Source organism: Myodes glareolus, chromosome 3, assembly GCF_982192425.1.
Source record: "Myodes glareolus chromosome 3, mMyoGla1.1, whole genome shotgun sequence".
Lineage (NCBI taxonomy): Eukaryota > Metazoa > Chordata > Mammalia > Rodentia > Cricetidae > Myodes > Myodes glareolus.
The window spans coordinates 23,590,375-24,068,280 of record NC_142028.1 but is presented as its reverse complement, the minus strand read 5'-3'; the positions used below and the strand labels follow the sequence as shown (position 1 = coordinate 24,068,280).

General features: G+C 45.2%; 14 protein-coding genes, 5 long non-coding RNA genes and 2 pseudogenes across 34 annotated transcripts; 10 read left to right on the top strand and 11 right to left on the bottom strand.

Moving 5' to 3' along the window:
- Window positions 1-11,104: 11,104 nt before the first annotated feature.
- On the bottom strand, window positions 11,105-90,606 carry Tead4 (TEA domain transcription factor 4). Of its 4 annotated transcripts, none has more exons than XM_087904168.1 (12): window positions 90,055-90,603; window positions 60,553-60,807; window positions 38,893-38,957; window positions 38,554-38,616; window positions 34,626-34,754; window positions 33,500-33,543; window positions 33,025-33,080; window positions 29,794-29,915; window positions 28,852-29,025; window positions 17,339-17,479; window positions 15,449-15,601; window positions 11,105-15,334 (listed from the first exon to the last, which is right to left on the bottom strand). In XM_087904168.1, exons 1-12 carry the CDS (start codon window positions 90,293-90,295, stop codon window positions 15,221-15,223), a joined length of 1,557 nt encoding a protein of 518 aa, XP_087760294.1. In that variant the 5' UTR covers window positions 90,296-90,603; the 3' UTR covers window positions 11,105-15,220. The 4 variants fall into 4 exon arrangements, with proteins under 4 accessions (XP_087760294.1, XP_087760293.1, XP_087760297.1 ...); XM_087904167.1 differs by having other exon boundaries at window positions 29,794-29,933; window positions 90,055-90,602; XM_087904171.1 differs by lacking the exon at window positions 34,626-34,754 and having other exon boundaries at window positions 90,055-90,606.
- A 16,794-nt stretch (window positions 90,607-107,400) lies between these two features.
- Tulp3 (TUB like protein 3) lies at window positions 107,401-142,517 on the bottom strand. Its single transcript, XM_048444040.3, has 11 exons — window positions 142,342-142,517; window positions 123,559-123,610; window positions 117,909-118,068; window positions 117,241-117,420; window positions 115,058-115,182; window positions 114,668-114,865; window positions 113,571-113,683; window positions 111,832-111,946; window positions 110,833-110,931; window positions 109,965-110,136; window positions 107,401-109,497 (listed from the first exon to the last, which is right to left on the bottom strand). Exons 1-11 carry the CDS (start codon window positions 142,500-142,502, stop codon window positions 109,364-109,366), a joined length of 1,509 nt encoding a protein of 502 aa, XP_048299997.3. The 5' UTR covers window positions 142,503-142,517; the 3' UTR covers window positions 107,401-109,363.
- Window positions 142,518-144,701: 2,184 nt separating this feature from the next.
- Rhno1 (RAD9-HUS1-RAD1 interacting nuclear orphan 1) lies at window positions 144,702-151,175 on the bottom strand. Of its 3 annotated transcripts, none has more exons than XM_085687183.2 (3): window positions 151,086-151,175; window positions 146,635-146,883; window positions 144,702-145,517 (listed from the first exon to the last, which is right to left on the bottom strand). In XM_085687183.2, exons 2-3 carry the CDS (start codon window positions 146,797-146,799, stop codon window positions 144,972-144,974), a joined length of 711 nt encoding a protein of 236 aa, XP_085543309.1. In that variant the 5' UTR covers window positions 146,800-146,883; window positions 151,086-151,175; the 3' UTR covers window positions 144,702-144,971. The 3 variants fall into 3 exon arrangements, with proteins under 3 accessions (XP_085543309.1, XP_048299995.1, XP_085543310.1); XM_048444038.3 differs by lacking the exon at window positions 151,086-151,175 and adding an exon at window positions 150,678-150,999; XM_085687184.2 differs by lacking the exon at window positions 151,086-151,175 and adding an exon at window positions 148,791-150,527.
- A 2-nt stretch (window positions 151,176-151,177) lies between these two features.
- Foxm1 (forkhead box M1) lies at window positions 151,178-162,344 on the top strand. Of its 3 annotated transcripts, none has more exons than XM_048444035.3 (8): window positions 151,178-151,363; window positions 153,711-154,259; window positions 155,181-155,326; window positions 156,814-157,005; window positions 158,501-158,629; window positions 159,534-159,578; window positions 160,098-160,167; window positions 160,324-162,344. In XM_048444035.3, the coding sequence occupies exons 2-8, from the start codon at window positions 153,755-153,757 to the stop codon at window positions 161,523-161,525; spliced, it is 2,289 nt and encodes a 762-aa protein (XP_048299992.3). In that variant the 5' UTR covers window positions 151,178-151,363; window positions 153,711-153,754; the 3' UTR covers window positions 161,526-162,344. The 3 variants fall into 3 exon arrangements, with proteins under 3 accessions (XP_048299992.3, XP_048299991.3, XP_048299994.3); XM_048444034.3 differs by having other exon boundaries at window positions 155,181-155,332; XM_048444037.3 differs by lacking the exon at window positions 159,534-159,578 and having other exon boundaries at window positions 155,181-155,332.
- Window positions 162,345-162,485: 141 nt separating this feature from the next.
- On the top strand, window positions 162,486-174,839 carry Tex52 (testis expressed 52). The gene is made up of 3 exons (XM_048444039.3): window positions 162,486-163,084; window positions 166,591-167,141; window positions 171,696-174,839. Exons 1-3 carry the CDS (start codon window positions 163,007-163,009, stop codon window positions 171,988-171,990), a joined length of 924 nt encoding a protein of 307 aa, XP_048299996.3. The 5' UTR covers window positions 162,486-163,006; the 3' UTR covers window positions 171,991-174,839.
- A 6,506-nt stretch (window positions 174,840-181,345) lies between these two features.
- Nrip2 (nuclear receptor interacting protein 2) lies at window positions 181,346-190,401 on the top strand. Of its 3 annotated transcripts, none has more exons than XM_048444033.3 (6): window positions 181,351-181,884; window positions 186,204-186,353; window positions 187,577-187,659; window positions 188,807-188,915; window positions 189,129-189,181; window positions 189,433-190,401. In XM_048444033.3, the coding sequence occupies exons 1-6, from the start codon at window positions 181,696-181,698 to the stop codon at window positions 189,467-189,469; spliced, it is 621 nt and encodes a 206-aa protein (XP_048299990.1). In that variant the 5' UTR covers window positions 181,351-181,695; the 3' UTR covers window positions 189,470-190,401. The 3 variants fall into 3 exon arrangements, with proteins under 3 accessions (XP_048299988.1, XP_048299990.1, XP_048299989.1); XM_048444032.3 differs by having other exon boundaries at window positions 181,353-181,884; window positions 188,807-188,919; XM_048444031.3 differs by having other exon boundaries at window positions 181,346-181,884; window positions 188,807-189,181.
- Itfg2 (integrin alpha FG-GAP repeat containing 2) lies at window positions 189,276-205,926 on the bottom strand. 6 transcript variants are annotated; one of them, XM_048444025.3, is made up of 12 exons: window positions 205,793-205,926; window positions 199,053-199,148; window positions 197,743-197,784; window positions 197,425-197,593; window positions 196,302-196,441; window positions 195,768-195,916; window positions 195,276-195,373; window positions 195,134-195,187; window positions 194,749-194,840; window positions 193,489-193,606; window positions 192,240-192,413; window positions 189,276-192,167 (listed from the first exon to the last, which is right to left on the bottom strand). In XM_048444025.3, exons 1-12 carry the CDS (start codon window positions 205,886-205,888, stop codon window positions 192,064-192,066), a joined length of 1,332 nt encoding a protein of 443 aa, XP_048299982.3. In that variant the 5' UTR covers window positions 205,889-205,926; the 3' UTR covers window positions 189,276-192,063. The 6 variants fall into 6 exon arrangements, 5 of the variants coding, with proteins under 5 accessions (XP_048299982.3, XP_048299981.3, XP_087760290.1 ...); XM_048444024.3 differs by having other exon boundaries at window positions 190,605-192,167; window positions 197,404-197,593; XM_087904164.1 differs by having other exon boundaries at window positions 190,605-192,413.
- LOC125406904 (uncharacterized) lies at window positions 205,866-206,499 on the top strand. Its single transcript, XR_007234047.2, has 2 exons — window positions 205,866-205,989; window positions 206,170-206,499. It is a non-coding gene; the product is annotated as an uncharacterized LOC125406904 (long non-coding RNA).
- A 4,684-nt stretch (window positions 206,500-211,183) lies between these two features.
- Window positions 211,184-219,707, bottom strand: Fkbp4 (FKBP prolyl isomerase 4). Its single transcript, XM_087904166.1, has 10 exons — window positions 219,483-219,707; window positions 217,646-217,790; window positions 216,813-216,955; window positions 215,969-216,089; window positions 215,413-215,569; window positions 214,783-214,873; window positions 214,608-214,691; window positions 214,241-214,426; window positions 213,502-213,741; window positions 211,184-211,965 (listed from the first exon to the last, which is right to left on the bottom strand). The coding sequence occupies exons 1-10, from the start codon at window positions 219,585-219,587 to the stop codon at window positions 211,864-211,866; spliced, it is 1,374 nt and encodes a 457-aa protein (XP_087760292.1). The 5' UTR covers window positions 219,588-219,707; the 3' UTR covers window positions 211,184-211,863.
- LOC146895297 (U6 spliceosomal RNA) lies at window positions 212,268-212,367 on the top strand (annotated as a pseudogene).
- Window positions 219,708-219,841: 134 nt separating the features above from the next.
- Window positions 219,842-263,016, top strand: LOC125406903 (uncharacterized). Its single transcript, XR_015737446.1, has 3 exons — window positions 219,842-219,946; window positions 220,590-220,746; window positions 262,287-263,016. It is a non-coding gene; the product is annotated as an uncharacterized LOC125406903 (long non-coding RNA).
- On the bottom strand, window positions 226,525-227,232 carry LOC125406847 (STAM-binding protein pseudogene; annotated as a pseudogene).
- A 4,675-nt stretch (window positions 263,017-267,691) lies between the features above and the next one.
- Window positions 267,692-315,522, bottom strand: LOC125406896 (pregnancy zone protein-like). The gene is made up of 36 exons (XM_048444020.3): window positions 315,363-315,522; window positions 313,134-313,317; window positions 312,002-312,155; window positions 311,465-311,517; window positions 310,379-310,399; window positions 309,683-309,851; window positions 308,681-308,765; window positions 307,041-307,164; window positions 303,617-303,731; window positions 302,892-303,001; window positions 299,973-300,134; window positions 298,178-298,405; window positions 297,334-297,397; window positions 294,109-294,251; window positions 290,713-290,862; window positions 289,443-289,595; window positions 287,652-287,748; window positions 285,323-285,497; window positions 284,689-284,917; window positions 284,025-284,151; window positions 279,934-280,055; window positions 279,682-279,733; window positions 276,521-276,604; window positions 275,867-276,043; window positions 275,561-275,648; window positions 274,895-275,051; window positions 274,312-274,386; window positions 273,883-274,060; window positions 273,133-273,356; window positions 272,113-272,331; window positions 271,621-271,745; window positions 271,168-271,258; window positions 269,897-269,965; window positions 269,399-269,501; window positions 268,595-268,636; window positions 267,692-267,862 (listed from the first exon to the last, which is right to left on the bottom strand). Exons 1-36 carry the CDS (start codon window positions 315,443-315,445, stop codon window positions 267,840-267,842), a joined length of 4,455 nt encoding a protein of 1,484 aa, XP_048299977.3. The 5' UTR covers window positions 315,446-315,522; the 3' UTR covers window positions 267,692-267,839.
- A 4,555-nt stretch (window positions 315,523-320,077) lies between these two features.
- LOC148122603 (uncharacterized) lies at window positions 320,078-321,297 on the top strand. The gene is made up of 2 exons (XR_015737445.1): window positions 320,078-320,498; window positions 321,171-321,297. It is a non-coding gene; the product is annotated as an uncharacterized LOC148122603 (long non-coding RNA).
- A 6,711-nt stretch (window positions 321,298-328,008) lies between these two features.
- Window positions 328,009-370,517, bottom strand: LOC125406897 (alpha-2-macroglobulin-like protein 1). Its single transcript, XM_048444022.3, has 36 exons — window positions 370,352-370,517; window positions 369,863-370,046; window positions 369,048-369,204; window positions 367,460-367,512; window positions 366,533-366,553; window positions 364,493-364,661; window positions 363,898-363,982; window positions 362,212-362,329; window positions 361,132-361,243; window positions 360,742-360,851; window positions 360,256-360,414; window positions 359,113-359,340; window positions 358,174-358,228; window positions 357,283-357,428; window positions 356,614-356,763; window positions 351,725-351,895; window positions 350,909-351,050; window positions 349,391-349,493; window positions 348,720-348,948; window positions 347,949-348,078; window positions 345,406-345,524; window positions 343,812-343,863; window positions 342,285-342,368; window positions 340,813-340,989; window positions 339,428-339,509; window positions 338,759-338,915; window positions 336,141-336,215; window positions 334,719-334,884; window positions 333,787-333,995; window positions 332,511-332,720; window positions 331,439-331,563; window positions 330,723-330,813; window positions 330,334-330,402; window positions 329,070-329,169; window positions 328,380-328,453; window positions 328,009-328,118 (listed from the first exon to the last, which is right to left on the bottom strand). Exons 1-35 carry the CDS (start codon window positions 370,453-370,455, stop codon window positions 328,401-328,403), a joined length of 4,395 nt encoding a protein of 1,464 aa, XP_048299979.3. The 5' UTR covers window positions 370,456-370,517; the 3' UTR covers window positions 328,009-328,118; window positions 328,380-328,400.
- On the bottom strand, window positions 345,783-346,331 carry LOC125406898 (mitochondrial pyruvate carrier-like protein). Its single transcript, XM_048444023.3, has one exon. The coding sequence runs from the start codon at window positions 346,297-346,299 to the stop codon at window positions 345,946-345,948; it is 354 nt and encodes a 117-aa protein (XP_048299980.2). The 5' UTR covers window positions 346,300-346,331; the 3' UTR covers window positions 345,783-345,945.
- A 24,782-nt stretch (window positions 370,518-395,299) lies between the features above and the next one.
- LOC125406895 (killer cell lectin-like receptor subfamily B member 1A) lies at window positions 395,300-407,578 on the bottom strand. The gene is made up of 7 exons (XM_087904161.1): window positions 406,261-407,578; window positions 405,373-405,505; window positions 402,205-402,303; window positions 401,087-401,161; window positions 400,072-400,226; window positions 399,629-399,744; window positions 395,300-396,146 (listed from the first exon to the last, which is right to left on the bottom strand). Exons 2-7 carry the CDS (start codon window positions 405,452-405,454, stop codon window positions 396,029-396,031), a joined length of 645 nt encoding a protein of 214 aa, XP_087760287.1. The 5' UTR covers window positions 405,455-405,505; window positions 406,261-407,578; the 3' UTR covers window positions 395,300-396,028.
- On the top strand, window positions 403,244-403,654 carry LOC125393914 (large ribosomal subunit protein eL42-like). The gene has a single exon (XM_087904162.1). The coding sequence runs from the start codon at window positions 403,271-403,273 to the stop codon at window positions 403,622-403,624; it is 354 nt and encodes a 117-aa protein (XP_087760288.1). The 5' UTR covers window positions 403,244-403,270; the 3' UTR covers window positions 403,625-403,654.
- A 4,893-nt stretch (window positions 407,579-412,471) lies between the features above and the next one.
- Window positions 412,472-423,553, bottom strand: LOC146895298 (uncharacterized). Its single transcript, XR_015737354.1, has 3 exons — window positions 423,322-423,553; window positions 416,741-416,856; window positions 412,472-413,375 (listed from the first exon to the last, which is right to left on the bottom strand). It is a non-coding gene; the product is annotated as an uncharacterized LOC146895298 (long non-coding RNA).
- A 901-nt stretch (window positions 423,554-424,454) lies between these two features.
- On the top strand, window positions 424,455-429,300 carry LOC125406872 (uncharacterized). The gene is made up of 4 exons (XR_007234031.3): window positions 424,455-424,892; window positions 425,204-425,269; window positions 425,758-425,956; window positions 427,219-429,300. It is a non-coding gene; the product is annotated as an uncharacterized LOC125406872 (long non-coding RNA).
- Window positions 429,301-450,567: 21,267 nt separating this feature from the next.
- LOC146895299 (killer cell lectin-like receptor subfamily B member 1A) lies at window positions 450,568-460,749 on the top strand. Of its 2 annotated transcripts, XM_085687191.2 has the most exons (6): window positions 450,568-450,706; window positions 453,409-453,507; window positions 454,591-454,665; window positions 455,182-455,336; window positions 455,677-455,792; window positions 459,889-460,749. In XM_085687191.2, the coding sequence occupies exons 1-6, from the start codon at window positions 450,622-450,624 to the stop codon at window positions 460,034-460,036; spliced, it is 678 nt and encodes a 225-aa protein (XP_085543317.2). In that variant the 5' UTR covers window positions 450,568-450,621; the 3' UTR covers window positions 460,037-460,749. The 2 variants fall into 2 exon arrangements, with proteins under 2 accessions (XP_085543317.2, XP_085543318.2); XM_085687192.2 differs by lacking the exon at window positions 454,591-454,665.
- The last annotated feature ends 17,157 nt before the right edge of the window (window positions 460,750-477,906 follow it).

Genomic DNA, 477,906 nt, shown 5'->3' with positions numbered 1-477,906 from the left:
AAACCTGGAGAAGGATGAAATATTACCTAAGTAAATAGGAAGAACAAAGCAACAACTTCCAAAACTATAGAAGTGACAAAGGCAGCTGGCTGCCTGGACAGCCACCTAAGGTTCCTGGGCAATGGTAGGGCATCCACTTCAGCCTACAGCCTAGAATATGTGACAGACTTTTCTGTGAAGCAGAAATTTTAAAGAACTGTCCTACCTTGTCTTGGTAAAGTTCAGCAGTCTCTTTCTTTTGTTTCCTGCTCATCCAATTTAGACAGCATTCTGCCAGCAGTCAAGACGAGGCTAGTTTCTTGCCCAGTGACTAGCTTTGCCACATTGGAAGTAAACTCCATATGGAGGTTCTTTGTTACTCATTATTCTTTTTTTGAAGTAAATTGGTACTGCCAGGAGCAGACTTGTCTCACTGTCATGCCTTATGTTATGAAAACATCTTAAATGCCATATCTCTGAAGTGTTTGAAGACCATCTATCTTTCTAAAATATATGTTTGACCTTGAAAACATACCTAACATGGCTACAAATTTGTTCATTATAGATGACCAACTACCAACCTGTGTTTCTTAACTATCTTAAACAGTTTATAACAATAGCTTTCAAGGACTAGAAATTTACCTTACATTGTTAAATGAGCTGCATAGGTACAAAGCCTTAAACAAGAGCAGAAGCATTTATACCATATAACTAAAATAGCCTTAGATTTGCACCAGTATACAAAAATCCATGCTAATGTGAAATATTTTAGATGAATGGTTGCTTTTTTAGTTTAAAAGTAGATTCAATAATCTACCCTTTTAGCCTATCATTTCTGTATCCCCCATTTTTATCTTCAGAATGAGATCCCTGAATCCAATATCCTTTACTTAGCTTCCTCCCTGACCATGACCAATAACTTGCAGTCAACCCCCTAAATGATGATAAACATCCATAATCCATCAAAAGACCAAAACCCACCCATCCTGCCTCTTGACTGTTTCCCATTGTCTGAGGCTGACAACATCTTTAGGGGACCCTGAGAAAATTGAGAAAATTGGGACAACGGTCAAGTCCTGGGAGAGCCGCACAGAGAGACTTATTAATTAAGAAAGCTTGGCCTTAGCTTAAGTTTGTTCCACTTGCTCTTATACTTAAACTATTAATACTGCTCCTATTAATCTATGGGGTTTTTTGTTTTGTTTTGTTTTGTTTGAGTTTTTTTTTAAAGATTATTTATTTATTACATACACGGTATTCTGCCTGCATGTGTACCTGCACCCCAGAAGAGGGCACCAGATTTCATTTTAGATGGTTGTGAGCCACCATGTGGTTGCTGGAAATTGAACGCAGGACTTCTGGAAGAAGAGTCAGTGTTCTTAACCGCTGAGCCATCTCTCCAGCCCCTTAATCTATGTTTTATCATGTGGCTTTTTACCTCTTTTCATTCTGTATGTCCAGCTCCCTCTGTGTCTCATTGGCATCTCTCTGTCATGATTCAAGCACCTAGATTTCTCCTCTTCTTCTCTATCCTCAGAAATTCATGTCTCTCTCTCTCCTAGCTATTGGCTATTCAGCTCTTTATTAAGTCAGTCATAGTGGCACATCCTCACCCAGGGTAAATAAATATTCTGAAACAGTTGGGCTATTCTTTAAAAATTGCTGATTGTTGCAAAATATTTCAGTGCCTCAGCTATTTCTATGAGGTCACAAGATTAAACAGGTTGACGGCTAAATTCTGCTTTTGTGTGAAACACCTGCTTGCTTAGATGACTGAGGAACCCTCTGGAGTCTGTTACAAAATCAAGCCTTGCCTGAACCCAAACACAATATGAGTTAATTTGGCTTCCCAAGATTATAACTTTGTGGATTTTGCCTATATAATCCTTTGCCTAACAATAGTTGGGACCTTATCTAGAGCACTTTCTCTGGTTAAGTCCTGACCAGTCTCTTTTTTAATAAAAAGCATCTAATTTACCAAACCCAAACTTGAATCAGACTGGTGATTCTCTGGACGACTCCAGACCCACAAAACCTTTCCTGTAATTTTCTTTTGCTTTCATGGTTCAAGTCTTGCCGAACAACGTTTCTCACTTTCTAGTTCCTAGGGTATGTTTCCTTGGCTGGCTGTTCTGGCTAGCTCTTCTTCTTCTTCTTCTTCTTCTTTTTCTCCTTCTTCTTCTTCTTCTTCTTCTTCTTCTTCTTCTTCTTCTTCTTCTTCTTCTTCTTCTTCTTCTTCTTCTTCTTCTTCTTCTTCCTCCTCCTCCTCCTCCTCCTCCTCCTTCTTCTTCTTCATTTTTCTCTGCTCCCTTCCCTGCCTCTTCCCTCCCTCTTCCAACCCTCCCCCCCGAAGGTCCCCATGCTCCCAACTTACTTAGAAGATCTTCTCTTTTTCTACTTCCCGTGTAGATTACATCTATGTAAGTCTCTCTTAGTGTCCTCATTGTTGTCTAAATTCTCTGGGATTGTGGTTTGTAGACTGGTTTTCTTTGCTTTATGTTTAAAAACCACTTATAAGTGAGTACATGTGATAATTGTCTTTCTGTATCTGGGTTACCTCACTCAAAATAATGTTTTCTAGCTCCATCCATTTTCCTGCAAAATTCAAGATGTTATTTTTTTCTGCTGTGTAGTACTCCATTGTATAAATGTACCACATTTTCCTTATTCATTCTTTGGTCAAGGGGCATTTAGGTTGTTTCCAGGTTCTGGATATGACAAACAATGCTGCTATGAACATAGTTGAGCACATGTCCTTGTGGTCCGATTGAGCATCCTTTAGATATATACCCAAAAGTGGTATTACTGGGTCTTGAGGAAGGTTGTTTCCTAATTTTCTGAGAAATTGCCACACTGACATCCAAAGGGGTTGTACCAGCTTGCATTCCCACCCTGGCTAGTACTTCTAGAAGGGTGTTCAGCTTCATGGAAAGTACATCCCTCCTATCTTATTTCTGATTTTCAAAGGGATCTTCTGGATAGTTCTCCACCCACTGTGGGTTTTATTAGGTGAACGAACTTCTCTCATAATCCTACTTAGAGAGGCCTTTGTTTTTGTTTTTGGTTTTTAATCTTTAGTGGATGTTCACCTTTTCCCAGTTTTCCTGGGTTCTTTGAAACAATTGTAACTTTTTCCTTTTTTGTTTGTTTGTTTGTTTGTTTGTTTGTTTTTTGAGACAGGGTTCCTCTGTGTGCTCCCTGGCTGTCCTGGAACTCATGCTGTAGACCAGACTGGCGTTGAACTCAGAGATCCACCTGCCTCTGCCTCCTGAGTGTGGGGATTAAAGACATGTGCCACCAATGCCCGGCTACATTTACCGTTTTTAATTTAACAAGATGAGATCAGTTTTGTGTCCTAGGAAGAGTTGGAATGTGGTCATGATTCTCTTTTATTAAACCATTGTGGATTTTTGTTCTTTATTGCATATTTTATTGAATCATATCAACATACTATTTTTCTCCTTTTGTTTGAGACACGGCTTTTTATGTGCCCTGAACTGGCCTTAACCTTGCTCTATTGCCCAGACTGAATTTGAATTTAAAGATCCTTCTGCCTCGGCTTCCAAAGTGCTGAGATTACGACCATGTGCCCCACACCTAGCTTTTAGTTTTCTGTTGTAATTTCAAAGGTCACCAGCTTGGTAAAGTCTGCTGGGGTTGCTCCCTTTAGTCTACTTGAGGATTTATAACAATTTGAATTCATGTGTCTGAGTTTCCTTCCTCACTGGGTATGTGAGTGTGTGAGTGAGTGTGTGTGTGTGTGTGTGTGTGTGTGTGTGTGTGTGTGTGATTGCTTAACAATGAGTTATTCTCCCAATGGGTTCATATGCTTCTTGAGTGTATGCTAAAACTTTCTAGAAAAATCACTTTTTACTAGGAAAAAAAAAAACCACTTTCTGGTGCTTTCTTCTGGGGGAGACACTGTAACTCCTTATTCACTCCCGAGTGGCTACAGAAATAGTCCTTTGTCCTCTATTCACGGTTGGTAGGTTATATTTTCTAAGAATTTGTCCATTTTCTATAAATTTTAAAATTAGTTGTCATACTTAGTAATACTAAGTATGACATTTTCCTAAAGTTATTTTTAAAAATTGATTAGTGTTAAATTGATTTAGTGTTAAATGCTGAATGTCTTAAGACAGACATTCTGGGACATCTTAGGACAGGTTAGATAGTAAACATTTAAAATGCTAAATTTTGTGGGTTTTTTTTCTTTCCTTCAATTTTCTTCGAATTTTGCGATAGGATTTCACCCTGTAGTCAGAACTATCGGCTTCCCACGTGCTGGAACTACAGGTGTGATCCACCATGCCGAGATATCTAATTATTTTAAACAGCCCAAGCTAATCCAATTAAGCTTGCAAGCGATGTTAAATACTGATAGGACTCGTGAGGCAACTGAGCATTAATCAAAGAGCAAATGAAGGAGACCTCATATAAACACACTAGCTTGATACACAAAGTAACACATATGCAAATTGGACCCAATAAAACTCGTCCTTTAATTGTTCGAAATAATTGATCTCTGTCAATACACAGAGATCTCCAAGTCTTCTTTTTCATGCATAAAACTGCTCTTCAGACATTAAAAATTCTGTTGATGATTTTAGATTATGAAGCAATCCAGCTGAACCCAGCCTGGTGGCTTGTGTTTGTAATTCTAGCACTCAGGAGAAAGAGACCAGCACGGGCAATGGAGTGAGACTTTCTTTTTTAAAGGGAAAGGGAAGGCGGCTAGAGAGATGGCTCAGTGGTTAAGAGAAAGGGCTGCTCTTCCAGAGGTCCTGAGTTCAATTCCCAGAACCCACATGGTGGCTCACAACCATCTCCTAACTGTCGTGAGATGCAATGCCCTCTTTCTGGTGTGCAGATGTACATGTTGACAAGAACATATATCCATAAAATAAATACATCTTTGAAAGGGAAATGGAGAGATGACTCAGTGTTTAAGAGCACTGAGCACTGGCTGCTGCTCCTCCAGAAGACTGGGGTTTGATTCCCAGCACCCACATGGTAGCTCCCAACTCTCTGCAACTCCAATTCCAGGGTACCTGATGCCTTCTGACCTCGTAGACACTGCATGCATGCACTGCATAGGCATACATGAAGGCATACACGAAGGCATACATATGTATACATAGGCATACATGAAGGCAGAGTACCTGTACGTACATTGGTTCTTAAAAAGAATTGCATGTAGCAAAGCAGTGCCTAGCGCACTGGAAGCAAGAGAATTAGTTCAGGTGGGATATATTGCAAGATCCTGTTTCAAACAAACAAAAAAGATTACGCGTCAATATAAACTTGGAATCATAGTGGCTCCTTGAAATTTAATTTTCTTGCATCCATGTTTATTGCGCCTTTTAAAAGATTTTCTTTACCATTTTCATCTTATGTGGTGTATTTGCATGTTCCTGCATGCATGCCTGTGTACCACAAGCCTGCAGTGCCCATGGGTGATAGTAGAGGGTGTCTTGATCTCCTGAAGCTGGAGTTACAGATGGTTGTGAGCTGCCATGTAGATGCTGGGAACTGAATGCAGGTTCTCTGCAAGGCTAGCAAGTGCTGTTGGCCATTGAGTTATCTCTCCAGCCACTGTATCTTTTTCTTTAAAGAGAAAAATAATTTTACTGTGAAGAATATGCTGTTCAACTACAGACCTTTCCCGGGGACAGAAGCTCCTTGTATCCCAACCCCAACCCTGTTGTGGAATATTATTTTAAGATATGTTACCTTTGTTTATGCTGTGGAACACTTGTTTAATATGATGCAAAGATCTGTTGCATTCTGTTGTAGGAGGAGGCCACTTGCTTGTTCCCGGTTGCCCAGAATCGAAATAATCACACATAAACTGTATTAATTACAACACTGCTTGGCCTTATGCATATTTCTAGCTCACTCTTGTCTCTTAAATTAACCCGTTTCTATTATTTTATATTTTACCATGAGGTTCGTGGCCTACCAGCAAGGTTCCTGGCAGCTTGGGTCTTTCTCCTCTGGCTCCAGGGCATCTACTGACTCTGCCTTCTTCCTCCCAGCATTCAGTTTAGTTTTCCCCACCTAGCTCTACTCTACCCTATCACAGGCCAAGGCGGTTTCTTTATTCATTAACCAATAAAAGCAACACATATACAGGACTTACCACACCAGCATTCTTTTATGTTGCATTTGTTTAACTCTGTGAAACTGTGATTCTTTGCCTGTCTAAAACACCTGATGGCCTAATAAAGAGCTGAATGGCCCATAGTGAAGCAGGAGAAAGGATAGGTGGGGCTGGCAGGCAGAGAGAATAAATAGAAGGAGAAATCTGGGAGGAGAGAAGGAAGAGCAAGAGAACAAGAAGAGGACACTAGGAGTCAACAATCTAGCCACCCAGCCACCCACCCAGCCAGCCAGGGAGTTACAGAAGTAAGAGAAAGGTAAAAACCCAGAGACAAAAGGTAGATGGATTAATTTTAGATAAGAAAAACTGTCCGGGCAGTGGTGGTGCACACCTTTAATCCCAGCACTCGGGAGGCAGAAGTAGGCGGATCTCTGTGAGTTCAAGACCAGCTTGGTCTACAAGAGCTAGTTTCAGGACAGGAACCAAAGCTACAGAGAAAGCCTGCTCAAAAAACAAAAAACAAACAACAACAACAACAACAAAAAACCAACAAAACCCAACCAAACCAAAAAGATAAGAAAAGCTGGATAGAAACAAGCCAAAGTCAAACTAAAACATTTATAAGAATAATAAGCCTCCATGTTTTATTTGGGAGTTGGGTGGAAGGTCCCCTAAAGAGTTAAAAAACAACCAACAACTCATCTCCCTGCTTTATCTACAAGAAGAAATGACCCAGACTCACTACACCTGGGGGTGGAGCTTTCTTGTTTGGTGAAAAGTCCACCCCAGTGGCTCCTCAAACTTGAACATGCTTAGGAGTCATCTATGGGTATAAAGTTCCAAGAACAGGGGAGGGTAGTAAGACCTTATAGTTCCAGGGAGTCCCAGGTCATGCAGGCACAAGTCCCACAAGGAGTGGCTATCCTTCACCAAAAAGCCCCAGCAGTGACTGTCCTTCACCAGTGGCCGCCTGGGTACACGCAGGCTCTTTCCTGCCAGGTAAGAAGGCCTGGAATCGCTCTCAGCTCAGCCAGCACTTGCCCATCACTGCCCACACAGTACAACAGTTGGGCCTTCGTCTAAGGAGAGCTTAGGCCTGTGGTCATTCCTGGCTCACTTCTTCGGCTGACTTGTGTGTGCCCCTGTCATCTAACAGGGAACAGATCATAAAACTCGTTAGGGGACGGCTGCGATGGCAGCCATTAGTGAGTGAAGTGATGTGGGAGTCCCCTCTGTGTGCTGCAAATACCATTGATTAATAAAGAAACTGTCTTGGGCCTGCGCAGGGAAAGGGGGTGGGGGCATAGCCACATCTTTAGCAGCTGGAGTGAGTCAGACACTTAGGCCCAATCAGAAAGGGCCATGGGATGCACCTTGCATGTGTGTCTTCCTCAAGGGGCAGCCAGGGCCAAGGGCAGATCTAAGGTGCTACAGGCCACTGCAAGGCCACTGCAAGGCCACTGCAAGGCCACTTCCAATCCTGGCTTAGCCATAGGACTCTGCAGAGTCCAAACCAGAGGGAATGCACCCCATGAAAGACCAAGTAGATACAGAAAACCAGAGAAAGGGACACAGCAGCAGGCTGATCAATAAAATCCAGAGGCTCCCAAAACCACAAGGGGAACGTGGTGAGTTGCCAAACCAGAGAGCGCAGCAGCAGATATCAAAGCCAGGGAGCACAGCCAGGAATCCCAGACCAGAGAGATGGAGAGAAAGAGCAAGTGGGCAGATCACAGCGGGGAGGGGCCCGGCCAACTGGGAGCAGGCATCTGAGGCTTGCTTTAATGTGCCTCCCTCCAGCACAGGTTGGAGTGGGAGAGTCAAGGTTATAGAGCCTTAGAGGGTTGGACAGAATGGGATTTCCTAGGGCTCCTTGTTTCTCAGAGCGAACCTGGGAAGACAGTACATGGGAGTGGAAGGCACATGACTGGCTGCAAGGGCAGTGAGAACCTGGGTGAGCAGCTCTAAGCCTCCGTCAGTGCACACCCTAAGAGTTGGCATACACAATCCTTAGTGTTGGTGTCAGGCTGGCTACATTTCGAGAAAAGAACTGGAAAGAAGTCAGCAAAGGCGTCACTGGGGACAATGGTGGTGGTACATATCTATGATCCCCATCTTTGAAAGGGTCAAGAGTTAACCAGCTAAATAGTGAGTTTGGAGTCAACCTGAGCTATGTGAGATCCTGTCTCAAAACAATGTTACTGAGGGGAAAAGACAGAATGAGAATATGGTGGCAAATTCTTAATTCCCACCTTGGCCTTGGGTCTGGGAGGACTGAAAAAAACCTAATCTCTAAAAAAGGCAGGGTCATAAGACGCTCCCCAGACTCGAGCTAAGCATCTAATGACTTCTGGTTATGTCTAGGATGCACTTGTGAGCCTGCCAACTGGCAAACACATTTCCCTCCCACGGAGCTGGTCATCTGCTTCCTTTCTCTCCACAGCCTCTTGTGAACCACACTCCCTTGCTTTAGCCACAAGGTGATTATTGTACAAGAAGAAATAAAAACCTGCTTTCTTCATCTTGCTTTAATTTTTTGTTTTGTTTCCTTGGATGCAAGCCAGGGCCACAGACGCTAGGCAAATGTTGTATACTGCTGAACTGCTCCCACCTCTAAACTATATCCTCTCTGGGCTTCCCACCCTGTCCCAGCCAGCTTCAGGCAAGCCCTGACCACCCATGATCAGCCCACCTGCATTCATGAGACAGGAGAGCTGGGCTGAGCAGCCAGCCCAAGCGGAGGTGGAAAGGCCTGTAGAGGACTTGCCAGGTGTGTAACTTTTCTGGTCCCTGTGATAAGATACCAAAGAGAAGAAGCGAGGTGTGGTCTGAGGGGGTGCATTCTGTTGTGGAAGATGCGGTCACAAGAACTGCTCACGCCAGGAGCAGGGGAGCCGCTAGCGTAGCTTGGTCACCTCCACGCCGATCAGGACACAGAGAGCATGGGAAGTGTGCTGACCTGGAACTCTCAAGTGCTGACTTTAGGGCACTGGCACCAGCAAGGTTCTGGAACCTTCCAGAACAGTGCTCCCCACTGGGGACCAAGTATTCAAACACATAGGCCTGTGGGAACATTTCACACTCAAACCAGACCAGCCGAAGTTAGTTACTGATTTCCCAAGCCTCTTCATCCATGAAAAGAACGGCCTGCAGGAGCACAGTGCAGCTGTGGGCGTCAAGCAGGAAAAGGTATCAGAAGGGTTTTGTGCACTGAAAAGTGCGGGGGAAAGCTGAGCGTGGTGGTGCATGCCATGCCTGTGAAGCAAGCCTTCGGAGGACTGAGGAAGGAAGGATGGCAGGCTTTGCCTCAGAAGGTGAGGTAGGTAGCATCACCATCATCGTCACCATCATCATCATCATGGTCGTCATCTTTATGCCTTAACTCTGTGGCCTCCAACTTTGCTCCCAGACTGAATACTGTTGTGTGTTAGAATTAAGTTTGGCTGCTAATTCAAAAAAACTAGACACAATGAAAGGGGCAAACAGAAAACTTCATTCCTCGCGGGAAACCTACTAGAGCTAGGTAACACTCTTGTGTTTCCGCTCTTGCTTGTATTGTGACCGTCTAAGGTCATCTCAGTGTCCACAGTAGCTACACAAAACCTGGCCACTACAGTGTAGCAATATTTCATTTGTATTTAAGTAACTGAAGTGTGTCTGAAGTTCAGAAAGTAAAACAGCTACACTGATCAGCCTTACAGACCAGGCAGTAGCCACACTAGTTTTCCATAGAAGCTGGCTGGTAGTGGTGCACGCCTTTAATCCCAGCACCAGAGAGGAATACAAGACGGGAGGAGACAACTCACACACAGTCTCATTATGAGATTCCTGAAGGCAGGCTCACCATTTCAGACTGAGGTCAAGGTGAGCCAGTGGCTGGCTGTTTTTTGCTTTTTTGACCTTCAGGTTGAACCCTCATTTCTGTCTCTGGGTTTTCATTAATTGTGCTACATTACAGCACATTCCCGACAACTCCTCAGAACAAAGTGCATGCTCTCTCCCTTTTAGGTCATTCCTGTAAAGTTTATTTCTACTTTCTTCCACTGGCCCCCCTTAGTCGGTTAACACCTCAGATTGCAATGGAAACTAGGAAATACGGTTTTACCAAGAATGACCACATTAGATAAAAACAGAGGGGTCTAGTCCTGTCATTTGAAAAGGAGGCAGGGGACTATCAGAAGTGGTCACTTCTCCACCCTCATCTCCCTATGAGCAGCAGCTGGCCTCCCCTGGCCCCCAAACCTTTCCCTTACTACTGAGAGCAAATCACACTCCTGCTCCTCCTCCTCTCTTGACAGGGGAGTTTAGCCAATCACATCCTCTTTGTGGGGTGTGTTGCCCTAAGGCAAAAGTTTATCCATAAACCTGGCGGGTGAAAGCTCCCCTCCCCTCTCGACTTGGCCTGGATCCAGCATTCCAGACAGGTGGGATTCTGTGTAAGTTTTTCCTTCTGTTTTATTAAAGCTGTATCTTTTGTAAGATAGCCTGGGGACTTTTCATTACCGATCACACTGTGACATCACTCTGTCTGTAAACACACCGTGTCTCAGCACAGGGCTGCCACAGCTTCGCTTCTCAGGCCCAACTCACCTCTCAGTAATGACCCGGCTCCCAACTCCAGTAAGAATCTGGATGTCCTTCCTGAGTCTGGTCCAGGGAGGATGGTACCCACTGAAAGGTAGGTCCTGCCATCCAGGCAAGGCCTCCTACCTCCCTGCTCAGGGAAGCAAAGGGTCCAGCAGGTACAGGTGGGGTTTCTGCATCAGCCCTCTCTGAACCCCAAACTAGTTCAGTTTAGCACAGAACAGTGGCTGATGAGAATTCAGTTCTTGAGAGTGTTGTGGAACCGTGGACAGCCTCTTACCATGCCCTATTCAAGAGCATCTGAACTCTTCAGCTCTGAGTTCAGGTCCTGCTGCTATGGTTTGGCTCAGCACGGGCCAGTCCCAATGCGCACCGCTAGTGTGCATCTTTATGACCAGGCACGGTCCTGGACAGAGAAATGATGAGCACGCAGACCTCTGGGTTTGTAGCAGACTTTACTGAAGATTTGAAGAGATGAAGGGGGTTTACATAGAAAAAAAATACAAAAGCCTTAAAGTCGAATATCAGACATCTGTGAGTGTAAAAAAACCAACATTTCCACCGCTTGGGCTCTGGCTCGCTAGGAAGGCCCGTGCCCGTCTGTCCTTTCTTACCCGTGGATAAATATACAAAAGCCAAGTTCCAGACACTTCTCAAAGGACTTTTATTGCAGAGATCGGGTTCCACCGTGCATTTCCTGCTGGCCTCAGTCTCCTCCTGAGTGTGTGTTGGGGCGGGGAGCAAAGGTGTGCACTTGGCCACCTGGCTGGGCTTATTAGTTAGCTACATCCTATATAGAGTCAACTCTTGAAGGAAAAGGCAATCTTCTTTCTAACCTCTAAATTATCCAGGATGCCACTGCCCCCTACTACCGTAGCTCTAAGAAAGAAAAGAGGTTTTCAGCAGGGGCCACACCCAGGTAGCCACTGGGTGGAACCCCTGAGGGGAGCACAGACTGTTCTGTTGTCTCCCTTCTGTGCCTGGGTGGCGAGGTCTCAGAAAGCTCTCTCGTGTCACAGCCTACCCTCAGCCCTCCTGCACTCAAACCCCAGCCTGGGAAAGAATGGGTGCCCACAAACCAGGGATATAAGACCAGACCTCGGCCCCTTCACCTGTGGGTCTGGGGCACCTTGTATGTGTGTGTGTGTGTGGAGGGGGGTGTTTTTGTTCTGTTTTAGTTTTGAGGGGGTTTGTTCTGTCTTTGCGCTTGTGTTTGCTTTTCTGGTCAGGACACATTCCTTTCACTCTCTGACACTTGGTTGCTACAATCTGCTGCGAGTGTCAGACCCTGTGAAGCAGAAAACCTTTCACCTGACCCTACCGCCATTTCTGACATTTCCTGCTAACTAGGTAAGGCCAGGAGGGTTTTCACTCCTGGGGTAGTTGGCGCTCAAGTCCCAGAACTCAGAGACCCTTCCTCATCTCACAGGCCTGGTGACACAGGTGACCCTCTCTGGTCTACCCTCCCTTTTCTCTCACATGGCTGCCAAATGGAACAGACCTAGAAAACTAATAGTTTCCAGCCCCAAATGCCCAGGGAAGCATTGCTGGATAGGATCACCCCCAAATGCCCAGGGAAGCATTGCTGGATGAGATCACCCCCAAATGCCCAGGGAAGCATTGCTGGATGAGATCACCCCCAAATGCCCAGGGAAGCATGCTGGGTGGGAACACCCCCAAATGCCCAGGGAAGCATGCTGGGTGGGAACACCCCCAAATGCCCAGGGAAGCATGCTGGGTGGGTTCAAGAGCAACAATCACACCTGCTCCTTTGTAGCAGACTCTAGAGCTGTTCTCTAAAAATAGTATCAAAGGAATGCACTCCCTTGCTTGACACCTCCAGGCTTTGCTCCCACCCAGTGAGAATTCCAGAGTGCACATCCACACACGGAGTGCGGGCGACACAAGAGACACCACCTGCCTGGCATCTACCTGGCGTGCTGGACAGGGTATGCTCAAGTTCTGTTACTCAGCGTACCCCTGGGGCACACCCATCCCCTCCCTGTCTCCAAGACTCTCTATTCTCCCTTGGAATGTTCCTTCAGATCCACTGTGGTTCAAGAGTCAATGTAGATTCTGGGCCTTGGCAGCCTCCCCTATGAAGCTCACCTTGGTGCCCCCACCCCCCAGCATTTCCCACTGCCTACAAGTCTCTTTGACTTGTGTCCCATCACCCCTTCCTTAGTCCACAGTCAGCTCAGAGTCACCCTGGCTGTTTTGCTCATGGACACATTCCCAGAGCCTGCCACATCTCAGAAATTAAACAGCTACTCACAAAGCAAACGGAAAACACACCAACAACCCAAGCAACTTCCTTAAGCTCTCAGGATCTCACTTTCTTAATCCTTAAAATAGGACTTCAGGGCACAGTGGTGAGCACCCATAGTCCCAGCTCCTCAGGAAGCTGAGGCAGGAGGATCACTGGAGGTAGTAGCCCAGACCAGAGAGGGTGAGCTCATCTAAATAAATAAACAATGGCACCAGCACAGAACCATCAGCGAGACTGGTGCGATGGGGGTGAGGGTGCCCTAGTCAAACGCCATGCCGGCTCAAGTGAGAGGCAACTGAGACTACCGTCTTCTACGGTGACTCTCCGTTAGGCCACCAAGGTCAGTTCACACAGGAAAAACTCATGATCCACACTGGGATCCAACATCTGGACTGACTGCTTCCCAGAGAAAAAGATTGTGTGTCCTTCATGACCCAAGACACTGTCCACAAAGAAGTCTGAAATGTCTGAGCCCGGGACTTTTCAAGAATGCTGCGGCGTGGCCAGGCAGCATACACGGGGGTGGGGGTGGAGGTAAGATGGGGGGAGGGTTGTACAAACACAGGCCTGCATGTGAGGGGTGAGTCCTCATCACAGGACAGGGTGAGTCCCTCATCACAGGGATGCAGTAGTCTTTCCAGGACCCTTGACCCCCTCTGACAGCAGGACCTCTACACAGTGCAGTAGGGCTACCATCCTAGCATGGTGGAGAGGTATGAGTTAAACTTCTTTGGGTTAAGGAGAAGGAATTTGGGGGCCACAGAAAGACTGGGTGGCTTGTCTGTCTTCCTTATCTGAAATGCAGCCAGACTCCTCCCATATGCTTAATTTGTATATTTCTGGCACAGTCACTCCGCCCATGCTAAGCCCTGAGGTCTTCTGCCCCGGCACCAAAATTAAACAGAAATAACATCAATAAATATCAGAATTTGTTCCCTCAAAGGCTACCTCTTCCCTGAGACCTCTGGATCCCTCCCCACTCCAGTGCACAGCTCCCCCATCCGGCTCCTCAGCAGGAGCTGCAGCTCCCATGGTTAGTACCAATGTCTATTTATTGCATACGTGGATGTGCTCAGCACTACATGAGGCACTGTTCATACACGAGGTAGGTGAATGTTATACCCATTTTACAGATGGGGAAACTGAGGCACCATGACATTGACACACCACAGGTTGCACATCAAAGTCAGGCTAGACTGATTCCAGCTCCCTTGCTCCTCACCCCTGTAGCATCCCCCCAATGCTGCCCTGCCCATTTTTGCATCCCCATAGATACATCCCTGAGTTCTGGGCACACACAAACTCGCCCAGATTGGATCTTTCTTTCTGAGGCTCCGGGTTACTAGAAACTGGCTCCAACTAGGGAAGCGGACACCAGAAAGCCAGGAGAGGGCAGCAGAGAGCCAGATCCAGGCTCTCCAGAGGGAGGGAAGCAAGGGGCTGGGCAGAGAGTTAGATCATTTAACAGGCATTGTGCCGTTACTTTTTTTGTTTTGTTGCTTTTTGGTTTGTTTTTCTTTCTTTTTTTTTTCTTCATTTTGTTTTGGAGACGGGGTTTCTTTTTGTAGCCCTAGCTTTCCTAAAACTCAGATCCCCGACGCAGCAGCCCCTCCTCACCAGCGCTGAGAGGAAAAGGGACTAAGAGAGAAGCTGAGGAGCCTGACAGGAACAAGCAGCTGGAAACGCTGGCCCTGAAGCGGGACTCCCTACCTCCAAGCCTTGCCTAGGCCTGGAGCCATTGACCCCTGCAAGGCCTCTGCAGGGCCACCTGAGTAAATCTTACCCAATCTCACCCAGCCGTTAGCAGGGGTGGGGCCTTCTGCTATAGCTATCCTCGGGCAGCCATGGCAAGGCTGACAGTACACGTGGTCATGCATTGCATTCTGGGTGTGTGAGCCACATGCCATCTGTCCTTAGGCCACAGTGTGGCCAGCAGCAGAGTGTAGGGGTCCAGCCGCTGAGGAGGGGCCACCGGGTCTTGAGCTCTGGTGTCTGGCTGAGTCCAGTGGGGTTCTGGCTCCTGGACCATTGGGCCTTTCTGGGCTTGCTTCCAGCTTGCCTCCTGGTGCCCCCTTCTCCCTTGCCCTTCTGGGCTCACACAGTCAGACCAGCTCCCCTGAAAACACTTGACACCTTGGGTTTATTGGGGGTTGGGCACTGCAAGATCAGGCAGTTGGTTCCTCCGCTCAGCTCTCTTGGCACTTCCGGGGACTATCCCTGAAGGTTCCCTCCCAGGTCCCCGTTTCCTGGATTTGTCCCCCCACCATCATTCTTGCAAGTCTGTGTCATTCTTTCACCAGCCGGTAGATGTGGTGCTGAGCCCCGTGTTCGCTGGCTGACACTTCGAAGACATACGCAATACACAGCAAGGTCTCCTGTGTGTCGCGATTGGTGACCACCTGTAGGTGAGACAAAGGCGAGGGTCAAAGCCCTGGGCGGAGAAGCCACTGGTGGAGAAGCCACTGGTGCCGCCCACCGATGCACTACACCCCGAGCACCTGCCCCAGGCATACCTGCAGGATGGTGAAGTTCTCCAGCACACTGTTCATCATGTACTTCTCGGGTAAGTGCTTCAGCTTGTGGATGAAGTTGATCATGTACTCACAGAGCGGGGACCGGTGGATGCGGTACAGATAGTGGCCGTTCTCATAGCGAGCGTACTCTGTCTGTAGAACCCCAGGGACAACGGAGGCTTAGAATCTCCTCAGCTCTTACCCAAGCCCAGTTCAGCAGCGATGCACAAAAGTCCAGCCACCGCCACTGGGAAGCAGAGGCAGAAGATGGCCCGGGAGCAGAGCCTGTCCTCAGAGGTTTCTGGACATAAGCCAGGTCTCTCCTCTCTGTCACTGACATGACAGGCAGACACTTCCAGGAGAAGGCAATGTAAAGACCTGGAAGTCATGGCAATGAGATGGGGCAGGGGTTGCTCACGAGGCTGAGGTGAGGGAGTCAGCATCTATGTGATAGAAGTGCCAAACGCACGATGCTTGGTGCTGGATGCTATTGGCACAGGAGCTGGATGAACAGGACACTGGATGATGACTGCATAGACACATGAGCATCTCAAACCCTTGATAAGCTAAGTGAAAGTCCTAACTGTAGGAGCTTTGTAAAAATACGCCTTTGCGGGGGTGGGGGGGGTGGGGGAGGTGGGGGGTGGGGGGGGGGTGGCGGGGGGTGGGGGGGGTGGCGGGGGTCGGGCTGGTGTACAGCAGCTGTGAGCCCTGGAGTCCATCAACAGTATCAAAAGAGAACAAAAGACCACACACATAGCTTCTACTGGATCACACTCAGGGCAGCTAACATGTATCAAAAGCTTCCTGGCAATGGGACAGCTAGGGTTGGGACCCGGAAGCAAAGCTCCATTCCCAGGTCCTGCCTGGTATGAGTGGCTGTCAACCCCAGGTAGAGAGGATGCCATCAGTTCAGACCCACGTGGGCCAAAAAGTGGCCAGGCTGACATCATGCAATGTTATGCACTGCACAGGGTCACAGACTTAAGGACCACTGGTACCCTGGGGCACAGGCTTTAGGGTCATTTTGTCATTCTCATTACATAATAAGACCAGACTGTCACAGCTATTGGGATCAGTGGGTGGTGAAAACCCTATAATCCCTTAGAGAAAAGTGGGGTCCATTAACACAGTAGGAAATGGGGCTCAGGGGAGGTACAGGGATCAAATCCGGGTCCTCTAGCTTGTGCTTACTGTCAGCCTGCCTGCCTTTGACAGGGTGAGTGACAGGGAGGCAGAGAATTCTGCCCAAGTGTAAGGTCTCCATGGCACTCCAAAACTGAAAAGCTGTGTGCTGCTGGGCTGCCTGGGAAAGGAGAATCTAAAGACTGCCTCAAAATGGGGGGATGTGGAGGCAAAAGGCTATATAGCTTGATGGTAGCATACTTGCCTAGCAGATACCCAAACACCTGCAGAAATGGGGACTCCACAAACTCTGCATTCATGGAGTAAAAAACGAGAGCGAACAGACCCTGAACATCCTGCCTCTGCCTCTAGAGCTCTGTGTGACCGAGGAAGGCCACTCCTATCCCCCAGCCCAGCTGTCAAAGACACAGATGGATTAGGGAGAAATCCTTGGGCTAGCCTGTAAGTTGGTCCTGCTCTAGAAGGTGTGGGATGCTTGTAAGGAAGGCTTGAAAGGGATCCTGACCAGAAAATTCAGCCAGGGCTCTGAGGCACAAGGATGGACAACTAAATCAGTAACTTATTAGATACAACTCAGTAACTTATTAGATGCTTCACACCCAACCCAAAACCCGTACTTCCTGAAGGTAATGGAAATACATAGGGCCCCCTCAGCAATCCTGCACTGGGGGTGGGGGGAAGCTCCAGAGAAAGGGGGCACGCAGGCCACCCCCTTCGCCCCACACCCACTGGGTGGCCTCCTACCTCAACTTTCTCCACCACTTGCTTGCCGAAGGAGCAGACCTTAGTAGAACAAGTAATGATCATGTTGTCCAGGCTCTCGTACTGGCTGGACACCCCATAGAAGGCACTGCCCTCATCATCGATGTTAGTGTTGAGGTCTGCCTGCCGGAGAAATAGGAGGATATGGCTGTGTTCAAGGGTGTTCTTAGGGGTCACGGTGCAGGTTCTTGTGAAGGGACTCTAGCTGGCCTCAGTGTGACAAACATGGCTCTCACAGGCTTTGCCCTTCTCCCCCATTCCCTCTGCCCTGCTAAAAACCATTACATTCCGGTCTATTCCCTATTTGGCCACTTCCTTCTCCTGAGGCTGAGGACCAAGATCCAGCTGTCAGAGTATTAAAGTCCAGCAATCTAAAGTCCTCTCACGGATGCCCTAATTAACCTGTCCAATCAAAATTAAACACCTCATCCTAACACTAGGTTTCCCCTTTTACCTTTATCAGTTGTCATTTGCCTGTGGGCGGCAGTCTCCTCTGCCTCCCCCCCCCCCCCCCCCCCCCCCCCCGCCGCAGGATTTGTCCACCAGGAAAAAGATCCCTTCCCCCTCCCCTTCTCCCACTTCCTCTGTCTTTGTGTCTTTGTCTCTTATTCCCTGCCCTTTGTGCCCCTGGGTCAAATAAATCTCCTTTGTGCTGAGAACTTGATCTTGAGATATCTTGTGCTGATACAGATCCCTTCATCTTGGACAAGAGAAGAGGACTTGAAAAGAATGGGGACAGGACTTGGGTACAGCTCAGTGGGAGGGCCGGCTGTTGGCCTGGAAGGATCAAAAAGAAAGAAGAAAGCAAGAAAGCAAGCAAGCAAGAAAAAACACGGTACACAGCAAGCATAAGAAAGCCTCTGCCATCCCCCACATCCAGGCTCAGTGTAATTCTGGTTTGTTTCCCAAACAATGAGAAATGAGTTCCCAGCTGCCCACATGGGAGCCAGGCAATTAGTTCTTGGTTGGATATGGCATTAATTACTTTAGAGTCCCTGTGACTAAACACCACACACGAACGATAAATCTAAGGAAGGTTTATCTTGGCTGCCCCAGTCCCTCCTAGCAGGGAAGACACGGCAAAATAAGCCCATCAATCCCATCCTGACACTAAGACCACGAGATAGTTCACATGACATGGGACAGGAAACAGAGAACACGAGCCAAAACCAGGAGCAGGTATAACCTTCAAGGATTTGACACTAGTGTCTTATTTCCAGCAGCGAGGCCACAACCCTTAAAAGCTCTACAGCCTTCAAAACAGAGCCACAAACTAGGAACAAGCATTCCAAATGCAAGTCTGTGGGAGACACCGCAGATTCAAAGCATACCCCCGGCCCAGAAAGGTTCGCGTCCACCTTCTAATACAAACAATCACATGCAGTCAGACGTGTCCAGAGTGCAACGTCTCTTCTGAGGCAATCTGAGCTATGAATCCTGAAAAATCAGAAAGAAAACTGCCTACTTCCCATTCATCCTGGAACCGAGTAGACATTCCCATGTCGGGAGCAAAGCAGAGTAGCAAGAAACTCAGGCACTGGAAAGACAACGACTCAACGGTTAAGGGCACTGGCTGCTCTTACACAGAACCTGCGCTCAGCCCCCAGCCCCCACGCTGGGCAGCTCACACTCTCTTATGTACTCTTCTGGCTTCTGTGGGCATCTGTACACATGTGCCCACCTATACACGGAGGTACACATTAAAATCAACTCAACAAAGTAAATAGGAAATTCTGTAGCTCCTTATCTGATATCCAGGGCTTACGGTGACATCTGTACTTCAAGAGCTTGGGCATTCCAACCCCTATGGCTCCACCATTTGCAGCTCTGGCCTCTCCTTTGAGCTGGCTCTACTGGGTGCCTGCAGCTTTCTTCAGAGACATCCCACATTGCCGTTATCTTCAATGTCCTGGGGCCTCTACTGCAACTCAGGCTCCCTCTGTGTGTAGTTTGCACAGGGATGCCTAGCAGAGAACCCAACGACCCTGTAACTCATGCATTTGTATACTGGCAAACCCAGCAAACAGTGGCTGATGGCAAGTTTTGCTGCTAGCTCAAGGGGTAGCTGGAACCCCAGAGACCATGGCAACAGTGTCCTCTGAGTGCCTATGTGGCCAAACTTGGTAAACATTGCCAGAAAGATACCCATCAGCTCTTTGGTTTTGGGGTGTTCTTCTGCTTTTGGGTGTATGAGTATACCCATGCCAGAGGAAGTATGTGGAGTCAGAGGACAACTTCTGGGTACTGATTCCCTCCCTCCACTGTGTGTACCCTAAAGACTGAACTCAGGTCCAGGTCGTCAGGCACAGAACCAGGTGCATATACTCTCCAAGTCATCTCGCTGGCCTTAACTTAACCTTTCTATTTTAATTAAGGAATTCTTTTAAAAAAATTATTTATTATATATGTGTATGTAAACGTATATTTGCCTGGCTGGGTGATTAAGGAGGTTCTTCTGTCTACATGTTGCTTTCACTGGTTGAATAAAGAAGCTGTTTTGGCCTTTTGATAGGGCAGAACTTAGACAGGCGGAGCAGACAAAACAGAATGCTGGGAAGAAGGGCAGTGTGGCAGACACCATGGTTCTCCTGCCCGAGACGGACACTAGTTAGACTCATGCCAGTAAGCCATAGTCAAGTGGAGATGGGTTAAATTAATGTGAGAGTTAGCCAATAAGAGATGATTGGCCAGGCAGTGTTTAAATAAATACAGTTTCTGTGTGACTGTTTTGGGTGTAAGCTAGCCGGAACAAAGTGTCCCCGTGCTCCTTACTACAGAGTGGCGCTCCAATGTGGTAAACTGGCTGGCCTGATTTGCTTGACGTGATGACCTCTAACTCTATCCATTTTTCTACAGATGACCAGACAGTAGGCCGATTTATTTTTTTAAGACCAGGTCTCACTATGTAGGTCTGACTGTCCTGGAACTCATCCTGTAGACCAGCCTGCCTCTGCCTCCCAAATGCTAGGACTAATGGCGTGTGCCACTGCGACTGGCCAGAAGTCTGATTCTTTTTTTTTTTTTTCAGAAGTCTGATTCTTACGGTAGGGCTTCTTCATCGACCACAGAATGCAGAAGTAACTGCCACGTGGACCAGAGTACAGGCCGTGAAGGCAGTGTGAGCTGCCCATCACAATGTAAGTTCTGAGACCCACAACGCTTCTGCAGATTTGAGCACAGGTGATAAGCAGTCTTACTCATGGCCGCTAGGTGGCACACTAGCACTAGTTTTCTCTCCTTTGCCGCCTCCTTTCAACAGCAAAATCTTTGTGTAAACTGACAAGGAAGTGTTAATTACCCTGTAATTAATTCATGTGGCATGGAAGACATATAATGTGTCTGTGAGAGACAGGCACACACTACTGAGAATGACTAACTAGCCTTTACTATGATGGATGAACACAGCATGCTGAGTGAGGAAGCAATTATGGAATAAAATGAAGAAATGTTTTTTAGGGTATCTTAGTTGGCTGTGCATGGTTTAAATGGAACCATTCTTTGGGAGGAAGGAAAAACAAAGCAACAATTACAGCAGCATCTTAGCCAATGTTTAGCCTCTGAGACAAACAAGTCCCAACCCAGGATGGCTTTCAGCTGGGGGTGGGGCGAGGCGGGGAGAGGAGCACCTGTGAGTCCTGGAGGATGTGGGTCAGTCATGGTCCAAGGTCTTCCTGTGACAAATGAGGTGACTAAGGACCTGAACCCAGGCTTTCTCTCACTTTCTCTGTCATACGACCATCCTAGAAGAGCACTTTGTCAGACTGGTCTGAAAACATTGTCATGAGACCCAACTGTCTGGAAAGGTAGAGGCACTGGGCAGATGAGGCCAGGGCATTATAAGGGGACAATACTCAGATGACAAACACTGGGCCCATTAACCACATGGACTCTCCACACCCTCATGGTGTCTTTGTTTGAGCCGAGATCTTGTCATGTAGCCCAGCTGACCTCCACCTTCATTCCTTCCGCTTCAGCCTCTTAAGCAGTAGGATCCACCTAACTTGTGCATCTTTCCATGACACTTTGTAAAAATGTTTGTTTTGTGTGTGTGCATGCATGTGCATGATGGTGTGCATGAGATCAGAGGACAACTTGTATGAGCCAATTTTCTCCTTCCAATATTGTGTTCCAGGAGTTGAACCGGGTCTGATTAATGCCTGAGCCATCTGGCTGGCCTTTGTGATATCTTTGACATCAATTTACTTTTACTCCTTAACTTTACCCTAAGCAATGCAATCATGAAAACTATTTTTTTTATCTCCTCTTATATAACTATTAGATAAGAAATGTCAATGGACGTAACACTTATAAGACCCCTCTCTGTACCATGCTGGCAAGACCTGATACCAAAGAGCTCCTCAGGCCACACACAAAGGCAGTCTCCCATGTCTGCACCCCATGGCTGTGTGGCTTGCCCAGGCAAAGGTCCATGGAGTGCAAGAACCCTGTCCTTGGCAAACCTCACTAGGTGCCTGGCACACCTGGCCTTTCAGTGAAGATTTGCAGGTAGCTGCTCCATTTCTCAGCTCTGGGTGGTGCTGATAGAGGGGTCACGTCCCTGGGTACATCAGAGTTCCTCACCCCTGAGTTCTGGACCCCACCCTGAGCCCTTCATCTCAAATATACTCCAGCTCTTCAGTCCCTAGGACCCCTTTCAAACACCCATGCATAGCCAGGCACTGGTGGCCCACGCCACCGCTCCCTCAGGAGGCAGAGGCAGGCAGATCTGTGAGTTCAGGGACAGTCAGGGCTACACAGAGAAACCCTGTTGTGAAAAACAAAACAAACAAACAAACAAAAAACAAAAAAAAAATCCAACCACAGCCCCACATTTCTGGTGACTGTAGGACAGAAGGGGGCTAAGGAATATTTGTGTACTCTAACTGAGGAAAAAGTTAAGATTATCGAGAAAGATGGGGATCCAACGTCACCCTAGAATCTGCCCTGGGTCTGAGCTGCACAGATCTGGGAGATGGTGGCCAAGGCGACAAAGGACCCATCCCACAGTGTCTCAGCTACTGGGCTCCAGGGTCCGTCCAGCTCCACCAGCACCTTCCCCGGCAGCTGCAGTCCAGGACAGCTGTCCCTCTCAGTGAGCAGCCTTCGGATCACCCCACCCCCTCACCCGCCCTATTCATAGCTGGTTCGTGGGGGTGGGCAGCTCATGGGCTGGGCTTGGGACAGGTGTGAGGGATCAAGTGACTGACAAATGAGCAGACAGCCTTGACTGTCATGTGCTGGTATGTGTCTGGGAGGAATGTCGGGCCCAGAGGAGAACAGAGGACTGGACGGTAGAGAGGCCTAGGGAATTGTCCTGTTACCCAGCTCCACCCAGTGTGCAGACTGGTGTCCCTCCCCGTGGCCAGGACAAGCAGCCTCTGTTAGTTTTCATGAGGTTCGGGAGGATGGGGTTTACATATTTCAGCCCTTACTCCAGGGGGAATTCTCTCAGAACTGGGCCTTAAGGGCTCCACCCCCTCCTCTGCTGCACCTTGCTGCCATCTGCACTGGGGACAAGCCCAGACACGCTGCAGGACCACCACCACCGCCCCTCAGTGTGAACAGTAACTCTCAGCGGGTGGGGGAGGCAGCCGCTTGGACAGAGAAAAACAAAGTGGCCTCTGCTCTAGACAGGTTCTCATCAGCTCCCCAGCACCCGGGAGGCAGACTGAGCAAACAAAGGAGGAGGAGGAAGGCTGGCTGTGAGACAGACAGGCAGGTTTCTTGCCTGGACAGGTTTCCTTCCTAAGAGTCCATAGCAGACAGTGGTAGGAGGAGGGAGCAGGGGACTGCCCATGACTGATACACACCCTCACTATTAGCAAATGTCCCTCACTACATTTTTCTGCCTCTGAGCCCCCGGCACATGAGGACATTCGGAGGATAGCTGCTAAGGTGCCCTGGCCTCCGATGCTCCCTCTTCTGGGTTCAGCTCAGCCTCCCTAAGGCGACTGTGTTCGGGTTGCAGTGAGAAGAGGAAGGACAAGGTGGCACCTGAGCCCCCAGATTGGAGCCCACAAGAACTGCTAATCTTTAAGCTGGAAAAACAGAGGCACACAGAAGCTAAGACTCCCTCAAGATCTAGCTCTCAAGGGGAGTGGCTGCATCCCATAGGGACAGCTGGGCCTCAAAGTCAGCTGATCTGACACACTGTGAGGGCTCTCCTAATGTCCACAAGCTCCTGGAAAGTCCATACTGCCCTGAGTCCAAGGCGCATTGTGGAGCTCCCCAGAGTCTGCTGTTATAAGGCAATGACTACATGGGCTGTTTACACAGCCATGACCAAGCAAGTCTGCAGGACCAGCCCAGTCCAACTCCTGGTGTCCCAGCTGTCTCCACACTTCCTTCTTCTCTCAGTTCCCTACCAGTGTCCCCCAAGGGAAAGCAAAGGAGTAAAGGGGCCCAGTAAGGTAGTCGAAGGAGACTCAAGCTTTACTTTCACCTAGAAAGAAGACTTTGTCATATTTCCTGGGAAAACGGTCAAGATCTAGAAAAAGAGCCAAGGTGCCCTCCTCTGGGAGCAAATAGTCAGAGCTAAGTCGGCCTTCCTCTCTGCTATCAACTGGCATTCCTCGGAGCCTTTCCAGCAATCCAGAACCTTTTCCCTGGACTGGGGTGAGCAGCAAATCTGAGCCTGAGGGCATTCTGTTATCAGGTCAGATTGCCTGACTCTGGAGCCACGCCATTTAGTTCTACAGCCTGGTTTGGTGAAACAGCCTCAACTGTTCCTCTGGAGTCAACTATATTCAACTTTGAAGGCTTGGCAAGATTCACAAAAGAGAATCCATGTGACCTGTTGACACGAGTGACCAATGACCTTTCAGTCTTCCCAGAATATACCAAGTATATTATATACACACCATAGGAATGATGAAGGCCCACCCAAAATGCAGGCCTCAGATCCAAGCCCTTGCCTGCAACACGAATTTCCTCAGTTTGTGAAATGGAGATTCTAAGATGAGCCTTACCCAAAATGTGTCTCGTAAAATATAAACTATTGCCTCCGACTGCACTGGGGTGCGGCTCAGCCGTACAGGGCTTACCCAGAGTGTTTAGTACAGGGACTGCCTTGCACATGCAGGGCCCTGGGCTCCCTATACCCAGAACTTACAAAAATAAATAATAAAAGGAAACTACCAACCAGTGAGGAAGGCACTGGATGCCTAGTCCTCCAAGGCAGTACACTGATAAACACACCATCCACTGCCAGCTGAGCCTCCCTTCTGACTCCAGTCACACCCCAAGGGGAGCTGGGCCGGCGCTGAGAGAGTCACTAGTCACCTCACTCTGGAGGGGAACCCAGGATCCCCTAAACATGTCGAAAATTGGAGGCTGCCAGTATACCACAGCGATGCTAACTGAAGCCCACAGCAGAGCCGCTGAGTTCATTCTTCCCTGGTTCATCAGAGCAAGGTGCAGCCACACAAACAAATACACACTGCATGGGACCTTCGAAAGGACCCCACAGCAAAGAGTTCTTTCCTAATGCTTGCTGCGCAGAGAGGATGACTGGAATTCCAGTGGCCATGACCTCGAGGACAGATGTCCTAAACTGAGGGTGACAAGGAAAGAGGACTCAGGCTCTGGGGATATTACAGGGCAGTCAAGACCATCCCTGGAGGCTCTACCCCCAGGCTTCCTCTACACAACCGAAAAACTTGACTTATGCACGGATGCTTTGGGCTTTGGGTAATTTGGCCTTAGATATAACACTGAACGAATCCAGAAACTAGAAGACAAAATAAGAAAGTCTCTAGAAAAAGAGACCAAACAAATAAACTGGAAAATATAAAAACGGCATTGGAGGGGCTTGCCTTGAAAGAATGAGAGCCTGAATCCAGAACCCACACAGAAAAGCCAGGCTCCACAATTCACTGTCATCCCAGCTCTAGGGAGGGAGAGGCAGGTGGATCCCTGGGGCTCTTTGGCCTAATCAGTGATCTCCCGGCCAACAGGAGACCCACAGCACACAAATACACTGATGACTCACACCAGCAATGGATGACTCAGGCTCCTGGGAGGGCCACTACAAGTTTGAGGACAGCCTGAGCTATATAATGATTTCCAGGATACCTAGACTATACAATGAGATTCAGTTTCAACTCCCCTGCCCTCCCCACCCCCCCCCAAAAAAGCAAAAAGCACTTAGCCAGCGAGTAGGGTAGTATTGGGGACTCAGGAAAATAAGAGTGAAAGACAGGAAAATAATAGACGGGGGGGGGGGGGGCTTGAGAGATGGCTCAGAGGTTAAGAGCACTGCCTGCTCTTCCAGAGGTCCTGAGTTCAATTCCCAGCAACCACATGGTGGCTCACAACCATCTGTAATGAGATCTGGTGCCCTCTTCTGGCATGCAAGCATACATGGAAGGAATGTTGTATACATAATAAATAAATAAATCTTTAAAATTAAAAAAAAAGAAATAATAGATGGAAATGTTCACAAATAGAAAGATTCTAATCTTATGGTTATGTCTACCAACTACAAAGCTGAAGAAGAGAAGACAATATATTACCCAGAGATCATCAAGGTGAAATGAAAGAACACAGAAATCGGGGGACTATGAAAAAAAGAGAATAAAAAAAGTAAGTCATATAATTAATAAAGCAGAATGGCTTAGACACACACACCAGAAGACAGGGGCACAATGTATTTACAAGTGACTGCTGAACTTACTTCAGGTGTAGTGGGGGACACTTGGAACCCCAGAACCCAGGAAGTTGAGATAGAACGACCCTGAGGTCTAGATCAGTCTGAGCTATATACCAAGACCCTGTCTCCGTGAATATGTGTGCTCAGCCATAAAGTACTCCTCTAACGTGCAAAGCCCATGCGTTCAATACCTAGCACCAAGCAAAAAACAGAGAAAACCGTCTTTGATCTAGATTTTCTATCACATATAAGCGCCTCTCCCCTACCTCCCCCCATACACACTTCAAACAGAAAGAGGCATTTATAGCCTATGCCGGTCAGTTTGTGTCCACTTAACACAAGCTAGAGTCATTTGGTAAGAGGGAACCTCAGCTGAGAAAATTCCGTAAGACTGGACTGTAGCCAAGCCTGTAGTGCATTGCTGACTGATGTGGGAGAGCCCAGCCCACTGCAGGGAACACCAGCCCTCGACTTGGGGCCTAAATGCCATAGAAAGGCAGGCTGGGCGAACCAGTAGACCACTTCTCCAAGGCCTCTGCATCAGTTCCTGCCTGAGTTCCTGACCTTGACTTCCCCAGATGAAGGACTGCAAGCTGTAAGAAGAAATAAACTTCTTCCCCAAATTGCTTTTGGCCATGGTGTTTGTAAAAGTAACAGAAACCTGAAGACATAGGCCTTGTGGTTTTTTTTTTTTCTTGGATTTTTTCTTTGGCATGTGTTCCAATCAAATGAGTCCTGTACACCAATAGGGGAACTATGAGATCCCAGAGACTATTTATTGATACAACACAGGAGAGGCTCAGGCTGACAACTATGTAACTACCCGTTCACTCGGGAGCAGGGAATTGAGGCTCCCAGGAAAAAGATCTTCAAGGGGAAGAAGAGACTAATAAGATAACCATTGTTTGTGTCTAAACAAATAAAGCTTGTCTGAAGATCAGAGTGCAAAGCTAAGACAAACAGGTCAGGGACTGAATGATGGCACACACCTTTAATCCGAGGGCTTGGGAGCCAGAGGCGGGTGGATCCCTGTGAGTTCAAGGCCACCCTGGGCTCTGTGAGTTTGAATCTGTTTAAAAGAGAAACAGAGCTCACACAGAGGTGATCCCAGCACTTGGGATCCTGTGCCTTAATCCCAGCATTAGGGAGGTGGAGACAGGAAGGAATATGGTTGGGCGAAGAGAGGAGCAGGAGGAGACCAGAGCTCAGTGCAGTCTGGAGATGCAGTCTGAGGACAGGATCACCCCTTTGGTCTGAGCATCAGTAGAGGTAAAAGGTCTCTCTAGTGACTGGCTGCTCTGCTTCTCTGATCTTTCAGCTCTGGTTTTTTATTAAGAACAAGTAGAATTCATGCTAGAGATACCAGCTAGAAGCATACCTTTCTCCAGACTTCCTTGCTCCCTCCTGCCTTTTCTACTCATACACTGCACGGGGAAAAAAAATGGCCTTTCTTCTCTCTGTCTAGCAGACCCTGCCTACTCAAATCCAGGCCCAGGCATCATCCCATTTGGAGAATTGCTAACTATGCAAACATAGGACAAGATGTACACATTGTCGAGGTAAGGCCCAGCATTCCTAAAGCAGCACTTGGGGCTTCTGCAGAGAGCCAGGAACTCAGGGAGGGAGAGCAGGGCTGGGCTAGGCATTGTTGGTAGGGCGCGAAAGCCGGCTGGAGTACTGTATCCACGCTTACTGTCAACATGCTCTTTCCAGAACAAGAAGCTTCCAGATTACCAAGAGGCTTGGGAGCAAAATAGGCTGAGATAAATCTTGGGTAGAGATAGAAAGAGGGGCACTGTGGGGCTGGGGTGCAGCTCGATGGTAGAGCAGTCATCTACCAAAGCTGAGGTCCTAGGGCTCCAACCCCAGTACTACGAAATCAAAAAATGGAGGGTACTCCAGCATTGAAAACTAAGTAAACGAAAGAAAAACCTGGGTGATTCTCTGGGGTTAGCGGAAGCCAGAGGGAGCAGGAAGACTTCGGTCTTGGCCTCCCAGGCCTGGAAGAAGATATGGAAAAAGGTCCATGCCTGAAGTTCAGTCAGATGCATGAAGGATGTTCCATCCTTATTAACCATTGGCCTGGTCTCCCCTATGTCCCTTCTGGGTGTCCTAGGCCCTGGAAAGAAGCTGTGAGGGCAGGCCTGTGCCTCCTAATCTCAAAGGAGAGCGCCTTACAAATTGGCTCTAGGCACCCAATATTCACTGAGGACGGCCGCAGAGGTCAAGTCTGTGGACAGGACTCTTGGAGACAGACATGGGTGTTTCCTTTCGGGTGGCCAGGGCTACGGCAGCTGCCATCCTACACTCCTCTTTTCAAACCTCTGCACAGCCCAAGCAAATTCACAGCTGGAAAACCAGATGGGGGCCAGCGTCAGACCCAGAACCAACAGCTCCATGTGGACTCTCATCCCATCCCTCAGGTTTCCCCCCAACATGACTACCTCCTTAAGACCCCAGTTCCTGATCAGGACCCTGCCACCGTCACCTCAAGACAAAAAGCCTCTTGAGTTAGGTGGGATTCAGGAAGGTTCTACCGTAGCATGCTGGAGGCCATGCTGTGTATCGCCAGCACAGAGAGGAAGGGAAAGAAGACAGGAGAGTTGACAGAGGGAGGAAGAAGCAAAGATACAAAGAACGGAACCCAGGCCTCCCATCATCCGCCACCGCTCTATGTTCTCACTGCTAAGTTCTGGCACTCGGCTCCCACCAGCAGTGGCCTCTCTGGTGTGTGCTCCTGGCCACCCCGTGTCCTCACCTCCTCCGCAGCTTGATGTCCTTTCTTTCCAACTTTCCCCCACCATCTCAGAGCGCTGAGGGAAGGAAGGAGAGGCCCAGCGCTTACCCAGAACTTCACAAGGAAGAAGGCGTTGGAGGGCCCCCGTTCAAATAGCTCCTTGAGGCCACCCTTCTTCTCTGGGAATTTGTCATAGATCTGGCGGATGTCCACGGCTTCGAGGTAGGGGTCATTGTAGCTTGGGCTCGACTGGCTGATGTGCACAAACAGGTGCTTGCTGTACTGTAGACAGAAGAACAATCGGCCTGAGGGTGATGCCAAAGGGTAGGGTAGAGAGACAGCTCAACAGCCTGCCTCACTTAGGACCCGGGTCAAATCGTTTTGCCTCTCTCTGGGCCTCAGTGTCCTCGGAGGAAAAAGGGAGACAAGATGGGTCAGGGGCAACCTGCTGCACTTGGCTAGTTTCCCAGAGGATGTGGATTACACACCACAGACTCCTCAGCTTCCTGAGCGCCCCTCAGAGCCAAGGCGCTGAGGGCTGGGGGAGGGGCAGGGTTGGGGGGGGGAAGGACACTAGATTAAGAGGAAAGATAAGAGACAGGGGAGAGGCCTGAGAGAGCTGAGAGGGAGAAAGGCAAGAAGGGTTGAGGTGAGAGACCTTCAGAGAGCAAGGAAAAGAATAGAGCGAAGGAGGAGGAGGCAGGCGGGCAAGGGGAGAAGAAAGAACAAGGAATCTATTAAACCCTGAAGGGAGAGGGGGAAGAAAGGGAAGAAAGCCAAAGAGGGTATGGGGGGTAGGGTGGGGAGTGGGGTGGAAGGTTAGACCTCTGGGCCTGACGAGACTACTATGGAGGCAGGATTTCCAGGGGTGGGAACCCACTTATTTGGAACAGGAAGCTTCCCAAGATTTGAGGCCTACTTTGAGGACAGGGCCTGTGGGATTGGGGACCTACTCTGGCCCTGCAAGATAGGGGACCTACAGCAGTGGCAGAGCCTCTGAGGTAAAGATGATCTCTCCTGGAATAAGACAGTCGGGGACGGGAGACATACTGTGTCAGGATCTGGCCGGCGCTCCAGAAAAGCAGAGAACTCCAACATCCAGAGCTTGGAACTGGCCACACTGCGGCCTTGCCATGGGGAAGCTGGCGGTGCTGAGGGCGATGGGGTGGGTCCTGCAGGAGACTCAAAGCCTAAACGAAGGGAGAGAGACACGGGGAACCTGCCCCTACTTGTCCTCCCTGCAGATGTCCTCAGCGAGGACTGGAGAAAACCAGTGGAGTGTGCCCGGCGGCAGGACAGAGCCTGTGAGAGATCCGGCTCAGTGATCCCCGGCTTCGGCACAGGCCCTTGCTCAGGGCAGATGGATTCTGAACAGCCCAGGTTGCCTGGAAAGCTGCCAGAGCAGGCACTGCAGGACTCTCGCCCTAGGGCAATTTCTAGTCCAGGCAGGAAGACAGCCAGCTGAACCAACTAGCACAATAATTCCCGAGGTGCTCCTGGAGGGCCCGCAGTTGCCTCAAACCCAGAGAACACCACCTATAAATCGGGTTCTAACACAGGCCTAGACCAGCACGGATAAGAGTGTGCTCCTGGTACAAGAGAAGACTTCTTGGTGCCCCTAGGCTAGCCAAGGTGAGGCTCAAGGAAGTCTTGAAGTTTAGGTGATGTCCTTAGTGAAGATGGGGAAAGGGTACCCCAGATTGGGAAGCATCAAAGGCAAGTGGGGGGTGGAGGTGGGGCAGGAGGCGGGGAGGCTAGGAACCAGCTAAGGGATTCTGGAGAGCCTCAACTTCACTGATGAGCAGGCTGAACTGTGGTTGGAAAAGAGGCTCTGTAGTCAGCCCGCAAGGCAGGCTAACAGGGTGGATTCTCTTCCTAAATCAAGGCAAGCCAGCGGTTGAATTAAGTGGGGCTGGGAAGCTGTCGTCTTTGCAATCTTTTTTTTTTTTTCCTGGTAATACTGGCGAGGGAACCCTGCCTGGAGCGAGGAATGTGAATGAAAATTCCTGAAAAGAAGCTGTGTCTGGCTGTGAACAGAAACTATTGGAAGGAGTTTCTGGGTTTGCAGAGACTGATGGACCGATTGGAATTTCAGTACTGTGGAGAGACCGGAAATGTATAGGTTCAGGGGCTAATTACTTTATCTTGGCTAGAGTTAGCCTTCTGGGACAGCCATGCCTTGACTCACTCTGGAGCTGAACTAACACCTCGAATAATAAACAGAAACCTCTTAGAAGCTCTTAACTCAGCAGAACAGTAGCATCTGCCAATCCAAGAGCTAGGAGTGTCATCACACAGCATCTTGAGCCTATAGAATAACTTCCCCCATCTCGCTGGACTGCCTCTCTGGTGTACTCACCAGCTTATTTTAAAGTTGCCTTGATTAAGACATTTTTTTTTGTTCAGTAAAACTATGAAAACCCTGTGAAATCATTTCTACAGAGGAACACGGAATTTGAGGTAGCCTAAAGCTGTGCTCCCAGGCCATGGTCACTCACAATGGCTCCAGATAAACTTCTCTCTCTCTCTCTCTCTCTCTCTCTCTCTCTCTCTCTCTCTGTGTGTGTGTGTGTGTGTGTGTGTGTGTGTGTGTGTGTGTGTGTGTGTCTCTCTTTTAATTTTATTTATTTGTTTATTTTTGGTTTTTCGAGATAGGGTTTTTCTGTAGCTTTGGAGCCTGTCCTGGAACTAGCTCTTGTAGATCAGGTTGGTCTCTGCCTCCCAGAGATCCGCCTGCCTCTGCCTCCCGAGTTCTGGGATTAAAGGCGTGCGCCACTACCACCTGGCTCAGAATAAACTATCTCTTATTCCATTTAAGATGAGAACTGTGGTTTTGATGCTGACAGTACTCTAAACAGGCTCTTTGCCACTGAGTTTGGCAGCTTTTTATTCCTTCTTAATTGTGGAAGAAGGGTGGGACGGAGGGGGACACATTAGAGGCAAGGCCTTCATGAATCAGGTTTTCCTTCTGGAAGCCTGGCGGCCACTAGTACCCTAAGCAGAAGCAGTGAACTCAGGCACAGGAGAAAAAAAAAAAAGGAAGAAGAGAAAAGAAAGAACAGTCCAGAAGAGCGGCCTGCCATGCTGAACACACCAGCTAATGCTTAGTACATCCACCAAATCTTTCTTCCCTTCCTTACTGCAGCCCCAGTGCACCCAGGAACTGCTGTGTACACAGCAAAGGAAACCCACAAGGGTATGCAGATACCAGCTGCAGGGACATAGCAGAAGAACACCCCTGCTGGACAGAGGTCTGCAGAGCCCTGGGTGGACAAACAGAGGGCACCTAACCTGGGAGGGGCAGGTAGAAGGAACCACGGACCAGGAGGAGCGATCTGGCCACAGTCCAGAGGCAGAGTAGGGAGCACAGTGGACAGGACCAGGGAGCACAGCAGCTGAGTCTCAGGAGCCCTGCAGATCTGCTGCAGAGCTCAGACCGCATCATGAGGGCACCATGGGGCCAGGGAGCATTTTAAGCCTGGAAATAACATGGTGAGAGAGAGATGCTTTGAGAATCTCAGGGAGCCAGGTAAGAAGCAACTGCGGTATTCCAGGCAACAACTAGGAGGATCTAAGTACAGACTGAATCAGCATGGACAGAGGGACAAGAAGAGAAGACAGGACACGAGGACTGGACCCAACTCAGTGATGCTCCCAATGGGGTGAAGAAAGCAGTGAGCGACACCAGGTGTGGCAGGAAAGCCTGAGAAGCCACAACCAGAATGTCACAGCTGGTCACTCTCCGCGGAAGGTTCAAGTTTGGCCTGGGCTGCAGTGTGGAAGGGGCTGAGGAAGCTTCTTGAGAGATTGTCAGAACTGGTCCACTGAGGCCTGAGGGAGGGCCCAAATTAGCAAGCTGTTTCTGTCACATTGCCCAACAGCACTTTCCAGTCATCAGGGTCTCCTGTGCTAGGGAGGGATCAGGCTTGCAAACAGTGTCCTTTGGCTCCAGGCTCCAGACTAAGAGGCAGTAGGCAGCACTCCAGCGGGGAAGCCTGAAGAGCCAGCACATACATCCTACAAGAGTGGCCTGGGGACACAGGCACTCCCTTCCAATGTTGTGTCCCAGCCAGCCCTGAGCACAACTGGCAAGAAGGCACCTGGCATTGCCCCAGAATGCCAAGACACCTGTGAAGCATGGCTGTAGCATGCTGTCTAGAGGAAAGAAATATAGACACGTGACATCGTGACATCTCACAGGACCCAGGTGCTAGGAGCCTGGGCCCGGACGCAGGAGCCACTGAGCGGGACACATAAGCAGATCATGTACCAGCTACCTACCTGGCAGAGGCAGTGGAGGCTGGACAGTATAAGCGTTTTGAGAGAAAGGTTTCACACTGTGGGAGAAAGGAGAGAGAAGGCATCAGCCACTGGGAAGAGCTGCAGGGTAGGCTTGGCCACTGGTGGCCTCAGCAGGCATTGGTTTCCAGCACCCTCCCCTGCCAATTCCCTCAGGTTTTGGTTTTGAGTCATGGAAGCAACATGTCTGTTGGTGCAATCCACCTCACATCCTCTCCCAGGCCAAGCAGATGTCTCTTTGGGTATTAGCTTTAAAGCCCCTCCTATGCCCTGTCCAGATGAACATGTTAGTAAAAGTAATGTCCGCACTTCAAGTGTGGACATTGCAGACTAAGTAAGTCAAGGCCAATCTCACACTGCAGCCCGCCTCCCGCTGCTCCACCTCTCAAAGCTAGGCTCCATTTCCTAAAATTCTGGGTTCGAATTCAGTTCAGGGAGGAAATCAAACCATACTCACTCGTGGGATGTTCCAGGTTGGCCTGGCAAAGCTCCTTGCCAAAACTGTGGAGGTAAAAGGTATAGACTCAGCTTGGCTGTGCTGTGCACAGAAGCCCACGAGGATTGTGAGAAGAGGTTGTAAGGGAGAGAGACCGTGTAGGCCTCCAGGTGTAAAAGGAGGAAGGAAGGCAGCTCCAGCAGAGGGAGGAAGGAAAGCCAATGCCTCTGTTTAACTGGCTGATGCTACAGGCAGCAGCCACAACAAGGTGTGTTTCCCTGTGATCCCCAGGGAAAGCCAAGCTTTGTGTTCCCCTGTGCTCCCTGGGGAAAGCCAGGATTGCTGACCCTGCACTTTCTCCCTCCCATCGAGACTCACAGGGCTCTTCAATATGTAAGGTTCTGAGGTCCTAAAGTCAAGAAATCTACCCAGGGGCTCAGTGGTAGAGCGTGTGCTTAGCTTGCATAAGGTACATGGCTCCCAACTTGAATACCAAAAATGATATAATCCAAGTGTCTACACAATCATTTTACGTCCAATCTAACATCCCAACTAGTACCCTCTGACTCCCTATGAAATATGATGGCAGAAAGACCTGTGGAATTCAAGACATGTCCCTTCCCCACCAGCGAGGGCAGTGCAAGTCGGGCATCTTAAAGAGGTTATATGACAAGCTTTGGTAGGAGGACCACTTCTGGAACATTCTAAAACTGTGGCGATGCGGATAGGGTTGAGACTGATCGTTATCAGACAAAATCAAAATCTGAGCACGGGTGTGTCCCTAGGCAACAGCTCTCCACACGGAAGGTGGGCTTTGCTGGGATGCTGGGCAGGAGGAGTGGGGTTAGGGGTGAATGGTGGCTATTTGAGGACCAAATAGTCTAGTCAAAGCCTCAGAATTCAGCTCCTGTCGCTGGACTTCTGGCCACCTGGCCAGCTAATGAGAGCAGCCGCTGGCATCTCTTTAAAGTCTGCCATACTGTTGTTAAGGACCTCAAACAGCGGATCCAGCATTGGCCCTGGTTTAGAATGAGCTCTGGGAGGGCTCAGAAGAGAGGGACAGAGACTGGCCACTGTGCCCAGCTCTGAAGAAGAGACAGTATGAGGAGAGCTCTGATGGCCTCTTGCTCTGGGTTGCCCCACTTACCCCTGAGATTGCTGGGTAGCCAGGGCCCCGGGCAAGAGCCATTTTATTGTGGAAGGCTGTGGCGGAGACGATCTGAGCGGACGACATGGCAGCCATGCTCTGCAGGGCCTTGTTCTTAGCTGCCTGGTCCTGGGGAGACATGGGAAGCGAGGACCTTAGCAGGGCCACCAGCCAGGGTCATGGGAGGATGATCTGGCCTTGGGGTCAGAAAAGCTGTCCAGTGCTGGGAACCAGAGCTGGGAACCGGATTTGAGTTTGTGATGTACTAACGTGCTGGTGACTGAGCAGGGGGCTCAGCTTCTCTTATAGGTTTCCTCATTCGTTGTGGAAGCATAAAACTGACTAGAAACTATGCCAGATTGACTATCTGACTGCCCTCTCTCCTCCCTCCCCTTCTCCCTCCCTCTCTCTCCTGTCTCTTTTTAGTACTGGGGATGGAACCCCAAGCTTCAAGCATGCAAGCGTGTGCTCTACCATTGAACCCACAGCCCAGTTACAATCGTTATAAAATGGAGAGACTAGTGAGCCAATATTTCCACAGTAAACGAGAATGTGGTAGAACCAAGTCAGCCTTGGTAAGACAAAAATTAAGACTGGCAGCTACCTCTGTGGCTTAAAACTCTACAGAACAATCTCTCTCCGTCCACAAAGCAACTCTGGGGCAGGATGCTGTGAAGTCCTGAGACTCAGGAGCAGTCTGGAAACAGGTGTGGTCTAAGACATCGCACAGGGCATCCTGAGAAATGCTAGTGCACTTTGACCCCTAGGAGGGCAGAGGCTCAGGAGGATCCCTCTTAGAAGGTGAAGAACTGGGGCTCAGAGAATTTAGCCTTAAGACAGTGGTCCATGCTGTGGCTCAGAAGGGTTCCCCTAAGTTCACAGGTTGATGGCTAATTGGAGATGGGACCTTTGGAAGGTAATTAAGCAAAGTCACAAGCATGAGCCCCCATGATGGTATTCATGGTCTACAAGAAAAGGAAGACTGACTTGTGCTAGCTTGTTCTCTGTGGTGGTACCCTTCTCCATATTTTATTTTATTTTATTTTTTTCCTTCTCCATATTTTAATGCAAGAAGAAGGCCCTCACAGATAATAGATAGATGCCATAGCCGTGTTCTCAGATTGTGGGCTGCAGAAGCATTTATTACTTTTTCTATTAATTAATTATTTGTTTCATGTGTGTAAGTGTTTTGCCTGCATGTATGATGTATGTGTTGCAGTATGCACATGCCTGATGCCTACAGAAGCCAGAAGAGCCCCTGGAACCAGACTTACAGATGGTTATGCGTTACTTACTATGTAGGTATTGGAAATTGAACCCAGAACGTCTGCCAGAGTAATTAACCGCTGATCCATCTCTTCAGTCCCATCAGCATCTATTCGTTAAACTTTTCTTTTCTTTTTCTCTCTGTACAGAGTCCAAGCCTAGGACCTTTGCACATGCGAGGCACCCACTCTACCACGGCAGTAGCTCTATTTATGGTCCCTAGTCCTTGTCTTCAAGGTACTGAGGCTTGAACTGGGACCTTACACACACTACAGAACCCTACTCCTGAACTATAGCACCAACCTTTTTTTGTTTAAAATTTTGAGACAGGATCTCACTGGAATGCCCAGGCTGGCCTTGAGCTTGGATCCACCCAAGTAACTGAGATTAGACACAGGCGCCATCGTGCCCAGTTCCCCTCTTTTTAAAGACAGTGGCTGCCATATAGGCTGTTCTCAGACACATGGGATGACTGATCTTTCTGCCTCAGCTTCCAGATAAGACTTTAGGCACACACAATCACGACTAGTTTTTGATAAATAATTACCCAGTCTGAGGAATTTTTCCATCATCACAGGGAAAATGACTAAGACACAGACAGGACCCGTCAGCCAAATGGGCAGTGTGAAAGTGTGAGGATGTGGCAGCAACTAGCACTCAACGATGCAGGACATGGAAGCCATATTATGGTCCCCACTCAGCACGGAGTGGGTGAAATGTATCACTGGCACCCTCACCCCCTGTCCTTCTGTGGTTAAACGAGGGCCTTGTTCTCAAAGGCCGACTCTGAAGCCATGTACTTTCAGGAGGAAAAGACATTCCAGGCCAGCCCTCCCAGGCAGACCACATCCTCATGGCTGTCGAGATGAACAACTGCATTCAGAGAGCTCCATCCGTTCCATGCCAACAACATGTGTCCCTTCCTGTGTCCTTAATCTAAACAAATGACAGGGCTCAGGAAACCACATCCTCAGTATGTGAGGCGGGAGGAAGAGAAAGGACATCGTAAGGATGACATCAAATGGCCGGACAGCAGGGTCAGGAGTCGGGGATTTTCCAGTTGAAGGGGACCTTACCTATCTATCATCCTACCACAACACCCTGTCATTTTGTAGACGAGAATACAGAATGGGGCTCATGAAGGGTGCAGGACACGACCATGAGACAGAGATGGGGCACAACAAGCCCAAGGATTTCTGCCCACCCTACTGTCCATCCCAGAGCTTAACCACTGTGATCCCAGGAGCCTCAAAAGCAGGACAGAGTCCTCAGACCAGCTTCTGGGGAGATGGAAACACGGGACAATTTAGATACTTTAAGAGGTTTGTGGCTCCTCTTGATGCCTGGCTGGAGGTCCACCGACAGTTGTCCTCAAGTTACAGACAGACATGTGATTCTGTGAAGCAAATATGGGTGGTAGAGACAGCCCAAGGAACGGAACAGTCCCCTTGACACTCTAAACATAACATGGCTATTCTGTCCTCACTGTCACCTAGGATCTCAGTGAGTCAGGGGCAGACCAGAGAGGGGACATGGGAAGTCAGCAGGTCTTTAGGGTGGGGGGTGTTCCAGGGAGGGAAGCACAGCTGCAGGCAGGCCAGTTGTCCTGGGAACACAGGATGGGGATGCCGAGTCACAGCTTTGAGGTGTGGAGAGGGCAGATGGACTGAGGGCAGGAAGAACAGTGGGTGTGGCTTCTTAGGACGCAGGTCAGTGGTTCTACCACTGGGCCAAGCCGTATAAGAAATGATAGACAGGTCCGATGATGGTGGTACACACCTTTAATCCCAGCACTCAGGAGGCAGAGGCATGTGAGTCTGAGGCTAGCCTGGTCTACAGAGAGAGTTCTAGGATAGCCCAGGCTACACAGAGAAACCCTGTCTTAAAACTACCACTACCACCCCCCCCTCCAAAAGAAGAGGTGACGGACAGGACAGTGTGAAATGATCCAGCCCAGAAGCTTTTAAACTGGACTCTGAGGCAGTACAGAGTTCTTCCTTGGGTATGAGACTGTTCAGGAGTTGGGGTGCGGATTGAGGGAGTCCTGGCTTACTCTTTGCCAAACTGGCTACAACCAGAGTGACCCACTGGAAGGCATATTAAGGTGAGATTTTGTTTGAGAAAAATAAAACGAAGAGTCTCATTGCTTCAGCAAAGATGTATTTACTGGTCTAATCGAAGTGTTCAAGTGTTAGGCCTTCCTCCCCAAGTGGTCAGGCAGGCCATGTGATTAAGAACTAACTCCCTGATGGAGAATTCACTCCCCCCAGTGTTCCCCAGAAGGCCCTGGGCCCAGAATTCCGGAGGACTGTTTTCCTAAGGGGACCCACCTGCAACCGACCTTACACTGAAGGGGTCTGGGGAGGGGATGGAAGTGCCATCTCAGAGAACACAGAGGGAACAGAGGTGCTGAGTATGGGCCCTCTACACTAAATCCCAGGTAGGGCCCAGCAGCAGGCCACCATCCGTATACACAGATCTAGAGAGGCCACAGGCTAGACCTGACTGTCCTTAATGGCAAAAGACACATAGGCTCAGCACAGCGGAAACCCCTGAGCCCACAGGGTTGACTTTTCCGCCTGGAAGAAGAGTCCCAGCTTCTGGAAAACCCCACTGCCCCCAAGTCCCAGGGTTCCCTCCCTGCTGACACTGTTTTCCTTACCTTGAGTTTGGCCTGGATCTCTCGGGCTTTTCGGCGGGCAAGCACCTGGATGTGGCTGGAGACCTATTATAGAAAGAGAGAATTCCTGTCCTTACCTCCAGACTGCTTATGCTTCCCCAACCCTCAGTCCTTCTGGGGAGCTCACTCCTGCCTGGCCCAGTTCACCGTGAGCCAGGCAGTACTGCCCAAGGGGGGCATAATGTGCTTCTCCCCCTAGTACCCTGGAGAGGGAGTTTGACTCTCTAGAAAAGGGATGGACCCAGGAACCCAGATGAGTGGGTACCACTCCCACCCCCATGGGCATAGGCGTGGTGGGTGGGGTGATCTTTCCGGCCTCACCTGCTTCCTGGTGCGGGTCTTCCCTGTGCGGAGCTTGATGTAGCGTGCAATCAGCTCGTTCCGACCTGCAGAAACACCCACAACCTCTCAGTTCAGAGCATTTGAGAGTGGGCTCCTCGCTCTGCCCACCTTGGGTGGGACTTGGAAAAAAGGCTCTTGCAGTTTGTTCTCTCCTGCTCTCCTTGAGCACAGGGACAGCCCAGGAGTGAGAGGAGACTCCTTACTGAACAGACTGATGACTTAATAATAGAATCAGGACACATGGGCCACTGCCACTCTGTCCAAGCTCCGCATCCCACAGTGGCTGCTCAAACATCGTGGCCCCTCCCGGGCTTTCTGTGTGAGGAGTACCTGGCCTAAGAGACTATTATAGTTTCTGCTGCCTCTGGGAATAAGGAGGACCTTAAAGATGGTTGGTGGGCAACAGGGGGCATGGGAGGTGTCTGCCTCTTCATACAGAATGAGCTCCCAGGAGAAGTAGTTTAGTGCTGAGGTTTGTGTAGCAGGCATAAGGACTTTGTTCCAATCTGGCCTCACAAAAACAAAAACCAACCCAGGCAACTTCTTTAGCCCAAGGTTCTGCCTCAGACCAGGTGGCAGGCTTCATCTAACATTTAAAAAGCCGCTGCCTGAAGGCTATACTGTGTCCCCAGGACTCTAAGGCTGTAAGAGCCAGTCACGTCCTCTATTACTATAAATAAGATCAAAGAAGATTTATTGATTATTTACTAGTATTGTGGCAGGGTCTCATGTAGCCTAGGTCAATTCTGAACTCACTATGTAGTGGAGAATGACTGAACTCCTGATCCTCTTGCTTCCATAGCCTAAGTGCTGAATAGGCCTGTAACACCATGCCAGGCTTTATACAGTGCTGGAAGCCAAACCTGAGCATTGTGTATGTTGGGTAAGCCCTCTACCACCTAAGCTACATCCTCAGCCTCCTTTTGTGGTTGTTATTTTCCTTTATGTGTGTATTTGTTTGCTTTTTTGGGAAAAGGTATTGCTATCTAGCCCTGGCTGGATAGGAAATGTGTCCATCCTTGAGCCTCCTGCCTCTGTCCTCTTACCCAACTCAGTACCTAGGTTAGGGGGCATATATCCACACAATGGAGCAGTGTGTGCTGGAAACGAATGTTTGAGGATGAGGGGTGAGTTCAGACTTGGGGAGCAGGTGGGCCTCAGTGGGACCATGGTCACTGGGTAGGATAAAAGAAAAGAACAGAGAACATCAGATGGCTGGGTGGTGGTGGCTCACACTTTTAATCCCAGCACTTGGGAGGCAGAGGCAGGTGGATCTCTGTGAGTTTGAGGTCAGCCTGATCTACAGAGTGAGTTCCAGGACAGCCAGGGCTATACAGAGAAACCCTGTCTCAAAAAAAAAAAAAAAAAAAGAAAGAAAGAAAGAAAGAAAGGAAGGGAGGGAGGGAGGAAGGAAGGCAAGCATCTGATGAGGGAAAGGAAAAACTGAAGTAAAGAAACTTATTACCTCTTTGCTCTACATCTAAGTCAGAGGGCATAGCAGAGGCCTGCCCTGTCAGCTGAGGCTGGAGTGGCCATGTGAGGAAGCTGCTGTTGCAGGGGCAGGTGAGGCGAACAGGCTGCCTGCCACCTGGGCTGTAACTAGAGAACTTGGCCAAAGCCAGACTGGCCCCCAAGCTGACCTTTTCCCATGGCCAAGTCCAAATTAAGAGCCCTCAACTGCCAGGAAGATGTGCTGGCCTGGGAACTCTGACTTGTCTGTGTCCAAGGAAGGAAGGAGTACAGAGACTCAGGCTCCCGGGCACTCTGTGAGCTAGTCTACACCTATAAATCTGAGTCCTGAAAGATGTCTCTTCTCAAAGCCTTGAGGGAAACAGATTCCATAGGAGCTTTTGGCATTCCGATGAACATCCAGTTCTACTCTGTGTCTAACTCAAGGTGATTGTGCTACAGCTATGAAACAAGAGGCCTAAGTCACCCGTGGTTGGTTACAGAAAAAGAACCACAAACCTGGGGTTTAGGGAGCCAGGCTTGAACTCACAGCTCCACAAAGGGGCTTTGGGACCACAGCAAGTCACTTCCCTCCGTGGACCTCTCCGCCCAGCCGCCTTCTAGTCTAGCTCAGTCTAGTTTAAAGTCTTTCTTCTATATTTGACCACACAAATTTCTACTGCCTTAGGATGCTGAGCTTAATACCCGCTGAACAAAGACTCTGACCAGGCATGGGGGCCATACCTATCATCCCAGCACTTAGGAGCCCAATGTGGGAAGATTGCCTCAAGTTGGAGTCCAACCTGAGCTACAGAGAAAACCCAGCCTTTTATTTGTTTGTTTTAGGCAGGATAAGGGGCAGGAGGACAAGTCTACCTTAGCTCAGTCAGTCTCTTCCTCAGGAGGGAGAACACATTCTCAGCCTGAAGAAGTGACCAGAGTTCAGAGACGAAGGCCAGGGATAAGTTGGGGTGACAGAGGAGAGGTTCCTTAAAGCCACAGGCCAATCCAAGCCTGGAGACATGGTGGTGAGTCTCCGAGGTGGTGGTGGGACAGCGGAGTGACAGGGAAGGAAGGTGTCTTAGGCAGGATACTACACTGCATTGGAATACCAGGACCAAAGCCACATGGGAGGAATGGGTTTATTTGGCTTATACTTCCACATCACAGCTTATCAAAGTAAATCAGGACAGGAACTCACACAGGGCAGGAACCTGGAGGCAGGAGCTGATGCAGAGGCCATAGAGGAGTGCTGCTTACTGGCTTGTTAATCATTTTGTTTGTTTCTTTTTCGAGACAGGGTTTCTCTTAGCCTGCTTTCTTATAGAACCCAGGACCTCCAGACTAGGGGTGGCACCACGCCACAATGGGCTGGGCCTCACGTCAATCACTAATGAAGAAAATGTCTCCAGGCCTGCCTGTAGTTCATCTTAAGGAGACATTTTCTCAGTTGAGACTCCTTCCTCTCTGGTGACTAGCATGTGTCAAGTTGACAGCGAACTAGCCAGCACAGGAGGAGATGTCAGGAACCCCGGCGAGCATCTGGGAAATAGTTCCTGGACTGACCCTCTCTCTCATGCCTTGGCTCATCATTATCTATGCCCGTTACTCTCAGCACCCCAGAGGGAAAGAATACACTCAAGCTTCAGGCTGTTCCCACTCCAGTCTGCACCGCCAAAGCTGGGAATGGGGGCACACGCCTGTAGCCCAGTACTTAAGAAGTTGAAGCGGGAGAATCAGGAATTACAGGTCAGCCTGGGCTACACAATGAGACCATGGTTCATACAACAAACATGTTAACGTCTCCAGTGTTTGGCACCAGATGAATGAAATCAATGCAGGAGTGACTGAGTCTATCGCCGTTCCACTGTGATAGGACTAGGCCTCTTTTCCCCACCTCAGTCCCGGGGTCCAAACCATCACGCGCTGGCCTGGATTATTAATCCCCTCCACCTGGCTTCCTGCTTCAGGCTATTCTCGGCTCAGCAGCTGACATGTCTACTAAAATCCAAAAAGTGCTGCCCTGGCTTCCCGTCCTCCTCAGAGGAAGAGTCCCAGTTCTGCCAGGTGTGGTGGCAGGATGGGAGTGTCAGCTACTCGGGAGGCTGAGAGGCAAGAGGATTGCTTCTGCCGGGGACACCAGCTTAAGCCACATCAGACAGAGTTTCTTGAAGGGGAAAAAAGTGGTGAAGAAGGCTGGGGACAGTGGCAGAGCTCTTACCCGGTGTACACAAGGAACCTACAAAATACAGACACACACAAACGCACACATACAGGCGCACAGACACACATACATACAGACACACACACACACTCTACACAGACACACACAGATGCACACACACAGACACACATACAGACACACACATACAGACACACATACACACTCTACACACACACACATACAGACACACACAGATGCACACACACAGACATACAACACCACACACACACATACACACTCTACACAGACACAGAAACAGGCACACAGACACACATACACACACATACACATATAAACACACACACAGATGAACACATGTACACATACACACACACTCTATACAGATACAGACACACATACAGGCACACAGACACACACATAGACAGATACACACAGATGCACACACACACAGACACATACACACAGTGAGACACACACACTCTACACAGACACAGACACACATACAGGCACACAGACACACACAAATGCGCACACACACACACACACACACACACACACACACACACTTCAAGTCCCTCCAAAGGCCAGGATGCATCCGAAGGATCTATCCACCCTCATACCAGCTCAGCCACCTCTCTGATGTCACCTTTCTGCCACTCTGAGCTGCTTCCTGGGACACACTGGGCCCACCTGCCCACTAGGCTTTGTGCTTGCCATCCTTCCACGGAGACGCTCACCTTCTTCATGTTCCTGACAGTGTCTAGAATGGTCTCATCGCCTGGGTAGAGATGGATGACATGGTCTTGTGAAATCTTCCCTGATACGAGGGCAAGGAAGCTCTGCCCATCAGCACACCTCAGCCTGCGCTTCCTGTCACCCTCATTTCCCTCCATGTGCCGTGTGATCTACTGATATTCTGGTGCCTGTCATCTCCGCAAAAGGGCACCCTGAGAATGCACTCAGGTGTTTACTATTTGTCTATATCAGACACCTAGGGAACTCCTGGAAGGTTGAGGAGATGACTCCGTGGATAAAACAGTTGTATAAGTGAGAGGATTGGAGTTCAGACGAACCCATGTCATTTTCAGGCAAGCTTGGTAGCTTGGAAGGTGGACACAGGGGCCCCTGAAGCAACCTGGATAGTTCAACCAGTTCATATCAGCAAGCTCTGGGTTCAATGTGAGAGTAAAGAAGACAGTGTGATCAATGAAGACTCCCAATATCAACACACAGGGAGACAAACACACATGCACACCATACATACATTTAAAAAGCTGCCTGCATATTGTAAGCTCTCAATAAATATCTCTTAAACAACAACAACAAAAGAACTAAATGGTAATTGGTCAGTATTGGCACACACCTTTAATCCCAGCACTTGGGAGGGAGATGCAGACAGATCTCCTAGTTCCAGGCCAGCCTGGTCTGCAAAGTGAGTGCCAGGACAACCAGGGCTACACAGAGAAACCCTGCCTTGAGAAACAAAAACAAAAAAAGAGAGAATTGAATGGTAAGGAGATCAACTATCCAGGACACAAGTTTCGCCTTCAGAGACAAACGGGTGCCTAATGAAGTCAAGCAGCGCCTTCAGGTTATTCCTCACTCCCAAGGCACACTTCATCTTACTCTCTGTTGAGCTCTTGCTATACATAAGCAATGGGGATTCTATGGAGCCAAAGGCATTTAAAACACAGGAGACTCTCTTTGGGAAGAAGAATGAGAAGGTGAAAACTACAAACACAAAATTAGGTTTGAAAATGCTTGGCTAGGGGCGTGTGTGCCTTAGTGGTAGAGCACTTGCCTAGCACGCACGGGGTCCTAGGTCTTGTCATTAACACTGAGAGGGAAAAAAGCCAGCCTCTTGGACAGTGATGGATGCTTACCATTTTGATGGTGGCAATATCTTCACAGGTCCCCACATCTGCCCAAACTTATCACCACGTCGGCCTTAAGCCCATGCCATTGACACTTCCGTAAGATGCCTTGAAGATTAAGTTTAGGGGCCAAAGAGGGGCCATGCCTGACGACCTGAGTCTGATTCCCAGACCCATGGTGGAAGGAGAGAAATGACACTCAGAAATTGTTCTCTTACTTCCACATGTGTGCTAGGGAGACACACACACTCTCATGCACACGCACGCGCGCGCACACACACACACACACACACATTATTCTTCAACTAAAGGTATTTTTCCCTTAGCAATCCTCCCAATCATGGGAGTTCTCTACTTAATTTTCCTAAATAAACCTACTCATCAAAAATTTAAAACAATAATAAAAACAAATTTTAAAGGTCCAGGATCTGGGTGTGGCGGTTCACACCTGCAATCCCAGCACAAAGGAGGAGCGCTGCAAGTCCCAAGCTTATCTGTGTTAAAGGGGATGGGGGCTGAAGAGGTGGAGCAAGGGCCTAAGAGCATCCACTGTTCTTGCAAAAGAGCCCCGATCAGTTCCCAGCACCAACATCTCCTAACTCTAGTTCCATGGGCGCCTAGACCCTCTTCTGTGCTCTACAGAATGCAGACCTACATGACTGGGGCTCACATAAACTCATGAAGGCACACACAAATTCAAATAAATAAGTTCAAATAAATCTCAGCAGTCAGGAGACAGAGGCAGGTCTCTGAGTTCAAGGCCAACCTGATCTGTGTAGTGAGTGCCAGATCAGCCAGAGCTACATAGTGAGACCCTTCTCAAAACAACACACATCACGGGGAGATGATATAGCTCAGTAAAAAGAATGCTCAACTATCATGCAGGGAGCCCAATGTTCAGTCCTGCCCCCCAGAACTACATAAACCAGGTGTGGTGGTTCATGCCTACAGTTCTAACACTGTGGAGGTAGAGGCAGGAGGATAGGAAGTTCAAAGTCATCAGGATCTCCAGACAGCTACGTAGGTAGGAACATTTTTCTCATAGCTTAACAACCTGAGTTGTAAAGGTGGAGGGAGAAAACTACTTGTCCTCTGATTTCCACATACATGTTATAGCATGTGTGTACCTACACATACACATCAGCCAACGAACCAATCAATCAAATAAACAGATCACAAAAGTGGCTCAGCAGGTCACGGGGCTATGAAGACTAAAGACCTGAATTCAAGTCCCAGGACCCACTTGGAGGGAGTGGAGTTATCCTCTGACCGCATCATGCACACTGTGGCATGCCCACATCCACCCACAAACATCTGCACAAATAAACAAATGTAATTTACATTTAAAAAATAAATTGAATATATAATATATATATATATATTTTAAATTGAAGTTCAAACTTCCTTTAAAAAAGAAGGACATTGAGCCTATAATTCATGATCCTAGAGAAGCTAAATAAGAAGGTGAACCCAAAGAAAAACATATATTTATCCTCCTGGATATTGGAAGTAGACAAGATTGCCAGACAAAAGTTGGGAGCATGGGGGTGGGGGTGGGGTAGGGGTAGGGGTAAGGGGTAAGGGGAGATGGGGAGAGAGAAGGGAGAAGGGGAAAATTGGGGAGAGCTTGGGAGAGTGGGATGGTTGAGATGGAGGAAGGGTGGATATGGGAGAAGGGAAGTAGATATCTTAATTAAGGGAGTCATTTTAGGGTTGGCAAGAGACTTGACTCTAGAGGGGTTCCCAGGTATCCAAGGAGATGTCCCCAGCTTGTTACTTGGGCAGCAGAGGAGAGGGTACCTGAACTGACCTTATCCCATAGCCACACTGATGAATATCTTGCACATCACCATAGAATCTTCATCTGGCGGTAGATGGAGATGGAGACAGAGACCCACATTGGAGCACTGGACTGAGCTCCCAAGGTTCAAATGAAGAGCAGAAGGAGGGAGAACATGAGCAAGGAAGTCAGGACCGCGAGGGTTGCGTCCACCCACTGAGACGTTCGGACTGATCTAATGGGAGCTCACCAAGGCCAGCTAGACTGGGACTGAAGGAGCATGTGATCAAACCGGGCTCATGTGGCTGACAATGAGAGCCGACTGAGAAGCCAAGGACAATGGCACTGGGTTTTGATTCTACTGCATGGACTGGTTTTGTGGGAGCCTAGTCTGTTTGGATGCTCACCTTCCTAGACCCGGATGGAGGGGGGAGGACCTTGGACTTCCCACAGGGCAGGGCACCCTGACTGCTCTTAGGACTGGAGAGGGAGGGAAAGGGGAAGTGGGGGGAGTGGGAGGGAAATGGGAGGAGGTGGAAATTTTTAATAAATAATATTAAAAAAAAAGAAGTTTGGAGTCTGCTCGGCAGTGATGGCAGATGCCTTTAATCCCAACACTTGGGAGGCAGAGGAGGGAGGTCTACAGAGCAAGCTTCAGGACAGCCAGGGTTATACAAAAAAACCTTGTGTGTGTGTGGGGGGGTGGTTCGGGGTCATCCTCAGCAAGGTCAGCTAAATCCTGAGGAATTAGGTTTAGGGGTATGGTAGATGCACAAGCAAGCAGAGACTCCTGTGATGTCAGCTCATGCATTTAGAGGAAGCCTACCTCTCCCTACAACCATGGGCCACATTATCTATCTTTGAAATAATGTCACTCAAACCATCCATTAACAGAGGTAGGGGTGATGACTGCCCAAGCCACTTGCTGTGGCACCGAGCTAGGCCCAAAGGGATGCTGGGAAGTGTCTCTTACAGGCTAGGCCACCAAAGACTGGCTGAGACCCTCTGTCAAGCCAAGGAGAACACTCAGTGCAAAAAGCAGACATTGCCTCAGCCTCCCAAGTGCCGATATGACCAGTGCATTATCACCTCTGGTTCCTTTAAAAAAATTAGCCAGGTATGTAATTCAGGAGAGAGAGGCAGCAGGAGGATCACTTCGAGTTTAAAGACCAGACTAGACTACGTAATAAATTTCCAGGTCAATCAAGGCTATAAAACAGGACCCAATTCAACAATTTAAAAAAAGAAAAAAGCTCTCAGTAATTCTGAGGCACACACCATGCTGTGGAGAGCTTCCTCCTACTCAGTGGGGTCTTTGAACCTCTAACTACCATCTCCTGGTGTGGGAGAATTGTCTGTATTCTGTCAATCATATTTTGATAAAACACTGATTGGCCAGGCAGGCAGTATAGGCGGGAAAGCCAGACAGGAAGTAGAGGTGGAGCAAAGAGACTGGGAGTATTCTGGAAAGCAGGAAGCTCCCTCCGCAGTTCTGCCCAGACCACCCGAGAGGAAAGATTGGAAAAGGTACTGAGCCAGGAAAGATTGGAAAAGGTACTGAGCCATGTGCTAACATAGATAAGGATAATGGGGTAACATAAGTTATAAGAGCTAATAAGTAGCCTGACCTAATGGGCCAATCAGTTTATAATATTATGGAGTCTTGTGTGTAATTTTCTTTGGGACTTGCCGGCTGTGGGGTACCGGGCAGGACAAGAAACCCCAATAAGCCGGCCCCTCATGTTACAATCTCCACATGTCCTATCCTCCAAAAGCACAAATTCTCCCTTCTCTCCTGGGAATGGCCATTTTTAATTCCATGCCTATGGGTCCGTCCTGTGTTTGCTCAGCATGCTGTCCACAACCTTGGATTCTCTCTCCTGTCTCTGCGCTGTTCACCTCAGGCCATCACTCCATCAAGTCCCTCGCGGAGGAGATGCTGGCAGAGGTGAGTGCCCTAGCATGGAGCTGGAGTTTCAGAGGGTGTTGGAGCCAAGGGAAACAGTTCCCTCCTGTCCCACGGGAAGGGTCACTGCAGCCACACACTGCCTCCAGGACCGTTATTATCCAACTCGCACCGATATGCACAGAGCAACCATTAGCTCTTTCTTCCCTTTGACTCCTGTAGTGTTATCAGCAGTACCCAGACACTCTGCCGTAACAGCAGAAGTATTCACACAAATACAGCTATGGAAGCCCCAGCTGTGTTTGCATCCCTGTGTTACATCCCACACAGTTCTATGCAGTGAGTGCCGTCCCCTCCATGCTACAGATGGGCAGGGTCAGTGAGTTATTCAAGCTCAAGGTGACGAGTGGTTGAGATGCAAATTTACACGGACGGGCCTCAGACCCTCTTGCTTTCATTTTTCATTTCTTGTTTATTTTCAAGAGTTATTTATTATGTATTTATAAAGGGGCAGAGGGACGGCTAAGCAGGATGAAGAACATCTGGGATGATGGGTGTGGGAGACAGGACTATGCTCCGAGAGAGAGAACTCCTGAAGTGTGTTAAGCTAGTAAAGAGGAATCTCGACCAGAAGAAACCTGCGGGAACACCAGGAATGGCGGAGCACACCTGTAATTTCAGCACTGAGGCAGGAGGATTTTTAGTTGGAAGCCTGACTATACCACAGAGTGAATTTAGACTAGCCTGAGCTATACAGTGGTATGTCTCAAAAACACCTCTCACCTAAGGAGAAAAAAAAGGAGGAAGGGGGTGTGGAGGGAAAGAGAGGAGGGGATAGAAAGTTCAGATAATTCAGAGGGACAGAAAGAGACACAAGTCCCTGTCCCAGCCCTGCCACCAGTTGTATAACCGTAGGCCTTGGCCCCTCCACAGTTGAGTTCACAAGCCAGTGACGTAGGGGGTCATCCTGGCCTTCGGAGGGGACCCTGAGCAGCTGGACATTGCAATGTGGCAGGTGGTGTTGGCCCACCCCAGAGAGGACCTGGGAGAGGCTGGGAAGGACATCCCCACCAGACAGATGGTAGGCCCATCTGTCAGAGAACATGTGTCCAAGGGCTAGCACACGCAGCTCAGATCCATGGCCCTCCGTGGGAAGGAAGGACAGCCCAAGAAGAGTGGAATGCCTCTGCCTGACCACAGCCTTGAGGGTGTGGACCTCTGATGAGGAATTAGCACGGTCTTCTCATGACCTCTCTACTTCCCACAAACCCTACCAGCCTGGGCCTGGACCTAGACACACTTCCTCTACATCTGATGTCCTCCTGGAACAGTCACTTCCGGGGCAGGTCAGTCTCTTCTCTCTACACCAGCCCTCTCGCTATGCCGTAAAAACAGCATCAAAGAAGTAAAGACCCAGCTGCTTAGTGGGAGGCCAGCGTAGGCAGCCATCTTTCCCCAGACTGTCAGGCCCCCGCTCTGGTTGGTACTGCTGCTTATTACCCGATCATATTATCCTGCTATATATTGCTCTATGGTAATGTATTCAGTGAGTTTTAAAAATCAAAATGGGCTAAGAATGTAAAGCATCCACTGAGGTCTCTCCACTGAGAAAGGTCTCAGCCCTTTCTCTGAGTCCTGTGTCAGCATCCCCTCTTGTAGGCCAGGGCCCAGGAAGGAGAAGCTATGCCCTAATCTAGAAGGCACAGAGCCTTTGACACCAGGGGGCTGGGGGAGGAGCTTATTTGTGGAGAGGTGACTGCAGCAATGGGACTTAACCCTGAGCTACTATGACATATTCCCTGAATGGGCTCCAAGACTTCTGGTGAAATCCTTGTTGGCTGGCATCCCCAAGAGCTTGCCCTGAACATATAGATAAACCCCATCCCCTCTTCCACTCCCCAGCTGATGGTTTGGGGCTTCACGTTCCTTGGTTGAGCTTTCTGCCACAGTCCCCATTAAACATGGAGCTGGTCGAGAGAAAGGACTTCTGCTCTCAGGTCCACATCTCTGTGCTGTAACTCTCCTAACTGTGGAGGAGGGGAGCGCTCATCATCACAGTTGCCTGGGAGACAGTGTCCATGTGAATAGGTATTCAGCATCACTGAGCATCACTGTTACAAGACACCACCTCACACCTACTCACATGGCTACGAACAGAAAGGGGAAAATAACCAGGTTGGCAAGCATGTGGAAAAACTGGAACCTTCTGCCTCGCTGGGGTGGGGATGGTATAAAGTGGTACATTCACTATGGGAAATGGGTTACTACTGTCAACTTAATCTAGAATCTCTAGGAGAGGCACCATTAGGCACACCCATGAGGGATTACTTACATATGTTAGGCTCAGGACTTGCCTGTGGGGCATTATCTTGATATCTGAATTGGACAGAACAACCCTAAAAGGGCAGCACCATTCTTCCAGTTGGATGGATGGAAAGGAGAGAAGGAAAGCTGAGCACAAGGATTCGTCGCTCTTGGAGCTGGTGAGACAGTGGGTAAGGGTAGTGCTGCCAAGACTGATACTCTGAGCTCAGTTCCTGGGACTCACATGGTAGAGGAAGAGAAGCAGCCATCTGTGGGAGCTGCAGGCAGTCCTCAGACTTCACAAGAGTTCCATGATACGAATATCACCCTGTTGTGGAGTGACCTTTTTGTACACTGTGAAGGTGTGTTGCTCTCATTGGTTTAACAAAGAACTAAATGCCCAGTAGCTAGACAAGAAGAGGTTAGGCAGGACCTGTGGGCAGGGAGGTGTTACTGGGATAAAGAAAGGAGGAATCACCAGGAGTTTCCGAAGAAGCAAGATAAACATGCCATACTGAGGAAATGTACCAGGAGCCACCCGTGGTAAAACACAGATAAGAAATATGGGTTGATTTAAATTGTAAAAACTGGTTAGTAACAAGCTTAAGATATCGACCAAGCATTCATAATTAATATGTCTCTGTGTGGTTATTTGGGAGCTGGCTGGCTATACCAGCTATTCCGCCTATACCCTCACCATACCCTTCGCCACCCCGCCCCCTCCCACATGCATAAACCTGGAGAGATGTCTTAGAAGTTAAGAGCACTTCTATTCTTCTAGAGGATGAAGTGTCAGCTCCCAGCATCTGCGTGTTTGTTCAAGACCACCTAGAACTCCAGTCCCGGGAGACCCAGTGCCCTCCTGGCTTTCATAAGCAACAGGCATGCATGTGGCACACAGAAAGTACCCGTATACATAGAATAAAAACTTTATTTTTTATTTAAAAGTTAACCATTCTCTACTTCTTACTTGTGGATGCAATGTCACCAGCTGCCCCAAGCGCCTGCTCTACTATCATGGCTTCCCTCCACAGCGGACTGTAACTTCGAACTTTTAGCCCAAATACACTTTCTCCTTTAAGTGCTTCTGTAAGACTATTTTTCATCACAGCAAAAGAAAAGAATAGTAAACTTTTTTGTTTGTTTGAGACACTGCTTCATTATGTAGCCTTGACTGTCCTGGAAATCCATACGGATACCATGCATACCTCAAACTCAGAGAGATTTTCCTGCCTCTGCCTCCTGAGTGCTGGGACTAAAGGCATGCACCACCACACCCAGCTAAACATTGTTTTTAGAGTTAAACACAAAATCACCATAGAAGCCAACAGTTCCTCTGTCGGCTGGATTCCCAAGCAGACGTCTGGTCCCGAGCAGGGCTCAGACACCACCACACTAATGCTCACTGGTAGCGTCATAACAGGCAGAGGACACAAACAACACAGAAGTCCCTTGGCTGACGATGGGCTAGCAAGCCAGACATCTGGGCTAGGGCTGTAGCTCAGTGATAAGTCATGTGTTTCATAAGGACAAAGTCCTGTCTTCTACAAAACCAAAGCAAAACCTTCACAGACATTGAAGCAAATGTTGATTCTTCCACTCTGAGGCCAATCCACAAAGATTAGAAAGTAAGACAGATAAAACACGCCTTTTATCCCAGTACTCGGGAGGCAGAGGTAGGTGGATCTCTGTGAGTTCAAGAGCAGTATGGCCTGTGGAGAGTTCCAGGACTACCAGGGTTTATACAGAGAAACCCTGTCTCGAAAGAGAAAGAAAAAAAAAAAAAAGGTAGATGTTGTTATAGAGGCTACCAGGGCCCAAAATAATGAGCAGTTATAGTTTGATGGGTACAACGTCGACTGCCAAAAGCTATCCTCACGCACGCATGCCATGGCACATGAGCACACGTAGACACACACAAGCACACAAAATAAATCAATGAAGTGTAATTTAAAATAATAATGTTGTGTTATGTAATACGGGTGTGTATATCCAAACACAGAGGCAAGACAAGAATGGCAGATGTCCTTCCTGCTCTGTCACTCCCCACCTCACTCTCTGGAGACAGGGTCTCTCAATGGATATGAAGGCAGGCTGGGAAGCTCCATTGACCCTCCTGTCTCTACCCACTGGGCACTGTGGCCACATGTGACATTTTACATAGATGCTTAAAATTTGAACTCAGATCCTCATACTTGCACAGGAAGTACTCTTTCCCACTGAGCCAGTCGCCCAAGCAGTAATTTTTAAATATAAAAAACTATGAATATATTTAACAGTGCTGACCATTGTCCATACAAACAGCTTAACAGCCACATTGCTGCCATGAAATAAAGGAAATCAAAACACTCCCGTCAGAGCTGGCCATACCACCAACACATTCAGAAGAGAAACACAATGTTAACAAGGTTAAGTCTTGCTCCAGATCACACCTGCCATTGGGGCGGCTTAAGCAGAAGAATCTTTTTCCATAGGCCTCTAGAAGCCAGAGGAAGGTGGAAGCCTAAGAGGATCATTGGAAGAGCTGGAAACACAAAGGGTAACAATGCAAAGGGCAAAAGACCCAGGTTCTCGTTAGTTTTTCATCAACTTGACATGGCTGGAGCTGTCTGGGAAAATGGAACTGTGACTGGCCTACACTGTGGGCAAGGCTACCACTCACGGGCTGGTGGTCCTCGGTTGTACGAAAAAGCAGGCTGAGCAAATCATGAGGAGCAAGCCAGTAAGCAGCATCCCTCCGTGGTATCTGTTTCAGTGGCTTCTCTTGATGGTGGACCGTAACTTCTAAGTCCAATGAGCCCTTCCCTAAGTTGTTTAACTGCAGCAATGGAAGACAAACTAGGACACCAGGAACAATGTCAAGGCATCAAGACAGAGTAGGAGGCTCACTCTTCCAGGCTGAGCTCCCAGTCTCTACCCCATCCCTCAGTAAACAGAGTCTTGACAAGATTCCAGCCCTCGACTACCAAGGCCTAGCCAGATTCTGCCTTGTTACAGGTGTAGCACTCATCTCTAAATAAGAGGATCTTTCCTGATAGAGTTCTGTTTAGCTGCTCCACTTTGGTCTCTCAAAGCCAACATGCCAAATCCTACCCGTGAGCTGGTGCAGCACTCTAGTCCCTTTGCTTAAGAGCACATTTGCCACCCCCACCCCCAGATCACCTCCACTTCCTCCCAGAAATGTTCAAGACAACCCAGCCTTTTCTGGTTTCTTGGCTGCACCCTACATGCCTGTTTGGGTCACTTACAAACGGTGTTTCTCCTGACTCTCTCATTAACATGGTGTCATGGAAGACAGAAATCCCATCCCCCAGTCCAGCTAGGTTAGAGGCGGATGCTTCATAAGACTAACACACCAAGGATACAGCACAGAAGCCAAAAGAGATAGGGAATGAAAGCAGGGGCAGAAAAATTCAGTTGTACAGAGCCACCGCCAGGTAGGTGAAGGCTGGGACTAGAAAAAACAGATGCAAATGATTAAGGAGCTAGCTAGCCTCAGCGAGAAAGAGGAAAGATGACCACTCGGTAGGGAAGAAGGGAAAGGGCAGAGGCGGGCAAGAGTAGAAATGTCACTCTTTCCTCCCTACCTCTGTTCCCCGTGCCCTGCGGCCAGGCTGGCCAAAGGAGGTCAGAAGGAGTAGGATGGGCAGTGACAGAGAGAGGGTCACACAGTGACAGGGCAAAAGTGAAGGCAGGGAGCGGCAAGCAGGAGGTGAGCACCCGGGCATGGGAGCTGGTCCAGGAGAGATGAGAAGGGTTCAAGTGGGGGGCCAAAGCCAACAAGTATCGGTGCCTCGGCTCAGAAATAACAGGTGTTAATCTGTGTTGCGGTTCTGCGTGTCATCTGCATGTCTGCCTGGCTCTGGTCGGTGGCTTCTGCCCCGGTGTACTGTGGCCTGAGCTGGTAACAGGCCTAATCCCTGTCCTCAAAACACTAAGGCCACTGCCCCAACTCTAGGATCTGCTGTCAGCTGACTACGGGTCCCACTGGCTGGTCCACTTGGGAGATGATCTCCCCTTGCAGGAAGTGTAAAGACAGGGCTCTTGGGCCTGCTGGCAGCTGACAGGGGTGAGGATAGCGCACCACGGGTCCCCCAGGGAAGAGGAGAGGAGCACAGCCAGAGGCAGAGGAGGTCTGAGTCAGCCTCCCTGGGGGCCTGCCCCACACACTGCCGTGAGCTCAGAGCTATCTATACCTCCCAGCTGTGCTGGCCGCCCCCAAGCTGGTAAAAAGAGACCAGGGTAAGCCAGGGTCTGGTGCACAGAGAGACCTCCCTTCATGCAGGCCAGGTGAGTCATCAGATGGAGCAGGATGCTCCTGTCCCCTTGTCCAGAGACTGACCCACCTGACCCAAGGCCAGGCAGAGTTCAGAGTAAGGGCAAGAGGTGGCGGCTGCTAGCCTTGCTCTGCTCACTACCTGAGAGACTTTCCAAACCCCACATCTTTACACGTAAAGTAGGGAAAGAATCGGCTACCCACAATCACTAGAGAAATCTAAGTAGCAGCTAAGAGATGATGTATGGTACCTATGTGCAATGGATGGAAATTCTGACACATACTGCAACGTGAGAGCAGGGTGAGGAAGAGGAGGAGGAGGAGGGAGAAAGGAGGAAGGAGGAGGAGAAGGAATAAGGAGAAGAAGACAAATACATTATCCCATTAAGGTGAAGGACCTAAAATGGTTAGATCCACAGAGAAAGAAAGTGGCAGCTGCCTGAGGGGCTGTCTGCTGGGTGTGGCGGTGATGCACATTAATCCGTCACTCGGGAGGAAAGGCAGGTAGATCCCTGTGAGTCAAGTCAAGAACTTACACGAGTTCTAAGTCAACCAGGGTGACATGTGAGACCCTGTCAGGAAGAGACAGAGACAGACAGACAGACAGAGAGGGAGACAGAGAGGGAGACAGAGAAAGAAGGAGGAAGGGGGGGGAAGAAGAGAGGGAGGAAAGAGAATAAGAAACTACTGTTTAAGGGGTACAGAGCTCCACTCTGGGACAACGGTTTCTGCAGTAAGAGTGTGGCGGCTACAGCAACAGTGTGAATTATACAATGTCACTAAACCTACAGCAGCCGAAGACCCTGGACCACAGAGTCAATTAAATTCATTTTTAGTGTGTTTTTGTTTGTGTGTGTGCGTGTATGTGTGTGTGTGAGAGAGAGAGAGAGAGCCCATGTGTGTATGCATGCACACACATACATGGGCGTGCCTGGTGTGTGGTGACAGATACATGTAGACCTGGGGTGACTTAAGGGTGAGCACATACATGCCTTGGTGTGCATGTAGAAGTCAGAGCAGTTTTGGGGAACTGGTTCTTGCTTTTGAGAGAGGGGGTCTCTCTTGTTTCTGCTTTTGAATGACTGCCCCCATCTTGCCATAGGTGAGCAATTACAGATGTGGTTCAGTTCATCTGACCATTTTTTTTTATTTTGTTTTGTTTTGTTTTTGTTTTTCAACACAGGGTTTCTCTGTCTAACTGCTTTAGCTATCCTGGAACTAGCTCCTCTGTAGACCAGGTTGGCCTCGAACTCACAGAGGTCCACTTGCCTTTGTCTCCCGAGTGCTGAGATTAAAGGCATGTGCCATCACAGCCTAGCTTTCATCTGAGTATTTTTAAAGATTTATTTTGCAGATGCAAACTCACAGGCAAATGTTAGGCAGAGTTTGGGGAATCCTGTAGAAGAAGGGGAGAAAGGATTATAGAAGCCAGAGGGGTCACAGACACAAGAAAACTTACAGAATCAGCTAACAAAAGCTCACAGGGATTCACAGAGACTGAACAGACAACCAGGGAGCCTGCATGGGACTGAGCTAGGCACTCTGCATATATGTGACAGTTGTGTAGATTGATCTTCTTGTGGGACTCCTAACAGTGGGAACAAGTGTTGTCTCTGACTCTTTTTGCTGGCTTTTGGGACCTTATTCCTCATACTGGGTCACCTTGCCAAGTCTTAATGAAAGGGGAGGTGCTTAGTTTTGCTGCAACTTGATATGCCATGTTTTGTTGATATCCAAGCAAGGCCTGTCCTCTTCTGAACAGAAACAGAGGAGGAATGGATGGGGGGGAGATGTATGGGGGTGGGGACTGGGAGGAGAGAAGGAAGGGTAACTGCAGCTGGGATGTAAAATAAATAAATATAAATGTATTTTTAAAAGATTTGTTCTATTTCTACTTTATGTATATGAGTATTTGGTCTTCACGTGTACCCCATGCATGCCTGGTACTACTGGGGTCAGCAGAGGTGCTGGGTCTCCTGGAACTAGAGTTTATGTGAATGTTGGGACCTGATCCTGGGTCCTCTACACGAGCAGCAATGCTCTTAACAGCTGAGCTATCTCTCCAGCCTTCTGTGACTTTTTGGATGAGTTTCAGGGATCAAAGAGGGGTCACCAGGCTGGTGGGAGCAAATGCTTTTCACTTGCTGAGCCATCTCCCTGGCCATTGTTTTTTAAATAAGAAACCTATGTGTGTCTGTCCCATGTGTACCGGTACCCACGGAGGCCAGAAGAGGGCTTCAGATCCACTGGAAGCAGAATTACAGGTAGTTGTGAATTACCTGATGTGGGTGCTGGGAACCAAACTTGGGTCTTCTGAAAGAGCTCTTAACACTGAGCCATCTTTCCAGCTTCACCACGCCTTCTTTTTTACAGACAGGGTCTTGTGTAGCCTAGGCTGGCCTCAGGCTTCTGCTTTTCTTGAGTCCTGGGCACAGGCACGGGCTACTGTGCCAGCTAGTTGCTATGCTAACTTGACACAACCTAGAGTCTTCTGAGAGGAGGGAACATCAATTGAGAAAATGCCTCCTTAAGAAAGGGCTGTAGGCAGGCAAGCCTGTAGGATATTTTCTTAATCAGTGATTGACAGGGAAAGACCCAGCCCATTGTCAGTGAGGCCACCCCTGGCCTGGTGGTCCTAGGTTCTATCAGAAGGCAGACTGAGCAAGCCATGTGGAGCAAGTCAGTGGCCACTCCCCCATGGCCTCTGCTCCTGCCTCTAGGTTCTTGCCCTGCTTGAGAGATGTCAAAAATATAAGTGGAATTAACCCTTCCCTCCCCATCTTGCTTTTAGTTGGGTGTTTCATCACAGCAATAGACACCTTATGGCAGTCACCATGCCTGGCTGAGTGGACTGATTGTGCGCATTCTGGCTTCTCCCCAGGGCCTTCTCAGTTCCTGCAGCACCTGCCCTCTGTGGAATGATTCCTGAACTTCAGCTGCTTTTTCACACAGTGATTCCTTCTCAGGGTCCTTGCACATACTCTGAATGTAGTGATATTTTGTTTGTATTTTAATAAATAAAGCTTGCCTAAAGATTAGAGAGTAAAACAGTCCCACTGGTCAGCCATACAGGCCAGGCAGTGGTGGCATACACCTTTAGTCCCAGCAGCCACACTAGTTTGCCATAGAAACCGGATGGCACATGCCTTTAATCCCAGCACTAGAGAGGAATATAAGACAGGAGGAGACAGCTCTCAGCTCAGTCTCATTCTGAGGATTCATGGAGGCAGGCTCACCATCTGAGGTGCAGGTAAGAGCCAGTGGCTGACTGCTTGCTTTTCTGATCTTCAGGTTGGACCCCAATATCTGTCTCTGGGTGTTTATTATTTGTGCTACCCCAGCAGGGTGCTGACAGAACTCTACAGTCATGCCATCCCCCCACCTCAGCACACCTCCTGCCCTTCCCCACCATCACCCCTGAGCTGATGGTCATAATCTACTTTGCTCTCCATCAAAGAGCTCACGGTCCTGGGGCAGCCATGGGAGGATGCCCCACGGAACACACTGCCCCCAGCTGGCATCTTATGGGTGCTCCATAGGTCAGCTTTCTCCTCTAGAAAGCTCCCCTGAGGGAGCACTCAGAGCAGGGGCTGCCATCCTAACAGTATCTGAGAGACTCTGGGCACTGAGGGGCATGGAGGGAGCAGTTTTAACAGTCTGAGGAGTGGGGAGGGGGTGGATATAATGTAAAAGGTTCTTACTTTTCCAAAGGAAAAGGAAGAAAAGGCTTTCTTTGGTCTCGTGGAGAAGACTATATCTTTAAAAAGAGGAGCTATCAGGCTCTATGGCCCCCAGGGGCGGGGCTGGATTTCGGTTTAGTCAGTTGAGAAACTTCAGCACAGGCCCACTTTGTAGTGTGTGATGCTGGAGATGGGACCAGGGCCTTATGTATGCTGGGCCAGCACTCCACCACTGAACCACACCACAGCCCAACACAGAAGCTAGTTTAGAAACAGGATTTTGTGGGTACATTAGTTAAGCTGAGGTCATGTCGGACTAAGGTATACCCTAGATCCAATGACTAGTGTCTTTGTAAGAAGGCAAGAGCAAGGCTGGAGAGATGGCTCGGTGCTTAAGAGCACTTACTGTTCCTGTGGAAGACCCAGGTTTGGCTTCCAGCACCCACACGGCAGCTCACAACCATTGGTAACTCCAGTTCCAGGGGATCAGATGTCTCTTCTGACCTCCACGGGCACTGCACTCATGTGGTGCACAGATATATACTCAGGCGCACACACACATCCACGTAAAAATAAATGTAATGAATTTTTAATTAAACGGTATATCCACATGCCACCTTCATGCCTGAGTCATGTGTGCCAAGATCATGTTCTCCCCCAAAGCAACTCCCAACTCATTTCTGTTGCTCTCAGCCACCTGGCTTGTGACCTTGTCAGTCACCCTAGGGAACTAATACATCCAGTCTCCACACAGAGCCCTCGGCAGCTGACAAAGCACCTGTGGGGGGCGGGAGACACCCATGAATAGAAACCTTTGGGGGTAAGGGTGGCATCTGAGGTGGAAGATGCCCTCTGCTGTCCTAACGTCACCAGTTAGAGGCCTTCTCAAACCTTTGGATATCCACCCTTCAACATACTATGTGTTTCCGGTGAGAGAAGAACAAAGCCAGGCCTTGTAGCAGCTGTGCAGTTTTGGCCCGGCTTTTACTTTCCCAGAATCCTCTCCTCCAAAAGTCAATACGCCTCACACAGGCTGCTGGTCCTCTCCCCTGACTGCCCAATGTGGTGTTCCACACCCAGGTCACTCAAGAAGCTGGAGGGGGTGGGTTCTCACAGCCTGCCTTAGAGAACAGTTAACTGCACATGTGTGTTCACTTCCCCAGTCTACATACATGGACCACACCTGACACCCACAATGCTTGGCGTGTGCTGGACACACGAAGGAGGGAGGAGGAAGGAGGAACAAGGGGGGAGGGGGGAATTCTATCCCAAAAGAATCCCTTCATCTTCCCTTCCCTTTCTCTTTTTTTTAAAATATTTATTTATTTGTTTATTGTGCATACAGTATTCTGTCTGCAGGCCAGAAGAGGACACCAGGCTTCATTACAGATGGTTGTGAGCCACCATGTGGTTGCTGGGAATTGAACTCAGGACCTTTGGAAGAGCAGGCAATGCTCTTAACCGCTGAGCCATCTCTCCAGCCCCCCCCCCCCTTCCCTTTCTTTATTCCCTTCTTTCTGTGGTACTGGGGATTAAACCCAGGGCGGTTCCTAACGTGAGGTGAGCGCTCTACCATTGAGCGACACTCCTAAGTGAAGTGCCCTGTTCTTGTCACGCTTTATAAGGATGACAGCATGGAGACCAAGCATTTGTTCATGATGATGATGATGTGTGTATATGTGTGCATGCGCACATGAGGGGGGAGAGAAGAGGGAAAAGGGGAGGGGGGGAAATGGAGAAGGGGGAGGAAATTTTTAGTCTGACCTGTGGAGATAGTCTATTCTACCCACAATGATCTTCATAAAATTTTCCACTGACAGGCAGCAGAGTCACACACCTTTAATCCCAGCACTTGGAAGGCAGAGGCGGATGGATCTCTGAGTTCTAGACCAGCCTGGTTTACAGAGAGAGCTCCAGAACAACCAAAGCAGAGAAACCCTGCCTCGGACAAACAACAAACAAAGGAAAAAAAATTTTTCTACTAGCATGCTGTCTCCTCAGCAGATTCCACCCCCACCCCAACCCCCACCCAGGCTTCTCTGACTCAGGTGCTTGGAACTCAGAAGAAAAAAAGCGTTGCATATCTAGAAGGCACCGAGGTCATTTGGAGGGAACCCAAGGTTACTGTGCCCTTTCTGCTGAACTAATGAGGCCGGTTTCTGCCCAGCTCTGACAGGCTTCTTACCATACATCTTGCCTTCGTCCGACAGGATGATTTTGCGGCGGCCGCAGGGTGGGTAAATGGCCAATGCCTCCTGGAAGCTTTGCTCAATGTCGGGACTCCACACACCCTCCGCATCATTGTCAATGGGCTTGTCCAGTGCCTGGCTGCCCCCAGAGATGCTGCTCCCCTCGGGGGAGTCTGGAGAGCTCCACTCGTTGGAGGTAATGGTGCCGGCCTTGCCCTCCAAGGCTCGGCTTGGAGGAGCGCCCGTTGGACCTGTTAGAGCCGAAACAAGGCAAAGGTAAGCGGTGGTAGAACCAAAAGGCTGCAGGACACAGGACGCCCAGAGAGTGTGCCCGTACCAAACCAGTTACTCAGGGAACAAAGCAAAGGTCTAGGGGGTTCCGGAGTCAGGGAGACTTGAACTGGTTGTTTTCTTCAGACCAATAGTCCAAACAGCCCAATAAGCATAAATGACCCCTCTAAGAACACAACCAGGGCTGGGAAATAAAGAGATGAAGACACAGTGACAGAGTTAGTCTGACACCAAATGAACACTAGGCAAAAAGGATATTATCGAGGAGGTGAAACAGTGCAAACACCGTGGAAACAGTATGCAAAATCTTCAAAAACTTAAATGAAGGACAGGAGGTGGAGCCCAAGGGTAGAGGCTTTGTTGAGTGTGCTTCAGGGTTCTAGCTTCAGCACTGCCACTAATAATAATAATAACTATTATTAAATCATTAATTTATTGTTATTAAATCAACAACAATAATAATAACAACAATAATGTGATCTACTAGTCCTGCTTCTTGATATATACTCTAAAGAATTAAAAGCAGGGGGGCTGGAGAGATGGCTCAGAGGTTAAGAGCACTGACTGCTTTTCCAAAGGTCCTGAGTTCAATTCCCGGCAACCACATGGTGGCTCACAACCATCTGTAATGAGATCTGATGCCCTCTTCTGGTGTGCAGGAAAACATGTTGTATATAACCAATAAATAAAATCTAAAAAAAAAAAAAAGAATTAAAAGCAGGAGCTCCAAGAGACATCTGTATACCGATGTTCATGGCCGCACTATTCACGGCAAAGAATGGAGGGCATCGTGCATTCATCTCTACATGAACACAGAACGTGGTACGGGTACACAATGGACTACTATTAGCACTAAAACGGAAGGTAACCCTGTCACGGACTACAACAAGGATGAGCGTTAACAACATTATGTTAAGTAAAACAAGCCAGTCATAGAGAGAAAAAAGACAATATGGTTTTACACATAGAAGGCAATGCATTCTTAGTGCAACCTTAGTGAAGGTTGCCAAGGGCTGGGGAGGAAGAAATGGGGAGTTGTTGTCCAACAGATACAAAGAGTTGGGTTGTTGTGCAATAATGTGAACATATTGCCTCTCTGGGGCCCACATACAGGTGAAAGGTGAAGATGGTGGGCTGCTGTAGCTCAGTGACAGAGCTCCTGCAAGGTCACCGCCCTGGGTTCAAGCCCTAGGTGCACAAGATATAATTCCAGAAAATGAAACTAAAAAAAACAGGGAAACTTCCTCAGCTGATGAAAGATTCGAAAGATTCTGGAACCATATGTGTCTTACGTAGCATAAATTCAAATGAACACACTACCCAAAACAAACCTTAAAAGCATCCAGGATGAAAATGGGCAGATCAGCTCCAACAAAAGAACCCAAGGCCTCCTGCATGCCAAGAAGTTGCTGTCTCAATCCCAGTCCAGAAAGAAATATTAAACTAATAGTGGGTTTCCCCAGCAATACTAAAAAACTCAAGATAATATATCTCCAAGCTGATGCAGAAATCAGCCATCATCTCAGAACTCAAGCCCCAACAGAGGGGTTGGGGGATGGTTCGTAGGTAAGTACTTGTTGTGTGTGCAAGAGTGAGGTCCAGGGTTTGGATTCCTAGCCGCCCATGTTGAAGGAAGTGGCCCATGCCTATAATCACAGGGCTCCCACTGGAAGCGAGAGGAAGAGGCAGGCCAATCCCTGAAACTCGGAACCAGGTGGCCTGATGTAAGTACACAGTCGGGACCAAGACACGTGACTCAAGCCAAAGAGATGGCTACATGGGTAAAAGCACTTGCTGCATACGCCAGATGGCCTGAGTTTGAGCCTCTAAAAAGCTGGAGGCCTTGGAAAACACCTGTGGTCCTAGCATTCATACAATGGTATGGGAGGCAGGGACAGGGAAAAAGCTCTTGTCTGATCTCCACGTGTGTACCAGGGCACCTCTCAGCCTACACTCACACATAATACACAAATGCACGCACACACACACACAGAAACATGTGCACAAGTGGTAAATAAAAATAAATTTTCAAAAGGAGCGATGGCTCAGGTTAAGATCACTGGTTCCTAGTCTCAGCACCCACATGGCAGCTGACAACAGAGTGTAACCCAGCTTCTGGGATATGATGTTTTCCTCTGGCTTCTACAGTCACTAGGTACCCATGTAGCACACAGGCACACATGCAGGCAAAACACCCATACACATAAAAGTGCATGCTGCTCTTGTAGAGAAACCCGGTCCAGTTCCCAGCAACTCCACACCAGATGCTCACAACTGCCTATACAGAACTCCAGCTCCCAGAGATCAACGCCTCTGAGCTACGTGGATATCTACACATACAACTACATATAATTAAGAATAAAATAAACGTTAAAAAAAGGAAGAAAAAGGAAATGTGCTGGTTAGTAGATTTTTGCCACCTTGATACACGTTGACAAAATACAAGTTGACATCGGAGAAGATGAAACCTCAGCTGAGAAAACGAGTCCATCAGATTGGCCTGTAGGCAAGTCTGTGGGGGAATTTTCTTGATTAATGATTGATGTGGAAAGGCCCACTCCATTGTGGGTGGTGCCATCCCTGAACAGGTGGATCCCTGGGGTGGAGAAGAAAGCAGACTGAGCAAGCCGTGTGGAGCGAGCAGAAAAGCAGCCCTCCTCACGGCCCCTGCTTCTGTTCCTGCCTTCTGCCTCCTGATTCCTGCTTGAGTTCCTGTCCCGACTTCCTTCAGTGATGGACTAAGACTGTAAGCTGAGTGAGACAAACCCCATTTTAATTTTGTTCATGGTCTTTATCACAGCAACAGAAACTAAGACCGGGATGAAGGAAGCGTAGGGAAAACACAAAACTGGTACTGACATGAGGAGAAGAGAATACAGAGATTGAGCACAGTGTCTGGCAGAGGCCTGAGGACATAGGAACCAAAGGCAAATGGCTCAGCGGTAAAGAACCCGCCTAGCATGTGAGGCCTAAGTGTCAACCAGCGCTAACAGAAGATATGGGTAGCTAATTTAACAGTGAGACCTCATTTCTGAAACATAAATTTAGTATATGCATTTGATAAAACCCAAGTCTTTCACCATGATGTCGGTGGCACACACCTTTGATCCCAGCACTCAGCAGGTGGAGGCAGGCAGATCTCTGAGTTCAGGACCAGCCTGGTCTGCAGACAGAGCTCCAGGACGGCAGGGCTACACAGGAAACTCTTCTTGAAAAAACGAAAACAATAAAACCTAAGACCTCTCTGCAAGATTAACTATTTAATAAATAAATAGTCAAAAGTGATAGAGATGAAAGGGGGCTAATTTCTTCAGTCTGAGCAAAGACATCTTTTGAAAACTTACACAAAGGGGACTCTGGCTGAAACAATGGAAACAACACCTTGGAAGGTAAGGATAAGAACAGGACGCTCACTCTGGGCCCTTCAGACACTAGGAAAGTCAGGCAGTGGCGGCGGGGCCAGCCTGGTCCACACAGCGGGTTCCAGGATACGGAGTTCAAAGGATGTTTAATTTGTGGGAAAATAACAAGAAAAACACAAATTCAGTGAAATTATGAGTTAAAAAAATGTCTACAAGGTTTTTCACAAACCCTTATCAAGCAGATTCTGAGATGACTCTCAAGCTCCCTAACACGGTGGTTAACTCTGTTTTTTGGTTGTTTTTTTTCTCCTTCTGGCTTCGCTGTGTGAGGAGATCAGTGGTGACTTCACTCCTACAGCGAACACTATGACTTTGTGTAAATCACACCACCGCTCGGGACCTCACCCATACAATCCAGGGACCTGAGTTCTTCCTATGCGGGCAGTGTCTGTGGACCCCATAGTTCTCCGTGGGCCTCCAAGAACACCCTATAAATACTCAGTGGAGGACGGCGTTCCCGCAGTGGTCAATGCCCAGGTGTAGGTGCCAGCGTTAGAAAGTCGATTCAGGTGAGGGCTCTTGCTTTACAAGCACAAGGCTCTGGGTTTCGTGCCCCACCCCCGCCCTGCGAGGGGTAGTGGGGGTGGTTCCAGTCTGCTACAGAGCTTGCCTCCCAGTCGGTGCTTAGTACAGGGTGTTTAGTGACCATTGTTCTTAAGCTCCAAGCCTGGAGAGCAAGATCTGAACCCTTAAACAGGCCTGGCAGGTACACATAGCTTAAGCCCTTATGATGAAGATTAATATCTGACAGTGATTAATTAACCTTCTAATGCATAAGGCCCCATTAGGTTTGGTGTTGGACTTCATTTTCTCCGTTGCCCTGACGCAAGCCCAACCATGGGCTCTGAGTTGGGTGGAGGGCAGGATGGAGATGAGCTAGCCCTACACCTTCTTATGTGACGCCCGCCAACCCCCACTGCCACCGCTGCCAGAGGAGGTAGTCTCTGGACCCCACCCCTCCTCAACATTGCCCTTTTCCTACACTCTGAAGCGGGGCCCAGTACAGCCCAGAAGAACAGGCCTGGAAGAGCTAGAGACCATTTGTGCCAGACTGCCCCTCAGGAGAGGTTTTCTGAGGACCTGAACTCCATGTTCCCAAGATTGGGTCTGTCCCAGAGAAAGTGGGGCAGCAGGTCACACAAGGCCCTAGGACGTGGGATTCATTACTGCAGTGAGCTGTCCCTGGCCCTGTGTGGCTGTGGTACTCCTGGTCCCCTGTTGTGACTGGCTGGCCGCTCCCACCCTTACTAGGCAAACTGCCCACACAAGCCTGCCCTGTGTGGCCAGAAGAGTGGGGTAAGTCAACCCCAGCCCAGAGATGTTCTCCACTCCTCCTGCTCCTCCCCCGAGTGACCCTCCAGGGACTGCCAGGGGAGAGGTGGAGAGCAAAACAGATGGCATGGCCGCCCAGACCATGTGCTATAGCCAGAGAAATAAAAATAATCCCGGGCTTGACTCCCAGGCCTGGCCTGGAGGCTTCTAGCTCTCTCGGCCCCACCCAGTAGCCACCAGATGTCCTGCTCGGGACAACCAGGCCCATAGAACACACCACTCTACCCCAAGGCCCACAGGTGCTGGCCATGGAGGAAATTCTAGAAGAATCAGGAATTGGGGTTATATTAGGATCTTCCTAAGGCTCGGAACCCTGTGCTCATCTAGAAACAGAAGACAATGAAAATCCGCAAGAAGAGACTGAAGATGAGCGTGGAGAAGCCGCTGCTGGGGGGCGGGTGTGGGTAGAGAAACCAGGCTGCTGGGAGCTGGGGTTGTGGCTCTGAGACCTCTCCCACATGACCACAGAGATCTCTCAGCCCCTCCTCACTCCCCCAACCACCAAAGCACACAACACAGTACAACATGTTGTTGTGATAGGCCAGTCCTGGGCTGTGATCTCACTTGAGCCTGCCTGTCGTTCCCCAAATTGGAGAACACTATTGTCACCCAGACATTGGTGTCTGCCCTGCTCCTGGCTTGATGGGAGCTGAGGCAGTCAGGATCACTCTTAATGAGTTGACTCTGCCAAAGGCTCCCTTTCTCTAGGCCAGGACAAATAACACTATTATTTCACAACACGGATGTTCTTCTACATACAATGGGAACCATTCTGGGAAACTTATTAGGCAGTTAATAACACCCTAGGTGGAGAAGGGAATGGTGACGCATGCCTGTAGCTTAGATTCTGGAGCTGAGGCAGAAGGATCGTTGAGTTTCAGAGCTTTGAGTAACCGTCATACCGACTTCCATAGTGGCTGCGCCAATCTCTGCTTCTACCAACAGCGAAGAGCAGGTCCCTTGTCCACAACCTCACCAGCACCTGCAGCCATATTGTTTTATTTATTTTATTTTTTTGTTTTGTTTTTTAGACAGGGTTTCTCTGTAGCTTTGGAGCCTGTCCTGGCATTAGCTCTCTCTCTTTTTTTTTTTTTTTTTTTAATGTATACAATATTCTGTCTGTGTGTATGCCTGACGGCCAGAAGAGGGCACCAGACCCCATTACAGATGGTTGTGAGCCACCATGTGGTTGCTGGGAATTGAACTCAGGACCTTTGGAAGGGCAGGCAATGCTCTTAACCGCTGAGCCATCTCTCCAGCTCTGGAACTAGCTCTTGTAGACCAGGCTGGCCTCAAACTCACAGAGATCTGCCTGCCTCTGCCTCCTGAGTGCTGGGATTAAAGACATGCACCACCACCACCTGGCTAGTCATCTGATTTTTTTGATGATAGCCATTCTGATTGGAGTGAGATAGATTCTCAAAGCAATTTTAATTTCTATTTCCCTGATAGCTATTGACATTAAACATTTTTTTCAGGTTTTATTTTGTCTATCAGTGCTATCCTAGATGTATGGTATCGCACAACATGTGTGCCTGGGGCCTCCAAAGGTCAAAGAGGATGCTGGATCCCCAGAACTAGAGTAACAGATGGTTGTGAGCTGCCCTGTGGGTGTCAGGAACTGAACCAGGTCCTCTGCAAGAGCAGCCAGTGCTCTTAACTGCTGAGCCATTTCTTCAGTCCCTCAGTGGGATATGTTTGCTTTTGTTTTTCTTAAGTTAGATAGAGTACTAACATTAGCGTTTCACTGTGTAGCCCTGGCTAGCCAAGAACCCCCTATGTAGATCAGGCTGCCCTCCACCTCATAGGGATCCTCCTGCCTCTGATGCCGAAGTACTGGCATGCAATGCTCATACCTCTGCTCCCTGACTACATACTTTTACACTATGACTTTGTATATCCCATGAAATATATTCACCACCCACATCTAAGCAGTGCTGGCCACACTACTACCAAGTGGCTGGCTGGACACTGTGACTCACTGCTGCTGCCCCACATGACAAATACACACTGTTTATCATTAGCCAGGAAAACGGCAACACTCAAGTTTCAAAGAACAGTTTCTACTGAATGTGCCTCGCTTCCACACCATCGCAAAGCAGAAAAATCACATGCTGACCTTTGTACAGTGGGGGCTGTCTGCAGATAACCCATGGGATGTCAATATGTAATCTATAACCAGCTCCCATGGTCCCGGCCAAACAGGACGTGATAGAAATTGAAACTCATGTTTACAAGACGTGCCTGGTGTTACACAGAAATGAGGAGAGACTCTGGCCACTCAGAGCACAGAGGCAGAAATGGTTCCCTCTGGCCTCCTCTCCAGCCACTGACTCTATGGGCTTTGGAGGTGTAGGACAAAGGTCACACCACGACCCTCGTTGCCTGTGGGCTCTGACATCAATGGCTAGTACAGCCCCAGCTTTGCAGTGACCGACCTGTGATTGAAACCAGGAAGGAAAAGAAAACCTAAGACTTCCTTCCGGGAGATCCACCCTAACCTAACACGAGGCAGGCGACAGAGTGGCTGCAGTAACTCACAGTGGGGACAAGCTGGGAATCCCCTTCAGGACAGAAATCCTCCTCCAGGCGGGCAGAACTCCCAGCATGCTTTGATGACCCAGACAAGAAATAACAAACCTGAACCCCAGATACTCTGCCTTGATCTAATCCAGCTGCGGCCAGAGACACCATTTGGGACAGGCCTGGCCCCACCTAGCTATTACCTAGCTATGGCTATTTCTACCAGACTGGAGACTCTATAGAGACTGAGCCCACGGTCCACGCATCCAGAGGCGTTATAAAAACAAGATGGTCCTGGAAACATTCAAGGAGGAGGGTAGGGAAGAGGTTTGGAGCCCTTGCTACTCCGACCTCATCTCAAAAAGAAAGAAAATTAGACAAAGCATGGTGACTCACACCTATAATTCTAGCACTCAGGAGGCAGAGGCAGGAAGATCACAAGTTCAAAGCCAGCCTGGGGCTAACAGTGAGTTCCAGGCCACCCACAGATACAGAGTGAGACCTTGTCTCAAAAATAAAAATAAAAAAAATTGGTCGGTTGTCAGTGGCACATGCCTTTAATCCCAACACTTGGGAGACAGAGGTAGGCGGATCTCTGTGAGTATCAGGCCAGCCTGGTCTACAAAGGGAGTTCCAGGATAGCCAGAGAAACACGGAGAAACATTGTCTCAGGGGAAAAGAAAAGAAAAATTAACCAGCATAGCGATACAAGTTGGTAACACCAGCACTCAGAAAGCTGAGGCAGGAGGACTGTCAAGGGTTCAAGAGCAAGCTAGGCTACATTGTAATACTCAATCTACCACTACCACCCTACACCCCCCAAATAGGCTGATGCCACGCTTGCCTGGCACCTAGCATGCACAAGGCACTGGGATCAATCCGCCACTTTCAGAAGGGAGGGAGGAAATGAGAGGGAAGAGAAAATCCCAGGTTTGTTTCAGACCTACCTCCACAACCCGGGTCTCCTCTTCCTCCCCTTCTCCTCTTCCCTTCCCTCTCCTCCCCCATCTTTCCCTCCCCTCTCCTCCCCTACTGAATCTCAGCTCCATTCCCTGCTCAGGGCAGGCCTGTCCTAATTAAACTCTCGCCAGCAGTCCAACACCTCATCCTATTCTGAAGGGAAGCCAGGCTAAGGTGGGAGGCGGTAGGAGTCACAGTGTGACACACAGGTTCAGGTCCTCGGTCCTGACTCCAGCTAGTGGCACACACTAACACACCACCAGGTGGGCTCCCTTGGCTTTGGCAGGTGAGGCCTCTGCCTGCTGCCTTTGGTCCTCATGCTCAGCAATAACTCGGGGCCAGAAAGGAGGCAGCCTGGGTGAGAGGAGCTCACTGCTGGGTTAGAGTGACTACCCAGGCTCCCGGCATGACTCTGTTCCCAGGACACATGGCAGAGGAGCCTGAAGAACTAGTGTCTGCTCTGCAGAAGGGGTCTAGGACACTGAGGGCCACACTCTGCCCTGAGAGTGAATGGCCTTAAAACTGACAACACAGGGAACCATTTCCCAGACCCACTCGCTGCCAAGACCGGACTAGGTACTTGATTACATCTTCCCTCATCCCAATAGCCCTCTGAGCTAGTAAGGCCCCGCCCATCGCACAGCTGGAGAAACTGAGACACTTTGTGGTGCACTGCTGTGCTCAGGTCTCAAAGCCCAAAGCCAGTGAGTGGCTGCTTAGGCCGCAGGCTCAGAGGCTCTTACAGAAAGTCACCAAGTAGAAGGAAATGAGGTCTGACCGTGGCAGGAGGGATGCAAATCAGGTGTGAGAAGGGTGCCCCACTAAAAGGGCTAGACCCCATGCACAGTGGGCTGTCCTGGGTGTGAACGGATTTTCTTGAAAAGACGCTGTGTCTGGCTGTGAACAACAACAACAACAAAAAAATCCTGGGAGTTTTTATGTCTGCAGAGACTGATGGGCAGACTGAAAATTCATTAGTGGACAGATAGGAATTTTGTAGGTTCAGAGGCTAATTATTTTGGTCTCATTTTAGCCTTCTGGAACAGCCATGCCTTGACCCACCTCTGTATCTGAACTAACGATTTGTGATAATAGATAGAAACCTTCTAGAAGCCATTAACTTAGCAGAAGATTAGCGTCTGCCAATCCAAAGCTAAGAGCGCCATCAGAGCCTGTCGAAGAGTTGTCCCCACCCCCATTTCACTGTACCCGCCTCTGTGATGCACCCACCAGTGCATTTCAAACTCGCCTTGACTTGTGATTTTCTTCGTTCTGGAAAAGTATAGAAACCCCGTGAAATCGCTTCCACGTTGGAACACAGAATTCGGGGTAATTTAAATCTGTGTTCCTGGGCCATGGTCACTAAGCTCTCTCTTATTCCCTTTAAGATGAGAACTGTGGTTTTTTAGTTGACATCGGAAAGGGCTCTGCTGCTCCCTCAGCCTCTGAAGAAGCCCTAGTGGGGAGATGCTGGTCCCCAAGCTTTGTGTGAAGAAACAGATCTGCAGAGGGGCCTGGAGTTGTCAAGAATCCGGTGAAGACACTGAAACCCTAAGAGGGGAAGTAGCCATCAAATGGCCACAGAACTGATTGAGGCCGGACTGGAATCTGAGTCCTGGGCTTTCTGCCTCACAGTTAGCACAGCCTGGATCCGGCTCAGTGACTAGAGGGGCTATACTCCCAGGAGGGAGAAGAGCAGGTCCCAGCCAGAGAAAGCCAGGGAAATCTCGCTCTTCCTAGTTGCAGGCCTCCTCGGGTCTGTGTTCCAGTCCATTGCCTTCCCCTGACTAATTCAGAATTCTGAGAGGAAAGGCCTGGAGAGGAGGCAGGAGAAGCAGGAATCCAAGGTCATCATTGGCTACACAGAAATAAGTGATGTGAGCATAAACTACATGGCAGGCGCTGGTGACAAAGCCAAGTGAGGCATGGTCCTGCCTGCAAGGCCCTTCTGTCTGGTGTGTGCAAGGTGAGGGGCCAGAGTCATCTAGAAAGATCAAGTGCACTCAGTCCTCATAACCACAGTCTTCAGGTTTGTATGTGTGGTCATCTACTCAGGAATACCCGTGATCTCAGAGCATCTGTAGATTCTGGTACCCTCTAGAAGGATGCGAAATTTTCTGGAGCTCGAGTGCCTTGTGTAGAATGGCAGTGTGTTTCTATAACATGTACATATCCTCATCTCACTCTGTGGCCATGAATTTGCACTACCCCTGCCTCCACCTCCTTTACGCCAGCATTACAGGCATTAGCCACCACGTCCCTCTGACTTCACTATTCAGAGTGGACCCTTGGTGAGCGGGCCAGCTCAGCAGGTAAAAGTGCCTGGCGCCAAGCATAAGGACCTGAGTTCAATCCCTGGGGAAGAACCTACTCCTGTCACGTTGTCCTCAGACCTCCATAGGGTTGCACACGCACTTAGTTATTTACCTGATTATTTCAGTGAACTGGCTGAGTTGAATGAAAGAAAAAAACCAACTGTATTAATATTTGTTAATTGCCAGAAAACAGGTAAATTATTTGTAAAAAAAAATCATTATTTATGTAGGAAAGAAACAAGCTGTGAATTAAGACAATGAAAGCTACTATCATACACACACGCAGAGGAAACATTCTCTGTAAAGCATAAAAACCATTTCCATTCCGCCAGCAGGCACAGTGGTGCACACCGGGAACTCCGGCACTTGGGAACAAAGGCCAAAGGCAGAAGGACCACCACAAGTCTGAGTCCAGCCTGGTTTACATAGATATAGTGAGGTCTAGTCTTTATCTGAATCAATGAGAAAACACAAATGGGAAAACAATTATGGGTATGTATGTATGTGCACATATGTGTGTGTTGTGCATGCTAACACTCTATCTTCTAAGCTCATTTTGCTTCACTGTTTCTATTTATTTCTCACTTTTCATGGCTGAGCTACTATGCCCAGCATCACACCAATTAACCCTCCGCTTGATACTCCATAAATGATTCCGACTAAAAGCAAATTGAACAGCCTCAAGCAAGGAACTGTCCGTTCCCAAGCGCAGGAGGCTGGAATGTGCCTGCGGGAGAAAACTCGTGTGTTAGATGAGCTTCCTGCAGGCGTGAGTTCTGGTGCTGCTGTGGGCCCCGGGTTAATGAATCAACAATATATATTAAGCAAGGTGTCTTGGGACAGAGCGCCCACAAAACAAGCCTATAAATTAATTGGCTGACAAAAATCTTGTGACCAGAGGCTTGAATGAATGCAACCCAGTGTTTCTCCTGTGACTAATAGTTCAGTGTTTGTTAATTCAGTGGCTTTATAGGACATTAATTACCGTAAAAAACACCAGTGGCCCAGTTGGGTGTGGCAGTATGAGGCTGCAATCCCAGTACTCATGAAGCCAAGAGAGATACCAAGTTTACGACTGGCCTGAACCAAGTCGTGAGACCTTGCCTAAAAACAAACAAAACAGAAGGTTTGGCTGTACCTAGCAAGAATAACATGGGCATAGGTAAATGGCTGTTGTGGGGAGGGCAACGCTGAGCTCAAGGCCCTGAGAGTACCACAGCCAGTGTGTCAGGTGAGCTTCCTGCACGAAGACTCCAGAACAGTCCAAAGGTGTCCATCAACAGATGAATAAACAAAATGTGGTACACGTTAGAATAGTATCCAGTCAGGAAAAACATAACAGAGTTGATACATGCCCCAACAGGGACGAACTTTGGGCAGATTCTACCAAGTGAAATAATCCAGACACAAGCAAAAAGATTCTGTTTGGCCACTTACAAGAAGTACTTTAGATAGTCAAATTCAGAGAAGAAGAAGAAAATGGAGAAGGAGAAGGGGAAGGAGAAGGAGAAGGAAAAGAAGAAGAAGAAGAAGAAGAAGAAGAAGAAGAAGAAGAAGAAGAAGAAGAAGAAGAAGAAGAAGAAGAAGAAGAAGAAGAAGAAGAAGAGAAAAAAGAGGCAGGAGGAAAAAAGATGACCAAGAAGGTACTGCAGGGGACCTGGTCCAAAGTACAGACACAAAGAAAAATGACCTGTTTGTACCTGGACACGAAGACTAACCAAACAAGGAAGATTCCTGCCAGCCTTGGGTAGATGGGTTCCTGGAGAACAGAGGAAGGAGTGGGGAGAGAAGGTAGTCCAGCAAATGGACTAGCCTGGGCTAGGTCAGCTACTCAGTCAGAAAAATCTTGTGACCCCAGTGTGGTTTTCAAAAGGTCAGGCTGGAAGGGAAAAGGGGGCCTTCTATGTGTGTTCGTGTGTATCTATATTCAAGACTTGGGCTGGGGCTCAGTAGATCAGCACCTGCCTTTCCTGAAGCCCATCTCAGCATTGCAGAGATATGATCAAACCACACCTAGGTGTCCCTGTGCCTAAAATTACCACCGGAATGCTTGGCTTTTGTGCTGGCTTTGATTAGAAGCTAGTATACTTATAGAAACTTCCAGAGTTTAAAACTATCTCTTATCAGCTATGTGGCTGCTCAGCTCCTCGAATGCCTACTTGCCTAGTGTGTGCCAGACACTGAGTTTGAACCTTTGCACCAAAAATTGTAGCCAGGTGTGGTGACTTATTCCTGTAATCCCAGCCTTCTGGGCACTGAGGCAGGAGGAGTGTCCCCAGTTCAAAACCAACCCAGGCTACACACTGAGTTCAGGGTCACTCTGGGATACAATGTGGAATTATATCTAAAAAAAAAAACAAAACAGATTTGCACAGCCAAGCTATAGCTCAGCGGTAGAGGGTTTGCCTGGCTGTCCCCATCCTTCTCTAACACCCAGTGCAGAGACACTGCCTTACTGCCACCCAGGACAATGGCCACACCTTGCTCTTGGCAGGATGGGAACCTCAGGAGGCAGCAGTGAACACCCATAAGCTTTGGAGGGAAGATACATTGGAACAAAAGGCCCTGAGAGGGCAGAGGAGCCATGGAGCAGAGACCCAGCCCTCTGAACTTCATGTTCATCCAAAATATAACTGGGACGCAAGAGATGAGGATTTGATTGACACACTAGCGTGTGTACTGGCCTGCTGGTAGCTCCAGCTACTCAAGAGGCTCCAGGTGGTGGCCCAACTCTATAAAACAAACGAGCCCAATACGTAAACAAATCCATCCGAATACCTCAGAACCTGGTAGCACAAGGAGGACTGTTGCCTTCGAGGTTAGGCAGGGAGGGACCAAGGAGGGGGAGGCTGTGTGTGAATCAGGAGGAACGAAAGGGAGATAAGCAAGTGGGTGGGGAGGCACTTGGGGAAGGAAGTCAAGGAGGAGTCTCCACGGCAGAGAGGTGGGAAGGGAAGCTCCCAGGCCCGAGAAATGGAGATAAGTCCTAAGAGACGGTGGGATTCCAGGCTCAACCTGAGGCTGGGTGAGTGAGGACACACTGCTCGGGTCAGCAGCCATCCCCTGCTCTTTGGAAGTTGGCGAGCCTGACCCCAGCTAGCCTTTCCAAACAGCTGAGCCGTGGGTGTCTGCAGACCTGCCCCTAACACCTCCAGGAAGTGGGTCACAGCAACTGGCTTCCACACCCCTCCACCCTCTCTCTGGGGCCCCGCAGTTGGTAATGAAGCCATGATGAAACAGTTTTCCGCCCCTGGGAACAGGTAATGGAAGAAAAAAAGAATTAGGCTCAAGCTCAGGTTTGTTGCAGACAGAACCTCTAGAAGCAGACACTTGCCCTCTTTAAATTTCAGGGACCCCATGTGCAAAAAAAAAAAAAAGAAAAAGAAAAAAAAGGGCAAGATGGTAGAATACTATTCAGCAATGAAAAAGGCATTTGCTATCAAGCCATGGAAAGGTGTTCATAACACCAAGTGAAGGAAGTGGCTGAGGTGAATCTCTGTGATCTCAATTATCCTTTTAGAAAGGACAAAACTCAGGGGCCGGAGGCAGTTCTGTGGGTGACCACACCTCTGTGCAAACACGGGTCTTGAGTTTGGATCCCAACACCTGTGGATGGCCACACATCTGCTCCTTCTGGAGACAGAGGGAGGTGAAGGCAGGCAGATCTCTCCGGCTTGCTGGCCACCAGCCTATCGCCAGATTCAGAAAGACCCTGTCTCAAGGGAATAAAGTTCAACATCACAGAGCTGGACACATGACATCCTTGTTTCCGGCACCCACTCCTTAGAAAGAGCGAGGAAGAGAGAAAGAAAAAACTCCCTGAGTTAACAGAGAGGTCAAAGGTTATCTGTGGTTGGAAGAGAAGATGAGGATATTTTAGGGAGCGATCTTGCCACAGTGAGTACCTACTACTTTGTGAACTGCAGGCTGACAGACTGCTGATACCACTCAGTTATAACACAGACACCACACTAACTTGATATATTACTAATCAAAGAAACGGAGGGAAGAGGACTACCCCAAGGAACTCTATACTTCTTCCTCGATTCTTCTATAAACTCCAAACCGATACACAGTTAAGATTTCATTTGTGTGTTTGTATGTCTGTCTGCGTGTGAGTATGTGCACAAGTGCCGGTGCCCTCAGAAGGTGTCGGAGCCCCTGGGGCTGCAGTGAAGAAGCTATTGTGAGCTACCTGACAGGGGTCCTCTGCGAAAGCAATGCGCACCGAGTCATCTCTCCAGCCCCCAAACCGCTCTTTGTAAGTCTACTTACTGAGCATGGTGGCACATGCCTTTATTCCCAACACTCAGGAGACAGAGGCAGGGGGATTTCTGTTAGTTTAAGGCCAGCCTGATTTACATAGTAAGTGCCAGGCCAACCACAGCTACATAGTGAAGAAGAAGGGAAAAAAAAGTCTAACTGGTTCAGTGGGTAAAGGCACCTGCTGCCAATCCTAACAATGTGAGTTTGATCTCTAGGGTTCACAGGATGGAAGGAGAGAACAGACTCTGAAAACAGCCCTCTCCCTTCCCTCCACATGTGTGCTGTGGTATCCTCTCTCCCACTCTCTCCGCCACATACGCACACAAATACATAAACATGTAATTTTAAAAAATGTTGATTTTTGGAACAAGGAAGACGTAACTCTTGTGTTCTCTCCTAGGGACCTTTCTTCAGGCTTCCATACTAAAGCAAAAGTATTGTCAGTCCTGAACAGGCCTGAGGCAGAAGAGCCGACTTTATTTAAAGTGGACCTGTCCCTGAAAACTTCAGCTCAACACAGGGGAGCTCCCTATGGAGTCTTTGCCAAAGAGGCCCTGGGGCTGACCGTGGTAATCCCATGGTGGTCCTCTGGAACAGATAGAGCACACCCTAAAGTTTATTCCCCCTTAGGGCTGGACTGGTCCTCAAGGACTCTCCCAGGGATACAGGGCTACCCTTGTCCATCCAAGACCTGAGGTTAGCCCAATCCAGGAGAAGGAATATTCTACCACGTGGACAATGTCATGCTTCAGGTACACAGGAAGGCAAGGTACGGACCCAGCCTTCATCCTCTCTGGAGAAGGAATATTCTACCACGTGGACAAAGTCACGATCCCAGCTCTGGGAAGAGGCGGGAGGCAGCATCCACTGAGCCTCAGTCAATTCCCATAGGAACGTCTCCACAGAGACAGGGATGAGGGTGACACGCTAGACTGAGGTCACCGAAGCGGAGGAACCTCCCTGACCCAGAAAACTCATTCCAGAGTCCCTCTGGCTCAGCCACACACCCACCACCCCTGAAGGCCTGCCAGTCACCCCACCTCCAATTCCAGAACACACGATCACCCAGTTTGGAAACAAGGCCATGTAAACGGCTGAGGTGCAGGCTGGGGCAAGAGCCCTCGTTTGTTTTCCTGGGTGGAGACAGCCTAACCTGACCCACCATGCGGAAAGGAGAACCAGCCGGAGAGGATGCGCACCTGAGCCTCTAACTCTGAGGTGGGTTCTACAGCAGGTGCTAAGCCAGGCGCAGACCTTGGGGGGCGGGGCGGCACACAGTGTTCTCCCTCTTCTCCACAGACCACTCTCTGGGTTCCCCATTCCTCAGCCTGGGTCCCACCTTGAAGAGAGGCCATTATCTCATTTCCACCAATCACCTTCCTCCGGGGACCTTTTTCTTTACACGGGGGCTCGCACGTGTAAGCCCAGCACTTGGGAAACTGGACAAGGAGAACCGCTGTTAGTTCTAGAGCAGCCTATACTACAGGGTGAGTGAGACCCTAACTCAAGAACCCCCTCCCCATACACAGCTCTTGCCACTAAGCCTCATGACCTGATTTCAGTACCCAGGACCATGTAATGGAAGAAGAGAACCAGCTCCCACAAGTTGTTCTCTGGCCTCCATATGCACACATCTTCCAGAAAGTCATAAAAACTCCCCTAAAATGAATGAAGAATATACCTGGAAAGCCAGATATATTGTTGCACGCCTTTAATCCCAGCACTGGAGAGGCAGAGGCAGGCAGATCTCTGTGAGTTCAAGGTCAGTCGGGTCTATGTAGAGAGTTCCAAGACAGCCAGAGCTACACAGAGAGACTCTTGTCTCAAAACAACAAAAAACAAAAACCAGCAACAAAAGAAAATACCTGACAAAAGGCCTGATAGTAGATAATTAAAGAATACTCAAAGCAAGAGAAAAGACGGGTAGAGATTGGGCAGACCCTCACCACAGTTACAAGGGAATGAGCTGGTCAGCATCGGTAGCCATTGGAAGTGCAAACCAGGGCTGCAGAGACTCCTCAGCAGACAAAAGCACCAGCTGCTGCTGCACCCACAAGGTGGCTCATAACCACCTGTAATTCCAGTTCCAGAGGATCTTTTGCAACTTCTTGCCCCCGTGGGCACCAGACACACAAGTGGTACAGACATATACTCAATCACACACACATACACACACACACACATACACGCAGAATGAATACCAGCACCACCCTGACACACCAAGCCATGAGAACGAGCATGTAACACACTCAAATGTTACTAAGTGGCAATGCAAAATGATGCATACTAGAAAGAGTGTGGCAGATTTAGGTGGAGTGTATTGGTGCTTGCCTGTATTTATACATGAATACCACATACACTGCATCCCTGGTCACCATGGAGGCCAGAAGGCACCAAAACCCAGGATCTGGAGCTACAGATGATTGTGAGCCATCATATGGGTGCTGGGAATTGAATCCAGGTCCTCTGGAAAAAGCAGTCAACACTCACAACCATGGAACCATCTCACCAGACCCATATGGCAGAGTCTCAAGACATTCAACGAATCTATCTGTTATAAAAGACCCAGCCATCCCTAAGTATTAATGCAAGAAACACGAAAAGCCTGTGTTCTCACAAAAACAGAAAACACGTGCTAAGAACAGCACAGACTCTGCGAGAAACAATTAATAAACGGGACCTCCTGAAACTGAAAAGCTTCTGTAAAGCAAAGTCAACAAGACAAAATGACAGCCTACAGAATGGGAAAAGATCTTCACTAACCCACATCGGACAGAGGTCTGATCTCCAAAATATACAAAGAACTCAAGAAGTTGGACACCAAAAGAACACATAATCCAATAAACAAAAAAGAAACACAGACCTAAACAGAGAACTCTCAACAGAGGAATCTAAAAAGGCTGAAAGACACTTAAGGAAATGTTCAACATCCTTAGTCATCAGAGAAATACAAATCAAAACAACTCTGAGATTCCATCTTACTCCTGAAAGAATGGCCAAAATCAAAAACACTGATGACAACTTATGCTGGAGAGTTTGTGGGGTAAAGGGAACACTCCTGCATTGCTGGTGGGAATGCAAGTTGGTACAACCCCTTTGGATGTCAGTGTGGCAATTTCTCAGAAAATTAGGAAACAACCTTCCTCAAGATCCAATAATACCATTTTGGGTATATATCCAAAAGATGCTCAATCGTGCCACAAGGACATGTGCTCAACTATGTTCATAGCAGCTTTGTTTGTCATAGCCAGAATCTGGAAACAACCTAAATGCCCCTTGACCAAAGAATGGTTAAGGAAAATGTGGTCCATTTACACAATGGAGTACTACACAGAAGAAAAAAATAACGATATCTTGAATTTTGCGGGAAAATGGATGGAGCTAGAAAACATTATTTTGCGTGAGGTAACCCAGACACAGAAAGACAATTATCACATGTACTCACTCATAGGTGATTTTAAAACATAAAGCAAAGAAAGCCAGCCTACAAACCACAATCCCAGAGAACTTAGACAACAACGAGAGACTTACATAGATCTAATCTACATGGAAAGTAGAAAGTATAAAAAGACAAGATCTCCTGAGTAAATTGGGAGCATGGGGACTTGGGGGAGAATTGAAGGAGGGAGGGGAGAAGCAGGGAGGGGAGCAGAGAAAAATGTAGAGCTCAATAATAAAAAAAAGAAAAGAAAGAAAAATGGAAAGCCTGTGTTCTTACAAAAACAGAAAACGCTAAGAGCAGTTTTATTCACAACTAGCTGGAAAACTCAAGAGGAGCAAACACGCTGTGATCCATCTGTTTACAGTAATGGAACACTACTCAGTACTAAAATGGAGCAAACTGAAGGGAAGCAGGCGTAGCAGCTTGGATCAAAGGTATTATGGCGGGTTAACAAAGCCAGATCGGGCTGGAGAGATGGCTCAGCGGTTAAGAGCACTGCCTGTTCTTCCAAAGGTCCTGAGTTCAATTCCCAGCAACCACATGGTGGCTCACAACCATCTGTAATGAGGTCTGGTGCCCTCTTCTGGCCTGCAGACATACACACAGATAGAATGTTGTACACATAGTAAGTAAATAAATATTTAAAAAAAAAAAAAAAACAAAGCCAGATCCAAAAAGCTACACAACTGTATGATTTGGTTTGCATGACATTCTTGAAATGGCAAAAGTCACAGGACCAGAGAACAGATCAGTGTTGCCAAGAGATGAGCATGGGGGAGGGGAGATGACTGTAAATGAAGACATGTGGGGAGCGTAAACCTTCCTGTGCCTTAATCGTGGTGTGAACATACAACTCCATGCATTTGTCAAAAACCATAACCCGTACGCCATAAAGAGCATGTTTTGTTGATATAATGTAAATCGTGGGCAGAGCTCAGTGGTAACCTGCTTGCCTAGCAGTGCAGAGGTCAATCCCCAGCAACACACACGCACACACATACACACAAATGCACACATGCACACGCCTACATTCTGCCTGGTGTGTGCAGCTCAAATCTACCTCTTTTACAACCCCGTGATAACAGCCCTCATACATGTACATGTCAGCCTACACAGATGCTTCCTCCTCCCGGGTCCCCCTCTCCAGCACACACTGTCAGCCCTACCTATGCTTAAAGCGTTCCCCTCACCCACTCCAAGAAGCCTTCCATGGCTCCTCCTAACCCCATCAGAATGAGTCCTTTGTGCCTTTACTCTTCCTTCATCTTGAAGAGCATCACTGTGAGCACTGAGTATCAGCCAGCCACCCGGTCTTCCATTCACAGTTGCCCCAAACTGAGCACACAGTAGGCGTTTTTGTGGGTGCTGTGGGTCGGCTAAGGGCTGCAGTCTGAAGAGGGGGAGCCTTCAGTCATTTTTAGGGGTGCAGGATGGGTTGGCTACGGGCTGCAGTCTGAAGAGGGGGAGCCTGCAGTCATTTTTAGGGGTGCAGGATGGGTCAGCTAAGGGCTGCAGTCTGGAAAGGGGAGCCTACAGTCAATTTTAGGGGTGCAGGATGGGTCGGCTAAGGGCTGCAGTCTGAAGAGGGGGAGCCTGCAGTCTTTTCTAGGGGCACAGGAAGCTACCCAGTGTCTGGAGTCAGCCCCTCACCTGCTGAAACTCCACCTTCTGAAGTCACCACACAAGGTCACAAGTTTACGGAGGGACATTTCTGAGGATCTCTGCTTATTTCCTGCCTACCATCAGCAGAGCTCACAGGCCTGGCAGGCAGACCCTTGAGATCCACCTACCGGGGGACTGGAGACTCAGAACTGTCATTTCTCATTTGCAGCCACAGGCGATGGTGTCCCTCACCTGAAGTCAGCTTCACAAAGCAGACCCACAAGGGCACTGGCTGGCCTGCCAGGACTCCTCAGGACACTCCATAATAGGATTTTCTAAACATATCGCCAGCCTCGCCTTAAAAATTCCAACTAGTCTAGTTTTTGAGGACCATCTATAAGTCATTTATTTGACAAACACTTACACAGTGCTTGGGAGGAGCTGGGCAAGGACTAAAGCCTTTAAGTATTAACTCATTTAATCTTCACATCAACGCTGTGAAATTGCTGCCGACTTTCTTCTTTCCTTGGCTGAGACACAGTCTCATGTAACTATGGCTGCCTTGAACTCTGAGATTCTCCTGCCTCTGCCTCAATCCAGAATGCTGGAATTACAGGTTTGTGCTAGGGAATATGGATCTCTATTAACATGTTTACCTTCATTCTGAAGACGGGAAACTGAGGCACACCATACAGTTAAATAACCTGCCCTAGAAAAACCTTTCTGGTCAGGTGGTAGTGGCACATGCCTTCATACTTTTAATCCTAGCACTTGGCAAGCAGATCTCTATGAGTTCGTGGCCAACCTGGTCTACAGAGCTAGTTGGAAGACAGTCAGGGCAACATAGAGAGGCCCTGTCCCAGAGACAGAGAGAGAGAGAAGGAGAGAGAGAGAGAGAGAGAGAGAGAGAGAGAATGAGACCTTCCTGGGTGTACAGGACAGAGGCTCAGACTCAAGCAGGCTGTCTGGAAAGCTAAGCTAGCCCCAGGCAGTGGGTAGCAATGAGATGAGATGTGGCTAATCTGAATAGAGATGCCCCATTACGTGTGATTTTTCAATACTCTATGAAAAATGCCAACTAGGTCTTTCATCCTTTTACTTTTTCTCTCAGTACTGTAGACTGAACTCAGGGCCTTTCATATGTAAGGCAAGTTCTCTACCACTGGCTGACCTCTCCCTACCCATTGCATGTTAAATGTAATATTACAGTAAGTCAAAACATATTACAAAATGTTAGGGGATACTAAGGATGTAGCATAGAGCTTTTTGTTTTTTACATATTACCTTAAAATTATTTTTAATGTTATATGTACAAATGTTTTGCCTGCGTATATGTCTGTGCACTTACACAGGTGTGCTTGGTGCCTGCAGAGGTCAGCAGAGGATGTTAGAGCCCCTGCAAATGGAGTTAGATACAGTGTGGGCTTCCCAACTGACAGGGGGGCTGGGAACCGAACCTGGGTCCTTTGCAAGAACAGTAAAGCTTTTACCAGCTACGCCATCTCTCCAGCCCCATGTTTGCTGTTTGTTCATTCTGGGACAAAGTCTCACTAGAAAGCCCTGGGGAGACTTGGAACTCCATATAGAGACACATTAGCTTCTGCCCTGTGCACTGGGACTAAAGATGTTCACCACCACACACAGAACATTACCTTTTATCTTATGTTTGCTGGGGATGGGGCTGCACACATGCCACTTGCAGGAGTGTGGAAGCCAAAGAACAATTTTGGGGAGTTGGTTCTCGCCTTCTCCCATGTGGGACCTAAGGACTTAGCTCAGGTGGTCAGGCTTGGCAGCAAGTACCTTTTACCTGTGGAGCCATCATGTCTGGCCAAACTCAGAGGTTTTTCTCATGCTGGGCAAGCATTCTGCCATTGACTCACTACCCCGGCCCTTGGCTTTTTTGATATGGAACCTTACTGGACAGCCTAAGCTGTCCTCATACTTCAAGTCCTCCTGCCTCAGCCTCAAGAGGGAACCAGAGCCTCGAGCACAATAACCGAACGTTCTACCATTGAGCCGTTCCACAGTCGTCTTACTCAGATAATATTTCTGCCGGATAGTTCCCCTCTGGCATCTGGACTAGTACTCCGTTCTGGGGTCACCTTCCCCACACTATAACTTATAACTTCAGGGCAGGACCAAGATGTGGCTTGATTCTAACGCAAAGATGGGGGGGGGGGGCAGACAGCAACTGCCTGTCTCTGTCTCTCTCTCTCTCTCTCTCTCTCTCTCTCTCTCAGCCTGAACACTGAACACTCCCCTCTCCCATTCTCACCTCCATTTTGGGAGGCAGCTCTTCCTCCCTCTATCTGATGGGAGAGTATCTCAGCATCACTGGTGGGGCCTCTCAGTGTGCCGCAGAAGGACTGAAAGAGAGGTACACAGGACATCCATCCAAATTCTCACATAGGAAGATAGTCTAGAGCCCTCCTCCACAACACCTACAGATTCTAAGGTGGGGCTCCAAGGGTTGTAACTTCCATTAGGAAGTAACACACCTGATGGGCCACCTCTGCTGTGGCCACAAAGAGGAGCTGTTTGTCTTCAGGATCACAGTTTCCAATTCCCCATCCGCCTCAATGAAGACATTCAAACACTGGGCTGGCTTGCATGGTGGCAAATGCCTAGAATTCCATCCAGCACTCCAGAGGCAGAGAAGTGGGGATCCAAAGTTCCAGGCCACCAATAATGAGTTCAGAGCCTGCCTTAGCGAGACTTTGACTCAGAAGAAGAACCAGAGCCCGTAGTGACAGCTCCGCAGCTAAGAGCACTAACTGCTCTTCCAAAGATGCTGAGACCCGGGTTTGGTTCCCAGCACCCACATCAGGTGGCTCACAACCATTTATATAGCTCTAGTCCCAAGGGATCCAATAGCCTCTTTGGCCTGTGAGGGCATTACACACACACGGTGAACAGACACACATGCAGGTAAACCACACATACAATAAAAATTTAAAAAACTTAAGAGAAACAGAAAAGCCCCGCCATTCTGGCTGCCTTCTCTTGCTCAGCATCACCACTGCCCTTTGACCTCCAATGAAGCCCAAGATCATACACGCAGAAAGGAATTGCTGTTCATCTGGCACTAGCCAGTAAACTAAGTATAACTGGTAGAAATCACAAGGCATAAACAACCAGTGTGGTGCAGAGAAGAATTGAGGGTCAGATTCTGATGCCCAGCGTTGATAAGCTCACGCTGTCTGCCCAGCAGCTTCAGGAGCTTCCTGGCCCACAAAGCCGTGGAGGGGAAGTACTCCCAATGTACCACAATCCTACTGTGCTGAGATAGGTGTGTGATCGTTCGTAATGTGTTCTCTAAGATTCTCAAAGCTGTCATGGGAAGAGCTGCAGAACTGGCCATCGGTCACCAATGCCAGCACCAAACCACACACTGGTTTAGAATAGACATAAGTAAATTGAATAGACACTTTATTTGTGCTTAAATAAAGCCACAAAACACACACACACACACACACACAGACAAAAATGGCAAATTTAATTTCACACTTTTTTCTTTCAGTGGTTCTGGGAATAAAATCCAGTGCCCTCTTGTGCTGTCTAGGCAAACACTTTTCCACTGGGCTACACCTGGCAAACACAATTCTCATAGAATAGATATTCTCCACCTTTAAAAGCCAGATAAGGCTCTTGATGTGGCCAGAGTGTCACAGAACTGAGTCAAGACTTCATAACTCCACCGCCTCATCCCTAAGTTGTGATATTACAGACCATTTTGGATTTTTTTTTCCTCTCAATTTTCTTCCAGGTTTTCTACTATGAGTCTATATTAATTTTAACAAGTAAAAAACAACAAAAAAATTAAACCCAGTTGTGGTGGCTCACACCTTCCAATCTCAATGGTCAGGGGGCTGAGGCAGGATCACTGTCATGAGTTCAAGACCGACACGGGCTCCAGTGTGTGACCATGTCTGAAAACAACAGAAGAGTTGGACACCGGAATGCTCAACAGTTCTAAAATACTTGGGAGGCAGCGGCAGGGAGATAAGGAATTTAAGTTAAGTTCACCCAGAGCTATGTACGAAGGCTGTGGTCTTCTGGGCTACCTGAGCCTCGGTCTCCAATGAGAGTTGGGGATGTAGCTTACTTGCTAGAATGCTTGCCTGGCACGCACAAAGCCCTGGGTTCTACCTGCAGTGCCACCTAACCAGGTGTAGCGGCACATGCCTGTAACAAACAGGCAAGGTAGAGGCCTGCAGGGGTCAGCGGTTCAAGGTCCTTGTCAATTACAAAATAAACTTGAAGCCAGCTTGAGATACAAGCCTCAGAAAACGATACAACAAAATTTGAAAGGGCTGGGGAAGCTGGGCAGTGGTGACACACGCCCTTAATCCCAGCACTCAGGAGGCAGAAGCAGGCAGATTTCTGAATTCGAGACCAGCCTGATCTAAAAGAGCTAGTTTCAGGACAGGCTTCAAAGCTACAGAGAAACGTCCTGAAAAACCAAAAAGAAAGGGCAGGGGATGTGGCTCAGGGGAAAGTGCTCTTTTGCCCAGCCTGTCCACGTCCCAGAGTTCAACCCCTAGAACTGGAGGAAACTGTTTTCTAGGCAAATATAAATCACGTTTTCTTTTTGCTTAGCCTCCAACCTCCTAGAACATTCTGTCAGTTGAGATGATACAGGCCTGGTTCTGCCATCCAGGGCTTGCTCACTATCCTCAGCACCCACAGGGCTGACGGAGAAAAGCTAGAGAAAGCTGTGGGCTCTACCATTAGGAAGCTCCCTAGCCTCGCGGAAGACGGAGGGCGAGCCCTGTACGAAGCCCCCAGGACAGTCCTTCAACCAGACACACCCCCACACCAGCCACTTCCTCTGTTCCCAGAAAATCCACAAAGCTGAAAATCCTTCCTGAAGAGTTAGAGTGTCCTTCAGTGCTTGCCCAGCATGCACAAGGCCCGAGTTCTAGACCCAGCATCACAAACAAAAAGGAAAGAAAAAGAACATTTCTCCAAAGATTACACAGGGTGTACCCAAGCTAGTCGCCTCAAACTCCATTTCTCCGTAGAGATTTTGTGTAAAACCCTGACGCAGAGGGCTGAGGTCAGAGCACTTGCCTGGCACGCATGAGGTCCCGGGATGCAGTCTCAGTATGACAAGCAAACAAATCAACTGATTAATAAATAGAATAGAACTTGATCTAGAACTGGGCAAGGGATGAACAAGGAACCCAGCACTCTGCCGTTTCCAGAACCCTTGTCTTGTTCCTTGGAGAAATAATCAGGCTAGCATGTTCTCTCCACCACACCCCTCTCAGGGTCCTGGCAGTGGTCCTACGGCCACTCCTGACGATGACCTGTGAGGATCTGGCAACCTGAACTCACACAAAGAAAAAATTCCATGGGCTGACTGACTCTCCCTTCTAAAGCCAAGCACCCCTGTGCTCTCACAGCCAGACTCTGTCCCACCCTTCCACAGATGATGGCAAGATAAATGTCCAGCCTCCGAGAACATTCCGCCACCTGCCTCAGGCAGGAATCTCCCCCTGCCTGTCTTGCTCTAACTGTGACTGAAGAAATCCCTTCACGGTTGTCCAAGCGACCCAAGGCTCCTCTCTCCCTACCCAAAGCTCTGCCCACTGTCACCTCCCATCAACTATTACTTGGGGCTCAGTGCCAAGGTGGAGGACAGCCAGGTTGGATGGCAGCCAGGAAGAAACAACACTAGTCTTTCATCCTGGCCAAAGCAACTCATGAAGCCATCCTGGGGGCTCCAGGGGAAGGGGTAGGCAGGATTCTGGCCTGGTGAGCCTGGCAGGAACCTGGCAGAAGGCTGCCAGACACAAGATCTTTGCTAGGAAGACACAAAACAGAGCACTCAGCCAGATAATGGGTCCTTCTGCTCAGGTTTCACTCTGAGTCAACAGCCCCCTTAGGCAGAGAGCCCCACCCCAGGGCCCACCCTATGTGTCATCAGCCCCTCCCCAGTGCCCTCTGCACTGGCCCTAACACTCAACCGGATATGCAATCCCATCCCCCAGGAGGGTCACCCTGGCCTTAGTGCAGCTCCCATTTCCTGCCCCTGGTGACTCCTCTGAGGTCTATTGTTCCCACTGAGTTTGGGTCAAAGGAAGCTGGGACCCCACCCATGGGGGCCTGCCTGCCCACCCTAGCCTAGAAGCTGGCCCAAACCATGGAGCAGCAGGCCCATCTTCCTACCTTTCTGGAAGCTGGCCTGCGTTGCAAGCAAACAGATGGGCACAGATCTTGGCCTGAAGTTCTGGCGGGAAATTTCCCACAGATCCTGCCCCACCAGCCGAGGGCTCCAGGAACAACCACACAGGTGCGACTAGACTCTCCCCAAAACACAGCCTTAAAAAATGGCACGGAGAAAGCTACCATTCCACAAGAGGTCAGAGCAACACTGGAGACATGGGCTCCATACTCCCAGTGAGGCAGCCAGCCCTACCCCAGCTTCCACCTGGGCCCCTGGTCCTGGCAACACCCCCGCCCTCAGGGTGCTGGGGAGCAGCTGTTCAGCTCCAATTTCAGAGCTTTAAAGAGAGCCCTTGTTCCCACTTCTGCCAACCAAGGGTCAAGGGGGCAAAGAGGGAAAGCCGCTCTCAGGAGCCCTGAATTCCCAACTTCCTCCAGACTAGCCTCAACTACAAGAAGGGTAAGACGGCAAGTCAGGGACCAATGTCTTCTACCTCCCCTGAGAAAGAGCAGACACAAGTGTGGCTATAGCTATTGCTTTATGACAGTCACCAGCACAAGACTGCAGAATGGAGGCCAAAGGAGGCTGTGACATTTGCATCCTTGGATCTGGAAAGATGGAGCTGGGGGTAGAAGCTCAGGGGCAGAGCAGTGTGCTTAGCAAAGCCAAGGCCCTGGGTCCATCCTTAGGACCAAAACGCAAAATGACAGAGTGGATGGATGCACAGATAATCAGACAGATGGATAGATGGATGGATACAAACACACACACATACATACATACACACACACATACATACATACACACACATGCACACACATATACATACATACATGCACACATACATATACACACACACACATACACACTCCACACACACACAGCACACCCAGCAGAGCAATACTCAGACCTTCAACTGGAGAATGATACTACCTGCTGGCAAAGGATAGCCTCTCCATGGCACGGGACCCACAGCAAACGCTCAGTTCATATTGGCAAAACGACACGGTGAACAGAGTGATGAAGTTTCCCAAGGGGGGCTCAGAGAAACGGTTGCTCAAAATCCTCTAGCGTCATGTGTTATCGGACCCTGGATCCAACCCTCAGCATGGAAAAGGGAAGAGGGGTTCTTGCCAAAGCAAGCTGGGGAAAAGCTACTCCATTTCCAAGGGCCTTGGGATGTACTACCAGGGGCTTGGGATGTACCACCACCCAGCCACCCCTCCTCACCTCCACTCCCCCTCACCCTGTCACCCCTCCTCATCCCCCATTCCCTCCTCACCCCCCCCCACACATGTTACTCATCCGGAAACTGAGCCCAAAAGCCTTATACATAGTGAGTCTCAGGATACGTGCCCGGTCTGTCTGACCCCAAGCCTGTCCATTTTCTACCAGACAAGAGCTGCTTTTGTAAATCAGCAGTACACGTGGCCTGAGCTGTTAGGAGTATGAAGTATTTCCCAGCAGACTATCTCATCTACATCAGCGTGATAGAAGGATAAACACAAGAGCCCCGACTCCTGACACAGTCTTCTGTTCCTTCCTTCCAAGAAACCCTAGCTGCCATCTCTCCGTTGTGTTAATGAGGGAGACCTCTGATGCCAAGTCTGCCTGTGACACTCACACCATGCCCTTGTCAATACCCTGGAGGCAGCCAACAAGCCCCAGGCAGCCCTCACCTTCCGAACTGTCACTAAAGCGGTCCTGCAGCCCCGCAGAAACAAGGTAGCCTAGCAAACTGAAGAGGGAGCCATCCCAACGCTCTGGAAACTGAGGCAGTTTGAACCCAGCATGGTTACAGATCAAGGCACTGTTTATTAAGGAATAATCAAGTCTAATAGTCTAATAATGAATAAGATATTTCCCCTTTGAGACCCCCAAGGAGAAGCGAACCCTGAGATGTAGTTCAGGTGGTAAACATGGACACTCTTTTGTCCTTGAGGCCAACTTAGAAACACTATCAACATCCCAGTGTCGAACACTGGTCAAATAAGCATGGTGACTCAGGCCTGTAATCCCAGTTTAAGGCCAGATTGGTCTTTTGAGTCTGTCTCAAAAAGGGGGGGGGGTTGTTGTTGTTGTTGCTCCTACCCCTTTGGGTTTTTTGGGGGGGGGTGTTGTTTGTTTGTTTTGAGACTGAAAGATGAAAAGTCAGTTTATGCTAGGGTAGTAACCAGGTTATAAGTACCAGGTCAGCCTAGACTAGGCTTCTGTCCCAAAAGAAAACAATCTTAAAAGGTCTCTCCCATTCCCCAAAACCCACCCTATCCCCTAAAGGCAAAGATCGGTCAGCTTTGCTAGCCTTCCAGCAGCTCCCTAAACTGTTCCGGCAGAACAGGATCCACTCTCCCTCAGAAAGACAGCTGGCTGGAAGGGGGGCAGGTGTAGGCAGCTTCCTGCCAGTTCTGCCCAACCCAGCCGGGACGGAGTGGGGAGTGGGGGTGGGCCGACACCTCCAACGACTACTGTCAATTTCTCCCTGCACACAAAGAACTTGGAGACGCTGTCTCCTGCTCCGGTTCTGCAGGAAGAAATCAGAGCCAGAACCAACATCCTCAGAGCGAGGACAGTCTTGGAGGAGGCACCATCACACACCCACTCCGACACTCAGGGTTTCAGACAGCACCCTCTTCAAGGAGTGCTGTAGTACAATGTACACACTGTCACGTTCAGCACAAATACACCTACTGGAAACAAAGTGAGTCATAGCGTACAGATCTCTCTCCTTCAGGTACACCCAAAACTTAGGGATGCTGGCACAGAAAGATCTCGCTTGAACTCACTCACAGAATCGGAGTGTGGGTGTGCCTGGAGCCCCCTGACATGTGCACCGCGGCTCCCACCCTGGGCTGCCTGCTAGGGTACAGTGTCTTGGATTTTGGGGAGTTCACGTTCATCAATCCTCAGCATGGGGAGACAGTGTCTCAAACCCTGGGGACCTCTGCAAAAGGTCCAAGCAACACACTGCCCTCCGGGGCTCGCTTCTCCAGGCCAAAAAGTAGAAAAGGGTCTGGCAGGGGCTCTTTAATCGCCTGTTTCTGCTACTTCAGCCAGGCGACACTGCTCTGCCCAGCCCCTGGGCTCTGATGCCCGCACGTGCCCCCGCTGGTCCTCTAGTGCTGCCCTGGACCACGCGGGACGCGGATATCGTCCGAACCTGGCAGCCTTACCGGTCCCAGGGTGCAGGAGGTAGGGTGGGAGCGCTCGGCCGGTTGCAGGAGGTCCGCGCAGGGCGCCAAGTCTTCCAGCAGCAGCGACGGCTGCAGGGGCCGGAGCGCGGAGCTGCGGCGGTCCCCACCTCCGGGGCTGGAGTTTGCAGAGGAGCCCGGCAGGAATGCACGGAATGGGCGCTGGAATGAGACGCGCGCGGCTGGGGAGGGAGTGGAGGGAGTGGCGCTGCCACCCGCACATCGGGGAGGAGACCTGGCCAGAGAGGGGCTGGGCAGCGCGGCGGGGCGGAGCCCGGGGGACCGCGGGCGGCCACGGGACCGGGCACGGCCGAGACACCCCGGGACCCCGCGCGGATCCTTCGGCGCCTCCCGTCGCGCCCACCCGCCTAGACTCTGGTCTACCAATTTCCCGCTCTCATCCAGCTCCCCACAGTCCCTGGTGGCGTTGAGTCCTTGTTGTCTTCTACCCTCCACCACTTCCAGCTGAAAACCGTCTCCTCCGCCGGGGTGGGGCGCGCCTCGCTGAGCTCCTGGAAGGACGCGGACGCGAGCAGGAAGGGCTGTTCCTTCCCCCAGGCTGCTACCGAGGACTCTCGCTCCGGGAGCAGGAAGCAGGAACTCCCGGCGCTGCTCCCAGATCCGCCACAGCTTTCCCTCTCCAGCCCTCCCCAGTACCGGCCCTTTCAGTTCTCTCAGTGTCCCTCGGGATCTGCAGAACTGTCACCCAGAACGCAGGGAAAAAAAGGGGAGACCCGTCATGGGCTCGGTTGTAACTCTGTGACTCTAGCCTGTGAATAAGTCCACCGGATGCTACGGAGAATAATAAGGATAGAGGGTCCCGGCAGGGGTTCACAGAGATCTGGAACTTGGCTGGGGACCCTAGATACACGACAGTGTCGCCAAGTCTGGGTGTTGTAGAAACGTGCCAGATCAACTTAGGAGAAACACGTGGGCTCGGGCTGAGTAACCAATTTGGCTTAAAGCAATTAGTTACTACATAGCTCCAGCACCCACCTTGTCGCTTCGGGAAACTTAAAACCAAAGAAAAGACTTGGCTATTTTCAAAAATCTATCTCGGGAGCATTATCATTTAGTTTTCATTGCTGTGGTTCTCCCAGTCTGATCTCCTTGGCCAAACAAACTCTTGAAGGCAGTAAATGGCTGGATTTATCTTATCTTTTGCCCAACACTAACAACAGAAGACGAGAGCTGCCTGTTAAATGAAGGGTGAGCAGCAGAAGAAATGTTGGAGTGCACCCAAGAAAGGCGATCTAAAGAGTCTGCGGAAATGCCGGCATCACGGGACTAAGTAGCATCCAGCCTTACAAAGTGAAGACTTTGAAGGAAGCAGTCCTCATTTGGATATATAAATTCTGGTATGCTTATTAACTAATGAGTCATATCAAAGCTTGGTCATTCCCATTCACAGGAAAAGGGCAGCAGCACAAGGCAGTGTATCTGTGAGCGTGAAGTACAAACTGTCCTACCTCTCAGCTCAACAATCCTTTGAGGAGCGTCTGTTGACTCTGGCACCAAACTAAGTGCAGAAAGAGGTCTCTGCCCTCAAGAAGATCACTATAGGAGCAAGGCAGTAATTCAATAATGTGACGTCCAACATGAATTCAAGAACGGAAACAATGAAATTCAAGGCACAGGGTGACATTTCTCAGGGTGATGTTTACTCAGGGTCCTGTGTATGTTGGGCAAATGCTCTGCCACCGCACTGTGCACCCCCCCCCCCCCCCGCCTTAATTCGCTCTGGTTTTCGAGGCTGGTCTATTGAGTCACTCAGGCTGACCTTGAACTGGTCAATTCTCCTGCCTCAGCCACGGGAATAGCTGGAATCACAGCACAGATCTTTTGCTGCCGGGTCTGTGGGGTGACCTCCATCCAATTCTTGAAGGACACGGGAGTTTGCCGAGTGGTTTTCCAGAAAGGCTTGATGTGAGAAATTAAGAACGGAAGTAGTGGGGTATGGTGGTGCCCACCTGAAACCTAGCTCGAGGGAGGATGCAGCTTAAGACGGGCATGGACAAAAGAGTAAGGGTAGTGAGTGCCAGACTGTGGGGCTCGCACAGGCTGCGCTGACTATGTGGCCATCACGAAGGCCGCTTAGACCCAGGTGTGACTTGAGACCCTCTGACAACGGTCTTGACTGTCATGTGGAGACTCCTGTTCTGTCCTAAACACATGCAGTCACCCTGAGACTGAACAGAGAACCTCAGGATCTAAAAATAAAGGTAAATTCAAGTGTGCTCTGTCCTTCAAGCTGAAAGAGAAGCTGTCACAGCTGGACAGCTGACCACATCCCAGAGAAAGAGCTCTGGCCAGCTGTGGTGTGGTGGCCTGGTGGGAAGGGGCCTGAGAAGGTTAAAGCAGGAAGATCAAACGGTCAAGGCCAGCCCGGACTATACTGCAAAACTGTCTCAAAAATAAAATGTAATAAATAATTTGAACTACAGGGAAATAGGATCAGATGGGAGGGGACTCTGGCCAGGACAATGTGGGATACAGACAGAACATCCCTTCACAGACAGGAAGGGTGCTTGGAGATCACACTGCTTACCTGCTTCTCTTCAAAGCCATTGGGGAGCCAAGCTGGGAAAGTGTGTCTTCTCGCTGCCTGGTTCGCTTCTCGCTGCCTGGTTCGTAACCTTTCTCGAGAGTTCTAGGCCTTTGGGAATTCCACTTTCTGAGCAAATCAGGACTATCTCAGAACACTTTCTGCTAAAGGAAACTAACCAAGTGCACCATTCTGAGAGGCTGGTGGCTGGCAGTGACTCTTTTTATTCCCCTGGAGCTGGAATTACAAGTGATGGGCTGGGAGCTGCCTGATGTGGGTGCTGGGAGCCGAACTCCAGGTCCTCTACAGGAGTACCAAATAACCACTGAGTCACTGTCCCATCCCCCCCAGTGGGGACTTGACAGAGGTCATCTGCCCAGCCCAGGTGGGTTCAGGCTGGTCCCTTTATTCCCTGAGCCCCAGGAATGAAGACACAGAGCCCCTTCAATTACATCACGTGGTCCATGACTTGCCTCATCTACGGAGCTCCAGTCTGTTCCGGTCCAGCAAGTGGGTGGAGGCCAAAAGCAAGGTGGTTTGTGGTCAGAGCTGGTTTTGATGTGGGGAGAGTATTTGTGTTGATGAGGCCCCATGTCAAACTTTAAAACCATATTAATTAGGGCTACCATAGGCTGCTTGGTATTATTTCGATTCCTGTAATAGACTTTGTTTCTTTAACCTACTTGGGTCAAAATCAAAATATTTATAAGGATCCTTTATTGAACACATTCACTCACATGTACGTGATGGAATCGGTCGGCTCCTAGTAACAGGAATGTTTAAGATTCGTAGTAGTTTCTTTAGTGTTTTGGTTGTTTCTTTGTTTGGTGCTGAGGCTCAAACCCAGAACCTCACATATGCTCCAACACTAAACTACACTCCAATCCCTACACTGTGATATTTTAAATAAACCAGATATCCATGACTTACTTACTGTATGGAAAGGACAGATGCCCACACACACACACTCCCTTCCCTTAGATATTTTGAGACAAGGTTTCTCTTTGTAACAGCCCTGCCTGTTCTAGAACACACTCTATAGACCAAGCTAGCATCAAACTCACAGAGATCCACCTGCCTCTGCTTCCCGAGTGCTGGAATTAAAGGCATGCGCCACCACCGCCAACCAGGCCAGATTTTCAAAGTAGAGTACGGGTACACAGGTTGGCTCCAGAAGGTTGGGGCTTTTTGTTATTGTTTTGTTTTTTAAGGACTTCTGAAAACAAATACACACACATAAAGAGAGAGAGGAGAGAGAGAGAGGGATTTGTTAAAATGACTTACCGGCTGTAGCGTCAGCTAATCTGATGTTGTTCAGTCTGCAAGGCGGAATGTCTCAGCTGGTCTTTGGGATACATCAGAACCCCAAAGAAGTAGTATCTTCTGCCTGTGAAGGAATGGACTTGCTAGGGAAACAGAAGCAAGCAGACAAAAGGCAAGAACTTCCTTCTTAAATTCTTATATAGGCTTCCCGCAGAAGGCGTGGCCCAGATTAGAGGCGCTTCTTCCGGTCTCAAACATTCAGGTTAAAGCCGGACAGTGTACTTGGGGGGCAGAGGCAGCTGGATCTCTGTGAATTTGAGTCCAGCCTAGCCTGCCTACAGAGCTAGTTCCAGGCAGCCAGAGCTACACAGAGAAACCCTTTCTCAAACAAATTTAAAAAAAAGATTCAGATCAGAAGAGGGTCTTCCTGCCAGGGCAGAGGTGGCACACCTTTAATCCCAGCATTTGGGAGGCAGGTGGATCTCTGTGAGTTCAAGGCTAGCCTGGTCTTGGAGTGAGTTCAAGGAGGAAAAAAAAGTGGATCTTCCCAATTCAAATTAAGCAAAAATCCCTCACGGAAGTGGCCCATTTGGGGAATTTAGTTGATTTAGTTACTGTAATCAAGTTGACAACCAAAAACAGCATCACGTCTATTGACCCACCTCTTCAGCCCCTAAGATTTCTTTCCTTAGCTCAGCAGATAGGCAGTTCCCAGTTACCTGTAAGTACAGCTCCTGGGAGTTCTGATGCCTCTAGATTCTCTCTCTCTCTCTCTCTCTCTCTCTCTCTCTCTCTCTCAAACACACACAGACACACACTGGAAAAGAAGTTATTTGTAGTTAAAAGGGTTCAATGACTGGCTCTTTGGGAACCACCACCTTCTGAAAGCCCCAGGCTTTTCACGGACGTCCTTATCCGAAGTCCGCACTTCCGCTGACGCTAAGTCACAACGTGAGTCTGCAAAGTTTTCCCTGTGACTCAGTTTCTCAAAAACAAGGGCTGGCAAGATGGCTCAGGGGTAATGGCACTTGGTCTGTTTGTTTGTCTTTTGAGACAGGGTTTCTCTGTGTAACAGCTCTGATTGTCCTGGATCTAGCTCTTGTAGAACAGGCTGGCCTCAAACTCACGGAAATCTGCCTGCCTCTGCCCCCCACTACTGCCTGACTCCCTCTGTTATTTTTATTATCTCTTTACCTCTTCCTCAAAGAAGAGCTGGAGGTTTATCTCGGTGATTGAGTACTTGCCTAGCATACTCAAAGCCCTGGGTTCCAACACCACACACACACACACACACACACACACACACACACACACACACGTGGTGGCGGCATATTAGGCACATACACATTAGATCTGTGGTCTTGGGTATGCCTACCTTGCTCAAGAATGTAGATACCATCCCTAGCACTGAAAATAAATAAACTCTGGGCAAACTACCCTGGGAAAAATTGTATCCCTTTCCTGTGTGTTGAAGAGCTAACCTCCCATAATTCACAATCGGACAATGTTTGGAAGTAAAATTTTTTGAAAAAAAAATTATTTATTCTTTTTTTTTAATGAAGATTGGTGTTTCACTTACGCAAGGGTATCAGTCAGGTTCTCTGGAACTGTAGTTAGAGACAGCTGTGAGCTGCCATGTAGGTGCAGGAAATTGAGCCCTGGTCCTTACAGTCAGTGTTCTTAACCATTGAGCCAAGACTCCAGCCCTGGAGGTAAAAACCTTATCTTTAAAGAAGTGATTGGGGCCAGTAGTGACTCACTCCTGTAACCTCGGTATTCCAGGGCTGCCACAAGTTTGAGGTCAGTTTTGACTGTATAATGAAGTCCAGGCTAGCCTGGGCTGTAGAATTCAGAAGAGAGAAACAACGTGTGGCTGGAAAGATGGCTCAGCACTTAGCAGCACTTGTTGCCCCAGTTCCTAGCATGGTGGCTTACAACCCTGTAATGCCAGTTCCGTGAGTTCCAGATGCCCTCTTCTGGCCTTTTTGGGCACTGCAGGCACATGGTGCACAGATATGCATACATGCAGGCAAACCCTCATACACATTTAAAAGTTTTTTTTTTTTTGATTACAGTTTTATTTTTAATTACTGTATACATGGAAGCCAGAAGATAACTTCCAAGAATTATTTCTCTCCTTACCCCAACTGTGTCTCAGGGATGGGACAGAACTCATGTTGTCTGGTTCAGTGTCTTTATGGCAGGAAACCTCTTTATCCACTGAGCCATTTCACCAGCCCTGTTTTTGTTTCTAAAGATTTACCTTACGTTACTGTGCATGAGTCCATGCCCACATGTGTGGAGCAAGGTCATGCCCTCAGAGGCTGGAACAGGGCATCGAATCTCAGGAACTGGCATTATAGAAATTTGTAAACCACCCAGCATAGAAGTTGGGTGTTCACTTGAACTCTCGTCCTCATAATTGATCAGCAAGCAACTATAACCACTGAGTCTTCTTCCCAACCACCTCCTGACTCCTACATTCCTCCAGACAGTGTTTAACCGGTGTCAGGCTGGCTCTGCTCCCCAAGTGATTAAGCGTGACCCCTCATATAACTAAGATTGGCTTTGGATTCCTAATCCTCCTGCCTCCACCTTCTGATTCCAGAATTACACTACCAGGTTCTGAACACAAATGACTCCCTCAGCCCCGTGGGAGCTAAGAACTACAGATGTCCAGAGGAAAGCCATCTTCCCTGCCTCCCAAGTACTGAGAGCCTACAGGACACTGGACAAGCAACACCCTCCAACTCCCACACAGGAGACAAGAAGCTAGGTCAGCTTGGAAACCAGAAGTTGGGACGTCTGTGGCTGGTAAACAACATCCAACCTAAGGGCTCAATTTTAATTTGTTTCCATTTGAATAAGCAATGTCTAAACACGCAGGCCCAGTTGAGGCCAGTCTGGACTATGTAAGACTTTGTCTCAAAAAGATCAATAGCTGGGCAGTGGTGGTACATGGCTTATGCCTTTAATCCCAGCACTCGGGAGACAGAGGTAGGCAGATCTCTGTGAGTTCGAGGCCAGCCTGGTCTATAAAGCGAGTTTCAGGACAGTCAGAGCTGTTAAATAGTGAAACCCTATCTTGGAAGAAGAAGAAAAGAAAACGAGGTGTAGTTGAAGGTTGTTGAGTGAGGACGTGGGTGTCCACGGCACAGAACGTTGTTAACATACAAACTGACAGTCTGTTCACAAGAACTGATGGATGTCTGAAGACTTTGTATCCATAGATATGCATGATTTCTATTTATCTGTTAGAAAATTTAGAAAAAAAAAGGGAGGTGCGGGGATGTAGCTCAGTTGGCAGAGTGCTCACTGTTATGATCTGCGGGCCTGGCCCATCACCTGGGTACCCTGTCCCTTTAATAGACAAGCCCCGCCCACTCCCAGCCCGCCCCTTCCGCTGAGGCAAGCCGATCTCTGCCTCCTCCAGCCTGTGCTGTCTGTTTTTCCATCTCTCTCCTGAAGAGGTAACTTCTGCTCTCTCCCACCATCTCTCTCTCTCTCCCTTCTTTCCCCGTCTCCCTTTCCTTTTCCCTCCATCACCCACTACATAAATTCTATACCCAGTCTCTCTGTGTATGATGTATCATCTGCCTGTCACCCACCAAGGTGACTCGCCAAGTCCTCGGATCGCCCGCTCTTCAAGGAACCGCCCCCCCCCCATTCTTCTATCTTTAAAAAGAGTAACTCACCTAGCATGCTCAAAGCCCTGGACTGATCCTGAACGCTGCACAGCCAGGCACCTATGACTCCACTCTCAGCACCTGAGTGTGGGGGCGGGAGGGGGGGTCAGTAATTCATGGTCATTTTGTGTTATATTTAGGACTTCAGAGGACAGTCTCAGACAAACACAGTGAATAAATTCATAAATAAACTGAATAAAAAGAGAAAGAAAAACCTAAGGAAAAACCAAATTGGAACGTGTGCAGCAATTCCCTCACTAGATCAGTATGGAGCCTAACTGTGTAAGGAAGAACTATCTTATTTTAATTATTGTTTATCTCAAGGCAGGATCTCGCTTTATGGTCTAAGCAGTGAATTCATTCATGAACCTCTTGCCCGAGTCTGCCCAATGTTGGAAATACAGATATGAGCTAGCGTATCTGCCTAGCAGGACTCTATCTGCTGATGCGGAACTACACTTGGGGAATGAGCAAGCCACAGGATGGGCTGGGAAGCTACAGACACATTTCCATTTTTGCACAAACACTGAGAAGGTAGGTAGTGGCATTTCAGCTGTGTTTTACTAAATAAAGACTGCCTGAAGATCTGAGAGTAAAACAGTCCCACTGGTCAGCCTTACAGATCAGATTATGGTAATACACCATCTCTGTAGTCATAATGACACACACTTTTAATCCCAGTAGTCACACTAGTTGCCATAGAAACTGGGCAGTGCATACCTTTAATCCCAGCCCTAGAGAGGATTATACATAAAATTATCAATAAAACGGGAGGAAACAGCTCTCAGACTCGCAGTCTCCTGAGATTCTGGGAGGCAGGATGGCCATTTTTGACTGAGGTCGAGGTAAGAGCCAGGGACTGGCTGTTTTGCTTTTTGGACCTTCAGGTGGAACCCCAATTTCTGACTCTGAGCTTTTATTAATCGTGCTTCAGTTATTGACTAGACAGAAGCTTGGAAGTGGTTAGATAGAAGGAGAAGGAGGTAGGAGTGGACTTGTTTAACTTTTCAAAAATTATTTCTAAGCTGGGTGATAGTGGTGCATGCCTTTAATCCCAGCACTTGGGAGGCAGAAGCAGGCCTCTGTGAGTTCGAGGCCAGCCTGATCTACAAGAGCTAATTCCAGGACAGGCCTCCAAAGCTACAGAGAAACCCTGTCTTGAAAAACCGAATATATATATCAGTTTTACGGATCTCTTTGTAGTATTTACTAGAGTCACCAAAGAGAAGATGTCTCTGGCCCTGCTGGCAAGGCATAATCTAGAGTAGGCTAGCCTCTAGGCGTGCCTACGAGGGACTATAGACTAGGCTATTCCGGGTGGGAGGACACCCCCTAACTGGGGAGCTGATTGCTAGTGTCTGTGGATGCAGTGTGAACAGCTGCTCAAGTTTCTGTCTCCGCACGCCCCACCATGGCGGACCGTACCCACAAACCGTGAGCCAAAAAAAGTCCTTTCCCCCTAATAAACACTTTTATTAGGGTGTTGCCTTATTACTACAACAGAAAAGTAACTAGGACACTCTATTTATACCTATATACCTGGCTAAGGATAATGGAAAACAGACCAACAACAAAATCAAACATTTAACCGTTTAAATTTTTCTCGACATTTTATTTCTTTTGTGCATGTGACAATCAGAGGACAACTTCTGGACACTGGACCTAGGAGTCCAACTCAGGTTGTTAGGCTTGGCGGCGATACCCTTACCTGCTGAGCCGTCTAGCCAACCCTCAATTTTAAAATCACCTAATTTGGCCGGGCGGTGGTGGCGCACACCTTTACTCCCAGCACTCAGGAGGCAAAGGCAGGCAGATCTCTGTGAGTTCGAGGCCAGCCTGATCTACAAGAGCTAGTTCCAGGACAGGCTCCAAAGCTACAGAGAAACGCTGTCTCGAAAAACCAAAAAAAAAAAAAAAAATCACATAATTCCTGACTTTCTTTGTCTATCACCCTCATTTCCTCCTCAAACCATCCTCCCTCCCGTCTTCCTGCTCCCAAGCTGAAGGGACTGGTATCGGTACAAGACACCCAAGACCAAGTTCTTGGCACAAAGGAGATGACAAAGGACAGGGAATATGAGACAAAGACAGCAGACAGAGAGGACAAGCGGGAAGGGGCATTTGTCCTGGAGGGACAAGCAAGAGGCTGCCTCTGGGGAGAGAGGAGACAGATGTGGACCACAGGCGAATGACAGCTGATAAAGGTAAAAGGGAAACCCAGTGTTAGGATGAGGTGTTTAATTTTGATTGGACAGGTTAATTAGGGCTTTTGATTGCTGGACTTTAACATTTTAACAGCTGGACCTTGGTAGTCAACCTCAGGAGGAGGAAATGTATGGTCAAATAAGGGAACAGACCTTGATAGTGTTATGCCCAAATCTGTGAAAGTCCCCGCAAAAGCCAACAAGAAGACCGAGTCCTGTATGTAAAAACAAAGAGCCTTTATTTTATACAAGTTTGCAAACTCGTTCTCTCCGCATGTCCAGTGTGTTGGAATAAATGGAGAGCCCTGAGCTCAATTAGAATAAGGTTTTATAGTCGTAAAGGTGGGGGTGAGGGGTTTCTGAGGTTCAGGACCCCTGATTGGCTGACATTTGTCTAGGGTGTCCTGGTGAGTGTGTGCTGGCAGGTGTTTCTATCTACAGCGGTTGGAACGTTAGGCATTTCCTTTGGATGGTCTGTTTTTGGGTGGAGGTCGGGTAATCTGTGGTTCTTCCTGCAATCCTGCTTCAGGTTAAACTACTGAGACTCAGGCCTCTTAATTAAATTTATCGATGTCCGAGTTCTACTCTGGCAGGTGCTAATGGTTGGAAGTAAAGAACTTTCTTTGGGTGACCTGCCCATACTTAGCTTATCATGGCTGGCTCCTACATTGGCTGGCTTTAGGAATGTAATCTAACAGTTTTTAGCAAGGCAGAGGGAATCCAGGAAGGGCAAGGCCTGCCAGAGTCATGTCTGCCATGTTAGGACCTGCTAGAGCGTCTTCAGAAGCTTCAAAGAGGGCTGGAGAGATGGCTCAGAGGTTAAGAGCACTGACTGCTCTTCCAGAGGTCCTGACTTCAATTCCCAGCGCCCACATGGTGACTCACAACCATCTGTAATGAGATCTGGTGACCTCTTCTGGCCAGTAAGCATACACACAGACAGAACACTGTATACATAATAAATAAATAAATCTTTTTTAAAAAAGAAGAAGCTTCGAAGAGAACTGCTAGCTAATCATTCTACAGACTCTAGGGAGTCAGAGGAAGGATGGCATGCAGGTTTGTAGCATGGCCCCGAGGCCCCGGAACTGCCTTTTTTTTTTAATTGATATTTATTGAGCTCTACATTTTTCTCTGCTCCCCTCCCTGCCTCTGCCTTCTCCACTTCAACCCTCCCCAAGGTCCCCATGCTCCCAATTTACTCAGAGATCTTGTCTTTTTATACTTTCTACTTTGCATGTAGATTAGATCTAGGTGAGTCTCTCAGTGTCCTCATTGTTGTCTAAGTTCTCTGGGATTGTGGTTTGTAGGCTGGCTTTCTTTGCTTTATGTTTAAAAACCACCTATGTATGAGTGAGTACATGTGATAATTGTCTCTCTGGGTTACCTCACTGAAAGTAATGTTTTCTATTTCCATCCTTTTCCTGCAAAATTCAAGATGTCGTTATTATTTTTTTTTCTTATGTGTAGTACTCCATTGTGTAAATGTACCACATTTTCCTTATCCATTCTTTGGTCGGTCAAGGGGCATTTAGGTTGTTTCCAGACAACATGTCTGGCTATGACAAATAGTGCTGCTATGAACATAGTTGAGCACATGTCCTTGTGGCACGATTGAGCATCCTTTGGATATATACCCAAAAGTGGTATTACTGGGTCTTGAGGAAGGTTGTTTCCTAATCTTCTGAGAAATCACCACACTGACATCCAAAAGGGTTGTACCAGCTTGCATTCCCACCAGCAGCATAAGTTGTCATCAGTGTTTTTGATCTTGGCCATTCTTTCAGGTGTAAGATGGAATCTCAGAGTTGTTTTGATTTGCATTTCTTTGATGACTAAGGATGTTGAACTTTTCCTTAAGTGTCTGTCAGCCATTTTAGATTCCTCTGTTGAGAGTTCTCTGTTTAGGTCTGTACTCCATTTTTTAAATTGGATTATGTGATCTTTTGGTGTCCAATTTCTTGAGTTCTTTGTATATTTTGGAGATCAGACCTCTGTCTGATGTGGGGTTAGTGAAGATCTTTTCCCATTCTGTAGGCTGTCGTTTAGTCTTGTTGACCACGTCCTTTACTTTACAGAAGCTTTTCAGTTTCAGGAGGTCCCATTTATTAATTGTTTCTCTCAGTGTCTGTGCTGCTGGGGTTATATTTAGGAAGTGGTTCCCTGTGCTAATGTGTTCAAGTGTACTTCCCACTTTCTATGAGGTTCAGTGTGGCTGGCTTTATGTTGAGGTATTTGATCCATTTGGACTTGAGTCTTTTTTTAAATATTTATTTATTTATTATGTATACAATATTCTGTGTGTGCCTGCAGGCCAGAAGAGGGCACCAGACCTTAATGCAGATGGTTGTGAGCCACCATGTGGTTGCTGGGAATTGAACTCAGGACCTTTGGAAGTGCAGGCAATGCTCTTAACCGCTGAGCCATCTCTCCAGCCCCTGGACTTGAGTTTTGTGCATGATCATAGCTATGGGTCTATTTTCATTCTTGTACATGTTGATATCCAGTTATGCCAGCACCACTTGTTAAATATGCTTTGTTTTTTCCATTTGATATTTTTTGCTTCAGGTGTTCGAAGATGGTGGATTGATATCAGTGTCTTCTCCTTCTTCTTCTTCTTTTTTTTTTTTTGAGACAGGGTTTTGCTGTAGTTTTAGAGCTTGTCCTGGAACTAGCTCTTGTAAACCAGGCTGGCCCCGAACTAACAGAGATCCGCCTGCCTCTGCCTCACGAGTACTGGGAATAAAGGCATGTGCCACCACCGTCTGGCAATATCCGGGTCTTTTATTTGGTTCCATTGGTCCCCTTGTCTGTTCTTATGCCAATACCAGGCTGTTTTCAGTACTCTGTAGTAGAGTTTGAAGTCAGAGATTGTGATACCTCTAGAAGTTCTTTTATTGTCCAGGATTGTTTTGGCTATCTTGGGTTTTTTGCTTTTTTTCCATGTGAAGTTAAGTACCATTCTTTTGAGTTATTTCAAGAATTTTGCTGGGATTTTGCTGGGCATTGCATTGAATCTGTCCCGGAACTACCTTTAAACTAAAGATGTGTCTGAAAGGTGTCATAAGCCAGGAAGGCTTCTCCTGCCACCAGAGAGCCCTGCTGCAGTTTGGATGTTGAATAGCACACAAAGACCCTTGTTAGAAAAGGCCAGCTGCCAGGTAGGGTGGAACCTTAGGAGGTGGATTCTAATGGGAGATCCTTGGGTCACCTGGGGTGTGCCTGGGGGGGGGGGGGGTTGGAGGATTTGGCTCATCTCCTTCTCTTTCGCTTCTCGTGTAGGATGTTTCCTCCCTGCAGCTCCTGCCATTTGCTGTCTGACCCCTCAGTCTAAACATGAGAAACCCCTCAACTGCAAGGTAAAAACCCTAAAGCTAAGAGCCAAGGGCGCAGGAGTGTAGTTTAGTTGAAGGGTGCGTTCCTTCCACTTAGGGCCCCCCAACACTGAAGATTTTAAAAAGAAAACAAAAGCAGTCTCCTCCTTGCCTGCCAGGGCCCTCTGTGGCTGCTTTCCTGCTCATGCCAGCTCTGTGGGAAAATAGCATGAAAGGAGCCTGGGGCTGATGGACAGGAAGGTCTGGCAGAGTTGGACACTATAACCTGAGTCACATACCTTAAAGCCACAGAAAGGAAGGAAGGAAGGAAGGAAGGAAGGAAGGAAGGAAGGAAGGAAGGAAGGAAGGAAAATACTAGCCAGGCCAGTGGTGGCACACATCTTTAACCTCAGCACTCGGGAAGCAGAGGCAGGCAGATGTCTGCGAGTTTGAGGCCAGACTGGTCTACAGAGTGAGTTCTAAGACAGCCAGGGCTTCACAGAGAAACCCTGTCTCAAAAAACCAAAAAAGGCACTTGGGAGGGTGTAGTAATTTTTCTTAATAAATACAACCTAGAGTCAGATATCTGGTGACATCAGAAGGATCAGAGAAGCAGAGCGGCCAGCCACCAGAGAGACCTTTTATCTCGACCAGTGCTCAGGCCAAAGGGGCGACCCCAGCCTCAGATTGTAATTGTCTCCACTAAACCTCAGACTGCTCTGAGCTTCTGTACCTCCCACCTTGTATTCCTCTCTCCACCCAGACACATCACTCCTGTCTCCACCCCCCTAGTGCCGGAATTAAAGGCATGGGATCCCAAATACTGGGATCACCTTTGGGTGAGCTCTGTTTTTCTTTTAGAATATATATATTCAATCTTATATAGCCCAGGGTATCTTGGACTAACAGAGACCCATCTGCCTCTGTCTCCCAATTCTTGGGATTCAAGGTGTGTGCCACCACTGCCTGGCCTCTATGGCTTAACTCTGATCTTCAGGCAAGCTTCATTTGTTAAAACACAATCAAACTATCACTATAGGAGGCAGAGACAGGAGGATCTCTGTGAATTCGAGGCTAGCCTGGTCTTCTACAGAGCCAATTAAAGGACAGGCTCCAAAGCTACAGAGAAACCCTGTCTTGAAAAACGAAAGAAAGAAAGAAAGAAAGAAAGAAAGAAAGAAAGAAAGAAAGAAAGAAAGAAAGAAAGACTCAAAGAAGAAAATGTATATGAGTGTTTTGCCAGATATATTGTTAATTCCAAAGATGTAAGAAAGAGCACCTATCAAAAACATTGTGGCCAAATGAAGGCAAGGAATTAATGAAAGTAAACCTTTTTATTCATGAACCCCTAAGGTGGAGTCGGAGTTCAAGAGGTCAGCACTGGACACCAGGAAGACAAGGCTCTTATAGTTCAGGGGTAAGGAGTTTCCAAATGGGGGAACTGGAAGCCAAATAGGAAGGGTTACTGGAGCAGAACATAAGTTTACACATTAATCCTAATGACCTCCTGAAACAAAGGCTTGGTTGCAAGGTGGCTACCAGGTAGTCATAACAACAGGTAGTCATAACAACTTTTTGAAACAAAGACATGGTTGCTGTTTCCTAGGACAGGCAGTTCAGAATCATTTGTAGTTAAGGTTACAGGTAGGCATAGGCCAATCCCTGAGAAACAGAGGTTTAATCATAAACAGAAATAAGCTTTAGTTTATCTTTACAATAAGATAGCTTTTAAACCTAAAATGGAGGCAGGCTGGTTCATCAATATGTCTGTGCACCATGTGTATTCCTGGTGCCTGCTGAGGTCAGAAGAGGGTGTCCGCCCCCTGGACCTGGAGTTATAGAAGGTTGTGGGCAGTTATGTGAAGACTAGGGATTAAATCCAGGTCCTCGGGAAAAGTTACAAGTGTTCTTAGCCTCTGAGCCATCTCTCTAGGCCCTGACAATTATTTTTAAAGTATTCAGCGCCAGGCGGACAGTTTGACTATCAAGACTCAATCCCCTGACAATCAATCATCACTAAATCAAAAGACAAATAAGTTAGTAAGTAAATAAAAGTTTACTGTGTCCTCATACCTTAAGAGTTACTCTGTAACAGGGTGCTGTGGCGGTCACTCGAGTTCTTAGGGAGTTGTAATGTGTATTATTGACCACAAGGTGGCGCCACAAAACAGTCTTACTTTTCTAACAAAGACCGGTTGTTGTGGCACTGAAATCCTGTCCTTTGCAGACTGGGACTTTTGCTAGTTTGTCAGGCTATGTAGACTAGATTGACTCCCAAATCCCCCTTTCTGACCTCCGCCACTGTAGTGCTGAAATTACAGGCATGTGATAGCATGTTGCCCTTCAAGACTGAGACTTAAAAACAAAACAGCAGCCAGCCCATGATAAAGGGAGACCAGAAATGGCCAAACGCTGGGAACAGGGTGGCCTGCTGTTCCAGTGTTTCCTCGGTGGATGTCTCTGTGCCCTTAGAAAATTACATATAGGACAGAAGAATTCTCAAGTGTCAACCTAACCGATGATTTACATAGTGAAACAGATGTTTATTTGGGGGCGGGGGTGGGGTGGGGGAGTGGCTCAGTTGGTAAAAGCTCTTACTAGGAAAGCATAGAAAGGCCTGGCTTATAGGGGTTTTGTTTGCTTTTGAGGTAGGGTCTCTCCACGTAGCTCTGGCTGCTCTGGAACTCATGTAGACCAGGATGGCCTCAAACTCACAAAGACCTGCCCAGCCTGGTTTGTGGCTCTCGGAGAAAGACAGGATAGTCCCTGGCGCCGCCAGCCATCCAGCGTAGCCTAACCTGGGAGCCTCTGTCAGAGAACTCTTCTCAAAAAAAATGAGAATGACACCTAAGGAATGCCACTTGAGGTTGACCTTGGGCTCCCACATGAACGTGTACCTACCTACACACACCACGTGCACATGACCGGGTATATACAACACAGCCACCTGTGAAAGACGCTATTGTCAGGTGTATCCTCAACTACAGTTACAGTATAGCCTAGGGCAACATGAAATTTTGTCTTAAAAAAAACCAGAGACTGAGTATAGTGGCAACTAAGTTTAATCACAGCATTCAAGAGGTAGAGGCGGACAGACCTCTGTGAGTTCAAGACCAGCGCAGTCTATATAGTGAGTTCCAAGTCTGCTAGGGCAATGAGGAGGAGAAGGAAGGATGAATGAAGGAGGGAAGAGGAAGAAGAAGGAAGTGGAGGAGGGGGAAGGGGGAAGAGGAGCACAGGTTATATACAGCCTCAGTATGTAACCCAAGCTGGTTTCAAACTCAAGAGCTTCTGTACTGAGCAGCCCAAATTCTAGGATTACAGGCATGTAACCATACTCAATTTGGATCTTTTCTTTTGGCTAAGAGTGTGAGCTAGCACATGAAGCCCTGGATTCCATGACTAATACTGAAAGAAAGACAAACCAACCCTCTGATTAGTAAATGTTGAATAAAACTGTTACAAAGAGTGTGGATCTCAACACTCAAAAGGCAGAGGCAGAGGATAGAGACAGCTCAGCGGCTAAGAGCACTGGCTGCTCTTCCAGAGGACCAGAGTTCAATTTTTAGCACCCACAGGACAGCTCCCAACAGTATGTAACTCCAGCTAAAGCATATTCAATGCCTCTATGGCCTCTGTGAGCCCAGGCACACATGTGCACAAACACATACACAAGCAAAAACCCAAACCAAAGTCACATAAAAGTATACAAAAAGAAAAACCAGGCTATTAAGAACTAAATTCTTAGCAGGGGCTTTCGGCTTTTCCTGTCTTTATTGCTGATGGAGGAGCGAAAGCCCACGAGAGATCCACGGGCACGTGCTCTCTTTTCATTTGCCAATGTAAGGGGACCCTTAAATGTGAGGCGTTGGTATGTTGACCCAGCCCTGTGGTCAGACCTGGGAGGCTGAGGTAGGGCAGATGTGTGTACAAAGGCAGCCTGGGCTACACAGTGAATTCCAGGTCAGCCTTGGGTACCTAACACCCCATCTAAAAGAATCCACACACACCCGCATACACACGAGTAGGAGGTGAGGTGAACAATGCCAACCAAAGATCCAGGAGGCTGACCAATTAGCTCTCAAAGATGATGCAACCTGGCCCAGTCAGGGTCCCTTGCACATTCTGCTCTCAGTTGCATGATCCCCGCAGAGAGCTCTGGAGTACGATGCGTCTATACGCTCTCCCAAACAGGTTTCTCAGTCTGTGGCCCCCAGGACCGAACTCTGCTAACACTGGCGCAAAGAACCAAAGACCCACAGAATGCAACAGGAGGAAGCCCAAGGGGTGGGATTCGGGGAAGAAGATGGCATCGCTTTTATATAAATTATCTTTATTTATATGGCATACAAAAGGTATAAATATGATTTATGTAAAACCGATCACCTACACATTCAAGCGGAGAGTCCGGGAAATGGGAATATACAGTGCTCTAAGCGAGACAGAAAGATTAGAACCAGTGGCCCACGGCCCCCACCATTCAGGGGGAGACAAACGAACAAAGGTGGCTTGTCAGATCGTGGTGGCAGAGGTGCGTCAGGCTTCAGAGCACGGTTACGAACAAGGCACTTATGGGAAGCACGCCTGAGGCAGAAATCAGTGATCTGAAGGGACAGACAGGACACCCGGTGAACACAGGTCTCTGCCTCCCGGATCTCAGGCCATCACAAAGAGGCTTGATGCTGAGCAGGGAGCAACAACAGGATGCAAGAGGAAGGAACCTCCTCCACACAGGCAAAACTATGGGGCAGTAGTCGCAACCCCTTGCCCGTGCAGGGAAGCAGTTTGGAAGTGGACAACCACTGAATACAGGGTCCAAGCTTTGGAATTCTCAAGCTCAGGTATGTCCTGGGCTGGTGAACTGGGGGAATTTTTCATGACTTGCTGCAAAGTGTTCATGATCTGGAAGCCTCGTGAGCCCAGGAGGGCCTGCACTAAGGGGCCAGAGGACAAAGCCGACCGCAAGGCCTGTGGAGTGTCAGTGAGGCGGTCTGCTGAGATCGCGGCCACCACCCTGGACACGGAAGAGAGGGGCTAGAACGTGAGAGCCTTCCCAGACCCCAGGGACAAGCTAGTGCCACCTGACCCAGAAAAAGAAAATACGACACCAACTTGAGGGTCCCCGGCCCTGATGGCAGATGACTCTATAGTCATCATCACCGTGAGGTAAAAGTGACCAATAGTAGACTCGGCCAAGTACCTCTTAAGAGTCAATCTGTTGCCAGGCGGTGGTGGCGCACGCTTTTAATCCCAGCACTCAGGAGGCAGAGGCAGGTTGATCTATGCGAGTTCAAGGTCAGCCTGGTCTACAAAGTGAGTTCCAGGACATCCAAGGCTGTTACACAGAGAAACCCTGTCTTGGGAAAGACAAAACAAAACTAGTCAGTCTTCTGCTCCTGAAAAGCAAACTGTGCTCCCTTTTCTACTTACATTCTAGGAGATGTGCTCCCTTCTCTACTTACATTCTAGGAGATGCTTCAGCCTCAGAGTACAGGGCCACACCGAGGCAGGCTAGCGAACCAGAGTCCCAGGTCAAACTAGGTCAATGCCCACTTAGTAAAGAAAGTTTTATTGGGACACAGTCACTCTTTATGCACCAACTGCTTATGGCTGTTTTTGTGCTAAAGATGGGCCAGGCGGTGGTGGCGCACACCTTGAATCCCAGCACTTGGGAGGCAGAAGCAGGTGGATCTCTGTGAATTTGGGGCCAGCCTGGTTTACAAGAGCTAGTTCCAGACCAGGCACCAAAGCTACAGAGAAACCCTGTCTCAAAAAACAAAAACAAAAAAACCAAAAACCAAGAGGCTAGCTGGAGACAGTGTAAGAGACACTATCAGACCATTGGCTGAGAAAGTCTGCAGGCTCCTGTCTTAGAGGCTAAAGGGTCTTCAACACAGGAGGCCCAACTATTAGAACCTGATTCTGTTGGAAGTGCCTGAGCGCAGGGAGGCTGCACCCCACAGAGAATCTGTGTGCAGTCAGGAGTCACCAGTGTGCCCAGGTACCGCCTCCCTGTGCTTTAAGTCATCTCTCACCCACGTGAAGCTGTGATCTATGACCTGGTCTCTGAAGCTCAGAGAAGGCGTGAACAAGTGTGCATCCACGTGTATACGTATATGCATGTTTGAACACACACGCACACACTACACACACACACACACTCGATCAACCCCGAGAGGGGCAGAATCTTGCTCTCTTTATGCTGGGGCAGATCAGGACCAGCCGCTCTCTGCCCCTGCTGAAGGCTCTGCGGTGAGGACGCCCCCTACTTCTCGGTTCTCATTCACATGCCAGCTTGCTGTCGAAGCTGGACAGCCCGATGGCGAAGGCTTGCAGAGCACACAGTGGGTAGTTATAGTCCAGTGTGAACACGTCATCAGCCACGCGTCCAAACTGCATGACGATGTAGTCGGCTGGAAACAGGAGGAAACGAGCATGTTAGAGTATAAACGTGCGGTTGTTCTGCGGATGGGGGGGCAGGGCGAACCACAAGTTCTTTTTAAAATAGGCAAGGAAGAGGAGGGAAAACGGCTCGGTACAGTACCTGCCTAGGATGTGGCAGGTACCAAGTTCCACCCCTAGCACAACATTAAGAAATAGATAGATAGATAGATAGATAGATAGATAGATAGATAGATAGAGAGAGAGAGATATGATGGATACATAGATAGATGATAGAGTGGCTTCACCCAAGAGTTCTTTACCTTGCCACAGAAGGATGCTCACACTCCTCTGGCCCTGCGGCTCTGTCTTTTTAAGATCTCATTTCTTCAGGCTCTCCCTCCTGGCACAGTTTCTTTAGCCACTCCCTCCGGGCATGACTTCCCAGCCCTCTGTGCACTTCCCAGCTCCGCCCACCCAGCCACTCCCCTGCACTTACGGTCATTTCCGTGGACTATCTGAAAGTTCTTCACTGATGCCTGAGTGACCCTGCCATGGAAGTTGAGGACATAGGACTGGGTGTCATCACTCCAAACTGGGGCCTTGTTGTGCAGTTCAATCAGGTTCTCCATGGATTTGTTCTGCCACTTTGAAAGCAAGCTCTCGTGCTCCTGTGTGGAGGGAAAATGACTGTCATGTAGTCACAAATCTGTCAGAAGGCAGAACAGGGAGGAGCTGAAACAGCAACAGAACTGAGGACAAGCAACAGCACCAGCTTTGAGGTTCTTTTTTTTAAGTTTATTTATTTACTATGTATACAGTGTTCTGCCTGCATGTATGCCTGCAGGCCAGAAGAGGGCGCCAGATCTTATTACAGATGGTTGTGATCCACAATGTGGTTGCTGGGAATTGAACTCAGGACCTCTGGAAGAGCAGTCAGTGTTCTTAACCTCTGAGACATCTCTGAAATGTCTCTGGAGAATCTGTGATTCTTTAAAACATTGTTTCTACTTTAGAAACAATTACTGATTTCTATTTTAAGTTACAGATGGTTGCGAGTCACCCAGTATGTGCACTGGGAATTAAACCTGGGTCCTCTGGGAGAGTAGCCAGTAGCCACTGAGCCAGCTCTCCAGATCCAGCCTTAAGATGCTGATGTGCCATCTGGCCATTTCTCAAGTCAGCATCTCCGGAACATTCCATCCTGGAGAAGCAATACCTTTTTCTTGTCTTTTTTAACTGGTCTCTTCTGTGCAATATTACTGTACTCAAGGTGTATCACTGTCTCCTAGAGACCCTTGTTGATGGAATATAATTTTTCTTCTGTCTTTGAAACCTGGTCTCACTGTGAATGTATTTTTACTTACATTTCGTGGCCGAAATGGGATGCGTTCATGATTCATATTCATCCCCGGAATGATCACAGACATTTTCCTAGGACCTTTAAAACCCAGTACGTTTGTTTCCTGAAAGACAGCAAAATAAGGCAGAATTTGGAAACAGAAGGGGAGGAGAAACCTCAATCTGCTTTTACAGGAAACCTCCACTGGTACAGAAAATGCTGCCAGCCTTGAGGGAACCAAAACCAGTTTCATCTCTTTGCTGGACCTAAACACAGAACCCGAGAACTGGACACAGATGTCAGGCGTGGCGGCACACCCTGCACATACATGTTCCAGCACTTAGGCGGGTGAAGTGAGAGGATTGTTTGAGCCCAGGAGTTTGGGGCTAGCCTAGGCAAAGCAGAGAGACCTTGTCAAGGAAGGAAAGAAAGAAAAGAAAGCCAGCCATGGCAGTACACACTTTTATTCCCAGAATTCAGCGGGTTGAAGCAGGAAGGTTGAGAGTTTGAGGCCAGCCTGGAATATGCAGCAAGGCTAGGGTATATAAGAAGACCCTGCCTCAAAAGAAACAACCAAGCCAAAACAACATCTACAAAAAGAGAGAAAGGAAGGGAGGAAAAGGGAAAGGGAAGAGAGGGAAGGGGAAGGGAGGGGAGGGGAGGGGAGGGGAGGGAAGGGTACGAGGGAAGGGGACCATTAAATGCAAAGAGATGGCTCTATTTCTAACCTATTTTTTACTGTAGCCTCTAGCTGAAGAGCAAAGCATCAGGAAAAGAGAAGAGAGGTTTGTGGAGAATGAATTGTAACTGAACTTGGTGATCCAAATCCAATTAAAACTCAAATACAAGGAAGAAACGATGCCAGCTCCTAAAGGGGAATTAAAGAAAGATCCGGGAGGAGGGAGCTGAGCTGGCTTTGGGCCTGGCTGGCCACACAGAGGGCACTGAGGAAGGAGCACTGAAGATGGAGCACTAGGTAGGAGCACCAGGCAGGAGCACCAGGTGAAGCAAGGACAGCACTTACATAGCAGATGGCGGCCAGCTCCTGCCGGGTGTGAGCCTTTTCCACCAGACCCTGGGCCTTGACTGGGTTGACACCATGGTCATACACTGTGAACTTGGTCCCCATGAGATTGGATCTAGTATCAGGAGAAAAGGCTACCATGATGATCTGCATTTTCCTCTTGAGGAGACAAGGAGAGGGGACACCTGTCTGCCTGCTGATGTGGGATTCTACTCTGGATGCTGTGAATATGTTTTATTGCCACTGGTTAATAAAGAAGCTGCTTTGGCCTTGGTCAGGGCAGAACATAGGTAGGCGGGAAAACTAACTGAATGCAGGGAGAAAGAAGGCCGAGTCAGGAAGACTCCATGTAGCTGAAGGAGAAAGGTATCAAATCACAGCCTCGTGGTAACATATAAAATAACACGAATGGGTTAACTGAGATGTAAGAACTAGCTAGGAATACGCCTAAGCAATCGGCCAAACTGTTGTAATTAATACAGACTTTGTGATGATTGGGTCCGGGAAGCTGGGAAACAAAAGAACTGTCTCTGCGTACAGACTGCTAGCCTAAGAGCAGCAAAGATACCGTCTTTTCAAAGACTCACAAGGGAGGGCTTAGGCTTCTTTTTCTTTTTCTTTATTTATTTAGAGTCGTCCTTGCTATCCTAGGCAGGCCTTGAACTTGTGGAAAAGCCTTTTGCTTCAGTCTCCTAAATTCTGGGATGACAGGCATAAACTACTATGCCTGACCTAAGATTTTCCTTCTTATAAGTTTTTATTTAAAATAATTTAATAAATAAATCATTAACAATCAATAAATAAATTTAAAAAAAATATTTACTTATTTATTTATTATATATACAGCATACATGGAAGCATGTATGCCTGCACAGATCTCATTACAGGTGGCTGTGAGCTACCATGTGGTTGCTGGGAATTGAACTCAGGACCTCTGGAAGAGCAGCCAGTGCTCTTAACCACTGAGCCATCTCTCCAGCCCAACAATTAATAAATAATTTAATAAAATAAATTATTATTATTATTATTTTAACTAGCCTAGATAGCCTGGAACTCATGGTCCACCTGCTTCTGTCTCCCAGATTCTGGTATTAAAGGTGTGTGTGATAAAGACTGGCCTCAAATTTTTTCTTTAATTTTTTTTCTTTTTAAAAAATATTTATTTATTTACTATGTATGCCATATTTTATCTGTGTGTATGCCTTCAGGCCAGAAGAGGGCACCAGACCTCATTACAGGTGGTTGTGAGCCACCATGTGGTTGCTGGGAATTGAACTCAGGAGCTTCGGAAGAGCAGTCAGCGCTCTTAACCGCTGAGCCATCTCTCCAGCCCCCTCTTTTTTCTTTTTTAAGACAGGGTTTTTCTGTGTAACAGTCCAGACTGTCTTGGAACTTGTTTTGTAGGCCAGGCTGACCTTGAACTCACAGAACTCCGCCTGCCTCTGTCTACCAAGTGCTGGGATTAAAGGCGTGCACCACCATCGCCTGGCTAAAGATTTTCTTTTCAAGATGAACACATCTGTATATCTGAATCATTTAAAAACAAACACACAAACAAAAAACAATAGCAAAGGCTTGGGATGTAGTTCAGTGGTAAAGCAATTGCTTAACATGTGTGAGGCCTTTGGTTCAATCTTCAGTGACAGAGAGAACAAGGTGTGTGGGGGGGGATAAACTAGCAATTATCCTGAATTACAGGAACTACAGAAGACTGGGCTGGCGAGCTGAGGCTTCATTACCTTAATTTGCCGATGTAACTTTCCCCATCACGAGACAAGTCTGTTGGGTCTGTGGAGATCAGGTAGTTGGAGGTTTTGCTCTTTTTCCGCTTCCTACCAGCAAGAAGAAATATCTGAGACAAGAAAAATGTCAGTCAAACCCAAGTCCAGTGAGACCACAAATGTTTACCAGTATCTCTCGTGTGCAAGAAGTGGATCTTAGGCCAGGCCTGGTGGTGCACACCTTTGCTTTCAGCAGAGGCAGGAGGATCTCTGTGAGTTCAAGGCCAGTCTGATCTACCTGGAGAGTTCTAGGGCAGCCAGAGTTACAGAGACAGATCCCATCTCAAAAACCAAACCAAAACAAAAAAACCAAAAAACAAAATAGCCAGGTGGTAGTAGTGGTGGTGACACTTGGGAGGCAGAGGCAGGTGGATCTCTGAATTCAAGGCTAGCCTTGTCTACAGATTGAGTTCCAAGGATAGCCAGGCTACACACAGAGAGACTGTCTCAAACAAACAAAAAGCACAAAATAAATAAATAAACAAATGAAATCCAGTATTTGGAAGACCGGGGCAGGGCAGGAGGATCTGAAACTCAACAAGTTAGAAACCCTCAGTTTCTAAGTTTGAGGATATCCTGGGCTACATGAGTCCCATATCAAGGAAGGAAGAAGGAAGGAAGGAAGGAAAGAGGTAGGAAGGTGAAAAAAGCCCACTCCTATGCTCTTGCTGGGATGGGGCAGTTCTGCAGTGGGGCAGCTACTGGTGCACAGGGGGCTGAGCTCCAGCATAGCCCAGGGAAACACTTCTCCACTTCCTTACATTGCAGACAGAGTTTTTCTTGAGGGTGGGCAGGGGTGAGGAACTAGAAATCCTGACCATGACTAGTTCTCATGAGACACTAAGAACAGGACTTCTGGGTACACAGCCCACTATCAGATGACGATGGCTAACTAGTGGGACTCCCCGGGCATAAACAATCCCCACGACAGCCTTGTTCTCTCAGGACCATCTGGGGGTTAAGGGCTTAGCAGAGGGGTGTCTGCCTGCCGTGGCTGACATTTCATCACCAGTGCTCGGAGAAAAGAGGAGAACGGCCTACAGTGGACCCCGTACCTTCCGGTTCTCCTCCTTCTCCAGGTGCATGTAGTAGGTGGGGAAGAGGCCGCGGTCCATGCCTTTCTTATCCCGGGTTACTCGACACTTCACCGTGACACCCCGCGGGGCAGGGCTGTATGCGAAGTCCTCTAAATTCTCCACTTCTCCAAGCTGGGCATCACTTTGCTGGGCTGTGACACCAGCAGCTCCCGTCTCCTGCAAACAGAGTTTTCTCTGAGCAACCAGAATCGGGGGCAAACTTCACGCCCTGTGTCAGACACTTAGTGGACAAAATCCTGCCTCTATCTTCAGTCCCCTCCCGATCTGGTGAGTCAATCAGAGCATCACGAGCCTCGGTGTAAACAGTTCTCCGTGTTTGAGGACGATCACTGGCTCGGCACCACGTACCGAGGCTGCTTTCTGGCTGGCCACAGAACTCTCTTTTTCCGAATGAGCTGATGGGGAGCTGAGACTGTCCCCTTCCTCTGCCTCATTGTCGGTCTCCTCGTCATAGTTCACGCTACCCAAGATGCCTGGCAGAAAAGGAAAGCCTGTCAGCAACTGTCATCTGTTGTCTGGAGATCACCTTGGAAATGAAGAGGTTGCTTCAAACCTTCCCAACTTGGGGCCAGCGAGATGGCTCAGTGGGCAAAGGTGCTTGCTGACAACCTAAGTTTGATTCCTGGGATCCACATGGTGGAAAGAAAGAACTGACTCCCTAAAGTTGCCTGACTGTTACATGTGTGCACAGCATTTACACACACACACACACACACACACACACACACACACACAAATGTAATAATAATTTGCTAACTGGAACCAGACATGGTAGTGCATGTCTATAATCCCAGTACTCAGGGGACAGTGGCAGAACAGAAGGATCAGAAAGTGAAGGCTATCCTTGGCTACATAACAAGCTGGAGACCAGCCTGGGCTACATATACCTTGTCTCACCACCATCACCACCACCACCACCTCCTATTATGCTTAAGGCAAACTACAAAGTCTTGCTATGGCCTCCCACATTCTACAGAACTAGCATTTTGTTTTGTTGGTTTTTGAGACGAGGGTCTCACTATGGAGCCCTGGCTGTCCTGGAACTCACTGTGTAGACCAGGCTGGCCTTGAACTCACAGAGACCCTCCTGCCTCTGCCTCCCTAAGTGTTGGGAGTAAAGGTGTGTGCCTACATCTCTATAGCCAGCAATAGCCCCTCTGAGCCCTACCCATGCTCCTTCCCACCCTCCTGCATCTTGCTCTGTGCTCCACTACCGCCACCTCAAAGGACCCAGTTCCTGCTGCAGGACCTCCCACTTCCTCTGGGCAGCTTGCCAACCACTCAGTCTGGGTTAGGGGCTCTCCAGGGATTCTCTGGCACCTTTATACTTCTAGCACAAAGCCACATTTACTTATTCTTCAGACAGGGTCTCATGTAGTCCAGGATAACCTTGAACTTGTTATATAGCCAAGGAGAACCTTGAATGAACGCCTTACCTCCAGCTTCCAAGTGGTGGGAATACAAGCACATGTCTCTACACACAGTGTTGAGAATCAAACCCAGGGCTTCAGGCTTGCTAGGCAAGCGCTCCCCCATCTGGGCTGCACTCCCCAGGCCACAAAGCCTCAGCCAAAATAAACGTTCTATGAGAACATGTATGAGAACAAAGCTCCATACAATTATGCACAGAACTCATTTTCTTCTTTAAACCTTTAAAAGTTACATTTTGTTTATTCTGTGCTTCTCTCCTTCCCCAACACCGGCTCTGCTTATGCTCAGGTTGACAGGTTTGCCAGGTGTGTATGGAGGGTAATTAATCCTCCTTCTCCCTTATGGGGTTCCAGGGATTGAACTCTGGTTGCTGGGCTTGGCAGCGGGTGTCTTTAAACAATAAGCCAGCTTCCTGACTCCCATAAGCTATTTCTAATGGATGAATGCATGAACCTGTTTCGGTATCCAACCACTCTTCCCAGGAGGGGCTAGCAAGGCAAGCACCCAGCATACACTGATTCCTTGCTGCCTTTCAAGTTCCTCACTTGAAGGGCAGTTATATAGCTGAGCATGGTGATAAATGTCTACGGTGTCAGCATTCAAAAGACTGAGACAGGAGGATCTCAAATTGGAAGCCAGCCTGGGTCACATAGCAATACCTTGTCTAAAGGGGGAAAAAAGGAAAAAAAGAAAAAGAAAAGAAAAAGAAACTAGGTGTAAGGCCAGGTGATGGCAGTGCATGTCCTTAATCCCAGCACTCAGGAGGCAGGGGCCTGCGGATCTCTGTGAGTTCAAGGCCAGCCTGGTCTACAAGAGCTCCAGGTCAGGCTCCAAAGCTACAGAAAAACTCTGTCTTGAAAAAAAGTAGGTTTAAGAAAAAAAAAAGGCAAAAGGAAAAGTCATATATGATAATGACTACTCTGTATTTCATTATCTTGTTTCCTCAGACAACAGCATACATGACGACTATTGTCAAGTTTCCCCCCTTAGATGTCAAAGATGCTGGAACCCAAGCCACACTAAGCAGGTCTGGGTCACTAAGAATGTAGGCCGACGCGGGAAAGGTGCGCACCCTGCCATAAACTGAGCGTCCCCCTCACCGTGTTTTTGGAGAATCTCCTGGAGGTCTGGCTTGGAGGCGGTCTCCACTGGAGGGCTTTCCCCACCTGTACTTCCGTCGGTGGCCTCTTCCGGAGCTGGGGAGCCCACTGAGAGAACCTGAGGCTTGCTTTCCAAATCCGGAGCCTCTGGCTTAAGGAAAGCAGCTGGCCCATCGATGCCTAGGAGCCCGAAGAAAGAGTGAATGTTGATCAGAACTGAGCTGGGGGCTTTGGGGGATGCGGCCAATCAAGGGCTACCCAGCCACCTCAGTTCTCCTTCCTTAACATCATAAGCATGTGTGTTCAGAACAGGGACCGAGTCTACCAACAGGCTTGGCTACTCAAACTGTACTTCAGAACCTAGGAATGAGGCCAAGGCTGGGCGTGTGGCTCACGGCAGACTTTTTATTCATTCTGAGAATTCATTCATTCATTTCAGGCAATGCCGTTCTCTTTGCATCAAAATCAATAGTTCTAGGATGGACGTAAACTTGAAGGCATCTTCCGCTATTTCTCTTCCCAAAGACCCAGAACGTGATTATCAAGATAATGAAGGATCTTAGGAAGGGAGCCAGTACTGTCTTTGTGCACCATCTGCATTCTCCTGCCTCATCTTGGGTCTGTGAAAATTGTACTTAAGCCAGACCTGGCACTGTCTAAATACACACCATGTAGGATGACGTCGCTGCGAGGCGTCTGAGGGTCCACCAAAGGCGTGTGCTCCTCGCTGCCTCTGGGCTTTACCCGCCGCAGCCTGGCTTCTGGGTTTGGTTGTACCATAAGTGGCTCAAGGCGCTTCTTTCTCTGCTTCTTCTCCAGCAGCGCCCTCTAGAGAGAAAATTCGGCATTACAACGCAGCGCCCACCCTCATGGAATAGCTTAGCAGGCCTTTCTTTTCCTTTTAAAAACTAATCCTAAGGGCTACTGTGAATCTCTTTTTGTTTCACAAAAGATGAAAACATGGCAGCTGCGCATAGAGGCGCATATCCTAATTCCAGCACACGGCGGGCGGCATCAGGTCGGGCTTTTTCCTCTTTTCTGAGACAGGGTCTTCCTATGCATGACAGACTGATTTTCAGCTACTGACCATCTCGCCCACACCTCCCAAATCTTGGGATTACTGGGATGCTCTGCCACAGCCAACCTCGGTTTTTGCATTCTTGTTCATCTTACAAATCGAAATCAAATGAACTTGGATCAGAAGTGAGAAGAAAGAAAAGATAGTTGGGACATTCTGAGCAGGGAAATTGAGTTTACGGGTAGACGCAGGACAAAGAGCCGGAGCTGGGGCAACCCTTCAGAACGCCTGCTTGCGTCTCTGTGACTTTCTGTGCGGTGATGAACACCTGACCCAAACTGACCTGGAAGGAGAGGCTCCATTCCCACAATAGGCAAGTCAGGACAGGCAAGCGGCGGCAAGAAATGAGTAGGGGTCATGGAGGAATGCTGCTTCCAGGCTTGCTCCTCAGGGCCGGCTCAGTCTACTCTTATATACCCCAGGACCACCATCCCCCCCCCCCCCGCCCACAGTGGGCTGAACCTTTTCACATTAATCACCAATTAAGAACCGCCCCACAGGCTTGCCTACGCGCCAATCTGATGGGTGCTGTTTCTCAACTGAAGGTCCCTCTTAGATGACGTCAGCTTGTGTTGTGTTGGCAAAAACCAACATACACACCCTGTATATGTAAAGTCATGGTTATGACGTGGAAACTCACTTGGGAGGCTGAAGCAGGACACTGATCCCAGGAGTTCATGGCCAGACTGCCTAACAGGGTGAGACCAAGTTCCTCCAAACCAAACCAAAACAGCAAGATAAGGCAAGAAAGTCAGGCGAAAAGGCAGGAATGGATATGAGAGAAATGCCCAGTAAGACAGGAAGGAAAGCACTGACACATACACTATTTTTAAATTATGTTTATTTTTCTTTGTGCACAACAGTTCTGTCTACAGTATGCTTGTGCCCCACGTGCATGCCCGATGGCCACAGAGCGCAGAAGAGGGAGGCAGATCTCCTGGAACTGGAATTCCAGCCAGAGCCATACAGCTGGATCCTGTTGTTTTGTTTTGTTTTGTTTTAAGCTATGAACAGTTTAGCACTATTGGTCATTAGGGAGATGAACCCAGCTGCCACTTCATGCCCATTGAGATGCTAGGAACCAATAAGACCAGAAGCCTCCGGCATTGGTGGGAACTCAAGTGGTCCAGTGTCTCATCTGGACTGGATCCGGTCTTGCAGAAATCAGGGGTGATTTAAGGCTAGAGAGGGCAGGCAAAAGCCACGAGCAAATGCTACACCAATGTTAAAAGACAGGATTTGGCTATGCAGCTGAGGCTGGCTTTGAACCTGTGACCATCCCTCCTCTACCTACTCAGCTCTGTGATTACAGGCACACGCTAGCATGCGCCACTAGCCTTTGGTAATTTCTAAAGATTCTAGGGGAGCCTCAGGTAGGATTAAAGGGGTCACAATTGGTGGTCTGAGTCTGGAATACTGTTCTGTGTGGTATCCAAGAAGGGGACTGGTCCTTGTTGACCTCCATGATAAAAAGTGTCATCTCATCTTTGCTGATTCCTCCTCCGCTTTGCAGTTGACCTGCTTCCTCTGCAGTCGCCACCCTCCCACCACTGAGTTCTGGCACACTTGGTAACCAAGGCAACTCTACTACAGGACTCAGCCGCACCCTGGCCTTCTCCCCAGGCCTGTTCTTAGGTGCTGACTAGATTCAGAACTCACCATTTTCTTGGTTAGACTCACTTTGCTTTGTATGCCATCAGGTTTGTCACGTAGACCCCATGCAAACTCACGTGATTATTAAATAGTTTTGACAAATGTTAAAAAAAAATCACATAGAAAATCAAACATGAAAGCGACGGATGTCAGGTATAGTTCTAAGTTGCCTAAGCATCATTACAGCATGTTACTGCACAGCACTGCACATGCCTTCCTTCCTTCATGCAGGCATGTCATGAAAGACTGTTGCATGTCCCTAGGCTAGGGAACTCTGATGGAATGATCATCAAACATATACTTAGTGGGAGCCAGGCACGGCGGCCGTGCCTTTAATCCCTGCACTTTGGGAGGCATAGGTAGGTGGATCTCTGTGAGTTCAAAGACAAGCTTGGTCTACAGAGTGAGTTCCAGAAGAGTCAGGACTACAAAGAGAGACCCTGTTTCAAAAGAGCTAAAAAACAAAAACAAAAACATGGGATGGGGAGATGCCTGGAAGGGTAAAAGTGTTTGCCACGCAAGTTTGTTCTAAGCTCAGATGCCCAGAACCCACATAAAATCTAGCTGCCACAACTCATGTGTCTGTAATCCTCGGGTGTCCATATGAGGAAAGGGGAGGCAGGGACAGGGATGCTGCAGAAATTCTGAGCCAGCTGATCTCGACGGCTAGATGGCTCATGTCACCCAGAAGCCCCATCTCAAACAAGATGGACAGGTGAGAAGTGAGACCCAAAGGCTGTGCTCTGACTCACTTACCCAGGGACAAGCACACACGCACATAAACCAACTTGGCAGGCAATGTCGCAGTGCCGAACAGATATGTACAATCACTATGTGTCAATCAAAAATAAATGTATATCTTAATATCTGTTCTTAGGAGGCTGGAGAGATGGCTCAGCAGTTAAGAACACTGACTGTTCTTCCAAGGAACCCGAGTTCAATTCCCAGCATCCACATGGCATCTTAGAACTGTCTATAACTTCAGTTCTAGGGGACCCAATACCCTCACACAGACACACATGCAGGCAAAACACCAATGCACATAAGATAAAAATAAATTGGGGCTGGAGAGATGGCTCAGTGGTTAAGAGCACTGACTGCACACAACTGTCTGAAGATCCAGTTGCAGGGGATCTGACACCTTCACACCAATGCACATAAAATAAAAATAAGTTATTAAAAAAATCTGTCCTTGGTTCTTATTCTATTAGTCCAGTAAAGAAAACAAACACAGCTAGGCAGGGTGAGATATACCTGCAATCGCAGAACTCGGGAGACTGAGGCAGAGCTGTTGGGAGTCTAAGGACAGTCTGGTTTGTAGGGTGAGACCCTGTCGTGAAAACCCAACCCTTTCCCACATAGAAATTAAATAAATAAATAAAATGTATATTAAAAAACCTGTGAATAACACTATTAAAAAAATAAGCCAGGCGATGGTGGTGCACGCCTTTATTCCCAGCACTCGAGAGGTAGAGGCTGGCGAATCTCTGTGAGATCGAGGCCAGCCTGATCTACAAAGTTTCAGGATAGGCTCCCAAGCCACAAAGAGAAACTCTGTCTCAAAAAAAAAAACAAAAAACCCAACCAAAACAAAATTTAAACAGCACAGCAGCAAGCATAGGCCAAAATTTTGTTTTCTTGGTTTTTTGTTTTGACACAGGGTTCCTCTGTGTAGCCCTGGCTGTCCTGAAACTCACTCTGTAGATCTCGAACTCAGAGATGTGCTTCAGACCAAATTCTAGATGAGGAAAACCTGTTAAGTGGTATTGTTCCAATGTGGACATGGCCTGCAGTGTCTCCCAGAGAGTCATGTGCTGAAGCAGGGCCCCATGCAGTCAAGTGCAGTCATGCTGAAGGGTGGGGAAATAGGGTAGAGGCTGCAACCCAGCCCCAGAGAGGCTGAGGCAGGAGGATTGACTTCAGAGAAAGCCTGGGCTACACAGCAAGTTCCAAGACAGTAAGAGAAAGCTGTGGCCTCGTGGAAGGGATAAGTCATCTACAAGCCTGCTGTGGGAAGGGATAAAGGCAGTTCCCCTGCCCCCAGGGTGTCAGCTGGTTCCAAGAGCAAGAGGTCATAAGAAGCGCCAGCTGTGGTGGCACATGCCTATAAACCCAGTCCTCGGGAGGTGGAGGCAGGATGATTATGAATTTGAGGCCTGGGTGGGCAACACAGCAAGAATCTATTTCAAGAATCAAAAAGCTGTGGTAGGGTTGGACATGCCTTTAATCCCAGCACTCAGGAGGCAGAGGCAGGAGCATCTCTGTAGTTTGAGGCCAGCTAAGTCCTGCTATGCACCCCCAAAGAAACCAAGAAGGAAAAAAAAGTTATGATGTGGGATTCCCCTCTGTATGTTGTGAATATGCTTTGTTACCATTGGTTAATAAAGAAGCTACTTCGGGCCTTTGGCAGGGCAGAATAGAGCTAGGCAGGAAAACTAAACTGAAGGCTAGGAGAAAGAAGGTGGAGTCAGGGAGATGCCATGTAGCTGCCGAAGGAGACAGACATACCAGAACCTTATCTACTGGTAAACCATGAACCTTATGGTAAAATGCAAAATAATAGAAATGGATTAATTTAAGACATAAAAGTTAGTTAATAAGAAGTCAAAGCTAACATGCCAAACAGGGGTTTAATTAATATAGTTTCTGTGTGATTATTTTGGGTCTTGGTGTTGGGGAAATGAACAAGCAGCCTCCGCCTACAAAGTCATTTTCCTGCCCTTTCATGTGGCATCTCTCCTGTACCAGCTATTTTCCTTGTTGGTCTCTGTCATGTTGTGCAGTAACTAAGGGGGCTGTGCAGGCTAGTTTTATGGCAATCTGGTATAAACTAGTCATCTGGGAAGAAGGAACCTTAGTTGAGAAAATGCCTCTCTAAGATATGCCTTTAGGCAAGTCTGTAGCACACTTTCTTCATGATGGACTCCAGGCTGTGAGATGATTACAGTCATGGTGTCTGTCCCAGCACTAGAAGCCTAACTAAGACGGGCATCACCAGACACCAGATGAAGCTGCTAGATCTCGGACTTTAGCCTCTAAACCTGTGAGTTGAGTAAGTTTCTTTTTAAAAATAATGTACCCAGTCTCATGTATTTTGTTATAGCAATAAGAACCAGGCCAACATATCTCTTATCTATTTACTTACTGACTCATCTGTCTGTCTGTCTGTCTGTCTGTTGATCTATCTATCTATCTATCTATCTATCCATCTATCTATCATTATTTTCGGGTTTTGAGATAGGGTCTCCTTGTGTAGATCAGACTGACCTTGACCTCGTGGTGATCAGTCTCTCTAGAGCAGGGATTACCAATGCTACCATGCCCAGCTACAACATTCTTCTAGTTCCTGTAGAAGGTGTCAGGAGGTTTTCATTGATTATTAACAAAGCCAGTTAATTGCTACTATCGTCAAATCGCCCTGCTCCTGCCACAGCCCAGACCTTTGGCTTGGCGACTAAGTTCAGACACTGTTTAATGAGTAGCCACGAGCCATCCTGCCCATCTAGTCTTTCTGTGAGACCCTGTTGTGACTTCAGAACCGAGACCACCAGCTCCAGCCAGGACAGCCCCTGGGAGCCCCTGCTCACCTGATTGTCCAGCTTCAACTGCCGAAGCCTTAGTGTCTCATCTTCAAAAGCACTGTCACAAAAACAGAAAAAGCAAGCACATGAAGACAAAAGCATTCTAAAAGTCGGTCCGTTTCAATTTTTTCATACATGCATTCCAGTGGGTTAACTGGAACCAAGGGATTTTGCCTTAGAGGAAGTGCCTGTTTCTAGGTGTTGCCTACACTCAAGCAAGATCTACTGATTACCACACAGACCCACCCACTACCATGCAGGCCCACCCACGACCACGCAGGTCCACCCACTACCACGCAGGCCCACCCACAATCACACAGGCCCACCTACTACCAGATAGATCCCACCCACAACCACATAGGCCCACCCACTATCAGGCAGATCCCAACCACAAACACGCAAATCCACCACTACCACGCAGGTGCACCACTACCACAAAGGCCCAGCCACTACCACACAGATCCACCACTACCACATAGGCCTACCCACAACCACACAGGTCCACACTACCATGCAGGCCCACCCACTACCACACAGATCCACCCACAACCACGCAGGCCCACTCACCCACCAAACCTGTGTACTGAGCCACACGCAGCCCTTTCTTTTTGTTTTAAACTGTGCATCAAGTACTCATCCTGTTCCAAAACAACCTGGTCTGAGTGTTTTGTGTGTGTCTTGTTTTGTTGATTTCTTAAAGCAACCCTATGAATTAAGACTGATTTCTCACACCTAAGATGAAGAAGCAGAGGCTTGGAGAGTCATGCCAAAGTTTAACAGCTAGCTGGGCGGTGGCGCCGCACGCCTTTAATCTCAGCACTCGGGAGGCAGAGGCAGGCAGATCTCTGAGTTCGAGGCTGGTCTACAAGAGCGAGTTCCAGAACAGGCAAAAAAAAAGTTTAACAGCTAAAGTCCAAGTTGTACCTAAGAATGAGATTATTTTCCTTCTTTTTTGGAGCTTCTTCTATGAGAAGGAAACAGGGACTCAGTTACTAACCTTGACTGACTTCCCTAAGATCTGCAATCAGGGCCTGCATGGCAGCTCACACCTGCAGTCCCAGTACTGGGTAGGGGGGAAGTGAAGCTGGGATGGCCCTGACTTTGAGGAGTCTGGGGCTTCATGGTGTCTCAAAATCAACAAGGTCTGGCAGTAGTAACATTGTTCTGCAGAGAGCAGGTCTTTAGTATTAAGGAACACACACAGACTGACACCACAGGGAACCAGAAGTGGGCATCACATCCCCGGAGCTGGAGTTACTGGTGGTTGTGAGCCGCGAGGTGCATGTTGGTAGGACTGAAGTCAGGTCCTCTGGAGAGCAGCAAGTGACCCTACCACTAAACTATCTCTCCAGGCTCCCTTTCAATCCCCCACTCACCCACCGACCCACCCACCCACCGTCTATCATCTAGCATTTTGGGTAGTGATAGGGATTGACTTCTGGTCCTTGGGCAGACTAAGCTAGTAATTAATACACCACTGAGCCACACGTGCAGCTCTGAGACAGACTTCTTGTTAGGAAAAAAACACGGCCAGGCGATGTTGGCATACACCTATAATCCCACACTGGGGATGTAGAGGCAGGCAGATCTCTGTGAGAGTGAGGCTAGCCTGGCCTACATAGTGAGCTCCAGGTCGGTCATCAGTACAATATAGTTAAGGCCATGGGTTCAAAGCCCAGCACTGCAGAACAAACTAAACAAAGGAACAAACAAGAAAACCATGAAGCACTTACAATCCCAGCCTCTCCTCCCAGCTGCAACCCATTCTGACCTCCCTACGGGTCCCTGCATTTCTCCTGAGGTTTCTATTTCCATCCTCAATGCAGGGTGAACAGTGTTGGAATCCAGGGGGGACTGGTGTAGATTTGCAAAGATGGCGTCTAAAATGACTGAGACAAACAAACCCATCATGAACAGTGTGTGGGAAAGGGTTAACCCGGAGACGAGACTCTGAGGCTACAGCTTAGCATTTCCCAACAGCTGCTGCAAACTTGCTTTTGTTCAACCTCTCACTCTCTGTCCTCAACACTAAACCAAAACTATGATGCCTTCTGGCACAGCTAAAGACCATCCCCTCTTCTCCCCACACCTCCCCGGAGCTGAAATCTAAACAAAGCTACACTCCGACCGAACACCCCTGAAGCCTGAACACCCCTGAAGCCTCGAGCATTCCTTTCAAGGCCTCTAACAATCAGTGTGCAGGGCGTGTCTTCAAGGCTGCACCCAGACAGCACTCAATTCCTTCCAGCAAGCCTGGGCAAGCTGGGCAGATGTAAATAACAGGGTATCACGAAAGTATCTGGGCCTGAACGGAACAGTAAACAGATGCTATAGGACTATAACACGTCCACAGGAATTCTAAATCAAACCATAGGCTGAGGACAGGCACAGGCCCTGAAAAAATAAACAAAAAGTAACCTGAAAGTCTCATTCAGCAGAAACAGAATGTGCTGTTAATGTCAGAACCCTGTCTCCAGTCCCAGCCCCTACAGCTTCGACAGTCTACCATATTGACACAAAAGTTTGTTTTCTTTCTTTTTTTTTTCTACTCCATCCTCCTGAAGCTTCTGCCCTCATAACCTACTCAGTTCCCCAAAGCCCCATTTCCTAAGACTGTAATTTCACTGATTTGATTAACTGTGGTGGAAGGAAATGGGACAAACATGATCACATCACAGGACTTCATCGAAGGATGGTCAGTGACCACAGGGGAACGGCAAAGTGGAGAAAGCAGAGAGCTCCACTACGATGAAGACTGCCAAGCCAAGCATCACACTTCCCAGGACTCTTCCAGTTTGAGGCTAGCCTCGACTAGCAAAACCTGTCTAAACAACCAAGCAAAACATCCCGTTAAGATCTCCAGTAATGAGCGGTTGAGGCGCCAGGCAGTGGTGGTGCACACTTTTAATTCCAGCACTCGGAGACAAGGGCAAGCAGATCTCTGTGAGTTTGAGGCCAGTCTGATCTACACGGCTAGTTCCAGGACAGCAGGACTGTTACACAAAGAAACCCTGCCTCAAAATAAAACAGAACAAAAAAGAGATGCTGAGGTGCTATGTTGTTCTATCCTGGAACTTGCTCTGTAGATGCTGATGTAGATGTAGATGCTGGTCTTGAACATAGGGCTCCACCAGCCTCTACCTCCTGAGTGCTGGGATCAAAGACATTTACCTGACTACCGGCCACCTTTTTTTTTTTTTTTTTTTTTGAGACAGGGTTTTTCTGTGCAATATTTCCAGGCTGTCCTGGATTCATTTTGTAGACCAACCTGGCCTCACACTCACAGAGATCGGCCTGCCTCTGCCTCCCAAGTGCTGGGATTAAGGGTATGCACCACCACTGCCCGGCTTCTTGTTGTTTTCTAATGTAGGAGTCACTATTACGTAAGAGATAAGCTGAGGTGAAGGGCAAAGGTTACTTTTGAACGTTTATTCTTTTTGGTAACATTTTTGCAAATTTAATTTCTAAATAATTATAGACACAGTTTATTAGGAAAGACAAAGACTCTTCCAAGAATGGGTGTGGGTTAGTGAGCTAGGAAAAGGCGTAGATGCAAAAGTGAATTATTTTTCCAAATAAAAAAACATTAAGAGCTACAAAAATAAGACATTTTGATAATTGTTTGTTTCATAACTATGGGCTGAATAACTTATCAATTCCTCTGCCCTTGATCTGCCTGCTTCTGCTTTCCTGGTGCTGGGATTAAAGGAGTGAGCCTCCATGGCCACTTTGCCCTTGAATACTGCAACCAATTACATGCAGGGTATTTCCAGGAAGCTGAGAGAAGGTTAACTGTGAAGATATTTGCCCAAGATCAATCAGAGCTAGTTCGCTCGCTGAAAGACCCCTCTCCCTCCTACTGCTGCTGTGGAGCATTCCCTGACAGCCGGCTGTCTACTCTTTTCAAATACTTGGTAACCTTGAACAATCTCCACCTCTCAACATTCCCTGCCAGTTCTCTGGAGCTCACTGCAGCTGAGCAATCATGAGCGATGTCTCCACCAGAGAAAGATGCTGAGGGATACGGCCAAGGATGTAGAGGCTCGGCAAGCCCCCGAGGTCCTGGGGAGAGAAACGCCACTCTGCAGGAAGGGAACAAGATACAGCTTGTGAAAACTGAGGGCAGCGAGGCTTGGCCATGGCTTTCCCAGGAGGGACTGAAGCAAATAGCTCTTTTACTGTCACAAACACTGCTTGTCAGTCTCAGCTGTTATCAGTGAGGCGACAAGCGAGGAGGATTATCCTGGACGCTAATGCAAGAAAGGCGCTGGGGCGGAAGACAGCAACAAAGCTCAGGAGAGGTAAGTCACCTGGCGCACAAGGAAGGACTGGTGAGCTGTTATGGGAAAGACAAAATCTAAAAGGACTCTATTACATTTATCGATCTATTGTGTAAGGAGTGGCATCCAGAGGCAGGAGGATCTTTGTGAGTTAGAGGCCAGCCTAATCTACACAGCAAGTTCTAGGATAGCTAGGATATAGAGACAGGCAGAGACCCTGTCTTAAGAAAGAAAAGGTAAAAGTAGTATGTGAACAGGGGTGGCGGCACAAGCCTACATCCAGCACACTAAGGAGCAGTCTCTATGGTGCAAGGCCAACCTCAGCTATACTGCGGCCTCTTGGGGAGCGGACACGGTTATTCTGTACCATGTCTACTTGACCATCAATCAACACATCCGGAAGACACCTGACCCGAGATGAGCAATCAGACTCCCTTGCCTGTGATTCTGATATTGGATCTCGGGGATCCAGTTTAGCACGGGCTCTCTGGGGACACTGAGACACATCTAAGTGAGGCTACCTGGGTCTACAGTCATTAAGCAGCAAATGCTGGGGAAAAGAGGCAGGCATTCTGGTCCTGTTCTGTGCTCTCAACTACTACACTAAAATATATATTAAAGGTGACTGTCACTTTACGCTTCAGTAGTAATCAAGAACACCAAGCCCCCTGCCAAAAACTGATACTCACAGAGGCCAGCAGGATCCCTCTGCTCTAGGGTAAGAGGGCCATGAGGGGACGTCTAAAGAAAATGAACACTCTAGGAAAGTAGACACAGCTCTTTGTGTGTGTACGTGTGCATGCATACATGTATGTTGTATATGCACTCATGCATGTACATGAACCTGTGCACACGTATGTGGAGGCCAGAGAACACTGGGTGTCCCGGTCTCTCATTCTCTGCCTTATTTCCGTGAGACAGGGTCTCTGAACTATGTAACTATGCTGGCAGCCAGCAAGCCTAGTGATGTGGGTTCCCCTTTGTATGCTGTGAATACAATTGGTTAATTAATAAAGAAAGCTGGCTTGGCCAATCCTGTCTTAGAACACTGGTGATATAGACATACGCATGGCCACGCTCGGATTTTTACACGGGTGCCAGGGGATTTGAACTCAGGTCCCATAGCAGCCGTCCCCAGTCAGCCAGAAACTGGAAGGCATCCTCCTAAGACCACCACCTGAATCTTTAGCTAACAGATTTCCAGGTACCTGGCTTCTTACTTCCCCAAGTGAGCACCCTGCACTGGCAGACTGGATAATCAGACATATCAAAGAACTACAATACACGGACATAGTCTCTTCTCCCCCTTTCCTGCTGCCTGCTAGGGAATGCGAGACAGTCTGGCAGCAGGCTCCTGTAAAATCTGTAAGAAGGGACCCCAACCCTGCTGCATGGGCCTGAGTCTCCTCAGAGCCCCTGCCATTCTGTTGCCTTTCTGTCCTGATAATAAACTTCTTACCCCCAACAACCCATCTCAGTGTCGCTCTCGAATCCTACATCCTGGATTCTTGCCAGACATGACTCTTGTTTTGTTTTGGAGACAGGGCTTCTCTGTGTAGCTCTGGCTGGTTTGGAACTCACTCTGTAGACCAGGTTGGCCTCGAACATACAGAGATCCACCTGCCTCTGCCTCCCTGAGTGCTGGGGTTAAAGGCGTGCGCCACCACTGCCCGGCAAGTTTTCTTGAACAACACACAGCTAGTTTCATGAATCTATGTTTATGACAACACCTGTACACTTGCCCGTGGCTGAACTGACAAGACAAGCAGACGAGGCTCTAGAAAGATTCCAGGGACTAGGACTCTTGTCAGGCTATACCTTTGACAGAAAAAAATGTCTCTCATAAGGTCATGTGTGGTGGCCAAGCTAATGATCCTAGGACTCCGGAGGTGGAGGCAAGATCAGGGGTTCAAGGTCATTTTGGTTAGGCTGGGATAAATGAGACACGGTCTCCCCAAAACAAAATAAAAACCCCAACCAACAAAGACCCAAACTAAGCAAACAATAGACAAAAGGGTAATCTAGATAAATCCAGGAGGCCAGGAGAGACACAGGAAGCGGAAGTAGAAGCAGTAATAGGAAGACAAGGGAACCACACAGCACAGATGACAAGGGACAGATTCCTTTTTGGGTCAGACACAGCCCTGGTTTTTGCTTCTTAGGGGTTCCTTCTCTTCTATAATTCTGTCAATTATCAACGACATTCTGAATTTCACACCTTGCTAAGAGAAGTTAGAAAACTTTCGAGTCTCCAATCTATGGACACAGAATCCTGTGGCTGAACTAAAGATGCCCAGGAAGAGTCAGGGCCTCCTGAGTCGGCATGGAGACACAAACAAACAGCCAACAGCAGGCCAGGGCAAACAACCATTCCTGCCTCCTGCAGCCTCCACATTAGGACTGACCAACACACGCTCCTTGGGGATTGTTTTCTCACTGAAGGAAAAAAATCAACTAAATTGATGGATAAAATAAACAGAAAAGACAATGTATTTAAACATGATCTAAACCACAGCAGAACCAGTCTCCCTCAATAGCCAAGCTGTTGTCTTGGGAAATTAGGTTTTCCCCTCCCAGGGTCCTTGCTAGGATCCTAAACTTATAGCACAATATTGATTTTATTTTTTGACTTTAACTACATTTTTATGTATGTATATTTGGGCATACATGCCATGGTGAACATGTGGTGACTAGACAGTTTCTCTCTCTCTCTCTCTCTCTTTTAAGATTTTATTTTATGTGCATTGGTGTTTTGTCCACATTCATGTCTGTGTGAGAATGTTAGATCCTCTGGAACTGTAGCTACAGACAGCTGTGAGCTGCCATGTGGGTGCTGGGAATTGAACACAGGTCCTCTGGAAGAGCAGTCAGTGCTGTTAACCACTGAGCCATCTCTCCAGCCCCCAGACACAGTTTCCACGGCAGCTCCTAACCACCTACAGCCCCAGTTCCAGGAGATTCAATGCCCTCTTCCGGTCTCTCAAGGCATCAGACATGACTGTGGTGCACATACTTCCATGCAGGCGAAACACACACACACATAACATAAAAATAAAAACAGTCTTTAAAAAAACATCAACCTAGAAACCTAGGAACTAGCAATGTGAGTGTCTAAGTCACACGCTTATCTACTGGTACCTCACTGACACATGTTCCCTCTATACATTCTAGAAATCTCTCACATAGATGTATTTACAAGTTGAGCACAGTATTGCATACCAGTACTTGGAAGCTGAGGCAGGATTTGAAAGACTTCAAAGCTAGCCCAGACTACATAGTAAGACCTTGTTGTAAAATACAAACAAACAGGCTGAAGAGCTGGCTTGGTGGTTAAGAGCACTGACTGCTCTTCTAGGGCAGAGGACCCAGGTTCATTTTTCAGCACCCACACGGCAGCTCATAACTGTCTGTAACTACGGTTCCAGGGAATCTAACACCTTCACGCAGATATGAATGTGGACAAAACACTAACGCACATAAACTAAATGAAACCTTAAAAAAAAGGTAGTCATGCTAAAAAAATAAACGTAATAATAATTTAATAATTGCTTTTTGGTTTTGCTTTTGATTTTGGTTTTTTGAGACAGGGTTTCTCTGTGTAACAGCCCTAGCTGTCCTGGAATTAGCTCTTGTAGACCATACCGGCCTTGAACTCACAGAGATCCACCTGTCTATGCTTCCCAAGTGCTGGTATTAAAGCATGCGCCACCACCGCCCGGCTAATAAGTGCTTTTTAATATGAAAAAATATTGGAAAAGTTGCTGTACAAGCTGGAAGTCGGAAACTCAATGCCATTACTGCTATTAATGACATGAGCTCCAGGACCAGCTCAAGGGCTCTGAGGGGCTGCAGAGAGCTCAGCCCCTCCGTGGGCTCCGTGGTTAAGAGCACTTGCTGCTTTTATAGAGGACCTAGGTTCAGTTCCCAGCAACCACATGGTGGCTCACAACCACCTGTAATTTCAGTTCCAGAAGACCCAGTGCCCTCTTGCGACCTCTGCAGACACCAGGCACCCACATGGTACACAGACATACATGCGTGCAAAACATTCACACACATAAAACTAAAATACATATTTTTTTAAAGGACTTGGAGCAGAGCTCTTCTGGGGAGTAGGTGTGGCTGGTGTCAACACAGGCATCTGGGTGCCCTCGCCTCTCATCCGCATCTTTTATGCCGTGTTTATGTACAGCTGTGGTGTCAGGAGAAGCACTCTGCGCTTCTCTGGAATTCCTGTTTTTACTACGACAGATCAGTTTCCAAAACAACGATCTGCCGAGCCCTTCGCTGACCCGCACAGCAATCGGAAGACTTGGAGTGTTCAAAAGAAAAGCAAAATTCAAAAGGGACTTAAATAGCAAGACTTTCTAACCCAACTCAGTCTTGTAAGTGGTGCGTGGTGTACAGAGCATAGATCATTTAAATTAATGTTTAAGTCATGCATTTCTTAAATGAGAGAGAAGAGAGAGAGAGGAGGAAAGTAAGAATATAGAAGCTAGAATGAAAACCCTATCAGGAAGAATCTTCCGATTATCTTGACTAATTACAAAAAAATTAATAATAATTTCAAGAGAGGGTGATGATGTATGCTTTTTGCAGGGTATTATTTTATGATAATTTTTGTTTGTTTGTTTTGGTTTTTCGAGACAGGGTTTCTCTGTAGCTTTAGACTGCCCCGGTACTAGGTCTTGTAGACCAGGCTGGCCTCAAACTCATAGAGATCCTCCTGCCTCTGCCTCCCGTTCTGCCCAACAATAAAGAACACTTTGTAAAAGCAAACTTTGGTTTGAAGTCTCAAGGAAACCATGTCCAGGTCTGTTAACGGTGACGAACTGGAATCTATCATGACAATGACTCGGAGATGCAGTTAAGCTGCCCACTTCCAGGACACCAGCTTCCTCCCTGTCCTCTGGCTTCCTCCTTTGCTTTCTTCGGCCAGTTAAAAGGGTAAGCGTGGCCTTTCAGCCAAGCTGCAGGATCTACCATGTAAGAAACTTCTGCTGCCCCATTGTCAGCGTGAGATCAGGAGTTCGTTATCGTGGCGAGTGTGGTTTTTAAACATGTTATTAAATCTAAACTTGGGGTACTGCTAAACAACTCAGGGGCTTTGATTAAACTTGAGAGCTGAATACTAATGACCCTTAGGACCTCCAATGCGCTACCTCTTTCCGTTATACCTAAAATTAATTTGCATACAAAATTATATTTTGCTAGCCAGAACTATTAATTTCAGCCACTATCACTAAAAATGTTTTTTTTTTTCTTTTCTTGTTGAGAGCCATGCACTCACTATGAAGCCATGGCTGGCCTTGAACTTCTGATTCTGCCTCTATCTCTGAAGGATAGGGTTATAGGCAAGCACCACCACATCTATCAAGGTTTCTTTTATTATATACTTATGGTTGTTTTTGTGGCAATCCTCAGTCAGATACTTAAGAACACAAACAGTATGCCTAGTTTCATCTAGAAAGTATTAGTTACAAGACTTTGGATATTACAGGATTTACTAACATGCCAATTAAAAACACACACACACACACACACACACACACACACACACACACACACACACACCGATCCCTCGAGACAGGATTTCTCTGTGTAGCCCTAACTGTCCTGAAACTCACCCGGGCTTTAACCATTTTTTTAATAAGATAGTATCATCCTATGTTGCTCAGGCTGATCTGGGCTTATACAAATTTCTTCCTAGAAAATGACACAATACTTGGGGAGGCTGAGGCAGGAGGACTGTTGTAAGTTTGAGACCAGTTTCATTCTGCTTTTGCAGCCCAAGCAACTGGAATTACAAATGAAATGAAATAAAATTCACCTTGTCCAAATTCTAAATTTAGACAACCTTGGAAAGTCTTGTTGTTGAGACACTAAGAATAATTCTGACAAGAATAAAATACTGTTCCTGAGAAAAGACACATCAAGAACAAATTAGACAATCCAGAGAAGACTCCTTTGACATTGTCCTACCTCAACCAGGGGAAATGCCAATATTCTAGGCCCAGCTGTCTTCCCCTCCAGAGGCTGCTGCAATCTGGAGGGAACTTAAATGAAGCCGGGCAGTGGCGGTGCACACCTTTGATCTCCGTGCTTGGGAGGCGGAGGCAGGTGGATCTATGTCAGTTCGAGGACAGCTTGGTCTACAGAGTGAGGTCCTGGACAGCCAAGGCTACACAGAGACCATGGAGGAGGCAATGAGAAGAGAGAGCTGGCAGCTGACTTAAGCATTCTTACAGCTCCAAGAACACAGGGAGAAATTTACTTAGGGTGATTCCCTCTTGATTTGGCTCACATCTCATACATAGAGCTGGAGAAAAACAACCAATCAGTTGAATGACCCAAACAAAGAGGTACCTTAGCTTTTTCAATAGCTCAACATTTTTTAAATTTTATTTTATTTATATTATTATTATTATTTTGAGATATGGTGTTTGTCAAGTAGTCCACGATGGCCTTGAACTCCTGAGCATCCTGTTTCTACCTCTGCAGTGCTGGGATTACAGGTGTGCACCTTTCTACCCTCTTAGAAATGTTAGTAACTACGCATGATTTGACCCCAAGTAAGGATGTATTGTCCCCTAGGGACCTACAAATGGCTGGCACTCAGAACCGAAACCCATCTTCCTGTCATACGAGTCTCTCCTCCTTGGTTACACTTTCTCTCGTGGGCAGGTTTTTATTCTTTTCTTTCCAGGGTAAAGATGAATGCACAGTCTTCTTTTCCCTGATGATACCAACTACATATTCTTGGGCTTGGGGCAGAGCTGGTATTCAGCATGTCCCAGGCTGGGGGGCTCACCAAATACTTTACTTTGGATAAAACCGATAATTACTTCTACATGGCCAAAATGTTTGATTTCTTAAACAGCTAGCTCTAAAAATAATTTAAATGTAATTGGTATCTGTGCTATCATTTATGTGCACAAATGGCATCCAGAACATCTGCAGTAGCTGGGCATGGTGGCTCATGCCTCAGTCCAGCACCCAGGATCTGATGGCAGGCTTGCTACTGAGTTTGGGGGTAACTTGGGCTACAGTGTGATACTATCTAAAAACCAAAAAGCTCAACTATCAGCATTATATACTTTGATAATACATGATAGAGAGAACAGGAGCCCACAAAAGCCAAAAGTCTGGATTTTATTTGCTTTTAAATGTTTTTTCCTAGCCGGGCGGTGGTGGCGCCTTTAATCCCAGCACTCGTGAGGCAGAGGCAGGCGGATCTCTGTGAGTTCGAGGCCAGCCTGGTCTACAAGAGCTAGTTCCAGGACAGGCTCCAAAGCCACAGAGAAACCCTGTCTCAAAAAAAAAAAAGATTTTTTCCTTTATGTTTCAGTCTTTTATAATTTCATACATTTACAAAATGAATGTATCCACCCCTAAATCCTACCCTCCACTCTCCCTAGACTCTTTAAAAGTGTGTATGTGTGTCCACAGAGACCAGAGAGGACATCGGATTGCCCTGGAGATTAAATTATCGGGAGTTGGGAGCCATTTAATCTGCTGGAGGTCCTGTGGAAGAGCAACAAATGTTCTTAACCACTGGGCCACTTCTTCCCCACTTAAATATCATTATAACTCAGGCAAAGAAAGGGTTTAATTTGTCTTATTACAATTATTTGCGTGTGCATGGGGCAGGACACATGTGCCACAGTACACACATGCAAGTCAGAGGACAAATTATAGGAGATGGTTCTTTCTTGGGCTCAGAAAATCAAATTCAAGGCTTGACAGTGGATGCTTTTAGCCACTGGGTCGTCTCATCAGCCCCCAGAACTGTATTTCTGCGCCGTCATTTACTCCTATAATCCCAGGTACAGCACACCTTCCTTCTTCTTTCTTCTGCTGTTGGTCATTATCACTTAGGTGTCACTGCAGATGGCCTCACTGTTACCCAGCCTGGACTTAATTTCCTGGGCTACAGTGATCTTCTCAGCTCAGCCTCCTGAGCGGCTGACACTGGCCGGAACGAACACCCCCAGGCCCAGCTGTCTAAGTTCCCGTGCATGAAATGAAGACAGTGACACCTGCCCCACTTTCTTCACAGCGATGAAGCCACTATGAAGTCAGGCACGACAAGTGTCAACACGACTGCTGCTCACTTTATCCTGACAGATCTCCCCCTCTCTGAAATACAGCCTAAGGCCTGGAATGGTGGTGAAAGCCTGTGGTGCCAGGACTCCAGAGGCTGAGGAGGAAGGATCTCGAGTCCAGGGCCAGCCGAGACTAAATGGTGAGACCTGATCCAAAACAAAACAAATATACAGCTGAAGGCTAAGGATACAACACAATCAACAGAACGCTTGCCTAGCAGGAATGAAGTCCCAGGTTCAATACCCAGCACTCCCTAACCTAAAACCAGGTGTGGGGTGCAGTCTTGTACCCCAGCACTCAGCAGGGGGAAGGAGGAGGATGACAAGTCCAAAAGAGCTTCAGAATTTCATTCAATCAAAATGTCCCTCCCTACTTTAGCCTCCAGTTTTCTGGACACAGTGGATCGCCAAGAGAAACTCACACTATGTTCCAACGGGAAAGCAATCCATCCTCTATCAGACCGCAGTTCTAGTCTAACTTACTGAAATCTATTGGCACTTTTTCCTGAAAGGCTAATTAATAAGCAGCAATGATTTAATTTTTCAGAAGCCTGTGCAAAAATTTCCTATATACTACCAATGAAAAAGTCCTTAAAACTTGTCATTGTAATTCATATGCTAAAGATATATCTTGCAGGGGCTAGAGAGATGACTCAGTGGTTAAGAGCACTGGCTGCTCTTCCAGAGGACCTGGGTTCAATTCCCAGCATCCACAAGGCAGCTAACAACTGTCTGTAACTCCAGTTCCAGAGGATCTAGCATCTTGACACAGACATGCATGCTGAAAAGGCACCAATGTAAATGAAATAAAAATAAATATTTTGGGGGGGGAGGGTTCAAGATAGGGGTTCTCTGTGTAGCCCTGGCTATCCAGGAACTCTAGACCAGGATAGCCTCAAACTCAGGGATCTGTCTGCCTCTTCCTCCCAAGTGCTGAGACTAAAGGTGTACCACCACTGCCCAGCTAAAATAAATAAACCTTTTTTAAAAAGTTGGGGGGATATATCTTACAGGACATGGTGACTCCCAAGTGCAATCCCAGGACTGGAGAGGTTGAGACACACGGCTTAAAAGTTTAGGATCAGGGTTAGGTCAGTGCAGTAGCTCAGCGGTTAAAGCAATCCTTGGGACTCATGTGGTAGGAGGGAACAGATTCCCACAGGTGGTCCTCCAGCCTCAACTGCTGCCCCAACACATACAATAAAGAAATAAATGTAGTAACTTTTTAAAAAGGGGTTACAGACTAGCCTGATCTACACAGGGAGACTCCATCACATAGACACACGCACACATGCACACACACACGCACACATGACTCCATCACATAGACACACGCACACATGACTCCATCACATATACACACGCACACATGACTCCATCACATATACACACGCACACATGCACACACACACGCAGCATTTAGGGCAGGAGAGATTCAAAAGTACCATGCTCTTGCAGAGGACCCAAGTTCAGTTCTCTTTCCCAGTACCTAATCAGGCTGGAACTGCGGCACCAGGGGGCTCTGACTCCTCTGGCCTCCTTAAGAACTTACACAGACACGTACATACACATAATTACAAATAAGGAAAAAAAAACCTTAAAAAAGAAATCAAATAAACACCAAAAAGCTCAGCAAGGATGCTCAGCAAGGCAGTCAAGATTATGAGGAACAGAAAATTACCCCTGGTGAACCAACTTCCAGGGGATTCTGGCTTGTCAGAGGCCCCAGCTCTCCAGTGGAGCTGGTCTCTGGCAGGGGAACTAAAGGAATTATCTAGGCCCTCCAACCAACCAATACCCAGCTGGACACAGCTCCGGATCCTCCCCTGAAGATTCAGTTCAAACATTCTCGCTGCTCTGCTAAGAACAAACATTAACTTGTTCTTTCAATGGGCACCAAAGCCAGAAAAGTGGTAATGTTTCCACAGGAAAGTCGAAGGGCCAGAAACCGTTCTGCTTAGAGCAAAGGGCTCTAGCAAGAAGGAACTTGTTACAGGATATTCTTTCCTGACTAGGTTGGCTGTGACCTTTGCCACAAACAAACAAACAAACAAACAAACCCTACCTGCGCATAGGCACTGTTGACAAAACTAGGCAAGGCATAGTTTCCAGTCAAGAATATTCTAATTTTCTTTCCTTTTTCCTTTCCTTATTTTATGGTTTTGAGTGTTTTGCCTGTGTGTCTGTGCTCCAAGTGTCTGAGGAGACCAGAAGGCGGCTTTGGCTCCCTAAGAACTATAGTTATAGATGACTGTGAACCACTAGGTGTGTTCTGTAAGAGCAATAAGTGCTCTTAATCAGTGAAGTCACCGCTCTAGTCTGGGGGGGGGGGGAGGAGGGCTCCTTTTAAGTTAGGGTCTCACGTAGTCCAAGCTGGCTTTGAATTTGCTACATAGCCAAACGTGACCTTGATGAACTCCTGATCCTGGTGTTTCTCCCTTTTTCTGTCTCTCTGTCTCTGTTTCTCTCTCTCTCTCTCTCTCTCTCTCTCTATCTCTCTCTGTGTGTGTGTGTGTGTGTGTGTGTGGTGTGTGTGTGTAACAACGAATACATATTTGAGTCAGGGTTTCACACTGAACCTGGAGATAGGCTGATAGCCAACAGCCCTAGGGATCCCACAGCACTGGGTTACAGGCCACACCAAGCTTTCAGATTTTATTTCTAAAGGGAAATCACATCTGTGGGGTGGGCTAAGCTAGGGTCTCCCTACTGGCCCTGCTCCTGGCTGTAGGCTGCACTGGGTGAACTCGCCAGGGCGGTGCTGGAGAGTGACTAGGACGGAAAGCTGGCGGGCTAACCAACCCAGCTACCACCCAGGCTCAGTACCACAGCTATGTGAGGAGCTGTCCCACCCCAACACCCACCCCACCTGTGATCTGTTGGAGCATGTGAAGGGGATGACCCTACAGATCCAAAACAACAGGATCTCCATGACACAGGACAACAACAGAACATCCAAGAGCAGCCCCAGTGAGAGTCCATTATCGGTGGCAGGTGGTGTAGCAGAAGCCAGAGGCCTGGAGCCAGATCAATGACTGGAGCCATGAACACTTGCAAATAAAGATGAATGGACCTGAGGGTAAACTATGACTCAACGGAACACACTGCAGCTTCCACACGAGATTCTTCTCTCTGTTTTATTTTGTTTGGTTTCTCTCTCTCTCTCTCTTGGACCTGAGGGTAAACTATGACTCAACGGAACACACTGCAGCTTCCACACGAGATTCTTCTCTCTGTTTTATTTTGTTTGGTTTCTCTCTCTCTCTCTCTCTCTCTCTCTCTCTCTCTCTGTTTCTGTTTTGTTTATTTTGTTTGGTTTTTCTTTTAAATTTGGTTTTGTTTTGGGATGCGTTACATGGGCAGAGGGTGGATGTGAGGGGACGGGGAAATAAGTGGGATCAGAATACATGATGTGAAACCCACAAAGAATCATTATAAAAGTAAAAAAGATACGGTCTCCCTGTGTAGCCCTGGTTGGCCTGGGGCTCACTATGTAGTCCTCGCTGACTCTATACTTGCAGCTATGCATAACCATACCGGGCATACCAACACATACCAGTAAGTCTACCTGTGCATCTGTACTGCTGGGGTCAAACCTAAGGCCTCTGACGTGCCAAGCAAGCGCTCTGACCCTGAGCCACACCACCAACTCTGGTATCATAGCAAAAATTCAGTCAGTCCCAATGCTAGCTATCTGCTACCCCCAGGGAATCAGCAGCACAAACTGTCTCGGCTCAGCAAAGTTCCTGAGTGTGGCTTTACAGTCATCTCCAGTTTCCAACAGAAGAATAGTTGAAATTCACTTGTTAATACTCTCTCTGCTTGTTAGGTAAGTTAGCCAAACAGCTACATAAGTAAAAGGGGAAAAAAAAATCACAGGAAAGTTAAAGGTTAGCTGTTACCCACACAATAAAGGCATTAATACTAGATCTGTATTCAAGCCTTTCATCAAAAAGTCTAGGAACTGGAAAGATGGCTCAGCAGTGAAGGCGCTTGCCACGCAGACCTGGTGACTAGAGTTTCCTCCCCAGACCCAAAACTGACTTCACAGATTGTCTTTTGACTTCCATATTTATGCTATAACACCCACCACCATTCATTAATAATAATAATAATAAATAACTTTTTTTAAAAAATTAGATATACTATGTAGGCCAGGCTGGCCTGAACTCACAGAGATCTGCCTGCCTCTGCCTCTCACATGCAGGGACTAAAGGTTTGTGAGCACCATGCCCGGCAATAATAAGTAACTTTTTACCAAAAAAAAAAAAAAAAAAAAAAAAAAGAGTTAAGCTTGAAGCCCTGGCTTCTATCTTTGGTACCGGTGCTGCGCACCTGTGATCCTGACAGCAGGGAGGTGGTAGCAGAATATTAAAAGTTCAAGGTAAGCCCAAGTTATACAAGACCACCTTGAAAACGCAACAAAACAAGAAAGTGTACACCAGGACAGGAACATACCCAGGCCTCGTGATCCATGCCCATAGAGACTCTTGGCAGGCTAGGGCAGAAGGATTTCGAGTGTGGGGCCGGCCTGGATTACTGGATTGCTGAACGTCAGTCTTCTCTCCCTCTCTCTCTCTCTCTCCCTTCCCCTCTCTCTAAATATTAACGACTACCTAAAACGCCAGACATGCACTCCCTTTTAGCAACACATGAGCTAAAGAGTGGCAAAAACTGCACTGTCTCCAACCTAGGACAGGAGAAACCGTGACTCCCAGAGTCCCCTTTGATGGCAACTGAAAATTAAAGAGCTGGCTTCTTTGGAAGAAAATATCGGAGAAGAGGGGAAACTTTAAAATTACACCTTTAAGGTTCAAGTGCAGAAGATGAAAAAAACAGCTGCCACCTGGCCCCAATTTCAGAGTCAAGCCCTTCTTGTTCCCTAAAATCACGAGTCATGGGAAGCTGAGGCAGACAGCCCGAAATGAGTTCGAGGCCAGCATGGTTTAGATGGAGCGTTCCAGTCTGACCAAGGCTACATAAGACCTGTCTCAAGACAAAACAAACAAAAAGGCAAAACAACAGAAAGGAATAAAAATAAAACCATAGCCCCATAAAATTTACTTCTCTAAATTCATAAAACTAAATCCCCCCCCGCCGCCGCCCCCCCCCCTCAAGACAGTGTTTCACTGTGTAGCCCTGGCTGTCCTGGAACTCACTCTGTAGACCAGCTGCCTCGAACTAGGAGAGATCCGCCTCCCTCTGGCTCCTGCGTGTTAGGACTAAGCACCACCACCGCCCGGCGCTCGTCTTAAACAGAGACACTGAATACCAACTTTAAATAACTCGACCCTATACTTGCAAATGTATTTTTTTGTTCTCAAAATGAGGAGGGTGTAAACAAATTTCAGAACAGCTATCATGTTTATAGATTTACTTGATGAAAGTCGAAAACAGCCCAGCACTGGGAGTCAGAGGTAGAGGATCCGAAGTTCAAAGTCATCCTCATTATCAAGTCTGAGGCGAGCTTAGTCCGCATGAGATCGACATGCGGGGGGGGGGGGGGGCGAGGGGGATTATACTCCAACGTCTTTGTAACTTTTTTAAAAAGATGGTTTCGAATCAGTTAATTACTAGTTTAAACATCAGACTAAACCCTTACACGCCCGGTCTTTATTTGCTGTGGTGATGGGATGGTAAACGAAGAATGTAGTTGAAATGTTTGGTTTCAATCCTCAGACAATGTCAAAGTTTTGAGCCAATGATTTCTCTCTCTCTCTCTCTCTCTCTCTCTCTCACACACACACACACACACACACACACACACACACACCATTAATTTTCGTTAGCCCAGCTGACGAGAAAGGAACAGTCTGAGACTGCAACCCATTTGATTTCCCAGGCTCACCCCGTGGACCGTGCAAAAAGTGGGGTCTCGGCAGAGAAACAGGGGGCACAAACAAGAGGTATGGAGCAGTCTAAATTAAGACGGAGCTTAACTAAGAGAACTATGGAACTCAAAGGAAGAAAGGAAAGCCGGCGCGGGGCGGGGGGTGGGAGCAGATAGAAAAAAAGAAAAGAGCAGTTTTGCATTTTCAGTCCTCGCACTCCGTTCCAGAATTCCGCAATGACTGCCAAAAGCAACGGCCTTGGAACCAATTAACCATCACCCGCGATCTTCCGCTTCGACTCCCAAGAGGGACCTCGTTCCACCTCAGTTTTGACTCTACTCCAGAGAGACACGGTAAAGGGCGAACGCACTGTGAGTGAGGAAATCGGAGACCCTGGGGGAGCAGGGCGAGCTGGTTCGGGGCAAAATCCAAGGAAGCGGCACGAGAGAGTGCTGGCGGCGCCGGATGCTCAGCGCCTGCCCAGATTGGAGACCCGATCCTGATCCCGGTCCTCGCCCGCCCAGCCGGGAGACCCCTCCCCGCCGCTCTGCCGCCCTGGCCCCCGCCCCTGACCTGTTCGCGCGAGGTCCCGGTGCGCAGCGCGCCGCCTCCATATCCGCCCGGCCGGTGGCATCAGAGTCCAGACCCCGAGTTGCGGCCACGGGGCTGGAGAGGATGGAGGAGGTCGGGCCCAGCCCCTGGCAACCACACCCCGCACTGTCGCCGACGCCCATTGGTCCAGTGCCCGTGGCTCCCTTCTCACTGGTTAATGGCGCCAGCCGCGATGCTGGAGGGTTTCCAGGGGGCGGGAGACACCGGGAGGCGAAGGCGCGTGCGCCGGAGCGGGGTGCACCCCCCCAACACACACACCACCCCCGCACCCAGGGCTGGGACCCAGCTGACCCTCGGGGTGTCTCCAGCTGCTCCATTCAGCGGCCGCCTCCCACAGAGCCACTCCCAGCACCGCGCTGCAGCGATGAGAACACCCAGAGTGGCTGCCAGGGTTGTGGTCCAGGGGTTTGTGAACTTCTGCCACCAGAAGCCTCGAAGTCGGACCGGCTCCGGGATGCCCTTCTACACCAGCCCTCATCTAAACGACTGAGGGACCCCTACGTGAGGACTGTCTTCGCATATCCTTATCCCTCTGCAGTGAATCATGCCTCCAGGCATCAGTTCCTGTCTGGTGCTGGTCCCTATAGGACTTTCTGGTCAGACCTACTACAAGTAGACTTAGTAAGGCCGAAGTTACCACACTGATATTGAATCCAAATTTTCACTTTAAAATTAAAAAAAAAAAAAAAGTATTTTATTTAGAGACAAGATCTCACTATAGACTGCCTCTGCCCCCTAGTGATGGAATTACAGGCATGCGTCACCAAGTCCCAGGCCATTATTTTATGTGTGCGGATGTTTTGCCTACATGTATGTCTGCATACCATATGCATCCCTGGTGGCCAAGGAGGTCAGAACCTGTGCCTTCTGGACATCTGAGACTCATAACCACTGAGCCACCTCTCCAGGCCCCGGAAATTAACTTTTGAAATCTAGGAAATACGGTACATAAATAGACCAGCAGGAGAACAGAACATTGCACTCACTTAGCCCCCTCCCTGGATTGCTTCATTTTTTCGCACTTCAAATTCTCACCCATGGGGGCTGGAGAGATGGCTCAGTGGTTAAGAGCACTTTACTACCCTTCCAGAGGTTCTGAGTTCAATTCCCAGCTACCATATGGTGGCTCACAACCATAGTGGGATCTGATGCCTCTGATTCTATACATGAAGACAGAGCACACATATACATGAATAAATAAATCCAAAAAACCCAAGGAGTAATATATAAAAAAAAATTCTCACCCATATAAAGGGTAGCATAAGGTCTGCTTGGCCTAGCAGCGGCTGGGTGTTAAATGAGAAGAGCTGAAAGAGACACTATATGGGGCTGGAGAGATGGCTCAGTGGTTAAGAGCGTCACCTGCTCTTCCAAAGGTCCTGAGTTCAATTCCCAGCAACCACATGGTGGCTCATAACCATCTGTAATGAGGTCTGGTGCCCTCTTCTGGCCTGCAGGCATACACACAGACATAATATTGTATACGTAATAAATAAATATTTAAAAAAAAAAAAGAGACACTATATGTATGGGCACTAGGTAGCTGAAAGAGACGCTATGTGTATGGGCAATAGGACCACTGAGGCACTTGTTAGTAGAGGTAATGTTCTACTTTATGTACACAAAGTTACTATAAGAATCCATTCCCCAGCCTGGCAGTGGTGGCACATGTCTTTAATTCCAGCATTTGGGAGGCAGGTGGATCTCTGTGAGGCCAGCCTGGTCTACAGAGTGAGTTCCAGGACAGCCAGGGCTACACAGAGAAACTGTCTCAAAACACAAAAACAGACAAAAACAACAACAAAAAGAATCCACTGCCTCACCATATGACTGTAATAATGGCTTTTTTTTGGTATTTTTTTCAAGACAAGGTTTCTCTGTAGCTTTGGTGCCTGTCCTAGAACTCACTCTGTAGACCAGGCTAGAATCGAACTCACAGAGTTCCACCTGTCTTTGCCTTCCAAGTGCTGGGATTAAATGCGTGCGCCACCACTGCCTGGCTGGCATATTTTTTCACTATAAACGCAATCTCAAAACACAAACCTCCCCATCTGTTTCCTATCTCCCTTGACCCCACTGCATTCATGAACAAGGGTTGTGGCCCTTTGGGCAGAAAAGTCAAAGCTGTAAAGACATTTAAATGCCAACCACTAAAAACTAGAGTTCTCTCTGATTTTCTCCATCATTGGATGCTGTCTTTGAGCCTCATGATCAGCAACAAAAAGTACAGAATGATTTGAGTTTGGGACAAAAGACTATCAGCACAGAACTTTTATAGACGGGCCACACCGCTGCATTACTGACAAAAGCGGGGTCCTCTAGACGCGTGGAGCAGCCATTTATTTACAAACATCATAAACAGTGCAAGATACTCTAGAGGTTCAAACAGTTACTATGAGAAAAATATCAACAGTTCATGACACTAAATCCAACTCTTCCTGATATGAGGTGGCTTAACCAGCAAATCTAGGAACCGAATTCCAGCTCCAGGCCTCCAGCTCAGTCCTCCCCTCTCTGGTGTTCCCTTTCAAGCGGAGGAGTGACGCTGCAGTGACGGTGATCAGCAGCTCTGAGACGACGCCTGTGACATGTCACATCTTCACAAGGAACTGGCTCTTGTCCAGCTTTCCTCTCTCCTTGAGGTAGGCAAACAGGTGCCTTCTGCGCCTCCACGTGACCTTTAACCCATACTTCTCCTCAGGGGTGTCCTTGACCAGAACAGGTCCAGGCTCTGGGCTGTTGGGAGTTCCAGGGCCCAGGATGCAGCCTGGAAGACAGTTTTCCTTCTGATCGGGGGAAGCGGGTTCTTCTCTCACAGACGACCCCGGGGTCTGGATATCAGGGGGTATGAACACATGAGGTAAGCTTTGAGGTGCCTGCACTGACAGCTCCCCACAGCTCTGGGGACTGAGCAGGGGCACTAAAGGCCTTCTGGGGGTGTCCTTTGCTGACTGGCAGGGCTCTTCTCTGTTCAAGGATATCACTGTCTCTGAACTGGAAGACCGTGGACTCTCAAAGGTTAGCCGTGGGAACTTGCAGGTAGATCTTCGTGTCAACTGTTTTGCCTGGTCTTGGGGGCGATGTTTCCGGTGTGCTGGAAACTGGCTTTCGGCTGTTGTATCAAACTGAGGTAAGACCTGTGCATAAAAAGACAAAAATGGCGGCAGGTCAACTACCAAAGAAACTCTATCCAATGAGCAGAATCGTGAGGATTCGCTATAGTAAAGGACCCCAGACCAACCAGCTATGTGAAGCACTAATAAGAAAACAGCTTTGGTTTCTCTGTCCCTCTGCCTTTCAGACTGATAATAAGAAAAAGAGGAGACAAGGCATTTCTCATCACCACGCGACACTGCTATGGCTATTTAACTGTCTGTCGTTAAACTTCACAAGAGCAGGGCTGGAAGGAGCCTTGGGGGTTGAACCCTCTCCCCACACTTAGCATGCGCAGTTCAGTTCTCAGCAGAACAAAGCCCTCAATAGGGTAGGGACCCACAGACTCGTCCCCAACATGCAGCTGGAGAGATGGCTCAGTGGTTAAGAGCACAGGCTGCTCTTCCAGAGGTCCTGAGTTCAATTCCCAGCAACCACATGGTGGTTCACAACCATCAGTAATGAGATTTGGCGCCCTCTTCTGGCGCGCGGGCATACATGGAGACAGAATAAAAATAGATAAATAAATCTTAAAAAAAGAAATAATAAGCTTTAAAAAAAGTCTCAGCAAACAGTGAATGGCAGCTACAAGAACTAGGAAGTGTGGCAGTGTTCAGAAAAGGATCTAGTACAGCATGTTTATCCAATCAATGCTTATGGATTCCCCTCCCCCCGTTTTAGACAATCTTACCATGTAGTCCAGGTTGGCCTTCTGCCTCAGCTTCCCAAATGCTAGGATTACAGGTGTGCCTCATAATATCATTTTTGTAGGATTTTCTCCCTAACGTTCAGTCCATTCAATCACTGAATACCTAGTACTTTCCATGTGAGTTACAGGAAATAATCTCATTTAGAAGCTTGCCATTTTCTAGGTCCTTCACCCAGCTACTGGGCAGTGAAACAGTCACTCAGAACTTTTTCAGAAGACCCTGGCAGGGAAGACTCCAGTTACATATAACATGTATTTTGATCCGAACTAAGAAAATTAGATAGGTCAGGTTACCACAACCAGAAAGAGTAACTGCTTCCCTGTCCCTGCTCCACAAGGATTAAGAGTCAGTATTCTGAAAAGCCTAACGCGGTAAAAGTCAAAGGACCTACCCAGGAAGTGATGGTGCCCTGATCAATGGGCTTGCTGGGCACCCGTACAGTGTGGGTAATGGGCCGCTGGAGAGACTCATGGTGTTTGGGGCCCTCCAGTGGCTGATGGTGGAATTGCAGCTGGGCTTTGCGTGACTGTCTTTGCTGTCTCTTTTTGGGAGGCATCAACAGGTAAAGGAAGAGCAATTTGTAACCACATGATGCAGGCTGCCTTCCTGGTCTGGGCTGGGGTCCAGTTGCAAACCATGCCTGTAGAGAAGAAACAAAAGCTGGGAGAAAATCTTGTGGGTGAGTCCCCTATCCTTCATGACATGTGCTGACCAATCTACCAAAAACTACCATTCAGTCCTCAGGTTGGGGGGAAAATGCAGCTTCCTATATAGCACCTCACAAAACACATTATCTCAACAACACTCATTCAGTAAACACCTGCTGAACTCACTTTATGAGTGCCATGCTGAGCACTAGGAATTAAAGATGGACAAGTACTTATCAGGTCACTGAGCTCTGAGTACCCCTGCAGCGAGAAAGAGGTCCCTGGTTTCGAGGAGCCGGGATTGCAGCGGAGAGGTAACAGCATTTGCCTAAAATGCATAAAGCCAAGTTTAACCCCCTGTACTGCAAAAAAGAAAAAGTGGAAAGGAACTGAGAATTTAACAGAAGGAAACAATTACACTTCAGTATAATGGTTTGCTTCAACTCATTTCAGAGAAGACTTTCTGGGTGGGAAGACACCTAACCTGAAATAAAGAGTTGGGAGAAGCAAAAAGCAGAAAGGTCACTGAAGTCTGAGGCGCACCACATGCAACGATGGTTAAAGCTGGGCGTGGCAGGACACACTTATTATCCCAACAGAGTTGGGATAGATGAAGTTCAAGTCTAGCCTGAGCTACACTCGAAAACCTTGTCTCAAAAGCCAAACCAGGCGTTGGTGGCCTTTAATCCCAGCACTCAGGAGGCAGAGGTAAGCGGATCTCTGTGAGTTTGAGGTCTTCCAGGATAGCCAGAGCTGTTAGGCAGAGAAACCCTGTCTTGAGAAAACAAAACAAAGTCAGGCAGTGGTGGCGCACGCCTTTAATCCCAGCGCTTGGGAAACAAAGACGGGTGGATCTCTATGAGTTCAAGGTCAGCCTGGTCTGCGAGAGTTGTTTCAGGACAGGCTCCAAAGCTACAGAGAAACTCTGTCTCAAAAAAAATCAAAAAACAAAAAAAGAAAAAACAAAAACAAAAGCAAAACCACATTGGGTATGGTGATGCAGCCAATAATCTCAGCACTTAGGGAGGCTGGAGGATCAGGAGTTTGGCTAGTTCTAGAACAGCCTAAGTTACGTGAAACCTTAAACAGCCCAAAAGCTGTCTTGAGAATTACACGGTCAGCAGTTAAAAGAATAGGCCTAAAAAACAAAGAGCTTGTATTTGATCCCCAGAACTCACACACACACACACACACACACACACACACACACACACACACACAAAAGGCCAAAAAATAAAACAAAACAAAAAACAAAAAACTCCAAAAGATGTCCTCTGACACCCACATGTATTCCTCCCCCGCATCACTCACACACAATGTCAGCCTCTGGGAGGCTGCGAATGTTTAGCTAGGTGTGGTAACAGATCTTAAATCCCAGCACTCAGGAAGCAGATTTCTGTGAGCTGGACTCTAGTCTACACAGCGAGTTCCATGGCAGTGGGGGCATACACGGTGAGCCGTGTTTTAAGGTCCTTTTTAAAGGATGAATGACAACAATAAGATTAGACATGGTGTCAGCACTGGGTCAGGAGAGCCAGGGAGGCCAAATGAGTGTGGAGTTGGGGTGAGTAGTCACTAGAGATTTTCAGACAGAAGCTTGTGATCACATCTAGGTTTTGTTTAAAAAAATCACCCAAGGGGTTGGAGAGATGGCTCAATAGTTAAGAGCAGTGGCTGTTATCCCGGAGGATACAGGTTCAATTCCCAGCACCTACATGGCAGCTCACAACTGTTTGAAACTCCAGTTCTAGGGTACCTGACACCCTCATACAGACATACATGTAGGCAAAACACCGATGCACATAAAACAAAATTTTAAAAAAATTGCCCACCCCGCCGCAGAGTCTCTGGAATATAAAGAGAAGCCAACCAGGTCACACAGTGAGCCCCATGCACTTACCACCCAGGTGGTTCCTCCTGACCATCTGTATCTTCCCGTTTCCCCTACCCTTGCAAGACTTTGAAGAAAATATAGTTTTTTTGGTTTTCATGTTGAACCTCATGCCTATACCCTTTGGCTATATACCGGCCCTCTTACAATTACTTTGAAGGTTTTTTCTGAGACAAGGTCTCAAGCAGCCTCGGCTGGCTTCACGTTCACTGTGTAGTCTCCGCCTCCCCAGGTGCTGGGGTTACAAGGCATGCGCAGCACGAGGTGCTCGGTCTGTTGCTGGCGTCAATACCCCCAGGAGAGCAAGGAAGGAAGGGCTATCCTGGCTCACAGTTCCTGCGTCCAGTCTTGTGTGTTGGGGGAGTCACGGCAGCAGGGACCTGAACGCAGCTGGGCACACACTTTAGCCGGCAGGAAGCAGATGAATGTGCTCAGCGGGTTTTCTCGATTTTAGTGAGTTCAGGTCCCCAGTTCACAAAATGGGAGCATACACATTCGGGTGGCGTTATGTCACCTTAATCTAATCTAGATGATCTCTTACAGATGTGCCCAAACCAAAATGTTAACTCAGGTTTTGACTCACTTCTGCTCAAGCTTTATTTTTATTTGAGGCAGTGCCTTACTACGTAGCCTTGGCGGGCCTCAATTTCAGAGATCCGGCTGACTCTGGGCATTGGGATTAAAAGCCCGCACCACTACAGGTCAGTTCATTTTTCAGATGGGGTCTCACTCTGCTGTCCAGACTGGCCTCTAACTCAAGACCCTTTCGTCTCACCCCCAGCATTACTGTTATGCACCACAGGCCTCGCGGCTAATGTGGGGGCCAGCCATGAAAGCTAAGTCTGGACACATCATCCAAAGGAAGTTCTTTACTTCCAACCATTATCACCGGGGACTCTGGCCATCGATAAATTTAAATGGAGTCTGGAGTCTCAATAGTTTACCCTGAGACGATGCCTGACAGGCCGAGATTACCTGACTCCCACCCAAGATTAGACCATTCAAAGGAAATTCCTGGCATTCCAAGCACTGTAGCTAGAAACACCTGCCAGCTCTTCGCTGGGACACCCCTAGACAAATGTCAGCCAATCAGGGGTCCTGAACCTCAGAGACTCCCTCACCCCCACCTTTACTACTATAAAAACCCAATTCTTTTTTTTCAAAGGTTTGTTTGTTTATTTATTTATTTATTATGTGTACAGTATTGTCTGTATATGTCTGCAGGCCAGAAGAAGGCATCAGATCTCATTACAGATGGTCGTGAGCCATCATGTGGTTCCTGTGAATTGAACTCTTAACCGAAGAGCAGTCTGTGCTCTTAACCTCTGAGCCATCTCTCCAGCCCCTAGAAACCCAATTCTAATTGAGCTCGGGGCTCTCCGGTTATTCCAATATGTTGGACAGGCGGAGAGACCGAGTTTGCAAACTTGATTAAAATAAAGGCTCTTTGCTTTTACAGATGGGACTTGGTCTCCTTTGTTGGCTTTTGTCAGGACCCACGGGTTTGGGCATAACACTTACAACTCTTGATTGGCTTCCTTTAATTAAAAGGACAAAACTCAACAAGGCTGAAGGCCTTCCAGTCTCAAAGCACACCGCACTCCTGCGCCTTAGTTCAAATATCCGTGACCTTCAGGCTTTGCACTCTCAGTCAAAGCAGACTTAGATTTCCCACCCTTCTGTGTAGTTAGGTACGGATCTTACACCGCGTCTCAGTTCATTAAATTAAAAAAAAAAAAAGAGTCTTCCCTGTCCTAAGCCATTATTTTCTCAATGAAATAAATATTCAAAGTGTCATACGAGGCTGCGAGGGGGTGACCTCAGCTACTCCGAAGGCGGAGACACGAGGATCGAGAATTCTACACATGGGGAGACCTTGTATCAGACAAAACCTACCGGCCTCTAACTTGTTCCTCCGCAGCTAGAATTCTACGGGTCTGTTTATCTCATTCCGTGCTCCCTCTCCACCAGACGGTGGAAGGGACACCCCGATCTGTCACCGTGTCTCCGGCTCCGTAAAGTCTGTCCGGTAAGTAAATGAACACCTGTCCCCCTCGAGGCTGGACGGGGCGGGGCCCCCGCAGGGCACGTCCCCGCAGTCGGGGGACACGCAGCACCGAGGGCTGGACCGGAGACCAGGGCTGGCCGAGTGGGTCGCCAACCGGCTGAGTGACGTGCGCTGCCCCGGAAGGAAGTCGACCACGGAGGCTCCCTGGGAGAGTCGGGGCGGAGCCGCCCGCTGGCCGCTGGCCGCGCGTCCCCGCGTCCCTCCCGCCGCCCCTCGAGCCCCGAGGGCCGCCTTACCCGCCCTCCCGGCCGCTGCCGCCGCTCCTCCGGACGCCGAGCGTTCGGAGCCGGAACCCGGAGACAAGCCGGTGCCGATTGGCGACGCTCCGTCACGTGATCGCAACGCTCCGCCGGCGCCAATTTCAAACAGCGGAACAACTGAAAGCGGCGCTGCGGGACCCACCCCCGGCCCGGGCTCCCCCCCACCCCGCCCCGGGCTCCCACCCCGGCCGTCCCTCCGGGACCCGCCGCCCGGGCCTACCTCGGCCCCGCGTGGAGCAACCGTGGCGTGTGAGGTGAGTGCGGTGCAGAAAGAAAGTCCCGGGCCGGGCCGAGCCAGGGGAGGGCTCGGAGCCGGGACTGCCGGGGCTGCGGGGCGCGAGGGGGTGATGGGGACCGCCGGGCAGGAGGTGTGAGCCCACCGGCCTCGGCCTTCCCGCCGCCTTCTCCGAGCACCCGGGGGTCCTGGGAACAGACCTGCCCTCTGAGTCTGCACAGGCGGTCAACCCTGCCTCCGCCTCCACGGTTGCAGGGCGGGATCCTTAGCTGAGTGTTGCAAGGTTCCCGGTTCGGTGTGGAGAATGGGGGTGACTCTGCAAGTCGCGTCCGGTTCGAAGGTTTTAGGGAGTATTAGGAAGAGAAAAGGTCAACGAGAAATACCGTGTGGTGTGGGGGTGTCTGCTACTTGATTGGGGTGGACTGAGATTTGAAGGTAGAGAAAAGGAAATATAAAGAAAAGGAAGCCACAGGATGGACGGGACCTAAGAATCCTAAGCAGCTGGCAAATGTCAAAAATGGGTAATCCTTTTTGGCAGGTGTTCTAAAAAAAAAAAGAAAAGAAAAGAAAAGAGCTGGTTTCCCTGTTTTTTGTCATTCAAAATAGAATGACAGGATTTAAATTAACGATAAGTTATTTTGTATATCTATAAAAATCTATAAAATGCTTCTTCTAAAGAAAAGACTACTCCCTTAGCATTTCAAAGGCGCTTTAGCATGGTCAGGCATGGTGGCAAATGTCTGTAATCTCAGCATTTACAAAAGTGGGGACCAAAGGCTCAGCAGTTCAAAGCCAGCCTGGACTACATAAGCTTGTCTCAAAAATAAAAGCCACCTTGAGCATGTTGATGGTAGCACATCTTAGTAGGCAGGAGATGTATAAACCGAGACTGCTAGTTTGTTTCACGGCTGGCAGCTTCTTTATTAACCGATGGCACTAAAGCATATGCATAGCATACAGAGGGGAATCCCACATGAGAGATGGGCGTTACAATCTTACTTGGAAGCAGAAAGTTAAGGTATATAAAGTAACATACTTACAAAATTCAAATGCCATAAATATTTGCAAGTACAGAGATGTCACTGCTTTGTTTTATTTTGTTTAATGCGAGAGGACTGGGGATTTTATTGTAGAGCACTTACCAAGCACCACAGAGCCCCGGGTTCAATCCCCAGCAACACAAAAACCTGGTTCATGACCATGCCTGTGATTCTAGCAGGTGTAGGCAGGAGAATCAGAAATGTAAGGTCAGCTGCATTGTTTGAGACCAACCCAGGCTAGAAGAGATTATGTTTCCTCCACGGGGGTGGGGGGGGGACACGGACAGACGATGAAGACACTGGGGGTATAGCTCTCAGGGGGGTAGTAGAGTCCTTACCTACTGTGTGTTCAATCACCAGCAGTGAAAATGTGAAATCGTTGACTGCACGCTTTGAATAGGGAAGTTTCCCCCCTTGGGAGATCCTGCAGGCTAGGAGGTGATTTCACAGGTGCCTCTGACTGTGTGCACCGAACCTCTGACCTGCAGATAGCACCAAGACTGTATCACAGAACGGGTGGCAGAATCAGAGTTTTGTCAGGACTCCTACTTGCCACTTGTCCATCCATTCTCTGATCTTTCACCTCTCTCTACAGTCATTGCAAGTGACCTTCTGAATTCTGGGGGACTGGCAGCTTTTCCACATTGTTATAGATATCATCTCACTTATTCTGTTAGCCAAACATTAAAAAAGATGTTTTCACGTGTTTACTGGGGGGTGGTGCCCAATGCTGGAATTGGTTCCCTCCTTTCACCCTTGTGGTCCCAGGGATTGAATTCAGGTGTCAGGCTTAGCAGCAGGCGATTTAACTCACTGAGCCATCTTGCCAACCCCAAACGATCTGGGTTTTGTGTGCTTTTTTGTAGTGCTGGGAATGAACCTAGGGCCTTGCAGAAGCTAAGCAAGCACTCTGTATTATATCCACGGCCTGGCCAATAGTAAGCTTCCAGGAGATCATTGACTCCAATTCAGTCCCATGTTCTCCACTTGAATTTGCTTGTTTACTGTAATTTTTAGCTTTCCTTGGTCAGTAGTAGGGCTTTATTTATTCATTCATTCATTTCATTTCATTTTATTTTATTTTTTGAGCCAATGTCTCATGTGGCCCATGCTGACCTTGAACTCACTATCTGGCTGTAGGTTCTGGGATTACAAGTGTACAACAAACCCAGGTTCTGTCCTTATTGTCTGAGGGCTCCACAGGGACACAGGCAGCATTCCCCTGGGCCTCTGAGCCTCTGCTTGTGACCAGTCATACAAAGGACCCCTTCCAGTTTGTCTCCACTCCGCCGATCTGTGACACCAAGCTTCTCCTTGCCCCTGCAGGGTCAGTGCTTGTGATTCTCAATGGAGAGTGAGAGCACAGCTTCATGATGAGAACCAGCCCCCGGCGGCCACTGATTCTCAAAAGACGGAGGCTGCCCCTTCCTGTTCAAAATGCCCCAGGTGAAACATCAGAGGAAGAGGCCAAGAGACCCCCTGCCCAGCAGGAGCCTACTCAAGCACAGGCCTCCCAGGAGGTGGCAGAGTCCAGTTCCTGTAAGTTTCCAGCTGGAATCAAGATTATCAACCACCCCACCATGCCCAACACACAAGTGGTGGCCATCCCCAACAATGCTGACATCCAAAGCATCATCACAGCACTAACTGCCAAAGGGAAAGAGAGCGGCAGCAGCGGACCCAACAAGTTCATCCTCATCAGCTCTGGGGGGACCTCATCTCACCCTCCTGGTCCCCAGCTGCAAGCCCAAACCAGCAATGATTCCAAGAGGACAGAAGCGATCACTGAGACGTTGGGACCAAAGCCAGCAGCTAAGGGTGTGCCTGTTCCCAAGCCACCTGGAGCCCTTCCAAGGCAAAGACAGGAAAGCTGTGGTATGTGGTTTGTAAGGCAAAGGAGTGTGAAGGCTGGCCTTTTCCTCCCTGCCTGAAGTCAGTCAAGCTGATGAATGTGGTAGATAGGAATCTAGGAGGGACCAAGGCAAAGACTTGTTTTTCTTTATTCTGAAACTTTGAGCAAACCGTCTGGGCACTGTTGAAAGGGTTACAGTAATGTAGCATTCCCATCTCTCTCTTTATATTGGAAAAGGATTTGCTGATTGACTGGTTGGTTGGCTGTTTTGATTTATTCTTTGTCCGGACCTGTGTCTTAGTCACTGTTCTATTGCTCTGAAGAGATACCATGCCCAAGGCAACTCTTATGAAAGGAAGCATTTAAGTGGGGGCTTGCTTACAGTTTCAGAGGTTTAGTCCATTGTCATCATGGTGGGGAGCGTGGCAGCATTTAGGCAGGCACTGAAGCAGTTCCTGAGAGCTACTTGCTGATCTGTGGGCTGAGAGAGGCAGAGGGAAGCTGGGCCTGACGCAGGCTTTTGAAACCTCAAAGCCCACCCACAGTGACACACTTCCTTCAACAAGGCCACATCTCCTAATCCTTTGAGATAGTGCTACTTGGTGATTAAGCGTTCAAATATATGAGCATATAGCGACCATTCTTATTCAGACCACCATAATCCGGTAAGGAAGTAAATCTCCATGTTAAAGGAATAAATTGGAGCCTAGGGAAGAAAAGTGACTTTCTCGTGTAGCTATCCAAAAATTGCCTTGACAGATGTCTAAGGTTCCTCAAATCCATCATGGGGCAGAGTAACTTGAAGGCACAATTATTTGTGATTTAGCATGTATTCCCCTTCCCTAAAAGTTGAGTCGGAGGGTTATCTCCAGCCATCAATTTTGATGGAGCTGCAGGGCATCTGAAGAGGCTGCTAATGGAGTCTTGGGTTTTTTTCCTTATAGCTGGTGGCGAAGCAGCAGGCTGCACGCTGGACAACAGCTTAACCAATATCCAGTGGCTTGGGAAGATGAGTTCTGACGGGCTGGGCCCCTGCAGCATTAAGCAGGAGATGGAGGAGAAGGAGAATTGTCACCTGGAGCAGAATCAGGTTAAGGTGAACTGTTCCGTCACTCACTCATTTAGGGAAGTCAGAGAACTGCTTAGTGCAGGGGATTTCTAGGAAGGGAAATGGATCAAGGAGCTACTGGAACAGAACATCCAAGTTCTCTTACCGACACCACTGAGTGCTTTTCTGTGTCATTTTTCTTTAAAATTTTTTTTTTTTGGCTGGGCAGTATTGACACATGCCTTTAATCCTAGCACTCGGGAGGCAGAGGCAGGTGGGCCTCTGTGAGTTCGAGGCCAGCCTGGTCTACAGAGTGAGTTCCAGGAGAGGCACCAATTACACAGAGAAACTCTGTCTCAAAAAACAAACAACATAAAAACCCATACAGTTGTGTATGTGTAAAGTTATATCTCAAAATTTTAAACTGAATGATCAGATCTTTGTGTAAAACCTGCAGAGGTGTCCTTTGAAAGCATTTGTCCCACACTTGACTGTGGCCGCTCTACAAACACTGAAACAGGATGGGTTTACAGATCATCAGGACTACAAATGGAATTGAGACCTAAGACTTTCGACCTGCAGGTCTGAAAATGGGCATGGATTCATACAAACCATTGTGCAGACCCCAACTAGAGAATTAGCGGGCAGTGGTGGCAAACGCCTTTAATCCCAGCACTCAGGAAGCAGAGGCAGGAGGATCTCTTTGAGTTCGAGGCCAGCCTGGTCTACAGAGCGAGTTCCAGGACAGACTCCAAAGCTACACAAAGAAACCCTGTCTTGAAAAACCAAAAGAAAAGGTTATGCGGTTGAGGATGACCTTGAGTTCTAGATCACCCTGCCCTGCTGCTGACTTTGCAGATGCATGTATTATCAGTCCATTGATGTGGTGCTGGAGATCCAGCCCAGGCCTTCCTGATTGTTGAGCAAATATTGTACCAACTGAGTTATGTGTGTTCCCAGCCTCTAGGCTTCTTCTCAGGCAGTTTATCTTCAGGCAGAGGATGGAAGTGAATCAGTTCCTAATTGCTGGGGGCCTAGACTAACAATGCCTGATCACTGACCGCAAACTTTAATTCCATTATGAAATGATGGTCTCAAATAAGCTTATTTTCCTGGTCAGAGATGGCACAGGTCTTCAGTCCCGGCACTTGGGAGGCAGAAGAAGGCAGATCTTTGTGAGTTCAAGGCCAGCCCAGTCTACAGAGTGAGTTCCAGAACTCTGTAGCTCTGCAAATCTATTTCAGAGCGAGGGAAAAATTTGGTTTTAGTAAAGACTAAAACAGTGGTTCTTTGGGGTCAGATATCAGATATTTACATTATGATTCATAACAGTAGCAAAATTATTGTTAGAAAGTAGCAACAAAATAATCTTATGGCTGGGGGTCAGCACAGCATGAGGAGCTGTATTAAAGGGCACAGCATCAGGAAGGTAGAGAAGCGCTGCTCAGCGGACTCGGGGTGGGGGTGGTTTCCGTGAACTCCTCTGTGTCATTCTCCGTTCCCTCTCCCTTTGACTTCTCGCACCACAGGTTGAGGAGCCCTCAGGAGCAGCCACGTCTTGGCAGGACTCTGTGTCTGAGAGGCCACCCTACTCTTACATGGCCATGATACAATTTGCCATCAACAGCACTGAGAGAAAGCGTATGACCTTGAAAGATATCTACACTTGGATTGAGGACCACTTCCCCTATTTTAAGCACATCGCCAAGCCAGGCTGGAAGGTACTATGCTCATTCTGGTATAACTCTTTCTCACTCTGCTTCAGATTGTGTCTTAATGAAAAATAATAATTAAAAAAAAATTGTGAGATGAACCTCATGGCCCCAAAATTAACTTCCTGGAACATCTAGTGGGCTGGGCCTTTTCTTTTTCTTCCTTGTTTTGAGACAGTCTCACTATGTGCTCTAGGCTGGCCTCAAACTTACAATCTTCCTGTTTCAACCTTGGGGGCAGATGGGGTTGCAAATGTGTGCCCACCATACCCACCTGGGCAGGTTTGTCTTGTTTTTCATCTCATGCATTGGGACTCCAAGACAGATGCCTGGGAATCTGTGTCAGAATCAGAGAGTGCATATGAATATATATACATATATGTATTTGTGTTTACTTATTTGCTTGTTGCAGAGTGGTCTGTGTGTGGTGGGCATGTGAAGGTCAGAGGACAGTTTGTTAGAGTCGCCTCTCAGTGTGAATTCTGGGATTGAGCTCAGGCTTGGCAGCAGGTACCTTTACCCATCTTTCAGTCCCTTGCGTTACATCAAAAAGCTTGGGTAGAATGGGATTTGCCAGACTGGAGGTGTAGCTTAGTGGCAGAGTACTTACCTGCCACGCACAAGAGCCTGGATTTGAAGTGGGATTTGCCAGGAAGAATGACATCCGACTCCTACTTGACCCAGCATGTGACCTCATGTCCTCTCTGCAGCCTGCCCTGCGTGGCTTGCCTGCAGTGCTGACACCTGGGCTGTCTGACACCTGGCCACAGGTAGCAGTGCTTCAGTTGTATCTGATCCTCACATTGGCATGTTCCTAAATCTCTAAAATCAAAATTTCCAGTCTCTGAGATAGGCTTTTGCTGGGTAACCCAGCCTAGCTGGACTCTGCATCTTCCTGCCTTGTCTTCCTAAGTACTGGGAATATGGGTGTTCACCACGTGTCCAGGCATGGAGATAGTTTTTCCTGCTGCTGCTCCTGTACCTTCAGTATTTCTCTGGATCGTGCGGTAGGCAGCACTCTTCTCACCTCTCCTGATGCCAAAGGGCGTGGTACACTTATGGAAAACCCAGAGTGCCCGGCTTTGCCTGTCTTTATTTTTCCACTCAGATGATAGGCAGAAGTTGCAGGTGTAAAGTTCCTTTTCAGGGTTCCTTTCACCTCTGTCCTGCACTGGGGTAGAGCGCAGGAACAGAGAGCGAAGCTTCCAGCCCCAGACTTTAAGAGCCTGGAGATAAGCTAGATCTGTTTTTTGTTGTTATGGTTTATTGTTTTTGTAACCATCTGAAGGGGTGTCACCAATCTTTATCTCCTGGGGTGTATGGCTGAGGTTAGCTCTGCAGTGTGGTACCTCAGGAAGGGAGGTGCCAACAGGTCAGATTGCAAGGACCCTGCGCATAGTCTGTGCTGATGATAGCGGGAGACTCCCCTACCTTTCCCAGTTCACTCGAAGGGTGATGTTTCCCAAGCTCACGGAGCTGCTAACTGCTCACCTTTCCCTTTCAGAACTCCATTCGTCACAACCTTTCTCTCCATGACATGTTTGTGCGGGAGACGTCTGCCAATGGCAAGGTCTCTTTCTGGACCATTCACCCAAGTGCCAATCGCTACTTGACATTGGACCAAGTGTTTAAGGTGATTGTCCCCGTTTGAGCTAGAGAGCCAGAGTCGTTGGTTATAGAGCCTCTGGAAAGGAGCAGTGTTCCTCCTGATGTTCTCTGATTGAGAGAGAGCTAGAACCAATCAGTCAGTTAATGGCTTGCATAGTGCCCTGACCTCAGGCGACAGATACCAAATAACACCCCTTTGCGTTAGACCAGAACTCAAAGAGAACTGTTCTGGTCCAAAATCGAGAAATCTTTCCCTAATTTCCCCTGTAAGTAGACCGTTGTTACTACAGCTTCCAGGTCTCTAACTTGGGTTCTGATGAATGAATCTGGAATGGGCCTAGTAATGGCGTGGCATGAGGGGAAGCATCTTTGTGTCAGTGCACATGCCATGTGCCAGAGGAAGACATTGGGTATCCTGTTCTATCACTCTTCATTTCCTTGGGCTGAGGTCTCTCATTGAAACTGGAGGTACATTGATTGTCGGCAAACCCCACGAGTCTGCCTGTCTCCACCCCACCTTTCATAGTACTGGGGCATAAGCACTTGCATGGCCATCCCTGACTTTGTTTTTCAATGCAGGGCTGGGATCTGAACTCAGATCCTTATGCTTATACAGCAATCTGTCTTACCCACTGAGCCATCTCTCCAGCCCAATAGTTTGTATTTTCAGTCTTCCTCCAAAGAAACCTTTCTTTAAGTCTAGAGACCAGAAATGGAACCACAAGAACATGTTTTCAGGAAAAAAAAGTTGTTTTGGGAACTTCTGAGTGCCCATAGGATGCTGTTGCTGTGCTGTTCTTCTGGAAGGGACCATTATCCATGGTGCCCCTTGGTACCCATCAAATAGGTTTCTTCCTAGTCTGGGTAGATTGACCACATTAGTGGTAACTTCATCTCATTTCTCTCCCTCGATGCCTGGCCGCCACCAGCCACTGGAACCAGGGTCTCCACAATCGCCTGAGAACTTGGAATCAGTAAGATTCTTTTCCTCTGGCTCCGGGCTTGGCCTTATTTCCCTTCACTGCTCAGCATGGCTTTAGTGGGCAGAGAAGCTGTGATGTGGGGAGGGGACTGTGTTTGGCCCCGTGACTGCTAACCCTAAACACAGCATCACAAAGGTGTGCTGAGCAGAGCAACCTGGGCACTACAGGACCTGCCACTGCAAGAACAAGTGCATGGCATGGGCCTTGCAGGCAGCAGCAGCAGCCTGTTCTCTCAGCCTGCCTTTCCTTTGTCTCTCTGGTAGCTGTTGCATTCCCTGGGGGTGGTGAGGATCATGGGTGTCGCATTGTCCTGTTCTCTCCTCATATGTCTGTTTCTGTCCATTTTCCCCCCAGCATGGCTTGACAGACTGTACTTACCTGCATCCATCGTTCAAACTAGCCTTTTCTAGTTGGGTTGTTGGTTAGGCCAATTGCATCAGCTCAAGTTGTCGGGGTTCTGCTCTCTCCCCTCACCTTACTAGCCCTGGTTTCTTTCTTTCCCAAAAACAGCAACAGAAACGACCCAATCCTGAGCTCCGTAGAAATGTGACCATCAAAACTGAACTTCCGCTGGGCGCACGTGAGTATAGGCGTGGGCCTCAGACCTGCCCGATCTGGTTCTGGGCCTAGCTTCAGGTTCTGTCTCCAACTTTCAGGATCTGAGCACACAGTTAAGCAGGGCTCCTGGAGTGGACCCATAGCTTTGCTACCTCTGATCTCTCCTGCTTCCTCCTAGGGCGGAAGATGAAGCCTCTGCTCCCACGGGTCAGCTCATACCTGGTGCCCATCCAGTTCCCAGTGAACCAGTCTCTGGTGTTACAGCCCTCGGTAAAGATGCCATTGCCTCTGGCAGCTTCACTTAGGAGCTCAGAGCTCGCTCGTCATAGCAAGCGAGTCCGAATTGCACCCAAGGTACTGCTAGCCAATGAAGGGATAGCCCCACTTCCTGCTGCCGGACCAGTGAAGGAGGAGAAGCCCCTGCTTGAAGAAGGGCTACTGTCTTTGCTTCCTATTCAATCCATTAAGGAGGAAGAAATCCAGCCTGGGGAGGACTTGGCACACTTAGAGAGGCCTATCAAAGTGGAGAGCCCTCCCTTGGAAGAGTGGCCGTCTCCGTGTGCATCACTGAAAGAGGAACTGTCCAATTCCTGGGAAGATTCTTCCTGCTCTCCTACCCCAAAGCCCAAGAAGTCCTATTGTGGGCTCCGGTCCCCAGCCCGGTGTGTCTCAGAAATGCTGGTGACCAAGCGAAGAGAGAAGAGGGAGGTGAGCCGCTCTCGGAGGAAACAGCATCTCCGGCCACCCTGTCTGGATGAGCCTGAACTACTCTTCTCAGAGGACCCCAGCACATTACAGCCGGCCATGGAGCCCCTACTCCTGGCAGAGTCGTCAGAGCCTGCCTCCCAGTTCGACTGCCCTCAGGAGGAGGGGGTGCCTTTCAAGACCCCCGTCAAGGAGACATTGCCCATCTCCTCCACTCCTAGCAAGTCTGTGCTCTCCAGAACCCCTGAGTCCTGGAGGCTTACACCCCCAGCCAAAGTTGGGGGGTTAGATTTCAGCCCAGTACGAACCCCCCAAGGCACCTTTGGCCCCTTGCCTGACTCCCTGGGGCTGATGGAGCTGAATACCACACCTCTGAAAAGTGTTCCCCTTTTTGACTCACCCCGGGAGCTCCTCAACTCAGAACCCTTTGACCTTGCCTCTGACCCCTTCAGCAGCTCTCCACCTCCACATCTCGAGGTCCCCAAGCCAGGCTCCCCCGAGCCACAAGTCCCCAGCCTTTCAGCCAACCGTTCTCTCACAGAAGGCCTGGTCTTGGACACAATGAATGACAGCCTCAGCAAGATCCTTCTAGACATTAGCTTCCCTGGCCTGGAAGAGGACCCTCTGGGCCCTGACAACATCAACTGGTCTCAGTTCATCCCAGAGCTGCGATAGAGCCAAGGCCTTGTCCTTGCCACTCAAACTCCCCACTGTCCTGGCACTTGTGTGACTGGGTAGTACAAGGCTCAGTGTACCCCAAGGCCCCTGAGGGAAGCTGCCACGCAAGGGCTGAGCTGTGCCCTTTACCTAATTATGCCAAGAGATAGTCACATCGAAGCCACTGCTGGGACCTGTGCATGCAGTAGGGTCTCCGGAGAGTCTGAGTCCTCCACTCTCTCTGCTGGTACCCGAAGGGTGGGTGTGACAAAAGCAGTGATGATCAGGAAGTGCCCCATTGTCACCTGCTGCTCCTGGCAGGATAACCCTTGTAAATGGTGTAAGTCCCCCAAATTGTCCTCTAATTATAACTGTAAGCTTATATCCTTAGATCATTATCTAGAGACTGCCAGGAGTGGGTGGGGTGACAAGGGCTGCACTGGGGGAAGGACCTGCAGTGCAGTTTCTTCCAGACGTGTGGGTTCTCTAGGCATCTAGACATACAGGTTGGCTTGCCAGGATCCTGCTTACCGCTCTTTCTGACACCCCCATGTTCCCAAACCAGTGGTCCTGGTAGAAAAGCCTGTTGGGTTTGGGTGTGGGGGATGGGTGCTCCCATGAGTCCTGTTAGGTGGTTTTCTGAGAGTGTTCCTGATCATGCTGGAGAGCTCAGACAGAGGCCTGGGAAGGAGGAAGTGACCGCTGACCTCGCTGACCCGCCTGACTTCCTTAGCTTGCACCTGAGCTTTGCAAAGGGCCACCCTAGGCTGCAGGACACAGCGAGCACAAGAACACTACTGTAACTACCTACTGAATAAAACCCTGGGTGGCACTGCTGGTCTCGAGGACTTGAATGAGGGGCAATGGTGGAGACTGAAAATGATGGTCAGGGCCTTTCACAGATGTTCCTCCCACACCCTTTTCTGACGCAGAAATTGCCAGTTTTGTCTGGTGTGGTTCATACCTATAATCTCAGTCCTTAAGGTAGAGAAAGGCAGGAGGATCCGCCAGTTCAGCTACGTGAGATCCTGGCTCTAAAATGTCCTGCCCACCTCTTCCCTGCCACCTTGTTCCATGGCCCAAACTCTAACCTGGGCTCCTGTCGATTCCTCAAGTAGCACAGCACTTGTGGCCTCAGTTCCCCTCCCATGCCGTTCAGCATTCAGGCCAGAAAGCTGGGCCCTTTGCAGGGGTCTCTTTACTTCTATCCCAGCCCCAAACCTGAGAGGCTGCATGCTTCCTCCTCCCCAAACCTCCCAGACAAGGTCCTCCTGGAAGCAGCTCCTGTTACCATATCTTGTAACCAGAACTGATAGCGCTGCCCCCTCCCTACCTCACCAGGAAGGCATCAGGGACTGAAGAGCCTCCCAGGACAGGCAGTCTCCTCCCAGCAGCACTAGTCAGGAAACATCACCATAGCAACCTCAGCAGCAAACAATGGTCCCAGAAAGGGCTTTTCCCCAAAGCCTCCCCTCCTGGCTCTGTGGCTCAGAGGAAGAATGGCCAACAGCTGGGGAAGATCCCTCCAAAGGTCAAACATGGATGATGTACCTCATGTCAGGGAGCCTTTCCTGCAGGTAGAGTGGGGCCCGCCTCTGCAGCCAACCTTTCATGTGTCCTGAGCAACAGGCTTCTGGTACACAAACTCTTCTGCCGTCATCCTATGATATGCTGAGTTTGGAGCTTAGAGCACGGGTGGATGGGGCCTTATCTAAAGCGCTTGGAACCAGAGCTACTGTCAGTTTTGGATTTTAGAGTGTTTGTGTGTCATAAACAGACCCAAAACTGCCCATAACATTTCTGTTTCTTTTTTTTAAATATTTATTTATACATATGAGTGCTCTATCTGCATGCATGCCAGCATGACAGAAGAGAACATCAGATAGAAGAGGGCACCAGATCTCAGAGATGGTTGCTGGGAATTGAACTCAGGACCTTTAGACAAGCAGGCGGTGCTTTTAACCACTGAGCCATCTCTCCAGTCCCATTTCACTGTTTCATATGTATCTTATACACAGCCTGAATGTGACTTAATGCATGCAGTATTTTTAGGATGTTTGATATTTGACATTGATTGCAAAGGTCAAATGTGGAATTTTCTACTTGTGATACCATGCCCTTGCCCAGGGAAAAAAATCAGATTTTTCGGCATTTGGGATCTTGCATTTTCAGATGTCAGGGGGTCTGTTTTTGTTTTGTTGAGGCAGTCTTGCTATGTAGTCCTGGCTAGCCTGATACTGTCAGCCTACAGTAGTTCTGTCTCAGCCTTCCAAGGACTGGTATTATAGATATGTGCCATTAGGCCCAGTTTTGGATTTGTTTGTCTGACTTCATTTATTTTGAGGCAGAACCTCCCTATATAGTCCTGGTTGAAGTTCACGCCTAGGCCAGGTTTTTGTCAAATCTGTGGAAATATGCCTCTACCTCCTAACAAGTTAATACCATGTATTGCCATGCCTGGGATTGACTCGGCATGTTTGTGTTAGCTCTCAGGCCATTCCTCTGAGGAGCTCTTGTAGAAAAGACTTAGAGAGTTAGGTAATGTTAACACTCAGTAGCTTGGTCCGCCAAGTCTATACACAACATCTTATCTCACAAAATCAAAAGGAAGGAGAAAATAAACCTGCGAGCAAGCCAACAAGATGGCTCAGGTGCTCAGGACGCTCGCCGCTAAGCCTGACACCCTGAGCTCCATCTCTAGAACCCACGTGGTGGAAGGAGAAGATGGACAAGCTGCCATCAGACCTTCATACATGCTCTGATGTGCGTGTGTGTGCACATGCACTGGATTTTCATTTTAAGGGAATATGGTTTAGGCAGTGATGCTGGTGGGATTTTGGAGTGTGTGAGGGAAGAATGATTAAGAGACACTTCTGCCCTGGTCAGACTATGAACAGGCTCTTAGCCATGTTTCACACAGCTTAAACCTGAACTCTGCCCCTTAGTTGAGGCCTCCTGTGAATTCCTTACTGTAACAGGGTCTTTACATCTGAAATAGGGGCTTTATTGCCAATTTTGTCAGTTTTCTACTGCCGTGACAGAGTGCTTGTGATAACTCGAGAGGAAAGGCTCACTGGGGCTCATAGAGGCTTCTTTCAGTGTGCGGCCATTTGGCCTTGCTGCCCTAGACCTGTGAGGCAACTCATGGAAGAACATGGCTGCTCGCCTCATGGGCACCCAGAAGCAAAGAGGCAGGAAGGGTCCTGGATCCCACTGTCTCTCTTAAAAGCATGCTGCCACAAGGTCCCTCCACCTGAGATTCTCCCAGTCAGTCCTTGGGCTGAAACCACGCCTTTTACACCGACTTTTGAGGGACACTTATACAAACCATAGCAGAACTGGATGGAGTTGTAGGAAAGGGGCACCATGATTTGTGGCAGGAAGACAGAAAAGATAAGGAAAGAACATTCTAGATGCTTTCCAGCCCAGCTGATCTTTCAATGAGAAATGAGGGGAAAGTGCCAATGACAACAGGTACTAAGAAGACTCTGGGGTGGAAAGCTACCTGGCCCTCCCTTAGGGAGACTTCCTAGGGTGTGACCAGGACCAGGAATGTCGCTAGAATGGCTGGCATGGATCCTCCCGTCCCCCTAAGCCTGATGTGTGTGTGTCTACAGGGATATATATGAGGACATCAGAACAGAGGGGAGTGTGGTGAAGGATGTTGGGGCCAATGAGATAACTCAGGGTTAAGGCATTTGTCACCAAGCCTGATAACTGAGTTGAGTTCCTTAGAACTCATAGTGGAAGGAGAGAACTGATTACTGTAAGTTGTCCTCTGACTTCCACGCTCACACCATAACACACATAAACACTAAATAAATAAAACTTTAAGTAGGACCTAGAGAGATGTTCAGCATTTAAGAGCCCTGGCTACTCTTCCAGAGGGGCCAGGCTCCCAGCACCTACACCATCTCTAACTCCAGTCCAGGGCATCCGATGCCTTCTGGCTTCCTTTGGCACCAGGCATGTATGTCATGCACAAACATACACATAAATTTTTAAAAAGATAAAAAGTTTAAACCCAAGATGCAATTATATATAATTTTTAAAGAGCAGAAGTTGAGAGAGTGGGAAATCAAAGCCAAAATTAATAATTAGCAAAAGACTGAGATTTGATAACTCTATGGGAATGATACGGAGGATAGTACAGTGACTTTTGGGTTGGGGCAATTACTAGTCTCGCTGAAACAAAATTAAGGGCACTGTAGTCAATCGTGGTCGGAGTTTGTCGGCAGTCAGGAAGGTCAACACTACTGTTCAGCTTGCCTTCTGTATGGTGGCATCAGAGTTAATGTGGCTCGTTCTACCTCAGTTAACCTAATCTAGACAGTCCCCTTCGAGCGTGCCAGACTTGCATCCTATACGATTCTCGACCCTGTCAAGCTGGCAATGTTAAGAGAGCTAGCTCAGTTTGTGAAGTGCTTGCTATACAAGCATTACGATCAGAGTTCAATCCCAAGAACTCATGTAAAACTTTTTGCAGGGAACTAGAGAAATTGCTGCTCTCGCAAATCTTGTTAGATTCCCAACACCTACATGGCAGCTCATAACCATCTTTAATTCTGTTGGGTCCCCGGGATTCTGCCCTTCAAGATTAACAAGCACACACACGGCACACATACATCCTTGCAGGCAAAACACTCATAAGATAAAAATCAATCTTTTTCAGGTAATAAAGTTTTAAGTGGTAACACTTATAATCCCAGGGTTGGGGGTTGGGGTGGGGAGAGGTGGATTGTTGAGACTTGATGGCCAACGGCCAGTCAGTGTAGCCAGATCAGTAAGAGACACCCTGTCTCAAAAAAAAAAAAAAAAAAAAAAAAAGCAAGAAAGATGAGCAATACCCAAGAATACCCAAGGTTGTCTCCTGGCTTCCACACACATAAACACATGCACGTGTACGTACACACACCTGATGACAGCAAGAATGGAGAGATGCCTCCTTGTGGAGGTCACGTGCATCCTGATGAGTCCTGGGTTGGAGGCTGACAGCTTGTGCCTGGGAAGGAGAGCAGGGCACTTCTGCAGCATCCTGCTCTGCGGGCATAGCCCTTCTAGGCTCTCTTTTGTGTCTCCCTAGATGGTCCATGCCAGAGACTCCTTCCCCACTTACCAGACGTGGACTCAGCGTGAGTTCCTCCTCCCCAGAGAGGCCAGAGACTTGCCAGGCTTCACCCAGCAACCATACCACAAGCTGGCCCTGAAGCAGCCACCAAACACAGAGATGAAGTCTAAGGTTCGTCACCAGGCACTCTATCCTTGGAAGGATGCAACCAAGCACACCTGGGGCTTTCACACATGGCTCGATGTGGGGCGTCTGCCTGCCACCTTCCCCACCAGGCCAGACATACCCTATGACAGCAATGTCTGGCGCTGGTTGACCCATTCCAATGCCCACCGTCTCCCTACTGCACAACCTGCCATTCCTCCGCCCTCCTGGATGGGCCCGCACAGCTTCCTGACCTTCATCAGCGCTACCCCCATCTTCATGGACATGAACAGAAAGAACCAAGTGATTGTGAGAACCGTGCGAGAACTGAAGGAGGTGGAGAAACTCAAGCTGAGGAGCGAGCTGAGGGCCCCTCCGCTCGATGCCCACGGCAATATTCTGCCCCCACCAAACTTCAAGAAGTAAGCTCACCCCTTCCCAGGCAGTGATCCCGCCCCGCATGTTCATGTGCCCCCTCCCACGGCTTCCCAGTCCTGTTCTGGTATCTAATTTGCATCTCTAACTTTCCCACTCATGGTCATCTGAGACTTTTTCTTCTGTGCAGTTGGCACCCACGACCTTGCAAACACTAAACAAGTGTTCTGCTGTGGAGCCACACCCCCAACTGCTTCCTGAAAGTAGCTGGCCAGATGGTGCAGATAGAGGAGTGGGGTTAACGGGGAGGGGGGGGGGAGGCACTTTGTTATTTAACTAAAAATGGAGAGAGGGTACTGTGAATTTAACATCTGCTTGGCCTAGGGATACTGAGAAATGTAATTTAGTCCCTGGCTTCAAGAGATAGAAGAGACAACTACCACAGCCACACTATACCTGCAAAACACCCACAGTGTGTGTGTGTGAGAGAGAGATGGTGGGTGTCATTATTATATATATTTTCTTCTATTGAGGCAGGATCTCACTATATTGTCCAGGCTGGCCTTGACTGGCAATTCTCCAGTCTCAGTCTCTTGAGTGCTAAGATTAACATATGCATGCCATCATGCCTGGCTGTCACATTTTTCTTTTTAAATTTTTAAAACATTATGTGTATGACTGTTTTGCCTGTATGTATGTCTGTAAACCACAAGTATGCCTGGTGCCTAAGGAAGCCAGAATAGGTTGTCAAGTTCCCTGGAACCAGAGTTACAGACAGTTGAGAGTGGCCATGTGAGTGCTGGGAATTGAACTTGGGTCCTCTGGGAAAGCACCCAATTCTCTTAACTGCTGAGACATCTCCAGGCCTTCCTCTTTCTTCTTTCTCTCCCTTCTTCTCTCCCTCCTTCCCTCCCTCCCTCCCTTCCTTTCTTTCTTCCTTCCTTCCATCCTTCCTTTCCTCTTTTTCTTTTTTTAAAAACAAGGAGAATATAGAATATATTACCTGCCCAAGGCACATGAGTATTAAACCACCAGTAAATCTCCCCTCCTCCTTTTTACATCTGGAGTCTCATGTGGCCAAGACTGGCCTTGAACTCATGATTCTCCTGCCTTCATCTCCAAAGTTCCAGGATTAGAGACATATACCACCACATCTGTCCAGTAAAGTTCATTATTAATAGAGGAAGCAGAAATGAAACCTGGGGTCAGATTTATCAGACCCAGAGAGTATCATTTTGACAAGTGGCTTGGATTCTCCAGGCTCAATTAGTAAAGGACGGTCAGAAACACTTACCTCACTGGATAAGTATGAAACGGGTTGTCAGTGTGTAAAAGAACCAAACCAGGAGCTTAGATGTAGCTCGGTGGTGGAGTGCTTGCTTATATGCCCAGGGCCTTGGAGTCTATCCTCCACACAGGAAAGGAAAGAAAGATGAGAGAAAGAAATTGAACCAAAGTTAGATCTTATCTTGTCTGGGAGAAGAGGAGGGAGGGATGGATGCACGCGGTGCCCCCTCTCCCTCCTGAGGGCTATTAGGCAAGTTGACAATTCTTGGCGGGGAGACATTTCCTTCAAGGGTGGAGCCACTGCTAAGGTGCCCAGATGTCTGTAAATAATCCTACGGAAACGCAGTGGGCCACACACACTGGGAACAGGAAGGGGCCTAGGAAAGGAAGACAAGGAAGGATAATGAGAGGGAATATGATTAAAATACGTTATATACAGGAATACAAATACAATAGAATGCATTATGTATAATGTAATAAAAACCCTAGAAAGTTGATGTTACGGAAATGTGTTGGCGGGCAGGTGCACACAGAGATGTTTGTGGAGGCCACAGAGGGGCATCAGAGCCCTTGGAGCTTGAGTTGCAGGATTTTGTGAGCAATTGGCATAGATGCTGGGATCTGAATGCTGCACTTCTGATAGAGCACTAAGCCATTTCTTGACCACTGAGTCATTTCTCCAGCCCTAATAGGATTTTTTCCTTTTTTGGAGACAGGGTGTTTCTATATAACCTTGACTGGCCTGAAACTCACAGCACTGGGATTAAAAATATATGCCACCATACCTAGCTTGAGGTTTTGTTTTGGCTATCAAGACATGGTTTCTTTGTGTTGCCTTGGCTGTCTTGGAGCGCAATTTGTAGACCAGGTTGACCTCAAACTCACAGAGACTCACCTGCCTCTGCCTCTGGAGTGCTGGGATTAAAAGCGTGCATTACTATCTCCCAGCAGAGATTTTTAATTAAAGAAGGAGAAGGAGGAGGAGGAGGAGGAGGAGGAGGAGGAGGAGGAGGAGGAGGAGGAGGAGGAGGAGAAGAAGAAGAAGAAGAAGAAGAAGAAGAAGAAGAAGAAGAAGAAGAAGAAGAAGAAGAAGAAGAAGAAGAAGAAGAAGAAGAAGAAGAAGAAGAAGAAAAGAAGCCTGGGAGGGAGTGCAGCTCAGGGGCAGGGCACTTGTTTAGTAAGTGCAAGGCCAGGCTCCACCTCCAGCGCTGCACGCAGGCGCATACATGGAGATGACTCAGTGGGTAAGCACTTGCTGCCCAAGCACAAGAACCTGAGTTCAACACCTCCATCCCCATGTAGAAAACAGCGGGACACAACTGTGCATACTTGTAACCCCAGTGGTGCTGGGAGATGGAGACAGGCAGCTTCTAGGAGCTCACTGGCCTGCTGGCCTCGCTGAAATTTTAGGCTTCGAATTTGGTGAGAGACTCCGCCTCAAGGGAGTAAGGCAGAGAGTGAGAGAGCAGGGCACAGAGAGCTCTCTCTGGCCTGCACCAGCACCTGCACACCAGCACACACGTGCCTTACACACGTGTGTTTATTCACATACACATACATTTTTTAAAATATGGCACCAGAGTTTGGTGACCTCTTCAGGTGAGTCACATTGAGGACCCCGGCTCTCTCTCTCTGCACATGAAGACTATCGGTAACTAGTGTGTGGCATACAGGCATCTCAGAAAGATTTGCAGTCATGAAGGACATGGTGGTGCATGACTATAATCCTGGCAGTTGGAAGAGACTGAGGCAGGCGGGTCAGGAATTCAAGACCACCTTTGGCTGCATAGTAAGTTGGAGGCTAGCCTGGGCTATATGAGACCTTTCAAAACAGACAGTGGGTGGGTGTTAGTTGAGTGAGCTCAGTTGACTGAGTGTTCGCCTAGCATGCATGAAGTCCTCGGTTCAGTGCCTAGCACCACATGATCTGGACATGGTCTGGGCTGCATGAGATTCTGTCTTAATCCCTAGGACCGTCTGCATAGAAACTCAACGTCTTGTATGTGTTTGGCAAGGTATCTACCACTAAGCTACATCCCTAGGGAACTTTACAAACTATCACAGGGGTGGGACATAGCTCAGGAATATAGCTTCTTATTTACCATGCAACAGCTCAAAGTTCCAGCTCTGCAATAACAACAGCAATAGTAATAATAATAATGATAATAATAATAGTAAATGAACAACAAAAACAAAAAAAGTTTCTGGGGGTGATTCTCATGTGTAGCTGCACCTGAGAACCTCAAATAAACCAAAAGCAGCCAACAGGAATATCTGCTGAACCAGGTACAAAGCCTGTTGAATAATCTGCTACTATTCAACCGTGTTGTTGTTTTTAAGTCAATTTGCTCCTGTTCAATTTAATACTACAGGCCAGAACGGAAGAAGAGGAAGTTGCCTGCTACGCTACGCTGAGTCTTCCCATCTGTTCTGCATTAGTAGAAAAGAGGAGAAGAATGGCTGGAATTTAGATTAAAAAAAAAATAGAGTCAGGCATGACGGTAGAAACCTCTGGAGGAGGAAGCAAGAGGATCTCAAGATGGAGAATAGCCTGGACGACAGATTGAGAAGGAAAAGAAGAAGGAAGACAAGAGTGGAAAATCGGACTGGAGTGTAGCTCAGTGGAGTGCTGGCCAAGCACATGCAAGGCCCTGGGTTCAATCCCTAGCAATGCACACATATTTAAGAAGAATCTAGGTGAGGGGCTGGAGAGGTGGCTCAGCAGTTAAGAGCACTGGCTGCTGCCCATATGGCAGCTCACAATTGTCTGCAACTCTAGACCAAGAGGATCCTATGTCTTCTTCTAACTTCCATTGGCACCAGGCTAACAAGTGTACATGGCAACATGCAGGCAAGGACACTCATAAAATATTAAAGTAAATAAGCACAATAAAAGTATGTAACGGGCTGGAGAGATGGCTCAGCGGTTGGGAGAGCTGGCTGTTCTTCCAGAAGACCCAGGTTCAAACCCCAACACCTACATGGCAGCTCACAACTGTCCGTAACTCCAGTTCCAGGGAATCTGATACCTTCACACCAATGCACATAAAATAAAGTTAAATAAATTATTAAAAAATATGCAACAGAAAGCATATTTTAAAAAAACTTGGGTGATATACTATACAGTTGTCTAAAGGATAAAAGGTGTACAGTACGGCCCACCTAATGCCACAACACAGTTAAAATGCAGGCCATCTGGTATATAGCTCGATCCCCAGTAGTTGCTGGGAATCATCACCTGCCCTTTCCACCTCCCCATACTGTGCCTGGAACCCTCCCTTGACTCTGCTGTCTCTGAACCGCTTTCCCAACAGGTCTCAGTTCATCTCTGATGGCGGAAGGCTTGAGCCTTGGGGCCTCCAGATCCTACCCAACCCACTTCCCAATAATTTCACCAAGAACTGGCCCTGCCCAAACCCACAGCCGCATTACCAGGAGAAGGCCCTGAAACTGGCTCGGCTGCCTACTGTGCCCCTGAGCGAAGACCTGGTGAGGGACTACCAAGCCCTGATAGAGAACCGGGTTGCCATGCCCCTCTACTACCTGTCCAAGGCAAGACCTGCCAAAACATCAGCGAGAAAGAGGGAAAGAAGCCCTGGATATGTCTAAAAGAGCCTCCTGGTGGGAGGAGACCAGAGTGGGCCTAAGGATATGCAGCCTAGCCCGCTTCAGCAAGAAGCCTCAGGAGGCTGAGGACTCTAGCTTCTAAGGAATAACCTCCATTTTCCAGCCTCATACCACCTCTGTTTCAGGTTTCTGGAGACATCCCTGAAGCTATGAATTGTTCTCTGTTTTCCTTGGCAGACTCTTAGTAGTATGGGAGGATTGGGGAAGAGAGGGGGTAGGGCAGCTAGAATTTCTGTAGGCTCCAGCTCTTAAGGTTAGAATAAGGAATGGTGAGGTGTGTGTGTGTGTGTGTGTGTGTGTGTGTGTGTGTGTGTGTGTGTGTGTGTGTGTGTGTGTATGCTGGGGTGAGGAAGAAGGATGGTAAGAAATGTGGGTAAGGAATTGCAGGTTGGGAATATAGCTCAGTGGTAGAGCGCTTGCCTAGCAAGAGTGAGGTCCTAAGTTCAATTCCCATCACACATACAAAAAAAAAGTTGTCTCTACACTCAGAACCAATACACAATGACACTAGGACTGGTTAGCGGACAGACAACCTCCTAGGCAAAAAATAACCTCGATGCCATTTCCTCCGTGGACTCTTTGGTATCTGACAAAGACCAGACCTAACTGCATGTAGTCCGACTACAAAATAGTTAAAGTACTGCTTAGAAGAGGGGTCCCTGCAGAATTTGGTCACAGGCCGTGCTGGAGACTTAACCTGAGGAAGGCAGCTGTTCCTCAGCAGGGCAAGAGCGGAACAAGGAGACTCCAGGTGTAGGAGGCACTGAGGCCCTTGTGCTCACGGAGAAGCACCGAGGGAACCAGGAATGTTAAACACACAGGCTTGGCTCTTCAAGGGGAGAAATATAACCCATTTTCCACCCAGAGGGCTGGTTAATAGCCTTGTGACGTTTGTGCTTTCCGTGTGACTGAGACCACACCGGCTCCTCCCCCAGACCCTTATAATGACCTTGTTTTTCTCAATTAGTCCATGGAACCCTTCTTTATGGAAGAAGATGTCACTTGTGCTTTACAAAGAGTTTTGCTGTAGTCATGTCTTGAGCTTTATTGTTCACATGGGATTTAGTTATCACCAGGAAAAAAAAATGCCAAATTGTGCTGTGCTTAAATATGCCTAAAATAAACTACTCGGGGCCAGACTCCCGAAGTTTGCATCAACACCAGCTACTGAGTTGTGCTGAACCAAACTACCTTCTTGCCTTCCAAGACATGACAAAACAAAACAAAACAAACAAACAAAAAAAAAACAAAACAAAACGTCCAAGAGGCTAAAGAGGTGGCTCAGCAATTAAGAATGCTGATGATTCTTACAGAGGACTCAGGTTCACTCTCTAAGCACTCAGATGGCAGCTAACAACTGTTTTTACTACAGTTCTAGCGGATCTGACACTCTCTTCTGGCCTCCATAAACACCAGGCAGACTATAGTACACAGACATACAAGCAGGCAAAACACTCATACACATAAAATAAAAATTAAATAATAAGGAAAAAATCTTGTGCAAAAAGAGAACAGAGAAATAAAGGTTTTTGCTCTCATAAGCCTTAGGATCAAGTCGGGGGGGAAACAAGCTATTATAAAGTGTCAGAATTAATGATGGGCAGTGGTGTCACACACCTTTAATCCCAGCATTCAAGAGGTAGAGGCAGGGTGGATCTCTGTGAGCTTGAGGCCAGCCTGGTCTACACAGCATGTTCCAGTCCATCCAAGTCTACATAAAGAGACCCTATGTTAAAAAGTAGTACAAACTGGGGCTCAATCCTTGACACCAGGAATAAAGTAACAAAATTTCATGTCGTTTTACTGGGCAATTCAGAGGAAGGTACTAATCTGAAATACATAATTTGTAGAATTGAGACAAGATTTAGATGTGAAGTAGAACAGCAAAAATAAACTCTCTATCTCAGTTTATCAGTCTCTAAAATGGGAGTGCATCACAGGAATTGAATGGATTGATTCTGTAGGTCTCTCAGAGGAATATCTGCCCACCAAATGTTGAGGGTCCCACAGGTTGAGGTACCACAAGTCTGCATGATCACTCTGACTTGTCACTTGTCCTTACTCTCAAGTCAATATGCCTGGCATAATAATTTTTCTTTTTAAAGATAAGGCCTTGCTATGCAACCCAGGATGGCCTCAAACTTTCTATATGGTCTTAAAATACTTGATGCTACTGCCCCGCCCCCCAAGATTCTGAATTATAGGCACTTCCCTTGGCTTCAAAGTTCCTTTTGGTTTTTTGTTTGTTGTTTTGTTTTTTTCCTTTGAGACATGCTATCCCTATGTAGTTCAGACTGGCCTCCAACCTATGATTCTTCTCCAGGCTCCTGAGTACTGGGATTAAAGGCATAGCTGCCATCCTGGTTAAGAGTTGAAACTTTTTGTTTGTTTTAATCACGTTTTCTTATTTGGTTACGTGTGTGTGTGTGTGTGTGTGTGTGTGTAAGTCAGAGGACAACTTTGGGGAATCAGTTCTCTCCTTCCATAGTGGGTTCTGGGCACTGAACTCAGGGGGTCATGCACTTTTACCTGCTAAGCCCAAGCTGTAAAAATCTTAACCAAGGCATCTGACTTTGACATCCCTTGCTCAGCTTGTTTGCACCCTGAGACAAACCACCATCCTTTTGGTACCTTGGCTTTGGCATCCACAAGTAGAGGATCAGGCCAGAGCACTAATTCCACTGTGAACTTGGCCTGGCTATCTTTGGAAGACCTCTCTTCTAGTGTGGTGTTGGGGTCCGGTGCTAGCCCGGACCATAAATTATTTCTTTACCAGACCCCAACATAAACTATCTCTCTCTGGACCAGCGTGGAGGAGACAGGAATAAAGACACTACTCAAATGGTTTCATCGGGAGGAAGATTCTTTCTCAGTGGTCCCTCATAAAATCCCGAGTTCACATCCTGAAGAAATTCCTCCGTTTATTCTCCAAACAGTCTTAATACCATTACTTAACTTAGGGGAAATACATTAGCATTCTGTCTCCTAGGTAACCAGGTGAATGGCTTCCAGTCATATCCACATCTACCTGTCTGCTGTGTATGTTAGCTGTCTCCTAGGTTTGAATCAGCATCTCTATAAGGCATCCTCCAAATTACAAAGGAAGGAGCAAAACATCCTGATCTTTTGTTAGGTTAGCCGCAGCCTGCCTGGCAGGATATGTGACCACCTCAGGTGGGGACTAAGGCTTTAGAGCCTGGCTGCCACAACATATAAAAATATTGGCCTACAGTGTGGAAGCAAGGCAGTTTCTTCTCAAGATTTCAAAATTGGCACTGGGTTCCTGGGAACTTCGCTGGGCAGAAGAATTTTTGCAGGCCACATCATTCATGCCTTCAGCAGATCTGACAGGCCCAGAGGAGAAAGCCTGAAATAGAATTGGCTGCCCTCAACCTTCCAGTGGCTCAAGGGAGCAGTCGGTCCAGCTCTGAATAACCCATTCTACCTAGAATATTCTGGGAATTTCCTTCCGTGGCAGAGTACATAGGGTGGGTGGGTAGGTGGGTAGGTGGTTCACTGAGCCTGAGGCTCAATTCATCCTACAGCAGAGGCAAGATTTGCACTATTCAGCTTTAAGGAATGAATATGGAAAAGGCGTGGAAATACTTACAGGCACAAAGGGCCTTTAAATCTCTTCTGTGGCAGGGTGGTGGTGGCACGTGCCTCTAATTCCTGCACTTGAGAGGCAGAGGCAGGGGAATCTGTGAATTTGAGGCCAGCCTGGTCTAAAGAGTGAGTTCTAAGACAACCAGAGCTACACAGAAAAACCTAATGACTTGCACCCCCCTCTCCCCCCAAAAAGCTGCTCTTAGAATACAGCTGTAGGGAGTTAGAGGCAAATGTTAGAGTCAGAGTTAGATACATAGTGAGTTTGAGGTCACCCTGGGTTCATGAGACACTGTCTTATTACATAAACACACAGCACACACACAGAACACCCATGTACACACACACACATATACACCACACACACACACACACACACATACACACACACACACATCTGTAGGGATTTAGATTAGACATAAAGAACGTTCTGATAGCCATAAGAGGCACTGAATCAGGTTACACAGGTCAGAGGAGCAAGCTGCGTCACCTGTTGAAACCAGTGGTTGTTCAATAGAATTACAATGGAGTCTCACATGCAGGCTCAAATTCATGAATACACCTCAGAGATAAAGCACATACTCAGTGTTCGTGGGACCCTGGGCTCTGTCTTTGACAATAGCAAAAAACAAGCAAGCAGGGCATGCTGGTGCATATCCATAATCTCCAAATACAGGAGGCAGAGACAGGAGGATCAGCACAAGTTCAAGGTGAGTATGGTACAGAAAATGAGTGCTTGGCTATCCAGGGCTACATGGGGACACAGTCAGACCTTCAACCAGCCTAAGTACATAAATAAATAGATAAAATAAAGGTGCCATGTGAAAAAAGCAAAATGAAACAGATTTATGTTATCTTGTTGAGCCAAACAGACCCAAAATATTATTCATATCCAACTATGTAATTGACAGGGAAATAACTGAGCTATCTCACAGTGCTTTCTATATTGTTTTTCCAATGCAAGGTAGGTATTAAAGCAGACCTCACTTCAGGTGAGCTGGATCTTAAATATCCAATAGCTATAAGGCAGAGTACAAGTCTAGAATCATCAACAGCCTATGGATGTAGTTTGGTGGTTTCATCCCAACACACACACACATGCACTCACGCACGCGCACACACACACACACACAGAAAGAGAATCGTCATTGTCAGCTTACTAGATATGGAGTCAGCTAGGGGACCCAACTCTGGGCCATGTGTGTACTGTTGTTTTTTTTTTTTAATTTAAGCGAAACTCTTTTATTTATTTTTATTTTATGCACATTGGTATTTTGCCTTGGGTGTTAGGTCCTCTGGAACTGGATTTAAAGAGTTGTGAGCTGCCACGTGGGTGCTGGGAATTGAACTCAGGTCCTCTGGAAGAACAACCAGTATTCTTAACCATTGAGCCATCTCTCCAGCTTCCCTGTGTACTGGTTTTAATAGAAATGGCACACATAGGCTCAGATATTTGAATATTTAGTCCCCAGGGAGTGGCACTATTTGAAAGGATTAGAATCTGGATTAGGAGGTGTGGCCTTGTTGGAGGAAGTGTGTCACTGCAGGTGGGCTTTGAGGTTTCAAAAGCCCATGCTAGGCCCAGTCTCTCTACCTGCAAATTAGAATGTAGCTCTCAGCTACTGATCCACTGCCTGATTGCATGCTGCCATGCTCCCCACCACTCTGCTAACGGACTAAAGCTCTGGACTATATGGAAGCCCACAACTAAATGTTTTCTCTTAAAATAGTTGTAGCCATGGTGCGTCTTCACAGCCATGGAGCAGTGGCTAAGACGGTGTGAGAGGGTGTTTCCAGAGAGGGCTAACTGAGGAAGGAAGAGCCCTGTGACCACCTGCCTCCCACTCCTGTAACGATGCACTCCAGGCCGGGATGGCCCATCTTCTCAACCATAAGCAAAACAAATCCTTCCATTTGTAAGTAGCTCTGTCAGACATCATAGGACAAGGAGGAAGAAAGTAATGAATGCTCCCATCGCCATACATAGCCTGTAATAATTACTTACACCAAATGACAAACCAAAGTGGAATCTGGTGTTAGCCAAAGACACAAAACTTTATAGAAGTCCTTCAACCTGAGAACTATGAGGTTGGAAAGCCAAGAAAACCTTACCTTTTGGTGCCTTGCTTGGCCATCACCATCAACCTGAACACAAAACCTACTAGAAGGCTTGTAAGTGTTCTGTTCTCTGTGACATGGGATGGGTGGTGTCCCTCAGGTCTGTCAGAGTCAGAGGGAAGAGCAAGCTGAAATTAGACCCCTCCACACACTTCTATGACTATTCTCTCTCTCTCTCTCTCTCTCTCTCTCTCTCTCTCTCTCTCTCTCTCTCTCTCTCTCTGTTTTGGTTTTTGTTTTTGAGACAGGATTTCTCTGTATAGCCCTAGCTGTCCTGAAACTAGCTCTGTAAATCAGGCTGGCCTCTAACTCACAGAGATCTGCCTGCCTCTACCTCCTGTGCCTGGTTATTTATGCCTATTTTTTAAGCCCTTTATTTTCCTCTTACTTAGAGCAACCTACCAGACATTATACATTTAGTTATTGTTGCCTGGCTTCTGCATCAGTCTCTGAATGCTAGGACTTCATCTTGGTCAACACCAGTTCTAATCAGGGTTCTCTAGAGGAACAGAGCCAAAGGAATGCTCACACACACACACACACACATCTCTGACTGTATTAAGTCAGTTTTAAAATAGTAACAATAACAGAATCACACCTGAGAGTTGAGAACCCAGTGGTTACTCGTTCTTTGAGGCCAGTGCATCAGTAGTCCCAGTCTGGCACCGGAAAGCTGGGAAATTTCCTGGAGAGCCACAGGTCCCTAGTCTGCAACAAAAGCCTGAAAATGCTCGTTCTGATATCGGTGAAGCGAGCAGCAGCATTGGACAGATCAACCAGTGGCAAGAGGGAGGCCCAGCAAGCAAAAGGGGAGACACTCTTCCTTCTGCCTAGACCCTCTTTATTCGAGCTGCTGTCTGAGGCGCCGCTCACGACTAGGATGGATCTTTCCGGGTTGATCAAGGCATCAGGACATTTCTGTTACATCTTCCCACTTAGGTAATTCTAATTTGTGGCAAGCTGACATCAAACTAACCATAATACCCCTATATCCTCTGGGCTAACTTAATGACTTGAACACTGTAGACACTCTGTGGATACTAGCTCCTAAGTGTGAGGGAACATCATTCAGAGGAGAACCTGGTACCTCCATTTTTCTCTCAAGACTTCTGAATTTATATCCATTGCCTTTGATATTTACATGAACTGTAAAATGAAACAAGGGAGAGACGTAACGTATCTCCCAAGTGTCTTGGGAGGGAAACTCTCCCTCTACCCCCATCCCTTTAGAGTACTACAGAGGGGGCCAGAGAGTTGGCTACAGTGGTTAAGAGCACTTGCTGACTTGTGGTAGACCCGGGTTCAATTCCCAGCACCCATGTAACGGTTCACAACCATCTGATCCAGGGGACCCAATGCCCTCTCCTGACCTCTGAGGCACCAGACACACTAATGCTACACATGCAGGCATACATGCAGTAAATACTCATACATGTAAAATAAATCAGAAAAAGAAGAAGAGGAGGGAGGAAGGGGAGGAGGAGGAGAGCAAAGTAGCAGGATATGGGACTGGAGAGATGACTCAGAGGTTAAAAGCACTGGCTGCTCTTCCAGAGGTCCTGAGTTCAACTCCCAGCAACCACATGGTGGCTCACAACTATCTATAATAGGATCTGGTGACTTCTTCTGACCTGCAGGCAATGCAGGCAGAACACTGTATATATAATAAATAAATAAACCTTTAGAAAAAAAAAAGCAGGGTGTTTTAGAGCACACCTTTAAATCCAGCACTCAGAGAGTCAGAGCTCAAGGCCACCATGGTCAAGGCCACCATGGTCTTAATAGTGAGTCTCAGGAAAGCCAGACCTACATAGAGAGACCCTGTCTCAAAAAAAAAAAAAAATGCTACAGAGTTGGCTGGAGAGATGTGGCTCAGCCATTAAAGGCTAGAATCACCACCAGAGAGACAAGAATCCTACAGAGGGCTGCTGAAAATGTCTTTCTGTTTTTCACTGGAGAATAATTACTCCTTAGAAGTGATTGTAAAAATTTTATTAGCTTATTTTATGAATATGGATGTTTTGTCTGCATGTATATCTGTGAGACCCGTGCATTCCTGTTGCCCGAGGAAGCCAGAGGAGAGTGTCGGACCCCTGAGACCGGAGTTACAGGCACTCGTGAGCTGCCATGTGGGTGCTGGCCATTGAGCCTGGTCCCCTACAAGAGTAGTTGTGCTCTTAGCTGCTGAGCCGTCTCTCCAGCTCTAGAAATGATTTTCTATTGTTTGTTGGTCAACTTATTGCCCAAGCTGACCCTGACATCTGGGCTTGAGCAATCCTCTGCCTCAGCCCCCTGGGTATTTGCGGGTTTTGTAACGGCTTTTGTGTTGCTGTTTTACAGTACAGACTGAACAGGGCCTGTACTTGTTAGGAAAACATTCTCTCACCGCTAGCCCTCTTTTTACTTAGATGTATATGTGCATTTGTCTTTATGTGTGGAAATGTACGAGTGCGGGTACAGGTGCCTTGGAGTCCAGAAGAGGGCGTCAGATCTCCTGGAACTGGAGTTGCAGGAGGTTTTGAGCTGTCTGACTGGGCTTCTGGGAACCACACTGCAAGAGCAATATGCATGATTTGTGCTCTTAACCAATGAGCTAGCTCTCTCCCACCCTAACACCTTTTTATTATTATTTTTATTTAAGTTAATTTCATTAATTTTTTTAAAAAAATAATTTATTTTTACTTTATGTGCATTGGTATTTTGTGAGGGTCCCTGGAGGTAGAGTTATTGGCAGTTGTAAGCTGCCATGTGGGTGCTGGGAATTGAACCCAGGTCCTCTGGAAGAACCACCAGTGCTCTTAACCTCTGAGCCATCTCTCCAGTCCCCATTATTTCACTTTTATTTCTATTTATTTGTGTGTCTGTGTGAGTGTGTGTGGTGTATGTGCTGGGGTCACAGATGTCTGAGTCACCGTAATTTGGGACAGGGAGCAGTCTCAAGCCCTGAGCCATCTCTCCAGGCCCTTCTTTTTATTTTTGAGATATCACTAGATTGAAAGTTAGAACTCACTCTAGTCCAGGCAGGCCTCCAAAGTGTGATCCTCCTGTCTCACTCTCCCAAGCGGCTGGGACTCTAGGTCTGTACACCAGGCCTGGATTGTATTCTGTCAACTATAACATCTCACAACATGGCAGGGAGGAGACCAACGCGAGTCACTGGCAAAGACACAGACTAACCCAGTGGAGGAGACATATTAGGCCCAAAACATTCTCCAGCATCCTTCTTCATTGTGTGACTCGGATTTCAGCCTCTAACAAGGAAGATCTCAGAGGTTTGTGTCACTAGAACATTCCTGGTCTCCTTGCCATTTGAGAGAGATGTTGGGGGCCATCTGACAGGGAGAGGCCAAACAAGGAAGTTCTTGAGGAGGACACTTTCTTACTGTGCCTCTCTGGCCATCACCTCCATCCCTGGCAGCGGAGGACAGCAGGAAGAAGTAAGAGCTGGGTAGCTGACTGTCCAGAGACCGGGAGGGGGTTAGTGGAGCCATGTTCACAAATACAAAAGGGACAGGGACATGCTTGCCTGCTTCCCCATGCTTACCAAACACGCGCCCCCACACAGTGGCACTCACTTCCTCACCAATGACTTGGCACAGCCTCCTGACTGTTTACGCACTCACCATCCACCGCCCACTCTGAACAGGACCCCAGAGCTGTATGGTTTGCAGCCTACCAGCTGCAGGCCCTGCCGGCCCTCCCTCTTCTCCAGGGCTGGGTTTTTCCAGCCGGAACCTCGCTCCGCTCCCTCTACAGCAATCTCTGGAAATCGGTGTCTGACGCGGCTGCTCCTGCCTATTATTTATTTATTTCTTCTTCTCTTCCCGCTGAGACCCTCCTGTCAGAGGAGAGCTGCAGTCCGGAAACAGAGGAAGGCAGAAGCTGCCGGGAGAGCTGGGAGCGGAGCAAAGAGAAGGGAGAAAGGGACTCCCAGACACCCTTGTCTGCTTACCCTAGAGGACCATGAGCACTGGGCAGGAGGCCAGGAGAGATGAGGGAGACTCCAGAAGAGGCCAGGAAGCCTCGCTTCGGGACCGAGCCCACCTGAGCCAGCAGCGCCGGCTCAAACAGGCCACCCAGTTCTTGCATAAGGACTCGGCTGACTTGCTGCCCCTGGATAGCCTCAAGAGGCTGGGCACTTCCAAGGACCTGGTGAGTCCCCTGACTCTTTCTCTATTCTCCATATCCTGTCTGGGGCGTGGGGAGGTGACATACAGGGTAGCATCTCAGCCTTCAGAGTCCTCTCTCCTGTTCAGATGAGAGAGAGATGGTTCCAACAACTTGCAGCCCCCAACCCTCCCCAGCTTCTCCTTTGGAAATGTTTCTTGGCCTGGTGGCACTGAGGGTCCCTGGGCTTATAACTCAGCTTTCACGCTTTTCCCCGCTTAGAGCTCCAAGGTTCATCCTGGGGACAACAGAGAGTTAAGTTGTTCAGTAGAAGCCTAGAGGACCTGGGAATCCTGTGGAATGGGCACATGAGGACAGCAAGGCACGGAGGTTTCGTCAGCTGAGGGTTATGACTCTCTGCTTTTAGATGCCTTCAAAGCTGCCTGTGAATTTGCCTCATTCCTCAGACCTGCCCCACCCCTTTTCCTAGCATCATAGTATTGAGGGTCTTCTGGGCAATCAAGGTTCACATGCTCTGACCTGGACCACCAGTCTCAATGTCTGTGTCCTCCTGTCTTTCCCTTCCAAACCATTGCAGCACCTCTGACTCCAGAGGGAATGGGCTCTGGGGTTACTGGGAAGAGTTGAGGGGCTCAGGGCCAGCTGCATGCAGTCTTTGTCCCTAGAGATATATTAGTTAAGGACATGGGCTTTGGAGCCACCTTGTTTGGGACCAAATTCTGACTGTAATTCAGAAAGTTATGAGTCTGTGCCTTGGCTTCCTCATCTATTAGAAAGGGGTAAAGTTGTGAGCATCAGTCTGGTAAGGAGAGTCACTTGGGCTTCTACATCCTTAGCACGGGGACAGTGCCTGGCTAATAGAAACACGCGGGAAATGACACCGGGACCCTTCTAGCTTTGATTCCATTTAGCTTTTGAGTTGGCGTGAATTTTGGGGGGTCCAGAGAATACAGACTTCCATTCTATGGGAGTCACTTCTCCCTGGGGGCAAACTCATCACTCTGTTGTTTTGCTTGGCCTGATTTTACCTTTCTGTTCTGCCCCTCACCTGGGTTTTCCCATTCCAGCAGCCCTAAAGAACACAGGAGCCAGCTGAGGAACAGGGAGGGGGAAGAAAGCAGGTTCTCTGGCATCTGGGGATTTGGGTCTTTGGCGTCTCTGTATACCCTTCCAGCTGTCTTGTCCAGAAGTTGCCCTGTGGACACTGGCACCTCAGAGCAGCTGGCCAAGCCTTTTGGCGTCAGGGCTCCTCACCTTTCCTCTTTGCCTTATTAGCACCTGCACAGATCCATAGTAGGTAGCTCCCGAGACTTCAGGAATGAAGAAGCAACAGTCTGGGAACCCTGTTTCCCTGCTTGGGGTACCTCTGGCACACCCTTTCCAACAGTGAGGAGCATGGAGTCACAGGAGAGAGAAGGGCATGGGAACTGCTCGGGCCCTGAGCTGGCTGCACGTTCTCAGAGCTAGCAACTCGCTGCCAGGGTCTCATGAGGCCGAGGGTGGAAAAACAATCCCAGGCTCCCAGGGTCAGGTGGAGGAGTGTGTGGAGCCTGGGAGACTACAGCCATTCTCCAGGAAACTTTTTTATTTTAATTTTTTCAGAGTCTCACTAAGTAGCCCTGCTGGCCTGATTATGCTATGCATCCCAGACTGGCTTATGTTTTTTGAGTTTATAAAAAACAGAATTGCATTTTATTTTTGAGCTAGGTTTCACTATGGCGACCAGGCTGGCATGAACTAAGTAGCTGACCGCATCATTGTGGTGATCCTCCTGCCTCTGTCTCCCGAGTGCTGTGACTATAGGGGTGTGCTACCACACCAGACTAAAACCAACCATTTTATTTTGTGTCTTTTTCCTTTTCCTTTATTGGTATGGGTTCTTATGCATGTAGACAAGTTTTCTACGACTGAGCCACCCCAAATCCCCAAGCCAAGGAGGCACTTATATGCTGAACTAGGGCCTGGGACAGAAAGATGAGCAAGACAGATCTAACTTGAACGCCTTTCCAGACTGTGGTGGGGGTGAAATCCAAAAATAACATCTGTGAGAATCATGACCAATGAGCTATGAGAAGAGAGAGGACATGATATTCCAGAGGCCAATCCTGCAGGTGGAGTCAGAGTGAGAAGCAAGGCCTTTCTACTCAATAAAGTATAAGAAGCCATGCATTCAGCCTGACCCCATGAGAACTGGGAGGAGGGGCTTCTGCAGAGAGGTGAGCAGGTGTAGAGCCTGGGGTGAAACAGGCTAGCCAGGCAAGAGGAGTGGTGTCACTATAGCTGAAGAACAGTGTGTGGTGGCCTGTGCAGACAGACAGCAGCCAGGTCTTCTAGGGATCAGTTTAGAAATACAGAATGAGCCAGCAGTGGTGGCGCACACCTTTAATCCCAGCGACAGGCTCCAAAGCTACAGAGAAACCCTGCCTCGAAAAACCAAAAAACACACAAACAAACAAAAACAAAAACCAAACCAAACCAACCAACCAAACAAACAAACAAAAAACCCAGAACGGGGTACAGTGAGTCACACATTTAATTTAATTCCAACACTTGGAAGGAAAAATAAAGAAGATCTCTGTGAGTTCAAAGCCAGCCTGGCCCACATATCAAATTCCCAGACTGTTAAGACTAGCAACATAGAGAGACCCTGTCTCAAAACAAGTAAAAACAGCAACAACAGTAGCAAAAAAACAAAAGCAGGCTGTCACCAAATCAGTGTGTGTATGTGTGATGCATTTTATACAAGGGAATAACACTTAATTTTTTTTAAGACAGGATTTTACTCTGTAGACCAGGTTGACCTTGAACTCACAGAGCTTCACCTGTCTCCTGAATGCTGGGATCAAAGGCGTGTAGCAACACACCACTTACTTTTTCTTAAAACGTAGCCTAGGGTGGCCTTGAACTCATAACTATTCTCTTGCCTCAGCCTTTTGAACATTGGAAATATATAGGTACACTTCACCACATCTGGCTTGTACAGTTATTTTTACATTTTACTTAAATATTTCTCAAGCCTGAATGTGCAGGAGTCTTATTGAAAACAAGATTAGAGGCTGGGTTGGATTTGATGGCATACATCATTAATCTTAGATCTTGGGAGGCAGAGGCTGAGGCAGGTGGATCTCTGTGAGTTCAAGGCCAGCTTAGTCTATAGAGCTAGTTCCAGGTCAGCCAGGGCTACAGAGTAAGATCTCATCATAAAACAAACAAAACAAAGACTCAGGGGCTTAGGAGAACAGCTAAGTGGCAGAGCATTTGCCCTGAAGGAGCACGCTTCTGGGTTTAAACCCTCATGCCAAAAACAAAACATGAACAAAATTTTTGATTCAGGAGGTCTGACGCTCTGCATATAGATAGACTTCAGAATGTCATTAAAGCTGTTGGTTAGGACTAATAAGTGGCTCAGAAGTCAAGAGTACTTTTCCAGAGGACATGGATTTTATTTCTAGCACACACATGGCAGTTTACAATAATCTGTAACTCCAGATCCAGCATATCTGATGCCCTTTTGGATTTCATGGGCACAGGCATGCATATGATACACATTCATTCATATAGGCTAAAGACTTGTGCACATAAGATTATATCTATATCTATCTATAGCTACATCTGTATCTATCTCTCTATCTCTCTATCTCTATCCATCTTCCTCCCTCCCCCTATATGTATGTATACATGTATGTATGTATGTGTGTGTCTTAAAATTCTATATATGTTGACTTCAGGACCACACTGTGAGTAGCAGGGCTTTAGCTAAGTCAGTGTAGAAAGACAAGTCTTGGAAGCAGGCTTTTTTTGTGAGTGGACAAAGCCAGTGGCCCAAGAAAATTGTGGGAGTCTGGATACATCAGATATCCCTTCAAAGAAAGGAAGCTGAACTGGCAGAATACAGGCAGTGATTGGATGGATGAGGGTAGCTGCAGATGAGAGGTCAATGATGGTTCGTTATTCTACCCTGAACATTCTGCTTATATCTTTAAAAAATTACATTTGAGTCATTCGAGCCCTGCTGGCCTCAGACTTTCCACATAGCTAAGGATGACCTTGAACTTCTGATTTTTTATCCACCATGTCCCAAGTGCTGGGATGACCTGTTCTGTCAATGCAAGACTTGCACCATACTGGAATTAGTTATGAGCCTCTGTGTAGGTGCTAGAAATCAAACCCAGGTCCTTCAGAAAAGCAGCCAGTGCTCTCCCCTACTGAGCCATCCCTCTTTTACTGCTCCTCTTGTCTGGGGTAGAGCAAGCATCTTGTGGTTTACAAGGCATAAAGGTGGGGAAGCACATAGTCTGGATCCTGGGCTTAGATCTGCTTTCACTATTTTGTGATGGAGCCAGCAGCCACACAGCGTGCTCCAAAGACGCCTGGTGGAGGGAAACCAGAGGCGGCTTCAGGGGGAGTTTCCCCTGGTGCAGGCACAGATCCCCAGCCACGACAGCGGCAGGACCAGTGAGACACAGCGGCCAGCTCTTCTTGTCAACTGCAAGGTAAGAGGTTTCCTGGGGTCCTTTCCCTTGCTTTCTGAGCCTTCTCTCTCTACCAGCTCCCCCTTCTGCCTCAGCAGTCAAAAGGAGCAAAGTCATTTTTCTCCTTCTCTGTCCCTGCATCCGCTTCCCTGTCTGTCTCGCCTGTCTTCTCTGAATAAGGCCATCCATCAGCAGTACTATGCTCCCATGCTTTTAGCAAAGTTTATTTACATATGAGAGTCTCCTTTACTGTACTGTACACATTGGAAATGCATGCATGAGTACAAAAGGTTCATGTTTCAAGGTGAAAAAAAATCTTTTAAAAATTTATGTGTTTGTGATGTCGTGTGTGTGCGTGCAGTGGCCAGAGAGGCTGGTGAATCCCCTGGAGCTGGAGTTGCAGGAAGTTGTGAGCTGCCCAATATAGGGACCGAACTCAGGTCCTCTGAAAGAGTGGCAAACACCCCTAACTACTGAACCATCACTGCAGCCCCAAAGCTCCTGCTAGTGGAACATTCCAGTAAATGTCCACTGCCTCTCTGCCCAGAAATCTCACTTCCTAATCTCCAACCATTCCTTGTCCACATTCTTATTTTTTAAGGCCCAACTCAGAAGCTGCTTCCTCATAGAAAGCTTTTCTCTGACCAATAGGATCAGTTCCCTGTCCTCCCCAAGCTCTGGGGCACTCAATTAATGATCCTTTTATAAACCTTACAATGTGGAGTCATATTTCATCTCTTTGACACTGCCGAGGACGGCACTCACTAAAGTATCTACTAGCCATACATCTTACATAGTAGATGCTCAATAAATGTTTGGAACAAGGAAACCATTCCCTCATGTGTATGTATCACGTGTTCACCCTGATGCCTGTCAGGATCCCAAGGCAATGAGTTTGTCTTCCCGTTTCCATTCTTGGTGACCCAAATCTGAGCATGTACAGAACTTTGTCTTCTTAGCTCCTTCCTGACCTGCAGCCCTTTGACTAGGAGAAGGTCCTCAACCTCCCATGGATTCCTCTAAACAAATAAGATTTCCATTCTGGCCCAGATCTTTCTCAACTCAGTGATCTCACCGTGTGGAATCCAACTCCTTTGATTCCCTTCTGGGAGAGTTTCACTTTTGGAAACTTGTTCATTCCCTCCATCCATCTCTAAAAGGGAAGGATCAAAGGACCCAGAAAGTCAAGGGTTCAAACCTAATCCTTCCTGGGGGACTCATTGATCCATCGCTCTGATTTCTAGTGCCAGGATCAGATGCTTCGAGTGGCTGTGGACACAGGGACGCAGCACAACCAGATATCTGCTGGATGCCTCAGGCGCCTGGGGTAAGAGTGGTCTAAACCAGCGGACGGGGGCTTCATTTCTTTCCCCCACTTTTTGTTTTGTGATAGAGTCTCACTATATACCCCAGACTGGCCTCAAATTCAACAACCTTCTGCCTCAGCCTCTTGCGTGTGGGTTTGTGTTGAGACTACAGGCCACACTTGGTCTCAGGATAGGGTTTCTTTTGGGGTGATGACATATCTTCAAAGGCTCTAGTGAAGATGGTTGCACTGACAGACTACTGAATAGCATTGAATTGTACTTTTTATTTATTTATTTTTTTGAGACAAGGCCTTACTTACTATGTCTTACCTCCCAAGTGCTGGGATTAAAGGTGTGTGCCATTATGCTTAGCTCTGAATTGCACTTTTATGGAGTAAATCTTGCTGGGCCTAGTGGCTTTTTGTAAGGGGCTGCTTGTTGAGTTTTGGCTGCACAACCCCAAAATAATCACACAGAAACTGTATTAATTAAAACACTGCTTGGCCCATTACCTCTAGCTTCTTATTGGCTAACCCTTATATCTTAATTTAACCCATTTCTAGTAATCTGTGTATTGCCATGTGGCTGTAGCTTATTGGCTAAAGTTCTGGTGTCTGTCTTCAATGGGGCTACAAGGTTTCTCTCTGACTCCACCTTTTTCCTCCCAGCATTCAGTTTAGTTTTTTCCCCCCACCCCTTCGTCTAGCTAAGTTGTGCCCTGCTATAGGTCCAAAGCAGTTTTCTGCATTCCTTAATAGTAATCACAGCATATAGAGGGGAATCCTACATGGGTGGCTCAAGCCTATAACATCTGGGGGTGAAGGAGAGCTAGGAACCCAAGGCCAGCCTTGGTTACATAAGCTGTCAGCCCAACCTCTATAAGACTGTTTAAAAAAAAAACCAAAAACATAGCCTTCCCCCACCAACCCAAACAGAACCTACAACTAAGTGTGAACTTGATGGCATACAAACTCTATCTTAGTACATATTATGTTTTTAAAATTGTGTGTGTTGGGGGCGGGGGTTGATCAGGCAGTTCTAGCAGGAAGGGGTTAAATCTCCCCTAGCTCAGGGGCTGAGAGAAAGCATGGTCAGTATTGGTTTTTTAACTGTGGGGGGCTGGGATTGGGGACTGTGGTGGCTATAACCCTTGCTTTCTAACCACAGGAAGGTCCCAAAAGCCCCAGGTGGGGACCTGGCACCCGGGCCACCAAGTCAGGTGGAAGAGCTGGAGCTAGAGCTGGGACAGGGGACTGTGGCATGCTCGGCCCAGGTGGTAGGTAAGCCCTCCAGCCTCTCACCTCTTCTGAGCAGGACAGAGGTAGAGGTTTGGGGCCCCTGTCAGCAACACACCATCCCAAGATGCTCAGATTATTACCCACCCTGCTGTTCTCAACACTGGGGGTGGACTGGGAAGGAAAGGGATGAGTGCTCAGAGGAGGTCATCAGTGGTCACAGATGCGACCTAATTTTCCAATGGTTCCCGCAGATGTGGACAGCCCTGAATTTTGCCTGGGACTGCAGACTCTACTTTCCCTCAAGGTAAGGCACCCATGCTTGGTGACCCCAAAATTCTAGAAGAGGTAGAAGGCTCAGGGCGGAAGCCCAGAGCAGGCTGGTGAAAAAGACAGAGGTGTAAAACTTAGAACTTGTTTAATTACCCCAAAAGTAAAATCAAGAGAATGGGTTCTCTTCCTGAAGGGGCAGGGCATAGAAGCAAGGGGAGGCAGAAGGAAGGGGAGCATGTGTGAGCTGGCAGGGAGGTGACAACACATTCGGGGTCCCCATGGCAGTGCTGCATTGACCTGGACCGTGGAGTGCTTCGGCTGAAAGCCCCCTTCTCGGAGCTGCCCTTCCTGCCTCTGTACCAAGAGCCTGGCCAGTGACCACTGTCTCAGCCAGTCCCTAGGGCGACACTGTGCCTTAGGGGAAGAGTGGTGTGGAGTGGGACATTACTGCATTAGTCTCTTTTTCACCACCCTGATCTTGCAGTTGCCACCCCGTCTCTGCTTCTCCATAGCTGCCTTCTGTCCCAGGAGTTCCTACTCAGAGTATCTGTGGCTTCCCTACTCTCTTATCCCTTCCGAAGAGCAGTCAAGTTAGTTACAGAAAAGAACCTACAGCGAATGGGCTCTAGGCTTTCTCCTGGCTGTGGGGGTCAAGGCTACCTGCTGCCTCCACCTGCCTGAAGCCCACCCCAAGCACTCCTCCACGGTCCTTACCCCTAGTCTCCTACCTCTGTGGCTTATCCACCACAACCAGATTCCTGGCGCCCCTGGCAGCTGCCCCTCAGATCTTGCCCCCATCTGATTACCATTGGGTGGGAGTGCTAAGCAAGTGGGGCTGTCTGTCTAGAAAGGTACAGTCCCTGAGCTGGGGGCTTTTAGTCATTACCCTTTCTGGGTTGCAGATGTCTGAGTGTCTTTCTGCCTGGGTTGGCTCTCAAACCATGGTTAGGGGAAGAGAGACAATGATATATCTAACCCAAACAAGGGAGCCGGGTCTCTTATATGGAAACTAAATACTAAGCCTAGGGGAGACCAAAATGAGCTGGGACACAGCCTCACTTTCTTCACTTTCAAGAGCAGGCTGGCTTAGCATAAGTGCCATAGTACCTGGTCTCAATTCTGACTTTCTCATCACCTTGCTTCGAGACCTATGCTCCTTCCCCAGTCTGCCTCCTGTTGATCCTGTAGTGGCAGACCTGGCCCAGGGCAGGCCCTTAGCCTGCTTCTGCATTTGAATAAACATTGTTTCTCTAAGTCATGTTCTTCTCTGGTCTCTTCCTCCTTACCTCCAGGAGTCCACAGTACCTCTGTCCTCACACCCACAGGGAAAGTGTGAATGGGGTCCCTCTCCCAAGCTGGAACACAGGCTTGTGAAGTCAATTTTACACCATATGTGCTATACAAATACACATGCAATCGTAACAAATCAATATTTACCTGCACTGTGAACAGAGGACTCTGGCGTTCTCCATTTTATTTTACTCCATTTCACTTAGTTCAAAAGCCCTGAGGGCTGGGGAGATGCCTTAGTGGGAAAGAGAAGAGCATTTGCCATGCAAGCATGAGAACCTGGATTCAAAGCCCAGACCCATGGAAAAGGGTTCCGTTCCCAGCACCCACAAGGCAGCTCACACCTGTCTGGAACTCCAGTTCCAAGGTTTCTGATGCCCTCACACCAACATACATGCATGCAGGCAAAAGACCAATGAGCATAAAATAAAAATAAATTATATATATAAAAATGCTGCTCAGCTGCTTGTAAGCCCAGAACTGTGCATTGCAGGTGTCTTACTGATGAAGCAGAAAGCCTCAGGTCCAGAGAGAGACCCTATCTCAAGGGAATAAAGTGGAGAGAAAGAATGCAGGAGGCTGGACATCCTCTTTTGTCCTTCATACTCCATTACCCAGGTATGCATGGGTAATATGTATCTGCACACACATATCACACACATAGACTCTAGCCACAATCCATCAAAGGCTTGGGCCTGGGTGGTGGTAGCGCACGCCTTTAATCCCAGCACTCAGGAAGCAGAGGCGAGCAGATCTCTGTGAGTTTGAGGCCAGTCTTGTCTACAGAGTGAGTTCCAGGACAAGTTCCAAAGCGACAGAGAGACCCTGCCTCGAAAAACCCAAACCAAACGGAAAAACAATAATAACAATAAAAAAATACAAAAACAAACTTTAGAATATGGCAGGACTGGAGTGCAGCTGAATAGCAGAGTGCTTGGCTAGCATGTGCAAGGCCCTGAGCTCCACCTCTGTACACACATAGGCACACACACCACCACCACCAACAACAAAACAAACAAAAACCAACCAACCACCACCACTACTACCAAAACCAGAGAGAGAGAGAGAAAGGCAAAATGAGAAAGCCCTGACCTGGTTGCTTCAGCAAATGGAAAAACACAGGAAGATAAGACAGGAAAATGCCCGGAAGGATGTCTGTTCAGAACTGTTAACAAACACTCTGCCATTCCTGCAGCAATTACTGATGTCAGCTGCCTGGAGCTATGCTCTAAAAGTGGGCACTCACTGGGACTGGGAGAGGTGAGGGCTCACCTCTACTGCTCACACAGTCCCTCAGGCCTGAAGGACCTGTTCAGGTGTTAGTACCATGGAAAAGGCTTGCTGCATCTTCTCACAAACAAGTCTGTTTTCTGCAATCAGAGTAAGAACATGGGGAGGGAAGCACAGGGACCTGGGTTATTTGCAAGACTGGGATCCTGGGATGCGGATGGCAACCAGGGGGCACCCATCAGAGGCTCTCAGGGGTGCCACCGTCCTTCCACGCCGCCGAGAACCAGGTCCTGCTCCTCTGTAATGTGCACTCCCCATCCGGCCAAGATCATGGATCAACTTTGGGGTAGGGTGGGGCTCAGAAGGATCCTTCACCAGCTAAGTGGACAAGTCCAGCTAGGTGGGGTCCTGGGAGCTTGAGGGGGTACACTGTGGTAGTTGGTCCGGATGGTAGAGAGTCTGGTGAAGCAGGGTACGGACTGCAGGGAGATCATCAGGATCTGAAGGCCAAGAAGAGGCGGGTGAGAGACTGCTGGGCCTCGGGGTGGGGCCCTGGTTGTGCTGACACTCACCCACACCCAGCTCCTGCAGTAGGCTGTGGTACTCAGGCTCAGCCTCCAGGAGCTTCAGCAGATTAGTGGACTCCATCCGCTCCAGCTGCACATCCCAGTACACATAGATCTTCTGATTGAAAGTGACATATACCAAGCAGGGACTGTTGCGACCCTCTTTGCAAGCATACTGGCCTGGGAGATGGGGGCGAGAAGACAAACGTCAAGACTTAGTCCTGGTGGCAGGAGGAGGGCAAGGACAAGAAGACATCAGAGGCAGCAGTATTAGCCCTTCATAGAGATCAATCAACAAAGGCCCCTTTCCTATTTTTTCTCTGCTAAGAACCCAGTATAAGATGTAAAATGGTAAAACATATTGCTCATTCTAGATATGGGAAAGACACAGTCAGCACCCCAAGAGATGTATTTATTTGTAGGTCTTCTCATCTTAGTGGTACTCTGGAGTAAAAAAGACAGCCCTGCTAGTGCAAAGGGCAGGTTAACAAAATAACCGAAGAGAAAGGCTTTTCTTGGCCTGCTTTTTTCTTCAGAGCACACACCAACCTTTCAAGTAACTGGGGTGTTTTCCAGCTCCTCCTATTTATTTTGGGGTCCTGGTGACTGAGCCCTATTTTGTATATGTCAGTCAAGGCTCTACCACCAAACTGTACTATCAGTCCATTGTCTCATTGTCATTTTATTAGCCAGATATATCCCTGCCACCTAAATAGCTACTGCAGCTTTCTGAAGTCCTGAATTTAAGATTACAGAGAATACTCTGGAAGCGTTTTCTTCAACCTGCCACGATCAGCTGGAAACATTCTCCCACAGTTGTCCCATTCTTTATACATTTAGAGACGGAGCCCTCACTGTGCTTACGTCTCATTCCAAACTGCCACGATGGGGCTGGAGAGATGGCTCAGCACACCGGCTCCTCTTTCAGAAGACCAGGCTCAAATCCTAAAACTCAACTACCTATAACGTAAGTTCTGAGGATATGATATCCTCTTCTGGCTTTTGTGGGCACTGCACAGCCATGATACATAGACATACATTCAGGCAAACATTCAGACACATAAAAATAAATAAAATTTCCCTTCCAAATTAAAAAATAAAACTGTCAAGATGGGAGTGTGGTACCCATCCATCACCCACCAATGAAAATGAAGGAACCCATTTGTGTTTGGGCTACACTTAATGGAAACAAGTCAGTCACTTTCCAGCACATTTACTAAGCTTGAGTAGCTGAGCTCAGAGGCCACTGTCCCACCTGCACAGAAGGCACGGATATTTTCATCCACCTGGAAGCGGACGACGGTGCGGTTGTGATCAATGATATATGTCTGCCCATCCCAGGCACACGCTACCACCTCCTCAAGCCCATTGCCCTGAAAAAGGTAAAAGACAGGATGCCAGAGGGTCAGGGGCTACTTTAGAAAGAGACCTTGTCACATGTATTGGCACACACCTGTAATCTCAGGGCTTGAGAGGCAGAGGCAGAGGGCAGCCTGGGCTACACAGCACATAGCGAGCTCCTGTGTCAGAAAAGAACAAAAGATCTGATAGTGGGGTGGTGGAGCAGTGAGATATAAGAACTGTGAGCTTGACCCTGGGTGGCAGACTATAAACTTGGGTATTTCTCCCATGTGCCAAGTGCCCAACAGGGCAATTGTAATCTACTTTGCCTAATGTTCAAACCAACACGATGATGCAAACATAATTCTCAGTTTTATTTGATTTTTCGAGACAGGGTTTCTCTGTAGCTTTGGAGCCTGTCCTGGAGTTAGCTCTTGTAGACCAGGCTGGCCTCGAACTCACAGAAATCCGCCTGCCTCTGCCTCTGTCTCCCGAGTGCTGGGATTTCTCAGTTTTATACTGGAACATTTCTTCTTAGAGGGATAATGAAGCCTGAGGTCACAGGCAGGGGCAAGGCCAACACAGATCTGTTCTACTGGTCAAAGCCATGGAGCACGTACCACAGCAGTGTGAGCAACGTAGGCCCATCTGTCATTTGAGGGTTACACTGATAAAAAACAGACTTATGCACAAGAAAAAAACACAAGACTCAGCTATATTTGTGACAAATAACCCACTTCTAGACCTACAGCCTGCATTCTTTAGGACTATTATTTTTGGTTGAAAGGCATGGAAATGATTTTCCAGTAGCCTCAAAGAGAAGTATTAAATTCTGTGCTATAAGGGCACACTTGAGTGTAAAGAGAGGGACACAGTCATTTTGTCTAAGAAAAAGGTTCACTGTTGACTGGGATGTGGGCATGGCTACATTTAAATGTCTTCTCATGAGGCTGGGATGATGGCTCGTTTTTTCTGGAGCACCTGGGTTTGATTGCTAGCACCCACAAAGTGGCTAACAACTGTCTGTGAGTGCAGTTCTAGGGGATCTGATGCCCTTTTCTTGCCTCTGTGGGCACCAGGCATACATGTGGCACACAGACACATACACAGGCAAAACATCTATGCAAATAAAAGTAAATATATGAATCTCAAAAAGGAAAAAAAGTCCACTCACCGTGACATCCAGCTTCTCCAGGGCAAAGAGCTGGTGATCCACCTGTACCGACCACAACAGCTTATCGGCTTCTTGCATCAGCTTCAGCGTCCCTGCAGGAAGATAGGGTGTGTGTGAGTGCCTGTGCTGGTGTGTGACAGTGTGTGTGTGTCTGGGATGTGTATATGAGTGAGTGTGTGTGGCTGTGTGTGGTATGTATGTGTGCCTGTACGTATGTGCTGGTGTGTGTGTGTGTGTGTGTGTGTGTGTGTGTGTGTGTGTGTGTTGGTGTGGGGGGTGCTATGTGTATGTGTGTATGTATGTATGTATACGCTGGGCCTTGGAGCAGACCCCTCAGGGTGTCTGCTCATGACCCGCCCGCCCCACCCAGCCCAGGACTACTCACCATCTAGGGTGCACAGGGCAAAGAGGCCTGAGTTACCAGTTTCAGGGCTATGACCTGTGGGAGGATGGAGGTAGGAATAAGGGCAGGGCCCTGGGTCTCCTTTCTCCCAAAACTGCCTTGTTCAGCTCTTCCCCTTCCTTACCTTGTTTGATGTTGCCAATTAGGTGAGTGGAAACGTTCTTGTTGTGGATCCGGCCAGATGTCTGGTGCAGCACTATGTCTCGAGCAGCTGGGGTTTCCCTGTTGGTAAGAAAGAGATTGGGCCAATGGGAGGCCAAGGGAGCTGAGTTCTCTAGGCCCTTTATATCCACCACCACTGCAGGAGTTTCACTTTCAGAAGCTCACCCCTGACCCGTTCTGACTCATGCAGCAAAAGGAAGGCAGGGTGATGGGGCTGCCGGGCAGGAGTCCAGAGACCTGAATCCAATGGTGGAATCTCTACAAAGACCAGCTCATGGTGCTCAGATGTCGTAAGGTTAAAGCCCAGGACTCCTGGTCCTAAACAGTCTTTTCTAATGGGGCCAAGTGCTTGGGCTGTGGCCTAGATGATGGAGCCTTGGCACCTGCATTGACCTGTCTCACCACCATGTCACCCTTTCCTTACTTTGATGCACTCACCACCTCATCCCCTTACCTACTGTCTCCTGTGGCCTCCTCAGAGGCGGGAGGGGAGTCAGTATCCTTGTTCCAGGTACAGAGCAGAACTGCGTAAGCACACCCTGGCTGTGACACAACCAGCTCAGGCACACCCAGAGGCCCTGGGGTCACAGAGAGACTGTCGACCTGCACCGAGAACAGAGTCTTAACGGGGGCAGATTAGGAAGGGAGACTCTGCTGCCAGAACCAGGGGAGACACGGGCAGGGCTTCTGAGAATTAGCCTCCAGTTTGATAGAGATAGGAGTTCTAAGGTTCATGAGTCTTGTCTGGCACCACCCACCCCAGACCCAGGCTCCTGCTGTGTGCCCCACAGCACACTGAATTATCAGTGCATTCTTTGCACTCTGTACCCATCACCAGAACTCCACTGAGACTTTGCCTAGAAATGCTGGACCTCTCTCAGCAAGGCCATTTTCCTTCTTCCCGGATGGACCCCACATTCCACAAGCCTCCTCTGGGCCTTTTCTGTTCACTGGCTCTTAGCGTAGGTCCCCAAACTCTGCTTCTCACCTGACCCTCCAGCATCCACTTCTTGAGGGACACCAGTTGCCCTGTCAGGTGTTCAGGCCCCTCAGCCAGCTCTTCCCAGCGGAAGGCCCGTACCACACGGTCTGTGTACCCTACCACCAGCTCATAACACCCGTCTCCATCTGTAGGCACAGAAACAATGGATTTGGAGCCAAACCACAGTTTGGGCTACGGCTCCCTTTGCACTCCTGGCACTCCTGGCACTTTCAGTTGAGTCCAGTCTACTGGGCCATGAACCACATCCTGTGGTAACTGCCCATTCCAGCCTGGTCTTGTGCTCGTGCCGTTTCTCACTCACATGCGGCGCAGGGTCCATCCTCTCTGCTCTCTGTTTCTTACATCCACGGCCCAGCACCTGGACCCTAGTGCACATACTTGACTCAAGGCGCATACTTCCTCCCTGTCAATCAGCAGTCCCATGTTGCTACAGCTCACTCTCCTGTCACTTTTCCAAATGCCACCTTCCAGCAAGAATGTCCCTGACAACTCTGTTTAAAATGCTACCTCTTGGGTCTGGCTCAGCAGTTCAGAGTATTTGCTGCTCTTCCAGAGGACCCCAGTTAGGTTCTCAATAACCATGTCAAATGGCTCACAACTTCCTGTAATTCCAACTAAAGGGGATCTGACCTTCCCTCATGTGCACACACTCACACACAAACCTACACATAATTAAACCCTTGAAATTGCTGCCTATACCTCGCTATCTTCAGCCTTTTGATTTATTTTTTCCACAACACTTACTACCTTCTAATACAGTACTGAATGACTGATTTTTGGCTGGGATGAACTCAGGCCTGGTCATGCTGGACAAGTGTTCTAATCCTGAGCCAAGTTTCCAGCCTCATTATTTAATTTTCTTATAAAATTTATTCTGTCTCTTCCCAGAGCGATCTAAGACGGTATGATTTTTTTTTTTACTTGCTTTATTCACTTTGTAATTCTAGAGCATAGAATAGTCCCTAGCTCCTAGTTACTGAGTAGGAGCTCAGTAACTATGCCTCAAACATATACTACATGAAAATAAAGTAAAACCAAATAAAAAGAGAAAAAGTAAACACACAACAATGTACAAAATGGACCCAACTCCTTGGCTGCTCATGCCCACCGATGTCGCTGATCAGCATGACCTTGGTGTTGGCTGGGATATGCTGCTTGAAGACAGGACGCTGTTCCTCTCCAAGAGTCTCATGGTGCCCAGAAGCATCCAGAGCCTTGGTGGATGTCAGGTCAAATAAGTGAAGCCAGCCCTCTGCGCTGACGGCCACCACCAGGTTCTGGGAGAGAGAGAGGTACAGCAGAGGTGCACGAGGTGGGGGGGGGGCGATAAGCAGATCTCAAAGGCCAGGGCTGACCTTCCCAAGGAGTCGCACTGGAGGCAAGGACTTGGGCTTCTACCCTAGCCCGAGAAGCCCTGCATCCTTACCTTTCCTTTATTACACACGTCTCCGACCCCAACACAAGTCAACTGCAAGAGAGAAAAGGAGGCTGATGGTGGCAGGCCTTCCTAGTCTCCTAAAGCTTGTGTTGCGTGACCTTTATGAATAGTCTTTATTGATAGACACGTTGAACTATATAATTTGATCTATTTATACAGCAATACAAAGACCCAAGTAGATACAAACTCAGACTTAGGTAAAAATGAATAAAATCTAGCTGTGTGGTGCCCACTTGTACTCTTCGAGCACTCAGGAGGCTGAAGCAGAAGCACTGCCATGAATTCCAGGCTGGCCAGGGCTACACAGCAAGACAATAAGTCTCCCTCCCGCCCTCACCCAAAAAAAAACCCACCAAACAGGAAAATAGCCTGATTATTATATTTCTAGATTATTCCAATTATCATTCCCATTTTTTATTATACTGTCATGTATTGCATAAGGACATTTTAGTCGACAGCACATCACATGTCTTATGGTAGACCGATAAGATCCCAACGCATAGCTGGGTGTCAGTTAAGAGGCCGAGGCAGGAGGACGCCAGCCTGAGCTACAAAGCCAGACCCCACCTTATGAAACTAAGGAAACACAGTAGCTGTGTTAGCTTACATAAATGCTGCGGTGGACACCTGATGTTAAAAGAACCTAACACGACATTTCTCAGAATGCAGCCTTGTTGTTAGCTGTGTATGACTGCACTACACACTATCAGACAATCTTAGCCTCCATAAAGCAGCAAGTTCATTCTACAACATAAAGGACAATACAGTTGTCCCCCTGCCTGGTCCAAATGACACAAGCTAGAGTTATACGATAAGAGAAACCCCAATTGAGAACATGCCTCCATCAGATTGCTGGTAGGCAATTTCTTGATTAATGTCTGATGTGAGAGGGCCCAGCCCTGGCCAGGTGCTTCCAGGCTGTCTAAGAAAGCAGGCTAGCAAGCAGTTCCATACTCTCCTTGAGTTCATGCTTCCAGGTTCCTGCCTGGAGAGCCTGCCCCAACTTCTGACTTCACAATAGACTATAAACTGTAAGCTGAAATAAGCTCCTTCCTCCCCCAAGTTATTTTTGGCCATGACCTTTATTACAGCAACAGAAAGCAAAGTAAGATAATAGTCTTGTGAGAGAGTTGAAAGAGGGACAGATGAGAGCAATTCCTAGGGTTACCCGCCCACCAAAAACAAACTCTGAAGCAGTAACTCAGCTGAGTTGCTAGGGAATCCCCTGTGGGACTCCTTGGCAGACCAACACAAAGGTATCCTGGCTCCTCCCGAGCCCCACAGAGATAAAGACTGACCATTCCCTGGCAGGAGCAGGTGAGCCATGGTCGGCTGTCATCGTTCTTATACACAGACAGTTTTCCACTGGTGTCTCCCACCACTAGTTCATTTAACTGCAAATGGAGAGAGAGCAATGTTAGGAAGGAACCCCAGCAACCGCTTCTCAGCTTAGTTTGTCCTGGAAAAACCATAATTGCTGGGTAGTGGTGGCGCATGCCTGTAATCCCAGCACTCTAGAGGCAGAAGCAGGTGGATCTCTGTGAGTTCGAGGCCAGCCTGGTCTACAGAGTGAGTTCTAGGAGAGCCAAAGCGACACAGAAAAACCCTGTCTTGGAAAACAAACAAACAAAAAACAAAACAACATAAAAGAAAGCCTTTGATGGGCTGCAGGTGTAGCTCGGTTGGTAATGTGCTTTGCCTAAAATGCCTGAGGCCCTGGTCCTATCCCTAGTACCACATAAAACTAGGCATGGTTGCTGGGTATGGTGGCATTGCTTTGGTCCCTGTACTCCTGAGGCAGAGGCACAGGATCTGGTCTACAGTCAGGGCCACATAGCGTCTCAAAAATCAGAAGAAAAACAACAACAACAAAAACAAGAGAAAACAGGCATTGGGGCACACACCATAAACTCAGCACTAGAGGTGAAGGCACAGTGTCAGAAGTTTGAGGCCATTCTCAAGTTACGTAGCAAATTTAAGGCCAGCCTGCAATACTGTCTTTTTTTTTTTTTTTTTTTTAAAAGAAGGCATTGAGAGGTATGGTAGATCTGCCTGTGATCCTAGCACTCAGGAGATGGAAGCCAGAGGGTAGCAAGTTCAAGGCTAGCTTGGGGTTACACAGTAAGAACATGTTTCAGGGGGAAAAAAAATCTTCTGAGACTGGTTGCCCAGGAGCTAGGGGTGTTTCAGAAGCAGAGCAGTTGTCTGGCACAGGTGAAGTAAAAGGAACTCAACAACAAACAAATATTTTGGAACCAACACAGTCAGTTTCCCAGACCTTACTTCCATGTGTGCACAAAGGAAAAGTTCTACACAAGAGCAGTGATCCAGGTAGGTCAGCTATCGGCACAGCTCCCTGCCCCAAAATGCCTGACCTTGTATACTCCCTTGGGATATGTTTTGAAAACAGTCCAATAGTGAACTTTGGAAAAATATTACTTCAGACTTCCTATTTTGTCAGAGGTCAAAAATACAAAGTCAGTTCCCAGGGTTCCATCTCTTCTTACAAGACCCCTGAGTTTTAATGATTTTCATTATGGAAACACAGAGGAAGGGACCTGTCTCAGGGACGGGGCCTGAAGGTGTTGCTGGTGTCAGTCTCTTGGCTCTGGGGGAGGGAGGGTCCCTTCACAGAGCCTTTCCCCGCCACGGCTAATCCACTTGGGGAGTCCTCATGATAACTGGGTGGCTCCAAGACCTGCTTCTACAGTTTCCTGATCTTCTCTTGGGAAGAAGACAATGTCTCCCCCAAAGAGAGGAAGCTAAAGTTAAATTCTTAAGAGATCAACAACACTAATGTGGTGAAGGATCTACAGTAAGGAGTCTCACGTGTGACATGAGTCTGTTAGAGCCAGCTGTCTGAGAGCCCGCCCCCAAAACAGAAGAAATTTGAGACAAACTAGAATTGACATAATGATTTGACTTTTAAAAATGTATTTTTTAATAGTTATGGTTTTACCCCTTTCTCTGTCTCTCACTCTCTCTCTTTTTTAAATTTATTTATTTATTTTTTGACAAGATTTCTCTGTGTAACAGCACTGGCTGTTACGGCACTAACTCTGTAGACTAGGCTGGCCCTGAACTTACAGGGATGGGCCTGCCTCTGCCTCCTGAGTGTTGGGATTGAAGGTATACCACACCAAACCCGGCTCTCTCTCGCTCTAAAAGATTTATTTTTATTTTACGTATATGGGTGTTTTGGCTGCATGTATGTCTGTGCACCTTGTGCATGCCAGGTGTCCTCAGAGGTCAGAAGAGCGTGTCAGAGCCCCTGGAACTGGAGTTACAGATAGTTGTGAGCCTGAGTGCTGGGGCTAAAACTGGGATCCTCTGGAGGAACAGCCAGTACACTTAGCCACCAAGCCACCTCTCCAACCGTGAATACACTTTTCTTAAAAATTTTAAAGCAGAAACTTATGAGTCGGGGCTGGAGAGATGGCTCAGTGGTTAAGAGCATTGCCTGCTCTTCTAGAGGTTCTGAGTTCAATTTCCAGCAACTACATGGTGGCTCAAAACCATCTGTAATGAGATCGGTGCCCTCTTCTGGCCTGCAGGCACACATGCAGGCATAACACTGTACATAATAAATAAATAAATCAAAAAAGGAAAAAAAAAGAAAAACAAAAAACCAAAAAAAAAAAAAAAACCAAAAACTTATGGGTCATAGCCATGTAGGGTTGCATACCTGCCTGCTTTTCTGCATTATCCAGAAAAGCGTACCTTCCCCTTGCCTCTGTCCTCTCTAAGCATGCTTTCGCTAACACTTGGAGCTTTTGGAAGGCATGTCAGGCTTCCCTCCCCACCATGCAGTTGCTGGTGTGTCATGTGTCTGACCTCGTTTCCAGCTAAAACGGCATGGCCTTTCCCTTCTTCACCTCAGGCAGCTGCTGTTTGACAGCTTGCCTGCCAGGTTTTTATTTTAAGTTTTAATAAAATCGTGCTTCCAAAACAAATATTTTTAAAATTACATATATTTATTTACTTGTGCGTGTGTGTCTATGCACACACATATATGTGCCACATGGTGTGTGTATGGGTCAACTTGTAAGAAACAGCTCTCTTCTTCTACCATGTGGATCCTAGAGCCCAAACTAAGATCACCGGTCTTGATGGTAAGCGCCTACATCTGCTGTCCCTGCTTACATTTTTTCATGTATGAAATCCTGAGAGGAGCCTATAGTGAACGGTGTGCATGCCTATAATCCCAGCACCCAGAGGTTGAGGAAGGAGGGGAGGACTGTCGATCCCAGGCCAGCCTAGGGGAGGTACACTGTGGGACTTTATCCAAGAAAGAAAACGCTCAGCTGGCCCTCCTGTTTCTACAGTGCTCAGCCATCCTCCCTTCTTGGTGAGAAGGACCTCTCAGTTTTGCAGAGCCACAGAGACAGAAAAAGAACCATAAAACAGCACAGCAAGTACATTGAGCAAGCAGATACGACCCAGTCGGGCATGCGGGAGAGGCCATTTCCAGGGTGGCTCCTGGCTTTCTAAGCACTTGACAGCTTCCCATCAGACCTGTTGCTCTGACAGAGCTAAGCTCTGGCTTCACCAGGCCACACAGAACATTAAAGAACCCCTGAGGGAAAGTCCACCACGTTCAGAAGTGCTGAATGAGAAAGGATTAATCTTCCTGCGATCGGCTTCAGTCTCCCAAAGGCTTGCTGTGCCACATCCAGGCAGGCTTCTGTGGGTGGTCCAAAAGCATGTTTTATTCCTGGCTTCTGCCTCCATCTCAGCAGGAAATAAATAAGCTTCAAAGAACTTTAGGCTAAGGGTTTATCAGGTTTAAAACAGTCTTTGTCCTCACTCCCAAAACCCCAAATATCTGGGGACCAAACATGCCTGCCTCCCCCTCATCCCCTCGGGTTTCTCTGTGTAGCCCTGGCTGTCCTGGAACTCACTCTGTAAACCAAGCTGTCCTCAAAATGTTTTTTTTTTTTTAAAAATTTATTTATTATGTATACAATATTCTGTCTGCGTGTACGCCTGCAGGCCAGAAGAGGGCACCAGACCCCATTACAGATGGTTGTGAGCCACCATGTGGTTGCTGGGAATTGAACTCAGGACCTTTGGAAGAGCAGGCAATGCTCTTAACCTCTGAGCCCTCTCTCCAGCCCCCCCAAGCTGTCCTCAAACTCAGAGACCCTCCTGCCTCTGCCTCCTGAGTTGTGGGATTAAAGGCGTGCGCCACCACTGCCTGGCACACAGGCCATAGTGTTCCCCACCCCCCCCAGACAGGATTCTCTGTGTAACAGCCTTGGCTGTCCTGGAACTCACTCTGTAGACCAGGCTGGCCTAGAACCCACAGAGATCCTCCTGCCTCTGCCTCCTGAGTGCTGGGATTAAAGGTGTGTGCTACTATAACCTGGCCACAAACCATGTTTTATTGGTAATTCTGAGACAGCCTGGGTGGCCTGGAATCTGCTGTGCAGATCAAGGTGGCCACAGACTTGCAATGATCCTCCTGCCTCTCCCTCCTGAGTACTGAGATTACAGATGTACACCACCTCGCTTAGCAGTAAATTTTTCCCTTTCTTTTTTCTATGTTGGCATGGTGGTGGGGAAGGAAGGCAGGGTCTCACACGTTCTAGACACGTGCCCGGCCACTGGGCCACACCCTCATACAATAACAATGTTTATCTACAGTCATGTGCTGCAGCTGACCATTTGTTAACTCGTCAATTTTCCCAACTTCTTCCACCTTTCCCCCTAATTACACACATAGCTCTTCAGGTGGCTGTGCAACAATCACATTTGCTTTGTCTTTCTTTAAAAATAGCACGGGAACCAACATCTCCAACATACAATATTTTGTTTTTCACACTTGCCTTTAGTAACAATTTTATATTGAAAACCTGAGTTTGATCCTTAGGCAGCTCCACATGGTAGATGTGAGCACTGACTCCTACAAGTTGTTCTTAACCTCTATACTGCACTGTAGCACATGTGTGGTTCTTTGATCTCTATACTGCTCACCCTGTCACTCGCACATGCAAATGAACAAGTGTAATTTTATTACTGAGCGTGGGAGATGAAGAGATTGGCTTAGTGGTTTAGAGTACTTGTTGTTCTTGGAGAAAACCAGTTTTGCTTCCCAGGGTTCACACGTCAGCTCACAACCATTTGTAACTTCAGTTTCAGGTGCTCACACACACACAAATCCTATTCTTAGGGATGTTACAGCAATGGTGTTCACAATGTAGGCAAGAAAAATAAGAACAGCTGAAAGTACAGCTGAACCTCTGTATCTGTGGGGCATTGGTTACAGGAATTCTGTAACCACAGACTAGTGTTTGGACAATTTAATTTTTTTCTTTTCTTTTCTTTCTTTTTTTTTAGAGACAGGGTTTCTCTGTGTAGTCCTGGCTGTCCTGGAACTGCTGTGACAAGCAGGCTGGCCTTGAACTCCGAGGTCTGCCTGCCTCTGCCTCCCCAATTCTGGGACTAAAGGTGTGCCACCATGCCCAACTCAATCCTTATTCTTTTATTTATTTCTGTGGTACCGAGAATTCAATCCAGGGCTTTGCTCATGGCTAGGCAAGTGTTTGGTAGCTACATCCTCAGCCTGCTACCATATCACTTTAAATCATCTCGAGGGCTGTATGAATACAGACCCATGCAGCATAGAATTGGGTCAATGGTAGGCTCTATATATCAGGATAAATGCCATTCAGGTTTGTGTAAGCACACACTATGATGTTAGGACTACAAAGTAATCTAATAATGCATTCCTCAAAAGTATCTCCTTCATTAGTACTATGCTATAGTCGCTATTCCATACTGTTTATGTAATGGTGTCAATAAGTGAAACTTGAACATGTTCAGTACAGACCCATTCTTTTCCCTATGTGGGTCTGGTGAATCCTGGGCATGGAGCACTCGGATTGGAAGGGCTGCTAATGTTGATAATTCTAATATTCCAGAGCTTTAACTGCGCCCAGATGTGAAACCATGATGTCCACGTCTGTAATCTGTATTTATAAAAATGATGAGAAAAGGAACAATTGCCTAGGAAAGAAATGAGTTGAGGGGAATAGCTTTTGCAATTCAACAAACGGGTCGCACTACAAAGTTGCCAGACACTTGAGTCTATTCTGGGTAGGTACAGTAGTAGTCCGGCATGAGCAAGACTGTAGGCTATCTGCCACTGACTGTCGATTCCGACTGTCCAGTGCGGAAGCCAAGGGCAATAAAAAGTGTGCAAGCACGGTGGCCTAGAGGACGGGAGGGCAGAGCCATAGGTAGAGTGATATTATGAAATGAAATTTACTGGTGTAAAAAAAAAATTGGCCGGGTGGTGGTGGCTCATGCCTTTAATCCCAGCCCTTGGGAAGCGGAGACAGGTGGACCTCTCTGAGTTCGAGGACATCCTGGTCTACAAAGCAGTTCCAGTATAACCAGGGCTGTTTTAGGGAAACCCTGTCTCCAACCAGCCCCCCAAATAACAAATAAATAGAATTGGGGGCTCTGAAAGGTAGAGTTTTGAAAGGGTATTTCGACTAGGGGAAGCAATAATGCAGGGAACTTGATCGCTGCTTTACAAGGCGCCTACTCTGTCAAATCATTGAACTGGGCAAAAGGACCAACTATCTATTCTTTAAAATTATTAATAACAAACATAACATATGGCTGAAGAGATGACTCAGTGGTTAAGACACTAGCTGCTCTTCCAGAGGAATAGGGTTCGATTCTCAGCACCCACGTGGCAGCTCACAGCTGTCTGTTACGCCACTTCTAGGGGATCCAATGGTCCAATGGTCCTCTTCTGGTCTCCATGGACACTGCACACATGTGCTACATAGATGTACATGCAGCAAAACATTCTACACGTAAAATTTAAAACTTAAAAAAACCAAAAGAAACTGTTCCAGACGTTCCTGTCCAATTAAGCCGCCGGCTGTGTTGCTCAAGGACTGAAACTGTCAATCAAGTTTGTCTTGCGTACGCCATGATGGCTCCAGTGCGCACGCGCACCACAAGCTACCTCCCACCTCTCGCCCCGCCCAAGTGCTGTCATTTGCAGTACGCACGTACTCACCGCGTCGTTATCGACGTCTCCGAGGCAGATGGCGTGCGGGAAAAGGCTCCCGCTGAAGTCCAGCGCCACGCGCTGCACGTAGCTAACCGACCTCATGGCACTCTGGAGGCCTGAGGTGGCGGGCCACCGCGCCAAACGACCCCGAGTCCTCACGACAGTCGCGGGCGGTCGCGCGTTAAGGTCATCAAACCGGAAATGTACGTCACCGCCTGAGCCTCCAGTTCCGGCTTTCTTCGCCTAACCTTAGGGAAGGAGGCAGGCCTTCCGGGCCACGAGCCGACCTGAGGCCGCGGGCTGCGTTGTCTCCTCTTAGGGAGTCAAAGCATCAACGGTTGGTCTTAGTAGCTGTTCTAATTAACTGTTTTGTTTCCCAACAGTTCTTTTATGAAATTACCCAAAAGGAGTTATCAACACAATTTAGTGGATTGCAACCCACATTTAAAAAAAATAAGAGACCAGGAAAATAGCTCAGCAATTAAGAGTACTTGCTGCTTTTGCGGAGGACCCAGGATCGATTCACAGCCCTGATATGGCACTCGCACCCATCATTAATTCCAGTTCCAAGAGATCCGAAGCCAGACGCCCTCTTCTGGCGTCCCAGACACCCACGTGATGCACAGATCCCACGCAGCAAGACAACCATCACAAAGCGTTTAAAAATGGGAATAGGAAAAGACTCCAGTTGTAAATAGTATTACTTTGTGACAGCTTTGTTTCAGTTGTTTCTACTTACATATGTAACATTCTGGATTATAATGAAACAGCAATTTACATGCTGCGTACTCTGTAAGCAGCACCTACTGCAAAGCACACCTCTAAAATCAACACAGCTGTGCAAGCTTCAATGTTTCTTCACATGATTGAGTAACCTGGCTGAAAGTGGTAGACGTGGGACTCAGAACAAGATGTTTGATCCAAAATGCTAGGGGCTTTCCGGTCACTGTTGGGGGTGCCTAGGAGAGTGCAAGCCGTCGGGATTCTTTGGCTTGTGTGGTGTAGCCCCAGGACCAGCAGAGCCTCCTCTTTCAAGTCGTCTTACTCTAGGTGGGATCCTTATTCTCAAGACTGGCTGCTTTGGGATACTTACCCTGTTGAGTCAGGTCCTGCCATTCTTTTGAGGTGTCTTAGTAAGAGAACAGGAGTGAGTGCTAAGCCAGATGTGGTCAGGCTTGTCTGTAACCCCAGCACGTGGGAGGAGTACACAGGAGCAAGATTTCAAAGTCAGCCCTGAACTAGTTCTACGCCAACTTTGGTTACATGAGACCCTGTCTCAAAAAACCAAACAAAAACAATAAAAGCAAACAAAACACCTTCCTGGCACTTGGGAGGTAGGGGCAGGAGTTCAGAAGTTCGGGGTTACCCTCAATCACATGCAGTCTAGGGACAGCCTGAAACACGAGGCTCTTTTTTTTTTCTTCTTTCTTTTTTTTTTTTTATGTGCAAGCTCAGGCTGATTTACACATGGTTTCTCAACTAAAACAAACATTCGCTTTGAGTATGCTGGATCAGAGATGGTCTTTCTATGTCCAAAGTAGTGAGAGATGGCTGAAAGTGAGACCTTTCTACCCTAGGAGAGGAAAAATGATGGATTTGGTCTCAGTAGATCTGACAGCTGAAAATACAAAGGAAAAACTTAAATAGGAGGCAGTCTGAATCAGTCCTGAGGACTGCAAATCCATTCCTGGATAAATGGTTACCAACCTCTATTGTCAGGGGTGAGTTGCAGGGCGGCTAGATTCATTGGAAGGTCCAGGTCACATAGGTGTGCCTTACAAACTCATTGTTATTCATGGAGGGGTTTTATGCTCACCTACCTGCTGTCTATTTGACATTCTTGTTCAACCCCTTAACTTCCTACTAGGTAAGGAAAAAACAAAACCAACTTTGTAGTGTTTGTATCTGTATATAATACGTAACTTATTTTATGTTGCACTTTACTGTTTTTTTCTTAATAAAATTGTAAGATTAAACACTAATATTCTTAGGACGGAAGAGAAGAGCAGCAGCTTACTTCTCACTGTATGTGCTGGTCTGACCCAATTCCCCGAAATCACCTCCTGACCCAGTACTCCACAATAATCTCCCTTCATTTGGAGTTCTTGTTCTGGAATTTCAGTCGCAGTGTCTGGTTGTTTGTGCAATTGTTTATCATCATGAAGGTCATGTCATTCATAACTTTGGATGCCAGGCCTTTTGTCAATCAAGAGAGCCAAATAAAGTTAGAAAGGAAAGAATGTCCCTTAAAAAAAGTATAAACCAAGTATTGTGTTAAGTCTGTGCACTTGTATGTGTGAGTGTGCCTGACCATGTGGACATATGTAAAGGTTGATTTTGAAATGTCTTCCCCAATTGCTTCTCCATCTTATTGAGACATGGTTTCTCACTTAACCCAGAGCTTACTTCTTCATGTAGTGTGTGTGGCCAGTGAATTGTGCACCACCTCATTTCACAGTTACAGGCATACCTTAAGATGTCAAGTTTTCACATGGGTGCTAGGGATCTGGAAGCAGGCCTTCATGTTTGTGCAAGCATTTACACATTGAACCACCCCTAGCCCAATTCTTTGTACACCCACATCCTTTGAGTGCATCACAGTGGAACACATGACTGGGCCTTGCATAGCTAAAGGGCTGGATTGCTTTTCCCAGCAATGATTTTCTTCCAAGTATTTCTTTCTCTAATTCTTAGTGTTGTTACATTTTTTTCCTTCAGTTGAAATGGGACACACGATTTACTTGAGGTGCTCTCAGGGGGATGCCACAGGTGAGCCAAGCAGAAGGCATTAGGCCCTGTAGGTTTTGTAGGCACCATGGCAGGGACTCTCCTCTCCAGTCTGATGGGAATGGGAAGACTCTCACAGTGGAGGGACAACACAGTATTTAGTGCAGGTGGTGAGAAAGTGTCTTTTTAAAGAGCAGGTACACAATGATGTAGGGGGCAGAAGGAGAAGAAAGATATGTAGGGAGAAGTGACACTTCATAGGCTAGAGACTGGAAATACTTAGGTAGCACAGTTTACAGAACTTCATTTTAGCTTATTTCCGGAGAGGAATTACTTAGGAATGTATATTAAAAGCTCAGAGCAATTGCAGCTGGACTTTCTGAGCACATTCCCTGCAGAAATGCTGAAGTGTGGGTGAACAAGGTCCAAGTGTCTAGAAGGCATGAGTAGTGTCTTCTAGACAAAGTTCAATAGGTAGCAGGATTATTTTTGGCTGTAAAGAATTAACCACTTTATCAAATCATCTTCACTAGACAGTTTTCATGTTATAATAAACAGGACTTTTCCATCTCTACTGTTCTATAAAAGTACAGTAAACCTTAAGTTCTTGGATTCTCAAACAGCTTTCCAGACGAACAGGATTTGGGCTGCTTTTTACCCATGCACTGTAGATGAAGTGAGGCTCAAGACTTGCCCTGAATCACATGACCTCAAAGTAATTTAGGCTAGTTCAGAGAACTCATCTTCAAGGAGATGTTTCTGTTTGACTTTTGCAAACTTTTTTTTAAAGACAGGGTCTCATCTCAGGCTGGTCTTGAACTTAAGTAGCTGAAGATAACCTTGAACTTCTGATCCCTCTGCCTATACCTCCCAAGTGTACCATTATGCAAGGTTCATGTGCTGGGGATCTAACTCAGTGCTTCATGCCTGGTTTTACTTATGTGCATTGCATATGTGAACAGATGACAGTGTACGTCAGAGGACACTGGATCCCCTGGAGTTGGAGGTTGGGAGGACTTGCTGCTCTTGGAGAGGACCTGTGTTCAGTTCCCAGCACCCACTTGGTGGGTGGCTCACAACTACTGCTAACTCTAGTTCCAGAGAATTTAACAGCCTCTTCTGCAATCCATGGGTACTGTAAACATAGATACATGAAATTCACACATACACACTGCTTTTAAGGACTATCACTATTTGCCCCTGCATTCATTATGTAGACCAGGCTGTTTGAACTCAAGGATTACCCTTGCCTTTGCCTCCTGAGTGCTGAAATTAAGGTGTGTGTCACCATGCCAAAAATAAAAACAAGACTTTAAAATATAAAAAGTTTATGTGTGAGTGCCTCAATTTTCATATATGCACCATGTGCAGTGCCTGTGGAGAGTACAAGAGGGTACTGCATCTCTTCTTACGTTGGGAGCCAAACCTTGGGCCTCTGTAAGAGCAAGTGCTAACTACTAAGCTGTCTCTCTAGGTCCAGTACCTAGCTTGACATGGATACTGGGGATCTAAACCCAGGTACTCACTTTTGGAGTGATCTAAAAAAATCTAGTAACTGAGCTGTTCTCCAAGCTTTGGTTGAGTTTCCTCATCTATAAAATAGGCCAAGCTTCTTTCCTAGGACAGTTGGATCAAAGATTGTATCACAGGGAGTCCTTGGTACAGGTCAAAGATTATACTGTTAAGTACTTGGCAATTTAGAAGGGCTTGCTTGGTATCATCATTAAAGCAAAGTCAAGAGTCAAAGTTAGAAATACCCAAAGGATCCAGGCTTTAAAAAAAAAACCAAAAAAAAAAAAACAAGCCCAAACCTGGACTTACACCCACTAAGGGAACTGGTAGACATGGTGCCAGACACAAAGAACTGAGACCTTTCCCATAGAATACATCTTCTACAATGTCAAGAGCTACACAGGTATATGGGCAGGCAGACTGTCAGAGCCCACACAGAAAGGCATGGGGGGAATGAGTTGACCTGTAGGTGAACAACAGGAAGTTCAATGTGGCTGACATTGAAGCCAGGGCTACCTGGCTTCTTGCAAAGGTCAAAACTTAAGTTAGGTAAGAGATATGAAGGAGGTACAGTGTGTGCCTGATAAGACAGAGGAGGTGGATTTAAGGAGTACTTCATCAGTACTTGAATTCACGTAACAAGCTATCTGACCTTAGCCAACCAGCAACACTGGAGTTTTTATACCTTAAGAAGCTAAGGGCTGAGCCTACAAAGATGGCTCAAGTAGTTAAGTGCACTTACAGAAGAGCCAGGTTTGATGTGCAGCACCCAATGCCCAAGGCCTCCACAGACACCAAGTATGCACATGGTGCACAGGCAAAACACCCAAGATGACTGCCACAACAGGGGCAGCAGTACAAACCCAGCTTTTTTGTTTCCCTGATGTTTGTATTTCCTCTTCCTCTTATGGGGGGGAGGGGTAATACCAGTATTCTAATGCTGGGCTGCTGAAGGGTGTAGTGGGGATTCATGATGAGGTGTTGTCCAGTTGGGAGGTGTAATGTGCACTGCAGCTCAGAGTGTGTGCACAGAGGGTCTGTAGCACACGCTGCACCTAAGTTGGACTGCAGTGTGCCCCTCTTCATTCAGCCCCTGCCCATATGTACCCACCACACCCTACCCCAGAGCTCAACATAAAGGGCTGCCTGACACCCACATTTTGTTGTTTCCACTTTATTGCTCAAGCACAGGACTTGAGGTGTGCCTGGACCTTCAGCGTGCATTAAAGAGGCTGAGGGGATGGGGACAGGGACAACCTGGATGAGGGAAACTGATAGGAGCGGAGATACTGGAAGGTGCTGTCTTAGCGGTGATCACTGTGATACCAGAGGATTTTATCAGGGATACCATCTCAAGAGAGCAAGGCGAGAGAGCTAATGGACACAGTGGTTTTCCCATGCCCCTAGCACCTGCAGGGAGATTGCAGGCTTGGAAAACAACCAGAGAGGGAAGGGATGAGGAAAATGGCTGCCCAGGAGTCATCTTCTCCACCCTGGCTTCATATCAGACCCCATCCCTATCACATACCCCCTTCTACCACTTGAAAAATGGAGCTAACAGAGGGAGAAATAAATTAACATTCTGATGTGTACGTGTGGAAGGATAAACACTCATGTGTAATGGGGGAAGGAGAGAGGGTTGACACCATCTAAAACTACCCCCCATTTCACCCCCAGCCTGCTCTTCTCCCCTTCCCTCCAAAGTCAACATCCAAACAGATAGAAAAATAAAGGTCTAATTCACTCAAAATCTTCAGTTTTTACAAAACTAACAGGGTGGAGTAGAGAAGGGAGCAGGGAGACAGGCAGCCGCAGGGGTGGGCAGGCGGTGAGGCAGGCTATGCTTCTGCTTCCACTTGGGACTGGTTCCCTGCCACATTGTTGGGCTCACCCTTCATCTCAGTGACAGTGGGATGGTCTCCAGCCACCTCTGCCTTGGCCTGTAAACGAGGAAGTGGAAGAGACTGAACTCCTGAGTCAAAGACAGACAATCCTAACAGAAAGGCACAGCAATCCGGGAACGGTCCTCAAAGCACACATGTGCACATGCACATGCTGAACTGACAACGCCACTCAACACACCACTGTTGAATGTCACAGATTTCGAATGTTTAAAACTATTTTTTCTTTGTGGTGTTGGGATTAAACTCGAGGCCTTAAGCATGCTGGGTAAGTACTCTACCACTGTGCTATATCCCAGACCTGCTAAACAAAAATATTTTAAAATGTTTTAACCTCATGTTTGCCTCAGTGGGATGTCTGCTAAAATTGCAAAGACAGAGATTAGCACAGTCACTGAGCAAGGATATCACACAATTTTTTAAAAAGTTTTCCATACTTTTAAACCCATTAGAAAATATATAGAGCAACATATCAAATTCACCATTTAGTTTCACCTTTTAAATGTGTTACTAGAAAGGCAGTATATTTCATAACCTGTTTCTTTTGCAGAATGTTAGGGACATTAAAGCAACTAACAGGTTAAGTAAGATGGGCCATGTACACAGCGGAATACCACACAGCAGGAAGAGAAAATGGGAAGCATGCCTTTAATCCCAGCACTTGGGAAGCAGAGGCAGGCGGATATTTATGAGTTTGAGACCAGCCTGGTCTACAAGAGTTAGTTCCAGGACAGGCTCCAAGGCTAGAGAAACCCTGTCTCGAAGAAACAAAAACAAACAAACAAAAAGAAAATAGGAAGTAGTAATAAATAAGTGTCTAGTCATTAATCAACACACGGGGGCAAACAATGAACAGGTGCACAAACAGCACAGCAGTGTTGAGGGTGAACTGGCAGGATCATGTGCTTCTGTGGAGGCTGAAGGCTAACTACATAACCCTTCTCAACTCTGAGTGTGGAGGTGCACCCTTCAAACCCAGGACTCATAAGGCAGAGTAGGCAGATAGTTATGAGTTCCAGGCTAGCCTGGTCTACTGCGGGAATTTTAGGCCAGTTGTCTCAAAGAAAATCAAACCATGAGAACTGGGTCCTGGTGTGTACTTCCCACGTTGTTGGCCTGGTCCGACCAGTGGGGTCAATACTGAGGACTTACATTTCTTTCCTGGGAAGAGAGTAGCATTTAACATCTGGCTTCTCCCACTGCCACAGGCAACCCCTGGCCCATTGGAGTTAAGGCCAGGCACACCTTATGTGCTGAAGAGGCCAGGAAAACCCTTTTCTGTCCATTGTAGCAACTCCCACTATGTGGTGGGTTGAATGAGAATAGCCCCCACAGGTTCACAGATTTAGATGCTTGGTCCCCAGTTTGTGGAACTCACTGGGAAGGAGAGGTGTTTGCAAGGGGCTTTCAGGTTTCTAAAGCCCATGCCACTGCAGGTTAGCTCTCTGCCTGGTGCTTGTGTTTGTTGCCCGCCATGAATCTGACCCTTTGGAATTCAAGTCCTCTAAAAATTCCCCCATGAGTTGCCTTGGTCATGGTCGTCTCTTCACAGCAATGACACACCCTACCCCTCACCTTGTGCTCCTCCTCAGCCAGCCTTTCAAACATGTTGGCATAGAGCTTCTTTTCCCGGGCAAGCTGCCTGCGGGTCCGCTGCTGGCACACAGCCAGCTGGGCCTTGGCGGCTTTGTTGCTGGGATAGAGCTGCAGGACCTTTTGGAAGTCAGCTCGTGCCAGGTCAAAGTCATTCACGGCCAGGTGTGCCTCTCCCCGGCGGAACAGGCCCTTCTCATTGTTGCTGTCTAGCTCCAGGGCCTAAGAGTATAGAAAGGAAGTAGCAGAGACATCAGATTTTGCAGTACCAGCTCGATCCCCAAGGGACCCTTCAGCAGGATGAGGCTCAGTGGAAACTGCTTGTGTCAAGTTAGGATAAAAAAAAAAAAAAAAAAAAAAGGCTGGGGCATTAAATGGGAAGGGTCATGGCTCAGGAAGAAATTAATTTAATCCAAGAGGAAGAAAGGAAATATAGCAGGTCTTCGGATGCAGGAAGAACATGGTCTCACCTTTCCAGATACAGAAGAAATAATAAAATAACCTGACTCCCTTTAGTTTCCCCCAAACTAGCTAAGGCTTGCTCACTGTCTTTATCTATTGTCTCCCAAAATTAAAATGCCTGCTACTTCCACACTAGGCCTCTCTCTGGGTCTGTAACTCAAAATTCCCAACCACTGATCCCACTAACACCACCCCAGTGACCGTGGTATACCAGCCCTGCCTATAAATGCCGTCTCCACATCCCCTGCAGGGACCTCACCTTGTTACAGCTTTCGATGGCAGCTGAGAAGGCCTGCAGTTTCAGGTGACACATTGCCAGATTGAGGTGTGAAGCCAGTCGGAGTGCATGGACCTTTTGCATTTCCTCACCAGAAAAGCTAGACTCGTATTCCAGCCAAGACACAATCTTCTTGTACTGCAGTAAAGCTTGCTTGTACTTGCCTTCCTAGAATGGGAGAGAGGCTCAGGCACCCAGTGCAGGTTCAGCAGCCCAGGTTGCCTTACCGAGTAACCAAGTGACTCCTGGACACCAGATTCCCACTCTTTCCCACCCCAGACCAATAGACAAAGATACAACAGTGGCAGAGTACCATCTGGACAATGCTCCCTGGGGTACCTTGGCTCACCTTGAAGTATACAGTGCCCCTCTCTTTCACTATGTTGCTCTGCTCCAGCTTCTCCTCAGAGTTCATCTCCCAAGATTCCTTGGCCTGTCATATCCCAGAGGATAGATAGTGGTCAGCTTCCTCGGAGGCACCCACAGACCAGATTCAGGAGAGGGGACACCTCAGGCCAACTTACCTTCTCAAAACTTTTCAGGTGTACTTCATACCTCAGCTCAGCATGTGGTGGGATCTGGAACTTTTCCTTCCCAACACTGCCAAAAGCATAGCTGCGGGGGTGAAAACGCCTGGGTCACCTCACAGCCTTCGTCTGCTCTGGGCTGAAAGGCTTCCTGTTTGTTTCCTGGAAAGTACCTTCCCATCTTGAGACCTGGGTCTGGCAAACATTTCCCTAACTTCTTTATTATCCAGCTGGGCGGTGGCATAGCACTCACTACCGCTTGCTCCTCTACATCTCCCCTGTACACTGTTGAGATGATTAACTCAGAGAGACAACAGAGCAAGATCCACTGTGAAGCCCTAAGAACTTTAGTTTGTATGGTACACAGTAGGTGTTTCCACAAACGGTAACGACTGCATAAATTAATAGCAGATGAAAATCTAGATATTGGCAGGAAAGGGATTCAGATGAGGCTTGAATGCAAGGAAATACGGACAACAGTGGGTCACACTTCCAGATCCAATGAGGTGACGGTGACAAGCATCCTCAGAGCAGAAGCAAGCATATAGTGCTTGTGAATGCCTATCACACAGCTCACTGTGGGCGTTCAGCTATGTCCCTTTGCTCTGCAAAGTGCCTGTGTCTCACCTAGGTTTGAGGTATACAATGGAATGTTCTCCTTTCTCCATGCGCTGAATGGCCGTCTCCAACCCACAGGGCAGATCTAGGCTTTCCCCTTCGCCGACTTCAAAGCAGAGCTCCCGCTGGTCAAAGAGCTGGTCATTACAGTAGCCTTCCAGTGCCACTGGCATCAAAGAGAGGCAGTACCCCAGATGTGAGGGGGGTGGAGCATTGAGGAAGTTGCCACTAGCCTTCCCCCCTACCCCGTCTCCGAATTACCATTTATACTCAAGATAACCTCTGTGTCTCAGACCTGCAGGGACACTAAGACAGTGTGGTCTAACTCCTTATTTTATGGACAAAAGACTTACAGGAAAGTCTTTCATCTCTAAACCAGGAATCATATGCAACTCTGGATTTTTCTTTTCACACCAGATTACACTTCATTTTTTTCTTTTTGAGACAGGGTTTCTCTGTGTAGCCCTGGCTGTCCTCGAACTCAGAGATCAGCCTGCCTCGGCCTTCCATGTGCTGGGATTAAAGGCACGTGCTACCACTGCCCAGCCAGACTACACTTTCTTACCTTCTACCATAGCACCATCATTGGGCCTGGCGTAGCCTTCACCACGAGTCCGTATTCTACGGATGATCCCGCCATCTTCATCTTCTGTAAGATCTTCTCCTTTGAACTCAAACAGCTCCACCTGTGGAATGAGATATAAAGCAATCAACTCCTTTCTGCACCAACTCAGCAGCGAGACTCTGTTTTACTCCTGAGAATTACCACTAATGGCTAGACCACATCTAGCCAGAGCACAGTTCCAGCAGCAACTGGACAGAGGCACTTCTGACAAGCTGTTGGGAGCTGCTCTGGACTACACTTTGGCAGAAGCCTGCAGGACATGGACTTCACTTGGCCTCAGAAGAAAGCAAGCTCTCTATCATCCTGCTTCATTTAGCAAGGACATGAGACACTCAATCGGGTAGGCATCAGAAGTGGCCTGGCATCTAAATGGCCTTGTGAATATTCTCTAATGCCCACTGATTGGTTTTCTACTTTCAGCAGAACAGTCTTAGTTCTTCCCCTCATCAGAGGTCACACCTCAACCCGACCTATAGGAAGGTGTCTCTCCCATCCTGTGCTCCAGGATGCCAATACTCCACACTACCCTCTATTACTCTGATGTGTCCTGACCCCGGCTCCTTTCCAGAAGGGCTTTGGAGCCCCCTCTTCTAACCCAAAGCTTCTAGTTAGTATTGGCCACCGTGGCAGCCAGCAGCAGAGCTAGCTACTTGCCTCCTACTAAAGCTAGGCCCTCAGGCTTGGCTACATTGTCTCCAAGAGGCAGGAAGGGCTGGAGGGCAGCCAGGCAGTGGGGTGAGATAAGGTCTGGCTCTTTGCCTGGCGCTCTGTGGCCAGCACTTACCTCAAATACAAGTGTGGAGTTGGGGGGGATCTTTGGAGGGCTACCTGCTGACCCATAGGCATATTCTGGCTTGCAGGTGATATGGCATACTTCCCCCACTTTCATGGTCGCCACAGCAATATCCCAAGCTTTGATGACCTCCCCTGTAGGTAGAGGCAAACAAGACCTGCTTAGCAGGAGTCTAACTGTAGGCTCAATATTTCCAGAGAGAGCCACGTACACCCAAGGGGGAGCCGAACATCTCTAGAAACAGGACCAGAGACAAGCAGCAGTGCTGTCATTCCTAGTACATTAAGAGACTGCTCAACCCTGCAAAGAGTTCAAAGTGAGACCGTCCATCCCAAAGGGAGGGAGGCGCTAAATCGACGAGATGGGGGAAGAAATCAACCAGTTCTAGAATAGTAGATGAAAACATGAAAGATAATGGATGGATTCTTTTTTGTTGTTTTGCTTTTTGAGACAGATTTCTCTCTGTGTAGTCCTCGCTGTCGTCAAACTCAGAAATCCACCTGCCACTGCCTCCTGGGTGCTGGGACTAAAGGTGTGTGTTACCACTGCCCAGCAATAGATGGATTCTTAACCATTCCTTCTTGATCTTGGTTCTGGTGTTTTTTGTTTTTTTCCTGTTCTGATGACTAGTTTATGCTATTTTGCCAAGGCTATCTTGAATTCCTTTGTTCAAAGTGACTCACTTGCCTCAGCTTCTCTGGTAGCTGGGAACATAGGTAAGCACTACTGTGTCCAACTCAAGCTTGGCTGAGAACATCATTTTTGCTTGTGACAGTTGCTATCAACTTTGGAACCTACCCTGCTAGCCCACTAACCATGCCTACCTTTTCCCAAGTCAAAGGAGAATTTGTCATTGCGATCCAGACTGGAGTCAAACTTTGTGCCATCTAAGAGCCAGCCAGTGTAGTGGACAAAGACCCGGTCCCCAATCATGGGTGTCTCTGTGCCTGTACCCTCTCTCTTGATGACCTGGGAGGAAGGGGGGAAAATGTGAGTACCCAGGAATGTGGGCAGAAGGGCCCTAATTGTCCCTAAGCCCCTGGAAGGCATGGTGGTTTCTGCTGCCCCCAATGTCTCCTGCTTCTTTATAAGCAGGTCCGAGACTCAACCTTCAAACGACTCTCATGTTAGTGGTTTAGCTTAGACTCAAGGAACTTCCCCGGCTCCCTCCAGGTTTGTCTAGACCGGTTTTGGAAAGCTTCAGATAAAATGACCTGGGTTTAAACTTTGTCTATGGTTTTGGCCAAGTTGCTCAACTATCCAGAAACTGTCTGTCAAGCACTGAGGACACTTCCCATCCCCTGGAGGTGCTTGAAGAACACACTAAGAAAGCGTGGATAGGAAGTAGTGGGTCATCAGATCAGGGTCTGGTGTAAACAGAATGGAATCGGAGTAACCAAGGGATTCCAAACTGGAAAAAGGAAGGGCCAGATTACAGAGCACAGAGGCTCTGCATCAGCCCTGGAAAAGTAAGAGTTGGGAAACAAAATTACCAGACCAGCAAGCTAAGGGGCCCCCTTTTCAGGACCAGAGTACCTCCCATGAATATATAGTCATCTGCTTCTGTTTAACATTTTTATATATGGTGACCTCGTGGGCGGGCCACTAGGTGGATGTAGAACCTTCCTCTAAAGGAAGACTGATAAGAATGTACACGGGCCTCAAAGGAGTGGAGGATAAAAATTGACCTTCTGGGAATCAGAACCTTGCAGTAAACAGAGGAGAAAGAAAGGCCACATGTTCACAGGGGAACGGCTAGAGCTCGGGGAGAAAGCCAGGAGCATTTCTGGACCAACAAGGCTCCCTGAGGTCTCTGCTGAGCACAGGCCACACACACTAGGTACCGAGCAATGGGACGCTCCGGGGAGAAACAATGGATGCAGGGAGCGCGTGCAATGCGGGTTAGGATTTCACCGTCCTGGACTGCTGGCAGAACCTGCTCTGAACCGGCGCCCATTGTCCCGACCCAGGTCAGGGCGCCCTCCCCCTCGCTCCTCCGGCTATTTGCAGTCAGGCGATTAGTAAACCGCTGGCTCCAGGGCAAACCGCCTCCCCCAAGGCCAGCACCCTGAACCCCCAACTCAGGAAGGCTCAGGAGGGGAGGGAGAAGAACTACAGGTCCCGGCATGCACCGCTCCTGCTCTCCCCGGGCCGAGAAAGGGGGCACAGCATGGCCGAGTCCGTGACCTCGCTGGGTCTCGGCGATTGCAAAGGGGGTGCGGAGAGGCACAAAGGGCTCTGGGCCAGGAAACGGTTCCAGGGAGCCGTTTCAGGTCCTAGCTAATGTTTAACTTTCAAGTGGGCGAGTCCTGACGCACCTTCGCCCAGGTGGCCCGCGCACGCAGCGGCCGAGGGGTCCCTAGGAGGCGAGGCCCGAGCCCCTAGGCTCGCCCCTGCCTCGTGCCCCCCGCCCGGGCCCCCGGCTGCGGCCCTCGCGCCCCGCCCCGCCCCTCTCAGCCGCACAGTGCAGCCGGATCAAGTTGGCGTTGCAGTGGGGGCTCCTTCCCGGGCCGGGGGCCGCACCCTCCGGGAGTGTGCAGCCACCGTGCCATCTTTAGGCCCGCAGCCCGCACTGGGATGGCAAATTCCCCCATCCTCCGCCCGTGCCACCCGCTTGAGGCCCACGAGTCTCCAGCCGGGGTCTCCGCGGCCCCCTCTCACCTTGAGCACGCCCTCGTCCTGCTTGGGGCTGATGTCCACTCCTTCGAGAGGCAGGGGCGCCGACTGCGCCCCGTTTTCGGTCGCCTTCATCTCTTCGGCGGTCATGGCCGCTAGGCGCACCGTTGGCTGTGGGAGTGGGGCGAGCGCGAGCCGAGCGCTCCGGCAGCCGACCGGGGTGAGCGGTGCGGGTGGCGTGAGGCACAAGGCGGCGCTGCCCACCACGAACCTCGTTCCAGGCTCGCGCACCGGGCTCTCCGCGCGCTCGCCGCCGGCCGCCGAGTGGGGCGACGCCAAGGGGCGGGCGCGGCGCGGCCTGGCCTGTGATTGGTCCCACTCGCCTCGGGGGCGGGGTCAGGAGGAGCGGCACGAGCGGGCAGCGAAGGGGCGGGAGCGGGGAACTTTCTAGAGAAGCGGTTAAACGGGTTGGAGCTCTTGGGCTGAGGGCACCCGAGGGGTTTTTTTTGGTAAGATTTGTTTTTCTGGTTGATGGCTCTTAGGGGCGGCCTTCTCTCCCACTCCAGGGCTCTCCTTTCTCGGATTTTGATGATCACACCCGTCCCCGCGTACTCCCTCCCCACCCCCACCACGCCGGCGTCTAGCCGATTTTTCCAGATCCTTCTCCATCCTCAGGACGCCCAAGCCCTGGCCTGCCTGGTGGCCCGCCCTGTTCACTCAGACCCACAGCGCAGTAGCTGGATCCGGGCAGCCAGATGTGAAGTGGCATGGGTCCGCCTCCCGAGATTAGACTTAAGACACCCGTGGCGTGGCCTTGGGGTCATGGGCGTGGGCACCTAAGCAATGTGGAGAATAGAGGCCGTGGGAGTGAAAGCGTAGGCTCAGGAAGGAACAGCTTCAGCCCTGGTGCACAAACTGTGGGACTCGACTTTGTCTTCCCTGCAGCCTGGTAGGCCCACCGAATGAGTTGCTTTCCAAAATTCTGTGAGGAGGAGATCTTGTGAGGGATGACACCCCCCCCCCCCCCCCCCGAGCCAAAGATTTGTAAGTGGGGTTTGTGTATCATACCAGCCTTTTTTTGTTAGTACTGGAGCACAAAATGGTTTCAGCTCACGAGTGGAAAAAAAAAAACCCTTTCCCTTTTTACTAAAGGTGGACGGAAAGCTCAACCGCTGCTCCTAAGCGATGCCTGTGGAGCTCCAAGTCTGTGTGGTTAAAACCGAAATAGTGCTGGCTTGATCAGAAGATCTGCCTGGAGAGGTCCTGAATCTGCCCAGCACTATAGTACACGGTTAATACATAGTGCCTGGTGAGTGCTACCAGATACCTATTGGCTTTGTGAATTTTCATTCCAAAGTAATGAACTTTTTGTCTGTGTGCTGACCTGATGTTGTTCTGTGATCCGACTTAAGTAGGCAATAGGCTATTAGACCGGGCTGGCAAGATGGCTCAGTGGGTGGAGGTGCTTGCTATGTGCCTGCAGACCTGGGTTTGATTCCTAACACCCACAACGTTGGGAGCACGGACTCTTTCCTATAAAGCCGTCTTCTGACATCCACCCGTGAGCCCCATCATCCCTCCCAAATTAGTGTAATAAAATAAAATAAAAAAAAAACAACCCAGAAAACCCTTACTATATCACTGTTAGATAATTCGTTGTAGTCCCTTCTGACGGAACCTCCAGCAATTTACAGTTTTATGAGTTTAACCAAAATCTAAGACTTCTTGGGTTACGAGAGACATCATCATAGAATATGGAAGCAGAGTAGCTACTTCTCCCGCAGTGAAGGCTCTTGTACAGCACTGGCTTGCACATGGCCGTTCTCTCTGGTGGGCCTTTGGGTATTATCTTGTACAGCAAGTTGTGATAGAAAAGGTTTTACCGTAGTAAGCTTGTATATTTTCCTTGCGAATGGCATTGTAGGCTTAACACCTTTATTTATTTATTTTTATCTATCTATCTATCTATCTATCTATCTATCTATCTATCTATCTATCTATCTATCTATCTATTTGAGACAGGGTTCCTCTGTAGCTTTAGAACCTGACCTGGAACTAGTTCTTGTAGACCAGGCTGGCCACGAACTCAAGGATATCCTCCTGCCTCTGCTTCCCGAGTGCTGGAATTAAAGGCGTGCTCACCACCGCCCGGCTTGGCCTAATGCCTTTGAGTTCATGCAGCATCAACATTGCCTGCACACTGTTTGAACAGGCATCTTAATGCAGTGGACAAAGGACGTGGTTAGCAATAAAGAGTTTGGTCGCCCAGGTACAGCTGGGTAAATTGAGGCAGGTTGCCTCGTTTGTAAGCCTCCATTTCTTGTTGTGAGCTCTGTAAATAGGGTGACTTGATGGTTACAAAAGACGGAATGCCTCTGTGTTTCCTGTCGGTGCTGGCTCCGGTGTTGAGTGAATAAGTGATGGTTATCATTGTGATGGATGTGATGTGTGTGGGATGGAGGTGAGCACAGTGCTAAGCCAGAGGGTAAAGTGTGGAGACGCGAGGACAGGCCTCCAGTGAGAGGGCCGCCCCCTATGTGACCTAGCAGCCGATGAGAGGCTGGCACACAGGCACTGAGGTCTTGAGTCCCATGGCAGGGTCATGTGCTTCTGGAGTTTTTCCTTATTGTGTATGTCACTTCTTTTCTTTAAAATCTTTAAACTTAATTTTTTAAGTTTATTTTACACGTGAGGGTGTTTTTCCTGTGTGTGTGTGTACGCGCACGTGCGTGCCGGTAGAGACCAAAAGAAGGCTCTAGCTCCCCCAGGCTGGTCTGAGCTGTCATGTAAGTGCTGGGAAGTGAATCCAGGTCCTCTGGAGGAATAGCTGGCCTAAGGTCAAATGTGTACTCTTCCTAGGAAGAAGGTGTTTTCTCCTTCCTTCTCTTCACCCTTTTTTTCCCTGGCTCATTTAAGTAGTATTCCCAATGTGTGAGCCTGCATCCACATGTGTGTAGGTATTTTCTTCTATCCCTTTCCACCATAAAAATTTTTTACTAGTATGTATGTGTGGTGTGTGTGTGTGTTTCAGTATGTATGTCCTAGAGCACATGTGTGGAGGTCAGAAGACAGTTCCCACCTTCCACCCTTACATGGAGTCCAGGGATTGAACTTAGGTCATGAGGTTTGCACCAAAAAGTGCTTTTAGTGGATGAGCTCTCAGCAGTTCATCCACTCTTTTTTTTTTTTTTAATTTCTTTTTTTCTTCAAGACAGTATTTCTCTAAATAGTCATGGCAGCCCTGGAGCTCACTGTATACACCAGGATAGCCTTGAACTCACTGAGATCTACTTGCCTCTGTGTCCTGAGTGCTGGGATTAAAAGTGTGCACCTGGTTCTCTCAGTCCAAGCACCTTGTGAGACAGTATCTCACCGAACTCAGCACTCACTGATTGGCTGCCCAAGAGCTCTGGGATTCTCCTGTTTCTTCTCAAACAGGAAGTTTCTCTCCATTTAAAGAACAGGTCTCTCTTCTTTTGCTCAACCCTGTTTTCTCTATAGGATTTTATCTCGATATCTCTCGTAGAGAACGACACTTTTTCAATGTCTTCCATTGAAACTGTAATTTTGTATTTTTGAAGAATGACAACACGGAAGAGAGAAACCTTTAAGAACAAAAGAAAAGGATTCTTGAAAGAAACAGAAGTGGAAGCTAGAAAACATGGAACAGATTTTCCCAGAATGAAAACAAAAATTCAAGATGCTAAAGATGATGGAAAAACTCTTAAAAGAAGAAAACGAAATGAAAATGCAAACAGGAGTCAGGTGGGAGACTCCACCTGTCTGCCCCTGGGCTTGTAGCACTGAAGGTTTTGTGGATTTTCCAGGTTGGAAGTCTCGCTTGCCTTTTGGGTTTCCAGTCAGCATACAAAGTAATGGGCTTCATTATGGCCGTTCATATACAGAGGTCACTCTCTTTTGTTCTTATCTCCAACTGCTCTTGCCTCTCTCCCCATTCTCTGTCCTCTTCCTTTTCCCAAATGGTTTCCCTTTCTGCTCTCTTCTCCTGTATGCACATGTTTATACATTTAGGTCCCCCACACCAGAGAAGACGTAGTATTTGTTCAAGTCTGGCTTATTTTGCTTAGCATAGTGTTTAGTTTTGTCACTCTTCCTGTATGGCCGAGCAGCAGCCCAGCATGAGCATGTCACATTTAGAAGCATGCTGTTGCTGGAGCCGTTGACTGCTCCCCAGTTTAGGGGCTGTGAAAAGTGCAGTAGTGGGTGGAAGCCTCACACCCTGCCTTAGGTTCGACACCAGGTCTTTTGCTGCTGCTTTAAAAGTCTTCAAAGCCTTTCTGTTGCTACTGGTACATAAAATGCATTTTATGTGTTGGAGAGATGTTTCCGCTCTTAAAGGCTAGGCTCATAACCAAAATATCAGACTGCATTTTACTTGTTTTATGTGAAATTTTCATAACAGAACTTACTGTATAACCATTATCACAATTTTTATGTTTTGGAAGTGAGATCTCACCATGTATCCCAGAGTGGCCTCAAGCTTAAAAATCCTTATGTCTCTGTCTTCCAAATGCTTGACTTAAAGGTCTGTGCTACTATGCCTGGCCATTTTTTTTAAACCATTCCCAAGTGAATAGTACAACCACACCAACCACACCTTTGTTTGTTTTGTTTTTTTTTTTAAGAATTTTCTGTAGCACAGACTTGCCTTGAAATTTCTAAACATGGCCAAGGGTGACCTTGAACTTCTGATTCCCCTGCTTCTTCCTCCTAACTTCTGGGATTACAGGTGTGTACCACCATACCTGGCTTCTTATTGTTTTGCCATAGGGTCTTGTTGGTCTCAAACTCATAATCCCCCCCCCCTTGTTCCCTGAATATTATAAGCTCCCATGACCACAGTTCTGTTTTAAGTAAGAGTTTTTGGTAATTTGCTGTCTCTGTTGTATGTACAGCATCCAGGCTTTAGCAAAGGACATGGACTGAGTTAGACTCTCAGTCCATTTTGTTTAGCTCTACCATATTTTCAGTGAAAGGAAGGAGGGATGTTGCAGGTGCTGGGAACAACAGAGAGCCATCCCATGATGTACCTGAGCATCTGTGCACATCAGAGGACAAGACTTAGGTGAATAAATTGCTGTAGGAGTTGAAGGGGAGAGTCATGAGGCGGCGTCTGGTAGATCCTGGGAACGGAGAAGCTGGCCTCCGAGGCACGCAGGTTGTATCATCCCCTTTACTGAATTCCCTGTGTAAGAGGTGCAACATTCCAAGATGGATACTGGGCTGTCTCTGTATTTGTCTTGGTCACTCAGTTGCGTAGGAGCTTTCACTACCTCTGTGCCCTTGGTTCCTGTTAGATCTCCAATCTGGGACAAAGGACTAGCTGAGATTCCTGTTAACATGTCAGAGCAGACACTGGCGGCCAAGTTCTCCCAGCATTCCTCAATCCCTGCCTGTTAGGGGGTCCTGGTTGCCATACCCTGACCACCACCCTGAACTCTCCAGCCCAGCTACTGGGCTAGGCGTCTTTCCTCCTAATTCCTCTGGCTCCTAAATAACTTGCCATTTTTAGCAGCATATGTCTCTTGGCCAGTCTCTTGACCCAGGCTGCCCTTTTTGGTCAGAGGCTTCTCTTTTGATCTCCCTCCTCTGTCCTCACTGGGCTGGCTCAGTCTGTCCTTTCTCTCTACCTGCTTTCTCCTATCTATCTATAGTAAACCATCAACCCCTTAGGAGCAGCCATGTCCTCCTTTTATTTCTTTTTTCATTCAGTTCACAAATATTGCCTCCAGTTCCAAACTGCTATCGCCTGTGTTAGGTGTTAGGCAAGTTTCCAGACAATTAGATCTGCTTCTTCTTAAACAGTAGGAGGTTCATGAGACCACATGACTTGCTGAAGGTAGGTAGATCCTAATTGGTACCTGGATTTCTGTCAAAAGCTAAAAACCCCCAGAACACCAGAGACACGCTATCCTACCAGAAGGGGCTGAGTTTAAATAGAAAAGAGCTAGTGGTTAAGTTTAGGGTCTTAACATATAAGTGCCAATCACAGTGAACTGTGTCTGCCTTCTTAAAGCAGTGGAGATGTAACAGTGATGGCAGGGTACAGGAAGGAACACGGGATGATCCACTGTCTGCTGTTTAGTGGGGCAGGGTCTTCCTTCAACGACAGAGCCAACTGACACCCTAAACCCAGGAACAGTGAACTGACAAAACTGAGCCACCAACTAGTCATCCCAACTTGTCTCCAACAGTTTCCCCAGTAACTATACCACAAGCCAAGGGAGAGCTCAAGCATTTCTAAATGGCTTTCAGATTGCTACACAGATGCTGTCTGTTATTTAGTCCAACGGTGGATAATGTGCAAGCTGGAGGGTAGAGGAGGTGGGGAAGAGTTGATTCGAGAAGAACAGAGAACTGTTCTCTAGTCTACCTAATTTTTGAGTTAGTTGCTTAGTGTGATAGGTTTCTCCTTTCATGTTTGTCTTAAAAATATATTCAATGATTTGTTTTCAAACAAATAAAAAGAAATCAGTCTTTTTTCCCCCCATTGACCCTTTTCTGTCTTCTCTGAAAAAGTTTCCAAATCTTTCTGGAAAGCTTAAATCCAAGGGCAATAGTAAACTGATTTGGGTTTGTAGCTCTTAGAGGTTGACACTAGTCTGTGATAGTCCCTTTTAACAGCCACACGCCAACAGTATGCTTTTGGTGTATGAAAGCCTTAAGTGAGCAGGAAGAAGTCTTGTGTCGTCAGTCTGTCGTCAGTTACTTTAGATAGCTTCCTTTGCTTGGTCCTCGGGGAGCAAGCAGACAGAAGCTGGCGATGCTGGCAACATCATCTGATAAAAGCAGTGAGTGTGTAGGTCTACACTGGAAAGGAAGACTGCAAGGGAGTGTAAATCCACCCAAGGATGAGTGCCTGGTTCATCTTGGAGGAAGAAAATGTCTTCTTCATTCCATGTGTTGCAATAATCAGACCCAACATTTGGGTCTGGGATAGTTAACTTGTCTAGTGGTGAACTCATCCCTCATCAGTTTCCCACAGAGTACTCCACATGTTTCTATGTCACGGGCAGTGTTAGCATTGGGGAACTGGGAAACTTGGTATTGCTTCAAGGTACCCTACCTACAATGTCATCCACTGCTGATAATAACATTTATGTTCAGATGTGTCTACCACTGGTGACTTAGCTAGCCTCACAGCTGTGTTACAGTCCGAAGCCTGTGGATAACAGCCAGGTTGTGAATGCTTCTGAGGCTTTTCTAAATCAGGCCCCAGCAGCCCTCTGGCCCTGGCTCTATCTTGCTAAGCTCTTGCACAATTTTTAGTCACTCTTTTTCCGGCTCCTGGTTCTGGATCATCTCCTCAAAGGCATGGAACTGTTTCTGTTCTAACTGGTGCAGCCTTTGCTCTTTCCCCAGCTCTTGCTGGGTGGCCATGCTCTGGGAAAATTCTAACTCTTCCTTCTTTATATTTTTTTACATTCTTGGGTGTGTGTATCCAAACTGCTTCTGGCTCTTCTACCTGGGGAAAAGCAAGTTCTTTCATTTCTTGACTGTATCTTCTCAGGAATGACAGCTGATTTGTAATCCCGATATCTGGGGACTTTGCTCTATGAAGGACTTGATGTACTTGCTATAGAGGATAAAGGCATATTCAATGTTGCTTTCTTCAGAGTAAACGGATGCCATGTAGATGACTTGAACTCCAGAGTGGAAATATTGACTACTGGGTGCAATATTGAATTCTTCTGAATTTTACTGCATTCTCAAGCTGGGGAAAGATCTTAACCCTATCTTTGGGTGGAAGGGTGATATTTCCATGGTCAGGCATCAGGACCAAAAGCTTTGGAGTCACAGACTACAACTATATCAGAAGAGTGTGTTGTTTCGAGCTCCATGTTTGAAGACAGGTATGGTATCTCCTGACACGGGTAGTGTCAGTCACAGATATAAACCATGCAGTAATATGGTTTGTCTGGGTTGCTGAAGCTACAAAGCATGTGTGTTTAATATGAGAAACTGGTCACTGGTCACTTGGGATGATCCAAATTTGTTTATGGATAACTACATGGAAACTCCAAAGCTCTAACAGATGCTGATGGGTTTGGAGGGAGAATTATGTCATAAAGTAGGCAGTAGCCAGTAGAAAGGTCAAATTCCTAGCCAGAAAATGGGACTGGGAGAAGAAAATGGCAGACGAGCTGTAGCTATCCTGAATGGCTGAGCCTAGCAGGTGAAAGCCTGCGAGACAGGTATATGACAGTCCCTCTTTCCTCCCTTTTTAGATTAGGGAGATCATCTCAGTGTTTTTTATGTGTTCCTTAACAAACTTACTTTTAATTTGCAGGTTATATTTTCATGTGGTTCCCTACACGGGACAGATCTTGGTCTTAAGGAGCAAGACAGCCCTGGGAACAAAGTGCCAAGTGTGGGGTGAGGTACTAAGGGAGTAGGCCCTTCAGGAGACTGATGTCTTGAGGAGAGATGGGAAAGGAGGTACTTGAACTGAGTCTTGGAAGATGATAGGTGTTTCCTAGTGCACAAAGCTAGGAAGAGCATCCAAGGCAGGCAGAGCACAGCACTACAACGTGCTTGACTATTTAAAGAAATAGGAAGTTTGTCCTGCACCAGAGTTCTTCACTTTATCCCAAAGTTCTCGTCTTTGAAGTAGACTAGTCTATAATTTCAGTATCAAAGTCTTTTATCTCTTGAAGTCTGAAACTTGGGAAGGGTTCTACAGCCTTCCTTGCACTTTCTGAATGGATTTGAGGCCCACTCCACAGAAGGGAATCCACATCTATACTACAAACCTAATCAAAAGCCCAAGCTGGAGGAGGTCATAGACATGAGTTGGGGGAGTTTCTTTTGATATTTCAATATGATGTGCTCATCAAATGCTTTTCATGTGCTTGTGTTCATGCCCATAGATCCATGCTGCTGTTTGCTTTTGTCAGAGAAGCACCTCTTTGCTCTGGGCAGCAGCAGTTAGTGAAGAAAGAGGCTCATGCATAACTGGTCAAGAATCAGAGACTCTTTGGGATGCTCAGCCCTAAATGGGACATCTGTATCACCCCCTCCAAGGCTCAGGGAACATTGCGGAAGAGGGGCCGGAAAGAATGTAAGAGCCAGAGGAAGGGGTAGAGTGATGTGGAGTACTGTTTTCCAGTCATGGTGTGGCTGTTGTCCTTTCTGCCTTCCAGCAGCTCTGATTACCTACACAAAACCTGCAGAAGATTTCACCCACCAACATTCTGTCATGGAGCAGGGAGCATCTGATGAGGTCCTGGTGGTCCCTGAGGACTTATAGGCAGTTAAGGGTTGCTAGGGGGAGAGTCTCAAAAGACACCACCCTTCCCTGAGGATTTGTAGGCAATTAATGGTACGTGGGGGGAGTTAGAGACACTTTCTCTAGTGGTAAGCTGTCCTGCTCCTGTAATAACCCTAACTGAGCAAATTGATTCACCAAGGGGAAAAGAGAAGGAGGGCTAGTTGAAAAGAAGAGGATCAACAGGAGTGAAAGGGTTCATGGGTGTGAATTTGGTCAAAGTATATTATATACATGAATGAAAACGTCCAAGTGAAACCCACTGTTTTGTTATTGACATGTTAATAAAAGCAAAACTTAAAATAACAATCAAACAAACAACTTGACCTCTTAAGAGAATGCCCATTTGGGGCATAATCCTTTCAACGTTGGAGGAGTCTGTTAAAATAGGACATGTTGACTAGCGATATAGTTCAGTGAGAAAATGTTTATCTAACATGGACAAAGCCCTGGGGTCAATCCTCAGAACTGCTAAATAACTGCAAATGGCAGTTCTGGTAACATGTTTCATCTCGACTGTGAAATGTAGAGCAAAGTCCTTGAAGAACATAAGGACTGTCTACTATATTGTGGAAGCCCAAAAATGTGAGCCGATTTCCACCTTGTCCAAAGGTCAGAGAGTTGGACCTTACCTATTCCTTCAAGGTTATTGTCTGTTTCTACCTCAAACAAAGGTCCCACCTAGATTTAGACCAGAGAGTTTTGCTCTCTCAAGGTTATTGTCAACAGGTATTGACAATAATATACAGACTCCCTTAATATCCTGCTCCTTTAAGGAGATAACGATGGATTCCACCCAGGGAGTGATTTGCCTATGGAATGTTATGGTCTAGGGTATGAGCATGACTTGTTTTGTTTTAGCAACAGAATGTTTCAATGGATGTAGCCTGCAACCTTCAACTGGTCTATTCATTCCCTGTAATATGTTAATGCATTTTTGATCTTACTCTTACCTCTTAGGGTCGGATATTTTAATCAATTGGAAATTAAACGAGGACAGTTTTAGTAGTCACTGGAACTTCCTCCCAGTACTATTCTGTGTTTCTGTTTTATTATTTTTACATGTGTCTTTGTATTCTTTACTTATATTTCTAATCCCCACATCCCTTCCCTGGCAAATAGTATTTTTGTTGAGGCTGGTCCCTGACACTACACCATCTGGATGTTACTTTTTTGATAGATCTCCTTCTTTTTTAATCTTCATTCACATAGGTGTATATGTATGCATTCACACATAGAGATGTATGTGTAGTGTACATATATTCTGGCTCTGTGACTATATATATATACACATATATCCACATGGGGTTAATATGTATAAAGTTATATACATCTCTTATAGTTTTATTTTTTAAATGCATTTTTTAAATTTTTACCTTTAGTTTTTTTTTTGTTTGTTTTTCGAGACAGGGTTTCTCTGTGTAGCTCTGGCTGTCCTGGAACTCACTCTATTGTAGTAAAACGCCACTCTGTAGAAGGAGCGGCAGGCTGCATTCTGCCGCCTGTATCCCCGGCTAGTTTACACCTGAAATAATTACACCGAAACTGTATTCTTTTAAACACTGCCTGGCCCATTAGTTCTAGCCTCTTATTGGCTAACTCTCACATCTTGACTCAGCCCATTTCTAATAATCTGTCACCATGGGGTGGTGGCCTATTGGGAAAGATTCAGCATGTCTGACCTTGCAGCTTCATGGCGGGAGCTCTCTGCCTCTGCTTCTTTCTCCCAGCATCCTGTTCTGTCTACTCTGCCTATCTAAGCTGCTGTCCTATCAAAAAACAAGGCAGTTTCTTTATTTGGCCAATGAAAGCAACAGAAATACAGAAGACCCACTTACATCACACTATAGATCAGGCTGGCCTTGAATTCATAGAGATTTGCCTATAACTACCTCCTGAGTGGTGGGATTAAAGGTGTGCGCTATCGACACCTGGCTTATTTTTACTGTCTAAAATAAATGTTTATGAGTGTTTTGCCTCTATGAGTGTGTCTGTACCATATGTGTGCAGTGCCTGCAGAAGCCAGAAGAGGGCATTACAGACCCTAGAATTGAAGTAAATGGTTGTGAGTCATATATGGGTGCTGAGAATCAATTCCAGTCCTCTCTTAGAGCAGATGGTGCTCTTCACCACCAAGCCAGAATCTCTATAGCCCTGTATGTGCTCTTTATTAACACACAATTATGAAATTAACTTGAAATAAGTTAACCAACTCAATGTTTTTCTAAATGAAAAATAAGAATTACATCACAAGTCTGAAATCCAAAGGAACAATCATGGCACAACCAACTCTGGTAGGTATCACTCCAGACTCAGAAGAAAGTTCTGTGGCCTGAGCTTGGGGGGTCAAAGGTGAGTTCTCTTTAAATGAAATCATCCACTGAGTCCCAAACTGTTAAGAGAGCCTTTCATCATCATCAGACCCAGGATAGGGCTCTTAGCTTTCTTCGAATGCTGGTGCTTGGCTTCCTCTTGCCTCTCTTAGACTTCAGTCATTTGTGAATGTGGTAGTTTAAATGAGATGTCCATTAGAGTCTTGACATTTGCTACTTGTTCCACAGCTGGTGGCACTGCTTTGGTAGGTTTAGGTGTAGCCTTATTGGAGGAAGTGTGTCACTGGGAGTGGGCTTTCAGAGCTTAAGGCCTGGCCCTACATCCACTTTACTTTCTGCTTTGTGCTTATGATTCAAGGTATAAGCCTTCAGCTTCTTGCTCTTGCCACCATGCCTTACTTAGCTCAGCCATGATGGACTCTAACCCTTTGGAACTGTAAACCCAAATAGACTTCCTTCCATAAGATGCCTTGATCATGGTGCGTATCACAGCAGTAGTAAATAATTAGGATAATGTGGTAATGAGTTGGTAACTTTTTTATCTTTGGTGATGGTGTGCTCATGTTTTTGTGATTCTGCTTTATTTGATGTTTGGTGAGGTATCTTCAAAGTTAAGAACAGAATTGTAAATGTGAATTCCTGGGGCCTTACAAATGTAGCACTAGGATTTTATATTATCAAAATTTTTTGAAATTTGTTTTTATTTTATGTGTCTGAATGTTGCATGTATGTGTATAAATATACCAATTTTTGTGCAGTGCTAAGGAAGCCAGAAAAGGGATTGAATTCCCTTGGGATTAGTTACAGGGGGTTGTGAACTGCCATGTGGGTGCTGGGAATTGAACCAGGTCCTCTGGAAGAGCATCAAGTGGACTCTTAGCCACTGGACCATTTCTCTAGCTCATATTATCAAACATTTCTTGAGCTTCTGCTACTGTCTTTCCTCAGAAACATTTTAGTACTAACTGGTCTGTCACTGGGGTTTTGGGGTCTTTTAGTGGTCACCAGACAATACCAAGGTCCCCTTTTAGGGTTCTTAGTCTCATTAATAAAATATTTTTAAGAGTGGACTTGAATGGAAACTTAGGACAATTTTATTAGAGTTTGGAAGAAAACTCTCCCAGGGCAGGCAAGCTCTAGCCACAGTTGCTGCTCTGAGGATGAGGTAGAGGAGAGAAGGAAAACCCATGCCATGTAAGCCAGCATGGTGGTCAGACGTGTGGCAGAGATGTAGTCACATGGTGGAAGGGAGTAGAGCAAGGAAACCTGTGCTGTTAGGAAACCATGCTTAGAAAAAGAGATAGAAGATAAGGAAAAGTTACACGTTCTGAATAATTCAGAAAAGTGGGCAGGCAGACTTACCCCTCTACATGCCTGCAGTTTGTGAGTGTCTGATGCCTCCCCCACCATAGTAATCTGTGTCTGTGTGAGAGTATGTGTATAGGTTACATGCCATAGCACACGTGTAGAAGTCAGAGAATAAGTCACAGGAGACAGTTTTCTTCTACCATGTGGGTTCTGGGGATTGAACTCAGGTCAACATAGGCTTAAAAGCAAATGTCTTTCCTTCTTAGCCAACTTGTTTGTTTTCAGATGATCCCATGTAGTCTAGGTTGGACTGTACCTTGCTATTTAGCAAAAGATGACTATTCTTCTGATTCTTCTGCCTCCACCCTTCGTGTGCTGGGATTAGAGGATAAACTAACACACCCAGTTATGTGGGACTGGAGACTGAACCCAGGGCTCTGTGCATGCCATGCCAGTATTCTACCAACTGACTTGCATCTCCAGCCTTTTTTTACTCTTTAAAAACATGATGTAGCAGCAGTATTCTTTCATGTTATTAAATATTATTTTACAAATTTTTTTGGCTACACAGTTTCTTATATATCTGTACTATAGTTAAGCATTTATGTATTGTTAAAAGTATTTTGAACTTTTTTCTAAATTCAAATTCCTCAATAAGCACTGATGCATGTAAATTCTGTTTGTTTCTTATGGTTAAACATAAATTTTTTTAAAAGTTATTTTATCAAGTACTTAAATTTTTTTTTACTGTTTTAAAATTTTATGTATGTTAGTGTTTTTCCTGTGTACCACACGTGCACTTCCTGAAGAAAGCATCAGAGCCCCTGGAAGCGAAGTTACTGATGGTTGGTAGTTTGAATGAGAATGGCCCCCATAGGCTCAAATGATTGAATACTTGGTTCTCAGTCAGTAGAACTGTTTGGGAAGGATTGGAAGTGTGTGTATGGCCTTGTTGGAGCTGTGTCACTGAGGTGGGCTTTGGGATTTCAAAAGTCCCTGCCAGGCCCAGTCTTGTTCGTTATCTGCAACCTGTGGATCAGGTGTAAGTGCTGAGCTCTAGTGCCGGTGCCAGCACCATGCCTGACTGTAGGAGGAGGCTGCTCACTTGTTTCCCAGCTGCCCAGACTCCCAAAATAATCACACAGAAATCTGTATTAATACAAATTGGCCAATTAATACTGTTTGGCCAATAGCTTAAGTGTATTTCTGGCTAACTCTTATATCATAAATTAACCCATTTCTATTATTTTATATATTACCACGAGACTCGTGGCCTACTGGCAAGGCTCTGACTAGTGGCTCCATGGCTCCTCTCTGTCTCCACCTACTCTCTCTATATCTCTTCCAGCCTGGCTATATTCTGTTAAGCCATTGGCCGAAAGCAGCTTTTTTATTAACCAATGGCAATAAAACATTCACAGCATACATCACCTGCTTGCCTACCACCATGCTTCCTACCATGATGATCATGAACTGACTCCCTGAAACTGTAAGAGACCCCCCCCCCAGTGAAATGCTTTCTTCTATAAGTTGCATTGGCCATGGTGTCTCCTGACAGCAATAGAACAATAAGACTGTTATCAACTGCCATGTAGATTCTGGGAACTGGGGTCCTGTGCAAGAGCATTAAGTGTGCTTAACCTTCAAGCCATCTCTAGCCCATCAAATAGTTTTTGATAAATACAATTGCAAGAGGACCTTGTATGGAGTCACGATGAGTTAAAATTCTTGTGTTCAACTAGTAACTACCAGATTAGGTTCAGGTTTGTGCCTCACAACCCTTGTTGCTAGACTGTGGTTAACAATCCTTACTTGTTGTAAATGTGGAGCTGTGGGCCACTTCCCGCCCGGCTCCCGGCCATCTAGCTAGTTTATACCCTGAAATAACAATGCACAAATTGTATTCATTTAAACACTGCTTGGCCCATTAGTTCTAGCCTCTTATTGGCTAACTCTCACATCTTGAGTCAACCCATTTTTAATAATCTGTATGTCACCACGAGCTCGTGGCTTACTGGAAAGATTCAGCATGTCTGATCTGGCAGCTTCATGGTGGGCGGCTCTCTGTCTCTGCCTCCTTTCTCCCAGCATTCTGTTCTGTCTACTCCGCCTATCTAAACTGCTGTCCTATCAAAAGGCCAAGGGAAATTCTCTGTGGCAAGCCACCCATAAACAGCAAAAAGCTGTGTTAAACTATATTTGTGTCTAGAATTTCTTTTTAAGCTCTCTTAGGTTTTATGTGGAGTTAGTTACCACGTTGGAGCACCACTCTGTTGTAAAGAGAGCGGCTTTTTTTTTTATTTGTTCCTGGAGACATTTCCTCTGTGTCATGTGCCCATTCACTATGATTGAGAACAAAAACAAGGGTTGGGGGAGTCAGGCCTAGAGTCTAGATGAGTCCGAACATTATGAGGAGTGGATAAAGTGAGTGAATCCTGACTGAATGTTATTGACAAAAGCACAGCCATGTCAAGTACCCCAATGCCTCAGACACCTGGAAATGGCAAAGCCTTCCCTGGGTGAGGCTCAGGAATGGCAAAACCTTTCTCTGGTTTACAAGTTTCTAGGGTGTTGTGTAGTTGGTACCCTTCATCAGCAAGCACAACCTGCCTGTTCCCAGCTTTTCTGTGTATGTGTCTGTCATTTCTTTATTCTTTATAAATAAATTTATATATATAAATTTATATATTTATAAATAAATATAATATATATAAATTTATATTGTTATAAAATTCTTTATAAATAAATATTCTGTCATTTCTTTATTTTATGTGTTGCCTGCCTCTGCCTCCCAAGTGCTGGGATCAAAAGTGTGCACCCCCACTGTCCGGCTAGTTCCATTTTTCAACAGGTAGTTATCCAGTCTTATCAGCATTGTTGGTTGAAGGTTCTGTCTTTTCTCCAATGTGTATTGTTGGCCTCTTTGCCAATGTTTAGGTGGCTATAGGAGTGCAGGCTTACTTATGGGTGTTTAATTCTATCTTATTGATCAACGTGTCTACTTTTATGCCATTGTACCGTGCTGTGCTTATTATTATAGCTCTGTGGTATAGCTTGAAGTTTTGGATAGTAATACCTCTAGTAGGTTTTTTTGTTTGTTTTGTTTTGTTTTGTTTTTTTCTCTGTGTAACTTTGGTGCCTGTCCTAGATCTACTGGAACTAGCTTTTGTAGACCAGGCTGGCCTCTGCTTCCCTAGTGCTGGGATTCAAGGCATGCACCACCACTGCCTAGCACCTCTGGTAGTTTTTAAAATTTTAATTGTTCAGGATTGCTTTGGCTATCCTGTGTGTTTTGTGTTTCTGTATGAAATTTAAGAATATCTTTTTCAATTGCTGTGAAGAACTATGTTGGAATTTTGATGGTGACTGTGTTGCAATTTATAATAAAATAGTTCCACAGTAGCCCAGAATGGAGTATAATAAAAAGCAGTGATCAGCAGTCTTCTCCATAAGTGGGGTATTGGAACCAAATTCAGCAGCCAAAGGACCCACACATGGTTTTCGTCTGCATTTATGGTACATGAGACCATGCCCAAAGTGGGCTGGTATCTTAAGGCTATTGACTGCAGTTACCACAGCATGCCTGCAATAAGTCTAGATGGCTTTTGGCAGTACAACCATTTTCACAATATTATTCTTGCCAAACCACAAGCAAGGTTGTTTCATCTTCTGGTATCATTTTCAATTCTTTTCTTCAATGTCTTTTTTTTTTTTTGAGACAGGGTTTCTCTGTAACAGTCCTAGCTGTCCTGAAACTAACTCTTGTAGACCATTCTGGCCTGGCCTTCAACTCACAGAGATCTGCTAGTCTCTGCCTCCTGCATGCTGGGATTAAAGGTGTGTGCCACCACCGCCCTGCTTCTTCAAAGTCTTAAAATTTTCACTGTACAAGTCTTTCACTTCTTTGGTTAGAGTTACCCCAAGATATTTTATTTTTGAGGCCACTGTGAACAGTGTTGGTTCTCTGGTTTCTTTTTCAGTGTGTTAGTTGTTTGCCTGTAGGAAGACCACTGATCTTTGTGTGTTAATTTTTGTATCCTGCTACGTTGCTAAGTGGGTATTACCTGTAGGAGATTTCTGATGTAGTCTTTAGGGTCTTAAGTGTAGAACCATGTGCAAATAAGGATACATTGACTTCTCTTTTTGCTATTTGTATCATTGTCATCTCCTTCACTTGAGCTATGGCTTCAGTCACTGAACATGAGCGGACATTCTTGTTCCTGACTTTAGTGGAAGTGCCTTGAGTTTGTCTCCATTTAGCATGATTTTGGATACAAGCTCACTATATATTGCCTTTATTATGTTGAGATATGTTCCCAATATTCTTCGATCCTCTAAAACTTTTATGATGGGATGTTTTCAAAGGCCTTTTCTGCTTTAGGTCATTAGACTTGTGAAGGTTGAAGAATTGGAGTTGACTGTGTGATTCCTTTCTGTCCCATCCACTTCTCTCTCCCCACCCTTTTTCTTTCTGGATTGAAAAAGTGTCTCACTGTGTAACCCTGCTGACATAGACCCTGCTTTTGCAGTCCAGAGTGATCTCAAGTTGATGATCTTACTGCCTCATCAGTTTTCTGAGTGCTAGTGTGCTTTTCCTTTCAATATTAAAATGTTTTACTTAGTTTTTTTTTTACATTTATCCACATCCCCTATGTGTATGAGTGTCTATCTGACTTTATGTCTGTCTGTAGTAGCACATGTCACAGTAAACATTCAGGAGTTGCCTCTCTCTTTCCACCATATCAGTAGGTCCTAGAGATAAATAAAATAGCATAATTTTCTATAATTTATCTACATTTATATGATGAAAGATTACATGATCTTTGTAAAATTAGATAAATAAAATATATTTAAATACATAAATATATGTAAAATGCCAATTAATTATAGACTTATTTTTTATTAATTTTTCACTAATTTTGATTTATGAGCTACAAAGCGTGTGTACAGTATATAGTGAGCAAATCAGGGTAGTTATATTCTACCTCCTTAAACATTAAAAATTTTCATTGAGCCGGATGCTGGTGGTGCACGCCTTTAATCCCAGCACTCAGGAGGCAGAGGCATGTGGATCTCTGTGAGTTCGAGGCCAGACTGGTGTGCAAAAGCTAGTACCTGGACAGACTCCAAGGTTGCAGAGAAACCCTGTCTCGAAGAAGCAAAAAAACCATTTTTTTTAATTGAAATAATGATACATATTTTGGGGTGTGGTATGACATTTTAGTACATTTTGTATATAATAAATGCTGACCAAATCCCAGTAACTAGCATTTCCACCCCCTTATCAATACTCTGTGTTTGGAGACTTTGCGATCCTTTTTTAGTTTTCCATACACTGTATAATAGGTAATTCTGAGCCACAGTTACCCGCTGTGCTGTGGAATATGTTCCTTTAGTGTGGTAGGAGACCCATTTTCTGCCCTCCGGAGTAGTCAGTGTATAGAATGTCCTGACACTAGGTCTTGTCCTCTCTAGTAAGTTTCTATTAAAATATTACTTATTTAACCTATTTGTGTGTGTCCTCTGCAAGAGCAGTTTGTGCTCCTAACTGCTGAGCAATCTCTCTGCCCCACCAAATTTATTTCTTAGTTATTGAAAGCAAACTGTGTGCGGAGTACTTTCTGACTCGTGGAACACTGCCGCGAATAAAGCCAGTGCTGTTGCTTTTGTGCAGCTTACACTCTGATGGGAAAGGACGAACATGACCTAAGTGACTACATGCATCTTAGAGACACCACAGAGAGAAAAGTGAGGGCCTGGGGGTAGTAGAGGAGGGGTAAGGAAACTACGCTATACTAGTGATCAGAGAATGCGTCTCCAATCCAGACTCTGGGAAGTGAGTTCATGAATTCTAGGTTATCTCAGAGAAGAACACTTGACAAATTCAAAAGTCAGAGGATCACCAGGGTGGCATGGAGTAGACAAAAGGAAGAAAAGAGATGGGATCAGAGACAGTTTTGATAGCCAATCTTGATTGTCACCTTGCTATCATTCTGAAGCAGTAAAGAGACGACAGCAAGCCCTTGTTTACTTCTGTCCCATATTTGACACAGCGATGAAGAGAGTAGTAACACGGAGCATTGGTACTGAGGATGGGACCGTTCCCATGGCAAACAGATGGTTTGATTCTCAGGTCTGTGGGACTAGTTTTCAGGAAGAATGCAGAATACTTTGGAGCTGAGGCTAGAGAAATTCTAGGATGCTGCCAGCAGAGCTTAATGGGCCATTCTGGTGAGCACTTGGAAAACCAAATTGCCAGCAGAAATGTGGACAGTGGCAGCCTGGCTCATGCTCTTTCAGGGGCCACTAAGAACTCTATTGAGTGGTTTTGAATACCTTTAATCCCTGCACTAAGGGGGCAGAGGCGGGCAGACCTCTGAGTTGAAGCCATATCTACGTAGTGAGTTCCAAGCCAATGAGGGCTATGTAGTGAGACCCCCATCTCAAAACAAAATAAAACAGCACACAAATGATGGGGAGGATGTGAAGAAAAGGGAACCCTTATGTACTGCTGAAGGAAGAGCTATCATGGAAATCAGCTTCAGTGTCTCACAGCAAAATAGATCCACAGGCTGACCCAGCTGTGCTACTCTTGACCCTAAGTCAAGACAACACAGAGATATTTGCGCATTAAGTGTTTATTGTAGCATCTTTCACAACAGTTAAGCTATGGAAACAACCTTGATATCCACTGATGGAGGATAATTAAAGAAAATGGGGCCTATGTGCATAGTGGAGTTTTATTCAGTCAAAAAGAAGAGTGGGTTATGTCGGTTCCTGGTGGAAATAGTCATACTAAGTGCATAAAGTTAGACTCAGACAAAAGCTCAGGTTTTCTGTTCTTGATGGATCCTAGGTTTTATATAGATACATAATAAAATTATGTATGCATATACATATATGACATGAAAATAGGAGAAAAGCTGAACCAAGGGAACTAATGGGAGAGAGCAGAGGGTAGAAGAGACTGGCTGAGATCATGTATGTTATTTACTTGTTGGAAAATGCTCTTTCATGATCTAGTAGTATGTATAATGAATATGTGGCAACAACAACAAACAACAAAATGTTTGGAAAACTAAAAAGGAAAGATAATGGGCTGGAGAGATAGCTCAGCAGTTAAGATCACCTGGGTTAGGTTCCCATCACCTACATGGTGGCTCACAACTGTAACTCCATTTCTAGTGGGAATCTGAAGTCCTCTTCTGACCTGTGGACACTGCACGAATGTGGCACCTACACACATGCCGGCAAAGCAGTCATACACTCGAAAGTCAATCCTGAGAAAAATGAAGATGATGGTGAAAAGGAGCAGAGTGTGTGTGAAGTGCAGCTGCTTGGAACCTCTATTAATCAATGCTGTCTCTATCTTTGGGGCCCAAGTCATGGGCTTCTCCATCCTTAGCCACTCTTTCCTACTTTTTGTCCACTGAATTTGACTAATACGGTCACACCGAAGAGTCAGTTTGCATCTTAGGGATTTGCATTCTTGCCCTTTATCTCTCCGTGGGATTGTGAGCAATCGGTGCCATATATTTCTCCATGAACTGTTTCATCCTAAGGTCAGCTTCCTCCCATCCAAGTTCTTGGGATTTGAAACTTAGTTGTCTGACTTCTCTGTGTCAGAAAGGAACAGCAGGTACAGTCCTGGAATTTAGTCACCGTTTTCTGTCCTCCACCTATGCTGGATAGACATTCCATGGCCTAACACGTGCCCTTCCTGTCACTCAAGAGAGTGTACACCAGATTGTCACATTATGTAAGTAACCTTATTGTCTACATAACCCGCTGTTCTTATATTGAAAAAAAAGTCCTTCTAGAATTGTGAATTCCACTTTCCTCTACCCCATTAGCAGTGTTAGGGTCACCTGGTGTACCCCACTTATCCTCTGTTCTGGCTGAGGAACACTGCATGACTCGAGTATCCTATGATCCAGCAAGCAGTGTGTTTTCCAGGCAGCCTTGACTCCAAGTGGGGCCTTGAGCATTCCCCGCCCTGATAAAGGCACTTAAGTTGCTCAAAACCCTGGAAGAGCACTACCCCTGAGCTGAGTGCTATAAACCTTGCTATGAACTCCACTCCCAGCTCCCTTGCTGTGGTTACACTTAGGCAAAATGCCCTTCTCCCCTTGTCCACCCAGGATCTGCTGCAGCCCCTCTGTGCTCAAACTTCCCTAGCAACCCTGGCATAGATCACTTCTTTTCTTTGTAGCCCAGCCAGCCTCATCTTGGAACTGTTTGAAGAATTCCTTATCAGAAACATCTCTGATACTGCTTTGGGGGTGGACTCCGGCCTCAGACTTGGCAGAGAAAAAAGCAGTTATTAATGACGTTGCTTTTAAACCAAGGATTAAAATTTCATTAGTGTTTCAGTGGGTCGGGAATCTGGAGTGTGTCATGGCTTTTGGGTGTGTGAGTGCGTGACTGAACCCTATTCCTCAGAATTCCCTCCCATCATGTTTCCAGACAGGGTGGGTGTCTGCAGAACCTGCTATGGGAGAGAGCTGGAGGAAGGGAAGCAGCGACTGCTATTGGAAGCCCCTCCCTCTACACCCCCATCATTTAGCAAACACGGACCTTGATTCTTGATTGAAATAGTTCTATTTCAAAGACCCAAGAAGAAGGTCCAATTTCTCGTGACTGCCGTCCCATCTGCAATCTTCTCTAACACCTCCTTTTAAAAGCCATGTCTGAGGCTGAGACTGGAGCCATGGCTCGTTGGTTAAGAACATTCACTGTTTTTGCAGAGTACTGAGTTCGAGTCCCAGCACTCTCATTCTACACCTCAGAATTTACTGTCATTCCAGTTCTGGGGATCCGCCATCCTCTTCTGGCTTCATGTACATCTGCATGGGCACGGTACACTCAGGCACACACATACACATAAAATAAAAACAAAAATTCTGAAAACCACGTATCTGCCTAGAATAGAGAATGTTTCCCAGGCTTCTTCACAGTTAGGAATGGCCAGGTAATAGAAACTCTGACCAAGCAGAGTTTGACAACACGATGTGTGCAGGAAGTGTTGTTAAAGGTCATGGACACATCAATCTTTGTCCCAAACATCATCTTGATAACTAGAGTGCAAACCAATGACTAAAGGAATAACAGGTATCGTAGGCCACTGAACAGAAGTGGTGAATTAAAGATGGCAGAAATAAGATGGTAGCGGAACTTAGGACAGCGGAGATGCCCACTGGCTTGCCTGGCCAGCCTGCAGATGGAGGGGTGGTGTTGGGAAGTTTTGTGGGTTTCCCATCCCAGGCACAGTCAGGCCTGTGGATTTACTCCATCCCTCAGGGTTGCCGTGGAAAGTAGAGACAAGTGATGTGCAGCGCTGAGCACATTAATGTGAAGAGGACAATGATCATTCTTCAAGAGGGATGAAACGTTTAAGGCATCGGAATTTGGTCATGAGAACCCCCCCCCCCCATTAGTTACTTGCTTTGTTTTTGAGACAAGAGTCTTCTGTACCACAGGGTGGCTTCCTTCTTGCCTCAGTTTCAGCAAGTTCAGGGATTACAGATGTGCACCACCACGCCTGGCTCCTGATCTATTGTTTTGAGGATGGAATCTTACTATTTTATTTTCAAAGCTGGTATTTGATTCTTTCTCCGAATGATCTTGAACTTGAGAGCTCACAGGATTCCCCTGGTGTTAGTGTCTGCAGTAGCTAAGTTCACAGGCGTGTGCCACATCCCTGGCTTGGTTGTGAGCACTTTGAAAAATGCAGGAAGATGGGGGAATTGTTTTTAACTTGATCAGAACTGACTGCATTATTTCATTGAAGTTGGCAGGGATCAGTTTTATGTTTTTTTCCCCAGACAGGGTCTTACTATGTATTCCTGGGTGGCCTGGAACTCATTATGTAGACCAGGCTGGCCTTGAACTTACAGATATGCACCTGCTTCTGCCTCCCAGGTCCTGGAATGAAAGGCACGTGCCACCATGCCTGGGCTAAGATTCTAAATTAGGTGCATTTTCAGATTAAATTATCCTAGGACTTAGGTTCTACACAGTTAAAAATGAGAATATTTACCTACTTTAGGGGGTTTACAAGATTAATTGACATGGTGCTGTGTACTGGGAGAATCTGTGGTTAATGTTGGGTGAAACTATTATCGGTGTGGTAGTTAATGATAGGCATCAACCAACTCGGCAGAGCCACAGTGTCCAGATATTTGGTCAGATTTTTTTTTCCTGGTTGTTTCTGAGAAGGTGTTTCTGCTTGAGCATAGCATTAAAATTGGCAGGTTTCAAGCAAATGAAGGTGGACATTGGAAAGGACAAAGGCTGATAGAGCGGTTAATGCCAGCTGCATTCATGAACTACAAGTCAGCCCCTCTGCAGTCTCCAGTCTGATAGCCTCACCTGCAGAAGTTAGACTACACAGTCATATTAGCCAGTCTCCTAAAATTAATCTTTCTACACACACACACACACACACACACACACACACACACACACTTCTGTTTCCCTGGAGAAGCCAGACTAATGTGCTAACCTGAATGTTTATGACCTCACAAATTACTTTAGAAATTTCTAACACCCAAGGAAATGGGATGGGAGCTGGAGCGATGACTCAGTGGCTAAGAGCACTGTTGCTCTTCCAGAAGACCCTGGGTTCAATTTCCAGCACACACGTGGCGGCTCACAACTGTCTGCAACTCCAAGATCTGACACCCTCAAATAGGCACACATGCAGGTGAAACACCAATGCACATAAAATAAAAATATTTTTTAAAAAGGTTTCAAGGTAATGTGTGTAGCATGATTAATAAAAATAGAAATTGGGGTTCAACCTGAAAATGTGAAAAACAAAACAGCCAGCCACTGGCTCTTACCTTGACCTCAGTCCAAAAGACATTTTGAAATGCCTCCAGGAATGTCAGAATGAGACTGAGCCTGAGAGTTGTCTTCTCCCATTTTATAATCCTCTCTAGCACTGGGATTAAAGACTTGCATCACTGGGATTAAAGACATGCACCACTTGGTTTCTGTGGCAACTAGTGTGGTTACTGGGATAAAAGGTGTGTGCCTATAAGGCTGACCAGTGGGGTTGTTTTACTCTCTGATCTTCAGGCAAACTTTATTTATTAAAATACAAATGAAATACCACTAAAATGGGATTAAGATCTGGAACCTTTGTTGGTGGTTACTCTTGAGGCAGAGCGCTCAGAAATGAACATCAAATTTGCTTAGATTTTGGACTCGAGATCTGTGAAACTTAATATTCTGTTGTTTATAAACCACCCCCATGTGTGATAATTTCTTTTTGTTCTGTCTTTCAAGAAAGGGTTTCTCTGTGTAGCCCTGGCTGTCCTGGAACTTACTCTGTAGACCAGACTGACTTCAAACTCAGAGGTCCTCTTGCCTTTGCCTCCTGAGTGCTGGGATTAAAGGCGTGCAACACCACTGCTCCATAGGATCTAGAGACACTCAGAGAATCTGTGAAGGGATTGTTTCGATTTAGTTGAAGTAGAAAGACCCATCAAGTGTGGTGTCAGTCCATGGGTTGAAGTCCTGGGATGAATAAGAGAGAGAAAGTGATGAACACTCTCTTTCATGGCTCTCGGCCTCCTGCATTGTATACAGTGTGACCAGCCACCTCAAGCTCCACCTCCCTGACTTTCTCACCAAGTTGGATTGTACACTCAAACCCTGAGCCGATATAAACCCCTTCTTCCTATGACTTTGTCTGGGACACTTTTGTTTTGTTTTTGTTTTTGTTTTTTGAGACAGGGGTTCTCTGTAACTTTGGAGCCTGTCCTGGAACTAGCTCTTGTAGACCAGGATGGCCTCGAACTCACAGAGATCCACCTGCCTCTGCCTCCCGAGTGCTGGGATTAAAGGTGCACACCACCACTGCCCAGCTTTGTCTGGGACTCTTAATGACAGTAAAAGCAAGTATTGCAGAAATTGGTGCTGAGACATGCAGTTCATTGTTCCAGTTCATGTTACAGAGTGGAAGAAACTGGGTTCTTTTATTTACTTATTTATTTATTTAGTTTGGTATGCTTATATAATGATTTTAGGCTTATATGTTTAAATAATGAACTTTACATTTACATAACACATTTTATTTGCTTATATAATTAATTCATGAAGTGAACTTTTTTCATTTGTACAGTGAAATGTACAGTGACTGTACATTTGTCCAGTCCATCCTCCTCTCTTATTCCCATCTTCTCTCACTGGAGCCCCTCTTCCCAACAAGCCCCCCTCCTGTCTTGATGCCTTCTTTTTGTATATGACCCCTGAATTTAGAGCAGGTGTGGAAGATTATTCACTGACATAAGAGCACTCAACAGTGGCTGCTGAAGAAAATGACACCTTTCCCTCAACAGTCATTAACTCTCCCTCTTGAGGCCTTATGGGCCCCTCCCTCGTCCATGAAGAAATGTTCATGGGCCTCCTCTTGTGCAAAGGTGCACGCGTGCCAGGGCAGCGTCAGTCCATCCATTGGCTCTCACCCTTTCCCACCCTGTCTTCCATGAAGCTCCTTGAGCCTTGGTGGCAGTAATATAATTGTCCCCCTCGGGCCGGGCACTCCGCCATCACTCAGTCTCAGCACCTTGGGCAGTTATGAGTTTCCGTTAGCTGCTGCCCGCTGCAGCAGGAAGCTTCTCTGAGGAAGGCTGCGTGCAGCCCAAATCTCAGATGGCAGCAGAGTGTTGCAGCAGACGCGTGGGTGGGGGATCTGTGTCCTGATGTCCATGACAGTGGCGGCAGTGAGGCGAAGTCTTAGCCCAGGTAGACGAACTTGCCAGCGAGAGATGGGAAGGCAAAAGAACAAAAAGCAGGAGCCTCGCCTTGGATCTCCTTATGGCTGGGTTGGCTGCTGGAAGTCTGCTCATAGATCTTGGTTGATCCCAGAGTCACGTGAACAACCAAGATTAATCATTACAAGATAGCCTCTGGGTATGCCTATGAAAGATTATCTAAATTAGGTTAACTGAAGTGGAAAGATTTTTCTTTTTTGACACATGATCTCACTATATATCTTTGGTTGGCTGGAAACTCACTATGTAGACCAGACTGGCTTCAGACTCATAGAGATCTGCCTGCTGCTGTGCCATGGCCTGGAGTCCTGGGGGAATGAAAAGGTTGAAGTGATCTGAATGCTAGCATCCACCACTCTCTGCTTGTTGGCCGCGATGCTAGTGTGCGCAGCTGCCTTAGGCTGTCTGTGAGCAGACTTCCAGCAGCTGCTGCAGTGTTCCTGTCTTTTCCTGATACCCGGGATTGTGAACTTAAACAAAATCAAAATTAAAAATCACGTTTCCTTCCTTAAATTGCTTCTTGTCACAATGATGAGACAAGCAGCTAACATAGTCGCTGAGCCTCATTTATGACTTTTGAAAATCAGGAATGATAACAATATATGCCTTGTTTATGCTCGCCTGGATCAGGCACTAATGGTCATGCCTCACATGAATGGTTGGTTTATCCTTAGAACTTCCTCAGTCACTATGCCTATTTTATAGTCAAAGAAGCCAAGTCACAGAGATCCTTGAAACATGTAATACAGGTGTTGGCCCAGACTGCCTCGCTAATGTGAATACAGATCCAGCAAACAGTTCCACGCTTATCAGCTTTATTTCTCTGAGGATGATGATGAGAATGAGGTTCTTTTCAAGTCTCCTAAGAGAATGCACAAGAAGCAGCACGATCCAGAGATTCTTGTCTGTGTGGTGGCAGCAGGGTGGGAACATGGTTTAGGCTGCTATTCCAGTCAGAGGCGCTGGGTAGAAGGAACTGGAACTGAAATGCTTATGTTTTCTGTTGCTTTGCACCACAAATGCCAGTGGGCAGAGACAGGGCTTGAACCTTCAAGGTGTGTGATTCACAGAGCTATCAGCCTGAAAAGCCAGAGGACTAACATCCCAAATTCTGCCTTCTTTCTCCTGTCTCCAGCTATCAGACTTTATAGAGAGTCAGGACAAAGGCAGTCAGTCATCCCAAAGTTTAATCTTGTCCCTCTGGTCATATGGTCAGCCTTGTCTTTCATATTTATAGAGAGTTAAAACAAAGGCAGCAAATCATTCCAAAGTTTAATCTTGTCCCTTTGGTCATGTGACCATTCTTGTCTCTCACACTTTAGGAGGTCAGGACAAGGGCACTGAATCATCTCAAAGTTTAGTATTGTCCTTCTGGTCAGGTGGTCAGCCTTGTCTCTGAGAGTCATGGTCTTACCATTTTCTCCCCTGCACTCCCCACATCACTAGCTTTCCGTGTAGTGGGGGGTCTGCATCCTCCCAAGGCCACTGAGTATTACATTTCTCCCGAGTCATCCGCGTTACATCTAGGTTAAAGGTTAGCTCTCCACAAACAGGCTGCTGCAGATATGTATGCGTGGGCTGTTTGTATAGTGTGCCTATGCTGGTGCCTTTATCTGAGATGTACAAATGTGCTCTTAATACAGAATAAAGTTCCCCTACCTACTCTGTACAAAAATGACCCCCAGTTGTCCAGAATCCAGCGAATCTTCTGGGCAGAAGCTGATGTTGCTTTTGTCTTCCACAGTGGCTCTCCCCCAACCCCACTGCATGTCTAGCTAGAGAGATATCTGACCAGAACCAGGGGGAAACCCTGAGGACAGAAATGAAGCAAATCTCTTCATCCCAAATAATGCTTAAAATGTCACATAGATAGAAGAGGTAGTGGGGATGCATTCAGTTAGTGGCCTAGATAGAAAAACCAAAGGCTTTGCTGTTCCTTTAGGTAGTTCCCTTAGCATCTAAAGTCCCCATCAATGTCTTCATGTTCTATCAATTAACCTAGAATTATTTTTTAAAACATGTATGTGTCACAACTAAGAGGATGCCTAGAAATGACTCCTGTTGGCTACTTTTCCCAGTCATGTGGTCAGATACCGAAACAGAAGCATCTTGAGGAGAGGTTTATTTTGGTTTGTTGTTCAGGTGACACAGTCTGTCCTGGTGCGGGAAGAAGACACGACATCTGAAGTGGGCCAACACATAGCAATGGCAGCTTCTAGCAGTGACTTTTTACATGGTGCTGACTTGGAAGCAGAGAAAAAATGACCAGAAGCAAGACAGGGCTATGACCTTCAAAGTGACTCTCAGTGATTCCTCTGCCCCAGCCATGTTTCCCAGCTCTCCAGAACAGTGCCACCAACTGGAGACCAGGTCTTAAAATATACAAGTCTGTGAGGAAGATGTCTAAGTCAAATCACAGTAGCTTTTCTAGAAATTTAAAATTTAAGACATTTTATCTTCAGCTATATATAGATTAAAATACATTCTTATATATCATATGCATCTGCATACACAATGTATCCATGTATATATAAACACGTGTATATACACACAACTTATTCAAATATATTATCATGCCATTTAATCTTGTTATTCATTTTTTACCATTTGGGGGTCAACACAGGGCTTTGTACATGCTAGGCAAGGCATTATACCACTTAGCTTCACTCCCAACCTTTACCATGCCATTTTGAAAGTGAGACATACAGGGATAGAATGCCATTCTCTCCCGCAATCAAGCACAGCTGCTTCTTGTTCTCTGACTTCTGTATCCCAACAGTTACATTATCCTTTTACTGAACATATGGTTTGAACACTTACTGTGCGCAAGGCCTTGGGTTTGGTGCAATCTGGAGCATTGAGAGGGAACTGATTCATACAGCATTCCTAGGGAGTTGATAGTCATGGAGGGTGTGGTAGTTTGAATAAGGAAGACACCCCATAGGTTCAGATGCTTAAACACTTGCTCACCAGTTGATGTGTTTTTTGGGAAGGTTATAGAATTTTTAGGAAAAGAACTTGGCTGGAGGAAACCTGTCATGTCACTGAGGGTGGGCTTTGAGAGTTTGTAGCCTCACTCCACTTCCTCTTCACACTCTACTTCCTGTGTGTGATTGCTCAGCTTTCCGCTCTGGCCGCTTGCTGCTGTGTTTCTCCTACCATTATGGACTCTCCATCTTGAACCTATAAGCCAAAATAGACACTTTTTTTTCTATTAGGTGCTTTTGGTCATGGCATTTCACTATAGCAACAAAAGAACAATTAATATGGGGGTGGGAAACAGTTTTACAAATATCAATTTTAAAAACAGTGAAAATCTCGGATAAATGCAGCAAGATGCTATAGCAATCAAAGGGAAGAAGAAAAAATGGATATTTAGGGATTCAGGGTGAGAAAGAGCACTTTAGACAGAGTGGAAAACATCAAAAAGAAAGCATGGTTGTATGTAGGAAAAATACATACAAAAAAAAGTCCAGTGACTTTTCAGCCAACTCAACTATTCAGTTGTATGGAAGCAGAAATTCAACAAGAGAGGAACTGGACTGCTGAAAGGATCTTGTGATAAAGGACAGAGAAGGCAGAGAGAACCAAAGTTCTGTGGAGCCAACACTCATACCATGACTCAGTAGGCAATTCCCAAGCCCAACCTGAGACTGTTCCTCAGGAGCTCCCCACTTCTCACCAGAGGCCAGAGCCAAGTTTGTGAACTTGGCTGAAGCCTTGGGATCCGGCTCCATCAGTCCTGCATACCAGTTGCCTCCCTGGGAAGCCACAACTTCTTTGGGACTAAAAGGCTATGTGCTGGGATGAAGTGCAGCTTAGTGATAGAGATCTTGCTTAGCACATGCAAGTCCCTGAGTTACATCCCCAGGGTTGCTAAATAATAAAAAAAAATGTGTAAGTGGCTGTGTCTGTGGTAGTTAATGTCATCTACTTGGCACGCTCTAGACAAAGCACTGGACGGTCTCTGAGGGAGTTCGGGAGTACATTAACTGAGATGGGAAGATACAACTTAAGTGTGGAATTGAACAATTCTGTGCTGATTGAACAGGAGAAGCTGTTGTGGAATAGCTGTACACTCTGTAAAGATGTATTGCTCTGATTGATGTAATAAGATGCTGAATGGCCAATAGCTAGGCAGGAGGTATGGGGGGAATTTCCTGGGAGAGAAAGGAAGAGGAGGAGAAGTCTAGGGGGTGCAGGATATGCCAGAAGATACTGAGAGAAAACAGGGGGTGCAAGATGCCACGTGATAGAATGTAGATTAATATAATGGGTTAATATAAGTTATAAGAGCTAATTAGGAACAAGCCTAGGCTATAGGCTAAACCTTCATAATACAAATTTCTGTGTCATTATTTGGAAACTGGTTTGTGGAACAGAGAAAGACTTGTTTCACATGGTAAGCAATGTGGGGCTCAAATATCCACATAGGGCCTGAGAAAGTGGTCTCTTGGGTGGGCTTGGCATACAGAGGTGCAGCTCTTTTATTTGTTTATTTATTGGTTTGTTTATTTTTTATTTTTTTCTAGACAGGGTTTCTCTGTAGCTCCTGGAGCCTGTCCTGGAACCAGCTCTTGTAGACCAGGTTGGCCTCGAACTCACAGAGATCCTCCTGCCTCTGCCTCCCGAGTGCTGGGATTAAAGGCGTGCACGAGGCGTTGTTGTACAGCAGAGCTCTTGAGCATCCTGCTAGGTAAAAGTGACTGCTACATAATGGATACCACACATTCCCAGAGCTGGGGCAGTGAATGCACCTGCATGACGCTAGACTCCGAAGGAACTGGCAGGGGCAGAGCCAGCTGCCTAGTGTGACCATTTAAGATTTGTTTCCTGGTTGGAGAAGGCTGCAGGTGTGCAGTAAAAATGGTTCAGACCAAAAAAAACCTTTAAACAGACACAATAAAAAAATGGGTATAGACAGTCATTGAAAAAAATAGGTTAAATATGATAAAGTCTTTAAAGAGAGAGTAAAGTAATATAAAAAGAATAAGCCACATCAGGATGGGAAATACACAGAGCATCTGGATCCTGTATAGTGCTTCGTTGACTTTGAATTTTTAAATGCTAATGCACAAAAAAATAGGTGCTGAGAGACATTGGATCATGGAAACTGTCAAATTAAACCAACCTATATATTTTAAGAATGTCTTCACTTGAGAATGAAAGTCAAAAATATGTTGCACTGGGGAAGAGGTTGTGCCTTTATTTCCACAGGAAACAAGTTATGATTCTTTTCAAAATTAATGAGAATCAAATTTGATTGGGGGAGACCTCTTGAAAATCTTGACTACAGACATGAAAAAAGAAACCAAGGAAGACTACAGGACAGGTGATGTATATACTGATCCCTCTACTATGGGAATAGCTCTGAGACTGGATGAAACATGATCCTCATGACTTGTCATTACATGCTATTCTTTCATATGGTATGGAGAGAGGTTTGCTTATATAATCCAAGCAAACATAAAGTTGACAGATGCCTTTTACCTGCTGAAACACAGAAGAAAAAAATTACTTATCTAACTTGTTTGCACTGCACATTCCATACGTGTGTTAATGCAGATATATGTTACCTTTAAAAGTTTATCTGTTTTCAGAAAAAAAGGATCAGACACATATAGAGACAAATAGCCCAGGTGATCCAGCACCTCAGAATGCCTCTGCTGCAATTTTCTCAAAATTCTGCATCCATAGCAGCTTCAGAGCTGCTAGGTGATGACCTCATGTATTGCTCCAGCCAGGATTTCAGATAAGTCCTGTACTTTCCCATTACACTTAGACTGGACAGTAAATGATAGAGCTACCTCTCCCAGGACCTTATCACTATCTCAGTTTTCGCAGGGTCCCCTAGAGATGCTGTTACCCTCAGACAACAGGAAGCAGTCTAGAGAACTTGACTCCCACATCCCCAAGAGGTAGGGTGAGTGGTTTTTGTCATTCAATGGATTATGATGTTTATCATTGTTTAGGGGGTTTTGTAGGAAGAGAGGGCCCACTTGTTTGTCCCAGCCGCCCGGCTAGCTTACACCCGAAATAACCACACAGAAATTGTATTATTAAATCTCTGCTTGACCCATTATCTCTAGCCCCTTATTGGTTAACTCTCACATCTTGATTTAACCCATTTCTATTAATCTGTATATCACCACAAGGTCATGGCTTACCGGGAAAGATTCAGCATGTCTGACCTGGCAGCTCCATATTGGTTCTCTCCTGACTCTGCTTTCTTCCTCCCAGAATTCAGTTCTGTCTTCTCCGCCTACGTAAGTTCTGCCCTATCAGGCCCAAAGCAGTTTCTTTATTCATTAACCAATGAAAGCAACACACAAACAGAAAGACCTCCTACAACAGGGTTTGGTTACAAGTTGTTGCTGGTCATGGCCAGGGAAAAAGCTGAATGAAGGAGATTGGATTCAGGGATCTCTTTCTGAAAGGAAAAAGGCAGGCTATAATACAGAAGTAATGGGATAAAAGAGTGGATTGTTGAGTCTACTCTTTTTTTAAAAATTTTTTTATATTTATTTATTTATTTATTATGTATACAATATTCTGTCTGTGTGTATGTCTGCAGGCCAGAAGAGTGCACCAGGCCTCATTACAGATGGTTGTGAGCCACCATGTGGTTGCCAGGAACTGAACTCAGGACCTTTGGAAGAGCAGGCAATGCTCTTAACCACTAAGCCATCTCTCCAGCCCCTGAGTCTACTCTTGAACAACCACTAGTTTCAAATATTTTACATTGGTATGGATTTTTATATATTGCTAAAAATTTAAGGTTATCTGTGTTATACTGTATGTATGTTTCTACTCTTGTTTAGGTATTGTACCTATGCAGCTCATTTTAAAATGCAATGTAAAATTCTAGTCCTTGAAAGTTATTATTATAAACCATTTAGGTTAATTAAGAAACACAGGTTAAGGGACTGGAGACATGCCTCAGAGGTTAAGAGCATTGACTGCTCTTTCAGAGGTCCCAAGTTCAATTCCCAGCAACCACTTGGTGGCTCATAGCCATCTATAATGAGATCTGGTGCTCTCTTGTGACATACAGGCATACATAATAAATAATCAAATCTTAGAAAAATAAACCCAGTTTAGTAGTTAGTCATCTATAATAATCAAACTTGTAGTCATGTTAGACTAGTTTTCAAGGTCATACAGAGATATATTTTAGATAGATGGTCTTCAAACATTTTAGAGACCTACAGAATATGGCATCTAAGATGTTTTAATGACATTAGGCTTTTATGGCAGTGAATCATGCCTGCTCTTGGCAGCACCCATTAACTTTTTTTTTTTTTTAAAGATTATGGGCATCAAAGAACCTCCATATGGAGTTTGCTTTCAATAAAGCAAAGCTAGCCACTGGACAAGAAGCTGCTTTTGCCTCAACTGCTGACAATATACTGTCCAAATTGGATAAGCAGGACACAAAAGAAGGTGACTGCCAAACTTTGATGTAGGTGGGCCTTCTGTTATGTGTTATTTTCATTGGTTAATAAAGAAACTGCCTTGGCCCTCTGATAGGACAGAAAATTAGGTAGGCGGAGTAAACAGAACAGAATGCTGGGAAGAGGGCAATGAGGCAGACGCCATGGAGCCAGCCACCAGGTCAGACATGCTGAATCTTTCCTGGTAAGCCACCACCTCGTGGTGCTACACAGATTATTAGAAATGGGTTAATCAAGATGTGAGAGTTAGCCAGTAACTAACTCTCTACAGATAATGGGCCAGGCAGTGTTTAAATGAATACAATTTGTGTGTTGTTATTTCTGGGACTAAGCTAGCCGTGCGGGAGTCGGGTAGGATGAGAAGCAGGCCTGCCCGCAGCTCCTTCTACAAAACTTTGCCAAGACAAGAGAGGGAAATCCTTCGAAATTTTCCTGCTTCACAGAAAAGTCTGTCACATATTCTAGGCTGTAGGCTGAAGATGGATGCCTCACTGTTGCAGAGGAATCTTGGATGACTATCCAGGAAGCGAGCTATTTTCTGTCATTTTTATAGTTTTGGAAGTTGTTTGTCCTGCACTTTCTGTTTACTTGGATAATATTATATCTTCTCAGGTCTCTGATGGAGTTGAAGACTAAATAGTATACAATTTTCTTTGTTACCAAATTCAGAAAAAAAAACCTTACATAAGAGACATCAAGTTTATAAGGTTGAGAAACATAAAAGCTTACATTGTTTATCTAAGATGTTTTTAGGTCTAAAAATATTTTTAGGATGATAATACAAGTTATGACAAAAATGGTTTAGGTGTACAATTTTGGATTTGCTAAGATAGGATTGATAGCATAGTACTTCCTCCAAATTTGTCAAATACATATGTACTAAACATTGTAAATGTAATCTTACCTAATAATTGTTCTGACTATGTATAATTTTACTTTGTTAGGGTTAAAAGCTTTCCTTTATTTAGACAAAAGTGGGAAATGTTGTGGAATATTTTTACACTGTGTGAGTGTATATTGCTGTGACTGATGTAATAAAACTGGAATGTCTAATATCTAGGCAGGAGATAAAGACAGGACTTCTGGGGAGAGAAAAGAAGAGGAGGAGGAATCTAGGCATGCAGGAGACACCAGAAGACACAGAGAAAACAGGAGGTGCAAGATGGAAGAGAGCTAACACCACGTGATAGAACATAGGTTAATATAAATGGGTTAGTTTAAGTTGTAAGAACAGTTAGGAACAAGGCTACTACAAGCCAAGCTTTCATAATTAGTAAGAAGTTTCCACGTCATTATTTGGGAGCTGGCAGCAAGGACAGAGAAAGATTTGTTACAAGAAATCAAGTGGAGAAACAGCATTTATTTTTCTTTGCTTCTTGACTATGGACACTGTGACCAGCACTTCTCATATCCACTGACATGGATTCTCTGCCATGATAGGCTGTCTCCTCAAATTGGGAGCCCAAACAAACCTGCTTAAACCCAGTCTGTCAGGTGATCTGTTACAGCAATGGAAGTAACTACTGCAGAAAACTGGAGAACTGGAAAAGAGGATCCATGTGGTACTTAGGTCTTTGGGGCTGGTTTGTGGGATGAATGGGGAAGAGTTTGGAACTTGGGGCTAGAAAAGCCCTTGAGTGTTACAAATACAGCTTAATGTCCCATTCTTGTGTGAGTCTGGAAAACCAAAATTTGAGAGAGATGCAGACAATGGAGGTATGGCCACGAGGTTTTAGAGAGAAGTAAGAAGTCTCTTGGGAACTGGGTTAGAGAACATTTGTTCTGTATTCTGGCAAAGAATCTGATGTTTTCTGCTCATGTCCTGAGAACTCAAGTGAGGTTGAACTCAAAAGTAATGGATAGCTTTGTCTGACAGATGAATTTTCAAGAGAGCGTTCTGTCCAGGCTGTGACATGGTGACTGCTCATCATTTTCCAGATCTATAGCGAGTGAGAGCATCAACTCCATTAGGAGGAGATGAAAATGGTCCACTTGGTGGGGAAATGAATGAGTGCAGAGTTTCAGACAAGAAGGCTGAAGAAGCAGTTATAATTGGGAAAGAGATTAGTAATATTAATGAAAACCTTTTAGTCTATGCTGGGAAGATAAGAAAGATGCCCTGAAAATGAGAAGACACCCACTAAAGCCTCTGTGTTGGGGAAATACAAATTCATCTGAAAGTAGATATTCTAAGCTGAGAATGCTACTGAAGAGGTTCCTTCAAACAATGCCTAGGCACAGCGGCCACTATGCAGTGGCCCTCAGCAGCAGCAGCCACGTAGGGATGCTCAACATTTTGGCTTCTCTGAGCCATATTGGATAAAGAAGCATTGTCTTCGGTTACATATTAAATACACAAATACTGAGGCTGGAGATGTGGTTCAACAGTTAAGAACACTTATTGCTTTTGCAGAGCATGTACACTCAGTTCCTAGTACCCACATGGTGGTTCACAACCATCCTTAGCTCCAGTTCCAGGGGATTGGACAGTCTCTTCTGACCCCTGTGGGTACCAGACATACACACAGTACACAGACATATGCTCAGGCAAAAGATTCGTACACATAAACTAGTAAATCTAAAATCTAAAATTAAAAAATGATGCAAATACCAATGAAAGCAAATAAGCAAACAAAAGTCTCCAATATAATTTTATGACATTTAGCACCACAGTTAACAAATTTCTTATATAATCCTAATAATCACCATTAAAGTCATAAAGCAGGTCCTTAGTTTGCAATCATTAATGTAGAAAACATATCTAAGTAATAAAACTCCACCGATTGAACATTTTTTAAAAATTGTAAAACTAAAAGAAAAGGGGGGTAACAAGGCTAGGATTGATGTTGTATCTCAGAAACTAATCATTGGGTCTTTTCTATACCTCACTGCCAATGCAGTGCAAGACAGAAGGTTGATAATCATTGAGGCACAGCCATGGTATGGGAGTAGCTTAAATAATCAAATGAAACCACTTACCTGTCTTCTAAATAGCATTCATAGGCCTGGGAAGATGACTCAGCACAGTACTTGTTGCGCAATCATGAATATCTGAGTTCAGATCTTCAGTACCCACCTAAAACCCAGATGTAGCACATGCTTGTTATTGGGGATGTGGAGACAGGAGGCTCCCTAGAGCTCATCTGCCAGCTAGTCTTGCCCAAGTAGTGAGTTCCAGGCTCGGTGAGAGCTCTTATCTATACAAACAAGGCGAGAGCAATAAATAGTCTAGGTCTTGACTAGATCTATGGCCTGTAATGCATGTTCACATAGACACGAACACACACACACACACACACACACACACACACACACACACAGATCACATCGCATTGTGAGAGTGTTAACTGTCAATCTGATAGAATCCTTGTTATCTGGGAAACAAGCCTTTGGCTCTGCCAGTGTGGAGTTATCTTATTTCTGTTAGTTGTGGTGGAAAGACCCATTCTAAACTAGATGGCACAATTTTCTTGGTTTGGGGTCTCCACAATTTACTAATTGCCCCTGCTTCCTTAAATGTCAAGCAGAATGGTCCCTCCAGAAGGGTTTGGAAGCATCAGCAGCAGTTCAAGTGCTTTCCAGAGGCCCTGATGGCCCATGGTTCTGTGTGCTAGGGCATCTCTGGCAATGCAGATTGCTGAGTACAAAAGAGGCAGGTGTGGCCCCTCATCAGAAAGTGTTGAAGATGAGCTTCACCTTTCGAGATGCCTGGACGTAGGGAAAAGGATTTGTGACATTTTAGAATTCCTCTTCTTTCCATCCCCATTTCTCCTTCCCCTTTCAACACTCCTCTTGGCCTTGGGGCTTGCCCAGGGCCTCTGCTTTGATTCTCAGGCTTCCCTTCTCGCTCGCTGATCTCTATCACATGTCCTCCAACAGACTATGCAGAGGGATGACAGAGGCTAGAGGAGCCAGCCTAGAGGCACAAAAGGTCTCCCTGAGGGCTTGTGCCTCAGGGCCGTTCCAGGAACTGTCCGTGGTGCTGAAGTGACGCAGGCTCAGGCGCGGCAGGCAGGAGCTGGCTGTGGGAGGCTGGATCACCGGCTGCCAACTCAGCCCCAGTCACCTCACCAGCATTCGGTGGCACCTGGGGCTGTTATCAAGAAGAAGTGTCCCCCGAGTTGTTGCGCTGTTGCTGGAACCCTTCTTCGGTACACATTCCCTCTGCAAGGTTGTCCTGAGCAGGAGACGCAAGTGAATGGGGAAGGGGAGGTGAGGAAGAGGTTTGGGAGGAGCAAATGGGTGTAAAGATATGGTGACTTGAATGATAATGTCCTCCATAAGCTCATATAATTGAAATCTTGGTTCTTAGTTGGTGGTGTCACTGGGGTGGGCTTTGAAGTTTCAGAAGCTCATTCCATTTCCCAATTAGCACATTCTTCTCTGCCTTATGGTTGTCTCACCATATAAGCCCTCAGCTACTGCTTCAGTGCCTGCCAGCCTGCCTGCTGTCGCGCTGCCTGCCAGGATGGCCATAGACTCAGCCTCTGAAACTGCAAACGAGCCCACAAATGCGTTCTCTTATAAATTGCCTTGGTCATGGGGTCTCTTTGCAGATACAGAAAAGTAGCTAGGACAGAGGAGACAGGAGTGAAGCGTGTGGAGCAAGCCAGAAGGTACCTGTGTCGAGGAGGTTCTGGTGAAGAAGAAGGTCTTGTGGATATCGGAGCAGAAGGACATACCCAGACTATCTCAGGAACAGAGAAAAAAAATAGGTTTTGAGTGATTAGGATATATTAGGACCTGCCATGGTTTAAAGGAGATAAAACTGGCAGGAAGTTGGGATGAAGATTAAACCAAAGAGCACATCGTTGAGGGATTTGCATTTGGAAAGTTGCATGGTAAGATAATTTAAATGGTAAGTGAGATATGAGAAAGCCAGAGTTGGCCAAGAGGCTTAAAAGCTTTAAAAGGGCTGGGTCCAGCAGTAGGACCAGGGTAGAGGGACAGGAGGCTAAAGCCAAAGGGCAGGAGTGCTCTGAACAGACAGTGGAGCTGTAGAAAGGAGACAGCGGTGGGAAGCAGCACTGTCCAGGCAGAGGAGCTGGCTCTGCTGCTGCAGTGGGAATCACAACCAGGAGTGGCTCACTTGAGGAAGCTTTTTCATGGTGTGTCATAGAAGGAACAAAGTTTTGTCACATGTTTGACACACAGTTATCTGAGGAATAGTCACTGCTATATTATCCTCCCTGGAGAGTCTATTTCCATCCACCAGGATTAGCAGAGGGAGGGAGGGAAGGAGGAGAAGCAGGAGCCAAGCAGAGTACAACACAATTCTCAAAGGACCTGGCCTAAGAGAAGGCACTATGGGATCGATCGATCCTGCAAATCCTACAATCAGGAGTCAGCTTGTAGGCCATATCTAGCCTGAGTCTAGGCTAACCTGGCCATAGGAACTCTTTATAATCCTGGGGACAGGGCAAGGCTCTGGCCATGTCTGTGTCCCTGTGATCACAGGCCCTGTCCACATGAGACACAGACAAAAGAACACAAGAGATGATGTAGTTGAGGTGTGACCACATCAAAGCCCACAATGAACTAAGTACCGAGTGACCACAGCCTTGTTCACACTTGTCTTCCCAGTTTTTTTCCTGTCTTCTCTTGACACATATTCAACCTAGTAAACTCAGATTCTGGGAGGTTCCTAATGATGCCATTTTTTTTGTCTCCCACTAGACTTTAGGAAGTTCAAAGCTCCTCATTATTGAGGTAGAGCACAGTTCTAAACTGGTTTATCCTGTAGACCCTGCAGACATCAGAGGTAGTGGTCAGGACCCTGATCTGCAGTGCTTGTGTGCCCGGTTCCTTAGTTTGGAGTGTTGCTGAACATCGTGTTGATTGAGCACAAAGAGCAAGTGAAGGAGGCAGTTTTGAGAAACCTGGAAGGAACTTTCGGTGTAGGAAGAAAAGTATGTGTCCAGGTGCTGAGGTGAGTTGCTGCTCAGTTTAGTTTCCACAGCGGACAAGTCAGAATGTTCCTGCTTTTGGATTTTGAGATGAAAATGTTCCTCACAGGGTCAGATAACCTCACAGCAGAAACCTGGGATCCCAACCCGAGCCTGAGCTGTCATCCAGTTGAGAAAATGGATTCATCTTCTGTGATATTTCCACTCCTTAGTACTCCTCCTCCCAGGAGCTTAGGGGAAGATTGTTCTGCAAGAAGCTCCTGGTAAGACACAGAAGGTTAGTGGCCAGCACTCAGGGGCTCAAGATGCTGGAGAGGTACACTCTGGGAACTATTCTGCTCCAGACTTCTGTCGTCTTTCCTATAACTCTGTCAAGGTCATTAGAAGGACATTTAGTAGGTTACACTTAGATCTGATGGAAATCTTTTTGCCGAGTCGAGTGTGAGTTATCAGATTTGCCTTTCCGTGGAGCTGTTGCAAATAGGTGTGCTCTCCAAGATAACTTAGAATTACCTTCTCTTTTTTCTCTTTTTACCCATTGGCATTTTATTCACAGATCCACACGGAATGTTTTCTTGTGTACGTTATAACTTCTTCTCCCAAAGTGCTGCTTTTCTTTGTTGCTTTGACAAAATGAAGGAGAGGTCCATTTTGGCTCACAGTTTGAGGGGTGCCGTCCATCGTGGTGGTGTTGCAGGGCAAAATTCCTAGTGCCAGGAGTGTGTGGCTGGGGCACCTCACATCTGCACGGACCACAAAGCAGACAGAGATGAGTGCTTGAATTCAGTTGGCCTTTACAGTTTTTTTAAAGAGGCCCCAAATGTTCAAATTTTATTTATAAAGCTTCCTCTTGCTGTTGTACAGAGAGTAAAAATGTTGCTACAGTCACAGATGGCTATCCATGCCACAGCAAGAGTCTTATGTGAAAATATTTACAGTTTTTCTTTAGTTTTACTGAAAATAGAATCTTCTCTCGTACAGTACATCCTGACCTCAGTTTTCCTCCACTCCTCCCACATCCCCTTTACCTCCCCTCTCCTTTAGATCCACTCCCCGTCTCTTTCCTCTCAGAAAGGAATAGGCTTCCAAGAGACAACTACCAAACATTACAAAACAAGATACAACTGACCCTTTTCTTTCCCTTTTTAAATTCAGTCTGGGACTTAAGTATGGGGCTATCTACATTTCGGATAGGTCTTCCCTCCTCCGTTATTTCTCACTGGAACACTCTCAGTCCCACCCGAGTGTATCTCCTATGTGACTCTAAATCTGGTTAAACTGATTATGAAGATTAACTATCACTCAGGTGAGCCGCCACATCGCTCACTTGTGTCTATTACACCTTTGGGAGCCAGGATGCTGGGCATCACCAGGTGTTAGTGATGTCCCAAGCCTGTTATCCATAGGAGGTGGAGGCTGGAGGATTTGAAATTCAAACCCAAATCAGCACTTGTTTTAAGTATACTCCGGGAAATACAATGTTGGGTTTTGGCAAACTCCTCCTTACAGAGAAGTGCACAAAACTAGTTTTTCTGGTCCTCTGTCTTGGTGGGTATCATCTCAAGACTGGAACAGCTAATCCCTGCCAATCTGTTTTCCTGGTTTGAACTCAAAAGTTCTTTCAGAAAGTTAGGGATGTTGTGGACACTCCTTCATCTGACGGTGCCCATTTGGTTGGTAACTCCTATACTTACCTTTGCCCTCTCCCCATAAATTTACGCAGTTCATAATTCAACAAATCCAACTCCAAATGGTTCACAATGTCCTCCTGATGTGTGAATTCAGATGCCAGGCTCTGACCCAAGGATCACCTCCTGACTACCCACCACCAAGGAAGGAGCCCTTCTAACCCAATCCTGCCCCAGTTCAGCAGGAAGTAGACAAGTGGACAGCTTCATGACTCAGGTACTTGCTAATCTTTAGGATCTCACCATTTCTATAAAATAATACACACACACACACACATACACACACACACACACACACACACACACCTGAAAATGTTAGGGAAGCCAAGTCCTTCAGGTTACCAGGCCATAAGCAGGAGGGCTACGTGAGGGCAAGAACACAGTCAGGCTCCTGCTCCCGCCCCTGCTCCTCAGGGATCAGAGGCGGTCTGCCTACTGTCATGCAACACGGCTCACACATATCGAGACCGTATTCCCTTCCTCAGAGTGCCCCAAGGATGCCCTATCCCCTACCGTGGTCATATAGCACAGGTCATGTTAACTGAACCTGCTTCCTCTCCACGCATGACCCTTCCCTTGTGTCTCAAGTCTTTAACAGTAGCACCTTGGTTTATCTGCTTTGTGGTAGTCAGAGTCCTGGCCATTGTTGCTGTTGTTAATAAAATTTGTTGACAAGGGTGATTTGACTCAGCTAACCTCGTTCGAACCTCCTCTCCTTTTCCACCCTAAAACCAAACAGTAACGTTTTGAGGAAGGGATGTTTACTCAATTTTGGGAATCATGTTTAGAAAAAAAGTATGAAAAGGATAAATACAACATCTTTTACAAAACTGAGTAATTAATTGATCATCAGAGCCTGGATGATGAAGGGGCCTAAGTCACTGAACTCACTGTTTTCAGGGTGACTCCACCTCAGGCTTCAATGAGAGTTGGAAGTTTCCAAGGTGTTCACCCAGTGAAACAGGAGGTGGCTGAGCAATGATTTCTGGGGCAAGATGGACGTCGTTCTCCAAGCCGAGTTTAAGAACCTGTCCTTGACTCTGGGTCTCCACTGTCCTGTCTCAGGTGACAGGCACACCCTTCAGGGACTGTCCTCTTTCTTGGTACACTGATGTGTACCAAGGAGCCTCCTCTTTGCTTGTACCTGAAGTAGCTGAGACACACTGACTTGACTCTCACGTAATTTCACCCAGAGTGTGGGTAAGTGGACTTCGAGCAGGCAAGTGAAGAACTAGACACCCCAAGTCATCTGTCTCTATGCTTTAAATCTCTTTCTGGAGGCTTTATTTGAAATTACAGTCTGCATCAATGATACCTCAGTGCAGATAATGTTGAATTCACCAGGTCCTGATGATCTGGGTTATTGCTTTTGAATTCTAATGAAGACATTTTATACAAACACTTGAACAGAGACAAGATCCTGGGGAATGCCCCAGAACCCCAACTTCAGCTACAGCGACCGGGCAGAAACCTCCCTCTTCATCCACAGCTCCACCCACACTTTTTGTAAAGAATTCAGAGAGGGTTATCAAACACACGGGTGTTTCTGACCTTCTTGTCTTTGTTTCCCTTATTTTCCTTTCCAGCACTAGCTTCCTTAAAGAGAAAGGGAGGTAACAGAGGGCGGCAGGGGCGGCAGGGGCGGCGGGGTGGGTGGGGCTTTAGCTACTCCAGTGTGGTTTTTACGACGATCCCTCCGGACTCCTAGACCTTCAGTGAAATAAAGATCAGCTGAGGGTTGGGAAGTGAGGGAAATGTTTCTCAGGACCCTGTTTTTCCGATCTGTGTTGGATTTCCAGCAAAGAGACCGCTAAGGACAGCGTTCTTCCCACAACTCGCCCCTGCGGCTGAGTTCCTCTTGGAGGAGGAGGAGGAAGGCGGGGACAAGAAAACAGAATGGCTCTTGCCCCCTCTGCTGGCTGCCCGCTTGGATGGCAGGAAAGGCCCACAGCAGGGGTGCAGCCAGAAGACTGGTTCTGTCTTGTGGTTTTTTTCTTCAGGAAAATTTCCCCAGAGCAGACAGACAGACAATAGAAACACGGTGTGAGGAAGGGTCTCCTCAAAGTTTTATCTCCCATCTTATCTACAGGCCTGCAGTGGCCACAGTGGGCCAACACCTATGATGGTCAGCACAGCAGGACGGCAGGAGGATCGGCCCACTTTCCCACAGGAGCAGCATCTTGATGTTTCTGGCGCTCTGGACGACAGGCACCTGTGGTCCCACCATCCCTTTAATTGAGAAGTCAATGGCAGAGGATGTTGTCTCACTGTGGATGCAACTGCAGGATAGAAGAACACAGGCCTTTGTCACTGGCTGTAGCAACACATGACATGGGCCATGTCATGACACTGAGCAGGGGCTGCTGGTAGGAGCCAGCCATGATAAGTTAAATATGAACAGATCACCCAAAGGAAATTCTTTACTTCCAACCATTATCACCTGCCAAAGTAGGACTCAACTGAAAGGCCCGAAAGTCTCAATAATTTACCCTGAAGCAATACCTGGTTGCAGGAAGAACCACAAACTGAGATTACCGGAGCACCACCGAAAAACAGACCATCCACAGGAAATGCCTAACATTCCAACCATTGTAGATAGGATCACCTGCCAGCAAACACTCACCAGGATGCCCCTAGACAAATGTTAGCCAATCAGAGGTCCTGAACCTCAGAAACCACTCACCCCCACCTTTACTACTATAAAAACCCTACTCTAACTGAGCTTGGGGCTCTCCAGTTATTCCAATACGTTGGACATGTAGAGAGACCGAGTTCGCAAACTTGCATAAAATAAAGGCTCTTTGCTTTTACCTATGGGACACGGCTTCCTTGTTGGCTTTTGGGACTTCGTGGATTTGGTCATAGCAATGATCATGCCTTCTTCCCACTGCCCAGTCCTTGCTCACTCCTACTTCTCCCTTAGACATGCTTCCCCACGGGACGGAACAGGCTTCTAGTGGCTGTTGAACCCTTGATTTGCCTTTATCAGAGACACAGTCTCCTTTCCTGTGGGTTTATCAGACTTCAGAGCTGAGCAGGAGAGAGCTGCTGAAGGAGAAAGCGGTGTGGACATAGCCTGGATGATCCTAGGCACTGTGGCTGACTGTCTCCCACCGGGATTGCAAAGATGGTATAATTCACTATGGGATCACATTGGGGACATCATGCCAGCCTTGTCACACAGCTCCCTGGGACTTAGAGACAAGAATTATTTCTTTCAATACGTGCTTTCTTTATAGTGACCAAGGCAGTCACCGTGGGGCATTTGAACAGGTTTCCTCTGTGATCTATTCCCTGTAGGCGACTCCTCTGAATCAGTTCATTTTCAGACGATGAAAGACACAGAAAAGTCGACATGTTGGTTTGTGAACACAGAGGACCTGGAACTTTGCAATGTCACACTCCTGTACCCTCAGTTAAGTAGAAGGTGGCAGCTGATAACGGCCAAGGAAAAGCATCCTTGGAGGCTGACACGTGCCTAGGACTCAGCTTGGAGTATAACCAGAGTAGCGGGTAGATGGACATAGGCATCTGGATCTCTCCCAGGACTGTAGGTGGACTCTGTTCATTCTAGTTCTCAGGTGTCCATGACTCCTGACATTTGAGGGCAGTCCCCACACCCTCATCCACTAAGACTCTAGGGTACGGTATATAGCTTCCTCCTGGTCTCTGCACCTACTGCTCCTCCTTCAGGCCCCTCCAAGGTCAACAAGGAGTAGGGAAAGGAGGGCTCTGTGGACTCTGGCATTTCGTTCCCACATCCTTCCCTGTTAGTTGTCATCTGAGCATCCTGCCTCTTCTGCCATCAGAGTCCTCATGATGGCAAAGCACACTCAGACTAAGAACCCACATTCCACCGCCTGAGCTGCAATGCCCAGGCTTCCTGTCTTTCCACACATTGCCACCGTGTGGATCCTGAGAGCATCACCTAGATTTCTTTACAAAATCATTGACTTGTCCAAACTTTCAATATTCAATATTGACAAATTGACACGCTTCAACTGTCTATAACCCTAGACCATACAGCAAAGCAGGTTTCAATGTGGTTAGAGTATAAATGCCACAGGGTCCACTCTGCTTACATTTTTTTTAATTGAGGAGAGATTTAATGAAATAGTCTAGCTACTGCAATGACCTACTATGAGACCTTAGGCCCTGCTCCATCTCCTCTACTTACCTATCAAGCAGCAGAGAGTACCAGGTGATCTCTTAGCACTCTATCCTGTGTTTCTTTCTATTATAGCCTGTACCTTTATATGTGTTAAGTGTCTACCTACTTCACAAAAACCTTCACTTTCATGGGTGGGGTGTCTGTCAGTGGTTGAGTGCTTGCCTGGTCTTGGTGAGATCCTGGGTTCAATACCCAGCATTTTAAATGTAGTTAAGTCAACCTATAATAAAAAATATAGTATGTGAATCTGCAAAGGTGGGTCCGTGGCTGAGAGCTTTCTCTGCAAGCCTGAGGACTCAATTTGAATTCCCAGAATGCACATAAAAAGCTCAGCATGGTTGGGTGTGCCTGTAACCCTGCTGTTGGAATGAGGAGACAGGGGTCTTGGAGCTCATTGGCCGCTCAGCCCAGCCTACATGGCCAACTCCTGGTTCACTGAGTGACCCTGTCACAAGAGAGTAAGATAGAGACTAACAGAAGAGGATACTATTGTCCTTCTCGGGTATCTGCATGTGTGGTTGTACACACACAACTTTATAGTCACATGTGTGCAACACACACACACAGTACCCGTGGAGGCCCCCCAAATATGAGCCTATTTCCATATTCACCAAAGGTCAGAGGGTTCCCTCAAGGTTATCGTGTTTGCTTCTACCTCAAACAAAGGTCCCACCTAAACGCTCTCTCAAGGCATTGTCAACGGGGGTGGCTAATGGCCAGACCTCGGACTTCAGAAAAAGAAAAGTAGATATGTTTCTACCTCAGACAAAAGTCTAAGCGTCCAACTGAGGGTCCAGTTTCTTTACGGAGATAACTTGGGATTCCACCCAGGGAGTGGTTTGCCTACAGAATGTTTTGGTCTAGGGTGTGAGTGCGACTTGTTTTGTTCTAGCAACAGAGGCCGTAGTTTGTGACCTTCAGTTGGTCAGTTCATTTCCTTGTACCTTGTTAATGCAGTTTTTTGTCTTACTCCTACCTTTTGGGATCAGGGGGATTTTAAGCAGCGGGAAATCAAATGCAGGCGAATTTCAGTACTCACTGGAATTCCCTCCCGATACTATTCTATGTTTCTCTGTTTTATTATTTTTATTCGTGTCTTCATATATTTTACTATATTTCTAAATCCCCACGCCTCTAACCCGGCAGAGGTATTTTTGTCAAGGCTGGTCCCCAACAAATATCGAGTTCAAAAGCAACTCAAGAAAATTCAATGTCATGAAAACATGAGGACTTATTTAAGAGATACTTTCTAGTGTCCATTTGCAATGAATTCTTTGTTTACAACATCAGCATTTTGTTGAGTTTAGGAATTAGCTTATCACATCTCAGCGTAGCAGTGACCTCTCCCTGGTGCCTCCTACAGATCCTGGAGGATACAGTTTCAACATTTCCCAGATCCTCTCTAGCTTGGTCTCTGGAGACACTCCTATCAACGCTTTGGTGGGGAATTTTATGGGCTTTGCTTCTATTAAGAATAAACTGCAGTCAGGATGTATGAGGAAAGAATAAATATGTAAGAAACAATATATATTATATATCCAGGTTGAGTTTCACACATCTGTAATCCCAGCATTTGGAAGGCTGGGGAGGAGAATTTTGAGTTTGAGGCCAGCCTGTAATACTCAGCAAGATTATGTCTCATAAAACCAAAAAGATCAACAACACTGCTCACCCTCTGAAGTCCTTCTAAAACTCATAAATCAAATCAAATCAAACTGACCCCTAACAACCACAGAAACCGAGAAACCAAACCTATTTTGTGATTCTGACTTGGCTGGGTTAAATGGCAGCAGGGCACCACCAAAAGACTCTGATAGTTCAACGCCTGCTCAGACAGATGACTTCATCAGACATTTCCAGCATCTCATTGTAGATCTATGGTTTGTGCCTCTATCACACGCTGGAAGATAGCACATGCTCTCCACACAGGAGTTTAAAATACGTGTACAGAATTTTCCACGCCTTGATTTCCAGTCTCAGGTCAGGCTGAGCTTGTCTGACGCTTCCAACATTGCGGAAATATCAGAGGATTAGCAACACACTTGGAAATGTCTCTGCACATTCCGGCTGCTCCATCTGTGGGGTTTGGTAGCCCATGGATGTGGATTTCTTTGGAAACAAGGATCTATCTGTCTCAGCCTGAGTAGCTGTGGATGATGTCACCTTAGAGTTGGGCAGTAACTTCTGGGAGTGAATGTTAATGAGACAAGGCACCTGAGAACCAAAAGACAGGTCAATCTGAAGACAAGAGAACACGGAGCAGGCAGGGCCAATGTTCAGTGCAAGACGTGCAGCCTGCTGAGGCAGAGGCCAGGTCTGTCTGAACACTGATAGAAGAATTGCTTTTTTTTTTTTTTTTTTTGACACGGCTGCACACGCTTAGAAATGCAGAGAGCAGGGACTGGAGAGATGACGCAGGGATTAAGAGCACTGACTGCTCTTCCAGGGGTCCTGAGTTCAGTTTCCAGCAACCCCATGGGGGCTCACAGCCATCTATAATAGGATCCGATGCCCTCTTCCGGCCTGCAGGTACACATGCAGATCACTTATACTTAAAGTATAAATAAATAAAGCAAAACGATGCAGAACTCAAGGGTTTAGATGCAGATTCTCTGGTCACTGAACACATCCAGGTGAGCAAAACACTCAAGATGTGCCCTTAACGTACAAATGAGGTCCCCCTGCCCCTCCACTCTGAGATGGTCCTCACTGAAAATGAAGAAGCTGTTCCAGAGCCGGCACAAGAGGCTGCACAAGAGAAGACATTCCAGAAGAAACCAAAGAAAGACAAACTTACGGCATGGGAACAAATGCAACATAAAATATGCAAATAAAAGAGGCCTGTTGGTCGCCTTCCTTTGTAAGCATTGTAAGAGTTCTCATGGGATAGAGCAAATGAAACTAGATAGTAAAGTTAGAAACAGTTTTTAAAATGAACTGGAAAAGAAAAACCAACCCAGTCACTCTCACCCCTGATATCACCCCTTTCTCAGTTTGTCTGGAATTCTTTTAGTTTGTCCCCAGCAGACTTAGGCAAGTGTGCATCATCTAATATTGTGCAATAGCACCCTGGTCTGAACAGACACAGCTTGTTAGACTGTCGTGGGCCTACTGATGAGCTTTTGGGCTGTTTACCAATGTTAGAAAACATGGGATCATTTTCTCTGTGTTCTTGTGGGTTGACCAAACACTTTTTTTTTTTTAAATTCCACTTCATAGTGTTTTCTACTGTATCTCTTTCTGTAGCTTCTTTAGGCACTCTTAAAGTGCTAAAACCATATTTCATAAAATAAATATAATGATAAAAGTACGATAAGAAAATATAACTGTAAATGCCATAACTTTATTCAATATATATAAATTTCATATATCTGTAATTCCCTCCCATTTATCCACTGTCCGTTCTTCTTTCAGGTCTTGGTTCTTCATGCCTGGAGACGTCCATCTGGTGAGATCTACAGGTTCCCATTTTTAAGCATTTCCTTGTTCAGAGTCTAAACAGAAGAGTAGAAATACCAAGGGAAGTCAAGAACCTACTAAAAGAACTAATTTTAACATTCAATTATAAATCTTTAAATTTAATTATATTTAACAAGGAAACTGTTCTCAGATTTTCTTCAAAGTTTAAAGAGAGAGCCAAAAGTGCCACAGAAAATGATTCTACCAATCAGCCTAAAGGAATGTCTTTTATATGTGTCCTCTCAGGTTGTGCCATGTGGCTAATCACAGGGACACTGACTTAACCAGTGTACACTTAAAAATGTCTTAAAAATGTTGGTGGCCACCGGGTGTAGAATGCAAACATTAGTTGATTTAATTTTTGTGCCTTACAAATTCTTTTATATATTTTTTTAATTTGAAAAATTATGTGTATTTTGATCATATTATTTCCCCCTTCACCTCCTTCCAGATCTTCCCCACCTTCTCCCTACCCAACTTCATGTTCTGTCTCTCTCCTTCTCTCTCTCTCAAATAAATCTCTCAAATTCTTAAATTAAGCTAACAATAAGTCACCACCAGGTATCAGTAACTATATTTCACTAGCATATTTCTATTAAAAAAATTCTACAATGTATCTGATACAGTCCAATTCATTGATGATACACCAGAATTTATATAATACAAAATGTTATACTAAAAAAAAAAAACCCCTAGTATGGAGAACTAAAGCAGGTGCTCGTTTATTTTCTTTAAATTGGTATTCAATTAGACTGTTTCTACCATACCAGTGTTGAAAGGGGCACTGTATTCTTCAATGGAGAATTCATCTAGAACACAGAAATGATTAGGCAGAAAGCGGTTAATTGTGGGTAAGCCCTGTCGACAAAGAACGAGAGTTTAAATCACAGCTACAGAATCAATGGAAATAAAGTCTACACTAAGTTATTTTGTTTGGTGCTGGAGACTAAGAGAACCAGGCTCTGGAACGGAACTGAGGGCTTGCTGTGCCTCTGCACCCACCAGACTCAGATGGTCCCTTCCCACGCCTGGGCTTTCCTGCTGGCATTGTGCCTTCTTCTCTGCGTCTTTCCTCCACTTAAGGAGGAGACATCGTTTCATACTGCCAACATGATATAACGCTGGCAAGTTTCAAGTTCAAAGTCAGGAAGAAACAGAAGAATTTCTTGTTCTATCCAGTCTCCTCCCGTTTTGGGGGTTTATCTACAGCACTTTGAAAAGAAGATCAAATGATAGGTTCTGTATCACACATCAGTAGCAAGATGCAATTAAAAAAAATTATTGCTACTCTTACCTTCCCAGAATAATCCAGCCTAAAGCAAGCAACTTTAGAGGGAAATTTAAGTAGAACCCACGACCAATTGTTTCATGATGTCTTTCACCAGAGGGACCCTAAGGCTTGTTTAAGTGCACACAAAAGGGTAATACACAGAAACATAACTGTAAGTGACCATAAAAACTCACTTTTTCTTCCAGTGAAAGACTGTGGAATTTCATTTTATTTAAGATAACCTCTAATAAGGCCAGACTCTATTTCCTATCAAAGCTCAGCATATCTGGATTCCACTTACCTGTCTCATAATAATCATAGACTTTTACCGGAGCTGGTTTTAAGTTCTTTACTGGAATGTCTTGTTCCACCAAGAAGGAGAAACTCAGGCTTTGACTGGTTAGCTGGAAAGACGAGAGAACAGAAGTGGACTCAATGATAACTCAGTCGTCAGTCGCCATCTTGTTTTCTTAAGATATACTAAGCTGTAGGAGTGTGCTATCTCCTCTCTCACAGCCCGGAAGAGAATGGGACGTTTTGATCTCTATAACATAACTAATAAAAATGAAAGAACAAAGTTCTGCGGATGGTTAAAAGTGTCATTAACAGCTTTGCTGGTGTGTGTGTGTGTGTGTGTGTGTGTGTGTGTGTGTGTGTGTGTGAGAGAGAGAGAGAGAGAGAGAGAGAGAGAGAGAGAGAGAGAGAGAGAGAGAAGTGGTGGAGACTGACTCTTTGGAATCTTGTTGGTCTGGTTTAGACACTCCAGCAATTCTTACAGACCCAGAGTCACAAATCTTACCTTTTCAATGTAGACTAGAACATGGTTGGTGGTCACGTCAGTCCTCTGGATGTCAGGCTGGTTTTGGAGCTGTTGATAAGCCAGAAATACGGAGTGAGGAAGGTTTATGCTAGGGACAGTTTTCAGGTATTTTTCACATACGAGGCTTCTCTGGAGAATCCAAACTACTAATTTTTTTTTTATTTCTTTAGGAATACTAGTCATAATGCTAATATTTACTGAATCCTTTCTATTCATACATATGTATATAGGTACATATGTATGAATATTTATCACATATACATATATGTGATAAATACACATACTAGGAATGCATAAGGAGATACATACATATGTATGTGTGTGTATATACATGGTGTGTCCACAAATCTGATAACTAATGGTTTGCTAGAATTGGATATAGGCTAGAACTTGGTGTAATGGTCTGTCCTGTCCCTTTAAGAGACAAGCCCTGCCCACTCCCCCCCCCTTCTACATAGGCAAGCGGATCTTCCTTCTGCTTCCAGGCTGTGCTCTCTCTGCCCTATCTGCAGAGGTGGCTGTTGTGGTCCTCTCCTCTTCTCTCCCCGCCTCTCCGTTTCTCTCTCTCTCTCTCTCTCTCTCTCTCTCTCTCTCTTTCTCTCCCCATTCCCTTTCTTCCCATAACCCATTGAATAACTTATACCCAAACCCTCTCTCTGCATGGTGTGACTATCCCTCTCTGTCTCTCACCCGCCACCTCCTTGTGGGACTCGCTGCCCTGCCAATGACCACCTCCCACAGGTCTCTCAGCTGCTGCCTTCCACCTGCCTGGGACTTACAGAGGCCTGGGGTGGTGGGACCTGGCTGCCCCTCGTGGTTTGCTGCCCGCTGCCACCCCTCGGTGGCATTAGGTTTAGATAAAACTTAGGCCTCATGCACAACAGACTGTAACCAGTATAAGCAATAATAAAAGAAGGAATCACCCTCTGGAGAGGCAAGTTTGCAGGAGTAAGCCTTTTGAAAACTGCATCAGTAAAATCAGACAGACAAACAGTATGGCATTGCCACCTGCAAGAGTTAGTGTTAACCCTTTCCACCTATGGCTTAGTGTTCAGCCTTTTTCTTTCTTTTTTAAATTCACTTTGCACACCAACCACAAGTTCTTCCTCCTGCTCCCCCCACATGCCCCCATTTCTCAGAAAAGGTAAGGTCTCCTCCCATGGGGAGTCAACAAAGCCTGGCATATTAAGTTGAGGCAGGACCAAGCCCCTCCTGCATTTAGCCTTTTCTACTGATGGTGTAGGGTTTACCTTTTTCACAGTTGACTTCACAGGTATGAAGCCTGATACCATTTTCACGTCAACAATGACCATGTTGGAGCTGGATCGTTCTCCAGTGTAACTGTGAAGGTAATGCACAGAGTTAAGTCCTTCCGACAAGGTTCCTCGGGATGGAGTGACCCAGAAGTCTAATCTTTTTTGTCACTCATTTTCTCTATCAACCGTATCTGTGCAGTTATTTGAAATCTCACCATTTTCCTTTCCTCTCTTCAGAGAGATGAGATGTGTGTATATGTATGTGTATATTCCTGAGATATAGTCTCAACGCTAAGGCCTTTCAGTAAGAGTTAAGAAAATGTCCTGGTTCACGAATACAAGACCCCATTTTTGTTAAGATTAGCTTTGCATAATGTATTTCTTCCACAGGCATTAACCCATTTTTTCCATGTCTTATAAGCAGACTGGTTGCTACTTAGGTTTTACCTTACGTTGATGTGAATTTGGAATGTTCTGTGATTTTCATCAACGTTTATGGGGAGAGTTTGAACCTGCAGAGTGAAGGGCGCTCTTCCTTCTGTCTTTGGAAGGATGTTATATTTTAGCGATGTCTGAAAACAACAAGAACAAAATTCCTTATCTCAGTGCTGAAAACATCTCACAGCCTCTTCGAAGTTTCTAAGTTAACTCGACTCTTTTTTTTTGTTGTTGTTGTTGTTTGTTTGTTTTTCGAGACAGTTTTTCTCTGTAGCTTTGGAGCCTGTCCTGGAACCAGATCTTATAGAACAGGCTGGACTCAAAAGATCTGCCCGCCTCTGCCTCCCGAGTGCTGGGATTAAAGGCATGCACCACCACTGCCTGGCTAAATAACTCAACTCTTGACTTAGCACAGATTTCTCCTTTTGATTTTGCAGTGATCATATAACCCTTGACACTTTCTCTTCCATGTGCCCAGTATCTGGGCCCTGGAGGTCTCACCTGGAGGTATGCACATCCAGACCCTGACACTGTGGTGACGTAATTTCCAGGAAGATCCGGCAGTCTGACTTCCTGCAGCAGCAGGCGGTTGGCATTGTGAACAGGGAACTTCTGAGAGAATGTCCCTGAAGACTTGATGGTGACCAACACTTCTTTCTTACTTTTTGTAAAAGTGGCTGCTCCATATTTGGAGAGGGCTTGGAGGGCCACCACCGTATCCTGAGAAAAGGAAAGATACAGAAATCTCAGTGGATGGAGAGATAGCAGTCCACACTGGATGCATAGTGTCAACCCTGCTTCCTTTCAGGATTATTTAGTCAAAAAAACACAGTTAATCACTGTAATTTCAATACCATTCCATCCTGCTTACTAATGGTGACCCAGTCTAGGTATTTCAGAGAGAAGTTTTATCATCTACACAGATTACAATATATACAGAAATCTGAACTGAACATATATCATTAGTAATTTGTAAGTCTCTCTAGCAGTATTTCTTGTAGAAATCTGAAATGAAGAAGAAAATGTAGGCTAAGATAGAAAAAGAAGACTGAAGATGAGAAATGAGATAATTCTTGAATAATGAAAAGTATTTATGGAGAGGGTGATGGGCATCGGGGAAGAGCTGTGATGTTTTAAACGGCCCCAGCAATGGCAGCAAGTCCATTCTGCCTAAGGACTTGCCTAACTCGCTACACGAGTACACATTTATTGTGGAGAGGAAGTGGCTTAGGCAGAATATTAGAGAATTTTAGTCTGTGGATGAACATAAAGTTAATTTTCTCATGGAAGTAATTCTACAGAAATATTGCTTTGGGAAACTGGCCCCTGGGGATGCTGAGGACCCGCTTTGGGGAGAAGACAATGAGAAGGTAAGGCGGACAGAGCAGTGATCCATATGTGAATCAGGCTGGGACTTGGTGATGGAGGGACGATGTTTCAGCTACTTAATCCCTATAACATGTTTGCATTTATATATGGATTAGTTGATTTATCTTTCCCTCCTAGGGTCTCTCCACAGACCTGAGTGGAGGAGAAGCCTCCGTGGGAGTTTTGCTGCCTGATGATCCACTTCACAATTTGGGATGCGGAAGACAGGTCCTCTGAAGAAGGGGACGGCAGAGCCGTAAGGTAGGCGAGAAGTACATAAGCTGTCATTTCCACTTCAGCAGAAGGGGCCCGTGGTTGATAGAAGAGTGTCTTTGCTTCCTGAACGTTCCCGGGACGTCGCCAGTGGATTGAATCCTCTTTCAAATGGAAAGAATAAGATTTTAAGTATAAAACATGGTTGTAAGATCTACCCCATGAGTGATGATGAGTTCAGCCAATGAACTGGCCCCGATGAAACAAGTGGACGCTTTAGAACAGTCTATATCAAATATATCAAACACATAATTTGGTTTTTTGGAGACAGATACTCATTATCTAGACCAGGCTGGCGTCAAACTCGAACTCAGAGATCCCCCTGTCTCTGCCTCCCAAGTTCTGGATTTAAAGGCGTGAGCCACCCTGCCTGGTAGCAAGCAGATCTTGACCAAACTCCCAGATAATCACTTGGGGAGTCTTTGTGTCTCTTACATACTTGTGTGGCACCAGCAGTTGGATTATATAAAATCAGTAATGCGTGTGTCAATAAAATGGTTCACATCACTTAAGTGTTGGGTCAATGACAGTTCTCTTGCTGTCTTTCTGGTTAAGGTGGCACGAGAGTGACTCTGCCTTTGCCCCGTTAGTGACTTCTGGTTAGACAGACTTTGCAATAGAAGCACCTACCTTCTTTCACAGCCTCTCTGTTTAGTGATTCAAGCAGCTCGCTTCGCTTGGCTTGGTTTCCTGCCAGGGCGAAGGCATAGGCCAACAATGCCTTGGTGTAGACATGACTTCCTTGGCTCCCTGAGATGGAGGCCCAGGCTGTTTCCAGGCAAAAGAGAGCATTGCGGACAATACTGTGCTATAAAAGAAGATGAGGGCCAATTTCAAAATAGCAGAACCAGGCTAAGGAACTATGCCCAGGCTAACCCCAGGTTGAGAGTCATGCTGCAACACCCCAGCAGTAGAGTTTGTATCGGGGAGTGGTTTCCTTGAATCTGTTAAAAAGGTGCCAGGGAACTGTATCAAAATCAAAGACCGCAGACACTGGAGGGATCCTCAGGGGATCGTAGTTGCGTCTGTGAGGGAGGTGCAGGGATGGTGTACACGTACATCGGTAGACAGTGGAATCTCCAGCAGGGCGATGGTGATGTAGGCAGAGAGCGTCACCTCGTCACTCACGCCACCCTGGAAGGACAGAGCGAGAACTCTCACACTTCGGCATTTGCTGAACATTGGACCCTCCATGTTATGTCATTAGGACTGGAGAACTCTATTTTAAGTTTTTTTTTATTTTTTAGAAGAAAAAGCTATTTTTTTTTAAAAAAAAATAGTGTATATTTGTGTATTTATGTGTCCGTTTGTGCATGAGTGAAGTACCCACAGAGACCAGAAGAGGGCATCGGGTCATCTGGAGCTGGAGTTATGGTTGTTTGTGAACTGCTTGAGGAGGATGCTGGGAATCAAACTGGTCTTCTGCAATAGCACCAAATGCTCTTAACCACCGAGTCATCTCTCCAGCCCCAAGGACTGGAGAACTCTTAGAGAAGCCTTCTTCCCTACCCATCACAGTGCTCAGTCCAGAGGACCAGGGCACCACCTCCTCCCTACACATCACAGCACTCAGTCCAGAGGACCAGGGCACCACCTTCTCCCTACACATCACAGCACTCAGTTCAGAGGACCAGGGCATCACCTTCATTGCGTTGTTGAGCAGGTGTCCAGACTGCTGGAAGCAACCATTTTCTTTCTGCTTCCCTGAGAGCCAGTTGAGAGCTTTCGTGATGTGCGTCTTCTCTATAAAGATGTGAGACTGTGCTTGGGCGAAGGCCTTGAGCACGAATGCAGTGAGCCTGCAGGCAGAAAAGGGGCCGAGAGCAGGGCCACCTCACTTTACAGTTCGCCATGTGCTTTCTGCAGACCCTGGTCTTCACAGTTTGGTGGAGGCCGTTTTGGAGGGTCTTAGTTGATAGTTTTCAATCTTTCGGTCTTATGAAATTTATCTCTTTTTGAACTGTCATAGCACCCTCCCATCAAAACTGCATTTCCCAGATGAGTTCCAGTTGTACCGCTCTGCATCTCTCTCCCTGCTCTCCACCTTGCCTCTTCTAAAGGGCAGCGAGGAAGTTTCCTCGGCGGACGACTGTACTTCCGGCCTTACACCTTTATTTCTTTGCTTTGCTTTTACCAGCAGTGCCGGCAGGGCAGGTGGGGTGGCCGAGGTCAGGAGGGATGACATTTGGAGTTTTAAGAATAAGTAACCCTTCCAGAAAAGAATCCCAGGTACAGAGAATAGCAGTTTCTAGACTCCTGAAATGCCTTGGATCAGGAGAGCATGAAGACACAGTTAATTTCATCTTACCAGGTATTTCCCAGGCTGTTCCCACCACGGTCCCCGAATGTGCTGAATGAACCGTCGCTGTGCTGATAGTTCAGCTGCCGCTGATACCCTGGAGAGGGAATTCAGTCGTTTATGAAGCAGAGCGACACTAGACAATTACTATTCTTCCCCTATCTTAACCCTATCAAAGAACATGTTTCCGAAGGTATCAACAGTATTGGGAGTCATTATTCTCGAGAGGGGCATTTGATTGGAAATCACAGCAACAGTGATGACCGAATCTGAACCAAACAGCAGGCAGTAAGGAGTGCAGGTAAAATTGCTCACCGCTGACGAGGTAGCCGATGGCTTTGGACTTGATCGTCTCCGACAGCTGCTGTGTCTCATTCAGATAGTTTAGGACATAGATGTTAGGAACAAAAAGGACCATATTTTGTTCTCCACAGCCGTAGGGCATCTGGAGAAGATTTTGGAGGTTTTGCATTGCAGAGCCTAGTATATCGCCTGAGGAGTAAAAGGTTATTACAAATTAGAGAAAAATGGAGATGGTTTGTGCTGCAATAAGATAATATAACCAAGAGGCCATGTTACTAATGGAATGAAAGACAAAAAGAAATTATACAAAAAAACGAGAAAAGCAGAGAGCAGGGAAGAAACTGAATGGCAAGAGATAACATCTTTTCTGGTGGGCCATGATGTCTGGGAAAATGGAATTACTGTTTTCATATATGCTAGGCACACTGCCACCCAGTTGATCACTGAAGATGAGGACACAGCCCTTATTAGCTGTCAGAGCTAACCAAAGCATACTGTGTAGAGGAGCAGCTGTCAAACCCACTTCCTCGCTCTCACCCAGGGTAGCCCTGAGCTTGCGACTCCTTCCTCAGGTGAACGTCTGGAGCCCGTCATGCGTGGCGAGGCCCCGTGTGTGCTGGGCTCACACAGAGAGACAGCTGTTGTGGCCGGAGCCGAGAGACTTACCCAGAACGGAGTGCGTAGCCCTGGCAGATCCTTCAACCACATTGGGTGGAAGGGTCAGTGACCACTGGTTAAGTAAATCAGTATCTAAGCAAAGAAGACAAACGAGGTATTAGACAGTAATAGTGCACGTGGGGAGGGGGTGAAAGAAACGCTCTGTGTTGTCATGAGCATTTTTCCTCAGCATTATCTAGATGCAATCTTTTTGTTTCTCTTGAACCTTAGGCGATTTCTTGATGCAATTCAGTTTCTCCCAAAGTCAACATTTGTTTCACAACAAAGTTCATATGGCTTATATATTTGTATTAAATGTCTATAGCTTTCCTTATATACAAAGGTTCCTTTCTTTCCCTTTATGGATTGTATTCATTCTCTCTCTCTCTCTCTCTCTCTCTCTCTCTCTCTCTCTCTCTGTGTCTGTGTACATGCACCCATGAGCCAGAGTCTCTCACTGAATCTAGAACTCGCTGTTTCAGCCAGACTGGCTGTCCTGTGTTCCTCTAGGGTCCTCCTGCCCCTGTTCCTCAGTCCCCTGGCGTTGACCGGGATTACAAGAGTAACTACAGGTGGTCTTACTGTCCTGCTCAGCTGTTACGTGCGGGCTGGGGATCCAGATTCAGGTCCTCAGGTTGGCACAGCAAGCGCTTTACCTACTGAGCCGCAATTCCTGTCAATGTTAGTAATGTTTTCACACAGGCATCTATCTCACAAATACGCACTAAATGTGTGGCATGTGCTGGGTTCTGTCTTACATGGTGACTTTCAAAACTCATTTCCTGACTTTTTAGAGCTTTTACTTTTACGAGAAGGGTTAGGTAAACAAGTGAAGATGTGTTTAGTGAGACTGACATTGGTGGGTCCTGGAGAAAGTTAGAAGAGGCTGTTTATGGGCTGAACTAGTCAAGTGAGGGCACTCGGGAAGTGGAGGGTTGGGGAGGTGGGTGACTCGCTATGGAAAGACTCCTTGATAAGGTCATTGTGTTCAGAGCCCATCAGTAAGTCACGGAGTAAGATATGTCCAGGAAAAATGAACCAAAAGGAAAAAGACGTTAGAGCCCAAAGTGTGATAAACTGTCCCAAGAGGAAGGAGAAGGCTGGGGTGGCCAGCTCGCAGCGAGTGAGAGACAGAGCATCAGGCCATGATGTTTAACGGTAGGGAGGGCTTGAGGGTGATGGTGAGGGTTTTGGCACCGTGGGATGTAGGAAAGGTGTGGCAGAGGAAGGACACATTCTGACCGATTTGACATATGTTCTTGAAGGGAACCACCTTGCTGTATAGGGACAAGAGGGGATTGTCAGGAGGTCAGTTAGGAAAATGTTAACTTTACTTTTTTTTGAGACCCGGTCTACTGTCTCACCTCGGTTGGCCTCAAACTTGTGATGTTCCTGTGTCATTTCCTTAATGGCTAGGGTTTCGAGCTTGTGCCACCACATGCAGCCCAGTTAGGTTGTCATTGAAATAGGCCAGCCAGAGAGAAGGGCTACCGTAGAAGGAGGTCTGGGGAGGTGTGGCGAGAAGTGGGTAAATTCTGATATAACTCGAAAGTGGAGTCAATTACATTTGTGAATGGATTGGGGTGGAGAAGAAGAGAAATAACATGATAAAAGCAGATGTGTTTATTTTTATACCTGTCATGTAGAAGGATGAAATTATCACACTGTAAGATGAAGGGAGTTGGGAGGAGCACATAGTGGGGCCAATAGTGCTTCCCTTTGCCGGCAGGGTGGTTCTGAGGTACCTGTTAGACCTACAGTCCTGTAAGCACGGATGATGGCTGAACACAGGAATTCAGGAAGCAGATCTGCACCAATGAAGCATGTAAATCCGTGGACTCTGTCACTCAGTTGTTATTAAAGCTATGTGCCTAGGTCTGGGGAGGTGACTTAGTCAGTAAAGTGTTTGCCTTGCAAGTGTGAGGATCTGAGTTCGATACCCAGAACCTGTGTGAGGAGGAAATGCCAGACGTGGTGGTGTGTATTGTAATCTCAGTTCTGGGGAGGTAGAGACAGGGAGATCCCTTGGGTTTGCTGGCCAGCTGGCTCACTTTCCTGGGTTAGTGAGGGGCCTTGACTCACAAAAACAAGGCACCCGAGGTACAATGCTTACGATTGACCTTTGTCCCTCATATGCATGCACATATATACACCCTCCACAGGAACATGAACGCACACACACACACTGTATGTAGATGAGACTACCAAGGATATTTCCATGAATGGTCTCTAACTCATGATGGTTCCAGTCACTAGAGTGTGAAAATGAGGCACAGTCAGTGGAAACCATAAGCTCCTAGAATTCTGTGCATCACCCTTTCCCTGGACCACTGATGTGGAATGCAGCACTCTCTGGTGATGCAGGCAGACACAGCTGTCCTCCGCTTCAACTGAGCCAGCATGGGAAGGAATAGGAGAGCGAACAATTGTGTTGCTAATCTATGAGAGTCCATAGGTTAGGTATATTAAATGGATTTTTGACTCATTATTTTCAATTCATGATGGACTTAATAGGTTGCAACCCCTTTGTAAGTTGAAGGGCATCTCTATAAGGAATGAGGTTTGTAGGTAAAGCCTCACCTTGAGGAACATTCTAGGTGGCATACAACTTTTTAGATGGAGATCTTTATATGGTCATACTAGCAGTATCAATCAAATACTGTTTGGGGGTCTATACTGGGACACTAGAGATACTGTCAATCAAAGCATACATATGGAAATATTTAAATTACTAATGTAACAGTACAACCGAGCAAGGACACACAGTTCCTTCAATAGCCTCAACATAGTTTGAGGAGGAGTTTTACAGACACAGATGGCTTAGAAAGAATCTTGTCCCAGGTCAAAGCTTTTAGTTCTTGTCACTAACTAGGAGCTTTCCAGCAACTTTTTCACCTGCCTTTTTTTATCCTTAAAATATAGTAATAATGATAACAATATGATAATATCATCAATAGTGTTTATCCTTTATTCCCCTGGGAAAATTGAGCATATTTTGAGAGATTTTCATCAAAAAAGGGCTTCTCTTCATGAGATATCTTTAGGTTTTCATGGAAAGAGCATACAAGTTTTTGTTTGTTTTTTTCTTCAGAGTAAGCTGTATCCCAGAGATGATTTTCCCACAGCTATAAATTGCTTACTTTGAGAATTGTGTGTTTTGTTACACTTACCTGATGCACACAATAGTGTGTTGAATGTTTGCTCCTTCTCGATTCCTTCAGGCTTAGAGTTGAGAAAAAAAAAGGTAAAATGATACATAACATACAAAACCAAACCAAACCAACCAAACCAAACCAAACAAAACCCCAAACTAAACACTTTGAAGTACACTGAGCTATAGACCCATGCACAATCTTGGAAGTGAGATACAGTCACCCAGATTACAAACACAATGTCTTACGACAGACTCAGTACTCACACACCTCGACTATTAAGGGCTTGACTACAGTGTCCTTCCGTATGAGGGCTGGCACTTTTGCCACCTCATTGCCACACAGTTCTGCAGACTGCAAAGCTTCTGCGGTGGCTGTGAAGTTCACCTCCCCTGGGAGAGAAAATTTTGATGGCTTTAAATGGTAATACTTGGGCCAGTGAGATGACCCAGCAGTTGAAGAAGCTTGTTGACAAGCCTGACACCCCAGATTTGATCCCTGGGACCCACATGCTAGAAACAGAACTGATGTGGGAGAATTGTCTGTATTCTGTCAATCATATTTTAATAAAACGCTGATTGGCCAGGCAGGCAGTATAGACGGGAAAACCAGACAGGAAGTAGAGGTGATGCAAGGAGAACAGGAGAATTCTGGGAAGCAGAGAGGTTCCTCAGCCACTCCTGTGCAAACCACCGAAGAGGCCGCATGTAACTTGCCCAGCTGAGAAAGGTACGGAGCCATTATGGCTAACATAGATGAGAATAATGGGTTAATATAAGTTATAAGAGTTAACAAGAAGCCTGACCTAATGAGCCAATCAGTTTATAATCTTATGGAGTCTTGTGTGTGATTTTCCTTGGGACTTGCTGGCTTATTGGGGTACTGGGCCGGACAGAAACCCCAACAAGCCGGCCCCTCATGTGACAGATGGCGCCCAACGTGGATAACTGAATTCACAGAAAGCTTGAGAAAGCTTGGGAAAGAATAGAGTAAATCATGGTTTCTTGGTAGCAGTAATTTCTCGGGTCTGCTCTGCTTGCTAGAGGCAAGCAAGTGCTCTCATCTAAGAGAGGCTTCCTGACTCAGCTTTAGGTGCAAAACCCTGCAGCTCTTTTAAAAGGTCCTGCCACTAAACACTTAAACGGTGTTGATGTAAAGCTGAATGCATGCTTTTCGGGTTTTCAGCCGTAACAGGAAAAAAGCTGCGCTGTTTTAAAATACAGGCTTTCTGGGCTGTCCTGCCAGGGCAATCTCTGACTCTTTCAGGCAGGCAGTCCGACTGAATGTGGTCTGTGAGCAGAATACTATGGCTTGCTTGCTAGTAAGGACCTTGAAACGCCATAGAGTTGTGACAGTGAACACAGCTCTGGCTGGTATCTCAGCCATGAGGCTGAAAAGTTAAAAAATGAGCTGGTTCTAGCCGTCAAAGCCACGACTCTCCATATTGCTTAGTAAATTAAAGGCTCATGTAGTCAGAAAAAGAGAGATATACAGTAAAGAGAGATTCAAAGAGGAAGAAAACCTCTAAATGGTTTACCGTGTGTTAAAAATATATGCAAGCTAAAGGTTAAAGTCATTAAAAATAAAAAAGAAAAAAGGAAATAATTAGGTGTGGTGGTACACACCTTTAATCCCAATGCCTGGGAGGCAGAGGTATGTTGACCTCTGTGACTTCAAGGGGCAGAGGTAGATTGACCTCTGTGACCTCAAGGTGTGGTAGCACACGCCTTTAATCCCAGCACTGGGGAGGTAGAGACTGGCAGATTTCTGTGAGGTCAAGGACAGCCTGGTCTACAGAGTTATTCCAGGGCAAAGATATACAGAGAACCTGTCTCAAAAACTAAAAGTAAAAATAAAAGAAATAGAGGTTAAAGTAAAGCCACATAAAGATGAAAAATACAAAGAGAATCTTGATACTGTATGTTATTATGCTCTCTTTGAATTGTTTGATTGTTGAGGAAGGAGCAACAGCTGCTAAAGGACTGTTGTTTATAAATGCTGCTGAACTAACCCAAGATAGGTATTTTGAAAATACCTTGGCTTCCGAGGTGCCCCTCAATAGAAGAATGGTTAAAAAAGGTGTGGAACATATACACGTTAGAGTTTTACTCAGCGGTAAAAAATAATGACATCTTGAATTTTGCATGCAAATGGATGGACATAGAAAACGCTTTACTGAATGAGGTAAGCCAGACCCAAAAAGAGGAACACGGTATGTATTCACTCATAAGTGGATTCTAACCATAATTTAAAGGTATTTGAGCCTATTTTTCGTGATCCTAGAGAAGCTAAATAAGAAGACGATCCTGATGAAGATTATTTAGCTATCCGCCAGGAGGTAGGAAATAGTCAAGAGTCCCAGGTAACCTTGGGTGCATGGGGGTGGGGTGGGAGGGTTGTTGGAAGGGGAGAGGGTTAGAGAGAAGGGAGTAGGGGAGGAATGGAGAAAGCTCGGTTGACCGGGATGGGGGGAAGGGAGGAAGGATGAATAAGGGATCAGGGAAGAATATATTTCAACTAAGGGAGTCATTTTAGGATTTATAGGAAACTTGATTATATATGGGATCCCAGGTCCAAGGAGAGATCCCCAGATTGTTCTCTGGACAGAGGAGAGGGTGCCTGAACCGGCCTTGGCTCACAACCATACTGATGAATATTTTGCATGTCACCATAGAACCCTCATCTGGCGATGGATGGAGATGGAGGCGGAGAACCACGTTGGAACACTGGACCTAGCTCCCTAGGTCCAAATGAGAGGCAGAAGGAAAGAGATCGTGAGCAATGAAGGCAAGGGCACAGGAAACCTTCATCCGACATTGGATGGCGATACAGATGGAGACCCATATTGGAACACCGAACTGAGCACTCCACAGTCCAAATGAGGAACAGAATGATGAAGAAAATAAAAAAAGTAATCAGGACTGCGAGGGATGCAAGCACCCACTGATACAAGGGGACTGATATAATGAGAGTTCACCAAGGCCTGTTGGACTGGGACTGAACGAGGACATGATCCAACCAGATTCTCTGAATGTGGCTGGCCCGGAGCCTTTTTGAAAAGCCGTTGACAATGACACTGGGACTTGCTTCCTCTGCATATACTGGATTTTGGCGCTCCAGTCTGTTTGGACTCTCACCTTTCCTGGACCTGGAGGGAGGGGGGAGGAACTCGAACTTCCCACAGGGCAGGAAACCCTGACTGCTCTAGGGGATGGAGAGGGAGGAGGAGAGGGAGTGGGGGGAGTGGGAGGGTGGTGGGAGGAGGGGCTGAAATGGAAACTTTTATAATTTAATAATAATAATAAAAAAAGAAAATACCTTGGCTTCAAAATTGAAGTCAAAAGGTATGTTACTTTGGAGAAGAGATTCTGCTTTTGTTTCCACAGAAAACGAGAGGCTCTGGATTTATTCAGAGTTAAGAAAAATCACCTTTGACCAAGGGAGGCCACCTGAAAAATCTCCAACAGGAACAGATGGCCTGGATGTCTGAATTCTACATCCAGAACATATTCAAGACTGCTGCCTGAGATGATCAAGACTCACAGGATACTCCAGTCAGGACTTGATTATAACTCTAAATTTTCTTTAGGTCCCCATAAGATCATCAGCGCCCCCAACCAGCAGGAAGTGGCCTGAAATACTACGCCCACATTCCCAACAAATGGACTATGGGTATTTTTCTTTGTTTAAAAAAAAAAGAGGGAAATGATGTGGGAGAATTGTCTGTATTCTGTCAATCATATTTTAATAAAACGCTGATTGGTCAGGCAGGCAGTATAGACGGGAAAACCAGACAGGAAGTAGAGGTGATGCAAGGAGAACAGGAGAATTCTGGGAAGCAGAGAGGTTCCTCAGCCACTCCTGCACAGACCACCGAAGAGGCCGCATGTAACTTGCCCAGCTGAGAAAGGTACGGAGCCATTATGGCTAACATAGATGAGAATAATGGGTTAATATAAGTTATAAGAGTTAACAAGAAGCCTGACCTAATGAGCCAATCAGTTTATAATCTTATGGAGTCTTGTGTGTGATTTTCCTTGGGACTTGCTGGCTTATTGGGGTACTGGGCCGGACAGAAACCCCAACAAGCCGGCCCCTCATGTTACACAGAACCAACTCCTCACAAACTGTCACCTGACCTTCACATGTGTGTCCTGGCACACATGCACAGTGAATAAACGTATTTGAAAATTCAGAAAAGCACAGTTATACTGTGCTAAGTGCGTTTCCCCCAGTGTATACAGTGGTTTTCTGCTTGGTTGTTTTAAATTCAAGAGGAGAGAAACCATGCATTGGGCCCACAGCCAGAGCAAATCATTGCAACACAAAGCACGAAATCAGCCAACAGCTTTGCCACTCACCCAGTGACTTCGGGGTCACAGCCCAGGACACAGTTTTCCTTCCATTTCCATAGATACAGTGAGAGTCTTTATGGTCTCCCACTGGGACTGCCAGGAAATCAGGAGAGTTCTCTAGGTCCAGACGGATCTGTTCCCAAACCCAGACAGGCAGAGAGAGTCAGAAGCCTAGGATGCAGACAAGGTCAGAGACTTTGCCATGTGTCATAATGGGTAAATCCTGGCACATACTTTGAAGTTTAGATGTTTACACATAGGAATGGTGCCAATGCCTTGGATTTCACTGTACCAGTGGAGGAAGAGATGTTTCTTTAGACAGACTTTAAATACAAAGTCATTTAGTTGGGCATGGTGGCATAGTCCTATAATTCCAGCACACTGCTGGTTGAGGCAAGAAGGTGGGCACTTTTAGGTCAGCCTGAGCTGTGTGCCCAGTGAGACTATCTGCCTCAAAAAAAAAAAAACTCAAAAGGAAAGAGTAATCTTGTGGAAACCATATCTGAATATAGGGAACATTTACAAAACAGCATGTGGCCAGAAAGCTTTGCTCTGAGTGCTTGCTCCCTTCCGAAATCAGGACACATCACCTAGCTCTAGGAGGGATATGATGAGCCCTAGGTAATGGGGGTGATGGGGTTCACATTCGCTTCCAGAGCTGTGCCCTTACCCGAATGCAGTGAGACATATAATTGAACACAGTAGCTTTGAGGGTGAAGGCTTCTCCGCGCACCACAGAGTAGGGGAGGGTGAGTTCCAGGAAGAAGGGCTGGAAGACTGTGAGAGAGATGGTGGGGGAGAGACCGAGGCCAGTATATCCGGACAAGCAGAATGCGCTGGCCTTCCACTCAGTGATGGAATCAGGGACCTTCACTGCCAGCTCACTGCTACCTGATAGGCTGGTGTGGAGGAGAAGGACAGGAAAAATCAAAAACAAAAACAACCAGAATGTGGTGACTCAGAAATCAAGTGCAGTAAACATGGGACTGGATCTAGGTACTTGATGTTTCTGTTCGGGGTTCTCTGGAAGTCCTCCTCCTTTTCCCGCTCTGTCTCTCCCCCCATTCTTAATTTTTTCTCCCCTCTCTTTCTCTTTTCCTTTGTCCCTTTCCTTTTCTCCTGGTGGAAAAGACAGCTTCCAGTTTTCTGTTACTTCTGTAAACTGGGAGCCACATAAGGAGGAGAAGAAATGTTTCGCTATGAGGTAAGTGAAGGGAAAGGATCCAGGAACAAGAACGACACCAAAGTCCCAGAGTGGGACTCACACCGTCACCTATGCGAAGTCCCAGGGGCACCCAACTCACTCCAGTGGCACCATGTCCCAGATCCAGGTCTCCGGGAAGTACTTCCTCACGATCTCTCTTACTTCCACCTCTGGAGAGTTGTACTCTCCATCCATCGAGTCTACGCCCATCGCGAAACTAATTCCTCCTCTGTAGTTCCCTGTTGCGACTGCTGCCATAGGTAAGGCTTGAGGTGCTATAGAGAAGACAACACGTGAGCCCCACAGTGAGACCAATGTTCATAACTGACTTTGAATGGTTGTTGTTTCTTAAGTAGGAGAGGGACATCTACCCGATAGTAATTTTTTAAATATTTTTATATTTTTGTTTATTACTTTTCATTTTATACATTTGTTCTGTTGCTTCATGGACTAGAGGTGAGTATATTTTTTCTTTGTAAAGCACACATAACTTTCTCTAAGATGGCTGTTCTCTTGAAATGATAGTCATGTTTCCCACTGACACTGGTGGTCAACACCAAAGACCAGGAAAGGAAATTCACTGCAGCCGGGTTTCAGAAACACGACTCATTTAACAGTGCATGAGATAGAGACACAAACAGTAAACAGTAGGATCTCGGAATGTGTGTGTGCTACACACTCTAGCCTGGGACATGGATCCCAGCTCCATGCGGGACTGTGTATCCCAGGCTAGAGGCTGGGAAATGACGGACAATAGAAAGTAGGTCTCTGAAGATGCCACAGCAAAAACCAGTCCATCGTCAAAGGTGCAGTGAGTCTGAGAGCTCCCTCACTTGGCGTCATCGATTTCGTTGTAACCTTGGCTGAGCAAACTGCATGTGCACTTTGCCCTGCCCATCACAGATCAAAACACCTGGCACAGACTCCAGGCTGGTGGGTGCTGTGCGCTGCGGTAGTTTTGTTCTCCACAGAAAGGCTGCTGCCCTCAGAGGAGCATAATGGCTGAATTGCAAAAATAAAGAGTTTTAATATTTTCCTTCCAGCCCAGAGACTTCGGGTTGGTCTGTCTCTGGATTGTATCATTTAGAATGTCTGAGTTTTAAAAACTGCCGTTGTTTGAGTTGTTGGCTTGAGTTTGATTAAAAAAAATGGTTTAATGAATTTTAGCGTGGAATTAGCTTGGAATTGCCAATCATTTCTGAAATGGCCATAAACACGAGACTACTGTTTTTACTATGTATTTATGTGAAGTGCCACTGTTAGCACTGATGAGTATAAAGTTAACATAACAGCCAAGGCTGAGAAACACTGAAGATGCTTCAGATCCTATAGTATCCAACATGCATCCAAAACTTAATCCTTTGTGCAAGAGAGACAATCATATTCATCCCATTAGCGTGCTTATTTGCTTTTGTTTTTAATAAATGGCAAATGCATAGGTGTACCAAAGAATTGTTTTAAAATAAATTTCTTAATCATTCACTGTCATTAAACATTTTACATTCATAGCTGTTTGATACAGCTACATGCCAGGGTTGCATCTGAAAAGAGGTTACAAGTGCACAAAGTTTAACAAGTCCATTAGTCACCATGGAATCAGGTGTCACTACAGCTGGTCCTCGTGACTTCACCATGTGGAGCTTAAAAATTAAGATGGTCATTGGTTGATGGCAAGCCAAGGGGGAGGGAGTTCCAGGGAAACAGCTGTGCAAATGTATTCACCACGATGGAAAGGCACCTTCAGAGGTTAATGAAAAGCCTCTCTAGGGTAGAATGTATATTTCAGGAGTGTGCTTACCATAGTCAAACAAGTCATTAGTGTAATTATAGAATAAAACGCCATTGAGGTTAGGATAAAGATGGCTTTTAAGGCAAGACTCAGTGAGGCAAAAGAAACAGACTCACAAACAGCTTCTGTGTGAGCCTAAAGATAAGCCACGCAAAGCTCAGCCCCTGAGACAGAGTGCTGGCCGTGGCCCGAAGTTCAGCCACTGAGACAGAGTGCTGGCTGTGGCCCGAAGCCTCAAATGCTGTCACAACTGACTGAGCTGTGGTGTCTACAGAAGGGATATGAAGAAGCGAGATGATTGATGTCTAGGATAAAAAAGCCAATTTTGACAAGGGAAGGGAGAGAGGGGAGGGATATGGGGGAAGAGAGAAGTGGGGAGGGGGGGAGGGCATGCTAGGGAGAGAAGCAGTAATCTCATCTGAGTCCTATTTTTGGCAGAAGATGTGACTTGTGAATACATTGCCAAGGGAATTGAGTGGTGCCTAAGATGTACATGTATATGATATATATGTATATGATGTATATGTATACATATGTATAGGCCAATTGTATAAAAACATTCTTTAAACTTCCACCCTACCCCAGTGAAACATCAATTTTGCTCCTTTTATTTTAGCAGACAAAGAAATCATACATTTACCTCTATAGCTGCCTCCAATTCCTGCATAGGCTCGAGACAGCTGGCAAAAGCGTGGTTTGTGGATTTTGGAGTTGGTAAAAATATTTAATCCTACAGACTGGAAAAATATTACATGTTAAAGCATATTGGAAACTCCAGAGAGGGGACTTAAATTGTTCTCAGTGAGTTGCAGATCTCTATAGGAAGAATTATAAATGTTTTAAAGGTAAAAACAAAAGATTTTAGTCTATTTTGATAAGATAAAATTTAGTTCACAGTCTGGATATATTTAACGCTCATGGCTCAGCTTAGTTGTAATTAATCTTAAAATTTTTTATTTATTTATTTATTTATTTATTTATTTATTTATTTATTATGTATACAATATTCTGTCTGCATGTGTGCCTGCAGGCCAGAAGAGGGCACTAGATCTCATTACAGATGGTTGTGAGCCATCATGTGGTTGCTGGGAATTGAACTCAGGACCTTTGGAAGAGCAGGCAATGCTCTTAACCTCTGAGCCATCTCTCCAGCCCCCTAATCTTAAAAATTTACATTGACAAGTGGGACCCTGTGAAATTAAAAAGTTCTGCAAAGCAAAGAAACCTGTCAGTTGGTCATGAAGGCACTGTCTACAGAAGGGGAGAAAATCTTGGTCAACTGTACACCTGACAGAGGATTAATATACAAATAGCTAAGAAAACCCTAAACAACGAAATATCAACCCAATAAGCAAACAGGTTAATGAAATTAACAGACTGATAGTTCTCAAAAAATGAAATGTAAGTGGTCAAAAAACATGAAATGAGTTCAACTTCCCTAGCAACTGGAGAACTGCAAATCAGTCACACTGAGATTCCCTGTTAGTCCGGTCAGAATGGCCGTCATTAAGGAAAAACCCAACCGCAAATATCGACGAGGAAATGGTCACTGCTGTTGGCCGTGTAAACAGTCCAGTCACTGTGGAAGTATGGAGGTTTCTCAAAAGACTAAATGGAGGTAGATATTCCATATGACTCTACCACCCCTTTACCCAAAGCACTGCAAGCCGGCCGGTCACAGAGACACTTGCACTCCAGTGTTTATTGAATCACTGTTGGCAATAGCTAACTTGCGGAACCAACTTAGGTGGTCAAAACCAGAGGCATGGATAAGGGAAAAAGTATATATATGAATTTTCAGCCATAAAGAACAACGAAGCCTTGTCATTTGCCAGAAAACATATGCAATCATATTAAGTGAGCTAAACGAGTCTTAGAAAAATATTAAAACATTATGTATATTTTTAATGACTATGTTTTCTATCATTTGTGGTCCCTAGACTTTATAAAGATACATAAAATCGTGTCTATATATATTAATGAAAGTAGAAGCAAAACACTCTGGGGGACAAAGGAAACTCATAGAAGGAGGGGGTTAAGGAAAGGGAGGGGAGACAATACCTGGGGAATATGATCAACAATGTATATACAGGTACTTTAAAGAATTTATCATGCAAATGACTTATATTACAGCTGCCAAGGAGCTACTCATGTATTAATCTCTAAGATAATATATATATATATGCACACATATATTTACATGTCTACATATATGGCTACAGAGAGAAACAGTAAGCCACTTGTTACTTAAGGTGCTAGAGAAATTCTGGTAGATATGTATTGCACAAAGTAATGAACTCTGAGAGTCTTTTCTGTTGATTATTGTTTGGTAAGAGAAGGAAGGATAAGATTGTAGTGCTTAGAAGGTCCTGGATTTTGCATTTTAACACAGGCTCATCAACCAGCTCTGGAGAGTTCCAGGAGGGATTACCTTGAACACACTGCTTGCATCGTCATCGCCCAGGTCCTGCTTTGGTGTGTACACAATCCCGTTGTGAGTGATATCGTCTGCTACGATGCACTTTTCGTCATTCTCGACATAATGACCGCGCTCAGGAGACTTTGCTGGCAGTAACTCATAGATCTGTACATTGGAGGAGAACAAAGGGAAACTGTTTCTTGTTCTACTGTTTAAAGAATTTTAAATGGGATAATGCTCGATATGGAATTTAAGCCACCATGGTTGCATTCATCCTTACTGCGTGTGTGCTATAAGGGATGAGACAGGGAATCATGGAAAAAGACTGAGTGTCCAAATTTTTGATCTTCTGGTGCATAAATACAGTATTTAAAGGGCTGAGAGGATGGGATGTAGCTCAGTTGTGGAGTGCTTGTCTAACAAGCAAGAAACCTTGGATTTCAACCCCAGCACCACATAAAAAGGCATGCTGGTACAAGCCTGTAATCCCAGCGCTTGGGAGTGGGGGGTCTGAGGATCAAAAACTCAAGGTCATCCTTAACTGTCTTATGAGTTCAATGACAGCCTGGACTATACGAAACTCTTTCTGAAAAAATGAAGGGAATTTGTCAAAATTGGTCTAAATGTAGAAGACTATGAAGGCAAGGGTTAGAGGCTGGCAGTTTTCGGGTTTATGGTAAAGAGGCAGGGGAATGGGCACACAGAGACAACTAGATGACTTCTGAACCCTTTGTCTTAGCTACCCTGGCCTCAGTCATACTGGACCTGGAGGCAAGAAGCCGAGGATAACTGTAAAACTGCTAAAGACACCACAAAGCCAGTAAGCAAGGATGTTTCTTTAAAAATGCGAAGACGTTTTAAAGGCATGTTTGAAAAGAAACTGTTTTTGTCCACTCTTAAGACCATTAAGTGCTTGATTTTAGAGAAAGCATAAAAGCCCGGCATCTTACATAATCCGAGTTGTTACAGGCTAGCAGGTGGATTGGAAGAAATTTAGTTCCTCTAAAACGTACTGTAGCATGCTCTCTCCATAATTAACACATCCTATTTGTGTTTTATTATTCATAACCTGCAGTAAAAAGATCTACCCCAAATTATTATTCACTTGTTAAGAAATACCAGAGTAAAACACGACGATTCTGTAAAACCCTGTGCCCAGTGACTGTTAGGGAATTACGTCATACTGATCATGCTGAGGCTCTTGTCCTCTGTGGTCATGGTTAACAAGAACGGTCTTATCATGTCAGCATTCCGTGATGCCCAAGACCGCAGTGAGACTCACCGACTGAGGTGAGAGCTCGGCTTCCGGCTTCAGCAGCAGCACGCTCTGGTCTACCGCACGGAGGGCGCAGAGCGACAGGGGTGTGGCTGTGACCTTCAGGTGGGCATCAGAGGCTGGCAGGCTCTGCGCTGGTGAGAAACTCAAATTTACCTGTAAAGAGCATATGAATATAGCAATATCTTAAAAGAAAGATGATTTGACTCTCTCCTCCAGCCTGTTCTGAGTTTCTCATTTCCCATCTCAGCAGTTTACAACTTGGACTTTTCGAGGGGCTCCTCATTCAGCATCTGCAGAATGACCCGGAAGTGTGGTTCGGGTTTACCTTTTTTTTTTTTCTTCTTTATATAACTGGTCGAAAGTTGATGTTGATCCCTCTGAAATAGAATCTAGTATGGTGCTGAAAACACTCCTGGGAAGGAAGACATAAAACCTTGGGTGCTGACCTATCAAAGGATAGGTTGTAAGGAGTTGGTGAGATGGACTACCTGGCCTCCTCCAGTCATGGTCACGTGACATTCTAAAGCAGGGCAGTGCTGATGGCCACTGGAGATTTACTGGGCCATCCAAAATTAAATATCTAATATGCATTTTAAGATGTGTGTTGGGAAGTTAAAACGTTTATTAAAACTAGAAAGCACCTGAAGGCTTAGTACAGAAGAACAGAACAGCGGGAAATTGTCCCGAATTTTGTTAGGGTTTTGATTTTACTTTGTTCAATAGAAAGTCATGGGTGAGGAAACTGTTGATTTTTTCCCCTTGATGTAGATATTTCTGAAATTTTCTTTCCTCCTGCTTGCTTGTTTTGTCTTACTCCAGTGTGTTAGTTTTGCTTTATCTTATTTTACTTTATTATTTTCCCTCAGAAGTCTATTGTCAGTATGCTCAGTGAAATTACGACACTTGGGTCAGTGAATGTCGCTGCAACAAAGGGTCACTTGGAAATCATGCTGTCGCGAGATGAACATCTGCATCATAGCTCGACATCAACCTGTTATATGATTTTAGAAAACTTAAGTTCATTAAAATCAGTTCATGTCTATGTCAAATGAACAAGTTAGCTATTTGAGATTACGATCAACTGAAAATATTATTTGCCAAGAAACGGACATGTCAGGAAAACGTCAAACTGCTCCCTGTCGCAGGACCCAGAAGGGACACTGAGTATGCGTCCTGAAGGAAGCTGCACTAGATGCAGGAGTCGGTGCTGTCCTTAATGAGTAGGCCCAGCTGGTGGAGACTAAAATTTGGGTGAGGTTTCAGAGGAAAAGAGTCACTTATTCTTTTGTTATGATGGAATTATAGGACAAATGCCCAACAGCCTGACGATGTGACACCCAGGACTTTTTGCTTTGTGGTTTTTAGGAGAAAGGACTTGCATGGATGCAGATTAGACCACTGGGTCCATCACATCTGAGCTAAAACCTCACGTGCCACTTTAGTTCCACTGCAGCCACAGGGGAAAGCATCTAGTGTGGGGTGTGCCGCTCCACAGCCGAGGAGGAAGAAAGCGAAGACAGCAGCTGTTCATCTCGGGGACTGAGCGGTGTCCAGCCCTGAATTCAGAACCATTTTCTTTTTTCTCATTTGACTTGTTTTAAGGGAATTTGAGATAGGATCTTGCACACAGCCCAGGCTGAATCTGAACTCAGTGTGTACCCCAGGTTCTGCTGGGATCAGAGGCATGCACCCACCATACCTGCCCGGTGTGGTTCTCTCTTACTTATCTTTCCATTATACGCAAACATTTGCAGGGCTAGGTGCCAGAAAAACAATTTAAACTAATGCATATTTAATGTGTACACGGCGTTTTAAAGGGAAAACGTTTTAAATAGATACAGTTTCTCTCTGTCCAGTAAAAGATAGAAAAAATCGATTGGTTTGAAGAGATGTGTCCTGTCTGACCCCAGGTCCTTTCTCACTCTCTCAAGGCCCCCTTTGCTCACTATACCATCAGGGGCCTGAATTGGTGACGCTCCTAGACCCGTCCTTCTGGCGTCTCTGCGGCGGTCAGTGTTCTCGTGAGTGTTGCGTGAGTCTTCCTTTGTGTGATGTCACTGCTTTTTTTTCTGTCACCTTTGGTCAGCGTGAGTGAGAAGGCATTTGATTTGGAGTGAGTGTACCTTTGAGCTTCTATGGAGAATCTTTATGGTGTTACTCAGAGGTTTCCAATGCTTTGCAGAATCAGAGGCATTTTTCAGATTTGATTCTGAGTGGAAAGTAATCTTTTTCTGTCAGTTCTATGCTGTCAGGCAGTTTCAGGTCTGCAGTGCGAGGCGTGTGATGAGGGGAGACTAACTCACCAGCTGACTGCTGCCCACTGCTAGAGTGGTATGAGACAAACCTTAACCCTCCCGAGATTTCCCTGGCAACCATGCACGACCCACAGCGGAAGACCCTGGGGCTGATGTAGGAGGCCCATCACACGAAACTCACAGAAGATCCAAACGGAACCTACCCCATGCTCCTGCCACAATGCCCAGCTTTGACAGCGTTCCTTAGGTGGAGCATAATAAAAGATCTCAGGACAAGTTACTTTTTTATATTTAAGCCTTACTACAGTGTCAAAAACCTGTGTACTTTCCTGACTATATTCAGGAGTTCAATTTACGCTGAATCAGGATCAGAGATGTGCCAGGAGATAGATGGGACAAGATTGACACAGCTTGGTGAAACAGCATTTTCAGTGGAAAATTGGTAACAAAATGTTTTAAAATAATTTTAAAAAGTTTGATATGGGACCTGGAGAGATGGCTTAACAGTTAAGGGCACTAGCTGCTTTCCCACAGGATCTGGGTTCACTTAGTACCCACATGGCTGTTCACAACCACCTATAACTTCAGTTCCAGAAGATCCTGTGACTTCTTCTGACCTTCACAGGTAACAAGCACATATAAGGTGCATAGACACACATCTGGGCAAAACACCCATAGGCATAAAATAAATGGTAATGTATACACACACATTTATATATATATAAATAATATTTATATTTAATATATATATATATATATTTAAAGTTTTCTGTAGACTAGATTTTGAAATCCACATGAGTCTTTTAAATTAAAAAAACATTCTGCCTTTGGCCACCTGTTTTGGACAGTACCACCAGGCTAACTTGAGAGGTACTTGGGGGAAAGTTAAAGAGCCCTTTGTGGTGACTTTAAAATGGGCATTAAGCCCGCTATGGTGTGCATGACTTTAATCCCAACACTTGGAAGGCAGAGGCAGGTGGATCTCTGGGAGCTTAAGGTCAACCTGGTCTACTAGCAAGATCCTGGACATCCAGGGCTACACTGAGAGACCCTGTCTAAAAAAATGAAAATAGATATTACTTATTTATTGCATACACTTATAAAGGATAGAATAAAAGGATTGGACTTAGATATAACCACCCACCATATTGGTAAAACACTTTTCGATTTCGAGTTTCTGAGTGTCGGCGACAATTTCTCCATCAGGTAAAATAGCATAGATGAGCAGCTGGGCCACCGGAGTTATGCCTGGCTCCACTTGAAGTGGGAAGGAAAATACCCCTTTCACTGGAGAATGAAGAAGATTCGAGATTATGGATTAGGAGTGGACTCTCAATTTTATATCAGAACAGTTATTAGAATATTTAAGAATTTATATTTGGATCACATAGGAAGGGCTCACACTTTTGCCGTCTTGTGTGACGTGGCACTTGATAAGTGCATGCTGAACAAATGGCGTTTTTACAGGTACAGCTTTAATTCTGTCCTCCAGTAAGAAGACCCCCATGGTGAGCCTGGCTTTAGAGTAAAGGATGCTGCATCTTTATTAGACTGGTAGAATTATGAGGCTAAATGTCCTCTAGGAAATGTGCAGAGTGAAAGTCATGGTCTAGTAGACATCTCAGCAAAGGCGTAACATAGTATAGACAGTTGGTTAGAAAAAACAGAGATTGAAAGTTGGGCCAGGTGTTTGGAGATCCAAGATGGTGGCTTGATGTTTGGAAATACAAGATGGTGGATTGGTGTTTGGGTCATCAATCACTTCTACAGCTTAGGGAAAAATCAAATCAACCAAAGAGCAGCTGCTTTCAGAGGTGGATGGCTGCAGAAGCACGCCAAGTTTAGTAGTAAAGACACAGCCTACTCAGTCCGGGAAATACAAATCATATTTACATTGAGATTCTATTTCATAACAATCAGAGCAGCAAAATAGAAACCATAAAGAACCCAACCTCTAGCAAATATGTGGAGGAGAGGGAACCTCTAAATGCAGAGAATGTAATTTAGCATAGTCATTGTGGCAAACAACATGGAGGGTCCTCAGTAAACAGAACATAGATTAACCATATAAACCAGCTATGCTACTCACTCTTCAGTGTTTATCAGAAGGACACGAGATCAGCATTCAAAAGAGGCACCTAACTAGCCACACTTACTGTGACTCTGTTCACTGCTATCAGTATATGGAATCGACTTGAGCATCCATCAAGAGATGAACAGGCAAGAAAATGTAGTACATTTAGACAATGAACAATTACTATTCAGTCACAAAGAATAACAAAACTGTATCATCATCAGGAAAATGGGTGGAATTGGAGGACGTTATGTTAAACAAAACAAGCCAGATAAAGAGATTTGTATTATGTGGTTTCTCTTATATGAGGAAAAATAGTAGCTCGAACCTTTAAGAAGAGTCCAGGAAGGGGAAGGGAAGAGGAGGATGGACAAGAGAATGGAGGCCAAAGTACGCTCCATACATGCTTGGAGACATCACTGTAAAACTCAGTAATTTGTGTGAAAATAAATATTGATAATTATAATGGTGAAGAATTTAAAATACTGCTGCCAGTGAGGGTTGTGGAGGAGGGGGATTCTTGGTGGACAGTGGTAGAAAGTCTAGCTGAAGCATGTCCTGAAGCTCCGTGGAAAGCAAACGGACAGCACGGCTTGAGGTGTTCAGAGAGAAGCCTGCTGTCCAGCCTCGTTTCTTCCTGCTATGGTGGGAAGGTGATAACAGAGAGGCTCACCACGGAGCAAGCAGGACTTGATAACTTTTGGAAACTCACATTATCCAACTTCTAAGGAACACAGAGCGATTTCTGGAGCTTGAACGTTAGAGAGAGAAACCACATGAAGGATGTCCTCTTGCTAACGTCATAGAAAAGTGAAAACTCCACCACGTTCCGTCCCAAAGCTCACTCTTCAAAGTTCCCTTGAAGAGATTATTAGTATGGCTGACAGAGTCCCCACTCCATCTGAACAAAAGCCAAAATGACAGAAGCAGTTATCCAGGGAAAAGCCACGGAGAAGCCCTTGTCCAGTAGGATGTATAATGTTGTGTGGCATACAGGAGGACAACATGATTTCTGAGGAATTTACCCCAAAAGAGATACAGTTATAAAGGGACAGAGGGTAAGTGAAGGGAAGGCATTTGATCCCTCTAAGTACAGGACGCAAACCCAGCCACAGCCACATGCTGTGTTAGCGGAAAAAGAAGGGTGGCGCAAGTTAAGAGTCAGTTAAGAGGCCAGAGGACAACCAAAGAGGACAGGTCTATGTTGGAATCTGGGGCTGTTTGTCCAGGTGGATTTCATATCTCTGCTGACCAGTGGTTCTCAACCTTCCTGATGCTACGACCCTCTAATTCAGCTCCTCGTGTTGTGGTGATCCCCAATTATAAGACTATTCCATTGATACTTCATAACTGTAATTTTGCTACTGTTATGAATTATAATGTAAATATCTGATATGGAGGATGACTAATAAGGGATCCCGAAGGGGTTGTGACCCATAGGTTGAAAAACGCTGCTCCAGACGGATGATTTTTCTCCCTGGCTTGAATTGTATTTATGCTTAATTTAGAAGATTTGAGATGATGCGATTTAGAACTGGTTTGTTGTGTATGATATATGAGATTTGGGGGCTCATATAAAGGCTGTGACGAATTGAAGCACTTGTTGATGGAGGGACTGAATTTGACTTGTTGGATGTATTTGTTGATTTTGCAATGATTGTGGTAAGCAGAATTTTAGCCCAGGACATTGAATCTCAGAATCTTTGAGTATGTTGTTTTATGTGGCAATAAAGTCTCTCCAGATGCTAAACCAGGACCTTGAGAGGTGAAAATTAATTTGAATTATCCTGGTGGAGTCAAGGTCATTACAAGGATGGTTTTCAAAGGCAGGTGAGCTTTGAGGATGGAGCTGGCTTTGAAGGTAAAGGAATCAATCAAGGCATGGCAAAGGCATGTAGGAGAGGCAAGGACATTAGGTCTTTCTAGCAGATCTAAGGCGGTCCTGCCAATATACTGACTTGAGCCCAGTGAGGCTTCTGAGCAGAAATGTGTTATATGCCAGGAAATCTGTGGTATCACATCAGGGCAGCAACAGAAATCAGACACACAAATACCTGAAGAAAAGTTTTCTTTGGTTGGTTTTTTTTTCATTTTGATTATTTTTGACTTTTTGAAAATAGTTATAAATTTAATATTCTTTCTTTCAGGAAAAATCCCTAAGATGCAGAAGTGTTCAGAGCAGCTTCCTCACAGGATAATTGAGAGCTGCATGCACTTCCTGTAACGTGAGAGGGGTTCCAGCTTGTCCAGAGGGTTTGGCAAGATGAGAGGGCATAAAAAAGGGAAGATACTTACTGTTTCCCTGTTCAAGCGACAGCAGGTGGGTTCCTGAGCTAACGATGCTTCCCCTTGCTTGGATCTGAAGACAGAAGGAAATCCATCGTAAGGCCTGTCTGCCTAGCTTCAGCATACTTATGATATATAATCAACTACCATGTTACTGCAACTCAGGAGTTATTCCTATCATGGTATTTCTCTCCCACCATTTTCCTGTATGTACATATATACGTTTTAAATAATAAGTACACAATTTTGTGTTTTATTTTGTTCAATATTTATCATTCTTAGGAATCTGTGAAAAGTATGTATGTGTATGTTTTTAGCACCTACTGTATGTGGGGTATACAGTGGAGGTAAATGTAAAATAGAAGTATCCTCTGCTGTTACTCTTATTTTAAAATAAACAAAAAACTGTTCCTTTAAAATAAGCAAAACTCGCTCTCTGTGGGCCTGACTCTAGATGAGGTAATTTGAACAATTCGATATATATATAATAATTCGTGGACTGTTGTTTCCAGTGTTCAGGTGAGATAACTTATACTTATTTTAGAGCATGAAGTCCAGTAAATTATCCAAGGTCCCAGGACCATGGAGAGATAAAACAGAAATTAAAACTCTTGTAAATTTGTTACCTTTTCATAGAAATGAAGAAATGTCTAGAGTCAATATTTCAGTGGTGAACAGGAAAAGCGATGAACTGAAGCCCGAGTAATTTCATAGGAGGCAGTCTATCTTTCAGTACAACCCCCAAAACTTGAATATTAACACTGGTGTCCTACAAAACCTGCCATTCTGAGAGGAATCTAGTAAATCTGGAGTTTATACAATTAGAAAGAGATGCAGGGATTCTCATTCTTACCAGATAGTAAAAGGTTAAATCCTTTTCATCTTTCAAGAGGTCTCTGTTCAAAATGTATTGTGTCCGAATCTCCTGAGTTTGCCAACAGGACAAAGTACCAAGGACAAGTTCAAGATGAATATAACTCTTGCTCGGGGAGAAGATACGAGTTGCAGAATGATGTGCTTGGGTGTGGAATTCAGTAAGCCACCAGTTATCATAGCAGTTGTTGTTATCCTTGTAGGAGACCTAGTGGGAAAACGAAGAGCACGTCTGTGTTCAGTGTCTGTCTGTCTGTCTGTCTAGCTACCTACCCAGACAATATCTTTTTGTAAAAAGTCTGTTTTCTTAAGTCGATAACTGCTTTCCCACCTCCCTCTTAATGATGTGGGACAATGGTCTGTATTCTGTCAATTATATTTTAAATAAATGCTGATTGGCCAGTAGCCAGGCAGGAAGTATAGGTGGGACAACCAGACAGGAAATAGAGGTGGGTCAATGAGAACAGGAGAATTCTGAGAAGAAGGAAGTTCTTTCTGCAGTCCAGTTCTGGCCACAGAGCAGGCAAGATGTGACTGCCTCACCAAAAAAGGTACTAAGCCACTTGGCTGACATAGACAAGAATAATGAACTAATATAAGTTGTAAGAGTTAATAAGAAGCCTGAGATACTGGGCCAATCAGTTTATAACTAGTGTAGACCTCTGTGTGATTTCTTTGGGACTTAATGATTGCAGAAACCGGGCAGGACAGAAAACTCAGTCAACATCTAAAGTTTATTTAAGCTTCTGTATCTCAGGTTGGTTTTAAAGCTTATACTTCTTCTTTCTGTTTCCTGAGTACTGGGATTAAGAAATGCTCACCCTGAGCCAGATGTGGTGGTGCACACCTTTAATCCCAACACTCAGGAGGCAGAGACAGGTGGACCTCTGTGAACTCGAGGCTAGCCTGCTCTACAGAGTGAGTTCCAGGACAGCCAGGGTTGTCTCAAAACCCTCTGCTCCAGAAAGGAAGGAAGAAGAAAGGAAGAAGAAAGGAAGGAAAAAAGGAAGGAAGGAAGGAATGCTTACTATGCTTGTGAGGTTCATGTATAATTTTTTTTCTGTATGGATTTACTTCATTATTTGCATGTCAGGGCACTTGTTTTCCTTATTCATCCTTTTATAATTTTATGTCTATATTCTTAATTAAGTCCTCCAACTTATTATTTTTTTTCTTATCCCATTTGACCATCGAACTAAGTCTCTTCTTCCTGAACCTCTTTATTTTTGTGCCTTTTTTTGGGTGTGACCCACTTGGGGGTTATTTGATTGAGTGGGGGCAATGTGGAATATGATTCCCCTCCCCCTGAAACCTTCCAAAATCTTCTCCTCTGGCAGGGTGGGGTCTTATGAACCCCCACCCATTATGAAGTGTTGGTAGGCCCAGGTATGGACAGGTCTTCTGTAGGTAGCTGTTGCTTTATCTTCTTAAAACTTTATTGCTTAAGATTATTCGAATGTTCAAGCACAAACAAAAATTATATTATGCTAAAGGAATCAGGGATAATCTAACTGGTAATAGAACTATGAAAATATTAAAAACTTCAAGGCAATACAAGGATGGTATTTCCAGTGTTCCTGAAGGCAGGCCATGCTATAAGTGTCCCAGACAGAACTTTCTGGCCTTCCTGATTTAGGTTTCCACGTTACTCAGTTTGTGTTATTTCCTATCATGGTTTCTTTTGTCCCCAGAGTACATGCACCTCTCACACATCCTCATGTTGTGTAGTCCCCTGACCTAAGCTTTTTCGGCCTCACGTTCCCATTTCCACTTACCGCGATGCCCACGAATGAAGACGTGAAGTTGGACGTGTCAATGGCAAGGTTGACCAAGCCATGTTCATCAGTGGTGAAAGTGGACAGGTACTTAGCTACATCCACGCGGACAGAGATGTTTTTGTTGGGCATTGGCTGATTCTTCTCATCGACAAGACGAACCTAGAAACAGGAAAGCGATGTCTGGTTACCAATGCCAGCTAGCCACACCATCTTTCCAGTCTGTTCTGTTTACGTCTCTGCCTCCTGCTCTGTCCCTGTCATTTACTGAAGATCTTTGCATTTGAAAATGAGACATTTTCTCAGTTTTAAACTGTGATATTTCCTTTAAATATTCCTTAAGTTTTTGAAACCTGAAAGTTTATATTTATTTTATTGTTTTTTTATTGGCCATATTTACCTTTTATTTTGTGCCGTGTGTATCAGAATTCAGAAGGGGTGCTGGGAATTGAACCTGGGTCCTCTGAAACTGCAGCTAGTGTTCTTAGTCACTGACACATCTCTCCAGCTCCCTATTTTATTCTTCTTAATTGAAAAATAAGAATGCTGTATAGATTTTAGAGTACAATGTGATGTGATGTCTTGATAACTTCATGTAATATAGAATGATTATATCCACTTAGTGAACTTATCCATTATGGTTGCCTGATATGGGTACTAGGAATTGAACTCAGGTCCTCAGGAGGAGCCACCTCTTAGCTGAGCCATCTCCCCAACTCCTTGTGTTAGTTACTTTTATATCAGTGTGATACAAACTAAAGTCCTTTTAGAAGATAGAACCTGAACTGAAAAAAAATTGCCTTCCCTAGGTTGGCCTGTGAGCAAGTCTGTGCTGCATTTTCTTTATGATGATGTGGGAAGGCCCAGTCCATTGTGAGTGGGCCCACCCCGGACAGGTGGCCCTGGGTTTCGTAAAAAAGTAAAACCATCAAACCATAGGGAACAAGCCAGTAAGCAGCATTCCTTCATAGCCTCTGCTTCAATGCTTGCCTCCAGGTTCCTGCCTTCAGTTTCCTGCCCTGACTTCCCTAGCTGTTAGGTGATGGAGGAGGGTCATCTGTCTATTGTTACTTGCATTTGTTAATAAAGAGACTGCCTTGGTCTTTTTGATAGGCTAGCTCTTAGGTGGGTGGAGTAGACAGAACAGAATTGTGGGAGAAAGAAAGCAGAGGCAGGTAGACGCCATGACTCTCCTCTCCGAGACAGTCGCAGGTTAGAATCCTCCTGGTAAGCCACCACCTCATGGTGCTACACAGATTATTAGAAATGGGATAGATCAATATGTAAGAGTTAGCCAATAAGAGGCTGAAATTAATGGGCCAGGCAGTGTTTAAAAGAATACAGTTTCCGTGTAATTATTTTGGGTAAAGCTAGCCGGGAGCTGGGCGGGACGAAAAGCAGCCCGTAGCTCCATCTACAATCGTCGCTCCCTTTACAGTTAGGCTACCATCTTCCTTTCTATCTTTCATTTCTAGGGACTCACATGTTTCTGTTTTCTTGTGATCTTTTTTCTCTACCTGTGAAGGCCTTGCTAAACCCCAACGTACTTATCAGTGTCTCCTCCAGCTTGACAGGAAATAATAAAAATGAATGAAGAAAGCGTAAAAGTCAAATTCAGATATAAACTTCCAAATATAAGTGAGGAAATTGCTCATCAACTCAGTCCAAAGATTATTTGTCATGAAAGCAAAGTTGAGAACTGCCTGAAACCTTGACTGTATTACATGAAAGGAAAAGGGCAGTTTACTCCATTGTATTGTCTGGCCTAGAATTTATCAGCATTGCTATTACAAATGTTGCTTTAGCCCTGAAAAATAAGTCTTTAAAAATGTTTCAGTAATTAAGAATTTTACCATCTGGACAAAAGGCTGTTGATATCTCTTGGATGTTAAATGTTTCCCAAATGCTTGGATCCCAGTGTGGTGTTACTGGTACTGGATTTGAAGTCCTTGGGTCATTGGAAGTGTGCTGTCCAAGGAGACTGGAATCCGGGCTCTCAATCTCTCTCTCTCTCTCTCTCTCTCTCTCTCTCTCTCTCTCTCTCTCTGTTATGAGAGGGAGAATCTGCCTTTCTTTATATCTTCACTGTAATGTGTGGTGTCACCACAGACACAACTCACAATGGACTGAGACTTCCCTGGGCCAAAATAAACGTTTTACCTTTATAAGTTAAAGGTCTCAGGTATCTTGTTATAGTAAGGGAAAGCTGACTAACACAATTACTTTTAAAAATTATTTCTGGGGAAAACTGCATTAGGAAAGCTTTTTTTTATAAGGAGGGAATCAAAGAGAACATAGCCAAACTGCACAGAAAAAAAAACCAAAAAACTATTACAGAGTTATGTAAGGAAGGTGATAGTTTAAAATTTACTTTGTTTTTCAACAGTTCACTCTCCTTGATAAACGTGAAATTTGCTATTATTTCTTTTTCTATGCAATTGCTGTAATATATTTTGATTTTGCAATTAAATTTTTTTTTCTTAAAAATCTTGTGCCTGGGGTTGGGGCGATGGCTCCGTGGATGAGACACTTCTTGTATGTGCACGAGGGCTCAGATTCCCAGTACTGCAGAGATGCTGAGTGGAAATGGCAGCCTGCCTATGATTCCAGAGCTTGCACGGCTGAGACAGAGGCTCTCTGCAGCAAGCTGGCCAGCTAGACTAGCCAGCACTGCCAAGCTTTGCGTTCAAGTGAGAGACCCTGAGTCAAAGAATAAGGTGGGGAAGGCCTGAGGAAGACTCCTGATGTCAACCTGGAATCTCCCGATGTGCACACCACAAGCGCAAGTGTACCCACGTACATGTGTGCCTACACTCATGTAAAGACATATGCACATGTATAGGTATCATGACCGCACAAACATATACACAGAAGAGCATTTCATGCCCCTAAGAATAATTATGGGGGAAAGTATTTTACCTGCCCAAAGAAAGGTAGCCCTGGCCTGTAGTGCGTATCCGCTTTCGTGAACGTCAGTGTACTTAAGGTGCTTGTTATTTCACATGATGCACGGCCAGAGAGTTCCATTCCTGAAAAAAAGAGAGAGAGAAGCTAGTTTTATCTATCCCAAACTCACCTTCTACCTCCACCTCAGCTCTCATCCGTTATTACAGAATGCCACATTAATCTTTGAATAATTTTATGAGGTATCACATCCAATACATTTTCACTAATCCTGCATCTTCTGTTAGCGTTATTTTGAAAAATCAGTTTGTTTAGGTCATTATCAAATAAATATATCTGAAGCTAGTCATGCTTTTCAGAAGCACATGTAAGCACCTCATCGTCTGACGCAATTTCCTTCGTTCTGAGAATGAGCGTGCTTTTGTGCTTTCCCCGGCCTATTGCTAATCTTTCAAAATGTCACTCATCCTCCACAGAGTGCATCAAATGCCAGCATAAGGGTCCCCCTTCTGTCTCTGCATTAGAATTAACTACTTAAGTCCCAAATTCCTTATGGAAATTTGATCACAGTTATACACATACACTCCAACACACATACACTCTCTGCTTTTAAACATTTAATTTCTTGAGATCAGTGACCTGTCATTTTCATACTATGTGGACTCTATAAAGTATATCAAATGGAATGGAAGTTTGATAAGTTCCCACTTAATTGACATTTATTTTAAAATAATACAGACCTGTTCCCTCCTCTTTGACCTTGGCTTCCACTTCTATATTCATGTCATGGCCTTTTTGTTTTAGCTGAAATACTTTGGTTTTTATAACTTGACTGAAACATCCCTTATCATCTGCCTGAAGAGAAGAGGAGAGAATTCCCAAGTTCTTTTATTTGCCATCAAAATGCCAATTATAAGTTTGCAAAAACATTTAAAGCATTCAGATATCTATTTTGTGTGTGTCCTTTCCCAACCCTAAGGATGAACGGTTTCTTTATTAACCTCTGGGTTATTTCTAGCCAACCTTTGCCTCTCCTCTCTTCCAAAAATGGATCCTTTCTCTACTGCATCAGCTCTCCTGGAGTTTCCAAGTGTGCCATCATATTTTGTAATTGTAATTCTTCGCATATGTTGCTCCTCAAATGATGGTATTCTTTCTCTCTTTTCTTCCCTTGACTAACAGTCCCTGCTTCTCAAACTCAACTTAGGCATAACATTTTCCAAGAGGTTTCCATAATCATCTCTAGCTCAACGCTGACTGGGATGTGTGCCCTTTTTATATATTTAAATATATTGGTCAACATTCACTGTATATGGTAGTGGGTTTTATCAGGATATTTTCATGCAGGTCTATGATTTACTTTGAACATGTTCTCCCCTTTCTTCTCTTTATACTCCCTCCCCTTAGTTCTTTTGTCCACCTAAGTCAGTGGTTCTCAGCCTGTGGGTTGTGACCTCTTGGGGGTCGGGTGACCCTTCCACAGGAGTCACCTAAGACCATCGGAAAACACAGATATTTACATTACAATTCATAGCAATACCAAAATTACAGTTATGATGTAGCAATGAAGATAATTTTATGGGGTCACTACAACATGAGGAAATGTATTTAAAGGTCACAGATATAGGAAGGTTGAAAATCCCTGGCCTAGGTGTTCTGCTTCTACCTTCACACCATAGGTAAACGCTTGCACGACTTTATGTATCTTTACATAAGATAGGGTCCACATATGGGAACAAACATGTGATGTTTGTTTTTTTGAGATTGACAACTTTTTGTTTTTTTCTTTTTTCTTTTTTTTTGAAAGTAATTTTATTAAATTATAGAAAGATTCCATTTACGCCCCTCCTCCCAACGTCCTCCCACTCCCCCCTCCCAACTTTTTGTTTTTTTCAAAGACAGGGTTTCACTGTATCTTTGAGCCTGTCTTGGAACTAGCTCTTGTAGACCAGGTAACTCACAAAGACCCACTTGCCTCTGCCTCCCGAGTGCTGGGATTAAAGGCATGCAACACCATTGCCCGGCAAGATTGACAACTCTCTTGACACAATTATCTTTAGTTCTGTCCATTTTTCCACAACATTGAATAATTTGGCTCTTGTTTATGACTGAGAAATTTTATTGTACAGATTACACCCCATTTTCTTTATCCACTCTTCCACCGACAGACACCTCAGTTGGTTTACAACATAGCTATTGTGAACAACGCCACAATAACGGTGGATGAGCAAGCATCTCAGTGGTGTGTTGACTTAGAGTCCTTCAGGTAAAGACTCAGCTGTGGTTGGTCATACAATAGATCAATTTTTATTTTAATTTTTTTGAACCTCCATTCTGGGTTCTTTAGTGGCTGGAGTAGCTTATATTCCCACATATAAGGGTTTCCTTTTCTCTGTGTACTTGCCAGTATTTGTTATTATTTCATGGACTCTACATATTCATGACTGTATTTTCCAAGTCATGTGACTGATGTCTGAGACATTGGGAGTGTGCATATCCATTGACTAGACAAACCCTTATAGTAATTAGATTTCTGACCTAAATGTTGTGACCTAGGTTTTAATAAAGATTATATCGTAGGTGTGCAACGTGACAAACATTTGTAATCCCAGCATTTGGCAGGTTGAGGCAGGAAAATTATTGTGAATTTGAGGTCAGTTTGGATTACATAGTGAATTGCAAGTTAGCTATAAAATTGGGAAGCGAAAGCAAGAATAGGAGTTTGAGGTCATCCTTGGCTACATAATGAGGTTGAAGCCAGTGGGGGCTGCAAGAGAACCAGTCTCAAAAAAACTGGTGGGGAAAAAAAACTGGTGGGTCTCAACACACACAAACCCCTCAAATTTGATCATAATTAATTTATAGACATTGTGAATAATTTGAAAATAAAAACTTAGTACCAGTCTTCAAGTTATTTTAAAGACCAGGACAGCTAGAGTGTGACTGGACTGGTCTTGTTCATCAGAGCTGTTCTTACTGTACATCTTGGCACGTTCCATGGCAGCCTCTCGCTGGCCAGCTCCCTGCAGCCTCGATAACTTCCATCACAGTCTCCATGCAGTGTCTGCTCTAATAGCCATCCCTGAATTTTTATTCCCTGAATTTTTATAATTCTTCCCCTGAAAACAGAGTTCATGCACCCAACTTTAATTTTTTGTTATAAATTATATTTTATGTGTATGGACGTTTTGCCTGCATGTGTGTCTGTACACCACGTGCATGCGGTGCCCACGGAGGCTAGAAGAGGGTGTTGGATACTCTTGGAATGGGAGTTACAGAAAGTTGTGAGCTGCCATGTGGGTGCTGGGAATTGAACCTAGATCCTCAGCAAGAGCAGCCAGTGCTCTTACCCATTGAGCCACCTCTCCAGTCCTACCAGTTTTTTGGAGATAGGTTTTCTTTCAGCCATCCTCATTATATGGCCAAAGATGACCTTGAACCCCTCTTCTTGCCTTTGATTCCTAATTATTAGAATTACAGGTGTGAGCCTCCACACTTAGCAGCATCTAAATGTTTTCAGTGCAACATATTCTTCTCTCAGTTGTTTTATTAAATCTCCTCTGCGACATGATCGGCTCTCTAATTGTGTTTTCTAGATCTTCCCCTCCTGGGCCAGATGCTCATTCATTGTTCAATATTTTCCCTTGTCATTTGGAAATGACATGCCACTGGATCCTCACACTATCCCAGTTCTCCTCCCCCCCCCCCTTTTTGACTTTTCAAGACAGGGTTTCTTTGTGTAGCTATGAAGCCTGTCCTAGAACTCATTCTGTAGACCAGGCTGGCCTCGAACTCACAGAGATCTGCCTGCCTCTGCCTCCTGAGTGCTGGGATTAAAGGTGTGTGCCTTCACCACCCAGCTACTATCCCAGTTCTTAACACCTGACCTATTCTGTGACAAAAACCAGGTTTGAACACTTCTTTATCCCTTTAGAACATGGCATGTTGTTGCTGTTGGCAAGAAAAATCACAGAACTGGTCAAACGCATGCATAGATTCATGTGTTCCATCTTCAATTGGCCCTCTACCACAACCACCTATTCTCACATTCCTTCCCCTACCCCAGTGTTTTGCTTGATGACATTTCAGATGTATCCCCTGTCGTGTTGCATTTAGTGTTGTAGTTTATGAGAAAGGAAGAACCAGGGAGTGATTTCTACATACCTGGCCGCTGAATTCTTCACAGATACTTTGTGAATTTTGGCCATGGCAGTGGGAGTGGAATCGTGAATATTTTCTGCACGCGCTAATTGTCACCAGACCAGGAACGGGCTTTCCATATGTGTATCTAGAACAATAAAATGATCATTCCAAATACCATTGTGTATGAATGACTTAGATGTCTCTTCACCCGACCCATTCTCTGGTCCATTGTATTCATCTAAGGCACCTGTTTTATGTCCCTGGTCTAGAACAGCTGGTGACAACAGGCCATGTCCTGACATCTAAGTGGGGATGGAAATGTGCCTATAATTCTAAGACAAAGTAGTCAGGGAGCTATTTGAAAATGCCTCTAAATGGAAAGATACTGATTTAGTATTTTTCCAAAGTTCTCTCCCTCCCTCCCTCCCTCCCTCCCTCCCTCCCTCCCTCCCTCCCTCCCTCTCTCCCTCCCTCTCTCCCTCCCTCTCCCTCCCTCCCTCCCTCCCTCCCTCCCTCCCTCCCTCCCTCCCTCCCTCCTTCCCTCCCTCCCTCCCTCCCTCTCTCCTTCCCTCTCTCTCCTTTTCTTTCTTTTTAAAAATTTTTTTAAAACTGGGTCTCATTATGTAGTCCTCACTGTGTAGACCAGGCTGGCGTAAACTCTGTCTGCCTCTGTCTCCTGAGTACTGAGGGATTAAGCACCTAGTTTTTTCCCTCCTTTAGGTGAGGTTTTGTTATTAAGACTGTCCTGTGCACTGGTGAGGTGGCTCAACAGTTAAGAGCACTTGCTGCTCTTCTAGAGGACCTAGGTTTCGTTTCCAGCATCCACCTGGTGGTCCAGAACTGTCTGTAGCTCCAGTTCCATGGAGTCTGATGCCTCTTTCTGGACTTTGCAGGCATTAAGCATGCATGTACACAGACATAACTATGGGTACCCCCCCCTACACACAAAGAGCGCTTACTGCGTCTCCAGCGGACCTGAGTTCTGTCCCCAACACCCACGTCGGGTGGCTCACAACTCCCTGCAGCAGTAACTCCAGTGCCTCAGTGGATCTGATACCTCTGGCCTTCTTGAGCACCTGTCTAGGTGTATGGCATATACCTATATACCCACACAATTAATTAAAAAATGACTGTCTCTGCCATCAGATTACTGAAGTTATTTTAGCTTTAAGAAAGAGAAGGATATATAATGACTATATTTCTAAGTATTTTAAAATAGTAAGTGAGAGAATGATTTGGGAAAGCAGTGGCTACAAAATAAAAACGTGATTTATAAATATTATCGTGATAACTCAATTTGTTTCTGCTGGATATGATGCGAGGAAGCATGCAAGGTTAGACCTGCTTGCTGTTTTAGACCTGTGATTCTTGTTGTGGTGGAGGATTCTTGACTCTTGCCTTAGATTTGTAATTAGAATTTCTGTAAGTGGAGCCAGGGATTCTAATTTTAATTAAGCTCCTCCCATAGAGTTAATACCTGAAAATCTCCCCTTAGCCCAGCTGTGAGGTTGGCATAGCCTCATGGCCATAGCTTTCTTCTTGTATATCCCTTTTAATGCTTATATGTGCTCATAAGTAATGCACCACTAAATATTATTTAAGGTACATCCTCTCAAATAGAATATGGACATCAAAATAAGATAAAAAATAATGTAACTCACAAGCCGCAGGCCGACACTTCAAATGCCTCTTCCAGGAAACTAATGATCTTGGGCATTTTTACTTTCACCTCAAATTTGGGCAAAACTGTTTTGAATAGAGGGAAAAGGGAGGTGAGAGTTGGTAGGAGGCCTCATCAGTATTACCAAGGGATTTCATTAGAGGAGCCTGTGACGTCGAATCACCTGGAAGGAGCACCAGTGTCAATACTGGGAAAGAGATGCTGGCACTCATTACTGTGAGCAATTTATGCCAGGCTAACTTGGTGAAATTGGGACTGCATTTCCCAGACTTCTCTTCTCTGGTTTCGTGCAAGATTTCAAAAGTGGGTGGAATATCCCTGAGTCTGAAGACCACCGCAGTTAGATGTAGGAACAGAGGGCCAGTGGGCTCCAGTGTGACCTCCCTCCCTCCTTCCCTCCCTCCCTCCCTCCCTCCCTCCCTCCCTCCCTCCCTCCCTCCCTCCCTCCTTCCCTCCCTCTCTCCCTCCCTCCCCTGTCTCTCATGTTTATCAAGTGCTAGCTAGTCTGACAAACATCCCTAGCCTTGCTACCAGACAACCTGGTCTACTGCACGGGAGAATATCAGAGGTGACAGTTCTCTGTAGGTCTTCCGTTGATTCCCAGGAATCTTCCACTCAGGCAACTGAAGGTGACGCCTCTCCCCCACCCCAACTCCCTCATGCTCGGACTAACCTGTGCCCACTTCAGACCTTGTTAGTCATGTTCTAAGATTTGCCACTTCCTCTTTTTGGATCCTTCTCTTTCAACCTCTCTCATGGTTGTGAAAGGCACTACCTTATGAAGGCTGTCCCAACAGCTCTGGGAGTGTTGAGAGCCCTGTTTTTTTGATTGATTTTCTGACACTGACTTCTGTCATCCACATATAAACACACAGAGTGCGAACATACAACCCCCAACATGCACACATATGCATGCACCTCACATATATACACAGAAGTAACCCCAAGATTCCAGTGTCATAAATACTTGGAGGATTCTTACCATATTCGTTCACCTCAAAGGAGTGCTCTATTTTCTTCTCAGAGTCCTTCTGCACTACAACCTTGTAGGTACCTAGAGCTGGCTCAGCTGACAGTGGGAAAGAGAGCTGGTGGAGTCCTGTTTGTAGATTGATGTTTCGCCATTGAAAAATTCGGTTTCTCTTGGGATTCTACAGAAAGATACAAGTTATGTAAACAATTCAAACATATAGTTTGATTAGGGATCAGCTTTTCAGGCAATAATAACACTGGGAGATTAATAAGTGGTTGAAGAATTAGTGCTAAAGTCATTAACCCACTTTTAAAAAGAATCCCAGACTGAATAACAGCAAACAGACAGTGTGGGCACCAGCTGTAGGGTCCTATGGATCCTATAGCCGTACCATCCCGAATGCATCAACTTTTCCTAATGCTGAAAGTCAAGCAGGTTAGAAGGGAGACCCTGCATCTATGTGATAGAATAAATCTCTTTTTGATACATGTTTATTTTGGCCTGAAATATTTGAGGAGTCATGAAGTCATACCACCCTAAAGAACTGCAATTCTTCATTTAACTTTTATTTTTACAAAGAACTTGAGGTAGGCAAAAAAAAAAAAAGCATTTGTTTAGTTGAGGTGGCATCTAAAAGGAGCAAAGAATCTAGTGTAACTTGTAGGGCACCCTCCTTCCAAATTAGGTGTACAGTTTGTGACTTACCTCAATGTAAACCACAGGGAACTGAAAAGAAAAAAAGTAGTATGAGTGTGTGGTGGAATAGAATTACAGCCTAAAAAGCTGACTGAACTTACTGCTTCTTTTTCATGCCATGATTTATTTTCTTGTCCCTTATCACTTGTCCTTTCTAACTAGTTCTTTCAGAATTTCGTACAATGTGTTCTAACCATATTCACACACACCGCTCTCCTCCCAGATCCGTACCCTCTTCTCTACCCACCCAAATTCAGGTCTTCCTCTTCCTTTTTCTTTTCACCCACCAAAGTCCAATTACGCTGCCCACATATTCACGGATGTCAGAGGCAATCGTGACGCAGAGGAGCAAAGTCTGTTTCTCTTGCCAGAGCTAGGAGAGATCCCCTGTTTGATCCGTAGCTTTTTACATGTTTGGTTTGGGACATAAATCAATCTCTCCTCCCCCCGTCTAATTTTTTTGTGACAGGAGTTCTCTGTGTAGCCCTGGCTGTCCTGGAACTCACTCTATAGACCAGGCTGGCCTCGAACTCACAGAGATCTGCCTGCCTCTGCTTCCTGAGTGTAGAACATAAATCTCTTCAGAAGTCACAACTTTCCTTTTATGACAGCTAATTGAGGAAATCTAACTGGATGAAAGAGCTGAATAATAAGTATACCATTGTTTTGCAAATGATATTTGCTTAAGAGAAACCAGATGCACTTCTGGTGTGGCTGGAATCTCTTAAGAGGACATTTTCGATCGAATATCTTTTTATTTATTCATTTATTTATTTTTTAGACAGCATCTTACTGTGTGGTCCAGGCAGGTCATGGCCTTGTGATCCTTCAACTCAGTTTCCCATATTCTGGGACTGGGAGCATACACCACCATGGCTGCTTGATTTTTGAGTGCTTTATCTACTTTAAGAAAGTGATTGGTGAACCGCATGGATGCCACCACTGCATATGCTTCTGGCATGGGTACGCTCGGGCACTCTTCTGTGATAGACTTAGTATCTCTTTCATGATTTCAGGTTATTATTTTTTAATGAATGAGACTTAAGTGTTTGTATGTTTTTCTCATTTGAATTCACCCACCAAAAGGAGACTCACCGTTTCATTCAGCGGGTGAAAACTGGTGTCCACAGAGACAACACGGAATTTCACTGAAACAGAGATTTTCTCTGTGAGACTCCACTGGTTCCCCTCTGTATGCTATGAATACGTTTTATTACCATTGGTTATTAATGACACCAGGCAGGAAATCCAAACAGAGATATAGAGAGAAAGTCGGTGGAGTCAGATGCCATGTGACCGCTGAAGGAGAAGGACGATGCTAGCCGCCAGTCAGAAGCTTACTAGTAGGCCACACCCTCAGGGTGATTCACAGATTAACAGAAATGGGTTAATTTAAGATGTAAGAGTTAGCCAGAAATATGCCTAAGCTATTGACCAAACAGTGTTGTAATTAGTATAGTTTCTGTGTTGGGTGTGAGGGGTGGGAAACGAGCACACAGTCTCTGTCTACCCCCCCCCCCACCCCACACAGTGGGAACCCAGTGCCAGAGGTGCCATGACTGCGGCTTAGTCATAAAGAATACCACCCACCCACATCCCCACAGTTGTCCTTGCTCTGTTTATTCCTTATACCTGTTTGTCCTGGTTTGTATATGGGCTTGTCTGTCTGGACAAAGACTATGTTCTCTGCTTCTCTTATCTCTATTGGCTTCGTCCTTGTGAAGTTCTGGGTCGGCCCCTTTATCTGCACAATAATGAATGCTAAGGATGCTGGCAGACCGGAGATCTGCAAGACAGAAACGTGAAGAGTGTGCTCAGACCGGCTTCTGAGTGCTCAGCTTTTACAGGGTCTGTTTTCTGCGCGAAACCCTGAGAACTGGCAAGGGAACGACAAGGACTCAATTTCTTGTTACATCCAGAGACCGCTATGATTGTGTCACGTGATGTTAGCAATTCACTACTTAGGGAGGGCGGAAGGAGCGAGACATCCTTCAGTGCAGCCACCACAATGAAACAGGTGGTGTCTTCATTTTCAAAGTGAAGTCTTGACACTAAAGATAATTGTCACATTCCACCTTCCAAGGCCAGTATCAGCTGTCTGTCTTACATGAGTAACTTGGCTTTTATGAGTCTGTATTCAAGACCTCTGAGGATGGCTCAGCAGTTAAGAGCACACAGTGCCCTTGCAGAGGAATTAGGATCCCACATCCATGTCATGAGGCTCACCACTGTCCACAGGTCTAGATCTAGGGTGCCCCCTTCTGTCTTCAGTGGTTACCTGCACTCATATGCACATACACAGAGACATGGAAAGTGAAATAAATCTTTTTTTTTTTTTTGGTTTTATTGAGACAGGGTTTCTTTGTGTAGCTTTGGAGTCTGTCCTGGATCTCGCTGTGTAAATCAGGCTGGCTTTGAACTCACAGAAATTCACCTGCCTCTGCCTCCCGAGTGCTGGGATTAAAGGCATGCACCACCACCACCTGGCTTGTGAAAATAAATCTTAAAAGAAGAATCTCAATACTTATATCTGTAAAAGTATGAAGGGTATTTACCTCAGAAGTCATTTTAAGGTAAAATTAAATCTTTCCTATAGCGATGGTAACCTTTCAAGCACTTCATTAGATCTGTTTGTAAGTTTCATGAAAAGAAATTTAAGTTAGATTTTCTGTAAGGTATTTTTCTTTTTGATGGATGAGAACATAATGTTCAACTCGATTACTCTTTCTCTACCCGTACCACACATTCTGGGAAGGACACTGACCGTGAAAGAGTTGCAGTAGAAGGAATCCTTCTCTACCGTCTGGCCTGTGAGGAGGTTTGTGGTCTGCCTCTCAGAATGTAGAGTTATGTCGAGTGTCACAGTCTCGTTCAGGTGCTGGAGGTTGACACAGACCTTTTCAGGAACTCCTGCATCGAGGAGTGAAGGGACCAGCACCACATATTGTCTGTGGGGAAGAGGATTAAGCATCAAGGATTCAAAGGACGTCGTTCCTGTGGCTTTTCCCCTAGTATTTCATATTGCCATCAGCAATAGGTTTCAGCAAGATTGGGTTCCCCTGAGGTCACCGTAAAAATCCCAGATTGAATACGGACTTGATTCTCTGGCTTTCAGGAAATGTTCATCCACAGAACGTTTAATATCAACATCTAATATTAGAGACTTTGGGAGATCAATTCAAGTTATTGCTGTGTAGCAACTTCCTCCAAATTGGAACATTCCTTCCTGGAGGGGGGCAGGGAGGAACTTGAGACTCAAGAAGTAAATCTTATGAGTTCTGGAGAGCTGAGACTAACGGGATTGATGACATCTCTCCATGGTTACAGAAGCAGTGAACAACCGCTGGAGAGGAGCGAGGAGGCCGAGTTGCCTCTAAGATATTCCTGGACCAGTCAAGCTCCCTGTAGGAGACTCTCCTATGAGCAGAGCTTCCTGCAAGTCACTCAGAGAGTTCCAGGGATGTGAGTTTCATGAATCAGCGCCCAGGTGGTTTTGGCTATGTAGTTGCCTTTGAATCATCCATGTTCCCATAGGCAACCCCCAACTCATATTCCTGTAGGTATCCCAGTGGAATGCTTTGATTGACCAAGATGACCAAGGTGGTCTACTTTGGTCTATTTTTGATTCTCTTTCTGGGGTGGATAGATGTTCCTGATCCATGCTTACACACACACACACACACACACACACACACACACACACACACACCATCTGATGTGACAGCTATCATATATTTTGGTTAAAAATTCCAAATTTCCAAACCATGAACTTATCAGTGATTCATCACTGGAAGCCTTAAAAACCCAACCGCCTGTGGCCTCAGACGCCATACCTCCATACGAGTACCACAAATCTCTCACCCAGAAAGCACTAGAAACTAACATGCCACACATGGGAAAAGCTGAATTGCTTCACAATCAAGTTTAAGAAGCAACCTCAGCTCCCTCCTTCCCCTCACTGTCTGGTGATATAAGCCAGCAGACTGCTGATATGATCAGCAAACATCCCCAGACACTGCTAAGCGGAGAACACGCCTTCCCGGCACGTCCGTGCTGTTCACGGTCAGGCATCCGAACGTGCCCTACTCTGCAAGGTTGTATATTTCACATTGCTTCTTACCTCCTGAGTGTCTGTCTGTCCTGAACAATTTTCTCTCATAAGAACTTGCTAAACTTGCCAAAGATCCCTTCCCTGCATCGGCCCTATGAAGTCTAAGATTTTCTTCGTGGGCCTCTGCAATGGTTGTTTCTCTTTGGGACAATCTCTTTACTTCTTTCTTTCTTTTTCTTGAGTACCATATCTCTTTTTCCATATTGTGAGATATTTCAGGAAGGGTCTGAATTTTGTTAATGTTTTCTAAAATCTACTGCAGCCCCTATGTTTTCTGAAGGATTCTAAAAAGGGACTCACGCAGTCTCTCATCCGTTTGCCTTGGTGCCTCCCTCAACTTAGGGGAACAGAGACACTGAGCTACTTCCCAATACCAGGACATGGCAGGGCATTTATGAATTGATAACCCAGTGGTTCTCAACCGGTCGGTTGTAACCCCTTTGAGGGATTGAATGACCCTTTCACAGGGGTCACTTGTCAGATATCCCGCATATCAGATATTTACAGTTCATAACAGAGCAAAATTACAGTTATGAAATAGCAATAAAAATAATTTTATGGTTGGGGGTCAGCAGAACGTGAGGAACTGTATTAAAGGAACTGTATCAAAGGGCTGCAGCATTAGGAAGCTTGAGAACAACTGTGACAGACAGTTTATCCTTTTTTTTTTTTTGGTAGAAATTCTATATTTTTATCTGGTGCTGTTTGACAAGATTACTGCCCCATATAGCTGAGGTTTCTAGAACTGGAGTAGATCTTTTACATGACCCATGACAACTTACTTGTCCCTTCAAAATCTTTGACAACGAATAACTGCATAGGAAGCCAGGAAAGAGATAACACGGTAGGAAGGAAGGGTTTTCTGAAGTAAGAATTGCTTACGGTTTTGCAGTGGCTGCGGCATCTCTGGGAAGAAGCAGGCACAGTAAAAATGAGACCAGCGTGAGCTGCTGGTTTCCCCTCATGGTGGAGAGGGCCAGAAACAGAGAATGGTTCCGAGCCCTCGGCTCCTTGACCTCTGATCGTTGTCCAGAGCCACTGGTTTTTATTTTACCTGATGGGCAATGAAAGTAAACTACCAACCACTTATTTTTGTAACATATTAACTACTTCACTATTAAAAAAATCAATTCCAGATAATTTCCAGTACCATCTCTATTCTTTTATTGACTTTTTGAAGTTACCGTAAAGTTTGAAAAATTGTGCCTACAGGCTGCCAGCAACTCAGACTAATACTCAGTACTTTAAACAATTAATAAAATAAAATAATCATACAGTTTGATGAAATCAATCAATATGATTGACTTTTTTTTTTAAAAAAGGACAATGACTACTAATATATAATATCAATCTGCTCTTGGTAATTCAGGGAGCAATGCCTTCTCTCAAATGACATAATAAATGAAATCTACCTCAGAATGTTAGATAAGGTAAGCTTAGAGGTATGTGCTTCAGTGTCCTTCAGTGTCTTTTTTTTCTTTTTCTTTTTTAAGAAATTGAAATAAATAAAGCCAAGTTAGACCTTGGTAGAATCATGACTTTGTTCTGTCTGCTTCCTATTGTGGGGTGAATAGACGTTTGTGTCAGGCCTCCCCAGGGAAAGTCTGACATTACAGGGGTGTGTGTCTGAGGACGCATGTAACTGTGGAGGTCAGATGATGTCATCGGGTGGCTTCCCAACAGCTCCTCATCTTAATTTTTGAGGCAGCCATCTCTCACTGATCCAAGAGCTCACCAATTGGCTAGACTGGCTGGCCAGTAAGCTACTGTGATCATTCCGTCTTTGCCTCATAGGGCTAGGAACACAGGTGCGTACCTCCACTCTTGGTCTTTTATGTGAATGAACACAGGTGAACACCTCCATACACACCTGGCCTTTTATGTGGATGAACACAGGTGCACACCTCCACACCTGGCCTTTTATGTGGATGAACACAGGTGCACACCTCCACACCTGGTCTTTTATGTGGATGAACACAGGTGCACACCTCCACGCCTGGCTTTTTATGTGAACGAATGCTGGAAAACAAACTTAGGTTCTGATGCTTACATGGGAAGCATTTTACTGACTGAACTACCTCCCCAGCCCTCCCTCCAATGTGTAGTTGTTTGACTTTTTTTTTATGGTTCTTCTTATCTTTGCTTATTATAAAGAAAATGACAGTTCAGCTGGACCTAAGCCATATGTACATATTTAATAAATCACTAAGCATCAAGGAAATAAAGATTGATTATTCTGTAAGGGAATAATTTTTATTTGATAAGTATTCATATTGAATTTTCTATGGATGAAATAAAACATTTTCATCAGTATTGATTCATTGTTCTCTTTGTTTTCCAAGATAGGACTGGTTGATCTACTTTACAGAGCCATGAAAATAAGGAAATTAATATATGGTCACCACAAGATTGAAGTTTGTCTGTTTTGTTGGCTATTATGATGCATGTCTGTGCCCCTGGTACTCATGAGACTGAGGCAGAAGGATTTAACTCCAAGGCTAGCCTGGGAGCAGGAGTGAGTTTAAGCCCAGCCTGAGAAATTTGTTGACCCTGACTCAAAATAAGAAGTAGAGAGCAGGATGGAAAAAGGTGGGGGGTGGCACATGGCTGTAATGCCAGCATTTGTGTGGCAGAGGCGCAGGAGCTCAAGGCCAGGTTGGTTTATACAGTGAGATTTAGGCCAGCCAGGGGAACAAAGTGAGATCATCACTCAAAAAAAAAAAAGGACTGAAATATTACTCAGTGACCTTGTGTTTCCTGTCATGTGTGAGGCTCTAGGAGGTTCAGGAGAAAAGTTTGTTGGAAAATTATTTTTTTGGCCATTTGAACTTCTGTTGAGAATTCTCTGTTCAGTTTAGTACCCCATTTTTTAATCCATTTTTTAATTGGATTAATTAGAATTTTAATGTCCAGTTTCTTGAGTTCTTTATATATTTTGGAGATCAGACCTTTGTCTGATGCGGGGTTGGTGAAGATCTTCTCCCATTCAGTAGGATGCTTTTTTGTTTTAATGACAGTGTCCTTTGCTTTTCAGAAGCTTCTCAGTTTCAGGAGGTCCCATTTATTCAATGTTGCTCTTGTTGTCTGTGCTACTGGGGTTATACGTAGGAAGTGGTCTCCTGTGTCCATGTGTTGCAGTCTACTTCCCACTTTTGGCCTTGCCCCACTATCACACTGATGATTATCTTGACTATCACCATAGAATCTTCGTCTGGTGACGGATGGAGATAGAGACAGAGACCCTCATCAGAGTAATGGACTGAGCTCCCAAGGTCCAGTTGAAGAGCAGAAGGAGGGAGGAAGTCAGGACTGCGAAGGAAGGGGATGATCAACCCACTGAGGCGTGCCTAATCTAATGGGAGCTCACCAAATCCAGCTGGACCAGGACTGAACAAGCATGTGATCAAACTGGACTCTCTGAATGTGGCTGACAATGGGGGCTGACTGAGAAGCCATTGATAAAGGCACTGGGACTTGTTTCTACTGCAAGTGCTGCCTTTTTGGGACACTAGTCTATTTGGATGCAAAGCTTCCTAGGCCTGGATATGGGGGGGGCCTTGGACTTCCCACAGGGCAGGATTCCCTGCCCTCTCTTAAGGAGGGAGGGTGAGGAAGGGAGCCGGAGGGGAATGGGAGGAGGGGAGGAAAGGTAAATTTTTGAGTGAATAAATAAAAAAGTTATTGTTTAATAAAATTAAATGTATACTACATTTGGCTCCCTTGATGAGATTGTGTATCTTTGGATGGATATTGATTATTGCTAGTTTGACAAAAATTTTGATTGTCTATTCTTTACCTGTCTTTTTCCATCTTATTTTCTGTTGTGTAGATAGATAGAAGCAATAAGAAAACTTGTTCTAAAAAGAGATAGGAAAGGGAGAGGGTCCTTTTCAACAAGACCATTTAATCATTTAATTTCAAGTTTGGAAGATAGAGATCACATTATGATCTTCATTAAAACTAATTCTAAATTTTAATTTAGTAGATGCATTAACTATACCTTCATTCACTCTTTTGAGAGTATGGCTCTGTACATCAGTCAGCTGTAAGAGTTTAGAAATCTCTCTTTTGAGTCATTTTTACACCAAGTTCCTAGAGCTCCTATCCAAAGGCTCACTAGGACTTAGGGATGACTCCTGACTACCACCTTTTAAATTAAAGACACAGTTTTGAACCCAATGTGCTTAGCAAATCTGAATAAATTAAAATATCACCTTGTTTAGTTTTTGATGCAACACAAGTATGAGGGACTTCTGTTGATGCAGTACTCCATGGGATGCTTTTATTTGACCAGAACCATGGTCTACACTTCAGCCCATTACACATATAAAACCACATCTGCTAATACCCTCAATCGCAGCTCAGTGCTTGTTAAATTAGTTTTTCTTGAATGAACTCCTGTACTTAGGATATTCTTGCACTTCTCACCGCGAGGCTAAGCGATCGGGCTGGAGAGCCACTGTCTACAGAATGTGAGATGTGCTCCCCTTCAGTTTTCTCCCATGCTCCCTCTCTCACTACTGTGCAGTTCCCGGCAGAGTGGATAGTGAGGAAAGGGCAAAAGAGGACTTTAAACCAAAAATGGTCATTTATACTGTGCATATAAAAAAATTCCAGAATGAGCCAGAAGAGCTAATTTCTAGTGTCATCATTGTCTTGTACCAGAAATAAATTTGAGTGAAATGGGTCTTCGAAGCTTACGACAAGCTGAAGAGTCCTCGATTCTAAGAGTTTATAGAAATGTTGATGTTTTAGGTTGAAGCCAGAAGGAAGGTCTTTACTCCAGGGCATATCTGAAATACATGTGACACTGGGAAGAGGGGCTTCACATACTACAACAACCCCCAAGTCATGGCTAGGGTCAGCCATAGGGCAGCGATGGCCGCACCAACCATAAGATTATTGATCATACACAATTTCAAGGATTCCAGAAATGGTGTTGAAATAGACTGAGGCCAAAGTTGAATCTGAACGGCAGACTTTTGCCAGATGTCAAACATAAGCCTGTGGAGCCCATGAGATGGCTCAGCAGGGTCAAAGCACCTGTGCCCGAGCGTGGCGACCCAAGTTTGAGCCTCAGGACTCCCATGGTAAGAGATTAAGTACCCCTTGATGCTGTGCTCTGACCCCTGCGTGTGCATTACGGCGTGTGTTCGACTCCACAAAATAAACAAGCTGGTGTGTAAAATGACAAACCCTGTGGCATTCCAACAACTATTGCACACTCATCAAGACCGACAAATTCATACTCTACTAACCACCAAAGCTTTAACGACAACGAATAAAAGCAAAATTATGGCTGAATAAATATTTACACCAACAAGAGTGAGAGGAGCTGATGTCTTCACTGCCTTAATTTTGGCACGCTAATTAAACAACAAATCTTTTAAACTATCAGGATAAAACTACTTAAAATGACTGTGGAGAACATCATTACCTTTGGACATAGTTCTGAACCAGTGTCACTTCCTGAGACAGATGTTTGCCGAGTGTTGAGCAATTGAGTGGGCTGAGAATGAAAGCGTCCTCCCCGTGGCAGTGTACACTGGGGGAGCTGCATTTTCAGTCACTGGTATTTTGAGACATAAACTGAAACTCATATGAGTACAGAGCACTACAAACAAAGGTTTCAAGGAAAAACAGAAGTGGGAACAATCATTTTCTTAACTCATCCAGCACAAAACTTGCTGTGTTTTCTTCCGTTGTGAATCCTGCGCTGGCAGAGAACCTAGTGGAGAAAGGAGAGGATTATGCAGTGTATTTCCACCCTTCAGCCCTCAGTGTGTGCTCCTGGGAGGGAGGAAGAAAGACAAACAGCACATAAGGAACGTGCTATTTTATTTTGCAAAGACTCTTGCTTTATGTCACGTAGTGCTAGCATTCAGAGATCAACTTGGGGTTGGTTGTCAAGGGAGACAGGATTCATCCATTCTGTCTTTTTTCAAGACTTCATGGCATCCCCTGACCCTAACACACACGATGAAAATGCCCTTGTAGAAAATTCATCATCTAACCGGGGTAAGATGAAATCTCAAAGTAAGTTAGTCAGAATTTCTCTAATGGCTAAGGCTATTGAACTTGAAAAAAAAGTTTCTCAGCTATTTTTATTTCATCTTTTCAGAACTTTAAGTTTAGTTGCATGTCATAATTTTAAATTGGGTTGATGTTTTCTCGGTGTTTAGTTTTTTGGGTTCGTTGCATGTCCTGGATGGAAACTCTCAGATACATAGCTCATAGATACATAGGTAAATTTTTTCCCCATTTGGTTGGCCGCCTCTTCACTTAAATATTGGTGACCTTTTCTTTTCAGAAACATTTAGTTTCATTAGGTCCCATTTATCAGGTGTTGGTCTGAATGTCTACACCGCCAGGGTCTTATTTAGGAAGTCCTTTCCTGTGCCAGTGATTTCAAACGTGGCTCCAGCTTCCTTCTGTGTTAGTTACAATTGGGGTCCCAGGTCTTATGCTGAGGTTTTGTCCATGTGGAATTGAGTTTTGTACAGGATGAAGATCTAGTTTCATTTTCCTACACATATCCAGCGAGATCAGCACCATCTGTTGAAGGGTCTGTCTTTTCTTCACTGTGTGCTGTTTGACAAAAATAAGGGGTCTGCAGAAGTGTGTGATTATGTGATTATGTCAGGTTGCAACCCTATTCCATTGATTAATGTGTCCATTTTTTTTTCTTAGATGAGCTGTCCTTGTGTACCTTTGGCTGTCCTGCAACTGGCTCTATAGAACAGGCTGGTCTTGAACTCACAGAGATCCACCTGTCTCTGCCTCCTGAGTGCTGGGATTAAAAGTGTGAGCTACCAAACCTGGGTATGTGTCAATTTTTATGCTATCACATGCTGTCTTAATTACTATAGGATAGTAGTGTAACTTAAAATCTAGGATGGTGAAATTTTCACCAGCTTTGTTGTTGTTCAGGGTTGTTTTGACTACCCTGGGCTTTTGTGCTTCTCTCTTAAGTTCAAGATTATTTTATTTGATTTCTATGAAGAGTTGCATTGGAATTTTGATGGGGATTACACTAAATCTGTAGGATGCTTTTAGTGGGATGGCCATTTTTACAAGAGTAATTCTACTGATCTGTGATCGTGGGAGGTTTTTGCTGCGGTGAGCCCACAAGTATTACACAGTAAATGCACAGCTGGCAGATCTACTGGACTCTCCACGGGAAGTGTACACACCCTCTACCTGGAGTAGCTCATTTTTACAGAGCTACAGGCACACCTGTTCTTTGGATAAGTCACTGTCAATTCTATAAAAATCCGTGAAATCATGGCATTTCTCCCTTCTATAGTATCCCAGCAGTGTATAAATCCGACTTTTCCTGTAGGGCAACCTGATTCCTCCCGCACACCATGAAGACATGGTGTGAAAAGGATTCGGTCAAGTTCTTGTTCTCACAGTCACTATCTATGTATAGTCCCCCACAGACTTTCTTTATTGACAGTGCTCACTGACAAGAAAGGCGCCTCACACAGGAGGTGATATGTCTGCTCTAAAAGCAGACTCAGGAAGGTGGAATCTACTGGTCTGCTCTGATGTAACAGGTTACTAATATTCTGTATTTACCCTCCACCTTGGTTTCAACTAAGAACATATAGCCCTGGAAATTACTGTTGATACAGGAAAGAGGCCCGAGTCGCTAAAACTAGCTTCAGAGAGAAAAATTCTCACCTGGGCACCCTGCTGGAGTCTAAAACAAGGTTCCCAGAAGCTATTCCTTTTGACTCAACCAGTGAGATGCTAACGCTAATCAAGCCCACAGTACCAATGCTGTGTTCCGAGCCACATCTCCTTGAGACATAAGGTGTCTCCTTACCTGATCCACGGGTTTCCTGTGACTCTGTGAAAATGCATGCTTGATACCATTGTTACCGTCTATGGGAGTGCTAACTTGGGTGCCTATATAAACTGCAAGCCTTGTGGAGATCACATCTTATCCTTCTGTCTGATGCTTTGCCCTTATGTTTTATGCATTATGCCCCTATACTTCTTTTTTGCATCTTCCCCCAAGAAATAAAGAAACATGCAGGTGAAATATGACTGAGTCAGTTAGTCCCTCCTCCCCCTCAGATCTCTTTCCCAAGCCAGTGTTCACTTGTCATAGACGTCCTGTTCTGAACTCTAAGGGAGTGCTGAGGCTGGTACTCAGTAGCTCCCAATACTTTCCTCCTTCTGAAGTTTCTTCAATTATTTTTTGCAGTGTGTTGTATGACATACTTTTCCTGGGGAGACACAACATAGACATATCTACTCATCCCAGACAGGAGCCTGTGACAGACCAAAGTAATGACTGTAGTAATGTCCAATTTGGTAAATAATGATGTCTTAGTCACTCTTCAATTGCTGTGAGGAGACACTGTGATCAAGGCAATTCTTATAAAAGCAAGCATTTATTGGGGACTTGCTTATGGTTTCAGGGGTTCAGTCTGTTACCATCATGAAAGGGAGCATGGTGCCGAAGAAGTATCTGAGGCAGAAACATAGACTGGGCCTGGCAAAGCCTTCTGAAGCCTCCAAGTCCACACCCAGTGACACATCTGCTCCAATGAGGCCACACCTCCTAATCCTTCTAATCTTATTCAAAGAGTTCTACTCCCTGGTGACTGAGCATTCAAATAGATGACCCTGTGGGGGCCATTCTTATCCAAATCACCACATTCTACTCTCTGGCCCCTAGAGGCTTGTAGTCATATCAAAATGCAAAAATACATTCAGTACAACTTCAAAAACCACCATCATCTCTCATCATCTGAAGTCCAAAGTTCTAAGTCTCTTAGAGCCAAGGCGATCTCTTAACTGTAAAAGCAGACTATGGACTTCTCACGCACAGTGGCACAGGGTATCTCTTACCATTCCCGCAGGGAGGAAAGGGAAAATAGCGAGTCAACACTGGACCAAAGCAAGACCTGAAACAAGCAGGACAAACTCCAGATTCTGCATCTCCATGTCTGATGTCAAGGTGATTTTCAGATCTCCAACTCCTTTCAGCTTTTCTGACTGCAACACACTTCTCGATCTTGGACTGGTTCCACACGCTGTATGTAGCTCCTCTTGGCAGGTATCCCTTGACTTTGGCATCTCTAGCATCCTAGAGTCATCGACGAAAGACTTTACCTTTACAGCTTCACAAAATGTTTTCTCCGGGCCTTCATGCCAGGACAGGCCTGACACATCCTTGACCTCAGTGGCTTCCCTTAGCTGAGGAGGGAGATTCCATAATCCCTTCCTTGTATCATTGACTCTAAAGTCAAACTACTTTGGCCCATCTCAGAGGCCAAAACTGTCCAGTTCTGCTGTTTGGTGGGGGCTGGAACATGGCTCCCTCTTTTAATTACATTTGCACCAGGTTTTGTAGGTGATGGTTTTGCTGACTAGATTTATGCCAACTTGACAAAAATCTAGAGATATCAGAAAGGAGGGAGACTCAACTGAGAAAATGCCTTCATAAGATCCAGGTACAGGGCATTTTCTTAATTAGTGATTGATGGGGGAGGGCCCAATCCATTGTGGGTAGCATCATCCTTGGGCTGGTGTTCTTGGATTCTTTAAGAAAGCAGGCTGAACAAGCTGGTAAGCAACACCTCTCCACGGCCTCTGCATCAGCTCCTTCCTCTAGGCTCCTGTCCTGTTTGAGTTTCTGTCTGATTTCCTTCAATGAGGAATAGTAAGATGGAGTCTAAGGGAAACAAATTCTTTCCCCTCTAAGTTGCTTTGGTCATGGTGTTTCTCATCTCAGTAGCAGAAACAATGGTTTCCTTCATTGCTTAAGTTTTTCTTTGTTTTCACAAGTTGGAAGATCAGCTTGGTCTTGTTCTGAGGTCACTGCTGCCTTTATTTCACTTAACTTTTCTTGAAAATTTTTATCTTTTTGAGCAATGAACTTACACTTCCTGGTGCTCCTTTTCTTCTCAAATTGTAGAGCTTGTATTTCTCTTTGTCCAACTTGCTCTTTTTTATTATAGATCAGCATCAGATGAATTACTAATAACCACATGACCCAGTCAATATTTGGCTATCTTGAAATCTCCTTGTACACAAGTAATCTAACTCTTCAATTTAACCCTCAGGCAGATTTTTGGGGACAGGGACAGAAAACAGCCATATTCTTCAGTAAAATATCACAAGAACAGTCTCTAGGTCACTAATTAATGCTTTCGCTTGTGAAACCTCTTGAGCTGGGGACCCATAGTTCAGATTATGCTCAGCATTGTCTTTCATTCTCCTACTAGGATGACCCATTAAGTCTTAAAGCTTCCAACCACTTTTCTAGTTCATTAGTTCCACTGTCTTCCATTTCCTCCCATCCAACAGCAGGGTCAGGCTTGTCACAACAATACTCCACCCAGTCACTGGTACCAAATTTTGTTAGTTGCTGTTTTATTGCTGTGAAGAGACACCATGGCCACAGCAACTGTTATAAAAGGAAAGCATTTAACTGGGGAGCTTACTTACAGTTTCAGAAGCTTAGTCCATTATCATCACGGTAGGGAGCATCTCAGCACACATGGCACCGGAGAAGCAGAGAGCTACATACTAACACACACACACACACACACACACACACACACACACACACACACACACACAGAGAGAGAGAGAGAGAGAGAGAGAGAGAGAGAGAGAGATTGATCTGGGTGGGGTGTGGGTTTTTGAAAACTTTAAAGGCTACCCCCAGTGACGCACTTCATCCAGGAAGGCCTTGAGTCTTAATCCTTTTAATTCTATCAAAGAGGTCCAGTCCCTGGTGACTAAGTTTTCTAATATATTAGCCTGTAGGAGTAGTTTTTATTGGGGTTACTAACAGGAACATAGGTGAGGGGTTACTTAGAGGGAGCAGGAATAATTTAAAAGCAGCTACATCTCCAGGAAGGCTACCCCCATGGTGACCACTCTGAAAGCTGAGTCCCTGGAGCTTTCTACACCACCTGCAGGTGTGGTCAAAACATCTTTGCTTTCCACAGCTGGTTGAGTCTCTACCCCTGGAAATTGTTTATTCCTTTTGTACTGTTGGGTAGGGGCCTTGTAAATCTTTAAGTTTTTACTGTCTTGGATATGTGACCTTTTGTTTCCTCTGGAGGCTCATGTGCCTTCGTTGCTATACTGGAAGGATGTTTCAATTTGGAGAAGGAAAATGCTTGTAGTACACTGTCCTCAAGGTTTCGCTGCACACGTCTTCATACTCTTGGTGAGATCTGTTCATGTATGTTGAATATATTCACACACACACCACACACAATGTGTAGTTAACATTCCCTCCAATTGTTATGATCCTACAGGTTGTCCTCACTAACTCTAGTCAGGTGATCCTATTGAAAGACCCCCGATTAGGGGAGACTCTCACTCGAGCCTCGGGATGACGCGAACCCCCCCAGTAACTCACGAGACCGTCCTTGCTGCAATCACACGAGGTTTAATGACAAGACGACAAGACGACAAGACGGGGACCAGTGCACTGGGGCCGAGACTCATAACCCACGCAGGGGAAGAGTTCGACCTCGAGTGACTGGGAGAAGTAGTTTTTATAGGAAGAAACCACACAGCCCAGTAATCCGAAAAGGGGGGCAGGGAGGATGTCATAGAAAACTCTGACAATTCCAGTGATGATTACAAAGGGGCAACTCCCTGCCTCTCAAGATCATTCTCAAGGTCGTAATCAGCTAGTTCCTTTACCAATGATAATTAGTAGGGGGTGATAATTACTAGGGGGAATCTCTCTGTTTCTCAAGATTACTCTCAAGATTACAATCTACCTTTATCTTCAGCTAGTTCCTGAAACCCTGAAATTGGTTAATCCTAGATTTCTGATTCTTCTCTTCCTGCTAGATTTTTGGCTCTGTTTTCCTGCTAGGGGGATCTGGATTTATCCAGGTCTTTCACTATCAGAACAACCAGTCAGGTACTGCTATCTAAAACCCTGTAATGAGTTACGGTTTCGTACGGAGTGAAAGTTAAAATCTCAGCAACAATGCTTAGTTCCCTACCAGGTCTGGCAGCTGGTGCCCATCCTCGATTTCTTCTGTTGCTCTTCCTGATCACACAGCACATCTCTATCTTATGAGTCTGTTTTTCTTTTTCTTTTCCTTGCCAAGACATTTATGTCATGAGCTCCCTCTCATACTTCAGGCCTTTGTTTAAATGTCACTGCTGCATGAGACTATACTAAAGTCATCTCTCATCTCTCAGTCTTTCCTGTCCCCAGCATCGTGTTCTGATCCTCTGACCCTTCTCTAGTCCTCACAGCTCCCACATTTATTACCTTCTTGGTTCTCATATTATGTTCATTTATTATGTCTGTGTACATTGTTTGATTATATTATAAATGTACTGTTTGTCTTTCCCATCAATCACAAGGGTAACTGGTTAAATGAACAAGATATTCTGAGCAGAGGAACCACATGAGGAGGAAGGACATCTAATCACTCAAACGCTGGATATTTTCAAATTTTTCTGTATCCTGGCAGGAAAACTATTCTCAACCTGTGGGTCATGGCCCCCTGGAGGGTGACCATTACCCTTTCATACAGGTTGTCCATCAGGAAACACAGATAATAGCCGCACATGGTGGCACACGTCTTTAGTTGCAGCACTTGGGAGGTAGAGGCAGGGGGATATCTCTGAGTTTGAGCTTAGCCTGGTCTACAGAGAAAGTTCCAAGACAGTCACAGCAACACAGAGAAAGCCTGTCTTGAAAAACAAAAAAAAAAACGGAGAAAAAGAGAATCTTTACAAAAACAAGAAAACACAGACATTTACATTATGATTCATGACAGTAGCAAACAGTAACGTTACAAAGTAACAATGAAAATAATTTTATGGTTGGGGTCACCACAACATGAGGAACTGTATTAAAGGGCTGCAGTATTAGGAAGGTTGAGAACCACTGGTCTAGAAGATCTTGGTTCCAAATTCTTTAACTGCACAAGTAGAGAACTGGGTGGTTTTTCTTGACTGTAAAGATTCTTAGCAAACCCAGAAGCCCATGTGAAAGTTGATGCAGAAACTTCCTGTTTCTATCATTTTCTCCAGCTTCTTCTCACCCTTTGTCCTCAATTCAAATTCATTATCACAGCAGGAACACTAAGTCAGACCAAAGAGTATAGCATTGCTTTCCTGGTACAAGTGTTAGGCTTGAGGCAGTACATCAGGTTTAAAACAACAAAATGCCCTTCACTTAGCCTCTCAATCTTGTACTCAGTGAATCTATCACTTAATTCAGGGCTCTTTTCTGCTTCCTGCCTCCCCCGATTTTTGATCATTCCCTGAGAATGTTCCATTGAGTGTGTTTCTGTGTCGAGTTGACGGAGCCCTTGTTAACTTTAACCTAACTCTCCCTGCCTCCACTTCCACCTATTTCTCTCCCTCTTTGGTTCTGGAGGATTCTAGTTACGGTTTAGGTGCCCAAATTTGAGTTTAAAGTTGAAAAAAAAAATGAAGCAAATTATTTAGTTGCACTTAAACAAAGCTCTGAGATTTCTACAATGAAAATTGGAAGAATAAATAGAAAACAATGGCCTCAGACTTGAAATGATGTCATTTAATGGGAAGAAAGGAAGTGAAGCTGTCAAGAAGACACAGTGATTGAAGACTCTTCAGGGTGTCAGGCGGTTGGTTGGTCATGGCTCCCTGTGAGGATGGCGACCAAGAGAACAGTTTGTTCAAAGAAATAGTTTCCTGAGATTTAAGACATTGTTTAAACAATAAATACACATGTGTATATTTCTCCTTATATACATATATATACCCAAATCTGTAAACATAACTAAGATGCATGCTGATGTGTAAGTATGTGCATAAATATATTTATAACATGCTAAATTATTAATAAAAAGAGAGACCTTAGGAAGCATATGCAAGGCTGTGAAGGCGTCAATGCAATGTCCTTACTTTTCTTTATGCTCTGCTGTCTTATTGGGAATTCGAAATGCTATTGATGCTGTAAGAATCAAGGGCGTATTCATCTGAAAAATAAGAAAAGCATTTGTCTTTTCAAATCTCCAACTGTGTGTAACTAGATTGTGGCCATACAAAGACATAAAATATTACCTTTCCAATTATTTTTCAAGAGAAGTAATCACTCGTGCATTTTATCAATTCTTAAATATTCTACTAAAGTGAGTCGTGTGATGGAATGTATTAAATTCATAAGGACAGACTGTTCACTGACTCCTTGGTAGACTTTCATGAGCTGACCTTCCACGGGACATGTCACGGTTTTGAAACATAATCCATTATGTTTTTCCTATAATGGGTTTCCCTTCAATTCTCAAGTAAAAACCATAGAAGCAGCATTCAATAGTAAATCTTTGATTTGGTAACGACAACAATGAAAAAGGCTTGGAAGGTTAGCAACATTTATATTTCAAGTTAAGGATGAGTCTTTTCACAATTCATCAAAGAGATTTTAAGTGTTAGGATACCCTGGGAACTGGCACAGTCAGAACTCAAATCATGTAATAATAATAATAATAAAGCCATCACTTGATCACCTTTTGAAGACAGAGTGATGATTTGGGGAATGCAGGGGCTCAGAGGGTGAGCTTCAGCCATGTTCAAGGCTGGGAAATGGTTGCTTACCTTTCTCGTAACTGTAGACCGTGACGGGGGCGGGCTGGATGTTGGACACAATGTTGGTTTGCTCAACAGAGAAGGTGAAGCTGGTTGGCGCCATGGAAACCTATGAAGACACAAATGATCAGAAAGTCGTAGTAGGTCTGAAAAAAGAAAATTACTAAGAATCTTACCCTATAAGCATGTCATCTACCTGACTAAAATGGAAAGCCCACCACTATCTCATACAATAGCAAAATAAAATAAAAAATAAAATAGCAAAATAGTTAGCTGATGTTAAATCATGTAAACACTTAAGTCACACTGCTTAGCTGTGTGTTAGAGAATTGTGAACTACTATATGATTCAGAAGGCCTACTCGTGAGTATGTGTCCAAGACAAACCATGTTATTATCTTGAAAAGGCATTGCCACACTCACTTCAACATTGGTCACAATAGCTAAGGTACAGAAATAACTCAAAATAACCCATGTTGATACAGACAGAAGCTGTGGTATGTGCACAACAGGAAATTATTGGGGGTTTTAGAAGGAGGATGTCTTTTAGCATCAACAGTGGAAGTCTGTGAGGACAGGGAGAGCCATTTTCCTTCTGGGGTGTGGTCTCTGGTAGGTTGACCACGCCACAGGGGACGGTTCCATACCCGTGTGCGTATGGGTAGCACTAATTAGACCCAGTGAGTTATTAAAAAGAGGACATGAGTTGGGAGGGTGTGTGGCTGTGTGTGTGGGTTCCTGGGAGGAAGTGAGGGGAGGATAAAGAGTAACTATGATCAAAATATGTCATATACATGTACAAAACTCAGAATAAATTTTATATTATTATACTAAATATTATACTAGAAAGGTAATTATATGGTGAGTATTGTTAGTTTGTTTATGATAACTTGCAATGCATATGTATATCAAAATGTCACCACATACACCTAGATATACATAGTTTAAACAAAAGTCATGTTATCCTTCATTGGCGTTCAAGCTGTGGAAGAATTAATTATTCGTGTCTGTAAATGACTACATTACATGCATTAAGGAATGAAGATGCCTGTAAACATGAGAACTATCTAGTCAGGTAACCATGACTTACATAAAATAGCTTGTTAATATAAATGATATGATTAGCGAGGCAGAACACCGACTATATTCAGTGTCTCATTAAAACAATAAGCTCTTTCACACACATCTATAATAAATAGAAGCTTTCAAATGCCCTTCAGAAAACAAAGCTGTGAAATAAAGCATGAAGAAAAAGCTGTTGTTTCTGGACTTACATTTTTCAAGTAGAAAAGAACGTGGCCATTCTTTACGTCTGTCTTCATTACTTGGCCATTGTGTTTAAGCTTTGAAGAGATTGACGGGAAGGGATGAGGGTCAGGCATTAGAATTCCTGAGAATCCCCTCTAGAAATGAGCACTGTGCCTTCTATTTAGGAAATGTCCTTTGTACCGCAGGGTTTCTGTGAGTACACGAGGGAACTGGGTAAAGAAATACATGCTGAGCAATGGGCATAATGACTGTGCTGCTGCAGAGTAAGAATAGAATTCCTCCAAACATGAAATATGAAGACGTATGCTTGGATGAAGAATTCCATTATTTAGTATGATTTTTTTTTTACATTCTCACTATGTCTGTGCCAGGGAACAGGGCCATTCCCCTTTACCTCCTCGATGGATGAGAGGACAGGGGTAAACCCAGAGAGCATCTTCACATCCACAAGGACCATACCGGAGCTTTCGTGAGCCCCCGTATACCTGAAATGAAAAAGCAAACCTATTTCTACATGAATTTAGAAACATGAGCTCTCTCAGCAAGGATGGCAGGTGTACAGATGCACCAATAAGCTCAGGTCTGGAGATCTGGCAAAAGTTGGAAGGGAAAGGTCTGGAAAACTTCATTCTCTAATGTCAAAGAATAATCACAACTGAGTCACAGTGTACAACACAACATTAGCTGGTGCAGATGATGAAGTCTGTGGATACAAACTCTCCTCGGTCTCACAAAGTCAGACAAATGTCTTTGTTTATGTTAGGTAGGTTCCTGTCAGCCTTAAGTTTGCCCAACACCAGAGGAGGTCTTCCTCAATGTTGATCTGTCAGCAGGGCAACAGCTCACCCACCGGTTATAGCTGAGGAGCATGAACCATACATGTGTAGACCTTGTTGAAGGTCTAGCTGCTAAACCAGGTTCTGAAAAGGCAGTGACATGCTTGTGGGGTAGAATATCAGCCCTCAACACGAGACACGCCTGTCGGGTGGAATATCAGTCTTCAAGATGTGCCTTGCCACAGTCACCATCACTCAAACCTGGTTTTCTTCAATCCTAGTTGAAATAATTCTTTGATTTAATAAGGAGTGGATATCAAAATGTTCCCCTTACACGAGGGTCACTGTGAGGTTAAACTTTGTCTGGAATACATCCGAAGAGTTGCTTTCCTCCATTTCCACGGAGAGAGAAAATCCTGATGCCTTCTTAGGAAGTGGTACATTGTACCTAAGGGTAGCCTGGAAAGAGAAAATCATGAAAATCACCCTGCAGCAAGAGCTGAAGGACCCGTCATCTGTGCTCCACCACCAATGTGCTTTTTGTCATTGTCATCAGGGAACCAGGATAAACTAAGTGTAGTTTCCATGAGACATAGCGTGGTGATGTAATTTCGTGAGGACAGAACATAAGACACAGCGTGGTGATGTAATCTGACTAGGCTAGAACACTTCTTACCAGCGACATTCCTCAAGAAACTCCGGCTGCCAGCTATGCTCATGCAAAACTGTCAAAGAACAAATTTAATTATAAAAAACTTTAATTTGTATATCTGCACTTGTATGAGCATGCATTGTATGGAGAGAGAGAGAAAGAGAGAGAGAGAGAGAGAGAGAGAGAGAGAGAGAGAGAGAGAGAAGCTAGACAGGGGATCAGGAAATGGAAAGCAGAGCTCTTATTTGGGAGGGATAAAGGACCGTAGGTGACATGAAAGGGGAGAAAGACAACAAAACATTGTGAAAATGCTATCATGAATCCTATTACTCTCCATGCCAACTTTATTGCTTTTTTTAAAGACTTAATTATTTTATTTTATGTGTATGGGCGTTTTGCCTGTGTGTATGCTCCTCATGTGTGCAGTGCCCAAGGAGACCAGAGGAGGGCGTCAGATCTCCTGGAACTGGCATTGCAACCACCATGTGGGTGCTGAGAATCAAACCTCTAGAGGAGTAACCAGTACTCTTAATCACTGCATCATCTCTCTAATCCCTGTGTGTTAACTTTGCAATGAATAAAAATGTGAATAACCTCAGGGTAATATATCCTGCATTTTCTGCTACCGATTATAAAAATGTGAGGGAAGTAGAGATAATCACAGAAAGAGTCAAATGACAAAACTCTTCACACGTAACTGGTCTGAACTCTCACAGGCAAGCTCAGTTCTCCCTCTGTGGAGGGTTTCCGTTACCTGGATGAACGCACAGCCTTCTCCTTCTACATCAACCGTGTATTGCCCATGCCTTGCGGATAATTTCGAGCGCTGAACTAGAAGGCGGTTATTGTTGTCAACAGGGAAAACCTCCTCAGAGTCTTCAGTGCTCAAGGTGACAGTGTTTTGAGAGTTAGAGCCAGTTAACTTCATGTATTGGGTTAGGGCGAGAAGGCACACTGTGGTGTCCTGCATGAAACAGGGGTGCAAGGTCAGGCACTGCTGACTGTGGGACTTTCAGCCCGTTTCTGCAAACATTCCTAAAGCTGGTGATGGGATAAGAAACAATGCCCGGGGCAACAGAGAATGTGTGAGTTGTTGCCAATTTGTATTCTTTAACAAACCTTAATTTACTTTTAATTTTCTAAAAATAATCATCCCCACTGCTGAAAATCATGACAAATCTCATCAGAAAGTGGAGGTGTGCTAAGTGTGATGACTGCACCTCTGTCTCCTCATCTTCAAAGAGGGACCAAAGCCAGAAGAGGGTCTCTGGCAATTCAACAGCCTGCCATGTTATGGGGACTCAGCCTTATAGGAGGAGAGAAAGGGACATTGTCTTTGTTAAATGAAATTCTCCTGACTTTCAATTTTTCCTACTAGGAAAGGATTCCATCATTACTCATGGCCATTTATTTTTCTTGTTTTCTGTTCCCCAACCTTTGCTTTCTCTGATGTGGAGATGACAGAAGCAGAGGGAAATCTTTATTTCTCACTGACATGTGGTTTGACCATTGTGCCATCAGATAGCTACTGTACCAAGACTCTGCTCTTACAGAGAAAATCTCTTCTAGACTTACATTCTGCTTTCCAGTGTGCAACACAGACACAGAAAGCTTGAATTCCTTAAAACTCATTTATCATCTAAAATAAAGTCTCCTTGCGAGAGTGTCTAAAACACAATGGCGAGCCCATGACAAAATAAAACCGGATTCAGAATATCAAATGTGGGAATTGGAGATATGGCTCAAATGTTAAGGGCACTGTAGCTCTTGCATTGGACCTAGGTTCGATTCCCAGAACCCACATGGTGGCTCACAACCATCTGTAACCCCAGATCAGGGTAATCCATCAGGCATGTATGTGATACACACACATGCATACAAAACATTCTTACACATAAAACAAAATAAATCTTTAAAAAGAATATCAAGTATTCTCCACTCCAGAATCTATGTTTTTATGACCATGATTGCTGTCATCTAGACTGGCATCTTAGGCATTAAACACATTCACCTCCTATCAGGCTAATCACCTGCGTGGCAGAGAAGCCTCCATGGGAATTCATCCACTGGGCAAGCCACTGCACAATCTTACTGGCATAATCAAGGTCCCGAGTGACCTGAGAAATGACAGCCAACAGCACATAGCATGTCATCTCAGTCTCGCCAGAAAGTGCCAGAGGAGTGAAGGCTGGAGAGCCTGCTTGGCGTTTCTCTTCTTTTTCCCAATATATCACATTATCTGAGAAAACAGGGAGAAGTCAGTCTCTATAAAAAGAATTTTCACAGTCCTAAAAACAAGCTCCTATAAGGTACCCATTCTGAGGGCACAGGTTCTATTCTTTGGATTCCTGTTGTGGCCTGAATTTTAAAATCATATCCTGAAGCTTTGAGCTCAGAATGTGACTGGATTTTGGGATAGGTTCTCTAGAGGGATGCTATAGCTAAGATGAGTTTTCTAAGGTGCCACACAGTCTAGTTGGATGGTGAGTATGAGAAGAGGAGACATGGACTTACAAAAGGGCGCCAAGGCTATCCACACTCAGAAGAAACATCACATGAGGGCAAAGTCCCCACACTTCATGCTGTTCAGATATTAGACTTTTACCCTCTAGAGAAAAAAAGTGTTCTGAGGTTTAAGTTAGCCAGTCTGTGGCAATTTTCCATAAAGACTCTGGAAAATAAATATGGTGTCTCCTTGGGGTCATAAGAGGTTTCAGGAGTAATTATTATTGTCTGTGGTGTGCTCAATTTCCTTTACTTTGTTTGAGAAAAAGATTAGTGGAAAAGAGAAAGAGGGAGATTAAATATCTGATACTCTTTAAGACACGGGTGCTGACGTGTTCTGTGGGAGAAGCAGGAGCTTCTTGGTGGAGGGCGGATTCTGATCCAAGCCCTCACTGAGATCTGCACTTGGTTTTCAGGAGTTTCTGCCCTGGAAAAGGCAACTGGTAGTAAGACTTACTTATTTTTGTAGCCGATTGATCCAGGATCGAGAGTAAGGATTTCACTTGCTGTTCTTTTCCAGCCAGGGCAAACACGTAAGCCAGGATAGCTTGAGTGTGGCCATCAGTGACGCCCTTTGCGTATGCCTCCTCCAGACAATAGAGACCATTGCGGAGGGCAGGAAACTAGTGGGGAGGAAGAAATGCTTGTAAGAGACCCTGAACATTGCATGAGTTTGCTGAATATATAAGCTAACCACTCTTGTAATGCACTTTACAATACACACGACATCTCTGAAGCACATTATGTGTACAAATCTATCATATATATTCATATACTCTATTTTCACATACAAAACTATCATATATATTCACACGATCTATTTTCCAAGCATCAGAAAAATAAATTTGGATTATTATTAGTATGGGGGAAACAGAGTTTAACGCATAAAGTGAGTTTTAATATTTTACCTATAATATAAACTTCTTCCATGTCACAAAACATACAATTGTATGTGTGTGGATGTGTGTGTATCCATGTGTATGTGCATGTGGCACGGTGCTCAGAGGATGGATCTGGCTGCCAACTTGAAGGCCACCAACTACCTCGTTTGGGACAATGCCTCTCTTTGGCTGGGGTGCAGGAATTATATTAGCCTTCCTTGCCAGAGGGCCCCATGGATCCTCCACTCTCTGTCTCCTCAGACATAGGATTACAGGCATGTGCCACCATGTTAACCTGCATCTATACACAGGTTCTAGGGACAGAACTCAGGTTCTTCTCATGTGTGTGAAGATCCTAAATGAGCGATCTCCCCAGATCACACACAGGTCTTTTAGACCTAATATGTTTTACTCTCGTGCTTCAAATAGAGGTTTGTATTTCAAGATACACTAATGACCTTGAAAGCACATGGTGTCTCCTTTAGGGACAGACTGGGTAAATGAGCAGCCTATGCACTGAGACCATTCTGAAAATGCTGCAGGGACTTGAGAACAAACTTCTCTGAGAGTATTCTTCTTCAGTGATAACTGACTTTGTTTTTGACTATGGGTCTTGCTGAATAGACAAGACTGGCCTCAAATGTCATGATCTTTTGCCTTGATTTGATGAACACTGGAGTTACCACTGAACACTTGTGTGTGCCCTCATGCCCGCCACAGAAGAGGCTCATAATCTGAAGTTTATGACTGCAGTCAGGGAACATTTAAGCACCTGAGATCTTATGAAAACAATTTTTTTTTCATATGTGTATCCAACCTGGGCAAACCTCAGTCCTACCGGTGAACCAAAAGAATTTTGAACATCACCAGTTTAAGGATGGTAATGGGTGAATTGTCTTGATATCTTTTCCCGTCTAAGAATTTCAAGCCATTCAGAAAACAGGTTCTAGCTAAGGTTCATTCAGTTAAGCGAAGCCAGAGATGATGGGAATTCATACACTGGAGTCGAATCCAACTTCAAGGAATGCCTCAACGACTTGTGCAGTGAGCGCAACATCCTCTTCATTGCTGCCCTGAAACAGAGGGACAGTGAGCCGTCCAGGATCGCAGACCACGAAAGAGCAGCTGCTTCTGAATGGAGACTCACTGGGGAAAAAATGCTTGAACAAACATTTCTATTCATAAAAATATGCTAACCTGTAGTTTTTAAGTTAGAAAAATAGTAGTTGTGCTATCTGGGTGAGTTTCCATCAACACTCAATGGAATTAAGAAATAAAGCATAAGAATTTTAAACATACTTGGTTGTACATAAGTGTATAGTATTATGTGACCTGGTGTTTGGCCTGAATTCTGAGCAATGGCTCACATGACTGTTTTGTACTAATTTGAAGAAAGCAAAGAAACATTTTGCTGACGGGGTGAGACAGAAAGAAATGGTAGATATCGTGGAAATTCCTGCCCAAGCAGCAGTTACAGTAGTGTCTTACTCAGGGCTCTACCTCTGTGGGGAACACCATAACTGCATCATTTGCACATAATTGGTCCCCATAAGCTCATCGGGAGTGGTACTATAAAAAGCCTGGCTTTGTTGGAGTATATGTGGCCTTGTTGGAAAAGTGTGTCACTATGGGGGTGGGCTTGGAGGTCTCCTACGCTCAAGTTATGTTCAGTGTAGACAGCTCACTTCCTGATGCCTGTAGCTCAAGATGTAGAACTCTGAGCTCCTTCTCTAGCACCATATCTGCCCGCATGCTGCCATGATGATCATGGACTAAACTTCTGGAACTGTAAGCCACCCCAGTTAAATGTTTTCTCGTGGTTATGGTGTCTCTTCTCAGCAATAGAAACCCTAACTAAGCCAGTGACCAAGAGCAGCTTGGGGAAGAAAGAGCTTATTTCACTTCACAGAATGTAGTTCCAGAAGTCAGAACAGGAACTCCGGGCTGAAGCAGAGGCCATGGAAGAACGCTGCTCACTGGTTTGTTCCCCAAAACTTGCCCTGGGGTGGGATCAGCCACAAAGATCTGGGCCCTTCCACATCAATCACTGGTTAAGAAAATGCACCACAGGCTTGCCCACAGGCCAATTTAGTGGGGTATTTTCTCAGTTGAGGTTCCCTCTTCTCAAACGACTCCAGCTTGTGTCAAGTTGATATAAAACTAGCCAACACAGTTATCAGGACTCACATATGAGTATAGTGCAAATTAAAAAGAATTAAAATCACATGGCTTGCACCCTGATCATGCATAAAAATCCTTGGAGAAGATTAGCATTAAACCAGAGACTGTGAAGTTTTTGTTGTTGCAGTTTGGTTGGTTCTCATTTTTACTGTGCTGTTTTACAGAGTCTCACTATGTAGCCTTGGGTGGCCAGGAGCTCCCTAGCAGATAAGACTGGCCTCAATCTCACAGAGATTCACCTGCCTCTGACTCCTGAGTGCTGCTATTTAAGGTGTGGGCTTCCGCACCTCACTTTTATTTTTTGAGGAGTTTCTCATATAGTGCACTTGTTAGTTGAAGATAACCTTGAGTTTCTGCCTCTTCTGCCTCTCCTTCTCATGATTACAGGGATCTGCCGTTAAACCTGGTGCATGCCTGGTAGAGTTTGTGTGGTACTTAGGATTGAATTCAGGGCTTCATACACATTGCAAGTATTTGTGAACGAAGTTCCCTGAAGGAAGTCACACCGGCCACTGATCTTTCTACAAGGCTCATTGACTGATTAACCAACCATCAGTGGTTGTGGGGTGGTCGGAATGTTGCAGGTCCAGAAGCTAGTTCACCCATCTTTAACCTCCTACATAGCCTTTCCTTGATCACCTCTATGTCTTACCTAGCAACCTGTGACTAAGAGATAAAATCGTTTTGGAATATGAACTTAACCAATCCCTAGCTCCCACCAATGAACCGCTAAGAGTGTCTTCAGACATCCTCTGAGTCCTGGGGCCGAGTCTCCCTGCTTTGCTGTGACCACCTCGGCAGCATTTCCACCAATGCATTTGAAAAATTTTCTGAGTGATAACTTTATTTACTCTGTTACATAAAAACTCAATCAAATTCTTGCAAAGTTAGAACACGGAATTTGGGGCTACCTAAATCTGTGTTCCTGGACCATGGTCACTCATGCTGGGCTTCAGAATAAATTATCTCCTATTCTTTTTGAGGCAAGCGCTGGGTTTTTGGGTTAACACGCTCTACTAGCCAAGCCACATTCTCAGCCTGTGGCCATGATTTAAACCTCAGGACTAAGGTACAGAAAGGAATTCCTCACACATTCAAGACCCGTTCCCGTCTGACTCCGAATTCCCAGAAGCTTTCTAGGCTGAGTCCCTTTTTTGTCTCCTCTTCCCAGTTTAATGATTACAGAATCCTGACTGTAGAAAGACTGAAATCTGAAGAAGGTGATCGGAAGACTCATGCAGGGTTATGTTTAGGTTCTGGTTAAACATTCATGAAGCAGCACTGATACTCGTGGAAAGGACATGGAGGACCTGTGACTTCAGCAGACTCAAAAGGCAAAGCATTCCCAAGAGGCAAGCACTCCTGATGAGGGAGGGCAACAGAGACAGATGACTCAGGGAAGCAGGGAAAGGACGCCTCATTGTGGGTCCCTTACCTCCCAAGCACTGTTGACAAGCTTGTCATCCCTCCCAAAGCACCCGTTCGGTCTCTGTTTTCTTGAAAGCCAGATTAAGGTCTGTTTGGGAACTGACTCTTCAATGAAAATATATTCCTTCATTTTCTCAAATGTCTTGAAAGTAAGGGCACTGAGCCTGTAATCAACAAAGCAAAAGTTAGAGGGAAAGACGATATCAGCCACTCAACAGGTTCATCAGTGTTGTTCTGTTCGGGTAATGCATTCCTACAACACTGTCCAGTGTTGACAGTTACTAGTCTTGATTGACAGTAGCCCTCTCACTGGAGTCAGTAAATATGATGATCAGCAAATCTCTAGAAATTAGAGCAGGTGGATTTTAGTCACCCAAAGGTCTGACTTTATGTTTCTGACATATACCCAGAAACAGAAGTGGTATGAGCTATAATTCGATGCCATGGGGCCTTCTAGTTTCTTTTCCCTGAATGTAAATGAGACTGAGAGGCACAGAGTAAGATGTGACAGTTGCCATGGAGCTGATGAGCTGTGACATCTGAACTAACACATTTGGGTGGGGGTTTTGCTTTATTCTCTGTAAATCTGAGCACTGGCTGCTCTCGCCTTCTTGCAAGTCACGCTTAGAAAATAAAACAACCCTATATTATTGAAAACAAAGCTTTCATCTCTCACCATATGCTTCCTTTCTGATTGCTCTGGCAGAACATGTCATATGAACCATCGGAGTTTTTGAAAGACAAGTGCTTCTGGTAACCTAAAACACAACACAGAAGGAAGCTGCTGCTGAGCCTGGGAGAGAAGGAAAAAAACAACGCAGCCTGGGTGACTGCAAGCCCCTGGGTGTGTCGATGTGATTGCTTCAGTTTTGTTTCCCGAAACTTCAGGCTGTCTACCTCTGTGTACACAGAGAATGCCTTATTTAAAAGCTGTCTCAGGACTGTGCTTAGCAATCAGTATCCTGAGGTGGTTTTACTTCCCTCGGTTTTACCTTCCTAAAAAGAAAACCCAAACTGCATTTCCTCCTGGCCCTGTCCTCAATGTCACACTAGGTGCTACTTGTGTAGCTTCTTTCAACATCCAGATCCCGTCACTTCACTGAGTTGGAACACAGCCAAGCAAGCAGGCCTAGGGGCTGACGAATGAGTCATTTCCAGCCACTGTCCACAACCACGACAAATAAGACCTTATTGTTTTCTGTTACATGGGGGGGGGCTGGCTTATTGGGGTTTCTGTATCACCCGGTACCCCACAACCGGCAAGCCCCAAATAAAATCACACAGAGATCTCTATAAGCTATAAGTCAGCCCCCCCCCATGTAACAGTTAACTACTACAATTTACAAATGAGTTTATTGATGCTAAACTCCATTACCACCAAGTTCCGGGGAGCATCTTGGAGGAGGAGACAGGAAGAATGCAGGAGCCGGAGGATGGGGAGGAGTGCTATGGAAAGCTGTCTTCAGAGCTGATGCTGCTATTACAACTGCAAGCTCGCAGCAGTTGTGGCTACTTGGACAAGATCTCCATATGGGCAAGAGTCAAAATCCTGGCATAGATGGGGTAGTGGCCTCCAGATGCAGTTCTATATTGAGCTATTGAGAGTGAGTTTTGCTGCAGGTGGGAGACTCATTCTTTTTTGAGGGTGTGGTCACTGGTGGGTGGGTCCCTATGCCCATGCACATATGGGCTGTGCTAACTGGACTTGGTGGGCCATAAAAAAAGGACACAAGGTTGGGAGGGGGCATGTTGGGGAGAGTGAGGTGGGAGTTGAAGGGGAGACATGGGGTGGACATGACTCTATTTTATTACATGTGTATATGTGTGAATAAAGAAAATTTAAAATAAAGATGAGTTCACAGTTTGAAACTACAGTTCTACAACATTAGGTTAAATGATGGGCATAGATTTTAAAGTCAAAAGGAGCACACAGCTAGGACCCAGCGTATCTCAAGGGTTCACATTTGTCTCAGTCGCAACAATAGAGTAAAACTTATCACATTTGCATATCAGTTGCAATTGGTTTCACCTTTGTTGGCAGAAACTACTTATCCCTCTCACCGTTAGTTAAGAGAAGTAGAGCTCTGGATTTGACTTCTTCCGTCAGCTGCTGGGTCGCTCTCAGGTAGTCGAGTATGTAAGTGTCAGACACTAGCTGGGCAATGTTCTGCTCACCACACCCATAGGGCGTGAGGAGAAGGCTATCTAGATTCTGCATCGTGACTCCTAGAATGTCTCCTAAAGACAGAAAAGAAGAGTCATGCACTTATGTTAATGCTGAGCCGCTGCCTCGGCAGTAGGACCTGTGGCTATTAATGCATGGTGGGGGCAGAAAACATTTAAAGTTGGCTCTAAACGGTATAAACAGGAGGCTGGAGAGGTGACTTAGCTGTTAAGAGCCCTTGCTGATGTGGGATGCCCTTCTATATATGCGTTGCTTTTATTGGTTGATGAATAAAGCTTTTTTGGTCAATGGCTTAGCAGAATAAAGCCAGGTGGGTAATCTGAACAGAGATATATATAGAGAGAGTAGGTGAAGTCGAAGAGATGCCATGTAGCAACCAAAGGAGAAAGATGCCAGAACATTACCAGTAAGCCACAACCTTGTGGTGATATACAGATTAATAGAAATGAGCTAATTTAAGATGGAAGAGCTAGCTAGGAATACACCCGAGCCATTGGCCAAACAGTGTTGTAGTTATTATAGTTTCTGTATGGTTATTCGGGTCTGAGCATCCATTGTGGAGTCTCCATTCACACCTTGCTGTTCTGGAAGCAGGCCTGAATTCAGCTCCCAGTACCCATATTGGGTGGCTCACATCTGCCTCTAACTTTCCTTCCAGGGGAATCAACGCTTCTGGCCTCCTTGGGCCCTCCACTCACATGCACATACTGTCCTCTACACACATAATTTGAAATAAAACATATAAACAAGCCAAAGTTTCCTAGAGGCAATCTAAGGGAGGTGGTTCCTAAGTGAGGAAATAGAGGGGCTTCGGGTATGAAATGTTCCTGAAAGGAGGAACCTCAGGAAGTGTGCCCCTTGCTGGCTTGCTTCTAATTTGTGGTTTTAGATACTGATGAAATACAAACTATAACCCACCCCTCTCCTGTGGACTTGAATGCTGATGATAGATGGATAACTACTTTTAGGAAACATACCTCTTTTTTTTTTTAACCAAGAAAATCTCAGCATCACAACATATCATAATCTCCAAGAGGCTAATTTATATTATTTATATAGATTATTTATATAGAGGCTAATTTATATAATTCATATGTACAGGTCATACCATGCTCCTGTTTCCTGAGCATCTACCGTTACCAGCCAGCGGGAGTGCTTCCTAGAGATGCAGGTCTGGAAACTCCACGCTTTCAGATCCCACATGGAAACAGGCAGAAGGGGTGGTCTGAACACAGTTCCTACCCTGATAGCTTAAGAAAGTATCTCCATTCTGTTATTTTAGAACTTATTTCCAGACTACCTCAATCAAGATTTTCAAATCACCACGACAAGAATTTGATAAACTCACCCACGACGGTGACAAAGGATCTGGCTGACCCTTCCACTACATCTCTTGGCAATTCCAGAAGCATTTGCTTTGAGACTTTAGTACCTGAAAGAAAACGCCCATACAAACACTGCAAAGACTTCCCTCTACAAGTCATGGTAGCAGGATTTTGGAACAGCTGTATTAGGAAGAAAAGGCCATTGGTTAGCTTTGCCTTTGGAGACAATAAAATTGTGAATTTGGGACGTGAGGTGGCTCAGAGGGTGACAGCATGTGCCACCAAGCCTGACGATCTGAGTTCAAGCCCTGGGACCCACGGGTAGAAGGCGAGAAGGAACTCCTGTGAGCTGTCCTCTCACTTCCACACTCCCAGCGACGTGCAATGCACACTCACATGCGTGCATGCCCCCCCACACTGTACACACAAATAAAGGCAATAAAAACTCTTTTTAAATAATCTGAGAATTTGAGTTAGTTTAGAACAGCAAAACATCCAGAAAAAAAATGCATACTTTGTCTGAAACAGTGGTCTCCATTTTCTATCAGTTCAGTACTTAAACTGTTTATGGAATAAAATGAAAGCTATAAGACTCAGCTCATAGAAGGAATGCTTAAAGACAGAGTAGACATTAAAACCAGATTATCACTAACCAGCTAAAATGATACTTATGATGGCCACAAATCAGGTAACTGAGGGCCAGTAATGAATTTACAGATGATTTCGTACCAAGAATATCAAAGGAACCACTATGCTAGTGATAGTCCATTGGTCAAGATTATGAGACAATCATAATAATCAAGATGGAGAAAATAGGCAGAGGTAGACTAATCTTATTAGACAAACAAATAAATGTCACTCATTAATGCACATTTTGTTTTCTAAAAATTATCTATCAATGAAGATAAAATGTAGGCCCATATTTCTATATGGCATGGCAGCCAAGCCATCAAGCCATAGGCCACACCTGAGATGGGTCACGTACCCTGCCAGGCAGGCTGTCCCTAACCTAACAAAAGTTCAGGATGTTTTTCTCCTTTCTTTGTAATTTGGAGGATGCCTTATAGAGATGCTGATTCAAGCCTATGTGACAGTTAGCATACAGAACAGACAGGTAGTTGTGGATGTGAGGAAAAGCCATTCACCTGGTTACCTAGGAGACAGAATGCTAATGTATTTCCCCTAAATTAAGTTTTGGTATAAGGCTGTTTGGAGAATAAACGAGAGGAAGTCTTCAGGATGTGAACTCAGGATATTATGAGGGATCTCTGAGAATCTCCCTCCCAATGAAACCATGTGAGTCGTATTCCCGTCTCCCCCACGCCGGTCCAGGGAGAGATAGTTTATGTTGGGGTCTGGTAGAGAAATAATTTATGGTCCGGGCTAGCACCGGGCCCCAACAATAAAACATGAAATAAAGTAACACCCCCAAGAGAAACTTATAATGCATCCAGATGCCGAGTGAGCTCTCGACTTGTGGCTTGTGTATAGGCTGAGGAGGTAAGCCTGCTGTGCTCTAGACTAACTGACCACGTGGAGAGCCCGCTTACCTTCTGTGCAGATAAGGAAACTCTGGCTTGTTTCTTTTTCAATACCTTCAGGCTGTTAGAGAGTAAAAAAAAAAAAAAAAAAACAAGAACAGAATAATAAGTTGAACCATTTTTAGCTGAAGGAAAAAAAAATCAGTTACCAGAGGCATGACTGGCTCAGGGTTGTTCCTGAGAGCTATTTGTTGTCTCTGACTTCATTATGTGAAAGTTCGTGTACAGTACCAACACCCCTCTAGACCCACAACTCCCATAGGTTGTGCAAAGATAACTCTGTGCCATTGAGTGACACTTTCAACTGCTTTGTTGTCTGATCTCCAAAATATACAAAGAACTCAAGAAATTGGTCATCAAAAGAACACATAATCCAATAAAAAAATGGAGTACAGACCTAAACAGAGAACTCTCAACAGAGAAATCTAAAATGGCTGACAGACACTTAAGGAAATGGTCAGTATCCTTAGTCACCAGAGAAATGCAAATCAAAACAACTCTGAGATTCCATCTGACACCTGTAAGAATGGCCAAGATCAAAAACACTGTTGATAACTTATGCTGGAGAGGGTGTGGGGTAAAGGGAACACTCTTGCATTGCTGGTGGAAATGCAAGCTGGTACAGCCCCTTTGGATGTCAGTGTGGCAATTTCTCAGAAAATTAGGAAACAACCTTCCTAAAGACCCAGCAATACCACTTTTGGGTATATATCCAAAGGATGCTCAATCGTGCTACAAGGACATGTGCTCGACTATGTTCCTAGCAGCATTCTTTGTCATAGCCAGAACCTGGAAATAACCTAAATGCCCCTCGACTGAAGAATGGATAAGGAAAATGTGTTACATCTACACAATGGAATATTACACAGCAGAAAAAATAATGACATCTTGAATTTTGCAGGCAAATGGATGGAGCTAGAAAACATCATTTTGAGTGAGGTAACCCAGACCCAGAAAGACAATTATCACATGTACTCACTCATAAGTGGTTTTTAAACATAAAGCAAGGAAAACCAGCCCACAAATCACAATCCCAGAGAACCTAGACAAAAATGAGAACCCTCAGAGAGACATACATAGATCTAATCTACATGGGTAGTAGAAAAAGACAAGACCTCCTGAGTAAATTGGGAGCATGAGGACCTACGGGGAGGGTTAGAGGGGGGAGGGGAGAGGCAGGGAGGGGAGCAGAGAAAAATGTAGAGCTCAATAAAAATCAATTTAAAAAAAAAGAAGAGGGTTGGGGAGAAGAAGAGGTACAGGCTGCTTCACATTAAGAAGGGAGTCAAGAAACCACAAAGCATAGTTCAAGGGTCCTCACCATCCTTGGTGAGGCTCTGTTTGTTGACTGGGCTGGCAGATGCTGGGAATAGAACCTAGGGTCTTACACAGCTAGGCAAGTCTTTTCCACTGAGCCGTATACACAGCGGAGGCCAAGGTGTTGATTTAAGAAAGGATGGATGCATAATACTGTAATTTGTTCAAAGCAGGTTTGTGCCAAAACTAACTTTGGTCAATTAAGCATTTTCTAAAAGAATGTCCTAGTTAATCTCTTAGACTCTGTTTCCCATCATGGAGAACTTGGTATTTCATAGGTACATACCTCTACCAGTAAGCCTTTGACCACCGTGTCTTTCCAGTTGACATCTTGCTGCTCACTGGCATCAGCTGGGCAGGCACCACTTGGTTTGGATGTAGCCACTACAGTAATATTCACTTTACCTGGAAAATATTGCCAAGAATAAGATAAAGAATACTGACGCCTTCTCCAACGGGAGATGCTTCAAGTTTGTCAATCATCTTGAATAGGATGAACCAAACTCTTAGAATCTCACAAAAGTTTAGAGTATCAGCTTCTTCTCCTGCCTGGAGAAGAGGCAATATGTTTTTCTTGTTCTACATCCTTCAAGATTCTCTGTAGTAAGTTACTCATTTATTCCCTTAGAATTTACAAAATATTTTTTTTTCCAATTTGATGCCTTTTTAATTAACCAAATTGCAGGTTTTTATTTAAATCGGGTTTACACTGTTTTAGGGTCCAAACCAAAGTTTTCCTTGGCCTTTCTTTAGGAGGAATGGAGTCCAGGGCTTGCAAGCGGCAAAGTCCGGGTCAGGCTATCCCTCCCATCCCCAGTCATCAAGCTTATTTGGCTGGAGGGTTTCCGGCCTTGATCCCACCACCATAGTGGTGCATCATGTAACGGCTGGCCTGCATGCTCTGCGCCACCACGTTGGTGAAATGGCACGCCATCAGCAGGTAATTTCGAGGCTGGACCCGGTAGGCAAAGCGCATGAAAGCCATGGAATAGAAGATGAGCGCCATCGTCATGCGGCCGCTGATGATGTCAGGAGGCGCCTTCATATCCTTGAAGGCGGCCATCGGAAGGCCCCAGTTGGCCACAGGACCCCAGAAGTGGGTGCTGGTTATGTAATCCCGGAACTCCTTGGTCTTCACATATTCTCCAGTTTTTCGCAGTAGCGCTGTGACCCCCGACATGGTCGCCCCAGTGGGAGGAGTGCCAACGGCCAAGCTGCCAGCCAACAATGGAACACCGAGTGCCGACCTCGCAACGGACCCTGACGCAGCTATCTGGGGGTCCTCTTCTTTCCTTTTTTTTTTTTTTTTTTTTTTTGAGATAGGGTCTCACCATGTAGTCCTGGCTGACCTGGAGCTCACTACATAGACCAAGCCTAGAATTCACAGAGATCTACCCACCTCCCCACCTCTTCCTTCCGAGGGCTGGGACTAAAGGCATGCACCACCCTTCCTGGCAGTAACTAGGGCTTCTAATGTTTCCCAGGATCAAAGAAAAATGCCACCACACCTGGTAATAACAGCGGATTTTAATGTTTTCTAAGACCAAAGAAAAACAGTAAGAGCTGATACAGCAGAAGGGCCACCAGATTTAAACTGAGTGCTGGCAAGAAATCTGTCGATTTTAATTTCTGTGGTATCACAGTATGCAATCAAAACTGATCTCCAGTATCCTTGTTTATAGAGAGGAGGATTGGGAAAGCTTGTAAGACTTAACATCGCCTGTGTGCTGTAGACACAACCAACGTATTGTTTCTCTGCCTTTGTGTGAGTTTTGCTCATTTCGTTCTGTGTTTTGCACAGCTGTTGAGCATCACTAGCAGAGTGGTGCAGTATTCTGTGTCACTTCCCAGAGTGAGACATTTGAAGATCTGACATAGGATAAGGGTTAAGAAAATTTAAATCTAATAGAAAGATGGTCTGAGGTGAATCAATATCACAGATGAATCAAAAACATATTCTCTCCTGATGTAATAATACAACGAATACAAGACATGAAATAAAAGAATTTTAATGACATAATCTTAAAAGATTTTCTCAAACTAAGAATCACCTACATTTAGCATTTTTAGTTCACTAAACTCTTTAACTTTTCCTTCTCTGGTATCCTCAGCAAGAGACTTCCGCAGACATTTTTCTGAACTGCCAGGCACTACAGCAAAGCTCTCAGTATTTGATCCAATGCTTGGATTTTTCATATCTGGGATCTATTACATTTAGTTTAGAAAAATAATCCCAGCAACTCTCATTATTGATGGCTTTGTCTGAGGAGAAATTTTTCTAAAAGTGGCATTTTCTGTGAATGTTGGGTAAAACCGCAAATGCCAGAGTCACAGTAGCCTTGGAGAGACCTGGTTTTTATTTGGGATATGTTATGTGGACTTGATAAATCATACACATTATCATTTGTGCCATATTTTAATCTTATTATACTTTTTGTGTGAATGAATGGGGTTTTGTTTCTCAGAGTACTAAGTAGGCTATAGGGCTGGAGAGAGGGCTCAGGGCTGGAGCACCTGCTGCTCTTGCAGAAGACCTGGGTTTGTTCCAGCACTCACATAAGACAACTCACAACCATCGACTGGAACACCCTGTCCTCAATTCCCAGGCACTGCATGCACATGGCGCACATACATATACGCAGGTACACACATACACGCAGAAAATAAAATACCTTTAAACAAGGACATTATCAGAATTTTGAATATAGAGAAATGAATAAAGGAAATTAGAAATATGATGCTGAAGAAAAAAACCATGTTTCTTCAGGAAATCTAAGAAAAACAGAGGTTTATAGGATCTAGGTTAATCCACAAAAGATTGCTGCTTACCCAGTGTCTTTGGAACAATGGTCCAGACGTACGTTTTTCGTTCTCCAGCCTGGAGAACATCACTGCCGTTGTTACTTGGGGTGTTGCTATTTGCTTCATAATTCTCAGATGCTTCTAACTGAACAGAAATCTAAAAACAAAACAATGGCCACCGGGTAGTCCTTTAAATTCTCTCACCTTTGCTTGAAATTCTACAGTTTATCACACAATGGTTTCTTCAATGGCTCCCAAGAAGTTGGCATTTTTCATCTTAAGAAGATTTTCGTATTTTAACTTAGCAAAATGAAAAGACGCCCAAGGACTCATTCACAAGTTCACAAAATAGTAAAGTGTGTATCATCACAAAATGACATTCTCACTAAAATTTCAAGTCATTGTTGTGATGTAAAACAATTATTTCTGGGCCTGTAGAGTTCACCCAGCAGTCAAGAACACTTGTTACTCTTAAAGAGGAGCTGGGTTCAGTTCTTAGCAACCATGAGGCAGCTCACCACAGCCAATAACGTCAATTCAAAGGGCTCTGATGTCCTTTTCTGACCTCTGTGGGCACCAGAAATGCACATGGTACATATGCATACATGTAGACCACACAATCATACTCAGAAAATAAAATTAAAACTGTAAATAATTATTCCTAAAGATTATAGAAAGAAATGACTTATAGCACATTTTTTTTTATTTGTAAATAGACTATGGTGATATTTAATGAAAAGACTAGTGAACAATTTAGCTGGCTGGATTTTTTGTTTCCAGATTAAGGGGGTGACTTACCTCTACACACGTGCTCAGGTAGCTGAAGACACTGACAACCACGTCACTCTGCTCATTTCGAACTATAGAAAAGGGTGAGGCAATTTCAACAAAGAAGGGCTGGGAGATCTGTAGATATGCTTTGGGTGAGATGCCAAACCCAGCTTCACCATTCACACAGAAGGCGCTGGCCTCCCATTGGGTTATAGTGTCAGGGACCAGGAATGAGACATTTGCTGAACCTGAGGAACTGAAAAGACAAGCTGTGAGTGACCTATGTCCTCTAAGTTTAGGCAGAACACGCACAAACGCAGTGACTTCAGGAGTTAGCTAAGGCATCGTTACAGATCTCTGGTCTGAGTGTCTGTAGAAGTGAACCTTAGAAATGCCATATTTCTATAAACATCTTTTTTAAAGAACTGAGGTAGCATATATCTACCTGCATGAAATTTATAGGAGTGAAGGTTTGGTGGAAAAGTAAAGTTTTATAGGACAAATAAACAAAGAAATCATCAAACATTCATGATCAGGATGTACAAGTGAATGATTTTTTTTTTACAAATACTTTATTACTTTATTGCCCAAGAATAAAAGTTAACAAATCAAAAGAAGAAAAATAGAAATGGAGATATGCAGGGGAGAAATCTGTTTTAGAAAAAAGACCTAAGAAGTAGCAGGAAAGTAAAACTCACTCCACATTGATGAGGTCCCATATCCAGGTCTTGGGGAAGTGCGTCCTGACTGTCTCTTTGATGGCCTGTTCTGCCTGGTTGATGCCATCTGCGATGTCATGAACTAAAATGAGAAGGGAGGGGGCAAAGAAATGTCCTATGTAGAAATAGCAAAAGTACGTGCTGTGCTTCAGAGACACAGGCCTCACTAAGCTGTGTGTGTGTGCATGTGCTTGTGTGTGTGTGTGCGTGTGTGCATTAGTGTGTGTGCATTTGTGCATGTGTGTGTGCGTGTGTGCATTAGTGCATGTGTATTCATTCATTTGTACATGTGTGCGAGTTTGTGTGTGTGTGTGTGTGTGTGTGTGTGTGTGTGTATGTGTGTAATGTATGACCACCTGTGAAGGTACTAGTGGACAGGTTGGTTTCCTCACTTGCTTTTCCATCTTGATTTCTGAGGTAGGGTCTCACTGTACTTGCACCTCGAGTCAGCTAGACTGGTGGTGGGCCACTAATCCCTGGAGACTACCTGTCTCTGCTCTGAGCACTAGGGTGGCAGATGTGCACTGAAATGCCTGGCATTTATGTGGGTGCTAGGGATGTGAACTCAGGTCCTCACGACTGCACAGGAAGCAATTTACCCACTGAGCCATCTCCCAGGCCCTTGAGTTGAACTCTTGACTATATCAGGCCTAGTATGTCTTAGCATGAGGTGATGCAGAAATTTACTTCTATTGCTTAACATTGATAATTCAAATCTCAATCTGGGTGTCACTATTTTGACGCTCAAATTTCCATTTGCTTAAAAGTTACAACAAACAAACAAATTACCGGCAGCCAAATCTGGATGAATTAAATCTCTGCCCTGACTCTTGACTGACATGCACCTGCCAACTTTGCCCACTAACATTATTCTTGCTGAAGTTTTCAGTGGCATTACTAGTTCTAATTCTCCAGAACATTGTTCTTTACAGGTGTGGCCTGTAGTCTGCATAGGATGCATTTAGTCAGTGTTTCTACATGAAAATTATAACTATGGCGCTGGGCATGGTGGTGTATGCTTACAAACCCTAGGATTTGAGAGGTGGAGTCAGGATAATCAGAAGTTTAAGGTTGTCCTTGACAACTTAAGTTTGAGGCCAGCCTGTGCCAATACAAACAAGCAAGTCTCGTTGAGTTGTCTTACACCATGTCTAGCTACTGCCTGCATTATCCTGTATAGTGGTCTTCCATCTATTTTGAGGCCAGTCTGGGCTACAGAGAAGGACCCTATTTCTTCTCTGTACAAACACAAATTTAAAAAGATAATGAAAGGCAGAAACCAAAACCTGGACTTCTTCCTGTATCAGAAGCTAATTATTCCTCATGGCCAAAACTATTTCTAGCCTGTCTCGTTGAACTGTAGAAATTCTAGTTCTTGCTCCACATCATCATCAGGCATCTGTAAGGCCTGTGTTTGACATGGCTTTGTCTTACATACACCCAGTCCAAAGAATTCTGCTGACTGATAACTCCAGCAGAAAGTTCTAGATTACCCACAGGCAGAAGCAGCTGGAGCGTCGAACATCTTCATCTGTCCTTCTGGGCTATCAAACGACCTCAGCAAGTCCTGGCTTTCCTGGGATGAACACACCTCTGGTTTCCGGTAACGGAAGTTAGTAAAGATTTTCAGACCCATGTCCTTTCAGAGAGAGAAACAAAAAGTTATACATTCCTTTCCTGAGAAGACCATGAAAGGTCTACAGTCACAGTAAACAGACAATAAATATAATATTTCTGTGTTAGCCATGATCCAGTACCATAAAATTCAAGTCTCCTTATTAAGACTTATAGAAAACTTCACATTTTGGAAGAAAACCAGTAATCACTATATTATTATTATTATTATTTTTGATTCCACTTTTTTATGAGAAAGTAATTCTATTAAATTATAAAAGTTTCCATTTCCGCCCCTCCTCCCAACACTCTTCCTATATTTTTATTATTATGATAATATTTTCATGTTTTTTCTATTTACACTTAAAGGGGAAACAAGAAATCAACACCACTATTGTCTTAACAGCAAACACGCATGCACACATGCACATGCATGTCTACACACAGTGCACATGCGGTAAACAGCAGACTGGGACTTGAACTAAAGGCTGTCTGACTCAGTATCCTCTTCTAAACTGCTATGACTCTGATCATAAAGCTCTTGCATGACCCCGAGCACATGGAGCTGACAGTCTCTGTTTATGTGGAATACAGACTGTAAGTTATGTTCTTGGTTTAACAGTAAGAGAGACATAGATGGGGGTCAGGACCACTAAAGCTACAACAGGGAGTGTTTTCAAGACTCATTTGTGCTCTTACCCTGAGAAGACTGGCAATGTCTCCATCCCAAGTGTTGCTTGCAGGTTTATAATACAGTCCATTGTGGAATAAATCTGTCTGAGGGATGCATGGGTCTACTGTAGCATCATCCAGGTTGAGACCATGGAAGAAATAACCATATTGTTGGATATTCGGGAGCAGGTTGTATACCTAGGACAGGAAGATATGGTCTTTGGTGACTTTAAACCCTTCTTGAATAATTATAAGATTGGAAATTTTGTGTCATAACTGTTTATTTCTGATTCAACTTTCCAAAAATTCAAAGGAGGAGACCAATTTTTTTTTTAATGTAGTCAACGTTATTGGCAAACTTTTCAGGCCAACAGTGCAGGATTTGGGATAGCAAAGTGGAAAAAGGTTATGGAGAACACTAGGTTGTTTCAAAGCCTAACACACAGACAACTGCTTGAAGTTAATACTAAGTTCTCAGACCTGGAGGGTGATGTCAGCTGCTTGAATCTAAGTATTAACACAGCAACTCCTCCCCCCCCCCAGATAAAATATAGCATCAAGTAATGAACAAGAAGTCCAAGTGCTCTATATAACTTCAGGAAAATGTTCTTGTGAAGCCCAGGGCCATGTGCAGTGAATGTGCACCCATAAAAAAAGCCAACAAAGAGTGAGGTCTAAGACTTATGCTTTCGCCATTACGGGGGGGGGGGGGGTGACCGTTGCTGTAGTCTTCCAGTCGTTGGCGGAACTAGGCAAACCATGTTCTCAAAGACTGCAAAGAAACGAGGGTATGTGAAACTGAAGGAAAGCTTAAGAAACTACATGCAGAAAGGGAGAATGACCCAGAGAAATGAGAAGAAACACACACCTAATTAGTCCCGGATAAAAATACTCCAGCTGCTCGGGTCAAAGTACAAACCATCTTCCCTGGACACAACAGCTTCCAAGGAAGGGCTTGAGAGGCAGGGGCAGCTTCCTCTCACGGAAATGCATGACTCACGTGGGTGGCAGCTATTGGGGGTATAACTAATGGACAGGGTGGTGTGAACAGGGGAGAGGACTGGCCCTTGGAGAGGGTGCTTAAGGGAGGGGAGGATGTAACAGGATGAAACAGGACACACTGTAGCTAATGGAACTGCTCAGTCCAAATAATTAACCAAGAGAGAAAAGCATTCCTCAAATATTTCATAATAAAGGAAATATTCCCAAATTGGCATGAAAGCTATTTTAAAAGATTACGAATAGGAAATTAAACAAAGGAAGGACAAAAATGGGTGAAACCAAGGAAGAACTAGTTGAGAATGAACCTGAGTTGATTTCTGAAAATCACAAAAATATCAGAAATGAACTCTAAAGACTAAAGGCCCCAAGAAAAAAATGACTGACAGAAACCATCCATTGTTTATTTGCTTCTTGTTTTCTGAAGCCGGATCATGTGACTTTTATCTACTGAGTCTCCTATGTCTGTCTCCCAAGTAAAGAGGTTACAGATGTGCACACCACAGCCAGCACACCAAGCTTACAGAAGAGAGAAATAGAAAACAAGAGAAAAAAAGAAAGAACCAAAGCAGGTCACAGCAAACATGAGAGTCCGAGAGCCCGTGAAAATTAGCTAACACATGAGTGAAAAATTTCAAGACAGGGAAGAAATAAAAAAGCTTAATTTTTAAGTTAGAATTCAGGGTCAACTTTGGATTTTCCCTCACAGAATAAATCCTAAGCAATATTTTACTAAAATGTTTAGTTTAAATATAAAGGGGGGAAAACCTCCAAGGCCTCCAGGAAAGATCAAATAATCTACCATGGGAAATAAGTTCACCTGACAGCGCAAGTCCCTAAAATAATGTTCACAGCGAGGTATGGGGGGCAGGGTTCTCAGTTCACAGCGAGGTATGGGGGGCAGGGTTCTCAGTTCACAGCGAGGTATGGGGGGCAGGGTTCTCAGTTCACAGCGAGGTATGGGGGGCAGGGTTCTCAGTTCACAGCGAGGTATGGGGGGCAGGGTTCTCAGTTCACAGCGAGGTATGGGGGGCAGGGTTCTCAGTTCACAGCGAGGTATGGGGGGCAGGGTTCTCAGTTCACAGCGAGGTATGGGGGGGCAGGGTTCTCAAGAAATCTAGAGAAAAGCGCATAGTCACTTAACTCATCTCTCATGGATCAAGGGATTGTTCTTTATTTTAAAAAGTTTCTGTTTGCTGGGTTTTTTTTTTTTGTTTTTTGTTTTTTTTTTTTTGACGGGTCTCATGTCTCATTGACCGCCATCTCCTGATCCTCCTGCCTCTGCCTTCCAAGTGGTGAGGTCACAGGGGTCCACCACCACGCCCAGTTTCTAAGTCAAGGCTTTGGAAAAATGATCCTGGAAGGAAAGTGTCATGGAAACCACGTGCCCTTCTGAGGAAGCCAGCAGAAAATACGATTCAGGTAGCCAAGCACGGCTTAGAAACTGGGCTAGCTCAGGAAACAAGAGAGAGACACAGGTGTAAGCATGATGTGTTCTCCCAGGAAGGAAAGATGCAACTTTTATATGCACACATATGTATGTATATATGCATACATACATATATACATACACATATGGAATCAGATTTAATAGCTATAACATAAGCTGAAAACAAGAACTATATCTTCATAACATGCATAAACATTTCAAAACCCACATCTAAGCACATCAGCACACTAGAGGGCTTTATAAAATAGAAATATCACTGACCATAAAGCAGAAAACCCAAAATAACTGAATAAACCACAACAAACTGTCTTTTACATATAATTACAAAAGTCTCAGTATGTGAAATTTTGGAATAAAGGGGTAACTTCAAACAGAAAAAAAAATTCTGAAAAACAGAAATGGAGCAATCACTACACATTGGCATCTATGGGGGAGTTTGAAGGTGGGGGGCGGGGCTAGGAGCAGAGTTTAGTGACAAAGTCCTTGCTTTGCACACACAAGCCTGGCTCCAATCCCACCACGTAGCAAACAACAGACAGCCAATGATATCAGGGAAAAATGCCTAGACCTCTAACCTGCTTAACTACATTAATATGCGATAGATACTTTAAAATACTACTAAAAACAGCAATGACAAAATGGAAGAATAACGGGCAGAGCGCCAAACCCAAACCAAGCAAACCCCACAGAAGCCACTTTCCATTTAGTCAATAACAGCAAAAAATGGGTAAGTCAGCAATGAATAAGGGAAAAAGTATAAGCATAAAAATATAATAAAACAGAAAGCAACGTAACTGTTGACACAGAGAGCATGGCTCTTAGGTCATAAGGACTTCCTTAGTTTTCAACAAAATGAATTTGGAAATTTCCATGAAATTCTTAATCTAGGGATTGGGAGAGAAGGCTCAGGGGTTAGGAGCACTGCTGTGCTTCAGAGGACCTGGGTTCGATTTCCAGCATACAGAGATGTATATGCAAACAAAATATTCATACAATAAAATAATAGATATTTTTATCTTAATTGCTTAAGAAAGGAGGCAAACTAGCACCCACCGAGAGACAATATTTAAATGGGACAACCTTTATAAAACAAACATAGAAAGTTGTCAGGAGACTGTCATACGTGAGCCAGCAGGAGCTCCTGTTCCACTGTGCTTCCTACTAAGGCAAGAACAAGGAAAGGATGCTGCTGTCCTCAGGACGTCATACTGTGCTGGAATCAGGCAGGAGGCGTGGAATGAGAGGGAAGGAAGGGAGGAGAGAGGAAGGGAGGGGGGAGGGATGGAGGGAGGGAGGGAGAAAGGAAGGGAGGAAGGAAAGGGAAGAGAAGAGGGGAGACAGGGAGGGAGGGTGAGAAAAAGAAAACTTTCTATTGATGGCGATGTAATACACAGAAACAGAGAATCAATAAAAAATATAATCCAATTAATAAAGGATTTTAGCAATTTAGCAAAATGTAAATTGTGTAGAACAGCTGCGGGTACATGAATAACAGTAAACTATGTCGTGGCCAAAAGCCTTGTTTATAGTAGCAACAGAGCTGTTATGACACATTTGAATGAACAATTTACATGAGAAAACTATTTAAAATTTAGTTCATAAGTGACAGAAAAATATGCTTGGAAAAATAAAAAGCCTAATTCTGAATATTCCCCCAATAGGGGGCAGTGCTGAAATTAATTTGTAAATCCCACGTAATCACAGTAGAAGTATCAGTTGGGTTTCCCTCCTTGAGCTAGGGAAGTTAGAAGTATATTAATATTAAAAGTCAACTATAATAGCAAGGGGCAGCCTGGAGTTGAGATGCCTGGAGCTCCTTGGCCAAAGGAGTTGATAACCAAAAATTGATCTTTATCATTGAACCTGTGGGACTGACATAGGAAAAGAAAAACCAAAGGAACAGAACATAAAACTGAGAAATAAATATAAAAAATAGAAAAGCCGCCGAGGATAAGGACAGTGTCGCACGGCATTTGAGCAGAGGTAATATGTCAACTGGATATATTTTACTTAAGAAAAAATGAACTAGATACATATTTCATATTCAAGGAGCCTGTGCTCCCAAAAATAAAAAAAAAAACAGTTTTCAAGACTGGTACGAAGAAGATAAAGATAGCCCTGGGTCATCCTGGGCTAGGAAGTTAGTTAGAGCTGAGAATATAATCTGATATCGCATAATCATATTATAATTTGACATTATTAAAGGGCACAGAGACCGACTGAAAGCCTCTCCCACTATGATTTTAAAATATTACATTGCTTTAGAATTTTAAATCTGCTCTAGTTATTAGGAGAGTTCTGACAGACAGGAAACTCACGTAGCTAGTGACCCGTTCTAGCAACCGAGGAAGGAACACAGAAGCAAAGATGATTTTGGCACGTCCCATCTCAAGAAAAAGTATCTTAATCCGACGGGTAGGGCCTGCATCCACACAGTTTGGGGCCAGTGAGGGACAAGGGTCCTTACACTTTCAGGAGACAGTTCTTGTTCGGGTTTCAGCAGAAGGACACTTTTGTCCACGGCTCGCAGGGCACAGAAGGAGTCTGGGGCTGCCTGAAGAAATAGACGGGTGGTGGAGCCAGGTAGGTCCTGCTCCTTTGAGAACTTCATACTGACCTGAAGCAGAGAAAGGCAACCAATGAGGGTGGAGATAATGACACAGGAAGAGAATCTGAATAAATCTTGTCTTTTCCAAACAAATCCTGCCGGATTTCTGTACAGACATTTTCCTGTCCATTCTCAGTTCCCTTTTGGACTATCTCCTTTCTCCCTGCCCTAGCTCCCCATGATCAGGCATCTTCAAGATAACTAACTAGTCATGACCCCCATTATTTATCAATTTAACTAGGAGGTTACTGGGTAAAGATAATGAGGGTTGTCAAAATACCTCAGGGGTAAGAGCGCTTGCTACCAAGGCTAACAGCTTGAGGTTGATCCCTGGAAGCCACGTGGTGAAAGGAGAGAATGAAGTCCTGCAAACTGTCCCCTGATATTTGTGCACTCACTTCTTGGGCACACAAATATGACACACACACACACACACACACACACACACACAAACACTAAGTAAAACAAATTTTAAAAAGGAAGTGGCAAGAAGGAAAATGCTGACCCCGCTGACAGAGGAAACATTACCTGGTTTTTAAAGCACTTGGCAATCTGGAGTCTGACGCTATCCGCAATGATTTCCCCACTGGGGTGGAGGGTGTAGACAAAGAGGTCGGCTGCTGGTGCCAGGTCAGCACCGATGCGGATGGGGAGCGAGAAGTTTCCGTTCCAGGCTGCGGAAACAGGCAGTTCACAGACCACATGGACTAACGTATATGTGGGTGTGTTTGGATGAAGGAGAATTGTTCGAGGACAGGAAAGATAAACTGGACCTTATTCAAATGCAACTAAGAAGCAGGGACTTATACACCAATGAGGATGATATTACAATAGGAATGCCCTAGACACCCCTCTTCTAGAAGGCGCGTGATTAACTGATAGCAATGGTACCAGCTAATTTTTGTCAACTTGACACAAACTTGAATCACCTGGGAAGAGGAACCCAATTAAGGAGTTGACTCCATCTGATTGCCCCGTGGGCATGTCTATAGGGACATTTTCTTGACTAATGATTGATGTAGGAGGACCCAGACCACTCTGGCCTGTGCCAATCCTGGACAGGTGAACCTGGGGGTTATAAGAAAGCAGGCTGGGCAAGTCAGTAAGCAGCATTCTCCCACGGTCTCTGCTCCAATTCCTGCCTCCAGGTTCCTGCTCCAACTTCCCTCCATGATGGACGTATAGGGCGAAACAAACCCTTTCCTCTCCAAGTTGCCTTTGGCCAGTCACAGTAACAAAAAGTCAACCAGAACACTGATAGAAAGGTAGCAATCTCCTTGCTTAAACTATTCTGTAAGTTACCTCAGGCTATGCTATCTCCAACCCTCCAACTGCAAGTGGGAACAAGTGCCCGTCCTAACTTCTAAGCAAAAGCGTGATGATAAGGTACGTATTTCAAAGCAGGTGCATCATATCCACCTTGGCTTCTGACTTCCTTCTGTCCGCTGAGGAAGATGCTTCCTCTTGCCATTACCTGAGGCAGACAAAGAAAACCCTGTGTGAGTACCGCAGTGACCATCGTATGATGTCATCGTGGACTGACTGACCCGGTGTGAGCCCTGCAGTGGCTGTCCTATCGTGTCACCGTGGACTGATCTAGTGACTGTTCTGACCTGTAACAAGACAGCTTCCACTAATGAACACTGGGTGGGAACTTCATACAGGTTGGGCCTGAACAGAGAAAACACCAGAAAAATCTTGAAGCCATCTAATGCATGCACAAGCTGGCGGCTTTGCCTGCCCATTGTCTATCCATTTTCCTCTGTTCCATGCTGTGACATGGAGTGCCCATGAGGCTGAGCAGGTGGCTTGACACACGTGAAACTCTTTAACAGTGTCTCAAGCCTACTATTGTTGTTGGTGAATCTAATTGATTCCTTTATGGTTTCCAGTTAGGAATATGAGAACAGCTGAGAACGCCAGGGCTTAGAGAGTCTGAACAAGGTGCCCAAGGTGGACACACATGCTTAACGGCTAGGAGAGGGGAGGGGGTAGGAGTAGGAGTGTCTTCATTTCCGAGTCTGTTTTCCCTCTCCAGGGAGCCTTGGTGAGAGCGAATGAGAGCAGCCTCCTTTACCGCTCATCGTTTGGAGCTTCCCATGTTGCTTACCCTCTCACATGCTCATAAATATAGATGGGAAGTATAACGGACTGACTGAAGAAGCAAGGGTTTCAGTCTCACGGGAACTCAGATTGCCGGGGATTATTTTGCAAGCCTGTTCCTGTGTCCTTAATGGAGCCAGGGCTATTCAGCAGCAAAGTGGGTAGACAGAGTTCACTCAGGTAGACAAGTCCTAAGAGATGATACCTCCTAAACCGGGTTGTGCTGAGTAGATAGATCCACCAGCTGAGACTTACCAAATAGAAGAAGTTCACGTCTGAGTCCTCCTTGTAGGCCTCAGGGTTTAGGGAGTAAAGAACTGAAATAATCTTCTCTTGATTACAGGGAAGCTGCTCTGGTTCAGGAACGATCTTCAGGAAGCTGTTGGTTTGGGAGTAAAAGCGAGAGACTGTGAAGTAGGCATCCAAATACTCAGGGTTCAACCAGCTGGGACGATGGCAGGCTCCGGGTCGGACATATACGGCCTGACACGACAGAAAAAAACAAAGGAAAGACGTTAGAATGATGGGCACTTCCGAAGAGAGGGAACGCTTCAGAACACAAGGCTTCTCATCTCTTCAGAGCAGGGAGGAAGCTGACTGGTAGCTGTTATTGGGGAGTCTGGCAAGATGGCTCAGCATGTAAGGACACTTGCCTCCAGGCCTGACCACCCAAGCTTGACTCTGGGCACTGCTGTGGTGGATGGAAAGAACCGACTCATAGAAAATAAGATAATAATAACACCACTCTCTTTCCTGTATATAAAAAATGACTATGGTTATGTGACTGTCTAATTGAACTAACAGTGAACTGTTATGTTCTCTCTCTCTCTCTCTCTCTCTCTCTCTCTCTGTGTGTGTGTGTGTGTGTGTGTGTGTGTGTGTGATTGTTGGGAGCTGAGCCAGGGGATGGTTGACTATGTAGCCCAATGTGGCCTGCAATTCAAGATCCTCTTGACTCAGCATCTTAGGTGCTAGAATTACAGGCATAACTACCATGCTCCGACTTTTTACTTTTAATTACAGCCAGAGAACTAGATTCAAGTTCTGTATCCTTCACCTGCATGTGAACCACGACAAACAGTTTAACTGCAAACACGTATAGACGTTTCAGAAGCGATCTCACAGCATTTCTCCCTCTATGCACCGAATGGTGTAAGGACAAAGGCCAGATTTTCTTACATGCTACTTGTTCTTCCACAGCATAAATATTGGTCATGATAGAGTCACCAGAAGAGAACATTAGTGTCTCATTGTCTGATCTCTGTTATCCCCATGTACTGAGGGGACAAGCCAGTCTCAGAAAATATGCTACCATCTAAGAGCCTTCTCATGCTCCAAGCCCCTAGCACTGGGCCTCTGCGGGATTCCCCAGTCTCCATCCACCCTTGGATGTCTTACTTTCAGGCTGATCTGTGCATCGAAGATCTCTGAAGTGTTGATGGAAAACTGAGCTTCCCCGTTCCCATCTGTGGTATAATTTCCTAGAAATTTGCCATTGAGCTCCAGTTGTAAAAGTTTGCTCACCATCGGTGTGTTATCAGGACCAGAAAATCTAAGCTGTACAAAAGCAGAAATATTAATCCTTTTATGACCCGGACTTTACACGTCTATAGGGAATTCTGAGTTCATGAGAGTGATCACCTAACAGAAATTTCAGTGAATAGAAACATCCATCCTGCTAATGTGTTTACACATAAAACAGGAGAAGCTGGCTATCATTTCACACCTTGCTTGCTTTTAGCCTAGAATTTTCCAAACGTATCAGACATAGCAATGTTAAAAGTGGGTTGTGACCCTAGAAAAGAGTGTCTAGGAAATTTCAAGCAATAATCTGCAAACAAAGAAAACCAAACAAGGTACTCTAAAACATCTAGTCAAACCTACAGTTCCAGAGTAAGCGATCCCTCTCCTGTAGAAAGAGTCCATGTTCTCAAAGCTCACGCTGCCAAGCACCGAAGTGATAAAAACAGGGTGTGTTTTACTGATCTGCACACCTGAAGAAATAATGAATCACAGTGTCAGGAAGGGATTAATCATTTGAACAAAACCCGTGAGGGTGGGAATGTATCTCAGTGGTAGAGGCTTGTTGCCTAAGCATATGTGAGGCCATGGGTTCAATACTTCCATTCCCCGCGAAAGCCACCTTTAAAGATGTTTCTCTACCCCTTTGAGCAGTAATTAATAATTAATACACAATTTTGCTAACTCTGTATGGTTTTCTTTCTCAGTGGGTCACGATATATTTCCAATTTGTCCATGAAACATTGTCATTACCTGTTCCAAATTCTGTAACCAGCACATTCACATTAAATGTCATGAAAAGTCCAGAGCGATATAGTTGGAAGACTTTTGTGTTGACAGTTTGAGAAACACAGCCATCTTTCAGCTGAAAAATAAACCGAGGTATAATGAAGAAGTTAGGGATCCAAGAGTCGCATGGAATTTTAGCACAGATGCATCCCACCCCTGTGTGCCCAGGTGTCCCCTACTAAGTCACTGAACTGATAAAGAGGGTTAAAGCAGGAAGATGAAGTGGGAGAAGACGTACATCAAGGGAAGGGACAAATCTGCACCTTACAGATTCAAGGCCACTCTCCTGGAACTAACGTAGGCATGAAAGAGTTAAAGAATGAGAGTACAGGTAGTGATCTCCCAAGAGTAATAAACACCCCTTAAATGAGGGATGCCAATACTTGTAAGGGTCTATTATTTGAAATAGGGGAAACATACTTTTTTCAGTACTAACAACAATATTTAGAAATCTGTAAGTTTAGTTACATTTTAAAAATAAGAAATATATATTGACTTCAAAATTTAGACATTGGAAGGATACACTAATTCATTTGACCCTCAGAACTATCATTTGGTCTAGGCAGTATTATTACACCCATGCACATGGTTAAAAATAAACCTTAAGAAAACTGAAAAGATGAAAATTAAAATCAATGACTTATAGACATGCACAAAACTGTATCAATGATGATAAACCCAGCAGAAGAGGTGAGATTTTCATAAGCAGGATTCAGAAATGAGAAGAAGAGAAGTCTAGAACAGTGCACACGGAACACTCTGGGTTCAGGTGTTTCCAATCCTGAGAGAGGAGTCTCCAAGGAACGGCCGTGGAGACAATCCAATAGCACAGAGCACAGGGAAGCATGAGTTCCTTTGTAGGCTTAAAAACCCACAGGCAAGGAGTTATTTTAAACCTGTGATGTCCCCGTGTTCTTCACCTCACTGAGTTCTAACCTTTGCTAGCCGCAGGAGGACAGTGCTAGGAATCCTTTTTGTAAAGGAATGAAATCACTAAGAGAAGGGAGTGGGGATGTCCTTCTCGAGCAAGCCCGGGGCCTGTACCTGCGCGGTGAGCTGCTCGCAGATTTCATTATTATCGCTCTCACAATACCCAGAGGAGGAAAAGTCTCTGCACACCCGGATCTGGGCTTTCCCCGGCACAGACTGGCCGTAGGTGTACCTAGTGGGAAGAGGTGCATCCTTGATCACAGATGGGCAGTACCAGAGTGACATGTATGTACTTCATCAGAAAGCATATATGAAGCCTTGAGACTGAGCTCTTCCATCTGAACACCTTTGAGGTTATTTTTTTTGCCACAGAATTTAGGCAAAATAAATTTATGAAGAGGATCTGGCTGGTTTTCCAAACAGCAAACAAACAAAAATAAATTCATAGTTGCATTTAATTTTAGATGAGCTAAAATATCAGTGAAGAAAAACCTAATGAGTAAAAATTTTAAATATATTTAATCTGTCAGAAGTATTGGAAAGTGAGCAGATACTCTGCATGGAAGCTCAGAGAAATGTCTTGATCTTTCTCTGAGAGACATAAACGGACTCCAAGATTCTTGAGGAGAGTATGAAGACCCCCTGTATGTCTTCAGCAGGTAGCCCTTTCCAGACTGCAGCTTCAATATATTGAAAATTATCCAAAAATGAGTGTTTTATACACTGTTAGAGCATTCAGCGCCTCTCACCAGGTGTCTGTTCATAGGATGGCCAAACTGCCCAGGTGTAACTATCGGCCATCAGAACACCCTAAAGCCGAGGCTATCCCAGTACTCATGGGTTATCTTGATTTATAAAGTTGAGATGATGATAGCTCCCAACTTACAACACCGTGGGAATACTTTCTCTAGCTGCCACCTAATAAATACCAGCTGTTTTACACTATTGTTATAAATTTTAAAAAAAGATATCACAAAAAGGAAAAGGGGATCAGAAATAATTTCCCAAAACAGGGGATAAATGTTCCTAAGAGCAGATAGGGTGATGTTAGAGAGCTCAAATAAATTCAAGCTAAATTATAAACTTCCTTATTTCTGTGAACTTTTAATAGCTCAGTTCCCTCCCTTCCTCCCTTCCTCCCTCCCTTCCTCCCTCCTTCCCTCCCTCCCTCTCCCTCCCTTTCAAAAAACCCTCAATGAAGGTAAAGACTTGGTGAAGTCAGGACTTTCACACCAGTGTCTGGAGTTAGGTGAGCAACTTGACATTTATAAGACTAAAAGAATATTACACATTTTGACTCGGCAGTTACCTTTAGTGAATTCTTTTTTAAGCAAACAATTTTCAGTTCTAAGTCAGACTATTACACAGTTTTTCAGAAGACATCTATTACCAATGCATAAATTACTAGAAAACACAGTGCAATAGGTTATATGTTATATGGTAGAACAATAATGAAGCAAAAACTGCTATTTGCATATGAAGATATGCTTACAGGGCAAGGAGTTGGAAGAGACAGAAAGACTAGCAAAATATGGAGATGTGTGTTTTAAAATATTAGATAAAATGGAAAGAAAAGAATAAATATAACTAGGGAAAATTTTCACAAAGTATTAGAGGAAAACCAGCTACAATGTACTAGCAATTGGTGGAACACACTATAGTTTGTTCTCATGCTTTCCTTTATATTTATCAAGCATCCACAATTTTTAAAAATAATTTTAATGTAAGTATATAAATAACATTTTATGATTAGACTTAATTTACCCCGTGGGGATGGATGAAGTCTGAGGAAACACTTACTTTGCACACGCAACCACTTGAAATTGATGGTCTGCAATCGTTATTGTCTCCGGTGCCCTGACCTCAACTTCAAATCTGGGCAGTACTGAAAACAAAGGAACACGCTTCAGCTGAGAATCCCTAGAGAGCAGAGCTTCTGCAGTTAGAGCAAACTGCGCCCTGCATGTTGTTTTCCTCCACCAGCCCCACGGTGCACCCGGGTCTGTGATGGTGCCTCCGGGTCTGTGATGGTGCCTCATTTAAGAGCAACCATTCCGTAGTTTGTTTGTTTTGATTTTTGCTGTTGGTGGCTTGTTTATTTTTATCTATTATTTTTGTCTAGCCTTGAAAATTCACTCTTTTTTATGTTTTAGCTCTTAGATCTGTTTTAGGAGAGCATCTGAATCTCAGAAAAATGAGGTATTTCTTCGGTGAGGAGAGGGGTGGGCAAGGATCAGAGGAAGACCTAGATCCGAAGCCAGGCAAAGGGAGGACTGAGGAGGCCACAGAAAAGCAGACAGCAGAGGCCCAGCCTGGCTCCAGCCAGTCTAGAAAGTTTTGTTCTGTTTTGTTCTTGAACTCAACGGCAGAAGAATCAAAACCAGTACTTGCTTACCATATTGATTAACGGTGAACTGGTGCACCACTGTCATTCCTGATAGCTTTCTTACAGCAATTGTGTAATCCCCAAACATGGGTTCTGGAGTCAGATGGAATGCCAGCTGGGTGATGTTTCTGAAAGTGGTTACGTTTTTCCACTGGAAAATCACATTGCTTTCAGGATCCTTGAGAACGGTGAATAAAAATAATCAGAGGTTGCGTGTGAAAATTACACTTTCCTTACCATGAGTGTTCTCCATAGTTATTGGAAGCAAAGAATGAACTACTATAATGTTTAAGTAGTGACCTCAAGTCCCTGATACAACGTAACTGCTCCATCATATTCAAATTCAATTGATGTTTCTTTTTCTTAAAACTAAAATTCATATGAAAAATAATTTAGAACTGACACCTTTGACTTTTATCTTTTCAAAGTAATATAGTTAAAAAATTAGAAATTCAGCATACTTAGTCCAGAATAGTACTCCCCAAAGCAGAGTGAACTCATAGCCAATAAGTATATAAAGGGACACCAATCATAACAAACGTTTAAAATGATTAATATAATCATCACAGGGGCTGGAGAGATCACAGGGGCTGGAGAGATGGCTGAGTGGTTAAAAGCACTGGTTGGTCTTCTAGAAGACCTAAGTTCTATTCTCAGCACCTTTGTGGTGGTTCATAACCATCTGTAACTCCAGTTCCAGGGGATTTGACGCCATCTTCTGGCCTCTGCAGGTACTGCATGCTTGCATAGATATATCTATTTTGCCAATAGATAGACATAGGCAAAACACCCAGGTATAATAATCAACATATTATTAATTATTAACTTTATTAACCATCAATTTTAATTAGTTTGATTAAGATATTATTTTTAATTAATTAAGAATAAAAATTATAAATAATTTTGTCACAGATTTCCACCTGGTCTCTGTCTAAGTTGGCCATGGATTATCCTATCCAACAATAACTACGTGGAATTTCTGTGATATTAAAAAGCAGGGACAGTTATCAGAAAACAACCTTCTTCATTTGCTTTCAGCACGTGACCACACACATGTTTACTTTCATAACTATTTTACACTTTCCAGCTCTGATTAAAGTGGTCATGTTTAAAAGACTTCTTTAAAGAGACCACATTAAACAGATTATGTAAGGTAGCAAAATTGCCACTATTTCAAAGGTTTTAATGATTTGTTTTCCTCTACTTTCAAGTTTGGAGTATTCAGTATCTTAGACCTCTTTTCCTTCAGGATTGCCCATGAGAGCTCATGCTGGCTTAGATGTGAGTGGGTGTCATAGAGCAGAATGAACTATTTCCAAAAGAACCAGATGTCATGTGCACGCTCGGTGAATGTCACTGTGCTGCTCTGGGTGCCCGCACTGACACGGTGTGACTTATGACATGGTGAACGTCTCCTCATCTAAGCCAATGTTAAGCAAGCTTTGTGTTTCTCTCAGCAGAACATAGCAGATGTGAAAGCGAACTGTTGAGAACACAAAACTGGCTCACCTGGAATTCATGCTACCTTAAGGATGTTACCCATATGAAGAGTTTAATGCATTCAACTATTAGACAAGTCAGTTGGGAGTTTATGAGTATCTGTGTTTGCTCATAACTGTGAATTATGAGCCTAGACCCTGACCTCAAGGGTTAACTAATGATGGAGCACATACCACATGCAGAGAAAATGAATATAGGATTTGATCGTTATTTACGAGCAAGCTAATTATATGGCAAGTGCAAGACATCTAGTAAAAAAAAACAACGAAATATGTTTGTTCACTGATGATGGTAAGATTTAGAATTATACAGAGGGGAAAATAAACAAGTTTCTGTCTTCAAATACCTGGCACATTACTCTTGGGGATTCATGGACAAGAAAACATTATTCCTAGGCACCTTCAGAGTTTTCAAACTTATATTTTAAGCCTACTTCTAACCATTTGTTTCAATTGTCTTAATTTTTCTTTATATAAAATGGAAAAACTGGAAACATGCCACTCCTAATCTGAATGTTTTAAAACCGGAAATGGAAAGTAGATGTCTTACCTGAACGGTGATTGAAGGGTACTGAAGGAAAAAAACACAGAATGGCATTTTAGTGAGACATTCTTTTGCCAAATAGCATTGCTCCTAAGGGTTTCTCTGTGTAGCTTTGGAGACTGTCCTGGCTCTTGTTCTGTAGACCAGGCTGGCCTTGAACTCACAGAGATCCACCCGTCTTTGCCTTTCAAGTGCTGGAATTACAGGTGTGTGCCGCCACCGCCTGACCCAAGGTTTATTTTTTAATTAATTCTTTTAGCGAGTGTATTAAACAATGGACTTTCTTATGATATTTTCACACATATACAGCATTGCATCATGCTTGGGTTCACTTCATATCACCCTCTCCTGTCTGCCCTACCTCCCCCTTGCTTGTGTGTGTGTGTGTGTGTGTGTGTAAATAGCTAAGTCTAGATACAACATATGAGAAAAATCATGGTATTTTCTCTTTCTCTCTCTCACTACCCTTTCTGTCCCTTCTCTCTTTAGAACTGTTTCTCTACCTTTATGGTATCCCTTTTACTTTCATGTTCTCTGTGTGTGTGTGTGTGTGTTTGGGTATAATTATGCACATGAAAGAAAACATGATAGTCTGGCTAATTTAACCTAACACAATGAACTCTAGTTCTATTAATTTTTGTGCAAATGACATAATTCTATTCTTTATGGCTGAATAAAACTCAGTCATGTACACACACCACATCTACTTTATCCATCCATCTGCAGATAGACACCAAGGCCAGTTCTACACCTCGGCTGTTGTGAATAGTGCAGGAATGAGCATGGATGTGCAGGTATCTGAAGTACGCTGACTTACATACCTGAATGGTGCTTTGTATAGCAATGGATTTGATTACTGGATTTAATTTCCATTGTACCATCATGGTACAATGTGACTTACATTAGAAGTCACATTAGAAATTGTGGACTCACCAAGTCATCAACAGGCTTGAGCCAGGCGTTCAGTGTCACAATGCGAAAGTGAACTGAAAGAACGGGGGGCGGGGTCACAAAGTGTTTCTCTCGTGATTCCCACCTTACAGCTGTGACTGTTCCAAATATATACATAGTTACTTGCTTTCTCATGTCCCCTCCCCCTTGCTCTCATTTGACCCTTTCAGGTTAGGAGTTCACTGGGGGAAAACCTCTCACTGTATTTATTGTTCCTTTGTTAATGATCCTTCTGTTCCCAGTGCTGACACCAGCTACCATTAGAAACATTTACGCTATTGGCCATGAGATGAAAGATTGGGACATCTTGGAACAGAATTAGTGACAGAATTATCCATAGAAGCGCAACTGTGAAACATTTATTTTCCTTGAAAATGATGCTAGCAAGATTAAATTATTTAATTTTGCAGAACTACAGAGGAAAGATGTTGGCTCTTTGGCTGTGCCATTTCCACTCCTTCTAACATTTTAGTAGGAGCAGTGAAGGGGACGTCAGAAAATGAATGTCTCTCTTTAAGAATCATCTTAGCTGTGTTATATGTGAAAATGTCAAAATGAAATTCACAGTCTTTTGTGATGACTTAAAATTAATTATAGAAGAAAAGTGAAAGAAGCCTACATAAGCTGGACATTCAGAGCACAGCAGAGACTCCTTGGAGGAACTCCCCTGCCCCAGACACCATCATGTTAGTCAAAACAGAGCAGAGACTCCTTGGAGGAGCTCCCCTGCCCCAGACTCCATCATGGCAGGCAGAGCAGCAGAGAATCACTGTAGGAAACCACCCCTGACACTGTCACATCGGCAGGTTCTACAGCTGCCAGAAGTAAATGTCTGTTGTTTAAGCTAAAATAAAGTCTATTTTCACCTCTTAAAAAAACCAAAACATAGAAATGTGTAATGTTAATCAGGACAGAATACACAGGTGGTTTCATCTCGAAACCATTAATTTTACAAGTGAAGAAATCAAATCTCAAAGATCAGAATTTACTGGTCAAGAGACACTCATTGATTAACAGAGCCAAACTTCAAAGCAAGTTGTTTTGACTTATAGCCTGGGGTTCTGTCTACCACAATCTGCTTGGGACAATAGTAAAGAAAGCAGTAAGGCTTCGTCGGATTTCCACGTGTTATCGCAATGAACATAAAAATAGAACAATAGAATCCATAAATGTTGCCGGTGAGATCTTTGTTGTGATTGGCACTGTTTGTACAATGACTCTCATTTCTTCCTTGAAAGTCCCAAGAAGCTTTCATTATCTCTAATCCAAGTATGAAATACTTGGCTTGAGAAAGAGAATTAATGAGCTTGTCAAACAGGCTTGTTATGGATCAGTGGTTTAGATCACACAATTCCACATTTGTTCTATGCTGGAAACCACGCACCATGCAGCCGTGTCAGGATTGTACACAATGGAAGGACTGGACAGGGTCTTATGAACATCAGCTCCCGATCTAAGAACGCTATCTCCTAACTGACGAGATGACGGGAATGCAGCCATCCACGACAAGAAAGACAAGCTTTCCTAAGTTCTACACCTCAGTTTGGAGACTGTGTTCACAGTGAATTACCCGTGTCTCCAGGTTTGTAGACGGGCGTATCTGTCTGCACAAAAGTTGCGTTTTCCTCAGCAGCGATGGCTACCACTCTCCTTTCAGAGATTTTCAGAGTGTTTCCCTGAGCAAGCAAGGTCACAAAGGCCAACTGCTTCGAGGATGTCTGAGACACCTGTTTATGTAGAAGAGCAGAGATGGGGAAGATCGCATGTCTTAATTTAGATGCTCAGACAGGCAAAGCCTTGCAAACCCCTCACTGCCTGACAAAGAACTCACTGATCACCTGTTGAAATTTCTCAACTCAGTATAATGGTCTTTTTTTCTTTTTTCTTTTTTTCTTGTCTTTCTTTCGTTCTTTCTTTCTTTCTTTCTTCCTTCCTTCCTTCCCTCCCTCCCTCCTTCCCTCCCTCCCTCCCTCCCTCCCTCCCTCCCTCCCTTTCTTCCTTCCTTTCTTTTTTTTAAAAAATAAATCCAGGTCCCTATCTTCTTGCTGTTTATTTTTTTTTGTGTTGTCCTGAACCAAATCCCTCCACCCTTGAGCTTACATTTTCCTTTTAGACTCCATGACACACATTCACTCTCTAAAATAGCAATTGCCTCATCATTTCCTATGATAGAAAATCGCCAACGACAGCAGCAATATAGGATGTACATTAAAATTTTTCCTCCTTTCGTTTTTTGCTTCTCTTAAAATTTACGCCACCCCACCCCCGCCCGGGGCCAGATTTTGCAAGTCACCCCAAATCGAGATTAGTTACTGAGAAGCAGCTTTGAGAGAACAGGTTCCTGTTCCCACTGGGGCTCCCGCTGCATCAGATTTGGTGCCTCACTTGGAAACTGGCGCAAGCGTAGAAGTTCCCCGCCTCCACAGACTGGTCAAAGATAGTAGTATTGGATCCATCATATTCCAGGATGACTCTCAAGGACACAGATTCGTTGAGGTTTAAAAAATGAAGACAGGCTTTTTCTAGGGAAAAGCGCTGTACCACGGAAGAAACCCACAGGATGTATCGCCTGCGTAAAGAGAACGCCAGCACTCTGTCAACAGGTCTAGAGACCCTCCACAAACAGCAAACGAGTTATGGAAGGATTTCCCCAACTGCACATTTTTCCAGACAGAATTATGATAAACTGGATGCTCATAGTGGTGTCTTAAGGGCATCCATTCTCCTGATATTTGCTCAATACTTATAGGGCAAACCCTCACTCACTCGCTGAAGTTGAACTAGAACAATGAACCAACCAGATTTTAACATGGACTCCACTGAATGGGATGGCATTGCCAATATTCTGATACAGAGAGTTTAGAATTCCCTTACGGTTCTGAAGTCACAGCATGAGTGAGAGGAAGCAGAAGAGAGGTGAACAAAATGGCAGGCATCATTTTGTCCCAGCGCCTGACGGTTAACTTTAGAAGAAGCATTCTCTCCTCCTCTCACCAGAAGTCGGCTACCTAGGTGCGCAGCTTCCCTTCCTTCCCTTTGTTTCAACCCTGCTGTTGCTTTTATAGTCGCACAGAAGAGGAGATCAGTTACGTTTTGGAGCAAGGCTCATGAGACTGATCCCTTCACATTGCCTCTCCTGTTACCTCGCCAGGGGGTATCGGTTTATGTGTAACTTCCTGCTAAAGTTCCCTGGGTGTTGGTCTGCTTGGAGTCGGCAGTGCAAGCTGGGCGGGAAGAAGAGAAAAACAAAGAAAGTAGCCGTGTGACACACAAGCCTTCATACTATTTTCGTGCTCCACACGGGGCTGACAGCAGCAGCAACGCAGCGCTACCGAGGGAGTAACAATCGGAAGAAAACAGCTCTGCAAAGCACTGTCTCAATACAGTCTCAAAAGGAAGATGTGTTCAGAGATCACACATCTTAATACAGACGCACTTTACGGATAACTGAATGTGCTAAACTATTCTTTATAATCTTAAAAAGTAAGAAAATCATTTATAAGTAAGGTTCAATTTTCTGTTTTTAAAGGCATAGTGAAGCAAATACTAAGAAAGAAATAAAGATAGGAAGAAAGAAAGAGAGAAAGAAAGAGTGGAGAGAGGAAGACGAGGTGGAAAGAAATAAGAAAGGGGGTAAGGAAGGAAGGAACAAAAGAAGAGGGACTTAGGGAGGTATTTCCATCAGGAATTTACTTTTAAGTTAATGACCTTTCATACTCCATCAAAACATCATGGGGTCTTCTCACTTTCGGTTAACATAAACTATTTATGATACCTAAAATAAACATAGGAAAGGCCAAATGCCACATGCTGTATTCTCAGTGTGTTCTGTTGCGCCTAGGGATATACAAGAAAAAGAACAAATTCAGATACACATAGTCACATTGAATCTCAGGAATCTGTACTGAATGACTGCATTCCGGACATCACAGGCCCTCAGATGCTGTCTTCCATTTTCTTGCTCCCTTTCCTCACCAAGGAGGGCTATAAAATCTAAGGGCTCCTGTATATTGAGGGGAGTCATAAAAATGAGAGCCTCTCTTCCCCAAAGGCAACCCCTGAAGCCTGAGACATACTTTCAGAGCTGGCTGCTTTGTTTGAATGTGAACAGTCTCCCAAGGGGCCGTTGTAACCAATGTTTGGTCTTCAAGATGGTGCTGTTGGGAGATGGCAGACCTTAGCTGGGTAATGCTCAGTGGGCAGTCCTTAAGGTTTGGGGAGATGCCTCTCAGAAGAGATTGTGAAATACCAATTTCTCTCTTTGATTTCCTGTTTGAACATCTAAGATCTACACATAAGCACCTCAGCCTAGGTGGGCTGAGTATCCAACGCTGTCACCAATGATCAAACCAATAGACTTTGAGACTCTTAGAAACTAAACAAACCCTTCTACTTTATAAAACTCGCTGCCTTGGGTATTTTTTGCTAGTGATGCAAAACTGATTAATCATTGGTTATAAAAAGTTCTCTGATTCACCTCAACTGGTAGTAAATTTAAGGATTCCATTCTAGCAGTCTTGCTTTGTTCTCAGGAGCTGGGAATACCACACACAGTGTCAGAAAAAAAAAAAAAAGAACCAAGACAGGCTTTGCTGCGACATTGCATCTGTTGGCACAAGGTCATCCATTTGGTCCAGTCACATTTCTGTGTTTATTGCTCATCGTATCTAAGAATTAAAACGGACAGTTCAGGACCTTTGTGTCCCCATTTCTGAGTTCTTTCTTGTCATATTAAACTTTCATTCAGTAAGTCTGTCATGTGTGTTTCTTCTTAGCTTGTCTTTTGTTTTAGAAGCATTGGCTGTGACTCTGTTATCCATGAGGAGAACATTCAAATTTCTGTTCCTATAATCACCTGACAGATTCCATACCATGTGGGTCGTTGGTGTTTGTGGCTGTACTCACTCAGGGTGCTTCTTATTGAATGTACACTAATGTAATGGTAGGTGGTAGACATGAATAGGGAAATATAAGTGACTGAAGTGATCATCTTACCAGAAAGACAACGTTTTAATAACCAAACGCGCACGTACCTATTGCAGCCAGTATAAGGGGTGCAGTTGAGAAATAACCACAGGGTGAGGGAGAATGCATCTTAGGGTTGTACCAAGTTATTGTGACAACAGCATGAACAATACCAAGAATAACTCACCGTCTATTCAGAGACTTATGCAAACACAGATGTCAGTGCCAATTGATACAAGCAATCATTTATTTTGGAGCTACGATCGGTGTTCTGTGGGATCACATCAACACTGTGAAGGAAAACACTATCAAACAGTTTAATAAGCAGGTGCTTTGGGGATTGGAAATGTCAGAGTGATTAGAAATTTTTCAGGAAGGAAAGAAAATCCAGACCAACCCAGCATACACAGCGAGACCACGTTAGGAAAAAAGAGTCATGAGTGTAATAATTCTTATATTCCACAGAAAACAAGAAGGCGGACTTGGAATGGTGGGGTGGAGGGACCCAAGCCGCAGAAACTTCTCAAAGACAATCCTGGCTTGCAAGATCAAGGACCTGGACACTGGCAGTAGCGCTTCAAGAGATCTTGGTTTTCAGCCTACTTCTTAGAATTGAAGCTGTTCAGATAGGGACGGAAGAGGGGAGAAAGTCAGGCTGGCACTGAGGTAAATGCTGCTACAGTTAGTGAAACAAAACAAGGACCCAAATAGACAGGGAGGATTTAGGGTCCTTATATAGAAAGTAGGAGGGGAATTTCTTATCAGTAGGCCACTTGAATTACAAGATATGTGCGTGGAAACAGTTGGAGATGTAGGCAGAAATTCAGGTATTGTTATAACATGTGGGTGATGTTAGCATCATGGGCATTGATTTAATTGCAGAAAGCAGCGATTCGGAAAAGGAAGAGACAACGGGAAGTCTGCGTTGTCAGTTGGCTGGTGAGAGCGGCAGGCCTGTTTCCCTGACCACCGTGAAAGTGAGCAACGTACCACAAAGTGGTCCTGGCATTACCCGCTTTGAAACGTTTGTTGGTGTTCCTAGCAGCGTGATTCATCATAGTCCATTTTAAGGGTGGAAACAGATGTTAAGTTTATCCTGGCATTCCTGAGAACGTCTTGAATTTCAAGTTCCCCTTCATGAAACGGTAAAGTCAACACAACTAAAGTATTACTCAAGACGAGTAACCTATAGGCTGCTAATTATGCTTCAAACTAAACAGAACGATTCAGTTCCTGGTGTGGCAATCCTTTGGAAGGAAACTTGTCTTTTCCTCCTTGAACAAAAAGCTGTTTCACAAGTCGAGGGGCCCCTTTGTTCCCAGACACTTAGCTCCTGCATCACTTTGTCATTGCTGACGAGAAATCTCCATATGATGGGCAACTGTGGACGAGTGATTGACAGAGGAAATTAGGGGAGAAACAGAAGCTTCTGAGGCAGTCAGGACGGTCCATCCACCCCGCTGCACCAGAGCCAACCGCTTTCAGTCATAAACAAAGTTCGAGTTTTTAATCCACCCAAGGATCCACTAATCCCAAACATCGCTCCACCCAGGCAGATGGACAGATGTGGCATGGAATCTTGTTAAAGATGACCAACAATACATCGGTGGAGACATTTTGAATCTCTAACTTCAGATTTACACTAGAGAAAATTCCAGGAGCTTGGAGCAGGAGATACATAAACTGGAGAAATGATGTGTGTGAACCGTAAAAAACATAGTGAATCATTTATAGTGTGCAGCTCTTCTCCCAAACCACCGTCCTTCGATTGGCAGAAACACAGATTCAGCAAAGCGCTTGCCTTCGGTTGACATCACCCACTCAACACAGACTTATTTGTTGGCTCAAAAATGCTTAGAGATAGGAATTTCAGGAGTTGAGATTAGGTAGAAATAAGGCAAATACTATAATGAAGCTGCTAGGCTACAAACAAGCTGAACTCATTGAAGCCTGTATGTCCCTTTAAGGGAGAAGGTGTGGCTTTCTCTCTCTACATCAGATGAAAGTGAGCTCCCCTGAATTAGATTCTTTCCTTATCAATTCCCTGATTATGTGACTACGTTTTAATACTTTGAAGGACAGGAGAAGCACTGAGAAGTTGTGTCCTATTTTCTGTATATGTTTTCCTTGTCCTGCTACATAAAGAAAAACTAAAATAAATTGAAATGTTCTTAGCTGAGTGGATCTGGCCTATCCACTAAGGTTTGGGTAATCACAAATTGGCTTGAGCACCAGTCCAGCCTGGGTACTAAGTTCACTGTGATTTCTGCGGTGATATTTGGAAGGTTATGTTGAACTGTGGCTTGTGTGGAACACACACACTTTCTGTCACTTTGTATCATATCACTGCGGCACAGTGACAGTGTGTGTAGGGGGACACTCTCTCGCTCAGCCTGATCTACCTGATTCTGACACTCTTCCTGTAACAGTAAATACCAAATATGTTCAGACAGACTGTTGGGACAGTGTGCGGTGTAAGATATGACATGATTTGTAATCATTCTCATTGATTCTACAATCCTTTCGTTGTTGATCATGAAGTACTGATAACACCAAGTCACTCATTCCTCTTGTCTTTGGCTTCTTGTCAATACCTGTTACATACATATTGCTTTGAAAGACCATCAGATAATTTACTGGGCAAGGATAAAACCAGCAAGATAATTCCTGTATAGTAATCTGTCATTCGTTGTCAAAGGTAGTGAATGTTCAATCATTAATTAACAGGACAAATATTCCCACTCTGAGGTTTTCCAACCTAACACGAGGCGTTTTAAAATGCCAGGCATGGAGCAGGATGGGTGTGAGTTGATACCGGCAGGGACAGCTGCAGGGGAAAAAGATAGTGAAAGTGGATGAATGCACAGATTTTCATTAGCAAGTCTCTCAAGTGCAAGGAATCCAAATAGCTGAAGTGGCTAGCATGCAGACTGAGCAGGATGCAGTGGGCAAACAGAGAAGCCAAATGGTGGGACACTTTCTTTATTCTAATAGCAACATGACTCCATCAAAGGGTTTTAGGCATGAGAGGGACAGCAACGCCTTTTCTGTTATTTGTTTGTTTGCTTTGTTACTTATTTGAAACGAAGACTAAGAAGGTTAGTGTCAAGATCTGCAACTGGGGACAATTGGGGAGCTGGAGCCCCAGGGGAACTGGTGCAGGGTCCCATTTCAAGCTCAGTGACCTGAGGAGCATGGCAGCTGATGGCGTGGTTTCCAGTTCTGATTCCAGCACCAAAGAGAGCAATGCTTTGGTCCAAGTGCAAGGCTGACACAACCTGATGTCTCATGAGGCTCAAAAGTCAGGCAGAACTTGACCTTTTTGCTCTGTCGTGTCTCCAGTTGATTGGATGTGGCCCACACACGTGGAGGGAGGGGCAGGTGATGTGGGATTCCCCTCTGTATGCCGTGAATACCATTGGTTAATAAAGAAACTGGCTTGACCTTTAGCAAGGTAGAACTTAGTTAGGCAGAGAAAATTAAACTGAATGCTGGGAGGAAGGAGGCAGAGCAAGAAACAAACTATGTAGCCCCGCCGGACACAGATGCTGTAAGCCACAGCCTCATGGCGTTACACAGATTAATGGAGATGGGTTAAATTAAGATGTAAGAGTTAGCCAATAAGAAGCTAGAGCTAATGGGCCAAGCAGTGATTTAAATAATATAGTTTCTGTGTTATTATTTTGGGGCTGAGCAGCCGGGAACCAACAAATGGCCTTCCCCTCCAACAGGCAGGCAGTGTTGACTTTGTTTAGCCACCAGTTGAAATCTTTTCCTTACTCAGCATGAAACAGAAGCTCACACTTGCTGCAGAGAAGCCCCGTCTCCTCTCCCTGTGCCCCAATGGCAAGCACTTTACCCGTTCAGCCATCTCCCTGGCTTTTCTTTAAATTTGAAGTTAGGCATCTTTTGTTGATTTCCCAGCTTTTATGTCATATTATTATATCATGAAATTATCTTAGAGATAATTTCACAACTATCTCTCTAAAAAAGAAATGCCCTTACATGCTGAAAGAAATATCCGGCTAATTCTGATTTAATGGGAAATAGCAGTGTCTGACCTAGAACCTCATAATTCCATTCTACAGCCCTCTAAAGGTTCTCATTCAGTTGTTTGTAAATTGACCTGATCACAATGACCAACATGTCAGCTATTTGATAGATAAGTGCATTTTAACATAAAATAAGTAAATATTGAAAATATATGGAAGTCAAAATAAAGTATTTCTAGCAGTAGGGTTTTAGATATAAAAAACTGTGGGGTTATTTAGTGTCCAAAAATGACAATGAATTAATTACACTAATTTTCTTTTAAGGTGAGACTAATGAAGTGATATAATTTCTGTAGAATACCTAAAAGGAAAATTTAGTTTATCTTCTCAGTAAATGAACACCTTGTGGTTTTCATACTCTTCATACTCTTCAAAATTTGCCCCTTTTTAAAAATCAGAGTATCAACTTCTAATAGCTTCCAATATAATTTGAAGCAAAGAGCATGCCAGTTCTTTAAGTGACCAATGAGTTCTAATGCACCCCAGAACGTGGGCAAGAGCGTTCAGACACGTGAGGGAGTCTGGCCAGTGTCAAGCCGCCACATCTAAGCTCTCTAAGAACTTGAATAGAACATGGAAATGCTGTTCTTGGCTTGGCTGGTTGAGTCACACCTTCGCTGTCCCGGGTCTTCTATTTGTGCAGCCGCTCCCTCCTTCCAGTATCTTCACTGTACAAATATTTGCTTATTTCTTGGATTGATGCCTTGGAAACTCTTGTTTGTCATGGAGAACAGACCCGAGGCCTCTAACAATCCCTCATGGTCAAGAGTGGTTTCATGAGATAGCTCAAAAGACGCTTCAAAAGCACAGCAACTATCAACACACAGACAAGTCTGGGGTCTTTGACTGGGTAGAGGGGCTCTTTGTCTTAATAACATAGCCAGGTTGTAAAGGTGAGCATCAGAAGCCCAGAGACTGTCCTTTAAGAGGTTCATGGAGCCAAGGCTGCTGTCCATCTTCTTGTGAAGAAAGAAAATTTTCTTTTTTCTTTAAAATATTTATTTATTTTTATGTGCTTTGGTGCTTTGCTGTGTAAGGGTGACCAGTCCCCTGAAACTGTAGTTACAGACAGTTGTGAGCCACCACGTGAATGCCAGGAATTAACCTGGGTCCTCTGGAAGAGCAACCAGTATTCTTAACTGCTGAGCATCCCCAGCCCCAATAATATTTTCTTTCAGCTAGAGGGAGATTGAGGCCAAAACATATAGCCTGTTCAGGAGAGAAGAGGCATAGTTTCTGGGTCAATTTATTTCATTTATTTTTATTTAATAATAAACACACTTATTTTCTCTTCTTGACGCTTTAAATGTTCTGCTAGCATTGATTTTTATTTCTGTATTTTCTGTAATTGAAACATCGATAAAGGCCGGGCATGGTTACACACCTGTAGTCCAGCCAAGGGCTAGGGCTGTAGCCAAGTGGTAGAATGCTTATCTAGCATGTGCGACACTATTTCATCCTCAGTGGAAGACAAAGCCAGAAGGTGCAGAGTTTGAGGCCAATCTCTGTTACACAGTGATGTACTGTTGAACCAGAATTGAGGCAGAATTTGCCGGGTTTGTCTTGCATATCCAGGGTCCAGAGTTTGAGCCCCAGTATCCCACCTCAAAACACACACACACACACACACACACACACACACACACACACACAAAGTCAATGTTTCTTAATATAGTGTTCCATGTTTCTATTTATTATCTACTAGTTAAGCTTTCTCAGTGCAAGAATAGTTACCTTTTAAAGTCTCTTATGTTCATTCCATTTATTTGTGCTATAATAGATGATTTTAAAATTTCTAGCCCACTTTGGTGACTCTTCCGTGCAACGCCAGCACATGAAGCTGAGGCAGGGTGACTGTCAGTCTCAGGTCAGCCTGATTTACATAGCAAGACCCTGTGTCAAAAAAGCCAAAGGCTAAGGTTGTAGCTCAGAGTCAGAGTGCTTGTCCAGCATGTAGAAGGCCTGAATCCCATTTCCAGCACCACAATACATCAATCAATCAATCAATCTCTGAAGTTGTAAAACTCTCCCTTTTCACCGAATTGTCCACATTTCAATGTGCCTATCAATGAATCAGTTATTTGATTTAATTCCATAGATCAGTATTGAGGACTATTAGTCAGACCACGTGTCCCTACAGTATTATTTATACAGTATTATTTAATTTTTACTAGTTGGATGGGCTGTAAATTTTTTATTGAAATTATAGTTCCCAGACCTGCAGTCCGGGCTGTGTGAGAAGCTTGCTGCCTCAGGCCTCAGGCCTCTTTGCAGCTCGGAAACCAGAATCTGCCAAGAGCCTCAGGGAGTATGTGCACAGACTAAAGGACTGGATAGACAGCTAAGGTCACTGAAGTGTTCACCTTGATTAGCTAAACTACTAGAGCTTCCAGCTCTTGACTCTGCTTCCAGACAAAGAGAATTTCTAATTCAAGCTCTAAAAATTTCCAAACTTGTTTAGACAGCACAAATTTCAGTACATTTTAGGTATTTTGTTCTTTAAGATTCAAGAAACAGGAGCTGGAGAGAGGGCTCACTAGTTGAGAGCACTGACAGCTCTTCCAGAGGGCCTAGGTTCAAGTCCCAGCATCCGCATGGTGGTTTACAATTGTCTGTCACTGTAGTTCCAGGGATCCAATGATCCCTCCCAGCCTTTCAAGGCACCAGGCACACATGTAGTGTAGATGGAGGTAAACACTCACACATGTTAAAATTAAATAATCTTTTTTTAAAATTAAAGAAGCAATTTAAGAATTTGACTATTTGGAAAAATCCCATAAGTATGGAAAAATTAAAAATGATTTTTACATGAAATGATTTATTTAAAACAACCCAAATCTCGTACTTTATTTTATTTGGCTTTTCTTTGTGTTACTACATATGATTGCCATGCTTTTCACTCTTCGGAACGGCACCTGCTCAATTGACTGTGGAGTTCCTTTCTCCCTGGGGTCCAAGAAACACTTGCAGGCATTACTGCCTTGCTCTGCATGGCTTTAGGGACTGACCTGACTGGGATGATAAGGGAATGAAGTAAGAGTAGACAGACCAGACAGACAGACAGACAGACAGACAGACACCACACACACACACACACACACACACACACACACACACACGTATGTATGTATGTATGTACTAAAAGGCTGAGATCAGGTTGGCCATGTGCTTTGATGGAGATGGAATTACAACAGCCTGGAAACTCAGTATGCTTATTTTGTACATTTGAGTGGAGGAAATAGGTTTATTGTTTACAACTGATGGAAGAGTAAGCTGAACTCATCTTTGTGGGGGGTTTCTGCAGGGGAGCCGTCTCAGACTGTAAAATTCCTAGAGAAGGGAGCAGTAGTTCAGTTTCTGTACACACTGTTAACACTGGCACATGTTCCATGCCCATAGGTCTGAGGCACTGGGGTCCTTGCACGGCCGGGTCCATGTCAACTGTACACATTTCCTCAAGACTTCATCAGCTCTCCACACATCACTTTTGGACGCTGCGCAACTGAAAGGACACTTGGCCCACTGCATGACAGAGACTCCGAGCTTGGATCTATCTTGGATCGGTGGGGCACTTCAAACTCCTTTCAGTATCTTATCAGCAATGCTTATTTATAAGATACGTATTTTGCTTTAGGAAACACTGGAGATTTATACTGGAATACAATCATTTGGTAATTACTGTACTGTGCTTCCTCCAAGGACAGAACCAATATCGTTCATCACCAGGACATTGTGCTGGGGAAGAACACAATGCCTCACACATAACAAGATGGCAATAAGTGTATATTAATTGAAGTAATAAGTAAACATCAATGTTATTTTTTGAAAAGTGGTTCTCAAAGAATGTGGGCCCGTGAGCCAGGGACACTTTTTGTTTATGTCCCACTGTTCATTCTCTGCCCGCTCTGCTCCGTGGTGGTTGGCCTAGGGGTTATAAAGAAGTGCACGTGTGTTTAAGAAACCTTTTAACCCCTGGGAGTGAAAAGTGAAATGCTAACTTAAGAAAGTTTGGAAACAAAAACAAAAACCAAGGCACCATTTAGGAAATGGATTTCAATTGCATATCTTTCGTCTTGGTCTCACTAACAGGTCCTTTGACGAAAGAGCATCTTAGTCCCCACCACCTGGCACCCCTACCCACTGTTGGGTGATAGCTTTCACCAGAGACCCCGGGAAGTCTTCCTATGCCTCCCACTCTGGCCCACGGGTAGAGACCCCGGGAAGTCTTCCTATGCCTCCCACTCTGGCCCACGGGTAGAGACCCCGGGAGGTCTTCCTATGCCTCCCACTCTGGCCCACGGGTAGGTCTTTCCCATCCAGAAAGCCGTGCCTCTGTGGGCATCTCATTTCCATAGATCTTAAAACTATGAATGACCAGATTTTTATCTTTCATGCAAGTTAGTCTGAGTTATCCTTCATGAGTTAGTCTGCCTGGTCCATGAATTCTGACACAGAAGACACGAACTCTAGGGGCACAGAGGCAAGGGACATAGGGATTGCATTTTGCTTTGGCTCCTCTTGTCTGCCCAAATTCTGAATATTCTCTCCATATCTCCCTGCTATATTGCATTGAAGTATTTGAAAGTATTTTGAGTTTTCCAGTCATGCAATGATCTACCTGTATCTTAAACAGCAACAGCCTCTGTTATATATTTTCCAGTGCTGTTTGGGGAATTCTATTTCCAGATTATAACTTCACAAGAGGCGACTCTAACTCTGACTCTGACTGCCTGAATGTTTCCTTTCCGTGGCTTTCTTAGTTCACCATATTGAGGCCTTCTGTACTGGCAGTGGAGAGGTCATCTTGAAAAATTCAAGTAAGAAGTTGGAGTTTTATAACTGTCTCAAGGGGGGGCGTATTACTCATTGCAAATTAAAAATTGTTAGTATTTATTCACTAGAAAAGATGATAGGCTGCTATAGTATACAATTTAAAGAAATATTTGCTGCTCATTTTAGGGGTAAGTGTCATTGGGCAAGTTGAAACCTCTTGAAGAATCGGTCTTTATCTGTCAAATAAGAAAAGCAACAATACCCACAATATGGGTTTTAAATAAAGATTGAATAAATTGTTACAGACAAAATATTTAGGATGATGCTTGGCCCGCTACAAGAACTCAATAAATATTGAGACTGACGAATTGGTAGAGATTTTATGCCTAAGCCAACCTTGGACACGGTGGTCTCTTTGCTGCTGTAGAGCGTGGCCACTGCACAATGTTCTGCCTCTATGGTTCCATACATGTTTAGACAGCCTCGTCTATGGTTAGAGTAACTGATATTTCTAGCCAAAGAAAAGGTCAGTTTGCTTAGAAGAGCAGTTGTTTGCTGGCTGCCAGGCAGTGGTGAGCATTGTTCCAGGAAGAAGAAGGATCATAAATATTTTGCTGTGCCCTGGACTCTGCCTAATTGATCGGTCACTGTGCAAACGATTACAACAATGTTTGGTTAGTCCAACCCAACCCAAGCGCAGAGGCGTTGCCTCCATGCTTCCCCCCCTTTCACCACTCAAAAGCTTGGGAGGGGTGGGATGTGGAGACTGAAAAACAAAACCAAACCCCTACAACAACCCCATCCCACCCAAACCAAAATCTACGTGTCACTCAGATCTTTCAAAGACCAGGCATTTTCTTTTAGTAAAAATAAGGAATTTCTTATTTTGGGATTAGAAAATACTAGTGAGTATTAGGCTAAAGTCTTTGTTAGCCTTTTATGATCTAAACTGTGTCTAGCTTCCCTTTGTTTACTGACTTGTGATCCCTTTAAATATTTAAATGGAAATTGTGTACTACTCTAAAGCCATGTGAACAGAGCCCTTGGAATCATCCGCTCTTCAGGACCCTTAAAGAAAACCAAGAAAAAGCAATCAAACATGAAAGAAACTTTCAAGACTTGAAAACTAAAATAGAGACAATAAAGAAAACAGAAGCTGAGAGAATTATAGAAACAGAAATCATGAGAAAATGATCAGGAACCACAAATGCAAGCATGAACAGCAGAATACAAGAGATGGAAGACAGAATCTCAAGCACTGAAGATACAATAGACTCATCAGTCAAAGAAAACATTAAATCTAACAAAAGCTTAACACAAAATATCCAGGAAATATGAGATACCATGAAAAGACCAAACCTAAGAATGACAGGTATAGAAGAAGGAGAAGTTCAACTCCAAAGTGCAAAAAATATATTCAACAAAATAATAGAATAAAACTTTCCTAACCTAAAGAAAGATATCCCTATAAAGATACAAGAAGCTTACAGAACATCAAATAGACTGGATCAAAAGAAGGTCCCCTTGCCACATAATAATCAAAACACTAATCATACAGAATAAAGAAAGAATATTAAGAGTTGCAAAGGAAAAAGGCCAAGTAACATATAAAGGCAGACCTATCAAAATTACACCTGACTTCTCAGTGGAGACAATGAAAGCCAGAAGGTTATGGTCAAGTGTTATGCAGACATTAAGAGACCACGGATGCCAGTCCAGATTACTTTTTCCCAGTAAAACTTTCAATCACCATAGAAGGACAAAACAAGATATTCCATGACGAGATCAGATTTAACCAATATCTAGCCACAAACCAACTCTTCATAAAGTACTAGAAGGAAAACTCAAACCCAAGGAAGTTGGCTACGTCAACAAAAGCACAGACAATTGATGATCTCATAGCAGCAAATCCCAAATAAGGGAAAACACACAAAATGACATCACCAACAACGAAAACTAAATTAACAGGAGATGGCAATCACTGGTCATTAATATCCCTTAATGTAAATGTACTCAACTCACCTATAAAAAGACACAGGCTTTTTTATAGATTGGATACAAAAACAGAATCCATCCTTTTCCTGCATAAAAGAAACACACCTCAACCTCAAAGACAGACATTGCCTCAGAGTAAAGGGTTGGAAAAATTTTTCCAATTGTCGCAAAGAGGGTCCACTTGTTTGTCCCGGTCACCTGAATAGCTTAGCCCAGATAAGCAAACTAAACAGACTTATAACTGCTGAAGAAACAGAAACAGTCATCAAAAAATCTTCCAACCAAAAAAAGCCCAGGACCAGATGGTTTAAGCTCAGAATTCTACAAGATTTTCAAAGAAGAACTAATATCAATACTCTTCAAATTGTTCCACACAATAGAAACAGAAGGAACATTGCCAAACTCTTTTTATAAGGCTACAATTACCCTGATACCCAAACCATATAAAGACATGGCTTAGAAAGAGAATTACAGACCAATCTTACTCATGAACATTGATGCAAAGATACTAAATAAAATATTGGCAAATCGATTATAAGGACACATCAGAACCGTTATCTATCATGATCAAGTCTGCTTCATTCTAGAGATGCAGGGATGGTTGAACATATGAAAATCTGTCAACATAATCCACCATATAAACAAACTGAAAAATAAAAACCACACAATCATCTCATTAGATGCTGAAAAAGCCTTCGACAAAATACAACATTTATTCATGATAAAGGTCTTGGAGAGAGCAGAGAAACAAGGAGCATACCTAAATATAATAAAGGCAAATACAGCAAGCCAACAGCCAACATCAAACTAAATGGAAAGAAACTCCCAGCGATCCCACTGAAATCAGACACAAGAAAAGGTTGTCCACTCTCTCCATATCTATTCACTATAATTCTTGAGGTCCTAGCTAGAGCAATAAGACAACAAAAGGAGATCAAGGGGATACAAATCGGAAAAGAAGAAGTCAAACTTTCACTATTTACTGATATGATAGTTTACATAAACAACCCCAAAAATTCTACGAAGGAGCTTGTACAACTCATAAACACTTTCAGTAATATAGCAGGATACACGATTAACTCAAAAAAATCAATAGCCCTCCTGTACACAGATGATAAAAGGTCTGAGAAAGAAATCAGAATAACATCGCCCTTCACAATAGCCACAAATAGCATAAAATATCTCAGAGTAACTCTAACCAAACAAGTGGAAGACTTGTATGACAAGAACTTTAAATCTTTGAAGAAATAAATTGAAGAAGGCACCAGAAAGTGGGAAAATCTCCCACTCTCTTGGGTAGGTAGAATTAACATAGTAAAAATGACAATCTTACCAGAAGCAATGTACAGATTCATGCAATGCCCATCAAAATCCCAGCAAAAGTCTTTACAGACCTTAAAAGAACAGTACTCAACTTCATATGGAAAAGACCTAGGAAAGCCAAATCAATTCTGTACAATAAAAGAAATTCTAGAGGCAGCACAATCCCTGTCTTTAAACTCTACTACAGAGCTACAGCACTGAAAACAGCCTGGTATTGGCATAAGAACAGACAGGAGAACCAATGGAACCAAATGGAAGATCCGGACATCAATCCATACACCTTCAAACACCTGATTTTTAACAAAGAGGCAAAAAAATATCAAATGGAAAAAGAAAACATATTTAACAAGTGGTGCTGGCATAACTGGGTGTCAAAATGTAGAAGAATGAATAGATATGTCCATATCTATCACCATACACAAAACTGAAGTCAAAAGGGATCAAAGACCTCAACATAAAGCCACCTACACTGAACATCATAGAGGAGAAAGAGGGAAGTACACTTGAACGCTTTGGCACAGGAGACCACTTCCTAAATATAACCCCAGTAGCACACACACTGAGAGAAACAATTATTAAATGGGACCTCCTGAAAATGAAAAGCTTCTGTAAAGCAAAGGACATGGTCAACAAGGCAAAATGGCAGCTTAAAGAACGGGAAAAGATCTTCACCAACTCCACATCAGACAGAGGTCTGATCTCCAAAATATACAAAGAACTCAAGAAACTGGTCATCAAAAGGACAAATAATCCAATAAAAAATGGAGTACAGACCTAAACAGAGAATTCTCAACAGACACATCTAAAATGGCTGAAAACACTTTAAAAGCATAAGATTCCATCTTATGCCCGTGAGAATGTTCAAGATACTGATGACAACTTATGCTGGAGAGATTGTGGGGCACACAGGGAACACTCCTGCATTGCTGGTGGGAGTGCAAGCTGGTACAACCCTTTTGATATCAGTGTGGTGATTTCTCAGAAAATTAGGAAACAACTTTCCTCAAGACCCAGCAATACCAGTTTGGGGTATATATCCAAAGGATGCTCAATCATGCCACAAGGACATGTGCTCAACTATGTTTATAGAAGCATTGTTTGTCGTAGCCAGAACATGGAAACAACCTAAATGCCTCTCAACTGAAGAATGAATAAGGAAAATGTGGTACATTTACACAATGGAATATACACAGCAGAAAAAAGTAATGACATCTTTAAATTTGCAGGCAAATGGATGGAGCTAGAAAACATAATTTTGAGTGAGGTAACCCAGACCCAGAAAGACAATTATCATATGTACTAATTCATAAGTGGTTTTTAAATATAAAGCAAAGAAAACCAGCCTACAATTCACAATCTCAGAGAACTTAGAGAACAATGAGGACCCTAAGAGAGACATACATGGATCTAATCTACATGGAAAATAGAAAAAGATAAGATCTACTGAGTAAATTGGGAGCATGGGGACCATGGGAGAGGGTTGAAGGGAAGGGGAGAGGAAGACAGAAGAGAAGAGAGAAAAATGTATAGCTCAATAAAATCAATAAAAAAATAAATGATTCTTACACCATTTCTCTCTCCACACACTACAATCTGCCTCCCTTACCTACTGAATGTGTGACCCTGCTTAAGCTCCCAGTATTTAACCTTTATTGAAAAATTATCTAGTCTTTACATAGGTCCTTTGTAGATGCCTTCAAATATATTAATTTCATTTTATTTAATAACAGTATAGATTTAAAAACAAAACATATTTAAAGTGTCAAGAAGGCTATTCAATTACAGATACAGATTTAATCCAGAAACATGACCTTCTCTGAATTCTAGTCAGCCTATGTGACTGATGTAAATATCCTCCCCCACATCTCCAGGCTAAAAGGGAAAGGGCATCCTTTGTACAGATAGTGCTGTGTTTGTTTTGTTTTGTTGCTTGCTCACTGGTTAGTGGCTTTCCACTGGAAATATTCTAAATAACTTCAACAAATTTACACTTTATGAAAACAGCTTCTGGTATTCAGCAGAAAACAAAGCTCAACACCAAAATACCTTCAGAAAATGTAGATCTTCTATGTCCTAAAAGGGAGTTATTGCAAAAATTGGTGAGAAAGAAAAACACCACTGTCTGTTTAGGGGCACCTCCCTATGGTAAACAGGTTTGATTAGATATGGCAGTATCTAGTATCAGTACTAGATTGATAAGTACTATATTGATCAATACTAGAGCAATACTATTGATATGTTGTATGAATCTGTTTGTTGGTTCCTGGCTGCTCAGCCACAAAATAATCACACAGAAACTATATTATTTAGATCACTGCTTGGCCCATTAGCTCTAGCTTCTTACTGGCTAACTCTTACATCTTAATTTAACCTATCTCCGTTAATCTGTGCATTACCACGAGGTTGTGGTTTACCAGCAAAGTTTCAGTGCTTCTGTCTCCGGTGGTAGCTCCATGGCTTCTCCCTGACTCTGCTTTCTTCATCCCAGCATTCAGTTTAGTTTTCCTTGCCTAGCTAAATTCTGCCCTGCTATAGGTTCAAAGCAGTTTCTTTATTAACCAGTGGTATTCATGACATACAGAAGGGAGTCCCACATCATTGATACAGTCTTATCTCTAAACATGTAGAAACAACTTTTCTGCAACAATTATCCAAGCATATCCCTTCATGACTTGAACGTGGGAATTTATCTTTCCTACAGAGACACCATGAAAACAAAAGCCACCACCACCTTTTGAATGAAGGCCTTTGTCATTACTGCCATCAGCAGCACAGACACCATGGAGTATTTAAAATATACTTTACATTTTTTTCTAGCAGAATATTTATAATAAATGATACTGGTAGCATTGCCTATATGAATACATGGGACAGCGCCAGATCATTTTTGAAGAGATCATCACTGTGCTGGATATTCTTATGTCTAAGACACTCCACGACTTATTGAGGATCAGACAATTTGAGTGGCTGAATTGGGATCTCAGTTCAGAGAATCTCCTTTTTGCGTGTGCTGTATATACATGATATGTAAAAAGAGACTTTTTAGATAAAGGAAGGAACAGTTTTCCCAGATTCTTCCTTGTCCCTACAGCAAGCATAAATAGTGAAATAAGAAATGACTTGGTGCTGGCATTGGAGATCAATAGCACTCACTTACTTATTGAAAGACGAGACTTCAATGATTGAAACAGTTGCTGGAAACATTAAGTGTTGTAATAGTTTGAAGGATTGGGAAAGGGTCCCTTTAGACAGAAATTCTCATTATTTATTTATTTATGTTCATGAAAAGTAATCTATGATTCTGAAACATCACCAGGGCCATCAGCCTCATGAACAGAGCTTGGAACTGAAGGGACAATGAAGATAAATTTGTTTCAATCATTTATTGTATTATTAAGTTCTATGTACTACTGAGCAAATTCCCCCCAAATGCGCCAGATTGAAGCATCCCTTACTTTATGGCCATCTACTATAGCATGGAGGCTCACCTGGTTCCGCCACGTGTTTTCCTCACTTTCCACTGGTGTCACACGCAGGTGGTTCCTCTGGCTGGGAGGCTTTCCTGACGTACACACCCGTGGAAAAGGGTGTGCATCACCCTGAACCTCACCTGGGACTGTTGTCCAGACACAGAACACCCAGAGTCTCTTCTCCTGTGGAGATCCCAAAACAAGTTTCCCAGGGGCACTGGGCAGAGCCTCCTCGAGCTGTGTATCAGCACACCTGGCATCTCCCATACTCCATCCCACCCCCATTTACTGAAGTAAAAGTCTAATCTCATTCAAGACCTGGAGGTGGACTCTTCTCTGGGGAAACTGTCCAAGAATTTGGGACCCAGCTTTTAACACTGACAGTGAATGAGGAAGAGACAGCCACATATATCCAAAATGCCAGGAATTCTGCAGGAAACTTGGCTTGGACTTGTCAATCAATGAATGCCAGAGTGGGAGGGAAGGATGGATGGCTTTTTAAAAACAGACCAAAGTGTCAACAGCCAACTCTAAACTCTAAACAGGGACTGGACTCTGGTTCGAGAAGGGAGGGGGTTCCAAAACATATTAACAATAGTTTAGTAAAATTTGCAAAATCCAGATATAAGAAGTATCTTAGAATATGAGCTTGGTCTTTTCATGTCTTAGTTTCTTCCTTATGAACAACTGCAAATCATTCAGAAAAAAAGGAGTCAAGAGGGAGGTTAAGGACAATTGGAAAAACTATGACTATTATGGACCTGTATAGGGAAGATACCAGTGTTCACTGAACATTGTCCATCAGTTGAGTAAAAGTGAAAATGCCCCCAAAGTGTTATGCTTTCAACGTTGCAACTGCATATTATGGACACAAGGTGGCAATAGACTCACTTTTGGATTTTTGTGAAAACACTTCTGTAACCCAAACTGCTTTAGAAGCAAATACTTCCTAGTGTAAAATCCTCACTTGCCTGATCTAGGAAGAGAAATGTGGGAGGGTGCCGCAGAAGGCAGGGGGCTCCGAGAAAGTTCACAAATGAGTAGTTAATGTGCAAATCAGCTGGAAGTCTAAGAAGCAACTATTGACCGTGAGAGAGATGTGGGCTCTCATGATGAGATCCCAGCTCTCATGATGGTTCATTTTGTGAACCAAGACACATGGCTTGGAGAGGCAAATTGAGGAGAATGGTCTTGAAGATTTGGGGCCTTTCTTTTGATTGGAAGAGTCATCATTTCCTGTTTGATTACACTTACACACACACACACACACACACACACACACACACACGTAAATAAGATCGAAATTTTTAGACGTATATGCAATTATATGAATGTTTCTGTGCAGTGTCTCTATTTGTGGGACAGAAATTATTCCCAGAGCACAGAGGTGGATTGGTAAGAACTAAGCTGCCATTGGGCAGGAGTATAAAGGTTCCATGTGCTGGTGCAGAGTGGGGGTGACTGTAGATAATGGTACAGTACGTAAAAGGGAAGGAAAAAGCTGAAAGAATGATTAAATGCTTTCATTATAAAGAAATGATAAATGTCTCAGGGAAGCCGCAAGTATCCTGCTTCAAACATTATACAATGTGTACAGCATCTAAACACCACATCCTATAAATATGTACAATTTTATGTCTTTTAAAAGATTTGGTGTGTGTGTGTGTGTGTGTGTGTGTGTGTGTGTGTGTGTGTGTGTGTGTCTACTCACCCACGTGCATGCCACATGTGCGCAGTGCCCACAGAGGCCGGGAGAGAGCATCAGATCCCTTGGAATTGGAGAAATAGGAACCTGTGAGCCACCCCACATGGACACTGGGTTTGTTTGGAAGTTCAAGTTTTGTTAACTGCTAAGCCATCTCCCCAGCCTTGATTTTATGTTTTATATACTCGATAAAAATTTCAATGAAAAGATCAAATGTCTGCATTTCTGTGACATTTTTCTTTTCTTTCATTTTTCTTTTCCTTTTCCTTTTTTTTTTTTGTCAGAGAACACAGCTGTTTGGGGCCAATTATTTCTCCTGCTCCCGAGTATCCTGCCTTGAATGGCACTGGTGGGTCCTAATGGGGAGGCAGTGTAAAGTAACAGATTCAGAAGAAGGAGACCACAGTGCTAGGGCAGACTTTGAACTGGCAAGACCGAAATGTTTTATGTGTGTTATTGGAAAAGAAAGTAGGCTAGCCCTTTAAGGGAATCCACACTGTGAACTACGCAACAATCACCTTGCTTAGGGCCCCTTCAGGAGCCTACTGCTTTATGCTACACTTTCAAAGTTGCAGCTGTGAATTCAGCACTCAGAAATGTAGAAAACCCAGCCCTTCTTCTTTGTCCTGCCCCAGCTATTGTTACTTTTCTAGCGGTCGTGCTGTCGAATGCCTCCTAAACATGTTTATGCTCATAGACCTGGGCTACTCTTGGCCAGGGTCAGGGAAGCTCTTGTGCAGTGAACAGCCCAGCAGACAGACGCCTTGCTGACCAGAGTGCTGAGAATAAGGCTGAGTGTGGAGTCAGTGACAGGGTGAAAGCTGCCCTCCATGCACGGCGTGGCTACTTCACTCATGAACTCCCAGCATCTCTGGTTACCTCACAGCTGGGGTAGAAGATTACCACCCTCTACCAAGCAGTTAGTGGCAGTGGACAGATGTCCAGGGAGAGAATTTCTCTTTTTTTGAGGATATGGCCACTAGTAGTGCCCTCAAGCTCCAGTGGATCCACGCTGACTGTAAAGTGACTTTGATTCTTCTTCCCTAAAGACAAGACAGCAGGTTGCCCACACTCGCACCTAGGGTATCTTCTGACTCGATTTACCTAGCAGAGTGTGATGGGCAGGAGTTCTGAGATGACATCTATCCAATGACCCCCACAAACAAGCTGTCTGTGAACTGGAGACACATGAGTGTGTCAGCCACATGGTCCCTGGGCTCACGTCCCATGTGTGGTGGAGCTCAGCCTAGAGCAACCTGGTCTCAGACAACCAATCAGGGTTCCACAGATGCGTGGGCAGGTTGAGACTTGACGAGTACAGATACCCAGCTAATCCTATGTGACACACAGAGTCACTGGACGCTGAGATGATTGGCATGTAGCCAGGCTTCACGATCATGGGCATCAGAGGGCAATGTCATTTGTATTGACTTATAATTTTGTTGTCCAGATTAGACAATTTCGTTAATTACATTTGAAGTGATTTTGAATCATTTGCTACTGATTTATTTGCTCTGATCATAGGAACTACAATTTTCAGAGGTTTTCTTTTTAGTATTCATTTGGGCTATTTTTATCTGTTTAACAGTTCACTGCCATGGATTCTAAATTAGGAAAATATATAACTAGTTCAAAAGTAGCCTAGTTATGTGCTAACCAGGGCATGGGTAGTGTAAAAAAAATACATACACCATCTGTCCCTTCTAGTACTGTTCTATGCTGTTAGGAAACAACACATTGACCTTAGTTAGGGTAACCATTGCTGTGAGGAGACATCATGACCAAAGCAAGGTGGGGAGGAAAGGGTTTCTCTGGTTTATACTTCCACATCACTGTTCATCATCAAAGAAGTCAGGATAGAAACTCAAACACTGCAGGGGCTGACGCAGAGGTCATGGAGAAATGGCCCAGAAATGGTCTAGGCATCCAGGAAATTTTAAACTTCAAAGCCTCTAAATTATGGGATCCTATAACATTAAAATTAGGTCAAGCACTTTCTTACTTTGAGAGGGAAGAACCAGGGCACAGTGACCATCAGAGGAAAACCAAACTCCCAACAGTGTAAATAACAAATTATTGAAGGTCTCAGATTTGCTCACAATCATCTTGGTCTCCTCCATAGGAGTCCTTCACTGTCATGGAGGGGGAAAGGATGGCAGTAGGCAAGCATGGTGATTGGAGCAGAAGCTGAGACCTCACATCTTGAACAGCAAGCAGCAAACAGAGAGAGCAAACTAGTAATAATTCTTGGCTTTTAATTGCCAAAGGCCACCCCCAGTGACATGCTTCCTCCAAAGCTGCATCTCCTAAACCTACACAAACCATGCCACAAGATGGAGATCAAGTATTCAAACACCTGAATTTCATCTTATATCTATTTTGTTATACTGTATTTAATGCAGCTCTCTATGTACTGTGATGGTTTGAATGAGATGCGACTATTCTCCATAGGCTCAGGTATTTGAACACCTGGTTGTCAGTTTCTAAAATTATTCATATTTTTCAGTAGATGAAGAGAAAATTTCAGGTAACGTAAGTGAAAAGATATTATCACTGTTTATGTGTCCCGCGCTACCGTCTCGCCAGCAAGAACGATGCGGCACACTTAGGATCCTTCTGCAGAAAAGCTTTAATGCGTCTTGAGAGAGAGAGAGAGAGAGCATAAGCTTACAAAGCGGAGACCCAGAATGAGGGGAACCCGTCCCTTATATAGGAAACAGTCCTCGCTTCGGACGTGTCACTCTTGGATTGGTCCGCTGCCCATCAACCCAGATGACGCCTCGGGAGTAGGCAGGGACAGTAGCAGTGGAAAGTTATTAAAGACCTGTGCTACAACACCTTGAACTCACAGAGATCTGTCTCTGCCTCCCAGGCATAGGGATTAAAGGCGTGTACTACCACACCTTGAGGTCACAGAGGTCTATCTGCCTCTGCCCCTTGAAGTCAGAGGTTAATCTACCTCTGCCTCCCTTGTGTTGGGATTAAAGGTGTGTACTGCCACACCCTGAAGTCACAGAGGTCAACTACCTCTGCCTCCTTAAAGTAATGGAGAATGTGGTTGCGGCCCTCCACATTTCTGTTCTAAACATTCTATGTATGAAACTACTTCATCCTGTAAAGACAAATAGATTCTATGAATTAACTATCAGTCTATATCATCCTGTAGGGCTCCTTAGTGTCCCAAGTGACAAATTGAAGTCAGTAGCAAATCCCAGTGGGGATTTCTCCTATGTTACTCATGAAAACCACTGCTGATGAATAGAGATGCCTGATTCTAAGGATCTGAACAAACTCAGTCAAATGCAGAGAAATGACAGTCACCCTTGGAAATTGATTGGTTGCTCAGAAATGTTTAGCTGTTTTGTTGGACAGTTTTATGTCAAGTTGACACACACTGAAGTCATTTGAGGAGAGAGAACACCAATTAAGAAATTGCTTCAAGGCAGGGCAGTGATGGTGCATACCTTTAATCTCAGCACTCAGGAGTCAGGGACAGGTGGATCGCTATGAGTTTGAGGTCAGCCTGGTCTGCAGAGTAAATTCTAGGACAGGCTCCAAATCTACAGAAAAACCCTGTCCCAAAAAGACCAAAACAAACAAAACAAAACAAAATAAAACAAAAATAAAGCTTCAAGATCAGGCCATAAGCATGTGTGTAGGTTATTTTCTTAATTAGTGATTTATCAGGAGGGCCCAGCCCTTGTGAGTGTTGCTATCTCTGGGCTGGTGGTCCTGGATTCTATAAGAAAGCAGGCTGAGCAAGCCATGGGAAGCAATCCAGTAAGCAGCACCCTCCATGGCCTCTGCATCAGCTCCTACCTCAATGTGTTTGCCCTGTTTGAGTTTCTGTCCTGACTTCCTTTGTTGACGAACAATGATATAGGAGTGGGAGTCAAATAAACCCATTCCTTAACTAGCTTGTTGATCATGGTGTTCCACTGCAATAATAGAAATTCCAATGAAGACAGTGGTTACAGGTTACCGGCTTTCCAGTGTCATTTGCTGGGAATTTAGGATGAAGGGCAAAGCACACATGCACAACATGCTCTGATTTCATTTTTCCAGGCATGTGAGAAAGGGCCTCAAGTGGTGCTGGGGTAGTGCACAGCAGTGTAGTGCAAACTTGGGGTTCAGCTCTATCTGTGGATCATCCCCAAATGTTGACAAATCATTCCACACTTTGCTTTATTATTTGAAAAATAGTTTTCTCAGGAAAGTCACTGTTGCTACCCAGTTTAGGAACAAGGTAATACCCATTATCAACAACCAAATATGTAAATGAAATATGTTACCACTAGCCAGGCCATGGAGTAGTGTTTGCAGGTTTTTGGTTCCTCTTTCAAGGAGTAGGAATGTGGCTGGGGAGCTTTACTAAAGCAAGACCATTGTACAGATTAGAATACACAGTAAAGAGGACTTCCCGCCACAGGAGTGAGTACTTTAGGGCACTGACTGTTGCTTGGAGCTTCCTTTTAGGGGGTACAAGAGAAGAAAGAGTTTGGTTACTAGGAGCTTAATTTGGGTGGCTCTCTATATTGGCTGACAACTCTTCCCATAACACATTTGTAGCAGAATATTTGTTTAATTATGTTAAGATGTGTAGTTGTTTTACCTTGCCTGTCTAAGATATCTGATTAGTCAAATAAAAGCTGAATGGCCAATAGCAAGGGTGGAGGTATGGGATAAACTTCCTAGAAGGAAGACTAAGTATCAAGAAGAATTTAGGATACAGGGGTGAGGGAGAAAAGAGATGCCAGGGAGATGCCAGCCGCCAATCAGCCAGACACAGAGGAAGCAGAAAAGTAGGACATACAGAATAATAGAAAGACAAAAGGCCCCAAGGCAAGATGTTGATGAAGAGAAACAGGTTAAGTTAAAGGAGGTAGTGGGACATGTCCAAGCTAAGACAGAGAATTCATAATTAACAATGTTTCATGATTTTGTTTAGGAGTTGGTTGGCAGTCCAAAGAAAATTCCAACTACATGTGTATGTTGTCAATAACATGTGTCCTCAGCTGTGCTAGGATTACCTTGGTAAACAGGAGTCTCTCTACTGATTCGCTTGAGAACACAGTTTGCCTTATTGAGCATGCACCCCTAGACCAGACTGACTCACGTTCCCAGATAATTAATAGTATGTTTGATTAGAAACTGTCAATGTCTGATTGCCTTTGCAGGGTGAATAACTTTTTCCATTGGTTAAAATGGGCTCTCAGTGCTGTTCTATGGATGCGGTGGTCTTGGGTGCTAGCAGATTGCTAGATGCGTTGTTTAGAGAGTGGTGTGTGTGGACATAGACTGTACAGGAGAGGAACTGAGGGTGTCAAGTGTTTTACCAGGAGAGGTATGTGCATGACTCAAATGAAGTAGGTTCCAGGGTGATTAATTGTTCCCTATGGTTGCCGGCCTCACAGGCAAATATGTTCACTCTAATTCCAAGAGCAGTGTCTGCCTTGTCGGTTCTGACTAGCTCACTGTCTTCCCCAGGGTATTAGTGACGAATCTGCTGTTATGATAAATCACCATGACCAAGGTGACCTACAGTAGAAAGAGTTTATTGTTGTTTCCAGAAGTACATAAGGGCAGGAAGAAGACATAAACCATTTTGGTGCCTGGAATAGGAAGCTGAGAGCTCACATCCTGAACCAAAAGCATGAGGCAGACCAAGTTACATGTGAGGCTTTTACTTCAAAGGCCACCTTCAGGGACACACTTTCTCCTGCAAGGCTGCAGTCCTAAACCTTCTCAAACAGTGCCACCAACTGGAGACCAAGTGATAAAATGTCAAAGGCTATGGAGGACATTCCTCATTTAATCCACCACACCTAGGCTGGCCTTGAACTTGTGATCCTCCTGGCTCAGCCTTCACTGAGCTGTTACCACAAGCATGTGCCATCAGTACTCACATTAGAGCTTTTATCAATGATTTTGCAAATGGTCTTCTGTACTGTTTGCCGATGACCTCAGACACAGAGAGTGAGGAACACAGTCTCCAGGATTAGAACCCAGTGCTCCTCAGCTGTCTGGGCTTCTGTCCACAGAGCACGTCTCTGAAAGGGCACATCAGTCTCTCTCTCCTCTTTTCAGAATAAAGAAACAGAACGCGGGCATCTGTAGGAGTCACAGTGGTTTTAGAGTCCATGCTTTGTGTCACCAGCTGCGCAATATTTGGGTCGACAGTCTAGCCAGAGGGAGAGCAGAGATCTGTATGATAGAGTGATTGAGATGGGATCCCCAGTTAGAAGTCATCACACCTGGTTTCAGGGACTCATTTTGGATCCTTCTGGCAGATCCACTTGCGGTCTGAAGCACAGTTCTCAGAAACCACTTTGTCCTTTGAGACGGCGACACAGCTGTTTCGTTTAAAATCGCCCGTGATGTTCAGTCTGAGGAGGAAGAGAACAGCCACTATTAGTGTTTAGGATTTTCTCATGAATATCTTGTCATTGCTTCTCCTATGGAATTTAAAGGAACCAGGAGAATGCACAGTTGTTAAGTGTACTAAGCACAAACAGAATGTTATAAACATTGAAGGCAGAGCTGGTTCTAAAACCTGCTGCTTCTTTACTGGCAAAGAAACCTTCCAGCAATAATGTTCATAATGATGTATAAATCAGAGACAGTTTGAAGGATAGAGACCTCTTCATTCCCCTACTAGCATGTGATGTGACCTCCTCATTTCACTACTAACATGTCATATGACCTCCTCATTCCACTACTAACATATCATGTGATCTCCTCATTCCTACTAACATGTCATGTGATCTCCTCATTCCACTACTAACACGTCATGTGACCTCATCATTCCACTACTAATATGTCATGTGAACTCCTCCATCCATTACTAACACATCATGTGATCTCCTCATTGCATAGCTAACACATCAAACGAAGAGAATTTTTTTTGAGTGTCAGTTTTATTTAATATACAGGGTTTGGAGCTGGAGATTTGGCTCAGTGGTTAAGAGTCCTGAGTGCTCTTGCAAAGAACTTGAGTTCAGTTCCCAGCATCCACATGGCAGCTCACAGTATCTCTAACTTCAGTACCAAGAAATCTGGTACCCTCTTCTGGCTTCCATGGACACAGGAATTCATGTGGTCCACGCACAAACACACAAGCCAGGCAAACACTTGTTTACATAAACAAAACCGAATAAATCAATTCAAATAGATTATTAGCAAAGAGCACGGAGCTATATGTACATGTAAATACACACACACATATATACACATATGTATGTGTATATATGCACATATACATACATATGAGGTTAACTCACTAAGGATTGGGAAAGGATTATGATATACGTGATGGGTGACAACAGTTACATACAGTAGGTGCTCAGTGAATGTATCCAGTATACAGAGTGAGCTCACAGGGTCTAGATCACAGAATTGGATGCAGGGAGGGAAAGATGCTCAGTTCGTGAGACTCATAGTCACAATTCCTTTCATTCTGCTTCCTTAGGTGGGCCAGTATTTGATTAACACATGGGTTTCAAATGTGCATGGCTCCCATGGTCCCTTGCTGGGGGGAACACAACTAGAATTTAAGCACTAACACACAGTATCAGGGTTTACTGCAAGGCAGAGGTGAGTTCTAAGCACACTGATGGGTCTTAAAAGAAGATGGCATCTGACAGTGGCCAGGCTCCTCATGGGTGTCCTTCCTTTGTTTAGTTCTTAGTGGAGCCCCTGAGCTTGAGATGTGAACCTGATGCCATCCTAGTGGTCAGCCTGCAATCCAGCCACGATTTCCCTTGTATTTCTTCCATCCTCAGGATCTGTCTTCAGTTCTCAGCATCATTTCCCTGTGGCTGATCTGTGTAGTCAAGGACTTCCTTTCACAATCCCTTTAAGGCCTCCCGGGCTTTCTCCTACTGGACTCCTGGAGAGTTCTCTGTCATTCCTTATTAATCTCCAAAAAACCCTGTGGGGGAAACTGTTACACTCTCCTCCCTTACCTGAAGCCAGGGACAGAGAGTTAAAGAAAGGCGGGGCTTCCTTGACTGACACTTCCTACTGAGCACAGCAGCCTCCAGGCTTCTCAATCCCTTTAGTCTAATTACAGAGACATTACTCTGTAAATCAGAGTAAAACTACCGAGCAGCTGAATTAAATCTATATACTTTACATATATTTCTCTATGACAACTTTTTATGTTTATCAGTTTCTATACTTAATAAGTTTTTGTTACATTTTAAGTAAATCTAAATCAGCATTTTACATTTCAATCTCATGTGTTCTGTACATTTTCTTGTAAGATTTGTTTGTTTATTTGAGCAAGATTAATAAACAACGCTCAATTTCCCTTCTGAAAACCTCATAGAAAGCAGTGTATAGGAATTTGACTGATTCCTACATATTTTGTAAATATGTAAATAAAGGGAATGAGTGTTCTGTTCTTGTTATACAAAAATTCATGAATTAAGTTAAAATATACAGTTTTCGCTCAGAAATGTCAGGTCTCTCACTGCACAGTTACCATGGTGATCTCAACAATAAGAAAGTGACAAGACACCAAAGAGCTAATGGCTTCTTTGTGAGCCATAACACACACAAATATACTTTTGATATTCAGTATCCCAAGAGATCATGTGAAGGATAGCTGTTACAGTGTTCACAGGTGACTGGATCATGGGAGCACTAACTCCATCAAGGAATTAGCCCATTGCTGAGTTCCTACCAGACAAAATGAGATCTCCCAGAAAGACCTAGGTCATGGTGGGAAGCAGCTTTTGAAGGGCAAATCTCTGCTTCCCATCCCACCCATGGGGCTTGCCTTCTCCTCTCCATCCTGCCCACCTCGAGGTGAGCAACTCTGCTGTGCACTTACAACATTTCTGCACTGCCACAGGGCCAGCATCAATGGAAGAAGACGAAGATGGACTTGAGGCCCCTTGAACTGTGAACCAAAATGATTTTCCTTTCTTGTTTATCTTGATTAAGGTCTGTTGTCATCACAGCTCCTCAAATAATTGTAGCTTTCACCACTCCAGCTAAGCTACACGCAGCCTGTGACAATGAGGTCATTTCTCTCAGCTGACAGAGTTCCCTGCGGACACTGCCTTCCCTTCCCCACTCACTCTTCCTCTGCTGGCTGTGACCTGAGCAACCGGCCTCACTGCACACTATGGCTCATTTCACCACAGCATGGAAGGGACCACTCAAGAAATTCTTTGGAAAATATAAAAAATATGAGAGTGAAAAAAGCAAAGTTCCTTGTGCCTTCAGGTTCTAAGGAGGCATGCAAGAATGCATTCTCTTTCCTAAGGAGTTAGTTTAGTCTCCAGTCTTAGAAGTCCATTGTATACATACATACATACATACATACACACATACATGCACACACACACACACACACCTATGATCTTTTCATACATGGAAATTTTTAGCCACCTTTGTACTGTGGGACAATGGTCTGTATCCTATCACTTGTATTATTTTTAAATAAATGCGGATTGGTCAGTAGTCAGGCAGGAAGTGGAGGTGGGCAGCGAGAACAGGAGAATTCTGAGAAGCAGAAAGGTCAGTCTGCAGTTGTCAGCCAGACACAGAGCAAGCTAAATGTGATTCCCTCACCAGGTATCAAGCCATGTAACTAACATAGACAAGAATAATGGGCTAATATAAGATGTAAGAAAGAGTTAATAAGAAGCCTGAGATACTAGGCCAATCAGTTCATAATTAATGTAGACCTTTGTATGATTTCTTTGGGACTTAACAATGCAGGGACTGGGCAGGATAGAAACCTCTGCCAATACCTTTGAAATCATATTTTCAGACTGTTCTGAACTGGTATCATTATTAGAGTCCTACAGTAAGATGACCTGAAATGAATATTTGAGTGAGCTCCTCTAATACTCACACATCAGAACTTAAAGTGGAGCCGTTTATCCATCTCCAGTGCTTCTCTGACATTGAGTAATTTAGTCCAATCCAAAATGAATAGCTTTTTTCCTTTATCGAGTCCTTTACGAATCTCTAAAATCAAAGCAGAAGAGAGAACTTAACCTGAGCCTGTGTGCTGTGACTCGTACTCCACAGACTCCCGACACCAAGGTCAAGTGCCACCTGTGTCCTCAGCACAGTTCATTCTTCCTCCCTTGAGGAATCTGTGCCCAGCATTTATGACCCTAGGACACTCACCTTACATATGCAGTTCTTGGCTCACATGTCCCATTAGTCTCTCAGACTATGAGCTTCCATAATGTAAAGTCTCCTCTGCTTTGCATGGAAGATCTGTTAAGTCTAGAGATGGTGGTCAGCTTCAGAGATGTGCTAACATCTCTATTTTATAGCAGAACTTACCAGTTCTTCTTGGTCCTGAATGAGCAGCAAAGTGGCTCCTTTTCTAGCACAGTCAGATAGACCTTCCTTCCAAACACCAGTCTCTTGAGAAAATTGTATGCACTTACTTCGGTGTGGCAGCCAGTCATTGGGGCACATTAGGTGAACTGGACTCTCTGAAATGAGGAGCAGACATGGTAAATTTCTACCCTGTCCCTGCTGCTCCACAGCCAGTTACACACTGTAGTTGCTTTGCTAACACACACTTTTACACACACAGTAACATGTGCTGGAATGAGATTATTGTTATGACAAAAAGATATACAAACAACAAGGAATTCATTTTACTTTCTATCAATCAACTAGACAAAGCTAACATTAACACATTTGTTAAAAGAAATATTCTATTAGGATATTTTAAAAGTTATTGGTCTAGTATGATGTGATAGCATTGGAGGCAGCAGGGCAAAGTAATATCTCAGGTGTCAAGGTTGCATTGTTTCAAAGAAGTTCCAAGCGGTATCAACTACCAGTCATGAGACCTTGATAAGTTTCTATACTGGAATTTCCTCTAATGTAAAACCATGGTGCAGGCTTCATGGGTGAGAGTTTGAAGCCTCCACTGATGTAAGCCCTGATAAACAGCAAGTGTCAACTGTTATTCTTGGGAAAATCAAGCTGTAAAAATTACCTGCTGAACAATGGTTTTACCCTGTAAAGATTTGTTTCTTGTACTTGTTTAATAAAGTGCTGATTGGCCAGTAGCCAGGCAGGAAGTAGAGGTGGGGCAATGAGAACAAGAGAATTCTGGGAAGAGGAAAGATTCAGTTTGCAGTCATCACCCAGACATAGAAGACACAGATGAGACTGCCTTGCTGATGAAATGTACCAAACCACATGCCTAACACAGACAAGAATTATGGGTTAAGGTGTTAGAATTAATTAATAAAAAGCCTGAGCTAATAGGCCAACTATTTTATGATTAATATAGATCTAGGTGTATTTCTTTGGGACAGAAACCTTGGTCAATGATTACCTGTAGAGCTTGCCGCGATCCTTGGAATATACACTCTGCATTTTTCTATTGATGACTTTTGTATTAAGACTCGCACTAGTAAATAAGAAAACAAATGGAGAGGATTAAATACTGAAGTGACTGTGGAATGGTGTTTTTCTTCCCAATTCAGGAAATCGAGTAACTTCAGCAAAGATGAACATATGGACTGAGAGTAAAATATCAACCACAGAGGAGCCAGTTTGGAGACAGAATGTGTAAACAAAAAAGAAAAACACAGAACATGTGATTTCAGAACACATATCATCTAATGACCTTAAAGAAACTCCTAAATTAGCAAAATCATGTCTGAATTCCCATTGTCACAATGAGTATCATCACACTGTCTCCAAGGAAGGCAGCTTACCACCACTGGAGTTCAGAAGCCACTTGATAAACTAAACACTTGAGCCTTTTAGTTTTCTACCTTGTTGTTTATGTCACAATTATGACTTGTTTTGTTTTGTTTTTGTTTTTTAGGTTCTGGGTGGATATGTGTTGTTGGGCATTTGGAGTCAGCTAAGAACACACACAGCCACCGAATTTTCAACAGAAACGAGATTTATTAACCTGAAGGGCGTGGGGAGGGGCTGCCTCTTTATCTGGCATAGGCAGCAGCAGGTGTTTTTGCAGGACTGGGTTGTTGAGGAGAAAAGGAGAAGTCTGTTGTAGGATGAGTTGTAAGTCCTGACTAAAACATTGTAGCCAAATAATTAACTTTGATTGCTGGACATTGATGTTTTGAAAATTGTATCTTGGTGCTCAACCTCAAGAGTATTCCATGGCCAAATAGAGGAATGGACTGGACTTGGGGACTAGTTTACGAGGGTAATCTAGAAGTTAAGTGAGAGGAAAGGGAAAACGGCAAAACCTGCAAGTGCCATATTTGCCGTGCATGGGTCTGCTGGAGAGCCCTTCATCTGTAATAGCCCCTCACAGCTCAGAAGCACAGAAATGGGAAGCTTCTGCACTGCACATGGGACACTGTCCTGTAACTACTCTTGTGGTTGACCTTCCCCCAGCTCAAGGGGACAAACCCCGTGAAGACGACCTGATATCTAGAGGAACAATTCTGAAGCAAAAGCTCTCCCCTCACTTACCTAAAACACTCAGTCCAATCACGGTCAAGAGAAGAAGGATGAGCCCAGCACAACTGAGTTTCAGAGCCAACCTGTGGGAACGTGGGCACCGGCAGGTGTCTGTGAAGTTAAACACCTGGTTACTGCTTAAGTCAGTTGAGTACATCTGGGATGAAAGTTAAAGGTGGTTTGGATTAACACAGAGAATTGGATTCAAGTAGATGGTGGGCTGCGGATGTGAGTGTTTCTCTGCCAATGTAAAGTAGAATACCAGGAGCTGAATTCTTCATTATGTTCAGCTATTTGCTCTGATAAGTAGGACTGAAAATGAATGGTCATGCATGTGCTCTGTACAAAGGCTCAGTGGGTGACTCAGTCTTGGTAGATGTGAAGATCTGTTGAAAACCACTGAGCACTATAAATCAAACAGCATGTTCTGTTGCGGGAATGGAGTCAACACGTCTCTAAGTAGACCTTTTTTTGTCCAAAAGATATGTTCGATGTTCACTTTTGTGGTAATTGTGACTGTTGATCCTGTGGCTTGAGAGTCTATTCCTGAACATGGCGTCTGCATCACTGAGGTCTACAAGGTCTTCTCCAACTTGGATTAAAGTTATGGCATCCAAGAAGGGGCATCTCACTACACACACAAGCACATGCACACACATGCAAACTAAAACATACAGCACTTTACAGATGTAGCCTTCACAGTGCCCTTTCCTCAAATATAGTACATTGATAATTGCTTTTGCTGTGCTCTGTTCTGTTTCTGAGAGAGAGTTGTCCATTGGTCCAGGCTGACCTCTAACTCTCTGTGTGGCTAAAGATGACCTTGAGCTCCTCATTCTGCTGCCTCCACATCTCGAGTGATGGGAATCTATTGGGTGGGCCTGCTGGTCAGATGTTGCAGTCTACCATTGCCTGGCAGCTTCCTCTAAACTTGGGAACATGGAGGACTCACTGTCCCTCCAGTGAGATTTCCTGCTCTCTACCTTCTGCTATCTGGAGGACGTCTCTTGGCTGGGAGGACTGTCCTTCTATGAAAGCTGTCTCCCTTTCTTTCTGTGCTGAAATCGCAGCCGCCAACATGGTGAACGTTCCTAAGACTCGCCGGACATTCTGCAAGAAATGCGGCAAGCACCAACCCCACAAAGTGACACAATACAAGAAGGGCAAAGATTCTTTGTATGCCCAGGGAAAGCGGCGTTATGACAGGAAACAGAGTGGCTATGGTGGGCAGACTAAGCCTATTTTCCGCAAAAAGGCGAAAACTACAAAGAAGATTGTGCTGAGACTGGAATGTGTGGAGCCCAACTGCAGATCTAAGAGGATGCTGGCTATTAAGAGATGCAAGCATCTTGAACTGGGAGGTGATAAGAAGAGAAAGGGCCAAGTGATCCAGTTCGAAGCTGACCTTGTTATGAAGACAATAAAATCATGAGCTTTCACTCAAAAAAAAAAAAAAAAAAAAAAGAAAAGAAAAAGAAAGCTGTCTCCAAGCCAGGGATCCTGATTTATCTTCAGCATGACTCTTGCCACAGTTTTCCTGCCAGAAACCTTTCTCCTATTGCACTTAAGGAAACTGAGACTTATACTAGGAACATTGCTATAGGACTCTGCTGCCACATATGAAGCTTTATGATAGAAGCTTGCTGCTTAAAACAAGTTAGGGTTTGTCCCCAGACTCCCAGTCCTACATATTTCCTATACTCTGGAATAAAGTTGAGCTGATTCATCAAAGTCATCTCCTCAAGGGCAATCTCTCTCTTACTGACAGCAATTCAAATCTCATTCTCCACTTCTGCTCCTTCCACCCCCATGGACCAGTGCAGCCAGCCACCCAAGGAAGAAGCAGAACAACAGGATTCTAGGTGTGCACCAGACACAAGTGGTCAGCATGTAGAGAGTAAGAGACTACGAAGTCCTCCACCTTAAGTGGAACGTCTGCATCCCATCCCATCCCCATCCAAGGCTCAGGCATTATCACAGAAGGGGGCAGACTGACTGTAGAACCAGGCGTGCTGGATAACTACAAGGAAACACTGTCTTCTGGGCATAGCAGGGCAGTTGCAGAGATGAACTTGTACCATTTGTGATGGCCTGCACAAGACCTTCAAAAGCTCAAGTCTGACAAAAGATTGTGGGGGAGTTGGGCATGAGGTTCCACCCCAGACTGGGAACATATTGACAGCTGATGGCAGCTAGGAGTGGGGGAGTCAGTTTTCTTCCAGGATACAGTCTCTAAGAAGCAACCTATGCTCCAGGACATGAACTTCACCCATGCATACGCTGGCAGGGTTTCTGGACTCAGTGGGAAACCAAACCCCAACCCTTAAGCTGTTTAAGTCCCTTCCACTTTTACAGGTATAGACAGGGGAAACAAAGTCTTTCTTGTGCCTACCACAAATAACTGGCTCTGTAAAATCTTCCCTCTAGTTATTGAAATCCTCCACTTTTCCAAGAACTTTTGAACAGATTATAACAAAGCTCATTTGGTGACTCAAAGATTTTTTCTGATTAAAAAGTCTGCTAATTTAATAGTTCCTGACAAGCATCCTTAAAAAGTTGTGATTCACATTCTTGGCACAATATAGAAAGATTAAATTTAACACATTGTGGTATTCTATAAGGAAGCTCAGTTACATCACAGAATCTCATACTATACCATGGCCATTTTAGACTTAATTTCTGCCTCACTGTCTGTCTCTTACCACCCATTCCCCAAAATCATCATATCCTTCATATATGTCTCACATCAGTCTTCCACATTAGTTTCCATTTCTTTCCCTCAGATTTTAAATCTTCTGGGAGACAGGGTGCCAATTCCATCCGTGCTCAGTGCTAGGATGCCATGGAACTTAGTCTTTGTGTTTGTGTTATGTAGAGAAGTTTGGACCAGGCAAGATGCTTTACAGAGTCTCTCTGCTAGAAGCATCCCTTTCCTTGTAGATGTAAAGCATCCCTTCTTCAGGGTCTGTGACTGAAGCTGAAAAGACGGGCTGCCATGTCTCACATTAACTAACTGACTAGAAGGGAGTGAATGAGCTTCTTATCTCTAAAGCTGTGAGCATCTACTCTCTTCAGCACGGACAGACAGCTGCTCACCCTCAAAGCAACAACAAAACTGTAAGAGGAAACCATAACTCTGGAAGATATTCAAATGCCAGAAGGAGAAATAAAGCTACTGACCTGGGGGACGAGATGGAGGAGATGCACACGGAGGCCCCGGTGTGGGGTCTTCTACCTTGGAGCAGACCCTTGGTGTGTCCATTGCGAATGGGAGATGTGACACTGAACTCACAACAGCGACAAACTCCTATTTCTGTAAGTGAAATGATCAAAGGGAAGTCCCCTGTGAATGCTCTGATATGTGTGTCCACACCCACTCACACTTGCCTCTGAGGGTGTCTCCATGGTTTTGACCTGGGTGTCTGTTCTGCTTACACACTGTTGTCTTTTTAAATTTTTCTGTATTCTTCTCTCATACAATGGATCCTGACTGAGGAGTTCCCTTCCTCCCCTCTTCCCAGTCTTTCCCTGCCCCTGCCTCCTCTCTCCCTATCTTCATTTTCCTTCAGAAAAGAGCTCATTCTCAGTGATATCAATGAATGCAGGATAACAACATGTATTAAGCGCAGTCATAATCCCCAGAGCAAACTTCAATGAGGCAGCCCAGCAGGAGGCAAAAGAGTTAGATGTGCCCTCAACTCCCACTGTTTTGAGTCCCACAGAAACCCTAAAGCTGAACACAACAGCATATGTCCAGAGGGCCTAGTGCAGACCCATCCAAGCTCCCTGATTCAGTCTCTGTGAAGCCCCTTGAGCCCTGCTAGTTGACTCTGTGGGCCTTGTTCTCCTGCTCTCCTTGACCCTCTGCCCCTACAATACTTCCTCCCCATCTCCTGTGGGGTTCCTGTACTCCCCCAACCTTTGACTGTGGGTCTCTGTGTCTGTTCCCATCACATGCTACTGTGTTAAGAAGGTATAGCATGTGGTCTCGCTTTCTCTCTCTTTTTAACCAAACTCCAAGGAGACTTCTTGTTTTGATTCCGGTAACCATCTATTTTGAGCTCTTACCTAAGGGGAAGCTCAGGGTGAGTGAAATGTAACATTCTTCCTCAATTGAAATTTAAGTGACCATTTTCCACAAGTTATCAGCAATTAAGATACACAGTACATTATGCTGTGCTGTAAAAATAAATATTAACATGTGAACTTCATAGTTATAGTCGACATGAATTGAAGTTCTTGAATCCTCTGGTAGCATCCATGCTGTGAAGGAAGCTGTGAGATATGGAAGTGAGGACAAGACTGTGGGAAACACGCGTGACTGACACCACAGGAAGAGCAGTGAGGAAGGAGCCGCATGCGCTGCTCAGCCTTGTCCTGAAGGTCCGTATGGATGTGACATCATTCACCAGTGGAAGGACTTCGTCTGTCAGAGCTACACAGAGTGGAGGACACGGGTCTGTGGGATGTGCTGACTCCTCCAAGGATTTCCAGGCCTAGAGCCTTAGAGCAGGATGACAAATGACAAGTCAGACACTCTCATATCAAGTGAAGAAGAAGAGAAGATTTCCTTAAAGTCACATTTTAAATTCAAAGCCTCTAAATTGTGGGATCCTATAACATCAAAATTAAGTTAAACACTTTCTTACTTCAAGAAGAAAGAACCAAGATGTACTGAGAATCAGATCATAGGAAAACCCAACTCCCAACAGTATAAGTAACAAATTTTTGAATGTCTTGGGTTTTCTCACAACCATCTGGTCTCCCCTGTAGGGTTTGGAGCACTTCTCTGGCTCGGTCCTCTACAGCACACACAGCTTGTCTCCCAGGCTCAGGCCTACATTCCACACCTCAGGTGACCTTGGCAGTCAGCCCAATGCACTGGCATCTCCAAAATGCCTGGGTCTTCTAGTGCAACTGGGCTACACTTTCGCCAGGATCTTCTCATAGGCTCTCTTCACGGTGCCAAGCTTCAGCTTCTCTGCATGACCCCTGCCTTCAATCCTAGGCTTTGAAATGTGACTGATGCTGCAGCTTTACCAGTGGCCTCTCCTGGGCTCTCTGAGTGCCAAGACTCGACTACTTTCCATGACCTCTTTGTGCCTTCAAAACCAGTACCACCTTGGTGACACTTACACTACTAAGGTCAGCTGCCAGCTCGAGGCACAGCCTTGGTCATGTCTGAAACACAGCTTCTGTATGCTCTCAGGAAACACTTCCCAGGAGATCTCATCTCAGCGATTCCAGTCTCTTCTTACTCACTGCTAAATTCTCAGCTCCAGCTGACCAGCATATAGCATCCCAGCAAAGCAAAGATTCTACTTTAGTAGCTCTGTGGTCCTGTAAATCACAGCTGATTCTTCAGCCTCAGCTAACCAGGATGCCAGAATCTAAATTCAAATAACAAATGTCCCAGTTAGAGATTTTAAACGTCCCTTTGAGACATCACAAGAAAAGCCTCCGTCTTTTGCATTGTTCTGAATAGTCTATTCTTCCAAGCTCCTACAGAACATCTCACCCAGCATGGAACACTCAATGGCTTTTCTTGCACAAAGTTCTAAAGTCCTTCCATAATCCTCTCTATAACAATGTGGTCAGATCTGTCACGGAAATAGCCTTCAATCCTGGTACCAATTTATCTTAGTTAGGGTTACTCTTGCTGTGATGAAACACAATGACCAAAGCAAGCTAGGGAAGGGTTTCTTGGCTTGTGCTTCCACATCAGAGTTCATCATTTAGTCTGTGTCCACTTGACATAAAACTATCCAGCACGGTGACTAAGGCAAAGAAAGGGTTGTTTGGGTTTACAGTTCCAGTGGGTTAGGAGTTCTTCACCGTCATGGAAGGGGAAAGGAAGGCAGTAGGCAGGCATGGTGGTTGGAGCAGAAGCTGAGACCTCACATCTTGAACCATAAACAGCAAGCAGAGAGAGCAAACTGGGAATGATGCATGGATAAAGGCCACCCCCAGTGACAGGCTTCCTCCAAAGCTGCATCTCCTAAACCAACACAAACCATGCCACAAGCTGGAGATCAAGTATTCAAACACCCGAATTTTATCTTTTATCTATTTTGTTATTCTGTATATAATGCAGCTCTCTATTGAAGGGTCTGAAGACAAGAATAAAAATATAGAAATAAAAATATAGACACTAAAGATTAGAAGGTAGAAGTTTAGGATGTAGGAAGAAGGACACATAAAGCTGTAAACCTAAGTAAACTATCAACAACTTTCTCAGCAGATCACAGATCAATCTTCACAGGGATTACTTTCTCGGATGCCTGGGAAATCTCCATCACGTTAGCTATTTACAACTGACTGTTTTATTACAAGGCCAGAGCATCTCCCTGTAAACTGAGGGTAGTGTCTTGACTGTCCTTAACAAACAGTAGGTGTGAACTGAGTTTAACCCTTAGGAGACAGAGATATGTGACCTCTGAGTCAGACACTGTCTCTGTCATGGGAAACTGGCACTACCAGAGGAGAGGCATGACCTCAGTTTGTACTCGGGGATACCAGGAGACAGTGGATAAATAAAAGAAGGTTTAATGAGCTCTGATAATGAAGGTTATAAAGTATGGCAGTCAATATCTAAAAATTTACCTAAAAATAATGTGAAAGACTTTTCTTCTAAGTTCTCAGTCCAAGAATCCTAATTTATTAACCTTCTAGTGTTATAAGCAGCCCCCTTTCTGACAAATTGCTAAAGATATATGTTTTCTTGCAATTAGTGACTTTCGTTGTAGTCTCTCCTAAAACATATTTCATGATGGCTGCCTAATTACTCATGGACACTAGCACTCACTCCCCTCTTTAGGGTCTCCGCTGACCAACCCAAGGGTCAGGGGCAAGGTTGTAAAATTCTTTTGATCAAGGATAATGTCTGGTGCCCCTGCTATAAAAAGTAGGTTCAAAAACCAGCTGTTTGCCACAGTGTCAGAAGCCTGAACTCTGCCTGTGGTCTCAGCTAGCTGATAAGTTTTTGCGCCCCGCGGTGTTTTACTTTTTGCTTTTTATTTTTTTTTTCTTTCGAGTTGCTTTTGGTTTTCCTGGGATCTGGTTTCTGGAATAAAGTTTGCTTTTGGTTTATTAGACTTGGTGGTGCTCTCATCTTTGCGCGTCCCCCCCTGGACCCAACATCTATGTACTGTGGTGCTTTGTCTGAGATGCGACTATTCTCCATAGGCTCAGGAGTTTAAACACTTGGTTTTCAGTTTCTAAAATTATTCAGAATTTCCAGTAGATGAAGAGGAAATTTCAGGATACATAAGTGAAAAGATAAGATATTGTTGCTGTATATGTTCTACACATTCTATGTATGAACCCACTTCACCCTGTTAAGACAAATAGAGTCTATGAATTAACTATCAATCTCTATCATCCTGTAGGGCTCCTTAGTCTCCCAAGTGACAAATTGAAGCAAGTCAGTAGCAAATCCCAGTGGGGATTTCTCATGTGTTACTCATGAAAAGCATTGCTGATGAATAGAAATGTCTGACTCTAAGCATCTGAACAAAGCCAATCAAATGCACAGGAATAACAGTCAGTCTTGGAATTTGATTGAAATGTTTAGCTGTTTTGTTGAATAGTTTTATGTCAAGTTGACACACACTGAAGTCATTTGAGGAGAGAGAACACCAATTAAGAAATTGCTTCAAGGCAGGGCGGTGATGGTGCATACCTTTAATCTCAGCACTCAGGAGGCAGGGACAAGTGGATCTCCAAGAGTATGAGGCCAGCCTGGTCTGCAGAGTAAATTCCAGGACAGGTTCCAAATCTACAGAAAAAAAAACCCCTGTCTCAAAAATGACAAAAACAAAAAAAACAAATAATAAAGCTTCAAGATCAGGCTGTAGGCATGCCTGTAGGTTAGCAATTTAGCAGGAGGGCCCAGCCCTTGTGAGTGGTGCTGTCCCTGGGCTGGTGGTCCTGGGTTCTATAAGAAAGCAGGCTCAGCAAGCCATGGGAAGCAATCCAGTAAGCAGCACCCTCCATGGTCTCTGCATCAGCTTCTACCTCAATGTACATGTCCTGTTTGAGTTCCTGTCCTGTCTTTCCTATACCGTATAGGAGTGGTATAGGAGTGGGAGTCAAATAAACCCATTCCTTAACTAGCTTGTTGATCACAGTGTTCCACTGCAATAATGAAATCCCAATGAAGACAGCGGTTACAGGTTACCGGCTTTCCAGTGTCATTTGCTGGGAATTTAGGATGAAGGGCAAAGCACACATGCACAGCATGCTCTGATTTCATTTTCCCAGGCATGTGAGAAAGGGCCGTCCTCAAGGTGGTGTTGGGGTAATGCACAACAGTGCATTCAAATTTGGGGTTTAGCTCTATCTGTGGATTATTCCCAAATGCGGACAAATCATTCCACACTTTGCTTTATTATTTGAAAAATAGTTCTCTTGGGAAAGTCACTGTTGCTACCCAATTTAGGAAGAGGATAACATCCATTATCAACAACCATATATGTAAATAAAATATGTTGCCAGTAGCCAGGCCACAGAGGAGTGTTTGCAGGTTTTTGGTTCCTCTTTCAAGGAGTAGGAACGTGGCTTTACCTAAAGCAAGGCTGTGGTACAGATTAGAATACACAGTAAAGAGGACATCCAGCCACAGGAGTGAGTACCTTAGGGCACTGACTGTGAAAGACCTGAATAAATCCAGATCCCCCTAGCAGGAAAACATAGAGCCAAACATCTAAGCAAGGAGGGAAGAATCAGAAATCTAGGATTAGCCAGTTCAGTGTTTCAGGAACTAGCTGAAGATAAAGTTAGATTGTAATCTTGAGAATAATCTTGAGAAACAGGGAGTTTCCCCCCTTGTGATTATCATTGGTATTTAGGGGGGTGGGGGGATACTGTGTTTCAGGAACTAGCTGATTATAATCTTGAATAACCTTGAGGAACAGGGAGTTGCCCCCTTGTGATCATCACTGGACCTCCCTACCCCTTTCGGATTACTGGGCTGTGGTTTCTCCCCTTAAAAACCCCTTCTCCCAGTGACTCGGGGTTGAACTCTTCCCTGCGTGGGTTATGAGTCTCGGCCCCAGTGCACTGGTTCCCATCTTCCCGTTGATTAAACTTCATGTGATTGCAGCAAGGATGGTCTCTTGTGAGTTACTAGAGGGGTCGTGTTATCCCGAGACTTGAGTGAGAGTCTCCCCATATCGGGGGTCTTTCAACTGTTGCTTGGAGCTTCCTTTTAGGGAGTACAAGAGAAGAAAGAGTTTGGTTACTAGGAGCTTAATTTGGGTGGTTCTCTATATTGGCCGACAACTATTCCCAGAGCACATTTGTAGCAGAATATTTGTTTAATTATTTTAAGATGTGTTGTTTTACCTCGCCTGCCTAAGACACCTGGCCAGTCTAATAAAAAGCTGAATGGCCAATAGCAAGGGTGGAGGTATAGGATAAACTTCCTAGTAGGAAGACTAAGTATCAAGAAGAATTTAGGATACAGGGGTGAGGGAGAAAAGAGATGCCAGGGAGATGCCAGCCGCCAATCAGCCGGACACAGAGGAAGCAGAAAAGTAGGACATACAGAATAATAGAAAGACAAAAGGCCCAAGGCAAGATGTTAATGAAGAGAAACAGGTTAAGTTAAAGGAGCTAGTAAGTCGTGCCCAAGCTAAGACAGAGAATTCATAATTAACAATGTTTCATGTCTTTGTTTAGGAGCTGGTTGGCAGCCCAAAGAAAACTCCAACTACACGTGTATGTTGTTAATAACATGCTTGCTCAGTTGTGCTAGGATTACCATGGTAAAGAGGAGATTCTCTCTCTACTGATTCGCTTCAAACACAGTTTGTCTTATTGAGCGTGCACCCCTAGACCAGACTGACCCATGTTCCCAGATAATTAATAGTATGTTTGATTAGAAACTGTCAATGTCTGATTGCCTTTGCGGGGTGAATAACATTTTTTTTTTGATTAAAGTGGGCTTGCAGTGCTGTTCTATGGGTGTGGTGATCTTGGGTGCTTACAGATTGCTAGGTGCGTTTTTTAGAGCGCGGTGTGTGTGTGGACACAGCATGTACAGGAGAGGAACCGAGGGTGTCAAGTGCATTACCAGAAGAGAGGTATGTGCATGACTCAAATGAAGTAGGTTCCAGGGTGATTAATTGTTCCGTATGCTTGCCGGCCTCACAGGCAAATATGTTCACTCTAATTCCAAGAGCAGTGTCTGCCTTGTCGGTTCTGACTAGCTCACTGTCTTCCCCAGGGTATTAGTGACGAATCTGCTGTTATGATAAATCACCATGACCAAGGAAACCTACGGAAGTAAGAGTTTATTGTTGGTTCCAGAAGTACATAAGGGCAGGAAGCTGGCAGAAAGCATGGTGCCTGGAACAGGAAGCTGAGAGCTCACATCCTGAACCAAAAGCATGAGGCAAACCAAGTTACCTGTGAGGCTTTTACTCTCAAAGGCCACCTCCAGGGACACTTTCTTCAGCAAGGTTACACAGCTAAGACTTCCCAAAGAGGGCCACCAACTGGGACCAAGTGATAAAATGTCAAAGGCTATGGAGGACATTTATCATTCAATCCACCACACCCAGGCTGGCCTTGAACTTGTGACCCTCCTGGCTCAGCCTTCCCAGTGCTATTCACACAGGTATGAGCCATCAGTCCCTGTATTAAGAGCATTTTAAAAATGATTTTGCAAATGGTCATCTGTGCTGTTTGCAGATGACCTCAGACACAGAGAGTGAGGGTCACAGTCTCCAGGATTAGAACCCAGTGCTCCTCAGCTGTCTGGGCTTCTGTCCACAGAGCACGTCTCTGAAATAGCACATCAGTCTCTCTCTCCTCTTTTCAGAATAAAGAAACAGAACACGGGCATCTGTAGGAGTCACAGTGGTTTTAGAGTTCATGCTTTGTGTCACCAACTGTGCACTGTTTGGGCCTGGACAGAGTGAGTGCAAAGATCTGGTGCAGATGGTAAAGTAATTGAGGTGGATTCACAGTCAGGAGTTGTTACTCCTGGTTTCCGAGACGTTTTGGTTCCTTCTGGCAGATCCACTTGTCTGAAGCACAGTTCTCAGAAAAGACTTTATCCTTTGAGATGGTGACACAGCTGTTTATTTTAGTGACACCAGAGATTTGTAATCTAAGGAGGAAGAGAACAGCCACTCATATGTTTAGGATTTTATCATAAATGTCTTGTCATTGCTCTCCTGTGGAATTTAAAGAAAACAGTAGAATGCACAGGTGTTAAGTGTAGTAAACACAAACATAATGTATAAACATTGAAGACAGAGCTAATTCTAAAACCTGCTGTTTCTTCATTGGCAAAGAACCCTTCCAGCAACATTGTTCATAATGATGCCTGAAACACAGATGGTTTGAAGGGATGGAAACCTCCTCGTTCCTCTACTAACATGCCATGTGACCTCCTCGTTCCACTACTAACATGCCATGTGATCTCCTCATTTCACTACTAACATGCCATGTGACCTCCTCGTTCCTCTACTAACACGTCATATGATCTCCTCATTCCACGACTCACACATCAAGTGAAGAGAATAGTTTTTGAGTGTCAGTTTTATTTAATATACAGGGTTTGGGGCTAGAGAGATGGTTCAGTGGTTAAGAGTCCTGGCTGCTCTTGCAAAGAACTTGAGTTCAATTCCCAGCACCCACATGGCAGCTCACAGTGTCTGTATCTCCAGTACCAAAAAATTTGGTACCCTCTTCTGGCTTCCATGGACAGAGGCATTCACATGGTACACATGCACACATGCAAGCCAGGCAAACACTTGTTTACATAAACAAAAATGAATAAATCAGTCTAATATTCCTTAAAAAATAAATGCTGGTGTGCCCAGCCGCGCGGCCTGTCCAAGATACCCGGGCAACAGACTTGCAGAGCAGCCGCGAGCCAGGCAAAGTCTGCCAGAGCGGCAGAGCTGGCTGTGGGCAGGCAGGCAGGAGACAGAGACATGGACATGTAAAATGAGATTAAAATATTTATTCGGGGTTATGGAGGGGGCACAGAAAGAAAGGGAGAAGGAAAAGGAGAGGGAGAGAAAGAAAGACAGAAAACAGAGAAAAGGAGAGAGAGAAGAGACAGAAAACACGTGTGCACACGCCAAGAGAGGGAACAGAAAGAGAGAAAAGATGGCGATGAGAGGTCAGAAGTCGCTGGGAGTGGGCGTGGCTTGCCCCTTAAAGGGACCAGAGATCAAAAAGAATAATACAGTCCAAAGATATTAATAACAAAAAGCATGAGTTTATATATAATGTATACCCACATATATATACCTATATACACAAACATATATGAATATGTATACACACATACATACACACATATGAGGTTAACTAGCTAAGGTTTGAGACATTATTACAGTATACAGAATGGGTGACAACTGTTACACACAGTAGGTGCTCAATGAATGCATCCAGTATACAGAGTGAACTCACAAGGTCTAGATCATAGAACTAGATGCAGGGAAGAAAAGAGGCTCAGCTCATGTGACTTGTTGTCATGATTCCTTTCATTCTCCTCCGTATGTTGGCAAGTATTGATTAACACATGGGTTTCAAACATGCATGGTTCCCATGGCCCCATGCTGATGGGAACACAACTAGAACTTAAGCGCTAACACACAGTATCAGGGGTTACTGTAAGGCAGAGGTGAGTTCTAAGCACACTGATGGGTCTTAAAAGAAGGTGGCATCTGACAGTGGCTGGGCTCCTCACAGGTGTCCTTCCTTTGCTTAGTTCTTAGTGGAGCCCCCTGAGCTTGAGATTTGACTCTGACGCCATCCTAGTGGTCAGCCTGCAATCCAGCCATGATTTCCCTTGTATTTCTTCCCTCCTCAGGATCTGTCTTCAGTTCTCAGCATTATTTCCCTGTGGCTGATCTGTGTAGTAAAGGACTTTCTTTATAAACCCTTTAAGGCCTTCCAGGCCTTCTCTTGCTGGACTCCTGGAGAGTTCTCTGACATTCCTTATTATTCCCCAAATAACCCTGTAGGAGAGACTGTTACTCTCTCCCTTTCCCTTACCTGAAACCAGGGACAGAGAGTTAAAGAAAGGCGGGGCTTCCTTGACTGACACTTCCCACTGAGCACAGCAGCTTCCAGGCTTCTCAATCCCTTTATTGTCTAAGCACAGAGACATTTTGTCCTCAGAGTAAAACTACAGATCAGCTGAATTTAATCTATATACTTTACATACATTTCGCTACTCTATGACAACTTTTATGTTTATCAATTTCTATATTTAATAAATTTTCATTACATTTTAAGTAAATCTAAATCAGCATTTTAAATTTCAATCTCATGTATTCTGAATAACACGAAGTACATTTTCTTGTAAGATTTGTTTGTTTATTCAAGCAAGATTAATAAACAACTCTTAATATCACTTCTGAAAACCTCTTAGAAAGCAGTGTATTTGACTGAATTCTTATGAAGGGAATAAATATTCTGTTCATGTTATACAAAAATTCATGAATTATGCTAAAATTTACTGTTTAGCTCTGAAATGTCAGGTCTCTCACTGCACAGTTACCATGGTGATCTCAACAATAAGAAAGTGACAAGACATCAAAGAGATAATGGCTTCTTTGTGAGCCACAACACACACAAATATACTTTTGATATTCAGTACCCCAAGAAATCATGTGAGGAATAGCTGTCACAGTGTTAAGAGGTGATCATGGGAGCACTAACTCCATCAAGGAATTAACCCATTGCTGAGTTCCTACCAGACAAAATGAGGCCTCCCAGAAAGATGTCAATCATGATGTGGGGGCAGGTTTTGAAGAGCAAATCTCTGCTTATCTCACCCAGAGACTTGCAATCCTGCCCCCCTTGAAGTGAACGACTTTGCTGTGCACCAACAGCATTTCTGCATTGCCACAGGGCCAGCAGCAATGGAATAAGATCAAGGACTTGAGGCCCTCTGAACTGTTACCCAAAATGACGTTCCTTTCTGGTTTATCTTGGTTATCTGTTTCCATCTCAGCTCCTCAAATAATTGTAGCTTTCACAACTCCAGCTAAGCTACACACAGCCTGTGACAATGAGGTCATTTCTCTCAGCTGACAGAGTTCCCTGCTGACACTGCCTTCCCTTCCCCACTCACTCTTCCTCTGCTGGCTGTGACCTGAGCAACTGGCCTCACCACACAGTATGGCTCATTTCACCACAGCATGAAAGGGACCACTCAATAAATTCTTTGGAAAATATAAAAAAATATAAGAGTGAAAAAAGAAAAATTCCTTCTGCCTACAGGATCTAAATAGACATGTAAAAATGCATTCTCTTTCCTAAGGAGTTAGTTTAGCCCCCAGCCTTAGAAGTTCATTGTATACATACATACACACATACACATACACACACACATACATACATACATGCACACAGTTGACCTTTAAAAAAGGCTAATATCTTTTCATACATGGAAATTTTCAGCCACCTTTGAAGTCATATTTTCAGACTTTCCTGAACATCTTTAATCTTTGGTATCATTATGAGTGCCTAGAGATGACCTGAAATGAATATTCGAGTGAGCTCTTCCAATACTCACACATCAGAACTTAAAGTGGAGCCATTTATCCATCTCCAGTGCTTCTCTGACATTGAGTAATTAAGTCCAATACAAAATGAATTGCCTTTTTCCTTTGTGGAGTTCTTTATGAATCTCTACAATCAAAGCAGAGGAGAGAACTTAACCTGAGCCTGTGTTCTGTGACTCATATTCCACAGCCCCCGACACCTAGGTCAAGTGAACAAAGAAAAATTCCTTTTATTGTCCTTCTTTGTCCATCCTGAGTCTTCAGCACAGTACATTGCTCCTCCCTTGAGGAATCTGTGTCCAGCATTTACGATCCTAGGACACTCACTTTACATATGCAGTTATTGGCTCACATGTTCCATTAGTCTCTCAGACTATGAGCTTCCATAATGTAAAGCCTCCACTGTCTTTGCATGGAAGATCTGTTAAGTCTAGAGACATTGATATAGCTTCAGAAACATGCTTACACCTCTTTTTTGAAATGGTGGTGCTGCCAATGCAAATATAAATCTTTCAGGCAGGAGGTCTGACTATAGAGCATTTGAGTGGGGTTTGTGAGCAGACTGCTGCAGCCTGTTTTAATGGTAATGTGGACTAGCAGTGTGCCTAGAAGTAGGGTAGTGTGTGTGTCTCTCAGAAGCAGTGAGGAACTCTGACATTTTGGAATGGGCATGGCAAAAAGGAGTACTGTATTTACCCTAGTAATGTTGCAACTTAGATTCTTAAGCACTTAGAATTTTAAGAAGCACTTCTGGTCAGAAAAGAATTACAGAGATGCAATAAAGACAAATCCAGATGGAAAAGAACTCTAAATGAGTCACAGTGTTGGATAAATGTACATAGGCTTAAAAGAGAGAAGAAAAAGAGTATAGAGAGTCATAAAATAAAGTTAATGCTTTAAAAAAAAGGGTAAGGTCCTTAAAGAGACAGAGTAGAGATAGTCATGGATTAAAAGGAGTAAAGAAAAATAAGCCACATAAAAATGGAAAATTCACAGAGAGTCTGGATTATGTATATTATTGTGTTATCTTTGAATCTTTTGACTGTGAATGAGCTAAGTACAGAGAGACATTTTATTGTATGGGCTGCTAAGCTAAAACAGCATGTGTTCTAAAGGTATCATGACTTTCAAATTTGGGTCTAAGGATATGTTGCTTTGAAAAAGAGGTTCTTCTTTTGTTTCCATAGAGGATGAGAACCTGTGGATTGCTTCCAGACTGGTGTGGTTTGATGGAAGAAGACCCCCTGAAAGGTTGCTGTAAACACCCCCACAAAGAAAATACTTTGTCCAATAAACAACAGGAAGCAGTTTGGAGAAACTATTCCCATATTCCTAAATATTGTCTACAAATGATTTTTTTACATTTAAAGGGCAATATGACATAGATATGCTGTAGAGATTTGCACTGGCATGGATCTTGGTTTATTGATACAAATTTAAGAACAATTTTGTTATATATATATACATATATATATATATGCTCTTGATTAAGATATTGTGATTGTGTAGCTCATTTAAAAATTAATATATAAATAAGAAATATAGGTTGGGACGGAAATGGAAACTTTTATAATTTAATAAAATTACTTTAAAAAAAAAGAAATATAGGTTAATAGATAATAGTCAAACTTGTAATCATATTAGATTTCTAGATTATAGAGATATATTTCTGTTAGATATGTATTCGTCAAATCTTTCAGAAACTTACAAAATATGGCATTTAAAATGCTTTGATCACTTAGGACTTTTAATGACAATGAGATACGTTTGCTCCTGGAAGGACCAATTACTTTGAGAGAAAGATAAGCTTTGAAGAGGCTCCTTATGGAGTTAGTTAGCCATTTGGGCAAGAAACTGCTCTTGCCTGGAATGCTTAACTAGAGATGTAGGACCCACAGAGAAATGACTGCTGAACTTGCCTAAAGGTGAGACAATCCTTCAGGGTTCCTGCTACATGAAAGGGTTGGCCAAACATTCTGCAGGATACAGAAAACTGTGACAGACAAACTGCCGGTATAGGTGGAACTGTCGTTCAAATTTCCTGCTTCATGGAAAAGTTTGCTGGATACTATGGACCTGTGGACTGAAGATGGATGCCCCAGTGGTACAGAAGAACTTTGGGCGACTGTCCAGGCAGTGACATGTCTGTCAATTCTTGAGATTTGGAAGTTGCTTACAATGTTCTTCCCTTTCACTTAGGTAATATTGTATTCTTCTAGAGTCTTTGATGGAGTTGAAGAATAGATAGTTACAGTTATACATAGTTATGAGAAAAGATAAAGTAAATATAAATATTGTAACTGTAATTCTTGCTTGATAACTGTTTTGTTATATGTAATTTTACTATGTTAAAGTTAAAGCCTTCTCTTTTGTTTATATGAAGAAGGGAAAATGGTGCAGAAGGTTCTTCTGTGTATGTGTTGATATTATTGTTTAATGAATAAAGAAGTGGCTTGGCCTATAGCATGGGAGGAAGAAGGCAGAGTAAGGGAGCCGCCATGGAGCCACCAGCAGAAATAGACATGCTGAAACTTTGCTGGTAGGCCATGACCTCTTGGTGATATACAGATTAATAGAAATGGGTAAAATAAAGATATAAGAGTTAGCCGATAAGAAGCTAGAGCTAATGGGCCAGGCAGTGATTTAATTAATATAGTTTTTGTGTGATTATTTGAGGGCTAAGTGGCTGGGAACCAACAAGCGGCCTATTACAATAGAATGGAACCAAATGGAAGACCGGGATATTAATCCACACACCTACAAAGAACTGATTTTTGACAAAGAACCAAAAACATAAAATGGCAAAAAAGAAAATTTATTTAACAAATGGCGCTAGCATAGCTGAATATCAATATGTAGAAGAATGAAAATAGATCCATATCTATCACCATGCACAAACTAAAGTTCAAATGAATCAGTGACCTCAACATAAAGCCAGCTACACTGAACCTCATAGAAGAGAAAGTGGAAAGTACACTTAACCGCAATGGCACAGGAGACCACTTGCTAAATATAACCAGAGTAGCATAGACATTGATAAAAACTATTAATAAATGGGACCTCCTGAAACTGAAAAGTTTCTGTAAAGCAAAGGACACAATTAACAAGACAAAAACAGCAGCCTACAGAATGGGAAAAGATCTTCACCAACCCCACATCAGACTGATCTCCAAAATATACAAGGAACTCAAGAAATGGATCATCAAAAAAAAAAAACAAATAATTCAATAAAAATATAATATAGACCTAAACAGAGAATTCTCAACAGAGTATTATAAAGCAGCTGAAATATACTAAAAGAAATGCTCAGCATCCTTAGCCATCAGAGAAATGCAAATCAAAACAACTCTGAGATTCCATCTTACACCTATAAGAATGGTCAAGATAAAAAACACTGATGACAACTTATGCTCGAGAGGTTGTGGGGTAAAGGGAACACTTCTGCATTGCTGGTGGGAGTGTAAACTGGTTCAGCCTCTTTGGATATCAGTGTGGCGATTTCTCAGAAAATTAGGAAACAACCATCCTTAAGACTCAGCAATACCATTTTTGGGTATATATATCCAAAGAATGCTCAAATGTACCACAAGGAAATGTGCTCAACAATGTTCATAGCAGCATTGTTTGTCATAATCAGAACCTGGAAACAACCTAAATGCCCCTTGACCAAAGAATGGATAAGGAAAATGTAGTACATTTACACAATGGAGTACTACACATCAAAAAAATGACATTTTGAAATGTCATTTGCAAATAAATGTTATTTGCAGGTAAATGGCTGGAGTTAGAACACATCATATTGAGTGAGGTAACCCAGACCCAGAATGACAATAATCATATGTACTCAGTCATAAGTGGCTTTTAACCATAAAGCAAAGAAATTCAGCCTACAAATCACAATCCCAGAGAATGTAGACAACAATGAGGACCCTAAGAGAGACATACATGGATCTAATCTAAATAGGATGTATAAAAAGACAAGATCTCCTGAGTAAATTGGGAGCATGGGGACCATGAGAGAGAGTTGAAGGGGAGTGGGCAGGAAGGGAGAAGAGGAGAGAGAAAAAAGTATAGCTCGATAAAATCAATTAAAAAATAAATAAATAAAGCAGGATTCCATGAGCTGAATTCTGCATTATGAACAGCTGTTTGCTCTGATAAAATAGGACTGAAAATGAATGCTCATACATGTACTCTGCACAAAGGCTCGTTGGGTGACTCAGTCTTGGTAGAAGTAAAGATGTGTTGAAAACCACTGGGCACTGTAAATCAAACAGCATGTTCTGTTGCAGGAATGCAGTCAGCGTGTCTCTAAGGAGCACACTCTTTACTCAAATGACATTTTTGATGCTCACTATTATGGTAATTGTGCCTTTTCCTGCTAATGGCATGTAATTCTATTCCTTAACATGGGGTCTGCTTCACTCTGCAAAGTTCTTTTCCTACTTGGATTAAAGTTATGGCATCCAAGAGGGGCATCTCATGAGTCGACACCATATTTTCAGTATTTCAATTGAGGTAGTTCTTCCTATTGGCTGAGTTCTAAAGCCCCCTAATGGATAGATGAACTGGAAGTGTGGATAATACCACACTACACACACACAAGCACATGCACACATATGCAAACTAAAACATACAGCACTTTGTGGATGTAGCCTTCACAGTGCACTTTCCTTAAATATAGTACATTGATAATTGCTTTTGCTGTGCTCTGTTCTGTTTCTGAGAGAGAATTGTCCATTGGTTCAGGCTGACCTCTAACTCTCTGTGTGGCTAAAGATGATCTTGAGCTCCTCATTTTGCTGCCTCCACATCCTGAGTGATGGGAATCTGTTGAGTGGCTCTGCTGGTCAGATGTTGCAGTCTACCATAGCCTGGAAGCTTCCTCTAAACTTGGGAACATGGAGGACTCACTGTCCCTCCAGTGAGATTTCCTGCTCTCTACCTTCCCCTAGCTAGAGGATGTCTTTTGACTGGGAGGACTGTTCTTCTATGAAAACTGTCGCTAAGCCTGATTTATCTTCGGCATGACCCTTGGCACAGTTTCCTGCTAGAAGCCTTTCTCCTGTTGCACTTGAGGTAGCTGAGACTTATACTAGGAACATTGCTATAGGACTCTGCTGCCACATATGAAGCTTTATGATAGGAGCATGCTGCTTAATACAAATTAGGGTTTGTTCCCAAGCTCCTCAATCCTTTACATTTCCTATAATCTGGAATGAAGCTAAGCCAGTTCATCAAAGTCATCACCTGGAGGTCTATCTCTAATTTACTGACAGTCATCCAAACCCTGTTCCTCACTTCTGCTCCTTCCACCCTTGTGGACCAAAGAAGAGGCAGCACATAGGATTCTATGTGTGTACCACCCACAAGTGGTCAACACATAAAGAATAAGAGACTACAAAGTCCTCTACCCTAAATGGGACATGTGTATCCCATCTCATCCCCAACCAAGGCTCAGACATTATCACAGAAGAGGGGCAGACTGACTGTAGAACCAGAAGTGCTGGATAACTACAAGGAAACATCGTCTTCTGAACATAAAAGTGCAGTTGTCCAAATTAGCTTACACCATTTGTGAAGCTACTGACAGCTGATAGCTGCTATGAGTCAGAGAGTCAGTTTCCTTCAACGATACAGTCCCTAAGAGGTCACCTATACTCCAGGACATGGCCTTTACCTCATGGACACATGGTGGAGTTGATTGGACTTAGTGGGAAATCAAACCCCAACCCTTAAGCTGTTTAAGTCCCTTCCACTTTTACAGGTATAAACAGGGAAAACAAAGTCTTTCTTATGCCTACCACAAATAACAGGCTCCGACAAATCTTACCTCTAGTTACCAAAATCCCCCACTTTTCCCAGACCCCTTGTACAGATTATAATGAAGCTTATTTGGTGACTCAAAGACATTTTCTGATTTAAAAAAATCTGTTAATTTAATAGTTTCTGACAAGCCTCCTTAAAAAGTTGTGATTCACATTCTTGGCACAACATCGACAGATTAAATTTAACGCATTGTGGTATTCTATAAGGAAGCTCAGTTACATCACAGAATCTCATACTATACCATGGCCATTTTAGACTTAATTTCTGCCTCACTGTCTGTCTCTTTTCATCCACCCCTAAGTCATCATATCCTTCTTATTTGTCTCACTTTAGTCTTACACATTAGTTCCCAATTCTTTCCCTCAGATTTTAAATCTTCGGGGAGATAGGGTGCTGCTTACTCCAGTGCTCAGTGCTAGGATGCCATGGAGCTGAGTCTTTGTGTTTGTGTTCTGTAGAGAAGTCTGGACCAGGCAAGATGTTTTACAGAGTCTCTCTGCTAGAAGCATCCCTTTCCTTGTAGATGTAAAGCATCCCTTCTTCAGGGTCTGTGACTGAAGCTGGAAAGAAGGGCTGCCATGTCTCACATTAACTAACTGACTAGAAGGGAGTGCATCAGCTTCTTATCTCTAAAGCTGTGAGCATCTACTCTCTTCAGCACGGACAGACAGCTGCTCACCCTCAAAGCAACAACAAAACTGTAAGAGGAAACCGTAACTCTGGAAGATATTCAAATGCCAGAAGGAGAAATAAAGCTACTGACCTGGGGGACGAGATGGAGGAGATGCACACGGAGGCCCCGGAGTGGGGTCTTCTACCTTGGAGCAGACCCTTGGTGTGTCCATTGCGAATGGGAGATGTGACACTGAACTCGTCAACAGCGACAAACTCCTATTTCTGTAAGTGAAATGATCAAAGGGAAGTGCCCCGTGAATGTTCTAATATGTGTGTCCACACCCACTCACAGTTGCCTCTGAGGGTTTCTTCATAGTCTTGATCTGGGTGTCTGTTCTGCTCACACAGCTTACACACTGTTGTCTTTGAAAATTTTTCTTTATTCTTCTCTCATACAATAGATCCTGACTACAGTCTTTTCTTCATCCTCTCTTCTCAGTCTCTGCCTGCCTCCCCTTTCCCTCTCTTCATTTCCCTTCAGAAAAGAGCATGCTCTTAGGGATATCAGTGAATGCAGGATAGCATCAAGTATTATGAGTAGATATAAATCCTCATATCAAACCTTGATGAGGCAACCAAACTGGAGGAAAGGAGTCCCACAAGCAGGCAAAAGAGTTGGGGTATCTGGAGACCCCAACTCCCACTGTTCAGAGCCCCACGAAAACCCTAAGCTTGTATGCACAGGGCCTAGTGCAGAACCATGCACTTCAGTCTTTGTGAGCCCCTGTGAGCCCTGTTAGTTGATTCTGTGGGGCATGTCCTCCTGGTTTCCTCTACCCTCTGGCTCCTACAATCCTTGCTTTCCATTTCCTGTGGGGTTCCTGGAACTCTACCTAACCTTTGACTGTAGGTCTCTGTATCTGCTCTCATCACATGCTATTGTGTTAAGAAGGTATAGTATGTGATCTCCTTTTCTGATGAAAACTCAAAGGAGACTTCTTGTTCTGATTCCTGTAACCGTCTGTTTTGAATAGTTCTCTAAGGGGAAGCTCAGGGTGAGTCAAATGTAATATTCTTCCTCAATTCAAATTTACGTGGCCATTTTCCCTAAATTATCAGCAATTAAGATATACAATATATTGTGCTGTGTTGTAAAAATAAATATGAACATGTGAAAGTTCATAGTTATTGTAATGGTCTGTCCTGTCCCTTTAAGGGACAGGCCCCGCCCACTTCCTCCCCTGTCCAGGCAGACCTTCCTTCTGCTTCCAGTCTGATCCCTTCCCTTTCTGTCTCTCCCTTCTCCCCACTTCTCCCCTTCTCCCTCTCTGTCTCTCTGTCTCTCTGTCTCTCTCTCTCTCCCTCTCTCTCTGCTTTCCCCTTCTCCCTTTCACTTCCATAACCCACTAAATAAATATCCAACTTCACTCTGCATGGCGTGCCTATCTGTCTCGGTTTCTCACCAGCCACATGGCTTCTTAACCTGGAACCTGGCTGCCTTCGTGGCCTGCTGTGGTCTCGCTCCCTGCTGCCTGCTCCCTGCTGCCACTTGGGGACCTGCAGCATTTTTACTTAAACCCTTACATTGTACCATTGGACTCAGTAGGTCCTCCTGTCCCTCTCCCAGGGTCGGGATCTGGAACTGGGTATTTTTTCCACATCAACCACGTGCTCCATCTGCCTGAGCTTGGACCTCTATGCACGCCAACAACTTCGGTGGTGAGTTTTCCCCTTCCAGCCTCCAAACACATCTTTTACCAGTACAGTTGAGCCCTTCTCTGCTTTCTGTAGTTAAAAACATGACCGGTCATCCTGGGGTCAGTCCTCCTGTGCTAGCACTGTACATGCTGTGCAGGGCATTTGACTGGGGGCCCAGGGTCCCTCAGATTTTTCTTTCTCCTTTTTTCTTTTCTTTTGGACCACTCATCAGTGGTCCCTGCCCTGAGAAGCCACTTGGAGCGGCCTCAAGCTTCACTGGCTTCTGAGTCTCCCAGACTAGAGCCAGTCAGACTTTAACACCTCACCCACAGAGAGAGGACGCTCTTCGACAAGCCCTGCCGTGTTCACTGCCGTTTCACACCGCCATCTTTACTGAGGTATTCCCTGCCTGATCCCAGTTTACTTATATTTTTGTCTCTAAATTCCTCTTGCTGACTCAGTTGCATATATGTTTTGCACAGTGGCATGCCTTTGGTAGGGCCCACCAAGAGCATCCACTCCACCCAATTCCTGTTCACTCTGTGTGTGTATGTGTGTGTTTATACCCGTAACTTAAATGCACCTGTGTTTACTGTTAAATGTTGTAATTGTCTGTTCATTGTATCTTATTTCAAACTACAAAAACAATAAGTCTCATGTTTTAAACTGGTATGTACTTTTAAGTCTCTTGCAAAAATACTTTATATTTAATCTAACCCTGCTTTACCTGTTAAGTTGAGAGCCAGTACAGTCAAACTTGAACCCAGCTCTCCAGGCAGATTCTATACTACAACTGTACCTGATAAACAGCCCTCAACTGTTCAGAGATCTGGGGAATATGGCATTTAAATATTTAATTATTAAAAGTCTTTTAATTCCAAAAAAGAGACAGGTTGGCTCCTAGCGGCAGCAGTTTATTTTCTCCAAAGAAGACAGAAGACAAAGGGGCACAAAACAATGTTCATCCACACTTTGTTTCAACTGCCAAGTGTTGACCACTAGGAAAACTGCCTTTCATCTAAACTGAAGATCTCCAGACAGTGGACAGAATTGCTGGAATTGACAGCCTAGCTGCTCAGGTCAAGGTAAGCTTGTCTTCCTATAGATTTTTGAGCCCACAGGATCTTCTGGAGACTGTCAGACCCTGCACTAAACAGCAAAAGTCAAATATGACCTTCAGCGACCATTAAGAACCCTGAGGAGTAGTTCTAGGGGCCAACCAAGTAAGTTCTTTGTCATTTTTTAATCAATAACTCCTCAAGTAAAATTATATCCTTCTCAAGGATTTTTGATGCAATTTGGCAGCTGAGAGGTTTTGTCAGTTTGAAAGGACAACCTCACCAAACAAATTTCAGTAAAACATAAATACAAGTTATTAAGGTGTGTACCTACAAGTTATAAAGGTGTGGGGACAAATACAAGTTATCAAATTTCTCTCTCATGCTGCTTTCCATAGTCTTAAAAATACACACATTGTGCAAAAAACATCTATAAGATTCATTCTGACATAAATATATTACTGTTTATACAATACATATGTCTAAAACGTCTGTTTCCACCAACCCAAAGAACACTTGTGAGTTCCAGGGAGCCAAACTGAACGATCCACCTTAAATAGGTCAGATACACCCCTCTCAATTCCATGTTCCTAAATTTTTTTCCCCTAAACTTAACTTTGTCCTCTGTTCTGCCAATACTTTGAACAGGTGTAAGAGACATCAGACATTTGCATACCACACCAGACAGGAGCAAAGAGACTACCTACACCAGAATGTAACTAGCACCCAGATTTTTAAGGTTTCCTCCTCAAGATGACAACCACAAATAAGCAGGAAATAGTCTTGAGAATCCACTGTCCCAATTCCTTTAACCTGTTGTGCCTAACCTCCCACTTTTTTATTATAAAAAAGAAATGGAAATATAATGGTCTGTCTTGTCCCTTTAAGAGACAAGCCCTGTCCACTCCCTCCAAACATCCACCACAGATCTTCCTTCCTGCCTGCAGCCAGAGTTTTTTCCTTTCCTCTCTCCCCCAAAGAGGTAGCTGCTGCTGTGGCTCCCCACACCCACCCACCTCTCTCTCTGCTCTATCTCCTTCTCCCCTTCCCTTCTATAACCCACTAAATAAATATCCAATTTCACTATGAATGGTGTGCCTATCCATTTAGGTCTCTCAACTGCCACACAGCTTCCTGCCTGAGACCTGGCTGCCTTAGTGGCTCACCATGGTCTTGGGACCCACTGCCTGCTGCCTGCCATCACTCAGGGACCTTTGGCGTGGTCTCATGGCCAGCTGCCCACTGCTGCCACTTGGTGACCCACAGCATTTTAATTTAAACCATTACAGTTATAGTTGACATGAATTGAAGCTCTAGAATCCTCTGGAAGCATCCATTCAGTGAAGGAAGCTGTGAAATACAGAAATGAGGACAAGACTGTGGGAAACACACGTGACTGACACAGCAGGAAGAGCAGTGAGGAGGGAGCCGCATGCCTGAAGGTCCGTGTGGTTGCGACATCATTCACCAGTAAAAGAACTTCATCTGTCAGAGCTACACAGAGTGGAGGACATGGGTCTGTGGGATGTGCTAATTCCTCCAAGGATTTCCAGGCCTAGAGCCTTAGAGTGAAACTGCATATGCCAAGTCAGACATTGTCATAGAAAAGCAAAGATTTTTTGAAGTCACTTGCTGTGGTTCAATATGGATTAACACAGGGCCCTCACAATTACAAGACAGCAGCAGCTTTCTGCTAACTGTGAGTTCCAGGAGACAGGAGTTGCACACATTGTACGGGGCACACACTTATTCCCCAAGAACACTGATGATTACACTTTTACCCAAGGCCAGGCATGGGCTTCTGCCTCATGCTCCATCTTTTTTTTTTTTTTGAAGTGTTGGGAATTGAATTTATGACCTCATGAATTTGAGGCAAGCACTCTGTCACTGAACTATGTTCCTGGTCCTCTGTGCTTTGCCTAAACCTAATATTTTAGCCATTACAGAAGATTTTCCAGAGTTTTACATCTTGAGTCATTATTTTTTACAATCAAATATCAAGAATTTGTAAAAAATATTCTCAGCTGTCAGTACATAAAAATTTCAGCATATATAAGGCCCTCAGGCCTTAGTACATAGAGGACTCACTTGATTGCTCATGAGTGATGCTTGTCCCTGCCTATAATCCTCTTCCCTTGCCAAGACACAGTAGTTTTAGGTGGGGAATGTGTGAATAAGCATTGCTACTATTTAGGTTTTTATCACCACCTAGTAACCCGGAAACCAATAACAATGGTGGGGCTGTATTAGATAATTAAGGAGAAGCCTGATGCTCTTAGCAGAAGATTCAAATTATGCTTTGTGGATACAGAGGTCTAACTAAGTTCTGAAGCTGCCTGTGTCTACCAGGAATCCACAATGACCCCCTGAAAAACAACAGATCTGAAGGTGAGATGTTTCCTTTAGCTGTTACTGGTAAAGTGTGAAGTGACCAGAAGTGAGAAGAGCTCCATGCGTCTGTGGGCAGCATGCAGTATGCAGCTAACTGCGATCATTTTGCCTGATACAGAATCTGGAACATCATTAAATACCTGCATAATCTTTACACAGCAAAAATCCTTATAATCATCATTGTACATATAGAAATAAAACCTGTGGAGGCCTGAAAATGTGAGCCTGTTTCCACATTGACCAAAGGTCAGAGAGTTGGAACTTGACTCTAGTTCCTTCAAGGTTGTTGAAGGTTGTTCTACCTCAAACAAAGGTCCCACCTAGCTGTTGGTCAGAGAGTTCTGCTCTCTCAAGGTTATTGTCAACAGTGTGGCTAATAGCCAGACCTTGTGCTTCAGGAATAGAGAAGTAGATTGTTCCTACTTCAAACAAGAGTCTAAGGACCCAACTAAGTTCCAGTTCCCTTTATAGAGATAACTTGGGATTCCACCTAGAGAGCGGTTTGAGTACAGACTATTTTGGTCTAGGTTATAAATGTGACTTTCTTTGTTCTAGTAACAGAATGCTTAACCTTGAATGTAGCCCACAACCTTCAATTGGTACATTCATTATCTTGTATCATGTTAATGCAGTCTTTTATCTTACTCCTACCTTTTTGGGATCAGGGTTATTTTAAGCAGTCGGATATTAAACATGGGTGAATTTTCAGTACTCACTGGAATTCTCTTCTGATACTATCTTATATGTTTCTCCATTTTTTTATTTGCATTGCCTCCAAGGCCCTCCCTACTACACCTAGGTCGAGCAAGGTTTACATCCAAAGGAAATAGGATCCCCATGAAGCCGGTATATGCAGTAGAGACACATCCCAGTGTCACTATCAGTGGCCCCTCAGTCTGCCCTAGCTGTCAATTCCCTTCAGAGGGGCTCGGTTGTTCCCCTGCTCGTTCACTCCCAGTCTTGAATGCTTGGATTAAAGGCCTGTGCCACCACCCGGAATAAAGACAAGTTTTTTAGCTCAAAGCTGCTTTGATATTTAACTCAAGCTAATAATGGGATTATGGACATGTAGAAAATGGAACAAAAAATAATATAAATAACATTACCCTTGAATGAAATGAGGCATGAAAACAAGAGTAATAAAATAATAATTTTGTGGAACAAGCTGAAAATATGAAGCAGAAAGTGATCATTATGAGAGGAAAACATTCATCTCACATCAAGGTTTATGCTGAGGTTAAGCCCCACTAACCCTCTCAGGATTCAGAAGGATCCTGATTTCAGCAGGCAAAACCTGACTACGAAGGTCTGAAGGTAAGCAAAATAAATTAGCTCACATTGAAAGACCCCCGATGTGGGGAGACTCTCACTCAAGCCTCGGGATGATGCGACACCCCCCACCCCAGTAACTCACGAGAGACCATCCTTGTGCAATCACATGAGGTTTTAATCTACGAGCCGAGAACCAGTGCACTGGGGCCGAGACTCAGAACCCATGCAGGGGAAGAGTTCGACCCCGAGTAGCTGGGAGAAGGGGTTTTTAAGGGAAGAAACCACAGCCCGGTAATCCAAAGGAGTAGGGAGGGCATCATAGAAAATTCCAAAAATATCAATGATAATCACAAGGGGGCAACTCCCTGTTTCTCAAGATTATTTTCAAGATTACAATCTAACTTTATCTCCAGCTAGTTCCTGAAACACTGAACCAGCTAATCCTAGATTTCTGATTCTTCCCTCCCTGCTTAGATGTTTGGCTCTATTTTTTCCGCTAGGGGGATCCGGAGTTATCCAGGTCTTTCAACATAAGTCATTTTATCATGTCCCATTTATTCTTTCTATGCTCTCTCTAACGCTCTCTTGATGTTTCCCTTTCGATTTTCCTCCTCCTTGATGTTCCTCTCTGTTCTTTTCATCCACAAGGTTTCCAGTTTATATAACGACACAGATATGATACCAAGCATGCATTTCTTAGGGCTAACAGGATGAACAAAAGACTAACAAGGTAGGTGTTTTATGACACGACTGTGAAGCTCCCAGGCAGATACTGGGAGGATTAGGATTGAATTTGCCCTCCACCTTGAGCTAAGCATATGGGTGCTTTATCTGCTGGCACCCAGGTGAGAAGGAATTTCTTTCTCTGGGGTTGGTTTAACGATCTAAGCTTTTTTTCCTGTATATTTTAGGGGTAAAGGTACAAACAGTTAATTTTGTAGACTAAAACCTTGGATCTAATGAAAGGTGAAGGTAAATCCAGAATATTAATAGCTTGTTAGGGTGGAGAAAATGCCAGTAGGTTATACTCTCCTGAGTCTGCTTTTAGAGAATTTAGGGCCATGGAGACCTGCTTATTGGTGAGAACAGAAGTGCAGTCTCTCTGCTCAGTGCCTCCTGCTCAGAGCTCCTTTCTTGTCAATAAATCCTGTCAATAAGGATAATTGTGAAGGTCTAGTTTTATGTCGATTTGACTGAGAATAAAGGTTTGGCTGAGTGAATGCTTTCACACTAGGGCCCCATGGTGTGGGAGAAGGTTTACAGCTGCCAGCACAGGAAAAGTCAGGTTTAAAGAATGTTTTATACGCTGCTGACATATTTTGGGATGAATGCTGTTATGGAAGGGAGTTATAGCTTCACAGGATTTCTACAGAACTGACGGTGACTATCCAAAAGATCGGTGTTCGAAGCTTCGCAAACTGGGTTCCCCATAAGTTGTACACTTGTGGGTTTGTCTAGCGATCCGTAAGCTGTGCTTTTACTGTATAACAGTTGTGATTCACAGCAAATTCAAGCTAGAAAACACAAAAGAAATGGCAAACATGGATCAAATGGCTCACCAACCTTGTTCCTTAGGGGTCAGCAGGGTAAACATCTGTACGCCTTGTGTGAAGACTAACTGAAAAGCCAAGATGCCAGACCATTTCTTTTCTTTCTTCTCTTTTAATGAGGGCTGACTAAGAAGCCAAGGACAATGGCACTGGGTTTTGATTCTACTGCATGGACTGACTTTTTAGGAGCCTGGTTTGTTTGGATGCACACCTTTATAGACCTGGATGGAGGGGGGATGACCTTGGACTTTCCACAGGGCAGGGAACCCTGACTGCTCATTGGACTGGAGAGGGAGGGGGGTGGGGAGAAGGAAGGAAAAAGAAGGCGGGGAGGAGGTGGAAATTTTTAATAATAAATAAATAAATAAATTTTAAAAAATTTCTTTATCCTTTTCCGTAAAGAAAAAATGCCACAAAGATCTGAATACACTTTTGGAATCAAAAGGCTACTGAAGTGGAGGGCTGCCCTGCGACTCAGAGAACCTCTGAGAATACGTCTGTTAGTGGAATCATCTTCTTAGGAACTCGACAAGTGAACTGCCATAGATCTCTCATGAGAGTTTAAAGATATTTTCTTGAAATTTTTTTCTGCTTTCACAGATGATTTTATGAGCTCCATTTGTTTGTTTTGAAAGACCCCCGGTGTGGGGAGACTCTCACTCAAGTCTCGGGATAACACGACCCCCACAGTAACTCACAAGAGAGACCATCCTTGCTGCAATCACATGAGGTTTAATTGATAAGACGGGAACCAGTGCACTGGGGCCGAGACTCATAATCCACGCAGGGAAGAGTTCAACCCCAAGTCACTGGGAGAAGGGGTTTTTAAGGGAAGAAACCACAGCCCAGTAATCCAAAGGGGGTAGGGAGGTTCAGTGATGATCACAACCTGTTTCTCAAGGTTATTCTCAAGATTATAATCAGCTAGTTCCTGAAACACAGTATCCCCAAAATACCAATGATAATCACAAGGGGGGAACTCCCTGTTTCTCAAGATTATAATCTAACTTTATCTTCAGCTAGTTCCTGAAACACTGAACCAGCTAATCCTAGATTTCTGATTCTTCCCTCCCTGCTTAGATTTTTGGTTCTATTTTTTCCTGCTAGGGGGATCTGGATTTATCCAGGTCTTTCAGTTTCTATAAAACAAAGTAAACATTTCAAACATATTTTCTTTTTTTTCCTGCAAAATCCAGATGCTCCAGACAAGCTATTTTATGGAATGTACAAAATCATTTTCAAATTGTCCACCATTCTTTCATGATGCCTACTAGCGTCTTTCATAAAAACAGGTACTTTTTAAATAGTTAGCAGGCTTAGATCTGCGTTGTAATTGAAGTCGGCCAGTCTCCTAAATTGTAAAAATATAAATATCTGACTTACTAGGTCTTCATGAACATTTCTAATACATACACATGTAGGAGCCAGCCTTGATAAGCTAAATATAAACAGATCACCCAAAGGAAGTTCTTTACTTCCAACCATTATCACCTGCCAGAGTAGGACTCAGCCATCGATAAATTTAATAGAGGCCTGAGCCTCAGTAGTTTACCCTGAAGCAGTGCCTGATTTCAGGAAGGACCACAAACTGAGATTACCTGAGCACCACTCAAGACCACACCATCCAAAGGAAATGCCTAACATTCCAACCGCTGTAAATAGAATCACCTGCCAGCACACACTCACCAGGGCACCCTAGACAAATGTCAGCCAATCAGGGGTCCTGAACCTCAGAAACCCCTCACCCCTATTTTTACTACTATAAAAACCCAATTCTAGCTGAGCTCTGGGTTCTCTGTTTATTCCAATACGTTGGGCATGCAGAGTGGCCGACTTTGCAAACTTGCATAAAATAAAGGCTCTTTGCTTTTACATACAGGACTCGGTATCCTTGCTGGTTGGGGGGGGTGGATTTAGCGGATTTGGGCATAACACACACACACACGCACACACACACACACGTATATAATTTTCACACATGTATATGCACATAGTTTATTATATATAATTCAATCTCATTCTTTTTTCTTTATTCTTTTCTCAAGGAACACATCCTGACTACAGCCTCCCTTCCCTCTCCTCTTCACAAGTCCCTCCTCTTCTCTCCCTCAGACCCACAGCTCCTCCATTTCCCTTTAGAAAAGAGCAGGCCCCTCAGTGTTATTAACCTAACAAGATGCAATAAGACTCGGCACAGACCCTAGTTGGCTGGAGAGGCAATTCAGTAGGAGGAAACGGTCCGTATGGACACCTGATTTTTGACAAAGAAGCCAGAAATACATAATGAAAAAAAAAAAGAAAGCATCTTCAAAACAAATGATGCTGGTCTAACTGGATGCAGAAGAATGCATGTAGAAGAATGCACATAGATCCATATATATCACCTTGCACAAAATTCAAGTCCAAGTGGATCAAAGACATCACACAAAACCAGATACACTGAACCTGACAGAAAGGAAAATAGGGAGTAGCTCTGAATGCACTGGCACAGAAGACAATTTTCTAAACAGAGCACTGATAGTTTAGGCAATAAGATTGACAATTAATAAATGGGACCTCATTTATTAATTGAAAATTGAAAAGTTTCTGTAATAGAACAAAACAGTAGACTCTAGAATGGGAAAAGATTTTCAACAATTCTACCTTCAATTGAAGGCTAATCAAAAATATACAAAGAGAGCTGGAGAGATGGCTCAGTGGTTGCTCTTCCAGAGGTCCAGAGTTCAATTCCCAGCAACCACATGGTGGCTCACAACCACCTATAACAGGGTCTGATTCCATATTCTGGCATGCAGGTATATAAGGAGAGCATTCATACATAAAATATAAATAAATTTTTAAAAAGTGTGCACCACCATGCCCAACCAACATTTAAAAAAAATACATACAAAGAACTAAAAAAACTAGATATCAACAAACCAAACATTCTAATTAAAAATGGTGTACTTGCCAGATGGTGATGGTGCATGTCTTTAATCCCAGTCTTCGGGAGGCATACAGTCACTATGGAAATCAATATGCCGGTTCTTCAGGAAATTGGAAATTAATCTACTTCAAGACCCAGCCTATACCACTCTTGGGTATATACTCAAAAGATGCTCCATCATCCCACAAGGACACTGAAGGGCTCAGCTTTGTTCATTGTAGCTTTATTCATAATAGACAGAAATTGGAAACAACCTAGATGTGTCTCAACTGAAGAATGGATAAAGAAAATGAGGTGTATTTACACAGTGGAGTTATTATTCAGCTGTTATGAAAAAATGACACCATGAAATTTGCAGGCAAATGGATGGAACTAGAAAAAAAATTGTTCTGAGTGAGTCAACCAAGACCTAGAAATACAAAAGAGTAGATGATTGGTGCAATTCTATATACCCCATTCTCCAGAGAATCGAGGAGGAGAGACCCCCTACAGGGATTCCTTCCTATCAGTGAAATCAAAGAGCACACATCGAGTGTTCCAGCTTGTCTGGGATATGTCCAGGGCTGGTTCTGTCTGTTATTTGGATTGTTGATGGGAAGGAGAGTTGCCGATTTTGTTAAAGAACTTTAGTTTTCAGTATGTAGCCCAAGAAGCCAGATTCAGCCACCCACCCTTGAGAAGCCAAATTAATACTGCATGGGGGACCAGAAAAGGGAGATTTCTTCAACATGGCCACAATGGGAAGAGTGACTCTGCCCCTGCTAAGTTACAGTTTTGGAGCTCACAGAACATGCTCCAAGTGCAGTTCCCATGCGAATACTAAGGGGAGCAAGAGATGAGGAAAAGATTTGAGGAGCGCCGTTAATTCAAACTGGACTGCTTGAAGAAGTGTTCCCTTGAGTGGTGAGCTTCTGTAAACCCGGAAGAGATGACTTGGTTTTCAAATGCTGAAGCCACAGTGAGAACTGGACACAATGGTGCATGCCTTTAATCCCAGGACAGAAGGGGCAGATTCAGAGGCAGAGGCAGGCAGAACTCTGTTAGTTTGAGGACATTCTGATCTACATAGCAAGATCCAGAGCAGCCAGAACTACGTAGACAGACATTGTCTTAAGAAAACCAAACCAAAGCAAAAAACAAAGGCAGAAAATATTCCACACAGATAAAAGAAACAGGGAAAAATGGCCCCATCAAATGAAGAAATAGGGAAAGATGGTCCCATAAATGAAGGAACAGGGAAAGATGGTCCCATCAAATGAAGGAACAGGGAAAGATGGTCCCATCAAATGAAGAAAAGGATGCTCCACAGACTAAAGTGTCACAGATATGTGAGCTGCTTGACAATAATTTTTTTTAAAAAAAATTGTACTAAACATAATCAGTCAGCTGACAGAACCACAGAGAAAGCACTTATGGAGGACAGGGAAATGATGAATGAACAAAACTACCTAGCAATTTAAATAGAACCAAACAGGAAGACAAAAGGCATCCGATCATCTCCGGGAATGCAGAAGCTGCTTTGACAAGATTACACACCTCTTCATGCTGAGATGTTTATCAAGTAGTGGGGAAGTCCATCCCTGAAGTTAGTCACAGACTAGGGAGATGGTTCTTTAGGGGGAGGCTTCTACCACCAAGCACAATGAATGGTCTGAGTCCAGTCATCTAGGACCCATATGATGGTGAGGGATGGCTTCCACAGCTCTCCTCTGTGCTCTGGCCTCCACGAGCACTCTAAGACACTTATGTGTGTCATACTTGCACACACACACACACACACATACACACAAATCAGTGTTCTTAACATGTTTACATCTAAAAGTCATTGACTAACATCATACTCAGTAATGTCAGACTGAAAACATTTTCACTACAGCGGGAGTATCTGCCCTGCCCATTCCTGTCCATGATGACATGGGTATATACTGAAGTGAACACGTGACACATTTGCTGTTTGTACTATACTTTCATTTGCACTGAGGAACAGATGTGAACTGCTTCCCATATTGGATTGTCTAGAATTTGCATAAAGAGTACCACTGTCTGGGCAGCTTAAACACCAGGAATTTATATTCTCAAAGTTTGGGAAGCCAAAGTCTACAACCAGAATGCCCTAAAAGTTGATTTCAACTGAGCCCTCCTCACGACTTCAAAGTGATCTTGTTTCTCTATTGTTCCCCCTCCCCTGTGTCTATACCCTAATCTTTTCGTCGTCTGTTATAGTAGGTTAGGGTATAACTAAAAGCTTCATCTCAACTCGTGAACCTATAACTTGTCTCTAACACCATTCTGTTCTGAGTCATCAAGGATTAGAACCCCAACATACGAATGGGAGGGACGCAGTTAATAACATACCCAGTATATTTGAACAAGTCCAGTGGTGACATTTATCTCCAAATAACTCTTTACATTGTTAACACTCTAAAAAAAGTATTTAGTGTGTTTGTATGTGGGTGTGCACATACTATGAAGTGCTAACTCATGAGTTTGGTTCTTTTCTTCCAGCCTGTGGGTTTTCGTGATCAAACGGCTGCAAGTGGAGTCGCCCTCTGAGCCAGCTCTATCTGTCAGTGATTTTGTCTATGTATATGAGTGCATATTACAGCTGAACGGATGGTTATTGACAGGGCAAATAGAGATCGCGACTTCTCAATGCCCAGTGGAACCGCTGATTAGCATCAGACTTTAAGTGCAAAGTCTTCTCAACAGGAAGTGCTCTTCCTGGCTTCTCCTGCCATAAATGAAACCACTGCACAGAAACTTTCAAAGTCACGATGAAGTGGGACATTGGGTAAAAGCCTTTTATATTCGAGGTTCAGAATTTTCCACTGCAAACAAAAGCAGGCCAGTTAGTTGTCTTTGTGCACAGGAAATAACAGCCACAAAGGTCTGCAAAGAAGTAGGTTTTTTTAAAATTCATTTTACATACCAACCACAGTTCCCCCTCCCTCTCCTCCTCCTTGTACCTCCCCCCACCCCATTCACTCCTCAGGAAGAGTAAGGCCTCCCATGTGCCTGGCATATCAAGTTGAGTCAGAATCAAGCCACTTCCGCTGCTGTATCAAGGGTGAGCAAGGCATCCCCCCGCCCCCCCCCCCGCTCCCGCCAATAGGAAATGAGTTCTAAAAAGCCAGCTCATGCACCAGGGATAGATCCTGGTCCCACTACTAGGGGTCCCACAGACAGACTAAGCCAGACTGTCACCCACATACAGAAGGCCCAGTTCCCATGCAGACTCCACAGCTGTCAGTCCAGAGGCCATGAACTCCCACGAGCTTGGGTCAGCTGTCTCTGTGGGTTTCCCTGTCGTGATCTTGATCCTCCCCTTTGCTCATATAATCCCTCCTCCCTCTTGAAAAGTTTTTTTTGCTGACTGATAAACCTCTCCGCCAATGCAATAATCTGAATCAGACCAAATCAAACTGAATTAAAAAAAAAAAAAGTCCAGGTTTAATGGATACTAATGCTCCTGGGTGGCTGGGGAAGGAAGATGGGAAAACCACATGTTTGTTCTCTGGGGGGCAGTTTAAATACCCTGCGACAGTGGTCTTGAGCATCTCTGGGGAAGGTCCATCATTTGGCGGGCTTTCTCAGAGGTGGAGTCTGGACTGAGGCAACTCCCAAAGGAGAGGGCTTGGGATGGAGGTTTCCACCTAAACATTCCAGACTTTTTTGAATATGTGGATGCCAGGGGCTGAGATGAAGCCTTAACCCAAACATTTCAGACTCTTTGGGTATAGGGGTGCCAGGGGCTGGGGTGGCCCTTCCAACCAAACTCCTGTCTTCTAGAGCTTGGCCCAGTGGTTGGCTGTGGATCGTGGCCTCTGAGAAGTAGGCTTTTATAATTTTGCTCAGTAGACACATTAACAATCTGTGTTGTAACTAGCCTATTAGCTTCCTCCTGGAGTCTGTGGACATTGATATTGTTTATTTCTGTAACAGATGGCTCTATAATTCTGTTATCAAAAACAAAGATTGTAGATGGAGGATAAAATGGGGGACAGCCCTGGGAGTCACTCTTCTCCAAATTCCCCTTTTATAAACAATATGGTCCTTCTATTAGGTGGTCACTGCAGTTCAATTGTTCAGTCAACAGTCACTACACATTTACTTGAGCTGCAGGCCACATCTATTTGTTGGGAGGGTTCCATGGGAAAACTCAAGTGTGGACTACACATCATGTAAGACAGTGTACAACATACAAAGCTGGATCTCCAGAATTAGAAAACAAGGCCTGGGGGAAGGCTGCTCACGTGATGCTGTGTAGATGGATGGTTTTGTTGTTAGAAATAGAGTAAAAGTCAGACAATTTACCCGAAGCATGGGAAGTCTTAAACGGATGACTAGGGCTCTTTGGTTATGGAAATACCACAAGATAAAAAATGACATAAGAAAACATATGTTACTTATCACTGAATATTTATCATGAATTCATAGGAATGGCAAATGCAAATAACATCTGAAGCCTCCTATCACCCATTACCTCTGAGAGTTATACAGAAAAAGGGCATTTCATTGGGATGTGTTTCTTCCTTGACTGCTCAGAATATTTTTGGTAAGGTTTTTCGGTATGAATGTTTAGCTTCTGTGCTGTTTGTTCTTCAGAAATATCACTTTTCTATATGTCAGATTCCCTAGTTATTTAACAATTACCTTTTTATGGCTTTAACCTGGCTGACAGGTGGCTATATCCTATTATCACATTGCATCCCACTTAGTTCCCATTGTCTTCCCTGTCTCTGCTAACTGCTGCCGGCTCATTTACTCCCTGTTTTTATGCTCATTCTTTTAAATTAGTCTATTGCAGAAACTCTTTTATCAAAGTCAAATTTGTCCATAACTTAACCTACTATGATCAGGTTGCTATATATTTATGTTATTTATCCTAAAATATTTATTCTGAAATGAATTCTCCGTCAGCTTTCATATTTGTTTCCCCTTGGTTCTGGTGCGGTTTGTGGTAAAGGAATGTCAGAGCGGTGTCTATGTAAAATCTCCAGAAGGTCACGCTTGTAATTACATGGTGTGTGTGGAAATGGCTGAGTGTTCCTTCCCTCCACCTGGGTAGGCAAGAAATGCTTGCTGCTTTGCTTCACTGTTGTCCTCAGATTGCAGAAGTGAGCCACAGCAGCTGTCTGGGAATTAAGCAGCCACTGGCGCCCTCAAGTGTCCGGTCCTTGTGCAGTCCTCAATGATCGTGACCCTCAGCCCTCAAGGGTTCTGTCCCCAGGACTCTGGACCCTTAGCACTTAGCAGAAGCCTGTGTCCCAGCTCTTGGCCCCTAAATTGAGACCCTTGTTTGTGAAGACGTCTAGCTTTCTGGGAATCTTCTCGCAACAAGGACCTGTGGTTGCTCTTCACTTGCTTCTCGCAGCCTCTTGGCCTTATTCAGCCTCAGCCTCTGCCTGCTTCGCCCTCTTTCTCCTCCTCCCTTTCCCCCTCCTGCCCTGGCTGCTTGAAAATTGATCAGCTGCATCTTCAGCTGTCAAACAGCAGTTGACTTGCTGAGCTCACAGCAGGGCCTGCTACCCTCAGCTTCCCTGCCTCTGCCATTCTGTGGTCTGTGCTGTCGCCCCTGCTCCGTGCTGTCCCTGCTGATGCTTCCACAGCGTTATCAGCTCAACCTGAACTGCTTAGTGTAGGCCAAAAAAAAAAAAAAAGGCCATTCAAGAGAGGCCTTTGGGCAGGCCTGAGAGGCAGCACAGGACTGCATCATGAGACAGAGCAAATCTTGGATGGTCAAAGTACTGAGTATAAGTAAGTGCTGAGCACTCGGCCTCAAACAAGACATCTATGTCAATAAGACATCTCTTGGCTTCCAATGCCAAGAGAATCCTGTGGAATAGAGTTGGAAGACTGACTGTAGGAGCTGAAAGGTGGGGAGGAGTGAGGCGGCACACCGTCTTCTTAGAGTCACACTAACTTCATGATTGTGTGTTCAGTATTCCCTCTTTAAAACACCTTTTGGCCACCCGGTCTCCTTTTTTTTTGCTATAGTGCCCATTGAAGTTCCTCACCCATTTTTATTTGGTTATTAAATTCTTAAAAACTGTTGAATCAGCCATAAAATTTCCTTGTATATTTGGACATATATGAGGTAGGGCATGGGCCTCCCCAGTTGTCAAACAAAAGTCTAAGCCATTAATAGGATGCCATGCAGGTGCCCAGTTGCCCTCCATAGCAGATGGCCAAATCTAGGCCACACCCAGTCCATTAACAGGGTCCCTAAGAGTTTAGCTTTTAAGAACCCCCTCTCATGGTTCAATTAAAGACACCACAATAAGCTAAGAGGGCTAAAGCCTGGGGGTTAGAATCTGAGGGTTAAGAAGTCTACTCAGAAGAGATTCTGGTCTATCCACATTTATTGATTTGTCTTCTTCTTCTTCTTCTTCTTCTTCTTCTTCTTCTTCTTCTTCTTCTTCTTCTTCTTCTTTCTCTTCCTCCTCCTCCTCCTCCTCCTCCTCCTCCTCCTCCTCCTTCTCCTCCTCCTTCTTCAACAAATATTCCCAGCCATATATACCCTTATAGCCAGCAATTCCCTAACCCTAGAATATCTCAAGGCTGGAATTATTTTTGCCCCAATAAAATCAGATAAGAATTCACACACACACACACACACACACACACACACAGAGAGAGAGAGAGAGAGAGAGAGAGAGAGAGAGAGAGAGAGAGAGAGATCTGTGACTGTCAGCTCAAAGGTGGGAGTGACTAGTGCACATTCGGTGACCTCCTTAATGGAGAAAGTTAGTTAAGAAAGGAATTAAATCATCAGGGAATTCTAGAGGGGAAGGTTAGTGCACTATGCTACATTTATTTTTAGGTAGTTAGAAAGAGCTAAAAGGTTTTTTTTTTCAGTAAAATTATGAATAGGGCATGGACTGTTTAAATCAGCACACCACTTCTTTTCTCCCAGCATGCATAGAGGATGCCAGGAAACCTATGTAAACAGTTAATGGCTCCTGATCTGATTAGCATACTCATCAGATGCTGCAGTTTCTTTGGCCTAGGTATTATTGCTCTAAGTCATAGAAACAAAGAGGAGACCCAGGCCTCTAAATTATCAGTTCTGGGGTATGCTGTTATCAGCCATTCTGGTTGTGGGGTTAAATCAGAGCAGCAACTTGGACAAGTAGTAATTCTGTGTCCTTGAATATCTGTGACATCTTAAATGGAATGCTTTTTCCTTAAACACTGACCAGATGCTTGCTGATAAAGATAGCTGCAGGAAGGCAGATCTCTGAGTTTACCTAGGAGAGAGGAGCAAAGGCCTGGCAGTGGGAAACTGTTTTCACACATAGCCCAAAGGCGTGGGATACAGTTCTGAACTGAGGGAATTGATTCCCAAATATGTAACAGGGAGAGTCAGCTATAGCAAAAGTCTACAGCAAAAGACAGCCACTTATTCACAAAGCAATAATGCCAAAAAGCCTTGCCATTTGGTTTAACCTTTACTAGGGTCCCTGGCTCTGACAAGTCGCTTCCGAAAAGATGTCTGAGCAATTACTGTATTGTTGGAAACTGTGAACCCCAAGATCCTGAATTTCTTGTAAACAGCTTGTTTTCCTCTGCTCTGAGACAGCTTGCTGCTGCTCTGAGCACGAGACCCTCAGGAGTTCCTGATGGCAGGGGAGTGGTTTCTGGTGGGTTTGGCTGGGGCGTGGCTATCAGTTAAGGGTCTCTATATAAGTGGCTCTGGTACACAATAAGTGGGGACATCCTTGGGGCATTCTGGCATCAAGGATGACCCGTGTTTCTGTCTGTGAGTCTTTGTGCGTTTCAATCTCCAGTCCCTTGCCCGGTTCACGAATGTATGGCAGCGCATAGGGCGCAGACAGGTGTGGTGCGCGGCACTGTATAATGTTGCTTGTAGCAGTCCACGGCACACAGATAGATGAAAATCCTGAAACTAATCCTTTTAAAGAAATGTAAAGTTGCGGTGAGATGCACACTGAGCAACTAGGTTCCTTGAAGGAGGTGTCTTCAGTTGAAGGAGGGCAGGTGTTCTGGTGACAGAGGACCACTAGGGAAGACCCAACGGTGCCCACACACTGTTTTATTTTCATATCGAGTTCTCTTCCCACCTTGACCTTGCTTCTCCTTGAGTCCCAAATGTGGAAAACAGTGTCAAGCCGCCTAGTTGCTAGCGGCCCCGGCAGGTTCCCAAGGATTGAGTTTTGAGACCTGTCAATTATCCCTGAGTGAGGTCACCTCCCTTAGTAGACTCACCACCTCTCCCACACTGATCTCTCGCTGTGAAAGTGGAGGTCGACAGGGCACTGGAATAGAGAGTACAGCTGAATCCACGTGTGGGCTGGGCAACAGAGCAACCAGGCCCGGGAGCTATGGGTAGCGAGTTCCCAGAGTGAACTGCAGGGAAAGCTCAGAAGAAAGGGCTTTGGGGCTTGTGAGGATGCAGATCCCTGGAGTGAAGGCAGTAGGTTTGCCTTTGCACAGAGGATCAGGAGTGCGAGGCCAGCCTGAGAAACTTATCTTTTTTTTTTCTTCTTTTTCTTTTCAGCATGAAAACACAAATCTATGGCCACACCCCACTCCAAAGCATCCCTCCAACAGCCACAAAACCCTCCTTCCACTCCAATCCCTCTGGGCACCCAGCACCCAGCTCGTTCCAGCTACTTCAGGAACGCAGGCACCAGCTCCACGCCGCTGCTCACAGGCCCTTGCCCACGAACACTCCTGACTCTCACGCCTGCCCAGGCCCGCACTCTGCTCTCTCTCCTGACACACGCTGTTCCCTCCTATGGGCATCTTCAGCCTTCCCGACCCCTAGACTCCTTTTCGCTGAGCCTGCAAGTGCTAAGCAGCAAGCAGCCACCGCCTAGATCAGAAATGACGGATGCAAAGGTTTGGGAGTCATCCAGTGGTTTCTGTTTTGTTTTTAAACCTCCCACTCAGGCAAAGAGTTCCTCAGGGAACAGCAATGTGAACATGATCAACAGAAATGTTGGTTCGCAATGGTTTTGAAGTAATTCAGAGAAAGACTGAAAATTTGCTGTAGTCTGGAGAAATGCTTCAGTCTTCAAAAGCTAGGGTCACGACCCCAGCTCTCTCTAAAGCTACTTTTAGTTTTCTTAACAGGCCCTGCCTATTTCAATAAAAAGAATATTACCTATTAAAAATAAAAAAGACTTTTCATTTTTAATTTATTTGAAATTCAACTTTTAAGCCTAACCTGATTCTACTTAGTTTAGAAAATTAAATTCATCCCAATTAATTTATTTAATTAATTAATTCCAATTAAGTTCATCTCGAAACCAAAAACTTTCCTGGGGGTGACATATTTTGAAAACTACAAAGTACTCCACTTCCCTGTCTGGTCTGCATCATCCTCGTTCTGGGGTACAGGTCCTTGGTGCTCTTTGCATCAGTTTTAGGTTTCAGAGCAGTGTGGGGCTACAGGAAATGTCCAGCCAAAGAGATGTATGTTTCCCACAAGCTGCCTGCCCCACATCCTTGCATAGGGCCCACATCACCTGCCCCCACATCCTGCAGAGAATCTAGACACCTGCCCCACATCCTACATAGGGCACACACCACCTGCCCCACAGCCTATATGTATTGATCTTCTCTTGCTTGCCGCACTTCATTTAACATGAAGTCCTGGTTTCATCCTCATTGTACCTGGTACAATTCCCCACCCCCTTTTCCTTCCCTCCCCCTCACACCACCAGGACACAGGCACTTCCAACATCTTTCATCTTTTTCAAGGCCCTTGTGCTGAGCTGTCCCCTCTATTCAACAGGACCTTAGGGATTCAGCCCTCCCCAAGACCCTGTAGTAGTCCCAGGTCCACATGCAGGGTGTGCGTGTGGTGGGGGGAGCCTGTCAGGACAACCGCTGGCTAGCCAAGACTGCATGTGTCAGGGCAGAAATCCTTGTCTGGGAGAGGTCTAGCCTCCAGCATACTTTCCTAAGGTCAAAGGTGATGCTGTCACTTAGGAAAAGGTCAAAGGTGATACACGCCACTGGCAGGACCCCAGCCTTCCTCTTCGACTCCTGGGAGAGGGAATGGAGATGACAGTGGTTCAGGCAGACTAACAGTTTGAAATCTTCCTCCGCATGGATCACATGTGGGCAACGAAACCTAACTGGTCTTTCTTTCTTAAGGCTGAAGAATATGATCTATACACACAACACTCAGTGTGTAACTCTCTCTGGGAAGCAAGCTTGCCTGCTGCTGCCTTTTGACTGCTATGAATCCTGCTGCAATGATAATGGTCCCTGAATTCTCCCCTCAGATACACACCCCATGCCAGACTGCTGGATCATTTGATGTTCTTTATCACTGATTCATTCATTTAGTCAGTCATTGATGGCATATTCAATGATCCTTTCATTTCTTAGCTTCTTTAGTAATGGACCTACTGCCTTCCACAACAGCTTGACTGATTTGCATTCCCACTATTCATACACCAACTTCAAGTTCAACAACAGGCTTGGCAAACATCTCTCCTTTCTCCTCTTTCCATCCCTCAGACCATCTTTGCATTTAACAGAACAAATGGAGTCAAAAGTACTCTAAAAAGTCAAGTGGGGTGGCACATGCCCTAGGTGGACTCATGAGTTTGAGGCCAGCCTGGTTGACTACACAGAGAAAAACTGTCTTGAAGAAACAAACAACACTGATCTCCACATAGTTCCCTTATGAACACAAATGTAAATATACTCAATAAAATGCTTGCAAACTGAACCTAAGAACACATCAAAAAGATCATCCACCGTGACCAAGTAGGCTTCATACCAATGATGCAGGGATGGTCAGATATATGAAAATCAATAAATGTCACCCACCAGATAAACACACTTAAAGACAAAAGTCACTTGATCACCTCATTAGGTGCAGCAAATGCCTTGACAAAATCTCACTCCCTTCATGGTAAAGGTCCTAGATAGATCAGGGATACAAGGGACATGTCTCATCATAATAAAGGCAATATACAGCAATCTCATAGCAAACATCAACATCAATGAAGAGAAACTCAAAGCAATTCCACTAAAATCAGGAACAAGACAAGGTTATCCACTTGCTCCATATCTATTCATTATTGTACTTGTAGTCTTAGATAAAGCAATAAAACAACTGAAGAAGATCAAGGAGATACAAATGGGAAAGGAAGAAATATCACTATTTGCAGATGATAAGATAGTAGACATAAGGGACCCTAAAAATTCCACCAGCAACCATCTATAGCTGATAAACACTTTCAGTAAAATAACTGGATACAAAATTAACTCACAAAAGTCAGTAATCTTGCTATAGACAAGTGGCAAACAGGCTGAGAAAGAAATCAGGGAAATAACACCTTTCACTATAGTTACAAATAATATAAAATATCTTTGGAAAACTCTTACTAAGCAAGTGAAAGACTTGTATGACAAAAACTTGAAGTCATTGCAAGAAGAAATTGAAGAAGATCTGAAAATATGGAAAGAACTATCATGCTCATAGATTGGTAGGATTGGTATGAAAACGTGACCATCCTACTAAAATTAACATACAGATTTGATACAATTCCCATCAAAATTCCAACACAATACTTCACAGATCTTGAAATGACAATTCTCAGCGTCATATGGAAACAAACAAACAAACAACATACACACACACATACACACACACACAGACACACACACACACACACACACACATACACACACACACACACACAACCCAGGATAGCTAAAATAGTCCAGAACAATAAAAGAACTGCTGGAGGTCTCACCAGTTCCAATCTCAAGTTGGACTAGAAAACTACAATAATAAAGACAGTGTGGCATTGGCATAAAAACAGACACACTGAATTGAACTGAAGACACAGACATAAATCCACACACCTATGGGCACCTGACTTTTATTTTTAGTCAAGAAGCTATAAATACACACGGGGAAAAAAAGGCAACGTCTTCAACAAATGGTGCTGGTCAAACTGGATGGCTGCATGTAGAAGAATGAAAATAGATCCAAATCTACCACCCTGAACAAAACTCAACTCCAAATGGATAAAGGACCTCAACATGAGGCAAGCTGCACTGAACCTGGTAGAAGAGTAGGAGGGGAATAGCCTTGAACTCACTGACACAGGAAAAGACTTTCTGAGCAGAGCACCCCTAACGCAGGAACTAAGATCAACAATTAGTCAATAGAACCTCAAGAAACGGAAAAGCTTCTGCAAGGCAAAGGACAGCATCATTTGGACAAAGCAGAAGCCTGCAGAATGGGAAAAGATCTTTTTTTAAACCAACTCTACATCCTGTAGAGAACAAATATCCAAAATATACAAAAAGCTCAAGAAAGTAGATATTAAAAAAACTCAAATAATTCAATTTTTAAAACGGGGCACAAATCTAAACAGAGAATTCCCAATAGAGGAAACGCAAATGGTCCAAGAGAAAGAAGTGTGCTGCAGTCAACAGAGCTGAAAGGAGTTGGAGATCTGGCCTGTGCTTTGACATCAGGCCTGGAGATGTAGAGTTTAGAGTTTGCCCCGCTGGTTTTCAGTCTCGCTTTGGTTCAGTGTTTCCTCACCATGCTCCCTTTCTTCCCATTTAGAATGATAATGTAGAACCTATGCCATTGTAGACTGGTAGTATGTAATCTGCTTTTTGGTTTTGATAAAGAAGCTAAAAATAAAAAAAAATGTTAAAAAGAAAGAATATTCAACAAACGGTGCTGGCATAACTGGATATCAATATGTCAAAAATGTAAATAGACCAATATCTATCACCATGCACAAAACTCAAGCCCAAATGGATCAAAGACCTCAACATAAAGCCAGCCACACTGAACCACATAGAAGAGAAAGTGGGAAGTACCCTTGAACTCATTGGCCCAGGAGACCACTTCCTAAATAGAACCCCAGTAGCACAGACACTGAGAGCAACAATTAATAAGTGGGACCTCCTGAAACTGAGAAGCTTCTGTAAAGCAAAGGACGTGGTCAACAAGACAAAAAGGCAGAATAGGAAAAGATCTTCACTAACCCACATCGGACAGAGGGCAGATCTCCAAAATATACAAAGGACTCAAGAAACTTGACATCAAAGGAACAAATAAGCCAGCGAGGCCTATGGTAAAATACTACTGGTCTTTAAAAAAAAAAAAAAAAAGAGACTCCCTCTCCTGGGCTCTATATTCTCCTGGTCCACATGTTCGGATGCTGTACTGGAGGCCAGGTTATCCTAGGGACATCATCCACAACCCACTAAAACTCCTTAAAGCCCACCAATACCTCCCAAGGGCACCCCCACCTCTGGACTCCATTTCCCAGGCCCCACACATCTCCTGCTGTTTTACTGGAGGCTGGCTGGTCCTAGGGACCCCAGGTAAGACATCCCCCACCACCTGCCAACACTCTTAAAGCCTACTCAACAACCCCAGACTGCACCTCCTTCCCTGGGTTCTGTATTTCAGCAAACTTTGGCAAAGACGTCTGCTTTACCTGAGGTCAGGCTAGAAGGACTTTGGAACTTGGTGCGAGAAAAGTCACTGAGTGTTCAGTGTTTGGTGAGCTGTTCTGTAGGGGCTTGGAAGATAAGAATGTTGAAGTCAATGCGAAAGATTGAGGCCTGGCTTGTGACGTCTCTGAGGAAAGTTTAAAGACTGTAACTGGGCCACTTGTTCTTTGGAATTAAGATTCTGAGGTTGTGGTTAACTGGGGCTGAAGAATCAGCTGTGATTAACAAGATCCCAGAGCTACTATTGGAACCTTTGCTTTCCTGGGATGCTCGATGCTGGTTGACTGTATAAATGAGTGTGCAGGTGAGTGATGATGTTCCAGATTCTGTATTAGGCAAAATGATCACAGTTAGCTGCATACAGCATGCTGCCCACAGACGCATGGAGCTCTTCTCACTTCTGGTCACTTCACACTTTTGCCAGTATGTTAAAGAAAATATCTCACCTCAGATCTGTTATTTTTCACACAGCTATTGTGGATTCCTGGTAGCCACAGGCAGCTTCAGAACTTAGTTAAACCTCAGTGTCCACAAAGAATAATTTGAATCTTCTGCTAAGACCATCAGACTTCCCTTATTGATCTTTCTAATACAACCCCCAGTTGTCATTGGTTACCGGGTTACTAGGTGGTGATAAAAACCTAAATAGTAGCAATGTTTATTCGCACATTCCCCACATAAAACTACCTGTGTCTTGGCAAGGGAAGAGAATTATAGGCAGGAACAAGCATCACTCATGAGCAATCAAGAGAGTCCTCTATGTACTAAGGCCTGAGGGCCTTATATATGCTGAAATTTTTATATACTGAAAGTTGAGAATATTTTCATAAATTCTTGATATTTGAGTCTAAAAAATAATGACTCAAGATGGAAAATCTTCTGTAATGGCTAAAATCTTCAGTTTAGGCAAAGCACAAAGGGCCAGGAACATAGTTCAGTGAAAGAGTGCTTGCCTCAAACTCATGAGGCCATAAGTTCAATTCCCAGCGCTCCAAAACTAAATAGATGAAGCATGAAGCAGAACTATGTGCCTGGCATTGAGTGAAATGATTGTCATCAAACAGTGACAGCTGAGGAGGATTCACGGGGTCTGAACTGCGCTGTGAGACCCTCAGAAGACTTCTCATACATTGTAATCATCAGTGTTCTTGGGGAATGAGTGTGAGCCTCATACAATGTGTGCACCTCCTGTCTCCTGGAATTCAGAGCCAGCAGACTGTGAGGGCCTGGTAAAATTCTGCTGTGACCACAGAAAGTGGCTTAAAGGAAATCTTCCATTTTCTTCTTCTTCACTTGATATGAGAGTGTCTGACTTGTCTTTTGTCGTCCTGCTCTAAGGCTCTAGGCCTGGAAATCCTTGGAGGAGTCAGCACATCCCACAGACCCGTGTCCTCCACTCTGTGTAGCTCTGACAGACGAAGTCCTTCCACTGGTGAATGATGTCACATCCACACGGACCTTCAGGACAGGGCTGAACAGCGCGTGCGGTTCCCTCCTCACTGCTCTTCCTGCTGTGTCAGTCACGTGTGTTTCCCACAGTCTTGTCCTCATTTCTGTATTTCACAGCTTCCTTCACAGCATGGATGCTTCCAGAAGATTCTAGAGCTTCAATTCATGTCGACTGTAACTATGATGTTCCCATGTTAATATTTATTTTTACAGCACAGCATAATATACTGTGTATCTTAATTGCTAGTAATTTGGAAAAAAATGGCCATTTAAATATGAATTGAGGGAGAATGTTACATTTCACTCACCCTAAACTTCCCCTTAGAGAATAACTCAAAACAAATGGTTACAGAAACTAGAACAAGATGTCTCCCTTGAGTTTTGATAAGAAACAGAAATCACACCTTCCTTTCTTAAGGCAATTGTGTGCGTCAGGAGCAGGCGCAGAGACCCACAGTCAAATGTTAGTTGGAATTCTGGAAACCCAGAGATGGGGAGGGAGGATTGTAGGAGCCAGAGGAGTCGAGAAGACCAGGAGAGTATGGCCCACAGAATCAACTAAGCGGGGCTCACGGGGGCTCACAGAGACTGAAGCAGCAACCATGCAGCTTGCATGCCTCTGCGTTAGGCGCTCTGCATACATGCTCTGGTGGTTCAACTCAGGGACTCCGAACAGTGGTAGTTGGGGCCGTCTCTCTGACTCTGTTGCCTGCTTGTGGCACCCTTTCTCTCCTACTGCGGTGCCTTGTGATGCCTTGATATGGGGGCCTGCGCCTAGGCTTTACTGCATCTTGATATCCCGTGTTCCTTGATATCCCCGGAACGTCTGCTCCTTTCTGGAGAGAAATGAAGAGAGGTGGATCTGGGGAAGAGAGGAAGTGGAAGAAACTGGGAGGAGGGGAGGAAGGAAGGCTGCAGTTGGGACGTATCGTATGAAAGAAGAAAACATAAAAAGAAAGACAACAGTGTGTAAGCTCTGTGAGCAGGACAGACACCCGGGTCAAAACTATGGAGAAACCTGTGGCACAAGAAATAACACCCAGAGACAGATCTCAGGGTTCAAGCTGAAGATAAGAAAAACAAAGAAGCAGCCACTAGAGAGACCTTTAACCTCTACCAGATCTTCAGACTGAAAGGGCAAGATCCTGTCTCCATGAATCCTCAGACTGAAGATTCCACAACGCTCCAGTGAGTTCCTGTCTCTTCCCCTTTATATTCCTCTCTCTGCCCAGCCATATCACTCCTGTCTCTACCTCCCTAGTGCTGGAATTAAAAGTGTCTGACTTCCAAACACTGGGATTAAAGATGTAAGCCACCACCACCTGGATCTGTTGTGGGATCGATTTGTGTAGCCCAGGGTAGTTTTGAACTCACAGAGTACTGGAATTAAAGGTCTCTACACCACTCCCTGGCCTCCAGTGACTTAGTTTTACGCTCTGATGTTCAGGCAAGCTTTATTTATTAAAATGGAAATAAAAAATGACTACAGAAGCCCTCAGAGACGAGTGTGGGTGGATGTGCACACACAGCAGAGCGTTCGCAGGGGACTTCCTTTTGTACTCGGTTCACCTATCAGACCTTGGAGTTCGTCCCTGTTCACAGGCTCAGTGTCACATCTCCCATTCGCAATGGGCACACCAAGGGTCTACTTCAGTTTAAAGTCATCCACGACTCCAGGGCCTCCGTGTGCATCACCTCCATCTCGTCCCCCAGGTCAGTAGCTTTATTTCTCCTTCTGGCATTTGAATATCTTCCAGAGTTATGGTTTCCTCTTACAGTTTTGTTGTTGCTTTGAGGGTGAGCAGCTGTCTGTCTGTGCTGAAGAGAGTAGATGCTCACAGCTTTAGAGATAAGAAGCTCATGCACTCCCTTCTAGTCAGTTAGTTAATGTGAGACTTGGCAGCCCTTCTTTTCAGCTTCAGTCACAGACCCTGAAGAAGGGACGCTTTACATCTACAAGGAAAGGGATGCTTCTAGCAGAGAGACTCTGTAAAGCATCTTGCCTGGTCCAGACTTCTCTACAGAACACAAACACAAAGACTAAGTTCCATGGCATCCTAGCACTGAGCCCTGGTGGAATCGGCACCCTGTCTCCCCAAAGATTTAAAATCTGAGGGAAAGAATTGGGAACTAATGTGGAAGACTGATGTGAGACATATATGAAGGATATGATGATTTCGGGGAATGGGTGGTAAGAGACAGACAGTGAGGCAGAAATTAAGTCTAAAATGACCATGATATAATACGAGATTCTGTGATGTAACTGAGCTTCCTTATAGAATACCGCAATGTATTAAAATTAATATTGTGCCAAGAATGTGAATCACAACTTTTTAAGGATACTTGTCAGGAACTATTAAATTAGCAGATTTTTTAATCAGAAAAAATCTTTGAGTCACCAAATGAGCTTCATTATAATCTGTACAAAGGTTCTGGGAAAAGTGGGGGATTTCAATACCTAGAGGGATGATTTGACAGAGCCAGTTATTTGTGGTAGGCACCAGAAAGACTTTGTTTCCCCTGTTTATACATGTAAAAGTAGAAGGGACTTAAACAGCTTAAGGGTTGGGGTTTGATTTCCCACTGAGTCCAGACAGCCCTGTCAGCATGTGCATGGGTGAAGGCCATGTTCTGGTGCATAGGTTGCTTCTTAGAGACTGTATCCTGGAAGAAAACTGACTCCCCCACTCCTAGCTGCCATTACCTGTCAATATCTCTCCAGTCTGGGGTGGAACCTCATGCCCAACTCCCCCACAATCTTGTCAGACTGAGCTTTTGAAGGTCTTGTGCAGGCCATCACAAAAGGTGCAAGTTCATCTCTGCAACTGCCCTGTTATGCCCAGAAGACAGTGTTTCCTTGTAGTTATCCAGCATGTCTGGTTCTACAGTCATTCTGCCCCCTTCTGTGATAATGCCTGAGCCTTGGATGGGGATGGGATGGGATGCAGACGTTCCGCTTAAGGTGGAGGACTTCGTAGTCTCTTACTCTCTACATGCTGACCTCTTGTGGCTGGTGCACACCTAGAATCCTGTTGTTCTGCTTCTTCCTTGAGTGGCTGGCTGCAGTGGTCAATGTGGGTGGAAAAAGCAGAAGTGGAGAACAAGATTTGGACAGCTGTCAATAGGACAGGGATAGACCTCCAGGAGATGACTTTGATGAATCAGCTCAGCTTTATTCCAGAATATAGGAAATATATAGGATTGGGGAGTCTGGAGACAAACCCTAATTTGTACGCTCTTATCACAAGGCTTCAAATGTGGCAGCAGGGTCCTATAGCAAAGCTCCTGTACAAGTCTCAGTTACCATAAGCGCAGCAAGGAAAAAATGTCTAACAGGAAACTGTGTCGCTGAAGATAAAGCAGGCCTCCAGGCTTACAGACCACTTTCAGATAAGGACAGTGCTCCCAGCCCAGAGACATTCTCCAGAGAAGAGCTGGTAGAAAGCAGGATATCTATCTCACTGTGGGGAGGAAAGTCCTCCGTGTTTCCAAGCTTAGAGAAAACTTCCAGGCAATGGTAGACTGCAGCCTCTGACCAGCAGGCCCACCCAACAGATCCCCATCACTCGGGATGTGGAGGCAGCAGAATGAGGAGCTCAAGGTCATCCTCAGCCACACAGAGAGTTAGAGGTCAGCCTGGACCAATGGACAACTCTCTCTCAGAAACAGAACAGAGCACAGCAAAAACAATTATGAATGTACTATATGTAAGGAAAGAGCACTGTAAAAGCTATACCCACAATGTGTAGCATGCGTTTGGTTTGTGTGCGTGTGTGTGTGTGCGTGCGTGCGTGCGTGCGTGCGTGTGTGTGTGTGTGTGTGTGTGTGTGATATTAAGCACATTTTCAGTTCATCTATCCATTAGGGGGCTTTAGAACTTAGCCAATAGGATGAACTACCTCAACTGAAATACTGGAAATATGGTGTGGACTCATGAGATAACATACATAACTGTAATTCAAGTTGGAGAACAACACTGTAGACCTCATTGAAGCAGACCTCATGTTCAGGAATAGAATCGCATGCCATTAGCACCAAAAGGCACAATTACCGCAAAACTGAGCATCAAAAGTGTCTCTTGAGTAAAGAAGGTCCTCCTTAGTGACAAGTTGACTCCAGTCCCACAGCAGAGCATGCCATTTGATTTACAGCACTCAGTAGTTTTCAACACATGTTCACATTAACCAAGACATGCATGAGCATTCATTTTCAGTCCTGCTTTATCAGAGCAAACAGCTGAACATAATGCAGAATTCAGCTCCTGGTATTCTGCTTTACATTGGTAGAGAAACACTCACATCCACAGCCCACCATCTACTTGAATCCAGTTGTCTGTGTTAATCCAAACCACCTTTAATGTTCATCCCAGATGTACTCAACTGACTTAAGCAGTAACCAGGTGTTTAACTTCACAGATGCCTGCCGGTGCCCACGTTCCCACAGGTTGGCTCTGAAACTCGGTTGTTCTGGGCTCATCCTTCTTCTCTTGACCGTGATTGGACTGAGTGTTTTAGGTAAGTGAGGCGAGAGCTTTTGCTTCAGAATTGTTCCTCTAGATATCAGGTCATCTTCACGTGGTTTGTCCCCTTGAGCTGGAGGATGGTCCATGATATGAATAGTTATAGGACAGTGTCCCATGTGCAGTGCAGAAGCTTCCCATTTCTGTGCTTCTGAATTTCTCTGAGAGCCATTAGGGGCTATTACCAATGATAGGCTCTCTAACCAACCCATGCATGGCAAACATGGCACCTGCCAGTTTTGTTCTTTCTTCTTCCCTCTCCCTGCTAAACTGTTAGATTATATTCCTAATCTCACCTCCAAGTTCACCCCTCTATTTTCCCATGGAACAATACTGAGACAGAGCACCAAGGTCCAATGATTAAAACACCAAGGCCTAATAATCAAAGTTCATGTTTTGGCTACACTGGCTAACCTGTCCAATCAGGACTTACCCACTCATCTCAACACAGACTTCCCCTTTTCTCCTTAAAAAGCCAGTCCTGCAAAAACACCTGCTGCTGTCTATGCCAGAAAAAGAGGCAGCTCCTCCCCCTCTGGATTAATACATCTCTTTTGTGCTGAGTATTTAGTGTCTGTGTGTGTTCTTAGCTGACTCCAAACCCCGACAACTCACATGCACCCAGAAAGGCATAATTGTGACATAAACAACTTTTATGTTAGGAAAACTAAACTTTAAACTTTCCTAACTTTTAGTTAGGAAAACTAAAAGGCGCAAGTGTTTAGTTTATTAAGTGGCTTCTGAACTCCGGTGGCAAAAAGCTGCCTTCCTTGTAGAGGGTGGGATAATACTCATTCTGAAGATGGAAATTCAGATACGAGTGTGGGAAGTTAAGAGTTTCTGGAAGGCATTAGATGATATGTGGATCAAAAGTGGTGTGAATCCACACGTTCTGTGTTTTTCCTCTTAGTTTACACATTCTGTCTCCAAACTGGTTCCTCAGTGGCTGATATTTTATCCTCAGACCATATGTACAGGTTTGTTGAAACAACTCCACCTCCTGAAGTGGGAAGGAGAACACCCGTTCCACCATTCACTTCAGTATTTAATCATCTCCGTGTGTTTTCTTATTTACTAGTGCGAGTCTTAATACAAAAGCCATCAATAGAAAAATGCAGAGAGTATATTCAAGAGGGCATAACTGAACTAACAGGTAATTTTTGCAGCTTGATTTTCCCAAGAATAACAGTTGACATTTGCTATTTACCAGGACTAACATCAGCCAGGGCTTCAAACAGGCACCCATGAAGACAGCACCATGGTCTTACATTAGAGGAAATTGCTGTATAAAAACTTGTTAAGGGTCTAATGACTGGTAGTTGATAATGCTAGGAACTTCTCTGAAACTATGTGACCTTGAAGCCTGAGATCTTAACTGTGTGGCATGCTGTCTCAGCATGCTAGCACACTTGATCATTAACTGTGAAAAAAAAAAGAAAGAAAGAAAGAAAAAAATTTGTTTTAACAGATATGTCAAAGAGTTAACCTTAAAGTTAATTGATAGAAACAAAGATGAATTCCTTGCTATTTCTATTTCTTTGATATGTCTTAACAGCAATTTTCTCCCTGCATATGTTAATAATTGTATTAGTAAAGCAAATACTGTGTGTAACTTGCTATACACAGCAGGAACAAGATAGAAATTTCCCATGTCTCCTTCTCACTTCAGGGAATCCGGCTAAGCTACAGTGCCCAAAAGACTGGCTTCTACACCGTGAGAAGTGCATACGTTTTTCTCGAGATTCTAATATTTGGAAGGAAGGTCTATTTGACTGTGCTGCAAAAGGAGCCACTTTGCTGCTCATTCAAGACCAAGAAGAACTGGTAAGTTGTTCTATAAAATAGAGGTGGAAACATGTTCTTGAAGCTATGTTAGTGTCTCTAGATTTAATGGATATTCCATGCAAGGAAAGTAGAGGCTTTACATTATGGAAGCTCATAGTCTGAGAGACTAATGGGACATGTGAGCCAATAACTGCATATGTAAAATGAGTGTCCTAGGGTCGTAAATGCTGGGCACAGATTCCTCAAGGGAGGAAGAATGAACTGTGCTGAGGACTCGGGAAGGACACAGGTAACACTTGACCTTGGTGTTGGGAGTCTGTGGAATACGAGTCACAGAACACAGGCTCAGGTTAAGTCCTCTCCTCTGCTTTGATTGTAGAGATTTGTAAAGGACTTGATAAAGGAAAGAGGCAATTCATTTTGGATTGGACTAAATTATTCATTGTCAGAGAAGCGCTGGAGATGGATAAATGGCTCCACTTTAAGTTCTGATGTGTGAGTATTGAAGGAGCTCACTTGACTATTCATTTCAGGTCATCTTACTGTAGGGCTCTAATAATGATTCCAGTTCAGAACAGTCTGAAAATACTATTCCAAAGGTGTTCCAAAGGTATTGGCAGAGGTTTCTATCCTGCCCAGTCCCTGCATTGTTAAGTCCCAAAGAAATCATACAAAGGTCTACATTAATTATAAATTGATTGGCCTAGTATCTCAGACTTCTTATTAACTCTTTCTTACATCTTATATTAGCCCATTATTCTTGTCTATGTTAGTTACATGACTTGATACCTGGTCAATCACATTTAGCCTGCTCTGTGTCTGGCTGACAACTGCAGACTGACCTTTCTGCTTCTCAGAATTCTCCTGTTCTCGCTGCCCACTTCCACTTCCTGCCTGACTACTGACCAATCCACATTTATTTAAAAATAATACAAGTGATAGGATACAGACCATTGTCCCACAGTACAAAGGTAGCTGAAAATTTCCATGTATGAAAAGATCATAGTTGTGTGTGTGTGTGTGTGTGTGTGTGTGTGTGTGCATGTATGTGTGTATGTATGTATGTATGTATGTATACAATGGACTTCTAAGACTGGAGACTAAACTAACTCCTTAGGAAAGAGAATGCATTTTTGCATGCCTCCTTGGAGCCTGAAGGCACAAGGAACTTTGCTTTTTTCATTCTCATATTTTTTATATTTTCCAAAGAATTTCTTGAGTGGTCCCTTCCATGCTGTGGTGAAATGAGCCATAGTGTGCGGTGAGGCCGGTTGCTCAGGTCACAGCCAGCAGAGGAGGAGTGAGTGGGGAAGGGAAGGCAGTGTCAGCAGGGAGCTCTGTCAGCTGAGAGAAATGACCTCATTGTCACAGGCTGCAGTGTAGCTTAGCCGGAGTGGTGAAAGCTACAATTATTTGAGGAGCTGTGATGAAAACAGCTTTAATCAGCTTTTGTTGTAGTAACAACATATCACAGATAAACAAGAATGGAAAGTCGTTTTGGTTCACAGTTCAGGGGTCTTCAAGTCCGTCTTCGTCTTGCTGCATTGCTGCTGGCCCCGTGACAGTGCAGAAATGTTGTTAGTGCACAGTAAAGCTGCTCACCTCGAGGTGGGCGGGATGGAGAGGAGATGGCAAGCCCAGGGTGGGACGAGAAGCAGAGATTTGCCCTGCAAAGGCTGCTTCCCACCATGACCTACGTCTTTCTGGGAGGTCTCATTTTGTTTGGTGGGAACTCAGCTATGGGCTTATTCCTTGATGGAGTTAGTGCACCCATGATCCAGTTACCTAACAGTGTCACAGTTATCCTTCACTACTGGGTATCAAAAGCATAACTGTGTGGATGGTAGCTCACAAAAAAGCATTTTGCTCTTGGTATCTTGCCACTTTCTTATTATATGAGATTGTCATGGTAACTGTGCAATGAGAGAACCTGACATTTCAGATTTAAACTATATATTTAAACAGAATTCATTATTTTTTGTATAACAAGAACAAAATATTCATGCAAAAGGATGTAAGATTCAGTCAAATTTCTCTACAGTGCTCTTTATGAGGTTTTCAGGAGTGATATTGAGAATCATTTTATTAATCTTGTTTGAATAAACTTAAGCAAATCTTACAAGAAAATGTACTTCTTATTCAGAACAGAAAAGATTGAAATTCTGATTTAGATTTACTTAAAATGTAATGACCATTTATTAAGTATAGAAATTGATTAACATAAAAGTTGACGTAGAGTAGAAAAATGTATGTGAAGTGTACGGATTAATCTCGGCTGCTCTGTCCTTTACTCTGAGGACAAAATGTCTCTGTGCTTAGACTAAAGGGATTGAGAAGCCTGGAGGCTGCTGTGCTCAGTAGGAAGTGTAAATCAAGGAAGTCCCGCCTTTCTTTAACTCTCTGTCCCTGGCTTCAGGAAAGGGAGAGGGAGAGAGTAACAGTCTCCCCCACAGGGTTATTTGGAGATTAATAAGGAATGTCAGAGAACTCTCCAGGAGTCCAGTAGGAGAAGCCCTGGGAGGCCTTAAAGGGATTGTGAAAGCAAGTCCTTGACTAAACAGATCAGCCACAGGGAAATGATGCTGAGAACTGAAGACAGATCCTGAGGAGAGAAGAAATACAAGGGAAATCGTGGCTGGATTGCAGGCTGACCACTAGGATGGCATCAGATTCACATCTCAAGCTCATGGGCTCCACTAAGAACTAAACAAAGGAAGGACACCTGTGAGGAGCCCTGCCACTGTCAGATGCCACCTTCTTTTAAGACCCATCAGTGTGCTTAGAACTCACCTCTGCCTTACAGTAAACCCTGATACTGTGCATTAGTGCTTGAATACCAGTTGTTTTTCCCCCAGCACGGGGCCATGGGAGCTGTGCACGTTTGAAACCCATGTGTTAATCAATACTTGACAACCTAAGGGAGGAGAATGAAAGGAATCCTGACTATGAATCACATGAGCTGAGCATCTTTCCCTCCCTGCATCCAATTCTGTGATCTAGACCCTGTGTGCTTACTCTGTATACTGGATGCATTCATTGAGCACCTACTATATGTAACTGTTGTCACCTATTCATGTATACCATAATACTTCTCCAAATGTTTGGTAGTCAAACCACATACATGTGTGTACATACTTTTATACGTGTATGTGTGTGTGTGTCTCTGATATTAATCTATTTTTGGAGAGCTATTCCTTTTTGGTTTATGTATATGAGTGTTTGCCTGCATGTGTGTACATGTACCACATGAATGCCTGGTGTCCATGGAATCCAGAAGAGTGTATCAAATTCCTTGGTACTGATTTTACAAATACTTTGAACCACCATATGATTGCTGGTAACTGAACTCAGGTCCTTTGCAAGAGCAGCCAGGACTCTTAACCACTGAGCCATCCCTCTAGTCCCTAACCTTGTAACGTGTAGGAGGTCCTTTTGTCTTTGTGTTGCTTTCATTGGTTAATAAAAAAACTGCATTGGGCCTTTGATAGGGCACAACTTAGGTAGGTGGGGGAAATGAAATGGAATGCTGGGAGGAAGAAAGCAGAGTCAGAGAGAGACACCATGGAGCCCCCAGAGGCAGACATGCTGAATCTTTCCTGGTAAGCCACTGCCACATGGCGATACATAGATTCATAGAAATGGGCTAAATCAAGGTGTAAGAGTTAGTCAATAAGATGTTAGAGCTAATAGGCCAAGCAGTGATTTAATGAACACAGTTTCTGTGTGGTTATTTCAGGGCTAAGCTAGCTGGTGGCTGGGACGAACAAGCAGTTCTCTCCCTTGCAAAACTTGTATATTAAATAAAACTGAAACTAAGAAAAAGAGCTCTTCACAGGATTGATGTGGTAATTTGAATGTAATTGGCATCCATAATCACATAAGGAATGGCATTATTAGATGGTGTGACTTTGTTGGAGTAGGGATGGCCTTATTGGAAGATGTGTATCACTGTTGGGGTGGGCTTTGAGGTTTCCTGTGCTCAGAATACCACCCAGTGTCTCAGTTGACTTCCTGTAGACTGCATGTCAAGATGTAGCCATCACCATATCTGCCTGCATGCCACCATGCTCCCCACCATGACAGTAATGGACTGAACCTCTGAAACTGTAAGCAAGCTATGCCAAGTAAATGTTTTCCTTGTAATAATTGTCGTGGTCCTGGTGTCTTTTTACAGCAATAAAAACCCTAAGGCAATGTGTTAGTAGTGGAATGAGATCACATGACATGTTAGTAGTGGAATGAGGAAGTCACATGACATGTTAGTAGAATGAGGAGGTCACATGACATGTCAGTAGTGGAATGAGGAGGTCACGTGACATGTTAATAGTGGAATGAGGAGGTCTCCATCCCTTCAAACCGTCTGCATTTCAGGTATACTTATGAAGGTTGTAGCTGGAAGGGTTCTTTGCCAGTGAAGAAACAGCAGGTTTTAGAATTAGCTCTGCCATCAATGTTTATACATTATGTTTGTGTTTACTACACTTAACACCTGTGCATTCTCCTGCTTCCTTTAAATTCCATAGGAAAGCAATGACAAGACATTTATGAGAAAATCCTAAACACTAATAGTGGCTGTTCTCTTCCTCCTTAGGTTACAAATTACTGGTGAAGCTAAAATAAACAGCTGTGTCTCCATCTCAAAGGACAAAGTGGTTTCTGAGGACTGTGCTTCAGACTACTATTGGATCTGCCAGAAGGAACCAAAACATGTCTCTGAAACCAGGTGTAATGACTCTTGATAGTGAATCTCACTTGGATTACTTTCTCATACAGATCTCTGCAGTCCCTCTGTCTAGGCTGTCGGCCCAAACAGTGCACAGCTGGTGACACAAAGCATGGACTCTAAAACCACTGTGACTCCTACAGATGCCCGTGTTCTGTTTCTTTATTCTGAAAAGAGGAGAGAGACACTGATGTGCCATTTCAGAGATGTGCTCTGTGGACAGAAGCCCAGACAGCTGAGGAGCACTGGATTCTATTCTGAAGTCTGTGACCCTCACTCCCTGTGTCTGAGGTCATCTGCAAACAGCACAGAAGACCACTTGCAAAATCATTATTAAAATGTTCTTAGTACAGGGACTGATGGCTCGTGCCTGTGTGAACAGCACTGGGAAGGCTGAGCCAGGAGGATCACGAGTTCAAGACCAGCCTGGGTGTGGTGGATTAAATGATAAAAGTCCTCCACAGCCTTTACATTTTATCACTTGGTCTCCAGTTGGTGGCACCATTTGGGAAGGTTTAGGAGTGCAGCCCTGCTGAAAGAAGTGTCCCTGGAGGTGGCCTTTGAGATTAAAAGCCTAATTTGTAGTTTTCTCTGCTTCATGCTTTCATTTGAAGATGTGAGCTCTCAGCTTTCTGCTCCAGCCACCCTGCTTTCTGCCTTCTTCCTGCCATTATGGACTCTAATCCTCTGGGACCAACAGTCAAAATAAACTCTTACTTCTGTAGGTCACCTTGGTCACAGTGATTTTCATAACAGCAGAAGCGTCACTAATACCCTGGAGGAGACAGTGAGTTCATCAGAAACAACAAGGCAACCCCTGCTCTTGGAATTAGAGTAAACATATTTGCACAGGAAACAATTTAGTCACCCGGGAACCTACTTCATTTGAGTTATACACATACATCTCTTCTGGTAATGAACTTGGGTCCCTCGGTTCCTCTCCTGTACATGCTGTGTCCACACGCACCGCTCTCTAAACAATGCACCTAGCAATCTGTTAGCACCCAAGACCACCACACCCATAGAATAGCACTGCAAGCCCACTTTAACCAATGGAAGAAGTTATTCATCCTATAAAGTCAATCAAACATTGATAGTTTCTAATCAAACATACTATTAATGTGTCTGGGAACTATGGGAAATGGGTCAGTCTGGTCTAGACTGCCTTGGGGTGCACACTCTATAAGGCAAACTGTGTCCAGAAGTGAAGCAGTAGAGAGAATCTCCTAATTACTGTCATGTGCCTAGCACAGCCGAACAGCATATTATTGGCAACAGATTGCTATGAGGAGGGTTTAAGTAACTCAAGCTTGTCAACCAAAATAGAGAACCACCCAGATTAAGTTCTTAGTAATGAAACTCCTCTGTAGCACAGTTAATAAAAACCCAGAGACAGATATTGGGTTTCAACCTGAAGGTCAGAAAAACAAAACAGCCAGTCGCTAGCTCTTACCTCTACCTCATTCCAAAATGGTGACCCTGACTTCAGGAATCTCTGAATGAGACTGTGTGTAAGAGCCGTCTCCTCCCATCTTATATTCCTCTCTAGTGCTGGGATGAAAGGCGTGCACCACTACCACCCAGTTTCTGTGGCAAACTAGTGTGGCTACTGGGATTAAAGGTGTGTGTCACGACTGCCTGGTCTGTAAGGCTGACCAAGACAACTGTTTTACTCTCTGATCTTCTAGAAAGCTATATTTATTAAAATACAAATGAAATATGACTCCACTCCTTTTGAACCCCCTAAAAGAAGCTCAAAACAGTAATCAGGGCCTAGAGTACTCACTCCTGTGGCTGGAAGTTCTCGTTACTGTGCATTCTAATCTGCACTGTAGCCTTGCTTTGGGTAAGAAACACTCCACTCTGACCTGGCTACTGGCCACATATTTCATTTATTGATAACGGACATTGCCCTGTACCTAAACTGGGTAGCAACAGTGACTTTCCTGAGAGAACTATTTTTCAAATAATAAGGCAGAGTGTGGAAAGATTTGTCAACATTTGTGGGTAATCAACTGATAGAGCTGAACCCCAAGTTTGACTGCACCGCAGTGCACTACCCCAACACCACCTTGAAGCCCTTTCTCACACGCCTGGGAAAATGAAACCAAAGCATGCCGTGCATGTGCACGTTGTACTTCACACTAAATTTCTAGAAATGACACTGGAAAGTGGGTAACCCATAACCACTGTCTTCATTGGGGTTTCTATTATTGCAGTGGAACACCGTGATCAACAAGCTAGTTGAGGAAATGGTTTATTTGACTCCCACTCCTATATCACTGGTCATCATCAAAGGAAGTCAGGACAGAAACTCAAACAGGGCAGACACATTGAGGTAGGAGCTGGTGCAGAGGCCATGGAGGGTGCTGCTTACTGGATTGCTTCCCATGGCTTGCTCAGCCTGCTTTCTTATAGAATCCAGGACCACCTTCCCAGGGATAGCACCACCCACAAGGACTGGGCCCTCCTGCTAAATCACTAATAGAGGAAAATGTCCTACATCCATTTGCATGCTTGTTTCCTCTGCATATACTGGATTTTGCGGATCCAGTCCGTCTGGACGCTCACCTTCCTGGACCTGGAGGGAGGGGGGAGGAACTTGAACTTCCCACTGGGCAGGAAACCCTGACTACTCTTAGGGATGGAGAGGGAGGAGGAGAGGGAGTGGGGGGAGTGGGAGGGTGGTGGGAGGAGGGGCGGAAATGGAAACTTTTATAATTTAATAAAATTACTTAAAAAAAAAAGAAAGAAAATGTCCTACAGGCTTGCCTACAGCCTGATCTTATGGAAGCAGTTTCTTATTGAGGTTCTCTCTTCTGAATTGACTTCAGCTTGTGTCACTTGGACATAAAATTATCTAACACAGCTAAACATTTTTGGGCAAAGCCATTCAACCAGCAACCATCACCAGTTAAATTTCAAGGCTAACTGTCATTCCTCTGCATTTGACTGGCTTTGTTCAGATGCTTCAAGTCAGACATCTCTATTCATCAGTAGAAGAAGAAATCCTCACTGGGATTTGCTACTGACTTGCTTCAACTTGTCATTAGGGGTACAGGAAACACTGCAATATGATTTAGATTGATAGTTAATTTATAGAATCCTTTTGTCAAACAGGGTGAAGTGGTTCATACATAGAATGCATAGAACATAAATGGTAACAATATCTTATCTTTTCACTTATGCATCCTGAAATTTCCTCTTCATCTACTGGAAATTCTGAATAATTTTAGAAACTGGAGACCAAGTGTTTAAACACCTGAGCCTATGGAGAATAGTCTCATCTCGTTCAAACCACCTCAGTTGATAGAGAGCTGCATTATATACATTATAACAAAATAGAAATAAGATGTAATTCAGGTGTTTGAATACTTGGCCTCCAGCTTGTGGCATGGTTTGTGTTGGTTTAGGAGATGCAGCTTTGGAGGAAGCATGTCACTGGGGGTGGCCTTTGTAGTTTAAAAGCCATGCATCATTCCCAGTTTGCTCTCTCTGTTTGTAGTTTGCGGTTCACGATGTGAGGTCTCAGCTTCTGCTCCAACCACCATGCCTTCCTACTGCCATCCTTTTGTCCTCCATGACAGTGAGAACTCCTAACCCACTGGAACTGTAAACCCAAGCAACCATGCATTTCTGTAAGTTGCCTTGGTCACTGTGCTGGATAGTTTTATGTCAACTGGACACAGACTAAGTGATGAACTCTGATGTGGAAGCACAAGCCAAAGAAACCCTTTCCTCCCTAGCTTGCTTTGTCAGGGCGTTTCATCACAGCAAGAGTAACCCTAACTAAGACAAATCGATAGCAGGATGAAGGGAATTTCTGTGACAGATCTGACCATGTTGTTTTGGAGAGGCTTGTGGAAGGATTTTGGAACGTTCCATGCTGGGTAAGCTGTTCTGTAGGAGTGTGGAAGAATAGAGTATTAAGAACAATGCAAAAGATGGAGGCCTATCTTGTGATATCTCAAAGGCATGTTTAAAGTCTATAACTGGGCCATTTGTTCTTTTGAATTAGGATTCTGTGGTTCTGGTTAGCTTGGGCTGAAGAATCAGCTGTGATTAACAAGATCCCAGAGCTACTATGTGGAATCTTTGCTTTGCTGGGATGCTTAATCCTGGCCAGCTGGAGATAAGAAATTAGGGTTGATTAAGAAGAGACTAAATATGAACCTGATGCCAGGCAGCTCAGATGGGTGCCAGACAGTTTAGGTGGTTGAAAGACACCCAAGGGACAGCCTTAGTTCTCAGGACCCAGCCTGCCTGAAGGCACCCATAGGCCTGCTTGGCACCTTGCCAGGCAGCTGGGCACCATTATGACGAGCAAGTATATGGTGGAGAAACAGGAGAGAAAAAGATCCAGTATGGTTCCTGTGCTTTGGTAGAGGCAGTTCTGAAGAAGCAAGGGTGATAAGGAATAAACTAACTTTGGCAGCTTTCTTGCCACCAGGATCAGCCTGCTGTGCCAAGCCACATCTAGGCCTGTGGTCCTACGGCTACCAGGGTCTGTATTGACATCCATGACTCATGTTGCCACCAAGGCCACGGGGCCACTTGTGGCCATTTTGGTGTCTGAGGGCTGTGCTGCCACTGGGGCCATGTTGATCTGAGTGACCTGTGCTGCTACCAGGAGACATGACGACATCCAGGCTTGGGTTGCTTCCAGGGATCATGTATGGGTCCGTGACCCTGCACAGTTAGGGTCTGTGCTGATGTCTGTGGCTCCTGATACAATTGAAGACCATGCAAGTGTCAGGGGTCTGGGCTACAATCTGGGTTATGTTGGTGTCCAAAGGTCATGCTGCTGTGGAGGACCGCAACCACATACTCCATTACAAGATGGCGCTGACATCCGGTTTCACCGCCAGGTGAACGCACATGTGCTTGGTAACTTTCCACTGCTGCGTCCCTGCCTACTCCCGAGGCATCATCTGGGATAATGGGCAGCGGACCAATCCAAGAGTGACACGTCCGAAGCGAAGACTGTTTCCTACATAAGGGCTGGGTTCCCTCATTCTGCATCTCTGCCATGTAAGCTTATGCTCTCTCTCTCTCTCTCAAGAAGCATTAAAGCTTTTCTGCAGAAGAATCCTAGTGTCCCGCGTGGTTCTTGTTGGCGAGACGGTAGCGTGGGACATGCTGCCACTGAAGCCAGGCCAATCTGAGTGTTCTGAAGTCCTACCTAGGGCCAAGATGACATCCAATCCTGGACTGTTGATGAGGACCACCATGTCTGGGTCTGTGGTCCTACCACAGTCAAGTTCTGTGGTGATGTCCATGGTCATGGTTCCACCAAAGGTCACACAGATGACCAGGGTCTAGGCCACAACCTGTGGCACCTAAGGGCCGTCTTGCTGCTGGAACCATGTCAATGTGAGTGACCTGTGCCATCACCTGTGACCATGGTGTCATCTGGGCCAGGGATACTGCCAAGGATCATGTCTGGGTCTGTGGCCCAGCAACAGCTATGGTTTGGGTTGATGTCCATGGCTCCTTTTGCCACCAGGGGTTGTGCCAGGGGTCTGGATAGCACCTGAAGCCATGTTGGTATCTGAGGGCTTTGCTGCCACTGGCTTCATACTGATCTGGGTGGCCCAGCATGAGAGCTGGCCCCTTGCACTATGGGCATAGAAGAGCTGGTACTACTCCTTGCCTGAGGGGGGCACTTCCAGTGGCTGAGACTGAACACCCAGACCACATCCTGGGCCTTGGGTTGGCCCACTCTAACATTTACTTCATTGAGTGCGTGAAGAGATTGGCCCTGCAGAACAATAGCTGTAGGAACTGCATGACTTGGTAACTCTCTACCGCTGCGTCCCTGCCTACTCCAGAGGCATCATCTGGGATAATGGGCAGCGGACCAATCCAAGAGTGACACGTCAGAAGCGAGGACTGTTTCCTTTATAAGGGCTGGGTTCCCCTCATTCTGGGTCTCCGCCATGTTGGCTGATGCTTGCTCTCCCAAGGGGCATTAAAGCTTTACTGCAGAAGTATCCTAAGTGCCCCGCGTCGTTCTTGCTGGCGAGATGGTAGCGCGGGACAATGATGGTTTCTCAGAAATGAGACTTGACTTACCTCAAGACCCAGCAATACCACTCCTGAGCATATACCCAAAGGACGCTTTACCATACCACAAGTCACTTGCTCAATTATGTTCATAACTGCTTTATTTGTAATAGCCAGAACCTGGAAGCAACCCAGATGTTTATTACCCAAAGAATGGATAAAAAAAATATGGTACATTTACACAATAAAATATTACTCACCTGCTAAAAACATCAACTTCATGAAATTTGCCAGCGAATGGATAGAACTCGATAAGATCATCCTGAGTGAAGTAATCCAGACCCAGAAAGATAAACATAGTGTGTACTTACTTGTAAGTGAATATTAGTCATAAAGTAAGGGGTAACTATGCTACAATTCACAGACCCAGAGAAGCTAAGTTACAAGGAAGGCTCAAGAGAGGACACATGAATCTTACTGTGAAGGGGAAATAAAATAGACACCACAGATGAATGGGGAGGGGAGGACTGGATGGGAGGGTGAGCATGGGGACAGGAGGGATCAGGTGTGGGGGGAGGACAGAGGAAGAGAGTCCAGGGAAAGGACTGGAGTCAGGGGCATCTCTAAGATGAGCCAGAGGCGTAGTGTAAGTGGAAACTCCCAGGGATCTATGAGGGTGAGCAGCCCAGAGATCTAGGTTAGAACCAAACATGACTGAAGAAAAAGAAAAAAAAAAGTCAATGAAACGATCCTAACGATATTCTGTCATACTCATAGATCATTGTCTAGTCCAGTTGTTATCAGAGAGACGTCACCCAGCAACAGATGGAAACAGATACAGAAACCGACAGCTGAACATTTGGTGGACCTTGGGGAATTCTGTGGAAGAGGGGGAGGAAGGATTGCAGAAGTCAGAGGGGTCAAGGACACCACAGAAGCAACTAACCTGGTCTCACAGGGGCTCACAGAGACTGAATCTCTAACCAAAGAGCTTGCACGGTGTTGTAAGGAGGCAGCAAGTTAGTTCCCGGCTGCTCAGACTCCCAAAATAACCACACAGAAACTATATTATTTAAATCACTGCTTGGCCAATCACTTAAGTGTATTGCTAGCTAGCTCTTACACCTAGTATTAACCTATTTCCAGTATTTTATATTTTACCATGAGGTTTGTGGCCTACCCGTAAAATTCCAACATCTGTCTCTACATGGCTTCTCCCTGACTCCACCTCCTTTCTCCCAGCATTCAGCTTAGTTTCCCCACCTAACTAAGTTCTACCTTGCTATAGGCCAAGCCAGTTTCTTTATTCATTAACCAATAAAAGCAACACATAGACAGAAGGACCTCCCACACCAGCATGGGACTGGCCTAGGCTCTTTGCACATGTGGGACAGTTGTGTAGCTTGGCCTTCTTGTGGGACTCCTAATAGAGGGAACAGGGGCTACCTCTGGCTCTTTTATCTGCTTTTGGGACACTTTCCTCCCACTGGGTTGCTTCATCCAGCCTTGTTGCATGTGTGTGTGTGTGTGTGTGTGTGTGTGTGTCTTTTCTTGCTGTCCCCTGGAATGCCATGGCTGGTGGATATACATAAGAGGACTGTAGATAGCCGGCCTGCAGCAAGCTAAGACCGCAGGCAGCGAGTCTTCTGATCAGCGAGGGGCTCTAATCCTGTGGAGGGGTGAGTGTGTTGACCGCCATACAACTCAGGTTAGGTACACACGGTATTCCCGCCATCCTTATCTCCCTGGCTGCTCCACAAGGGCAGCTTCCCCCCTGCTACGCCTTCCCAGCTTTCGGCCTGGAACCCCTCCCGTCCTCTCTCCCTTTTTCGGGGCTTAAATTCCTCCATCTCAGCCGGGGTGGGCACCGCGGCCCGGGGCAGGCGGTGAGTGCAAAGGGACCGGAGTCCCTTTGTTCGGATAGCCGGCCTGCAGCAAGCTAAGACCGCAGGCAGCGAATCTTCTGATCAGCGAGGGGCTCTGATCCTGTGGAGCGGTGAGTGTGTTGACCGCCATACAACTCAGGTTAGGTACACACGGTATTCCCGCCATCCTTATCTCCCTGGCTGCTCCACAGGGGCAGCTTCCCCCAGCTAATCCCTCTCTCCTGCTACACCATCCCAGCTTTCGGCCTGGAACCCCTCCCGTCCTCTCTCCCTTTTTCGGGGCTTAAATTCCTCCATCTCAGCCGGGGTGGGCACCGCGGGTCGGGACAGGTGGTGAGTGCAAAGGGAAGGAAGTCCCTTGGTTCTAAGAGCCTGCCTGCAGTGAGCTAAGACTGCAGGCAAAGTGATTCCTGGTTAGCAAGGGACACTAATCCAGTAGAAGAAGACCCAGCGGAGGGAAGAGCCATTGGAGGGCATCTGAAGGAAGAGATGGGCAGGCGCCAAGGCAAAAATTCCTCCAACAATCTGAAAAACAACATGAAAACACCAGATCCCAGCGATCTTACGACAGAAGGACTTGAACGCCCTATTTCGGAGGAAGTGGAAAACAGTGTCATTATGAAAGCAATGGAGTCTCTTAAACAGGGTATGAATAACTCACTTAAAGAATTAGAAGACAAATATAACAAAAAGATGGAAGAAATGAGTAAAGAAATGGAAGACAAATATAACAAAAAGGTTGAAGAAATGAGTAAATTCGTAAATGATACCCTGGGAAACCAAGAAAAAGCAATCAAACAGGTAATGGAATCAGTTCAAGAATTGAAAACTGAAATGGAGGCAGTGAGGAAAACACAATCCGAGGGCCGGCTGGATATGGAAAACCTAGGTAAACGAACGGAGACTACAGAATCAAGCTTAACCAATAGAATACAAGAGATAGAAGAACGAATCTCAGATTATGAAGACACCATAGAGAAAATAAATGCCCTGACCAAAGAAAACAGCAAATCCAACAAATTCTCATCACAAAACATTCAGGAAATATGGGACATAATAAAAAAACCAAATATAAGAATAATAGGAGTAGAAGAAGGAGAAGAATTGCAGATCAAAGGTCCAGAAGATATATTCAACAAAATTATAGAAGAAAACTTTCCCATCCTAAAGAGGAATATTCCTATGAAGGTGCAAGAAGCATACAGAACACCGAATAGATTGGATCAGAAAAAAAACATCCCCTCGCCATATAATAATCAAAACACAAAGCAGTCAGATTAAAGAAAGGATATTAAGAGCTGCAAAGGAAAAAGGTCAAGTAACCTATAAAGGTAAACCTATCAGACTTACACCAGACTTCTCTATAGAAACCATGAAAGCCAGAAGGTCCTGGATAGAGGTACTGCAGAAATTAAGGGACCATGGATGCAAGCCCAGACTACTTTACCCAGCTAAGCTTTCGTTCACTATCAATGGAGAAAACAAAATATTTCAGGATAAAAACAAATTTAAACAATACGTAACTACTAATCCAGGCTTACAGAGAATACTAGAGGGAAAATTACATCCCAAGGAATCCAACATTGCCAACACTGACTACAATAATTCAGACATCTAGCGACCCTTCACTAGCACAATTCAAAGAAGGAAAACACATACACTCTATTACCCCCCCCCCAAAAAAATGACTGGAGTCAACAACCAATGGTCATTAATATCTCTTAATATCAATGGACTCAATTCACCTATAAAGAGGCACAGACTTAGAGATTGGTTACGAAAACAGGATCCAACATTCTGCTGTTTACAAGAAACACACCTCAACCACAAAGACAGACACCTACTCAGAGTAAAGGGTTGGGAAAAGGTTTTCCAAGCAAATGGACCTAAGAAACAAGCGGGTGTGGCCATTCTAATATCTAACAAAATCGACTTCAAACTAAAATCAATCAGAAGAAATGGAGATGGACATTTCATACTCATAACAGGAACAACTCAGCAGGAAGAAGTCTCAATCCTGAATATCTATGCCCCTAATGTAAAGGCACCCACATATGTAAAAGAAACTCTTCTAGAACTCAAGGCAGTCATCAAACCACACACGCTAATAGTAGGAGACTTCAACACTCCTCTCTCACCAATGGACAGGTCAATCAGACAGAAACCAAACAGAGAATTAAGAAATTTATTGGAGGTATTGAATCAAATGGACTTAACAGACATCTATAGAACACTCCACCCAAATAGGAAAGAATATACCTTCTTCTCTGCAGTTCATGGAACCTTCTCGAAGATTGACCACATACTCGGTAACAAAGCAAACTCCCACAGATACAAAAAAATATTAGTAACCACCTGTGTCTTGTCAGACCACCATGCATTAAAATTAGAATTCAACAACAACGCTACCCCCAGGAAGTCAACAAACTCATGGAAGTTGAATAGTCAACTACTAAATCACCCCTGGGTCAGGGACGAAATTAAGAAAGAAATTAAAGTCTTCCTTGAATTTAATGAAAACAAAGACACAACATACTCAAACCTATGGGACACTATGAAAGCAGTGCTAAGAGGAAAGTTCATAGCAATAGGTGCCCAACTAAAGAAAACGGAGAAAGCACACATTGGAGACCTAACAGCACACTTGAAAGCTCTAGAAAAAAAAGAAGCTGATTCACCCAGGAGGAGTAGAAGACTGGAAATAATCAAACTGAGGGCTGAAATCAACAAAATAGAAACAGAGAAAACAATCCAAAGAATCAATGAATCAAAAAGCTGGTTCTTGGAGAAAATCAACAAGATTGACAAACCCCTATCCAAACTAATCAAACGGCAGAGAGAGAACTTGCAAATTAATAGGATCAGAAATGAAAAGGGGGATATAACTACAGACACAGAGGAAATTCAGAGAATCATTAGATTTTACTACGAAAGTTTATATGCCACAAAGTTGGAAAATGTAAAAGAAATGGACATTTTTTTAGATAAGTACCATATACCAAAGTTGAACCAAGAACAGGTGAACAATCTAAATAGACCTGTTAGTCGCGAAGAAATAGAAGCTGTTATCAGAAATCTCCCTGCCAAAAAAAGCCCAGGACCAGATGGTTTCAATGCAGAATTCTACCAGAACTTCCAGGAAGAGCTAATTCCTATACTCCTTAATGTATTCCATAATATAGAAACAGAAGAGTCATTGCCAAACTCCTTTTATGAAGCTACAGTTACCTTAATACCAAAACCACATAAAGACACAACCAAGAAAGAGAATTACAGGCCAATCTCACTCATGAACATCGACGCGAAAATTCTCAATAAAATCCTGGCAAACCGAATCCAGGAACACATTAGAAAAGTTATTCATTATGATCAAGTAGGCTTCATCCCAGAGATGCAGGGCTGGTTCAACATACGCAAATCTATCAATGTAATCCATCATATAAATAAACTGAAAGAAAAAAACCATATGATCATTTCATTGGATGCTGAAAAGCATTTGACAAAATTCAACACCCATTTATGATAAAGGTGTTGGAGAGACTGGGGATACAAGGATCATACCTAAATATAATAAAAGCAATATACAGCAAGCCGACAGCTAACATCAAATTGAATGGAGAGAAACTCAAAGCCTTTCCACTAAAATCAGGAACACGACAAGGCTGTCCACTCTCTCCATACCTCTTCAATATAGTGCTTGAAGTTCTAGCAATAGCAATAAGACAACATAAGGAGATCAAGGGGATTCGATTTGGAAAGGATGAAGTTAAACTTTCGTTATTTGCTGACGATATGATAGTGTACATAAGTGACCCCAAAAACTCTACCAAAGAACTCCTACAGCTGATAAACACCTTTAGTAACGTGGCAGGATACAAGATCAACTCCAAAAAATCAGTGGCCCTCCTATACACAAAGGATAAAGAAGCTGAGAGGGAAATCAGAGAAACATCACCTTTCACGATAGCCACAAATAGCATAAAATATCTTGGGGTTACTCTAACCAAGGAAGTGAAAGACCTATTTGACAAGAACTTTAAGTCTTTGAAGAAGGAAATTGAGAAGGATACCAGAAAATGGAAAGATCTCCCTTGTTCTTGGATTGGGAGGATCAACATAGTAAAAATGGCAATTCTACCAAAAGCAATCTATAGATTCAATGCAATCCCCATCAAAATCCCATCAAACTTCTTCACAGACCTTGAGAAAACAATAATCAAGTTTATATGGCAAAACAAAAAACCCAGGATAGCCAAACAATCTTATACAATAAAGGAACTTCAGGAGGCATTACCATCCCTGACTTCAAACTCTATTACAGAGCTACAGTATTGAAAACAGCTTGGTATTGGCATAAGAACAGAGAAATCGACCTTTGGAATCGAATAGAAGACCCGGATATTAACCCACAAACCTATGAGCACCTAATTTTTGACAAGGGAGCTAAAGGTATACAATGGAAGAAGGAAAGCATCTTTAACAAATGGTGCTGGCATAACTGGATGTCAACCTGTAGAAGGATGAAAATAGATCCATACCTATCACCATGCACAAAACTCAGGTCCAAATGGATTAAAGACATCAACATTAATCCGTCCACCTTGAACCTGATAGAAGAGAAAGTGGGAAGTAGTCTACAAGATATAGGCACGGGAGGCCTCTTCCTAAGCAGGACCCCAGCTGCACAGACAATAAGAGAAACAATGAATAAATGGGATCTACTGAAACTGAGAAGCTTCTGTAAAGCAAAGGACACTGTCAGTAAGACAAAAAAGGCTGCCTTCTGACTGGGAGAAGATCTTCACCAACCCCTCATCAGACAAAGGTCTGATCTCCAAAATATACAAAGAACTCAAGAAACTAGGCACTAAAACTCTAATTAACCCAATTAAAAAATGGGGTACTGAACTGAACAGAGAATTCACAACAGATGAACTTCGAATGGCCAGAAGACACTTAAGGTCATGCTCAACCTCCTTAGCGATCAGGGAAATGCAAATTAAATCCACTTTGAGATACCATCTTACACCTGTCAGAATAGCTAAAGTCAAAAACACCAATGATAGCCTATGCTGGAGAGGATGTGGGGTGAGGGGAACACTCATCCATTGTTGGTGGGAATGCAAACTTGTGCAGCCACTGTGGAAATCAGTGTGGCGGTTTCTCAGGAAACTGGGAGTCAATCTCCCTCAGGACCCAGCAATTCCACTCTTGTGAATATACCCTAGAGATTCCCTAGCATACTACAAAAGCATTTGTTCAACTATGTTCATAGCAGCACTATTTGTAATAGCCAGAACCTGGAAACAGCCTAGGTGCCCCTCAATAGAAGAATGGTTAAAAAAGGTGTGGAACATATACACATTAGAGTTTTACTCAGCGGTAAAAAATAATGACATCTTGAATTTTGCATGCAAATGGATGGACATAGAAAATGCTTTACTGAGTGAGGTAAGCCAGACCCAAAAAGAGGAACACGGTATGTATTCACTCATAAGTGGATTCTAACCATAATTTAAAGGTCTTTGAGCCTATTATTCGTGATCCTAGAGAAGCTAAATAAGAAGACGAACCTGATGAAGATTATTTAGCTATCCGCCAGGAGGTAGGAAATAGTCAAGAGTCCCAGGTAACCTCGGGTGCATGGGGGGGTAGGAGGGAGGGTTGTTGGAAGGGGAGAGGGTTAGAGAGAAGGGAGTAGGGGAGGAATGGAGAAAGCTTGGTTGACCGGGATGGGGGGAAGGGAGGAAGGATGAATATGGGATCAGGGAAGAATATATTTCAACTAAGGGAGTCATTTTAGGGTTTATAGGAAACTTGATTATATATGGGATCCCAGGTCCAAGGAGAGATCCCCCAGATTGTTCTCTGAACAGAGGAGAGGGTGCCTGAATCGGCCGTGGCCCATAACCATACTGATGTATATTTTGCTTATCACCATAGATCCTTCATCTGGCGAAGGACGGCGATACAGTCGGAGACCCTCATTGGAGCACCGGACTGAGCCCCCCGAGGTCCAAATGAGGAACAGAAGGAGGAAGAACATGAAAAACGAAATCAGTACTGCGAGGGATGCTATCACCTACTGATACAAGGGAACGGATCTAATGAGAGTTTACCAAGGCCAGTTGGACTGGGACTGAACGAGGAAGTGATCTAACCAGATTCTCGGAATTTGACCGGATTCTCTGAATGTGGCTGGCCTGAAGTCTTTCTGAAAAGCCATTGACTATGATACTGGGACCTGTTTCCTCTGCATATACTAGATTTTGGGGATCCAGTCTGTTTGGACACTCACCTTCCTGGACCTGGAGGGAGGGGGGAAGAACTTGAACTTCCCACATGGCAGGAAACCCTGACTGCCCTAAGGGACGAAGAGGGAGGAGGAGAGGGAGTGGGGGGAGTGGGAGGGTGTTGGGAAGAGGGGCGGAAATGGAAACTTTTATAATTTAATAAAATTTACTTTAAAAAAAAAGAAAAGAAAAGAGGACTGTACTTTTCTGGGGAGAGAAAGTGGGTGTGGGGATGTTGGGGGTACTGTGGGGGAGGAGGGAGGGAGAAGACTGTGATGGGACTGGAAATTAATTAATTAATTGGTTAGTGAAAAATGTGATAAGATGACAGCTAATTATGTCTGGCTGTACCTATAGATCATTGCCTTGCTCAGCCATCATCAGAGAAGTTTCCTCCTGCAACAGATGGGAACAAATACAGAGACCCACAGCCAGGCGTTATGGGGGAGGGGACAGCAGTTCTAAATGGAATGTCTCCATCAAACTCCTCTCCTCTGAGTACAGGAGATTCCATGGAAAAGAAAGTTGAAAGTGTGTAAGAGCTAGAGGGGATGGGGGACACCAGGAGAGCGAGGTTTTGTAAATCAGCTGAGCAAAGTTCCTGTGAACGCAGAGACTGAGGCAGCAAGCGCAGGGTCTGCATGGGTCTGCACCCTGTTCTCTTCTAGTTTCGTGTTTTCATGTATGTGTGAGTGAGTGGGTCTCTGTTCTTGTGCCTGTGTGAGGGGGTGGGTCTCTATTCCTGTGCTGGTGTGAGCGAGTGGGTCTCTGTTCCTTTGCCCATATGAGCGAGTGGGTCTCTATTCTTGTGCCTGTGTGAGTGAGTGTCTGCTTTTGTGCCTTCTCTTGGGCCCTATTCCTTCTGTTGGTTTCCCTTATCCAAATTTGATGTGATGATTTTTGTTTTATTTTATATATTATTTTGTTATGTTTTGTTATCTCTTAAAAGAAGTCTGTTCTTTTTTCAAGAAAGACAGAAAAGGAGTGTATTGTAGTGAGGGGCTGCGGGCAGGCCTGCTTTTCATCCCACATGGCTCCTGCATGGCTAGCTTAGCCCCGGAAATAACAACATACAAATTGTATTCATTTAAGCACTGTCTGGCCCATTATCTCTAGAGAGTTAGTTACTGACTAACTCTCATATCTTGATATTAACCCATTTCTAATAATCTGTATATCACCACGAGGTGTGGCTTACCGGGAAAGATTCAGCATGTCTGACCTGGTGGCTGGCTCCATGGCGTCTGCCTCATAGCCCTCTTCCCAGCATTCTGTTCTGTTTACTCCGCCTACCTAATTTTCTGTCCTATCAAGGGGCCAAGGCAGTCTCTTTATTGACCAATGAAAATAACACAATAGACAGATAACCCTGCTCCATCAGTGTATCTGGATGGAAGGGGAAGTAGGGAATATAGGGAAGGAGTAGGTAGAGGGCAGGGAAACTAACCAGGATGCATTGTCTGATAGAATCTATTTTCAATAAAAGAAGGGAGCAAGAAGAAAAAGAGGAAAAGGACAATCTAGGGAACCATTTCTAAAGCTGCTCAGCAGACACACATAGCATCAGTTACAGCCTCCTACACAGCATCCAGGCAGGGAGCTCACACGAGACAAGAAACCAGAGCTCCTTCCTTCATGACTGTGCTCTGGCTAGAACAGTGCCAAAGGCATTTCCTGTTTCTACCCAGGGAGAATCGGAACTGTTCCCCACTGGGAACTGCTTCTAAATCTGCTTGGCTCATTTCTGTCTCCTGTCCTCCTCAGCTTAAGCATCCTCTGTCAGCCTTTTCCTTAGTTTAAGCAAAACTCCCTGTTACCTTGGAGTTTTCTGAAAGTGCACGAGATGTGGAGGCTAAAGTCAGCTGGAATCTTGTATCAAATGTCATTTATATTCAGCAGATTTGCTCATTGGTTGTCCATTTCCATGAATTTTGGGAATATATATTCTCCACCATAATCAAAACATAGACCTAACCCCCACCCCAGCTCCCCTGTGCCCTTCTGTAGACATTCCTGTCCTCTGTACCCAGCCTATGGCATCTTTGTTTTTTCCGTTCTTAGACACTTGCTTTTCAAGAATATCATGCAGCTGGATCCATGCAGAGGTAATGTATTGGAGACTCATCCACAGTGCATTCACCAGCTGTGTGTCAAATGAGAACACAGCTGGCTACAGCAGAAAATTCCAGAACATGGCAGATGTGAGGCATGAACTGTGATTTCAGAGACTGCATCTCAAACCCGAATAGCGAAACAGTTTTACATACAGGACAGGGAAATCTAACAGGAAACTGGTGGGTAAGAGAGTGGGCAGAAAGAGAGCAGGTGGGTAGCAGCCAGAATTTCCTAGCAGAAAACCACTGCTCTGTGGTCAGATACTCCAAACTAAGCTGCAAAGTGTTTGGGTTTGGGGTTTGTTTTGGTTTTGGTGGTGATGATGGTGGTATGTGGTGGTCACAAACACGCCATGGTCCACCTTTAGAGGCCAGAGGATAACTATGTGTAGTTGGTTCTCTCTGTTCACTTTTGTGTAGGTTTCGACATTCTTTAAGTGTTACTTAAGCACAAGATCTCCTGAGTAAATTGGGAGCATGGGAACTGTGGGTAAGGGTAGAAGGGGAGGGGAGGGAAAGGGAGGGGAGCAGAGAAAAATATATAGCAAATATATAACTTAATAAAAACAATTTAGAGAGAGAGGGAGGGAGGGAGGAAGAGAGAAGAGGGAGGAGGAAGAGCCTTGTTGGAGGAAAGTGGTGAGGGCATGCTCTTCCCTTGAAGGCTGTAACCGGGTAAGAAGACCCTGACCCTTTTCTGCCTCACTGAATCTCACGTGTGCTGTAGGGTGCTGGAGATCAGACCTGGGCTCCTGGGCAAGTGCTTCACCAGTGAATATACTCGCAGATCCTAGACTGCATACACTATGCTTATTGCGAGTTATTGGTTTGTGTGACTGTGGAGGCTGAGGACTTTAAATTCTACACGGGGAACGTGACATTCTGAAGGAGCTGAAGTTTACATGCAGAAATATGTTATTGTTCTCACTGCCACCTTTTTCTGGCCAAAAAAAAAACCTCAATGAAAATGACAAGCCACAGGAGACGGTTACAGCAAAACAAACAAACAAACAAATAAACAAACAAACAGTGTTACTTAAGCTGTCCAATGAGTCCTACTTTATGGACCTCTGGGGACAGAAGGCTAAGGAATATTAGTCGGCAGGTGCAAACATGAAGTCCAGTTTTCCTTTTCAATACGTTTCCCCTTCAATCATCTTCCCCCAGTGCTGCATAATGTTGGTTTTCTCTGTCACAGGCTCAGGGATATTTGAGCTGAGCAAAATACAATAGTTAATTTATAAAGCTGCTATAAACACAGACAGGTGTTTTACATAAACACAGGTATTTATTTCCCTTAGATCCAGGGCATCAGGAAACTGAGGTCTCATTTTTAAAAATGCTTAACTATTTTTCCAATTATTTCCCCCAAAGTTTGGTAATATTAAGCACATTTAATGTATGTACTTACTATGTATGCATCATTCTATTTCATCTTGTCCTTTTTAAATCAAGACTGTGTGTTTATAATGTGTGTGCATTTTTTTCCGGTGGGCATGCATGTGCACCGTAGACTGGCCAAGGTGGACAGCTCTCAGGTAGAGAAAGGATGATGTCTTTTCTGCATATGATGCTGATCCAGCTGTC

Bases quoted from the DNA above. Each gene is read 5' to 3' on its own strand.
- LOC125393914 (XM_087904162.1), top strand. From the start codon at position 403,271: ATGGTGAACGTTCCTAAGACTCGCCGGACATTCTGCAAGAAATGCGGC.
- Itfg2 (XM_087904164.1), bottom strand. From the start codon at position 205,888: ATGAGGTCGGTTAGCTACGTGCAGCGCGTGGCGCTGGACTTCAGCGGG. The intron at 197,594-197,742 runs GTAAGGATGCAG...TCTCTCTCCCAG, and splicing joins ACGTGTGTAATAAAGGAAAG to AACCTGGTGGTGGCCGTCAG. The intron at 195,917-196,301 runs GTGAGAAGCAGA...TTCTCGGTGCAG, and splicing joins AGTGGATGCTGGAGGGTCAG to GTCGACAGTCTCTCTGTGAC.
- LOC125406897 (XM_048444022.3), bottom strand. From the start codon at position 370,455: ATGCTTCTTCTAAAGTTAACCGTCAGGCGCTGGGACAAAATGATGCCT. The intron at 366,554-367,459 runs GTGAGTCCACAA...TTTTTCCTTCAG, and splicing joins TCAAGCCTGTTGATGACTTG to TACCCTTCAATCACCGTTCA. The intron at 339,510-340,812 runs GTGAGAGGGATA...GTTGTGTTTTAG, and splicing joins TCTACTTCTCTTAACTAACG to GTTACCAGAAGCACTTGTCT.
- LOC125406895 (XM_087904161.1), bottom strand. From the start codon at position 405,454: ATGGACACACCAAGGGTCTGCTCCAAGGTAGAAGACCCCACACCGGGG. The intron at 402,304-405,372 runs GTCAGTAGCTTT...TTAACTTCACAG, and splicing joins TCCTCCATCTCGTCCCCCAG to ACACCTGCCGGTGCCCACGT. The intron at 399,745-400,071 runs GTAAGTTCTGCT...CTTTGATTTTAG, and splicing joins TTCAGGACCAAGAAGAACTG to AGATTCGTAAAGGACTCGAT.
- Tex52 (XM_048444039.3), top strand. From the start codon at position 163,007: ATGGCCAACAGCTGGGGAAGATCCCTCCAAAGGTCAAACATGGATGAT. The intron at 163,085-166,590 runs GTAGAGTGGGGC...GTGTCTCCCTAG, and splicing joins TCAGGGAGCCTTTCCTGCAG to ATGGTCCATGCCAGAGACTC. The intron at 167,142-171,695 runs GTAAGCTCACCC...CTTTCCCAACAG, and splicing joins CCCCCACCAAACTTCAAGAA to GTCTCAGTTCATCTCTGATG.
- LOC125406896 (XM_048444020.3), bottom strand. From the start codon at position 315,445: ATGAGGGGAAACCAGCAGCTCACGCTGGTCTCATTTTTACTGTGCCTG. The intron at 303,002-303,616 runs GTCTGTATTATT...TCTTTTTTTCAG, and splicing joins GGTCAAAGAGGAGGGAACAG to GAATGGAACTCTCTGGCCGT. The intron at 271,259-271,620 runs GTAAAACCTAAG...TTACCTTCACAG, and splicing joins CAAATTCACATCAACGTAAG to TTACACTGGAGAACGATCCA.
- Tulp3 (XM_048444040.3), bottom strand. From the start codon at position 142,502: ATGGGCGTCGGCGACAGTGCGGGGTGTGGTTGCCAGGGGCTGGGCCCG. The intron at 110,932-111,831 runs GTAAGTGCTGTC...GCTGTCTTTCAG, and splicing joins AGCTGGCCGCCATCTGCTAT to GAAACAAACGTACTGGGTTT. The intron at 109,498-109,964 runs GTAAGTGCAGGG...TCCTGTTTCCAG, and splicing joins GATAGTCCACGGAAATGACC to CCGACTACATCGTCATGCAG.
- LOC125406898 (XM_048444023.3), bottom strand. From the start codon at position 346,299: ATGTCGGGGGTCACAGCGCTACTGCGAAAAACTGGAGAATATGTGAAG.
- Foxm1 (XM_048444034.3), top strand. From the start codon at position 153,755: ATGATGAGAACCAGCCCCCGGCGGCCACTGATTCTCAAAAGACGGAGG. The intron at 155,333-156,813 runs GTGAACTGTTCC...CTCGCACCACAG, and splicing joins TGGAGCAGAATCAGGTTAAG to GTTGAGGAGCCCTCAGGAGC. The intron at 158,630-159,533 runs GTGATTGTCCCC...GGCCGCCACCAG, and splicing joins CATTGGACCAAGTGTTTAAG to CCACTGGAACCAGGGTCTCC.
- LOC146895299 (XM_085687191.2), top strand. From the start codon at position 450,622: ATGGGCACACCAAGGGTCTACTTCAGTTTAAAGTCATCCACGACTCCA. The intron at 450,707-453,408 runs GTCAGTAGCTTT...TTAACTTCACAG, and splicing joins ACCTCCATCTCGTCCCCCAG to ATGCCTGCCGGTGCCCACGT. The intron at 453,508-454,590 runs GTAAGTGAGGCG...CTTATTTACTAG, and splicing joins GATTGGACTGAGTGTTTTAG to TGCGAGTCTTAATACAAAAG.
- Nrip2 (XM_048444031.3), top strand. From the start codon at position 181,696: ATGAGCACTGGGCAGGAGGCCAGGAGAGATGAGGGAGACTCCAGAAGA. The intron at 186,354-187,576 runs GTAAGAGGTTTC...TCTGATTTCTAG, and splicing joins CTCTTCTTGTCAACTGCAAG to TGCCAGGATCAGATGCTTCG. The intron at 189,182-189,432 runs GTAAGGCACCCA...TCCCCATGGCAG, and splicing joins AGACTCTACTTTCCCTCAAG to TGCTGCATTGACCTGGACCG.
- Rhno1 (XM_085687183.2), bottom strand. From the start codon at position 146,799: ATGCCTCCCAAAAAGAGACAGCAAAGACAGTCACGCAAAGCCCAGCTG. The intron at 145,518-146,634 runs GTAGGTCCTTTG...TTTTATGCACAG, and splicing joins AGGGCACCATCACTTCCTGG to GTCTTACCTCAGTTTGATAC.
- Fkbp4 (XM_087904166.1), bottom strand. From the start codon at position 219,587: ATGACCGCCGAAGAGATGAAGGCGACCGAAAACGGGGCGCAGTCGGCG. The intron at 213,742-214,240 runs GTGAGGTCCCTG...CTATACTCTTAG, and splicing joins CCATCGAAAGCTGTAACAAG to GCCCTGGAGCTAGACAGCAA. The intron at 211,966-213,501 runs GTGAGGGGTAGG...CCTCGTTTACAG, and splicing joins TGGCTGAGGAGGAGCACAAG to GCCAAGGCAGAGGTGGCTGG.
- Tead4 (XM_087904167.1), bottom strand. From the start codon at position 90,295: ATGTGCGGGTGGCAGCGCCACTCCCTCCACTCCCTCCCCAGCCGCGCG. The intron at 38,617-38,892 runs GTGAGGCCGGAA...TTTCTATAATAG, and splicing joins AGACCCGCACCAGGAAGCAG to GTCTCCAGCCACATCCAGGT. The intron at 34,755-38,553 runs GTAAGGAAAACA...ATGTCTCCCCAG, and splicing joins AGATCCAGGCCAAACTCAAG to GACCAGGCAGCTAAGAACAA.